At 40.3% G+C, this 576,716-nt stretch overlaps 2 protein-coding genes, 1 long non-coding RNA gene and 1 pseudogene across 12 annotated transcripts; 2 read left to right on the top strand and 2 right to left on the bottom strand.

The window, feature by feature from the left end:
* Positions 1-150,711: 150,711 nt before the first annotated feature.
* WDR7 (WD repeat domain 7) lies at positions 150,712-504,733 on the bottom strand. 10 transcript variants are annotated; one of them, XM_042910256.1, is made up of 31 exons: positions 504,330-504,414; positions 503,678-503,713; positions 503,057-503,112; positions 500,840-500,911; positions 489,787-489,866; positions 481,148-481,319; positions 474,361-474,467; positions 472,674-472,752; positions 469,166-469,340; positions 465,208-465,284; positions 464,033-464,152; positions 460,755-460,900; positions 460,324-460,426; positions 457,426-457,558; positions 456,929-457,177; positions 455,934-456,154; positions 436,613-436,808; positions 427,298-427,512; positions 401,547-402,316; positions 400,167-400,255; positions 383,074-383,192; positions 381,030-381,153; positions 347,392-347,505; positions 300,281-300,502; positions 261,067-261,253; positions 250,133-250,250; positions 247,666-247,815; positions 247,002-247,084; positions 222,424-222,523; positions 159,626-159,730; positions 150,712-153,476 (listed from the first exon to the last, which is right to left on the bottom strand). In XM_042910256.1, exons 6-31 carry the CDS (start codon positions 481,304-481,306, stop codon positions 153,273-153,275), a joined length of 4,365 nt encoding a protein of 1,454 aa, XP_042766190.1. In that variant the 5' UTR covers positions 481,307-481,319; positions 489,787-489,866; positions 500,840-500,911; positions 503,057-503,112; positions 503,678-503,713; positions 504,330-504,414; the 3' UTR covers positions 150,712-153,272. The 10 variants fall into 10 exon arrangements, with proteins under 10 accessions (XP_042766190.1, XP_042766198.1, XP_042766191.1 ...); XM_042910264.1 differs by lacking the exon at positions 489,787-489,866 and adding an exon at positions 385,995-386,093; XM_042910257.1 differs by lacking the exon at positions 500,840-500,911.
* On the top strand, positions 294,627-295,604 carry LOC122203435 (annotated as a pseudogene).
* Positions 504,734-507,947: 3,214 nt separating the features above from the next.
* LOC122203436 lies at positions 507,948-516,597 on the bottom strand. Its single transcript, XR_006195179.1, has 3 exons — positions 516,412-516,597; positions 509,687-510,050; positions 507,948-508,513 (listed from the first exon to the last, which is right to left on the bottom strand). It is a non-coding gene; the product is annotated as an uncharacterized LOC122203436 (long non-coding RNA).
* A 127-nt stretch (positions 516,598-516,724) lies between these two features.
* TXNL1 (thioredoxin like 1) lies at positions 516,725-550,734 on the top strand. The gene is made up of 8 exons (XM_042910274.1): positions 516,725-517,003; positions 527,940-528,036; positions 530,126-530,299; positions 536,176-536,298; positions 538,965-539,034; positions 540,410-540,582; positions 543,751-543,855; positions 550,500-550,734. The coding sequence occupies exons 1-8, from the start codon at positions 516,906-516,908 to the stop codon at positions 550,527-550,529; spliced, it is 870 nt and encodes a 289-aa protein (XP_042766208.1). The 5' UTR covers positions 516,725-516,905; the 3' UTR covers positions 550,530-550,734.
* The last annotated feature ends 25,982 nt before the right edge of the window (positions 550,735-576,716 follow it).

Genomic DNA, 576,716 nt, shown 5'->3' with positions numbered 1-576,716 from the left:
TGCCAGCTGTGGATGTAATTCTGAAACTGGCTCTAGTGGGCATGGGGGTGGAAGAAGGAACCCTCGGCACGAGCCAGACGGGCTTCCTCTTGGCTTTGTCAGCACCATACTGAAAGATATCACGACATGTGATTTGACATCACACATTGCCAGAGATCGATAGTCCCTGGGGGAGGTTGGCAGGTGGGAGACGGGCAAATGGGGGGGTGGAGGGAGGGTGAAAGCTTGGCTCAGCCTCACCCATCACCAGGCTTTTTGCTTTGAATTTCCCTTATCATATCCCCACAACACAGGGAGAAGTGTTCATCTACTTCATGTCCGACTTTCCCCACCGAACAGTGAGCTACGTGAGGGTAGAGACTGTGAGTGAGCGAATGAGTGAATGAATGAATGAATGAATGAGAAGGTCGTGGGGAGAGATGTAGGACATGAGGATTCATCTCATTTCACGCTGGATATAACATAAGCAGCTATTTTAAATGTACTCCTGTAACCGCTGAAATACCTATCATAAAGAATGAAGTGATATCAATACAAGAAAGAAGCCATTAAATCCATGAATAATTTAATCTGCCTTGGGATAATTTGTTGGAGATTTGGATTAATTGCCTTTGTACCCACACTGACTGAAATGTCTCTGTATTTTGATTATGCATAGATGTTGCTTCTGGTTTATGCAGATATATCCTGGGGGGAGGGCTGTCCATTCTCAGAAATAAATTCCTGATCTCAATCATTTAGAGAAAAGCTCTTGCAGAGAGTTCAGTCCTGCAGGGGAGTAATCCTGCCACAGCAGAGTTCTGGGAATGCCAAGTGGGTAGTTACAGAGACTTGAGACCTGATGCCCTGCACCAACCTAGTACCCACCTGCTGTGCAAGCCCACCAGGACCTAACTGTTCTACAGGTGGGTGCGGGTCTCTGATCCCAGCCCTTCTTTGGCTCCTGCAGGCTGGCCACACCACTTTCTCCTTCCTTCCAAGTGGGGCCGCCTGCTGACCCGGTGCTCAGAGATTGGGCCTATCTCCCACGAATTATTTTTCAAGAGTGGGCACGTCACTTTTTCATGGTTGTTTGCCTTCTTCGTATAGGGCATTTGAACAGATTAGTGGTTCTCTTTCTTATCAACTAGATTCTTGCTCAGAAAAGCACCACGAAAGCTGCCACACTGAAAGCAAGGGCCCTGGTTGATTCCTTTTCTTTCTATCCAATTTTTCATCCAAGTCCTCACATCTTCAGCCCTCGCTTTTTCCGGGGATAAGCTATGGTAGGAGTCCAGTGCAGGTGGACAGGCACCCATAGGGGGTCACCTGGATGAAACCCAAAGGGTCCACTTGTCCCCTGGGCCTGCACCTGTGGCATTGTGAGGTTCTTGCCTCCGTCCATGGCAGGCTTCTGGGTCTCTAGCAAGACTCGGTCATACCTTCCAGGAACCAGCTCAGCTGCTTGCCTCCCGAGGTGATAGCTTTTGGGGAGAAATGGGCACAAGTTTAGAAAGAAAAGGGGCGTGTGAAAAAGGCTTGCCAGGAAGACCAGGCCTGTGAGGAACCTGTGGGAGAGAAGGCCACGGACACTGCCAGAAAGAACAGAAGGATGGCTACAAGAGGGTTCTCCTCCCTCAGAGGGGGGTCTGAGCACCCCTGGGGACTGGGACAGCTACCTGAGTCCCAGGAAGTGACCCAGAAACGGACATTCCCTGGATCAGAAAGATTTCAAGTTCAAGGCACTGCTGCTGGCACCAGTCCCACCTCCCCTCAGGGCCCTGCCCCCGAGTTCACCCCCCGATGACACAGACACGCCTCTTAAATGTCATGGGTTACATCCCACTCCTGTTCCGCTCAAGTTCCCCCCTTTAGCCTCTTTGCCCTGAGATTTATTATTCTACAGCGATTGCGTTGAATTGCATTTGAAATCAATTAGCACAGGTACTCAAAGATGAATGCTTAGGCTCTGAAGAAGGGCGATGAAAACATACCATTTAAATAGAAATCAATTTTCCTTTCATGTATTTCTTCCTTGCTGCTGCCCCAAAATTAATAGTTTTTAGATATTTGTGTGTAAAGGGGAGACTTTGTTCACATAAACCACTTCCGCCGCCACCTCCTCCTGGCTCCTCAGTGGAAGACATAATCCCCAGCTGGTAATATCACCGCTTAGCGGGCTCCACAGAGACTATGTATGCGGTCATTTGAATGAGCACAGCCACACTGGGAGCTGGGAAAGCGTGTGTGTGTGGGGGGGTGGCTTTTGTGTTTTGTCAACAGCAGTTACAATGTGGGAAGCAGTCATTCAGTGGCCGCGTCACATGTCAGAGCAGCAGACAATGAAGTCCCCACGACCCACACCAGCCTGCCCTGTGCCTCAGTCTTGATCAGAAATCCTGAGTGGAACAGCTAGACCCTCACAAGTGCCACTCTGAGGAATGAAAACCTTCTCACATGTAGGCATCCGAGTGGCTGCAAAGAGAAAGAGAAATAAGGAGAGAAGGGGCCCTGGAGTCAAGGGTGGAGAGATGGTCAAGTTAGAGGTGCGTTTAGCTGGGGAGCCCTTGTCTGATTCTCCCTGCTCCCTTTCTACATCTCCCCTCCCAGAGAGCTAGGGCGCTTCCTGTACCCCAAGTGTTCTACTAAGTATGCTTTCTGTCTTGAACTCCTCCCCCGCTGGGTGAGAAGGGTGCTACCATCATGCCCATTTAAAAATTTTGTTTAATGTTTATTTATTTTTGAGAGAGACAGAGAGAGAGAGATCGTGAGCAGGGGAGGAGCAGAAAGAGAGTGAGACACAGAATCTGAAGCAGGCTCCAGGCCCTGCACTGTCTGCACAGAGCCCGATGCGGGGCTTGAACTCATGAACCGTGAGCTCATGACCTGAGAGGAAGTCTGCCGCCTCGCTGACTGAGCCACCCAGGTGTCCCTCATCATGCCCATTTTAACGATGAGGAAACTGTAGCCCAGACAGGTGAAATAACTTCATTTGAGGTTGTGAGGGTTAATCTGATGTGTCAATTTGAAAGGGCCCTGTGGTGCCCAGATGTTTGGTTAACCGTGATTCTGGGTGTATTTGTGAGAGTGTTTCTGGATGAGGTTAACATCTCAGTTAATAGACTGAGTAGAGCAGATCTCCCTCCCCAGCGTGGGTGGGTCCCATCCTGTGTGTTGAAGAACTGTATGGAACAAAAGGCTGAGTAAGAGAGATATGATTCAAATGCAGTTGTAAGGACTATTATAGGGAGATCCCATGTACTTTTTACTCGGTCTCCTCACAATAGCATTTTGCAAACTATGTAAGTATCGCAACCAGGATGTTGGCATTGATCATCATTCTTTTTTTTTTTTTTTTTTTTTTTGCCAGAGAAAAAATATGACTTGAACATCAGTGAAGAATAATAGGGGTCAGACCTATCATTGGATCAGGGCCAAGTGTATTCACACTTGGCTTCCCATTACAAAATGGTTTCCCTAGGTCTAATGTTTAAATTTAAATTTTCAGATTTGTGTTTTCTGTAAGCTAGCTCATTGTATTGGGGTGGGTGGTGGTAAATAAAGAAATGAAAGAAAAATGGCTATTGTTAGCAATTTGAGATGGGCTGTGTGGATGGCTGGGCTTTCTAGGCCCTTACTTCAAGTTGGCCACTGCTATCCTTGCCTAAGGCTGACGTGGACCCAAACAACTGGACTGTTGAGGCAGGTGTCATGCCTTCTCAGGGGAGATGCCTAGATGGCTGAGCAGGCCTCCCTGGGTGAGCCATGGCACTGTCCCTCCTGAAGGCCAACCTCCAAGAGCAGAGAAGGCTCAAATTGACTCTGGTTCTTTGCCTTTGGTCTTAGACAACCTGTGGCCTGGCCGAGGGGGAGCAAGCTGCTGGACTGGGTGCTCCATTTTCTGGATTCTGAAGTGTCTGACCAACATTCCCCCAGTTACATTCCCCCCAAGGCTTGGGAAGTTGGGTGTGCCACACCACCTTCCTTTAACTGTTTTAGAATCCAATATGGCAGAATCCATTGTAGGTGGGGCTGATCATTCACACTCTTCACCGAGGTTCAATTCATATTTTTCCTTTCAAAAAGTGGAAGGGGCAGGATAAGCATCAGCTTTCTGTAGGGGTTTTAGATATCTTTTTTAATGCTACAACTTGAAAATGTGCTCCTTTAGTTGTGCTTTCAGGAACACATATTTCTCTCCTGCCAGCTCCTTCCAAAGCATATTGAATGGAGCATTTCTGTAATTTCACTGCAGAATGTAATTATTGTTCAGTTCCATTTCAGATACATCTGGTACTCATTTTCTCTCTTCATCCTCCCTCATTAAAACATGTCATAAAATGAAGGGGTTGGCGCAAGTGGGAAGAAAAGCATCTGGGGACCCAAAGGCAGCCTCTCTTCATTAAAAATGTGTTGGGAGCCCTGTAGGAGAGCCCGGGGAGGCACTGGTTGCAGTGCTGGGCTTGTGAAACCCGACTACAAAGGAACTTAAAGCTTTATCTACTATGGATGGTGGAGATTGAGTCAATTCATCAGGCTCACCCTGACCTTAACTTCCGGGAAAACTGACCAGTGTATCTGGACCTGAAAAAATATTGACACACCTACGTTTTACAAAGCTGAACCAATTCTAGGGCCAAAGAGCATCATGCGGGAGTCCCACTGAAGTGTTGTAATGACCCTTCTGTTCCTTGCTGTGTAGGCATAATCTAAAATCTAAGATCAAAACAGTCCCTGTATGGCTAAATTAAAAAGACTAACAATACCAATGTTTATAACAATGTAGAGCAAGTGGAACACCCATAGATTAATGCTGGGGATACAAAATGGCACAGTTGCTTTGGAAAAATTTAGCAATTTCTTATAAAGTGTATACTTACTGTGCAAACAATTCCATTTTTAGGTATTAGCCCAAGAGAAATGAAAATATATGTTCACACATAGGTTTATACACGGAAGCTCATAGCAGTTTTATTTAAAGCAGCCAAAAAACTGGGGGCAACCCAAATTTCCATGAACAGATGAGTGTAGAAACAAATTGTGATATATCCATTCAACGGAATAGTCTTCAGCATTAAAAAGGTATGAGCTACTGATGTATACTGATGGATGAATTTCAAAATATTGTGCTAAATGAAAGAACCTAGACATGAAAGACTATGTGATTACATTTATTAAACTCTGGGGAAATGAATGTAATTTACAGTGATAGGAAATAGATCAGTGGTTACCTGGGGCTGGAGTGGGGGAGGGGGGAGTGGCAATTGACCAGGAAGGAACTTTTGGGGGTGATGGAAATGTCTCTTATCCCGATTATGGTAGGATTGTATGGGTATATAAATTTGTGAAAACTCGTCAAAATGTGTACTCAAAATAGGTGCATTTTACTGTATATAAATTATACCTTAACAAGGTTTATTTTCAAAATAGGGTCTGTGTCTTATGGTTCTGGGACCTGAATAAATATTCAGACGGAAAGAAAGCATTAAAATTCTCTTAGTATCTGCCTTTGATTTCACAGACACAGAGGACCAGAGAGGTTGAGACTTGCTTGTTTTTACTTGATTTCCTAACTCATGGTACAGTCTTCTTTCCAACACATCAATCTGGATTCTCCCTCAAAAAGTAAAAGCGAGATACCCCAAATGCCAGCATGTTCTAGAACCGGAGGACTTGGCACCACAGAAGTTGGCATGGAGGCCCAAATGTGGGCCTCTCCACGTATCTGAAGAAGTCATATCTCCACGTCTTCTCTCTTTCCACTGCCCAATCTTCCATATCCACAAGACCCACCTTGTGGGTAAAGCCTCCTGGGATCACCCCAACAGCTGTTCTTTCTTCTGAAACCCCTCAGTAGGTGCACATGTGATAAGTGACTGCAGCAAAATATCTTGAGTCGTGGTTCAATTCTTTCATTACTATTTTAACTTCTATGTTGGTATATCTTATTTCACCAACTACATTGCCAGTTTCTGTACAACCAGGGCCGTGTATTATGAGTGCTGGGCACACAGTAGGTCCAATGAATACCTCTTGAATAAATGAAATGTTTTTGAGGACAGCATCTATACCCAGTGGTTCTGGATGCTGAAGAAGATACAGGAGAAGAGAGATATCTGGGCCTTGTTAGCAGGGAGCTCAAGTACCAAAGTGTCTGGAAGCCAGGTCTCAAAGGGAGAAGCAATGTTGAAATCACTGGGAGTGGTTCTCAATCTTGGCTGCACAGGAATCACCTGGGAAGTTCTAAAATATATGAATACTTGGGTCTCACTTGTAGCTATTCTGACATAATGGTCTGAAGGGGGAGCCTAGGTGTTCAGAATTTTGTACATTTACCCCAGATGATTCAAATAAATAGCTGAGGAAATGCACGGTGTAATCTGCCTTTAAATTCCACTCATTAGCAAAAATGAGACTGGGTCCCAGGAGTCTTCTCCAACTGGGAGGTGGGGTATCAGAAGGGGAGTCAACTTTGCCTCCCTAAGTTTCAAAAGGAACTTCATGACACCTCCCCCAACATTCTCTCCACCAGCTGCTCTATTAGCATTTCCAAGAGAAGACGGAGAGCTCCAGAACGTTCATTAAAGGCTTTGGCAGACATCAGCAGATAAGATTAGAATTGACAAGAGCTCATTCCTTTGTATGGCAAAGAAGAAAAACAGCTGATATTTACAGCCTTGGGAAGCTGCTCCTTTAAGAGAAGGATAGTACTCAGTGCTTGTTGATGAGTTAGATGTGCCTTTCCGCTCCAGGCCCTGAGGAGGCTGTTTCAGGTGACTCAAACCCTGTCCCTTCCCCCTTAGTACAGCATCGATCATTTAGCCATTATGGAAGGGCCTAGAAACCCAGCCAGAGTCAGATTCATCATCCCAGTACCCACAGAAGGAACCAGGGAATGGTAGGATCCTTTCTTGGGGGCTTCTAAACTCAGATGTCTTTCTTGGGGAACTGGATGTTCTTCCCGTTTTCTCTGCTCTCCAAGGCCCTGTTTCTCAAGGTGTGCCTTCCAAACTTGGAGTAGAGTCACCAGCACGACTTATTAAACATACCAAATTTTGAGCCTCACCCCAGATCCTCTGCCTCAGAGATACTTTGGGTGGGAGGCCTGGAATCTGCACCTTAATAAACTCCCAAGGGGATTCTTTTGCCTTCTTAGGTGTGATGAGCACTGATATAAAAGAATGAGCACTGCCCTTGGACTCAGGAGGCCTGAATGTGAGTTCCCGACTCAACCACCTACTACCAGGGCCAGTAATTCAGTCCATCAGAACTCCCATATAAAGGAGCTAATTGTATTGTGAGAGTTAAATAAAATACAGGTAAAAACGCTGCACACGGTGGGCATTGCATACATATTAGATGAATCTAAAGATGACTCTCTGCCTGATTTATTTATCCTTAACCTTTTATTATGCAAAGCTTCAAATATATACAAATTTACAGAGTACAGCATAAAGGATCCCCAGTCCCCAGCTTCAGTAATGACCAACTCATGGCCCATCACGTGTCATCAATACTTCCTGCCCACCTACTCCCTGAATTGTTTTTAAGTGAATCCCAGACATTCTATGATTTCATCCATAAATATTGCAGTATGTGTTCTTTAAAAAAATGATCATGCCTAAAACATTGACAGAACTTTCTTAAAATCATCAAATATTCATTCAGTGTTCAAATTTCTCTGATTTTTACACATGCGTGTACACTCATGCACACACAGGTGTTGGCTGATATATCACACACACATACATGCACACATGTGAATTTCTATTGGTTGACATATGTCTTACATCTTTTTAGTATAAATGTTCCTCTTCCATCTCTTTCTTTTTTTTCTTGTAATTTTGGTTCTTGTTGTAATTAGAAAAACCATCTTCTATAGCTGTGGTTCTCAAATTGTGGTCTCAGTTGAATGGGAGCTTGTTAGAAATGCAAAATCTCAAGTCCCACCCCAAACCTATAGAATCAGAATTATCTGGGTTCCTAAAGTTCTTCAGATGATTTCCAGGCAGCTAAAGTTTAAGAAACATTGCTGATTGCATCCCCCTGTGTCCTTTAACATGGTCCTCTCTTTTCTATAGTTGATGTAATTTGAGGTTAGACCTAAAGGTTTATTCAGACTCAGGGCTAATTTCTTTCCTTTTCCTTTTCGTCTTTCTCCCTCCCTCCCTCCCACCTTCCTTCCTTCTTTCCTTCCTTCCTTCCTTCCTTCCTTCCTTCCTACCTTCCTTCCTTCCTTTATTCCTTCCTTCTTCCTTCCTTCCTTCTTCCTTCCTTCCTTCCTTCCTTCCTTCCTTCCTTCCTTCCTTCCTTCTTTCTTTCTTTCTTTCATAAACTACTTCATAGGTAGGGCTGTCAACCCTCTGCATTAGATCACATTTATACTATATCTTACTTCTCAGTGCAGTGCTTTGAAAATAAATCAGTCAGTATTTGCAGACCAAAAAGTAAATTTCCTGCCTAATATCATTCCATATTTTTCTAACCATTTTTAGCACAATTTCTATATACTTCTTTAATTGCTCCATTTTGAAATTAAATTTTCATCTGAAACAAGCATGAGTCACTGACTTGGGAAACTGGAATATTAGTGCCCATTAAATTCTTACCATCTTCTAAGGGATTCATACCCACTTGCTTGGGCCACATAGACAGGAGCATTGGTTACCTTTGTGGAGTGATTTAGGATGCACTTGGAAAGGACCCCTACCTAAGAACCCCGCTGGCTCACCATACTGCTGAAACCTCACCAGCTGAGATTTGTCCCTTTGGGTTTAAGGCATCAGTTCTCCCACTAATTAGGTTTAAAGTGAAAATGGTCTGGGGGTAACAGATACCCATTTTCAGTCACCAGCATCCCACTGGCTGTATTGGTTCCTTAGGGTGGCTGTAAAAAATTACCACCAACCTAGTGGCTCAGAACAACAGGAATTTATTCTCTCCAGCCCTGCAGGCTGTAAGTCTGAAATCAAAGTCTCAGCAGGACTGTGCTCCCTCTGAAGGCTTGAGGAAAGAATCCTTCCTCTGGTGGCCCCAGGCATTCCTTGGCTTGTGACAGCATCACTCCAGTCTCTACCTCCCTCTGTCTTCACATGGCTTCTTCTCTGTGTCTCTTGTGTGTGTCCTCTCCTAATAACGGTACCAGTTGTAGGATTTAGGGCTCACCCTAAATTCAGGGTGATTTTTTTCTTGGGATCCTTAACTCATTACATCTGCGAAGACGCTATTTCCAAATAAGATCCCATTCTGAGGTCCTAGGTGAGCATGAATTTGGGGGTGGGGAGACACATCATTTAACCCACTACACTGGCAATATATTTCAGGTCCAGATGGCTGAGGAAAGGGGTGGGGGAGGTCCAGGAGATATCTGGGACACAATTAACTGTCCAGCTGAAGCCGCATGTAGGGAGTTTACTCGGTGCAAGGACCCCAGTGGACTGGAGGGATGGGGCAAGCCAGAGGGGGAGAGGACTCCACAAAAGAAGGCCAGAAGGCCCTGAGATGACCAGCACTGATTTAATGCTCATAACAAAGTGTCTCATCTTTCCCACTTCACTAATCCTGAGTCAAGACTCCCCACAAACTCCATCTCATCTGTTATAGGAATATTCTGATGATTGCTGTCTAGCTAATGCACAACTCACTGTCTGATGGGTCCTGGGGCATCACTTGAATCCTGTTTTTTTTTTTTTTAATGTTTATTTATTTATCTTGAGAGAGAGACAGAGAGAGAGACAGAGACAGAGAAAGAGAGAGAGACAGTGAGCAGGGGAGAGGCCGAGAGAGGGAGAGAGAGAGAATCCCAAGCAGGCTCCGCAGCTGTCAGTACAGAGCCTGATGCAGGGCTGGAACCCACGAACCACGACCTGAGCCAAAACCAAGAGTTCAACGTTTAACCGGCTGAGCCACCCAGGCGCCCCTTGACTCCTGTTTTTAATTTAATAATAGTCACTGGTGTTCATTTTTCAAAATCTTAAGATGATGTCCATTAAAACGTTCTCTTTTTCTTGTTCTCCTCCCACTTCCTTCATAACCAGCAATGGGGAAATGTGCCTGATGTTTGAGAATGCACAGCTCTTTGTTCTGCTCAGTCCAAGCAGCTGTAGCTTCATAATCATCAGGAAGCAAACTTCCTAGCTTGGTCAAGAATTTCAAATATTGATGACATCACCACCCTCACTTCTTTGACCTTACTTTTCTTTCTTTTAATAACTTCCTTAGCTTATTCCACTTGTCACATTAGTTGAGTACCTATGGTATGCAGTTTGCCACGGAGATTCAATTATAAGCATAGCAGAGTTCTGGTCTACAAGAATGTCACAACCCAGCATGAGAGATGAACGAGGGACACAGCTATGTATCTACAAACCCAAATATGCATGTAGGAGAAGAGGCTTGGAAAGAAACCTTTCTCATCTCATCTTCCTTGATGTATTTGGACCATCGCATCCCTCTCTGACCCCAAGGTCTCAGGGGGTGGGGTCTGGAGACAGGGGTGAAGTAGGAGGAGGCAAGGATACTTTTTTTTGCCTCCTCATCTCCTCAAGAGAAGGATTTGAACATTGATAATAATAGCTGATATTCAGTAAATGCTTAGTACACATGAGGTACTCTTCTTAGAGCATTATCTGCAGGACTTAAATAATCCTTACTTCATCTCCATCTTCAGGTGAGGAAACTGAGGCACAAAGAGATAAGTAAGCTGCCATGCCCCAAGTTCACACAGCTAGAAAGTGAGCCCAGATGCCATGTTCTCTTAGAAATCAGGGCTTTGGCTGTTTGCTCTAGTGTCAGCTACCTTTATTCAGCCCCATGAAAGCCCTCGAGAGAGAGAACTCACCCTTTATAAATAAAGGCAAACTTGACTGAGGTCCAGCATGAGCCCTCCCAAAAGAGAAGAAGAGGCTCTGAAGGCCTCAGATCAGGTCTCTTACAGAGGACAGTTGACTAGGGGCTGAGTGTGAGCCACCTGTAGACACATAGCTGATTCCCACTCTCCTAGTACCACCTTTTTCTCCGCTCTCATTATCACACACCAATGGTGTGGTCAAGGCCAGTCAAGAAAAGAGGGTTGAGGGCAAGGCCTGTGGTATCCCCATTTGGGGGTGGGGATGGAAGTGTCAGCAAAAGAGAGGAAGAAGGATGGGAGCAAGGCAGAGCCCTGTCCTGGAGGCCCAGGGAGAGGAAGGGTTCAGAAAAGAGTGTTCCATTGGGGCAAAGAGGGCGAAGAAGACTGAGAAACAGGCTCTGGCCCTGGGTGTTAGGGCACTTGGAATCTTTGGGAAAGCTAACTGGTTAGAGCATTGTGGGTAAGTCTGACCGTGGTGGGGACGAGTGGCAGATGGTGAGTAGTGGCAGAGGAAGTTCTAAGGATTCTCTGCTTCTTCTGGAAGACAGAATAAAAGAAGGAAGAGAGAGAGTTTGGAAGCTTGGTGGAGGGGCTCATTGAGACAAGGCACAGTCTAAGAATGTTTTGTGTAGATGTATCATGGGGCTAAGTTGTGGAACGCAGGCCTGGAGGCAGCAGGGAACAGGAAATGTCTGGAATGCCCAATAATAGGGCAATACAGCAAGGCACATCCATATGGTGGCATATTTTGCAGCTGCGAAAAATTACATTTTTGAAAGATATTTAACAACATGAAAACTATTTAACATGAAAAGTTTTTCCCTGAAATAATATAGAAAAAAGAAGGATGAAAAATGATGTTATGCTTATAAGCATCCTAATAAAGAAATGTTTTTTTCATATTCCAATTAAAAAAAAACTATGTTATGATTTCAATTTCCTTGAAAATGTGTGGGTATTTGCACTGACAGGAAATACACCAGAGTACATGTGACTTTTAAAAACTATTTTCTGTATGTTCCAAATTTTCTAAAAACAAACATGTGTTACTTTTACGATAATTAAAAGGAGTACAGATGGCTGATAGCTTTGGCTAAACTATTAATATTATTGTGCCTTTTATTCTGTTATCTTGCTGTCTGGGAACAGAGAGGAAGTAGTCTCCCTGAGGTGAGATACATGAAGCAATGGGATATTATGTGTTGGTCACGCACTGTGTCCCCACAACTGGGCTAGGTGATGGTGTGGGAGGAAATGGGGAACGTGCAAAGGACTTTAGCATCTGGATGGAGAAAGGAAGCAGCACACAAGAAAAAAAAAACAGCCTTGAAGATGTGGCATTGCCTTTTCAGAGAAGAGGGCCATCTGTTCCTGGTTTGGTGGTTCACACAGGGCAATCGCCTGCTAGGGAGTAGGGACCAACGGGCCCCCCACTTCTGCTCCTCGTTGATTCTGGAGGAGGGACAGTGCCTGAGAGGTGATGAGAGAAGAAGGAGCAGAGCTCAGGTGGTGCTAGGGGAAAAGGAACAGAGTAGAGGGGTGGGGTATCAGACAGCCTTCAGCTCTAATGAACTAGTGCAAGCAGGAGGTGTCCTGTGTCATTTGTAGGCATATGAGTTGCATGAGGGTTCTATGTCTACCTTCTCTTTCAGTGTTTGACTTAAGTGTCCCCCATCACAGAAATAACTTTTCTTCCTTGCCTTTCTATCCATCCCTTCCTGCCCTTACCCACCCTGGAATTGGGGCTGTTTCCCCAATTTTTCTACCACTCTGGGCTGCTGTGGCGGCGGGGGGGGGGGGGGTGAACTCTGGAAGAATGGCCATGTCCTGGACTCTACTAGCGTCTCTGCTAAGAGTTGATGGAGGAGGCAGGTCCTATCAGCATGTCCTTTGGATCAAAACCAACATGGCTAGGCTAAAATACCTATGCTAATCTAGATATTGCTATGTGCTATTTTGTAGACATGGTGGTTGAAATCTACAATCATTTCGCTTTAAGTGAAAGAATTTACCATTGATAGTATGGGTGGGATTCATCCAATCAGTTGAAGGCCTTAAGAGCAAACACTGTGGTTTCCTAAGAAGAAATTCTACCTTAAGACTGTAGGATCAACAGGTAGAATTTCTTCTTTAGGAAACCACAGTGTTTGCTCTTAAGGCCTTCAACTGATTGGATGAATCCCACCCATACTATCAATGGTAAATTGAGTTGTCAGCCTTGCCAGTCTGCCTTACAAATTTTAGACCTGATAGTGTAGACCGCACAACTGCATGAACCAGTTCCTTGAGATAAATCTACCTAACAATCTATTATCTATCTATCTATCTATCTATCTATCATCTATTATCTATCTATCTATCTATCTATCATCATCATCATCATCTATCTATCCATCTTCCTATCTATCTTCCATCATCACCTCTCTCTCTGTCTCTTTTTGTCTTTGTGCATGTCTGCACACACATGTGCACTCTCTCTCCTATTGGTTCTTTTTCTCCAGAGAACCCTGACTGTTACAGCGTCCCATTGGCCAAAATTTTACAGAAGTCATCTGGCAAAGGAGCCTGATAACTGTAGCTCCTTGTGGTTCCATGCAGAATTGGGGAAGGCTGGGAAATGAATTTGATTAGCACAGTCTCATACCTGAAATAGCATTCAGAATTCTTCTGGTCAATATTTCTCGAATTTTCCTGGAATTCTCCTTTCTTCTACAGTTCCCAGATGTTTGCACAGCAAGAGCAGCTAGCCTTTCTTGAGTAGTTACTATGCTCTAAGTCCTGTGCTAAGGAATTTACATGGATTATCTCATTTAATCCCCTTGACCAACCAGTGAGGCAGATACTGTTATTATCTCTGTTGTGCAGATGAAGAAACTAAGAAATGAAGGCACTGAGCATTTTAATAACATACCCAAGATGACACAGCATTCTAGCCTCCCGGCTTCTTCCTTTCAAATGTAGGAATGCAGTTAGAAGATCATCCATCTGGGAATCCCACAATCCTGGGTTTGAAACCATTGTCTACTATTTACTGTCTTTGTAACCTTGAGCAAATCTGTGAACCTTGCTCAGACAGAGTTGAAAGGATCAGATGAGGTCATGTCTATCCTAGGACTCTACCCACAGAATGCAACACAAACCTAGGCATCTGTTCTTTTTTCTCTCGCTCAAAGGAGTTACTCTACGTCTTTCTCATTTCACTTAACCACACTCTGTCCCCATTTTTATGGTCTTTCACCCAGTGTGTGCCAACTGGTTTTGCCCAGCTTGACACCCAAACATGGTGGTGTCTTGGACATGTCACCACCAGCCAGTCTGAGGCCTGGAAAGAAATAATGCATGATTTGCTATGTCTGGTGCTCATACAGTAAAAAAAATAAAGGCTGGGAGCTTCCCCAAACAGGATTATGGCATTTTCCAGAAGGACTGAATTTACTTCCAGCAGCCTCTGACTGGCTCCTTTCATTGAATAAAGGGTTTGTCTCTACCTCCTCCTAGCCCTGTAAACCTGTGTTCACAGCTAGCTGCTTTCTTGCACACAGTGCATGGATCACGCAATAAAACATGGCCTTTTGGTTTCTTTTCTCCAAGTATTGATCACTGTTCTGAATTTTCCATTCCAGCTTTGTCCTGCTATGATTTATTTTTAAAACAGGAGGCAGGCCATTCCTCCTCAAGCTTCTCTTCCTTTCTTTTGTTGTTTTTCATTTTTACCTACCTACTAAGAAGAGAAAAATAGTCATAAGATCTTAGAATATTAGAGAAATAATCCAGGCCTGTATTTCTCAAACTGGAGGATACATACCTCTGGGGGATCTGTAAACCATGTATCAGGGCATAATTTTTAAAATACAAATTAAATGTGGAACAGGTTTCTGGAGCATCATTCCACCCAAAGAGCCAACAGAGAATCTTTTCATATTAAAAACAAACTAAGATTTATTATGGGGTTGATTGCAAAACCCACCTGAATTTTTAGGTTAAAAATGGAGACTCTTAGCTCATTGGCTTCACATAGAGGGAGGAGAGGGTGAAGCACACCACTGTTGGCACCCACTGCTCCCGGGATGCTCATGACTGCCTTATCCCTCCAGGCTGGGAACTGAGGGCTTTTTCTGAGCAGAAACTGAAAGGTCCAGAGAAAAGACTCTCTTTAATAATATTTGGGGAGCCCGTCCCCCAACTAAAAAAACAAGGCTCCTACCTAATCTGTTCTTTCTGCCACCCTTTTATTTTATTTTTTTAAATGAAATTCACTGTCAAATTGGTTTCCATACAACACCCAGTGCTCATCCCAACAGATGCCCTCCTCAATGCCCATCACCCACTTTCCCCTCCCCTCCACCCCCCATCAACCCTCCATTTATTCTCAGTATTTCAGAGTCTCTTATGGTTTGCCTCATTCCCTCTCTGTAACTTCCCCACCCCCCACCCCCTTCTCCTCTCCCCTGGTCTTCTGTTGAGTTTCTCAGGATCCACATACGAGTAAAAACATATGGTACCTATCTTTCTCTGCTTAACTTATTTCACTTACATAACACTCTCCAGTTCCATCCATGTTGCTACAAATGGCCAGATTTCATTCTTTCTCATTGTCAAGTAGTATTCCATTGTATATATAAACCCCATCTTCTTTGTCCGTTCGTCAGTTGATGGACATTTAGGCTCTTTCCATAATTTGGCTCTGCCACCCTTTTAAAGATGAACGAACAACCCAGGATCACTGCAGTCTTGGATATGGTGGGTGAGCACCGAGCTTCATCTTTGCCTCCTTTCAGTTTGCCTCTCTGTGCTGTAGAACCTAGCAAGCTAAAACCTACATTCCTCAGACCTCCTTGCAGCCAGGGCATGAGAAGAGATTTGGTTCCACTCATAAGAAACACTCAAGCAACTTAGGGAAATGGAGGGGAGATAGAGGCCATCTTCCTGATGCTTTGGGCTGTTTTTCTGCTGGCCAGCACGTTATGGAGGTGTCCTGCAGGAGCCCTTCCAGGGCCCATCTCCAGCTTTGTGGCAAGTGAGTGGCCAATGAGGCTCTTGTAACTTGTGGCAGCTTCCTGATCTTTGGATTGCATCACTGGCGAAATGTTCTTAAAATTTAACTCTTCCCATGGCAGCCTCCTGTCTCCCTGTCTCTCTGAATATGGCAAAGTAGTAACCCCCTTGGCATGTTGTTCTCCAAAGTTGCTGAGAGCTCAGCATAGAAACCTAGAGCCCAGCCCTGCCACTGATTTTGAAAGCACTCAATTCCCTGTATTAAATCCCTTTCTTCTTTAATATCTAGACTGATTTCTGTTTTATGGCCTGCTGCTAACTCTTGAGCAATACAGTATTAGGTGTTCTGTGGCTAAGACTGCTAGCTTTTTACTAATATCTACCGTCGTTACTTTTGAAGCTCCAAAATTTTAGCTGAATATGTGGCTAGCTATCATAAGACTATTTCCAAGTCTGACTTGCAACAAGATGTGACCATGTGACTAAGTTTTGACCAGTTGGGTGTCATCAGAAGTGATGGGTGCCACTTGCAGGTCAGGTGCTCAAAGAGAAAGGACAGATACTCTCTTCCTCTTGTCCTCTTTCCCTCTTGGTGGGGTGAAGCTAGGATGGTGGGAGTTGAGACAGCCAACCTGGACCCAGAGACAAAAGCCATATATTGAGGAAGTCAGAGTCACATGAGCAGGACAACCTGTGTCTGGACAAGTAGGTGACAGGAAAATAAAATTCTATATTGAAGCTAGCAATTGGAGTAACTCTGTCACAGCATCTTGGACATAAATTTAACCTGTCATTCTGGGGAAGTATCCAATAGGAAAGACCAAAATATAGTTAAAAGGAATTCAGAAAACAGAGGCAATGTATAGAACAGAAGAAAACTTTACAAAAACAACAACCTATAGTTAATATTCTCAGGGGAAGAAGAAAATATATTTATTACATTCAGAGGAAAAGAAAAGTATATGGTACTTAAAAAAAAAACCAGAATGTTCACAAAATAAAAAAGAGCACTTGAAATCAAATAACCAAAATTTTTAAAGCCAAAGAAGGATTGAAAAACAAGGAAATCTTCCAGAAAGAACAAAAAATCAAATAGAAGGAAAAATAGGAGCAAAATCACAAGAAAATCATGCAATTATTTTAATAGGTCCAAGATCCTACTAATAGGAATTGTTGTAAATGAAAACTAAAAATAGAAGAGATGAAATAATTGAAATATCAAAAGAAAAGTTCTCTCTATGGAAGGATATGAGTTTCCAAATGAAAAGGGAAAAATTAAATGCTTCTTACAATGAAACAAGCCAGTCTCAGAATATCTGGCATAAGGAGAGGATCCTAGGACTGTCAGGAGGAAAAACAATGCTCACATATAAAGTGTCAGACATCAGAATGACATCAGGCTTCTCAGCAGCAACACAAGAAGCCAGAAGGTGCCGGGATAATGCCATCAAAACTCTGAAGGAAAGTGATTTTCAGTTTATAATTTTCTGTCTAACCAAGTCACCAATAAAATTTGCCCATTATAGGGGAAAGTATGTTCAGACAGGCAAGATATGAAATAGCCTCTCATTCATCGTTTAGAAGAAAACTATTGAAAATGCCATCCTCCCCGGTGAGGGAACAGACCAAGAAAGAAGGGACATGAGATCCGGGAGACTAGAAATATGGCAGAGGACAGTAGGAGTTCAAGTGTGTCTCCCCAGAACTCATATGTTGAGGTCCTAAACCTTTTCTGGAAACAGGGGCCATACAGATGTTATTAGTTACTATGAGATTGTACTGGAGTGGCATGGACTCTTACCCCAATATGACTGGTGTCCTTATAAAAAGAACTCCATGTAAAGATTGGAGTCATGTTGCCACAAGCCACAAACTACCAGGAGCTGGGAGAGAGGCTGGCAAAGATCCTTCCCTAGTGCTTTCAAAGGGAGCACGGCCCTACCAATGCCCTGGTGTCAGACATCTAGCCTCCAAAACTGTGAGACAATACATTTCTGTTGTTTAAGGGGCGCCTGGGTGGCTCAGTCGGCTGAGCGTCCGACTTCAGCTCAGGTCATGATCTCGCGGTCTGTGGGTTCGAGCCCCGCGTCGGGCTCTGTGCTGACAGCTCAGAGCCTGGAGCCTGTTTTGGATTCTGTGTCTCCCTCTCTCTCTGGCCCTCCCCTGTTCATGCTCTGTCTCTCTGTGTCTCAAAAATAAATAAACGTTAAAAAAAAAATTTAAAAAAAATTTCTGTTGTTTAAGCCACTCAGCCAGTGGTACTTTCTGATGACAGCCCTAGCAAACTAATATGGAGGCAGAAGAACATGGACAGATCAAGGGAGGAGTGGCCCCAGAATGACAGTGGGGCAGCAGGCTTCAGGGACAACCTGTCTGTTCTGGAGTACAAAGTAGGAGGCTCCAGAAATGGTGCCTTCAGGGGGAAAAACCACATTAAGATGCTCTTTGTTCTGTTTTCCCAAGTGGAAAGTAACTTCAGGAGAAGATTTACAGCACTGTTGGTGAGTTTGGGAAGAACCAGGACCAGTATACAGAAAAATACACCAACCAGAACCAAAATCAAAAACAAAGAAAGGAGACAACTGTTGAGTCCTTGATACACAAAAAGGCAATGTAATTATAGCACCCTACTTGGTTGGCAGTAAGCGGTAGCTACTCGTTCCCTCTGAATATTGAGTTAATCAAAAATTATGATGTAGTCATACTGGAGGATGGAAATGTGGAAAGGGCTTAGCAGATGAGAGCTAACTTACCTTAGCCCATAATAAAACGAACAAGTAATATGAGAAATCAATAAAATCAAGAAGTACAGCATAAGCATATTATTGGCAGATAACTTGCAAATAACTGAAGAGCTAAAAGAGTTTAAAAAAAAAAAAAATGGCAGCCCAGAGAGCAGGACTTGGGAATAGGAAGGATTAGGGTCAGGGGTCTTCTAGTTTTAGATATAAGTCCTTTAGCACTCTTTAATTTTAAAGCATTTGCCTGTCTCACTTTGAAAACAAAATTTTTTTTTCAAAATATAATCTTCCATTTCTTCTTTCCGTACCGAGAGGGGAGATAGAGAATAATTACATGTGCCTCACTTATCACATTTAGGTCCTAGATGACAATATCATACCTGATAGTCTTCTCTTTGGTTCTGTTTCATGTGTTACCATTGCACTAGGTGATTTTTTTTTGTGCCTGGTTCAACTTAGTCTAATTTGTTATGAGATAGATACCATGGATAGTTTGTATTATTAAAACTTTATTGTGGCGCCTGGGTGGCTCAGTCGGTTAAGCGGCTGACTTCGGCTCAGGTGATGATCTCACAGTCCGTGGGTTCGAGCCCCGCGTCAGGCTCTGGGCTGATGGCTCAGAGCCTGGAGCCTGTTTCAGATTCTGTGTCTCCCTCTCTCTGACCCTCCCCCATTCATGCTCTGTCTCTCTCTGTCTCAAAAATAAATAAATGTTAAAAAAAAATTTTAAAACTTTATCATCTAGGCTACAGATGCAAATGGGTTCTCTGAAGACCATGTATTCCCTTCTGGAACTTTCTGTCTCTGTCTCTCTTTCTCGATTTTGAGAAAATGACAAACATTGGGGGGCAGATCCTGCTTTCGATTGTGCACACACCCAGTCTCAGTTATGGCATCAATGTGAAACTGCACGCTGGCCTTTTGAAGGGTTGGAGGAGCAAATTGCTAAGTACTGGCTGGCTGTTTGCAGTGGAGGAGGTAGGTTGGGGTGAAGCTGTCCTGTTCCAGTCTCCCAAGGTTGCAGCTCGTATGCGTAAGCATCCATCCATCCATTCGTTTACTCAACCAACATTTATTAAATGCCACAGCACCAACCCAGGAGGCACAAAACCAATGTTTGTCAAATAAAACTGTGTGGCACTGAACATCAAATCAGCAAGGTGATGGAGCGCAGAGGAGGAGAGCATGGCTGGATCCCCTACCACGTTGTGTCAGAGCCGCCAGGGTTTTGACCCCTGGCCTGAGCTAGAGCAAGCTGGCTTGTCACTGAGCCCGTCACGTGGGGCAGAAGCAAATGCCTTGCTGAGGTCTCAGGTCGATTACATCTCCTGCTTCCACCTTATCTACATGGCCTGTCACTCTATCATAGAAGGAAATTAAATTGGCCCGACTTGATTTACTCTTTACACGGCTGTGTCCATAAGCTCCCCAGGCCTCACCCCCTTCTGGCTGACTGCACATTGATTGCTTGATGATTTGTTCTAGCATCTTCCCTGGAAGCCAGGTTAAGTTTATCCGGCTGTAAGGAATGTGGTCACCTTTTTCTGCTTCCTAAAAGATGGGCATTGTGTTTGTTCATTGTGGTGCTCCCGAGGTAACATCCTTTCTCTGGGAAACACTCAGAATAATTGTTGGTTCCTCCCCAGTGGTCCTTGCCAATTCCCCACGTCCATTCAGTTGGGGGTCGTGAGTCCCTGTGGGTTTTGTTCCAGGCAGCTTCTTGCAAAGGACGCTCTGCTCTATTTCAGGTACACCAGCCTGGGGATGGCACATGGGGTGGCACTCCGTGCCTGGAAAACAAACCCGAGGGTTAAAGACAAAGGAAGGCTCCAAGAAGAAACCTACAGTACTTAGCCACTGGTGGGGCTGAGATATCAGAAGGCTTGAGAATTATTGGGAACTGGTCCCACACGAGACAAAATGTCTGCTTGTGGTTTCTTTCTGAGTGTAACCCACAGACCTCACGTCGAAACGTAACATCTTTTGGTAAAGACACGAGTAAAAAATACACATTGAAACCTCTGCTACTTGGAATCCTCCTGTTACTTGCTTGCCCTCCTGGTCTGTGGGGAATGGTATTTTCCTGAGTTTTTCCATTTGTGTAATGTAAATGAAAAAGACTTCTGGTAAAATTTCATAAAATCCTGTCTGGTCTTTCTGCTCCTGTGCCTGCATGGTCTGGCGCCTTCTCTGTTCCTCAGTGATTTATTCTTTTCCTCCCTCTCGCCTACTCCATTTGCTCCCACCTTCCTGCCTTTGGGTCCCTGGGCATGGCAACGTCTTGCTACTCTTCCCCTCCTCTCCATGCCCCACTGTCCTTCCCGAGTCTCCTGAGCCAATTATTTAAAAGGCATTTGTTTTTTCCCATATTTCTTTATCTATTTGATTTTTTTCCCTCTATTAAGTAGTGAGAAACTTCTTATGAATTCCTTCAGTTTACAGAAATACGCTTTGTCAAAGTTCTCTCTGGGTCTCTTCTCCTTTCTTCTTCGTGACCAACTTCTGGTTGGGGTCATAGAGTTTTGCACCTAGATCTAAATCCCTAATCTTCTCCCTTCAAGAAAATGAATCAAGATAAAGTAAATCACTCCTAATGTACCATTAGAATTTAATGATTCTTGTTCTAACTTATTCTGCGGATATTTTAGTGTAGGAAAGATTTTTATGTTACACACACACACACACACACACACCCCACACACCCCACACACATTCACACACACCCCATCCCAAGATGTCAACCTTGCATTTCCTTGGGGAGCTCACTTCCCACATCAGCCCCTAGATTTATAGATTAACTACATGCTTCACTGTCATTAAAGGAAATGGTTTAATTTTTTTTTCCCATGAAGGAACCAAGAAACTCCAAGCATAGCCTAAAATCTCCTTCCAGCTTTCTTTCCAATATTCTCCCCTCCCCACTCCCCTTACCTACACTTTCCTCTCATTTCTCCTTCTTCTTCTAGCTGACCCCAAGCAGATGAAACCACTTGTAAGAGCTGAGTCATGTTAGAAGCCATACTTGACCCCCCACTGCTTAGTGCCATCCTCTTGGGAAACACCTGGTCTCCAGAAGCCTATGTGCCATATTTAATTCAGCAAGCTACTATCATGCCCCAGAAATCTGAAAAATTGGGACACAAGACAAGTAAATTTTGATGATTCAAGAAAAAAAAAATTGCCATCTGCTATGCCTCCTGTGGAGGTGAGGTCAGAGTGAGGAGTGGCATCAGGGGGGCCAGTAGTCAGTGGTCCTTGATGTTCCAAAAAAAAGGGAGAAGGAAAGGGAGGAATCAAGAGGATAGGACATGCTCCACCGGTAACAATGGCTGAAAGATAACGCTGAGTTGCTCCATTAAAAATATAAAAGCGAGAGGAGGAAGGCCCATTTGGTGATTTGACCCAAGCTGCACCAACCTGGGGTCATTGGTAGACATCCTCCCGGAATGGCTTTAAGTTCACTGTTAAATTATTGAAGTGATGGGATGCTGACCCCTTTACTGGGAAGATGGAGAGCCCTTCCAGAAGGCAGCAATGTGGGGAAATCTGTTCTTGCAGTCAGCTGAAGTTCTGAGCTTGTTTCCAGTCAATTGCTAGTGTCAATAACAATTCCTCCCTAAAGCGGTGGGCTTTCCAGGGGTGCTCCTCCATGTTTAGTAGTTTGCAAAGGGAAATTAAAGTAGAATTGAATTCTGTTCACCTCCCTTCCTCCCACCCCTGACCAAGTCAATGCTGTGCAGCTGGCTCAGTGGCACTCACCTTTGGCTGCACATTATAATCACTTGGGGAACTTTGTGCAATTCCCACCCCAGGCTAATTAAATCGGAACCTCTGAACATGGGACTCATGCAACAAAAGTTACAAAACTGCGCAGTGGACTGCCAGGTGCAGCCAAGGCTCAGAATCACTGAGTTGCTGGCCTATATTTTCAGGTAACCCATCCTGAGTGGGGCCAAGATGCCCATTGGGTATTCTTCTTCTCCTCACCCCCAAGGCATTGGCCCTGTTGGCTTATTCCAGTGGTTGTTGATCTTTCTGTGTTCATTTCACACTTTTGAACCCTGAGATTTCTGGCAGCACACTTGAAGTGGCTCAAAGACTCAGAGTAACACTGGCCAGTTGGCAATTAGCACAGCCAACTGGCACTTGTTATTTCCGTGTCTCTAAAAGCGGCTGTAAACGCCATTGGGGGAGTTGCCTTGGCCCTATCTGAGCTCTCTTATACCCTCTCGAGGCAAAGTTCTTCCTTGCTTCAGCGAGCACTCCTTTCTTTGGCATCAACCTGACATTATGCTATTCCTCTTACCTATTCCTCTTAACGAGTGATACCCACTTGTACCCCATGGTGTTAGAGCCACTCATATTCCACATGAAAGGCACCGAAGTAGCATAATTTGGTTGTATATTGTGATTGAAATCTAGTACACCCTTATGAAGAAGTTTGAAAAATGAGCTATACCAGAGCAGTTGAGATTCCCAAGTGTGACCACTGTAATCAGAATCTTCTGTCGCTGGCCCAGTTCTTCCATTTAGGCAGGGTGGGTACTTCCTCCCCAGCATCTGCCTCCCGCAGGTTCTGGGCTCCCTCTGCCCATCCCAAGAGGAAGTGTGCAATAGGTTTTCTGTCTGAGCAGGAAACTGCCCCCTTCCAGAGCTTCCTTTATCACCGATGTCTGCCCCTTGCTCTCCTACTCTGGCCTGATTTCTGATGCCTGGCCTCACCTCACCCCTTACTTGCCTGGCATTTTTTCCTGCTCACCCACTCCCACCCTGACCATCAGCCCTCAGTCTCCTAGACCCCTCCTCCCTGGTTCTGGATCCAGCCTGCTTCCCTTGGCCCCACTTTGCCTCTCCTGGCCTGACTGTCTCGTCTTATTCCCAAGTGCCTGCCACTACTTTAGAAATAGCTATCCTCAGCCAATGGTCAACCTCAGAATTCTGCTTTTTTCCACCATCTGTCCATTGAGGTGATCATCTTGGTCCCTGTGACCCAGAAGCCATGCTTTACCTTCACCCCTGATAGTTTCTTTTGCTTCCTTCTTCTGTACTTGGTTCTTACTTATTACCAACCCCTTTAAAGCATTTCCTGATTCCATTTGATGCAGAACATGATAGCATCTCTGATATCCAGCAGCAGTGTTGGGAGAAACCCTTCTGTCCTGTCTTTTGCCTCATTACCAAGGGCTGGAGTCCCACATCCAGGCAAAGTTGTGCTCAAGAGCCTGGGATAGATACATGGAAATCAAATCTTCTCTGAGCACTCCAGGTTTCTACTTCTCTCACAGTTCATGGCTGCTTTCTGTTCAGAAATCTTTGAGCCCATGGGGCTTCTGGGTGATTCAGTCAGTTGAGCATCTGACTCTTGATTTTGGCTCAGGTCATGATCCCAGGGTTGTGGGATCAGGCCCCACATCATGCTCCACATTGAGTGTAGAGCCTGCTTAAGATTCTCTCTCTCTCCCCTGCCCCCCCCCCCATTTCTAAGAAAGAAAGAAAGAAAGAAAGAAAGAAAGAAAGAAAGAAAGAAAGAAAGAAAAAGAAAAGAAGAAGAAATCTCTGATCCTAGAACAAAACAAGAAGCTCACTGAAGAAAGTGAGGAGTTCAGCCACAAGGAAAGGCACAGGTCCCAGCAACTGGCAACAGCTGTGTCCTTTCCTCCTGATGTTGTCCCTGAGGTTACCAACTTAATGTCCCCAAGACTGAAGGAATATAACTGTCTCCTGAGACTGGCACCTGGTCGTGGGTCCATGCCATTAACCAAGAGGCGAACGTTTATTCCCTTCTATGGCTACCCCAGGCCCCTAGAAACAAGTAGAAAAAAAAAAGATGTCTCCCTGGGATGTGACAAAGAACCCATGTAAGAAGCTACCCCCTCGAAGGGACTCTCAGGTTCTTCTTTTACAAGTCTGTTGGTGTCTTGTGAGAATATTTTGGCCCAAACAGCTAGGCTTTGAGGAGAGAAGAGAAACACTACTCTGCGTCCTGCATAATAGCCCTTTCTACTCTTAGCTTCCACTAACTTCTCTGCAGGCTAAATAATCCCAGCTTGTTGTGGAGAAGGTGAATGAGGCCAAGCCAAAAATCATGGAATGTCAGCACTGGAAAGGAGCCTCTGGACCAAGATGGTGATCTAGAGGGAAACTCCAACCAAATGGTACTCTCCCTAGAGAGCCAGGTTGGGGTCATGAGGCTGCTGTGTGGACTGGTCATAGAGAGGACACTAATCAATTATTGATGTCTGCCATAAGTCTAAGAAGGGCATCAGGTGCTGTATATCTACTCACTGTGATCTGGTCCGACAATTTCATTTCCAAAGAGATGAGGTGATTTGCCAGAAGTCATGAAACTAGTTAGCAGAACAGTAAATGAAACTGAAATCGCTGACTTCCGGTTCACTGCCTATAGGCAATCACTTTCCATGGTATGCCATGAAGTTAAATGTCCGTATTTGTGGTAGACACTTCTCATGTGAACTAGGCACTCCTGCAAAGTCCATTATCTCTGTGGCCCTGGGTTCTCTGTAGGGAGATTCCCAGCAAAGCCAGCCATCTCATTGTCTCTCTCCCTTTCTTCCTCTCTCCCATTCAAAGCAGTATTTGTCTTTCTCTGTTTGGCTTATTTCACTTAACATAACACTCTCAGGGTCTACCCATGTCCTCCCAAATGGCAGGATCTTCTTTCTCGTAGCTGAATAACATTGCATTGTATATATACCACATCTTCTTTATCCATTCGTCCATTGCTGGACACTTAGGTTGTTTCAATATCTTGGCTATTATGAATAATGCAGCAATGAACATGGGAGTGCAGATATCTCTTCAGTATCCTGCTTTCATTTTCTCTGGATATATACCCAGAAGTGGATCATATGGTGGCTCTATTTTTAATTTTTTGAAGAACCTTCATGCTGTTTTCCATATGGCTGCACCAACTTACATTTCCACCAACAGTGCACAAGAGTTCCCTTTTCTCCACATCCTTGCCAATCCTTGCTATCTCTTGCATTTTTCTGTGATGGCCAGTGATACTCATCTCCTGGTATTCATGCCCTGTCCCCTTGTGTGTGGCTTCTAGAGAATAGAGGGTCCTGGAGATGATGGGATGTCGCTTCTGAAGTTAGGGTATAAGAAGACTCAGGCTTTTGTTGTGGATATTGTCTCGCTCGCTTTGAGAGAAACCAGCAGTCATGCTATGAGCTACCCTATGAAGAGGTTCTGGTGGCAGGGAACTGTGGGGGGCCTCTGGCCAACAGCCAGCAAGGAACAAAAGCCCTCTGTCCAATAGCCCACAAGGAACTGAATCTTGCAAAGATCCACACGAGTGAGCTTAGAAGTGGGTCCTCCCTGGGGCAGCTGGGTGGCTCAGACGGTTAAACATCCGACTCTTGGTTTCGTCTCAGGTCATGATCTGATGGTTTCTAGCCCCACGTCGGGCTCCTCCTCGCTGCTGGTGCAGAGCCTGCTTGGGATTCTCTGTCTCCTTCTCTCTCTGCCCCCTCCCCAACTTGCTCTGTCTCTGTCTCTCTCAAAATAAATAAATAAACTTAAAAAAAAAAAAAAAAAGAAGTGGGTCCTCTCTGACTCAGGCCTTCGGATGAGATCGTGGTCCTGGCTGATTCTTGACTGCTCCCTTCTGAGACACCTTAGCCAGAGGCATCTGGCTAAACTGTGCCAGAATTCCTGACCCACAAAAACTGCTAGGTCATAATTGTTTGTTATTTTAAGCTGCTTAGTTTTGTGTTAATTTGTTACACAGCAATAGGAAGTAAGTCACTTATATAATGATATTTTAGAAATTACTTTTGAAAAAATCCTAGGGACAAGCTTGCTGACAAATTTAGCTGTAACTCCTTAGTCTCTATTCCCTTTCTCCTGCCTGGGGTTTTCTTCCTGACGTTACCAAACTAGTTGCATTCAGACATCTGGGTTCTGGTCCCTGATTGGACACAGAATTCCCTTCTGCCCTAAGGCCTCAGTTTCCTTCTCTTCATGAAGATGTGGTGGGCCACAAGCCCCAAGGACTTGCTCGGCTTCTGTTTGCATGGCCATCCTTCCTGCTCTGTGGAAGGACTTCTTTCAGGGGTGAATTCTTCACCTCGTCACCTTTTTTTCCTCACCCCCTCACTTCACAGATAGAAGCTCGAGAGTCCTGAAGTCCACGTGCTGGAGAAAATAAACGAAGTGAAATGAAGCAGCCCCGTGGAGGACTATGACCAAGGGTTCTGATGCACCTGTTAGTGTCAGATTGAGGGAGCTCCTCCTTCACTGTTCCACCCTCCTCAGCCACTGCAAAAATAGGAATAAGAATTTTTTTAAGTTTACTTATTTATTTTGAGAGAGAGAGAGAGACAGCACGAGCAGGAGAGGAGCAGAGAGGGAGGGAGAGGGACAGAGAATCCCAAGCAGGTTCCCCACTGCCAGCACAGAGCCCGACATGGGGCATGAACCCTTGGAACTGTGAGATCATGACTGGACCAGGAATAGGAATTTTTTTAAATACAACTGTAACCAAACCACCTCACTCTGCATAAAACCTCTCCTGAAATTTCCAAACCTGAGAAAAATCTGTGCTCATGGCCTGGCCTTTGGGCAAAATCTGGTCCCAGCTGAGAAAGAAGGGCCAAGAGGAACTTCTCAAAGGCCTGCAGACTTCAAGTTCTCTGTACTTTAGGGTCTGTGCCGGCCAGGCATAATGAAAAATTAAATATGCCAGGAATGTGCTCTGTAGTCATTAATGGAGCTACGTAGGCCAGGGGAAGCGAGACCAAATGAATACCTCCAGCATCCATTCCGGAATCCCAGAACAGCGATGTGTTCAGGAGTCTGGTTAAATGTGACAAAAAGTGCCAAGTGCTCTCAGCCCTCTGGGGATCCAGAGGCAGCCTATTTTTCCGCTCCAGTGTGGCTCATTGCATCAGCCCTAAGACAATCCCACCACGAGCATAAAATGGTACATTTCGAGGGTGATTAAGCGCTAAATGTTCACCAGGACAGAGATGTAAGCAACCTGGGAGGTCATGGGATTATGATCCTTGCAGAAAACAGTTGCCATAGCGGGCCCACTTTTTGCTGCAAGCTCCTCTGGGGGGTTGACGTGAACTTCAGTGATGCTGCTGAAGCCAGCTAGTTGGTTCCTGACTCTTCCTGTGACGACAGTCCTTTGTCTCTCAGCAAGGTCCTCACCTCCCCGTGAACTTGCAGTGACAACAGTAGAGCCACATTAAGAATAGCTGGACAATATATGTGTTTATGTAAAATCTTTTTAAAAAAATTTTTAAATGCTTATTTATTTTTGAGAGAGAGAGAAAAAGAGAGAGTGAGTAGGGGAGGGGCAGAGAGAGAGAGAGGGAGACCCAGAATCCAAAGCAGGCTCCAGGCTCCGAGCTGTCAGCACAGAGCCCGATGCGGGACTTGAACTCACAAACTGTGAGATCACGACCTGAGCCGAAGTCGGACGCTTAACCGCCTGAGCCACCCAGGCGCCCCTGTGTAAAATCTTATATAAATTTGAAGCCTGTGGGGTAGGCTCTATTAAAGCCCCAAAAGAGATGAGATTGGAACATAACAATATTAAGTCATCTCCGAAGACACAGCTATTAAGTGGCGGACCTGGGATTCAAGCCCCGTCTGTGTGACCCCAAGCCTGTGTTCTTTGCGCCGTGCACTGAACTACATGGCTCATAGGTGCCTCCCCAACCTGCTTCCTCCTGCCTGACCTAGGGGCCACAGGATGGCCCGCACTGGCATTATCGCTCTTGGAAACCCCATTCAGCTTATGAGAGACACAGGTGCTCTAGGTCACTGGTTCCCCACCACTCTGAACATCAGAATCTGCAGGGACACATGCCTTACCCCACTCCCGAGACTTTCAGGCTCGGGGGTGGGGGGTGGGGGAGGAGATCTGGGATGGGGCCACAGATCTGAATTGGTTCTGACACAGCCAAATCACACACCAACATTTTGGAACCACCAGACTGACTCACCTTAAATTCCCTTCTGGAACTAAGGGTCCTCCGTGGCAGCCGATCACTTGGGGACCTGCTTGGTCACCTGCCCTTCCTCCCTCCTCACTCTATCAGGTGTCCCCTTGCTGGGTCTTACTGCCCCACCGCACACTCTTTGACTGGCTCCTGACCCGGACTAGGGTTGCACAGCAGCAAACACGCTGGCCCAAATTGGGCCCCTGCCTGGCCCTCCTGCCTCTGCTTGAGCTCATCTGCCTGAACTCGTTTCTCTGGGTCTGAGTTCCTATCGCCTGCCATCTCTTCCTTCCAAGCCTGTATTTTTTTTAATAGGTCGTACACACACACAGTACAAATCTCCAAAGTCACGCAAGGATATATTGAGAAATACTTCCTTCCTGCTTTATCACCAAGGTCTCATGCCCAGAGGGACCCCAGACATGTTTTACAAAAAGAAATACAAATGGTAGTTTGCTCTACACACTATTTTGCTCTACTTATTTTGAGGAAAATGTGTCTTGAATATCATTCCAGATTTGTGCATAGGGAGTTCCACAGCTCATTTCTCCTTTGTGTAAGTATTCCATAGTTTATTTAAAAAAAATATTTTATATAGATTTCCTATTAGAATTAGAGCGTTTTGGTTATCCTGGATTAAATAAGATATACTATTAAAATTAAATTAATTTCACTTATTTATTTCTTTAGTTTAAATTCAAGTTAGTTAACATATAATGTAGTATTGGTTTCAGGAGTAAAATCTAGTGATTCATCACTTACATATAACACCCAGTGCTCATCCCAACAAGTGCCTTGCTTAATGCCCGCCACCCATTTTGCCCATCCCCCCAACCGCCTCCCCTCCAGCAACCCTCAAGTTGTTCTCTAGTTTTAATTTTTAATAAATCTTTGTTTATTTTTGAGAGAGAGAGAGAGAGAGAGAGAGAGAGCACAAGTGAGGGAGGGACCAGAGAGAGAAGGAGACAGAGGATTTGAAGTGGGCTCAGCTTCTCAAACTGTGAGATCATGACCCCAGCCAAAGTTGGACACTTAACTGACTGAGCCACCCAGGTGCTCCTGTTCTCTGTATTTAAGAGTCTCTTATGGTTTGCCTCCCTCTCTGTTTTTATCTTATTTTATTTTTCCTTCCCTTCCCCTCTGTCCATCTGTTTTGTTTCTTAAATTCCACATATGAGTGAAATCACATGATATCTGCCTTTCTCTGACTTATTTCACTTAATACACTCTAGTTCCATCCACGTTGTTGCAAATGGCAAGATTTCATTCTTTTTGATGGCTGAGTAATACTCCATTGTATATATATACCACATCTTCTTTATCCATTCATCCATCGATGGACATTTGGGCTCTTCTCTACTGATGAACATTTATGTTGTTTCAAACCTTTGGCTCTTACTAGCAATGCCACATATTCTTGTATGTATGTCATTTCCCACAAGTATGAGGATATCTGTAGAATAAAATTCACTGGAGTGAAATTATAGGTTAGGATACACTGTGCTTCTTAACTCCAATTTCCCATCATGTCTGAGCCAGGCTTCCAATCCCTCGTACCCTGGGTAACAGAGCCCAAGCCTCTGCTCATTTATGACCTGGGTCTCTCACTGTGTCCAGGGGCATCTCAGTGGGTCTGGCTAGTCCACTCACCCTCACCTTCCCAGTGTGCACCCCCATCTCGGTCTCTGAGACTGAGGCTTCTGCATCACAGTAGGCTGAAAAGTTTTCCCTCTGTGCATGGGCTTGATCCCCAGATCCTGGGATTATGGTCCCTGTCTAGATTTAAAGTTCTTGAGCGTGCTTTCCAGCGCTAACTGACCTCCCCAGCAGCCATCTCTGCACACCCAGGTTCTCTTTGGTCTACTTCAACTAAACCCACTCTTCACCTCTTTTTAGCTGGTCTGCCATCTTGAAACTGAACACCTAGCACAAGTCAGATGATCTGGATCATTTCTAGATAAAACTGAAATATAAGTGACATTTGTCTTGGGGCCAGAGTTATTTTCTCTGGGCCACTCCATGCCCTCAAAATGCTGTCTGGCTGTCCAGAGATTTCTCTGGGCCCTTTGCTCAGATTCCCTGTCTCTACTTAACAGTACTGTGTTCCAGATGTCTTATACTCCCCCAAGCCTTATTTCAAAACATATGTGTCTTGTCTTCCATCTCCTAAGGGTCCTATTAGTTAAGGTCATCCCTCTTGGCAGATAATGTCATCAATGAGATAATACTTATAGAGGCATTTTCATCTTGATATGGGACTTCCCAAGATACATTTGCTGAAAGAATGGCACTTCAGGGCTGGCAGTTCCCACATCGGGATCGGTCAGGGCTGAGAGATTTGAGGAGAGGAGGGTGGCTTACAGAGATGGCATGATGTGGCAGATTTCCAGAACACTGAAAAAGCTGACGTTCCAGGCCACCATTTGTAACCACGTGAAGCCAGCTGCCCCTCATCTTGCAGAGCCCCACCTTCCTCATGATACATTTCTCTTTGTGGTGTTGAGGTCTGCTAGGATAACTGATATGAAAATACCTTATAATCAGTGGAGACTTGACCAGATGCGAGGTATTGTTACTCTCCCTCCACCATCCCCTGAAGCCCAGAGTTCTGAGCTGCTGAGAATGCCAGCCCTTGCCAGGAGCCACTTGGCAGGAAAACAGAACCAAGTCGTCCTATCCTGTGTCCACCTCATTCTTTAGAAAGTGCTGGTGGCAGGGGATTAACCAATGCAATTCTTGTTAAAATCTTTACATCCTCACGGCCAACTCTGACTATTCCATTTTGCCTTAAGCATTAACTTTGATTTCTTAGGTTTGTACAGTAACAAATTGTCCTAAGTTCTAAGTAAACAGACTCCTTGAATTTGTTTCTGTGAATGCTAGACATCGGCATGTCCTTTTCCATCCAACCGGCTCTTCCTGATTTGGGGGGGACATTTCCAGTGTCTGCTCTTCACACTGTGTCTTTCTGCTTATTTAATTTGCTGTGGAATCCTTACTGTCACGGGAGGTCTCAGAATAGCCCAGATGAGAACTGACAGCTTCCCTGCTTGACTCTGACTTGGGATTCCCAGAGCACTCTTGCCACAGCTTCTGACCTGAACTGTGCAAACCCATGTATCTGGGATGTGGATGCTTTCTTTGTTTCTCTGTTCCAATCTGTACATGTCCATGACTACTGGTCCAGGTCACTGCATCCCTGATGACGTCCTCAGGGAAAACAGGGATTGTAAGTATTTTGTCCCAAGCCTAGAGAAGTATGAAGTGAAAAGAAGAATAAATGTTGCTTTCTACAGCAGCGTTAGGAACAGTTTTTACTTCTCTCTTTCCCAGGCCAACTCAGAAGAAAATAAAATTCTAAATCCTGAAAGCTCATTCCTGTTCCCACTTGTCCTTCCAAGACAATGGCTGTGACAAAAGCATTTTAGGGAAACTAGAATCCCGAGAAGGTAAAGGATTACTTTTCAAGGCCACGTGGCTAGTAAGTAGCCTGACCAGCATCCAGGAGCAATGAAAGGAAGATGAGGATCCCCTTAGCATTGAAACCCCCATAAAACATGGGGCCGGGGTACACGGCAAGGGGGAGACTCTGCTTTTTGGGGGAAAAGTGTATCTTGAAGGTTATTCCATATCAATACATAGAGACTTCCCTGGTTTAATATTCTGTGAGTGGGTATGTCATAATTTGTTTTCACCAATGAGGAGGAATTGGTATTAATATCAAAACCCCCATGGTCATACCCAACTGTAATTTGCTGTATGTGTATACATGCATGAGTGAAGAATCAATAAACACACCTATATCTATATGATGTATGTAAATATCTGTGTGGGGGGATGTTTTTTCACACCACACAGGTTATACCCCTCCTATCCAGAGGTAGAGCTTTCCTATGAAACCTTTCATAAGCCAAATAGTGTGAAGCAAAGAAGTAATCACCATTAATTTATACGGTAACATTTTTGAGTGTTCCCAGACCCCAAAAATAACCTCTCTTAGGCTTTTCTGATACCTCCGGACACATCTTGCTAACAGATGCACAAAATACATCGAGATAAAGCCCAGATGCTCACAGACACAGTTCAAAGCTCCGGCAGCTTGCTGCCAAGATGCTGAGTGTGGTTCCCGGGGCGCTGCCTCGAAACCGGCTCACTGCACACAAACGCTGAACGCTACTTTCGCTCTTTGCCTTTTTTTATAGAAGCGAAAAGTCCTCATTGGATTTCATTTGGGCAGTGAAAACAGGTAGTCCTGTAGGTCTTTCCTAAAAGTAAAGTGGCGTAACATGAACTTGCAAAAAGTGGGGATACCAGTATATTCTCCCATGGTAGTAAATGATCTTCTGTGTCTTCCTCCAGGGTGGGGTTTTTATTTACTTTTTTAAATGAATCCCCTTGTTCTTTAATAGTCTTAGATTAAGAACTTGTTCAAGTTTTGTTATTCTTCCAACCAGTTGCTTCAATATCAAAATTCAGTGTATCTTTAAGATAATTTACACACACACACACACACACACACACACACACACACAAAGTATTTTGGCACTTGGTTTTTGATCTTCTATATTTATTCAGTTCCCTTTCCTCATTTTTTCTCTAGAACAAAAGTATCACCACTGGGTTTTGTTTGTTTGTTTGTTTGTTTTTGGGTTTTTTTAGTGGGAAGTATACTTTCTGTATTTCTGCAAAATTATTTCAAACATAGTGTTCTAGTTTGGAGGAGAATTGAATTCCCACTTGGACTTGTTAAGTTGAAGATGTTTGTCTATTAGACAATGAAGATGAGATGTCAAGCATATACCCTTCACCCTAAGTCCAAAGTGGGAGTCCTTAGTTCCCTCAGTCCTTAGATGACAAGGTCCTCAAATTGAAACTCCTTATTCTCCTGGGCCCCTACTCTAAGAAACACTGATTTTCAGGGTTCCTCTTTAATGTAGCACCCCAAATTAAACACAGTATACCAGATAATGGTGGACCAGCAAGACTGTTTGTTATATACTGGTAACTGCTGCCCAGTTCATACCCCCTTGAGCCTTATCATTTTATCACATGCCAGCCTGACTTACAAGTGCCCGCACCTGCATGTGTTAGCCTGAGGGCTTTCTCTGGCTGCCAAAACCCATTTGGACTATGCCCAGTCAGAAGTGCCAAGGAATGCACAGTACCCAGGGGAACCTTCAATGAATGACAGGGCGACAGGAGTATAGATACCACCGCTCTCTCACCCCTCAGTGGGGGTCACCCTGAGATTCATGTTCTCCCGGCTTCTTGGGGTTCCACAGCAGCCTCAAGCTCCTGTCACCTGCAGGGCTGCTGGCTTCATATTCACCCTTTATTGGTTCTTTCCCTGTCTGACTTCCCCCATCCCCTCCCTACAGGAGGAGGTGTCATGGGGTCACCTCCCAAATTAATTAGTTGTACTGGAATCCTTATCTTGGGTTCTGCTTCCAGGGGGTAACCCCTAAGGCAGAGCCTAAGACCACATCAGCTTTCTTCGCAGTCACATTATGCTGGTGTTTCATCCTGATTTCACGGTCAGATAAATCTCCAACCTTTCTCGAGTGTCAGCTGCTGCCTGGTCATACTTCCTAATGCTGTGCCTTTGCTATTGATTTTTTTAACCCAAACTCAGACTCTGTTTATTCCTGTGATGCTCTTGGTTTATGTCCATATTCCAACCTAACAGAATAACTTTGAATATTGGCTTGTTCTTTTGCTATGTAAACTATGCCCCTCCCAGACGAGGGTCACGTTTGTAAATCTCAGAAGCATGTCTTTTGCTCCTTCATTCACTTCCTTTAGAAAAATGTTGAACCAGAAGGGGTTAGGAACAGAATTCTAAGCTAAATTCCTCCTTCGAGTCAATAATCAAGATCTTTTCTGTAAGAATCCTTATTGATAGTGATTCAAACTAACTGCACAAATTTAACCCAGAATTTACAGACTTGCCCATCAGAATATTAGGCAAGATTGGGGCACCTGGGTGACTCAGTCGGTTAAGCATCCGACTTTGGCTCAAGTCATGATCTCCTGGTTCACAAGCCCTGCATAAGGCTGCCTGCTGTCAGCACAGAGCCCACTTTGGATCCTCTGTCCCCCTCTCTCTCTGCCCCTCCCCCACTGGTTCTCTCTCTCTCTCTCTCTCTCTCTTTCTTTCTCTCTCTCCCTCTTTCTCTCAGAATGAATAAATAAACTTAGGGAAAAAAAAGAATATTAGTCAAGATTAGTTGGGTTGCTTTGCTAGAATCAAGATGAGCCCTGATTATGTCCTACTTGTCATACACAAATCTATAACCCTATTAAAAAGGAAATGTGGTTAGTTTTCTGTTACTCACAAATCCATGTTAACTCTGAAGAACCTCTGGATTCATTTCTAAAAGCTCCCAATCTTCCTTTTAATAATCCATTCTGGAATTTTATCAGAAAAGCTATACTTGAATGTCAGGGAGCCCTCAAGTTTAAGGTTTCTAGAATCTACTCTTTCTTTTTATTTGAAAATGAGGACTTTCACCAGTACCTATTTTCCTTAATTTCTTAACAATAGAAAAGTAGTACTAAGGTCACATTTGTAAGTTCTTGTAGGAGCATACGGTTTATCTGCAGACATCAACCTGTTTCCAGTGTTCCTGTGCCTTCCCTCTACTGCTCAGCAGTTCCCATCACTGGCAAGGCTGGTTCTTGCTCAAGAACCCAGGTGGACCCCATGCCCGTAATCACTCACCACCCTTCTCGAATCTGGATCCCACCCTTCCTCACTATCTTCTTATGCCAAACACATGGTTTAGAGCTTCTGCTCTTCTGCTCAGCTCTGTGGGAACCCAGGTTCCTTCTCGCCCAACCCTCCACCCTCACCACCCCACAGTGGTCATCCCGCTTTTTCTCAGGACTCCCCAACACCACAGTTGCTGCCTTGAAGTCCCTGGGCAGCCAGCAAGGTTTTTGCCTTTTATTTTAATTATCCTTTTCCTTTGCCTTTTCACCCAGATCATTCACATTCAATAATCCAATTCATTTTTACCTTTTCCTTTTCCTCATGAGAAACACCTTCTTTTATAATCGTTTACCTTGGGATCAAACCCATTTTTCCAGTGATGTATTTTAGGTGAGGTGGGCATCTCTTCTCATCTTTGATCTTACCCACCAGCCTTGCTCCTGGATGTTCTTCAATTCTGCTAAAACTCTAAGATGGTCTCAGGCTGCATCCTAGTCTGCAATCCCCTGAGGGCCAGGATAGGCCCAAACTTGGGTTTGTGCTCAGTGCAGTACCTGGTTCTTCTAGCCCTGTCTACTCACATTTGTGGAATAAAGTTGGCTAACTGGATGCCTTCCTTCTCGAATCTAGGATTAGGGTTACTTGCCTGGAACCTCGTCTAGCGTGGGTGTGGTGAGGGGAGGGGCTGGAATGCCAGTGAGTACTGGGGAGCAAGGATCTGGTTTCCTGACATAGGTTCCCTCACTTCTGAGCAACCCAGCCTTCCTCCTCAGGAAGCCCCGGGAATCAAGCTGGCAAGGAATGTGTGCTGTCAGATGGCTTTCTGCTAAATAACCCATGAGGACAAGGAGCCCAACCTGCAACCTCCAGAGTACCCACAGCCCGGGGAGCTGCTGCACTGCTCATGGAAGGGGCTCTGACAGACACCTGCCCCAGACCAGTTAGTGGTAAACTGAACTACAGAGGGGGAAGGGGGAGAAGAAGAGAAAGAGGAATGGGGTGGGGGCAAGAGAAGGAGGGAGAGGAAGGGAAGGAAAAGGGAGGGAAGAAGGAGCCCGTCAAGTCTCCTGATTCTGCCCCTGAATCCCTTTGCAAAGCCATTATCAAAATTGATTTTAATAAATGAAAGATTTACCTGGGTCGAACATTGTTTTTAACTGGCGGCTATTAATTAATTAACCATCACCAGCCTGGACATCATAATGGGATGATATTTTGATGCTAACACATTATTGAAAAAGACAAGCCATGTTTTTTTTTTTTTTCCAAGTAATCAATTAATCAGCCCCAAATGAAGATTCTGACCACTGCCTATGCTCTTGGGTACTTTAATAGCTTCTTTTGCCAGGGCCCTAAATACCCACTTTAGGACTCTGTGCCCTGGTAAGCAGTTTGAGGCAAGTCAGTCAGGGTTAACTCAGTATTTTTTTTTTTTAAAATTACAATAGTTAACTTTAAGAAATCTCTGAAACATCTTCATAATTAATAAATGAAAAATGTTCCTGCAGCTAATCAATAAAGTTGTTAGAGAGAATTGATCGGATGGGGAACTCTTTTTGTGGGTACAATTTTTCACCTATTCAGAACAAAAGACTCCCTAGAGCGCTATCAGCATGATAGACACTTAAGAGTCTGACCCAAAAGGAAAAAAAAAAAAAAATAGAAAGACGATTAATTAAAATCTCCAGGAGTGACATCTACTTCCATCCTGTGGGTGGAGAGCTGGGTCAGGTGTGGTAGTAGCTAATGTGAAGCTTCGGGAAGTTAGGGAAGCAGAGATGCCGGGGACATCCCTCACCCTGAGGCTGTGCCCTGGACGTGCTGAAGTCCAGGAAGATTAAAACATGCTGTGTCATTCAAGGATTTTTTTAAATTATTATTTAAATCCAAGTTAGCTAACATATAGTGTAATAATGGTTTCAGGAGTAGAATTTGGTGATTCACCACTAACATACAATACCCAGTGCTCATCACAAGTGCCCTCCTTAATGCCCATCACCCATTTAGCCCATCCCTCCTCCCGCTAGTTCTATCCACGTTGTGGCAAATGGCAAGATTTCATTCTTTTTGATCACTGAGGAATATTTCATTGTGTGTGTGTGTGTATATATATATATATATATATATGGATATATATAGTGTTATAGTGTGTATATATATATGGATAAAGAAGATGTGGCATATATATATATATATATATATATATATATATATATATATGCCATATGTATATGCCATATATATGGTAAGGACAGTCATCCGTCGATGGACATTTGGGCCCTTTCCACGATTTGACTATTGTTGATAACGCAGCTGTAAACATCAGGGTGTACGTATCCTTTCAAATCAGCATCTTTGTATCCTTTGGATATCCAGCTCCTCATATGTTTAAGTGGATTAAAGTAATTGGCTGAAGGTCACACACCTAATGAGAGACCCCCAGGTTTTGAGGCCAGATCTGTCTGATTTGAGGGCGTGTAGTAACTTGGGAACCCCATTCTCACAGGGGGGAGGGGTGCATAAAATGCACAAAAGTCTGCTGGAACAGAACAATAGATTTCAAATTATTTTCATGTGTAAGGTATTCGGCATATTCAGGAACAATGAACATTGAGTGTTCTATTGGATCCCTAATCTGACAGCTCCTCAGAATTATTTGTGCAGCTTCTAGGGCCTGTGCACATCTCCTAAATCAGGATTTGTGAGTCTGGGGCTGGGGAACCTATGTTTTTAAAACATGCCCCAGTGGTCTGATCCTGGTTTACATCAGGCTGAGGTTACCCCTGATTTTGCCCACTTCCCTGTCTCCAGGTATAAGTTTAGGCTCTGAATGATAGTGTCCCCTCCTCCATACCTTTTGTTGGACAAGCCGTAACACAGAATATTTGTTGAGCACATAAAGTACCAGGAGGTGTGCTAAGAATCATTTGGTTGCCAAACTCCTGTGAGTTTGGCAACATGACTCATTGCCATTTTTCAGATGAGCAAACTGAGACCTTGAAAGGAAAGTAATTGGCTGAAGGTCACACAAGTAATGAGAGGCCCAGGTTTTGAGGCTACAGCTCTGTCCGATTCAAGGGCATTTGCTCTTCCCACCAGGAAGTGACAGGCCACTGGGAGACACAGGGCAGAGTTGTGGGCTGGTAGCTCTGAACACGCAGAATCTGAATGAAATGAAGAATTCCAGATCCTTATATGATTAAGTGGATTAAAGTAATATTCTGTCCCTCTGTATACAGTGTCACATACTAGTCTTTTTTAAGCAGAGAAATGATGAAGGTGGGAGAGAAGGTAGATCAGAAGGACAGCTGTAATTGTCCCAAAGCATCTTAGCCAGCAAGCATGCTCTTTCACGAGAATAATCATAATCTAATTAACTGATGACTATACAGTATTCTTGGACAACTGGGGCATGTGTTAAAAATGCAGGTACTTGGGGCGCCTGGGTGGCTCAGTCGGTTAAGCGTCTGACTTCAGCTCAGGTCACGATCTCGCAGTCCGTGAGTTCGAGCCCCGCGTCGGGCTCTGGGCTGAAGGCTCAGAGCCTGGAGCCTGCTTCCGATTCTGTGTCTCCCTCTCTCTCTGACCCTCCCCCATTCATGCTCTGTCTCTCTCTGTCTCAAAAATAAATAAACGTTAAAAAAAAAAAAAATGCAGGTACTCAGGCCCATACCGAATCTCCCGCAACAGTCAGGTGACTGACATTTTGACAAGTTTCCTAAATCTGCATAGTATCTGATTAGGTTTGAGAACCACTGATGTAGCACTTTCCCCGCTGGCTCCAACTGCCATTCTCAAAAAGACATTGGTTGATGGTGTAATAGGGAGTGTATTGGACAAGAAGTATTCTACTCACGTATTGCTCTGTAACAGCAATAATAGCCTAAACCTTAGTGGCTTAATACCACTAAATGTGTAAAAACATTTATTTATGCCACCAATCTGCAATTTGAGCAAAGCTTAGCAGGGAGGGTCCATCTCTGTAACACTGATTTGGGCTGGGGTGGGGCTGAAGGATCTGTTTCCAGGTGAATTGGTACTGGCTGTTGGCTGGGAGCTCAGCTGGGGCTGGGAGCCAGGAACCTTGATTCCTTTCCACACTGGCCTCCCCATGGGGCTGCTTGGGCTTCCTTACAGCATGGTGGCTGGATTCTAAGACTATGTATTCCAAGAGGCAAAAGGTAGAAGCTGCCAGTTCCTTAAAGTCCTGGCCTGGGAAGCTGCTGTAGCATCACTTCTGCCACATTCTATTAATGAGGCAATCATAGCACCCAGATTCAAGAAGAGGGGGCATAGACTGCTTTTCAACAGGAAGAGGATCAGTGAGTTTGGGGGCCACATTTTAAAACCTCCACAGTAGGAATTCCTGCCTTGGACCCACTTCTGCATTTCATTTTGTCACATTGGAGGATTCTCTTTACCTCTTCTATCTTAGGTTCTTTGTGTAAAGACGAGGAGGTTGGGTGGTATTCCTACCTCAGGACCTTTGATTCTGTGTCTACACATAACAATAGGAGAGCCAGAGCATATGGTGCAAGTAAGCTCCTCCATAAGATTTGTCTTTATTCTTCAACGGTTGATATTGTCTTGAGACTCCTTCACATATGCCTGAAATTCATGAACTTGTGGGGCTTATTTAGCTTGGCTGCCATTTTAGGTCCATCTCAGAAACCCCCCTGAGTTCCTAAAGGGGCTGTGGAGGTTAACTCAGCTCTTGAGATGAAGGCCTAGTCATACTGCCATTCCTTCCCTCAGGCCTGCCCAGCATGAGAACACAACCACACAGCAGCTTGCTCAAAACCTAGAGGTCATTCTTCAGAAGAATGTGGAAAAGAAGGGTTGTTTCAGTGTTACTCCAGTGTCTTCTTCAAGATCTACTCAAGAGAGCATCAGAAATCCCTGTGTTGGGGCGCCTGGGTGACTCAGTGGGTTAAGTGTCCAACTCTCGATTTTGGTTCTGGTAGTGATCCGCGGTCATAGGATTGAGCCCTGTGTCAGGCTCTGCACTAAGCATGGAGCTTGCTTGGGATTCTCTCTCTCTCTCTCTCTCTCTCTCTCTCTCCCTCACTCCCTCCCCTCCCCCCATCTCTCCCACTCTCAAAAAAATAGTTAAAACATCCCCATGTTAAGGAAGGCTGGGGGATGGAGGTATTCAGCCAATACATCTTATTTCCTCATTCTGAAAGATGAGAAAGATGTTGCTACTTCTGCCCCACAATGCTGATGGGGTCAAGGGGGGTCAGGGAGGTCCCTCCATCATGCCAATGCCTGGAACACAACATGAGGAACTTATACCATGACCTCACATAGGTGTGTGAAGGGAGGGGAAGAAAATGAAGCACCACCCAAGCCACCAAGAACAAGTGGATCAACTTGGAGGTGTGATCACCAAATCCGCATGCCTGGTTCCAGGCACAGCTATGATAGAGATCCAAACATCGTCATTTTCACTTTTCTCCAGTGGATGTTTGCAGGACACCTCTTCAGAGAGATGTGATCAGGGAAGACAGGAAGAGCAAACAATGCAGAAGGGTTGACTTTGTTTACTGAGGAGTTTTTGAGTGCACTGGAGGAACCACAAACCAAGGAGAATTCAGACAGGCATCTCAAACAGGGAATGTTGACCAAAACATGTGGGTTTTTCATTTTCTTCCTCACTTCTCATTTGAATACATGATTGCATCATTTATACACTCATCTTTCTTTATATATGTGTTCCAAAGAAATCCTAAGTAGAAATATTTTTCTAAATAGATTTTATTTGTGATGTGCAAGGATAAATGCTTATTTAAAGGACAATTGAGATAAACTATATTTCTAATGATCTGCCTTGTCAATGTATAATATATTCTTCCTCCCTGCTTTTATCTGTAAAAAAAAAAATCAGGATAATCTCTGATATCATTTTTCAGTTCTAAAATTCCTTGATCCTGGGGCTTCTGTGTGGCTTAGTCAGTTAAGTGTCCCACTTCGGCTCAAGTCATGATCTCATGATTCGTGGGTTCACACCCCACATCAGGCTCTTCACTGTCAGTGCAGAGATTGCTTGGGATTTTCTCTCTCCCTCTCTCTCTGCCCTTCCCTGTCTTGTTCTCTCTCTCTCTCTCTCTCTCTCTCTCTGTCTCTCAAAATAAATAAATAAACTTAAAAAAATAATAAAATAAAGTAAAATAAAATTCCTTGATCCTAGAAACTTTTTAAAACTCTAAATTCAATAAACCAAAGAGGCCCTATTCCTGGGTTTGAGAATGTTCTGTTACTATTATGACCATATGGTGGTCCTTTTAAGCACAGAACTACAAACCTTTCTAACAGTAATAAAAACAGATTAGAGGCTCCTAAACGTTTTGGGGGACACTCTATTGCACTTTCAATGAAAACTAGAAATTTTATTTGTCAGAACCTTTTCAGAGAGCTTCATTTGACAGATGCCAGACTTAACCTGGTTTAAACAAACAAGCAAAAAGAAAATGTGGGAAAACTCTGTAGGTACGTGACAGAAAAGTTCAAGAAATGAATCCTCAAGGATAGAGAGATCCAGGGTCTCTAATGAAGTCATCAGAATATCCTCATTTTCTTGGCTGTGTTGTCCTTTGTGTTGACTTTATTATCATCAGCCTTTCTCTAAATGGTAGCAGAGACAGCCACCAGCAAAGGCAGCCATCTTTATCAGCAAGACAACTTTAGTTGAAAGGATGATATGGAAAGTTGCAGGACATGACTAGGGTCACATGCCCAATCCTGAACTACCACTTGGTTGACTGGTTGGGTCTGAATCACATGACTAGAAGTGGGGTCAACCCCACTCTTAACCACTCAGACTGAGCAAGTAGGAGAGAAATTAGGGTGTTATTACCAAAAGAGAAGAAGAAAATGCTGGGCAGCCAAAAAATAAACCCTTTGCCTAATAAAAATGCACATACCTTGTGTCAGTTTCCTAGGGCCACGGTAACAAATTCCCACAGACATCGTGGCTTAAAACAACAGAAATTTATTCTCTTACAGTTCTGGAGGCCAGAAGTCTGAAATCAAGGGGCTGGCAGGGCTATACTCCCTCCAGGGGCTTTAGGGGAGAATCCTACCACCCCCCTTCCAGCTTTGGGTGGTTCCTGGCATTCCCTGCCCTGTGACAGCATTTCTGCAGTCTACCTCCCTCCATCTTCTCATGGCTTCTTCTGTGTGCCTCTGTGTTTCCTCTCCTCTTCTTCTAAGGACACCAATCATTGGATTTAGGCCCATCCTAAATCCAATATGATTTTATCGCAAGATCCTTAACAAATCACATCTGCAAAGACCCTATTCCCAAAGATCACATTCTGAGGTTCCGAGTGGATACGAATGGGAGGAAATGGAATGCATCCACTCCATACCTCATAAACACACACATAAAATTTGGCATACATCTTCAGGAGGTTCATGGACTCACTCAGTTCCATCGATGGATCATTGAAAAGGAATATCAACCACAGATTAAGATGCCTGGGTTTCTCAACATCACCATATTGACATTCTGGGCCAGATAACTCTTTGTCATGGGAACTGTCTTATACATTGTAGGATGTTTAGAAGCATCCTTGGCCTCTACCCACTAGATGCCAGTAGCACCTGTTCAGTCATGATAACCAGAATGTCTTCAGACATTGCCAAATCTCTCTTGGGAGGAAAAATCATCCCCAGTTGAGAACCATTGGTTTATACAATGGCTTATGTGCTATCAGGACAGAAAGAGCCATTTTGGTGACCTAGGAATCCTGGATACATATGCCAGAGATGTCACAAAGGACAACATGTACAAGAATTCTCAACACAATATTGATTGTGGCAACTGGTAAGGAGGACTCACTCTAGGTGTCCATCACTGTGCAGAATGAATAAGTGATAGTTTAAAGTAGGCTTTTATCCCATATACTCCTTTATTTTCAGACTCAACAGTCCCCTCCACCATTAACCATATCGCTAGACCAGACTTCAGAATGCCTCAAAGCTTCCATTTGGTATTTTGAAGTACACATTCCTTGGTCATGTCTGCTCAGCCCTTCCCTCAAGGCTCACTCCCTTCTATTGTTCACAGATTCTTTTTTAAGGAAGAGATTGTGTTCAGTCCATCTTTTTTTGTCTCCAGAACTTGCTCGATGCTTTGCACTCAAACATCATTCAATACAGGCTACATTTATTAAATATGTAATACTGTTACCTGGAATTTATTTGTTAACTCTACATAAGATGTATTGAAATTGCTTGAGATAAAAATAAATGTTTGATTCTTAAGAAAATAATCTATTTTTAGAAAGTAAATAGAATTTAACTTGTTTGCCCTACATAAATAGGAAATCTGATTATTCTTTGATCTTACTTTTCCTTTTTAAAATTTAATTCACGGAGAGACAACCAATTATAGATGACCCCACAGCTTAATAACATATCTGTTAATGTTCTAGGGGAAAAAAAAAAGTCAGGGAATTAAATTAGGTATTAACGGGGTTTGAATTGATTTGAGGAACTGAAACAAATAGCTATCATACCCCGTTGTGATCTAGTTCTGTGTATTTTTACTGCTAAGACTGACTTCAGGCTTGGAGATAAGGAGGAACTCTATCCTTTCCTGCAATTGTCAGAATCCATTTATCTTGAGTCATGTAATAGTACCAGACTCTTGGTTGTATGTGAATAATAATAAACACAGTAGTCAAAGTGTTAAGTATGTTCATGCGTATAAATCATTCACTTATTTATTCATTCATGAGTTTACCCATTCAGTAAGCGTCCATAGTGCACCTGCTGTGTCAGGCATTGCTCTAAGTCTTAGGGATTTAGAGACAAAGTAGAAATAGTCCCTGTCCCCAGGGAGCTGTCAGAACGGTAAGGAGAAGTAGGCATGTAATGAATTGGGTAATGCAGTATTACTGGGGTGGTGGTAAGTCTGGCAGATCTATCTGGGAAGGGTCAGGAAAGTCCTCACACAGATGAACCTTATATTGACATAGATGGGCATGAAGGACATCAAGGGGAGGTGTCCAGTGGGCAGGTGGACATGGAGATTTGGAGGGTAGAAATCAGTCCTGGAGATACCGACCTAGTGGTCATTAGTTTTGAGGTGGTTGTATGAAGCCAAGGGTAGCTGAGATCCTGAAGATAGCACCCCAGCCCCTCCGAGAAGACAAGGATGGAAGAGAGCTGGTCTGAAGAGAGGCCTATCCAAGGGAGGGGACCAGGGCTTGACCTTTGGAACTGAGGCCAAAGACAAAGTCCCCAGGGTTGAGACACCAGAGGAAACTATCTCAATCGCTGAAACTTACTCTGGACACAGGCAGATCAGAGGTCTAACACCAGCTGTGTGGCCTTGAACAGACTATTTCAACTCTATTTGGCTCAGTTTCCATAACCATAGAAAGGGAGTATTAACAGCACATACTTTGGGGTACCTGGCTGGCTCAGTCAGTAGAGCATGCGACTCTTAATCTCAGAGTCGTGTGTTTGAGCCCCACATGGAGTGTACAGATTACTTAAACAAACAAACAAATAAAATAGTACATGTCTCAGAGTTGTTGGAAGAATTAAATGGGAAAAATTAAATGTTCATAAAACAGTGTCTGACACATAGCAAAAATAATTGAATTCTAGTTGTTGCTATCATTTTATTATTAAAGACTAGGGAACAAACTTTAACCTTTTAACTATGAGATTGTAACATGGGCTTTTTATTTTTTGCTGCTAAGAATGTTTATCGAGTATGCCCAGCATGGTTTTTAGAGCTAGTAGGAGAAACCGGTATCTGTGGTCTAAAGAGCTTAACCAGAGTTTAAGAACTCAATGAATCTGTGAACTCAGATGAGGGGAAAAAATGCATCTTTATTTTCACTAATGTGTGAATGTATATATATGTGTGTATCATAAAAATTTAGCATTTCCTTCAATTATGAATGTAGGCAACAGACCATACTCTTATTAATAGTACCTGTGGCTTTGTCACCAATAGAAATATTTTCATATCACATTACAGTTATTGCAGATATCCAGGAATATTTATTAGAAATAGTATTACTACAAAATTAGGGAGTTGGCAGACCATGTTAGATACTGTTATTTTGTGTGTTATTAAAGAAGCATATATATTCCTATATCATAAATTTGAGGGTTCTTTGGTATTTTTTTTTTGCCTTTTCAAAAATTTATTTATTTATTTATTTATTTATTTATTTATTTATTTATTTTACTATCAAATTGGCTAACATACAGTGTATACAGTGTGCTCTTGGTTTTGGGAGTAGATTCCTACGGTTCATCGCTTACATACAACACCCAGTGCTCATCCCAGCAAGGGCCCTCCTCAATGCCCATCACCCATTTTCCTCCTCCCCCACTCCCCATCAACCTTCAGATTGTTCTCTGTATTAAAAGTCTCTTATGGTTTGCCTCCCTCCCTCTCTGTAACTTTTTTTCCCTTTCCCTTCCCCCATGGTCTTCTGTTAAGTTTCTCAAGATCCACATATGAGTGAAAATATAAGATATCTGTCTTTCTCTGGCTGACTTATTTTACTCAGCATAATACCTACCAGTTCCACCCACGTTGCTGCAAATGGCATGGTCTCATTCTTTCTCATTGCCAAGTAGTATTCCATTGTATATATAAACCACATCTTCTTTATCCATTCATCCATTGATGGAAATGTGGGCTCTTTCTATAATTTGACTATTATTGAAAGTGCTGTGAACGTTGGGGTACATGTGTCCCTATGAATCAGCACTACTGTATCCTTTGGATAAATACCGAGTAGTGCAATTGCTGGGTCATAGGATAGTTCTATTTTTAATTTTTTGAGGAAACTCCATACTGTTTTCCAGAGCGGCTGCACCAGTTTGCATTCCCACCAACAGTGCAAGAGGGTTCCCTTTTTCCACAACCTCACGAACATCTGTTATTTCCTGAGTTGTTAGTTTTAGCCACTCTGACTGGTGTGAGGTGGTATCTCATTGTGGCTTTGATTTGTATTTCCCTGATGATGAGTGACTTTGAGCATCTTTTCATGTGTCTGTTGGCCATCTGGATGTCTTCTTTGGAAAAGTGTCTATTCATGTCTTCTGCCCATTTCTTCATGGGATTGTTTTTTGGGTGTTGAGTTTGGTAAATTCTTTATAGATTTTGGATACTAGCCCTTTATCTGATATGTCATTTACAAATATCTTTTCCCATTCTGTCGGTTGCCTTTTAGTTTTGTTGTTTCCTTTGCAGTGCAGAAGTTTTAGTCTTGATGAGGTACCAATAGTTCATTTTTGCTTTTAATTCCCTTGCCTTTGGAGACGTGTTGAGCAAGAAATTGCTGCGACTGAGGTCAAAGAGGTTGTTGCCTTTTTTCTTCTCTAGGGTTTGATGGTTTTCTGTCTCACATTTAGGTCTTTCATCCATTTTGAGTTTATTTTTGTGTATGGTGTAAGAAAGTGGTCTAGTTTCATTCTTCTGCATGTTGCTGTCCAGTTCTCCCAGCACCATTTGCTAAAGAGACTGTCTTTTTTCCATTGGATACTCTTTCCTGCTTTTAAATCCAAGTTAGTTAACATATAATATAATAATGGTTTCAGGAGTAGAACCCAGTGATTCATCGCTTACATATAACACCCAGTGCTCATCCCAACAAGTGCCCTCCTTAATGCCCATCACCCATTTAGCCCATCCCCCCACCCATTTCCCTCCAGCAACCCTCAGTTTGTTCTCTGTATGTAAATCTCTTGTGGTTTGCCTCCCTCTCTGTTTTTATCTTATTTTTCCTTCCCTTTCCCTCTGTTCATCTGTTTTGTTTCTTAAATTCCACATATGAGTGAAATCATATTGTATTTTTCTTTCTCAGACTGACTTATTTCACTTAGCATAATACACTCTAGTTCCATCTACATTGTTGCAAATAGCAAGATTTCATTCTTTTTGATCATGGAGTAATATTCCATCATATATATATACACACACACACACAATGTATATATACACACATATATATACACACACACATACACACACACATATATATATATATATATATATATATATATATATATATACCACTTCTTCTTTATCCATTCATCAGTTGATGGACATTTGGGCTCTTTCCATACTTTGGCTGTTGTTGACAATGCTGCTATAAACATTGGGGTGCATGTGCCCCTTTGAATCAGCATTTTTGTATCCTTTGGATAAATATCTGGGAATGCAATTGATTGGACATAGGGCAGCTCTATTTTTAATTTTTTGAGGAACTTTCATGCTGTTCTCCAGAGTGGATGCCCCACTTTGCATTCCCACCAACAACACAAAAGTGTTCCCCTTTCTTTGCATCCTCACCAACATCTTTTGTTTCCTGAGTTGTATGAGGTGGTATCTCATTGTGGTTTTGATTTGTATTTCCCTGATGATGAGTGATGTTGAGCATCTTTTCATGTATCTGTTAGCCATCTGGATATCTTTTTTGGAAAAGTGTCTTCCTGTCTTTTGCCCATTTCTTCACTGGATTATGTGGTTTTTTTGGGTGTTGAGTTTGATAAGTTCTTTTTATATTTTGGATACTAACCCTTTATCTGATGTGTCATCTGCAAATATCTTCTCCCATTCTGTAAACTGCCTTTTAGTATTTTAATAACCATATTTCAATATAGTTGGTTTCCTTTGTAAATACACTGCACTGTATCTTATGCATTTATAACACTTTATTCTGAAAAGAGACTCATAGGCTTCACCAGATTGCCAATGAGGTCGTGGAGCACAAAAAGTTAAAGAACACCTCATATATATGCAAGTCTGGGAAAGACGGGCAAAAAAAAAATTGCACAAATACATAAGATAATGTCAAGTAGCGATAAGCTCAGCGAAGACCAAAGGGCAGAGAAAAAGTATACAGAATGTTGGGTTGATTTAAACAGTGAGATCAGAGAATGCTTTCCTGAGGAGATGACATTGGAGCATGAACTTGAAGGAAGCCAGGGAAAGAGGCTTGTGTGTGTATCTGAGAGGAGGAGGGTTCCAAGCTAAGGGAAGAGAGAGGTGAAGGCCCTGGGGCAAGAGGGTGCTTGACACATACCTGGAGAGGAGAGGGTTAGGCCAGAGAATGAGAAGGAGCCTTGAGGCCAGGAGGAGACTGAACCTCTGTCTTTCACTGTCTGGGGTCCCCAGCACCTGGCCAAGTGGGAGTGCCTAGTAGGCACTCAAAAAATGAGGCATTCAAGGGAACGAATTTACCTCCAGGCAAAACTGGGTTTGCCCCCTGCCTTATTCTCTTAACTCTCTTACTCTCTAAGGGAGCAGGCCAAGGGCAGCAGGTAGGTGTGGGGCAGCAGAAAGATCTTGGCTTCTCTTAACTCAGCCCTAGGACTTCTGGCCAAGGAAGGGTATAAGGGGAGCCCCCAAAGAGCACACATGAGGCCAGAGCTGCTTCCCAGGTGTACTGGATAGACCCGAGGACACAGGCTTCCTCCCTGTTTGTGAGATAGTGAAATGGCTGACAGTTCTGCAGCTCTCCCTGCAACCACACAGTAATCCCCACCCTGCCCCGTCCTCCAGAGTCCACGGGAAATCACACTGCGGTGGGCCGGCAGCCCATCATTGTAGCCGTAAATGACAGCTATGGAGCCCTCATTTGTGCCAGACACTTTTCTGAGAGCCTGATTCATCTAATTCTCACCAAAAAATGTACCCCCACTTCACAAATGGGGAAACTGAGGCCCAGCAAGGGGAAATAACTGGTCCTCACACACAAGACTACAGTGGCTAAACTGGGAGTGGCCCAGGCATTTTGACTCCAGAGGCTCCATAACCTTCCTCTTAAACACCACGCTGAACTGAGTCTGGATAGAGACCGTGGTGGACACCCAGAGGACCCCTCCACTGAGGCCAGAGGGACCGGGGACAGAGTGCCAGTGGCTACTCAGGAAGGACTCCAACCAGACATTCGTTCCCTTCTATCCCATGCCCTCCCCTACTTGGGGCTGGTGAGGAGAGACCAGAATTAGAGGTACATGGGAAAGATTCCAGACGGCTAGCTGATTGGCAAGTGACAGGCCTCCCAGAAGCTTTGCCAGCATTCTGAGGCTTCCTTCGAAGGTTCTAGAATGCAGACTCGAAACTGCATCCCATCCCTCACATGCACAAGGGGCAGTGTTAACCTGGCTACCACTCAGCTCCACTCCCAAAGGGCTGCAGTGGGGAGACCCTGTGGCAGCTGGGCACAGTGCTACAGGGGCTGCGGTCAGCCAGTGAGGGGCTCTGAGGCTGTTCCCTGCACCGCTGGGCGTTACTGCAGAGAGATCAGATCTTTGTGGGCTCGTGTGACCAGTAGCGGCCATTCTAGGGGCTCTCACTCAAATGGAAATGTGACAGTCACTCTCAGAAAGGAGGAAATATTTGACTTTGGGAGCTCAGTGCCCTAAATGGGAACAGTTGGATTCAAAAGAGATAAAAGGAATAATCTTGGATGACGCAAACCAGATAAGGGAGGAACTGCTTCTGGATCCCAGAGCTCCTGATCTCTACTCCAGTGCCCTCCCCACGACCCAGCAGGGCCCTCTTGGCTTTTCCACAACGGGGACCACCAACTGTTCTCCCAGGCTCCCACCTGGCTTGAGAGAGAGCTGCGGAGAGAGCTTGAGAGGAGGCAGGGAGAAGGAAGCGAGCTCTGGTGACTTTGCAGACATGTTTTGGGAGAATGATCACCATTTAGGACGCCATGCCAACAACAGGAAAGAGACAGCAGTCTTGCAGGTGTTCAGGGACGAAGCTGCAACATATTCCTCAGACCCTTTCAGGGCTGCAGCAGGCCGGATCTCTCCCACAAACAGGCTTTTCTGGAAATAGCATGGCAAAGGAGCTGAGTGACACAGGGGCCAAGGGACACAGAGGCCTCTTAAGGCAACAGAAAGCATTTCCGCACGCAGCTTGAGGCTGTCAAGAGAAATTCTTTGGCCAAGAGGCCTTCGCAGTGACTGGTCAGAGGGGTGAGAACATGTGCATGGAAACATGAGAAATAGACCCTTTGTTTCCAGGTTTTCCCTGCAGATCTCCCTGAAAAAGATGAATTTCTGGTTCCTGTCGCCACCAGTATGGCTGTTGAAGTATGCCTTCTACATGCCAAGGGCACAGAGGATGTGGCGGGGGGCCACTGGGACAAGCTGTGAACAGCAAGTTCCTGTCGGATCCAAAGCAGCTGCCTCTCCACTGTGGGTGTTTTTTTAGACTTTATTGATTCATTTTTATTGGGGGGGGGGAGCAGTTTTAAATTTACAACAAAATTGAGAAGGGGGTACAGAGATTTCCCGTATACCTCCTGACCTCATACATGTACAGGCTCCCCCATTACCAATGCCATTCACCAGATTGGTACAGTGGTAATATGGATGAACCTACACGAACACATGACAATCACCCGAGTCTATAGTTTACCTTAGGGTTCATTCTTACGTTCCATGGGTTTGGATATATATGTGATGACATCATGTGTCCATTATTATTATACCATATAGACTATTTTTGCTGCTGTACAATTTTTCTGTGCTCAGCCTATTCATCTCCCCGCCCCCAGCCCACCCTGGCAAACCCTGATCTTTTTACTGTCTCTGTAGTTTTGCCTTTTCCAGAATGTCATATAGTTGGAATCATACAGCAGGTACCTTTTCACATTGCCTTTTTTCACTTAGTAATATGGTTTTAAGTTTCCTCTCTGTCCTTTCGTGGCTTGATAGCTCATTTCTTTTTGGAATAATAGTCAGAATAATGAATAATATTCCATTGTCTGGATGTACCATAGTTTTAGTTGTCCATTCACCTATTGAAGGATATCTTGGTTGCTCCTAAATTTTGGCAACTATAAATAAAGCTGCTATAAGCATCGGGTATAGGTTTTTATGTGGACATAAGTTTTCAATTCCTTTGGATAAATACCAAGGAACATGAATGCTGAGTCATATGGTAAAAGTATGTCTAGTTTTGTAAGAAGCAACCGAACTGTCTTCCACAGTAGTTGTACCATTTTGTATTCCCCCCAGCAGTGTATGAGAGTTTCTGTTGTGCTCCACATTCTCGCCAGTATTTGGTTGTTCTCAGTGTTTTGGATCCTGGCCATTTTAATTGCTGCATAGTGGCATCTCATTGTTGTTTTAGTTCACATTTCCCTAATGACCTATGCTGTGGAACATCTTTTTTGTACACTTATTTGCATCTGTATATCTTCTTTGGTGAGTTATCTGTTATGGTCTCTGACCCATTTTTTTAATTGAGTTGTTTGTTTTTTCTTTGTTGAGTTTTTAGAGTTCTTTGTATATTTTGGATAGCTGACATCCTTATCAGATGTGTCTTTTGCAGATATTTTCTTCTAGTCTGTGGCTTGTCTTCTACTTCTCTTGGTGTTGTCTTTTGCAGAGCAGAAGTTTTCATTTTTGGTGAAGTTCCGCTTACCAATTATTTCTTTCATGGATCGTGTCTTTGGTGTTGTCTCTAAAAGGCATCATCACCACACCCAAGGTCATCCAGGTTTTCTCCTTTGTTATCTTCTAGTTTTATAGCTTTGTGTTTTATATGTAGGTCTCTGATCTGTTTTGAGTTAATTTTTGCGGAGGGTGTTAGGTCTATGTCTGGATTCATTTTTTTTTTTTTTTTGTATGTGGATATGCAGATGTTCCAGCCCATTTTTTGAAGAGACTGCCTTTGCTCCTCTGTCCGAGATCAGTTGACTATATTTAATGAGGTTCACTGTCTTTTTGTGTCAACTTTTTATTATGGAAATTCTCAAACTGATTCCAAAAAAAGAGAGAAAAGTAAAATAAATCCCCCTGTAGCTGTCGCCAAGCTTCAATAATTATCCATGTTGGATCAATCTTTTTTTATCTACGTTCTTCCTCATCACCTAGGGGAGTTTCATAGAGCAAATTCCAGATGAAACTCCTACATCCCAATGACAGAATAACAAATAATCTGTCTAATATATGGGCAACGGACCTGAGTAAACATTTTTCCAAAGAAGACATACAGATAGCCAACAAGTATATGAAATTCGACATTCCTAATCATCAGGGAAATGCAAATTAAAACCAGAATGAGAGGTCATCTTCATCAACAACATCAACAACAATATCATCAACAAACATCATTGTTTGTTGATCTTCATCAACAAACATCATCAACAACAACAACAATAACCAGAGGACAGCAAACATTGTTGAGGAAGTGGAGAGATTGGCACCCTGCACCTCTTGGTGGGAATGCAAAAATGGTGTAGCATCTATAAAAAACAGTATGGAGGTTCCTCAAAAAATCAAAAATATAATTACCATATGATCCAACAATCCTGGGTCTGGGTATATTTCCAAAGGAAATGAAATCAGTATCTCGAAGAGATATCTGCTCTCCAATGTTTGTTGTTCATTACAACCATTATTCACAATAGCCAAGATATGGAAACAACCTAAGTGCCTGTCAAAGGATGAATGGATAAATGCAGTGTAGATATACAATGGAATATTATTCAATCATAAAAAAGAAGGAAATCCTGCCATTTGTAACAACATGGATGAACCTGGAGGACGTTATGCTAGATGAAATAAGCCAGATGCAGAAAGATAAATACTGCATGATGTCACTTATGGGTGGAATCTAACAAAGTTGAACTCATAGAAATAGGACTAGAATGGTAGTACCAGGGGTGAGGCGGTGGGGGAAATGGGGAGATGTTGGTCAAAGGGTACAGACTTCAGCTACAAGATGAATAAGTTCTGGGGATCTAATGTACCATGAGCATGGTGACTACAGTTAATAACACTCTCTTGTATACTTGAAAATTGTTAAGAGGGTAGATCTTAAAGGTTGTCACACTTAAAAGGTCCACACACACAGAAAAGGTAACTGTAAGATGATGGATATGTTAATTAACTTGATCGTGGTAATCATTTCACAAGGTATAGGTATTTGAAGTCATCACATTATATACCTTAAAAAAGCACATTGTACAACCTAAATATATGCAATTTATTTGCGGATCATACTTCAATAAGCTGGAAAAACAAATTCCAGACATTATATCATTTCATCTACAAGCATCTAAGTGTATACTTCTAATTAAGAAAGACTTTTTTTTCCTATTATAATTTTATTTATTTATTTATTTATTTATTTACTTATTTATTTATTTATTCAATATATGAAGTTTATTGTCAAATGGGTTTCCATACAACACCCAGTGCTCATCCCAAAAGGTGCCCTCCTCAATACCCATCACCCACCCTCCCCTCCCTCCCACCCCCCATCAACCCTCAATTTGTTCTCAGTTTTTAAGAGTCTCTTATGCTTTGGCTCTCTCCCACTCTAACCTCTTTTTTTTTTTTTTCCTTCCCCTCCCCCATGGGTTCCTGTTAAGTTTCTCAGGATCCACATAAGAGTGAAACCGTATGGTATCTGTCTTTCTCTGTGTGGCTTATTTCACTTAGCATCACACTCTCCAGTTCCATCCACGTTGCTACAAAGGGCCATATTTCATTCTTTCCCATTGCCACGTAGTACTCCATTGTGTATATAAACCACAATTTTTTTATCCATTCATCAGTTGATGGACATTTAGGCTCTTTCCATAATTTGGCTATTGTTGAGAGTGCTGCTATAAACATTGGGGTACAAGTGCCCCTATGCATCAGCACTCCTGTATCCCTTGGGTAAATTCCTAGCAGTGCTATTGCTGGGTCATAGGGTAGGTCTATGTTTAATATTTTGAGGAACTTCCACACTGTTTTCCAGAGTGGCTGCACCAATTTGCATTCCCACCAACAGTGCAAGAGGGTTCCCGTTTCTCCACATCCTCTCCAGCATCTATAGTCTCCTGATTTGTTCATTTTGGCCACTCTGACTGGCGTGAGGTGATATCTGAGTGTGGTTTTGGTTTGTATTTCCCTGATGAGGAGCGACGTTGAGCATCTTTTCATGTGCCTGTTGGCCATCCGGATGTGAGAAAGACTTTTTGAAAAATGACACACAATACAGTTATCACCCCCTAACAACCAGCCTGTGATCACATTTTCCCACTTGTCTCAAAAATGTGGTTTTGTAGTTGTTTTGTTCAAACAAGATCCAAACCAGGTCCAGATATTGGATTTAACTGATATGTCTCTTAAGTTTCTTTCACTTTTATAAAAAAGCAGCCCAAACACCACATTTGTGGTCAGGAGGGCCTGGCTCCAGCCCTTGGCAGCAGCAGGATTGAGCCCTTCACCATTCCCACCCTGTGGCCCTTGGCATCATCCACCACCCATGGAACTCTCTGGAACAAATGCTTGCCAACATCCTCAGTTGGAAATCCACTTCTATTTGGGAGGTGCAATGGCTGTCATCCGACCTCTTCCTTTTTGTGTACACAGTACCTAACCCTACATAGTAGGTGATCAGTAACCCCCTCTGGATGATGCTGGTCATTCAGATCCTCTCCCAGTAGTGGGTTTTTAGGGAAAGAAGAGCCGTCATTTAGGGCATGAGTACAAAGATTTCAAACAGCAAATGAAGGAATTGTGACACTAATATATTCACATCAACTTTACTGTGTGTCAGGCAAGGTTCGAAGTGCTTTACATTGTATTCACTTACTTATTCGTCACAGGAATCCCATGAGGGTAGGTACTCTACTCTCTGCTCTACAGATGAGGAATCTGAGGTATAGGGCGGTGAAGTGACTTGTCCAAGGTCACACAGCTAGAAGGTGCAGAGACAGGAAGAGAAGCCAGGCCATCTGGCATTTTTCCTTCCAGGCTGCCTGTTTGGGACCCCAGAACACAAGCTCTGTGGGTTTAGTTGTGTGCAAAGTTTGGCCTCTGAACACACAAGGGGACCTCGATAGAGAGGCGAGGAGCTGACCTCATAAATGATTGATTTTGATATTTGGAAGGGGAGGACCAGAAACCGCACACACACTGGCCCCGCATGGGGACTCACACAGCCCAAGGGCAGCATTGAGCTGGGGTGGAGGAGGTCAGGGAGTGGGGCTCTGCAGCCAGAGGGGCGGAAAGGCCAAGGGAGGCCCCGCAGCTGGGCAGGAAGCCCAGCATCACTTTGCCTGGGGCAGTGCCCTCAGCCAGACCTTTCAGCTGAAGAGTGCAAACACTCTAGAAGCCAAATCTCATTGTTACTGGTTTTTAAATGACTGAAAAGGAGAGGTCTAAAAACAGCAATAAGCAAAGTACTAAAAACAGGGTTTCTGGGGCCAAATCCATGGTCATGCTTCCCATTTCTTAGCTTCTAGCTCTGCCCATCCGAGCAGCTGCAGCAGGGGGTGAATGGTCAGGAGGGAGCCCTGTGGCCTCCTAGAATCAAGGCCGGGCCTCCAAAGGAGCCTGCCTCCTGTCAGCAGTGGACCCAGTGGACTGGAAGGAACTGGCTTAATAAATGTTTCTACTTTGGCATTTGGAGGAGGGCAGACCCTGGCCAGGCCTCGGAGCTCTCCGAAGTGCAGTGGGGCCTGCTGACACTTCCCTGCCCTTTCCAAGGTGTTCTCATGACAGCTGCTACCTGGGGGCCGCTGGGCTGGAGCCACTGCTGTGCAAGGTGGTGACCTTCTAAATCCGGATCAGTTAATGAACCTGGCTGGCCCAGGGGTCCTGGAGGCTGCACCCTCTGTGGTGGCTTCTGCCAAATTCCTCTTGTTGTTTTGATTCCCTTTTTCCTCCTCCTCCCCCTTCCCATTATGCCTGACATTTTTAAGGCCAAGTTTTGTTACAAGCAATTAGCCTGTGTCAGGGATCTGGGGAGATGAGCCGATGCCAAGACATGGGACGAGGTAGAAAAAGCATGAGTCTGGAGGACTGGCTGCCAGCTGGCTGCCAGGAGGATCCGGGAGCGGTGGCCCTGCACTGACCATGGGGTAGGGAAGCTTCGAGGTGAGCTCAGGGCGCGGGAGCCCCCGCGCTGTCCAGCCCAGATGGGAGCCTCACGCACCACTCTGGATCCCCCTCCCTGATTCTAATCTAGAAATTTATCCTCCCAACCTGAGCCTCCCAGGCCCTGGAAGTGCTCAAGGGCCAGAGTTCATGGCCTATTTTCAATCTTTGAAAAAGTGGAAAAGGAATCATGTATTTACCCATAATAAGCTTACAGGCTATCCAAACATATGTATATATATTTTAATTTTTCTTGGAATTATTCATCCACTCATTGTGGTTGTCTAGACTCTCCGTTATCAATTTTGTGTGCTGACTAATAAAAACAAGGAACATGAAATTTCAGAATCAATGCGTGTTATGGGGTAGACAGTGTCTCCCACATGCAGGGTCCTCCATGGGAACCATGAAGGAGGAGGGAAGAGGGCTGAATCCACTTACCATTCAGCACCCAATTACCCATCTCAGTCCCAGGTGCTCCTTGACCCCCCAGCTCCCTCACTAGCCCTCCACCCTCAGCGCTCCCAGGCAGATGTCCAGCCGTTCAAACCCAGTCATTGGAGTCCCGGGTTTAAAACTCCGCCGTTCAAATCCAACCATTGGTCTCAATGATACCATCTCTTCGGTGCAGTGAACCAACTTAAGAAATCAATACATGCTCCTGAGGGAGAGTCTGAGGGCTCCCCTGACCCCTCCAGGTCGCAAAGTAGGACTTCAGTGGTAGCTTTCTTGAGATGGTTTTCATCTTTGGTTTGGAGCCACAGGTGAGCATTTCAGGAAGACGAGGAAACTGGGAGGCAGTGTTGTGAGCTGCCTAAGGTCACACGTGGGGTTGTGTAGATGGCTGTGCCGGGAGTTCAGGTCCCCCACTCCCACACACGACTCTTCCCACTTGGAGAATGACAGTGGCTCCCCACCATTTGCATTCAATCCATGTTCCGTCTATGATCCGTGAAGGGAATATAAAAAGAGAGTCTGAAATTAGCAACAGGATCCAGAAACCCACATATAATCCATTTGAGTCCTAAAGCAAACAATGCTCTCTCTCATCAACCCCCTTGTAGCCCTGCTACGAACTCCACCAGAGGACAGGAGGCTGCCTGCCTTTTGGGACAGTGGAGGGCAAAGGAGGAACAAAGAAAGGGGAGAGAGGGCGGAAGTCTTGGCAGAAGCTGAGGGCTTGAGGGCTACGTTGAATCTAGACCTCTTAGTGTTAGGCGTTCTTGCCCGCTAGCAGGTAATGGGGTCCCCTGTCCTGTCTTGCCCCCAGGAAGGCTGTGAATATGCCCTGAGGCTTGGGTTACCTGACCCCACACACCTAGACCCTAAGCCCTGTCAGATGGCCGTGCCACCGCGACTAATGGCACTCCTGACAGCTCACAGAAGTCTTCCCCCCTCTTCTAGTGCTGCTGCAAGTAAGGCCGCTGTCCTTCATCCCTTCTGACCTGCACCAGATCAGAGCCTCCATTTACAGCCCCCTGGCTGGTGGTTTCCAGACCATGCAATGCCGCTCGGCCTCCAAGGTTCTCCTGCTGAAGCAGAGACAAGCCCTCCTCCTCCATGTTGTCCAAATCACAGCAGATGTGACCATTCAGTATCTCCTTCCCCACTCTCAGTGCCTTTCCAGATTTTTCAGGGTAATGTATTGGCATGATGGTTTTTACAACCACGGCCAAAAAAAAAAAAAAAGAAAAGAAAAAGAAAAATTAGAAGAAGCCGCAAAGGCTATGCAGTTGAAACATCAATAAAAAGGGCCCTTATTAATGTGTTCACCAGTCAACAACACAAGCACCTCCCAGGGCCTAGAGCTGGATGCTCCACACCCCCCTGCCTCTCCGTGGGGAGACCCCACTGCATGACTCCTCTTCTCAGTCCTAGCACCTGCCTGTTATACTGGGACCATCTGTAGACGATGACAGGTCTGAAGTCCCAAACCTAAGTGAACTCTTCCCTTGCTCTTTCTATTTGGACTCCAGTGATTCCAAGTCGTTCCAAGGGATTGGGGGGGGGGGGGGCGGAGGGAGGGAGGCAGGAAGAACCTATTTAAGCCTCAGGCTTCATTAAGAAACTGTCCAAATCGGGCACTCTCATCTGCCAGTAGTACCTTCACTGGAGGGATGATGAGCAGAGCAGGCTACTGTGAATGATTTAGACCTGCTAGATCCTCGTGGGTATCTGTGAATTGGGAGAGGGGATGCCAATGGTGGCGGTGAGGATGAGAGGGTAGGTGTAGCACCCAAGAAATAAGAGAAGTTCCAAAGATTGAGCCAATGGGAGAAAGAAACCAGGAAAACCATCTTCGTCCTCCACCCCTCCTGCCAAGCAAAACAAAATGAAAATAGGCAATTCACCAATATTACCTTCTATGCCCAATAGGAGTCTGGGAAACAGCCAGTGCCAGGAAGCTGGGGCAGCATCCAGCCCCAGCCTCCCTGGGAACCTGATGGAAATGCAGATGCCTGGCCCCACCCCAGACCCGCTGCATCAGAACCTCTGGGGGTGGGCCAGTAACGTGCAGGTCAACAAGCCCTCCTAGTGATGCGATTCACCCAAGGTTCAGGAGCCCTCAACCACAGCTGCCCCTCAGTTTCCTGCATCCGGGGCCATTGAGACTGAAGTGGAAGACGCTCCGAAACACACACTCGGGAACCCCAACTGCTCTTGGCCATGCATAGGACTTCTTCCATTTCCTCTGCCTCCACCTTCCAGGGCACCATACTCGCTCCCATCTGGTTGGTAGCTTTCCTTCCAAATCTTAACTCCTCTTGTCCTCCGAAGACGCCTGAGGCATCAGCCTTGCTCTGAAGCCACAGGCACTAACATCTGTAACTCTGATTCTGCACTTGCCTGTCTTACTCATTTCCCCCAACAGGCTAGCAGTGCCTGGGGGTAGGGGGGCGGCTGGGTGCAGCACCCTTGCCCTGGAATTCTCTGGGTCTCCCAACCCGTGACCCCATGCACACCCTGGGTGATCTCAGGTGGTGGGCCCAGAGAGCTTTTCCTCCAAAGGAGATCCCAGAGAGACTGTGTAAATCAAAAAGGATGGCCTGGGGGCAAGGGGACCTCACAGTTTCCTCCTAGGATCGCGCTGTCTGCACACAGCCCAGGGAACAACCCCCCCTCCCCCTTCAGGCCCCTTCATGTTATTCCCCACGTGGATTAGAGGCCGAACACAAACAGAATACAAAAGACAAAAGACAGGGAGCTTTCCTTTGCTGTCAGAGTCTATAAAAGTCTTGGAAGTGACAGCAGGGGCTCTTGCCTGCTGCTGCTGCCCTGAAATCCAGAAAGAATCAATTTCAGACCCAAGGCCAAATAGTGCCCCAGGGGGCGTGCCTCTGACAGGCACTGACTCCGCCCCGCCAGCGATCCGGAGTCCGGGAGGGAGGGGCAGGGTGGAGGGGGCGTCCTGCGGTTTACAAAGGGAATGCACACCTCTTCCCGCCCCCACCCTTTGACCGGCTCCTCTTGCTCTGTCCCTTGGCTGCCACCCTCTTCAGTACTCATCTAAGTACTAAGCCGCAACTAAGATAAATCATTTTCTTTTCTTGCTGCACCAGAGCTAGACTGTGACCCCAGGACAGGGACTGTGCCGTTTTTTCCCTTTGGGTCCCGAGTCTCCTAAAAACATGTACGTTTTCAGGACGTGCGCGTAGTTCATTGATAAAAGACTGTTTAGGATTCCAGAAATTACATTCATTTATCCTACTAGATTGATGGCAAGAAAGGAATTGTTTATCAGGGATGAGCGAGCTTGTGGGCGTGTGTGTGCGTGATGAGATATCTCCAGACCCAATGTTAGTTTTATTTTATTTACTTATTTATTTTAGGAATACTGTTCATTATGTAAGTTAGCATTATCCATTTGGTAGAAACAGGAAGCTTCCAGGCTAGAGTTGACGGATTTAGCGAATAAAAGCACAGGGCATCAGTAAACTTGAATTTCAAATAAACAACAACTAATTTTTAATATAAATATATCCTAAATATTGCATGAGACATAGGCATTCTAAGGGAGTGTTTTTTGTTTATCTGACATTCGAATTTAATGAGTGTTCTGTATTTTATCTGGCAACACTGTCTCAGGACAATTCAAGTAGAGAAGGGCAAGAGAAGAAAAAGAATAACTAAAAATTGTATTATACTTTACTATATTTTTTTAAGAAAAAAATCAAAAATTGCTTCTGCAACACATTTCTTAAAAGCAGAAATGAGGCTCCTTTTATGTGAGTGCAAAGGTAGGTGCCAAGCCGGGGTCTCAGATGGAGTGATTTTAAATCTCAGAAAGAGCTTAGCTGTTTTTGTAAAAAGGAAAGTTGGCAAGTGATTAGTGCCGATGTGGTGGCCCAGCTGCTCTTTTGTACTTTGAAAGAAACAATTAAAATGGCTGGGACATTAAACTTTAAAGAGCTGGGTCGTTCATATTCAGAAGCTAATTTTAAAAAGAGCCTGATACCTGGGAGAGGAAGGGACATTTTGGAGAGGACATGATTTCTGTCCAGCCCTTCGGCCTTCAAAACTCTACATTTTGGAAAATCATTTTAAAGAGTTCAGGGTATATATATCATAGATAAATAGGTAAATACCAGGATAAGAAAGTTCTCGCTTGCTTGGGCATGAAGAAACCAAATGCAAAATTAACTTTTGCCACATTTTAGATGGCTTTAAAAGGCACAATCTGAGAAGTAGAACACATTCTGGAAAAGACAGAACTAGTTTCTTTCTGCAAATTGCTGAGCCCCCTGTGATGTGCCACGCACTGGGGCTAAGAGAAAAAAAGCCAGTGAACAAAGCAAATCCTTCCCCTGGAGGAAGCTCACATTTAAGTGGGGAGGGTGGACCTCTAAGCGAAACCAGCTCCCTATGGAGGTGAGATAGTGTGGAGCCAAGCATTCAAAGTGGCTGTCACATGTGGAATGACAGTGTTTGGGGCAGCAGATTATCACAGGTTTCTTGACCTTCTAGAAGAAACAGAAAACTCTGGCCAACTTTAAAGAGGGCAGACCCGTAATCTGCTTTTCTTACAAAATCTTTAATGATAGGGTGAACATGGATGGAAAGTGGGCCACCAGGAAGGAAATGAGATGATGTAAATGGCCATTTCAATGACCTACAAGGAAGGTGAGGACTAAATTCTGTTAGTGGCCCTGCAGGTGAAAAATATAATAGTGATACAGAAGATAACTCAGGAGATGTTTATCACAAGGCCTGGGGAGCAACTGGGGGTGAGGAGTGAGGGAAAGTAGAGGCTCAGGATGACTCCCAGGCTTCTAGATTGGGTAACATGGATGAAGATCCCGTTCATTAAATGAAGCAGATTTGGAGATGAGAATAGGAAAATAGATGTGGCTAATGCATTCAATTTTTATTTACTGAACTTGGGGTGCCTATGGGACATTCAGGTGGAGATTTCTGTCCAAGAAGTCCAAAGAAATAGGGACGGGGGAGGGACATCTGTCTGGAAATAGGATGTACAGGCAGCCATTGCTATGTGCACATAGGTCAGATGGAAGATCACTGAGGGAACCCATGAAGGAGACTGAAAAAAACAGCCAAAGAGGTGGGAGGAAACCCCTGGAGCCTGGGGTCTTAGCTTGAAAAAGAGCAGATTTCACCACACTGTGTTCCAAAGGCATCCTTTGAATTGGGTGATGGTTGGTGACCCTAGAGTGGAAGCATGGATGGGATGAAGCGTTGTTGCAGTGAGAGAGCTATATTGCATCTGAAAGCTGCAAAAGGCAGCCACGTCCAACTCTGCCCAATAGAGAAGTTCAGGTGCACAGAAAGAAAACTTAACATTTGGAAAGAAACTGGACACTATTCCATTGAACCATTCGCTCTCCTCTGAGTTAAAATGTTGTGCCTCTGAACTGCAGACAAGATGGTTCTATGAGCTCAAACATAACTCAAAGATAGTATATTTCATGAAGAAAATTCACACAGTTGCAGACTTTGTGAATAATCTCACCCCATAGCCAAGTGCAGATAAACTAGAAAGGATGAGTTGAATTTCATCTTGGAGAAAGGAGTGAACCACCATAGCACCCCCGCCCCACCCTTCACTACCCCCATGATCAATGCAACAATCAGGTTTCATATTTTTTCATTAGTCAATATTTATTAAGGAACTAGTACATGTGTGGCCCTTGTGTTAAGCATTGTGGACTCTATTATGGATGCATTATGGATGTGCCATGTGCCTAGCACAATATATATGCTCAATAAATGGCTGTTGTTTAAGATATCCAACATGGTTCCAGCCTTCCAAAAGCTTACGGTCTCATTGGGGAGGGAAGACATAGACAAGAATGATAGCTTGGGACCTTTATAAGCTCTGCAGGAATATACACATAACATGAGCTTGGCACAAAAGAGGGGTTCTATCAATATTTGTTGAATGAAGACATTGCATAGATGAAAACTCATGCCCTTATCATGTGCTGGAGAATATCAGAGAATAGGAGAATGCGGCAGATGGGAGAAGCCTTTGCAGAAGAGCTGGGGCCTGATCTAGTCTTATTTTTCCCACTCACTGTGTGTGTGCCCTTCAGATTGCGTGAGAGTTCTGTCTCAGGCTGCAATCACCTATATAGATCAGCAATGAGATCTATGAGGCACAGCCTCATACCCAGATGGACACTTACTTGAGCTTTTGATAGTGACCGTAACAACGATCATACTGCAGGGTTCTGCTCCATGCTGAAAAATATCCACTGTCAGACACATTTCCCCTCCTCCGCCTCCTCCCCCTCTCCCTCCTCCTCCTCCTCCTCCCCCTCCTCCTTCTCCTCCTCCTCCCCAAGTCTTAGATGGTGCTGGCATGGTTTTCCTGAATGGCTCACTTGTGTATTATTTGTAATAACAGACATTAAGGTTACCATAATTATCCTGTCACCTTTCGTCAGGGTTTAGGGCACAGGACGGTTCCCACTGAGGTCTCAACCACGGCTCCCGGCTGCCTGGCAAACTGGAAGGCCACTGGAGTAACTTCCCTGACCTCTAGCTGACCTGCAGAGATCAATGAACAATTAATTACTATCATCTCACTCTGGGAGAGATAGTGCACTGCCATTTCTCAATTACAACTGGAAGTGCCCCTTAGCAGACAGCTGCCTGTCCGCCAAGACAAGCCCCCTCCCGATTCTAGCCCCACCAGCACTACACACACTCACACACATGCACAGACACACACACAGGGCCTATCTCAGACCACATCCATTCCCCCAAGTATGCCTACCAACACCCATTGCCACACCAGTGCCCTGCACAGACCACGCTCATCTCCCAGCCACCCATGGCACCCACACCCACAATCCCATTGGAGCCTGACCCAGGTCACACCCCCAGTCTTTCTCAGTATTACGTATTGTGTGGCGTCTATTCCAGTACTGTCTAAGGCTAGGGTGGCCCATTGCAAAGCCAGGACTCAGGAAGAATTCGTCTTTGCTATACTTCCTGTGACATCTCTACCAAGAAAACCTTTGGTATTTTCCATCATCAGCTCTTCCTATGTCTTCAATGCCTCCTGTATTCTGTACTCTCCCTAGTCACCCCAACCACATAACCTAGACCTTCCCTAGCCCCTCCCCATGTAACAAAATGCCTTCAGCACACCCTTTCCTTTCAAGGCTTCCTTCTCCACGCCCCGAATAAGTGACCAAAGCCAGACCGATGAACTCAAACAAAGATATTCATAGCTGCCGATACCTTCAGGTACCACTCTTACAGTTAACTAAGGCATTTAATCTTAAATTAAAAACAGTAAATATAGCGGTATCTTCAGGGACTCAGGTTCAGCCTGGAGGTGGTGGCGGGGGAGCTATTTTTGGTTACAGAGGCTCAGAGAACCCTTATATCTCACTAGGTGTGTTTTTTCTACTTTAGTTTCACAATAAACTGTCTGCAATGGTTTATTTCTTTGGAAAGATTCATAGATGCATTAGCTGAGACATTTCTGATTATATGCAACAGAAATCCAGCTAGAAAAGGAGGTAAGACCTATAGCCTCATTTGATTTGGAAGTCTGAAGAACATCTAGCTCAGGCTGTAGCATGGGATCCAAGTGCTTAAACAAAGTCAGAAGGACTTCTCTGATTTTCTTTCTCAGCCCTGGCTCTTGTCCCAGGCTGGACCTTTCCACAAGGGCTCCTACAAGCTCCCCAGGCTTACATTACCCACACAGTTAGCAATCTCTGCCTACAACTTAGCTGCTAGTTCTGAGAAAGAGTACGTTCCAATGAAATTCCCAGGACTGTGTCTAACTTGAATCAGTCCCCATCCTTGAGCCAATCACTAGCGCAAAGCTTTCCCAAAGCTTGGCATAGGGAGGCCGGTGACTGTGGAGAGGACTTGGCAAGATCACAGCTTCTAGTCCCCTGTCAGAAAGTAAACCCATCTGAAATTAACAAAGTACATAACATCCTGATCAGAATACCTGGTACATAGGAGGCATTCTCAACTATTATAGTTATTAAAGAGACACAGAAAAGAACAGTATTGGAACAAACGTCTCCAGGTCCTTTCCCCACCCCATCATGTGCTGCTCCAGCCAGAGGAAGAGTGGCTAATTTCCTCAATGAGATCAAGGAGAACCAGACAGATCCAATGGGTCATGCTTGGCAGGAGCCGGGTCCCTGCGTGGAACACAGTTATGTCTTGCTAGTTCTCACCTAGACCTCCCTGGCTTCATCTGGAACATGCTGCCCTCCTCCCCTTCCTGCCCAAATCCTCCCTTGAGGGAGGATGCCTCTCTTTCAGGTGACTGTGGCTGGGGGTAAGTTCAGACTGGGGAGCCAAGTGGAAGATCCTGCTGTCCAGTTACAGCAGGAAGCCCTATGCTTCCAGTAATATAATCAACTCTTAGATCCTAGTTACCTGCTTAATTAATTAGAACAAAGACTTCCTCCTTCAAGTGCAATAGCAATTCGCCTCCTCCTCTTCCTCCTCCTTCTTCTTATATCATCATCATCATCATCATCCTTACATAGGCCCTGTCCCCACACTAGGAGTGGTAGGGGCCAACAGTAACTGTGGTCTCTCACTTTTTCTCCCGAGGAAAAGAATCCCCAGCCCTGAATGTCTCTTTACTGAGAATGGAGACTCGTCCTCGGCAGAAAACACAAAAATAATTGGAAAGCCCTGCCTCCATCTTGCAGAAGCAGACCAGTCCCTTGGGCTCGGGCACTAAATCATACCTCAAGCCCGTATATCTGCCCAGGGAAGAAAGAAAGCAATTGAAACCCAGTATTTAAAGGCGGTCTCAGATTTATTCCCCTTCTCGACAGCCTACAAAATGTTGGAGAATAGACCCTGCCTTTCTCTGAACGATAAAACAGGATCTGCTGTCCAGGAATTGGCCCTGAGAAAGTTCATTGCTCATCCTCATGTGACCTTCCCAAGAAACAAAACTGCAGGCCCAAACTCTTAGTTTTAAAAGTCTTCTCTTTCTACCTATTTGCAAAGCAAGTATTATCCTTCCAGCATCCCAAGATGCTTCATTTTTTGTGCATTTTAATGGAGAAAAATCTCAGCTGCTACCTTTGTTTAACCAATGCCCCATCTTCTTTACCGGATCTCCAATTTAACATGGTCCAGAAAGGAATTTTATGGGCAAATATTTTGGCTTGTTTCCATTCAGAAAGCTTCCCTGTTGATTGGACATTGATGAACGGAAATCCAAAGTCCCCAGCCAATTCCCTCACCCCCAACCTGACTTCGGAGGTTTGCTGGCTCCATGTCAAACTGATTACTGATGACAGGCAATTAGCCATCACGCCTTGTTTATAGGCTGGTGAGCCCATCCACCCTGCAGGGCCAGACACAAGTCTGCCCCTTCTCTTCCCCACTGGATATCTCCTTTGTCATTCGGGTCTCAGCCTAGATGTTCCTTGGTGCCGGCAATTTCTTTGACACCTCGTTCTGCTCCATAGAACCCTGCAGTGTCCTCCAGTAGGGCCTGCATTAAGTTTCCTAGGGCTGCATGGCTGGGTGGCTTAAACAACAGGAATTTACTGTCTCAAAGTTCTGGAAGCCAGAAGTCTGAAATCTGGGTGTTGGCAGGGAAGAGTCCTTCTGAGGGCTGTTCCTGGCCTCTCCCCTTGGCTTGTGGATGGCCATCGTTTTGTGCCTTGACATCATCTTCTGTTCCTCTGTGTCCAAATCTCCCCTCTCATAAGGAAACAGACGAATTAGATCAGGCACCACCCTAAAGGACATGTTAGCTTGATTACCTTTGTGTAGACTTTCTCCTGATAAGGTCACGTTTCCGAGGTATGGGGAGTTAGGACATATGAATTTGAAGGGGACACAATTCAACCCATAACAGGGCTCTATCACTTTATACCAATCATAAGATATTAACTGGCCCCATTTGTCTTCCACCCCCCTCACTGAGGGCAGGGACAGTGTCTGATTCTCCCCTCCATTCCCGGTGCCTGTCATAGGCTAGCTAGGTAGTCAATTCTGTCCATGACTTCACACGCCTCACCCCCTGCTCCTCCTTTTCTTCATTTCGTAATGTCCCTTGCTACTGACAGCGCAAGCCCCGGTGGCCACAGGGATTCCTAAACTTCCCAGAACTGGAGTAGGTTGGAGTGGTGTTCAGAGCCTGCCTGCTGGTTGTGGCGCTGCTTTAATGACCTAGACACATCCTTCCCATCTGCCTCACCCTCCAGGGAGCCGCCACCACTGGGAATGCATGTCCCTCCTTGGCAGAACATGCATCAAGCTAATTCTCCAGCTCCATTTCTGCATCTAACCGGTGGTTCCAGGAACCCAGCCATGCACTCTAATGGGGCCTTGTCATTAGAGGCTTGGCAAATGTTCACACTCTGGGGCTCCCCAAAGCCCAGGAGAGCTGGCCAAGGAACTGAGAGGCACCAAGGCCATTTTCAAAAGCAAAGGGCAGCAGGCTCATAGTCGGACATTTTTTAAAACCTGCATTTATTTAGTAAATAATGTATGTTAATGCAACATACGCTATATTATGCAATAATTATGGAAACAATCTGATCCTGTTATCCCAGATTTCACTGGTCCTTCGCAGCTGCTCAACAGGAATCCCACAGCCTCCTCCAGCAGGGCATTCTCCTTGGGTCTGTGAAAGGGCTGCACATGTTGGAGGTCAGCCCCTCCACCCCACAACGCTGTCACTTGCTCAGCTGCCTGTCCTCCTCACCATTCCTTCCTTCTCACGCCAAACCACCCACACACCGCCATCTTCCAGAGATGTCCTTCACACCTGCAAGATTTCCCTGACCTTATCGGCCTATAGTCATCTCCAGACTTGTCAAACCATCTCATTCCATTGCCATTCTGGCCCTAATTGACATATGAGAGACCACTGCAACTCATCTGTTTCCCAGGCCAGTCTCCAAAGTAGATCACAGAGTCACAGAGGCCCCGCTCTCTGCCCTTTCACTCCTGGGCACCAGGACAGTACTAGCCACTGAGTCAGAATTATTCCAACTTCAGTTGACTAAAGTCTACTGTTAGATCATATGTGTGTTTGCTGGGCCTGGGGGCAGGGGTGGGGGTGTGTGATGCAGGGAGAAGGTGATTTACTGCAAAGGGAACTTTCTCAGGTGATGGAAATGTTCCAGTTCTTGACTGAGGTGATGGTCATTTGGATGTATACACTTTTCTATACCCACCAAACTGTACGATTACAATCTGTATTTTATTGCCTGTAAATTATACCTCAAAAAAGTTTATTTGAGAACAACAACAAAAACTAATGTCAGCATTACAGCACATAGAACCAGGTTTCCTTCATGGTTTGGCAACTTTGAGGCTCTAATCACATCCTCTAGATATCTGTCCTAATAACCAATTATTGTGACATAGCTGGCCCATGATACTTGTTAGAATATGGATTTGTAGATATAGCACATTAGTATCAATTCGAGAGAATGCTTTGGAGGCTATACTATCAGGAAAATTTTGTCTTCACAACAGATCATGAAGATTCACATAAGTTGAAAGGAGCTAAAGCCAGTGCCAGGAGCCTGGCTTCACGACTGACAAGGTTTGGGGTCTTGGCAGCATGCTTACCCTCTCCAGTTCTTTCTTTTAGCTATAAAGGGAGTCTTCCAATTGCCTAATCTGTGACATACCTTTTAACTCTACAATTCACTAGCTAAGCTGCACTATTCCTTTGTAATGACAAAGACACTAAACTGCTGGAAATCTGGGTTCTGGGGGCACCCTTCATAACCCTTCCATCCCTTGGAATGGCCATCCCTTCCATGGACTCACTCCTGCCTCCTGACCTTAGCTGAGCTCTTTTTCCATCTCTTAGCTTCCCTTGCATTCTTTTCTAGTCAAGACTCTTTCCCACCTGCTTCCCTATTATTCCAGCAACTCAGAGATAGGAAGTCCTTTGTAGGGAATGTAGAACCACCAGCTTTTCAAGTGAACTACCTTCTTTACAGCAAGAACTCATGCTTACTGGGCATGTACCAGTACTGAGGGCTTTATGGGATTCATATCATTTAGTACCCACAAATTACTCTGAGGTAAGTTTTATCCTCATTCTCATTTTGCAATTAAAGAAACTGAGCCATAAAAAAGTTAAAACTACAGTATGATTCCAACTATGTGGCATCCTGGAAAAGGCAAAACCATGGACATGGTATGAAGACCAATGGTTGCTAGGGGTGGTGAGGAGGAAGGAGGGAAAGAATAGGGGGAGCACAGATGACTTTTAGGACTGTGAAAATACTCTGTATAATATGATAATGATGAATTTCCATACAATGAGTATCACCCAAGAGTAAATCCTGTGGTAAACTATAGACCTTGGGTGATTATGATGTGTCAAATTATGCTGTGTCAAAAGGGTCATCAGTTGTGATAAATGTACTGTTCTCATGTGGGATATTGATATGGGGGAGGTTATGCATGTTGGGGGCAGGAGGTATGTGGGAAATCTGTGTACCTTCCTCTCAATTTTGCCGTGAACCTAAAACTTCTGTAAAAATAAAGTATTTAAGTTTTTAAAAAGTTAAAGGGACTTATCCAAGCTTACTCATGTCCTGTATGGTGCAGCAGGGGTGTGAACTAAGGCACTCAGAACCTGTGTACTTGACCATGATGCTATTCTGCTTCCCTAAAACTCAAGATACTAGAGGAAGTTTGCTAATGCTATGTTGTCCTTTCTTTCTTTCTCTCTCTTTCTTTCTCTCTCTTTCTCTCTTTCTTTCTTTTTTTAATGTTTATGTATTCTGAGCAGGGAAGGGGCAGAGAGAGAGGGAGAGAGAAGAGGAGAGAAAGAATACAGAGAAAATCCCAAGCAGGCTCTGCACTGCCAGCACAGAGCCCAATGTGGGGCTTGAACCCACAAACCATGAGATCATGATCTGAGTCGAAATCAAGTTGAATGTCCAAGAGATTGAGCCACACAGGCACCCCTCCTTTCTTTATTAAGAAGAAATACCCAAGAGTGCACTGTATACACTGTATGTTAGCTAACTTGACAATAAATTATATTTTTTTTAAAAAAGAAGAAATGCAACTTAATATGACAACCAAGAAAGAAACACTTCTAATACAAAATTGGTGGTTGGATGACCCCCAACTCTTTTTTGGATGACTTTGCCTGAAGTCTTATGATTGTTAGGAAGTCAACTCTAGAGAACAATTAATATTGAAATTGGAATTGTTGAAGAGGAAAAGTGAGTGGTGACCAAGGCAGAACCCCCCACACCTCAATGTAATCCCCACAAACATCAGAGTCATAGAAACTTCCTAGGAGATTGACTAGGCAAACTTAAAACAGATTAGCCCTAATTTGAAACAACTGCAGACAGACATTTCTTAAATTATGTCTTTCTGAGCGTAGTGTTTGGGGAGACATTAATATGCATTCTATGAAGGAGAATTCAAGGTCAAATGAGTTTAAGAAATACTGAATGAAATCCGAACACATCTACTTACTAAAGTGCTTTCCAGAGTTTTTATGTCAAGTGAATTATGAATCTCCAAAATGTAGTTTGCCATGTTTCTATTGACCACGAGAGGTTGATGTTGGTAGCAGTGGTGGTATGTATGCGTCGTGGGGGAGAAGGGGGGAGTAGGTGGTGGTTTTTGCCGAATGTTTGTTAACATCTTGAGGAAAACCACAAAACAAGGTTTGGAGAAAATACTGCCACAGTGGGTTAAAGATAGGCTGAAAACGCAGACAAATTAATATGATGGCCAACTTCCACAATGGCTACCAACGATTCTTACCTCTTGGTATTAACAATTTTCTATAGTTCCTGCCCACATATGTGGACCTGTATAAGCAATAGGATTTTGCAGAAATGATGGAATGTGACCCCTGAAGCTAGGTCATAAAAGATATCTAGCTTCTGCCTTGTTTTCTCGAGGGTCATTGACTCTGGGGAAAGCTGGCTGCCATGTCATGGAGAACTCGAGCAGCCCTATGGGGGACGTCCAGGTGGTGAAGAACTGAGGTGCCTCACCCACAGCTGGTACTGACTTGCCGCTCATGAGAACGCACCGTTTTGGAAGCAGATCCTCCAGCACCAGTCAAGCCTTCAGATGACTGTAATGCCAGCTGTCATCTGACCTCATGAGAGACTCTAAGCCAGAACCACCCTTCTAAGCCATGTCAGAACTCCTGACCCAAAGTAACTCTGTGAGATAATAAATGTTAATTGTTGTTTTAAGCCATTAAGTTTGAGAGTCTTTTGTTATGCAGCAGAAGGAAACAAATACAGTTAAGCAGGATTTCCATGATGTTGTAATACGATGAGCCTTTGGGAAATACCTCACACCTTTTAGAAAGGAAGAGCAATGACATTCTGGCTGTTACTTCCCTATCAATTATTGGGACAAAATTCTGGAAGACCTAGAATAACCCTTTTCCCAATCCTTTAGGCTCTGTCTTGTCACTCAGCAGAACAAAACAAACAACAAAAACTTTCACTTTGGGATGTTTTCTTCAACTAACTGGAAGACCAGTGGTGACCTATACTAATATATGGCTTCCATAATTTCCTTTTCACCCACTGGTGATATAGGTACACTTTTCCCTTTACCTAATGTAAAAAGTTAGTTAGTATTACATTAGTTTGGATTTATAATGAGAACAGGATGAGGTGACCTGTGATCTGTCTAGGACTAAACCTCTGGCTGCAAGGACTACCAGATCACGTGGACAGAAGCTCTGGTTTTACCCTAAGGGTTGGAGAAGGTAACCATAATGCCCAGAGCATCATGTGGCCCATCTGTCAGCTTTCAGCCCATTTCCTGAGAGTCAATGAAATGACTGTTAAAATCCCACAAAGAAGGAAATCTCGTAATCTCAGCAAGAAATGATATTACATTAGTATTTTAATGTTTGCTTTGCTGCTATAAGTTCTGGCTGTATATTGAGAGAAAATTTGAGTTAACACCTCGAAGAGAAGGATGTATGATATAAAATAAGATATTTAAAGATGCAACACTAAATAATATTAATAACATGATGATGTTTGGTTTGAATTTTCTTGAAAAAAAAAGGGATGAATAGATAAATTTGATCACAAACTGCCAAGATAAATAAGGGAGGCTACATTTCCCTGAGCCTTGGAACAAGGATAATACAATATTGTTTTTACAGAGCCCTTTTCTTGGAAGAAGAGCTCATAAAACTTTATCATACATATATTTGCTCTGCTAATGTAATCATTTAATCTCCCTCCTGCTTTTGTGAAGGCATCTTTACTACCATGCGGCAGGAACCCCAGACTAATTGTGTTTACAGAGAATGTCAAACCATCATCTGGAAAGGCCTGATTTTCTGAGGGAATTCAACAATGAAAAACACCACATGATTTTTCTCTTTATCAAAAAACATTCTCAGGGTTTAATACAATTGTAACTGGTGTCCCTATGAAGCAATGAACATGTTGTGTTGATTAACCTTATCTGTAGTCTTCTCATTCATTCTCTTGGTCACACAGGCTGCCGTGGGAGAGTAAATACTGCCCCAGACCTTACCTTTTCACCTCTTCCTAATCTTCCTTCAGGGGCACCTAGCAACTGTCCTGTTCTAAGAACCCAGGTAAAAAGGGGAGGGGTGTGAACTCAGGCAAAGCAGTCAGTTTTTTGACCAATATCAACCAAAAAGACGGAAGCAGGAAAACTTCATTCTGGGATCTTCCTCAAAGAACTTAAGCTGGCTTTTCAGGGTGCTGGACACAGCCTACCGGGGATGACACAATATCAAGGAAAAGTGTGATGCCCCCCATTTTATTCTTCCATTCTGCCCAGAGAAATGAGAACCAAGCACCCCCGTCTTCAGAGTGCTGGGCTTGCAAAAGGGGAAGAGGCATATGGGCAAGACATCTTGCAGCTGTGGGGCAAGGACATTTGGCATTGTCTGGGCATTCACACACAGAGACCAGCTTTGGGGTGTATACTCCCAATCCCATTTGACTTTCTCACATGAGATGCTTTTCAGTTGGTATTGAGACTTTATCCTTTTAAAAGTTAATGAAAAGAGAGAAGAAATACAATTAGTATCAGTTTAGGGGCCAAGAGAGCATTTCCAAAGCCAATGCTCAAATGTCTCCAGTAATTATTGTCTAGTTCTCTCTCCTGATAGAACTGGTTATAGCTCTCGATCTGATTGGAATTCCATGGCCATGCCTTTCCCCCTCACGTCTCGGTGGAATCCCAAAGGGTTCAGTATGTGGTTACTTGAATGGATGGATGGATGGATGAATGAATGAATAAACAATTTTTCACATGCAATATATCATTTCATCCTCTGAACAACCTGGTGAGATATGAAAGTCAGGTATTTCTCTTCTTTTAAACAGATGTGCAAACTGAGGTGCAAAGGGACCTAATGATGTCTCAAGGTTACCTGGAAAATGAGTAACACTGATTGAGAACTCACAATGCTCTTTCTTCCCTGGAAGGAAAGATGAGAAACAAGGTAAGTGACCAATCTATAAACTATGTCTTTATTGTGTATGATTTTAGTAGAGTCATTTAATTAGCAAGTAGTTAGCCCTGCTTCCTTAGCTTGTGTGGCCTCCTCCCCTGCCCTTTCTGTTCCTCCAACACATTCCCAGTGTTCCCAGGCTTTCACAGTCCAACAGAACCAGTTTTTTCCATGGCTACATGAAACCCACCTACATGAAACCCACCAGTGGAAGTTAACCTCTCCCCCCCAGCCCGGGACAACTTCCCTAATGCTGTACATGCTTTTTCATCCTGCCTCATCTTCTCAACTGGATGGTCAGCCCCATTCCTAGGTCCTTTGCAGTACTCATGGCCCCAGCCTTGTCTCTATGGTCATTCCCACCACCACTCAGAAAAGCCTAGCTGGAGGAAATATTTGTATCAATTATGTCGGATCAGAAACAAGACCACCCCAAAGGTTGCTCCTCTCCCTATGATACATGGAGGGATCAGGAATCAGGTAATGTGGGAGAATGATTAGAGTGTAGATAATCCACCTTGGGTTTTACTAGTTCTGGACACTGTGTTATTACTTCTTTGGCTGGTTCCTTCCTCCCCCATCCCTCCAGGCACAGGGTAACTACATAGCAATGGAATTGATTTTTTTTTTCATTCATTTAAATGAAAGACTTTCCTTCAAAGTACTTTCTTATTCTAATGACATCCTCATTATTCAAAATGTATTGATATCTCTTCTGGCATATTTTTTCATTTCTGTTGAATATTCTTTTGTATAATTCTCAATGGTGGCAATTTTTCATCGCTTAGGGTGGGTTTGGCCCTGGCTATTCGGCCAGATAACAATAACAATGTAAATGTATGGAGTGTTTTAAAGGTTTGGAAAACTATGACATCCTTGATGTTAATAGTCAAAATTAAGATTGCCAACCAAAGGAGGTGGTAAGTATTGTTTGGGTGGAAAATTTGACATGATAACAAAGGAAAGAGACTTCTTGTGCAGTCCCAGGATGGCCCAAAATCAAGTCCTTGCACCTAGTTTTAGACGAGATTTGGGCAATGGTGGTCTCATTGGTCTGCTAAGGTGATTGTTTTGAAGGAATTGATTCAGATGCATTCATTCCAATGTGCTAGTTATTAAAAATCACAGCCATTGTGTTAGGGGCTTTCAACACACAGTCACAAAGTACCTATGAAGTGTTAGGTACCAGAGTCATAAAAGCAGGTACAGGGCTCCAATGTCTGGATTTGCAATCTAATTGGGGACAAATGCAGTACTGTAACAGGTGCAGGAATAGAGGTATATGGGGCCAAATGACCCAAAGGAAGGAGCTGTCACATCTTTAGGGGTTAATGGGGCAGAAGGGTATCAGGAAAAACTTCACAGAATTAGCACCAACCCTCACAACCACCCCCAAGGTTAAATATCAGTATCCCCATTGTGCAGATCAGAGAAGTTGCAAGGCTAGACAAGTTCACACAGCTAAGAAGAGTGAGAGTGAGAATACCAAAGATATTTTCCCTCTGCTTGGCTCATTGGACCTAATTGTACTCAGGTACTAAATCCCAGGGTTTGGGGGAGCTGCAGGCTTCAGTGTAGACATGGCCAAGTCCAAGAAGCGCACCACACACAACCATTCACAAAAGATGGCATAGAAATGGCATCAAGAAACCCTGGTCACAAAGATACGACTCTCTTAATGGGGTAGACCCCCTGAAGAGCATGTGCTTTGCCAAGAAGCACAACAAGAAGGGCCTGAAGAAGATGCAGGCCAACACCACCAAGGCCTTCAGTGCACAAGGCTATCAAGGCCCTCATCAAGCTGAAGGAGGTCAAGCCCAAGATCTCAAAGGGTGGCAGCCACAAGCTCAGTCAACTTGCCTACATCACTCGAGGCTCTGTCTGGCAATGTGAGGACGGAAGTACAGGTGTGACTCCTGGGGCTGGTGTCCTCCTGTGCTATTTGTACAAATAAACCTGTGGCAGGATCTGTCAAACAAAACAAAACAAAACAAAACAAAACAAGGGTTTGGATCTGGTTCTCCCTGAAACCCAACACAATGCTCTTCCCTCCAAGAATGCCACCTTCCTCTTCTTGAATGATCAGCTTTGTTTTGTTTTAACTCTATAGGAATGCTTTAACTGAAACAACGCACCTAGGACAGCCCCTGGCCCAACAACCAGAGGGAACTTGGCAGGGACTCTGCGTGTTAGTCCCTGTGAGGCCTTGGGAGATCACTTCACCTTCTAGGTTCCTGTTTCCTCACCTAGAAGAAAGGGGGTGGTATAGGGACTAAACTCAGCTGAGGGGTCACAACCTGAGTGCATCTGGATGTACCATAAGTAAGCATAGGGTAGGGATTTTGGCCTCTGGAAGTGCAATGAACAGTTGCTTCTCAGTTGTTCCCATGGAGGAATGGGGCCAGAGCTTCCAGTTTTTCAAGAAAAATCTCTCAAACTTTATTTTTATTTGAAATCTCCTCATTTTTAAGTATCGACAACAAATTCAACTTAAAACAAACAAAGAAACAAAAACACAATGCAGGTCAAACAAAGTTGTGTCCATCACGGGGACCCATCTGGCCACCAGTGTGCAACATCTGGATTCCATGACATTTGAAGCGTCTTCTAGCTCTAGAATTTGGCAATTAAGTGGAAGTTGCGTGTTTCTTCCTTGTAAAGTGGCAGATACAATAGGAAGAATAAAACCTAGGTGTCTTCTGTCTTTGAGATAATGCTGGTGAAGGCTGAGCCTTATCACAGGTGACAGACATCCTCTAGCTGATGGATTTTTCTCTATCTTTGCAAAAAGCCTGTAGCCAAGCTCCTCCTTTCATGTTTAACACGGCCACCCCACCTCAGGCTCCCATCGGGCTGAAGGCGACCATGTCAGCTGATGACCTTTGTCATCCCCCAGTGCCTTCAGGTATGTAAATGGAGAGATTTACCTTCCAAACTGGGCAGATAAGATATACTGTCACAAAGCAGATATGTGCAGTAAAGTCTCAGTTATAGAGGAAGGTGATGTTCTGGAAATATTTTGTAAAAAAAAAAAAAAATGTAAGTATGAGAAGGGTCATCAGATAATATCAGCTTTTACAGATTGGGGCTGCTCAGAAAGGAGTCTATAAAACACTCTTTACAGAGACTCAAACGAGTATTGATTTTTTAGGAGCAGAAGGGGTCAAAATTACATCCCTTGCACAACGGCTGCCTCTGCTCCTCCATCCGGACCTTTTAAACAAAGAACAAAGTCAGGAAAAGGCAGAGGGATAGAGCTAGAAAGAGGGACAAAGAGGAAGGCATTGTCTGGTCCCTAAAAACCTTCCCCAGGCCACAGCACTGAGGCAGGGTGAGTCTCTTCAGGAAAACCGGAGCCTGGTTTCATGTTGTGACTGCTGCAGTTGACAGCCACCTCTGGGGACAACGCTTTGTGTCTGTAGAAAGACAGTGGGAAAGGTCACAGCAGGGCAGGCAGTGGTCCGATGAGACTGGCAGCCAAAGATTTCTCAGGTTGGTTCACCTGCTCCTGCAAGTACATAAAATACCCAGAAGTCACCAGACATGTTCATCCTCTGGCAGCATCATGATGAAATTGGCATTGTAGGATCCTGATGGCCTTTATGACTGGAATATGTATGCCTTTTGATCCAGAAGGACAGGCACATAGAAGGGAGAAAAGGGTCATTCTGTCGTGCCATTGCAAAAGGTGATCCAGCACCAGTGTTCACAGTGTTGGCCTGTGAGAGGCCCTTGGCCTGAGGGGCAGGAGAAGACTTCTTTAGGAAGGAAGCAGGATTTATAAATCAGAAGAAGACCTTTTTTCCTCGGGGTCGCAGCCAGGAAGATATTAGCATGAGCAGTTAAACAAAGAAGACTGGGGTTAGCAACAAAACTGGAGAAGCATGATACCTTAATTCTTGCTACTTACTGGAAGTGAGGAGATTCTATTCTTAGCACTTTCTCCCTTCCAGGTCTGACCAGTTGATAACTAGACCCAATCTGCCTAGAAAAGGATCAAAATATTAGCCTCTTCACCAAAAGTGTAAGGCTGGTTGGGAGATCCCTGAAGGGCTTCCTTCCTGCCTCCCAAATTGGAAGTGACATTACCAGAACTGGGTCAAGATCCTGGGAAAGTGGAAGAGGAAACATGCTGTAGTTGCGGGTTTAGGGAAGCCAAGAAAAATGGGTTGCATTTCACTGGGGTGATCTTGCTCCTGGAAGATGTGGCTGGACAGATACAGGCTCCAACTGATCCCATCAACAAGTTCTGAAGAGGTAGAGATGAGACCAAAAGAGTTCCCTCTAATACTGCTCCACAACACAAAAACTTGACGGAGCAGAAGATAAATGTTTCCCCACCCTTCACATGCATGCTATGGAGCAGAGCTGGGCCCCTGCACAGGTCAGGGCCAACTCAAAAGGCACTAAGCTATAAAGTTAGATACCAGCTGAAAACAAAGCAGGTTCAGTAGGCCAGTCACTCATGCTGCCTACTGACAAGTGAAGTTAACCAACATGGGACCCTGACAAGCAAAGGGAGCCATGAGAATTTAGGTCTCAGGTGCTAGAAAAGAAACCCAGGAGAGGAAAGATACAAAAGACAAGCAGAAGGGATGGCTGCAGTGGCGCAAAAACCTTCAGCCCTAGCAGAGGTTTCTTTTGAAAGCCCACAGTTTGACCCTTACAAGTGTCTTGGTGGTTCTTTTTCCAAAGACTGAATCTCCAAGCTGCATATCTGGACATGGACCAGGGTGTAGATATGAGGGAGCCCAGAAGTGAAAGACCAGCCTGCGGTGGCCAATGACCAGGGAAGCTGTAAGCATAGAAAGACACAAGCAACAAGGAAGGAGGTAGGAAGATGCATGGGGATCACAGACTGTGGGAAGAATGGGTTGGGACCAGGTGAGAAACCTCTAGAACTGAGAATAGTGAGCTTCATGTGGTGGCTGTAGGGGAAAAATTCTCACCTGGATAACAACTTCCCACACTGAGCTTCTAAGAATTTCCAGCTAAGAAATAGACTAGACATCAGGGTGAGGTCTTCGGGGCTTGAAGTAGACAAGATCTGACCAAGATGGCAGCCCGGAAGTGCTCTGGCTTGGATGGCCTGGAGGTAGATGAGACCTCACATTAAGGAGCCAGTGGCCCTCCATTCCCATCGTCTAATTTTGTGAGTGTGCAGATTCACCTCAGTCTGAACATTAAGGAACACTGGGGAATGTCCATGATGACAGATCATTTCAGGGATGGATAAGATTCAGGGGGAAGCTGGGACTTTTCTTGGCGGAGGTAAGAAGCTTCTATATGACAGCAAGTTCAATTCACTCATGTTTCTCAATGTTGTACAATCTCAGTCAGTCAAATCTCCTTGCTGAGACCCTGTCTCTCTGTGTACTCTTCCCACCCCTCCCCTAACAACCCTTCAAGGCCCAAGCCTAAACCTGAACTAAAGTATTTATAAAAAAACAATACGCAAAGTTCAACACTTAAGGTTACATTTATACTTCCATTACCAACCCACAACAGTCTTTCATTGATTAAGTTCTCCTTGTTTGGCCACCAGGCATTGATGGCAGTCACTGAAAGACTGAGGGCCCCTTGTCCATGGAGTGACTCCAGGTTGCTCAGATCTTACACTGGTGCCCACACTCAGGTCGGCGTTTTCTGAACAACTCTACTCTTAGGAAAGCTCAGTGCTTACTTCAGGTAGTAAATGATTACCACAAGAACACCACAGACAGAACCCTAAGAAAACATTTCACCAATGGCCCTGCTGGCTTACAGGGATTAGTCTAATCTTTCCCACCAGAAATTCTGTCTCCTCTGTCTGGGGCTCCTCAGTCAGCCCATGTTCCTGAGCAAACATTGGCCACAGGAAGGAAGGAAGCGTATAGGGACTCAGTTGGGTTTGGAAATTGAACATGGTGAAGACATGTTTATCCTGCAAAGACATGTTTATCCCATTCTTTGTAAAAAAAAAAAAAAAAAAGTGGGGGGGAATGGGAAATGGGGCTTTACACTTTTTTGAGGTTTTACCCAAAACCTCACCTGGGTTTATCCATTCAACAACAGAGTGAGACCCTACAGAAGAAGAGGACTTCCTAATGTCATGCAGCTGGGACAAGTGTCCAGGTCGGATTCCTCAGTCAGCTCTTCAGGTCTATTTTCACCATACCACATGCTCTTGCAAAAGACAAGCTGGCAACAGAGTGTGCCAACCCCTTTGAAAGTAATAGTGCCTAAAACCAACGCCTTACGTAGCTCAGCAAAGAAAAGCCTAGGAGGAGAGGCAAACGTTACCCTGGATCTCAGGATACTGAATACTTTCTAAAAAGTACATAGGTTCATGGGTTTCTCCCTCAGCTTTGAATGACCCAGTGGTCCATTTTATAAACAAAGGTTCAGAGAAGTTAAAAGACTTGCCCAAGGTCACCAGGGTAATTATCTGACTGAAGTTGAGTACCCCCAGGTCACCACTCTCTGCTACAGTTTTCCCACAACTCATTAATTCATTTAATAGCATGAACTTCTGCTTCTTGCCACCTTTAAAAAAGATTTATGTAGGATGTTTTTTTTTTTTTTAAATGGTCCCCAGTAATCACTTCTAGATTATCCTTCTAATATATTCTCACATCTGGGACACAATCTGTGTACAAGAATATGCACTGTAGCATTTTTTAATGATTGGAAACAACCTAACTCTCCATCAATAGGGAATCTTCTTATAAATTATCGGGTGGAGTACTATGCAGTTATTAAAAAGAAGCTTAGGAAAAAGAAGTTATTAAAAATGAAGCAGCTCTACTGAAGGTTGTGTGCTCTTACAAAATGGTTGTGAGATACAATGTTAAGTGGAAAAGTAAGATATAAGACCGTGTGTGAGGCATGCTGTCTTTTTACGAAGTGTGTGTGTGTGTGTGTGTGTGTGTGTGTGTGTATCTTCGCCTATACAGAATAATTCTGGAAGAATGATTAGGAAATTGGAAATATTGGCTGCCTTCTGGGTGCTGATGTCTAACACACACAGTAGGTGCTCAATGAATACCTGTCATTGGAGGCTCCACTCTGGCCAAGAGTTGCTTATGACCAAGCATGAAATAAAAGTTTATGTATCCAATTATTCTTAATCCCCAAAGTTGACACCGGGGCCCAGGCCAGAATTCCCAGTCTTTATGGAAGGAAAGTCCATCCACAGCAAACATCTTTGCAGCCTGATGCAGCCAGGTGGGTTACGGCAAGGCACGGGAAGAGCAGCCTCGGCTCTTACTTCAAAATGTCAGGAGGAGAAACTCACCAGCCACTTAGCGTCCCACAGGAGTACTTTAAAATGTTTCCTAGACACCATCTACCAGGAAGTAATATTCTTCTCAATAAAAAATAAATGTAAAAGTGGCCCAGACAAAAACCTCAGTAAAAACTCAGACTCCTTCCTCAAAATCACAGGAGAGAGCCAAAATCTAAAATGCCTTCTTTTCCTCGTTAATTTTTAATTTTTTTTTTTTAATCAAAGAAGTATAGTGCCTCATACTGGCAAAACCACTCCCTTCTGAGGCCACAGCTGGATGGCTCATCCTCCCGCATCATCCGCTTGCCCTGAAGCTGACTGGCTTGGACTCCAACTCCGGGGTCTGTTTTCCAAAATGGCAACAAGAAAATCATGACAAATAGTACCTTTATGGCACTCACTAGGTTCCGGATGCCACTGTGGGCACTTTACCAAAACTAACATGATCTTCCTGACAACCCAAGGAGGTCAGTATTAGGATTGTCTTCCCTTCACAGATGAAGAAACTGAGGCTAGTTAACTTTCCCCGGGTGTACATTTAATAAGCAATGGTGCCAGAATTCCAGCCCGGAGTCTGGCTCTAGAATCGTGCTCCCACCCACATGCTGGTGACCAGAGGGAGGTAAGGCGCTGAGACCAGCCAATAAAGAGATGGTTTAAAGTCCAGGCAGTACAGAAATCAGAGGTGATGTGGACCCCCTCCTGCTCCAAACACACCAAAGTCCTGGATAAAATACAGACAGAAATGTTGTAAATTTTGAGACACGTCGAAAAGAAAGAAATAAAACTCCCCAGGTGCCAGAGGCATGGACTATGAAATGGAGCCTCCAAGCACTGGAGAGCCAGGGGGATGTAGGTCCCGGACGTGGGTGCTGGTGGCCAGTGCACAAACAGCACACACAGCGTGGAGCCCAAGTTTGCAGATGGGAGACCCTGCCTCTACCAAGCCGTCGGAGGACCTGCCCCCTCCGGGAGGACAAGACTGGAAGATCTTTCCCGATGGTTCAGGGAAATGGCCAAGAGATGTGTCAGATGCCTGGGCACCAGAAGAGAAATGTCTCCCGTGTGAAGTTGAAATCCCAAAACTGAGCCTCCCACAGAGGTGAGGTCTGAATGTGAGCTACCAGTGGGAGGCTGGAGCTCCACGCTGAGGAATTCTTATGAAATCGTTCACAAACCAGGGAGCCCTGGATGCGCCCCAAAGAAGCAAATGCAGACCCCTTAGGGCGACAGGGCTCCGACCGAGAAGACTGACCACCATGGAAGAGAAGTCAAAGCAAAGCAAAAAGCCTTTGGGAGACAGGCGGTCAGCCTGCAGCTCGCAGAAGGGCTCCCTTCCCTGCTTTATTTTTCTTCAGCACACTCATGTGCTGGGTTTTCAATTGCCAACACCCTCCCCCACCCCCTCTGTCACTGGAATTTAAGCTCCAGTGTTGAGATTGTGTTGTGTCATCGCTCCATCCTCAATGCCTACAATAGCGGCTACTACATCCTAGGCATTCAATGATTATTTATTGGACATTGCTAAAACCAGGAATGCATGTTGACTACGGCTATGTGTGCAGATAGCGCATGAAACCTGAGTGGCGTGGAATTTAGCAATGTCAGGAGAGAGGGTCCCTCCAGGCAGAGAGAAGGCAAAGGCTGGGAATAGTTGGTGATGCTTTATCCAACTCTACCCATAGCAGATTATTTCTTTAAAAAAGCGATCTGAAGGGGTGGCTGGGTGGTTAAGTTGGTTGAGCATCTGTCCAACTTGGGCTCAGGTCACCATCTCACCATTCATGAGCTCGAGCCCTGCATCGTCTCTGCCGTCAGCACAGAGCCTGCTTCTAATCCTCTGTCACCATCTCTCTCTGCATGCCCCCCTCTCTCTCAAAAATAAAATAAGCATAATAAAATAAAATGAAATGAATGACTAAAGATATTTTTTTTAATTAAAAACTAAAAAGTCATCTGAAGCCTTATGGCAAAACATTAACATTTGTTACATCTGGATGGTGGGCACAGTATTCTCTGTGCTTTTCTGTGTGTTTGGAGTATTTCCCAACTTAAAACAAAAATAAGTGGAGGAAGGTATTTGGGGAATGAAGGGATGCCTCCAAGCACCCCATGGGGCCTTCAGGCTGTGCCGATCCTACATCTGAATTCAGACCACAGGCCTGATTAAGTCCAAGAGCCCCGGGGCAGGAGGCCTAGTCTCAGCATTCAGATCTTTTGGTTGCAGAGATGAGCAGCAGAGGGGACCCAGTCTCAGAGAAAGCAACCGCCCCAGGAAACCCCCCCTGGGATGAAGACTGGCTCAGCAGAGGTGGGACTGGGGAGAAGGTTGTTTCACACCTACTTCTGCATGTATTTAAAAAAAAAAAAAAAAAAGGACTACTCACAGGTTTCTCTGCAAAACCACAGGAATTTGATTAAAGACACCAGCTACCAATGTATTTTGCAAGGTTAGGGATTTCCATCGGGTCTGAGACCGAGTTGGCCCCAGGATCTGTTCCATCCAGAGAAGCCAGGGCCCTGGATCCCTCCTCCCTGTGGAGACTGGCCCCTTGCAAGCCTGGGAAAGCACACCCCCTACCGGGCGCCTTCTAAGGCCTGGTCACCCCTGGGGTGAGGGACCATGACTGGCTTGCCAGCTGGCCACCTGACCGGTGCTCAAACCCCACACACTAGCTCAAGTGCTCAATCAGAAGCAGCTAGAAGCCAAAGCCCTCTGGGGGTATGAATGTCCTCCCCCCACCCCCACTCAAATGGAGCCCATCAGCCCTGTTGATCTTTCTGGGCCTTAATGAATTATTTTATTTGTTTTGCAAATGATCACTTGCCTGCTGGTTCTGCAAGCCAAGAAAACCCTTGCTAAGTGTTTCTGTCCCTCAAGCACCTGGCAAGGTAGTCTAGGAGTCTGAGTGGTGACTCAGTGAGAAGTAGCCAATAGAAACACACAACACAAGCCACACACGTCAGCCATGAACGCAATTTTAGTTTTTCTAGTGGACACATTAATAAAAGTACCAAAAAAGCAAGTGACATGAATGTTTTTAATTAATAGATTTTATTTTTGGGAGCAGTTTTAGATTTACAGAAAAATTAAGCAGTAATACAGGGCTCCCATATATCTTTACCACCACCACGCACCCCACCCTCCCATTACACACACACACACAATTTCCCCTACATTTTGCAGTAGTGTGGAACATTTGTTACACTCGATGAGCCAATGTTGATGTATTATTGTTAACGCCCATGGTTTACATTAGGGTTCACTCTTTGCGTTGTACAGAAAACAGAGCACATAGGTTTTGACAAATGTATAAATGATTAGATCACCTTCATAATATCATACAGAATAGTTTCACTGCCCTAAAAATTCTCCTGTGTTCCACCCATTCACCCCTTCCTCCCTCTCCCGACTCCATCCCCACTCACCTTTTTAATGTTCCCATAGATTGGCTTTAGCTCACTTCTTTTTAGCATTGAATAATATTCCATTGTATGTAAGGACATCTTGGTTGTGAAATTAATTTAATAGTATATTTTATTTAACTGAATATATCTAACATACCATTTCAATAAGTAATCAATATTTTAAAGTGATTCATGGATATTTTATATTTGCTTTCATACCAAGTCTTCAAAACCCAGTGTGCATTTTATATTTACAGCACATCTCAATCTGGTTAGCCACCTTTCAAGGGCTCGGAGCCATGGGTGGCTAGTGACTCCTGTATTAGACAACACAGATCTAAAGAAAGAGAAATATAGCCCCAACCTTGGGAGGTTTATAATTTCATTAGACGAGAAAGAACATTCCTTCTTCTAAGCCCCCAGTGACTTGAGAATTGCATGCAACCCTCTCAGACAGACACAAATATGTTCGAAATTTTGCTAATTTCTTGCTTGGACTTTGTTTCACCGTTTTCTATGGAAAAGAGGTTTTATGATATAGTTTTTTATGATAGCCCCCCCTCACGCCCCCCCCCCCCCCATTTGAACCATACTATGACATCTTAGGTAGCTGCTTGCATGATATAGGAACAACCAAGCAAGTACAAGTAATATCTCCCCCCACCCCAGTACCCTGGGAAGTTTCCACATTTCTCTTATAGATTTTTCACATTAAAAATTGTTTTAGTCAACAAGTACTAACTGAATATCCAATGCAACAGTTTTCAAAGTATGGCTCCAGACCCATGGGATGCTTTCCAGGGTCCACAGTGGCAAAACTATTTGCTTAGTATTGCTAGACTTTATCTGCCTTTCTCGTTCTCTTTCTCTCTTGAGTAGAGAGCACAGTAGAGTTTTGCAGAGAATCCATGTTGGGGGTTGATGCAAGATCGAATACAGAAGCAGATGTGGGAATCTGGCTTTTCACTATCACACAACATACCGAAGAGATTTACAAAAATGTAAAGCAGTGCCAGTCTTCTCGCTAAATTTAAATCAAATCACTCCTCTTGCTACACTTCTTTGTATCAGAAAATATAGTTATTTTTCATAAAAATATAGTTTATGTTAATAGGTTCTAAATTATTGTTCTAAATAAATTAATTCATCGTTTCAGTTTTTCTTCATTTTAGTTTCTAATGGGTTAAATATGTTACATATAATCAACCTCAAAAAAAAAAACCCAAACAACTCTTTGGAGTCCTCAATACTTTTAAGAATGTGGAAGTCGGGGCGCCTGGGTGGCTCAGTCAGTTGAGCATCCGACTTCAGCCCAGGTCACGATCTCGTGGTCCACGGGTTCGAGCCCCACATCCGGCTCTGTGCTGACAGCTCGGAGCCTGGACCTGTTTCGGATTCTGTGTCTCCCTCTCTCTCTGACCCTCCCCTGTTCATGCTCTGTCTCTCTCTGTCTCAAAAATAAACATTAAAAAAAAATTAAAAAAAAAAAAGAATGTGAAAGTCTTCTGAGACCAACAAGTTTGAGAAGCTCTGTTCTAGTGCATACTAATCTTGAGGAAACCGAGAGAAGTGAACTTGTAACTCAATGAGGCAAGCCATCCAAGAGGCCCACCACCCACAGCTCTTTCCCCCTCTATGTGGCATGCTATGATTCTGTATGGGGGCCACTCACATATAGGTAACGTGAAAGGAAGGTGTCCTGCCTCAAGAGCCTGATAACTGAGAGATCAGGTCATTTACTCGATATTTTACTCGATTCAAAGTAAAATCAGGACATTCAAACCAGGATATTTTACTCGATTCAAAAGGAACATGCAGTTCATGATTATGCTGTCACAGTCATACTGAGACAGTCATAGGCAAATCAGTATCTACCGTAACCCTATAGAGAAGTTTATTTGTGCTCGTGAAAATAACTGGAAATACAGGTTGGGAACATCTCTGTGGGCAGAAGAAAGACATTTGGCTGCTATACATTATGTGGGTGAGGATCCTGAAGACTTAGGGGAGGGATGGCTGGGATGAGGCCCAGAGAGGGGAGTTCTAGCCAAAGAGTGAGTGGAGGCAAGAAAGAAGTAGGGCATCCCCTTAGCTGGGCCTGGCATCCTTGGGGTCAGGCTCTCCTGAGTCCTGGTACAGCCAGGCCCTTTCCAGCTAATTGTCCTTTACTAACAATCGAAAAAAGAACAAACAAAAATGACTCTGGGTTACACAGTGGAAGGATGTTGGACAAAGGGGACTAATTTTAAGAATGTTTGCAGGTACCAGGTGAACAGAAAAGGACCCCCTCTTCATGTGGACTCGACCGCCTCATCACCCTCCAAGAGGAGGAGGGTAAGTCTATCCCATTGATTGGGCTGTCATTTTATTTCCTTTCTTTGCAAGCTTCTAAGTTAACTTCAAAGATGCCCTGGCAAGTGGAGTTTTAGAAATGTCACGTATTTTTCTTGTCCTGAAGTGAGCAGGAGCAAGGGGTTGTCAAATGGAGAAATAGGAAGCACCGTTTCCAGATTTGTCCCGGGAAGTTGACAGCTTTTGACAAAGAATACAGATGATGCCACCTCCCATCAGCTGAGTACCATGTGCCTCAGCATCATCCGAACCAGGCATGGAAATGAGCTCAGAGCCCAGCTGTTTGCAGCTGACCAACTGCATTTACTCTGTTCCCAGAGGTGCAATGTCTCGGGAGGGCCCAGGGACAGATCGACACCCCATCTGAAGTTTTGGCCAGCTCTAAACTGCCGGCCAGGAGACCTGGGATCCAAGCCCATCTCAGTCACTGGTTGGCTGTGGGTCTTGCCTTTTAATTTACATTTTTTGCATCAGACAATTGTAGATAATAGTCTAGGATCTGGTGATGATTACAGGTGAGTTTGTCGAAGTGTTTGGAAGCTATCTATAATGTAAGGCAGTACTGTGTGTATTACATACAAAATAAACCCTGCGGCAGAGATTTCCTAAAAGCCAGCAGAATGTCGAATAATGATTTGGTCACTATTTAGGAAACGATCTCCATTCTTTTAATGGCCACAGGAGATTAAAAAAGAAGGAAGAGAGGGAGGAAGGGAAGGCGGAGGAAGAGTGTGAAGATAAAATTAGGCAGACAAGATTGGTTCCCTCAACTCGGAATTCAATCCTGTCATCTCCTTGACAACTGGCCCTGCCGAGGGACAGGGGGCAGAGGTCAGGTCCCAGGGGTCCACCTGCCTCAGCAGAAATCCAAGCCTGGGGCCTGCCTGGTCGGGCAAACTGGAAAACCTGAAGTGGGAAGATCCTGGCCAGCCTGCATGCGGCCGCCTCCCCCTCGTCTGACTGCGGGAAGAGCCTGATACGCAGAGCTACTGCCTCCTGGGGGCCCTGGGCTGGGAGGAGGCATCCACATGCGAGCCTGTACAGGCCCTGCTAAGATTATCAGGAAATTCTGTCCTGGACTCGGAGTCTAGAGAACCTTCCCCGAGCTCTGTCCTCTGAGAAACAATGGCATCGATGCCCCCTCCCCTTCCGCATCAGTCAGAGAAATGATGCTACGCAGCCCCGGCAGTGCTGTGACCAGTGGCAGCTCTGGTGACCCTCCCCACTCTGGGCCTGGTCTCCAGTGGGCAGGGCTGGGTCTCAAGGTGACCGTCCAGCCCCGGTCTGGGCAGCTGTATATAAGGTTCCTCAGGCTGGTGAGCAGCGTTCAGAACCACAGACCGGAGCGTCATCATTGCTCCCCTCTCTGCAGCATCCAACTTTCCTTTTTATTCTGATTAAATCATCTGGAGTATGCTTACATTACAGAGTCAACTTCAAAGTTTGCAAGAACTTTTAAGGAAAAACCTCAAAGAAACTTCGCACTTGCTAGGCCGTATGGCTTGATCCCAGAATGCACAAGCTCGCTCCCTGCTGCCTTTAGGATGTTTTGTGGGAAAAAATGTGAAAATGGCAGGTCTGATGTGTTGCCTTTCTCGTGAATACTTGCTTTTTAAGAGGACTGCAGGGAGAAGAGCACATAAACCTCCCTGGAATGAAATTAGAGAGAAATAAGTGAAATGATGGTTGAACCGTAGATACTGGAGATCAGGCAGTGCCGGGAGTAGCAGGAATTTGGGGCCCCTCTACTCATGCCATGCAGACAAATAATAATGAAATAGTAGCTACGATTTGTTGGGCACCTGCCACACAGATACAGCATCTGCTGATAGGTATCGTCATCCCACCTTATCAATGACAAAACTGACCCTCAGAGCCATTAAGCCACCCACCTAGCAGGTAAGATTTGCATTCAGGTTGGCAGGGCCCTGTTCTCCCTCTACCACAAAGGGGCCCTTCTCAGGAGTGAGACCTGGCTGTCGGCAGAAGACTCACCCAGAAAAAGAGTGACAAGACAAATCAGCCTCTGTCCCCAAGAGCCCCCAGGTGAGAAATGGCCCTTTGAGACAGGAACTCCAGGGCAAATCAGGAAGGTCAGGCGGGCGAAGCCCACAGGAAGCTAATCCCCAGTGAGGGCGGGGTCTGGACTGGCATCCTTAAGTGAATTCTCTTGCTTTTGTGGCTTCCCACTAACCTGCTTACTGTCAACAGAGTGGCCGCTCCTATTTGTTAAGGTCCAGAAACAGGCCATGATTAGGTTTCCGGCCAGTCATATACATTATACCTGGATTATATCTGGGTTAATCGTCCAAAGCTGGGTAAACGTTCTTCCTCTGTGATGGGCCCTGTGCCCTCCCAAGGCTGAACCCTTCTTTCCGACAGACTTGGCCCGGATGAGTTGTGAGGGGCAGGGGGACTTCTGTCGGACACCTAGTCCATGGCACCAGAGGGAACGGGCAGTAATTAGAAGAACAGCCCAGCAATTGCACCTTTCTAAAACAACTGCCTGGACAAACTAGCCTTTTGGAAAAACAAATGGCAGGAAAAATAAAGAGGGTGATGTCCTGGCACCGGGCTCCCCTGAGTGGAAGCCCCCAGACCCTCACTTTCCTGACTCTACCAGGCTGAATGTACTGTCCCACCCTGTGTCTCTTCCAAGAGCCAGTTACAACCCTTCCAAATCTCTCTTGAGTCTCATTACTATGCAGACCAATTTTTCATTCATCTGGAATCCACTATAGCATTTTAATGTGGAAAGCCTGCTACTCCATTTCTCTCCCCTGAAGAAAAATGGCTTAATTTCTCCAGCTGATAGATTTTTTTTCTGATCACTCAGACAGTAGAAAAAGACCCTGGAAAATCAGCTGTTGGACTATCCACAGACATTTTATGATGGCCATAAACAGGGCTGTGGCGGGGTGACAAACCAGGCAGCATCCTGATCGGTGGCCTCAATACTGCTATTATCAACCTCCTGCAAAAATGATGGTTAGATAGATAAATAGGTGGATAGATGAGAGATGAGAGATAGAGAACTAGATGATAGGTAGGTAGATGATAGATAGATGATAGACAGATAGATAGGGAAAGAGATGATAGGTGGGTGGATGGATGGATGGATGGATGGATGGGTGGATGGATAAACCATAATAGAAGCTGTGGCTTCTCCACCATATTTGAAGAATATAATCCCTCCCTATATTTCTCCCTGCAGACATGTGAGACCTTCTGATACAAAATCAGTCCAGACTCCCCTACCTACCCACCCACCCCCAAATTGAGACAGATTTCATCAACAGGGGAAAAATCTATTTAGGAAGGAAATTAGAGGCAAAATTGGGGTTAATCATTTTAGCTATTTTCTACCGTTCAACCCACAAGGCTCAGATGAATGAAATCAGTCCATCCTGTCTAGGGTTCTTCCTCTGAGGCTGAAGATGGCCTGGTCTGGCCTGGGGCAGAAGGGGGCCATGGGCAGAGGAAGGCCAGGCCCACTTCTGGATGAACGGACTGGAATTTCGTTAGAAGAATGTGGTAGTGGTAGCTCAAGGCATAGACGCTGGAGCCCCACCACTTGTGTTCAAATCTCAGATCTGCTACACACTAACTTTGTAACTTGGGCAAGTTATTTAACTTCTCTGTGCCTCAGTTCCCCCACTGATAAGATGGGGGAGAATAACAGTACGTACCTCATACAGTTGTGAGGATTTAGTGAGTTAATATGCATAAAGTGCTTAAAGTAGAGGCCGGCATGTAGGAGGGGTATGTTAAACCTCCTGCCTAGACACCCTTGATAAAGAGCATGTTCACTACCCAAAAGATGAGACTTTAACCCCAACAAGAAGATAATCAAATTTAATTAACTCAGCCTTAGGTTCAAGCTGAAGGTTGCACTTAAGTATTTCCCTTTTCCCTTATACTGTTTATTGATCTTGCCTAAGATCCAAAGCAGCACTCATTCAAAGCAATAGCACAAACTGGGCCAGGACTCTGAATATAGGGGAAGTGAATTCTATGTCTCAGGGCCCTAGGCCAAGCCCTCATTCCAAAGGCTTGTACCTCCAAGGCCAAATTCTCTACCTTCAGCAGCTGTGGCCGTGGAAGAGCCACTGGGCAGGTCGCTGACCATCAGAACCCCAGAGTTGTTGAACAGCCGGCTCTCCCTGCTGGCTTGCAGTCACGATGACCTGGGACATTTTGTCTTTGGAGAACAGGATGTAAAACTAGCATGTGTCAGTATGATGGAGTACGATGTTGACATAAAAAATGATAAGCATGTGGGTTGTGTCAATATATGGAAATGAGTATGTGAAATAATGTTAAATGGAAACAAGCAGAACACCCAGTAGTTGGCCCACACTGATTATAAGTCATCAATAATTACATCTGCACACTCATAAGCAAGGGCTAGATGCAAATTTAGAGTGGTATAAATAGAGGATTATTTACTGGAATTTCTTTTTCTTCCATAGAATCCTATGTATTTTTTATCTTTTTAATGAGAAGAACAGGAAGTTTGGACTCAGACCAACTAGAGGAGCATTTAGCTGCTGACACAGTCGCTTAGACAGGAAGGGACATTTGCAGTGGTTGAAAATATGCATCTGAAAACAGAGTTTTGTGACCTATGTAGACCCTGCTTCTGCCCGACCGGCTGCAGCCCCAGGCTGGGTGGGGACTTAAGCATCATTCTCCCAGGTGGACTGAGAATCAAGCCCAGGAACGGAGAATCCAGAAGAGGCTTCAAATGGACACAGGATTTCCTCTTTACTAATTTCACACTTTGCCTTAAAGAAGAGTGATCACATTGTCCCCATTTGTCCAGGCACAGCCCTGGTTGTGATACCATTGTCCTAGTATAATTATTAATAACGTGCCCTTTTATCTCAAAAGTATCCCTGTCCAGATAATAAAGTATAAGGTCATCCTACTTAAAGAGGCCACGCGAGCCCCAGATTGCTGCCTAGCAAGGGAGGCATGTCTGTTTCTATAGGCACCTGGAATACTTGTACACAGCGGCTCTCCTCACCTTGTATTGACCAGGGAATCAGGAGGGCGTTTCTGTCCCCTTTGTACAAGGAATCTAGCTGTGGGTACATGTTGGGATTGCTGGCAGTACTCAACTGGAGCTGGCTGGTAGCAGGTCCATGAGAACCGACCAAGCACATTTTCCCAACATCACATTCAATGACGTCATGTTAGTAGCTTGAGATCAGCACCAGTGGGAGTACTTACACCATAGAAACCAGAAAACGCCACAAACCTGAGCTTTTCTTCCTTTCCACACCACCGCCTCCAGGGAGCTGGTTGTAAAATATTTAGTAGCACACCACGGATTGCTGAAGTCGATAAAGCCAGAATGTAAACCATCCTATGGGGCTATCCGATCAGATAGGTCCACATTTACCCTCCAACCAAATCTCACAGCCACATTTCACACACAACACCAAGGAGTAACCAGAATATAATGGAATATGGTGGTCCCTTGCAGAAGAGAGAAATGGAAAAGCATCTCTTTTTATTTTCCATATGCATTAGAAACAGAAGAAGAATGCAAACACAAATCAATTCAATTGTCTTGGAATATGACAGCTTGACTCACAGCCAGCTCATCCACTACCTGACAAGGTTGTTTGCATACTATTAAAGCAGATGACTAGTGTGCTCCTGATGCAGTATTGAGTCTCCTTGTGATGACAGCTTTTGAATCTCAACCCTTGCCTCATAATGCAAGTCACTGAAAACCCCTGCCCCCAATGGACACCATAATATGGGTGTCACTACACAAAATGGCTTATTCTTTGGCACCGACAATGTCTTGTTAATTTTCCCCCCTCACACCCCATCCTCCCGTGGCTCCTCATTAAAGCCCTTTATGAAAGTCACATGAACCAAAAATTATGAAATCCTAGAAATGAGAACAGGCCATGGCAAATTTTTCTTCAACCCTCTGGCTATTCCAGAATGCTCCCTGACAACCTTTAATTTTTTTTCTTGATGACAGTTCTACTACCCCAAAGTTTCCTCAGAGTTTAATTTTCTTTAGTTATTTACTTGCTAGTCCCTCCCACCACCCTGTGAGCTCTCTAAGAGTGGGCACAGTGCCAGGCTCCACGACCAACTGCATGTACAGTGCTTACTACAGTGAGGGCAAAGAGCAGTCTTAGCCTTTGTTGAAAGCTTGGATGATGGTCATACTTAACACCATGATCACTATGATTGCTAATTTGTTAGTTACATTTATCACGTGCAAATCCTTGCACCTACCTCAGGTATACTCGGTTCTCCCAAGAGACATTTATCTGATTATGTCACCACCTAACCATCAGCCAGAGCACATGCTTTTTCAAGGTTCAATCAAGTTCTAAGAATTTAAAGTTTTATGGTGATTTAAAGGTCAGATTATTAGGGCAAAAAAGTCTTTGAAACAGGAACATTTCCTATTAGTGGCTATATAATAAGAGTTGGATCCAATATAATCTCATTATGTGAGCTGATACAACCTTTAAAAGAGGGGAGAGGAGAATAGAGAACAAAGTTTCTAGTTATGGGCAATAACATGGATTTCCATGTTACGTCTAGATTTCTTCATGCCCACGACAGTCAACTTTAAACTAAATAAGCATTTGAAGAAAATGCTTGTACACTTTAAATAACACTGTGTTTCTATAAACCTATAATCTACAATGAAGGACCTGGGATTACATTCTCCAGACATGTGTCCCTCTCCTTTGGCACAGTAGGAGTCTTATTTATCAGGGACTGACATAATTCTTTCTCTGGATGTCTGTGCTATAAATGGTGTCCTCAGTACCTTCATAGAAGCTCCTTAAATGTCTGCTTGTGTTTCAGAACGGCAGTTAGATCATATATCAATACATGATCTTCTCATAACAGATCACCTGCCCTTGTACATTCCAAACTTGACAAAATGTGGTATTTGATTCTAACCCATCACTCATGGGTAGTGTGACAACTCTTCAAAGAAAGAGTTGAACTCTATATAGCTCCTTTCTTACCTAAATGCTTTTTATGGACATCAATAATATAAACTCAGGTGAAGTTTTCTGAAATTCAGCTTCATTTTTTCATTAATTCTGATAAATAATTGACCAATTTTCTGGACTCGTGGTTCATTCATCTCTATAGTCAGTTCTGAGGATATTTCTTTCTAAACATATTTTCTGAGCTTCTCACTAGGTTGTGTGTTGTGGGTTAGGTTGTATTTAAGAATTCTCTTTTTTTCCTCTGTATCTGGATTAACCTTAGACTTTAAAATTGGCACTTAAGTGATGTTCAATTCCAAATAATTGTAACATAGAACTGATTTTTGGATTATGACAATGCATTAAGGAGCAGACAGTAAAATCACACTGTGTCTCAGATTTAATTCATTTGATAGTTATTTGGGGACACCCATGGATTCAGGAGGCTGAATCTCTTTGGGATACTAGTGTCTTTTTTTTTTTTCTTTTCCCTTCCAAATACCTATCCTAATTTATTGTCTCAAGGAAATGTGAAAGCCAAAATCTCAGTGGACCTCATTTTAATTTCTACTCTAGTTCAAGGGTTCCACTTATTGGATTCCACTTCCAATTCCTAAGAGGGCATGTAAGAAATTTTCTGGCTTGGGCAAAATTCTCCACAAAGTCATAGAGCTAATACGAACCTCAGAGATCATATAGTTCAATATCCTCATTTCACAGATGAGAAAACCAGAGTTTAGAAAGGTCAAGTGATCTGACCAAGGTCACTCAGCACATTAGCGGCAGAGCCAAGGCAAATCCCATCCTGTGTTCTGTTCATCACACCACACCCTCTGCCTTGTATATAGACCATGTTGCTGCTACCATCTCCTATGTCTTATACTCTCTTGTATTTATCCTCCACTTCCCATGATTTGGCTATTTTCTGACCACCTATTTTATAGTTGGGCCATACATTTTACCATGAAACTTACATTTTCACCTATTTGTAACTAATTGCCTTCATCGATTGCTGTATAAGGCTGATGCTCTTATGTTTGTTTACATCCATGGTTTCTGGTTTCTGCTTTTACCCTGACACTTAAATCCAGGGTATGTTACCTAGGAAATGCCCTGGATATTAGTAGATACTCCCTTACTTCTTCCTTCCTAGATTCCTTACTCTCTTCTAATTTTCAACCCACTGCCAATCCCAGACCCTTAACTTTGAGATATTTTTGGTTCTTCTAATCTTGGCCACTTTATGGATTTACTGTCGCTGTCCATGGTGCTGATATTAGCAATAGTAGTGACTGTACAGCCTGAGTAGGGGATGCAGTTAAGTGTTCTCTATAACACATCTGATTATTTTGATGGACTCTTTGGCCAAAAAAAAAAAAAAAAAGTAAAATAATAATTAAGATTATAAATATCATATATACTTAACAGACATGTCAAAATCGGTTCCCCTTTTTAATGATTTAAGTGGGTGGTGGCTAGTGATATGTTGGTAAATGTTTAAAATCTCTAAGCATTTTTCAGAGAAAACAAACATGACTTGTTGTGTTTTCTAATTTCCACGATGTAAATAGTTCTCCCACCATGGCTGACTTCAAGCGACTCACGAGATGGCACTGAATACGAAAGTGGGAGGACATATACACAATCAGGTGCTATGAGCTAGTGTGCAAGCTGACTCTATCACACCATTGATCATAGTTCAATATCACATCTCAAGTTGCCCAAACTGCATCTTACCCAAGGTGTGGCATACCTAAAGTGGTTCAGGGCAAAAACATCTGGAAGGAAATGTCCCTAAGGTAAAGCCATCTAGTGAGATCTGAATGTAAAGCCAAGAGAACAATACACATCTAGAACACAACAAGGCAGACACAGTTACTCAAAAAAAGGACAAATATAGATATTTTTATAAGCATTTTAAAAAGGAGGAATGGATTAGGATATACCTGAGCTTGGTGCTGTAGAAAAAAAAGTTGGAGATCGATCTGTCCTCATGATCTGTGGTGGGTGGGGTGTAAGGACATTACATGGACTTAAAGGTACATGGACAAGAAAAGCACCCACCGTGTGTCCAGGGGCAATATTTTCTCAGCTCTGGATCTGAAGGGTGATATACAAGTTCTGGGAAGTCTGTTGAAGTTCATTCTGCAATCGCACATAAAATTCCATTTTTGTAAACACTATTTTTATTTCCAGTTTATTTTTAAATTGAAAAGCTATTTTAATATTGTGACAATGATAATAATTGGGACTCTCTTTGGGTTATAAATGATAGAGACCAACCCCAACCTAGAAAAATGAGACATTAATTGGGAGGGAATTTGTCATACTTCACAGAGACACTAAAAGGACAAGAATTCACTTGAGATGCAAGAACAGTCTGTACTAAGAATGTGACAATATCAAGGCTGTTATTTGTCTCTTATCTCTTCTTCACTCGGGTGTCAGCTACGTTCCTCCACCTCTCCAAAGGCTCCACTTCTCCACATAGCAGAGAACTAGGTATGTCTCCAACTTTGGAACTTATAGCCACAGCAGGGGGGAAATGATTGAACCCTTTTCATTCCAGATCCAAGAATCTCAAAGAATAGATTCAATGTCTTAAATATAGCAACATCTTTCTCCTGTGACTAACCAACTGTTGTCAAGGTGTAAGATAACATGAGAACCATGTAGCAGGAGAGGAAGTTCCCAGGCAAGGGATGTTGTTGGGCTGGAAATCCAATAGGTGTCTACCCTGCTATCTATTTCTACATGTCAGATGATTGCACCACGGTACTAGAGCTCTCCGGATGTGACTCTTAACGAACTATAATTGATAATGAGTAAAGGCTCTCATAAAACCAAATACTTGGAGCAACTCACTGAGTTTTTTTAAAGTACTGCTACTGAGTACTGGACCATTTTTTCCAGACCTGTTTGGGCATCAGATTCATATGAAGGCCTTTAAAGATGTTCAAATTCTCAAGCCCATACCATCCTTATTTAATTAAAACACTTTAATATGGGCCTAGAAATGTGTTTCTTAAGCCACTCTCCCCCACATGGTTCTGGTGCACCCAGACAATGGATATTTGTTTGTTGACTGACATTCAGAAATTCACTCTCTGGGGTGTAAACATATTTGTGCATCAGGATCTCAGAGGAAGTGGAAGTTTAAAAAAACTGAGATACAGGAGGGGAGTGTGTAGTGATGTTTAGATCAGGAAAAGCAATTACTCCCTCACATGACTCATTATAGGCATACCTTTCCTTACTCAAAACCTGTAGGGCCAGTTGTGTTTCAGAATTCAGAATTTTTTTGATTTCCAAATGTTGGTTTCCATGTTACATCTACCTCCAATTTTAAAAATCGTGATGGAAAATATTTATTGAGCACTTGCTTTGTGCCTGTCATTATCTCATTCCCACAATAACTCCATGAGGGAAGTACCATTTGTTTGACTGTTTTTCAGGTGAGGAAACTGAGACATAAAGAGGTTAAGAAATGTGCATCATGTCACACAGTGAGGAGGTTTCCAAGCTGGAATGGAAGCCAATGTACCATGTCAACTCCTGTCATGAGTCACAAAATAGTTTTTCCCATGGGCTTTGCACTCAATGGGTCTGTGCTTGTGGGGAGGAAAGATTTGTTCTACATCGTCAAGGGTTACAGCTTTGGACAAGGTCCCCTAACCAGATGTTTTCCAACTGGTATCAAAAATGATGCTATCAGTGATGTAATCCCTTGGAGGAAAGAAGAAAATAAGTTCTTAAGACTTGACAGTATGAATAGGTTTACCAGATGTATTCCCATTATAAAAGGAAGGTAGTCAGAGCTTTTGGGAGAGAGAGAGAGAGAGAGGAGGTAATGAAAATAAAGATAGGAGGGTTATCACTGAAAACATAGGAGGTGGGGGAGGCAGTCTTTTTTTTTTTAATTTTTTTAACGTTTTTTTAAATTTATTTTTGAGACAGAGAGAGACAGAGCATGAATGGGGGAGGGGCAGAGAAAGAGGGAGACACAGAATCGGAAGCAGGCTCCAGGCTCTGAGCCATCAACCCAGAGCCCGACGCGGGGCTCGAACTCACAGACTGTGAGATCGTGACCTGAGCCGAAGTCGGATGCTTAACCGACTGAGCCACCCAGGCGCCCTGAGGCAGTCTTAAAAGAGAGAGCTGGAAAGCAAAGACCGGCTTTGCCAATTTCACAATTTGGCTTCCAGACCACATAGATTTTGTCAGTTTGGGACTTTCTCTGGCTACTAGACATATCAGATACAAAGTTAGAAGCCCTTGCTAAGAATAAAACGATACAGGAAAAGGACGGACTCCTCCAGAATGTACTTTAAATGATTTTATTATGTCCCAAGCAGTTCATCCATATTGTGGATTTTGTCCTTCAGGAGCAAGGTCCTTCTTTGAGAAAGAACAAGGCCCCACATCCACCCGGAAGGGCTTGGCTGGAAGGTCAAAGCATGTGTCCATCCTTAACTCATGCTACCTTACAAAGTCATTTTTCTTTGGCTTTACAAGACTGTGTGTCTGCTTTTATTCCTTCTCTTATCATGGCTCCAAGGCTGTCTCCCCTCCACACCCCAGTGAATCACTTTCTCTTGTTTCTCCCTGTCTGACTTCTTAGCCTCAATATTTCTGCCTTCTTCCTTTGCTCTCTGCAGGAAACCGAAGTCTCAGATTTCACCTCTACCTGAAGCCTGACATCTTTTCAGCACATATCCGAACATCCAAGAATTCCTCAGACTCTAGTTTCCTCCAGCACATGTGCTTGTCAGCAGCCATCACGAAGGGCACCCAGCTCAGGGCAGCACTCAGAAACGATTCAGAGAGGGCCAGAACAGAGCATGGGGGTAGGTAGGACAAGGGCCCCCTACAGGCTGCCTGGCACCAAGAGCAGATTTGCCTGCTTACGGTGCAGGTTTTTATCCATCCAAAAGTTTTGTTTTGTCCATTGAGGTGGGGGTCACCACGCGCCTTTGCTGCTTTGACCCACTGTGCCTTATGTATGATGAAAATGACATTTTGCACTTTTAAAAAGAGATGCTTATCGTTGAACGGCACAATACTGAATGCTCTCTAGTGCCAAAATTAAAGATGGGAGAAGAAACACAGAGAAGGGCTAATCGGTTCCCCCAGGAAATGCAGCAGGTCAGCAAGTAACAAAATGGGACATTACAAAGCAAGCTTTTGGGGTTCTGGCGCTCTGCTGGAAGGAGCCTGCAGTTTTGGTTCCCTTCATGTCCCACAAAAACTGCCCAAAGCTACCCTGCCGGTTAGTGGCAGAGCCTGTGTTCCAAGCACCAGTCTAATTCCCAGGCCAATACTCTTTCAACTACATGCCCAATTTTCTCATTCTGAAAACCGGGAAGATAGAAGGAAGATAGGACTTCTTGTGGAAGTCATTCACCAGGGGCTTTGGGAGGAAAGAACTAGAGCCCTCTGGAGGGACCTTCTCCTCCAGCCCCCGGGACGTTGCTGGCACTTGAAGGCATGGGAACAGAGAACCTTCCTGAGGAGACCACACATGGGACAGCCCTACTAGCTGTAATTCTTCAGCAGGGGTAATGAGAGGTGAGAGGGAGAGAAGGGGGGGGGCATGAGTCAGAGTGCAGGAAGGTTTGAATCTTGACCCGAGAGCTGAGGGTAGCTAGGGAGTGTTGTGAAGTGTGGATGGCGCTTGTACGGCATGTGGGGGTGGCAGGAGGTGGCTGGAGCAGGCAGTGAGGGTGCACCGAGGCGGGGCTCTGGGCAGGGGTGCTGGACCACTCCCTGAAGCACAAGGTGGAGCCCTGCAGTGGCCCTGGCCCCGGAGCCTCTGGCTGAGACAGAGGACACGCAGCAGATTCAGCCCAGGCTCTGAGGGGGGCTGACCATCCCCTCATTGGACTGGGGGAGCTGCTGGGGCCACATTCCTGCTGGAGCGAAGGGGGACAGAGCTGAGGACTCCCTGGGGGCTGGAGTCTGAGAAGAGCCTTGAGGCTTTGCAAAGGCCAGAGCAATCAATAGAGCATAATTTGGGGGTGGAGAAGAAAGGAGGCAAAGTGAGAGAGAAAGCAGGCTCAGTGCCACAAGAGCTGAAAACAGATGGCTAGACTTCCCTCTTCCCCCAGCCCTTTCCCTCAGGGCATCTGAGAGCAAGACAGCCGCCTCTCCGGCTGAACATCTGCATGCCCTCTTTCTTTTCCCCTCCCTCCCTCCCCAGCCTCTCTCTCTCACTTTGCCTTCCCCCTCCCCCACCCCTCCCTCTTCCACCACTGATTACACCCTGGAGCAGCTGTGTTTTGTTTTGCCCTCTCCAATTTTCTTATTATCAACATTTAGCTGCGTTTCCTCCCCATGCAAGTGGCTGTCCCCACTGACACAGGTATACAAGGGGCACAAGAAGCCCCTCTTTCCTGAGGACAATCTTTGCGACACCTTTCTGCAACACTACCTGAAATTCTGCCTGGCAGCATTTTTCTGTGTGTGTGTGTGTGTGCATGTGTGCGTGTGTGTGTGGAGGCTGGACGGAATATTGCTGTTGGTTTGCCCAAGAAAGGCTTGCCCCTTCTACTGCCTGGCCCTGCTGTAGACAGGAATATTCCTTTCTTGGGACACTTTTACTCTCCCCTGCACTGCCCGGTCTGGTCCACAGCATGGTGGGGCTGTAAAGCATGAAGCGTCAAGGTTGGGGGCTGAGGGCACTCTCACCATTTGTGTCCCGGTATCTCTACAGACATCTGTGGAGTCAACCATTCTGCTCTCCTTGAACTGCCTTTGCAAAATGCAAACGCATGATCCAGGGGTGTCCTTAAAACCTGTTAGCACTTACTTGATGAAATTGTTAGCCTCAGCTCCCTAACGGGGTCCTGGCTTAGGCTTCAAAAGAGAGAAACGCATGCAGGGATACAGGGTGGAGGACAGAGAGGTATGAGGAGCTCCCTGGGAGCACCTGGTTAATACCACAGGAGAACTAGAGAGAAGGCACTGGGGGACCATTTTGCACACTTTATCACCCTGCCTAGGACCACCAGCCCAGCCCTGGCACCTCTCCCAAGAATTGGACATTTTTGCTTCTGTGTCCACTATCCTTCAAAATGAAGCATTGCTTCTTTTGCCGGTGATAGTACATCACCCTTTCTTCCTTCTGCCGTGTGTCGTGGGCAACTGTTGATGGCTCCAGCTCCCGCCAAGTTCAGATGGTTCTACAGCCTGAGTGAGAAGCAGTGTGGTTCTGAGATAGGATGAGCTTGGGTTCAGGACTGAGGCAGGCTTGGCATCTGCGCTCAGCTTTGCCCCCTTAAGTCGCCAAACGGCCACTTTCCATATGTAAAATGGAAATGCTTGAGGAGATGCCTACTCCCCAAGCTGTTGTAGGGAAGACACGCACTTGAACGATACAGAGCCCTCATCTGTCTTGAGATCCCTCTCCTCCATAGGTCTAACATATCACAGAGGCACAACGGTATTGAATCAAGTAGCAGAAGCATATAGTAGGGCTGTAAAAAATGAAAATAGAATTTTTAGTATAAGAAGCATAATCAATACAGCCCCATCTTCTCATTCAAGGCTATATGCAAACAATGCTGGGAAGCAGCCACGGGAGCTCTACTCCACTAGACACTCCTCCCCAACTGGGTGTTGTGCTCACCTCCCCAGTGTCCAGGCCCGGCACCACCACCGCATATTGACCTCCATGATCAGTGGGGATTAACAGCACCCCCCACCCCAGCACCCTTTCCCTTACCACAATGACTGAGTTAATGTAGCTTAATCCATCCACTGGCTGACATTATTCTTGCCAGAGGGGTTGGTTCAGGGTGGTTCAATCATCCTGGCTCCCAGACCCCTTGTTGATAGTTGTAGACAGCCAGTGGCTAGAACTGAACAAAGACACCCCTGAATGCTGCTGGCTACTGTGTGAGAAGCCAGGCTTTAGAGAGCGTCAACCCCCAGGGACAGAGAAAGAGGAGAAAAGAACCTAGGTCCCTGAGAACATGGCCCTGGATCCAACTGAGATGCTGGATCAAAGATTCCTGAAGTCCACCCACTTCTGGCACTTTTAGCCATGGGACCTTATATGTTCACTTATTGTTTATATCAGTTTCAATCAGGGTCTCCGTTACTGGCAACCAAAAACATCCTCTTACATCTGATTCTGAACACTGATGTTTCCCCTACATTTTTGGCTCAGATACCTGAGTGTCTCAACTGGGAGAGACAGCCTGCCTCAATTCTGGTTCTTGGCCTTGCCACCTACTTGCTGAGCTTGCTTCGCACAGATCTAGGCCTCGGGTTATGAATTTCAACTTGGTGACACCAACCATACACACCTTCCTCATTCATTCATTCATTCATTCATTCATCCATTCATTCACTCACTGAAAAAAATCGCTATGAAATCTTCATTATGTACCAGGCACAGAGGTGGGCAAAAGAAATAGGAAAGAAAGCAAGAACTTCACCCTTAAATGGCATGTAGATACCATGCACAACTTATCCATGCCAGGGGTGTTTTATCTGTGAATTCCTCCATGGAAATGTTTCTTTGTGGTTCCATAGGGCACTGCTATGGAACGTTTGCCTGAAATTCTCAAAGACCACACGAGAGTCAAGAAATTCAGCTGGAGGCAAATTGAGTGAGACCCACCATCCCTTCCTCAGGAAGCTGGCTTGCTGTTGGGAAGGCAATAGCCTTCCAAACATCAAGGATGGAGGGCAGGCAGAGTTGTACCTGATCAAGCCGTAAATTAAATCTAATTAAGCATCACCCTGTTTCATGAGCCCCTTGGTCTAGAAAGGGAGTCAAGAAGCCTCCAGTCCTCAGGCGGGTTTGCAAGTGACTCTCCGTTTTCATAAAAGACTACATTCAGCAGTCTCTGAAGCCCAGCTATGATTATAACTCCCACCCTGGAGTCATGGCTATTAGGAGTAGGTTTCAGGGCACCTGGATGGCTCAGTTGGTTAAGCATCCAGTCTTGGCTCAGCTCATGATCTCATGGTTCATGAGTTCAAGCCCTGCATCAGGATCCAGGCTGACCGTGTGGAACTTGCTTGAAATGCTCGCTCTCTCCTCTCTCTCTCTGCCCCTCCCCCACTTGCACTTTCTCTCTCTCTCTCAAAATAAATAAATAAATAAACTAAAAAAAATGAGTAAGTTTTGAAAACTGGAGGCTTAGGCAAAGCCCCAGAAGCCTAATACACACGGGTCCGCAGTTTTACAATTTAGTCAATATTCCATTTTTCTAGCTCCCTCTGCTTTGATCTCACACCCGTCTGCATCTCTATTTCGGCATTCACAGCCCAATCCAGTGATACTGCTACTCCTGTACCATTCTTCCACACCTGCCCGGGGCCTATCCCACCTTTGGTAGCAGGAAGAAGCCGGCCTTCGCTTACGCAGAAGAAAATACCAGCAAACTCTGACACAGTGCATTCTGTGCACCAGCCAGGTCCTAGATTTCATCCTCGCTACAGTGTTATAAGATGATTCCATTATCTTCCCTTTACAGTCAAGAAAACTGAGGCCCCAGAAGTTGAAGTAGCTCGCTCGTGACCGTTGCATAGGTAGGAAGGGCAAGAGATGGGATTTCAAGCAGGCAGTTGGACTCAGGGCTTCTTGCGCCTGGCCACGTGATGCTGTGCCTGTTTGTAGACAGTACAAGTGCGTGGAATTAACTTAAAGTTAACAGGAGCGGCCTTTCTAGCAGATTGTGATAGCAGAAGTTCACGGTCCTCTGATGTCCCCCAGCCTCTCACTGCTCAGTAGATGCTGAACATCAGGAGGAGAGGCAGTTCAGGAGTAGGAAATTGGAGGTAAGTTTCCTAAAAGAGAACAGGCATCTTTTTAATTGAACATTTCTCTCAGGCCTTTTCGATGCCCGTCACGGAAAGCCATGCTATTCTAAGTGCCTCAAGTCTGATGTACTTATACTCACGGCAAAACCCTGACCTTGAGCAGGTCACCTACCTCTTTGGGCATCCATTTGCTATAATATGTTGTGGCGGCTTTAAATCATGGCCACGAAGTCTTTGACATGCCTCCATGAGGAGGTAGAGTCTGTGTCCCCTCTCACTGAATCCGTGGTCTGGGGAGGAGGCTGTGCCTGCTCTGGCCAAAGCACTGGGGACAGAAAGAACACTAGGTGACCTCCAAGGCTGGATTATAAGGGCATACGGTTTCCACCTTGGTTGCTAGAAACACTCATTCTTGGAACCTTCAACCTCCCTGCGAGAAGTCTGAGGAGGTGGAGATCACCATGCTGGAAAGGCCACAGGTCAACATGCTGCTCTCTAGTCCCAACTAAGCCCATCCCTGAGCCACACCAGCTCAGCCACCTCGTGGACGGGCCCCGCAGCCCCGGCTCTTTCAGTCACGGAAGTCACGCCAGTGGAGAGCCTCACATCATGGTGCCGACAGCCTCCTGTCCCACAGAATCTGCGAGCATGATCCATGGCGGTGGTTTTGTGCCACTCAGTTTGGAGGTGTTTGCTTATGCAGTAAAAGGTAACCGGGACATGGGGGTACCTACCTATTCGTTTGGATTCGATGAGATAATATGGGAACACACTCCACTTGGAGACTGCCTGTGGCATAGTTTGTTTTTTTGTTTTTTTTTTAAATGCCGTATTGACCCAGTTCTAAAGCCTTGATGAGAGTCAGGTCCGGTTCGCTTTTGAGTAATGGGTTAAGTCCACAGCCCCACCCACCTCCCTCATTGGGGCTCCTACTCTAGGTCACTGTGCACCTGCTCTAATCCCCCCACACCTGCTGGTCCAGGCACCAAACCACCAGAGAGCCCCCATGCCCGGGAGCCCGCTGAAATTATTCAGACTGGCCAATACAGAACCTGCTTACCCTGCCTCGCCCCTAACTTCTCTCAAAAACCACACTAAAGGCTCCTGCCCAGCACCGTCCTCCCCCCATTCTGCCTTACAACCCACCATCGCTTCCCCTGAGTGGCCCTGCTGTGGCCTGCTACGTGCTCCCAGGGGGTCTGGGAATAACAAACTGTAAAACTTTCCAGTTTTTCTCACTTGCTCTGTGTCCGGCTTCACCACACCGGACCCGGGCAATATGGTTGAAATGGCCCCATACAATGTGCCGTCAGTCTGGGCTACCTTTTCCTTTTCTCTCTTCCTCCCATTTCCTTATTCTGTTACGAGCAAGCAACAGCTGCATTTCTGGGAAGGCACATACAATCAACTTGATTGGTAGACAAAATAGGAGAAGGGCAGTTCTGCAGGAAAAGCCTAAGGAACACGCATGGAAAGGAGACTGGGCGGTGGGCTGGATCGGGGCTTCGGGAGCCAGAGTGGCCCGGTGGGGGCAGGCGGAAAGGTCGCAAGATGATCTATGGGTCCCTAACCCTAACCTGCCGTGCACGCTGAAGGGGGTAAACTCCGTAAAACTTCATGTCCTTCACACTGGGAACAGCATCTAATCCTCAGGGCACCCACCATAAGGAATGGTGTCCTTTCCCAGTGCCCCCCCCGCCCCACGCACACAGCACATGCATGCCCACGGGCAAACACCCACGGTTAAAGTCTGGAGGGCTTTTTATTTCTCTCAGAAAGTCAACGTTTCTTCCGTTGGATTTTGCAGAGGCACGTGCAGGGGTGTGCACGTGAGTCACCTGCGGGTCTCGCTGAAACGCAGACTCTCGGTCAGCAGATCGCAGTGGGGTCTGATGAGGTCCTGCCTTGTTATCCAGCTCCCAGGTGAGGCTGATGCTGCTGCTTCCAGACCGCACGTTGAGCAGCGAGGAATTTGCGAACCTTCGGGATCCAGTGCACCAGAGCCAAACGGCCCCGGAGGCCCCGTTGAGGCTGTTTTCCCTGAAGCAGGGTGGTTCCAGTTCTGAGGAAAGCTTCTCATCACCCCTGGTTAGCCCTGCAGCAACTCTGACTGCCTCCCTCTCTCCCTCTCCCCTACCCCAACAAAACAGGATGAATGAGACCTTGGGTGCTTGGCCCTGTTTCTCTAGGACCCTGCAGTGGGGAAGCAGCTTTCTCCCATGTGGCCACCCAAGGTTTCCCTTCCAGCCTGTCCCCTCCTGCCATCTGTCCCCAGAGCTGACTTTCCCACCTTGGGTAGTTCCTACCTGCCTTGTGTGAGAGGAAGAAATGCTGCCTGTGGTTCACACCTTACCCCTCACCACCATCACCCTAGGCCGGGGACTATGGCCCTGGACTGATGTCATTATCTCCTGAGAAGTTCATTTCCCGGAGGCTTCTTCTACGTCCACCAGGGAAACCTTTCTGGGGAGAAGGCATCTTTGCTTTTTAAAATCTAAGGGGGGGTGGTGGGGGGAAATGTTGGAGATCTGAAAAGAATCAGGTGAAGGACTCCCAAGTCCACCCCCAAGTGATTCTGAATTTCTTTAATTGCCTGAGCCCTAGAAGTCATTGTCCCTGCCTTACAGAATTCAGAGTTAGCTATTATTATGCAAATGTGAGGTGTCTGGTTCCATCTCCAGCCGCTGCCCCAGTTGCTTGTTGGATTCTGCTTTGGAGAAGATAAAGAAAAGAACGTCTGGACCCTGAATGGGGGAGATTTGATTGTCAGGTGATAATTAGCACTCACTGGCAGGGCTCCCCAAATAGACTCCCAGAATCAAAAGGCTAGTTCCAACAAAGATGAATTTATACTGGTTCAGTGTGTCCAAGGAGGCTTGGAGAAACCACTTAGAGAGCAGTCTTCGGAGAAATCTATTGAATTTACTCTGTCTTGTGTTCAATGAGCACTTTCAACAAGCTTTCTGCTTACCCTTCTAGGAGATGGTCAATGCCCTGGATGGTTACTGGATTTGGTCTTGTGTTTCTTTATAGTCCCCGCTGCAGTGGTTTTCACATTTGGTCATGAGGCAGAGCTCCTGGTGATGCAGTAAAAGCCTGAGGAATAAAAGTTTGTTACTGTAAATAAAACTAAATTTTATTCATTTGTATTGAACTAATTCAGATACCCCACCCACCTACTCTCAAATAGCCACCCTGTCATAATCTCTTTGCCCCATTTTTGTTTATCCGCCGCATCCCTCAGTCTTCTTTCCTTGTCTTTGCTGCACTAGACCCCCTCCCCTCACTCTCCTGCCCTCCCCCAAGGTGGGGTTAGAGGCACCAACTGTTGCTTTGTCTCCGATTATCCTGATCACCCTTAACCTCGTTTGCGTGTGGCTTTGCTCATGGCATCATTGTCATCAGGCTGGAACCCCACCGCCCAGCCAGTCAAGTGGCACAGGGGGCACGTGGGCAGCTTAGCCTTCACCCAAAACGCAACTCTCCTTGGTCAAACTCTGTCCTTAGTTCCCATTAGCCCTTCAGTGGGCACAGTACAGAATATTCCACACCCCAACCTTTCCCCTTCTGCCTGCGTCTGCTTGCATCAACACCACGTTCCCTGCCGAATCGACTGTCTCAACTGTCACATCGTGAAGGAGGGGCAGTAGCATATCCTCCAAACTCGTAAGGTACTTCGAGACCGAGAAACAAAGCAAGCCACTCCATACCATTCACACAGCTTTACTCAGGGTAACTTACTGACAGCGGCATCAGGCAGACAGAAGATCGAGATCCTACGCGGCTATTCTCCGCCAAGTCCAGGCCTTAATCCTCAGCTTCTACAAAGCAAGGGGTGTGGTGGCGAGGTCACGGGTTAGACATCTAATATGGCACCACCGGTGCACCAGAGGCTGTCTCCCAGTTACCTAAAGTGGGGCGTCCGTGTGCCACTTTAGGGAAGATCAGAAGAAGCCTTTACGCATTCCGGTCAGGGCATAAGTTATACTTCTACAGAACTTGGAACTCGTGGTTCTGACGGGGAAATCACTGATGGGCATGAACAAGACCGAGAGCCAAAGATGGAGTCAGTGTTGCCAGCACTCCTACACTCAACTCACTTCATTTATACTAATTCACCATGACATTTCCTTCTGCCAACACGACGGAGTCCTCTTGTGAGTTAACACTGCCCACTCAACGGCCGGAAAGCTCGACCAGCAGCTGGTACCGTGTGCCATCTGACACACGAGAGTCGATAGCAAAGCAGAAGAGGACAAAACAGGCCCAAGGAATAATTGAGAAGTTGCAGGAATTAGTACTGGGGAGAGAGGGATCTCCGTGAACTGGAGACAGAGACAAAGGAAAAAGAGCCTAGGGAGAGTGGGAAATAGATAACCGGGCTAGGGATTATTTCCCTGTTCCCATTCTTGGACTATTACTTGTCTTAGTTACAGCTCTTTTAGGTGTGATAGGAAACAACTCAAATGCTTAAGTATGGGTGAAGGGTGGTGACAAAGATTCAAGGGTATCTCTCAGAACCCAAGGGTGGAGATGGCCCTTCTTTGAGGGGCTCGAATCAGAAAACAAGAACCGAGCAGAAGCCCTCCAGCACTCATGCTCCCTATGTCTCTTGCCTCATATCAGCCTCCTCCCCCGCCCGCCCCCAGCTGTCTCTGCACCCTGCCCCCACCACCTGGATCAGGCAGACAAGCAACCCCACAGCTTCTAGCCCCCCATGTGTGCATGACACCAGGACAAACAGAGACTTCTGAGCCCCTGTTCTAAATTTCTCAGTTGTCTTGCTTCCCACCAGCCATGACCAGGCAAGACGTCTCAGGGAGAACAGAGTGAGACTGATGTGATAGCATAAGGTCTATGCACCTCTTCTTCGGAATCAAAGGCTCTGAGGAGGTTAGCAGTTCTCCTTTCTCACACGTCTATCACAACCACTTCCTTGCCCAACTTTAATTTTCTATTTACTGTGTTCAGCCTCTTGTTTCTGTCTTCCTGTTCCAAACACAGGGCAAGCTTCCCTAGAAACAGCTGATCTGCTTTATGGCAGCCATCACAGTGGTTTAGTGACATTTGGTACTTGAGTATGGATCACTGGTATTTACTGCTTCTTTTGCAAAAAAAAAAAAAAAAGAGCCGGTTGAACCCTGGCTGGCTGAGGCAGGAAGCCACACTTCCCCCCTTCCTCTCATTCTTTATTCCTTTCTGCCCTGCTTCAGATTCTGCAGCTCATATTAATACCCTCTAATGAAAGCAATCACTGAAAAGTTCTCCAGGTGTAGTTAAGACAGGTTAATAATGGTCCTGCCACAATGTGAAGGCATTCTATGATGAACGTGGAGTGGATGAAAATGTAAAGCAATCAATGTTTTCCATTTTCTAGTTCATTCATTCATTCTATATCTCAATCTTCCAGCTGAAGTCAATTCACCAAAGTTCTGTCTTTTTCTTTTTCTTTTTTTTTTTTTGCTCTCTTGTTCACATTGTATTATGAAGGAACAAGAGACAATTGGTATAATGAGCCACTGGTGTATAAAACACAAGGCAAAAGCAGGAAAAAGGATATGTAGAGGGCACGTGTGAGGAACTAGAATGTTGGATGAGGTCTGAGAAAATCAGAAACCCAGGGATGAAATGCATGAGGCAAGAATGTGGAAGTTCTATTTACTAATAAAAAACAAGAGTTAATCAGTGATTTTAAGAATGATCTTGTGGGGGCGCCTGGGTGGCTCAGTTGGCTGAGCACCCAACTCTTGATTTTGGCTCAGGTCATGATCTCAGGATTCACGGGATGGAGCCCCACATCAGGCTCTGTGCTGAGGGTGTAGAGCCTGCATGGGATTCTCTCTCTCTCCCTGTCCCTCTGCTCCTCCCCACCTGCGTGCATGCTTTGTCTCTCAAAATAAATAAGTAAACCTAAAAAAAAAAAAAAAAAAAAAAAAAAGAATGATTTTGGGAAGGTCCTCTATTAGTTATCCGTCACCATTCTATGCCAATAACAAACAACCACAAAGCCTCAGCGACGTGCAACAATAACATTTGCTAGCGTCCCAATGTCTGGAGTCCCCTCCGGGCCAATTCTGGGGCTCTGCTCAACTGCTGATTGCTCTCACGTCAAGGGTGGCTGCTTGTGGGCTGATCTTGGCTGGGTTCATCCAGGCACAGCAGTTCAGCTGGTTTGCTCGGGGGTCTGCTGACATCCCATTGGCCAAAGCAGATCACGTGGCGGAGTCCGGCGTTAAACAATGGGGCTGGTCACCCTGCCGGCAGTGCGGTGCTCAAATTCGCTTGGCAAAGCATACAGCTGCCCCGAAGGGTGTAGAATTGAGACCATCTTGCAATCAAGCGCAAGTACCATACACTTAGCAGAAGTTCAAGAGCAGCTGGCTCAGCAGTAGCTGTCACTGCTGTGAGTCTCTAATCTCCTGGCTCTGGGCCGGGCCTGAGAACGTGGTTATTATATGCGGCTCTGATGGGCACAGACCTACGATGTGGCCAGAGGGTCTAGACATCAGCGAGCAATAGGCTAGCAGTGTGTGGACAGCAGGAACAGCAGCATCTGTATGGGGATTGTGGATTTGCCCTCACTTTGTAGCTTCAGATTTATGGTCTCACAGCCCCTGGAGACTCTTCTCTCCGGGGGGTATGCTTCTCCTGAGGGCTGGTGGACTTATATTGTGCCCAACCATGTGGTCCTAGGAAAATTTTGCACTAGCATTGAAACAATGTATTTTTCCCACTTTCCTCTCCAAATATACATTAAACATATTTACAGAACACAGTATTCAAAAAAAATCTGTGCTTCTTTCTTACATAATCTTACCCCTGATCTCATCAAACGAGACTGATCCAAATGCTTTTTAAAATTTTACCATTGTTCCCTTCTTGGGGCTACAATCCTTTCAGGTCAGCCAGCACTGGAGAACTTCAAGTGAGCATGAAGATATCAGTAGGTTTCATCTACAGTTACCTCAAAATAAAAGTAAAAGTTTAATTAAATTTTAAAAAAATATCTGTAGGTTTCTTTTCTTTTCTCTGCCATGATTCCTTTCTCCTGAGTCACACACGTAGGAATTGGAACTAATTTTAAAAATGGCCTATCTTCATACAAGGGAATATTATGATTCAATATTATAAAAGCATGCCGGTACTGATCCATGCTATCACATGGATGAAAGACATCAGGCACAAAGGACTGCAGATTGTATGACTGCTTATATGAAATGCGCAATATAGAGAAATCTATTTAGGATATTTCGAAGCCTAAATAGCCTAAAATTGCTTGTGACAAAGGATGTACAACTCTGTGAAAATACTCAAAGCCAGTGAATTGTACATTGTACATGGATGAATTCTTCAGTACATGAACTATATCTCAATACAGCTAGTTTTTAAAAATGTTTTGTGTTTATTTGTTTATTTTGAGAGAGAGAGAGAGAGAGAGCACACGTGGAGGAGGGGCAGAGAGAGAGAGGAAGACAGAATCCCAAGCAGGCTGTGCACCATTAGTACAGAGCTCAATGCGGGGCTTGAACACGCGAACTGCAAGATCATGACTGAGCTGAGATCAAGAGTTGGATGCTTAACTGACTGAGCCACCCAGGTGCCTCATCGATACCACTGGTTTTTTAAAGTCTGCTTTCTAACAAAACATCCATGCCACTCTGTGTGCCTTCTCAGTGCCTGTCCTGCCACGTAGATGAAGAAAAAAGGGAGCCACATAGAACAGTTTTACAATAGGAAAACAAAATCCCCCACGAATATTTTCATGTCAGGTGGGAGTAATGTTCCATTTTTAATTTCTACACAATTTATTGCCTGCCGATGCATCGGCACCCCCCCCCCCCCACCAACGCAAGTGTCCAGAAATCTGACATCATCTATGGAGCTTCTGTCTTTTGGTTGTGCTTTGGAATGCCAAGTGGTTCGAGACCACCAGAAGGTCCTATGAGGCAACAGATTCTGCAGAGGTTTGTACACTAACAACTTAGAAATCGCCCTTGGCAAGAAAACACATTTGCCTTGAATATGGTGCTCACCCTTTATTCGTCTTCTCTAATTTCACCTCATTCATTAAAAGGCTGGCCTGAAAGAATGGCATACTTGTTTTTCCCTTTCTCTCCATCATATTTTATGTTCTTCTGTTTTTCTTTTTTTGTTTCTTTCTTTTCCCCATCTTTTTTGCCTATTCAAAAGAACATAAACAATTTTATTGAGTTGTAATAATCTATAATTTACCCATTATGATTTAATGGGTCATGAGCTATAGATTAAATAAATTTTTATGCAAGAGTTACCTGAGACTTGAAATTTATTTCCTCCAGGATAACAAGATTGAGAAACACTCTCAAGCGTGAGGGGGAAGACAAGGGCAGAAGACTTTGAAAGTTGGAAGGGAGTGGCAAAGTTTTGGAGAGTGAAGAGTGAGAGGTGGTTGGAAAAACACCATAGGGAAGTGGGTAGTAGGGAGTTGAGGGCTTACCTGAGATTGGAGTTTGTAAATTTATAGTGGTACCAATTTACCTGATTATGAAATCCCCCCCCCCAAACACCCTTAGCTATGTATAGCATATAATTGGAGTCATCCAAGATTGGCCTAAATATTCACAGATGGATGGATGAATAAAGAAGGTGTGTGTGTGTGTGTGTGTGTGTACAGTGAAATATTATTCATCCATAAGAAAGAAGGAAATCCTGCCATTTGCAACAGTATGGATGGATCTTGAGGGCATTATGTTACGTGAAATAAATCAAACAAAAAAAGACAAATACTGTATAATTTCATTTCTATGTGGAATCTAAAAAGACCCACAAAAACAAATGCATGAAAACAGAAGAGATTGTGGGAATGCAAGCTGGTGCAGCCACTCTGGAAAACAGTATGGAGTTTCCTCAAAAAAACTAAAAATAGAATTACCGATGACCCAGCAATTGCACTACTAGGCATTTATCCAAGGGATACAGGTGTGCTGTTTTGAAGGGACACATGCACCCCAATATTTACAGTAGTACTATCAACGATAGCCGAAGTATGGAAAGAGCCCGAATGTCCATTGATGGATGAATGGAAAAAGAAGATGTGGTATATATAAATATATAAATATATATACACACACACACAAACATACAATGGAGTATTATTTGGCAATCAAAAAGAATGAAATCTTGCCATTTGCAACTACATGGATGGAACTGGAGGGTATTATGCTAAGTGAAATTAGTCAGTCAGAGAAAGACAAAAATCATATGACTTCACTCATATGAGGACTTTATGAGACAAAACAGATGAACATAAGGGAAGGGAAACAAAAATAATACAAAAACAGGGAGGAGGACAAAACAGAAGAGACTCATAAATATGGAGAACAAACTGAGGGTTACTGGAGGGGTTGTGGGCAGGGGAATGGGCTAAATGGGGAAGGGGCACTAAGGAATCTACTCCTGAAATCATTGTTGCACTACATACTAACTAATTTGGATGTAAATTTTAAAAAATAAAACCAATCAATCAGTAAAAATAATAAATTTATCTCCAGCTTAAAAAAAAAAAAAAAAGAAACAGAAGAGATTGGTGGCTACCAGAAACAGGAGTGGGGATTGAAATGGGTGAAGGGGGTCAGGTACAAATTTGTAGTTATAAGATGATTAAGTCCTGGGGATGTAATGTATAGCATCATGACAATATACTATATACAATATACTATATTGTATATAACATATGCAATATAGTATATTGTATATTGTATATTTGAAAGTTGCTAAGACAGTAGATCTTAAAAGTTCTCATTGCAAGAAAAAAATTTGTATGGTAGGTAATGTATGTTAACTAAACTTATTGTGGTAATCATTTTGCAATGTATACATTTATCAGATTATTATCTTGTATGCCTTAAACTAATACAATGTGATATGTCAATTATATATCAATAAAACTGGAAAAAAACAATAGAAAAATCAGAGTTTGATCTATTGACGAAGGTGTTATTGAAATGATGTGCCAAGCCAGCCATTTCTTTTTTAACAAAGAGAAAAAGAGGCAAAGCCCCAAAGCCAAGTCTGACACTTAGAAGGCACCCACTGCCTTCTCTGTGGCCTGAGCCTTAGAAGCCAGCTCTGTGACAGTAGAATCTGAATCCGTTCTCTGTGGCCTGGGAGCCAGAGGAAGCGGGCATGAGGTGTGCATCCTTGGCCTCCTGTCCCCGCTTTGCTCTGCAGGTACAGCAGTATCCTACAACTGGGCTCTGAGCTCAGAGTCAGGGGTAGGGGGACCGGTGAGTGGGGCAGGGGGGGGGGGGGTGGGAAGGGAGGAGGGTTCTGCTGAACAGATGCATCCAACGTGAACAATCCAGATGCAGTCAAATGGCTCTGTGGCTCCCTTCTGGAACTGTCAGGGCAGCCGTTGAGGGCAAAGAACCAGAGCTTCTTCAAAGCAGGTCGGTGTGCAGGAGCCCATGCAGAATGTGAAAGGGTTAGCTGGGTCTCCCCAACAGGTCTGGCCTAATGACAGAGACAGAGACCCCCAAGGTCTTAACCCAGGAGAAGTGTTGAAAGAGTTCAAGTGTACCTGCTCTATCAGAAGAAGACCTCTCATCTGTGGGAGTCATTGTGCTATCAAGTATTTCTGGTGCCCCCTGTTCCCCATCTCTCTCTCTCTCTCTCTCTCACACACACACACACACACACACACATACACACAGAGCAGGATGGCACTTCTTGCTCCATGAAGTTAAGTGGGGCCGTGTGACTTGACTTGCTCGGGCCAATGAAAAGTGAGTGGGAGTGTAGGTGTCACTACCTGATAGGAGATTTAAGAGAACGTCAGTCCGTGGGATGTTCTCTTTTTGTCTACGGTGGGGAATGTTAAAGATGGCACCTCTTCCATCAGCCTGCATTGTAAAGAGAACAAAGGCCCCCCCAGCCACGGCCCGATGCAGCAGGAAGAAGAAATAAACCCTCATGGCAGCATGATCTAAAAATAACCCTTATTTGTTACTGCAGCAAAGAGTAACTGACACCATCGTCAACTTCACAAATGCCCCCCGATTATGCATTGAGAAAGTGAGGGGAAAAAGGAAGGAAACTAATATTTATTGATTTCTCTCTTCTTCTGTTTCTCAGAGCCATTTATTTCTGCCCTCGGTGATCATGGGTAGACTTCATAGTCTCGTCACGAAAGGTTGACCTGGTCCCCTTGTTCCCGTGGTCTTGGGCATGAGGAGTGGCTCATGCTACTGCCCAGAGGGAAAGCCCACGGTGACTTTTAGGGAGTGCCAGCTCAGTGGCAGTTGTGTGCAGATGTTCTGAGTGGGGGCGCTTGCTGAAGGATGGGGCCATGCAGCAAACGGGCACCCAGTCTGGGAGCCCGGCAGTGAACTATCGTGCAGCCGGGACGGGAGAATGAGGCAGGCCTGAGCTGGAGAAGCAGAGACCGCCAGGCAGCTAAGACGGGGTCCCGGCAGACTCAGTCACCTATTCTACAGGGAGCAACAGGAAGGCGGACCCTGACTCTCTTGGGGGACAGAGGCGCTGGGTTAAACTGAGGAAGAGCCTCACACCTCTGAGACGGCTGTTCATCCATTTGGCAAGTATTTATTCTTCACGCACTATGTTCCAAGCTCTTTTCCAGGTGCTCGGGGGGGGGGGGGGAAATATTGTACTAAACAGACAATAACCCCTGCCCCCAGAGAGCCTACCTCCTAGTAGGGAGACAGGTGTTAAACCAACAAATGAGTAAAATACACAGTATGTCCGAGTGTGAACACACATGGAGAGAAGAAAGCCGACAAGGTGTGGGAGTGCAGGGCTGGGGCCAGGGGGGAACGTGAAACAGAACGGTCAGGAAAGGTGAGTGACTCCCAGGGATGGCAGAGCAGGGCAAGTGTGTGGGCCCCGAGGGGTCAGCGTACTCACATATGAACAGATCCTAGGACCAGTGAGGACTCCGGGGCTGGGGTCCCCACTCCATAGCGTGGCTATTGAATCGAGTGCAAGTGCTTGGTTGGGATATTGTATCTCTTTAAAAAAATTTTTAATGTTTATTTATTTTTGAGAGAAAGAGAGAGTGAGAGACAGAGCACGAGTGAGGGAGGGGCAGAGAGAGAGGGAGACACAGAATCCGAAGCAGGCTCCAGGCTCCGAGCTGTCAGCACGGAGCCTGATGCGGGGCGTGAACCCAGAAACCATGAGGTCATGACCTGAGCCGAAGTCGGACGCTTAATCAACTGAGCCGCCCAGGCGCCCCTAGATACTGTCTCTCTTTGTATCAGAGCAGGTATTTGCAAGTTTGGGTCTGGGCCGAGCCGGGCCGGAGGTGGGGACGTGGCTCTGTTTCTCTGGTCCGTGGCCGCTGTTGGTCAAAGTCCTAGCCCAGGTTATGAGGCCAGAATCCTTCCCGTGCACCCATTACCCCCTTCCCCCTGCCAGCACCGTCCTCCAGCCTCAGCGGGGCACAGGGGCCTGCCTGCAGGTTGTCTGCCGGTCCCCTTCTCGGGCCTGCATTGTTTCCCCGCCTCTGGAACGGAGGGAGGGAAGGACGGCTGGGGGTGGACAGGGTCTCCATTTTCAGGAGCAGCTGTAATGGGAGTGCTCGCGGCCAAGCGCCTGGACGATGGATGGGCCGGTCAGACCAATTGTCCATTAGTAACTCCAGATCCATTTTCCAGGTTTACATTCTCAATTCATAAAGGTTTAAAAACTATGGATTTTCATTTTGCTTGTTGCACCTGTAACCTCCCCAAGCATCCTCTGGGCGCGGGGTGTCAGCAGCCAGCAGCCAGGCCCGCGAGGTAACGTAGCACCTCTGTCGTGGAGATGGGCGCTTGGGGAGAAGGGACATTAAACAGATCAACAGCTGCAAATCAATCAGGCCTTGCCTTGGGACTTGGGCCGGGCTGCTCTGGTCTGGCCTGTCGCGTGTATAAGGGGCAGTGAGAGGAGGGGATGGAAAATTCTGGCAAGTGCCAGAGCTTCCAGCCCTGGTGAGAGCAGAGGAACCAGGCCCCAACCTTCACGGGGAGAGAACGGAGTCCGGAAAAAGGGCCGGTGCTTCTACGCTCTCCTGCCCACCCCACCATCCACAGGCCAACTTACCCTCCACCCACCACTGCCCCCCACCCCCAGACCGTAGCTCGGGGGCCGTGGCAGCACAGTGACAGGGCGCAGAAAGAGCGGAGATGGGTGCCCGTGCAGGACAGCACTGCCCCCTCCCCGCCCCTCCTCACTCTCGCCTACCTACAGCGTGCACACACAGACACTAAATATTTCAGTAGACAAATGATTTTGAAGGGTGTGGGGAGAAGGCCAGAATAATGATTTATAGAATTTTAGAAAACTTGATTCCTTAAGTGTACTTCACGGCAGGCCCATCACACACGCAAAGGCAGAGGGCTAGGATTGATCGTTTTAGGAAGAAGAAGAAAGGAAAGCCTAAGAGCCCTTTACGCTTCATTTCCAGGGCACTTAGCAGCTGCTCAGGACGCCCTCGGCCCCCACCCCTGGGCCCCGGGCCACTCACCCTCTGCTCCACCCTTGAGCAGGGAGCCACTCTGGCCAGTGGGGGGCAGATCTGCTCCCTCCTGGGGGCCTCTGGCCTCTGGACCCTGTGTGCCTGGCACCGCGGTTAGTTTTGCTCTGGCCTCTCAGGGCTTTCCCGCAGGCATCCATCCCAATTCTACCGGCCCTGGCCCTTGACCTGAATGGCCACTGCCCAGAACAATCATCCAAGGCTCTCATGTTCGGGGACCAATTAATTATCCAAACCTCCCGATTTGAAAAGGAGGATGTTTAATCTCCCGTTTTCCCCAGGGTCTCAGCCCTTTGACCCTGCTTCTTGACCTTTGCCTTTCCACCTAGCTGTGCTCCCCAGAGGCCCTGCCTCAGTGCTGCAGTGTTGTTTAGTAAACAGGACTCCAGAGTGAGTGGGGGAGGTTAAACGCAGGATGCTGGCGGGTGGCAGCTTTTGGCTGAGTCAGACGCTTCTCCCGGGGACCTTGGGAGCCCAGAAGAAAGGAACCTTGGTCACTGCCAAGCCGTGCTCCCAGGATTCTGCCCTGTGACCCGGGAAGAGGGTCTCGGTCCTTCCGCTGGAATGAGTGCACAGTTCCCTGTCACAGTGCCACTAAGCAGGCTCATTCTTTGGCTTTTCCTGAGCACTGCCATGCAGAGAGTTGGGCCAGCAGCTCCCCTGTCAGTGGGAAAAGCTGCAAAGCAGGTGCAGGAGAAGTATCCCCAAGGGAATCAGCTTGAGCCCACTTCTCCAGGCTCTTGAACAATCCAGTGTCGAGAAAGAAAGCTCCAAGGCGCCAAGTCGTCCTGGGGTCAGATCCCGGTTTTGCATCCAGTTAGCTTTTTGGCCTTGGGCAAATTATTTCTCTTCGCCTCGGCTTCCTCATCCGCAAAATGAGAATAACGAGGCAGGGGCCACTCTTATGGGTTTGTTGTGAAAAGTAAGTTAGATAACGTAAGTGGAGTGTTGGGGCCAATGCGAGGTTTAGAAAAGAATCAACTTACTTGATTTTATTGTAACTGGAGTAGTCGTTTATTTTTTCTGGTGAGACCTTTCTCCCTAGTGAGTGACCCTCCAGCCCCCACACATCTTGGCGTCCCTGGGATCCCTGCATTCCCGAGACTACACCAGGGCTTGTAGCAAGCCTGGGTCTGCTCGAGTCTCTGGTTACTCTGAGTCAGTGGTTTCGCACCAGGGTTGATTTTGCTCTCTGGGGGCGTTTTGGCAATATCTGGAGACATTTTTGAGTATCAAAACTGGGCGAAGGGTTGCTACTGGCATTTAGTGGGTAAAGACCAAGGATGCTTCCAAGCGTCCCGCAAGGCATGGGAGAGCCCCCAAAACAAAGAAGTATCCAGGCCAATATGTCAATGCTGCAGAGGTGGAGAAAGTCTGTCCCAAGCATGGGACCTCTGTGGGTGTGAGCCCAGCCCCAGGGAAATACGCGAGGTGCCTGACTTCTGTCTGTCTGTCCGTGACCCACCACGATCTGGATGTTGCCCCACCCCAACGGATCAGACTCATGGCAGGGAGAGTGCCCTCCCTGTGATATTTTCTCTCTCTCACATTCCATAAGACAAAAGCAACCCCGCGACACGAGTTATGTATCCCAGGAAGCCAGGTACAATATGCATTCGTGTAAATCAATGAACAAAAACCAATTGCTGTGGCTCCAATTGCTAGACAAAGCCTCGGAACTAATGCCTGTAATTTGAAGTATTCATGAAAGTGATAAAATCTATCCACAGTGCTGGGTCCCCCTCTGTCTCCCGATGGTACTTCCAGCCTTTCAGCTATCACTCAGCCAGGGCAGCTCTGAGAAGGGAGCCTCTGTGCTCCCTCGGTCAGTGGGGTCCCCTCTGAGTTAAACCCTTGCCCAATGCCCATCCTCTCACTGGAAACAAGACCCAAGAACTATTCTTTCTGCTAGGCCCTGGTTACCTTGGTTACAGTCAGGGACAAACCAATCAACCTAATTAAAGGGGGCAGGGGCGGGGTAGATCAGAGAAGGGTATATGAGAGATTGTCCTGGAAATTTCCAGCACCTCCAAAGTTATGTCCTCAAAATGGAGTCATAACAAAACACCCCAGCTTGCTAGAAGACCAACTAACCTCTCCCTTTTGCTCTATTTCATGTAGCCAAATGCCATTATTCCTGAAGACTTTGCCACAAACAGCGCCCCCAACATCAAACCAGATCTCCATGCTATGCTTCTTCAAATCGGGGTGGGGTGTGGGGATGCTACGTATACCAGAGTATAATACGTGGTACCCTTTGTGTCTTTCTGACTGAGCGTCAGGATATCTGAAAGTTGACCACCCCTGACCAAGGACATTTCAATACCAGCAAAGAAAGGAATTTGGTCATCACTTTGAAATTGCGTGCAAGGCATATGACAGGCAATTAGAAGCTTAATTCATTTTTTATTTCTAAAATGGAAAAAAAAATCATTGCAAAAGTCATTTTTCTTTCTTAGGGATGGGCAAGGAATATTCCCCCCAGCTACAAGGCTCCAATCATTTAGCGTTCTGTGTTAATGTGTTACAGCACAGACCTAATCACACCTCTTGGTGCATGAGGTTTGACAAGGTGCTTCCAATCCTTACTGAAACTGGGTTAGTCACTAGAAATGTATCAGTCCAATCACCCAACCCTGGCTTTAGAAAGGGGTGCTGGAGCATACTTTGTCCGCATTAACATCAAAATAGCCAGTGCTTGGGATGCCTGGGTGACTCCATTGGTTCAGCACCTGACTTCGGCTCAGGTCATGAGCTCATGGTTCGGTTCGTGGGTTCAAGCCCACATCAGACTCTGTGCTGACAGTGGGGAGTCTGCTTGGGATTCTCTCTCTCTGCCCCTCCCACACTTGTTCTGTCTCTCTCTCTCTCTCTCTCTCTGTCTCAAAAATAAATAAGTAAAACTTAAAATTGCCAGTGCTTTTGGCAGTGAATAAATGCTATATGGTCAGCAGGAACGATAGAGACAAACAACACTCAGGTTGCTGAAGTTTTTACACTTGTACCCCTGCAGTTGGCATTCGTGTGCAAATCCTGGTGCACTTGCTGTGCGCCCTTGGGCAAGTCGTGCCACTTCTCTGAGCTTTTAGTGTCGTCACGTGAAAACTATCAACACTAATAGTACCCACGTCCTGGTGCTGTTCTGAGAATTAGATGGATGGTGGTATAGAACCCTCCAGGAGGCTACAGGAGACTTAACTGTTGTGTCATCACTGTAATAAGGTGGGTCTAATCTGAGTCTTCCCCAAAAATCCCCAGAGCAGATTTAAAGAGGTTCCCAAAGCATTTTTGCTGAGCTTCCCAAGCTTTTGGGAATGATCGCCCTGCCCATCTGATAGAGGAGAAGTCCTAAAGGTGGGAGGTCAAACTTCCACTGGGCCCACGGACGGCGGGGTCTGCATGATGTCATAGGAGAAGTCTGTTCAGCTGGTCTACCATCACCGAGGAGAATCAGGACTCCAGGGGACCCAGCATGATTCCGTTCAACTCCCCAGAGGTTCTGCTTCCTCCTCTAAGGTGAGGTAAGAAGTCAGGTAAGAGGGTGAGGTGAGAGGGCCTGTCCAACTCTGAAGCTGTGTGACCTGGGGACTTCCGGTCCCACGACCTAGCGGAAACTGGTGACTGACGCACACATTCTGTAATTGGTGGGGGAGGGTGGCAGGAAGGATATTGTTTGTTTCTGTGAATCCCCCTTAGTGCCCAGCGCATGCTGCCCAGTGCTCGATAGATATCTGCTGGTCGATCCATCGGTCAGATTTCGGTCTCGTGGCTCCCAGCTTCTTGCTCTTTTAATTTCAAAAAGGTCAATCAATCAATCAATATATTTTCTACAATGCTGCAGTGCCATTGTGCAGTTCAGGAGGAAGCCAGCATCAGCCAAACGGCGTTCCCACCTCAGTCTGACAGGCGGATAAAGACCTTCACACACGCACACGCATGCAGGCAGGTACATGCACAATGGTGACCGCACACGTACATATATGCGTGGATGCACACACACACAGGTGCACACACACATAGAGGCCCGTACACCCATGCTGGGGGATTCAGTGATGCAGAGTCACAAGCAGGGCCTCATTTCTCCGAGGCCACCTTAAGAGCACACACCCTTCGGTGGGCTCTCCGGGAGCTTTTCTAAGAGGCTTTGCTAGGTGCAAAGACTTGGGGGAAAATGAGCCAACAAGAGCACGCCAACGGCAAAATGGTGCCAAGCGCCACACCAATCCAAAGCTGAAGGCAAGTGTGAATCTCTCTGCAGACATGACCGTGTCCTCAGTGCACCAAGAACGGGGGAGCAGCCCCCGTGGTCGAAGCAGGAGACCTCTCAGAAAGACGAACAACAAAGAAAACAACCTTTAAATAAGTCATGGGGTGGGGGACGATCTGGCCTCCTCCTCCTGCAGCGTCTTCCCCTGGGAGCACATCCATCTGACCCCAAACTTCCCCCATTTTCCAAGTCAGTGCATTTGATGGGGCCCATCGGGCTCCTGGTTCCATCCCTTGTCATTGCTCAGCCGGGGAACTGGTGTCAATTTACAGCAGTTCGAATTCATTTCTTTATATCCACGTCCGATCTCACGGAAGGGGCTGCCCAGGGAGGAGGAGCTGTGGGTTTTGTTCACTTGGCTTCCGTCCTCTCTGCTCTGAGTCTCTCCCTTCCCTGCACTCCTCCCTCCAGGCCCCAAGGCTGAGCCGAGATCCCCTCCTCTCTGAAGTTAATGGCCGTAAGAAGATTTCATTTTATTATATCTCCAACAGCTCTGATATTTTAAATTTGCCTTTGACAAACTCGGAGCCCTGGAATCATCATTTAGGAAACAAAGCTTAACCGCGAGCTTTAAGGAGGCCTTTTTTCCTTTCAATTTTAGCAGGCTAGTAAAAATCAATAACGCCATGTTCCCATCTGTAGCCCACCTGACATCTCATGAATGGTCAATGGAGCCTGCTTCTGGCTGCGAGGCTCCAGGAGCTGCGGTGGCCAGCCTGGCTGGGCTGACGCTTCTGTTCTGCCAATTTGAAGTCCCTTCCTCCCCAGCTTCCTCGGGGAGAAGGTTGGGTCTTTCCGGAAGGAGTTCAGGGTGACCACATTGAGGACAGGAAAACTGTGGGGTGGGAAGGGGAAGCATTATCTGAGCGCAGAGATTATCCAGCTCTTGGTCCCTCAAAGGATTCGTTAAATAGGACAAGCCGAGGATGGGGATTTGGAGGGTATTATTCCGGTGCAATTAGCCATGAGCTGCAGGATCCAAGAAGCTGCAAATTGGTCCTGGCTGGTGCCAAAAGGCTGGGGACCCGAAGCCCTGTCTGGATGCTGGGCAAGCCCTCGGCCGGTTGAAGCGAAGCAGCAGCAATTCGCAGCGCTGCCTCGGGGGGCGCCCCGAGGACGTGGGTCTGTCCAGCTGCCCCCCGCCATCTAAGTGTGCCCTCGAGGGGCGGATGGCCGGCCCGGGCGGCACAGGCAACTGTAAGAGCGTGACTCCCACACAATGGAGAACAGTATTTGGGAGCCCTGCGGCCACAGACGCGTGAGAAGCAGGGTTCCACGAACAAGAGGGAGGTGAGGCAGGGGAACATGAAACGGCCACCCCCCTCACCCCACCCCGAGGCCTTTTCAAAGCCACAGACCAAACCATATTGTCGCTCCCAAGCCAAGTTTAACTTCTAAAGAAATCTTTTCAAGATGTTCAAAGCACCCGCGTGCAGCTTAGCTCTAAGCGCTACCATCTGCTGCTGCAAAACGGGCCGGGCCCGTAATCCCCGCTCGCTGCTCGGGCAGAGGCCCCCGTGGCAGGGTCCCTGCTGTGCCCGCTGGAGAACGCGCATTGGGTGGTGGATGACAAAGGGCCGGCTGGGCGCTCGGGCTCCGGGCAGCGGCGCACGGAGCGCTTCGGGGCCCGGTTGCGCAGCGGGATGGACCACATCTGTGCTGCCGTCCAGCTCAGTCCAGCTCAGCCCGGCTCGGCTCCGGGAGGGGTCCTCGCGTACCTGGGCCTCCTGCCCACCCCCCCACCCCCACCCCCAGCGGGAAAGGAGGGCTCAGGGTCTGCTGGCGGGAAAGGAGGGCTCAGGGTCTGCTGGCAAGGCCTGGAATTCCTTTGATTCCGGAATTTCAGGTGCAAATAAACAGGGACCTATGTGATTCTATTTTGTTTTACATTTTTAACGCTTATTTATTTTTGAGAGAAAGAGAGACAGAGCATGAGTGGGGGAGGGGCAGAGAGAGAGAGACACACAGAATCCGAAGCAGGCTCCAGGCTCTGAGAGTCAGCACAGAGCCCGATGCGGGGCTCGAGCTCATGACCTGCGAGATCGTGACCTGAGCCGAGGTTGGACGCTTAACAGACTGAGCCACCCAGGCGCCCCAAGGACCTACGTGATTCGAAATGAAAACCCTCCTTGTGTTGGTTTTTGTTTCTCTTCTCCTTCTGTTTTGTTTTTTTTTTTTTTTTCCCCTGTTCTAGGATATAAGCCATCACAAGCTGGTATGAAATTAAGTAGCTACTCATTTCAAGAAGAACGGATACTGGTTTTCAGCTACACACCATCAAACATCTCCTCTCTGACCTTGTGCATCCAGGGCCCAGGACATCCCAGGACAGGAGGGCTGTTGTTCCAGGGCCTAGAGTGCTGTAGAGGCTCAGAGCCCAGAGAACAAAGAGGAGTGGGTGCCAGGCTCTTCCAGGGGGAGAGGGCCAGGGGTGAGCTCAGGCATACGGGAGATCAGGAGACCCAAGGAACCAGAGTGGAGCGGAAAGAGGCATCAGCCTGGAATCGGCCATGCTCTGGCCTCCTCTGAAACCCCCTGGGACCTGGGACCCAGTCTGGCTTAACAAGAGAGAGTGAGCCAGGAGTGCAGTGGCAATGTCATCCCAGGGCAGGATGTAGGGAGAGGCAGCCTGGATCCCCAACAGGTGGCTCAACTCAAAGATGGCTGTGATCATTGATCCAGGGCCACCACTGCCCGACTGGATGTCCCCTGCTCTATGTGGCAGGGCAGCCGTGTGGCCAGGCGGGAGCGGGCCCTGGGGGGCCATGTGTTGCTCTGCACCACAGCAGAGGGACAGTAGGTAGAGTGGTTAGAAACACAGGCCCAGAAGTCACTTATTGGATGGCATGACCATGGGAAAATCACCTAAACACATTGTGACTTAGTTTTCCCATCTGTGAAATGGGGGTAACTGATGATGACGCATCTCACAGGGTTGTGGCCACGGTTAACGTACCGAAGTGCTTAGAACAGTGTTCGGGACGCGGCAGGTAGCAGATGAGGCTTTGCCATAATCGTTATTATTGCTTTATCTTTCAAAGGAGTACGTGACAGGGTGACAGTCTCAGATGTCATCTTGGCTGATGGAGGAAATGGAAGGCAGCTTTGGTCCCAGGAGAGAGCTTGGGCTCCTCTCTACATGAGAAGGGCTCTCCCATCAGCTGTGGGGATTCCAGAGTTCATTCATACCTTTCCCTTTACCCCTCACCCTCACCGGCCTGGGCGCCCCTCGCCTGGTGGCTTCGCAGATCTGAGACCACCCGCCAAGAGGCTGGGAGCTAGATTTCCCTGTGCAGATGCCTGTCAGAAGCTCTGCAGGGAGAAACCAGCCCTCGGGGTCTGTGTGGCCACAATCACCAGACATTTCTGGCAGCGGCTGTGTTTCAAAGCCACTCTCACAACTGAGATTCAGATGGGATCCAACTGGCCCACCAGGGGCTCCCCAGGCCTGGTGACCCCCCAGCAGGCTTTGGCCACAAAGAGCAAGGCCTGAGTTGTAAGACGAAAACAGAAGGTTGGTTTGCTTTTGGGTTTTGGGTTTCTCTCTTTTTTATTTTTTCTGGTGCCCGACCAGCATGTGGGAGACAACAGCTAACACTCCAGAAAACCTTCAGCCATCACTTGCGGCACAGGGCCAGCCTGTCTTGCCATCTAGAAGTATAACGAAAAGGATCTCACAGGGATGTTCCAAACCCTTCTTCCTTCCCCCCATCCCTTTGCTCCAGGGCCCACCCCTTCCCATCCCATCCCTGATCCCACCTGGGCTGGTAAACCAGGAGCTCAAAGTGGTGACCTGAGCCGGCCGGGGGTCCGTGAACGGGACGTCAGGACTGGGGAGAAGACACTGCTCCCACGGGGCAGGGTGGAAATTTGCAGGAGCGCTTTGACTGCCCCACGGTTGGTCGGGGACAGCACTGGCATCTAGTCGATGAAGGTCTGGGATGCCGGAGCTGAGCGTATAACCTCCAGATCCAGACCGCTGGGCTTCAAACCCCAGTTCAGCTATTCACTGGGTGTGTGAACTTCTCTGGCCCCCGTTCCTGCGTCAGTAAAACATAGATCATAGTTGTACCTGCCTCCCAGGGTTGTGGTGCACATCCAGTGACTTAACCCGTACAAAGACCGTAGAACAGTGCCTGGAACTTGCAGATGTCAGCTGTCATTTCCCCGCAACCCAAGGAAGCGTCCCGGCCACAAGTAGTTGTAGTACTCCACTAAATACTTAAATAGGTTGAAAAACGTCTTCATAATGATCTGAGCTTAAAACGTAACTCTTTTCTAGGGGATTCTGGGTGGCTCAGCTGAGCATCCAACTTCAGCTCAGGTCATGATCTCCCAGTTTGTGAGTTCGAGCCCTGCATCAGGCTCAGAGCCTGGAGCCTGCTTCAGATTCTGTGTCTCCCTCTCTCTCTGCCCCTCCCCCGCTCATGCTCTGTCTCTGTGTCTCAAAAAAAAATACTTTAAAAAATTGAAAAAAATAAACATTAAAAACTTCTTTACATATATAAACACAAAACAATTTTTTAAAGGTTTTAGCATACACCCAATCTCCCAGGAATGCAACCACAATGTGGCATCAGACGTGGCTTCTTCACCTCCTCGCATCCTCTTGGCCATTCCTGCCTCCCCAACCTTCAGCGGCCTGTCCGACCTGACCCTCTTTAAGTCATCATGGTGCCACCACCTGAGGCCAACCAGCGCTGCACCCTTAGGCCCTGAGTCTCAGGATATTCCTACCGCTTCTAGAGTCAGATCAAAAGCCACACTCGAGAGGGTGCAGTTGCCTTGGGGACCAGAGGACATAACCCAGAGGGGCAGGAGAGTGAGCTCCCCCCGGAACCAACTTTAGCCAAGGGGCATAAGGATTCCCAGTCCTCTCCTTCTCCCAGTGGACTGTTCCAATGTGTGATTTCCCCATCTGGTCTCTCCAGAGACTTCCTATGGAGCTGAGCCTACTCATGCTGCTGGCAATGTGTCTGAGAAGTGAGTTGCTCAGGAACGCACCATCCAGTAGGGCTTTCCACCCTCCACTGCTGCTGTCCTGACTTTTTCCCTCACTCTTGCTGCCCTGGGATCGTGCCTCCCAGAGAACACATCCTCACTTGTTCCCGGCCTCATAGTGTTTTCCAGGGAACCTGGGCTTAAATTTCCCTAAAGAGGGGAGATTGGGCCTTGTCTTGGGTACACCTTCTCTAAGAGCTGTTTACCGTTTCTGAAAATTGCATAATCAATAGCAACAATACTTAAGGTATTTAAGTCACCAGTACAACAAATCTCTATCAGTCTACATTTGTAGCTATGGCGTTCATGGTGATTGTCTTTGAGCGTAGTTGTGCCTGTGTATTTACTTATTGAACTACCTCATTATGAATTACTTCCCTTTTCTTTCTGCCTTATATTGCATGGAGGGCATTATATTGATTTTTTATTATGTATATAGGGAAGTTGTATTATCCATAAACTTCATATCAAGATAGTTAAAAGGTCATTATAAGATATTTGTCATGCAAAGTGGGCATCAGGGTTGACTGATGAGAACCCATAATGGAACGAGGAGAAGCCATCGGCCACTAGCCGGCTCTGTCATGGTGGTAAGACACTTGTGTCCATGGGCCTTGGTTTTCAAGGTTGAAGGAGATGATCCCTAGAATCCTTTACAGTTCTAGCACCTGGAGGTTAAATTTAGGGGATGTCAATTGCTTTTGTCTGGGCTTCCACCGAGGTGCTTTCTCTGTTGTCAGAACCTAAATTGAGCCCACCTCTCATAGGCAGGAGTGGGGTGCCATTCATTCTTCTCTGAGCCTGGCAGCAAGTGAGTAGATGTCCACCTAAGTTAGATTTCACTCCACAATTATGCTCATACCATCAGGGCCAGACGGCTGCCATCCCGGCCCACCCGATCCACCTGCCCTGACCGGGGGGATGCCTGACTGTGCTTTGTAAGTTGGCTCAGTGTCAGGCCCAGCCTGGGTCTCCATGTGCTTCCTGAAGCTTGCCCTTTTGGCGATGTCCCACCTCCAGGGCTGGCCTGTGAGCCCTGCTCCGTCTCTGTCTCTGTCTCTCCAGGTAATACCTCCTGATCCCACTCCCAGGTCCAACTGTCAGAGCCGAGTTCATTGTCCATGGCACGGGGCTAGAAGTCCTTACCTGGAGGGCAGGAGGGTTGAGAGCCAGGCCGCTGTCCTTTGTGCTTCTCTAGGTGGACACAGAGAGGGGACTGAGTGTGGTTCAGAAGCAGGAGGAACTTTCTTAGTGGAACCCCACATGCCACGCCGCTGCCCCAAGTATCGGGACCAAACCCACATTGTTAACCCCTTCCGTTCTGCCACGTAGATGACGGGAATCAGGGAGTGAGTGGGGCAAGTGCCCACCTGATCCAAGACCTCTATTTTCAGGTCTCAGGAATGCCTGGAAATGTTCATAAGTAAAGCAAATGATAAAGTAGGAAGTTTGGACAAAAAAGTTTGGAGGTGTCTGAGTAGCTCAGTTAGTTAAGCGTCTGACTCTTGATTTCAGCTCATCATGACCTAATGTTGAGGGTGGAGCCTGCTTAAGATTTTCTCTCTCCCTCTCCCTCTGCCCCTCCCCAACTTGCCCATGTTCACTCGTGCTCTCTGGCTCAAAGAAGAAGGAGGAGGAGGAGGAATGGGAAGAAGAGGAGGAGAAAAAGTTTCCCCCTAAATGGAGCAGTTTCACACTGGAAAGAAAGTATGTTGCCCATGGAGGAAAGGCCCTGTTTGGGACAGAGCTGATGCCTGGAAAGCACTGAGCCTGAAGCAGGGACCTGTGTGCCTCCCCTCTCTTTCAGGCCACTCCATGTTGGATTCCACGAGAAGTTTCCTCCCATCGGCTCATCTAGCACCAGCCCAGAGCAGCTTGGATGTCCTGGTCAAGGTGAGGGCTGATGGGGGGCTGCAGCTAGTTTTTCTTGAGCTCTAGGTAGGCCCTGGGAAAAATAGTTACAAATGAAGCTATTAGAGAACACTGATTAACTTACCTAGGGCTTATGAATAGAAAAACAAATTGTAGGGCTCTCGAATTGAGGCTACCATGCTGTGTTCTTGTGGGTTCCTGTTAAGAAAAACAGAACCAAGGAGTCTCTGGAGAGGTTCTGGGGCCTCTCTGGGTGTCGGAGGGTGGGGGTGCTTTAGAATCTGACAGAGTTGGCCTCTCAGCAGGTGTAAATCTGCAGAGAGGGTTTTACATGCAAGGCTGGGGTGGGGGGGGGGCGCTTTGGAGGAAGCTTAGAGAGTGCTTACAAATTTCCAGACTTATGCTTTATTTTAAAGTGAACTTATGGGGAACCTACTGCACCCAAGGGAAGCCTGCTTTGCAAGGCTGATCAGAGCAGTGACAACAGAGCCCGTCGGGCCAGCGGGACCCGGCTGGTGACCGGAGGCCTCTCTGTGGCCTCCAAAGGCAGAGCCCAGGCTCCCAACCTTCCTACCCAATTCAGCTGTTTTGTTGGTTTGTATGTGTGTTTGGTTGGTTGGTTTTTCAAAAAGGAAGACAACACATAAAGCCAATCAGAAAGCAGATCCCAGGCACAGAAAGCCCCACAGCAGCCATGGACAGCCCGGGGCCCCAGGCACTGGGTGTGCAGCATTGGGGTGCTCTGTCTACTTGGGGAGAGGCTGGGCGGTCTCCACCCTGGTGACTATCAGTGGGAAAAGACGGGGAGGCTGAGCCTGATCCTGAGCACGTGTGGTTGCCCGGGGATGCAAAGGGGGCCTCATCCCATAGCCCCCTGACCATAGCCGGCGGACAGGCCTGGAAAGCTGCCAGCGGCTCTAACAGGGCCTCTGTGGGCCTCTGCCCAAGGGCTGGGAGGCCACCCGGGAGTGGTGACAGTGGCGGGGGCAGTGCGGCATGGCTGGGAAGCCGGGTTCTGACAAGCCTCCAGTGGGTTTGCGCGCACTGCAGTTGGAGACCCACCTCCCGGTGACAGCCATACTGCAGAGTCAAAGGTCACGGATGAATCAATTTTATCGACTTCCACTGCCGAAGGAATCAGAAGGCCCAGCCGCCTCACCGAACCCCGCGGCAGCACGAGGAATACTCACTCTCTCATTCGGGGCGCAATTCCCAGAGGGCCTCCTGGTTCCCGGCTGTCTTGGGACTCGGTAGTGAATGAGGCAAAATCTTGTCCTCGGGGGCCCCATTCCGATGGTGACGATGCCTTATGTTCAAAAAACACCTGAATTCCAAAAACCGTCTCATTGTGGTCACCCTGTGGCTCCACCAGCGTGTTGTGGTGGGAATATGATGATCCTCTTTTTACAGGCGAGGGAGCCAAAGGCCCGTCTGAGGTGCCCCAGCCTGTAGGGGGAGAAGCGGTCACTCTGAAGGAGGCACCTGCTGCTCCCATGTCTGCCCACGGAGACCGGCTGGCCTCACCCCTCCAGAGCCCTGGTTCCCGATCAGGCAGTCTGCACCCGGGAACACTTGGCAACATCTGCACACATCGCTGGTGTCGGAACTGGGGTGTTGGTGGCATCTCGTAAGCGCGGGGCAGGGGTGCTGCAAAACATCCTACCCACACAGACAGCCCTGTGAAACAGAGAACTGTCCACCCAAATTGCCAATAAGAAATTGCTGAGAAACCCTGCAAGAGGCAAGGAAAGACAGGGACTGGACATGTTAGCTTCGCTATTTTTCTTTCTCTTTTTTTTTTTTTGTTAACGTTGACTCACTTTCTGAGAGACAGAGACCGAGTGTGAGCAGGGGAGGGGCAGAGAGAGACGGAGACACAGAATCTGAAGCAGGCTCCAGGCTCCGAGCTGTCAGCACAGAGCCCGACGCGGGGCTCGAACTCACGGACCACGAGATCATGACCTGAGCTGAAGTCGGATGCTCAGATGCTTAACCGACTGAACCACCCAGGCGCCCCAGCTTCGCTATTTCTTACAAGCACCATGGGGGAGAAATACCATCCTGCCCATTTTACAGAAAGGAACACTGAGGGTAGCAGAGGTAACTAATGTCCAAGATCACAATAAGCAGAAACAGGTGCAGCTGGGATTTGAACCAGTGTTCACATTGGAGCAAGCCCAACTCCACAGATCTACGGTTTTGCTCCTCAGTCACCTGGTCACCCTGAGTCAGCAGACTAGGAGATGTCTTCTGAGAGTCGTCAATATGGTCTGTGTAGTCAGGCAGGGCTGGGTCCTGGGCGTGGGGCAGCTTGGGAAAGGGTCACACCCCACTTCCCCCAGCAGAGTCTGAGGCCCTTCACTTGCTGCCATCTCTGGGTCTCTGTCCGGTGACAGGTGGCCCAGGCTTCCAGCTGCCAATTTGTCTTATTTCCTGCTAATAAAATTCCCTTGCAACTTGGGTTTTTTGGGGTTTTTTTTTTTTGGTCTGTTCATTTTGTTTTTTATTTTGTTTGCAGAAGCAGATCCCCTGGAGTCTGTCTTCAACTCGGCATTAGATCAAAGACTTAAACAAGAAAACGTTTCTCACCAATCTGGGGCGAGGCTCCAGTATCTTGCGACCCCAGGTGGCCCACCCTGTAGCCGCCAGCACTGGGTGGTGCCTCCCAACCACACGACCCAACTGTCCAGATAAAGGTCTCCCCAGACCCCTAGCTACCCCCTACCCCTCCAGCCCCACACAGAGGAGGAGCCTCCGTCTCCTTAGGGGAGTGGGTTGGGACAGGAAGCAGGGGGAAGGGGGAACCTTCTAGAATAGTCATGACAACTGCCTCCTTCCCAGTACTTAGCTCCCGCAGATTTCACCCTAAACATGCAGGAAAGGGAATTATGGGAGGCTGTTCAGCTCGGCCAACTCGACACATTGCAAAATCACCGGGCACGTTTTTTTTTATCCCAGATAGGTTTTGTTTGTTTTGTTTTTTTATCTTTCTAGCTCCTGATTGTGTGTTTTTACAGATGAATGTGTGGGTTTGTGTGGACTCCCCTTGAGCTACACGCACCTCTGCTTTTCTCAGCTGGATTCCTTTGAGGATCCCTTTAACTTGTGACAGGAAATGAGCACCGTGCGCGGAAGTCTGCTGGAAACGAATATGGGGAGCGTCCGTGTGAGTGGTGGTGCATATGTGTGTGCGTTTGGGGTGTGTGCGCGTGCGGGGGGGTGTGCCTCTCCACGTGTGCCCCCTTCCCAGGCACACTTCCATGCCGGGGGCCGGGGGCCGGGGCGGGGGGGGGGGGGCAGGAGAGGGTGGAAAACAACGACAGAAAGTGCAGCTGCACACTTGGGCTGGGAAGCCATATCCTTTCCCCACGAACCAGATGCAGATTTCAATCAATTCAATCAATGGGCAATGTTTGCTGGCCATAAAAATCGCCCAGAGGTTGCTAGTCAGCGGCTCTAAGATGGATGACCGGTGGCCCCGGAGGTCCCAAAGGTCAAAGATGACTATCACCTTAAAATGTAATCTGTGCCGGCCCCCGGCCCCCGGCCCCGGCGGATGGGGGGGCGCTCCGAGGGCCATCTGCAGCCATCGGCAAACCAGACCGCCAGCTCGGCCCGGCAGCCGGCAGATGGCCCTCGGGCACCACGGGCCGCGCCGTCCGTCTGTCCGTGCTCCCAAGCCCTAGCCTGGTGCCGCTGTCCTCCCTGGCAGAGAGACCCCGCCCCCGGCTCTGCCTGCGGCTCCCCCTCCATGTCCCACAGGGGCTGCCAGAGTGCGGGGGGCTGCCATCTCGCTCGCAACCTTCTTCCCCTTTCCGTGAGGCCAGCCCTGGTCACTTCCGGCTCTGAGTTCGTGGGGACGAGGAGTAACAAACAGGTCGTTGTGTTTCCTTCGTAGTCGCGGGAAAGGAGGGTGGCGGCAGCCCTCTGCTCCCCAGCGAGGGACGAGAGGGCCCTGGCCCTCTCCCCTTCTTCCTTGCGTGTCTACCGAGTCTCATTACTTTTGCCCCTTCCCTCCCTACGCAGTCTCGAATTACCTCCGGTTTCCGCGCCCAGACATTCCTCCCTGTGCCTTCCTGCCCCGGGGTAGACACTGGAGCGGCACGTGTTGCGTCCTAGAGCCTCAGCAGCTCATCTTCAAATAGTTCTTTCTTCCTTCCCTGCTCGTCGTCTGATGAATGCCAGACTTTCCCTCCCTGTCTTTGGGGCACTGGTCTCCTTAATTTTTACCATCTGCTGGGCTGCATTCGGGACGTGTGTAGGATGAGGAATGCCTGATGAACGTCTCGTCAGGGCGGGAGGGCGCACTGTCTCCTCCGAGGGGCTGCTTCCGTGCCTTCCCGTCGCTGCCGGTGGGTCGCCGGGGTTGGGAACGGCAGAACAGGGTCTGTGTACCACGTATCAACCTCCTTTCACAAATCATCATGGTTCGGCTATTTAATGGTCGGCCTGTCACCCGAAGATGCAGTACTTCCCAAAAGTCAGGAAGCAAATAAATTATTACAGTTTAAAAATGAATCTATTTATTGATCTCCTTCTTTTACACTATTAATGCTAATTGTTTTTCATGGTGCATGCATTTGGGATTCATCAAAATGAATTCTTAACGAATTTCCAAACACAAAAATTATAGCAGGATAACAGATAGAATCATCCTGCCGTTTCTCAAGAGGCCTTCTGCTCCGAAGGACCCTGGCCGTGCGAAGGGGAATCACGCGCCCGTCTGTAAGCCTGGACACATCGCCACCAGCGACGGGCAAATGCGTGGATGTTACGACTGGCTACAGTGTTTGAGCACCTCGTGTGAGACAGGCCCTGGGCCAGGTCATTTACAAACGCTGTTTCATCAAATGCTTGAGCAACAACAGCCTTGAGGTTAGTTTTATTATTCCCACTTTATTTATTAAGAAACTGAGACCCAAGGGGGTTCACCCACCTATAGAATGGAAGAGCCCAAATACAAGCCCGGTTCTATTTGGTTCTAAAGTGCATGTGCTTTGTACTTGGCCACTGTCCGTGCTGAGCTGCTGTCAACACTGGCTACAGCAGGGTCATCGCAGGGCGCTTTATCGCTGTTTCTGCCTGTCTGTCTGACTCACAGTTAACTTTGAGTCGTCCGTCCAAAGGAGCCCAAGTCCCAAGCACACATCTCACACCTTGAATGGGCCATCATCACAGTGGCCCATCATCACCACTGTGCCCTCTTGTCTCTCTTGATGAGACTACTGCTTGTCTCCCCTTATTCCTCAGGGGAGCTAGACAGAGCCTCACTGAAGACTACATTTCCCAGAGTTCCTTCCAGCTGGGCACAGCTATGTGACCAACAGGATGTGAACACACTAGAGGTGTGCCAAATGCGGGCTTGCCCTTGAAGGAAGGAAAAGTGCTCCTTCCCATCTTCTATCTTCCTGCTGTCTGGAACTCAGGCTTGATGGCGGGAGCTGAAGCAGCCATCTCAGCCCGTGAGACAGAAGAGAAGAGAGAGGAGAAATGATGTTGAAGGAGCCGGGGTCCCTGATGCTGTGGGAGGTGCCCTCCCAGCCCTGAACTGCGTGTCTGGAGTTGTCAGTGAGGCAGAATCAAATGTGGCTCCGTGCTTAAGTCACTATTGTTTTCATCTGTTGCAGTGGCAAACTTCTATCCTAAGGTAGCTGCCCAAGGTAGTGCCGATGGCTGTGGTAGGCTGAATAATGAGCTCCCAAGCATATCTGTATCCTAATCTCCAGAACCTGTGAATATGTTACCTTCCATTTTTTTTCCAGGAGGCTGCAACCAAGCAGATTGAACTCCCATCCCCATCCCAGACCTTAAAGATAATAAAAGCAATAATGAAAACAACTTCACAAGTAGAAAATCAATGCGTGTCAAGCAACCACCATTGTAATTATCATAGGCAAGAATCACCAATGGATGGATGGTAAAATTAGTTAAGTAAAAATATGATGGGAAACAGGATATTTATTTGCAGAATCCCAAAGCATCCCCCCACAAGATACTAATTAAAAAGGAGAAAATAATACTTCCATAGATTACAATGGAGAAACCTGGCAGGTCCCACCTTATTTAAGTGATCAAAGTGGACGTCACCAGGAGGGGCACATTAACCTTATTCACATGTTGACACCATGCACTGAGAAGGACATACATCACGGTTACGGTATTCTTTAAGAAAAAAAAAAAAAAAAAGGCGTCATCTGAATCGAATCGTGGGGAAACATTGGACAAACGCAAATTTGGGACAGTCTATAAAATATCTAGCCTGTGCTTTCAAAGGTGTCAATTTCATGAAGATACCGGAAAACTGAGGATCTGTCACAGAGTAGAAGAACAGAAAGAGGCCTCACAACTAAAGAAACTGGACCAGATCCTGCACGAGAAAAAGAAAACCACAAAACATTAGCTAGGACGTTTTGTGAAATTCAAGGTCTACAGCTTAGTTTGACAGTGTGGTCCAATGGTGACCTACTGATTCTGGTCACTGAGCTGTGATCATGTCAGATGTTAACATTTGATAATGTTGAGTGAGGGCACCTGGGAATTCTTCTGGCAACTTGTTTGTGGGTCTGCAATTATTTTAAAGAGTTGTTTAAAAAAACTTCATAGTTTGCTGAATATTTTCATGTGGTTGATTCGATGAGATCCTAATGATAGCCTCACAGGGTGGTGGTATCTAAATTTACATATGAGGAAATTGGGGATCAGGAGGTAAATGAATCGTCACCAGCTGGTGGGTGGTGTATGACCCTGAGACAAACCTGAACTTCCTATTTCTATTTCCAAACCCTATTTGCCTTTCCCATTAAGAAAAACTGGATTTTACTTAATATCAAGCACTATACTTTTTTAAAAATGTTTATTTGTTCACTTTGAGAGAGAGAGAGGGAGAGAGAGCAAGACTGAGCCCAAGTCGGGGAGGGGCAGAGCGAGAGGGAGACAGAGAATCCCAGGCGGGCTCCACACTGTCAGGGCAGAGCTCGGCTTGGGACTCAAGCTCACCAACCGTGAGATCATGACCTGAGACAGGATCGAGAGAGTCAAACGCTGAAGTCTGAGCATCATCTGAATCTAATCATCGATTAGGTGCCCCTCAAACACTATAGCTTTTTAACCCTCAGCAGGCAACCTGTGGAGAGCCCTGAGCCTTACCAGGATGTAGTTGACAGTCTCGCTTTGGGGGCACTCGTTCCGTCTGCCTCCCCCCCCCCCCCCCCCGCTGCTGTACACATCGTCAACCGTCCCAGACAGACTGAGGCCCTGCCAGCCCCTGTATTCACCAGTGATCCCACCTTTCCAAGGGCTGAGACGGGGCCTCCTTCTGCCACCCGCAAATAGTGCCAAACAATGCAGTGAGAATAAAAGGCATCGGGAGCAGAAAGAATGTCTACAATGTTCTTAGCTGGGAGTTGAATTCACCAGGGACCTTGGATCCTTGCAATTCTGGTTACAGATGGATTGACTGCAGGTCCCAATCCGCAAGGGAACTGTAGACAGGTGGAGCAGTGCTGCGAGTAAGGGCCCTTGGGTTTGGAGCAGAGGTTTTCAGGGATTTCTAGTCCTGGTTTCTAAGACTGACTTGGTTTTCTCCGGTTGTCCTAGAGCAATTATTAATTGTTCCTCCTTTCACACTCAGGACTGTCCTGGTTAGGACAATAACAATGTGGTTATCCTATTTAGAGATTATCTAGTTGAAACTCTTCATTTTCAAGAATAAAATGGAGGCCGGAGAGGTGAGCGAACTAGCTCAAGGCCACACGGCATTCAGGGGCAGTGGTATCATTCCCACGGGTGACCGATTTCAACTAACTTGATTGGGGCTTTGGTGGTGGCCTCTTCCCAACCCAGTTCTCAGTTCACTCTCTGGGGCTTTTCTCTGGGGCTTGGCGTCTTTCCGTATGGAAGGAGTTGCCTGATGTCCATCATCTCTCTCAGGATGGCCGCCTGCAGTGGCCCCCTACTCGGTCTTGCCATGCCCTTCTCTTGTCCATTCTCACGCCTCTCCAATGTCACGTGCCAGCCAATGGGCTCTTCAAAATAGAAATCTGATCGTGTCCTCTGCCTGCTAAACGCTCCACCCATGGCAACCTTCCTAGCCACGAGGCCTTCCATGACCCGACCCCTCTTACAAACTGCCCCCCAGTCTCATCTCCCACCTCTCTCCCCACTCTCCCGCACGTGCCCTCAGCCATACTGGCTTCTGGTTGTAGTTGTTCCTCAAAACAGCCATGCTCCCTCCTGGCACAAGGGCTGTGCACATGTTTTTCTCTTGGCCTGGAACGTTCTTCCGTCTTTTTCCCTTTTGCTTGAAGGTACAACTTAACGTCCGACTCACTGCTCACTGGAATGCAAGCCCCAGGAGGGCAGAGTTGTGTCTTCTGTGTTTCACAGCCACATCTCTGGTGCCTCCCAGGTGCCCACCACAAGAGGGTGGCCAAGAAAGATGACCCACGCTAGTGAATTCATGGCGGTTCTGACAATCTCATTCAATGGAGTCGATCAGAAACCTTCAGGCCACCCAGGCCCCAGGGATACAGAGTTCTCCAGATCTGATTCCCTAGCATTTTCTTCTATTAGTTCTAAATGGAACTAGAAGGAGGAACCTGACAGAATATGTTTATGCAAAATGAAACATCCTGAATCCAATATCTCAGCACATTGCCCTCATCTTGAAGCTGCACTTGCCCCTGTCCTTTTTACAACCTACATATTGACAGAACTGATGACCCTGGGGCACCTGGGTGGCTCTGTCAGTTAAGTGTCCCACTTCAGCTCAGGTCACGATCTCATGGTTCACGAGTTTGAGCCCCGCCTCAGGCTCTGTGCTGACGGCTCGGAGCCTGGAGCCTGCTTCGGGTTCTGTGTCTCCCTCTCTCTCTCTGCCCCTCCCCCACTCAGGCTTTGATTCTGTCTCTCTCTCAAAAATAAACATTAAAAAATTAAAAAAAAAAAAGTGATGATCCTGTCAATCCCCCCAAACAAAAACAAAAAGAAACAAATAGATGAAAACAAACATAGAACAAGGCCATATGACAAAACTCCACTGGACTTCTGATGTCAGCTCTTCAAACCCCTTCACTATGCCTATGGGGAAGGTAAGGAAGGTCTCAGAGGGGGTAGCAGGTTGCCTTTTAGGATTGGGGCACGGGCCCCTGGCCTCCTGCCTGCCACGCTTTTGGTGCCCAGCATCGGGGCATTTCCTAGAGAAGAACACACCCCAGTGCCAGAGGCTGGGCTTCTGCCCTGGGAGACCCATTGGGTGCCAGTACCCATTCTCAAGCTGGGATCTAATGAAGCTGTCATCAGCTCCCATGAGATTCCCACATGGACTCCAGCTCAGTGCTTCTCAAAGGTAACGTGCACACATATCCCCCACGGAGCTTGTCAAAAAGCAGATTCTGCCGCAAGGTGGGTGTCGGGGGTGGCTGGTGGGGCCTGAGACCCTACCTTCCTGACACACACCCAGGGGGATGGTGATGCTGTTGGTGCCTGGGACACCCTGTGAGTGGTACGGCTATAGCTCAGGAGTCAGCCCTTTCCTCTAAAGGGCCAGAGACTAAATCTTTTCTTTATTTTTTATTTTTTTAAATGTTTATTTATTTTTGACAGAGAGAAAGAGAGAGAGGACACAGCATGAGTGGGGGAGGGGCATAGAGAGAAGGAGACACAGAATCCAAAGCAGGCTCCAGGCTCCAAGCTATAAGCACAGAGCCGGACGTGAGGCTTGAACTCACGAACCGTGAGATCATGACCTGAGCTAAAGTTGGACGCTCAACCAACCGAGCCACCCAGGCGCCCCCAGAGACTAAATCTTTTAGGTTTTGCAGGTCAAGAGGCAAAATGGAGACTTTTACCTAGGTATTTTTATAACAAAAGAGAAAACAAATTTCCACACTTTTTTATTGATAGAATTCAAAATATAATTATGGTAATTATATCATGCAGATTTGTTATGTTTTTGTTTTGTCTTTGTTTGTTGCTTGTAATATGGGTCTACTAGTGAAAAGACTGGAAGTCCTTTTGGGAAAAGATAACATTTCACGTAACCGGGGTTCAAAGTTGGCACTCCCTATCATCAAACTGATTGCAAATGTTGATCCATAAAAAACATTTTTAGCTCAAGGGCCATAACAGAAAACAGGTGACAGGCTGGATGTGGTCCACAGGCTATAGTTTACTAACCCTGGCTCAACCATCCAGGATGTCGAAACCATCCAGGGAGATTCTCCCCCTCTCTTCCCATCTTGGACAAAGAACAGAGATTCAGGGGCCTGGCCTCATGGGGAGTTTTACACCCTGTCAGCAGTTCCCATGCCTTCTCATACCTCAGTTTACCTAAGGAAACTCTGGATAAGGTCATACAGCAGAAACAATTATCCTGCCTCTTGCCTCTGAATGAACTTCTGTTTTGACGTTTGCAAAGTCAGACCATGTGAGCCCGGTTCCCTGATGCTGGTTGACCTTGAGGCCGCCCATGTGTTACCCTTGAGTGAGGCATGTTCACAGACAGGGCGGTGTTGCTGCTGCCCGACTTGTTCCTCCCAATGATCTGTGAACTCTCAGACCTCAGTGATCCCGGGTCAGCCCAGAAAGCTGGTGCTCACGGGCCATGACAGGGTCAGAGAGGTCGCTGGGGGTTGAGGCTCAGGTGCTTCAGGGGCATCTCTTCCCCTCCCGTGCCCTGCTGGTGGTACTTTTTCTGGTCATTTCCAGCAGTGTCCTGGGAGTCTCTGTCCTCCTCCTCATGTGGGTCAGGGCTGAGGTGAGGTCACTCCTCTGGTCCAGCTTCTGCCATGAAGTGATGGGCTAGGGGAGATCCCAGCCCTCCCGCCCCACACCTAACCAAGTCATACAGGTGCAAACACCTGGGCCAGGTACACTCCCAGCTCAGTTACTGACTAGCTGTCTACTCCTTCCATCATTTACGCTTCTCATCACTCAGCACCAGATACCGGCGGTGAGTGATTTGACCAGCCGGAGCCCCTTCCCCGCGGTCAAGCAGAACCCTTCGGCTGAATTCAAAATGTTGCCACAAACGAGGGACCGTTTACAAAGGCTGCGGCGGAGCAGGAAAACCACTGTAAGCAGGTTTTCAGCATGAAGAATGTAGACTCACCTTTTCATACCAGCTCCCTCCACCCCTTTATTATCTAACACTAGATTTTACAGAAAACAAGAAATATAAGCCCTGGGAAGTGAAAGACAACAAGCGTTGTTTCAAGTGCATTTCTGAACCAGCAGGGAAGGTTAGCTTTTGTCTTCAAGAAATAGATCCAGTTAAGTTTCTCAGGATCCACATAAGAGTGAAAACCTATGGTATCTGTCTTTCTCTGTATGACTTATTTCACTTAGCATCACACTCTCCAGTTCCATCCACGATGCTACAAAGGGCCATATTTCATTCTTTCTCATTGCCCTGTAGTACTCCATTGTGTATATAAACCACAATTTCTTTACCCATTCATCAGTTGATGGACATTTAGGCTCTTTCTATAATTTGGCTATTGTTGAGAGTGCTGCTATAAACATTGGGGTACAAGTGCCCCTATGCATCAGTACTCCTGTATCCCTTGGGTCAATTCTTAGCAGTGCTACTGCTGGGTCATAGGGTAGGTCTATTTTTAATTTTTTGAGGAACCTCCACACTGTTTTCCATATGTTTTCACTCTTATGTGGATCCTGAGAAACTTAACAGGAACCCATGGGGGCGGGGAAGGGAAAAAAAAAAAGAGAGAGGTTAGAGTGGGAGAGAGCCAAAGCATAAGAGACTCTTAAAAAATGAGAAGAAACTGAGGGCTGATGGGGGATGGGAGGGAGGGTGGGTGACGGGTATTGAGGAGGGCATCTTTTGGTTTGAGCACTGGGTGTTGTATGGAAACCAATTTGACAATAAATTTCATATATTTAAAAAAAAGAAGATTAAATAAAATAACATTTGCCAAACTATTAAAAATAACTAACTAAATTAATTAATTAAAATATAAAAGCAAAAAAAAAAAAAGAAAGAAAGAAAGAAAGAAAGAAAGAAAGAAAGAAAGAGATCCAGTGCGAGATGGTAGCTTTATATTCTTTGGCCAAGTTTGTAATCAATGTGTTGGAAGGGATTCAGCCTACAGCTCCCCCAGTGGGCTGCAGTGTGGGATGGCGATGTCCGGAGGGTCTCCTGAATAGGGTTTGTGCAGGTGGTTCTCTCTCCTGGGGACTATGCTCCTGATCTGCCTCGAGCAGCAGCGTGGGATCGTGTGAATGCGAATTCACTGCGCAGTGAATGCGAATTCACTGCGGCTCCCACAGGGGAGACAACAGTGTCAATAAAGGCATCGAGGTGTGACTGTGGACGGTATTTTCCAGGAATGGTGACTGAGCTGGGTGGGCAGACACTCTTAGCTACTGTCTCTCCCGCTGGGGAAACCCATGCCCTTCCCTCCCTTGTTCTTGGCATTTAAGCTTGTTAAATCCTCCAACTTCTGCCTGGAAACGTCCCTCAGCCCTTCCTCTCAGGGTCCACTGAGCCCTCCACTGGAGTTCCAGTTGATTGGACTCACAGTCCTTGCCCACCTGGTCTCCCTGTCACGGTACCCTCTGTTCTCAATCTATTCGCCACCCTGCCACTAGGATTAGCCAAGAAACAGGATTCTATGCTCCCTTAAAATCACCAAGATCTCCCCAGATGTCACAGGGAAAAGCCAAACCCCTGGGCACTGGCTGTGAGGGATCTTCACGCTGGCCTCTGCTCACGTATCTGGTGTCATTTTCTGCCATGTCACTGGACAAGGTGTGGCCTGTTTTCAGGCTTTGGCTGTAGATGGCATAACCCATGGGGAAGTCAAGTATATTATACAATGAGAGTCAGAGGTAGGCAACTGCAGCATTGGCTATTCTAGAAGCCCAGTGGTGTCTCCAAAGACTCCAGTGTTCTCCATCTTTCTGCTCTGCAATCTCCAGTGGGTTGACTTGGGCATTCGGTGGGTTCCAATATGGCCCCAAGTATCACAAACTCACCCAGCTAAGTCCACAGGCGGAAACTTCTACTTGACTGTCTCTTTTCTATCCAGGAGGAAAACCTTTCCCAAGAACACTCCCCTCCCAAACTTCCTACTCACATTTCATTGTCCAGAAATGCATTAAGGACCTTACCTAACCACCACTAGGAACTGAATTAGCATTATTGGCTTAAATCAATCAACCTTCAATCCCCAAGGCTGATGAGAGATTTCACCCTAAGCACAGGGTCATGTGGTGTGATGAACAGGACCAAATCCAGGCGTATTTATCAGGGAAGAAAGGGGAAAATGGCTTTTTGGGTAAGCAGTTGGCTACATTTGCTGTCCCTTGGAAATACCATCCACTTCTATACCTCTGGGCCTTCACTCATGATCTCCCTTTGCCTGAATGTTCTTCTACCCCACGCGACTCTGATTCATCTGTTGAGGTCCAGCCATAATGCCACCATCTGTGCAATGTGGCCGCGTTGGGAGACCCCCCCACCCTGCCCCCCATGACAGAGAACTGCAGGAAGCCTGAGGGCGTGGAGGGCAGGCTCTGGCTAACAGCCTGCCAGGGGCTCTAGTGACAGGGAGCAAGAAAATAGGGCCCTCAGTCCCACAACCAGATGGAACGAAATTTTGCCAATCGCCATGTGAGTTTGGAAGTGAATTCTTTCCTATAAAGGCTCGGATGAGAGCACAGCCCCAGTCAACACTTTGATCACAACCTGTGAGAGACCCGAGGCAGAGGTTCCAGGTAAGCCATGTGGGGATTCCTGGTGCACAGGAAGTGTAAGATCCATGCATGTGTAGTGTTTTCCATCATGATGTTTGTGGTGATATTGTTACAAAATGTGGATAATATGCCACTTTCATTTTGCTCCCTGACCCACCCCCAACCCATTCTCTACATGGCAGCTGAGTGTTCGTTCTCTAGCTAAATCATATCATACCTCCCAACTTCCAGCTTTTGAATGTGGCCACTGAATCCCCTGAGAACACCTCTGATCCTGGCCTGTGCGATTCTGCACAATCTAGACTCCCGGCCCTTTGGCCACCGCCTACAGACTTTCTGCCTTGGGGACTGCACACGGGCTACTTCCTCATCTAGAAAGTCTTCCCTTTCCCAAATGCCCTGCTGATATCTCCCTCCTTCTCTTCCTTTAGAGCCCTCCAGTTGACTTTGCCACCCCAGCCCTGGGCTATTAGGTCTTAGGCTCCTCCTGCCTTTCTTCACAGCTCCTTCCGGAGTCTGTGCTCACTTTACCCTCTTGCCCCACGGCCCCGATCCAGCGCCAGTAGAACGTGAGCCCAAGACGGGCAGATACCATGGTTGCTCCACTTTCCACTGTCATCCCAATACCTCGTTCACCTGCCTGACGCACGGTAGATCTTCAATAAATATCCACCAAATGCATGAATGAGTTTGATTTTCAGTCAAATCTGCCAGAATGTGTGTATCTAAATGAATGTTTGTCTCAGTGGTTCACCAGTCTCATCACTCTATAGTCAAAAGGACACACTCCCCGGGCCAGATAGGTGTTTCCTTCTCTTTTCCTTCTTCCTCTGAGCTCCTATCATATCACTAGGTCCTGGGAACGAGGCTCTGGGGACAAGAACTGGGAGAGGAAAGGAAAGAAATGAAGTCAGGGACCAGAGGGGCTTGGACAGCTGGGATCCAGGGGAGCACAGCCTGAGGCACTAAAGAAAGGAGACGGAGTCCCTGTCAGTGAGGGAGGCCACTGGGAAGCCAGTGGCTGTGTATGTATACTCTGGGGACACTGGCTGAGCACGGTCAGTGAGGGCTGCTCTAAGTTACATCACCTGAAGGAAGGGGCTGTGTGTGTGTGTGTGGGGGGGGAGTGGGTGGGTGGGTGGGTGTGTGCACGCACTATGTATAATGGGCTTCACAAATACATTACATTAGCTAGATAGCTTTTGAGATGCATAAGCGATGTGGTGCCTGCGCTGTATTAATTTAGCCTTCCCTAGAAATGCCTGGAAAATAATAGGCATTCAATGAGTCATTGCAGAATAAATGAAGATTGAATTTTGAGGTCCTTGGTTTTTTACTGAGGTCAGTATGAGAATGAAGCATGTCTCTTCAGCTACGATAAACCTGGTCTTGATGATACCATCCATCAATGGGGAGGGAAGAGCACTTTGGATTTGAACTCTAGTTCCACCTCTAACTAGCTGTGTGACTTTAGCCAGCTACTTAACCTGGCAGTGTATCTGTTTTCTAACCAATAGAAGGGTTTTTGAGAGGCTTAAATGAAATCATGTATGTCTAATGCCTAACATGGTCTCCGTAAATGTTACTTCTCCCTTCAAATTCCTTTATTTAAAGATCCAGCCAATACCTTTCACTAAGAATATAGGGATAAGAAGTTGGTCTTTCCTTATGCCTGATATGGGTCCTTCTTGTATCAGAGAATTAGGATTATATCAGGATTATCTAATTCACCTCTGCTCTACCTGGTAAGAAATTTAGCAGCAAACTGAATGGTAAATTTCAGCTTATCATTTGTTGATGTTTCTGGAAGCCTCCTCAACGCCTTCCACTCAAAAGTTTGGAAATAACAAACGGAAAGCTAAGCATGAGGGCTGGGGAGAAACTGGGTGATACAGAAGCAGATATTCTGGCGATAACTCATCTGGACCCTCCAGGAGGACCTCTTGACTCATTAGGAAAGAGACCTAAGATTTGTGTGTCATGGGGTCAGGGTCTGGCACGTGCTCTAGCGGCAACTTTGGGGCGAACGGATGTGAGCATGGTGGTGTGTTCCGGTTTGCTCTAGAAAATTCTGGTACATTCTAATATTTCCTGGAATGAGATCATCAGGGGTAGGGGAGCCTAGGCTATGAAAACCCAATATGTGACAATAGAGACTAGAGTGGCCCCTGTCCTGGCAGGGAGTCCTCTTTGGTGAATGCTGGCCATGTGGTGTAATTAAGTTTTGTCCTTCCTCTGTCTAGATGGGAGTTCAAGTCACCTGCGGGGGGTGGGGGGGTACCCTAAAAACTTGATGTTTTTATTCCATTTTTAAAATCTGAAGTGTGTGGAGTATATTTTATCTATCTCCATGACTCTCAACTTGTTAGAAAATGGCTGTCCAGAGAAGAGTATCCTACGGAAGAAGAAATGGCAGCAAAATCGGCCGTGAGGAAAGGGCAGAGAGACGTGGCCCCACAGAGGCAAGGACAGAGAGCAGTTCAAGGAGGTGCCCACAGCACCAAGTGCTACCACGTCATCCGTGAGAATGAGGACCCATTTCTGTAAGTCTGATTCTACTTTTCAAAGGTACCCACTTCACAGGAGGAAAAACCTGGTCCCCGGGTTACAACAAAATCACTCCATGGAATGTAGTACATTACGAAGCTCATGCATTTTAACTCAACCACTTCATGGTACAAGAGTCATAGTGTTCACAACTGAGAGTCAACATAATTCCCGTCCTTCTAAAATGGGGCACAATGACCGTAAATCCAGGGACAGGGGAAAAAATGATGGCTTTAATGGCATAAATGAACGAATCCCCTTTTCTTTTCTACCACATTCCCTTCTGTTTCCAAGGCAGTGGCTGGCCAGCCCTCTGCTGCCTCATCTTCTGTCACCTGAGGGACTCCGGAAGAACAGAGAAAGCTGGACTTTGGTGACAGAGTCTGAGACTCAACTACTACATACTACATATGCCTTTTATTAGCTGTGGGATCTTGGTCACTTATCTTAGATGACCGGCAATTTTTTCATCTGTGAAAGGGAGATAATAATTCATGGCTTTTAGGATTAAGAACTGAGCAGGATCATGAATGCAGCTAGTGCAGCGTCTGGTACAAAATAAGTGCTCAGAAATACCAGTTCCCTTCCACCTTTCCTCCTTACTGTTGAAAAGTAAGCACTTTGATCTGGGTTGAAGAAAGGAATGAGCCACAGGAAAACGATTAACGGAAAAGCGTATCTTCCCGTAACACAGAGGCAGGAAATGAAGTGGGAGTCCTGAAAATCTCATAGTTATACCTTAAGATGATGATAGTGGCCGAGTTAGCATTTACTGAATACTTACTATGTGCCAGACACTGTTCTAAGTGTTCTACATATCTGAACTCTTCTAATCTTTATAACAAGACCACGAGGTAGGTATGGCCATTATTCCCATTCTGCATATGAGAAAACGGGCCCTCATGGAGTTATTTAGTCAGTAAGTGGCAGAGCCAGACTGGACCTAGGCAGATTCATTTCCTGGGAAGGAGACCCTGAGACAGATTTGAGAAGAGTTCCTGGCATATGCCTGGGTACAGGAGGCACGAATCGGCAGAGAGAGAAGCTGGGCCACCACGCAGCGGTGACAGGGGCCTCAGCCAATTCCTGGGAGCCGGGAAGCTGGGCTGGCCTTCCGGAGACATCCCAAACTGAGGCAAGGAAGGTGGAGTCTTCGTAGACCCTTGACCAGTTATTGGATGCAGCTGCCTTCGGGAAGGGGCATGTGGCCCTGAGAAAAGTGGCTCGTGGAAGCGCTTCCTGCAGAAAGACCCAACTGAGAGATGCCAACCGCCAACAGCCTGGTACCGAGGCTCCTGGTATCCACTATAGTCACCCTCGGCCCCACGAAGATGTACTTCCTTTGACGAAATCCTGGGAGCAGCTCTTCCAGGATTCTGGAGAGAACTCGTGAAAGAAATACGAACGGGACAAACCACAAGTCCTGATGCTGCAGCTGGTCTGGAAGCCACCACTGGTATCCATTCTATCGCCTCTCCCTTGTACACCCCCTTCAGGTGTACAAACTAGGCAAGGGATTTTGACTTTTTACTGGGGCAGGTGGCTTCAGTCTGCTATTATCCTTCCTTGATTTCCCTGGGTTGGATAGATTGAACCCTTGATGGCTGCCCTAGGAATGACAGGTTTTATTAATCATTTCCAAAGATCTCTCCAGGTCAGGCCCCTCTGGCTACTGCTTCAACCTTGCTGCTTGGATCTCTATTACCCCAGGATCCTATCACCCTCCATTGTTATCAGGAGCCCGGTTCTGTAACGGCACCTTCTACTCCCGGCCCTGGCCTGCAGTGACGCTGGGGCCGTTCCCACCAGCATGTTCCTTATTGCTTGGTAAACACAATGTCCTCTGGCCTCTCTCACAGGGCAGTCATCTGGTGGGTTTCTGACTTTACGGATCATGTCTACTCCAGCACTCTGAGCTTTTTGGTTCTTTCCTCCACCATCTGCCAGGACAGTTCTGGCATTTCTTCTTGACTTGTATCGGCCTTCCTTTTCTCCAGGCTGAGCAGTGGGTTAGGCCCCTTGTCCCTGGTCCTTGCCAGGGTATTTAACCCCAGTCAATAAACTCTTTCTTTTCTCACTTTATATTCTGTCTCCCCTTGACATAGCGGCTCAAAATCCAGTCCCAGAATCCACCCAGTTCCTGCAGGTAGATGTTGGCTCAGTCCTACAGCCCCTTGGGGATTTGGGTCTTTTCCTCTCCTAACAGGACCAACACTTCCACACGCGGTGGGCATGGGCATGTGTTTTTTTGCAAGGAAGAGGCCTCTGCACTCTCCTCCAGCAAAAGGGAAGTATTTGCTTTAAATAAGAGAGCGGTGGGCCACTTAGGCAGGTTTACTGGAATCTAAGGATTCAAGGTTGTTCAAGTGCATCAACCCGGATAGCCCCATCCATCTCAATTAGGGCTCTGACCTTGGGGTAGCAGACCTTTGGAGGCCAGGGCTTTAGCCTCCTGTGGAGTTCTGCCTCACAAAACAAGTCCTGGGCCTGATTCTCAGCTTACGCTTGGCTGCAGAAGATGAGGCTTTGCTTTAGATCCTGCCAAGGAGTCTCTCCAGCTTTCATACTTAGCCTTTAATTGGTGATTAATCACCCTTAGCTTTTCATTGTCTTATTCTAGTGTGCCCAGCACAGCCATCCAAGTCCATTGTCTTCATAATTTCTACCTTCCCTTGCTTCTCCAATGCCTGCCACACCACACCCTCTAGCACATACACTTCCATCAGTATACTGTCCCAATTCATCATTCAGGAAAGTTTTAACGGTTGCATCTGTGATCACCTCCTGCTGCTGAAGGGGTCCTCCTTGCTAACGGCTCAGTGAGTGACCCAGTTCCCAAATTCCCTGTTTGTTCTCCAAGATCCTGTTTTCTTGTACCACTCTTGGTCCCAGCTGTCCTGGGTTGGGTTTTCTGGGATGCAGATCTTGAGGTGGAAATCTGCACATGGGATGTGTATGTGCACATATCCAATTATCTCAGCAGTTACACTTAGGGAGTGAGGGCAGCTGAGTTCAGTGAGGGCTTCAGCCTATCCCGAGGGGAGTGCTGGAGCTAGGTGACCCTTCAATGGTGTTCTCAAGTGGAGCTTGGAGCTGAGCCTTTACAGCTCCTTCTGGAACAATCATGGATGTGGTTGCCCCCAGGATGGGGAGTACGACCATGGGTGAAAGGGCTCCCGGGTTGTAGGGACTCTCCAGAAGTCAACATGAGATGTCAACACCCCCGGCAGTTGGAGAATAAATGCTTCAGCCCCAGGGTGGGAGCTGGAGAAGGGGCATCCGGGCACCATTTGCGGCCAGCATCCCACACACCATGCTCCCGGGAGGCTAGAACACAGCCTCAGGGGGATGCAGAACTTATTTTTAAAGCAAAAATAACCCTTTTCTTTTTTTTAAAGAAAATGAGACCTGGAGAACTAGCAACAGTCAGAGAAATCTTTTATTAGGGTTTTTGCTGAAATTTTTTGTGTTTTTGCCTCCTAGCTTTCAAATGTCCTTTGGCTTAGACGTCTCGTTTTCTGTGTGTGCAGTAACAGCCGCAGGTGAAGAGCCACCTGGATCCCCAGTAGTGCCCACTGGTGCCTGTCAGGTTGTAAGTCTGAAGTAACTCATGTCCGTCCAGATCACATACTACTTTGGACATCCAGAAATTCCTACCTTAAAACATCCCTTCCATCCTTCTAATTAATTTCTATTTGTTCTTCAAGACTCGGTCCAAATACTTCCTCTCTGAAGCCCTAACTTGATACTAACGTACGAGAATGAATCACTTCCAATGTTCTCATCGCTCTTTCCCATTTGTTTTTGGCACTTGTTCCATAGTGTTGTGTGGCCTTTGCTAGCCTGTGAGTTCATCAGTGAGGAAAATAGAATATAGAACCTATGTTTGGCATATACTAAGATTCAGTAAAAGCTTGCAAATGGATAAAAATGTTTCATTGCAGGATCTTCCAATTATCCATAAATTTATCCAGAAATCCATCAACCGCTAAAACCTCAAGTGCCACTGGGTGGGTAAAGTTTTAGACCATACAGTTCACATTTGGGTAAACTGAAGGGCTAAGTCATTTTGATACTAGTCAAAACAAGATGTTGGCAATAGAACCTAAGCCTTCAGTTTCCTGGGCTTTGGGGATTCCATGAAACCTACCTTATGATACTTTGTCCACAGTCTTGTTCAATTTTCATAGATGTGTATTTTGAAGATATTCGTATAAGTAATCAAAGTCATCCTGGATGCCAATGTGAGTCTAAATTTAATACGAACTACTTTCTTTTTGAGGATTCAGTTATAACTTCCAACACCCATAATCAAGTGGTCCCATCCACTGGCATGTATTTTGGGACTTGTCAGTGTCTGCAAGTTTTAGGGAGAAGACAGTCACACACAGCAACATGGTGAAGGACATGGTGAATTCAGGGAGAACCAGACAATCCTTTGGGTAAATGTCCAGACCTATTATTAGAGTCCAGATAAAGACACAAAAGCCCAACCATTTTCCAAAGAACACAAATAATTTCCAATCTTGTTTATGTTCAATAAGGAAGGACTTCTACACATCTACTAAAAATTATCATCTCACATGCTTACTATGTGTCACTCTTTTTTAGAGTTTATTTTGAGAGAGACAGAGGAGAGGGGGAACACACACTGGAGGGGCAGAGAGAGAGGGAGAGTGTCTGCACGGAGCCCAATGTGGGGGTCAAACTCACGAACTGTGAGATCATGACCTGAGCCGAAATCCAAGAGTGGACACTTAACTGACTGAGCCACCCAGGCACCCCACTTGGTGTCATAACAAGCCTTCTACAGGTTATCATCTCATGGATTTAACAAGTGCAATACAGATTTACTTGATAACCTACTGCAAATCAGGCGTGTGCTAGGTTCCTGCCCTTCTCTGGGAGATTCAGAACACTGAGGACTCTTGGCCTCAGTATTCTGTCCTCCTTTTGAAACATAAAATTTAAAATCTCCAGCCAGACCTATCTTCTCAGAACAGAGTGGAATTTTTTAATGAGAAAGAGGGCATACAAATTAAGGCCGTATTTTCACTGTTATTTTAATACACAATTAGCATATGTTTACCGGCATGCCTTCTGTTGCACCTGCATGAGAAAACAGGGTTAGATACTTAGAGTACTCAGGAGTCCTTTGTCCTGAGCTTGGCTGGAAGGTATGGTCACCCTTCGACTTCATTTTCTTATCTGTAGGAAAGAAAAGAATCTATATCCGTTTGATGGAGGCATCTGTCCACAGAATGAATGGATCTAATCTTGCTGGTAAGAGTGGAGCGAATTGCTAACCTTCTTCCTGGAGATGTGTCAGCCTCTCACTCAGCAGGGCACTAATTAGAATACTTTTATTAGTAATTTGCTTAAAGGGACTAGGAAAACTAGAAACAACTCAAGTTCAGTAGGCACACGAACTCTTTTCTCATGCAAATAATGATCCAAATACGAAGAAGGGTCTAAGATTTACCAGTCCATCCTGGCAGGATCAACATGAATCCAAAAATCAAGATTCCGAGATGTGCCCCCCAAATGGTGTAACTACTCAAAAAACGATTCAGGTCTTTGAAAAAAATGTACAGAAGCAAGAAGCCTAAACACCTTTTTAGGCATTCGATATTTATAGTGCTGCCTCGAGAAAATGTAAGGTTTGATTAAAGAGGGATGATAACCTCCAAGCACACGTTGTGAGCTCGGTTCATTTAAACAACAATTACAGGCACACACCTCTCTGCCGTCTTTCTTTTGTTTTTGTTTTTTTGTTTTTTTTTAGTTTGTAAACAGCAAAAAGAACTGAACATCTAATTTTTGAAATTCTTCTGGCTTCTCTTTCTGACCTTTGGTATTTGTATGTATTGACGATCTCTAAACCATTGTACAAAAACACCTTGAAGTGTCAAGCTTTAAAAATGAGTCTTCTTTTCTCTTTCTCCTGTGCAGCTTGGATTATCTTGGCCTTGTCAAAATACATTCTCTAGTTAGAGGTTGGAAATATTTCCCTCCTGGCTCCAAAGTATTGATTTTCTTCAACACTCAGCTCTGTCAGTCAGCCGAAGGGGTGAAAGGTGAAAGTTCATCCAGCACTGCTTGGCTTTACCTTCCTATTAATGTCATGCCCTTTCCACATTTGATCAGTTTATGTGATCACCAATCATACAGGACTGGGACTGCCCCTATTTTCCCTATAAGGACACACTTAAGCCACCAGGAGACGTTAAAGCAATTCCTGGGATGGACACTGGGCATCTGAACAGGGCTGAAGATGTGGCAGTCAGTTCCCTTCATGTCTATCTATTTCTGAAGGAAAAGTATACTGCTACCTGATGACTGGTTCAATTTAAGCTGTTCTACATTCTTATGTGAAAAGGTAAAGAAGCACATTCGCCACTTGTACGTATAACCCTCTCTGAGCGACGATGACCTGTTTTGTTACTCTTGCTTTTTCTGAAAACCAATTACATCCATTACCCCAGGGATTCAAATTCAACTCCAAACCGACTCTTAAAGGAAATGAGTTTAATCATCTCCGTCCATCGCCCCCCATCCATGGCAGTCAACCACGTCATCAAAATCTGACGGAATAGAATACGGTACAATTCACAGTCCGTTTAGGAGCAACTTGAGGTAAAGATAAAGGAACATGCATGCAATTCCCTTGCCCAAACCACAGAGGGTGCTGTTGAGTTGTTTCCCTCACACTTTGGAAGTGTCTTTCTTCCTTCTGGACTGTTCTACTGTCCTTTGTGACAAGTTAGCCTTTCCTGAAGCTAGCTCTCCAGGGAAGTGAATAATTACATAGAAATAGAAGGCTTAATTTGGTACCCGAGTAGGCGGGGTGGGGGGGGGGGGGGGATATGGATTTCAACTGAGAATGTTTAAGAAGAGTGAACAATGTTTTTAATGAGAAAAACAATCTTCAGTACAATTCAGTTTTATTTAACACACATATGTACACAGGGGCGTTCAGCACATATAGGATCTAATAAGTGGCAATGTCTTGAGAGGCAGACATTTTAATTCACTCGCTGTACACAGTTCAATCACTGCATTTTAAACTACCAGTGAAGCCACGTATGTCTCCACACGTACAAGGATGGGTCCAAATACAGTGCCACCGAAATCAACAGAACACTAAAAAGCATACACTGGGATGACGATACAAAGTTTACCTCAGTGCTGAGAAGTCTAAGCTGCGATGAAGTCTGGGACTAGAGGTGTCAAAATAGCCAAGGGGAGATCTGTGTTAACAAGAATGCAAATATTCACTCAGCAGTTAGAGATGTCAAGCCATCCAACATCATCCACCCAAATTTTGTAAGAGTGATGTTCTACTGGCCAATGATGTTGGCTGTCTTTGCAGGCAGAATGTGGGACAGGCTGGCCCATGCTCACTGCCCAGACTGTTTTTACCCCAGGCCCTCATGGCTCTGCTTTGTTCCATTTCTGCGGAGTGGTCCATCGTGTATTTGGTGGCCTGCCTACCATCTCACGTCTTTTCCCCAGTGCATTTTGTTTTACAAATCTCTCTATTCTTTTACTTCATCATTCCGAAACAACTTTGTAGTCTAGAATAAATTAGTCCCTATTTTAAGTTTACCAAGTAAACACGTGCTGGGTATCGAGAAGACTCAGGAGCCCGCTGGAAAAACCACGTGCCCCTTTTGTTTACCTCAGGTTTCTCTATCTATATCGAACACAACAGCATATTCACCAGACAAATAGAGCCTACGCTGTATATAGTTCTTTGTTTCTTCCTTGGAAACTACATATATAATCTTTATAAATACAATGTACATGCATGTGGCATAAATTCACTTTTGAAAGAACACCCAAAGTCTAAAACCAACGAACAGGAGAGGTTTGCCACCAATGGAAATAACGTACTTCGTATCAATAGGAAAGAGACGTTCCGGTGGTCTTAATTTCTTAACATGTTCTTTAAAAATCTGTTTCAGTAACAGATATATCTGTTCCTGGACTGTGATCCTTTTTTTTTTTTTTCCCCCCCTAGGTTACATAAACTCTTGACAATATACGCTTTTCCAATTAAATGCTCCCATTATCATTTTGGTTCCTCTGTAAACTTCGCATATTTTCTGTGAATAAATCATTTTCTGTGTTTGCACTTAATAAACCATTGTGCCCACCTAACCAACCAATCAACAACCAACCAAACAACCAAATCCCCAGCTATGTACAGATCAAGATTTGTTAGGAGCAATTCATACAAGATATTATTTTGTGGATTTTTTTTTCCATTACTGAGAATCAGCACAATTTGACGTAAGAAGAGAGCAACCCAGTTAAAGCTTACTTGGAAGTGTAATGAACACCCTCATTGCAATGTTTGCTCAAATTATCTGAGAGCCCTCACATTTTCTACATACTCCTGAATGCTTGTGTCTTGGGTACCATTTTTCTAGGATACTTGTGTAAAAGAAATGCTGTCTTAGTTTTCCTTTAATTGATCAGTTCAAAGGCTGAATTGTAACTATTACATGATAACTGACATAGGTCGTAGGCATGGGAACTGTGGGTCTGTAAGGTTTCTGGAGGGAAGGGGTAAGGTCTTTCTTGAAAGGACCTCTAGCAACAGACACAAGGGACTTCTTATTTAGGTATATGCTACGCTTCCAAACTCGATTCTTTATTATAAAAGTCCATTTAAGAGATTATAGTGACTGGATAATTATATTAACTAGATCATAAATAGTGATGATTTTTATTTTAAACTACTAAATATATTATTAAGCAGGATATGGGCATTTTAGAAGGCTGTCTGGGAAACTTTTTTTTCTGTATTTTTTTTTAAATATATTTATTTTCTCAATGATCTCAAATCTGTTAGGTGTTAATCAAGAAGCAAGGGGTTAAACCCTAGGAAACTGGATTGAAGAGCTTCCTAGCAATCATGGGGCAAAAAAAAAACAAAAAAAAAAACCAAAAACAACCCAACCATGTAAACACAGAATATTTTTGGTAAACAATAACGTATTTTAGGAAATCCAAAGGGAAATAACTTCGCTAATTAGGACTGCCACATTACATCAAAACCCAATGTCAAACGACCAGGGTCAAGCAGCACTTCAGAGGTGGGGTTTAGCTCTAGGAAAATGCTGATCTGGGCTGGGAATGCAATCACAGTGCTTACTGATTTGGAGGCTTCTGGTGCACCAAGCCACAGGGGTGCTCCTAGGGACCGCGGGCACCCCCCACCCCCCAGGGGGGAAAACGACCTAATGTCCACACAAGGGCCGCTCCTGCAGGGCGGGGTGTGCATGCCTCTGGATCACAGGGGACACGGGCGGGGGGTCCGCCCCCCGAGGACCGTGTGGAGGTGACACAGCCTCGGCCGCGCCCCGGGGTGACACTGGCGTGGCAGGCACTGAGGAACGATCCGGGTGAGTAAGGACAGAGGAGTCTCGGCCTCCAGAGTGGACGGGGCTCGGATGCGGTCAGGGCAGCGGCCCCCAGCACTAGACCATGAAGCGGTGCTCCTTCCCGTCGTGGGCCATGAGGATGACGTTGCGGTTGGACGTCCAGATGAGCCGGGCCAGGCGGAGGGCGTTGTGCGAGCCGGGCGAGGCGGGCTGCACGGGCGGCACCTGGTAGGTTTTGATGCAGCGCAGCTGAGGGGCCGAGTTCAGCATGCCGATGCTTCCCAGCAGCGACGTGTTCATCTGGGGGGACACGGGGACACGAGAGCACGCGCGTCACTTACAGAACCTTCTCCCTTCCCTGCCGCGCGGCGGGGTAGAGTGACTCACGCCTCGGGTCACTCTCTGCCGGCCGCTGACTCCGGCTCGGCTGAGAGTCTGTTCTCAGCCCGGGGCGGGGGAACCCTTGCGATGCTGTTACCGTGAAAGCATCTGCCCACAGGAATTTCACTCCGTGGGGAGCACCCGACAGCAGGAAAGGCCAGCAGTCTTTGAGGAGGGGGCTAAATTCCCGATGGTAACTGAACAGGCCCCACAGTCTCTGGCGATGGTGGGCCCTTCCCGCGTCGCCGCGGTGCTCACCGCAGCCGGGAAGGACAAGTCCACCCAGACTTGACTGGGGACTCATGGCTTGTTCAAGGAAAAGCAGCAAAGTGGGCACGTTCCTGGATCAAAGCTCAAAACGGAACCCCCTCCCCCCTCCACAGGTACCCACACTTCCCTCCTCACCTGCTTTCTTACGGAATTCAGTCTCTGGAAATCTCTAGTTCATTTCCAAGGGGAAACCGAGAATCAATTGCATCTTAACACTGTATCTGTGGCTCACTGTTTCGCTGCCACGCTGAAGGCAGAATTCTTTTAACACTTTATTGGCCGTATGTTTTTAATCAGCTGATTTGCTTTTGGGTGGCTTTTGGGGATCGGATTTGAATGTTAAGTTCTCTTAATCCGTCCACATTGGTGAAAAATAACATGGAAATTACGGCCCGTGAACAAACCACGCGTTCCGGTCAAAGTGTGAATACTAAATGGCGGGTATCTCAGGGAGCCTGAGCAACGGGGTCAGAGGAATCCGGTAGATTCTACAAACTACTTGACGTCTTTTTAATACACATCTTTTGTGCTATGGCAAATCACACGGAAAGCGTAGAGCACGTAAGAAAAGAGGTCTCAAAAATATTAGTCTTCTTTGCACTAATTTTCATTTCCAACTCTTCTCTCCAGGATAACCATCGTCTAAACGCAGAAGATTCTGGGGTTTTTGTGTGAAGCATGCAGATTATGGACACAAGTGCTTGACACACGAAACCTTGGCAAATCCTAGGACATTTAAGATGTGTTATTGCTGATATCATGCTCTGCATTTGGATCAGTGCAAAATATAAGCCATTCTTTTTTCTGGCCCTTCTCAGCAGCACGATGGTGTCAGAGGGCGTAAATCATGGCATCTCTAGCAGGATGCATGCAGGCTCCACTGACATTTTCACAATTTAAATCATCTTGAGTAATAACCCTTTTAAGATGACTAATGTTACTGATTTTCCTGCATTAATAATAGTGCCGAACACAACACAGAGGTGAAAAAAAATCACTAGTGTACGAGGTCACATTTTAAAACCAAATGTATGGTTATCATTAACTCTTTCTGTTAAAGTTAACATTTAAAGTCAGACAGTACCTTACTGTCCTTCTCCAAAAACTTCTTTCCTTGCTTCCTTCCCTTTTCCCAAGAACTCCATACAAGACAAAAATCAATGTCTTGTTGCTTTCTGAGGGTTCCCAGATATTTTATATATGAACAACGGTGGTGAGCGTGATTTGATGGCTCTCGCTTGTACAGAAAGTAACAGTACATGATAATTGAGTTCTTTAATAGAACAGATCCAAATGACCCAGAAAATTGGTGGTTAAAATTAACTGGTATCAACAGGCATACTGTGTTTAAAAAAAAAAAATCTCATTTCTCAGTTGATAAATAGCTACAAAGGAGTTTTCATTCTTTATGGATTTTCTATGAAAATATGGATGACGCCTGAGTTCTGCTGGTGGCTCAAAATGCTAAGGGTGCCCAATAGGCGCGGACACTTCCTTATTTTTACTTCTTTCCTTCAAAATTTAGCCACATAGAAGAATTGGGTTGAGGGCCAAAGAGAGAGGGAGAGAGGACCTTACAGAAATGCTACCAATGGAAAACTTCAACGAGAAGTCCATCATTGCGCCTGGCATCTCCTTCTGAGCTGAGCCATCCCATGAATGACTGATAAGCCATTTGATAAACTGATGGATAAATGCCTTCGGAAGGGTCACACAGCCTTCCTGCGGTGGAACAGCTGAATGAAATTCCACACGGTGCAGCACTGTTACAGGTGCGTGCCCCTGGAAGGACGAGGACCTCAGGTTCACTCTATCGTGCTGTTCCTCAGACCATCCTTACCCTGTGACCTCTTCTGAAGACAGATAACCTGAAGTAGGAAGGGTGAGTATTCATCTTCCCAATAAGCTCAGCCAAAGAACGCTCACTGAGACAATGAACCGTTTTGTTACTGGATATTAGTATTTTCTTGACCAGTGACAGGCTTACAAACTATGGGAAAGGGCAGTTTGAGCCTCAAATGAATAAAAACTACCTGGGATTAGAGTATTTTTTGGTAACACTGGATTTTTTCTTGATTACAAGGACAATAAATACTCATTGTGGAACATTTAAATAATAAAGAGAAGTAGAAGAGAGAAAGCAAAAATCCCCCCAAATCTTACTTCCTAGAGACAATCACTAACATTCTGGTAAACTTCTTTCTAGACCTCCAAATACATGTACATGTAAGAGGCAGATTTAAGGAGTTTTATGTAAATAGGCTCAAATTAAAAGGCAGTTTCACAATCTGCCTTTTTCATTCAACAAAACGTTGATGCTAATGGCCACAGATTTATAGCATCCTTTAAAAAAATTTTTTTAATGTTTATTTATTTTTGAGAGAGACAGAGAGAGACAGAGAGAACGTGAGTGGGGGAGGGGCAGAGAATCCAAAGGGAGACACAGAATCGGTAGCAGGTTCCAGGCTCTGAGCTGTCAGCCCAGAGCCAGACGTGGGGATCGAATGACATCATGACCGGAGCCAAAGTCAGACGCTTAACTGACTGAGCCACCCAGATGCCCCTACAGCACCCTTTTTAAAGGGCTGAATAGTGTTCCATTCTATGATGGAATACATAAAAATAAGTGAAACCACTATCCATCTAATTTATTTTTAGCATTTCTGAAAGAGGATATTCACTAGTTGGAGGATAGTGGTGAAATTTAGGTGAGAGAACCATGGCCGTATTTGATTTCATTACTCAATTCCCTTTGCTCAAATGTGAACAGATACCCTGACATGAAATATTCTACTTGGAGGAATATGTAGCTGGAGAATCAAAGGGCTTAGAAGGCTGCTTGATGACATCATTCAGTAGCTGAGTTTGTAAATAACAAAAATGCAACGTTGGTTTTTCCCTTCCCTTTAGAAAGAATGCTTCACCAAACCAGTCCCGTGAAGATTATTTTCTGAACACACAGAAACACATACAGATGTAATTCATCAAAACAGGAAGTGTTTTAATGCAATTCTCAGTGTAAGTAATGCTGCACACAAACCTTTTACTAAGTCTCACTTGAGTAATTATCCAACCGATATTTCTCATTAACACTCATTTCTCAGCAAAGATTTTAATAGCTCATAGCTTTTGTAAGGTCCTGTATTAATAAGACTTCATTAAGTTTTCAAAATATATTACAGTACATTTACTGGAATAATATAAAAGTATCATCATACATCACTAGAACTAAACAATATGTATCTAAATAAATCAGCAAAGCCTATTTTGGGAAAGCAGTGGGAGATCCACCATTGCTTTCTGGACTCCCTTTAATTCAAATCAACCCCCCTATACGTATACTCTGGAAGAGGTTTTATTGTATTTTCTTGATAAAAGCGGACATGTTTCTGTGCTTTCCGCTTAAATTTCAAGACCAAACTGGGTATCAATTTAAGACATGGGTTGCATTTTCCATCCTGACATTGGGTTTAGAGGCAAAAAGACCTGGGTGTTGCCTGAGCAGTCCCCGTGCTCTGTGCGTGGGACACCCACGTGTGCGGACAGCACAATGAGCGTGTGCACCAAGGAAGTGCGCTGTGGCCCCCCTGTGCGCACCGCCACACGCACAGGCACGGGTTCAAGTGTCCTCGGCAAAGCCCAGAGGCAGCAGCAGGAGCCCGAAGAGGGGAAGTGGAGGATGAGAAGAGGTATCTCGCAAAGTACCATCTCTGTAATGAATGATCTTCAGCTCTGAGGTAAGAAAGGATGCTAACCATAAATCCCTCAGTGCACTAGGCAGGAATGTGGATACAAGTAGAAAAAACAAAAAAAAAAAATCAAGGAAGGGAGGAACATATCCAAACAGAACCTTGAGTCGCTAGATAAGGGAAAAAACATTTGTCACGCAGAAATTCAGGAAAATATCGGCAACAGCTGCAAATCTGGCGAAGGTAGGAGGTGTTCCTTTATATAACAAATTTCACGTTCTGAGGAAGTCACGTTGAACAAAACCAAAAAGACTTGTGTTTGTTTATTCCAAAGAAGAAAACGTGGACAAACACAAGGTCCTTGAAAGCAGGGACTTGGGACTGGCTGACTCCGTACCCCTGAAGCACTGGCCAGCACCCGGCGCTTTGGTGCCCGGGAGATGTTTTGCACGAATGTGGAGCTTTACGTGAACACTCGTCTGGGATTCCAAGGGCACAGGGAAGAGCAGAAACTGTGTGTCAAGGTACAGGTGGCGTGCAGAGACCACCGTGTGGAAAACACGCTTGGTGGGGAAACCCTTTAAGGAAGCACTGGTGCGAGGGTCACTCTACGGACGCCTAACGGGCTCGCCGTGGGGCTGCTGTCAGCGCTAACCATGGGTCCCACGGTAGCCCCTGGGGGATACGGGCACCGGGGAGGCCGCCGAGGAAGAGAGTTTAATAGGAGCCAATTAAGATGCGGGAGCTATATTCTGGGAGAAAAGGTAATGAGAAAACAAACTGGAAAACGAAATTAAATGAAGAGTAGGGAAAAGTCTGTGACAGATTTGGAAGTTGTCAAGGTTTAATAGTATGTTGTGAATTAAGCAATTTATTGTATCTGTTTTACATTTTATTAGCTATTGATTTTTTAAAAACCATCGTCAAGTGAAGTCTTATTTAAACTTTAATTTTTTTTTTTTTTTTTTTTAGCTTTCAAGGCAATAAACTGAATCTCATAAAACATACGTGCATCTTAGGAGAGTAAAGGTAATAACAAAATTTTAAATTGGCTTTTCGTCGGGGAGGGAGTTGGTAATGTTTAAATTTTTTTTACCAATTATCAGGAGTAAGGTAATTAAAAAGATGGAATGGAGATTAATTTTTGAGGATAAAACAAGTTCTACTGTAAAAATTAGGCGCTCAAAGTTAATATGCATTTTAGTCACAATTAAACATAGGCATCCTCATGAACGGCCACTCAATGATCTCGGGGTTTTGGTTTTTTTGTTTGTTTAAAAATTTTTTTTAATGCTTATTTCATTTTTGAGAGGCAGAGAGGAGAGAGAGAGAGAAAGAACCAGCAGGAGAGGAGCAGAGAGACAGGGGGACAGAGGATCCAAAGCGGGCACTATGCTGACAGCAGACAGCCCGACACGGGGCTCGAACACACTAACACGGAATCATGACCTGAGCCAAAGTTGGACACTTAACTGAACCAGCCAGGTGCCCCGATACTCGGGGTTTTGAAAATGTTTTGATAGTTCAGGAATGAAAAGCATTATGTGGGAAATTCAGAACGCAAACAGAGATGAGATAATATAAACGGGATATGAAGCTACTACTCGCTGCCTTCTCCCTGGCCTCTGCCCTGCTGGGGTTGCCCGCATCCTTGGGCAGCACCTCCCTGGCCCCGTGCCTTTCCGGCCAGGCCCCCAGGCACGCCGTGCCCTGGCTTACCACTGAAAGGCTGCTCCTGCTTTCTCTCCCTAAATACCCACTCTGCCCTCCTCTTACCATCCAGCCCTTACTCAGCATGACCCTGTCTCAGTTCGGATGTCACCTCCTCTGTGAATCTGTCCCACAACCTTATTCTCAGGCTCCCCTCTGTATTGTAACTGCTTGCTTATTTACAGACTGCAACCCCCGTGAGAGCAGACCCCACCCCCACCTCCAGATTGCTAATTGTATTCTCAGCGCACCCTGCATGCTGCCATGTAGCACATAAGCAGTCAGCAATAATATGTGATATTTGTTGAAAGAAGCGGGGAGGGCGGGCAGAACAGGAAGCCTTACGTAGCAAAAGCAAACATACAGTATACCCTAGGACCCTGTAGCATCTACACGTACCTGCCAGAAAGAAATGTGGCTGTCCGTATTTGAGTAGGTGGCAAGATATCGTCCATCAGGAGCAAAGGCCACTGCAGTGATTGGTCCCTTGTGTCCATGGATCGTCTAAAATAAAAGTCAGGGTCATTAACGGTCTGCATTCCACAGAACTGTTACACAAGCAAATGCATTCAGTGTTGAACAAGTTACGCCATGGAGATTAGATACTGTTATGATCCTTATTTATAAAATTAGGTGAGAAAAATAGGAAAAGCAACCAAAGTTCTCCCACTGATATATCCAAGGGCTTTCTTTAATCTTGTTCTGAAGAAGCTACCTGTCTCTGCATTGGGAGGACAGCGTGAGTCCAATGGAAAAGCATATATTAACAGGCGAACCAATATGTTAATTTACTTATGTCCATTAGAGGGAAGAATTTTACTTAATTAGGAACCTCACTCATCTGAAATGAAAAACAATCAAAGCTGCATCGTAATATCCCTCTTCTGGAAGGAGTTAAAAACTATAATTTCAACCCTTAATAATTATACATTTTTCATGTTTTACGCTTCATTTCCCACCAATAACACTGGGCTTAAATGTACTTGGCTACAATTAGTAAACATACATACACGTACCTGTTGGGAGGTTTGAACACATACAGAAATCAAATACTATTACAAACAAGTTAACAGGGATCATTTTGAGCCTTTGCCAAATAGCTATCATTGATTTAACCATGAACTGAAAAAAAAAAGGGAGTTGTGTTTTAGACTACATCTATGATGAAAGGTCTTTACTAATAAAAAAATTATACTCAACTTTAATGATATTGTCATTAAAAACACTGGCATACTAAGCAAATTAGCATAATATTGTATTAATGTCCTTTCACTCAACTATGGAAGATCATACCTCGACCACATTAACCAATATTCAGTCTGCTTACAAGCTGTGGGTTGGTCTCCTCCCTCTGTCTGGAAAGGAATGGGGAAATATGTTCTCTTCAATGGAGACACTACTAGGAAGGTTGATCTCCATCTATTTTTTTTAATGTTTTTATTTTATTTATTTTGAGGGGGGGAGGAGCAGAAAGGGAGAGAGAGGATCCCAAGCAGGCTCCACACTCATTTTGGAGCCCGGTGTGGGACTTGATCTCATGACCCTGAGTTCATGACCTGAGCCAAAATCAAGAGTTGGACACTTAACCAACGGAGCCACCCGGGCACCGCCTCTTTTTTAATGAACAATTGTGAACCTTGAGTCTCAGTGGGAACATCAGGCGCATTATGTAGCTCAGCTCCATATGTGTGGTAAATTTCAGTAAGAATCTTCTTATAGTTCATAGCTGAGTGACTAAAAGGAGGGAAGGAGGGAGGAGTGGGGACACAAGCCCATTTCTCAGTGCTCTTTGGATTTTGTTCTTTTCTGTCACTAGACTTTCAGGGCACTGTGGGATCCAAAATAATGCCCGGTTTTCAATGCTCAGAGAAAACATGTTATACTGCAAAGCCCTGGGCTTCAGGCTGGCAGAGAACACTGCTCTGAGTCAGGCTGTCTGGCTTGCCTTTGGGTTCTACTACTTACACACTGAAGGACCTAGGGCAAATGATGTGTTACTTAACCTCGGAGTACCACGTCTAGAAAGCAGGAATGATGATGATGATGTTGATAATACCTGCCTCAAAGAGCTCTGTGAAGATTCAATGAGTTACTATATATGTAGCATTCTGTGCAATGATGGCATATAATAAGGATCCAATAAGTAATATTAATGTTTGTGTTACTCCTCCTTACTTAAAGATGACAGACATTTGAAAGGTGCTAAGGGAGTAGATCTTAAATGTTCTCATCAACAAAAAAGAAATGGTAATTACGTGACAAGGCGGAAGTGTTGGCCAATGCTATGGTGGTAATCACTTTCCAACATATAAGTGTATCAAACCATCACATGGGCACCTGTAACATCTACAATGTCATATGTCAATTATATGTCAATAAGCTGGGAAAAAATGATAAGACAAATGTAAATAATCACAAAACTGGATTACTTGAGTATACAATTTAATGGGGAGGGGGGGAGGCCCTTACCATATATCCCAGAATCAGTATCAGCTAGCATGCTAAGGTAGTCTAGAAACAGATTTCATCTCATTAAACATTTTATTAAACAGATATGGTAACTATCCATGGTGCTAGGCTCCTAATGTGGTGCTAATTGAGCAACAAGGTGAGCCTGCTGAATAATTATCCTGCCACCTACCCTAAAATGAAAATTATTGCGGAAGAGGGTAAAAAGTTAACCAATTAAAAGGGAAAAAATGACCGTTCTCACTGACTAGGTCAATTTACTGAGATCACTGGAAAGCATCTTTAATTGGTTTTTAAAATCAAGATTCAGTTCTGCTAAAAACCTGAAATTCTGTGGGGCCAATTTAAACCTATGTCATGGTTAAGATAGTAAAAGGCCTTGCTTTAAGACAGAGGTTGCAAACTGAAGACCCTTAGGTTCAGCCTAATCTGAAACCAGATTGGAGATGTGTTTGGCTTGGGCTGAAAAATGTTTTTTTTTTAAATTTTTTTTTTAATGTTTATTTATTTTTGAGACAGAGAGAGAGCATGAACGGGGGAGGGTCAGAGAGAGAGGGAGACACAGAATCTGAAGCAGGCTCCAGGCTCTGAGCTGTCAGCACAGAGCCTGACACGGGGCTCGAACTCACGGACCGTGAGATCATGACCTGAGCCGAAGTTGGACGCCCAACCGACTGAGCCACCCAGGCGCCCCTGAAAAATGTTTAAAAAGTTTTATGAGCTCATATTCTAACTCATCAGATATCACATAAAATCAAGATTTCTGGCCTCTCCTGAAAAACTGAAAGCTCTGGTGATCCTGGGCCTTTGTGTGCATGTGGCCACGAGAGACAGGGATGAGCAGAGGTGGCCCTTCAGCCTGGACACTTGTCCTCCCTTTTACCAATTCAATTCCTCCTGTGCTGCTAATGCCCACTGCCTGGCTCCCTTATTTCCTGCCCACTGTCTCATGGAATTGAGTGCTACCCTCCCATTAACAAAACTTGATTCAAGGGGATGCCTGGGTGGCTCAGTTAGTTAAGTGTCCGACTTCAGCTCAGGTCACGATCTCACGGTTCGTGAGTTCGAGCCCTGCGTTGGGCTCTGTGATGACAGCACAGAGCCTAGATCCTGCTTTGGATTCCGTGTCACCCTCTCTCTCTGCCCCGATCCCGCTCATGGTCTCTCTCTGTCTCTCTCTCTAAAATAAATAAGACATTAAAAAAATTTTAAGAATACTTGATTCGAAATAGTTTCTTCCACAAGAAACAAAAAGTATATTGGTGAGGATGTGGGGAAAAAGGAACCTTTGCTACAGTGTGGTGGGAAATGGAAATTGGCACAGCCACTATGGAAACCAGTATCTCCATACTCCTCAAAAAATTAGAAACAGAAATACCATATGATTCAATAATTCTACTACTGGGCATTTGCCTAAATTAAAATACCAATTGAAAAAGATATATGCACCCCTATGTTTATGGCAGCATTATTTGCAATAGCTAAGGTATAGAAAGCAACCTAAGAATCCATCAATAAATGGATAAGGAGAATGTGGTGTATACACACACACACACACACACACACACACACACACGAATATTACACAGCCATCAAAAAAAAGATGAGAATGTGTCATTTGTGACAACATAGATGGACCTAGAGGGCATTATGCTAAGTGAAATGAGTTAGACTGAAAAAGACAAATACTGTATGATTTCACTCACACATGGAATCAAAAAACAGTATGACCAAACAAAAAAGCAGCAGCATCAGATCTGTAAACACAGAGAACAAACTGACGGCTGCCAGCAGGCAGGGGGTGGAGGGATGGGCAAAATGCGTGAAGTGGGGGGTGGGAGATCCAGGCTTCCAGCTACGGAATAGATATGTCACAGGAATGAAGCGCACAGCACAAGGAGTGTAGTCGATGATGCTGTGATAGTGGTGTGTGGTGCCCGGTGGCAGTTATGCTTGTGGTGAGCACGGCATAATGTATACATTCGTGGAATCATGATGTTGTACGCCTGGACACGTGACATTATGCGGCAACTCTACTGGGAAAAAATATCCAAAAGGCCAAAACAGTTACTTCCATGCTTCCGGGGTCCTGGTATGCATCTAAAAGTGTGAGTAGACTAAAGGCTTCTCTAAGAAAAGCTGGCCCTTCCTTCGGGGCCCCCAGAGCCCTCTAGAAGTGCATGACCCTCCTCCTGGCTTTTGGGCCCCTAACGCTCAACACAGAATGCTAACCCCGCCTCCTTCAGATTAGCATCTCTTCTTAATCAGCGACCAGTGAGTTGGCAACAGTGAAGTGGCCAGAAACCGGCAGGTCCGAAGGAGGTCCCAACCCAGTGGTCACATTAATGTACCTCTCTGTGAGATGAGGTTCGCCCTGCGGTAAAGGCAGAAAGCCAGACACACAGGCTCCTTCAGAAAAGTGTTCACGAAACCGTTTTCACATAACTCCTTCTACTTTTACAGAGGGCTGCTATTTAAAACATCCACTCCAAGATTACTTTGTGTCAGCTGAGGACATCCTTCATTATGTTATCCAGAGTCTCTAACAGAAGATCCTGTGAATTAAATGTCATCTTGGACTGTTCTGCCAGTAAAATGTTTGTCTTTCCAGATAAATGTTGTTGCTTTCCTTTCTCATGTAACAATAATTACATAATTGTAACATGTCCTTGCTTTACTGCCAGGAAGTCCTGAGCTGAACGCATGCCCCTGCTGGGTGCAGGGGGAGGGGGGGATCAGTACTTTTTCTGTCACTGTTCTGTTTCCATGTGTTGTTGTTGAGGCCGCCCTGGATACTAAGCTTCATTTGTTAGTTTCCTTAGTCTGGGCAAAGGGGGACTACACTGTAGGTCAGCGTGCGCGCGCACACACACACACACACACACACACACACACACACACACACACACACAGATACATGGTAAGACACTGTTGGGTGCCCCGCAGGTTATCTTACAGGAACCTAGAAGAAACCACGGAGTGCTGCCTGCAGCATCCGCTTGGAGACCCGTGGTGGGCAAGTGCCACTCAGGGTCCTCAGGGAAGGAGGGAAGTGAGTTCATTACAACCTCAGCCTAAGAGGTGCTTCAGAACCTCGGTGTAATGGAAATGATGCCATTGTCTTTTGTTCAGAATCTCTGAACTTCTCAGATCTGTGCAGGCAACAGCTGAATGGACTTTAACCTCGCTTCCTTCCGGCAAGGGAGATGTAGCTGTTTGGGGATCACAGGGAGCCAGTGAGCGCTTGGGATGGGGCCCACCCAGTGGCTGGGATCTTAAATGCTAAACTGTACAGAATGCTTCCCAAAACAACAGGTTTCAAAATAAAAGGACGCTTGGTCTACTTTTTATATGCGAATGGGTATCATGTCTTGTTCTATTCTTTAGTCAAAAGAAATTGCTGTCTTGAAAAGACAGAAATGGAATATAAAGAAATTAATCTAATTCAAGAAGTGCTACGAACAATAAAAGAAATCAAACAATAACCCCTGGCAGGAGACAGTGCTGAATTGGTAAACACCCCTCCGTTTTTCTTACCGAAGAAAAGGAACTGAGAGGCAGGATTAATAATAATGAGGAGTATGTGCACTGGCCTAGCAGTTTTAACAGGCAGTCGCAGCGTACTCCTCGAAGAAACAGAATTAACCGCCCTGCACAGAGGAGAAGAGGCACACATTTCACAAATGATTCGGTCAGCATCAACGGGAGCTAGGACTGTCTAGGATACTTTAAAATTGCGCTTTACAGGGTCTGTCTCTTCCTGGAGTGTTTTGGATATTTGGCTTTCAAACAACAAGTTTGCGAACTGATGCCGAAAGGTAGCACTCCATCACACCCACATGAGGGACTGAACAAGACCAAAGAGAACATTTTGTATTTATTTGCAGGTTCACCACTTTTTTAAAGGGGGGAGGAAACCCAACCACACAAAATACTTTCCTACTTTTGACATAAATTGCGAAGGAAAGGTTTCCTAAAGTAGGTGAAGTTGTGTTATCGTGAGCACCGTAAGAAGGGAAAGGTTTTTGGTTTTTGTTTTGTTTACGAGGGAAAGGTTTATGAAGTTCGGACCACGCACCTCATAGGAAACGTCCTAAAATGACCTGGAAAATAAAAGAACCTGGACAGCACTGTCACAGCCTCACCCAAGATCTGTGGGACGGAGAGGGAAGGGGACCGCGTTGGCTGTAGGCCTCTGGTGGGACCGCACGGTGAGCTGCAGATTCGGATAGGCAGTTGTGGGGCTCTCGGTCCGTTAAGTGCCTGACTCTTGATTTCAGCTCAGGTCATGATCTGCTGGTTTGTGACACTGAGTCCCGTCTAGGGCTCCACACTCAGTGATACTGGTATTCTCTCTCTCTGCCCCTCCCCGGCTTGCATGCATGTGTGTGCACGGTCTCTCTCAAAATAAATAAAGAAGCTTAAAAAAAAAAAGACAGTTGTGATTTGGGGGTGCCTGAAAGGTCTACTGAGCTGGAAGTATGTCCCTAGTTGGCTGCACGTGGTCTCTGACATTTCTACAAATCCAATGAAGCTCTTGGCTGAGGGATTTCCCCTAGAATGTGCTCTGGTAGAGAACAGGGTGAACATGCTTTGTTGGGGTACAAACATGGCGGAGATCCTCAGTTTAAGGGGACCCTGAAGGAAGCGTGTGTGTGGAGACAGGAAAACAGGCTGGAGGTGAGCCACACAGTCAGGGAAGTGAGGATCCGCCCCGAAAAGAAAAGGAGAGTGATATCAAAGGCTTACAAATACCTACACGTTCCTGGTGCTGGTTCTTAAGGATAACAAGCAATGCCCAGGGTGGCTCAGGACACGTTCACCTCTGCATCCAAAGCACCAGCCCCTACATTTGACGTCTCTTACAGACGGTGCCAGAGTCAGAAAAGGGCAGATAAGGACAGAGGGCCAGGGTCTGACGCGCAGGCCTTTCTGACATCCCAATACAGAAGGCCACTGATTTCATGGCTGACTGGCAGGGAGGTAACAGCTCAAGGCCAAGAGAAGACGAAGACATCACTGGGACTGACAGCTTGGTTTGTTACGCAAGGCAAAGACTCATCAAAGAAGAGCCATTTCAAAAGAGTTAAGAAGTTAAGAGTTAATTACACTGGAGAAAAAACTCCCTCTTTCTTTTCTCTGAAGCAACCAATTTGTGAAAATGTTATTATATATTTAAGGTTCAAATGCTCAAGGAAACAAAAAATCCAGGCAGAGTATGCCATTAAACAAAAAGTTTCATCTATGACCACGCAGAAGACCCAAGTAAAATTTAATTACTGCTATGAACGAAGCCTTTTCCAGCCTTTTTGTGTGTGGGCTCTTAAGGCCATGTGATGTTGCCAAGAACACTGAAAGGTCACCCCTTCTTTTCTGTATGTGAACAGGGCTGCTTAAAGCAGGCCAGACAGATGAACATCTATTCTGTTTGCAAGTAGCTCTAGAGAAGATTCTAGAGACCTGAGGACGCTTTTCTGTGTGTAACAATGTGTTTTGTCAGGAAATTTCTCCTTATATCAAATCTAAATCCAAAATGCTACAGGGTGAGCCTGCTCCCTCCTGCTGTGGCCTCACAGAGGCAGAGACCAGACAGTCGTCTATCGGCAGGATAACCTTTTATAGACTTGAGGGCTGTTATAGCAACTTGCTCCTTTGTTACTTATTTTCTCTTTTCGGGATGTAAAAAAAAAAAAACAACAACCCAACCAACGAAACAAACCTCAGTGACTATAAGATTTCAAGTCTCATTTTCCAACTTTTTAATCATGTTTGTGGCTTTTCCTTAAACTCCCTCCAAGCTTTCCAATCACGCCATCGTAGTGTTGGATGGTATTAAAGGCCACCTTAGCTAACCACGTCTCAGAACGTGGAATTTCAAGCCGACTGAGTTGGAAGCAGCAGCCGTGTGCCGTTAGGGTTTCTCGGAACGGCGTGCGGGAAGGCCCGCACTGCGATGATTTTACTAGGACACTGCAGCTGTGCCTCGGGAAAGCTGTGGTGAAGTCGCTGGTGTGCGGATGGCTGACACGCCAAGTTCCCCGTGTCCCTAGGAAAGCGGCGTGTGTGTGGACACCTGTCCCCAGCAGGGAGCCTGGGGTGGGCTGCAAGGCCCAGAGAGGCCTCCGCTGACGAAACCGCAGATCGTCAGTCCTTGTTTTCAATCCTTCCCCCCACCCCCCTTTCCAAAAGTCATTCGTACTAATTTTGCGTTCTGGCTCTTTATTTTCATTTACAAATGTACAAATTACGGACCAATGAGCCCATTCTATTCCTTGCCGTCTACTTTTTTGCAACCTCACAATTATTGACACAGCCATCACTTGGGCGCTTGAAGAACACAGTTTCTGGCTTATCACGGTGGTCACGGATTAAAAAAAACAGATCCCAGAACTTCATACTTGGAAACAAACAAACAAAAAAATTGCATTTATCAAAGGCCAACTGCAACGAGCAGCTTTTGTCATCCTTCAAATACATTCTAAAATCATACACTAAAAGGTCTATAGAGTGCACTGGCGAGCTACGTCCCACAGGGAATCCAAAAAGCATAAGGAGAAACTTTCATAGCACCTGTTCTGTGCCGGGGAATGCTGTAAGCTGGGTGTTTGTTTTTTTTAATGCTTATTCATTTTTAAGAGACAGAGAGAGACAGAGCATGAACCAGGGAGGGTCAGAGAGAGAGAGGGAGACACAGAATCTGAAACAGGCTCCAGGCTCTGAGTGGTCAGCACAGAGACTGACGCGGGGCTCAAACTCACAAACTGCAAGATGCTGACCTGAGCCGAAGTCAGACGCTCAACCGATTGAGCCACCCAGGCGCCCCTATAAGAAGGATAAACTTCTTAATCCTTACAGATTAACCCTACGAGGTAAGAACACTACATTAGACCCTACCTTAGAGATCAAGAAACTGAGGTGCCGAGAATTGGAGTAATTTATTTTGATGAGAATCCAGGCAGTCTGGCTCTGGAATCTGTTGTCTCACAGAGCACCAGGTAAAAACAAAAAACAAAAAACAAAAACTATAAGCTGCCAAGCTTCAATTTCTATACACCCGATTTTCATGTAGTTGGCATGTAGGTACATTATACACCAATATATATTTTTTAAGTTTGTTTATTTTGAGAGAGCAAGCGAGTGAGCAGGGGAGGATCAGAGAGAGATTGAGAGAGAGAGACAATTGCCAAGTAGGCTCCACGCTATCAGGCCAGAGCCCAGTGTGGGGCTGGAACCCATAAAAAGTGAGATCATGACCTGAGCTGAAACCAAGAGTCGGACGCTTAACTGACTGAGCCACCCAGGCGCCTCTGCACCAGAGTTTCTAAATGACTCTTCCCTGCCCAATAACGCAGACTTCAAGTGCTAGATGGTGGTCACAGCTGCAGCCCAGGGGGTCACAGCAGGCTACCTGAGAGCCGCGGGCACGTGGAGCTGGGCCTTGCTGGAAGTGTCTGCCCCATTGTCTCCCTCAGCAACCAGGGCCTCCTAGATCCCTAGACTCTGGAGCCCAGTGACTTCCACGTATAGGGGGTCCGGAGGAAGGTTCCCGGATTGGTCCAGTCTCCCTTCCCATCCTGGTGCAATCTCCCCCACCCCGCCAGCTCTGTGAGGACAGTGGATGGCCGTGCTGCCTGGGAGCAAGGGCCAGGTCTCCCAGGGGAGCTCACTCACCCCAGCGGTCCCCTGGCCCCCACAGCAGTGGTGGGTGAAGAGGAACTCTTCCTTGACCTCAGAACAGAGGTTGAAAGATCAGAAGCTGCCACCTTTCTCTCCTGGCAGAGAACGTGGAGGATCGCCTGTGTGGCCCCCCTGGGCCACCTGGGCCACAGAGGACGGTGGTCCTGCCTTTCTCCTTGGCAGCCTCCCTCCCTGGGCCTGGGTCCCATTAGCTCATCTGTGCTCCAAAGAGGCAACATCTACCTACGGGTACCATAAATAAGCACCACTTGAGGAAAGAATCATTATAAAATTAGGACCCTGGCTTTTTCTCACGTGGGGCACAAAATATAGAAACTAAAGTATTGACCAAAAGCAAAGTAGATGCTGAAAGTATTCCTAAAGCTCTCTAGTATTAAAGAGGGACCCGTTTCTTATTGGCTGTACTATCTCCTACAGTGCAAGCACGTAAGCCTAGATGCTGCCCTTTGGCGATTCTATAATGATTTTGAACAGAGATTTGAGGGTTGAAAACGGGTTGTTTATCTCTATAATTTCTTTTCTTGATGGAGGGCTGAGGCAATACTTGTTATTCACATTATGCCGACTCTATGATATAGAGTCAACCCGCTGTGGCAGTTTCCAAGCCAAGGGGTATTGGAACCATTCAATGAATTGAGTTTTCCATCGCTATCTAATTGAAAAGAATATACATTCAGGGCGAAAGACAAGTAGATTTGGTATCATTTGAACATCTAAATGGAAAATAGATTTAAGGATAAATGTAATAAAGCGAGCTACCTTAAGTTTGATTATAAGATATAGTGCCTCAAGTGCACTGTCTGTCTTTATCCCTAAACATAGCCGCAGCATATAGTGCCCATTTTCAGTCACTAAAAGCTACTTAAATGCCATCTGGGGATAAGCTAACTGACACAGATGAATTAAAGGAGCTTTTCAATATCTACATATTGGTAATCCTTGTGACACAAGCAATAGTTTTTGGAATTCTTTTTGTGGAGGATTATATACCAACAAGCACATGTGCACACACAACACCCTTCCCCAAGAAGAGTAAGAATCAACATAAATGCTCAAGACTGTTTTACTACTATAATTTAGGCAGTAGTAATAATTTTAGATTTTTGTGATTACTGAAGCTTTTATTTTCACCAATGTCAACTGTAGATGATCAAAATTACTTTTAAAAAGGAAGGTCTAGGGGCGCCTGGGTGGCTCAGTCGGTTGAGCGTCCGACTTCGGCTCAGGTCATGATCTCACAGTCTGTGGGTTCGAGCCCCGCGTCAGGCTCTGTGCTGACAGCTCAGAGCCTGGAGCCTGTTTCCAATCCTGTGTCTCCCTCTCTCTCTGCCCCTCTCCCAGTCTCACTTTGTCTCACTCTGTCTCTCAAAAATAAATAAATATTAAAAAAAAAATAAAAAAAAAAAAAGGAAGGTCTATAGAATACAAATAGAGAATAAACATTTAAGCCTTTAGGTGTTTCCCAATCTTAAAATGATGAGGTCATTGTAACAGCAACCTTTGTTAAATGTATGTACTGGTTTTAGGAGGTTTTTTTCCCCTTCTATTCAACTCAGGGACTTATTCAGATTCAAAGAATCAATTTTCCGTAAATCTCACCTATTGATGTTGAAGTGCTTCTTCCTTCTCTTCCTACAGATAATGAAGAGCTGACCACACCCATGCCTGTGTGTGCACACGCCCACCCACCTCTCATCTGCTTTAGCAGACCACATATTTTCAGGAGGAACTATAAAATATCCAATTGAGCTATACATAACTTATACATCCTTTTTTCACATGTTCAAGTGGTCAGTCTTACAGCATATTTTGAAATTATGTTTGCCAAAAATCCTGGGACGTCACCAACTTCCAATTATTTTCAAACATAATTACCACGGGTTTTTGGTTGATGACAGGATAATAGTGTATTAGTATTCTGAGCGAGACTTCTAAGCTCAGTAATGATAACACTAAAAAATCTAGTTAACGATGTAATTCGAGCCATAACATTTTTCATCAACATTTAAAAATAATTAGTCATATTTAAAGATGATTCATGGGTACTGAAACACTGAATGCTAATGTGATTTAGATAAATGCGGATCAGTTTTAAATAAAAAGATAGTGAATAAACTGTTGTCCGATATTCACATTGCTGGTATGAAATAATTATAAAACACTTATTCAGTATAGAACTCACATATGCTTCAAAAGTCACAGAAAATGTTTTCTTCAGGTTTGGGCAGACCCAAAGCTAAATGTTTTTAAATCAGTGTTTCTAATATAAGTCTATTTGAACACATGCTAGAAATCTTAAAATGAACGAACTTTTGTTTTTATATTCCCAGAGTGAAAACTGTGATGTTAAATATTCAAAGGATTCCTAAGAATTGGACACAGAATGGTTACATAAATTTTCAAAGAAGATAGGAGAGAGTATTGTTAAAGGCGATACTGTGCCACGTGAGGAAATCCCTGTTGCTTGCTCTCGGAATTCCAGAAACGTGTGCCGGGTTGGTCACCTCTGTCCCCTCTCAAAACACTAGGCCCTTACATAGCAAGCCTTCAGCACACACACGTGCACCGTCAACTGACAGACCTCAGCACTCTCCTGATTTCTGATCTGGGTCAAGGTAAACAGAAGATGGCTGTTGACCTGAGTAGCAGAACAGGGCCCTCACACATGTGGTCCCTCACTGGGTATATACGTGGAATATACCGTCTGGCGACACAAAACTGTCTTACGTAGACCGTACTAAAGCTACAGAATTCCTACTTTTCAAAAACACACTTCAAGAGGATTTAACATTTGCGCCGTTCCAAAAAAAGAAATCAGTTGGAAAGTGTTGTAGAAAATTAAGGTATTACATACATTTAAAAAATTCATACATCTATTAACCAGTATGTTAGCACATCTTTTGTCTTGTATTTATTTTGGAGAATAGAGTATACCTACTAATACATAATATATATTCAGGAATTTTATACTTTTATGTGTGGTACCATGCCTTTTAACCTTATTAAAACAGAAAGTCAGATTAGTCTGGAACATCACCTAATTAATGTTGTTGTATATTATAGGGTACATCTCTTTTGTTAAGAAACGCTAAGTTATAAAACTATAAAATTACCTTCCTGACTTTCACATAACATTCAACATTTTTCTCAGTATTAAAACAGTAATAAAAGAATACAATAATATATGTAGACTTTTTAAAAACATTTATATTTGAGGGAGAGAGAGAAAGAGAGAGAGAGAGGGAGGGAGGGAGGGAGAGGGGGACAGGGAGAGAGAAAGGGAGAGAGAACAAGAGGGGAGGGGCAGAGAAAGAGGGAGACAGGATCTGAAGCAGGCTCTGCCCTGACAGCCCGATGCGGGGCTCCAACCAATGAACTATGAGATCATGACCTGAGCCGAAGTCAAGAGAAGGACGCTTAACCAACTGAGGCACCCAGTTGCCCCAGACTTTTTTTCACATAGCAATTGCATTTGCAAATATTCCAGAGCAATTATTGTGGCAAAAATCACAGTGACGTTACTTGTAAGTCCTCTGACTTAACCCTTAAACTATCCCGCATTTATCTAGTGGATTAAAATTTGTCCTTGCTGGGTTTATGAATGGGCAAAATTTTCTGAGACAAGATTTGCCTATTTGTGAGATAAGGGTAACGTATGTCTTGCCTACCTCACGGAATTAAATATTTTTAGCACAAATGTACTTAAAAATGTTTACTGAGAGCTGATTATGTCCTAGACCCTGTGTCAGAGCACAAAGATGAGACACACACCTGCCAGTGAAGCTGGGAGAAAAGAGAGACAGATTGACAGCAAGCAGCTACCGTTGAGTGCAATTAACAGCACAACAGAAATGTGCATAAGGTGCCACGGAAACCCAGAAGAATAGACAGCCATTGCTGTTCAGGGTATGATACATCAGAACCAGGCACAGAATCAAGGTGGTATTTGAGTTGAGCTGTAAAGGATGAGCAGAAGTTGGCCAGAAACAAAAGGCCATCCTAAGAGGATAGATGAGTCCAGCAAACATGTGAGGGAGGCCCAGGAGAGCAGCAGGCAGTCCTGTGTCACTCTGCCAATGGAAGTGAGGGGGTGGGGAGCACTGGGGAGGACAGGGTTTGCAGGTGAAGCAAAAAGGTAGCTATGGCCAGGCCATACACACCGTCTTTTTGTTGTGCTAAGAAATCTGGATTTAAGTTCACAGCCAACAGAGAGTCTTCTGAAGTTTCTAAATAGGAGAATGGTCAGATCAGACCCGGCTTTTTTTTTTTTTTTTTTTTATTTTGAGAGAGATCGAGAGAGAGAGTGTGTGAGCAGGGGAGGGGCAGAGAGACAGGGAGAGACAGAATCCAAAGAGCCAAGCAGGCTCTGTGCCGTCAGCGCAAAGCCTGACGTGAGGCTCGAACTCATGAAATGTGAGATTGTGACCTGAGCCGAATCCGAGTCGGATGCCCAAATGACTGAGCCACCCAGGTGCCCCTCTTTTTTTTTTTTAATGTATATTTATTTTTGAGAGAGACAGTGCGTGAGCAGGGGAGGGGTAGAGAGAGAGTGAGACAGAGGATCCAAAGCCGGCTCTGTGCTGGCAGCAGCAAGCCCACTGCGGGACTTGATCTTGCCAACTCATGAACCGCGAGATCATGACCTGAGCCAAAGTTGGACGCTCGACCGACTGAGCCACCCAGGTGCCCCCAGATCAGACCAGTCTTAAGACAATTCTGGCAGAGGGAAAAGGAGAGAGGAACTAGGAAAAAAAAGGATAGGGTAAGAGGAAAACGTAGTGCATCAATTAGGAATCCAATGAGGAACCGGATGTGGTCAGGAAAGAGGGGCCCACTGGGTATACAGTGATGCTGTGACCCGGACAGGAAGGCATAAGAGAAAGAGCATGTTTCTAGGTTGGGAGGATGGGGGCAGGTGGGAAATCGTGAGGAGCTAGGTTTGGGATAGGTAGATACTAAGGTGGAGGACTAGAGAAGGTAGTTGGAAATATGTTAGCGAGTCAGAAAGAGGAATGTGGAGCTAAGGAGAAGGCTGAGGGGAGGAGAGACGGATCTGGGAGCGACCAGCACGTCGAGAGGCGCTGTGGCACGGATCTGGCACCCAGTGCTTGCTGCACCGCAGTCTCTCCGTGAGTATCTCTTCAATCACTGGGTGTGAGTGGCTACGAGAACCCGTGAAGAGCCAACGGGGGAAAAGACAGGAAGAGTGAGGGTGAAAGGGCAGTGGAAGGCGAGGCAGAGAAGAAAGGGCTAATAAGTCTGCTTTGGAGTTTGGTCACATTTTTTCCTCTTAGGGACAATCCTGTATCAGATTGTAATTATTTAGATCAGATCAGGAAATAAATTAGTAAAAAGGTCAAATTTCTAGAATCAAAAAGAAATACCTGGGTTAGGATTAAATTTATAATCGAAACTACCAATACCAGCTGGTTGCCCAAACTGACAGTCTAATTTCTCTAATTTTAATTTTGCTTAATTTCATCAGTTACCCACAGATTTTGATATTTAAGAAAGATCGTTATATAAAAGATGTCGCTGGATATAATTACCAAAAGAATAAAAAAACAAGACACGCTATTAAAAAGTTGGGAAAGACACTAAAAAGGAATTAAAAACAGAACATGCATTTTTGTGGGTGTGCCCATGTAGACACACGTACGTACTGTGGTTGCTCACTCTGATTTACAGATCCTTTTCAAAAAGAAAAGGAGAAATAGTTTAACCAAATTAATGATTTATAAAGACTAATAGTAACGATCACAATCACCAACTCTGTTCCGGTAGCAATTTCAATGATTCACGAGATTTGTAAGGTAGAATCAATGCAAGACATTCCAGATACTTTACTACTAATTACAGTCACACAACACCTATTTAGACAAGCATTCCCTATGATTTGGCTAAAGGGCAGTCAGTCACTGAAATGCAAAGGGAAACGAACTACATCTCCTACTGCTGAGCTTAAACTCTTCAGGAATATCTACTTGACTTTCTTGGAGTGGAAGTTATGCTGGCTTAAACCTCTGTATCTTTTCATGCCACCATATTGCCTACTGGTAAACCAAACTAAAAGCCCAATTCATTACAAAATTCAATATCTGGACCATCAAACTCTTTAGCACTTAATACACAATTAATATTTGTCAATGAAAAATGTTTTGGTAGCACAAGGTGAAAATCAATAACACTAGCCCACTTGTTGCACTCCAGCACTGACAAGCTATCCAACAATCCTTAAGGGAAACAAACCACTTTGTTGTTTTAATTTACATTCTTCCCAAGCAAGCATGAACCCTTCTTGGAAAATTTTTTGTTTCTAACTTAGAATTCACTTTGTTAGCAATTTGCTTATAATTGCTATCACGTATATAACAAACAGTGTGCCTTAAAATAAGATTCTTTGCCTTACCACAGATACAATTAAAAGCATACTTAATACTATACATACTAATTTTATTCACTTTTTTATTTTTATTTTTTTAATTTATTTTGAGAGCGGGGGAAGAGAGGGAGGGAGAGGGACAGGGATAGGGAGAGGGACAGGGAGAGGGAGAGAGAGAATCCTAGGCAGGCTCAGTGCTGTCAGCTCAGAGCCTGATGCAGGACTTGATCCCACGAACCTTGAGATCATGACCTGAGCTAAAATCAAGAGTTGGACACTTAACTCACTGAGCCACCCAGGCGCCTCTAATTTTATTTCCTTTTAAGTGAAAGCGTGTAAAACTCAAGTAAAAGCCTCCATTTAATACTGGATTTCCCTTTAGGAGTAAGTAAGTATATAAAGAAGGCAGTTCCGACCCATTTCTGAAGGCTTAATAGATTATATAAGTGAACTTTGCATTAGCAAAAATGATTTTTAACAGAAGCATAATTTTTATTTTGGAGGGTTTTTTAAAGTTTATTTTATTATTGTAAATTTAATATTATTGTAATCTCTGCATCCAACGTGGGGCTTGAATGCATGACCCTGAGATCAAGAGTTGCATGCTCTTCTGTCTGAGCTAGCCAGACACCCCCTGGTTTAAAGTTTATTACGATTTTAATATAGAGAACATCAAATAAAGGAAACTAAAACTTACCTATAATGTCACAACCTTTTTTGAAGTACCTATAATAAAATTGGGATTTCTTACTCATCAAATCTCAAGCCTTACAGGAACCACCATGAATCACTTGGCATTTATCTTTCCAGACTTTAAAAGAAAAAAAAAATTTTTGACTGTTTATTCATTCTTGAGAGAGAGAGAGAGTGTGCGTGTGCACAAGCAGGGGAGGGGCAGAGAGAGAGAGAGGGAGACACAGAATCTGAAGCAGGCTCCAGGCTCTGAGCTGACAACACAGAGCCCGATGTGGGGCTTGAACCCATGAACCGTGAGATCATGACCTGAACCACAGTCAGACGTTCAATCAACTGAGCCACCCAGGTGCCCCATATCTTTCTGGACTTATTTATTAGTTTGTCTTTTTCATACTAGGAAAAACTGATAAACTGTATGATTTCAATTTGGTATTCCTCTGCATTATTTTATTTTTTTCATAAAAATATTTGTTCAGAGGTGAGACTCACAGTGGTCAGATCATTTTAAAGGTTAAAATAAATATTGTGCATCACATGGTAAGCACATACATGCACCCCCCAAATTTGCCTCTGCCTAAGAAAAAAACGCATTATTTAACAAAGAAACATTACTTACCACATATTTCATTGCTTGTACAGCTTAGAAAGGATAGAGACTCACTACCCATTTTTGTAGAAAATAGAAGGCAGGTGTCCTCTTTTAAAGGGGAGGGTTTTTTTCAAAAAGAAATAATACAGCTGAAGAAATGTATTTTTTTAAATAATACTATGGTAAAAGCTTATCATAAACCTTTTCACTTAACAGTCAATTGAGATCAATAGTTAGACATAGCATCGTGTATTAAGATGGCCTGTGGTCAGCGCTGTGACAGTGTTACAGGTTTTAAATTTATGATTACTCAGGTGTCAGAGTTTGTAAGTGCTTTACCAAGACACCTAAACTAAAACGCAAACAACTTATAAACCTAAGAGTGCTCCTTAAAGCCACTGCGGATCTTCACGCTCAAGGTGTGCGTGCCATTTCATACGGAACAGAAAATACCATTTCTGGATCTTTGGAGAGGTTAGAATTTAATGAGAATTCTGATTCATACTTCCTGTTTTACACGTGAAAAAGTCAGAGCCCAAAGCCAGAGCTCACAGAATGATGCACGCGAGGTCCAGACAAGATTGATGCTGTGAGAACTTTTTTGTTTTTTAAATTCCTGATAATTAATTTGTGTGCAACATAAGCAGTAAGAAACCATTCTACTTGTGGATCTGTGCATTCACGACGGACTGTGTCACTCCACGCTATTCCACAGGCACCTAGTAAGTTTATGCTCGCACGCTAGCAACTCTTTCCCATGCGGGATTCCGGAGTGTATTCAGAGAGGCAGCCATCAAATGAAGGGTCCTACCGCTTGGGTGGGATTCAGGTGTTTAGAATCCTGAACACCTTTATCCACTGAAACAATGCAAATAGCAGTTAGATTTCCAGGCCAGCTTTCAAAAGCCTCCAGAATTCTTATTGTTTCGGGATTTACAGTGCCAGTTCAATCTCCTAAGCACTATTTATAACCACTTCTATGGAGAAAAAGCATTTCAAGGTCCAAGTCAGACACCAGGAACCTCTAAGTTTCTAGATATATGTTTAGATATATGGGGGCAATTACGTGTGTTACCAGATCAGCGGGAGTGTATGTGCGACGCCACAGGGAAGTGTGAGAGTCCTGAGCCTCTGGACAGTGGATTCACCAAAGTTCTAAGCTAAAGCCAGGGAGACACGCATTTTCCTGCCCTTACGTGTATACCTTCAGGTAGAAATCAGATTGTGGGAATACTGTAGGAAAGCTCGGAGAGCTTCTGGGTAACAACGGCGAGTGCGTGTGCTGGGGTAAAGTGGGGGGCGGCAAGACTGGAAGCGTGTTCCGTGCAGAGGTGCACGGTCAGAAGGTGACCCTGGTCAGAAAAACTAACACCTTCAGAAGGATTTGTATTTATGGTGAAGGGATCAAGTGGAGAACGATAAAGATGGATGGAGAATTAGGTGCAGGCAGACTGCGAGAAAGCCTTGCGAGGTTTGGTGAATATATGCTAACTGTAAACACACACCCCGAGAAGGTCTTAAGGGCCAATAACACTTTTAAAAATATTTACTGAAAGACACTGGGTGATCCAAACCACCACATTTTCCATATAACTTTTAAAATACGGTTACTTAAGATCAGATTTCTATCTAAACCTTTTGCTATCTATGGAGATTTTAAAAGTTGGATAACAACTAGGGCGCCTGGGTGGCTCAGGCGGGTGAGCGTCCGACTTCGGCTCAGGTCAGGATCTCACGGTTTGTGGGTTCGAGCCCCACATCAGGCTCTGTGCCGACAGCTCCGAGCCTGGAACCTGCCTCAGATTCTGTGTCTCCCTCTGTCTCTGCCCCTCTCCTGTTCATACCCTGTCTCTCTCAAAAATCAATAAATGTTAAAAAATTTATAAAAGTTGGATAACAACATGGTTTTGGTCATTTAATATTTAGACAAGCATGGCTCAGTTTTGAATAAAAAAGGGTGAATAACTCAATCACTGTTTCTCCAAATAATTACAGAGTACATGTTCAAAAAGTTAGTGATAACATTTCCTTTGGATTTGGGCAGATGTAAAAGCAAACTGTTTTCAGTATTTTTAATATAAAATCTACTTCAAACATATAGTAGAAGTCTTAAAATGAGAACAGTTTTGTTTTGGAATTCTTAGATTATAAGTTCTTTACACTTTTTAAAAACTAAAGAGCCACAAAACAGAGACAGGCTGCTTAGTGAGGTCTGACCACGTTCAAGTTTGGCTTCTGTGAACACTATAATAAATCTACACCTATATACCTCACAGCTACCTCATAAATTTATATTTCCTTTGGTTTCTGGTCAATCTGCAACAAAAGCAAGATAAAGCCACAGTAAGCACGTACAGATGTTTAATTTATCTAAGTGCCGTGTAAAATTAATGGCTGATTTCTCTTTTGAAAGTAAGGCATCTTTGCCCTGATTATTAGAAGGGTTTAGAGTATAACTTGCACGATTTTTGATGGCTGCCCACTCAAGGACAACAGTGAATGACCTTGAACAGCAGTGTATAAAAATACGTTTATCACTGAAATGGCATGCTGGCTGCCAGTCAATATATGCCTCTCATTTGTTAGCAGTTCTTCCCGCTGTGATTCCCTCATTACAATTTGCTTTTACTTCCTGGGCAAATGACAACTGGAAAATGAGGCAGCTTCTTTCCTGACCAAACTTAATCCAGAAGAAATGAGGTGACAGCTGCAGCCACTCAAGTGTTACAGGACATTTCACACAGGTTTGTAAAAGGCACGATGATCTATGCTAAATATTACATCACGAACTGCGACAGCCAAGAAGTCATCTCACTCGCTTAGTCTGTTTCATTTGTGGGAAGAAATATAGCAGTAACGGGATAGTTTCTGCCTATAATTTACATCCTAGCCAATCTGTTTTTCTAAATAAATAAACTGAAGCAGAGGATCATGCGGATAAATAATGTATAGACACACTGTGGGAAACATTCTCAGATACTTTTTAAAAAAAGGATTCATTTGAAAGGTCTGACTGTGGGAATAACTAACTCCTGTCCTATGTTTTTATGGTAATTTATTTGTCAGTTTCAATGCATAATTTACATTTTTCTAGGAAGCAAAAGAGGGTACACTCACTTACATAGTTTATCTGTACTAGAGAAATATTAGTATCTGTAAGGAAAATTATGGTACAGGCATATACAGGTTTACATTGTATTTAATTTTGGTTTTCATATAAGGATTTTCTAACCCACCGATTTCCAGTCATCAGTGCAGACACCTTAGGGCACAGTACATTATTATAAGAGCTGTGAAATTATCACAAAATGCTGAAAACAAAGATAATTTTTCCTTTTAATTTAAAAACACAGACATCAGAAAGCACCTCAGGAGGGGGAAGACAAAGGGAATAAAAATCCCAATGACAAATAATAAGGAATAGAAAATAAACTCCAAAAGTAATGACTGCTCCTATAATTGTTTTTGGTTTTCCTTTATTTAACGTGGCTAAACAATTTCTGTTCTTGTGTAGACGGACCCATCTTCTAGTTAGGTTTTGTATTTGGATTCTGTATCGAGAAGCTTAACATTAGTGGTTAGCGAGGAAACAGATTGGAAGCACAGTGAGGTCGATGAAAATAAACATTACGCTAAGTGAAATAAGCCAGACACAAAAAACCACATACTGTACGATTCCTCTTATGAAATTCTCAGTAAGGCAAAGCTACAGTGACAGATCAGCAACAGCCAGAAGGAGGACTGGCTCCAAAGGGCAGACGGAAACTCCTGGGGGTGATGGTAAGTTGTCTTGATCGTGCTGGTGGTGACAAGACTGTACACATTTGCTGTCACTCATCAAAATGTGCACTTATGATGGGTGCATTTATTACATGTAAATTTTACCTCATTAAATCAGTTACAAATATGTATTATAGGAAACTAGATCTATTAGGTAAGAGTGTGTTGTGTAGTGACTGATGCTTTTGTCGCTACTGGCTGGAAGCCCTGAGAAACAGACATGCGAAAGGCTAATTACTTACAGTGTGAGGAGGCTACAGCGGTTCCCCAGAATGCATTTTCTAGATGTTCATCAGGTCTCAGTGGACAGTGTGCCCACAATTTTCTTGGAGAACCTTAACCACAACCTACCATTTCTCATTAAGGATACCTTTCCTGTAAATCCACGAGATGTGTTCTTTAACTCGAATTCTTTGTACTACTCTCTAGTAGATTTGTGTATGACAAAGGCAACAATTTCTTCCCTTTGAATATCAGCTGTACATTTTTGCTTTATTTACAATACTGGTGATTGATTCAGGATGGCTAGTCCAAACCATTCTTAACTTCTTTGTTTTTAGAAAGTCCTAAACCTAAATTTGTACCTGCTACGGTCCACAAATATTTATATTCCTTTCAAAGGATTAAGAATTTAGCAACGTATTTTAGAATTTCTAGAATCTACAAATGCAAACTTTTGAAGATTCTGTATCAGGGACACCTCGGTGGCTCTGTTGGATGGGCACCCGATTTTGGCTCAGGCCATGATCTCACAGTTCATGAGTTCGAGCCCTGCGTCGGGCTCTGTACTGACAGCTCAGAGCCTGGAGCCTGCTTCAGATTGTGTCTCCCTCTCTCTCTGCCCCTCTCCTGCTGGCTCGCTATTTCTCAAAAATAATTAAAGATTAAAAAACTAAAAAGATTTTATATCAGGAATTTATAATTTTTTTTAAAGTGGTCTCCGCACCCACTGTGGAGCCCAACTCAGGGCTTGAACTCACTACTCCAAGATTAAGACTGAGATCAAGAGTTTGGTGCTTAACCAACTGAGCCACCCAGGAACCTCCAGAAATTTACTAATTTATATTTGATAAATGGCATAATACTGAAACGATCTAGCTTTCACATGAGGGAAACTTTCAAACATTTTGCAGCAGAACAACCAACCTATAAAACAAGCCACACATGTCACACACGTGTCACGATGCAGTTCTAAAAGGGTTTCCACTTTCCCATGGCTGTGCGAGCAAGACAAAAGGAGCTGCAGCTCGAGCTTCTGTTCTCAGCGCCTAATCCTCTTCCAAACAAGAGACATTAAAAACCACTCAAAAACAAAAATGATTTGGGTCTTTTTGAAAAAAATCAATCTGTCTACAGAATAGGGTACACATGATTAAAATAACACCCAACAAAGGGGCATTGAAAACAACAAATAATATTCAATGAAGGAAGAAAAAAATCAGTATTTTTGAATCATCCCTAATTCACACTTTCTTAATTAAGAAAAACAGGAAATTAAACAATACAGGATTGGTGGAACCAAATATGAAAAAGGGCTAGAAAAAGATTTATTTACTTATTTACTTACTTATTTGTTATTTTGTAATGTTTATTTTTGAGAGAGCATGAGTGGGGAAGGGGCAGAGAGAGGGGAACAGAGGATCTGAAGTAGGCTCTGCACTGACAGGCTGACAACAGTAAGCCTGATGTGGGGCTCAAACTCACGAACCATGAGATCATGACCTGAGCCAAAGTCAGGCACTCAACTGACTCAGCCACCCCAGGTGCCCCTAGAATAATATTTATTAAGCCTTCTCTTTGGCCAGTGAAAATGTTCTGGTTTATGACAGGCTTTTAAAAAAATGAATGTGATTCTGGCTAATAAAAATAAAAATATTAATAAATATCTTTACAACTACTTTATAAACTAAAGGATCATACTGTCAAGATTTTAGCATACTGACATTGTCCCTGTGTCCATACTACGTTTCCTAAGATGGAACTTTCTAAAGAGGGTGATACTCCCAGTTCACATTGATATGGTTCCCAAGCACAGGAAGTGGCACTCAGCCAACCAGCTGTGTCGCTATTCCGTGTCCCAAATGCAGAAATTGGCCACAGGGAATTCTGCCCCAAATGCAACTGAGGTACAGGGAATTCTGCCCCAAATGCAACTGAGGTACAGGGAATTCTGCCCATGAGAGGGGGAGAAGCTTATGGCGGCCCGAGGGTAGACAGAGGTTCCTCATGTTCAGGGAACTGCCTTGGCCAAGCCAGGGAGTGGTTCAAGCTCTTGGAAGGGTTTCTGGAGTTCCACTTCCACCCTGACTAGGTACGGATTTGTATTTTTCTATTTTCCTTGCTATCTTCCCTTCTATTCATCCATGTTGTTAAATTTATTGTGTAAAGTCATAGTGTGGAAGCATTAAATTCTCCTCATTAGTCTTGGTTATTTTTCCTTGATTGTTTTCTCTACCATAACCTATCTCTATCTCAGCTGTCAACACAAAGAAAACCTTTGCTGTTTTTTTTTTTTTCCTGGCCTATATTTTTCTGAACACTTTTTCTTTTTGTGAGCCCGTTGCTAGATATTTTTCAAGGACTTGGATGCCCCACACTAATATAGGGGCTGACCTCATGGAGAAAGGCTGAAAAGAATTCTTACTTTCCTTTCCCATTATTTTACTCATCTCAGAACAAGTAGTTTGAAAGAGTTCTGTGGGTTACTCTTTCTGCCCAACTATATATATATGTATACATACATACATATATATATATGTATATATACACGTATATATACATATATATATAATCCATTATCACCATTTCATATGTATTAGTTCCTAATATTTATTTATTCCTAAAATATTCATCTCTATCATTTCCACCTATCTAATGATTTAACTTTTTTACATTTCTGTATTCACATTCTCCCAGCCCTAAATTCTTCGCTGGGTTTCTTCTGACACACGATAAAAAGACGGGTGTTGTAGAAGATGGAGAGATTTACAACTCTGCTATTATTTGTCATGAAGTCTCACATTAAACCAAAGGATTTCACGGTCAGGATTTTATTTCACTGACATTCTCTGTAAACTTTTTCATACTCTATTTTCTAATAGACTCTATAAATATTCTCATAACTCCGACTTCTTCCTGTAGAGGCCATCCCCAGATATTTGAAATCCTGGGATAAATTATTATGCCTTCTATAGGACACATTATTCATACTAGTACTGGGTGGGATACCACTGCTAAAATCTGATTTTCCTGAGCTATTTAAGTGCTATACTGTACTATCAAGAACTTAGAACAGTCAAGAGTTAGACCTGCAATTTCTCAGCTTTTCAATATTTCTAAGTTTTTAAAATATATTTTATTTTGTAACTAGAATATGCTCATTTATTTCTTCTGGGTAAACAGCCACTTAAACCACATTCATATCCATAAAAAATGCTACTCTTTGGGTAAAAAAGATTTTCTATATGCACAGCTTAGTAAATTTTATGTTCTAGTGACTTGCTGTTTTTAAAAAATTGTTTAATGTTTATTTTTGAGAGAGAGAGAGAGAGAGAGAGAGAGATCGGAGGGGCAGAGAGAGAGGGAGACAGAGAATCCGAAGAAGGCTCCAGGCTCCAAGCTATTAGCACAGAGACCAACATGGGGCTTGAACTCACGAACCGCAAGATCATGACCCGAGCCGAAGTCGGACATTGAACAGACTGAGCCACCCAGGTGCCCCTAGTGACCTGCTTTTAATAATGACATTTTACAGAGATTTTCCACAGTTGTATCTGATGATTAACTCACTGAAATGGGCCTCCCAGTTTCAAATCATCCTTCCTTAATAGAATTCTATATGGGAGGGGTCACAAAGGCAAACAGCACAGTAAAGAAGTGTGGAAGTCACATGATTGATTCAAAGCCACTAAAAGCCATGCTGGTTTCAAGAATGCTGACAGAATTCAACTCCTTCCCTTAGACCATTTTGTCCCATATGAAGTATGCCCCTACCTCCACGTTTTAAGAGAGTCTACTCCAACCCAATTTTAGTAAATAGAACCCATAAAAAACCCACATTATGCCTACAATTGCAGTGTCAAATATACATGTTGAGCGATGGCACACTTGACCTCTGGCTCCCTGAGGCCCAGTGAAAGAGTTCCACGCACAGCCCCCGAGAGGCAGGCAGTTTAAACCCAATCTCTCATAGGTCCAGGGGGGAATGGGCAGGGAGGCTCACAAAATGCCAGGATACATGGGTTTTCACTGCCTAAACACTGGGGCTTTGGATACCAGACTGTTCTTTTCAGAGACACCCCGTGACCTTGGCACTCTCCTGCCCAGGTTTTGGAAGACTCAGATGCCCAAACCTACACGTGGTTTCCTCCACTCCTTTGTTGTTGTTTTCTGCAGAACGTAAAGAAAGCAACACAATTAATATTGGAGGACTTTCCCTGTTCTTCACCCTTCCTGTAAAGATCACCAGGAAAAGTGGCTTCTCTAAAACTAGAGTAGGAGGAAAGTAAGTTCTAAAACACGGATCATACACACATTTATTATTTAATTATTATTTATTCAGTGTGAATAAGAGAACACACTGAAAACCAGGCTGGTTACCTTCCCGACTCACTCGGCTCTTCCTGCTGTAAACACTGTGCGTCCCACTGGCATCAGCAGCTATTTGCTCCTGCTTTATGAGCTAAGTAATTTATTCATCTTTCTTCTGAAAAAGCTGGATTATGGAGATTAGCCCAAGTGCCAAAAAAATATCTCAAGATGAATTAGGAAACATTTTTTATAAGGAGTGGAATGATAAAGGCCTGATTGTATTTCTTTGTTTTTAAGAAGCTACAAAAAGCAAATTTCCCTTAGCTCCCGCTGGTTGCAAGATCTGTGTTGTCTGTCTACACGGGAATGAGACGCCCTTTGGACAATTCAGCACAATTCCTTACTTCACTTTGCCAGGAAACACACAGATATTTATGATAAAAATGAATTGTTAGTTTAATTTCCGGTTTCAGTCATTAATACTCAGCCTTACAGATCTAACAGTAAATGCCCCCTAGATCTAACCCGTGGGGAAATTCAAGAACGGATGTTGTCTTTTCAGCAAATACTTCAGCTTTGCCTCAGATGTTTACAAGTGTGATAAACATTTATTCTTTTCTATATCTGCCACTACTGTGAGGTTATTGATCAAATCATACTTGAAAACACTCTGCCAGCGACCATGGAGAAGGATATATGTTGTTTCTGAAAAGTAATTGCTTCTTTTCCTCTGAACAATTCATTGTTTAATCCAGGTTTGTTTTAAATCTGATTTTTCTAAGGCCTCACCCAAGTCAGTTTCTTATAAAATGCTCAGGCAATTAAGGATTTCCATACATAACTTTCACTAATATTAAGCTCACATGACAGTGTTTATGGCTTAGAAATACGATTCTTTCTACATGGGGTATAAAAAAGATCCACTTTGTTTTTTAAGCCTATTTGCAAGCAATTTTTTTTTTAACATCATATGCTCTTCTCTACATCTCAAGTGAAATATTAGAGAAGCTTTTAAAAATAAGTTTAAGTGCTTACACGACCATGGTAGGCTGCAAAGAATAAAGAATATTCTATAACAGCCTGCTGCTTGCTAAAGCCTCAGATTCTGAGCACCATTTTGTACTGGTTGACAAAGCAGAAGGAATAAATGGGGCTGTTTCCCCCGCCCCTTTCTCCATAGTTCTGGGCATTTCTAACTCCCTTTGGGGTTCTCCTACCCACTGGAGCAACTACCTCAAAGTCGGAGGGAAAACAAAATTTTTACCAGGCGTCATCTAATTCTACACGATCTTCTAATCTACCAAGTAGCCTAACTTTAGTTATATCCCTAGCTTCTATATTCTTGGTTGCATCTATTTGTCAAACTGCTATGAATTTTCCATTTTCAACTTAACTTTAATCTCTGTGGTAAATTTGGCTATAAGAACATTTTAACTTCTTTTCTGAACATTTAATTTTTAAATGTTGTCAGTAATTTGTGAACCATAACAAAGTCTCTTTCGAAGCCCCAGAATTTAAGAGAAGTCATATTTCTTCTCTAAGTACATGTACAAAGGAAATCCAAACTTGACTTTTATTTAGATTCACCTGAAAAAAAGAAAAAAAGAGTAGTGACTCGCCCTCACGCACAATTTGGGAGCTAGTGGTCAGCTCCTTAGGAGCAGAAACAGATCCTCGATCAATTTGTATTAGAAAAGAGTATTTAGTACATGGGTGAATAGACGAGAGTGGGAAGGGATTACAGTAGCTTCTTATGAAACAGTTCTGGACTTTTATTTAAAAAAATTCTTTTTAACGTTTATTTATTTTTGAGAGAGAGAGAGACAGAGACAGAGCGCGAGCAGGGGAGGGGCAGAGAGAGAGGGAGACACAGAATCCAAAGCAGGCTCCAGGCTCTGAGCTGTCAGCACAGTGCCCGACGCGGGGCTCGAACTCACGGACCGTGAGATCGTGACCTGAGCCGAAGTCGGACACTTAACCGACTGAGCCACCCAGGCACCCCTGGACTTACTTTAAATAGCGGACGGACATGCTGATGCCGACCCCTCTGGCAGTCCTCTCCATTTGTTGCTCTATTCTTTGATTTGAAATCATTAAACCTCAAAAGCACCAAGTGGCCCAGCTACCAAAGGTGCATTAATGCCAACCGTCTGCCCTGTGGATCCAAGTCAGTCTACACGGCGCATCGGACAGAATAGCTTTCCACTTACAGACGGGGGGTCTGTCTCTGTGATGACTCCCTGGGGAGGGAATCCCCAGATGTGTGCACATCACACTCGCTCAGACAGGTGATGCTGTGACCGAACCTGGGAATTTGGTCGCGAGAGGAAACCAGGGTTTGGTGGGGTGAGGGGGCGCGTGTCAGAAACTGGAAGCATCCACGTGGGTTCTAGTAGTTGTCGTGAACTCAAGTGAAGGAACTGTGTAACAACACTTGCTGGCAAAGAAGGCTACATTTTCGGATTCCGAGGTGAACGCGTGGAGGCAGGAGAGGAAGGAAGGACAAAACTATGAGTTCTGGAAGAGCTAGGTGTGGTTCAAAAACAGGCAGAATTGGGGCACCTGGGTGGCTCAGTCAATTGAGCATCTGACTTTGGCTCAGGTCATGATCTCATGGTTCATAAGTTCAAGCCCCGCATCAGGCTCTGTGCTGACAGCTCAGAGCCTGGAGCCTGCTTCGGATTCTCTGTCTCCCTCTCTCTGCCCCTCGTCCACTCTTGCTCTGTCTCTCTCTTTCAAAAATAAATAAACATTAAAAAAAAATTTTAAAAAAACCAGGCAGAATGGACATGATTTGGAAGAGAGCTGTAATTTCGTGTAACGCCAGTGGTGACTGTCATCATCTGTAGATGATGATGATCTGTAGACAGAGTGAGTCCCATTCGGAATATCCTTTCAGCGTAAAGCAGGGCCAGTTCCAGGAGGGTGCCTCTCTGGAGACCGGTCAGATTTTTTCCCCCGTAGAAGTAAGTGCTACACATTCCATAGCCACTTATAGCATGCTTTAAAAAAATCACAAATTTTACACCTTTAAACTTGTTTTTGCCAGGAAATGACCATTTTGAAGAGGAACCCATCCTCTCAGTTCAAGTACAATGTGTGTGTCTGGGACAACCGGCAGCATTTTAGCAGAAGCAGCTTTCTCAAGGCCTCCTGTCTCTCCATTCATCCTAGAGCTACAGGCAGGTCCTAGCACACCCGTCATCACCTTTGGGATTTAACAAGCTTATTAAAGGGTACACCTTTAATTATACCAGGCTCAGAAAATCCAGAAGTCGGGTTTTCAAAAGGAAGTTGCTTTTGTCTCTCTTCCTCTAAATTATTGAAAGAGACTATTGGATGCGCAGTTACAGAAACCATGTTGTTTAGTGATTTAAATTCGAATGTTCTGAGAATTTAATTCATCTGAGTAATGCACCATTGCTTCTTGAAATACCTGTTAATGAATTAATAAATGACCAGCTATCTCCTAGAAATTTAACACTGTGTTGCATGTGGTCAGTTTGGTAAAATCCCCTCTTACAATCCTGAAGTTTAGAACTTTTTTGGATGCTGGAATGAGGAGAACCTACACTATTAAGAGATTTGAAAGATTAAAAGTGTTGTAGAATAGATGCAAGTAGAATTTTTTTTTTTTTTATAATGGTCACTGTGGGGTATAGCTAATGAATAGTCTACCAACAAAGGATGCTGAAAACCTTGCTGCTCCTTATTTTAAAATCATAGAGTCTATTAAATAATGCTCTTGCAAATATAAACATACTCAACCAGTGTCAGAAGAGTTTATAATTCAATTACTCAGGGGGGTGTCTGGGTGGCTCAGTAAGTTAAACATCTGACTCTTGATTTGGGCTCAGGTCCTGATCTCGCGGTTCCTAAGTTCGAGCCCCACATTGGGCTCTGTCCTGGCGGTGCAGAGCCTGCTTGGGATTCTTTCTTTCTCCCTCTTTCTCTGGTCTCTCCTCTGCTTGATTTCTCTCTCTCTCTCTCTCTCTCTCTCTCAAGATAAATAAATAAACCTTAAAAAGAAATAAAGAAACTATTTAGAGAAAACTTTAGGGAAAAAAAAAACACAAAAAAAGGAAAACAATTCCTGGGACAGAGTAAACAAATTCTTACTCTTAATAAGATGAGAAACTATATTAGTGATCAAAAATTAAAAGAATAGTTGAAAAAGAAGGAACTCAGAAATGCCAGGAACATAACAGAGTCATGAGTTTCCAAGGACTTCCACTTACTTCAACAGAGGATAGAGACATATGTAGAATATAGCGAAATGCCCCCTTAAATAGTAATGGATGAACAGTGTTACTGGTTCCGTTTTAATCAACAAAAATGTAAAATAAGTCGGGCGCCTGGGTGGCTCAGTCGGTAGAGCGTCCGACTTTGGCTCAGGTCATGATCTCGCAGTTCCTGAGTTCGAGCCCTGCGTCGGGCTCAGTGCTGACAGCTCAGAGCCTGGAGCCGGCTTCAGATTCTGTGTCTCCCTCTCTGCCCCTCTCCCCCTTGCACTCTCTCTGTCTCAAAAATAAATAAAAATTTAAAAAATTTAAAAAAATTTAAAAAATTTAAAATAAGTGACATGTTAGCAAGAGAGTCCGTTTCCCTCAGCCATTGCCACGCAATTGACTGACAGCAATTTATCGGCCTGATCACTGCCAAATATGTCTCCAGTAATCTGAAGATTATCCTGGGAAATGACTGATCACTTTACAGGAAAATACCCTTCCTGTGAAAGGGTTTCCTATAAATTAGGGTGAACAGGAAAAACATACAACCCCCCCCTCCCCCATCCTACCATCATCCCTAGACAGAGGCTCCTTTTGACAGCGTGAATAAAAGTGCTTTGCTAACACACTTAAAATGGAGCGTTTACAGAGTTAAAAGCTGAAAGGGCCTATCCAGGGAGACAAAGGTAAATTAGATACATTTCTGCATTTCTTTTGATACAAATTCAATGTTTTAAGAGCCTTTACTCTAGACACGACGTCACACTTTTTACAATAAAAATTTTAAATCACAGCATGTGGCTTCACAGAGTGGTCAGCAAGTTTACTGTTTTTCCAGGCAGCCCCATCTCATTACAGCAAATGGCATCATTCCAGAAGAAAATAAAAGAAAAAGTTAAATTGATTAGTATGTCAAACGTGGCATCCACATGCCAAACTGCTTTGATAAGAGCTAAGTATTAGGTGGAAACTTGAGAAAAACTGTTTTCTTTACTGAGTTCCAAATTCTTGTTATCAGATACAACTTCTTAAGCTCGCGAATGTATATGTTTAAGTGATCTGTGTATTTCTGAAATAACTTGAGAGGCTCTTCTACTTTGCCTCTTCGGAAGTTAATTTATTAGCCTACAGAGTGGATTCCCCCCACCCTACCCCCCTGTCAAATCATTCTATTTCATTCAACCCACTTGTCAAATATGTAAACATAGATATAATATGTGGTCAGTTACCAGCAACATTACTACAAGATAGATGTGAGTTTGGAAAGTACAGAATTCCACAAAATATTGGGCTATTAGAGCAGTGAGGTAGCTTGCAGTTCAAGCCAGCATGAAGGGCATATGAATCACAGCCATCAAACACCAGGTTCTCTCGTTCAAGCTCCAGATGAAGGGCAAACAACTGCCCAGAGTTGGAACTGGTCTCTTAGTGAAAACTTTACACAAGTACATGCCACATGTTCTCTTGAGCATCCTACCCTTGAACTCCTAATCCAGGGGAAATATTTGGGGACAGGTTGGACTGGCCTTGAGAAGTCACAGCACGACTGGGGAATACAACGCAACCAGGAAAAGTCTGGTCCACTAATGCCTTCCATTGACTACGTTTACATCAATTACATTGTTTTTCAAAAAAAAAAAAAAAAAAAAGATACTGCCTATTACTTGGAGCAGTTTTCCGTTACCATCATGTGTTCCATATGGCCCTAACCATAAAATTTTAGTTTATACTTAAAAAAAAAAATTTTTTTTTAACATTTATTTCGTTTTGAGAGACAGAAACAGAGAATGAGCAGGGGAGGGGCAGAGAGAGAGGGAGACACAGAATCTGAAGCAGGCTCCGGGCTCTGAGCTGTCAGCACAGAGCCCGACGCGGGGCTCAAACCCAGGAACCATGAGATCATGACCTGAGCCGAAGTCGGACATTTAACCAATTGAGCCACCCAGGCACCCCTAATTTTACTCTTAAGGCCTTTTCAGAGCCAAGGCACCAGGGTGGCTCAGTTGGTTAAGCATCTGACTTCGGCTCAGGTCATGACCTCACAGTTGGTGCGTTCGAGCCCCATCTCTGGTGAGCTTGAGCCCCTCATCGGGTGAGCATGAGGCCCTCATGGGGTGTGCGCTTCTTCCCATTTCTCTCTGCCCCTTTTCTCTGCCCCTTGCTCACTTGCGCCCCCCCCCCAAAACATGACCTTTTCAGAGTTAACTATTAATTAGTATGCTCAATATTGTTGGAAATACATTATCTTCTACTTTTAGACAAAACTCAACTTTAATTTTAAAATTACCATAAGAAAATTCACTCCTTTGCGAATAATCTCTGTGTGCAAAGGCCCCATGCAACCTCGTATTTGTCTTGATCCTGGTTCTATCATTTTTGAGATACCTTAGTTAATACTAAGAAGCATTCCACACAGACAACGACATCTTTATATTCTATAGTTTCTTCCAACAGATAGGCTTTTTTTTTTTTTATTGAAGTATCATTGACATGCAATATCCTATTAGTTTCAGGTGTACATCATAGTGATTCGATATTTTTATACATTATGAAATGATCCCCATGATAAGTCTAGTTACCATCTGTCACCACACAAAGTTATTACAATATTATTGACTATGTTTCCTAAGCTGCACCTTACATCCCCATGACTTATTTATTTTATAACTGGAAGTCTGTACCTCTTAATTCCCTCCTCCCGATTCTGCCCATCCCCCCCACTGATCTCATAGCCGAACTTTAATTTAGAAGATGCTGAGCTGCTGTGCACTATTCCTAGTTCCAAAAAGAAGGCAAGCATCCCCACCTTCCTGGCTCTAAAGCATTCACGTTAATGCGTTTTTGCTACTGACGTATGTCTAGCTTAGAATGCTTTCTCAGGCTGCAGGAGTGATGCCAGAATACCAGCTGCCTTAATCAAGATAGGTAAGGAAAAAGGAAGTTGTTATTTGATTAGCTGAATTATTCTTTTTCATTATGGGTGCTTTACAAAATTAAACAACATGGGCTTGAGGTTACTTTACACTGAGCAGGCCTCATGGCTTCAGTTTTAATTGTTTAATATGATTAATTAAAACAAATGGAAAATGTTAAAAATCTGGCAAGATATATTTATAACATAAATGATGGGATGTTTTGAAAGGCATGACTAGTCTGAACATGGCATTGAATTATACATGAACTTATAATGAGAAGGTGAACTGAAACAGGGGATCCTCTCTCTCCATTAATATTTTGTTCCTCTTAGAGGTTTGTGGAATCCCATTTTAAAGCAGGGTATTGGTATTCACGTTTTAAATAATATCTTGGACGGCTGCTAATAAACATTTTAAATACAGGCATGAGACACTGAGAGTTCAACAGAAACAGATTCTTCTTTCTCACCCTATCACCGCTCATGCTTCTGCCCTCAACTGCAGACTGCCCGTAGGCCCAGTATGGCCTGCACACTTGCTGTGTTTGGTCCATTTGATGTCTGAAATGTTTACGGTTCTTTACCCCCGCCCTCCAGTGAAGCAGGCACTTTCTACTTTATCATGGTCCCTCATCTCTCCCAAGATTAATTCAAATCTCATTCGACCAGTTTCTCCCCCACGATTTATAAAACAAAGCGGGAGGACTAGGGCAGCAAGGGAGAGGCGGTACAATCTTCATATGATGTGTTATGCCCAAGGCTGAGAAAAGCATATGCCCTGATTTTAATCTCAGGAGAACAGGAGGTGAGTGACTGGACCTCTGGGTGGGCACTGAACTGAATGAGAATTGGTCTAGTCTCCAACAGTACAGTCTGGTGTGTCTGTGAGTTAGCAAGTGGCCACTGGGTTTAGAAACAAGTGAGGATAGCAGTTAATTTAAGTGAAGGAGAGAGATGGGATATGTGGGGTGGAGAAGAGAGGACTTCCATGAGGAAATAGCATGTGCAAAGGTCCTGGGGTATGAGAGAGGAGAAGACATTAGCGTGCCTCCCCCCCCAAAAAAAAAGAGTTAGTGTGGCCTAAGCACAGAGATTGCAGGGGAGCCTGGTGAAGGATGAGCCTGAGCACCAGAAAGAGTTTAAAGTAGAATAACCATGGAAGGAGTAAATCCTACCTCACGAGTATTATTATTAGTATTATTAATATTTATACTAACCCAATATTTATCGTTGTTTATATTTAAAATTGTTATGGGAAATTTAAACACGCACAAAAGCAGACAGAATAGTATAATAAACCTCTATGTACCCTTCACCAGCTTTAACAAGGATCAATTCATGGCTAATTTTACTTCACCCAGATCTGTCATCTCTTCCCCTTCCCATATAGTTTTCAAGAAAACCTTAGAAATCATACGACCTCAGCTGTAGGATATTCTATTTTAAAATCACTTCCTTAGAAAAAAAGACTTACTTAAAGTGAAATGTAAAAGTGTTGGTTCTCACTGGAGATCCAGAAAAGCAAAAGGATTTCCATATGTGCTTTTTGCCCACAGTTGAGCCCCTCTAATCCTCTGACTGCCACGTGGAAGAGAAGGAAAGTTCTTCTCCCTCCTGACTACAATGGAGGCATCTTCTGCTGCTTTCCCGGCTATTCAACTACAGACCTCACTAGGACTTTGTTGCGAATCTAGTTTTATTTGCCATGAATGGCAGTGCAGTTCACATAATGAAAGAGGGTTCCCTGGGTCTTCATCTCACATGCCCCTTTGGTTTCACTGACTTAATGCCAAATATTGTGCTTTTATGTATGGGCAATTTGATTTACAGTTTTCTGCCCGGGATGCTCTAATCATATTAAAAAAAAACAAGTAATACAAATATTATATAGCAACAAAAATAATCATTATCTGCTCTGCTTAATAAATGTTTATTTTCTGGGGCGTCTGCATGGCTCAGTCGGTTAAGCATCCGACTCTTGATTTTGGCTCAAGTCATGACTCACGGTTCGTGAGTTCGAGCCCCACGTCAGGCTCTGTGCTCACAGAATGCAACCTGCTTGGGATTCTCTCTTTCCCTGTCACTCTGCCCTTCCCCTGCTCATGCTCTCTCTCTCTCTCTCTCAAAATAAATAAATAAGCTAAAAAAAAATGTTTATATTCCACTTAAAGAAAGACATTAGTTCTACATGTTCCTGTTTGCTTTCTTAGAGGACACTGACATATAGACTAGGGCTTGGTAAATATTTTAGCTTAAAATCCAAAGCTGTTTTAAGAATGAACAAATTAAGCTATGAAAATGATAAAGCCTGGGCTCACCAACAGAGCATTCAAAGGTTAACTAATATTCTGGACCTTTTCAAAATAGGACTAAGAATGAAGGCAAACTTGGACACTATAATTCTTATTATGAAAAAAACCATTTTCTCTATATGATAAATAGAACGATATGGTATGATCAAGGATTAGGTCATTTAATAAATAGGCACAAAAAGTCTCAGCATTTTTGGTTGATAGAAATTCTTCCTACAGTGTTTCACTTTGCCAGGAAAGCTATTACTGAAATTTTGTAACTAGACTCATAGTTTGAACAATGCAGCAAATATTTAACTACTGGACAGGAATTTTAGAAAAACTGAATATGAGTTGGAAACAAAACAGTAGAAGTTCTAGTAAGGAGAATTTTAGATCTTTATAAAACTAATAGACTTTTACAGTTATTATTTACACATTTTTAAAAAGTTCATAAAATAGATTAATTACTTAGAAAATACTCTTTTAAGCCACAAAGTCATTGATTTCTCAACAATTTGTAAGAGGTGCTCAAGAATGACTAACTTTCAGGGATTTTGTCTTTTTCTTTAGAACTATGCCATCCCATATATTAGCCATCAGCCAAATGCAGCTATTTAAACTGAAATGAATTGAAAATTAAATTAAAAAAAATTCAGTTCTTCAGTCTTATTAGCTGTGGTAAATGTCTACTCTCTTGGAAAACACCGACTTACAGAACATTTTCTTCATCGTACAAAGTTCTAGTGAGCAGTTTTGTTTTAAAAGAAATGATTAACTTACATTCATACTAAAAATATTCGAAAGTTAGCCATGGTATTTTCATTATTTCTCCTTTTTCACACGACAACAGTATGTACACATACACGCTCCTAAGAAGGCAGATGATCTAAAAGGTGGTCTCTTCTTCCCTTTAACAGGTCAACACTACTGTAGATAATCCCATTTTTCCTTTTAAATACCAGATTAGGGCCTATTCAAGAAAATAAAAATTATTCTTCCCTGAGATATTATCAATTCACGAGACATCTGAACTAAAATAAAGTTACAAAATTATTATTTCCTCTTCCTCCTGCACTGGTCTATTTTTAACTGTGACAGTGACAAGAGATAAGCTAAAAGAGACTTTCCAAACCCCAAATCCAATTAATATTTCCTACACAACTTTCAACTAGTTAATACCTTCATTTACACGAACATGCATGCATGCCTAATCTTTTACCATTTATTGGCATGCGATCTGCTAATGGCTGAAAAATGACAACATCAAAAAATTCATTTGCTTTCTCTATGCAGTCTTTCTTCAGAAGAAACTTTACCTTTAAAAAAAAAAAGTTAATTTCTGTTTTGTTCAAAGATATACTTGCAAGTCAACTGATTCTATCTAAACAATAAAATAAAAGCTTATGGGTTCAAGTTTGGTTTGTAAGTCTGAGATCTGAACCACTAAATAACTTTATGAAATCAACAATTTGGATGGGTAAGAAGGTGGGCGAGGAAGTGTCAATTCTACCCCAACTCCAGCGGTGGATATGCAACGATGATATCAACGAGCCGCAACGTGGCATGTTTATCAGGAGATAATCACACCCCTAGAGGTTTAGAAGCACTCAGCTGAACCTTGTGCCTCACAACACACTTGGGGTGTCATTATCTCATGATAACCATACTCCCTGTCAAGCCTTATTGCTTAATTAGGGGTTACGAAGGTGATAAGACAAAAAGAAATCGGATGAACAGTACCTAAGATGAATGATACCTTAATCAACTTAAACCTGGTGGCGGAAGGGGAGCATGATGAACAAACACATACAGTGAGTTATATATTATATTTGGAGAAATCTGTTAATAATAAATGAGGAGCCCAACCTGCATTCCCAGATTATTCGAAGTGCCTTTGCCATGATGTTGATGATCAATAATTTAAATTGTGTTTTCATACAGCATGTAAAATGTTCGCGAAATTAATGATCACGTGAAATTTAACTCTGACCTAAGATACCCGGTTTATGTGTGACAATGATTCATCATAATCCAAACACAGAATTTAGGTATTAGGTCTGCTAGGGAGCTGATCAATAACACCCATGCCTCGTAAGATTTTAACAAACTAACCTGAAACCGGAGAGGAAAAATAACACGATATGCCCCTTCCAATTTTTACCCCCCCCCCCCCACCGAGTGGAACTTTAAATAATCAAACATCAAAACAAAATAAAACAAAACCACAGCACCAATTGTTCTAAATGAGCCACATCCAAATATTTAGCTTTAGTTCTTTTGTTCTATTTTTATAAACAACTGCCATATTTGTGGATAGAATATAGCTCCAAATACGGTGCACTTGAAGCTGCTTTCCAATTCACTGTGAAACATCAATTATCTTTATCAAATAACAGTATCTCATCTCAGTCCATTATCAAGATGGAGTCTTATTTTAGCTGGACTGCAGCCCTATCTGTATATCAGGGCTGGCCGCAGTGGCAGAGCGTGAGTGAAAGGCTGTGAAATAATCAATAATAATCATCAAATTGTGGTCGAAAGGTTGTGAGGATGGAAGTTTTTGATGAAACCTCACCTTTTTTTTTTTTTTTTTTTTGGTGCCGATGATAAGGCTTAACCTTTGCAGTACCTGATAACTATGACTTGGTTAGAGGAAGCCTTATGTACACTTTAAAGTGGTCTGAATGCCCAAAGACACACTGAAATACTCCAGCAGAACACAAACCTCAAGCTATCAAAAACCATCAGGTGGGAGGGTGAAAAACCATGGTGACCAAGGTTTACTGTAAACTTGATAGTTGACTCCAACACAGAATTCAAACCTGCCTTACTGTGGGTGTTAAATCCACATAAGTAAAAGTTGGCTGTGGACGACCACTGCTTGCATAACAATGGGTCCAATGTACTCTGTTCTTCCCCGCCACCCGGAGGTGAATGAAATATTGCCTAAGCCTGGGTACCCAGATTTGAAAAACGCCTCTGTTTGAGAGTCGGAGAGATTCTATCACGTGGATCCTCATCACATGTCCAAACACTCACTGAGGTGTGGAATGAAGAATCATGGAGAATTAATTTTTTAATTTTATAGAATACATCCCTCATTTGGAGGGATGAGAAGCGGGATGCTTTTCCTCTGATTTTCCATCATCGGCTTCTATTTACATCAATGGCCATAAACCCAAAATAAATGAGCTGAGAAACAACACAGCTCTAATTAGAGACAACTTAGTTGCTCGGGGTTTTGTGCGCTGTCGGAGGCAGTCTACTGAGGCCGTGCTCTATGCCTCCACCAGCCCAAAACAATACTTGCTGAAAACTTTACTTAAAAAGCTCTTATTTCATGACAATTTGGTATTTTAAAAAGCATACATTTAGATTTGATAAAACAAGAAAACACAAACTAAATCCACCCATGCAAATGAATTATGCTTTCGAAATGTTAAAAAATTAAAAGGCAAAGCTCACTGAACTTTAAACAAACTAACATTTTTCCAGTGGTAAGCCACTATTAATTTGAACATACTGTTAAACAGTTTTATGGCAAACATTTTTGAAAGATCCTCTAATTCAGGGAATTTGTGAAACTGGAGGCATATGAATATAAATTAGCTTTATTATAAGGTTCCCAATCTGAATTTATTAAAAATAGGCTTGTTAAAGAAATTTTAGTTTGTTCTGACTAATGAAAACACTCTTAAACAACTTTAATAAAATGTGGCCAACAATATTAACCTAACCTGAAACTCTTGCTTTGACTTACCTTTTCTATAAAAATGTCCAGATACTTCTGGCAAAAGTAGAGTAATTGTTTTCTTCTGAACTATTTTACCATTTATATTCATAACAGTACTTACAGTGGGTTAAGCTATTTAAAGTATCTTTAAGAAACACGTTCATTTTATTCTCTCTGTACTAAGAATCAAAACCTATTTCTCAGGATCTCTGGGAGTTTTCTTGAAACACTACACTACCAATCAACACTAAGGATACTAAGGAATTGTTAATGCTAACTGTGGATTGGGAAAAAACAGGAAATAAAAATTAAAATAATCTGGTATTTCAAAAACTATGAAACCTCCAATACTAAACAAAAAAAAATATGCTCAAAGAAATCCATTTTCTACTAATTACAGCCTAAATTTTAAAAAGTCTTCCAAGATAACTAAGAAGAAAGATGTTATGTCATTTCTTATAACTTGATACCCTATCAGAAGTTAAAATGTACTTTGCAGAATACATTGGAAATAGTAAATTAGGAGCGTGTTATTCAAATACAATCAGAAATCTGAAAAAAACTATCATTTACTGTAGTACAAGTTATAGCATAATCCTTGTAATATATTTCAAAATTTAGTTTTGAAAATGAATATTATAGCCACACGTCAAGCCTAATGTTAAAACAGAATATTCCTTTCATTATGTCAATGTTCTAAAATTAATTTTGTACTAATAAGGCAAATATTCCTGTTAACAATACAGGGAAAGCTAGTATTGGCTTTCTTAAAACAATAAAAATGTAATAGTGTGTGTGGAATCTTGCTATAGAGGTAGCTATTAAAACTATACAAGACAGAATCCTAAAATTGCTACAACACTTTACCCCACATACAATAAATGTTCTCTAGAAACACTGTGGTATTCTACGGCTGAATCAGTTGGCTCCCAGAGCTGAGTTGCAATAAGATAGTATGTTTTATTATGAGTGTCATGGAGACGGTGTGAAAAATCAAGAGCCACAGGCAGTCAGCGGCAATGGGTCAATAATGCTCCCAGAGACACTGTGTAGATAATCAACAACAAGGCCTGAGGTTCTCTCTGCACTGCACACAGCTGAAGGGCAAATCAATACGGCCAGGGGAAGGACACTGCCCTGCTCCACTTCCCATCATACACTATGGCTACTCAAGGAAAAACACCCCCAAAATGGAAATAAAGCAAACTTGCTGTGCAACTAACAATCAATTTGTATTCACAAATTCACCCTTCAAATAAGCTTCCAGAAAATCCAAACAGAATTCAATATAAAGACTGCCTAAAAATAAAACCAGAGCAAGGGGAAAAAAAATGCTACCTAAACAGGGGCCAGGGGGAACCACTTAAGTATAAAAAGGGCAACTCTTTTGAATATTTCAGTTTATAATCCTAAAATTAAAGCCTAACTAAAAATTTCATGAGTAAAAACCTCTACATCAGGAGGTTTTATTTGCTTAACTTTGGGGTCTAATATTGATAATGCTCAAGCAGATCATGTCCATGCTTATGATTAGAAGAGTAAAAACAAGGAGTAAAAGTCTCCTAAATTTAGAAAATTATAAATTATATTTGAATTACTTTAGTTGTAATAAAAAAATGTAACTGGTTTTACATTTTAAGGTAGTCCACTGGTTATGAGGGCAACATTTGGTCGACAGTGTATCTGACACCTCGTTAAATATATGCTGCTAATATTTCATTTTTCAGTAAAAATTTATGGGTAGGAATATGTTGATTTATTATTTCTCAAGAAAAAGGTGATTCGTCACATCCATCATTCTGTTAATCATTAGGTGTTATTTCTAAGTTACTATGTAAAGCCATCTTTCTTGAAACATGGAGAAAATCTGCTGGAAGAAAAAAGCATAGTGGAAAGCATTTTGAGGTTTCTTTCTTTCCTTTTTTTTTTTTTTTTTTTAAACAATCAATGCTTTTTTTTCTAACAGATAAAATAACATCTTTAAGCATTAAAATGTGCACTAGCTCAAGCATGAAATACTGTAAACATTCCTCCAACATAATGTTATAGGAAGGACTGCAATATGTTTCTATTGTTATAACATCAAAAGAATATTAAAAAAGAAAAACAACAATTGTGTAAAATGTCTTGTGAGTGAATTTAGGAAACAAAGCACTGATCTCTTACAGGATTTTAATCACACTTCAAAAGAATGTTATTTTTTCAGGCTATTGACAAGAGACTTCTTTTTCTTTCTCCACTGACAATTATGTACAGGTATTGAGGAAAACAGTATATTGTTTATTAAGGCGCTACCATAACAATACTCCAAAATTATGATGATTCTGGGCACATGTGTTTTTTAACTAGAAAGAATATGGATTCAAAAACAACAATGTCTTTGTTGGTGCTTACTATGTTTTACTATTAGGAGACTGGCAGGGAGTTTACTGTGTGTGTGTGTGTGTGTGTGTGTGTGTGTGTGTGTGTGTGTGTTTAATTATTGAAAGCGGATATCTGTAAAGTAAATTTTGATTTTAGCTAGGAGAGAAATTGAGCATAAATTGTCCACTCTAAACTCTATATTTATGACTACTTGGTTGGAAGGATCTGGTTAAAAGCAGGCTTTCATTTTTGAAAAGTTATATTCTATTATCTAGTCACCATGACAACAAAATTGAGGTACTATAACAAGCCTTAGAAAAATACCTCCCATAAGAAAGGCAAAGTCGGTTTCTTAAAGTAGTTTGAATCCTTATAAATATTTGCTTTGTTAGACACTGATCTTCTAGAAATAATCTAAAAGGTAATTAATGGAAAATAGGAAGTGTTTCGTCAGCAGATAAGAAGGTTCAGACACAGGTGCCACTGATGAGGAGAAATCTGAAATGAAAAGCAGGAATATCAGCAGTCTTTAGAAAGCAGCTTTCCTGTGGGATCCCTTTTCGTCCCTTCACATCTACCTATTATTAGAGAATCTGTGTTGACCTATTTCATTTTAGACCTTCCACCTCTTTGTCAAATCTGGTTGAGATCAGCTTGCCTGAGTCCTGCGTGGTCCTGCGAACCAGGAGTGTGTGACCGGACAGCTGGCTGATTTGCATATCTTCCTCTCATTGGCTGAGGAAACTGCCTAGGCAGTGAAACACTCCAAGACAGATTTTAGCTGCTTCCTCATTTTGAAAACTAGGAACGTTTCTACGTGCTTGAGAGCATCTACAAAACCCCAGACACCATGCATTAGGACAGTGCTTTCTCCCACCTAACCTGAGCAGAAGTTAAAGATAATTTAAAATGGACTCCTATAGACATTATGCTAGCAGATCAAAAACCCCTCAATTCTAATTGTGTTTAGAGGCTTTGGTGTTTGGTGGGATTTTCTAAAGTCCCATAACCACATGATCAATCCAGGTGATTTAAAATCAATGCCAAAGCCAGACAAAGGCTGTTGTAAACAGCTCTCTATTTGCGTTATGGAAAAGGTGAAAAATCAGAGTGAAGCTCTTTCTTTGGTGAGATGGCTAAACCATAAGAAAAAAAAAAAAAAACCAGCTCAAGCCTATGAGGCCATTTGCATCTTCTTGGTGGAAATTCAGAAACGCAAACTGAACCCTGAACCTATCTCTCTTGTCTGGAGAAAATTAAGAGAAAACCTCTAAAAACTACGCTTATCAAAATGAAACCCTTCTCACTAATATGAAAAGAATGCTATGGCCATGCTATCTTTACATTAAATATATTTGGTAAGTCAAATATATAGCCAATAGCGCTCCATCCTTAGAGAAAACATGGGCCCTTTAATCCTAGAGGCACAGGATTATTGAATAATTTCATTTAAGAATACTCAGAAGCTGTATGCATTTGAAATCCACCAAATTAGTAACATGTCTCTGAAATCCCTGGGCAAATGTCCCTTATTAAAGTTAGATACGAAGGTATTGCTCTTCGTCTTAGTCTGTGGCTTCAAAGGCCTGTCTGAATGGTCTTTCGTTTCTCATTAGCATAGATCTCATGCCACCTGTGTTCTCTCTAGGTTGGCATTAAACATGCAGGAGTGTTTTCTCCATAGTCAATCCAAAACAGCATCTTTCATACCTGTTTTAAACCCTTTCCTACTGCTAAATGTTTCACTTGGGTAAACCATGGGTCAGGAGTTACCCTTAAAAAGTCAAATATTCTATAGCACATTAAAAAAAGAGAAACATCGTGAAAAGCAAAACTCTCTTGATGTCACATTTATTCCTCGCTATGTCTCTTCTCTTCTCCAAGCTTCTTGAAAGAGTGGTCTACGCAAGCCTGGCTGCCCATGGCATCACTGCCGTCAGGCTTCCAGCCCCACCACGGCACTGACGCTACTTTTTAGAGTCACCAGTGACCTTCTGTTGCCAAATCTGATGGGCTTCAAGTAATTTTTACCTTTCTTGACCTTTCAGTAGCTTTTCCTCCATGAGACACTCTCCTCTTTTGGTATCTAAGACACAACAGTCTTCTGATTTTCTTCATGCCCTCCAACCACCCATTCTCATGCTTTTGCAAGATGTACCTCTTCCATCTCATCCCTAATGGTGACCTTTTTTTAGGACTTTGTCCCATCCCTTCTCACTCTATCCAAGCTTCTCTTCTCACGGTCTGTTTGTCCACAGCCACGGCTGTAAACGCATGAACGTATCAACGATGTCTACTTGTTTGTCTCTAAAGCCATGTAACAGCTCCACGTGAATGTTTACTGGGCTCCTCAAAATTAGCATAAAACACAATTAATTGTCTACCACTCCTTATTCCACGAATCTGCTCCTCTTCCAGTGTTCCCTAGCTATGCAGTTGCTCAAACCAAAACCTAGAAATCATCCTCAAAACTTCGCTCTCTCAAATTCATCTCAAATCGGTTCATTTCTCTCTATCTTCACGATCCTCCCTCCAGTCTAGACTGTTGTCATCTCTAGCCTGAAATACCTTTGGATGGCCTTGTAAGTGGTCTTCCCATTTCCGCGTTTGTCTTCCTTCAATTCATCCCCCACACACCAGTTAAATCAGATCAAGTCACTTGCTTAGAACCCTTAATAGTTTCCCACTACATTTAGGATAATACCACAATTTCTCATCACGACACAAGGGCCTCTGTGACCTAGCTCTGGCCTAGTCTTGTCTCTTGTTGCTCTGCTATAACATCTTCTTGATATATAATTCCTTTTAGTATATTATTAAGGACATACTGACAAACTAAATGCTTAGTGAGTGTTTTCCCCATACGTGGAAGTGACTCATCCTGGGAATTTCACTGGATTCACCACTTAGAAAAGCAAGGTAGCTAAGAATGAACTTCTATTTCTAGAGGAGGCATTAGTTTCCTCATAACCATTAAATAGAAATACATTATTTCAGTAGTTTGCAGCACTGACATAGTAGCTGATACACAGTAAATTCTTAATATCTACTAAATTAATAAATTATTTGAATGGATGCTGCAAGAGAAAAGATCCTACTACATCATGAGAGCTATCCAGAGACAGAAAACTCTTGAATTGTGTGTTGTACTGGAGTAACTGAAGAAAACTCCCAATTAGGGGCAAAGCTATAAGGGGTTAATAAGATATTGGTGACTTCCGTAAGTACACTTTCAGTTAGTGATTTTATCTGGTAGGGGCTCCCTTCTGTTGTAATTTGAAGAACAGAGAAGTCATCAAAAAGGGCACTGTGGGGAGAAAATGAGGCTATCCGTGTACCTAAGAGTAGCTGCTTAATGTTCTGTCAGGGTGGGATGGCCTAACGTGACAGGAAAATTCTCAAATGCAATATGAAAATCTAGGGATTCTGGCCTCAGCTCAGCTCAAGATGATAAGAGAAATTTCTACACAGAAAGGAGCTAACTAAAACCTCATAAACTAAAATATTATAATTTTATGTTATATTTCAAAGCAAATATAGGGAAATATAGACCATGACTACAAACATCTACAAGTTGCTATACATGTGAATAAGCAATATATAAGTGTAAAATCTTTGTGGGGGGGGGGATTATGACTGGTTTTTCTCCCCTAAACCTTTAATATTGCTACACTGCCTTTTCCATGGTGATACCTCCCACCCAAATCAAATTCCACTAAGGCCATCCTAAGTCTCCATTTTAGTCTATATGATGCAAGTTTTTATTTTTTTTTAATTAATTCTACAGACCCTGTGGACTTAAAATATTAATTCACAATAATTCACATATTTTTTGTTCCTCATATAATCTGCCATTTCAGTCAGTAAACCTAGAGGTTCTCAACTCCAGTCTGCCTTAGAACTACTTGCCAGTATTCTATAAAAATGTAGACATCTAGGGCCCTGCCTTAGGGATTCTCATTCAGAGGTCTGAGGTAGGGAAAATCCAGTTTGAAATTTCCTATGTGATTCTGATATGTCACCTGGCTTAGGAAGAACAATGCTAAAACAATGCGAGTGAACTTACATATAAAAGGAACTCCAAGGCAGATGTAAACATCAGGAGAACTAAGCACACACATCATATAAAGGAGGTACTGCCTTTGTCTTACAATTAATAATGATTTCCCCTTGTATGCATTTCACAATTTTCCAAAAGCTCTTTCACGTCCTCTGTAAAGCACCTCATCTTTCTGACCTCACTTAGCTTTTTGGCAAAAAATAAGGATGTTGGCCTCCATTATTTCTTTCAGCCTAAAACAAGTGAGTGACATACAGTAGGCACTCAATAAACATTTGTTGAATGAATGAATGAATGTACGGCCACCTCGCAAAAACCATGCAGAGCATGCCGGAGGCGGTATTAACAGGTTTTTGAAAAGCAGTCTGAGCCCAAGTAAACGCAGGCTTGGAAAAGTCTGAGTGACAGAGTTAGTGACTGGATGTGAGGCGAAGTTTTCTGACTCGTCATCTGGTGATCTCTCTTTCGGCATTCTTACTGCAATTTGTCGATTAGATGATGTTGGGTGAAGGACGGTCCACCTGCTATATTTTGTATTCCTACCACCACCGATGAATGACAAACTGCTGTGTATGTATAATGGCATGTAAGCTGTTACCTTCTTCTTTAACCTCTGTCTACGGTAGAGGCAGTAATTCCAGAGGCTTGATATACGCGTCCACAAGTGATAAATCTGTGTGAGTTACAGCTGTGTCCTTGTAGATTTACAACTATAAGTTTTAATTCATCTCTGACAACGCATTTACATAAATTACAGCAACACAGAAACAATGCCATATGCTGGTGTGTTCGCCCAGAGAAATTCAAGAGGCTTATGGGAGCTGGCTGTCCTTCTACTACAAAGGGCCACTCTTGTATATGTGAGAAAGAAGCTTTTAATTTGGTGTGGTGGGCTTACACAAATGTTGACTTGCTCCTGAAATTCCTTTTAAAGGACGTTTCAGGGCCTTTCAAGGTATTAATGAATATTCTACATTAAGATGTAACTTTGGGGAACGGCAGAATTACCTAAGTAGTTAAACATTCGAATAAATGAGAATTGTGTCTAAGCACCTACTCTGTCTTCAAGTGCTTAGCAGCAGTCTGAAGCAGGAGCACAGGTCAGCTGAGCTGGGAGGAGGGAGGGACAATGTGAGGTAACCAAGAGCAATCTTCTCCTGCCAGTGCAGTGAAGGGAAGGGCCCTTACTTTGGACAGTACATAGGAAAGAACAGCACCAGATCTCTTGAGGCTTATCCTGTACTTTTTTATCCCAGCTCATTGTTCCTATAGGAATAAAGGGAAAGTTGATTCTTTTAGGGTAATTTTATATTAGTCCAGCTCGTTTTAACATGTTTCCTATTAAGAGTTTTATTCTTTTAAATTAAAAAAAAATTTTTTTTATCTATTTATTTATTTATTTTTTTATTTTTTTAAAGTAAACTTTACCCCCCAATGTGGGGCGGGGCTTGAACTCATGACTCTGAGATCAAGAGTCACATGCTTTACCGACTAAGCCAGCCAGGTGACTCAAGAGTTCTTTTTTTTTTTTTTAAAGTTTATTTATATTTATTTTGAGAGAGAGGGAGAGCGAGAGAGAGAGCAAGGAAGGGGGAGGGAAGGAGGGGGAGAGGCAGGGAACGAGAGAGAGAGAGAGAGAGAGAGAATGAATGAATCCCAAACAGACTTCACACTGCCAGTGCAGAGCCGGACGTGGGGCTCAAACCCACAGACCGTAAGATCATGACCTGAACTGAAACCAAGAGTCAGATGCCCAACTGACTGAGCTACCCACACACTCCTCAAGAGTTTTATTCTTAAACTTTTTTTTAATGTTCATTTATTTTTGAGAGAGAGACAGAGACAGATACAAGCAGGGAAGGGACAGAGAGAGAGGGAGACACAGAATCCAAAGCAGTCTCCGGGCTCTGAGCTGTCAGCACAAAGCCCAACTCAGGGCTTGAACTCATGAACCGTGAGACCATGACCTGAGCCAAAGTCAGACGCTTAACCGACTGAGCTACCCAGGAGCCCCAAGAATTTTATTCCTAAAACAAGACTACAGTCTCTTTCGAGCTCAGAAACTCGAACCTTCAAAGATGACTATTAGCCATCTCAACCACTACCATTTCCTGAACACTTAAAATGTCATGACACTAAATATCTTACATACGTTAGCTCAACTAATCCTCAAGAAGACCTAAAATTGTTCCCATTTTACAGGTAAGGACACTCGTTTAAAGAGGTTGGTTGCCTTCCTAAGACTAAAACCCTGTGCTCAGGGAGGATGATAGCCTTCTTGTTATCTCAGGGATGAATTTCAATTAGTCAGTCATGATAATTCTGTTTACTTTGCCAGCAACAGGTTTAAAAATGGGCATGTGATACAGTTCTGGTCAACTGAGACACAAGGTTTTCTCAGGGTGGGTATTTACTTTAAAAGTTTCTCCTTACTGCCTCTGGATGGTATTCTCTGCATAGGTGGTTAGGTCTGTGGTGGCCGTCTAGCCCAAGACCAACACACCGAATGCAGCAAAACAGAGAGATGGAAAGACTGGGGTCCCTGACCATACCACTGAGCTGCTCACTTTACCAGCTACTTCTGGATGTCTTCTTATACAAAATAATAAGTTCTTTAAATTAAGGCCTCTTTTGGGTCGCCTGGGTGGCTCAGTTGTGAAGCATACAACTTCGGCTCATGTCATGATCTCACGTTTGTGAGTTCAAGCCCCAGGTAGGGCTCTGTGCTGACACCCTGGAGCCTGGAGCCTGCTTTGGATTCTGTGTCTCCCTCTCTCCCTACCTCTCTCCTGACTCACAAGTCCTCGCTTGCGCTCTCTCTCTCTCTCAAAAATGAATAAACATGAAAAACTAAATCATCTTTTGTGGCTGCTATTACTTTGTAGATGAAATATCCTATTAAATATTTCCAACAATTCCACAAGTCCTTTACTTTAAAAATTCCTCTCTATGCCTAACCTAAATCTTTTTTTTTTTTTTTTAAGATTTTAAAGTAATCTCCACACCCAACATGGGGCTCGAACCCTCAACCCCGAGATTAAGGGCCACGTGCTCCAACTGGGCCAGCCAGATACCTCCTAAATCTTGACCTTACATGACTATCTTCTCTACCAGTTTATACACAGCCCATCCCTTTCTAAATTGTTTTTTCCAGAAAATGTGGCTTTTACTTTTTCATTATGGCATCACTTTATGTTGTAATTTAGTATATATACTTAAGTGTATATACTATATATGCTGACTTTGAGAACGGTAGATACTGTATTTTAAGGCTTATCAGAATCTACTTATTCTCTATCATGCTTCCTACCCCTTTTCTTCACTTGGCCACCACAGATTCCTTTTAAGTCCCAATCAACTGTTGCCTGAACCTTCACTGAGGCCTCACAGAACAAACTTTCTTCATTCCATCCTCTGTAGCCGCGAACTTCCAAAATGGAGTATGTGATACGGTTGCCTCTGCTTCAAACCCTTCCGACGGTCCCTCTGGATGTGCCACTATGCATTCAGCATAGCACTGACTCTAAAGACATTTAGATTAGTCACTAGCGTTGAAAAACTGGGAGAGGGGCGCCTGGGTGGCGCAGTCGGTTAGGCATCCGACTTCAGCCAGGTCACGATCTCGCGGTCCGTGAGTTCGAGCCCCGCGTCAGGCTCTGGGCTGATGGCTCGGAGCCTGGAGCCTGTTTCCGATTCTGTGTCTCCCTCTCTCTCTGACCCTCCCCCGTTTATGCTCTGTCTCTCTCTGTCCCAAAAATAAATAAAAAACGTTGAAAAAAAAAATTAAAAAAGAAAAAAAAGAAAAACTGGGAGAGTTTTAAATAAAACTGTATTTTCAGCCCTCTTGAAAAATCAGAAGATAAGGCAACACTAGGTCCACAATTCCACACGGCACCACTGACAGGAACTGAGCTGCAGCTGATCTGTCTACACAGGCACCACAGCAGCCCCCCCTCCCAGTTCTATCCCTACTGTTCACGGAGAATAGCCCGTAGCATTTTACTAAAGGCTTGCACTGCTGTTTTCCAGAGAGTATCGTTAGAAAGATAAACATTTCTGGGGCGCCTGGGTGGCTCAGTCGGCTAAGCGTCCTTCGACTCACATCATGATCTCACAGTTGTGAGCTCCAGCTCTGCATTTGGGCTCTGCGCTGGGGGCATGGAGCCTGCTTAAGATTCTCTCTCTCTCTGGCCCTCCCTCCACCCCTCCTCTACCTGCACATGCTCTCTCTCTCAAAATAAACAAACAAACCCGCTCTTAAAAAAAATGATAAACATTCTTTGGAAAAGTGCTATCAACCATGGAAAAATGAAAGATAAACCAAGTGGGCTTACTTTGTTCTATTAATTCATGGTCCCTGCCTTACCTGTGTAGGCTTCTGAGTTTGTCTCTGCTGACCTATGGCACTGAAACTATGGAGCAATCCATCGAGGAGAGGCCTCCCACCATGTCACCCCTCCTCCCCGCTGGCTTTCTGTCTCTTCCCTTCTCACTTCCACACTCCCTTGCAGCCTCTGCTCCCAGCACAGCCCAAACGCTAAAGTTCCTGGGATGCACATAAGCTAAACAATATGCCTCTGCACTACTACTGATGTTTCACTCTCTCTCCGAAAAGTTTTCTTCCTCCACGTGTGCCTACGGAACAGCTACCCAAGATGCAACTCACATGTCACCTTCTTCAGGAACCTTTTCCTGTTCTTGTTTCCTACCTCCACGGGACTCACCCTTTCCTACCTGGTGGCCTGTCACCCTCTGTGGTGGCACCGACACCCTTGATCGCACTCACTCGTTTCATCTCTGTCATCTCTGCTGGGTTGGAAACACCTCGCCCACAGGAGTGGTCACATTCATTCCCTTCTGCATTCCATGGTGTCGCGTAAATACTTCTGGGCACCGTGCAACAGAATGTCTCTCAAATGACCTTGACTTTACTGACGCTTGGCATTAACCAATACACTCTATTCCCTCTGTAAAGCATCCTGACTGATGCCCACTCCCTGAGGAATGCCAGCAGTCAACAGGCTCACTCACCACTGCTCCCCCGAGGTGGGCGCTCTTTGACCTGGAGTTAACCAAAGCCATGCTACTTGTGCTTGTCAACGTAAATAGGCAGTTGAAATAGATATCAGATGAAATTATAAAGTACCAGTGGGAAGATGGCTCTAGAAGGACACATACATAGACACACTCATGAAATTAGGTGTGAGACAAATGCACAAGACCGGGCCAAGTATAAACATCTAGGATTATACTCTGAGACTGCTTAAAAAAAAATTTTTTTTTTAATTTTTATTTTTGAGAGAGAGAGAGAGAGAGCACACGTGTGCGCATGAGTGGGGGTGGGGCAGAGACAGAGAGGGAGACACAGAATCCGAAATAGGCTACAGGCTCTGAGCTGTCAGCACAGAGCCTGACGTGGGGCTCGAACTTGGGAATGGTGAAGTCATGACCTGCGCCGAAGTCGAAGTCGGATGCTTAACTGACTGAGCCACCCAGGCGTCTCTGATACTCTGAGACTGCTTTATATGTATCTTTAATTTCTCAACTTACTTAAACAGAAGATGGCATGGCTCAGGAAGAATGTTCTAGAACTATAATCAGTGGTCCAATTATAGAAAGGAAAAGCGCTGGTCTCACATCAAGAGAAGAAAAATAAAATTATCTTGACAGGATCTAAATTAAAATGAAATGTTTAAGATACATATAATTTTACATGATTCCACACTTGAGCAACATTTTTGATTAACCGAGCAGCTTCTGGGGCTGACTCTGCTAGATCCAGGGACTTTTATGTACCTCCTCTGACCTCCTCCCCCACTTAGATGTGAACTCCATCAAGAGCTCTATTTAGGATAGGAGCTACCAAATTTTGACAGAAAGCTCATTTAAATCATCAACATCTATTTAGAACCTATCATGAGCTATAGAGGCATGCCCTCATATGTGTTTTAGGGTACATATGAATCAAATTTATTGAATGGTTACTACATGCCAGTCCTTGTTCTAAGTACCTTATATATCAAGAGTGGATACAAAGACTACAAAGCAATGCATCCAGAATAAATTCAATGATCTGTGACTCACCTAATATTTTCTAATTTTATATACTAAGTATACATGGGATATCTAAATACCTGAACACACATACATATATACATACACATGTGCACTTTCATTTTTTTTTATGTGTTAAGAGGAAAAAGAGACAGCTAGCAAGGAAATTGAATGGCATTTAGAAATGTAGATAAAACGTGAATTTGAGATTAAAAATAAACGTTAGTCTATCTAAGCTTGTGCAAGGATGTTGAAATGCTTGTAACAACTCTGCTGGGCTTGTAAACAGAATTCTCTGACTGATGTATTTCCAACTACAGATATTACCAAGTATTTTAATTTTCCTTCTTGGTGCAAAAATCCTGAATGCCACCATTCAAAGTGTAACACAGATATAAGAAATACTCAGCGAGTGATAAGAGGAGATAAACAACAGAAACACACACAGTCAGTTCAAAATATTCTTCAAAAATGTTTAAACTTCCAGAATAAATGATGGCCTGATTTCAAGCACTGCTCCAGATATCTGTTTCTCTTCCCAGAGATTCTTCTCTAAATAGCATTTCACTTTCAAAACAGGAAGCTTGTTAGGTAATTCTTCAACACGGTGTCGGGAAGCCATTGTCTTCCCCAACCATTCATCTTACTATCACCCCCGATGCCATATTTCTGGTTGCACCTGCCATAAAACCAGCTGCTGAAAAGAGCAGGAAGAAAATACCTAAAATGTCACAGTCTGACTAAGTACTGTAGTCAATTGTCACTGCAATTTTTGCAATCACCACATAAGTGCCCTTGATGTATAAGCGTTATAGACTTCTGCTCAGTGAAAACTGTGCCCGAAGCTTCAAAACTCTGCCTTAAAGAAACATCAATCTTACTGTCCACCAGATCCCTAAGGTCCACAGCTCCTTCTAACTACGAGTAAAATCTTTGTTATTTTTAGAGAGAAGAACATATTGTTTTCCAAACTTCTATTAATATAGGTGTGTTTGCTGACAGTTTTGTTAAGTCTTGAATATTAGCTTTCTTTTGATATATAGTAGCCTTAGACTGCTTGCCAAAATTAAACGTATTAGAGAGAATTATATGGTTTATTTTCACTAGAGTGCTTTAAATCTCATGCTGAAAACATTTTCATATCTTGCCAAGCCCCTTTTTAAAAATATTATTTATGGAAAACTATTCTTTTATGGAAATAAAATATTATTTATGGAGAAAGCCAGCATTCAGTCGTTTCTTTAACACTTTGCTAACAGCATATAACTTTACAAAATCTGTTACTGACTTAGTATTTAATAAGTCACAGATAAAGGGTGTCTCTACTGATCTACTGGAAAAACTGTTTTAAGATTTATGCAATTCCAGGTGTAATGCTAATCTGAAAATTGCTATGACATGAACCATTCACATAATCTGGGACAAAGCTTTTGGTTTTTCATAAGCAAGCTTCCCTTAAGCTTTCTTCTTCCTCTGGGCTTTGCAGATGTTGTAAATTATGCAGAATTATGCCTTCTGCCTGGCATAATGTCCCTTCCCTTTCCTCTTTTCTAATTGCTAATGGCTCAATTCAGATGCCCTCTCCTTTAGAGAACCCTTCCAGACCATTCTCCCGAGATTCCTAAGCAAGTCTGGGCTAGCGTGCCTCCTATGTTCTCCCACAGCATTCTAGATTGCCCTGCTAGAAAGCATGATCACAGTATTTCAATTATGGGCTTATGTCTTATCTCACATACCAAATCATAAACTCCTTGAGGGTAGGAACAGTTCCTATTTATTTTGTTGCTATCTTGCTTATAATATGGTATCTGGTACAGAGAAGAGCCATCATAAAATTTTTTAATTTTAACTTTATTTTTGTATAATACTTTAAAAGATAAGATGAATGATAACTCCTCAATAAATGGATAAATTGTCTGTTGAATAGGATGACAAATACAAGAGGCAAAACACACAAACTGTGAGGTTTCATTTTTTATAAGAATAATTGTGGTTCAAGAGTCATTCTGTTTGTTATTCACAGGAATATTAGGGAGGGTGTGAAAAACTAATGCCCATCAACTGTGGGCAGTTTCAAGTTTCAGAGCATTCTGGCAATCAGAGGCAGAAATCTTCTGACTTAGTACTCTACAACCAGGAATTTACTCTAACATATCAGATAGGCATGAAAAGTTATATAAATTAGGCCATTCGATGCAACACTGTTTGTAATGGTGAGAAAGGCAGGGTAGAGAGCTTAAATGTTAATTGATAGAGGACTGGTCAATGGTCTCTCCTACATCTGTGTTTTGGAATACTATGCAGTCATCCAAACCGATTAAAACAGCCCTTTGCACTTAATGTGTCCAATGCTGACGTCCTGAACTTCATTCCTACTCCCAGCCTGCTTTTCTCCCGGTTGTTACGGCATCATAATCCATCTGTAAGAGCTGCTCATGGCTCACACCTGGATCACCCTGAATTCTTCTGTCTCACCCCCGCCTCCCCCTTAACAGCCCCGCACCGCACCTACATGTGAACAATCACCAAAACCTGGTGGCTCTCCTTCGTCTTTCCACTTTTCTCTGTTTCCACTGCAACAACCCGACTCCCACCTCAGCAGCAAGCAATCTTTTAAAATAAAAATGGATCACACCGATTCCAATTTTTAGAACCTATCTTACAGAGAAAAAAGTATTGGTGTATAAAGACATATATTCAAAGATGTTTACTGCATCCTTGTTTGTAAGAACGCAAAGCTGGATTCAATTTGAATATTTCATCAATAGAAAAACAGTTTCTAAAGTATTTTACATGAAAAATATAAAGTATTTTACATTTTATAAGGAACATGCTAGATTAATGTTTGTCACCTGGGAATTCTAGCTATGATGCACTAAGATTTATTTTTTAACTTGCAGAGTAGTGTATTTCCTATGAATCCAATGTTGTGAAATAAAGAACAAAAGCCTTCCAAAAACAACAAATACAAAATAATTTTAAAATACAGATCATATAATTTCCCTGCTTAAAATTTGCTGAAGGCATTTCATCATACTAGAATAAAATCCGAGATCCCCACCTTGGCCTTCTGGATTGGAATTCTTCCTTTCCTATCCCATGCCATCTCAAAACTATCTTCCACTTGCTCACAAAATCAGTGCCCTCTGCACTTGCCTTTTCTCTGTTCCCCAAACTTTTCAATGTTCCAACCTTACTCTCTATACTACCTGCTCCTTATAATGCCCTTCTTCTAGACGGTGGCACAGTCTGAGGTTAAATGCCATCCCCTCAATGTGCTCACCCCTGAGTCCCTAAAGCGGTACCCAGTCATTCCACTGTATTATCCTACCACTACCTGATATTTCCTTGTTAGTTTCTTACTTGTCTCCTCTCCTCTCACTAGAACAGAAGCTAGTTGAGGGCAGTATGCCTGTTTTATTTATAGCTAAAAGTAGGCATTCATTACATACTTGCTATTATTGAAGGAGATATACGGACTCACAGGAAGAGATAAAACACTGTTAAGTACAAAAAAAAGCAGGCTGCAGGAAACTATTATACTGGGGAAGAGGGAGGGAATAATATTATTTGTATATTACAGAAACAAGACTCAAAGTATTCAAACAGCTAAAACAGGAATTTAAACTACAGGTAACAGTAGACTTTAACTTTCCGCTTTAAATATTTTGTTACTGCTTCAGGTTATTTTTTAAATGAACACGAATTACATTTATAATTGAAAGAAGCAATCAATATAATTCATTTTGGGAAAAAATGGAATGCCAGAGAAAAAAGCAGGTAGACTTCCTCTTTCACCAGCTGCCACACCTCTTCCTCTTCTCTTGTTCTCATGTAAATGCTAATCATTCAAACACTGTATCTAGACTTCTCAAGGAGAGGATGGAAATTATCCAAATTACTCAATTCTGACTGGCTAGGTATCAGCAGATTATTGTCAAAGAAAACAAAATACTTGGGAATGCAAGTTGGTGCAGCCACTGTGGAAAACAGTATGGAGGTTCCTCAAAAAACTAAAAATAGAACTACCCTACGACCCAGCAATTGCACTACTAGGTATTTATCCAAGGGATACAGGTGTGCTGTTTCGAAGGGGCACATGCACCCCAATGTTTAGAGCAGCACTATCAACAATAGCCAAAGTATGGAAAGAGCCCAAATGCCCATTGATGGATGAATGGATAAAGAAGATGTGGGATATATATATAATGGAGTATTACTCGGCAATCAAAAAGAATGAAACCTTGCCATTTGCAACTACGTGGATGGAACTGGAGGGTATTATGCTAAGTGAAATTAGTCAGAGAAAGACAAATATCATATGACTTCACTCATATGAGGACTTATGAGACAAAACAGATGAACATAAGGGAAGGGAATCAAAAATAATATAAAAACAGGGAGGGGGACAAAGCATAAGAGACTCATAAATATGGAGAACAAACAGAAGGTTACTGGAGGAAGTGTGGGAGGGAGGATGGGCTAAATGGGTAAGGGGCATTAAGGAATCTACTCCTGAAATCATTGTTGCACTATATACTAACTAATTTGGATGTAAATTAAAAAAAAAATTAAATAAAAAAAAAGTAAAAAAAAAAAAGAAAAAAGAAAACAAAATACTTCTGTCAGAGAGAGGAAAAAAAAAAACAACAAAACTTACGGGAAGCTTCATGCTGGCAAAAAAGAAGAAACCGAATCAGGCATTGGCGATAGCCTGCCAGATTCAGAGATGAAGCAGAATAAAAAATTTTACACCAACTTTAGACCTAATAAAAACTAGTTAAGATTCTAACGACAGTTTTCTTTTGAGTTATGAAAGCAGCCACCCACCTATGGATCATAAAAATGGCTTGTGGTTTACATAAAAAGGTTAAGTTTATAAATGAACTAGACTGAATTTCAATAGATAAGTAACAAAGGGATAAGGAACACATCATATGCAAATGAGGGAGAATGAGAACACTCACAACCACTCCTGTTGAAACCGAGACAAACTACAAAAAAATTATGCTAACAAGTGAGAAACTGAAAATAATAATAATCAAATGGCTGAATTACTGACTTCATCTTTTATATCTTAAAAAGGATGAAGAAAACAGGTGTGGAAAATTACATAGTAATAAAGTTCTTAAAAACAAATCCAGTGGTGATTAATAGAAGACTTTAAACATACGCAATCAGATGGGCCAAAAACTGAGCTATGCTGGCAGCTGAGAATAGTATATTTAAAAATTGGCCTAAAATTACTTTACTTGAAAAGATTCTTATATAGCAGTAACACTAAAAGTAGTATTTGTAATGATTTTTAAAAAATCATTGAAAAAAAGTGTATCAGTAGGACAACAGATTAATGGTATGGAAAATCAGGATAAACAAAAGGACAACTATTAAACATAAATGGCTGAGGACAGATCAGTCAAATGGTGAAATCTGCTAATTACTTGGCTTGATATTCCATTCATTCTACTTGCAAGATTAATCAAGTAGTCCTGGAAACAGCAGCAAAGAAAATCGTAAGAAAGAAATTGTAATAGATTTACTTGGTATGAAGTATAACGTACAACAGCAGGAGTGAACAGAATGAGGCTGACTGATTATTTAACTAATGACTAAATAATAATTATGATGGTAACAGTTTTTAAGCCCTTACTATTGGCTGACATTTGCTTTATATACATTCTTTTAATCTTTACAACACAATGTTATGAGAGTTATTATGTCCATTTTATAGGCAAAAAATAAAAACCCTAAAGCATAAAGAATTTAAGTACCTTGCTCAGGCCACAAAGCTAATAAGGGCTGAGCAAGGATTCAAACCCAAGTCAGTTTGCCTCCAGAATCTGCTCTAATACTGCTATTAGACATAGATATATAACTTGCTAACTAATTTTACTATCAAATTTGGTAGGGCACAAATGCTATTAAAGAAATAATTATAATTTATCCAAACCAGAAATATGGTAGAAGTAAAGAATTTGAGAAGGCCATATAGATTCACGGGGGTGTAAGGAATTCAAAGGAAGGTCAAAGGAAAATAAATTTCGATAGAAACGTTAATGAAAACAGGGCCAATTTTCATTATGTTAATAAGGATTATCCTCAGCATTTCTGTTAACCAGCAGCACTTCACCTAGAAATATACAGCAAGTGTACAGCTGTATATATTCAGTGAAATCAGACATTTCAATATAATCTAAAGAGAAGTGTAATGGGAAAGGGGCGTTTCTTGAAATCTTTACTGTGTTTGCAACAGATCATCCTACAGATATTTTTGAATGCTTTCCTACGTACCCTGGGAGAGGACCAAGACAGGGGACAGCACGGCACAGTGTTATTGAATAAAACGGAGCTCAGAGGAGGAGGGGATTATGTATGACAATCAAGGCCAGAATCTCAAAGACCTTGAAGCACACAGGTCAAGGGCCTAATTTAGGTTGTTAGCAGAAGAAAAGGTAGATTTCAGGTATATTGCTAAGAAAAATTGACTGAGCTCAGTGACTGGGTATGAATGGGTGAAGGACAAGGAATAGGAATTGTGATATCATTATATAATTGGGCCCTTAACAGAAAAAGGCAGGTTAGGAAAGAAGCAGGTAGAATGTAGCCTTGGAGAGATTTTCTAAAACACTGAATCTGAAACAATGACAAGAAGCGAAATGGAAATGTCTAGCAGATAAAAGCCTTAGGGCTGGAGTTTAGGCTGAGCCCAGGCTGTAGACCTGATCTGTCTCACCTGCTAAGAGGAATAGTCAATGATAATGTATGGATTCTTAGCCAAAGTCAAGAAAAAGAACAGGTGAGTGAAGAAACTCAGGCTCTGGGCAGTAGAGCAGTAAGAAGTAACATTAGGGGTTGGGGGCATCTGACTGGCTCAGTTGGTGACACGTCTGGCTCTTGGTTTTGGCTCAGATCATGATCTCATGGTTTGTGAGCTCAAGCTCCATGTTGGGCACGCTGACAGTTCAGTGCCTGCTTAGAACTCATTCTCCCTCCCTCTCTCTCTGCCCCACCTGTCTCAAAATAAATAAATATTTAAAAATTTATATATATAAAAAACTAACATTAGGATATCCCAAGACATTAAGAAAACCAGCTAAGGCGACAGTAAAATGAAAAATCAAGATAAGTGATAGAGCTGTGGAAGTCAAGAGACAGAATGTGAGAAGAGGGACCCCTTGGTCATGGTGTGGACCAGAGAACCCCAGTGATGTCTGAGTATGTGGTTTCAGCGGCTCTGCAAAGGTGGAAGCTAGAAGGTGTGGGGCAAAGGAGGAGCTACAGGCCAGTCATTCAATATGTACACTAGTGAGAGAAAGGACAGGAGCAAATGGTAGCTACAGAAAGGATTACAAAATGCATTTTTTAAAAGGGGTCGGTAAAGACGGATTCACCAAGACACATACAGGTACTTTTCATGACTCATAACAAAGAGGTTCTCTGGGCTATTTCTGAAAAAATATCCTATCCGATATCCCTTAGAAACAACAATTAGAGGAAGGAGGGAGGGAGGGTTTCTGACATACCAGGATATAATTATGCCTAAGATTACAAATACATATTTAATATAATTAAGGATACTTTATTTTTATTTACCATGTCATACAATGTTTCTTACTATATTTTTTACTCCTAAGACTCACCGTGTTTTATTTGATCAACATGTATTTTATTATGCATCCACTATGTTCTTTTTAAAATTTTTTTTTAATGTTTATTTTTGAGAGAGAGAGAGAGAGAGAGAGAGAGAGAGAGAAACAGAGTACAAGCGGGGGAAGGGCAGAGAGAGAGACGGACACACAGAATCCGAAACAGGTTCCGGGCTCCACGCCATCAGCACAGAGCCTGACGCGGGGCTCGAACTCATGAACCGTGAGATCATGACCTGAGCTGAAGTCGGCCGCTTAACCAACTGAGTCACCCAGGCACCCCCATCCACTATGTTCTAGACACTAAAAAATGAGCTTCAAAAATGAGGTGGTTTTTTTTTTTTCCCAAAAATGAGTTCTTGAAGGAACTTAAACTTTTCCTTAATAAAATTCTTATAAGATTTAGATGATTTCTGCCATACTTTCTGCCACAGGTCACTGCCTTTTTTTCTAACACTATGGCCAAAGAAAGTAAGTATCTGGATCTACCCGAGTGGATCGGCTACCTCCAAGTGACACCGTGAGAACTTCATGAGGGAAACTAGCTAACAGGTACCTCGGAGAAACTGGCACAGAGCCAGCAGTTATTTATCACAAAGGACGTGTTTCACAAAGATTGGCGAATCAGTGAGACATAATATCCAGTCTGCCAAACCAAAGGCAGATATTGCCAGAGGGAGGATTTTCATCGCTGATTTAACCACACACAAACCTGTAGCTCTAAAGCATCCACGGAACTTCGTTAGCCTGCTTATCGAGAACGCTGCCTACCGACAAAATTTAAGTACTTCCTAGGGAGGTACGTTTCTTTTTCTTTAATTAAGCAAAAGTCGAGTCAGGTATATTCCTCACTTGTTAGCGCTTGTCAGGTAAAAACGTAGTCAGCACCACAGCAGGATTTTTAACATCAAAGTTCTGATTTCCATCATCAGCCGAGAGTCGGCCTAACACCACCGGCAAGCGCTGCCTTTAGGAAGGAAATCCACGCATGGCCTCTGGCACTCTGCTTCCCTGGTCCACCAGCGAGGAGTGTGAACTAGCCCCAGAGTCCACAAACACCCTGATGTTTCAAGTGACCTTGCGTGTTGTCTAAAGTTAATGCAACTTAACTGCAACAGGATGGGTTTCCAAGTTTCTGTGAATATGACAACAACCAGCACTTACTAAGACTAACTGCCTGGCGGGCACCGTGCTAAGAATTTCACATCAATTACACGATTTACTTCTCACAGTAACAGGCACTATTTCTATCACCACTGGCGGCGGGGAAACTTCAGCTCGGAGAGGTTAAGAAACTTCCCTGAGGTTATGAGACGTGTAAGTGGTCGAGATGGGCTTCAAGCCACACAGTTTCTAATTATTCTTCTCTGATGTATTACAGTCCAGTGTTTCCACTGACTTGGCAGTTACATGACTTAACCCTCCCTCCTCAGTTAGCCAAGGCGCAGGTCAGCAAACTTTTTCTGTAAAGGGCCATCTACTAAATATTTTCGGCTTTGCGGACTATATAGCATATGGTCTTCAGTGGCTACAACAACTCAGTTCCGCTCTTGCAGTGCGACAGTAACACAGACAACGAGCAAGTCGTCCAAGCAACCAGTGTGGTTGTGTCCCAGTAGAACATTTACTGAAATGGGGCAGGCAGATCTGGGCAAGAGTTACACTGAAGTCAAATTCATACTCCAGACAGATATGTGTATTTATTCTGTGGCTTTGTATAATCTTCTATTATGTTTGGGAAGAACAAGTCGAGAGAAAATGGACTTAAAAAAACAAAAACAAACACAAAACAAAACAGCAGCAGCCAATGCCAAAAGGTAAGGGACAGGGACTTAGTGTTTCTGTTCTATCCTTTACCAAGCAACGGAGTGACAATGACAGGGACCCTCCACGTTCCTCCTCCACTCCCTCACAGGCGTGGGTCCTCTGCTTCCACTGGGCCCGTGGATGTCCCCTCAGAGTCTGGCACCCCGCCCAGGTCACAGCACATCTTCCCATCAGCTGTGACTCCTCCTGAATAATGGTTATATAAGCCTTACCGTCCTGCAAAATCGGAACCTTACCCTTAGAGTCTAGTGAAGTTTCTAGTTATCCTCTCTACATGTTTTATGTCATATCTCTGTGTCTTCGCTCATGCTAGGGAAACCGTCCCCCTCTCTGTGTTACCTGATGCGGAGAGCTAATTCAAGAAATGCGTTACTGCATATTCCCAGTTCAAAACTCTTAGTCCTTGGATTCACTCCTAAGAAGACATCATTTCTGAACATGACAACTATACTTGTGTATTCTGTTTCAACTGTTGACTCACTGATTTCAAATACTACAACACTGACACCATGAAAGAGTTATGAGAATCCCCGAAGTGCCATTGTCACTGGATATAACTGGTCACTGGCTAAAGCAGTGAAGACTGAGTTTAGAGATTTAGCTTCGTTTTCATGTTCTGAGTGATTAGAAGAAAGGGTAACCTTTACTTTCATACAGAGCTGGGAGGTAACCGTTATTCAATCATACAACACTAATGATCATTTGGGGTATCAAGAAGCTAAGTAGGAAAAACATCATGGGGGCACTAAAATGTCTAAATGTACTAAATACACTGCTTGGTATTCTGTCTCTCTCTCCGCCCCTCCCCCGCTTGCTCGCTGTATCTTTCTCAATATAAATAAAAATTTTAAAAAACTTAAAAAAAAGTGTTCAACATTCCAGTCGTCTCCCCTAAACTTGTCTGACCCTGAAACTCTCCACCCCCCCAACATCTGTTACCATTTCTTAGAACTACGGTTTCATGAAAAGCAACCAGGGAAGCTTTTGGAGAATAAATTAAATGCTGATTAAATTTAAGAGGCAGTTTAAAATTTTAGCTGTAGCCTTATGAATTTCTTCATAATACAGTTGAAATTCCTAATACAGTTGAATATAATTCCTAATATGGTGGAATAGATCAGCACTGATAAATGCTACAATGAAACATAAGAAATTATGACTTGGAACTATTTATCAATGAGCACTATAAATTTACCATAATCACTGGGGAGCTTAGCCTTGGTTTTGCCATTTGCTAATAGTATGATCTCCGGGATAAATAGATTTAAAGTCTCAGAGTTTTGATTCACCTCTATCTAGAGCAGGGCCAGATGTGCCCTGTCTAACCAACTGGCACATTTTGAGAATCCAGTGATCGAGATGAAAAACAAAATCAAGAACGATTCTTCATCAGCAATAAAGTGTTATAAAAGTATACAAGGAGTTATAAAAGTATAAAAAATAATATATTATCTCATCAGTCTCACTTTTATAGAGCCACACTCAATACTGTTGTGGTTTTCTTCTTCTCTTAAACTCTGGCTGGCATGTTGTCTTATAATTGCCAAATATCTGGTTTTACTTGGGAAATTAATTTTTGGTTAGTTATTAATCAAAATAATGTATCATCCAGAGTTTCTCAGACAACACATGGCAAAAATAGGAGAATCAGAAAACTCTGTTTGAAAGAAGAGATTTACCGCCAAAGGGCTGGTGAGCAGGACCACCTTTCTCTGGGCTCTGTTAGGAACCCATCTGTGGCCGCCCTTCGTCGCCAGCGAATAAAGACAGTAGGGCTCTATATTCTCTGAGTCCTTCATTAAACTATTGATCCCTTTGGCATTATCCATAATGTTCCAGCAGCTCAGCATGTCAACTGGTGAAGCGCTAGTCTCCCACTCCTTTCAATAACTTCCACACTTTATGGAGAGGAAGTCGCAATGATTTATTTACCTGACATTTTCCAGTCCGGATGTCGTACAGGGCCACTGAACCGTGGCGAGCTCCAACGGCTATTCTGTGATTCCGCTCATAATAGCTGACCATGTAGAACCTGGATTGAACATTTTAACAACAACACAAACAAAAACAAACAAACAAACAAAAAACAGGTGAGATAACCTGGAGGTGGAAGTGGGCTCTGACATATATTTTTAAACTAACAGATCATAATTAATACATTGAGATTTTTCAAAACTGTTCACTTTAGTGGCTCTTAAAATCAACTGAAAGAAAAATGACGTGGAATACCACTTAGTCCCGTTAATAATTACTGGCAGGAAAAGACAACTTCATCATTACAAACACCCTTGAATTTTCAAACGATAAACAGGGTCAAATACAAACGAGATTTAATATGGACATTCAGTTCTGCTGGAGTAACTATTATGCAAATACTTCTATTCGAACAGAAACAGAAAAGATGAGAAGGCGTACATATTCAATCTGATTATGTTCTCACATTTTATTAGAGTATTAAGCAGTGAAATATTCTTTCTAGCAGAACAATCATAAAAAGCTACATAAATGTTATGCTTAAGTTGATATCAATAATTTAGAATGAAATTAGTAAGTTAGCCACAAGAAAAAGTTATCTGGCAAGTTCCATAGATCTTCCACATTTGCCAGTTTATCTAAATGAGAGCTACGAGTACAGTAGTGTAAGTAAACATATTTGGTACTTATTTGGCATTACATGAAAAGAAAGCTTAGGGAGGATGATTTGAAGGTTATAAGAGGCTGATTTACTTTTATTTCTTTTTTGCTAAATTAATTTTCTCAACTGAATTAGGTATCTGAACTCCGGATCTATGCTTTGCCATAATGATTTCATGACCATATGGCAGGAGCCTGGGAAGATACGAATAAAGATTATTACAAGTATAACTAAGGTATGATTTTATATCCCCAAAGAGTTTTCAATATACTCAGTATGAGTTGCCCAGATGAACAAGTGGCTTACCCTAAATATTTATGATATTGCACAATTCTACCACACAACTGTTGCCTTTTTTCTCTTTGATGTCATACTACCAAGCTAACTTTTCCATTATTATCTTTTTAAAGATGGGACGGGGAGGTAAAACATGACAGCAAGGAAATTACTGCTCTAATGCTTTCTTGAAACTGAGTAAAATACTGCCTGGCCACGCGACTACATTTCTGAGAGGCTGAGAGAGAGAAAGAGGTTTGAATGTGAGGATTTTGAAACCAGAGATATTCTGATAAAGCTGTTTGGGCATTCATTATGACATCCACCCACATTTCATAAATCTAGGAAACAAGATATTAAGTTTTAAAACTTTTTGTTTGGTACTTATTAGCAAGTAGTGGATTCAATAATACTTTCGTCCTATCTCTAAGCCTTACCCAGTGACATGACTTCTTTCCTTTCAGTGGAAAATTAATGTTTTATCTTTTTAGTCACACGAAAGACACTATATTGGGATGTCCTGCTGGTTTTGCTGGGCTCAGGTATGGGATGTCCTCTCTGTATACTGGCTTGAGAGAAGAAAGGGTACTGAAGGCTTCTGACACATATGAAGCTTCCCCACTATTAACTGATTAGTAAAAGGTTAGTTTCTCAAAGTTTTTCCTGTCTAAAGCATCATGTCACTCTATCAGAGAAGGTAGGAATCAGCATTCGAAATCCAATTTCTTAGAATTGAAAATAAAAATCTGAAGAGTTTAAAAACACTACTTTCTTATTCAATAATTACAGTGGTTTAAGTACCGGGCATCACCATGTGTCTACACCTGCATCTACACACTTAAGCACACACAATCTATTCCTTATTAGAGTAACATGGAACATAATATCTAACAAACGGCTTAAATATTCTGTGCCAGCTAATAGCCATAGGAAAATAAAATTTCCAGAAGTATTTTCAAAATCTATGATTAAACTTTGCACAGATGTAGTGGTAATATTGCCTAAATCTTTCTGCAGAACAGGACTATAATTATCTCTCAAAATTCTCCTCCTCAAAACAAACCTGTGGTAAAATACATTAGTGTGGACGAAATTTACTTAAACTATAATCTTAAAAGTTTTTGTTACATTGGTCATCTTCAGTGCTCTGGATATCAACTTCATGTTTCTGTACCATCTATAAACACCACAATTTATGGAAGAAAAAAAAGGTCAAAATCTATTCCTGGTATGAAAGCTTTAGTTTGCCTGGAAAGGGCTATATGTTACAGGTCTGCATTTTCATTCTCTGCAATTTACTGCTAGAGCAATACTTCTAAATGATATAACAGTTCTAGACAGTGAAGGTCTAATGGCACGTTTTTATCTCTGGATTTCTTGTTAAATTTTATACAGCATCTCTTTTAAAAGAAGAAATACATGCAGTCACTTCATAAGTGTCTACTCTAGGGACTGGCTGCTGCAGTAGGCCTATCTCTGCCGAGGGTTTCCAGAATCCACCATACCCCTAGACTACTACTCTCCTAGAACCAGTTTTCTATTGAGGGGCTGTCAAGATCAAGGATAGTGAGATAGGCCTTATTTACCCCTACCCACAAAGGTATCACTGGATTGAAGAGGAGGATCCACTACAGTTTTTAAAATTATCCCAGCCTTGACCTGATCCTACGTGAAAGTCTTAAATTCCTCCAAAATTTGGAAGGGGGGTGTTCTTAGAATAAGGACTCGTGTGTGTGGCGTCTTGTGAAATGGGATCTCAGTCTCCAGTTCCCTGCACTGATACCATGTCACTTGGGCAGCTTTCTTGGGTCACAACCTGGCGAGAGTCCCTTCATTATATTCAAATTAAAACAGTGATCTCTGTTGCTTGGCCCATCACAAAGAAACTCGGCTAAGTTAGAGAATCCATTACCACCCAAGCATGTGAAAAAAGAATAAACTAGAATTCGGTAATGTCACAAAATGTATTTCTTGCTGGGGTTGGGCTGGTTACCATCCCAGAAGTTTAGTTCCTGATATCCACACTTTCATCAGTGCCCACATGCGCCCGGGGACATCCTCTTCAACCATAAATCAAGTCACATGTCTTATGTTCACAACCATCCCTCAAGACGCTACATGATGTGGTCCCACCTCTCAGACGTCATCTGCTCTCCCCTTGCTCACTCTGCTCTAACTATACTGATCTCCTTGTACTTTCTCGAATATGCCAAGAGTGTTTCCACTTTGGAGCTTGAACACTTGCTGCTCCCTCTGCTTGAAAATCTCATCTGCCTGATGTCTCCATGGCTCAGATCATACAGTCACTTTGTTTATGTCTCTGTTCCAAGATGATCTTGACAAAGGAGAGCTTCATGGGGCATCTTGTGGAAGACAGCAGCCTTTCCTCCATTACCGTGTAGTCTAACATCCTATTTTTTTCTTTATCTTTTGTTGAATGTATGAATACATAAATGTGGTCCAAACAAACAGTAAAAAGTCATGCAGTAAGAAGTTCAAACACTATGCCTATCCTTTGGGGACTAGTGTATAAAGTGTGCTAAACATACTGGTTTTTAAGACCAGTATTTTATAGGGTCTAAAATAATGAGGTAAAGAAACAAAGGAAATAAAAACTGTCCAAAAAAGTTAGGCAGAAGTCAAGAAACAGAGAACAGCCCTATGATCACTCTAAAAATCTATTTTTAATTGAGACAAACAACTGCAGATTTACATGGAATTATCTGAAAAGGCCCCCCGTAACCTGGATATATCAGCATGAGACCAACAGCTGCATAGTGGAAACTATTTAATTCTACCTTAGGGAACCAGAAAAGACTACCTAGGCTGAAACTCAAGAAGGCAAATATAGTCTAAGTAACGATGTATACACGAAAGTATGTATTTTTGGTATAAATGTTGTTACGGAAATAAAGATTATGCTAAGAATCTGCCACACAAAAATGTCAATGAACACGGTACTGTCACACACACAAAACAGAATTAACAGAAATAACTTATCAGTCATTAGTAAACACTGCAATAGGTTACCTTATTTCTCCAAAGCCCTATCTATGACTTCGACTCTTCAGGACTAAGTCACAACGGGGTGACATCCACTCCACAATGGAGCGGTTTATAGTGTGAAACACACACGTGAATTGAGTGCAGGATCCTGGAGCAAATCACTTTGCTTGTGAGCGTGCCAAGCACCCAGTGCCTGAGTCTTGAAAGAGCTTCGGTACTCTCTATTTATAGTCTCCTTTGAATTGGTGATCTTTTTATCTTTATTAAAAGTGGCCTTCAAATAAGAGAAAACTGATGTGAAATTTAAAAGTCAATTTGGAAACCCACAGGAAAAGGAAACATCAACTCTTAGCAAAAATATGATTTGGGAGGAAAACAGAAACCGGTAGAGTCTCTTTCTTCACTATGACTTTGGTAACCTGCAATAGTCTCAGGTTGTTACTACTTTCATATCCTTGAGCGTTAAAAAATAAGAAACACTCTTCAAAAATCCAAAATTAATCCCCAACTTAACGTGAAACCATCTAAATGCTAAGGGTGTGCAGAACAGAATGTATGGAATGAATACGATTATTTACAATTTATAACTATTTACAATTATATCTGGCACTGCCCCAAATACCTGACACATGTATTTTCATAAGTAAATGAGGTATTAGGACTATTGAATGGCTTTTAGAAATTCTTGATGTTGATTTAAAACCATTCACAAACTTTTGACTCTTTTTGTTGAAAAGGTATTAAGGGGGGGCGCCTGGGTGGCTCAGTCGGTTAAGCGGCCGACTTCGGCTCAGGTCACGATCTCGCGGTCCGTGAGTTCGAGCCCCGCGTCAGGCTCTGTGCTAACAGCTCAGAGCCTGGAGCCCGTTTCAGATTCTGTGTCTCCCTCTCTCTGACCCTCCCCCGTTCATGCTCTGTCTCTCTCTGTCTCAAAAATAAATAAACGTTAAAAAAAAAAAAATTTTTTTTAAAAATTAAAAAAAAAAGATATTAAGGTAATAGGTACTTGTAAAAAAACTCAGGGGTGCCTGCGTGGCTCAGTCAGTTAGTTAAATGTCCAATTTCGGCTCAGGTCATGATCTCACGACTTGTGAGTTCGAGCCCTGCGTCGGGCTCTGTGCTGAGAGCTCAGAGCCTGGAGCCTGCTTCAGATTCTGTTTCCCTCTCTCTCTGCCCCTCCCCCACTTGCACACTGTCTCTCTCTTAAAAGTAAATAGACATTTAAAAAATAATAAAAAAATAAATCAAATAAAAACTCAAACACCGCCATTATGTATATAATAAAAAGTCAGTCCTCACTCTCATGGTAACCCCTTTCCTCGCCAACGGTTGACTACTATTAACGATTTGGTGCATCTTCTGAGAGTTTTTTCTACTTTTGTTTACAGAAATGATACCGTATTACCCATCCTATTCTGCAACTTTCTTTTCTTCTCTCAACACTTCATGGAACCACCCCCCTCCTATGTCAGTATACGGGCTCCCACATCATTCTTTCTCATTCCTGCATTTTACTCCTCTGTACGTATATTCCATCATTTAACTATTCCCTTTCTGACAGTTAAGTTGTACTGTATGTGGATCCTTGTATATATAAGTGAATGTTTTTGTAGGACAGAATCCTCAAAGCAAGACTCTGGATTAAAGCATACACACATTTTACATTTGATAGGCAATGTCAATTTACCTTCAATTCCCTCTAAGAGAGTACCCCCCACTTGGTATTACCAAATTTTCTTTTTTACCAACACAAGGAAAAAAATGGTATCACATTTTTGTTTTAATTTGCATGAAATAACTTTTTAGAGAGTCATTCAGTTACACTCTGCTGGATTTGCATGGAGGTTTCTTTATTAATGTAAACAAAAATTATTTAAAAGCTAATCAACAACGTGTATCCCTATACATAGTAGACGAGGAGTGAATTCTTCAATATCCATGAAGTGTTCCTAATAACCCACGAAGAAGATTAGAGCCCTAAGGGTGTCTGGGTGGCCCAGTCGGTTAAGGGTCCGACTCTTGATTTAGGCTCAGGTCACGATCTGACAGTTTGTGGGATCCAGCCTCGCATTGGGCTCTGCACTGACAGCACAGAGCCTGCTTGGGACTCTCTCTCTCTTTCTTTCTCTGCCCCTCCCACACTCGTGTGCTCTCTTTCTCTCTCTCTCAAAATAAATATGTAAACTTAAAAAATAAAATTGAAAAAGAAGAAGATTGGAGGCCTAAACACAGGCAAAGCTCTTCTGCGGGAAAGAACAGGTAAGGTAAGCCTTCTTGGTGAAGCAATCAATGCACAGGTCACACTACCCACAGACATCTGCCCCAGTCCCCTTGCTGGCCAGTATGAGATGCCAAAGAGCTCTTCTGAGGACCACCATGTGAGAGCTGGGAAGAGGAAGAGCAGGTTTTCAGAGCATTGTCTGACAGTCTTCACAGATACATCGCTGTAATTGGGGGTGGGGTGGGGATGCTCCGTAAATCAGAAGGTACTTTATAGAATGTGTTCCCACACTGACCCCAGAACTCCAGGTCTCCATGCTGCTCATCTTTTTGAAAGATTTACAGATGTGAAAAGTGGTTTGGCAAAGGCACCAGTTCAAGGGGAGCTGTGTTAGTTTTGGGGGATGTGAGCGGTGGAGGGTAAGGAGATGTTTTCTAGAAGTGCGTCATTCTTGTGGAGGGCACCAGTTCAAAAGGCAAAATGGAAAAATTCCTCATTCTGAGATGGTGACGGATACTGGTGAATTCTATTTGAGAGTCACGATCTCCCATTCAGCCTCTTGTAAACTGTAAGTGGTCTATAGATATTTCCTGAATAACACTGTTAAATATTTAACAGGTGAATTACTTTCCTTCTGGAAGAACTTGCTATGGACACACTGTAGCCAGAATGCTAAGAGGAGAACTGGAAATACTTCCTAGGTTGTATAGGGAGCAGAATTTCTGCAAGGAAAATGCCATGCATGTTAAGAGTGCATTGTATGATGGCTGGGAAAGAGTTCTTCTCACCTGGCTCTGCCACTTAATAATTGGTGTGAACCTTGGGCAAATCACTTAATTTGCCTATGCTGTGGTTCCCTTATGTGACAATGGGAACAACACTAGTACCTAGTACCTCAACACTAGTACCTCATGGTTGTTGTGAGGCTTAAATGAGCTAATACATGCCAAGTACTGAGAACAGTACCTGGCACACAATAAACCCTACTATGGTAAGTACATGCACACTTTAGTAGCTTTCATCATCATCACCATCACCAGCATCACCAGCATCACCATCACCACCATCTTCTGTACCTCTGAATATATACCACAGGAAGAATAAATCAGATGTAGCTAATGTGCTATTTTCCTTAGGGCAAATCAGTTCTGACTGGTAAGATGCTAATAAATAAGGGAAATGAATGCACCGCCCCCCAATTTTATATTTATTTCTTAAATATTTGTGATTGGCAAATATAACCTGATAACAACTGCAAATTATTTGAGCTTCAGCTCCAAGTTGCTAATACAAACAACAGGGGTTTTGGTTTGAAACTCTTTATATCATTTCAAACAGTCTGAAAATTAAATATTCTTCCTGTGATACAGTGGAATGGAATACTCCCCAGAAGTGGCAGAGGTTTGTTCTACAAAGAATTTTAATACTGAAAGACAGCCATCTGTTGGGGAGTTTTTCTTAGGAGCAGGGAAGTGGACTAAAATGGTTTTACAGGGACTTCTATTCACCCGAGCATACGAGTAACATCTATAATTATTTATTGTAAAAAGAGGACTACAAAATGGTAACCAATTTAAGAATTTTCCTGGAAGTTAGGACAGAAGCTGTTTTACATTCCATTATTGTTATCACCATATGGGATAAGAACAAACCACAGGTTTAGAGGAGTTTTTTAGAAAAATGAGCTCATGCACTGTTCTAAAGTAGACAGTGTTCATCTCCTTACTGGATTCTAAGTGCCCATTTAGGGTGAATAGAGCTGATTCAGCTTTTCACTTGAAAAGAGGATCAATCAGTCTGTCTACATAATAACAAAGTTTAAGAAAACGTAAACTGGCTCTGAAAATATAGACTTTTCATTCTTCTGTCTAGATTTTTTTCCTCATTCAGTTCAAAACTACTTATTTTACCTTGTTTTTTTTTTTGTGTGTGTGTATCTGTTATAGCTTTAATGTTTTCCCAATGATTATTATTATTTTTATTTGAATTTTCTAATATATAACAAATTTAAAGAAATACACACTCATTGTAAAAAAGAAACCCAGAGAATATAGACAAATAAACAGTTAAGGAAGGAAAGTTACCCTTGACCACCAATCTCCTCCAGCACCCCAGGCACTCAAGGGAAATGCTTTTCCCAGGATTTTTTTTTTCCTTTTCATATGTATTGTACGTGTACGTGCGTGCATATTGATCCTTACATATAGTTTTCTTCTTCAAAAAATGCTTTTATTTTACCTACTCTTCCGAAACTTTGCTAGTTTCTCTTCTACCGATACCTTTCTATATCAGTAGAAATGGATTGACCTCAATCTTTTTAATGGCAGTATGATGTGCCACAGTTCTGGTATCTTTTAATGGAAACAACTGTTGGTAAACAATAATTACACTTAGAGGACATGAGCAACTAAAAGTGTTTTAACATAAAGTACATTTTCTATAGAAGATCATACTTTTCCCAACAAAAGTCAGCTGAGAGATAATCAGTTAAATCCAGCAAAACCACAAAAACATTTTATTTTTTCATGCTTATTTATTTACTTGGCGAGAGTGTGTGTGAGCAGGGGAGGAGCAGAGAGAGGAAGAATCTCAAGCATGCTCTGTGCTGTCAGTACAGAGCTCAACATGGTGCTCGATCCCATGAACTGTGAGATCATGACCTGAGGTGAATCAAGAGTCAGACACTTAACTGCCTGAGACACCCAGGCACCCCAAAAACATTTTAAATTTCAAGGGGCTCCTGGGTGGCTCAGTCGGTTAAGCATCCAAATTCAACTCAGGTCATGATCTCACGGTCCACGAGTTTGAGCCCTGCGTCAGGCTCTTTGCTGACAGCTCAGAGCCTGGAGCCTGCTTCGGATTCTGTGTCTTCCTCTCTCTCTGCCCCTCCCCTGCTCGTACTCTGTCTCTCTCTCTCTGTCTCTCTCTCTCTCAAAAATAAGTAAAACATTAAAAAAAGATTTAAATAAAAAGAATTCAATGTCAATACTCCTAAAATGCAGACGATTTTTCCATTTACAGTAAATTAGAGTAATTTATATCCTGAGCCCTTTACAGTTTCCTCCTTACTACTACGAGTCTCTAATATGTACTAAGAAATCCAAGTATTCACGCCGTTAAATATTTGCTCTGGTCTATGCACAGATTGTTTGAAAACTTCTTCATTCTTGGCAATGAAACATGTAACGCAGAAGAATGCACACCGTAATTTCTGCAAAGTGAGCCCTGACTCATCAGTCAGAGATTCACCATCACATTTAACGTAAGATTTCCTTCAATGACCACCAATTCTGCATGTGGAAGTAGCTCAGATTTTGGAGTCAGAAGGATTGGTCTCCCTGATAAACATCTACTCATCTTTGTAAACTCGGCTGAGGCATCACCAACTCTCCTTTTTCCAACTACACTACTACCTGGTCCCTCCTCTGTGTCATACCACCTGGAACTCTTCTATGTGTCCCAGACGCCCTCTTACCGTAGCACCGTGACATTTCTCTGCTTCACCATCCTGCCTCTGCCAAGCCAACTTCAGGGCTTTTGAAGCAGTGACAGTGCAGTGCCTGACTGACCAGATGTAGCCGGGCAGCCCGCACTGACTCGGCACAGCCCCGTATACAGAGCAGGCACACATTAAATGTCTGCTGAATAAGTGAACAAATTCTAAAATGCTTTCAGAAAATTTTAATCGCGAAAAGCCACACAATTGCTTAAAAAATATTTTCCTTTGTTAAATCAACTGAACTCCATTTAGTGACCCCTATTTTTTTTTAAGTTTATTTTTATTTAAGAGAGACAGAGAGAGAGAGAGAGAGAGAGAGCAAGCGGGGAAGGGCAGAAGGAGAAGGAGACAGAATCCCAAGCAGGCTCTGTGCTATCGGCAGATAGCACTGACAGCACAGAGCCCAATGCACGGCTCGAACCCACAAACCAGGAGATCTTGACCTTAGCCGAGCCGAAATCAAGAGGCAGATGAACCGACCGAGCCACCCAGGCACCCCTACTGAGTCCTATTTCTTCAGTGATTCCTTTTTTCTAATTTTGGAATTGGGTACTGAGATTTATCATTTACATGGCAAAACCCAGTCAATTAAAATATTTTCTTTTCATATTAATTTTCAATCCTAAAAATAAACACCATCTAGTGTTATTTAAAATAATTAGACGGTATAAGCCATATCAGAGTGACTAATTAAAATTTCTCATCACTGAATGATTGAGAATGATACGCTGTCATCAAAAATAAATACTGAAGGCTCAACATTACACATCACTTAAGTTCATATTGATTTCTTGATTTTTTATAATGAATAATTATATGCTTTTAAAAGAAGTGGACTTTACTTTTCAGAGCAGTTTTAGTTTCACAGTAAAACTGAGCAGAAAATACACAGAGTTTTCCCATATACTCCTGGCCCCCCACAGACTCCCTCATTATCAACATCTACCTTCCAAGAGTGGTACTTTTTTTTTTTTTTTTTACAACTAATGAACTTCCATTGACACATTATCATCAGCCAGAGTCTAGAGTTTACATTAGGATTCACTCTTGGTATCGTACATTCTCGGGGTTTGGACAAATGTATAATGATGTATCCACCATTACAGTACCACACAGAGTAGGTTCTCTGCCCTAGAAATCCTCTGTGCTCTGCCCATTCATCCTCTCTTTCCCACTAACCCTTGGTAACCACTGATCTTTTTATTGACTCCACAGCTTTCTTTTTCAGAATGTCAAATAGTTGGAATCACCCAGTATGTAGCCTTTTCAGATTGGCTCCTTTCACTTAGTAATTAGCATTTAAAGTTCCTTCATATCTTTAATGGCTTGACAGTTCATTTCTTTTTAGCGCTGAATGTTTCATTGTCTAGAAGTACCATAAATAATATGCTGTTAAAAGCGCAATGGTGATACTATGTGAAACCTATGCTCTGACTTCTACCTAAGTGGCTTTTTCCACAAAACTTTATCAGGCTAACACAAATAGCATAATAAAACAGGAATTCCTTGTTTCTTCTTTTTAAAATATTTAACTTACTTTTCATATTAGTTGAGTCTTTTGTTCATTAAATAATCTAGTGTAGGTTCAGATTTGATAATTACTTCAAAGAATTTTAGGGAAGGCATTAAAGCAGCTGTAGCATTCCTATATTAGGAGCATATGACATAACATGTTTCAGAACTTTATTATGAGATAGAATGACTGGTAATCATATATTAATAAGTCAGTAATGAGGAACAATTTTTAACATTTTTGAGTTGTATCTTTCCTCAGGTTATTAGGAAGCCTCTCATTTTATAGAGGAGGAAACTGAAGCCCACAGACATGCCCGAGGCTGTCCAGTTGGGTGTGGCAGAGGCAGGGGCCCCCACAATCTAGAACCCATCTGCCACTGAAGGCAGCCCACAGCCACTCTTAGAGTGGCCGTTCTTAAAGCACGTTCTGCTTTGGACCTGCTTTCACAGGAACACTAAGATGCTATTTTCCCTTTTCACTCTCATTTTTTCACGAGTGTATAGTTGGCTTTTCCAAATGCTACAGGATGTGAACTATCACAGGCAGAAGCAGATAGGAGAATCTGGCAGGCTTCTATTAATGGTAGATTGGAAAAAACAAAACAATACCATTCTTCTAATTTGCTGTGTCTTGGAAAATATAATTTTTCATTAAAATGTTATTTGCATCAACATTTAATGGGTTACTTTTAAATTTCTTAATTTTAATTTCTAACATGCCAAATATTGACAGGTATAATCCACATAAACAAAAATTTTGGGGGGTTCTCAATAATTTGTAAGTATAAAGGGGTCCTGAGACCTTAAAAAGGGTTGAGAATTGTTGACATAGTGTCTATCTTTGAAAAAGTAGGCTTGCTCTCATTCTCTCGCTCACATATATATATAGGTGTGTGTGTGTGTGTGTTTTTGTGTGTGTGTGTTTGTGCGTGTGTGTGTATACAGAATATAGATCTTAAGATTTCATATATATTCTGTACTTTGAGAATTTGGTTTCGATGAAACAAAAGCAAGCTAAACACTTAATAAGCACTTAGGCTGCTAAGAAGAGACTACAGGGTAACTTTGGAATCAACAGGATGAGGCAAGATTTAGGACTGGGAAGAGGCAGGAAAAAAATTGAGAAGGTGAGGCTGCAATGGGAGAGGTGAGAGGGGGTGAAGGAGAGGCCCGGGTGTGCCTGCCCTCGCTCTATCCCAGGGATGGATCCTCTGAGGCAAGAGGGTGGAGAGGTCTGGGCGTGCCTGCACTACCCCCCTGTCGCAGGGGCGATCCTCTGAAGCCTCCCTGCAGGCTCAGAGTCTTGGAGTGCATTCCCCCAATGGCTAGGGTTGCTGGGAACACAACAGGAAAGCAACCAGAAAAGGCCCCTGTTCTCACACACCTAGCGACTAAGCGTCAATATGAACAAGGTGACTTCAGATGATATAAACTCTATGAGATAAAATGGCGGTGGCGGGGCGCCTGGGTGGCGCAGTCGGTTAAGCGTCCGACTTCAGCCAGGTCACGATCTCTCGGTCCGTGAGTTCGAGCCCCGCGTCAGGCTCCGGGCTGATGGCTCGGAGCCTGGAGCCTGCTTCGGATTCTGTGTCTCCCTCTCGTCTCCCTCTCGTCTCCCTCTCTCTCTGACCCTCCCCCGTTCATGCTCTGTCTCTCTCTGTCCCAAAATAAAAAAAAAAAACAAAAAAAAAAAAACAAAAAAACGTTGAAAAAAAAAATTAAAAAAAAAAAAAAATGGCGATGGTGAGGAGGGTGTGTGAGACGGGGAGGGCAGGGGAGTGGACCTGAATGATGAGACCAAAGAGGCCACATCAAGATCTGAAGGAGGAGTGTTCCGCCAGAGGGAGCAGCGGGAACAGAAGTTCCAAGAAGTAAGCGTGGCACTATTCAAGGAAGAGAAAAAAGACTGAGGTGCTATCAGCACGCTGAATTTGAGACTGCGATTTCAAGAAATGCAGGTCTAACCCATTTAATATAATATCACCTGTAATGTGAGCCCTAACTGGTGGGGAGTTTTGCTGCCAGGTAGTATATATCACAGTGCTCTGAGTTGCACCCCATGTCCAGGGCTCTTTAAGGAGGCCCTCTTCTTCTTTTTAAAAAAATTTTTAATGTTTATTTATTTCTGAGAGAGAGAGAGAGAGAGAGAGAGAGAGACAGAGACACAGCATGAGCAGGGGAGGAGCAGAGAGAAAGAGAGACACAGAATCTGAAGCAGGCTCCGGGCTCTGAGCTGTCAGCATAGAGCCAGATCCGGGGCTCGAACTCATGAACCATGAGATCATGACCTGCGCTGAAATTGGACGCTCAATCGTCTAAGCCACCGAGGCGCCCCAAGGAGGCCCTCTTCTGAGAGCAGCACTGCGCTGTGGGCAGAGTGAGGAAAGCAGGAAAGTAAAGCATCCTTTAAAGTAAGTCGAACATAAAAGACTCTTAAAAACTGACAACAAACTGAGGGTTGAAGGGGGGTGGGAGGAAGGGGAGGGTGGGTGATGGGTATTGAGGAGGGCACCTGTTGGGATGAGCACTGGGTATTGTATGGAAACAAAAAATTTGACAATAAATTTCATATTTAAATAAAAAAATAAAAATCCTAATAAATTAAGTAAGTAAGTAAGCAAGCAAGCAAGCAAGCAAGCACGTAGAATCGATTTTAGGATTTGTATGGAGCCTCAGAGAAGCTAATCCCTGGTCTTTCTCAAGTCTAGCCCACCTCCTCCCCAGGCGCTGGGTCCCAGGAAAGGTTATGACGTAACCTTTCTATCTCTGGGATATAAGGGGTGCTCAAAGTACGTATGAGAGTTTTAATTAAGAAGAAGTAAGTTTCACGCTTCGGTCCAACAAAAGGCTAGTTTGCTAAATCAGCGGTTCTCAAAGGGGGATCTGCGGATGGGGGCCTCGCGCTCCTGGCAGGAAGTTTGCGAGAGCAAAACTACTTCTGGAAGATACTGAGATGTCACTTGACCTGTTCATTGCGTTGACGCTGCTCTGATGATGTAAAAGCAGTGAAAAGTAAAGCTGCTGGCACGGCGGCCTGAGTCAAGGCCGCGGCACCAAACTCTACCGGCCGTTGTTACGTTCCCGCAGCCACGCGCTGGCAGTAAGGAGAACTAAACGAGTTCAGTGTTGAACTGAATATGCAGTGTGATCCAATGGCGAGCGTGCAGAAAGCACTTCTGGCATACGCTGAAGCCTGACGGTCGTGTCAGGAAAGAACGCTGGCAGGGCTGAGGTGCAAAAGCTACAAACCAGCTGTTCTTCACACGACACCATTCGTGCTTGAACGTACGACCCAGAGACACGCTGTGCATATTTGGACTTGAGCATTCGGCAGACATTTTCCCGAAAATGAACTACTTTATTCCTGTCCAGAAAAACCACCGACAGAATTTGCTGTCAATGATAAAACTGATGCTCTCAGGTAAAAATTAGAGTTCTAGCTTCCCAATTCTCACTGGCTTTTTGATGAGATCAACGGCAGTATTAGCCAAGTGTTTTGATAATGTGGGCTGCAATGTAACACTATATGGACAATCCCCCAAATTCAGCTACCAATGTTTTCCAAAGGCAGATGCGTAATGTTATAAAGTCACCCAGAGGGGAAAGACCCTCTCAAAGATATACCAACGGATTAAATATCACCATATGAAAAGTTTGTTACGATTACAGAGTCTACATTGCAGCTAACCTTTAAAAATGACTACATGTTGAGTTTTAGTGACCTGCAAAAGAAGATGCAAAATCATCTTAAAATGCTATTGAAATGTTCCTCCTGTTTTCAACTCTATGTCTCTGTGAGGCCAGATTTTTCACCACGTACTTCATTTAAAACAACATATGGCAACAGATTAAAGACGGGCAGAGATGTGAAAATCCACCTGTCTCCTATTAAGCCAGACATGAAAGAAATCTATAAAAATGTTAAGCAATGCTACTTTTTCAGGGTTTTTGTTTTGGTTTGTTTTGCAAAGTAGTTATTTTTCATAAAAATATGTTGTTATATCTACACGAACTGCATTCAGTATTTCAAATAACTCTTTTGGGTCTTTACTTTTTAAGGAGTTCTGAGACCAAAAAGTTTGAGAGTTCCTGAAGACTAAAAAACATTGGACAATCAAAAAAGTTTAACCAGAGGGATAGAGAGAGAGGTAAGCAAAATAGTGGGGGCAAATATCAGATCAGAGTGGGCCAAGAGGGCGCAAGAGGTGACCAAATAGAGTACACACTCCTTTTCCTGGCAGAGGAGAGAAGAGAGACCAGGCAGCAGACAGGTGATACGTGGAGGGAAGGGAGGATTGTTCAATGGGAGATAACAGAGCCTGCGTCCAGGCTGACGACAAGGTGCCAGAGGGAAGAGAAGACACAGTGACAGCAGGGTTCTCCAGAGAGCACAGTCCAAGATGGGGAAAGAGGATGGAATGAGAGTGAGGCAGGAAGAGACCAGCGCCTGGAACACAACAGGAGCCATGTCGCCCTCTGATAAGATGGCCCAACTCTGTGTGTCGCCTGATGTGTGCACGCCCGTGGACTCTCTCCTCTGCAGGACACAGAGCAGGTGTGGGATCTGTTGAGCAGAGCTGGGCTTTATTTTCGTCTCACTGTCAGCATAAAAAGTCATACATTTGTCCGTTTGTAAAATGAAGGACAGGAGTACATAATGTGTGACATAAGTTCCTTTTCAGGTTCACCATTCTACAACTTGTCATTCTATGAAAATAATGCAGCCAGGCCACTGCTTAGGTGAAATGACAGGTGTCGTTTATTTTGTGGAAATTAAGGACTCAACATATTAAGTGGCAGAGCTGGTATCATTATCCACACTCCGCTATCGAGTGCCTATGTCAAGAGTTCATACTTTCTGAACCAAAAATTGGGACAGAGCCCAACAAAAGATTTCTTTTGAATCTGTGAATTTATTTGACAAGTCTTTCAAAAGCATAAAAGTTGAATCACTCTTAGTTATATTTCAAATCGATTGCTTCAACTTAAAATAAAAATGCATGAAATAAGGATCTATCCGGGAATTCTGGGGCCTACGGCTTTTGGTTACTTTTTGCTAAGGGCACTCTAAAGGAAGTAGATACAAAAGCCCCTCCAAGCTACTTATAATGTGCATAACTGAGGAGTTGTAAGTGACTAAAAATTGCATTTAGAGGCATATGTATGTAATTTTTGCTATGAAAAAATCCTGGAACTTTTTATATCTCCAAATATAATCATATTTTCTCATCAACTCACAATTTCATTATTAAATCCCTAATCCTTTGTGTGCTATGCATTTTGTCACTATTGGTACACAAGAACATAATAAAACAGTCTTAAATTTAAACATCACATTATAATTACGTTATATTTCCGGAGGTATTTTCTTTTCTTTTCTAATGGAGCTTTGATAGGCAGTAGCTTCCAAGAGCTTAATTTTTTTTATTCTGAGACTAGCAAAAGAATATTTTTACAAAATGAATAACACACCTGTATTCACTTTAGAACAGGTACATGTCGCATGTATGTGTGGTATACTGTTTTTCTCTTAGTTCAGGAACACCTGTGCATTTCTGCACTTTGATTTTTAGGTTACTGTATCAAATATAGCCATGGAGAATGAGTCAGTGTTTATACGGTGACCAACAGAGGTTGATTAATCAAACTGAATCAAACATGGCATGCTCAGTGTTGCTGATGGTCTGTTGTATGAGGGACTTCACAAGGATATTCAAGTTCAGCAACACAGCAGTTGGTAACTACATTTTAAAAAGGAAATTCTGAAGAAACTTCAGTGATGCATATCTTCCACTCCTTGAAAAAAGTCGGTTCTACTTTCTTAGTGTCTAGGGCATTTTTAACTAAGGATGCTGTATTTTTTCTAGTCCAGGCAATTAAACGTAAATTACTCAGAACCCTCTGGACTTCTGCCTCTAACAACCATTATCCAGAGGGCCGGATGAGGCCTCATGTAGGAGCCTGATGATGGCGAAGCAAAGGCGAGTGAGACAGGCGAGAATCTGGAGGAATTCATTTCTTAAATAAGTTACCTGACTGTACCTCTGATTCGGCTCATTCATAAATATAAAAGTAATTCACTGTTTCAAGAATCTTACTGATAATGTATCTGTGTTCTAAAAAGAATGCAGTGTATTTCCTATATAATAATATAGCCTTATTTGTTATAGTGATGAAAAATCTGGCAACCGAACTATTTTGTGTAATGGTTCTTTGAAGGATGTGTGTGCTACAGTCTCTCAAGGGCAGTGAAATTTAAGTAATTTTCTTCTATTATTAATGGATGCTTCTATATTATTAATAACATCCCTGGAACCAAAATGTGAATTATTAGGAAATATTTAAATCTATGACTATAAAGTTTATACAGCAGTTAAAATAATGCGATTTTTGGATCTTTCACTAAATAATATAGGAGAGTATCTACAGATACATAAACTACTCCATGAAGATCTAGGATATTGCAGTTAATAGAAAGACTTTTTACAAAATGTTTAGAAGATAATCATCACTGGTATTATGCATACAATTATTTTTGTTTCCATGGCTTTTGAAGTAAAATTTAAGATATGTGTCCATTTCACATATACACATACATACATATATAGTCACATACTACACAAAGGACTTAGGGAAGCTTATATGGAACACCATAATCCAGTAAAAAGGCAGAAAAGAAAGCCATCTGAGGTGTGACGACGAGGAAAGATATAATATGGGTGACGTAAGTCACTTTCATGACTTACTGAAAATCAGGCAAAGATCTGGCTTTGAGCTACCTAAGGGCCAAAGCAAAATTAACCCTGGTTATGTAGAAGAAAGAACAGACACAAAAAACAATACACATACTGGGTCCTTAGGACAAAACGAACAAAAAGTGCTTGTTATCCAAGTTTAAAAGAAATGTCCTGAGTCTTCACAGAAGGGACAGTAAGCAAAGTGCTGGGGACATCAGCATTGATCCCTACAATCAATGCACCGGCGATCTTCATATGACACCCTCTTGGAAGATTCTTCAACGTGACTGCAGCCATGACGCTGAAGAGGAACTTGGGCACAGTACTGCAAAGGAGACCAGACATGCGGTCCGAACAAGGCAGCTCTCTGACAGTTTAATTTACTCTTGGCATATAAATTAGAACATGTAGAGGAATAAATGGAACACGCGTTTTGATGGACTATGTGTTTTTTAAACTAGCTCCTAAGTTTTCTGTTTTTTGTTGTTTTTTTTTTTCCAAATGAGTTTTAGATAAAAGCCAATCAATGCCCAGTGGGAAGTTAACGTCTTTGGCAGGCACTGTGTGATACAGTCTAAGGGCAACTCTGAAAACTAATGGTGCATGACTAGAACCGAGGAAGTGAAGGAATGTCTTCAGGTGCTTCCTTGGAGTTCCTCTGAGTTTATTCGATATACAAACCAATAAACATTCAAGGGTCCACGGTTTTGTATAACAGAACATGGTCATCAAGAACAAGGACTCAGGTTTTATGTTTCTCAATGTGGATTATTAGAGTACTCGTTTTCAAACGTGAGTGTATTTAACAATCACCAGGCTGCTCAGTATAGCTTCCCAGGCTTCGCACCAGGCTGAGGTAGTGTCTCTCAGGTGGATCCTAGAAATCAGATAATTCTCTTGAAGACAGTCTAGGAACCACACTTAGAGATCATTACTCCCCCCGGGGCCTGACTGGGAGTGCGTACTCCATGCTGGTTTTCACATTTCACCTTCTCAGCTGTGTCCTTAGTTCTCTCAACTAATCTTTTTTTTTTTTTTTTAATGTTTTTATTTATTTTTGAGAGAGACAGAGACAGAATGCGAGTGGGTTGGGGCAGAGAGAGAGGGAGGCACAGAATCTGAAGCAGGCTCCAGGCTCCGAGCTGTCAGCACAGGGCCTGACGTAGGGCTAGAACTCACGAGCTGTGAGATCATGACCTGAGCCAAAGTCGGATGCTCAACCGACTAGGCGCCCCTAGTTCTCTCAACTAATGAGCACTGATCATACTTTGTTTAATATTTAGTTGTGTGAGCGTCCTTCTAACACATTCTCGAGAGTCACGAAATCTCCAAAACTGCAGGGTCTATAAACTGCATATATGTTTTATGTCTTTTATATGACGACTCTCAGTTGCATCCTGATCTCAAGCTTAGAGTTATGCTTGTTTTGAATAACTGTTCTATCAGACGAACACTTAGGGATGGGTGGTCTGCCCCTCTTTGCACACTAGCTACTAAGCTTACATTCAAATTTAGGGCTTACCTTTAGCAAATTATGCTTTTATACCTTGCTGTAACCTCATGTTTTAATAAAATCAGCAATGGGCTTTTTCGGTCAGTGATAAGGAGGAGTGTCTATCAAATTTTGCTGGCATGTGTTCTAATGCATTTCTACTTTCAAGCAGACGATATTGAAAAAACTTTTAACAGTTAACAGAAAAGCTATTATTTAAACAAAATTAGGAAAATCAAACTTTTTGTATCACTCCTTCTTTCTTTTAGTGAATTTACAATTTGTAACTTAAATCTTAAATATGTTTTGAATAGGGGCGCAGGGGTGGCTCAGTAGCTTGAGTGCCCCACTCTTGATTTCGGCTCAGGTCACGATCTCACAGTTGGTGGGATGGGCTCCGCATTGGGCTCCGAGCTTACAGTGTGTGCAGAGGCTGCGTGGGATTCTCTCTCTATCTCTCTCTGCCCCTTCCCCCATTTGCATGCATGCGTGGCACTCTCTCTCAAGATAAATAAACTTTAAATAAATAGGTTTGAATAAATATGTCAGAGAACAAAGAAATTCGGCTAACAATATAACTGAGTAGATGAATTCACCATTCATTAAATTACATGTGGAGTTATATAACCATTAATAAATCTGAATGAATAAATGAATCAATAAGCAAACCCGAATAAGATTGACTCTTGGTATATAACAACATACAAAGATCACCCTAAGCTAAAACCCAAGACTTTCAGGACAACAGTAAAATGGAAATTTTATTGTAACATGCAATCTGCGAAATAACTGCCAAATTGCCAACAATAAGGAAAATCTTAGAGAAACTGCCAATTCAATGTCAGAGTGTTAATTTTAATTAAAATTTTAAAATCCTGAACTGAAAATTCAAAACACAGATGCATATCAGTCAAGTTTAAAAAACAAAACAAAAAGCCAAGAAAACCAATCTCAGGCTTATTCAGCGTTCGATGATGCTACTTCCTTGCAGTACTCACAGGAAACTGAATTTTATGTATAACCCAAGTCAAAGTACTTTCGATTTTTAAATATTTGATGACTTCAGAATACTACATTAGCTCCTAACTTTAGATGTTAGACTCACCTTTGTAATATTGATTAAAAATTATTTAATATTTTGAGAAGTAAACCAATTTTTACATATATGAAAATAATGCCATTCTGTATACTCTTTATGCCTATAAAATACTTTCAAATCCTTATCAACTAATTTCTTATATACGTTTTGGTGTTTACATTATTGTTAAGATAGAGAGACCCATAGGAAACTAACATTCTCTGAATATCTAAATCACGAGCATTCTCCTGGGAGCTTTGACAAAAATGTCACTTAAAAATAACATTAAATGGGGGCGCCTGGGTGGCGCAGTCGGTTAAGCGTCCGACTTCAGCCAGGTCACGATCTCGCGGTCCGTGAGTTCGAGCCCCGCGTCAGGCTCTGGGCTGATGGCTCGGAGCCTGGAGCCTGTTTCCGATTCTGTGTCTCCCTCTCTCTCTGCCCCTCCCCCGTTCATGCTCTGTCTCTCTCTGTCCCAAAAATAAATAAAAAACGTTGAAAAAAAAATAACATTAAATGAAGTTTTTTTTAACACCTTTTTAAGATTTGATCTAGCAGCCATAACAACTAAATGCTGGTATATAGCAACATTACAGAAGTTAGCCTAAGCTAAAACCCATAGCGTCTTTATAATCGGGTAAAGGAAAGAAGAAAAATGAACAACAACAAAAAAAGACTACAATATTATATAAAGATTTTAAAAACAAATGCCACCTGACTGGACCACAGATATTCACATCATTGACTTTGACTGCAGTTTCATATTTAGTGAAGGGCATTTATAAGTAGAGGGCTCATAAGCGCCGTAAGGCACCCAGTACAATGGCATAGACATGGCAGCTACTCAATAAAATAATTTTAACTTCTGTTGATATGTTGGTATCTTTGTTTTTGTTCATTTATCAACCTATGCAAATCAGCCAATAGGTAGCATGGCATCTGTAAAACTTCTGAGGTCCCATCTGAGCTGAATGTTCTCTGAAGTCCTCCATAATTTATTGCCTATTCTAACAAACATTTAGTATAATCCACAACCTTATATTGTTAATCATCTTTCTTTGCTTATGGGTTGACTCTCACATAAATGGGCCTATGTGGCTTATATATTCACAGCTGTAGTAATATCTAACATAATTTCTTAACAGGTAGCTAACAACTGTTTGTTATAAATCTGAAGTTTCATACGATTGTGTCTTATCAACTACATTCTGGCCAAAGAATTACATGTTTTCGCTGAAACTCTGTTGATTCTCCATTACTTACAGAATAATGGCCAAATTCCTTTGTATGGAATTCAAAGCCCTAGACTCTGGCACTATGTTAGACTTTCATCCTCAACCTACATTCCGGCCACTACCACCCAGCATTTGCCAAACTCTCGCTGTACTTTTGTATCTCCAGACATCTACTGGTCTGGTTCTTTCTGCAATTCCCGATGGCACACTCCTGTTCCTTCTGTGAAGCTCACCCCGCTAACTCTTCTGTGAAGCTCTCCCAGAACCCATCACCACTTCTGCCCCCACCAACTCAAATCCTTGTGGGAGACAAATCCTTCTAATTGTTTGGCAGCCACTTTTATCAAAACATTTTTCTCCTTTAATAGGAGATCATTATTAGTCTGCCTTCCCTTTTATGAAACTTCCTCAGATTCTATTATTATTATTATTAATTATTATTATTGTTGTTGTTGTTGTTGTTATTATTATTCTGCTTTCTCATCTGTGAAACTTTCTAAGCCTTCCATATCCCCAACCCTCTCTCTGGTATGTAATTCTACTGTAGCACATAACACAGCACCCTGGAATTATTTACCTTGATAAGCACTGACCTTATTAGACCCTGTGGGCTCCCTGAGGATACCATCTCATTCCTCATGGTAGCCCCAGGGCCTAGCTATACTTGATACACAGTAGGTGTGCAATACACGTTATTAAATTAATAAACAAAATACAATTGCTTTCTGCCAAATCAGAAAAACCTGCTACTGAGCATGCCTCCTTAGCAATCCAGCAGAACCCTTACCCTTTGGCAATGAGATACCAGCAAAAAAAGCGGACTCCGGTAAACTAGGGCGACTGAAGGAACTGAGGGTGCCGCTTGGGAGGGAGGCAGGATTCCAGCAAGGGCAAAGACAGGCCCTTTAAACACCGAACAATTTTGTCACGTTAACTTCAGGACGCTTATTTACTTCGCCATGACGGACGCCATAAGAAAGGCTTTGCTAACATTCAGCTCTGCAATAATTATCACATCTGTAAAGTGACACCCCAGTGTCCATTTCACATAGGCATGTCCTTAGAGAACGAGTGACTGGGAATATAACAGCTACATGTACTCTTATCAATTAACTGCATGAAAAGATTTTATACATACGATTTTTAACAAAAGGAACGCAAACCAGAATTAATGTGGCATGGTGTTAAAAAATTACTGCGTTCTAACATGCCTAATCTGTACCACAAGAAAATACATATCTGTACACATGTATATTCCAGCATAATCTTTTCGTGTAAGTGTTCTTGGTTTCATTTCTGGGTGCTGTGACTCAGCAACAGCAAAATGACGAGACTACAATATAAAGTCTACTGTAGATATTGGAAGACTCACGGAGTACAATTAATTCAGCAAAGACTTGCTCAAATGCCAGGAGATACAGAAGAAGTAACTACGCATCATGTAACATCACTACTCTCAGGCAAAAATTTAAGCTTACAGCCTAAAATAAAGCTTTTTGCTACCGTACGCTCAGAGAAAGCAAAATGGAAAGTAAAAGCAAAAAATAAGTAAGGAAATCACTAAACTGGTCTTAAAAGGAAAAACATTATGTAACGATGACTAACTGGTTGTTCTATTTTCTACAAAAAACCATGATTTTCAATAGACTTAAGCACTATTTCCACTGACCCCTTGGAGTTAAAAAAAAAAAAAAAAAAATTAACAAAATGTTCCCCAAGCTATAAACATTTTAAGAACCAAAAACTACTTTAAAGGAAAAAGAAACATGACTACATTTGACATTTTAAAAACTTTCATTTCATAACAGTTAAATGCTATAGACATCTAAAATTATTGGTTGTGCTTAACATATGCAACATTGTTTATAGAAGTTTTTACTGCTCTTGGCCAGTTTTCTCCCAGGGAAAAACACCTACACTGAGTAGTACCATAGGAAATTGCTATCTTTATATTAAAAAAAGAAACTTACCAGTGAAAATGAGCCATAAAGTTTTCCCTTGGCTGAAAAGTGTACCTTCTCTCCTAAGTCAGAGGCTTCCTAGACTCTCTTCTTAATAGAAATGTTAATTGGAGTAATGAATGTGAGAGCACACACATATTCCATAGATGCTATCTCTTACTCATTTTTTTAAGGTTTGAGAAAATCTCTTCATGACCCAATTTCAAATAGTGGTTCTATCGCATTTGTGTTTTTGACTGTAAGCTGCCTTGTTTTCAGAATGTAAGCAGGCATCAGACTACAAACTCATCCTGCTAAAATTTTTCAAAAATAATTCGTTAGTAAAAATTATTTATTTGAGGGGCACCGGGGTAGCTCAGTCAGTTAAGCATCTGACTCTTGATTTTGGCTCAGGTCATGATCTCACAGTTCGTGGGTTCGAGCCCCATGTCAGGCTCCACGCTGACAGCATGGAGCCTGCCTGGGATTCTCTCTCTGCCCCTCCCCTGCTTGTGTGCTCTCTCTCTCTCCCAAAAATAAATAAATAGGGATGCCTGGGTGGCTCAGTCAGTTAAGCGTCCAACTCTTGATTTCGGCTCAGGTCATGATCTCATGGTTTGTGAGTTTGAGTCCCATAGTGGGCTCCATGCTGAGCCTGCTTGAGATTCTCTCTCTCTGTCCCTCCCCCTGCTCTGTCTCTCTCTCTCTCAAAATAAATAAATAAACTTTAAAAATATACACATATATATACATATGTATATGTATATATATATAAACTTTAAAAACTAAATTAAAAAATGATGATGATTTGATGGCATTTCCTTAAAACAAACAGAAGAAATTATTTATCTTGCATGCTACTGAAGGTTTCTTTACCTGCAGATGGCTGGGAAACATTCTTGAAGACCTTTCTTTTTAACTAAAGATCCTTCAAGGCAGTACATAATGATGTCCATAACCTTTATAGAAAAGATACATATGTAAAGTTAATTTCAAATACTTAATTTTCCAAAATCTAAATTATTCACTTAGGCCTCATTTGCATGAAAATTCTAGACAGTTTGATCGCAATATTTACTTTAAAACTACACTATATTTACTAAAGCTACAGGAGATTTACTTTATACTATCAACTATTCTTTCTCCTACCTGTAAAAAAACAAAAGAAAGAACAGTAAAAGGAAGAAACAAGACTTGTTGACTTCAAAGGTGGTTCAGATTTATCTACAATACGGGTAGCTTTTATTCAAACACACTACATGTATTGTTTGATTCATAATGGAAGGCATTAAAGAGGACATACTCTTCTAAGAATTACTCCAACATAGGCTAGTTCCCTGTGAATGGTAAGCGTACACAACGATTATTTTGATTTGTTAACGAAATTTGAATAAGGTCCTGTGAAATGGTACAAAAGCTAATTCGTTTAATCGTCTCTCTTTCATTTTGAGATGCTGGAAATAAAAATGCTGATTTCTATATTGCACTGACCTATGTGATTTAGGCTGTTGCTGCCACATTTACAGCAGGATATTCTTACCTCTACGAGAAGATCCACAACATCTGTGGGCATCTTTTCAATAAGAATCTCAATGACTCTCAGAACTTCCCCTTTAGCTCGTGCAAGAGCTGTCGTGTGCACGCTCTGCTGTGACTGGGTATTTGCTGCAAGAGCTGTGTGTCTGTGCACCTGTGGAAACATTTCCGTGCTGTAGGTATGATTGACACTCCACTCAGTTCTGCATTCCCAGCCACTAGTTTGTTTTTCACTTGTTAATACAGTAGGGGAAAAAGGAGAATCAACAGAAACAAACCTCTTGGGGTGGGTCAGAAAACACTTGATTGCAAAAGAAAAGTATTTAGTACAGTAAAAGCTCAGCGAGTATTCTCTGATAAAATTCGCTAAGTTCCCGGGTATTATATGAGACCTTAAGACAACATTACCATGAGATTTCTCCAAAGACAGACTGAAGGTCTGTGAATTTGGTAGATCTGGTGCTGAGGTGGACAGCAGTTAGAAGATACCAGCAAGCAAAAGACAGGAGACTTGCTCTCAAGTAATAATAGTAAATGATGCTTATATAACACTTCCGGTCTAACAGGCATCATTGTAAGTGTCGGATTTCCCATAAAAAGTGTCGTATTTCCCATATACCTCCAAAAACAACAGGCACTGTAAAGAATGTAAGTCCAATGTGATTTTTCTTCCCATACAGACTGTAGGTCTTCATCATTCAGAGGAGGAAGAACAGTGCTGGGCGCTGGGCCAGCCATGGAGGAGTGGGCATGAGGACGGGGAGGGGTCAGTAGTAACAGTGAGAAGAACTTCAGGATTTTACTCCAAAACTCTAAGGGAAGTGGTAAACTTATTTTTACAAAGTAGTAAATGTTAACTATTACATTGAAATAGTCGGACACTAAGAACGTGGGAGTCAACTGGCAATTCGTAAAGCATTAACATTAAAATATTAAAAAAAATACCTTTTCTAACCAAATGCTGGAGTACAGTAAATCCAAGGCGCGGCTATTCTAACAGTTCATTTAAAAATACTCATATGTGGGGGTGCTTGGGTGGCTCGGCCAGTTAAGCATCTGACTCTTGGTTTCAGCTCGGGTCATGATGTCAGTTTGAGCCCCACGTCAGGTTCTGTATTGACAGCGTGGAGCCTGCTTGGGATTCTGTCTCCCTTTCTTTCTGTCCCTCCCCCACTCATGCACCCGCGTTCTCTCTCTCAAAATAAATAAATAAACTTAAAAAATATTCATAAGGAAATGGTGAAAATTAATTTCAAAAACGCAATTAACATAAATACTTATTTACTCTTTAAAGAGTCAGTTTTATGCCTGGCATTTATAGGACCTGTGTATGTGGTCAGACTGATGTAAGGTTTATTCAACATTCTCAAAATTACTACCTATGCATATTCAACTGATACAAAAACTGGTAAAAAAAAAAAAATTCCGTGGCTAATAAATCTGTTGATTCATACATATACTTCATATAAATATATAATATCTATAAATTATAAAAATATTACACATGCATATTTTAAATACAGTGTAATCTCACTTTACACACTTAGAAAAACACACAGCCTTACTCTACATATTTTAGGTATGAATTCAAAGTCCCATCACTTCATATAAACCGATACAACCGGCTATTAGGACCTTCCTTCCTCCTTTCCAGTTACCTTCACGTCACAAGTATTTGCTGCATGCCTGTTAAGGATGGCTCTGGGGCAGACACAGGCCCGGCAGGCTTCAGGTTATCAGGGCAGACTCAGAGGTATTTATTTAGTATTTTAAAAATTCATCATAGCTACAGGAAAAACAACTCAGACAGAGCTCATACCCCACGGACACCAACTCTGCACGTTATTCATGCTGAAATGGAATAAACCTTTAAAAAAAATATAGGAGCTGATCACCCTTTCCTTGTTCTCCCACTACTAAGACCCATAGGAAAGATCCTATAATTGGCTCATTGTTCTTTACTAGTTTTTCAGTTAGATGTGGGCAATTAGTTAGAACACTAAGAACGTGGGAATCAATCGGCATTCAAGTCTTTATCTGCGACATGTAATAGGAAAAACCATTAGCAAGTTTATGACTTACATTTTTGTTTACAGTTGAAGAGCCAATGTTAAATAAGTTAAGTTTTGATTACAGGCAGGAATTTATACTTGTAAAATATGAATACCTATAGCATATTTTAATTAGAATCAGCCTGCTATATTTCAGATGGAAAAATTAATTTCAAATATTTGCAAGTGAGTTAACTTTGAGAACAAAAACGAATACAAAAGCGCACGTAATGAAGGCATTGCCGTGGTAATCACTGTGCAGGCACACAGGTTCGTATCTATTCATTTCAGCACGAGATTATTAGCTTGCGTTGTTCTAGAACAAACTGGAAAGATTATTCGTGGATATGGACCCTCAGCTCACAAGGTCTAATAATTCCTCTAAGTGAGAAGGTGGAGCACCCAGAGAGGCTCCCTCACCTCTTTGGCGATAGTTGTGATGAAGGCGGGTGGTCTGGCAGTGGCAATGAGCGAGAGGGCGTGCCTCGCAGAGCGGGCGGAGTCAGCAGCCGGGCTAAGAGGCAGCCCCATTGTGATGCTAAACAGGGATCAGAAAAAAAGGAAAAGAGAAAAGAAGCATTAGAAATATAGACTGAAAAGATTAGACACAGCTTATAATGTCAGTTCAAGGTCAATGGGGGCACTCAAACAGTTAGAATATAATGGACTTGCAACAATGAGCAGTGATTAGGAGTCAGGGTGTTCTGGCATCAAATACAAAATCGAATAATTAACCGTGAAGATCGAAAACAGTATGTGCATCTGTCCAAAGTGTTAAAAACGCCTTGTTAACAAATTATCAAGAACTAGTACTGAACGCACATCCCAAAGCTCAGAAAAAGGCAAGAAAGAAGACTGAGCTGGGCATTTTCAGTTTTTTTGCTAAAAAAAAAAAAAAAAAAAAAAATGAAAGGTAATAATTTGTTTGTAAGGCCACATAAAAAGGCTTCATTTAAGGACACGTATCTGAAAGGAAGCAAAATTCACTTCTGTCCATAGAATTCTCAAAAGAACTGAAAATTGCAAAATTATTTTTAGTTTTTATAATTATTTTTAGTTTGAAATAACCTCAGTACTGTTAATTTACCTCATGGTCAATACTTTTAGTACCAATCTACTAGTCAGCATGTTCTGCCATTGGTTATTTTGTATTGACGCAAAAATTATATTAATGGATACTTATTTTCTCTCTATAAAGATCATAGGCATGGCATTGTCCAGGCTATATATAAGCATATATACATGATGAAATAAATCTTTCCAAGCTGTGAGACTATTCTCATAGGATAGTGATATTATATTCCTTTGCCAACCCTAAAACCTAAATATGACTTCTGTTGTAGGCTTCCTGTACATTTTACAGGGACTACTGTGAAAACTAGTTAAGACTTTTTATTAAAATGTGGGATGTGATCCACACATCAGCTGTACACAAGGGGCATTTTGCTACTCAGTAAGAGATGCATCATAGTTTCTCCCTCTAGTTAAATAAATTTGACACTTAAATACCCATAAGAAATTATATGAAGATTTTTCCTGCTCCAATTAAATAAGCATGCATGTTTCACGTGTAAACTGAATTATGTTTACTAAAAATTCTTAAAAAGTTTACAAATATTTCTATGATTAGTCTAAGAATCATTATTTTAACTTTTAGATGAAAATAAGTAGGCATTAGGCATTCTGATCACTGTTAACAGAAAGGTAAATTGATTATAAAGAATTCTGCTTATAATTTTTTTGTGACTGCTACATTGCTTAAATCTTTGACTGAACATCTAATGGTCTCCAGTCTTTTTTCCAAGCTGAGGGTGGATACAAAGCAGGATCTCAGACAGGAGGGTGGACAGCATTCCTTTGATGTTTACCACTAAAAAGAGATGTGAGCGGATGTACGCACATACCGCGCGCATGTGCAAGAAACAGGAAGCCCGCCAGGGCGAACATATCACCTCCAAAGACGATCCTGACATCCTAGGTACTCGGTAGGGGCTGGAAAGAGGCGCTTAACAGTAAAGCAGGGCGGGGTAGGTGGCCAGTTTCTTTTCTGGATTAAACTTTACTATTGAGAATTCCAGAAAAGAAATGTTCACCGTGTGAGCACTGTTGGCCTGGATTGGTTAATAATTATTGTAACGTTTAGATCACATTTTAAGAAATTCAAAAGCTGATTACACTTTCTAGATTCTGTATGATGCTTCTTTCGCCAATACAAAAAGGTGTTGATATTATCAAAAGGCTGAAACCAACAAAACTGGTATGTTAACTATATAATTCTGAGCAAACCTAACTCAAATTTCCTAAGATCAATAAAATCACAGAATGTTGGGAGTTGGAAAAGATCCCCAGGCAACAACCCCTGCCCGGCAGTCAGCCGTGGGGAAAGGATGTCTATCTCCTGGGCAGCCTGGCCCATGTCTGGAAGGCACGGCAGGGAGGAAGAACTGGAAGTGGAACCTGAGGTCTGGGTTTGAAATTGAACTTTCCTACACTATGTCCTCACGCCTCTGCCCAGGAAGGGGTTGGTATCAGCATTTTGTGAAGGGGAAGTTGGGTCCAGAGCTCAGTGAGGAGCCAAGGTAGTAGTGTGATGTCTTTCAGGACAGGGACCTTTGGAGCAAATAAAGGGGGGAGGGGCTTGACCATACTGTGGTTAACTGGATTAATGAACTGGTCGGTCACATGACCAAACTCTGCGACTTTGGATGAACGGCTAGACTGCACCCCTGAGTGAGGTTTCCAGTGGTATGTGGTAACACGTGGACTTCAGCTCTGTTCTTTTCAACGTCAATCACAATTTAAATGAAGATACGCACAGTTGTCAATCAATTGGTGTGGACAGAAGGTTGTAATGGAAAGCAACTGTACTAAATGGCAGAAATGGGATTCAAACAGTCCTCAAAAAGATCAAATTGAGCTGAAGATAGAAGTCTTATGTGTGGTACAAATGACCCAACTTTACAGGAATGGGAAGACCAAGCTTACGCAGCTGCGGTAAGGGTTGCAAGTGAAGCACAGATACATATGTTAATGAGGGGGCTGCCTAATGGGCTCCATCGTATCAAGGGAAACATGGTGATAGACAACATGTTGCCCCTGCTGAACTTCATGGTTCTGGCTGCCTGTCTGCCATCCCTGTGGCGGTACCGCCTCCTTAGTGGCTAAGGGATGGGATCTGCCTTCTGCAGGCCAAGTGTCGGAGGACCCTTCCGGAATACATACAGAAGAGTCCCGTCTATTCCCAGCTGTGTGCTGTTGTGACCTCTTGCAGTTGGAAACCGGAGTTCTACTCACACAAACAGGATCCCACCAGACTCACCACCCACTGCTCTTCCAGCCCTTCTCTGTGCCCTCTGGAGAAAAGTTTAGTGGGAAGCCAAGAAGAGGGGGAAGGAAGGGAGAAAGAGAAGGGGAGAATGGGAATGAATGGCTATGCATGTGTGTGCTCACCTGAGGATGACCCGTGACGAGTGGATACTGTACCCCTAACCTTATGCTGTGCTCTTTGGCCACCCTGGACTGAGTAAGCACAAGGTATGTAGAATGGGCCTATTAGAGGACCCACTTCACAAGGCTGTTGAGAAGATTAAACGAGCAGGCAGATGGAAAAACCTCCAGCCAAGTCTCTCACCTATATTATACATACAATAGATGTTTCTTCTGGCCCAAGATGACTCACAAGCAGAAACAAAGTGAAAAGAAAATGAGATGAACTAACAGCAGGTCACTGGTTTCAAGTTAAAGGCCTAGTCCCATATCACCCTTAGCCCATCTCAGCAAATGACCTTGTGAATTTGGGGAAATCGGCAAACTTCTTGTGGTAGGAAAAGTGGTCAAGTTTGGGGTCTGGAAGAGAAGCTGTAGGGTAATAGGTAAGGAAGCTAACCAAAGACCCATACGACTACTGCCCATGATTTCAGCAGAAGCAGGGACACCCCACAATGTGCACAGGCGTCGATGTGTGCATTTGAGCGATTCCCACCATCAGTGTCTGACGGCCTAAGTGCAGGACGTCACAATGTGGACACATCTGTTGTTCTGAGGTCAAGGTTCTGCACAGGTTCAGCATAGCCACAGTGCACAGGATGGAAGGTTTCACGTGTGAGAACAGAGAGGAGTGGCCAAGGCATAGGGGAAGAAGACAAACCTTTTCTCTCCTCTGTAGTCCACTTAATGCCCCACTGCCAGAGTAATCTTCCAAAAGCACTAACTTTATTTCATGGCTAACCTGCTTAAAAACCTCATTGGGTCCCAGTGCTTCTAAGAAAGATCTTAAACTCCTTGGCTTGAGGTCCTGAGTCCTCCATAATCTAGTTTCACTAACTCATAACTCAGTCTTTTCAACACCCATGCTCCTGAGGCCAGGATAATTTCAAAGTCCGTCCCTAGAATTCCATTTCTTTTCTGACTATGGTATGTGGCTTATGCTTCTCCACTACCCTCTCCCCATTGGCACACTCTCCTCCCTCCCTTCTGTTCAATTCTTGCTCAAGCCTGCGTGTTGGTCTGCAATTGCTAGAGCATTCAATTACAATCTAGTGAAACAAAAACACCCAACAACAAAACCCATTTATTCTAGGCTCTTAGCACTGAATCTGATTCTGCCAGGCATTATGAATTACTTTTGTATTGTGAACTCTGTGCAGATAGGTACCATGACTTCTAATCCTGTGTATCCCCCCAAAGTGCCTAGTGCAGCCCTTGGACATCGTGGTAGCAGAATAGTTACGTGCTAAATGAAGTTACCCGGAAAATCCGGCAGGAAAAAAAAAATCACTTAAGCCAGTTATTTGGCTGAACTGACCAGGCAATGAAGTCAAAGTAATTGATCTGGTAGTCCCAACAGACGAAGTCTAATTCTACATGTAGTTATCTTGCAAGTCAAAGGTGCACTGTGTATGTGATATATTTTAATGTGGGATTCTAACTGAATGAAGAAGGATCATACGCTCAGAGGTCTGAAATTAAAGGGGTGTCTGCCTTATTCTGGAATCTGTATGTGAGCACAGAACTCACTCTTCTCATCTGATCCTGCTTATCTGGCTGTTATGCAGATCATTTGTTATTTAGGTTTATAAGATGGGTCTTTAGTTTAAAAAATATGAGATGACATACTCTCTATTTTACTCAGCACTTTGGTGTACACATCCCATATGAAATACCAGAGATGATAGATACTGTAAATAAAAATCATGAATAGAAAAATAGTTCACTCAGGCTGAGCTCATTCCTTACATGACTGCTCATTAATCCTGTTCTAACCCTTACTCCATTGTGGTAAAAGCATTTTAAAAGTTACATGTAAGACCGCTATAGTTAAATGTCACCATCTACAATTGTCAGACTTCCCCATCTGTCAAATTAAGGAATACTCTATGAGAATATTCAGGGGGGGAAAAACCACTTAGACTTTCAGAGAACAACCCACAAATCATGGTCAACAGTATTATGGACTAAATGTTTGTGTCCCCTGAAAATTCACCCCAATGTGATGGTCTCTGGAGATGGAGCCTCTGAGAGATAATTAGGGTCAGATGAGGACATGTGGGTGTGGCCCTCACGGTGAGATCTGTGCCCACTGGAGAGACACCAGAAAGCTTGCTCTCACTCTGTCCCCGAGTGGTGGGCACACCGCGACATGGCAGCCAGCCGCCTACCAGCCCAGGGAAGAGGCCTCATTAAGAGACCTGCCTTGTCAGCACCTTGTTCTTGGACTTCCCAGCTCCGAGAACTACGAGAAATAAATTTCAATACCAGTCTGTGGTATGAGTTATGGAAGTCCAAGCTGACCAAGTCAAAGAGTAATAGGGCACTGAAAACAAGGCTCATGGAGAACAAAGACTGAAATTATCTGGAATATGCATACTTACAGAACAACTGGGAGTTCCATCTTACCCCTTCTGGGTAAAACAGATGTACTAATAAATGTCTTTAATGTAATCAAGAATCGTTAATTCTTGTCATGTTAAACCTTAAATTTGATAACTCAAAGGTGGCATCAGTTTCTTAAACGCAAATGTGGCGAAGGCCCCAACAAGTGCCTGTCTTTTAGACCTACTTCCCATATGTTGTACACATTTACAACTAGGAGTTGTAATGTAAAATCTGTGCTAACAAGATTTAGTCAAATGGTTCCCTCAGATTATAAACTTTCTATTAAAAATAGATGTCATATGAATATGAAAAATAATTTAAAAATTTTTTACATTTATTTATTTTTGAGAGAGACAGACAGAACACAAGTCGGGGGGTTGCAGACAGAGAAAGAGACACGGAATCCAAAGCAGGCTCCAGGCTCTGAGCTGTCTGCACAGAGCCTGACGCGGGGCTCGAACTCACAAACTGCGAGATCGTGAACTAGTGAGAGTCTGAATTTGGTGCTCAACCGACTGAGCCACCCAGGCGCCCCAGGAAAAATAATTTAAATAATAAAATCCTCAAGCGCCTTATTGTTTGTATGATGTGTTCTTTTTTCTACTCCCTGCCGCTCAAATTTTTAAAAGTGTGGTTGAAACTTGAGTTAAAATGCCAATTCCCTTTTCTCCAATTCTACTTTATGTGGTTCAAAAAGAGTATTTCTAACATATGGGGCTTTCAAAGCATGCATGGTTTCCAGTGACTATACGTTTCTCTTTGAAAGTTTGGTAAACTGAATATCCCAGAAAAGCAGTGGGTTTTGGCAATTCATTAACATCCCTCAGTCGTGGCAGTAACAGATGAGAGACCGCCCACCTTTGGCAGTGGGGGCCAAAACGGCTCTGCCCTTCTCTTTCAGAGTAAAGGCCCCACAACATGAACTAGGAAAACAAAACCATAAACAGACCACAACGCGTAGAGAACGGAGTCTAGTTTTCCAGTAGCACAACAGTTTTTCCATACATTTATAAAGTCAGATTTTCAACCGTTTCTAACACTGTATCCTTATTTACATAACCATGCTGATCTAAAAAATGATGGATTTATAAAAAACATAATACTACATGTTTCTATTTTTCTCACCATTTGTTGAGATGGCTCTACCTATGATCTCAATGCAATGCAGCCTGCATTTTCTATTCAACGGTCCATCATGAATGAGCAGCCCATAATCATTAATTTAAAAACTTCCCCAGAGAGTCTACCTGTAGATCGTCTGTCACATAAAGGGTGGCATAACCATACGGGTATGGGAACAGCAGAATGGGAGTCGGGAGGCTCGAGTGACAGTCTCTACTCCTCCAGTACTGCTGAGATCTCAGGCAAGTTGTATTAGCTCTCCCAACTTTGTTTCTATTGAATAGCATCTTGAGAGCACCGGATTGAATGCTGCTGAAGAGTTTCATCTCTAAAATTCTATGACTTAATTAAGTGTCTATTGAATGCAAATCATGTGACAGGTGCTATGAATAAACATGAATACATGCATAATACATGGCCCAGGCACTCAAGGAGCTTCCTGATATTTAAATAGGCTATTTTTCCAGAAGGTACAAAACTCGTGATGGCAATGATTTCCCTCAGTGTGTTTTTAAAATCTGAAAGTACGCTGAAAACTCTGACTTGAGCACTTTCACGTCCTCTGAACAGGCTATCTTATTACTCCGCAGGCGCGAGGTGGAGAGCAGCGGGAGCAGACCTGGGTCAGCGAGACCTAGGTCTGAAACTCACCTTTTTCACTGACCGGTGTTTCTGTGGACAAGAGACAGAACCTCTCTCGGATTTGCTTTGTGATCTTCTATTATCATTTTTATCATCATTTTATAAAGGAAAAGGTAAAACCCATCCTCTTTTTAGCCCGGAATTCTATTCCCCAGAGATAACCGGGAAGAGGCTTATGTTCAAGTTTTACTTGGGCACACCCCACAGTTGAGGTTCTGCAAGGAATTAATGAATACAATGTAAAATAGTGTGTCTGGTCACTTGCCCTGCGTTTTAAGGAGCACTTGGGCATCTGCTGGGCATGCCTGTACTTCCCGTCTGTCTTTTGCAGGTCCTTGCTCTTCTGCCCCTCCTCACAATTATCCCGATGAAAGATGCAAAGAAAACTCTTCCCAGCATCCTTTCTGAGCACCCAGCCGTGACTCCTCCCCCCCCCCCCCCCCCCGCCCCCCAATGCTCTGGGCGTCCATACCTTTCACACTGCTTCTCACTTCCCATCTGTGATTACCTCCAGACACATCTTACCCTTCCTTCGGACAGCAAGTGCCTTGGAGACGGGATCTTTGTTTGATGCAACTTTGTAACTATACAATACCCCATACTGTCCCTTCCGAATATCAACTACTCAGTAAAAGCTTGCTTACTTAACACAGTTTAAGGTTTGGTGAAATATTTGAAAATATTAGAAACCAACTGGTTTTATTTTTATTTCAAAGATGGAAAATTCTCAGTTCTATCTCTAAAAGAAAGTCATTTGAATTTTGGAAAAATGCCCTATCAATGGGGCCACCCATAGTCTTGCAGGAGACCTCTCAGAAATCATCTCTGACAGAGGATGTCAGTATGTGGGAGAGAGAGGAAGAAAGAAACTCTGCTATCATCTGTGGTCTCCAGAACTAGGCAGCAGCCTGGACTAGCCACCGTCCTCAGTCTCCTCCCTCACAAACTCACAAGAATGGGAATCAAGAGGGAAGCGTTGTGTATTTTTTTTTTCTTTTTCAATTAACGTGAACTGGAATTTTAAAAAAGCACAAGCCTACCATAAAAGCTTCCTCATAAAGCATGTGTAACATCGCAGTCAGAAGCAAGGTAGCTGAGCACCGTTAGGATGTACACAGCAAATCAGGCACAAAAGGGTGGCCCAGGAGGCCGGCATCATGCGGGTCCCCCCTGTGCATGTCCCTGCTCCATTCTGCCCCATCTCGGTCCTTCCACAGCCTGTACCAAGTATTCATGGATGGAACAGGCCATTTTCAATCTAAATCTTGTTATAGATTAATAAGCAAACATTTTCTTGCTTATTATGCAATTTATCATGATGAAAATTACATTGGACTCCTCAAGGCTACATGCTGATACATTCATTTATTCAGAGCTGTGTATAGAGAGTTATACTAATCTTCATGACAGAAAAGGATGTAATAGCAAGATTTAAATTACGTACTGAAGCGCTAAAGTATTTGTGTCTGTGGACATACTACATGTAGATAAAACACAGCACATCTTTATGTTTGCTGATAGAAACTTTGTGTACACGGATTTAAAAACAAAACAAAGCAAATTTTAAATACTATGTCTAAAATAAAGCCCATTACTTCTCCCAGGCAACAAAACAAGACTGCACACTGTTGAAATTGTGTTTAGATCAGCCTTGAAAATAGGCTATAAAATTAGGTCAAAACAAAATTCTAGACTCCTTGGAGGCTGTACAGGGCACCTGCAGCCAAGGGGGACAGCGAAGGGTTGGAAATATGTTCTGGGCTTTGCACAAAGGCCAGCTGCCTCTTACTATTGCTTCCAACTCACAGGCTCACTTTCTTCCTAATTCTTAAAGTCAATCAAGAACTGCAGGCCTCCTGTATCCAAAACCTATGCTGGCTGTCATTATGTCAATTATTCATTCTAGAAATGAGCTGCTCTTGGTCTGTGGAACATCAAAACAATGACAATGGATGGCGTCACCACTGACACTACCACCTGTTGGGAACATCCATTCAACCTTTTAACATGTGCTACGTACTCTTTTAAGCACTCTGCAAATACAAACACACTTAATATCAACCTTATGAGGCAGGTGCTTACCTAACCCCAACTTGTAGACGGAACCGAGGTTAAGAGGTGAAGTGACCTACCGAAGAGCGTACAGCTAGGGAGACACAGAGGTGATGTTTAGAAGTGTGGTTGTATGACAGGAAGTTGGGGGGGCAGGCAGTTGCCTGGAGAAATTCCTTCTCCTACCAACCCATCTTGGGACTCGGGGCCAGGAATACCCAATCTGCAGGCAAAGCCACAGTCCAGCCTCTACTAGCTTCTTCGGTCTCCACTTTCCGAGCCTAGTGCAGCCAGCAGAAAGACTACAGGCCCAAAGCCATGCTGGGTCATAAGGAAACCGTGGGCTATGAGAAAGACAACCATGATGAAAAGGGCAGAGATTTCTAGATTTTTCCAAGGTTAACAAAGATAAGAATGAAATGCCCATTGAGAAAAATCAAAGAGGTGACAACATTTGCATTTAGAGAGGCACCTGGGCCAGTTCAAGGATTCCTGACTAGGAATTCCCACCAGCTAAGATGGCTATACTGAAAAGAAACAAAAACAAACACCTTCCTCTGGGGAATTAGTCAAGATGAACCTCTATCACCACCCCCAAGCCCCTTCCCATCATTCTTGGCCACTTGGCTACCAACAGTTTCCTACTGACTTTAGTGGCTCCCTCAACTCATCTGCCTTTCCCAGGACCCTCATCTCTGCAACCTCCTATGGTCAGTCATATCCTGTGCGCAAGGGAAGCCTTAAAAAGCGTGATTTTAAAAATCACTATGAGGGGCACCTGGGTGGTTCAGTCAGCTAAGTGTCCGACTCTTGATTTTGGCTCAGCTCATGATCTCACAGTTCATGAGATAGAGTACCATGCTGGGCTCTGTGCTGACAGCAGGGAGCCTGCTTGGGATCCTCTCTTTCTCCCTCTCTCTGCCTCTTCCCCACTCGCATGTGCGCTCTCTCTCTCTCTCTCTCTCTCAATAAATAAATACACTGCATTTTTTTAAAAAAAGTTTTAATATTTATTTTTGAGAGAGAAAGAGAAAGAGAGTGCACATGCACGTGCACACGAGTGGGCAAGGGGTAGAGAGAGAGGGAGACAGAATCCGAAGCAGGCCCCAGGCTCTGAGCGGTCAGCACAGAACCCGATGCAGGGCCTGAACCCACGAACCGCAAGATCATGACTTGAACCTGCTGAGCCACCCAGGTGCCCATAAATAAATTTTATTTTAAAAAATCACTGTGAGTATGAAGGGTAACTCCCCAAACTATGTCCATGTATTCTATTATAAGTAAAACATTTCTGAGCAAGTATAAACATAATTTTCCTTCTAAGTGACATGTTTACACTACTACTAGGTAATAATATGTAATGTTATATATAAAAGGCCCAATAAGCATAATTGAAAAACTATGTCATAGATCAATCAATCAATGCTAAATCCCAACTGTGCCCAAATTATAGAAATATACTTCCCTTTCATGGTCTATAACCAACATTTCATATATAGAGATGTTTGTCTATTGTTTTTTTTTTTTTTTTTTTTTTTTTGTCTATTAAAAATGCACACTCTATCAAGGGCCATCAATGACCTCCAACAGAAATAAACAAACGAAACACCAACCAACAAAACACAAACAAAACCCGTCCGTATTAACTGGGATTGAGCACGTACTTGGCGAGCTGTTTCTCGGCATCAGCACAAAGTTCGAGAAGCCCCATGAGGACTGCAGACACGTCCATGTAAGGCTCCCAGACTGTGAAGCCACGGCCAATCAGATCAATGGCTGTTCTTCGGATCGTGCTGTGGGGGGGCAGTTTGGGGCTTGGGGGCTGCAACAGTAGAAATGTCAGCGCCTTACCTGAAATTACAAAATAAAAGACAGAGCAATAGAGAAATTTTACTTTGGTGATGTTTTCTTTGAAGCGTATTTTCAAAATGTAAACCATGTTGGATTTCTCTTTCTTTTTTTTTTTTTTAACTGAAAAGGGGTTTTGAACATTAAGATTATTAAAAGACCCCAAGTTTACAGTTTCTTCAGCCACATACTTTATTTTTATTTTTTATCTTTTTAACCTTTATTTACTTTTGAGACAGAAAGAGAGAGCATGAACAGGGGAGGGTCAGAGAAAGAGGGAGACACAGAATCTGAAACAGGCTCCAGGCTCTGAGCTGTCAGCACAGAGCCCGACGTGGGGCTCGAACCCACGGACCGCGAGATCATGACCTGAGCTGAAGTCGGACGCTTAACCGACTGAGCCACCCAGGTGCTCCCGGCCACATACTTTAAACAAATAAGCTAGGCTACAGTATTTCATACCATGTTCTAAAGGGCTTTGGTTACATAATAATTACGTATGAATAAGTATATATCATTTCGAAACATATCAGGCACCCTAACTTCCTAACAAGGTTTTTCCCTACCCAGCACTGCACAAATTGGAGATGGCTTCAAATGATGTTATGCGGTACTCATCACTCTTCTGCACCTAAGAGTTCACATGTCAACTGCTTCTGTCAGTCGCACTTCTCATCACAGCTGATGCTTACCAGCAGGGATGAGGGATGGAGAAGGGAGAGGGGTAGTTGTAAAAAGTCTCCCCCACAAGCATCTATGTTTCTCCACATTCTACTCTACTGGTCCAGTACAGTGAGGCCAGGTATGTGGTAAATTCTTCACGCGAGTTTGGTAAACAAATTAAAAGTTCAATATTACTTTGAAATCTGATGAAATGATCTAGATTTTAATTGACATGTACTTTTTTATGTTGAAGAAAACACCAACGATTTGTATACATACGCCTAAGGGCCATTAAGCTTGCAACCCGGGTGGCGAAGAGCAAGCTGCAATTCAGAAGAGGTTGTCTGTTTCTTGAGGGGAAGGAACAGAACAGTTTACAAGTCATAGCACCGCAGAGCCGACGGGTTAAGGGGTACACATGCTTCAGATTTCAGACAGGGGAGTCACCAGAGTTTCATATCTTACTAAGGGCTGAGGACAGTACTCATGAGCTTCATCTTCCTAGTCTGTAAAATGGGGGTAAGAACAGCTATCCTTCACGAAGCGCCCGGGTGTTAAATGAATGAAGGCGTGCAAGGTGTCCTGCCTGGCACCCAGCACCCGGGGGCACTCCACAAACGGCAGTCAGGGCTCATCACAAACAGCACATTCAGCTTGTCTGTTCTCAAAATTAAGAGCATGGCTTATAAACTTTGATGCATTCAACAAATAAAAACATTTACTCGTGTTTATGCTCTAGCCAATTTTTTTTTAAGTTTATTTATTTTGAAAGAGAGAGAGAGAGACAGAGAAGAGTGGGGGGCAGGCAGAGAGGGCGGAAGAGAATTGTAAGCAGGCTCCATGCTGTCAGCACAGAGCTCGATGTGGGGCTTGATCTCATAGACTGTGAGATCATGACCTGAGTCGAAACCAAGAGTCAGATGCTTAACCGACTAAGCTACCCAGGTGCCCCTGTTCTAGCCAATTGTTCAAGGAGAATGGATTGCAACAGAGATGAGATGAAGTGAACGAAGCTGTAAAGCCCAGGTAAGAGTCTGAGAATGCACTTTGTTATTGCTGGCTCAAAATATCTTCTGCCACAGGACCTTTTCAGAATCTGTTGAAAACCATCAGTCTTTTCCCCAGAAAACTACATACAATGCATATACACAGCCACCAAATTCTGCAGAAGAATTTCAAGGAGACCATGGGCCTTGGGTTAACAACTCATGCCATAAGCTGAAAAGGTACTTATATATGGAGAGCCTCCTGGAGGAAACATCCTGAAATGCATGACTTCATTTATACATGTATTTGCAAATTTTACTCTCACATTTAGCCATGTAGATGCCATATGTAAAGCTTCAAGTTTTGTGGATGATTAAAATATAAACTCCTTTAAAAAAAGGTGGCCCACTGGTCTCTATTTTCATGCTAGCACCTACGCATCCCTTGCCACATGCTATTTTTTACAATATAAGCCATGTCCCTTTTCTGCATCAAGTTTGTTGCTCCTTGAGGGTAAGAACTATGTTTCACGTAACTTTGTATCTCCCAAACCACCAAGCGCAGTACTTTGCACACATTATGAACCTAAAGTGTAAATATATCTGTCTTTACCGCATGTACCTTTCTAATGCAGCTCCCGGCCCCAGTCTGTCAGATTATTTCAAAATGTTAAGAAATCCACCACTTTTCTGTTACTCTTTACTTCTAGGAAGTTGTAAGAGCTGCAGAGAACCCCCCACTGCTGTTCTCTGCAGACATCCTGAAGCACACGTAGCCACGGCTTCCCCATAAGGGACAGGGCTCCCTGAAGGTGTATCCTTGGTGAGCAATGTTGTGAAGGGGAAGGAAGGTTTCTTAAGTACAATGTTTTATAGCATTTCAATCATCATCTTCCTTAACGGCACTCCACTATCTCTGTATTCATTACAGGCAGGAGCATTCTGGCAATACTAGGGACCTTGCTGATTTCTTGCAGCCTGTGTATGGGAACTCTGGAGACAGCTGCCTCGCCACTCTGACAATTTTATCCTGAGAGCAAAGTAAACCGTTAAGTGGCCGATTTCTTGAGATTTTCCATCATTTTTCTGACAAAGTAGGAAGGACAGCATAAAGGATGTGATCACTTACCTTCCAACGAAACGACAGAAAAGGGAGAATCAGTAAGCGTACTTCCAAACATCCCTGGCCTTGCAATGGCCCCCCAGGGTATTTGCCTCCCCCGCAAAGTGTGATCTACCTTCACAGTGAGGATGCCCAGGTCAGCAGGAAATGCAGGTTCCCTACAGCTCTGTCACCCCTTCCTGTAAATCACTTTCCATTTCATTCAGTGATCTTGTCAGTAAAATTCTCATACAGCATCTCTTCTTTCGTTCAAATCACCATCTCTGGGTAACACAAAGCCAAGATCCCCACAGGTCTGGCAGGCCATGTGTGCACCAGGAGAAGGAGAGAGGAAAATGGCCTATTTAACACACACATTTTAAATCTAGTAAATACAGGGGCACCTGGGTGGCTCAGTCAGTTAAGTGTCCGACTTGTGCTCAGGTCATGATCTCGCGGTCCGTGAGTTCGAGCCCCGCGTCGGGCTCTGTGCTGACAGCTCAGAGCCTGGAGCCTGTTTTGGATTCTCTGTCTCCCTCTCTCTCTGCAGCCCCCCCCCCCCCCCCCGCTCCGCTCACACTCTGTCTCTGTCTCTCTCTCTCTCCCCCTCTCAAAAATAAACATTAAAAAAAATTTAAATTTATTAACTGGAGTATGATTATTTTGGTCTGTTTTGGAATTACAAAGGCAGAAAAAGTTAAAACTCCACATCTGTCTTGACAACTTATTCCAAGCAAAACCTGTAAATAAGATAAGATGAAGACAGTTTTCAAGTTAAACCTTCTGATTTCTAGCCTTGTTGATTAATAAGATGCTTATGACTTTAATGCTACCAGGAATAATGACACTGATGTTCTCAAGGAATAACCTCGGATGCCTAAGACTTCAAATTTCCTAATCATATATTCTTTCTGATATTAAGGAACGAGACTTCAAAAAATGGTTGTTACGATAACAAAAAGGGATAGATAAATTTATTCCTTTTCCAACTCATATTGCACTCTGTAATTGAGGGTTTATCTGATCTATGATTCCATAAGAGAGCCACTCTGCAACATGGACCAAGGTGATAAAAAGCTAAAATTAAGACACTGATAGTATCTTCCTTTTTGACAGAAAAAAGTCTCATGACAATATTATGAATTTTAACTTTTATCTCTCAGAATTTTCCTTAAACCGGTGGTACCCAATAACGGATGTATTTTAATCTGTATGAGATGCAATCTAATTTTGCACAAAAATACGTATGTATTTTATGTAGATGTTCCACTGTTCCACAGTGCCTCACTGAGTAAGCAAGGTGGAGAATGAAGCTTTTATCTGCCATCGTGACTGATTCCCTCATAAAAGGCACTCTAGTGGCAGTATTAAAAAGTTCAACAAACTAGACTGACACTCATTCAAGGCTTTCTGTAATTTGGTCCCAGCCTCTCCATCCAAAGATTCAGTTATGTGATAACTATAGTGTCACTATAAACACTGGGGAAACAAAAGGAAGTAAGACTGAGTTCTTTTCCTCAAGGAAGTTCATTCCAGTTCAGGAGACAGGTGAGCAAACAGGTAATTTGAATATATTCTGAATAGTGTTAGAAGACTTATAAGGACAAGGTGTCAAAACAGAACTTAGGGCCGGTTAAGTGTCTGACTCTGGCTCAGGTCGTGATCTCACAGTTCGTGAGTTCGAGCCCTACATCGGGCTCTCAGCTGTCAGTGTGGAGCCCGCTTCAGATCCTCTGTCCCCTCTCTTTGCCCCTCCCCTACTTGGGCCTTCTCTCTCTCTCTCAAAAATAAACAAACATTAAAAAAAAAAAAAAAAAAAAGAAAGAAAGAAAAAGACAGAACTTAAGACAGGCACCTAACCCCATTTTATAGGTATGAAAAAGCTTCTAGGGAAAGGGGATTTCCATACCCACACCCAAAGAATAAGTAGTAGTTAGCCACTCAAAGGAGAGGATGATAGCAAGACAGAGAAGAACATGTCTAAAGACCAGGAAATGAGAGAGAACACAACCAGATAAAGGGATTACACAGGGTTTAATTGGTTGGAAATTGTGTTGGGGGAGAAGGGAGAGGTTGAGGTGATGGGCAAGGGAGAAAAGAGGGCAAGGTGGATGAAACAGAACAGTGAGACACAAGGCAGGACAGGTTATTAGAGCCCAATGACAAAGAGCTTCATACGCCATGCTAGGAGTCTGTTTATTCTGGTGACAATGGGGGACCACCGGAAAGTTTTAAGCAAAGGAGAGGTTTGATTAGATTTTCATTTTAGAAAGATCAATATTTGGGTTGTGTTGTGATTAGAAAGGGGCAAGACCTATTGCCTGTTAATTCTGATCTACTCATTCCCAGCCAGATAGATTAATTAGAATCACGGAATTTTCAAATCGAAAGGACTTTAGAAAAATAGCATCGATTCCTATGCTTCAGGTGAGATAACAGAGAACTGTAGAAGGCAAGTGGTTAGCTGCAGGCCTGGGTAAGGAGTCCAGGCCTCTGGAGCCCAGGCCATGCATGTGTAATGGGGCCAGTACACAGGTCTGAACACAACTTGTGTCTTTACGACAGCATTTTATTCATGATGTTCTATCCAACTATGGATTCAAAACTATATCCCTTATGATCAATCTCCTCCTCCTTCCGAATTAAGGCATAATTTCAGCTGCTGCTCCTCATACAATCAGAAGGTGGCCGTCACTGGTTCAACAGCTAAATATAGCCACACCAAGATGCCTGCAGTTGTCTTGGCTCTAACTCAGTTGCCTCATGGTCACAAAATGGTCTACTGCACATCTAGCATAGCATCCACCTTCTAGGCAGGAAGTGGCAGAATTCTGAAAGAGCAAAAGGACTTGTGCCAGTTAAGTCGAGCCTCTTTTTTAACGTCTGGTTACATCTCACTGGTCAGAATTATACCACACACCGGTTCTCCTAGTTTCAAGGAAGCACAAGAAATGTAATTCATTAGCTGACAACTTTGCCACCTTCAATGATACAGGGGTTCTGTTCACATGGAAGGGGAGAATCGCCTGGAGAAGGTGGCTAGTGATTCCCCTACCCTAGAATTCTCTGCTTACCTTAGAATGAAATCCTTTTCAATATAGCAATTAGGGGTGCCTGGGTGGCTCAGTTGGCTAAACAGCCAACTCTTGATTTCGGCTCAGGTCATGATCTCACAATTCTTGAGTTTGAGCCTCGCAGGGCTCTGCGCTCACAGCAAGGAGCCTGCTATGGATCCTCTGTCTCCCTCTCTCTGCCCCTCCCCAACACGCACTCACTCTTTCCCTCTAAGATAAACAAATCTTAATAGATACATAGCAATTACTACTCATACGTTTAATAACAATATAGCATCTTTTGGCATTTATTTTATTAGCTGCAGTTTATCTAATTCTATTTATTTATTTTTATTTTATTGACTTTTAACATCTGCTAAATGAGTTCCCCGCACTATATGAGATTTTTTGAAAATACTTTTGTTTGGCACAAGGCTTAACACCATGCTTTACATTCAGTTATCATGAAAAAATTGTTGTTTTGGCACACACTGAGAATTACTTTACCCTGTATGTGCCCAGCACAGTCAGCAAAATTATGCACCGATCAGAAATTTCCAAGAGTCTGCTACAAACCTATGCTGGGCTGTGGCAAAGTTTCCACGGCTCTATGGTGAAATGGCAGAAACATAAACAATGTAGTTAAGTCTTTTTCATAAAGCTAAATTTTTTCAGTTTAAAGGAGTGCTTATTCTAAGATTATGTTCTTACTATTTTTCTTTTTTTGGTGAATAAAAGATTTTTTAAAAATGAAGATAGTACTAGTTTTTAATGGCTCTAGTGAGCAAAATAAAAAATGTAAAACACTGTTATATACTCTCAAGTTTCATTTTTGGACATTTTACTGGCCCATGATACCTGAAATTTGGAAACAAATGCCATTTGTAATGAATGTACTATCCTGGGCACCTTCCTCCACTGTAAGTATCCCGACTCAGATTTCTATTACAGGTCTCTGGCTCTTAACCGGGAGTACCCAGAGGCTCCTCATTCACTTGGTTACAGGATAGAATTTGGCATTGTTCTGGGACCATATTCAATGTCCATTTTTCAAATTACTAGTTTTTCTCACTCAAAGATAGGTAAATGGTACAGATACTGCGAAAGCTTCATAGTTTGAGTTCGGCTTGTAGCACACCATCACCATGCCCCCCCCAACCGCCCCCACCATGTATGTGTAGCCAAAAGTACAAATGAACTACCAAAAATGCAGACGGTGGAAAACAAATCAAAATAAAACCCTTTGAAAAGCAGAAAGTGCTCAAATACAGCATTAGATAAATCACAACTAACTTAGACCCTCTGAAGGTTTGATTTCTGTGGTCGTGCAGTCAAGAGTAATAATAGCTCATATATTAGAGCTATTTTATTTCAAGCTTTTTATCTCAAGCATTTTTTTAAAAAAGTGTTCCAAGTTTAATCTTACTGTTTTTTAAAAGTGCTACATAAGACCAAAGCTGCAAGAAAATATTTATGCTTTGCTGTAACAGCAAAACACTAAAAATGAGAAAAGATAGAGCAAAATCAAGCCTACAAACCTGTGGCTAAAAAGCTGACAGTGTTAGACCATGGCCAACTTGTTGCTTTGGCAAGATGAATATTGCCCCATCATGAATTGACCAAGGCAAACTGCCAATTCAAAACATTTTTGTAGTATCTGGCTGGTAATGCTGACTACTCTTTCAAAGATTAACATATAAGCCATCACACACACACACACACACACACACACACACACACACACACACACACACACGAATGCTATTACTTAGGTAATAATGAATTTGTCTTCTGGAGCATTTATTCATCCTTATTACAAAATGTAGATTTACTTTATCAATACACCCCACATTTATGGAATGCCTATTATATGAAAACACTTTATTAACTATAAAAAACTGTGGTCCTATATTTCTTTAAAAAAATTTTTTTTAACGTTTATTTATTTTTGAGAGAGACAGGCAGAGCATGAGAGAGGAAGGGGCAGAAAGAGGGAGAAACAGAACTTGAAGCAGGCTCCGGGCTCCAAGCTGTCAGCACAGAACCCAACGCGGGTCTCGAACTCACAAACTTGTCAGATCATGACCTGAGCCGAAGTCAGATGCTTAACTGACTGAGCCACCCAGGTGCCCCTGTAGTTATATATTTCTATAAGCAAATAAACACTGGATATTATTTTAAGCACCATTTGATAGTAAATAATAATTTTATGTTATTTTACTTTTTTCCCCCCTCTTTCATTTCTATCAACCTGATAATAGTGGTGCCTTGAGTTCTCCGCAGTCTATTAGATAGGCTGCTTTTCTTCACTTACACACACACACACACACACACACACAGTCAACTGCCAGTTATATACACCAACACAACACTTTTAACACAAATTCAAACCTTTATTTTCATACAACCCATAGATCTTGGTAACATATATTCATGATGTGAACACAAATCATGTAGTAGTTTTGTTTTTTGCAGTTTCTATTTGGGCTGAAATAGCACTAAATAAGAAAGAATCACTTAAAAAGTTGTAAACTTGATTTTTTTTCCCTAGCTTTCTATTTGTACTTTTTATTTCCTTCAAGGAGAGGCTATATTTTTCCTCCCATGCCTCCCTTGAAGCATGAAGACCTCACAAGAATCCTGTGGCTACCTCATAGGCAGATTCTAGAATGAGCTCTTACAAGCCTTCTAAGCAACCATTATAGCCTGAATGAAGAAGGAAACAGCACTGGATAAGTGAAGGGACTGAAGGAAGGAAATGTGGAAGGACACTGCATAACAAAGGGACAGGAGACCTCCATTATGGAGTGCCTCCTTGCTGCGGGCCAATGGAACCTGGGTTTTATGGCAGCCAATGCTGTCAGAAAACCAGAGGCCACAGGGAGTTTCGAGAACTGGAAATGCCAACAGAAGCCAGCATCATGCCATATTTATCAAGAGAGAATGAAATTTTCTTACGGGAATTATTACAAAACCATAGCATTTCACAGAATTTTTCAAAGAGTTCTTGTAGAACCTTCATAATTATTACTAGTATCCCACTGGTAGTTGATATACATAACCGTTTTCTTGGGCTCTGGCCCTTCCTAGACGAGTCCAGCCAGTCAACAGGCCTAGTTAGAACAAACTTGTTCCTCTTACTTAAAAAATATCATGAATGAAGAAATGGCCATTAACCACCCTTGGCTCTGTATAACAGAGGAGGGAAAAAAAGGTCATATTAAAAAAATGCATTAATTAATAGTTCAATTACAAGGAAACTCCTATGGGAGAACACATTATATGCACTTTAAACCAAATGAATTTATGATGATTTATGCCATTACAATGAGTGCAAAATGAATTAATAATGATTGGCCACTTATTTCAAAGTGTAACCAAGTAAAGGAAGCCTTTTCCCACTTGTTAATGTCCATCAAAGAACAACGATGGCAGAGTGCCATCTGGAATTCTATTCCTTTGCTTTATACAGAAACTTGATTTAATTAAAAATAATTCCAATGTAGTGTGCCTTATTCATAGATATGGGTTAATTAGCAAACACTTCTATAACTACATGCCTTGTATTAATGCAGTTATTAGAAACTGTTAAACTTTTTACATCCTATATTGCACAAAAACTTGTCATTTAATAAAAACCATAAAGTAACTATTAAATTAGGAGACAGTTTAACAAAGATATTTAAGAACTCATTAATTTACTATCGGTTTTATCAAAACAGTCCTATTTCAACATAATTTGCTGTTTCTTGTCCTATAATCACACGACAATAAAATCCAAATAATCTTTGATTCAAAGTTCATTTTTTTCGGTTTTACTGAATTTCAAATTAAGTTGTATCATACAATGACATTTAATCTCATGTTGGCTCTTCGTATTTAATATATTTTGGATGGCAGGCTAAAATTAGGGAGTCTTACCTTCCTATAATCAGAAAGTTATGACTTATTGCAAATAACCTTATTCTGCCTCAGAAATGTAAAAAGTGCTGATTTTCAGACACTCTGAGGGTCAGCAATAAAGAAGTAAAATAATAGAAGCAAGTGTTTATGATACCAAAGAAGTAAAAAAAAAAAATCCATTAATGTAGGGAATCTTTAAATGATCCAAATACTTCTATGTCCTGTTCCCAAAAGGTGTAGGATGGTTAAACAGCATGAACGAGTGGGTGGGCAGTTGGGTAAGAGGCAAAAGGACACCAGGGTTTAAGTTCTAGCTTCAGCATCTTACTAGCTAAGTGATCCTTTATGCATCCAATATTTACTGGTGCCTGTTACGTCCCAGGCACTGTTTTTTTTTAATTATTTTAATGTTTATTTATTTTTGAGAGTGAGAGAGAGGCAGAGTGTGAGCGGGGGAGGGGCAGAGAGAGAGGGAGACACAGAATCCGAAGCAGGCTCCAGGCCCTGGCGCTGTCAGCACAGAGCCTGATGTGGGACTCGAACTCACAAACTCAGATCAGGACCTGAGCCAAAGTTGAAGGCTTAACCCAAGGAGCCCCCCTCCTCCAGGCACTGTTTTTAAGCACAGGTCAACAAATTCTATGCTCTCACAAAGCTTACGTTCTAGCTGGGACATAAAGACCAAATAAACAAATAGATATGTCAAGTGGTACTAAGTCAGGAAGAAAAATAAAGCAAGGGTAAGAGCCTAGAAAGTGATAGAGAGGAAAGTACTCTGTAGAAGGTGACATTTGAACAAAGACCTAAGTGAAATGAAAGAGAAGCATGTGGGCATCTGTGGGAGAAGCATTCCAGGCTGAGGGAACAGCACAAAAGGCCCTGAGGTAAGTAGGGATCCCTAAGGGCCAGTAAAAAGTCCAGAGTAGTTAGACGGCAGTGAATAAGGACAAGAGTGGAAGGACATGAAATCAAAAAGGCAGCCATGGATGGATCAGTCACACAGGCCTTTTCCCTAGGGGGTTAAGTGTTATGAGAAATGTATGGAAGTTTCGGGTAGGACAGTGACATGACCTGCCATCATTCAGAAAGTATCTGTGTGCTGTGTACAGAATAGACTGGGGTGGGTTGCAGGCAAAGGGTAACATTAGGGAGGCCAACTGGGAGGTTCTTACAATGGTTCAAGCAAGAGATAATGATGGCTTGGACTAAAACAGTAGTGACAGAGTATGAGAACTATGTAAATTTTGGATTAAGAAAATTTTTTAGAAGATAGAGCAGACAGGATTCATTTAGGGATTGGATGTGAATATATGATGGAAAGACAATAAGTAAAACTGGGGCACTTGGGTGGCTCAGTCAGTAAAGTGCCAACTTCGGCTCAGGTCATGCTCTTGGGGTTGGTGAGTTCAAGCCCTGCGTCGGGCTCTGTGCTGACCGCTCAGAGCCTGGAGCCTGCTTCAGATTCTGTGTCTCCCTCTCTTTCTGCCCCTCCCCTATTCGTGCTCTCTCTCTCTCTCAAAAATAAATCAACATTAAAAAAATTTTTTTAAATAAACAAAAAAAGTAGTAAAACTGATTCCAGGCATTTGGGCATGAACAACTATGTGGATGATGGTGACACTCATTAAAATTAGTTAACAGAAGAGGAGGAGGGTTTTTTTTGGTTTTGAAGCAGGAGCGGTAATCCAAATTTTAGTTTCGGGCATTTCTAATCTGAGGTACATGTCAAACATCTGAAGGAAGATTTCAGATCAACTGTTGAATATAGGAGTCTGGAGACTGGTGTAGAAACCAGGGCTAAAAATAAAAATTTCAAAATCGTCCACATACACATGCATTGAAGCCATGGGACTGGAAATAATACCTAGAGAGTGAGTGCAGGTGCACAGGCACCTTCGCAGGATGGAAAGACGGGGGGGAAATCAAGACTGAGAACCAGCGGCTAACAAGGTGGGAGAAACAGGAAAGGACAAGCAGAGTTGCAGGTTTCAATGTAGCTGGAATTATATTCTACCAAGAGACAGAGACAAGAGCCAAGAATTGCTTACTGCCTTTGGCAACATGTAAGTCACGGGTTATCTTACTGAAGAAATTTCAGTAGCGTTAAAGTCAGAAAAGCCTGACTGAAGCAGATTCAGGAAAAAAAAGGAAAAAATGGTGGCTGAGAAAGCAGGAAGGTAAATATAATCACGGTATTTAGTGCAGAATGTATACGATTATAAATTTGATTTATTTAAAAATAAAGTATTTTTATTTCCTGTAACAGCGATTTCTTAAAAGTACTGATCATGTGGTGTCCATGTTACCTGCTATAGATACTGACAATGGATGAGACAGATAGGAGTATGTCTGGTTTATGACATGCAATTCTCAACACGTTCCACAGAAAGCTTTATCAGCCTTCTCTGGACCTGATCACCTCCAGGAAGCAACCAATCAGAGTGAGTCTCTGACCTTCAAAGCAGAGACGGGTCTTTCCAGAGATGAAACCCCCCTAACGCTGCGGCTTCATTCATGTCTCATCGGGAATCATCATAACACTTTCTGCGCATCTGTACGCCATTAAACATCCTGTGAGAGGGGCTCGCCAGATGGGTTACAGGGTTCTGAAGATGCTGATGTACCTTTCCAAAGGAATTGACTTACTACTCGATCAAAGGCTCACGTTCAATTATTTTACCCACCTGCACTACTCTAGGGCTTTTAGAATTTAGTTATTACGAACTACATGAAATTTAAACAATGACATTTCCCCCAAAATACCATTAATGTGAACCAAAAGTATGGCAAACAACTGCAATGCTTCACGATAACTTCATAATTGCATACTCTCTCTAACTAATTCACGCAGGCTAAGTAAGTTAGCAGTCATTACAAGATAAATCTCAACATAATTTTGTAAGTAGCTTAGTGGAAATGGAAATCATGTGCATGGGTACTTGATCTCTTTTCTAATAACCACAGCAAGACATTCAACTGGAACAAGGAACGGCTGCATGTTAGCTCTTCAGACACGGAGTCAAAGATGAGAAATAGTTGTCCTCAGTGGACACTAAATATTAAGTAAACTGTGAGATGAAGGCTAGCGTAACCATGAAGAAAAATAAATTCAGAATCGTTTTACATGCAAGCAAATCAACAAATACCAACATTCTCAATGCAAACAGTCTAAATGTTTCCTTTCTACACATTTCTTTTATTGAAGTTGAGTAAGGGAGGTAAAAAAGATGAGCAAACAAAAGTCACTCTGCTGCCCGTTTCTCAGTCTGGACATCTTTGTTTAAGCTTTGACTTGGCTTAAATGAACGAATTAATATTGACAAAAACATCAACTAAGCTAATGAGTTGTTAGTTAAGGCAATAAACATGTCACATTAGAGTCAGCGCAGTAAAGAGGTAATTAGCCCTGGAAAAGCCCTGCTGATTGGAGCTGTTGAGATCCTCTGCTCTTAACCTTTGAGTCCATTATCCAGCCCAGGAGTGGTGGCTATGTTAATGGGAGCTCGCCAGCAGTAAACAGCAGGCTGTCTAGAGCAGCGAGCTAGACCTGCATCCGAATCCTGGGACGAAAGGCGTGCTGGTAGACTTACAAGAGAGGCATCAACGGAGCGTCATGAAAAGCGGAAACAGTTCTTTGAGGAATAGATATTAATGGCAAAAAAGAGAGAAGGCAAATATATTTCCAAAGAGATATTTGGGTGTGTGTGTGTGTGTGTGTGTGTGTGTACCACTTAGCAATTATTAAGTAGCAAAATAAAAAAAAAAAAAAACCACTTTGCAATTATTAAGTAACAAAAATGAGACAAAGGAAAATCACTCTAATCAACAAAATACTCTTCCTTCTGCAAATACAGATGCTCTGACCCTTTCAAGATAAAGTGCAAGATACCATAAGACAATGAATTCCTACGGTATCGAAGCAACCAAGATCACAATTAAAAGTCATAGCTAATAATTTATATTAAGACAAAAAAGAAACACACGTTATTGCACTTCTAAAATACATATATTTACATGAATAATCACAGATTGTCCTTCGGAGCAGTTTGTAAGATTTTTTTTTTTTTTAAACTTCTCACTAATTTTACTGATTTGGCTTTGGGACAATCAAAACCAGCATTTCAAAGTCTATGTTGAAAAGGAAACCAGATGTTTATAGAAAAGTCACAACTAGCAGGACAGAACTTACGCAGGAGTTAAAACATAACATAAAAATATGAATAAAATGCCCATTCTCTCAATTAGTGGATCATCTCCAAAATAAAGCAAAAGAACGTGCTGGAGAATACAACGGGAACTTGCACCATCTTTGTAAGAACCTCCCCAAATTTGTCAAATAGGCTAAGTTTTGACATTGCTTCTAATGTTATAATGCATATAAACAGATTAACTGATACTAGTGTATGCAAAGAAACAGATTAGATTAAGGGAGACCACATTCTCAGGAAATACGTATTTTTCCTTTGGAAACTCGTCTTTCTCTTGAGCTTAAAAGCAGATACATACATTCAAATACATACATACAATGGCTACGCTGCCATTCATTTTGCACACTTTGACAATTGTATGCCATTTCCTTTTACAAAGGAAGAAAACGTTCCATCCTGATTCTGTTATCACGGAAGCTGGACGGTGGAAGTGGTCAGGTAGGCAGGCCCATGGCACTGCTGCTGGGTGTGTGTGCGTGGTAAGTGTCTGGGTGTTAGAGGAGGAGAGACGTGGGGCATTTACTATACAGTAAATCAATATGTGCTCTCTTTTTTCAGGCTGAGTAATTTCGAGAGGGCCAGGAAGCAATTAGCTTCCTCACACCTTATTGGGCAGTGTGCGGTTTTCATATCCCCCCCCCCCCCTCAATACAGCTTTTTAATAAATTTATAAAACAGCTATATATGGCTTAATTTTCCTTAGTTAATTCTTTTGCATAATTAAATTTAGATTGAAAAGCACTATAAACCAGTCTTCATGTTCAATAAAAGATGAACCAAGAGGTATTTTGCAAACCAAAATAAGAAATACATTTTTCTGTTATTTTATTGTCAGTGACCGCTAAGTGCAACCTGAAAAAAATATATACTATAGTACTTACTTCTATTATACTGAGAACATATAAACATGTCCAAATACTTCTAAACTGTCTAGGAGCAATAAAGAAAAATAAGGTGGTCAAAATATTTTCAAGACTTTACATCCCTGTATGGATTTAATTCGGTGCAATTATTTATACAATTTCTTATCTAAGCAGTATGTCACAGGACAATAGTGTTCAATCTTTTTTCTCTCCCAACATACTTGCAGAATATGACATATTATGAAATGTCTTACTGTGACAGACAGAATGAGGGTAGCAAAATTGGAGGGAAACAGAGTGCCATAAATATCGCTTGAAAATGTCCTCACGTGGGGCGCCTGGGTGGCTCAGTCGGTTAAGCGTCCGACTTCAGCTCAGGTCATGATCTCACGGTTCGTGAGTTCGAGCCCCGCGTCAGGCTCTGTGCTGACAGCTTGGAGCCTGGAGCCTGCTTCGGGTTCTGTGTCTCCCTCTCTCTCTGCCCCTCCCCTGCTCATGCTCTGTCTCTGTCTCAAAAATAAATAAAACATTAAAAAAAAAAAATGTCCTCACGTAATTCAGATGTGTTACCCCACTCCACACTTTGCCCCTCCCACTTCCAGTCAGGAGGCCAAAGTCACCCCCCCCCCCCCCCCCGCCTTCCCGTGACTGAAAAATCCATGGAGAGTAGTAAAGAGCTAAGAAGGAAGATCTGGATTCTAATCCTACACCTACAATATGATAACAGTTTGATCTCACGTAATTAGTTTCCTCATCTAATGATACAAAAAGAGATGGAGAAAAGACCTATTTCTTGAGTTGACAGGAATATTAAATGATAGAACATGCATCATGCCTAACATGTAGGCTAGGGGCAGGCTCTTGATAAATTCTTCTCCATCTTCCGGATTATATAGATATTGTTACTTATTTTCCTCAGTCGCAGATATTTTCTTGTATACTATCCTAAGACTTCAAAATGGACTGTTTAAAAGCTTATTTATTTTGAGAGACAGAAGAGAGAGAGGGTGTGCAAGCACACAAGCAGGGGAGGAGCAGAGAGAGAGGGAGACAGAATCCCAAGCAGGCTCCGCACTGTCAGTGCAGAGCCTGATGCAGAACTCAAACTCACAAACCGTGAGATCGGGACCTGTGCCCAAATCAAGAGTCTGGTGCTTAAATGACTGAGCCACCGAGGCGCCCCCAAAATGGACTTTTTTAAAAGAGGAAAACTACTGGGACGCTTACTCCTTTTAAAAATATGTAACATAAAGCATTTTACCAAACAGTAAGGAAAACCAGTAAAATGAACGAACGAACGAACGAACGAAGGGAAGGGAAGGAAAGAAGGAAGAAGGGAAATTATATTTGCTGCCTGGTGGGTGGCATGCTTTACCTGAATGCTTTACCTGTGGGATTTCATTTAATTCTGAAAATAGCCCTGAGAGGAATATATTAGTTTCAATTTTGAAGAAGAGGAAAACCGCATCTCAGAAACCTTAAATAAGTTATTCCAGATCGTACTGTGAATAATGCTAAAACAGGGTTTACCTGACATGAAATCCCCTATTCTGTCCATTATATTCTACACAACAGTTAGTTAAAAATAATAGGCTATGCCATAGTCCAGGCTTAAGATGATATCTGCAAAGGATTTTATATTTAATATTGCAAATGAAACACACCATATTATTTCTCAGATGGTAATCCCAGAAACCATAAATTGGGTTCATGACAATCGAGCAAGCGCTTAATCATTTTAACGTGTATGGAAAGTGAAGAGCCTTAACTGGCAGAGCCCTCAAGGAGCACTGAATTGCTTATCCGAATGATCTGCATGTATTAACACACAACAAGAAGACAGACAAGGGCAAACAAGTATTGTAACACTGGTTTTCCAGCCTTTTCCCTGGTAACTCCGGCCTAGTTAAACTAGGCTAGCAATGCTATTTTTCTTCCTCTCAAAATCTATAGAGGATGAATCAAATGTGAAGGCAAGATCAATTCTGTTCTCAGACAGTAAATGAGCTTAAGATCAGACCTGTTTCAGTTTATGGAGAGAATCTCATTAAGCTAGCTTAAATATGTGTTCACAGGACTATATTACAGAGTCAGGAAAAAGAGAAAATACCCTCACCCACCCCAGTGACAAGCAAATTTCGTGGGTATTGATAGGGTTAACAAAAATCAGTGCCACAGACCACACCGTCCACATACACAGCAAAAGCTATAGCGCAAAAATATTTTCACCTATCATATTTTTATAAAAGTCAAGAGCTGGAATGGTCCAACCTCATTATGATAGATCAGAAAACAGAGGCTCAGAGACGTTGTGTGGCTTACTTTACGGTAAAGAGCAAGAATGGGTACAGCCCATTCAGAAGCCAAAGCTCCAGTCCTCAAAGACCAGCACTGCCTCTACGGTAAACACAAGATCTCCATAACAAATGACGTTCAAGCTGATCATCATTACTGTTTTGATCACAAGCATTTGGCACACTGTCTGGCATGGAGGAGGCATTGAAAATATTTGTGGAATGAATGAATGGACTTGATTCACACTCCACCATCCACATTTTAACTACGTTTCAAGGTCTCAGTTTTCCTTTATTTACCAAGCTTTGCTAGTCCCTCCAACCACTGTGTCCCTGAGTTTCTAGAGCACATCTTGCTCACACCATTCCAAGGAATACCAGACTTAGAAAGCTCAGAATTAGATAAGACTTCAAAGATGGTCTGGCACAGAGGTATCCAATCCTGGTGTTTGGGATCACCTGATGAGCTTAATGAAAACTTAAATTCGTGGCCTCATGGAGATCTACAGATTCAGAATGCAGTCAGGTGGCATGGAGTTCACCACTTCGTGGGGCAGCCAGTTCCACTGGTAGACATCTTGTTTGTTATGTAAAATCTCAAACATACACAAAGAAGAATATGGTAAAGCTTGTTGCAACCATCATCCAGCTTCCAGAGTTTGGAGCTCCTGGCCAATCTTGTTTGCATCTGTACCCTCCCTCACTTTCCCCAGCAGCTTGAATTACTTTGCAGCAAATCTCATCTACAAATACTTCAGTATATATGTCTAAAAGATTGGGACTTATAATTTCGTATCATCATATAGAAGGTCAGCCTTCACATTTTATTGATTTTCTTTCTGTTGCCCTAACTCTCCCTTTCTTCCCTATCTCTCCCCTTCTTTTTCCTTTCCTTCACTTATCTACATTTGTCTCCTCCAATTACAATCCAAATACATCTCTTAAATCTCAATTTACAGGTTGCCCCTCAACCCCTGCTTTCCTGAAAGAAATCAGTGCTTTCGTCCCACAGAATTTTCTAAAATCTGGGTCCTGCTGATTATTCCTACATTCCTCTGTTCCCCTGGCCTCTGTATGTCCTATAAACTGGCTGAACAGATTCAGGTTTGAATTTTTATCTTTACTATTCCTTAAATGTTGCTATGTACTTCCATCCAGAAGTATACAATGTCTGGCTGTCTCCTTTTGGGGGTTGTTAAATAGGAGTGATTCCCCAGGTCCATTAATTGATCAGGGTGGTACAGCAGTAATACTCTATTATCCCTTCTTCATTTATTGGCTAGAACACAGTTATAAACAGGAATTTCTCTCATCAACCATTTGATTATGCTAGGTTACATTTGTACAGAAAACATAGGATAAATGTTTATTTCCCTTTATTTACCAATTTTCAAAATAAGTTAATTCTCTTGCATCATTCAAAAGTGACACTGAAGTTTGTGAAGTTTGTGGTGGTATCCCCCACCCTCCCCCCCAGGATCATTTTGAACTCTTGAATCAAAACAAATTTATGTGTTTCTCTCTTTTAATCCACTACTGTTATTTTTATTGCTTTTTTTTACTTTGTTTATGGTATCTTATATACATATATGAATATATAAATTGCTTCTGGATTCTGAATCATTATGTACAGAGGTATGTCCACATCAGATTAGTTTTATTTGAGCAATTGTATGATTTCTTAACAAATATAAATAAAATCTTAAGTAGCATTGTTACCACCAAATAGAGAATAGATTGCATGTTTCAGATTATATGTTCTTAGGCCACTAACATCTGTACTTCTAAACCCGTCAAAATGAGAGTAGTTAGAAACAAAACAGAAATTCTAATACCACCTTCTAAAAACTATCTATAATCAAAAAGGGAATTAATACAACATAGAGGTTTCTCAATTGCTTTAGGTATTTCTTAGATTTTAGGCTTAATTTTAACTTTCAGTCTTTTTTCATCAAAGTTCTGGCTTCTACATGCTCTCTAAGCCATACTTATCTTTCAACATCTGTGAGAATATCTACATACTTTCTTACTCTACTTGTAAATAGCTTCCTGTCAATTTTATGCACTCATAATATTTGCCCTAATATTTATTTCAACCTGCTTCATCCCTTCCAATCTTCTCAATGTTTTATAAAACAAGTTAAAAATTTTACACATTTCATAATTCATTTAGAAATGACCACACCACAAAGATTCTAGAATTTTGAAGGAAAGAGCCAAAGAAAAGGATATGTGAAAATAAAGTTTCCTCAGTGAGATAAGGCATTTAAACATGAACTTCACATAGTCACTTTATAATTGACAGCAAAAGACTCCGCACACTGGATTCCTTTCTCCTAGTAATGAACTCATCTTCGTTTCCACATGTGAAAGGCAGGAATAACCGCCAATCTCTACTTTCCACATGAGCATGTTTTGCAAAAATATAATGCTCCGGGTAAAATCAACAGAGTACCTTGGAATCAAAAGTCCATGAAAAACACATAATTGCCCAAAAAGTTAGGCGAATGTGGTGTACCAAGTCTGGAAGTGATTAAGGGCAAAACACTTCTAATTAATAGCTTCATTAATAGCTGAGGTTTTGAAAAATAATGCTGCATTAAAAGTTAGTCTTTGCATTTTCATATTCAAGATAAAAGAGTTCTCTAAGTTTATCAACCCATTAACTTATAAACACTACATTAGCTGCACATTAAATGGAAAACAACGAATCATTACAGAGGAGTTCTGTAGACGGCGCGCTATAATTTAAATACGTTGTGAACCATGGTAAGGTTGAATCAGACAAGCTGCCAATCAGAAATTTTAAATAAATTACTTTCTGGATAATAGGAAAAAGTGACTGCTTATCACCAGTGAGAAGGCAGTACTTTCCTTGAAAATGACAGAACGACCCAAAAGTCAGTTTCTATTAAAAATGGAAAAAACATGTCAACTGGTCACTCTTTTACGATCCTAGATACTCACTAGCCATTGCTCAAAATACACCTAACAACAAGAATGAAGATTATTAAAAATAATATCAAACAGATTCCACTTTCATTCAGAGAAATAAAAGACCTCAGGGACCCCCATCATTAGAAAATAGCAGGAGATAAAAGTAGACCAGTAGAAAATACACAACCTCAAAAGGGGACGAGGTACTGCCCAACAGCATCTTTCCAGGCAAGGCTGTCAGCAAGGTGAAATACAAGTACGAACCCCAGGCACTAATATACGATACCACTAAAGGGCAAGCAGCTTGATATTTAAAAGTCAGAAAGGGAGCTAAGAGTATAGAAATAAAAATCTCCTGGAAGGTGTGTCAGGAAGGCAACCACGTAAGCAAATGTGCAATAACTTACGTGCAAGGATCTAGATAATCCTAGGCATAAGACACATTGTTCAGAGAGTGAAAAATCTGTGGACCAAAGTATTTTCTGCCAATACGGTGGTGAGGACCACACCTCACTTCTGCCACCACGGTACAGGACTGTCATAAATTACTCATTAGCTATATTTTCCTTAAAATCATTTGTCTCTTGTCCAGTTGTTAATTTGGGTTCTAGCTTAGGCCATTTACTTTAATAATCTGGTGCTTTTCTATAGGACAGCAGAGTTGATACTTTACTAGTCATTAGGTTGACCCAGGTGAAACTGACAATATTTTATCGCCTCTGACTTCAAGAACGGCAGCTTCATGTGATACAAACTAATACTTGGTACTTCACGGTCCTTAGGATCACTACACCAGCAACACACGCATTTAAAGAGAATAATCACATGAGGCTTCCATCTCTGTGCACTTGAGTGACTACATATATAAGATTTAAGGGTGCATTAAATATGAAAGGCAGTAACTTTTCAACCTTTCACATCCATTAAAAAAACACATTATATAAATATATATACATACATGTCCTATATATAAATGTCCACAAAGGCAAAGTCTACTTTCCAGTTACCAAAATTAACTTGATTGACAACCTATAGGTTCAGTGTAATGATTTCTGGGCAATGAAAACAGCTTGAATGGCAGTGCATAGAACTATATACTACTGCTATACCTGAGGAGTGGTCACATCAATATTTTAGGACTCTTGCTACTGCCCAGAACTCTTCTCTTCCCAGAAGCAGAGCGGCCTGCTCCACTCAAGCCAACTGCTGTAGGAAAGCTTTGGGAGGTCACAGAACCGGCACTGGAGACATTCTGAGCAGACTGCTCTGTGATGTGACGGCTGGTCAGACGAAGCAGAATTTTAAATGAGCTTGGGCTTAATACATTACATCCTCTTGGCCCGAAATTCTTTTCCTGTGCTTACAAGTCTGAAGAATTCTTCATTTGCCAATTGTATTCCCCCCCACTTAAACTGTTCAACATGAAAACACTAGTAAATCCCCTGCTTGCCATTTTTATTCTTTCTTAACTCACAGAATGCTGTCCCAGTGAACTGACAACTGCAGCCAAAATGGATCGCAATGCAACAATTTACAACATATAATGGAAATGGACTGCCTTTTCTATTTTGGAGAAAATACATTGTAATGTCCACTGGGTCTGAGGATAAGAGATTATAGGAACCATTTCTTCAGTCTGATAAAGTACCTAGTAGCAGGCCCAGAAATCCATAGCAATTAAAAGGCAAATAAAAGTTAAATATAGAATTTGTACATCTATTGTACATTATAATCAAAGATCTGATCTTGTTAGCAAATCATTAATTATTCCTTATCACTAACATCCCTGTGAAGTAGTAGGTAAGTGATGGGACATTACTAGGCCATTGAAATGCAAATTTGAGGCAACAGTTACCAACCATCATTTATTTATCTGTAAATGCAAAATGGGGTTAGTTGTGCCTGGCACCCACAGGCAGGATTCAGGTTTCGGAGGCCTGGTCTGGTTCATCTTGTTTTAAACCTCCTCCTTTCAGCACTATGAGACTACATTGCCTAGAGGTCTACACAGCTATGATAAGGGTCCGCCTCAGAAAGAAGAAACAAAATAAAGAACAATTTCTTTGTTGGTCTCCCAGAACTTATAACACTACAACTCAGTTAAAAATATTTATAGAGGACATGATTAGCTCATTATAAAGGACCAAGTAAAGACTGAAATTTTAGTAATTTGACAGTTCTGACTTATGAGACTGTAGCTTAGAATTATAACGATAAATGATTTCTTCTGGGCCAGTTTTCAATTTGTAGTATCTCAGCTAAAAATCCACGGTTTTCCCCTGCTACTTTGCCATACTGGAGCTGGGCTCTGTAGGTATCTCCTTTGCCAGCCAGTGGAAAATGTTAAGCTTGTCAATGGAGGTTAACAGAGTGATCCTGCAAGAGTAGAGACACTTCCCTCCCTGTGAAAATGGCAGACTGCTCCTTCAGAGCTACCCCCATCCCTCCAGCAACTTCAGGACAGGTTCCAAGCTGCCCCTCACCTCCCCTACCTGCGCCGCCCCCTCCGCCCCCAACCCCCCCCCCCCCCCCCCCCCCCGCCAACCCCCAAGGCTACAGCAGGCCACTTCTGCCCAAGCCCATTGGCAAGTTTCTCCACATCTCACAGGCTAGATGCTTCCCTCTTTGAAGAAGTCCAATCTCAGAGAAGAGTCCTTAGTTCCTTCAGTATCTATTTTACCTCACCTCAGATGAAGTAGTAGCTACTATTTTACTTCCTCTAGTAGTTTACCCCTTTCTACCAGGAAGCAATTCTTTATAATTTCCCTGTTCAGATAACCGATGTATGTGGTTTCTGTCTCCTGACTGATACACCTTCCCGTCTTTCCCATCTCCCTTCCAGAATTACCAGAAATCAACACCATATAATTTCCATGGGCAGCCTTTCCTTAGTGTAGGTTTAAGGAACACAATTAATTGTACAGGCTCGAGCAGAACTTGTAAATGTAAAACAAAAGATGCCTTAAAATTTTCAGAAATTTAGGCCCATACCTTAGAAGCACACCATTGTATCTCTAATATAAAACCTTAAAAACTTTATCAAGAACTGCATGAAACATCTTTTTCTTTTTTTCCTATGACTAGCAATAAACAAAATTCAGAGTATGGAAATATTTACTCTGATATTTTCTTTCACATTAATTTCATGTACTACCCTAGGGAAAAACACATCTAGCTAAAACACTGAATTATAGGTAAGAAGTACTGAGATTTCACAGACATGGAATAAAACTGAATGTTGAAAAATCTGCTTTGCCTTCCAAAGCCTACATATTAATACAATGAAATATGCTAAGAATTTCTAATCATTATGCTTTTGTTATTAAATCCATAAATAAAATTGTACTAAACTTTCTACCCCAGGGTTGCATGACACACTCAGAAACCTTGGAGGGAGGGACATTGAAAAGGAAAGCCATAGAAAAATAGAATTGCTATTTCTAATGGTGAACATCCTCAGCTACTTTGAAATTGCAGTATTACTTATACTACTATGAAATATAAATCTATCTTTATCCTACCATCTCGGAAGAAGAGCTTTTTAAAAACGTCCTATTCTGAAATAATTTTAGACTTGTACAAATGATGCATAAATAGGAAAGAGAATTCATATAGATCCTTTACCCAGCTTTCTCTAATGTCAATTCACATAACCATTCTGTGATTATCAAAACTAGGAAGTTAATACTGGTAGACCACTACTGACTAAACTACAGACCTTAATTGAATTTTGCTCACGTCCTTTTCCTGTTCGAGTACCCACGTCAGGATCTCATGTTGTATCTCACTGTCATGTCTCTGTAGCCTCCTGCAATCTATGACCGGTCCTTACACTTGACTTTCATGCCTTAGGCACTTTTGATGAAAATTGGTCATTTTGTAGATTGTCTCTTTGTCGAGGTTTGTCTGATCTTTTCTCACAATTACATCGAGGCTACGCATTTTTGGCCATAATACCACATAAGTGATACTGACTCCTTCTCAGTGTATCATATCAGGGTGAGTATTTCACTACTGACAATGTTAACTTTGATCACTTGGTTATGGTAACCAATTACAGTGGAGTTCCAATTTCCCTTTGTTATTGATAAATATCTTGAGAGGAGATAGTTTAAGCCTGTGTTAATATACTGCTTTTAGCATCTACTAGTGGATTTTGTCTACAACAATTATTACTGTGGTCTTTGCCTAATGCAGATTTAGTATTTCCTCATTGCTTCTATATTTATCAACTAAAATTCTTCTGCAAGAGTTGTCTCTTTTCCTTTCTTGATAGAGTTAATTAGTGTGGACTCATGGGTATTTATTTTGTTCTAGGGGTTATAATTCCATAAAATAAATATATCATTTATTTTGTTGCTGAAATTATTCCACTTTTGGCTATCGAAAGCACCTTCAGGTTGGCTCCCGTGTCCTTATGACATCTATTTTAAGCCCTTCTTTAAGCCCTTCCTTAAGCCCTTCCCACATCAATTTTAAGCCCTTCCTTAATTTTTGACATTATAGATGTTCCAGGTTTCCCTGCCTCGGTCCTGGATTCAACCACTTCTCCAAGGAGTCCTGGATTGTTTTATTAAACAGTCACATTTAAAATCAATTTCTGAGCTCTGGGTATTACTGGGATGTCACAGCTCTTAGGCCCTTTCAGTGACCACAGCTAGGAAATATATGCCTGCATACTAACCAACATATACACACATATCTATACTTGTATATCTGTCTTCATGCATACTAAAAAACCATGACTTCAACTGATAGCTCAAAATTCATTCTAGTATTTTCCCATACTGGTAACTGGGAAAGCCACTTTTATTACCTCCCGTCACTGTGATTCTAGACCCCTGAATACATATTATTGACTACCAAACTGAATGAAAATATATGCATGTATGTTCCTTATTTTTTGGGTTCAACAACATGAAAATAAAGACTAAAGATCTGACTACACAAAAATTTTAAATGTCTACCACAAAGAATCAGAAAATGTAAATACGAAACAATAAGCTGAAAAGATGTTTGTATATAGATCTATTTTAAAAGTACCAATAGTACCAAAGTAAAGAACTTGGTATAAAAAATAACACGGAGGACAAAGATGGAGGTGGGCAAAATGGGTGAAAGATCAAAATGTACAAAATCCCAGCTATAAAATAAATAAGTTCTGGGGATGTGATGTACTGCATGGGGACTATTGTTAACATTACTGTATCACATATTTGAAAGTTGCTGAGAGTAGATTTTAAAAGTTCTCAACACAAGGAAAAGAATAATCTAATAACTGTGTATGGTGATGCATTCATTAGACTTACTGTGGTGATGAGATTATCCAATCGTTATGTTGTATGCCTGAAACTAATATGTTACATATCCATCATATCTCAGTTAAAAAAAAAAAAAACAACCACCACAGAACAAGCAATTCATAGATGAACTAAAAAATGGTAAACACAACACAAGAAAACCAACCTAAAATGTTTAAAATGCAAATTAAAGTAACAACAGGCATCATTTATCAACCACATAGGCAGACAAGAAAAATAGTATAGTCAAAGCTGGAAACAAATTACAATTATGATGTTTGGAGGCATGACCCTCTTAAAGTTCAACTGTTTGGGATTTTTTCTGAACTTACTAAACCTGTAAATTTATGTCTTTCAGAAAATTTGGGAAAGTTTCAATATTCTTCAAATATTTTTTCTGACTCATTCTGTTTCCTCTTCTTCTGAGTCTCCTGAAAGTCTCTGTGAAACCTTTAGAAATTAAAGAATAGTGCTGAGGAGGAACTGAAGAAGTTATAAATAGTGCCTATTCACACACTGGAAGACAAAATTGTTAACATGTCAACTCTCCCCAAAATTCATCTATAGATTATAGTCAATTCCAATCAAAATCCCAACAGGCTTTTTGCTCATTTATTTCTTTATTTAAAAAAGTTTATTTGAGAGAGGGAGAGAGAAAGAACCATCAGGGGAGGGACAGAAAGAGGGGGACTGAGGATCCAAAGCAGGGTCTGCATTGACAGCAGAGTGCCTGATGTGGGGCTTGAACTCATAAACCCCGAGATCACAACCAGAGCTGAAGTCGGACACTTAACTTACTGAGCCATCCAGGCGCCCCTATTTATTTTTTAAAAACGCTTATTTATTTTGCAAGAGAGAGAGAGAGCGCGCTCATGCAAGAATGGGGGAAGGGCAGAGAGAGAGAGAGAGAGAGAGAGAGAGAGAGGGAGAGAGAGAGAGAATCCCAAGCAAGCTTCACACTGACATCGCAGAGCCTGACACAGGGCTCGATCCCACAAACTGTGAGATCATGACCTGAGCCAAACTCAAGAGTCAGACACTTAACCATCTGAGTGACCTAGGTGCCCCATTTTTCGCTTTTTTAGACAAACTAACAAATAGATCCCAAAATTTTTGTCAAACCACAAATGACTTAGGATAGACAAAATAAGTTAACAACAGAAGAACTCAAAGGGGAAAACTATCTGATTTCAGTACTTACTCTAAAGCTAAAGCCATCAAGACAATGTGGTAGGAGTGAATAAACAGGGATTAATGACAAAAGGACAGAGGATCTAGAAACAGACCCAGACATCTAAGATCAACTGATTTTCAAAACAGGCAATTTAATGGCAGCAAAAAAGAAAAATGCTTTCAACAGATGTTGCTCGAACAAGTGAATTTCTGTACCTATATTTCACATCATACTTGAAAATTACATACACCTAAATGCAAAAGCTAAAGCTCCCAGAAAAAAACACGGGGGAAAATTTTTTGAGACTCTGAGGTAGGCAAGTATTTCTTAGAATACAAAAAGCATGAACTATAAAATAACCGATAAACTGTACTTCATTGAAATCAGAGAACTGTGTTATCTGAAACACACTGTCAAGGTAACCAAGAAGCAATCCACAAAATAGGAGGCGATTACTCTTCCCACAGGTGGAAAGGTTTCTCTAGAATAAGTGAAGAGTAGACTCACGGGATAGTACACCCAACTGTTTTCGAAAGCTTAAACCAATTACACTCCACAGCAAGTATAATAAACATTCTATTTGCTCCAAATCCTCATCAAAATTTGATAGTCACACTGTAAGCTTTCAGTTTGGTAGATGAGAAATGATAGTTCATTTTGCTTTTAATTTGCAGTTACCTGATTACAAGACATAGTATCTTTTCATAGGTTTCTTAGCCACTCTTATTCCCTCTCTGTGAAGTGCTTTTTCAATCTTTATGCATTTTTCTTCTCTGCATTTATTTTTCCGTTTTTTCTTTTTCCCAAATATAAATGTGTTTAAGAATCTTTTGTCAGTTACCTGTTACAGGTAACTGTTACAGTTACAGTGACAGGTGTATATTACATGTTTATTAAATAAAACAAAATAAGTCAAATATTCTATTGATCTCTGGTAAGTTAATTTTAGGATAATTTTGACTAGTTATTAAAACCATGATGTTGGGGGCACCTGGGTGGCTCAGGTTGTTGGGCATCCAATTTTTGATTTTGGCTCAAGTCACGATCTCACGGTTCATGGGATTTCGCTAACAGCATGGAGTCTGTTTGGAATTTTCTCTCTCTCTCTCTCAAAATAAATAAACTTAAAAAAAAAGGAATGATGTTGAGATTTTTTATTGTATTTCTGTGAGATTCACATATGAATTTGGGAATAACTAAGACAATGACCACATGGAATCATCCATCAAAGAACTACATGCCTTTTTATTTACTCAAATTTTATTTCCCTCAGTAAAATATTATAATTTCCTCCATATTTCTTAAATTTATTCTTAGCTACAGGACTTCCTATGGATGTCATAATCATTGAGGTTTTAATATTTATTTTAAAATATAAAAATCTATCATTTTAATTACACGACTATCCATTCAGTATAAAAATTATTTTATTTTATTATTATTTTTTTAATGTTTATTTATTTTTGAAAGAGAGACAGAGTGTGAGCAAGGGAGGGGCAGAGAGAGAGGGAGACACAGAATCTGAAACAGGCTGCTGAGCTGTCAGCACAGAACCCGATGCAGGGCTTGGAACTCACAAACTGTGAGATCAAGACCTGAGCCAAAGTTGGATGCTTTAAAAACTGCAGTCAGATGCTTAACCGACTGAGCCACCCAGGCGCCCCTAAAATAATTATTTTAACCAAGTATTTCTAGTAAATTTGTCTTATCCTCTAAGTCTTTTGATTATTGGGTAAGTTGGGTATTTTTTGGCATCTACATTCTTTCTATAGTAAAATGCTGACAATGTGTTTGTTTTTTTTTTTTTTTAATTTTTTTTTTCAACGTTTTTTATTTATTTTTGGGACAGAGAGAGACAGAGCATGAACGGGGGAGGGTCAGAGAGAGAGGGAGACACAGAATCGGAAACAGGCTCCAGGCTCCGAGCCATCAGCCCAGAGCCTGACGCGGGGCTCGAACTCACGGACCGCGAGATCGTGACCTGGCTGAAGTCGGACGCTTAACCGACTGCGCCACCCAGGCGCCCCACAATGTGTTTGTTTTTAACCTGGGTTGTCCAGGTTTTTTCCTCCTGGTTTTTAGGGTCTTGCTGATTTGAAAAAAATCATCATTTTCTACATTTTCTATTTTGTTCACTAGTAGATGGAAAAGCTCCTGATTCTTGAGTGTCTTGCTGACCAGCCATGTGGATACCCTTGAGTGATATTATCTACCTTTGGTTTTAAAAGCCTTAATACTGTGTCTACCATGAAAAAGCTAGCATAAGGGGGGCAGCATAGAAGCTGGAAGGCTTGGCATTAACCGGGTGAGAAATGAAGGTAGCCAACCAGAGTGATAACAGTAAGGGTGGTAAGAAGTAGCTGAATTTTTTATGTATCTTGAAGGCAGAGCCAGTAAGATGTCCTGATGGATCTGATGTTTGTCTATCTGTTTTGTGGAGTCTAGCCTTACCTTTGACAGTTTCTCTTTGTAGACACAATGTGATGCCAAACTTCAACTTCTAAAGCACACAAAAATCAGTGCTACTGTCCTTCAAGTAGCGTTGAGAGCCCAGGCAGCCACCGAGCCACCTCTAAGGAGCCCCAGGGCTCTGCGGAACAGAATTTGAAAACCCAAGGTTTAAGGAAGGAACTTTACATTTGTTGATTTCATACAAGCATCCAGGTCCTCTAGTGGCCTGGGTGGCATTAAGAAGTTCACCAGCATTTGCTGTATGATCACGGAAGACAGAGGTAGAGCAATAACACATAGACCTGGGCATCTGACCTTTGCACAGAGTCCTAGAAATTAGGTTTTCTAAGGACATGGCAGGCAATCTACAAACAAGTTCACAAAATGTGTCCGTTCACTTCTTACTGGAAGTCTTTTTAGGAGATCTACCAAAAGTTTTGCAGCTTTTGTGTATGTGTATTTTTAAAGTAATCTCTACGGCTCTACACCCAATGTGGGGCTCAAGCTCATGACCCTGAGATCAAGAGTCACGTGCTCTACTGAACCAGCCAGTTGCAGCTTTTCAAGGGATTAGACTAGCTGTTCTCTATTGTCCCTTTTGGATATAAAATTGTTTGAACTTATAGAATTAAATATATTAACTATGGTGACACTGGAGCACACGTAGATGAAGACACACAAATAAGAAGAAGCATTCTACAGTGCTATCAGAAAACTTCAGATCAAGGTTATTTAAAAACTAGAAAAAGTAATGTCCTTTGCAAAAAGAAAAAAAAAAGGGGGGGGGTTGCTACTGGCACTACAATGCTAAGACTTGTCACTGAATCACCCACTCAGGCAGCTCAGTGACAAGAAATAAAGGAAATTAAAAATTGAAATCAAAATTGAAAACTGAATTAAGGATATTAATATATACATTAGATGGGACAGGAGAGTCTTACGCCAATGTCGCATCACATTCTAGACCAAAACACTGTTATAATGCCTCCGTACTCTATTGTAAGGATATAGATCTCAACCTACTACAGATGTTACATACAGCTACTGAGATACATTCAACATAAGACATGTCCACAGAGCTCGATATATGTAGAGAATTAATTTTAAAGAAACGACTATAGCCTGGTAAGTTGATATGAGGTACCCATAAGGAAGATGACAGAAAAATACTTTAAAGATGGCCAGCTTCAAACACAGGGCATAACTATGGACTACTGGAGCCTATAGAAACAGACAGAAAAATTGGTATAGAGCAATCAAAATAAGATAGCCACGTTCACATGGCAGCAATAAACACTAGCACTCTACAGCATTAAATAATAATACAGTAATAAATTCATAGAACTCTGTGATTTTTATAGAAGTGGTCTCGGAAATAACCTTGTCCACCTTACTTGTTCTATGGAAAAGGAACCTGAAACAAAGTAATAAATTAACAAAAAACCAACTGCAAATTGAAGTTATTTTTGGACAACAAGGATGGGATTACATCAGCAAACAGGGTCTATAATGCAAGTGTCAGGTCTCAGTTAAAAATGATAAAGCTGTTATACAAGATAAATTATTTACAAGTAAAAACAAAGGAGTAGTGAAAATTTCCATTTGATCTGAGCTTAGTTTGTTGATGTGGTTAAAATCGGAAACAAAGTCATAAACATATAGAAATTTATCCCATTATAAATAAATAATTACAAACATACAGTGTTTTATTTAAACATTTATATATAATAATGTGGCCATAGAAAAGTATATTTTCATATAAATCCTCTAGGAACTAATGGGCTTTACCACAAATAGAATCAGCATGTGTTGCAGAAAAGAATTTCCTCGGCTTTGGGGGTAAAATACATCTGGGTTCAAATCCCTTACAAGACAGATAATTCAAAAGAAGTTATTTTTTTGTAACAGTTCTCTCATATAGAAAATGTTGACACTAATACCTATCCTATAAGGTTCATTATTTTTAATGTTTATGTATTTATTTTTGAGAGAGAAAGAGAGAGCATGTGAGCAGAGAAGGGGAGACCGGGGGGTGGGGGCAGAGAGAGAGAGTGAGAGAGAGGGAGGAAGACAGAAAATCCTAAGCAGGCTCCACACAGAGCCCGACACAGGGCTCGAGCTCATGACCTCAAGATCATGACCTGAGCGGAAATCTAGAGTCAGACACTTAACCAACTGAGCCACCCAGGTGTCCCTATCTCATAAGGTTCTTAAGACAACTTTTTAGAGTAGTAATATACACTCTAAATGTCCTAGCAAACAGCTCTTAAAAGGAGCTGTTTCCTTTCCTTAGTCTTCTATAAACATCTCTAGTAACATTAAAATACTAACGTTCAGCTAACACTGAAGTGCCAGGCACTTACCAAGTGCTTTACATATACTAATTTACCTAATACTCAAAGTAACTTTGTGAGGTAGGTACTATTATTATCCCCATTTTTCAAGTTAAAGAAACTGAGCCACAAAGCACTTAAGGCCACACAGCTACTGAGTGGTAATGTCAAGATTCAACCCTGAGCAATCCAGAATAATAAAATCCCAATAAAAAAGCTGAACTGCTTAAAGAATTAGGTCTGAGAGTGATATAAATGTCATTTATTCACTTAGATTAGTTCCCATTATCTCTTCCATTTTAAATGTAACAAAAAATTAGAGTACATACTGTGCATTAAGGTAGTTTAATGATTGGAACTACCATAGAACACTCAATTTAAAATAACTAAAGGATTCCATAGTCTACTGGATGCCTCTACTCTGACTACACATGAAAATTACTGGTGAAGTCTTAAAAATCACATAGATACCCAAACCCCATGCCTGATTTTTCTGAATAAGAATGCCAGGGAAAGGCTCATTTGGAAACATTCCAGATTTTAGTGCATAGCCAGAGTGAGGAATTACTTTTCTTTTCTTAAAAAATGTTTTATTTATTTTCCAGAGAGAGAGAGAGAGAGAGAGAGAGAGAGTACAAGCAGGGGAGGGGCAGAGGGAGAGGGAGACACAGAATCTGAAGCAGGTTCCAGGCTCTGAGCTGTCAGCACAGAGCCTGACGCAGGCCTGAACCCACAAACCGTGAGATCATGACCTGAGCCAAAGTTGGTTGCTCAACCAACTGAGCCATCCAGGCACCTTCTAAACACGGAAGGTGTATAGCAAAGCAAGACAGATGGCATCTGGAACCAGGATGATTTTCTTTCCTCTTCTTTTTTTATTTACTTATTTTGACAGAGGGAGGGGGAGAGAGGGGAAGGGGGAAGAGACAGAAAGAGAGAGAGAGAGAATATGAGTGGGAGAGGAGCAGAGAGCCGGTATCGCAAGCAGGCTCCACACTTGCAGTGCAGAGCCCAATGCGGGGCTCGAACCCATGAACTACAGATCATGACCTGAGCTGAAACCAAGGGTTGGACACTTAACCAACGGGGCCACCCAGGTGCCCCCAAAGGGTGATTTTCAAAGGTAAAATTACAAATGAGAAGTGGTGGTAAAGACGATGAAACGCTGAGTCAGTGCAATGAGAAGAATGAGTGAATGAGGTGGCCCGCGGAGTAGGAAGACAGGAAAGCAGATTACCGCCAAGGGCCAGGAAGTCAGGGTTAGAAACACGAGGGAAAGCAACACAAAGGAAGTCTCCACGGCTACAGCCCTGCTCAGGGGCTGTCATCATACCATCTGATGACTTGCTTGTATGCAGTGAAAATCTCCATTTTTGTTATGTTTATCCTTTTAAATTTTTTTAAAATTTTTTTTTTAAATGTTTATTTATTTTTGAGACAGAGCATGAACAGGGGAGGGGCAGAGAGAGAGGGAGACACAGAATCGGAAGCAGGCTCCAGGCTCCGAGCCATCAGCCCAGAGCCTGACGCAGGGCTCGAGTTCATGGACCTCGAGATCGTGACCTGAGCTGAAGTCGGACGCTTAACCGACTGAGCCACCCAGGCGCCCCTGTTTATCCTTTTAAATGGCATGATGTGTTCCTCATCCTTGTGGCTACTTTCATTCGTAACTTGCAAGTACCACGAGTTTTGTTATTAATTGCAAGTCCGTGACTTTGTCCTAATCTTGCTGATAAAACATTTGAAATTTGACTTAACTTTCTTACCTTAAAATTTAAGAAATAGATCCATTATAGAATCAACCTCAACCAATATCAACATATTCATTAAACAGACATTCTGGAGAAAAACTGTCAACAATAGTAAATGACAACAAAATAAAATCAAACGGTACATAGTACCAGAAAATAAAAACTCTACATAAAAGTTTCATAACATTAAAATATTCCTGAGGTAGTGTCTAACTGAGGCTTGCCTTCCATTTGGTGGTGTGACAGCTGATCTAATCAATATGATTATAACTCTGTTGTTTTAAAAATTATATTAACAGATAAGCAGTTTTTTCCAACAAACTCTTAAGAGTTCTTATCCATTTTTATTTTAATGACTTTCTTTTGAGAACTGAATGAAACTGTGGGTCCTTTTCCCAGAACAGACACAAAAATGCACACGAACACTGTGTTTTCCACATGTAACATCTGTGAGGTCATAAAAAACCTTGACCCGCTAAAGAACCTGGCATTCGGCATTACAGTATTGCTAAAGACCCACTGCGGGGAAAAATACTCATTTTCTCTAATCAAAATATTTCACACTATAGATGCAAGGCATTTCATAAGTATGGCGATGTGGATTTTGTATATGTTTATATCTCCAGGGAAGCAGCACATCCCCAAAGGATGAGTCAAGAGTTGTTCATATTTACAGGTGACCTGTTACTTGCTGACCTCCCCTTCTTATTTATAGCCACATTTCTGAATCTTACTTGCTTGTAACACAAGACACCTATGTGAAATGGTGAAAATATACTGATTTAGGAATTTTGTCTGGAAGCATCTTTGAGCTTGCCGAGTAGACACCATGAGCAAAGCTCACCCTCCCGAGTTGAAATATTTATGGGCAAGAAATTATCATTGAAACTAAATGGTGGCAGACACGTCCATGGAATATGGCAGGGGTTCGATCCCTCTATGAACCTTGTGATAGATCAATGTGTGGAGATGGCAACAGAACAATATTGGAATGGTGGTAATTCGAGGAAATAGTATCCTCATGTTACAAGTCTTGGAAGGAGTATAAACAATGGGTGTTTCCTGGAAGAAATCGACTGCTTCCACGTGCCCCGTCTCCCTAGCACCTATTTCACTACAATATAAAAATCAGGTCGTGCGTTTTCATGTTGAACTTTTTTGTTAAATAAACATTTTTTAATAGTCAAAAAAGAAAATATACTGATTTAAAGTTGCAAGATAGGTGTTCAGACTTAGCAGGATCTTAAAGCATTTAACCTATGCCCTTAATTTATTGTCTACACAAAGAAAAGTTAATCCAATTTCACAAAACTTTGGTGAGTCCTGGGCAAAGGTTCCGTTTCCTCCTCTATTTAGTGATAACAGTAATAGTACCCATTTGGAAGGATTATAAAGTTAAATAAGTTATTATATGTAAAGTACACAGCACAGAGTAAATGCTCAATAATCAGCTATTGTGAATGTGCTTCGTATCATGCTAGGTGTTGGAGAAAACAGCTGTCTTGCAGGGTGATAAGCGATGCGTAAGCTGTTGAAGTAGAAAGCGTGTTCAACGGTAGCCCCTCTTTCCTTTCTGTTGATAGAAAGAGGGAACTAGGGCACACATAAGTTAGTAACATGCCGAGTGGAAGCCCGGAGAGGCTATCCATCCCCTCACCTCCACAACTGAAGAACTCACTCTGCCCCCAAGCTCTTGGGGTCAGTGGCTGACAAAGTGTTGGTCGAGTCCCTCTGTAGGATTTGCGCTGACATGAAGAGAGCTGCCGCATCCAAGGTCACACCCCTCCCTAGGGCACTGTGGATCCAGTGACTGAAGGACACAGGGATATGAAGGCCAAGCCCTTTGCCCCAATTCAAGGACAGTTTGAAGGGCCATCCTGGTCCCAGAGTTCCCTGGGATGAGCTGGAGCTTCCTAAGCAACTGAAATGCAATTCAACATCTCGCTCTGCCCAATCCTGTTTTTTTCACTCCCTAAAAGTATTGATCACGAGAATACTCCCGCACACAAATCTGTCTCAGAGTCTGCTGCCTAGGGAAATGACTTATGCCACTTGCCCAAAGTCAAAAAGCTAATGAGAGATCAAAATGGGATTTACTACAGACGTGCCAGCATAATTCCACAATTATAAAATGAGCAAGAAGAGACGTGACCAAATGAAAGAATGAACCAAAGACCTACAGGCAACATTATAAACACCACCCTGAAACGTCCTAATAATGTCTTTGTGGATCAAAATACAAATGAAGAATGATCTCTGTTTGAGTTAGCTTTTTGGAATGAGACAGTCCATCCCTACATGAAATGAAAAAGGAGAAGGTGATGAAGGTGAATTTCCTGGGATGCTATTTCACTTCAGAAGGAGAGATTAACTGGACCAAAAGGGGCTTTAACGACAGAATAGTCCTGCCCTTTATTTTAAACGAGAGGAAACTGCAACCCAGATCAAGGGCACGAGGAAAGAGTGGCCTAGTCTAGGCTTCTTCATTTCCAGAGTCCTTCAGCTTTGTCTTCAATATGCAATTTGGACATTTTATGTGAAGTGTAACTCCCACAAATGATTCAGGTATATTCAAATAGAAGTATGAAATGCATTATAAAACTAAGCATGACTTTTGAATTTGGTGTCAGTGTCATTCTTCCCTCCTATCAATGTGGATAATTGGGATAATGATAAGTTTTCACAGAACAGAATGGCTTTTCAAGGAAGGTTAGAATTCACTATCTATACCTCTAGGTGCATTAGCAATTAAAGTTCATCAAATATTGTATCTTAATGGCCTTATCTCAAAATGAGGATAATAATGATTATCTCATTCAATAGGTTGCCATGAGGACTAAATATTTAATGGTTGCAATGCATTCTAAATGCCACATAAACAAATAACATAGCAATACATATAGCAACTTCCAGCAGGCTAACATTACAACAGGTTATTATTATATATAACTGACCAAAAAAGAGGCCAAGAAAGACACAAGAACATTTAGACATCTGACTGTTTCCAATCATGGGAGCAAGATTTAAACTGATATTTTATAATTATTAAAATAGGGCAGCCATAATAAGTGAGGAAAATATCAAGGATATTTTACACATTTTAAACTGGTTCTAATAAGTACCTTTTCATTTATATATATATTTCTTGCTGGCTAGAAAGCTCTCAGAATCTCTACTATTTCAATAAAATAATCAATAGTATTATATGCTAAGAAGCATTATCTTTTGCTCTTCCCACACCTAGTCCTTTACTCAAAATGCTCGAGGAATGAACTTAACTCTAAAACACTTAAATAGTTTCAATGTTTGGGGGAATTTTATTTATCTTGCTTCGGAAAGTTGAGGTGGCATCATGCAAAAGTCCCTCCACGTAGCACATCCCAAGGTTTCCATCCTGTCAGAAATAGGTTTTGGGACCCCATGACGCATCATTCACCTCCTTATCTCCTAACAAACCCAAAGAGCAGAACACAGAGACCCTACTCTTCTTTTATCAACTACCAAGGCTTCTTTGAAAAATCTCTATTTCTATTCTACCACAGCTTTTTAAATTCCTGCTTTTCTCCTAACCTACTTCCTCTTTTTCTAGTTATAGTAGACACAATTTGCAAGTGAAATTATTACAGTTAAGAGAGAATACAGAAACAATATCAGAATTTTGCATAAAGATAAATCGTGATTTGAAAAGGGATAACAGTACTAGTCTGGATAAGTGAGATAATATGATGTAGACTAATCTGCCCAGCAACCAGCCAACAGCTTGGGTGGAATTAGTCAGCAACGCATTAATTTATGATGTTCCTACATTTATGTACAGATACTTCTAGTGAGCTATGTGAAAATTCCTGAGAGACAGCATTTGTGTTCATTTTCCTTGCAGGAAAATACAAAATAAGAAAGAATACGGTTAAGATATTGTACAAAACATGTTGAACTAAATCAATAGTCTTCATAATAAGTAACCCCTTGAAATGAAAGCATCATAAGACTTTTCAAGGAATAGATTTAAAAGCACAAATAGTTTTAAGATAGAGTTAGTTTAAAGCATTGATTTTTGGATGCTAAATATGCAAATGAACATGTTCCTTAAAACTGTGAGGGAGAAATTTTCTCTCTTTAAGGAAAAGAATCGAGGATGCAGGATTTCTGATTTTTCAAGGAAAGTCTGTCATGTATTTTTTTTAAATGGATATCAAATAGTTATGGTAAATATTCAATTGAATATACTGAATATATTTACAAGAACAGTATTTCATTTTTCAATGTCCATATCCACAACAGTCTCTAAATTACATCTTCTGCAAATGTTTAAACTTATTATTGAAAAGTTTTAGCTGTTAACATAGAACCGTACGAGCAATCAGACATTTCTTGATCCTCGCTAGAGAGATGGTGAGCAAAAGTTTGAAAACCAGCCAACTAAATCAGGCCAAAGTTTCATTAACCTCTAATATAGTCTAATGCCAAGATTCTAAGAAACTATATACACAAATCCTAGGGTGTCTGGAGTGACATAGAGAAGTGAGCCTAACTCTAGGGCCTTTTGTAGAGTGGGAGATTTGAGCAGGGAACGTGCAGAACTTGGGAAAAGATAAAGCTACTAGGGGTGAGAGGGAGGGGCCGCAGCCGGCAGGCCTTGGCAGGAGAGGGAGAGCCGGTGTGCACAGGTGGCAAATGCAGAGCGCATGGGTTTTCGGGTCACGAGACATTTGAGTTCAAGTTTAGATTTTACCACATTTTGGCTGAGCGACTTTGAAGAAGGCTTGATTTCTCTTTCAAAGTTCAAATGAGGGGAGAGAAAACTTTTTAAATTAAAAAGTAACAGCACGCGTTAGCCAGGTCAGTGGTTAAGCCCTTTGCATCTAGGAGCCATTAAACAGTAGCACTTTGCGTAATGGTCAACGGCACAAGCTCTGGACCCAACAGATTGTGCTGGAACAAAAACTGCCATTTCCTAGAGGTGTGATCTCAGCCAGGGTAAGTAAACCCCTCTGTGCCCAATTAGCCTTATGTGTAAAACAGAGATAACTGAAGTACCCACTTTATAGGGTTATTATGAAGATTAAGTGAGTTAATGTATGTAAAAGAGCTTAAAATCATGTTCAAAGAATTAGTTGCTTTATTACTGTTGGTGGTGGAACTGTTATCATTAATCTCTGATGCTCAATGTCAAATAGAGATCAGGAGGTTACCAACCACTAATAAGTATTTGTTGTACCAGGAATCTAGAAAAAAAGGAGGGGGGTGACATGCGGAGACAGGCAGCTAAATCTACAGGAGGGTTTTAATTATAAAAGCTACTAATATGGCTCCATGATTTCGCAGCAAAAGTATGTGACAATGATCCAGTGAAGTTTTCTGCTGTCATAACTAACAAAGTAACATAGATCTTTCTCCCTTGCTTAAAAGCCAAAACCCCCCAAAACACACTGTAATCTGTTCTATAAAGAATACCTTGTGATATATTTAGTAGGATTATATTTGGTCTTTACGATAACACGATTTGTTACAAATTATTTTGCAATATGATAGGTAAGGACCCTACCTAAAGGAGTTCCAACACTGAAGTACCAAAAGACATTACAAAATATCCTTACTTGTTATTAACACACACAGAACGCAAGTTAGCAGGAGGACACAGGCCCTTTGAGCTCTGAATGTAACTAATCCACCCCCACTCCTGACTTTTCAAACCACATTCAGGACTTGTGCATAGTTTTACAGAAATTGTTTTAGAAATTAGAAGTTGGGACTAAAATCTTGGCCAAAATGTGAGAACACAAAGATCAGAAATGTGCTTTTTAAGAAAAGCATTTTTAAGACCATGGTTTTTTTTTTTTTTTAAAGTTTGGTAACCAAAACCAAAGGGTAATGTGCCAAACAGATCATACTGCTTTCTAACTTCATGTCAGCATTCTGTTTGAGCTAAAACCCGGGATATATTCTGAGGTTCTGTTAACAAATAATGTGAACTGAAAGCAACAGATCAGCGTTAGGAATTTTAAAACTTACAAGTGTGTCTGGCCAGTGAGTAGTTGGATCCACCACTAGTCAAGCCAAATCCCTCAGGAATCTGGCTAGAGCTTCGCGGTCTGGTCAACAATTTGGGAGGTTCAATTTCAGCACCAAATTCAGCTCCTATGACTCCTAGTAAAACAATAGCAGTAGCTTGCTTCCGTCTTTCCTCATAAGATGTGGAAATCTTTTTCATTTGTGGGATACTTGATAGGCAACCTGAAAACCCAAACAGAAGTTAAAACACTATCAATACACAAAGCATATAATTAAAAAAAAAATAAATTCAAGATTACTCTTTCAAGAAAGAACAGTCTTTTTACAAATGGCACTGAGATGTCTGGGTATCCACATGCTAAAGAATGAATCTGGGCTTCCATTTCTCTCTATACAAAAAAATCAATTAAAAAAAAATCAACTCAAAATAGGTTCACAGTACTAAATATAAGAGTTAAAATAAGAGAACTTGAAGAAGAATATAGATATACCTTTATGATCTGGGGGTAGGCAATGCTTTCTTAGATATGATACCAAAAGCACAAGTAATTTTAAAAACTTCTTTAATTGGACTTCACCAGTATTACAAACCTTTGCACTTAAGACGACAAAATCAACCGAGTAAAAAGACAACACACAGACTGAGAGAAAACACTGTCAATCAGATATCTATAAAGGATTTTGTCTAGAATATATGAGAAACTCTTACATCTCAATAATAAAAAAGTACAACTTTTAAAATGGGTACACAATTGGAATAGATATTTCTCCAAAGATATATAAAGGGCCAAGATGCATATCAAAGAAGCTTAACATCACTGGTCATTAGGAAAATGCAAGTCAAAACCACAAGGAGATATCACTTCACATCCACTAGAAGGGCTGTGATAAAAAGGATTATAAAATGTGCTGTCGAGTATGGACGGAAAATGAGTATGCATTGCAGGTGGAAATGTAAAAAGGTTCTACTACTTTAGAAAATAGTTTGGCAGTTACTTGTCCAGTTTGGCTTTCTATTTCCTCTTGAGTCATTTCTGATAGCTTGTGGTTTTAAAGGAATTATCTATCTAACTTAGGTTTTTAAATTTATTAAAGTTATTTACAGTACTATCATGAAAATATTTGTTATATCATTGCTATGGATCCATTTAAATATTATTTGTGCCTTCTCTAATATTACTTTTCATGCCTTTCTTGATCAGTATTGCTAGAAATTTATATTTTACCAGACTTTCAAAAAATATTTCAGTTTTGATCTTATTATTTCGTTTCTATTTCACCAACTTCTGTTATTTTTACTATTTCTCCTACTGTATGTTTTCTCTCTGTTCTCTTTGTTTCTAGGTTCTTTTTTAAGTAAACTCTATGCCCAACGTGGGGCTTGAACTCACAACCCCAAGATCAAGAGTGGCATGCTCTACCAACTGAGCCAGCCAGGAGCCCTTCTTTTGTTTCTAGGTTCTTAGGGTAAACACAACTCACTTATTTCCACAATCTTTTATTACAGTTAACAATGCCAGTCACAGAGTTAATATCTATTCTTCTTCTCCTTTAATAACAACTTTGATTTGAACTGAGTAGTAACCTACTCACATCCTTTCAGGGTCCTTTCAAGAACTGACAAAGCCATAGCCTCACTCCTGGCTTTAAGCTGTACTCATGATATATGTTAAGTCCTCTTTAGCTCACAGGAGCCAAAAGCCCGCTTCTGGGAAGTAGCTAAGGGTATTAGCCCAGATCACTTCTATTTTATTACTTGTCCACAAGGGTATCTTTCTGGAGACTAGTTATGTCTCTTTGGTTTGCTGTTTGTATATTTTATCTCTCACAGCTATATATTTGGTACAGAGAAATTTAAAAAGTGAACTTCTGGAGACATCTTCATTGGAGGTCAGCCTTCTACTCTCTCTAGTCATCCATCCAGCCCCTTTTAATACTTCACTCTCTATATTACTTAAATCAATATAGAAGAGGGCCCTCAGAGCTCAGAACGCTAAGAAATTAGCAGCAGGGACCTCTAAGTGCTTTTAGATGTTTTATTTTGTCTCTTCATTTACTCTGTCATTCTATGCTAAATGAAGGTAAGGCAAGGGAATGACAATGGGAGAGGCTAAAGGGGTACCAAATCAAGAGAGACTTGTGCATGGCAAGCTGAAGACTTTTAACTTTTGTTTAATGGAAAGCTATTGGAACAATTTTGCATAAGGTGGTGATATCAGATTTATTCACTGTTAGAAAGACCATGAGAGTGGCGATAGAAAGGTAGATTATGAGGTAAAACAAGACTGGTGTCCAGTAGAACTAAAAGAAGACTCATGCAACGATCAGGTGAAAAACAGTACCAGTGGTGGTAGAAATCCATTCATTCCATCAGTTACTCAGTCATTCAACATATAAGAATCGAAGGTCTGATGTATTCATGGTATTATACTGGAAGTGAACAGGGATGAGAAAAGCAAAATCCCTGTCCTCTTTGAACTTAAAGGCTACTAAATAAGAATTAGAAATAGGTTACAGAATCAATGAGAACACTATGAACTGAGAGAACAGTCTGTGTGAGAACCTCAAGCATGAAGTAATTTGTTGACTTCCAACTCAAAGACAGGTAATCAGGTTGGAAGCCTAAGAGCCAAGAGAAAGATAGAAAACAGGCAAGAGAGGCAGGCACGGGCTAGACCACAGATGGCACCATAGACCATATTCACATTTCAACCTTTATCCTATAAAAAGTGAGAAGATACTCAAGGTGAGATTTAAGCCACAGAGTAACATAATTAGATTTAGGGGATTAGAAGGATATTGTAGAAACCAAAGTGAGATTACGATTGGTTTGGTCTTGGGGCACCTGGGTGGCTCAGTCACTTGAGCATCAGACTTTGGCTCAGGTCATAATCTCAAGGTTCATGGGTTCAAGCCCTGTGTCGACAGCATGGAGCCTGCTTGGGATTCTCTGTCTCCCTCTTTCTCACTGCCAGCCCCCACCCCACCCCGTGCATGCTCTCCCTCTCTAAAAAATAAAATGTTAAGAAAAAATTTTAAAAAAGATTGGTTTGGTCTTTGGGAAGTTGATAGAAACACTGCAAGCTTTAGATGTCATGCCTTAAGTTCTTTTAAGAATCTAACTAAAATAATTATCAAAATTAACTAATTAAAAAAATTAAAACAAAAAGTAACAAATTTAGTCAAAAATAGTAAAAATTTAAGCAAAAATTAACTAACACAAAAGTAAAACAAAGAAATCCTTTTAAGATAAGTAGATATGGCTTCTCCAGAAGCTTAATAAAAACAAACAAAACACCTAGGGCACAAAGCTTTTAAGTAGAAATTTTAAATTGCATTTATTTAACTGTGCTCAAAGGCAGAATAGAAGTGGGCAAGCAGACCTGGGTGAGGCTAAGAAAAGGAAATGGTAGGATATTACAAAGAATTTAGTAGTTAGAAAGGAGTAATTCCATAAGAGGGTGGCATTAAAGTACTTAAAAAAAAAAAACACTAAGAAAACTAAAATGGAAACATCAAAGAGTGATTACTATTTATTTGGAAAATAAAAGTTTGGTACAATGGAGTACCAAAAAAAAAGATTCGTGGTTGCCACTATAGTCTCTAAGATTCTGCATGTCACAGCTTAATGTTTAAAAAAAGGAGGTGTTTGGGTGGCTCAGTGGGTTAAGTTTCTGACTTCAGCTCAGGTTATGATCTCAGGGATCATGTGTTTGAGCCCCAAACTGGGCTCTGGGCTCGCAGCTCTCAGCACAGAGCCTGCTTCAGATCCTCTGTCTCCCTCTCTCTCTCTCTGCCCCTCCCCTGCACATTCTCTCTCTCTCTCTCTCTCTCTCTCTCTCTTTCAAAAATAAACATTAAAAAAAAGATAGTTCTGAAAATTTGTCATTAGTTGTCATGTAGTATACAGAAAGACAAAATCCAGTATGAGTCCACAGAGAATACACTGATCTTTAAAAATATTCTAAATCTTCTATATAAAATTTTAGTTATTATTCATCTCCCTAATTCATTTTTTATAGCATATTTAAGGATATTCCTCCAATGTTATAAAATTACTCCGTCACTTCTAAAGTCATAAATATTTCATGAATTCACATTTCTTATAAAAAGCCTCAATTAAAATGTTCAAAAATATTTAAGTAACATTCAGAAATATCTTCTGATACCATTCTACGTAACTCTCTCTCTTCGTGTTCTTTTCCGAGTTTATTAAAGGTACAGAAACATTAGTAAGAGTGTTAATGTGTACGTGCAATCAGAGATTCCAAGTATGCCACTGGTCTGTCATAGTTGTAATAACTGAAGTGGGGGAAAAACCTAAAAGGTTAGCCATACGAAGAAGAAACAAAATCAATAACCACTGCCTCCGTGTTTAGGAGGATGAAAATGAACCCAAATTCTAGGGAAAGTGATATGTAACAGTTTGATCATCTAGATATCAGAACGTGCATTTAAAGCCAACTTTATTTGAGTACAGGGACAGACATGGGAGTAAGAGCTCTGTGCAACTGCATCTAGATGCATGTAGTGTATATTTCACTATTTCCATAGCAGTCTTGAAACAGGAAGCAAATCAAGCTCCCCTCCCCCCACGACGCAGCAAGAGCATGCTCCATAACAATAGTTCAAAGGAAAGCTCTATTCTGCAGTTGCACTGATTGTTCTGTCAGCTGACCTCTGCAGAAGGGAATTGCTAACCGCTGCCTTGCTCCTTAGCTGACAAATGAATGATCGCAGCTCCATCTATTTTCACTATGGCCGCCTCTAGCCCAGGTGCTCAGACAGAGAGCCGGGTGTGACATCTTAGATCAAGATGAATTGGCACAAACTCCTGATCCAAGATTGTTTTATACCATTTAATTTAGTTTCTTCCCCTGCTTGGATGAGCACAGCTCTGGTTATGGATTTCTATTCTAATGTACTGAAGCAGGCCCTGAAAGAAGCCAATGAAGCAGCTGCTGGAGCAGGGGACTGCAGGGATACTGATCAATAGGCAAGGCATTGACCCCAGCCGTTCAGCCTCTGCAACGGCCACTGCTTGAAGGGGGAAGGGGGGCGGGGGGCAGAAGCACACATGGGCTGCTTCCAGTAGGAAATTAAACAACAGGGGCATTTGGAGAGCTCCGCCTCTAGCCCTGGTCCCCCACCTTCCCTCTGTTCCTTTTGTTTAATTACCTCAATCTTGTCTTAACTCCCACTTCTCGGGAAGGAATTAAGACTTTAGGGAAGTTTATAATGTACGTTAAAACAACCATTTGTAAATTTTATCCTGAAGCTAATAGAAAGGATCATAACAGGTGCTCTCTGCTAAGTGGCCAAAATATGAAATCTTAATTAGCTGTCAAGTATATCACTTGGTGTAATTTAAAGTTCAGCATGTGCACAGGCTCATAAGAACACTGTCCAACTGGTTATTAATACTACTGACGCTGAAATTCTATGCTATCTAATTTTTATCAGTATCCAGGTCTGAACACATCATAGCTCTTTGTTAACAAGGAGTAAGAGGAAGAAAAGGGATCCCCTAAAAGAGACACTGACTGATTAGTGACTGTAGAAAGTACGGCTGCCCATCCCTACTACTATTCCAACAGTAACATACCCCAGTTTCTGATTCTTTAAATTTTTAGATTTGAAGACATTTAAAATTATTGGCTTTGCCTGGGTTTGCTCTTAAATAACACAAGACAATATGCAATTAGCTGAAATGTTTTCCTATAAGTGATCATCAAATGGGAGATTTTGAAATATTAAAAGTAAAATAATTCTATAAAAGTAGACCTTTCTACAGTTTCATTTGTCTCATGAAAATTTGGTATTTTTTCACAGAGACATGCCTCCATTTAATCATGCTAAAGGGTGACATGGAGATCCATTTTCTTGACAGGACGGTTGATCACCCTATCACAGTAAGAAAATTAATACCTTCGACTGGCCCTGTGTGGAAAACAGAAGCTGCATGCGGTGGGAAAGGACATAAATGTTCTACATTTTAAGTTGCAAACAGAATAGTTATTCTGTGCAAAAATAATATGTTTCTTCATTATTGGGTTACTTTAAACAAAATATGAGCCTTTGATTTTATTAAAACAACCGTTTAATTCATACAGTGTTCCTCAAAAGTACATAATTGTCTTTAGATTTAGCATAATTGACTCTAGATTTACGAGAACAGGAGTAAACACTTTACTTACAGCTTAACTAGAACACAGGTAAAATATTTGAGAAGTTTAAGCTATTTAAAGGGCTGTGAGATATTGATTACCTCATTTAAAAAGCAGTCAGAGAGTGCAACCAAGAGGTCAAGATAAATTTACCAGTTTGAAGCACTTTACTAAATAACTCTAAAGATCATGTTAATTGGCTTTGTGCAGTTCCAGGGTAAAATTAATTTTATCCTAGCTTACAATAAAAGGATTAAAAGACATATTAAGTTCTGCAGTTTTAACTGGAATAGGAATCAATGGATTTGAATTAGGGCGAACAGCGGTTTTACGAGACGAAGTGCCAGCAGATCCTTCATATCTGCTATTAGCCCTCTATTGATGGGGCTCTGTTATTGTATTAGGTATTAAGCCTCGGATAAGACGATACTACCCATTTACTACTCTGAGAATACGGCCTAAGAACTGTGAGAATTGACCCGGAAAAACTGTTCTCCAAAATTTAATTCTTTGTTTAGGATCGAGCATCAGAATGCTTTCCACAGAGGACGGACATATGTTTGATATTTAAAATTCTAGCCAAAATTAATGACGTAATGTGGTTGAATTCAATCGTAATTCACTTCAAGACCATAATTATCCTTAAAACTGTATCACAAACATATCTTTAAGGTTTTTTAAAACAGAGCGTTGCATTCGGATTGGTTTAGCTCACTAATTTTACGGCAGAAATTTCTCTGGCACGTGACAGAGTCCAAGTGACATTCGCAATGACATCAATGTTTTCTGAATTTGGTATAAATTTCAATATACTCTAAAACATCCCTTTGGAAATTCAGAAACACCGATTTATTCATGATAAATGATGGCAATAAAATTTTAAATGTTTTTCTTTACCCTTTCCATATTTAATACATTTTAGAATTGTACGCATAGAAAAATAAATGGCTTTTACTACATATTGCCTCGGAGAACCAAAAAACCTTGTATTTAGTAAGACTGCATACTAATAAATATCTGGGACTTTGTAGGATTCTATTTGAATGATCAGAAAAGAGTATGTGGCAAGATCTCACAGCGAAAACTAAATGGCATCATGTCAAGACTGTTTAATATACTAAGCTGGATTAAGCTAGAAAATAGTCTCTATCATGATCCCTTACACCTTTGTTTTATTTGCCATAAAGCATATTCAGTAATATCATGTTTTGATTAATTATTAAAGAACAAAGTAGTTTTAATAAAGTGAACTTTATTAATACTGGCAATCTTGAGAACAGAGAAACTCAGAATTAAGACGTGATTTACTATTTACCAAGTCTGCACATGGCTAGAATGGTCTTAGCATATGGATCAAATGTTAGTCAATTAAACTACAAAAGATTTCTATTTTCAGACCAGCGAAATATTCTTCCAAATCTTCATTTTTATCTCATTTCTCTTTTCTCAATCCCAAGGATACTTTACATGTGATGTGGCATTATCAACTGATACTATGAAAAATCTATAAGATTGTATATTAAGATGAATTTAGTATGACAGTGAACGCTGTCCAATCAAAATATATTTTAAAACATGCCTTAACATAAATAGAAGAAACTAAAAGAAGCTAGGTCTTCAAAACCAAGTTGAGTTCAAACTGTTTTTCAGGTGTACTTTAAACAAAATAACTTCAACTTTCTCCTATTATCAAAATTGATAAATGTGGTTGCCTAATGGAATATTATTTTTAAGATATGCCTTTTTAATCATTATATGGTGCTAATCAAATATGCTGACTTTACATATACATACGCACATTAAGAATATATAATCATATGGGGACGCCCGGGCAGCTCAGTCAGTTAAGCGTCCCACTCTTGATTTCAGCTCAGGGCATGATCTCAGGGTTTGTGGGTCTGAGCCCCACGTTGGGCTCTGTGCTGACAGCACAGAACCTGCTTGAGATTCTGCCGCTCTCCCTCTCTCTCTGCCCCTCCCTCATGCACACTCTCTCCCTCAAAATAAATAAACAAAAAAAAAGAATATATAATTATATGCACATATATAATAGTATATAATAGTCTTAGTGTACCAAGACAGTAAAACTTAAATCTAAGTGAGCTAGAACTGGATTTTTGAGATTTTAAAATGTGTTGTCCGTGTTTTAGAATCATAATGAGAACAGTGACCCTCAGTGGAGTTTCCACAGTGCAAACTGTTTCCACATATATTTGGCCCAGACATTTTCTACCACTACCTGCTATTCTTAGAGTTAAGACCAGTAAAGTACAATGCCAGAGAGATATCAACTTTGTAACGGCAATCTTCCAAATAAGCTTTGTTAACAACAGCCAGGGGTTGGGGGGGATGTTTAAAATAAGCAAAACTCTTTTCATATTAATTCATTTTGGAGCCCATTTGTTTTTAAAAGAATTTAAAAGGCTAGTCTTCTTCTAATTAGATTTCAGTTATACGTTATACCCCAATTCTTGGCCAAACACTATAAAGAATTTGTTAAACAGAAACACAAAAAGGCATAGATTGGTGACCATCCAATGTGTGAAAAAGGACTCTCAGACCTCACTCTCTTGGTGGTGAATCTGGGTTTTGTAAATTTACAAGGAGAATTAGTGGGTCTATACCATTGTAAATGTAATTAAGTTTCTTTCCTTCGGCCAAGTGCTTTTGTATGAATACTGCACATTATTTTCATTTGTTGGCACACCTCAGAGCACTGCAAATCCTGCACGTTTTACATAATAAGGCACATAAATGTCGATGATATGGAAAAAAAATTTAAATTGCAGATGGTTGGTGATATGGCCAACATGTGAATTTCGACCTGTGCGCCTGAAGTGAATAAAACAGACCAAGTTTTCTGAAACCTCCAGTCTACCTCCTTGGGAAAAAAGATCAAAATGACAGTCGTGGGGCACTTGAACATTTATTTCAAAATTTTCCCATTATTACCAAACCAGGTGTGTGTACATAGAATGCTTTGAGTATTCACCTCTCACCAACATATTTTAGTTATTCTGTGACCCATCTGTCAGTGTTTTCCTCATACCTACTGGGGGTGAGGGGTATAGATTTGCTCCCCAAATCTATGAGGCCTTCCCTGTTTGGGTTGCTTGTGCATGGTGTCCCCCCCCCTCCTTTGAAAGCTGAAGTAAACAAACATGCTCTTCATTTGTATGCATGCACGATAGCCCCCTGCTGGAACACCACAGGTTCTGCAAATGCCTATCTCCTGTTGCTGCTGAAGCCATTTTAAAATAATGCCTCTTGCACATATATGTATTATGTGTGTGCATTTGACAAAATACATCATATCCATTCTCCTCAAAATCAGATAAAACACTCCAAAATGATTTTCTGTTTCAAAAGAAACTTAAAATAATCACTATCATGAGGGTATGCTGATCTATTGATTATTTTGATAATTAGAAACTGTAAGCTTTGAAAGCAACTTGTATTTTCAAGTAATTCTTGTAACAAATTTTTTATTCTTCATAGACAAGTTCCACATCCTTTTCTCTATGATATGCATTATCTTATTTTCCCCCTTATTCTCTACCTAAACATCAACAAGTCAATTTGTTTTTACTTTTAGTGCAAGTACTCTCAGTTTGAGAGAAAACAGAAATTCAAAAATTCCTAAGATCTATGATATCTATGTAGTCAGAAATCTTGTAGTAAATAACTACCAAGAATAATGTTCAAGTGTTGGTTCACTTTACCTCTCAAAGGTCAATCTGAGATAACATGCCAAGTTTTAAAAGCTACAAACTAACATTAAGAACGTTATTAGCTTTTTCATGAAGAAAGATATATTTCAGAAATAGTGGTTAGAGGCTTGCAAAATTACAGAAATCTGAAAACATGGCAAATCATTCTCATAAATTCTCATACAGTTAATGTTCAGAAAAAGACACCTTCTACCAATGAGATACCCCTATAAAAATACCGGAGTAGACATGATGTACTTATTTTAAAAATCAAATGAGACACATGAGGCTTAACATTTGGGAGACTGTTAGGATACATTCTATGACAATTTGACACCTGTACATTACAGCACAGTGAAATAAACTGTTATACCTTAGGTCACTGTTGTTCATAAAATAACAAACTATTAATTGGATACACTTAAAAACAATTTTCACCTAGGTATTTATCTTTATCAACTCGATGATACAAAACCAGATCAAAGGGGATAACTGCCTTGTTCTACCTTTGAGAAGTTAACAAGCACATCTGCTCATTTACAAGAAGTTTGTGGAGTATTCATTTTTCTGAGTTACTATACATTTGGTCACAATAATGAAACAACGCTTTGTAATTAAAAGTTACCATTTTTAAAAGGTTAGCATGCAGTAAATTGGAGCATCTAAGAAGGTATTTCTTGCCTTTATTTTTCTTAGATTATGTTATCTCGGATTTTGAAAAATGATCACCTTATTTCACATGTTATTTTTCATTCTGCTTTCTTCACTACAGGTGAGTTGTTAAGTAGAAATAATGGAGCATAGTCAGGGGTAGCATAATTCCAGTATCTTGGAAATTAATGGCCAGACCTTTGAAGTAACAGCAGATCTGGGAAAAGGTGTGGTGGTTAAGCCCGAAACAAAGTTTTATAGCTAAGATTTTAATAACCAAGTTGACCACAAGCAGAAATACATAAGATCTATCCTTTATATGCATCCTGTGAGCTATTGAAAACTTGATAGAGGTTAACATATGGTACAATTCCTAAAAACTAAACAAATAAAAAAAATTTTAAGGAAAAATATTTTTTAATTTAAAAGGGAAATAGAATGAGAAAAGAAATAAGGAGAAGTAAGAAATTTAAAGGGGAAATAAAAAGATCATAGGCAACTTTGACTTGTAATTTATTAATCACATTAATAGACGACCAAGAAAGTACATTAACAGATGACCAAGAAAGTAAAGCTTTGAAAAAGAAAAACAAATAAGTCAAAGTAAACTAAGCATTTGTACTAAAAGTCTAAAAGCCACTGACGAAACAAACGACAGCCTCAAGCCATTAAGGATACACGCATTATTAGCCTAGAACCTATAGAAAAAGTAGCCCATCTATATAGTCTAAGGAATATGCACATATGTAAAAAACATTTTAGTTCATTTTTCAAGGAGATTTCTAAGTAGCTCCAGAGAACTTAAAAGACAGAAATCTTGAATTTATTAGATAGCTAAACAGGATTTCCGTTTCTGATCTTGTCATATGTTCATGCTGTTATCATTTTTAAGCCACATGTAGAGAGAGGAATTATGTGCCTTTAAAATTATTATACACGTGGGGCGCCTGGGTGGCTCAGTTGGTTTAGCATCCGACTTCGGCTCACGCCATGATCTCACGATCCGTGGTGGGTCTGACCCCACACTGGGCTCTGTGCTGACAGCTCGGAGCCTGGAGCCTGCTTTGGATTCTGTGTCTCCCTCTCTCTCTGTCCCTCCCCCCGTCGTGCTCTGTCTCTCTTTCTCAAACATAAATAAACATTAAAAATTTTTTTAAATAGATGAAATTATAATAGAGGGTTTTAAAATTATTTCACATTTCCTCATCTTATGAGGATAACCAGTCTATCAAATTGACTGCAGTTGTTGCTTGGCAAATTTCTTTTTCCCAGACCTTTTTTTTGTTTATATGATTTCTCCTCAAATAAGCATACACATACGGATATTAAAATTTACTAATATTCTCTTTCATGTGACTATTTCATATGATTTCCTATTAATTAGTTAATTGCATTTATAACTTGAATCTGAGTTGCCTATCTTGTACGTATCAAATTGAAACAGTCCTTGAGCCTTGAATTTTTGCATAGCCCTTCCAGTGTTTAAAAAAAACAAAGTACATACACCTAGAGATACTGGAATTCAGTCATTGATGTGTTACTACTCTGGATTTAGAAAAGCTACTATTCTTGAGATGAACACTAAGAGAAAAATTTAATATTTTAACCTACATATGTATGTAGTCAGATACTCTGGTTTGTAAGATGTCCCACTATTTTCAAAGACTGGTTTTTAAAAAATCTACATGCTAAACACATAACGCTACATGATAAATGCTACATGATAAACACATAATCATTTCCTCCAAATTCTGCCTGAGTAGCTCCAATCATTATTACTCAGGAGTTGTGAAGAGATAGTTTTATAGTCTTCTCATCTTAATTCATCTTTTATTAAGACTAGAGAGCTACTTTCCTATGTAAAAACCTAGAAAATGAGTATTGATGAAAAATGGACACATACATCCAGGCTGGTTCTTATTCTACTCAACCGCTCTGGGACTTTTTGGTAGAAAAAAAGGGAAAATAAAGTCAAGACACGGTAACAGTTACCGAGAACCCCTGCCACCACTGCCCCCCGCAAGCCCGCCGGTGTCAGGGTCACGACATGGCATGGGAGGGCTGAACACAGGCAGATGCAAACTATCCTAAGCAAGAATTTAACACGTGCTTATAATTTTGCTCAAAAAGCTTTCTCTTATTAGCAAAAGAAAAAAAAACTGATTTCTCCAATACTTTATCCAATGTTTTTGATTTCTACAAAACACTCACATAACAAGAAACGGTATTTACTTACGGTTAGAAAGAATGTTAAAGGTAAAACATTCCTCATTTAGAAAACAAAAAACAACAGAAAAACCTGAAGTCCATCTTTTAAATAATCAGAATACCAGGTCCATACAATTCCATCTGCTTACTTAGGGTTCTTCACACACCTACTAATACTATACGTGTTATAATGACCTAATTATGTGCCCACTACAATCTCTCTCCAAACTCTTTCCAAAAAAAGATATACCATTAAGAATTTAAAAGGAGGGGAGAAGGAGGGGTGGAGGAGGGGTGCCTGGGTGGGTGGCTCGGTCAATTAAGCAGCAGACTCTTGATTTCAGCTCAGGTCAAAATCTCACGGTTTGCGAGATTGATCCCTATGTCGGGCTCTGTGCTGACAGCGCAGAGCCTGCTTGGGATTCTCTCTCCTTTTCTCTCTGTCCCTCTCCTGCTCACGCGTATGTGCGTGCTCTCTCTCTCTCTCAATATAAACAAACGTTTTTTAAAGAAAAGCATTTAAAGGGAAAAGCAAACAAATCAGAAATAAAGTATGTAAAAAATATCTCCTAGGTCTAAGACTAGATGATTGTTAGTGGAGAATTTTGGAACTTTAGAGAAAAAAGGGATCATAGAACACTTCTAACCAAACCAATATGCATATTTTATAGATAAGGAAGATTAAGTAGTTTAAGTGTTCAAGTGACAAGGTGAAGGGCACAAAGAGAGCGGTCACTCATAGCGACATCCCAGATGGATCCCTCGAATCTTCATTGGCCTATGCATCAGTGTACGATGCATAGAAACTAGTTAATATTTGACACCTGCTCCAGGTTAAATCTTTATTAGGTATCTTCAAATCCTGTATAATTACAAATGCTTCGCAAAAGAATAGCAAGCAAATAAAATTTATAATTAGAAAAAAGTCTTAAAATTAAGTTTTGGTCTCTAGCACCTAATAACGTTACACATATTTTCTACTGGGGCTATCTAGAACAAATGTAAAAACCTGGTAGGAAATGTTCTATCAAGCGTATGAAGGAACTAGTGTCAACTGGATTTTATATGGAATATATATATATATGAAATATTGAAATATACAAAAAAAATACAAAGTACTAAGCATAAACATTATTACCATCTAGAGACCAAATACTTAAATAAGATATTATCCAGCAGGATAAGAAAATTGGCATGTCACCCACAGAAACATCAACAACTTCCATAGAAGAGAAATTCTTCTAAAATATGAAGGAAGACACCAAATAAAAATATAATTTTAAGTTTTAGTTACCTCTACATAAGCCTCACTATAAGTTAATTTCTACTATAAGCTCACATGCACAAAGGTTTTCCAAACTCACATACTGAACGCCAAATATTGTAAATAAATTCATGATCGCTTCCAAAGTTCACATCGTCATATCAGAGAATAGCTTAGAGTCACCATAAGGGTTAAGACAATCATTTTCTACTGCATACTAGTGCTATTCTAAGCCGATAGTGTGTTTAAATCCACACCAATGAAATCAATACAGCACTGTTCTATTCAAGGTGAGACCAAATAAACCTGTCTGAAGCTTTGAGAAATAGGCTTTGCAGTATACTTTGAGTGCTAAATGCCTTTCAGTCCAGAGATCTGTCATTAAATAATCATTAGCCATCATTCACTCTTCCTAAAAAGCTTAACATCTAAACTTGTTCAGCATCCACTAAAGCATTAGTATAGACTACCAAGTAAGTACTCATTAGCACTTAGGGATGTTTCAACCACTCTGTTTAACCGGGCATTGTCTTATCAAAAATACCCCCAAATATTAAGACATGGTTTCTACTAGTTTAGAGGGCAATTTTTACAAATGATTAGCAAAGAGGACATTAACCTAATGATCAGCCTCTTTTGGATTATGTGGCATAACTCTCGGAGTTATAGTCACCTCTTTCCTGTCTGATCTATCCAAATAAAACCTGATGTCTTTCCTACCATCCAGCATCATATATAATTCAGCATCACATATAAGCCAAATAAAGTCAAGTTAATCACAATAGAGAATTCATGAGGAAGGAATCTTGGCTTTGAGCCTGAATGTATTTTAAAATAATGCTTCTTTTATCAATGCTATTCATATCTCACTTTCAATGTATAATCATCTCAGCTGCTGAATATCTACTATAATGCACTGTGCATTATTTTAGATATCATTAAGTAGAGAGAGAAAGTTAAGATACATTCATCTTCTATTACCTAAAAGATTAAGTAAATAATAATGATCTGTATTTAGTAATGTTATAAGATCATATGCGTAAAGTTGATGGTCAAGTAATTTTCTCTGAACTTATCAGAAGTTAATTCTTGTATGCTATTACACTAATCATCTCAATTTCAAGCTAACATTAATGAAAATGTCATTTCTGAAAGACATTAATTCATTCTTCATTTTTAAAAGCTCAAATAAAAATATATGACCAGATACTTAGGATCTCATCTATAGTTTTACAACTTACCACTTTCAATTTTAATATGGATTTCAACCTAAATGAGAGTCACAATATTATACGGGCATTTTACTGAACTGGATGACATTTGATATATTCCCAGGAATATTTACATAACTAAATACAAAATATAAGTATTCGTTTAGCTATTAGGTACTTTAAAATGCCAAATACACACTGTCTGAATACAAACTGTAATAATTAGAAACTTTTTAGTATTCTAATTATCAGTTCATTCGATCTATGGTGTTTTCACTTTTTTTTTTTTTTTTTTTACCAATACCTCAACATAATGTTTCAATCGCTAAGATATGAACAAGTGTAATATTACTTGGATAATTTGGTAAATGTAATATCATAATATTATATTCCAATTATAAAATATTTCAAGGCTCAGAAATTAAAGAAGATAAGGTAAAACCAAATCTCACCACAGATGGCCAAATTTTCCCTTACATGCTGCACTGGGACATACTTTTAATACACTATGGAATATAAAATGTACATTTCTTTTCACTGGGTAAGGTATATCAACAGTTCTACCAAACATTATCAAATGCAGACACTAAAAACAAAGTAACAGTCTACTAATTTTAAAAATGAGAAAGTTCTTGGGGAAGATGCAAGAAAAATAGTAAAACTAAAATTGATCTACTATGTAAAAGTATCATGTGCAAATAACAAGAGAAAAGGTGGGGGGGGGGGCGGATATCCAAAGTTAGCATGAATGTTGTGCATATAAATTAGTCACACTTTCCTAGAAGAGCCTTCAATCTCCAAAAAATTGAAAATAGCGTTTTGCAATAAATAAATAAAAATCCAAGGCCTTGCAATTATAGTAATTTTGCCAGAAAAATGCAGTATTTTTAAAAAATATATAAAGAATTTGCACTACTAAACTTGACTCTGACCTGGCCCTCCTTGAAACAGGTACATTCTTTCAGAACTTCAGGTAAATTCTCATTTTTTCCATCTACAAAACAGGGCTGGCAAAGTCAGCAAGGCCTGACAAAATGCTTTCATGCCTTTCAGAATCTGCACGAAGAATCTCTTACTGCTAATCTCTGACTGACTGTGGAATCAATATTTCAACACACCATGCCATCTTTCCGAAATTTTAAGTCCTAAGTTTTGTTTTTTAATCACCACAATTGTTGAATTAGTTTAAAACAAGATAGACTTAGTATCTTTATGATCGAATTCAGCCTCTTTGTTTTTAAAGGTAAAAATACAAAAAGGAATTTATTCGCCCTCTGTAACAATACAATTGTTTTGTATACACTAAACAACTACATTATGAAAAAGAAACAAAATGTTGTTTTCAAATAATTTGTGCCTTTAAAGATATGTTAGATTAACCATTAATACAAAAACATGATCAATAAAAGCAATTCATTCTTGACTCTCAAATCTCACTGGGTATAGGTGAAACTTCAATAAAACCAGTACTCTCCTGGATTTTACATTTTGAACCATGATTACTATTTTATTGAAAAGTATACAGGAGTAACACACTATTTTAAATTATAGTCATTTTGAAACTAAGTTGCAACTTATCCTGATTCTTTATGAATAGACTCGGTTCTTATTGGAAATCAATTGGGAGGCAGGTAAAATTAGATAGCCATGGTTACCAGAATATCAATAAGATATAGCAATATCTAATCCTAAGTCTAATGCTAAAATAAAAAGATACTAAAATAAAAAAGACATTTTCTGTAAGAAAATATTTAAGATGCAGAATATCTTTTTAATGCCATTATATAGAACCTGAAATACAAAATAACGAAAAAAAAAATTTTCATTTTTTCCATCAAAATTATCAAAATTAGATTTTACTTTATATGCTTCATTTGAATGCCCTAAAAACAAAAACAACTACGCTAAATTGGAAGGATATGAACTAGGCAATTTAAGCTTTATCACATTTCAAATATTTAATTAACATAGACAACATTAGGTAAATGAGAAAATTTTTAAAAAAATGTTATGAATCTGCCTTGCTGAATTTAAGATTTGACTGTATAAAATTGAGACAAGAAATATAAAATAGAGCTCATCACAAACATATTTACATATCATTGCACAAAGATCCAAAAAAGTCAAACATTACTTGTAAAATATCTTCAAAATACATTACGTGGTGAAACTTAACATTTTTATTAAAGCACTAAGAGATCAAAAGCTTCACATTAAAATATAAAGCCTACAGAGTTCCGATAGACGTAAACACGATAAATGACAATTGTATAGTGCTTCTGAAAATTGTTTTAGTTTTGCCTCTGAATTTTTCATTATTTGTTACTGCATATTTATATGCAAACTGTGTGGTACTTTCTATACAACTGAATCTACTAAGGCTTTTCTTTTTGAAAAAAGGCTTAACTATGAAGTTTATAATATATATTAACATATTAATCATCCATCTCATTTATTTGGTAAACATCAATTTTTTAAAAAAAATACACATGCCTAAAAGGTATAATAATCACGGAAATATTTTTTGAATAAAAGTATTGAAAGAATCTGACAGTGTAGCTGTTAGTGTAATGTAATAGTTTGCATTACACTTGAGGCTATTAAGCATGCATTCCTTATCCTAATTAAATGTTCAAAACGGCTAGATTTAATTTTCATAAGAGAGGCAAATCAATATCATGATACTTGTTTTTCTTACAATCTTTTTCAAAATCCCTAAACCTATATACTCTGCTTTCCTAAAACGCCAAATACAGACAATCAGTAGCTTCTTGAAATATGCTACCCACAGTCCCGTTCAGAAATGAAAGGCCAATACTATATGGGGGGGGGGGGGGGGGGAATGAAACCACAAGTAAGTAACAGAATTCCAGCAAGCCCCACTGTATCTATCGTACAAGCTCAACACTGGACTGCTCTGCCGCTGGAGCAACCCCAGAGAGAGTTAACCTGGGGTGATAAAAGGCTTGACAAAGCAATTCTGACTGGGCAGCAATGCTAAGTTGTGGGCTAATACAGGAACAGGGGCCCAATCGCTGTCTTTCACCATGCACAATTTACACATGGCTTTATCAATAGCCCTAGTGCTGAATACAGAACACACTCTATTTGGCTTTCAGTCAATTAAGCTTTAAGCTGTCAGCAAACAAGACTTTTAAGTTAATTTTGAATCACCACGAATCAAGTTGAAGGTTGTGAAAGGGCGGCTCACATGCCGGCATGAAAAAAGGCAGTTTAATTGCCTCTGAATAGCTATTATATGCTGCAATTGGCCTATTGAATCTTAGATGATCTATTTATTTATCAAAGTGCAACCATCAAAGATGAGCGAAAGAGCGAATAAGAAGTGTACATTTCCTATTTTGCATAAGAAATTGGCGTGTTTGCAAAGGTATGAGGAATTCAAGTTTAAAACATTTTATTTTTTAATGTAAAAATTTTATGAAATAGAAAATTAGCAACTCAAAGTAGTCAGCATCAAAAAGAGCAAGTATATTTCTAGGAAAATAAAGATAAACTTTTCTAAAAAAAAACACTTGTCATCACAAAATATTTTCATTTATTATTTGGTATAAAACTGATGATTTAGAATGCAAATATTCCTTTAAACATGTTCATCAAATACAGACAGCCAGAAGAACAATTATAAAATTGAACTGAGTCAGAAATTTTAAAACATCTTAATTTAGAATACTTTAGATTAACTGCATTATTAATTGTATGAAGGGAAAGAACACCAAACGTTGTTTGAATAAAGATTATTTTAATTAGGATTAAGGGTTTCTCAAAATGATATAATCAAATGAAAAGATTATATTCCTAATACTGTATAACCTTTATTTTTAAGAAAGACTGTGGTTGACCACAATCCTAATCAGTTTTTTCCTGAAATTACTTTTTTTCAATTGCATGTACTCTGTTTATTATTATAGGGTTACTCATGAGTGCTGGATACATATATTGATTTTTTTATTAGAAGAGAGCACTGAAGCATTAGGCCAAGGGGGGGAAATGCTCAGATTTTATAAACAGATGTAAACGTAGATCAAATTTAGGGATGGTAAAACTGAACCACTTTGTTTTGGCTGAAATGAGCTACAGTTCTTTTTACATGTTGGTAAATGTACTGAACCATGCATTCATGGTTGATTTACATAGTGAAATCATATGGAGATTAATGGTTATAAAGTATTAATGGTTTATAAGAATTTGTATGGAATATGAGCTAATTTTAGCATTCCCTCAAGGACAGTCACATATTCTTGGAAGCCCGGACCCATCACTCTGTATTTCCAGTCAGCAAAGGCAACGAATGGGTTTGGGGAGGAGTCCTGACTAACATCATTCCAGGAACCACCACATAGTCAGGGGCTGAAATTCAGCGTGAGTGTGGAAACCCTTTCTCCTTCTCTCTTCTCCAGTCCATTATTACACAATACCTTTTTGCATTTATAGTCACAAAATGTTTTATAATCATTCACTAGTTACTCCTAACAAAAATCGATGCTACTAAAACCATAAAGACGTTAATGTAGAAAATGCCTGTATGAATTCTATGAGCAGCAGGAGAAGGAAACGGATTAAGTGTAAGTGCCAGACTTCCCAAGGTAAAACAAAGCAGAAACCATGGAAGGGATACTCTTTCTCTTCATCATTATTAAGCATCGTAAAAAGACTTCTTTATGCTCAATGGTCCTGAATGTTCACTGTGCGTCTCCTACTGTATTTTGTGTATTTTACATATCTATATAAGACACAACACGTGTCTTATTTACTTTCATTTACTCCTACACTTTCATTTACTCCTACACTTTCATTTACTCCTACACTTTCATTTACTCCTACAAACATCCTCCCGTTCAACGTGAGAGGGGAGCACACAGAGAGCAAGACAGCCAACGTTCCCTCCATTTTTGCACAGCTTACATGCAGGGAAGGAAGGCAAACACGCAGACAAGTGGCTACAAATTGCGAAGTGTGATAACGTGAGAGACAAACAAGAGACTGACACAGGAAATAAGGCAGACACCAATCCACCCTAGACAGAGGGCTCAGAGATAAGGAAGCTAAGGCACCGTGCTGGGGGTGCTGGGGGTGCTGGGGTCAGCTGCCCACGTCTCACAGCTGGGAAGTGATGGAGCCAGGGTGCGAACCAGTGTTTTTAACCACCACCTGAAAGAACCAAGAAAAGATCCCCTTTCTTCAAAGATCTCCAGCCACACTTCGTCGGGAAGCGAAGATAAACTAACAAATAACTGAAACGCAAGGGAGAAAGCAATACTTGTCATCAAGCAAGGGCAACCGCTTATAAGAAAGGCACGGACATTCCGAGGGAGCGGACCCCAGCTGGGAGGATGGCATGTCTCCCAGAGGAGGTGCTTCTCAAGGCGGGTCCTCCAAATCCACTTGGATTTGATAAGAAGAAATGGGAGGCACATCAAAAGAATAAGAAACTATAACAGAAGTTGAGGCCTATCCCAACCACGATCCCATTCTCACACCCTCCTGCTTATGGTCTCCTCCTTTATCCTGCTCTATGTTCCCTTTATCCTGCTCTATTTTCTCCCATGCTGCCTATCATCTCCCCGCATATTATAAAATATTCTCACTTCTTATGTTTATTGAGCCCTGCCCCCCAGTACCCACCTCTCCCTGCTAGAATATAAGCTGCATGAAGACAGGAATTGAAATTTGTCATTTTGTTCATGGATGTTGCTCAAGGGCCTAGAAGAGTGCCTGGCACAGAGTTGCTTAATAAATATTTGCTGAATTAATGAAGCGGGCACACAAGCAGAACACTTCCAGTCACACATGGGAAACCAGAACCAGTGTGCTTCTGGCCCAAGATAGACATCATGGAAGCATTAAGTGGGTACCTAAGCCTAGAATGTCAAGTAGTTTTAGAATCCAGAGGCCCTGAATACAGGCTAAGGGAAATTACATTCTAAAAGCAATGAAAAGCCAGTGAAAAATTTTTAATCACATAGTGATTATTAGGAAGATCCATCTGGCAACTGAACATTTATGAGATCTGAGCTATGAGAGCCAACCGACACTAAAAAGCTACAAACTAGGGTAGTGGCAGTGAAAATGTAAAAGAAGAGATAGTAACAGTGATAAAAACTGTGTTGTATCTCCCTGTTTAACAGAGCTAAGAGGCACAAGAGGGCAGAGAGTCAAACATAATTTTAAGGTTTCAAATCTGCACGAATGGTGTCATTAATAATAATAATAATAATAATAATAATAATAATAAAGCTCAGATTAAATATAACTGAGTTCAAACTATCTTATGGATATCCAGGCAAGCACCTGAAAACAAGAGTCTGGAGCCCAGGAGAGAGGTGGGGTGTGGAGAGAGAAGGCTGAGCACTGCTCCTGGTCAGGGGCTGAGTAACTCTGTGAGGCTGGCGGAGATTACCGAGAACAGAGACAGAGAAGCAGACTGAGCAGAGAACTCTGGGAAAAACCTAATTACTACTAAACTTTAGGAGACAGAAAAAGGAGGGTAGAGATGGGCTTGCTGGCCCATCCTTCACTCAGTGCTCCCAGTGGTAGCAGAATGACTTTTTGGATGGATGAGTCTAGGAGATGGAATTTGTCATTAGTAGCTCAGCCCCTTCCCCTCTCTTTGGGATACCTTGTAAAGAGAGGACATTCTGCTCTGCTCTCAAAGTTGGGAGTTTTATAGAAGCAGAAGCCCAAAGGGTAAAGGCAGAGGTTTTCCAGCATAGCCTGTGATGAATAATTAATTTCACTGTAAAATGTATTATGGAGGAACAAAAGGCCAAGAATAACCAAGACATTTCTGAAGAAGAAAATGAAGGAACATTTGCTCTGTTGGATATAAAAATGTTATAAAACTATAGTAATTAAAACGGCATGGTTTTGGTGCAAGAGTAAATTTACAAACAGAATAAAATAAGGAGCCAAAAAAAGAATCCAGATACATATACAAATGTCACGAAAGAAAGGGTTATCTATATGAGTAAAAATCAAAGTGGAACTCTACCTTAAACTATACACAAAAGTCAACTACAGGTGGATTAACAACTTACCTGTCAGTAGCAAAACCTTAAAACTTTTGGACAAAAACATGGATGATGATACAAGGAAGAATTTATAAGGTTTCTAAAAGCACTAATCAAAAAAGGAAAGAGGGATAAATTAAATTACATAAAAATTAAGAACTCCTTTTCATCCAAGCACCTTACAGAAGTGAAAATATAATATACAAACCAAAGATGTCATGAATAGACTGAACATATTTAGTATTTAGTATTCTAAACATATAAAGAACTTCTACAACAGAAAGATAATGGAAGAAATGGACAAAGACTTGAACAGGCATTTCATGGAAGAGAAAACACCATGCTCAAACTCATTAGTTAGCACAGAGACCAAGGGCACAGTAAGGTACCATTTTATAAAGCTGATCATTTGCATATCCTAAGACATGGAAATTACAATCCTAGGTATATACTCAAGAGAAAATTGTATGCATGTGCATAAAAGACATGAATAAAGGGGTTTGTAACAGTACTGTGTGTAATAGTAAAACTAAACACAAAACCCTAGTAACTCAAATGTCCATTCACAGCAAAATGAATAAACAAATTATGATTTTTTTTCCTATTTACCACTAGTAAGTAGTAAAGATGACTGAACCATAGCTACATACAACATAAATCAATCTTTATAATACAAAGTTAAGTGAAAAAAAGCAAGTACCAAAAGATTGCATGTACTGGAATGGCTTTTTACAAAGTTTAAAACAAATGAAACTAAACTATATATTGTTTAGGCATCCTATGCATGAGAAAAAAATAAACAGAAAGCAAGGAAACAAAAGACATGAAATTCAAAAGAGTGGTTACCTAAAAGGTCAGGTGGGCCAACGGAATAGAGTTTGGTTTGGGCGGTGTGGTGGGTTCAGTTGTGACATTGCAATTAAAATTGGCTAATTGATGAAACAGAATATATTTTAAGTTCGGTAAATGAAATAGGTCCTTTAATTTAATGGACCAGTGATGACTGTTTTTGATGTGTTTGGTTGTCTGTGTTAAACAGAGGAAACATTCTGAAAGTAAACAGGAAATGAAAGAAAATTATTTATACATATTATATGCAACCTTTTAAACCATTAAAATCAATGTTAAGAATAATGCTTATGATACAAGGCTAAGTTGGGGATAAAACACTAGGACACAGAATTGGGTATTCCCTATAATGACTTTTAAAATGCACAGGAAAGAAGACCGGGAGAAATTTATCACTACCTTAACAGTTACTGTGTTGAGACAGTGGTATTCAATATTTCTCTACCTTTTGTTTGCTACCATTTCTGCGAGGTAATTCACATTCTTTTATAATTTTAAAAAGTATTTAAAACTTTACACATACAAAGGGACAACCTTTCAAGGAAATTTCATATTTTGCCTGAGCCCTTCATTTTTCCATAAACTAATAACTAATATTTACAAGTTCGCTGGTTGAACTTAAACCTATTTGCATTTTTATGTGGGGCAAACAAACTGTGTGACCGTGGTAACATAATGTTAGAGAATGCCAATTATGGTAATTGGCATGGTAACATAAGGCCAATATGTGTAATTCAAAGTGAAGAATGTTAACTGGAATTAAAATAATAAATTAAAAAAGAAGCATAGAAAATATTTTAAAAAATAAAATCATGCTGGGGTGCCTAGGTAGCTCAGTTGGTTAAGCATCTGACTCATGATTTCTGCTCAGGTCGTGATATCAAGCCCCCCATTGGGCTCCACGCTGAGCTTGGAGTCTGCTTGAGATTCTCTCTCCCTTTGCCCATCCCCAACTTGAGCAACTTGCGTGTGCGCACACGCGTTCTCGCGCACTCTCTCTCTCTCAAATAAATAAAATCATGCTTAAGGACTTTATTTGGAGGCTTAAGTTCTTCAGCAAAAGTGTTTACATTTTTATTTCAAATGAATGTAAGTATCCACAGATATTCAGCAATCTAAATATTCTAGGACATATACTCATATACGTGTATGTATAACATGTATTTTAGAGGGAGACACGGAATCCAAAGCAGGCTCCACGCTCTGAGCTGTCAGCACAGAGCCTGATGCAGGGCTCCAACCCATGAACTGAGAGATCGTGACCTGAGCCGAAGTCAGACACTTAACCGACTGAGCCACTAAGGCATCCCAACGTGTATTTTTTTCCTATATAGATGAACTACATTTTTACCGGTAATATACTTGTTTAAGCCATTACATCAATGTGCTCCCCAGAATGGCTTAAAGTTTAAGGATTATTCTGGCAATATTAAAAGTAATGCTAACCTCTTGATATTTGGGCGAATATTAAAATGTAGTAAATATCTAAGATGGCAATAAAACAGATAGTAATTGTTATTTACTATCAAGGTATCCCAGATGTTTTCTTATAGGACACAATGAATGAACTGACACAATAAGAAACTTCTAATGCAAGCTCTCTTGCCAGCCGAGGGCCCAACTAACTATCTAGAAAGAGGCTACATGTAATCCTGTGTCATTCCAGGGTTACTTAAGTGTGTATGACTGTGTGTTTGCATGAGAACTTGTATCAGTTTCTCCCTCGTTGGTGGCAAGGAAGACAACTCTTTCAATAGCCACCATGTCCTAGACTCTACATCAGGTATTTTACAAATATGAGGTGGTATGGGCCAAGCTTTGGCATTACCAGACCAAATCTGAATTCCAGCCTTAGAAGCATATAAGCTGAGTGAACTTGAATAACATACTTAATCTCTCTGGGCTTGAGATTCCCCATCTCTGAAATGTGGACCAACATAATATATCTGATTAGCTTGTTAGGGTTAAAGAGATAAAGCATCTAGTTCATAATACTGGAGACATAATTATTATACGGTAACAATTATTATTTTATCATCAAATCAGTAGACTGCCCCCTACACTTGGAGTTTTTAGAACACTTAACAAAATAAAAAGATTATTGGCAAAATCAAGTGCTATTTAAATCTTTAAAAGTGATAAGCTGCATTTAGTTTAGGTACAAGTAGAGTTTTGTTTGCTTTTCCCCAAACCAAAAGAGCAATGCCCTGCTAATAATCCTAAAAGGTTTAAGCTGGTGCTGTTTTGTCAACACGAGTCTCATAATGTATACGTTAGGGACACACTGTCAAGTAGTCAGATGCATCAAATTCTTTTTCAGCAACTCGAAATATCAGAGTAAGGACAAAAATTCCTCTTCTGCCCCATTCTGGATTGAAGTAAGTTTTTCTAATATTATTACATGGCAGGACTTCACACTCATAAATTCTGATAAAAGCAGAACCTCATGCCAAATTGTGAAGTCCTGACCAAATTTCCTTTGGTTCAGGCCTTCCTCAACATTTGAGCCCCTGAACAAAACCCAGTGAACTTAGACACATTGAGTAGTTGAGTCAGGAAGTCCAATCGTTGAGGTACCTGCTCGGCGACTACTTGGAGGTAGAAACAGTGTTGGTGGCCTTACAAAGAAATGTTTTCCCTGTGAAGATGACTGACAGTAACCGGAACTACAGCCATAGCTTAGGACCCTGCATTAGTTTAAAAACAGATTTTATTCTCTTATCTACCTTTATCTTTCTTGATCATTTTGGTTCCCTCATTTTCTATACTTCTCCATTACACTTCCATTTTGGAATTCTTCATTCCTCTGAAGAAATCCACTAGTCCAATGTCACAGATGATTCTCTTTTCACAATCACTCCATCGTCTCCTTTGTTTCTGTCTCGGGATAATGTCTTTTTTCTCTTAACTCATGCCCTAGTAGCAGTGGTACACAGTTTTCTTCCTCACCTTCATGAACCCTTTTGGTTTTCTATTTCCATATGCTCAACCCATCATTTAAAAATACTTTAACTGGGGGCACCTGGATGGCTCAGTCGGTTCAGCATCCGACTTCAGTTCAGGTCATGATCTCATGATTCATGAGTTTGGGCCCCCAGTGTAAGGCTCTGTGCGAACAGCCTGGAGCCTGGAGCCTACTTCAGATTCTTTGTCTCCTTCTCTCTGCACTTCCCTGCTTTTGCTCTGTCTCCTCTTAAAAATAAACATTAAAATAAATAAATAAATAAAAATAATAGAAATATCCCATCTGGACAAAACCATACCATACCATACCAAGGCCATCCAATCATATGCTATAGTTTGTCAACCGCAGAAGTGAAGCGGCTAATTACCATAGCTTTCTGCTTTATACTGTTATTTTCTTCTCCAATGAGATTTTCAAGTACAGAGGAATCTAGATTATGACAGTTTGACTTATTCTGCAGAACTTATGCCAACTCAATGACTAGATGTTAGATAATACTAAAGAAATAATAATTCTAAACAACCACATTGTAGTAAGAGTTATCAGGAGATACATACAGAAATATTAATGATAAAGTGATATGGTATCTGTAGTTTGCATTAAAATAATCCAGTGGAGAGGAGAATAAATAAAACTGACCACAGGTTGACAATCACCGAAGTAGGTAGAATATGGACATTCATTATACTAATTTTATATGTACTTGAAACTTTCCATATAAAAATAATTTATGCTGAATTAAACTGGGCCTCTGTATGTTTAGCTTTGTTAAATAAGCATAAAGAAGGTAGGGAATAAATGTATACCAATTACAAAGAAACCTTATAACCTTTAAAGTAAACATATATAATCTTTGCTTGAAAGAAAAGTCTTGCTTCAAAATATTTCATATTTTATATATTTCTAGATTTTTTACTTAATCCTGGCATCTCACTATAAAACAAAAATTTATAGCTAATGAGAAATTTCAAACTGCTGCTATGTGATGTTTATGGTTAATGTGGTTCTACATATTGAATAAGCAAAATATATCACATTTGCCTTAAGTTCCTTAAAGTGGAGTATAATACATAAACACCACTTAGTTCTAATTCCAATTCATGAGAATCTATGTGTCTGACCTTGAACCACAGCCTATGTTTCATTTTTTCCCCAATTTTGAGTACGTGCACAAAATTTGAAACTAGTGCCAAATAATTTAAAGATTTTTGCTATGGGGACAATTTTGTTGTCTACAATGAGTATGCTCTGGGATCAAAATAAATAAGCATAAAATATATAAATTTTGAAGCAGGTACAAATTTAGTCATTAAAATTTTTGCATTCTGGGGCACCTGGGTGGCTCAGATGGTTAAGCATCTGACCCACTCTTTTGGCTCAAGTCATGATCTCATGGTTCATGAGACAGAGCCCTGCATCTGGCTCTGTACTGACAGTACAGAGTCTGCTTGAGTTTCTTTCTTTCTCTCTCTCTCTCTCTCTCTCTTTCTCTCTCTCTCCTTTGCTCTCTGCCTTTCCCTTACTTGTGTGCATGAGTGCTCTCTCTCCTTCTCAAAATAAATAAAACATTTAAAAAAATAATAAAAAAATAAAACTCTTGTAATCATGCCCTACCAGCAGATGCCCAAAACTGTCAAGAGAAAAATCTATGCTTAACTTCCTCATGTCATTTAATTATTCAAAGGTGGTAGGTCCAATTTGACACAACCACTATAACTGTTTAAAAAACAGAGAATTTGGACTTAATATTCTCTGAGCAGTATACTGGTGCTTAAGAATAAAATGCCTAAGAACTTAAATAAGGAACAAGGAATATGCTTTCAGGTATAAAAAAGTAAAAGGCAAGCAAAATAAAGCTACGATGATATAGAAATTTTAGCATATGCTCCCATACTGAGTGCCTGCTGAGTTCCTTAAAATTAACTCATGCAAACCCAGATTTTCTTCTGTACATCATCACACAGTGCTTCGTAATTAAGATGCTAATGCTTAAACATTCCTCTCAAAATTTTGCCTGAATAAAAACATTCTGCTTTTTTCATTCTACACTGGTATACATCCATATCAGTCATAGTAGTACATCAGCTCATAATGTCTTTCTGTTCTTAAAATTAATCAAATTGTTCACTTTAAAATGGTTAACTTGTGTTCCATGAATTTTACCTAATTAAAAAATCAAAATCTTTCAATATCTAAACTTATTCCCAAGCTATTTTTTTCACTTATTTTTCCCGTATATTTTTTTCTTAAGTCCATTAGAGTAATGATCTGATAAAGGTGGCATTTTTAATATACTAATCAAAATTAGAGGTTACAAAACTTGTTTAAAATTTTACAATAGTAAATTGTTAAACAGATTCAGCCTGTGACATTTTTACTTAAATTTGTTGGTGATTACAGCTGATGAGAAACATTAATATATCCAATAACATTTTCTACACGGCCATTTTGAAATGTCAGCCATTGCTAATCGATAGACTTCTTTTCTCACTGGTCACAATGGCTCACAAAATGGTCACAATGACTAATTTCGAGATCTCTTTACAGGTCATACCCACAGAAAGCTTGATCCAAACAGTTACACAACAGTGCTGTGTGTTCATGCTTCTTTGCCAAGGAAGGAGGAAATTAAATTAATGGCAATAGCCACATTTGTTTTTAAATGCAAATGACTAAAATGTGAGCCTCTTTTAGATTAACATCCCCAAATAAAACTGCGTCTTAACTGCACTGACATCTGTCATTCAAACAGATGTCAACTCATAAACCTGACAAAGGACAAGTTGTTTATGCAAGTTTGTGATGTGACAGATGTTTATCAGTCACAGCTCTAAGCAGTCACCCTTGATTATATTTAGCAATTTTTTTGTTAAACTGGAAAAATTCACGAGAATACACAAATAAAAATTATAGCCCTATTAAAATTCCAATGAATAGTTTCATGAAACTAGTATTGTTTGTTCTAATTTGAAGTTATACGTTGGTATAAAAATTCCCATTGACAAATGGGCTAAACCAACTTCTTAGAAGTTTTATTTGAAAGAATTCTTTCAAAGAAATGAACATTATTACAGAGCATAAATCACCTAAAATTAATCCTTTCTGTTCATACTTTCTTCTTTTACTTACAATTTTACAAGAAAGAGTAAGAAAGATGCAAGGAATAATATATTCATATTTAACATTTGTAGAGGTTCAGTCTATTTCAGATTTCAATAAAACTGCATATTTGGGTGGTTATTTTTTATGCCATAGATATTGCTGGATATGGTGGACAGTTTCTTAAGGAGTAATTAGACACAAATTAAAAGCTTCTTTGATGTCTGTATAACTGGTCAGTGAGGGAATCATGTCTCAAAATGTGTGCTGACAGGATGTGCCCTAACCCTCTGAAATGAGGCCCAGCAGGACCCTGTCCAGGGTCTGACTCATATGGCACCAGCATTGTCCCCAACAGTGGGTTAGGGACTAGTTGGTTGGGAGAGGCAGATGGTTTCATTTGTTCTATGTTTTCACTGTTCACTAAAGTTTAGGTGAATACTGGCCAGAGATAAGAGGAAAGTACTGTCAGTGCACCTGTTGCTTTTATTTCAGAAACAACCAACTCAAGTTGGATGAGAGAAAGAATCTGCTAAGTTCAGCTTTAGTGGGTCAATAAAACGTAGGCTATCTGACTACTTTGTAAATGACAACACAAAGCTTTCCATTAGTCTTCATGTTTTTTCTTTAAAATTAAACTCATCAAGCTTTAAAAATATACTTCATATTTAAAGAAAACATTCTCAGCAAGTATATAGATTTATAAATATGTAAGCTCCTTTACATATTCCAGGAATCATATGCAGTCAACTGCAAATACTTAAATATTAAAAAGAAAAAAAATATTAATACCAAAGGGTTGGATTCTTCCCTTCCTATCCCAAACCAAGTTTTCTTCAAGTGTTATCTTACTATAGCACATGAATAATCTTATGCCTATCTGATTTACTCTGCTTTTATGCTAACTTTTTAAAAAATATAGTAACATTAAGACCTAAGTTTTAAATCGAGCAAATCAAGCATTTACACATTTTTATAAATACCCCATCAATAAATATGTCATTAAAATCAGCATATGCAAAGTCAGAAATATAATCTTTTACATACTGTTGAGATATATATATATATATATATATATATATACACACACACATATATATATACACACACACGTTTTATATATATATATATATATATATATATATATATATATATATATATGTATATATATACACACAGTGTATATATACAAGAGAGGCGCCCCTCTCTTGGAGTATTCTTAAGAATGAGATGGAGAAATTTGAGTTAGGTGACACCACAAAAAGGCTGGCTTATATTGAGTTAAGAAACTGGGGGTGCCTGGGTGGCTCAGTTGGTTAAATGTCCAACTTCGGCTCAGGTCATGATCTCTCAGTTCTTGAGTTTGAGCCCCGCATTGGGCTCTGTGTTGACAGCTCAGAGCCTGGAGCCTTGAGCCTGCTTGGGCTTCTGTGTCCCCCTCTCTCTCTGCCCCTCCCCCACTCACACATGCGCACATGCATGTGTGCTCTCTCTCAAAAATCAACATTTAAAAAAAATTTTTTTAAAAATAAAAGAAACTGAACCTACATAGTAATGTCAGGGCTGGGGATGAGGTGGAATTGCTCCTAGCCACATGCTGCAGGAGTCTCACTGGGGCCTGGTCCAAAATTATCGGGTTCATATGACAACACAGAAGGCATGTTCATCACATTCATGAAGGATATAAAGCTGGACTAATAACTAATCCACTGGACAGCAAAGATTCTTGGTCTGGATGATGGCTGAAGCCAAGAGGATACAAGTGAAAAAGGATAAATATCAATTCCCATTTTTACATTGGGAAGACTTGAATTAACAGCACTTTATGTAAAAATAGAGTTTAGGTGATTTCATATTTAGCAGAGGTCAAAAATGTGGATGCTTTCTAAAGAAAACCAACGAATTTTAGAATTGCAGTACCCAGATAAAGGAAAACAACAGTCCCACAATACTTGTACCGATCTGCTAGTGGTCGGGTGGTCTATTCTAGGTCTAAGGAATATAACTGATAAACTAGACTCAGTACAGATGATTGGAAGAAGGAAGGGTCTAAAAATTATATGAGGGGCGCCTGGGTGGCGCAGTCGGTTGGGCGTCCGACTTCAGCCAGGTCACGATCTCGCGGTCCGTGAGTTCAAGCCCCGCGTCAGGCTCTGGGCTGATGGCTCGGAGCCTGGAGCCTGCTTCCGATTCTGTGTCTCCCTCTCTCTCTGACCCTCCCCCATTCATGCTCTGTCTCTCTCTGTCCCCAAAAAATAAATAAAATAAAAAAAAAAACAAAAACAAAAAAAACGTTAAAAAAAAATAAAAATTATATGAGAAGTTGTTGAAGGACAAAGAAAGGTCATGGGAGGAGAAGTTCTTTCCCACACATATACACGAACAAAATGAGAAAAATATGGAAGGAATGACAGTGTGAGCAGTGAGTCCCACAACTGCAAAGGTGTGTGTGGTAGGAGCATCTGAAGGCCCCCCCACCCCCACAAGGCTCACACCCCTGTATCATCCCCTCCCCTTGAGTGTGGGTGGGATCTGGGACTTGCTTCTAACCAATAGAATACAGCGAAGTAATGGGATGACACGCCCATTACTGGGTTACGTTGTATGGCACTCTCACAATTAGGTGACAATAAGCACGCACAGACAAATTCACCTGGTGACTTTAAAAAGGCAAGCTGCTGTGGTGGGAAATGCCCACGGAGAGGGCCATGTGGCAGGGAACTGTGGACAGCTTCTAGAAACTGAGGACCCCAGCCCTACACCTGCAAGGAACTGAATTCTGCCAAAAGGCAGTGAGATTGGACGAGGACCTCGAGCCTCAGATGAGCCCCAGCCCTGGCCAGCACCTCGACTGCAGCCTGGGGAGACCCAGAGCAGCAGATGTAGCTAAACTGTGTCTGGACTCCCTGACCCTTGGAAACTGAGACTATTTTAAACCACAGTATTTGTGGTAATTTATCATGTAGCAATAGAGAGGCAATACAGTGCACCAAGCGGAGGCTGGATAACCTTTATGATCAGTGATGTAGTACGAGGCATTCCTTGCACCGGGTAAAAGACTGGTCTAGAATCTAGCTACCAGATTATAAATTAGGTCTTTCCCACGCTATGAAAATGGAGCAAAAATGGGGGAGGGCACATTTTTATATGGCACATGAAGGACACTAATATCGCTACACCGAATTCATAATAAAGCACTCAGGACAACATGAATCATTTTACCTCAACTGATATTTGTAAATGTAAGCATTCTTTTTATTGAAATGCTTTAATATTAGGTAACAATGAACTTATTTTAATTATAAACCTAGAGAGCTTTAAATAACCAGAATGCCTTAAATAAACTTAAATACCATTCTAAGAAAGGCAGCTTAGACTATTCAATTTAGCGCTTCGTTATTCCGTTTGCATCTATTGAACGGCACCTGCACTACCGTGGTTCAGGCCCTCAGCGGCTGGCTCCTGGATCCACTGCAACACTGTCCTTACTGGTCTCCCCGCCCTCGTTAAGGGCATACCCCCACCTGCCCCAGCATTGACCTCCAATATATTCAGCACCTATAGCCACAGTGCTTTGACTAATGGAAAATCAGATTACACCTTTACCTGGCTTAAAACTCTTCAATGGTTCCTAATTATCCCCTGAACAAGGATAAAGCAGCTCAGCATGACATACAAAGCCTTTTATCATCTAGCCTCCCCTTGAGTCAGTCCTTTATGAAATCCCTTTAGTCTCTGGTCAGTCCCGGCCCTGCTCCCCACTCTACACATTCACGGTGAACGACTGACACTTACTCTGAAATGCTATAGCACCTCTGGCTCTCTCCCTCCCAAGCCCTGACTCCAGCTTGGAAAATCTCCCTGCCCATGCTTTATGCCTGTCTAGAATTCAAGTTCAAAAAGGCTCAGCTAGGGCACCTGAGTGCCCAACTCTTGATTTCAGCTCAGGTCGTGATCTCATGGTCTTGAGATCAAGCCCCGTGTCAGGCTCTGTGCCTGCTGAAGATTCTCTCTCTCTTTCTCTCTCTCTCTCCCCCCCCATCCCTCCCCCACTCATGCATGTATGCACTCTCTCTCAAAAAAAGAAAAAAAAAAAGATGCTTAAGAGTGTGTCATGAACCCTTCACAGGGATTCTGCCAGGCCCGTCTGGCTAAACTAAAGACCACGCTTCTGCAGGCACAGACACCTGCCAGATACGCCATGGATTGCAAACAGTAAACACCACTGTCTGCACACTTAATAGTAAAACGTGTGCTTTGACATCAATCCAGGCCCTTTGAAAGATCACGTTTACTGGAATGTGTAAAGACTTCCACGTGACTGCATATGAGCAAGTCAAACATACACGTTAGTATCACAAGCATCAAAGACGCAAGGTCCTTACCCAGAGGTGATGAGGTGGACATACACTGGCACGGATGTTCATTGTCTGCTGAATCTTGGGCTGCATTGCTGGGGTTTTCTTTCTAGACTATTTTTATTTTTCGGAAGTTCTCTTCCCTATCCCTAAGTTAGTCAATAAATTCATTTCTCACCTCATGAGAAAATAAGGAGTGAAGCATTAGCGAAGATCCTTGCGCAAGTGATGACAAGTCAAACGAAATTCTACAAAATCCAAATTTATGAGAAATAGCTTCCCGTGAACAGCAGAATGACTCATTTCATTGTGTGTTGTATGCAGTGAAACCCACAGAAGAGTATAAATGTCATTTTATGATGAATTATATACCTCTTACCCCAAAACATCAAAATTATTTTCGGTAATGGATGGTAACAAAATTAATACAACTGAAACGCTGTGATAAAATTCAAGTGTGTGGGAAGGCTCAGGGCACCTGGAGGGATTCTCATTTTTTTCTTCTAAGTGCTCCCAAATCGTATTTAAAAATCCACTGCAGATTTTTGGTGTATCTGAATAAATAGTACACTAACCTATTCAGATTTGCTTAGATTTAGGTTTTTAAAATAAAGACTTTTGTCTGTCTGCAGATTATTATTCTCATTCTTCAAGTTTTCTTTTTCAAAATGAACCAAGAGTGATTCTGTCATCACTGCAGCCAGTTTTCATAACCCTTGGATGCAACGGACTAGATCATGAGGCGAAACTAATGAAATATGTAGGTTTCCTTCACTCCTATACTCACATCGGCTGAGCGTTTTTAATGTTTCTCCCTCTTTCGGTTTTATACCCTCTCACATCCTGCTGGAACTCTATCTCCTTTGTCTTCTCTGGAACAGCGAGGGAACAGGATGGGAAGGAGGGTGGGCAGAAACAGACACCTGATTATTTCCAGCTCATCCCTGCTTGAACCCGGGGCTTTACTTTCTGTCATCCTAGCAAAGGGCTGATCGAGCACAGGAGTCAGGGCGGGTACTGAAGTCCCACCCCACACCACGGGCCCTGGGGCTGATAGTATGATCTGGTCTTTCAGCCCTGTATCCCACAATCCTAACGCTCAAGCTGCCAACCTTCCTCGGCCCTTTTGTTTCCCCACCATTCCAGAGAGAGTATCTAACAACCTTGGGCGTTTTGGGGGCATCCCCAAACTCACACAGTAGTCTAAAACCCTCAAAATACCTGGCCAAGTCTCCCTACCCCTACTATCATCTTTCATTATGTGCTTCCTCATTCTATTTTTTTAGAAATTTAATACTTTTAAATTTAGTTTTTATATTATGAAACTACGCACTGTTTAAAGAGTCAAACAGTCCTACAAGTTAGGACAAGAAAGTAGCAGTCCCTCAACCCCATCCCCACTGTCCACTCTGCAAAAACCACTACTGTTGGCTCTCTTAGAAAATCCTATATTGCAAAAAAAAAAAAAAAAGAAGAAGAAGAAGAAAGAAAGAAAGAAAGAAAGAAAGAAAGAAAGAAAGAAAGAAAGAAAGAAGAGAAAAGAAAATCCCATATTGCTATTTTCTAATTTGTTGAGTTTTAGGCTTATCTTTAAGCTCACAATTCCCCACTGTGGTCAACGAAAACTGGGATCTCCCTCACATATACACAGCTTACTGGTACACATCACACATACGCCCTCATTCACTCACACACGCCCCCCACATTCATGCACACAATCTGCCTTCTTTCTTTGCTTATTAGATCAGAGTTCTTATTAAACTGTAATATAATCAACATCTATATTTTCATTATGATGTGCATGCTATCCACAGCTATTCCAGCTCAACCATGTGATTTATCAAGCAGGGTAAGTTTTTCACTACTACCTATTTTTCCCTCATGGGGTAGTTAATAATGATCTTTTGTTGTTGTTGTCTTACTTTACTCCCTGACTTTGGTGTAACACACCTGTTCCTCCAGTTCCTGATAAAAGAGAAAGGGAGTCACATTTTTTTGAGCTGAAAATGTCTTTATTCTACTCTCACACTGAGTTTAGACTTTAGTGTGGTATACCTTATTCTACCTTTCAAAATATGCTATAAAAACTGAGCTAATGAGTAAGCATCCTTTGCAAGTCTGAGAGCTGCAGTAAATGTTTCTCCTCCTTCTTCCTTGGCAAGACTACTAATGATAGTACGATGGAGGTTTTCTTTTATCTTTTGATTTTATCATCTTTTAAATATGCTTTCCGAAGTCTAGCAGCATCTCTCAACTAAATGGCTGTATCAGTCTTCAGACAGCTTTTTTATGTCACTGTCTCCTTCCCACGCTGCACCGGTCCCTACTGGCCAAAGGCAGATGTAAATATGCAAATTAACTCTTCCTCAGCTACTCTAAGTACAAATAAATATTTTCCTTTGGGGCGCCTGGGTGGCTCAGTTGGTTAAGCATCTGACTTCGGCTCAGGTCATGATCTCACGGTTCGTGAGTTCGAGCCTTGCGTCAGGCTCTGTGCTGACAGCTTACAGCCTGGAGCCTGCTTCAGATTCCGTGTCTCCCTCTCTCTCTGCCCCTCCCTTGCTCATGCTCTGTCTCTCTCTCGCTCTCAAAAATAAACAAACATTAAAAAAATATTTTTCTTTAAGACTGTCCTTTCTATTTCATCAAATGACTCACTCTTCCTGTAAGATTCAATTCAGAAAATAAATGTGGGAAATATAAGCCTATATAAAAGCATTTAAGAAATTAGAATAATTCATCAATATTTCCTGAGCCAGTGTTTAGAAATTTCTGAAAACTTGCATGCAAGTTTGGATGTAGCTTTTTCTCTATATATAAAGTATAAAATTGTCTAGTAAATTGATATCCCTGGGAGTAATGACCAACTACATAGAATCATCATTAAGTCATCTAAAAGAACTGATTTATAAATGATTTTTAAGTTGGTTACAACTCTTATTCTATTTACTAAAAACAAATCCCTAGGAATGATGGCTGTGACAATGAGGGGTCAGGAAGCAAGGAAGGGGGCACACAGATTTCTCAAGCACTTAATACAATGTGCCAGTTCCTCTGCTAAGAAGGTCACATGCATTATCTCATTTAAACCTCATATCAACCTTTTCAGGTGAAAAAACGTGGGCACTGCACAGTCAAGTAACTTGGACAAGCCACATAGTGAATAAGTGGGGAAGCTGAGACTTGAACACAGTGAGATACTAGATCCTATGCTGCAACCATATTAATTCCAAAATATTCTAAATATATACTTACTGTTGCAGACAAGCTTGTCATCTAGTTGATTTGGCTCTGTTTCATTTTGTTTTTGTTTCCACGAAACCTATAGATCCTCTCTTAGACAAACATGAGATGTTCAGTTTTCCAACATGGTAACATGGGTTTATTAAACCTTCATGATTTTTTTAATTTTAATTATTTGTAATGTTTATTTTTTAGTATGAAATTTATTGTCAAATTGGTTTCCATACAACACCCAGTGCTCATCCCAACAGGTGCCCTCCTCAATGCCCAACACCCACTCACCCCTCCCTCCCACCCCTCATCAACCCTCAGTTTATTCTCAGTTTTTAAGAGTCTCTCATGGTTTGGCTCTGTCCCTCTCTTTTTTTTTTCCTTCCCCTCCCCCATGGTCTTCTGTTAAGTTTCTCAGGATCCACATAAGAGTGTAATGTTTATTTCTGAGAGAGAGAGAGAGAGAGAGAGAGAGAGAGAGAGAGGCACGGAGCATGAGCAGGGAAGGGGCAGAGAGAGAGGCAGAGACAGAATCTGAAGCAGGCTCCAGGCTCTGAGCTGTCAGCACAGAGCCCGATGCGGGGCTCAAACTCATGAACCATGAGCTCATGACCTGAGCCGAAGTTGGACGCTTAACCAACTGAGCCACCCAGGTACCCCAAACCTTCATGATCAATAGCTCTTCAAGTAAAAACTTCCCAGCAAACAACAAACACAGCCAATCATCAGTCTTGCGCTCTGGAGCACGATCTTCATTCTACGCTCAGTGTCTGGTAAGTGGCTCAATACCTAGTAGGTGCTCAAAACCACCAGCCAGGCTATTCTCAGCCTCTGTCAAAGTCTTCATTTCAGTATCTAAATTAATAGTCTGTCCTCCTCTGCCATGATTGCAGGCTTACCTCCTACGTAAATCCTACCTTTAACTCTTCCCCTGTGCCTGGAATTCTCCAACCTAAAGTCTATCGTATGTGCAAGTATATGTGCAACTATGCTGAACACATAGCCTCTCTCTCCAATTAGATCATCAGCTTCTCAACGAGCTGTTTGCTTTACCACATCTTCCCTATAATGTGACAGAAAAATACAAGGTGGATAAATACAAGGGTAGCTGGTTCGGTTTCCCAGAATCCTTTTATTTTAGGTTCGCTCCATTTAATCCACGTATCTGTATTTAGGAGACACAGTTTTGTTTTAAGATGAAATATTCTAACTTGATTTTTATCCTACCTATGACAGAGGACTCCTCTTTCTATACATCACGAGAGGAGAAATTCATACAGGTTCGTAACTGTCTTCACTTCAAATACTTCTGTTTGATGATGAAAAATTTCAAATTAAGAGTACAAGACCTTATGCTTCAAAATTTTAATCCAAGAAATTATGGGGAAACTCAAGGATGCTAGTCAATTTAATTATCCATTTGTGTGTTAAAAATGATTATAAAGTATCAGGAAGAAGAACCGTTCCAAACCCCACATCCGTTTTAAAACCTGTTTTTCCCCTTTAACATGGTTTGCACAGTAAAAGTAATCATTCACAGGTATGACATCAAGTCTGTGAATTATGAGACATTGTTGTCATTACTTTTGTGAATTACAACTTTTGGTCATATGGGTTTGATATCAATTATAAGGGCAATTCATGTAATATACAGAAATATAATAGTGTGCCACAATCTAATGCAATTCATTCTTATCCGTGAGGTATTATTACACCGCTCACAAAGGCCAAATGTTAAGTTCATCTTGAAGGTTATTCACTCACATGGAAAATGTTGTTTTTTTTAAAAAACAAAACAAAACAAAAAAACCAGTTCCTACCTTCTTATCCAACTAAGTATTTCTGCTTTTTCCTATTTAGTCGAAATTTATCAAAGAGAATATAGAACATTAAATCTTAAAATCAAACCTTAAGCTTTTGTGATCTAATACTGTACATGTGCTGATATATTAATGTGTGTGGTTTCATATAAAGGTAAAATAATTCTTACTTTGTCTAGAAAATATATAAAATTGTCTTCCTATACTAATTATCTGTTTATTTTTTAAGAAAATAGGAAATTTTTCTTCACATATTAAGTATTTCCTTGCATCACATAAGATATTAAACTTGATCAAAAATTAAAATAGAGGTATCTATAGCTCATAAAGAGAAACTGATATGTCATAATAAATACATGTGTTTCTTTTATTTTCTTAAGAGATATTTTTAAGATGTTATTTTTAAGTAATCCCTACAACTTGGGGCTCAAACTCACAACCCCAAGATCAAGAGTCGCACACTTTTCTGACTGAGCCAACCAGGTGCCCCTAAGACTTTTTTTTTTAATGACTTTGATTTGAATAAATTACTTAAAAGAATTTTTTTTAATGTTTATTTGTTTCTGAGAGAGAGAGAGAGAGAGAGAGAGAGAGAGAGAGAAACAGATCATGAACAGGGGAGGGGCAGAGAGAGAGAGAGAGAGAGAGAGAGAGAGAGACAGACAGACAGAATGTGAAACAGGCTCCAGGCTGTAAGCTGTCAGCACAGATCCTGACGTGGGGCTTGAACTCACGAACTGTGAGATCATGACCTGAGCCAAAGTTGGACCCTCAACCAACTGAGCCACTCAGGCACCCCTGAATAAATAGTTCTATTCAAAAGCATAAGATCTAGAAGAAAACAGACTGGATTCAAATCCTAATTCTGCCATTTCCTATCTGTGGGCTTTATGTAGAAAGTTACTTAACCATTCTGTGCCTCACTGTCCTCTCTTGTGAAATGGAATTGATCATGAAAATTTATTCCAATTACTTGTGAGGATTAAAAAGAGCCTAGAGCATAGCCTGACACATATTAGGTACTCAATAAATGCTAGTGAGTTATGATTGTTATTACTTTAAATTCCTGATCTTTTTTTAAAAGTAATTTTTTTTTTTTTAAGTAATCTCTCTACCGGGGCGCCTGGGTGACTCAGCCGGTTAAGCGTCCGACTTCGGCTCAGGTCATGATCTCACAGTTTGTGGGTTCAAGCCCCAACACTGGGCTCTGTGCTGACAGCTCAGAGCCTGGAGCCTGCTTCCGGTTCTGTCTCTCTCTCTCTCTCTCTCTCTCTCTCTCTCTCTCTCTCTCTCTCTCTCTCTCCCCCTGCCCCCCACTCACACTCTGTCTCTTGAAAATAAATAAATGTTAAAATATATATATATATATAAGTAATCTCTCTACCCAACACGGGGCCCAAACTTACAATCACAAGATCAAGAATCCTGTGCTCTACCGACTGAGCCAGCCGGGTGCCCCAGTCCCTGATTTTTAAATGTGTTCTTTTAGATGAATTTGCTCAGATGGTGTTGATTACTGTTTATTTGACCAACCCCTTGCAAAAATATTATATGCAAAGAGGAAATACCACACACACACACACACACACAAAGTGCTATTTTTCTCACTATAAAAGATTCAGTGCCAATGCGACAACTGATTAAAGTAATTTGTTATAGCTCCTCTGATTCTTTATGATACTTTATGTGGTGAAATGTTTAATATCTACTATCTTAGCAAACTTCAAGTATACAAAACATAATTCTTTTAAATGCACAATCACGTCTTTGGCCAAAATACATCGATGCTCTGTAGATTTCCCATTTTTAAAAGTCTAAAAATTTTAAAGAGAAACTAGACGTTCAGATGGTACTCGTTAGCCATCTTTTGTCCTTGCTCTTGCCTCTTTTCCTTTTGCACTTTTTCTTAGGCAAGTCACCCCAGGCCAAGCCTTTAAATAGAGGCTTGGGCACATTAAATCTTGAACACATTAAAATTTCAATGGGCAATAAAAGGCAAGTTTCCTTAGCGCTAAGTGCCTGACTGCAGACACCCAGAGGAACGCCACGAAACGTACGTACCCCGTCACACACAACATGATTCCACACTCTACTTCCTCAGTGGCATGTGTTCAAACGTCTGGCCTCCGGGAAAATTCTGCATTTCTCTCCTTCCTGTGAGCATCTCCCCACGCAACATACAAGCCACCTTGCTTCTCCTGCAGTGGGCCACCAGGCCCCAGAGGGATCTCTTGGACAACGGTTCACCGATACCCCTGGCTCCAAGAAGTCCACCAGAGATTCTGGTTTTTTTGACAGAGACGAGCCCAGAAACGAGGCAGCACAGCTCCCGGGGCACCAGGAGAGACCAGCACAGAGGGAAGAAAAGCAGGACCACAGAGAGAGCAACCAAAACGGGTACAAGAAACCAGCGCCATCATGCATAAGCACGTCTCCAGCCCCGGGTCGGTGAAGACCACGGAGGGGGCTCCCCAGAGCTGTCAGAATCTGCTTCTCTGACTGCGCACCTCACGATGGCGCATCCCACCTTCCACCCCTCATTGAGACTGAAGTTACAAAACACATTTTCTCAGGCATTTTTTCATATCTTTTCTCATTCAAATGCAACGAATCGCATCCTCTTCCTAATTTTGAAGACAGGTTGTTTTCCAAGAGAAAAAGGTAAACTTTTAAATGGGAATAACAGAGATAATTATGTTCTTAGATCTGTTCCAAGTTTCATTTTCAAAATATCAGGAGACAGTTTATCTAGAAATGAGCCTGTATTCCCTCACTAATCTGTTACAAATGCTTTTGAGTCATTAAAACCCATTAAGAAGAAGGGGGGAGGTTAAGGAGATACACACATACTACCTAATAGGAAAGACGTAGTAAATGTATGTAAGTAAATTGCTGGTATGTAAGGAACACTATTGGAAATAGTGTTGTGATACCTAGTATCTACACCTTCTAAGCATAGAGCCAGAGGCCTTATAATCAGTAAACTAGAATAAGACTTTTATATTGCACCTTTTCCCTTTTTCATTCTTCAACTTATAATTCACAGTCTAAAAAAAACTGTACCAGATCTACGAGAATTGTAAGTCATTTGTTCTAAATTGTTATCCCTGCCCTGGTTTTTGACTTCAGAATGTTAGCTACTACAAAATATGAATTTAGTATGAAAAGGTCTTTGGATAACTATAAATTAATATACAGTAGGTATCTAGAGGACATTCAGGCAGGAAGACATATTAATCTGATGTCCGGAAGAAAAGTCTAGGTTGGAGATACAGATTTGAGAGTTATTAGCTTAATGTAAGTGGTAGTTAAAAACAAAGAAACGGGAAAGTCAATCACCCAGAGGGAAGTATGAGGAAAGGGAGTGAATGACTACAAGCCATAATTTGGACTGTATTTTAATATTCCTATCAGAAACTCTCAAATACTACATTTATAAATACTCTACTCTGCTCCCTATCAACATACAACTAAAGCCAAGTGTTAAACGCTAAACAAAACTTTAATTCACATTTTCTTCCCCTTGATTAAAAGTATAGAAATGTAAATTACTTGGAGCCATGTATTTCACCCAGAAATCCACACTTTTTGATGACTTCAAAAAGCTAGGCAGAACAGTAAGCATTTCCTTTTACATGTATGCAATAAAATATTTAGTAATAAATACTTATGTTTACAGTCTTACATTACAGTAGTACTAAATAATTTAAAGAACAGATTTAAAAAGAACATTTAAAGAATATGTGACGATTTTACTGTTTATTTATTTTTGAGAGAGAGACAGAGTGCCAGGAGGGGAGGGGCAGAGAGAGAGGGAGACACAGAAACCAAAAAGCAGGCTCCAGGCTGTGAACTGTCAGCACACAGCCCAACATGGGGCTCAAACCCACAGACCACGAAATCATGACCTGAGCTGAAGTCAGACGCTTAACTGACTGAGCCACCCAGACGCCCCGTGATGATTTTTTTCTAAAGGAGATAATCTCTTGGTCTCAATTTAGAATAATAAGTTTGTATTTTAAATAAAATATCCAGCAATTATCAGGCTTATGTCTGATATCAAAAGCAGTAAAGGCGAACTGACATCTCACATTTGAAAAGAAAAAGATGCCAAAGTTCAAGAATTTAAGAATATCAGGCAGTGTGGGATTGTATTTAAAACCACACATAAGCTTTGGAGTCAGACAGGCCTTCTTTTAAGTCCCAGATCTACTTTAAGGACGGGACCCTTTAAAAGTGAACTCTCTGAGCTTGTTTCCTTATCTATCTATCTGCAGAAATATCAGTATCCATTTCAAAGAAATGGGAGAGTCAAGTGTAAAGGGCTGGGTACATAGTTGATTGTTTGTCAATGGATGTTACTTTCAATTGCTCATACCCTTCCCTAGTCTTTCTTTTTTCCATCGCATTTCTCTCTTTCTCTCTTTTTTTCTTTTAAATTAACTTTACATTTTACAAGAAATACAACAAATACAGTCAACACACCTATCAGAATCCACATTTCATTGCTGCTTTTGTTGTAAGCAGCTCAATCTGTCAACTGTCCCACTGATCTACTATCATGTGGTTTCTTTTTGACAATGTCAGTGACTTCTGACCCTTTACCACTGTTATATGATCAGTGTGTCCACGCTGTATTGAACAAGGGGCAGGACACTGCAGTATGACCCTCAGAAGACTTTAGTGACTTTCTTAAAGGAATCCATTGCAGGTTTGTGAATGGAGTCTTTCCAAAATTCTTTTTAACTGCAATTAGGGGTAGGATGTATTAAAATGCAACATTTAGGGGACATATAGCTGCATCCTCACTCAGAATGTCATCCTTTATCAGGATAAAAAGTATATAGAGATAATTAACTACCTTAAAAAAAGATTGTAACTTATCTAAATTTTCTGTTAGTTTTTAGTGAGATTTACTCTATTAATTAGGACCTATTTAATGCTGTAAGGAAAACAATACATTATTTACAGATATTGACTATATACGTAAATAAACATTTAAATTATAATACTAAAAATAAAAGTATCCTGTACAAATAAAAGCAAACACACCAAGTATCCAGTAATATTAGTGTGGCACTGCAATTATAATCTAGAAACAATCAATGGCATTCTTTTTCACTGTAAAGAAAATGTCACTGTTGTTAAAACAGAGTTTAATATACAGAATATTGCAAAACCTGAAGTAATTCCAATGAAAAAGAAAGTACATTTTCCCATGCATGCTGCACTGTAATATAAAAAAATTACATGAAGTAGGTTTTAATTTTTTTTCTACATAAAAACAGTATTAATCTGTGAAAATGGCTAATATAGCTTTGATGTGTAATTGAAAACATTTGGTTACAGGAAAGAAGCTGATGAACCTTAAGACAGAATGTAAGTAAAACCGAACGTGTGGGTTGACCCAGGCAAAGTGGCATTACTTTGTAGAGCCGATCAATAGATATTAGCTTTAAAAAGAAAGATACGGAAAGAAGCTGCCGCATATTTTTTAAATGACAGGGTGAAGGTTTAAACTGTCTCAATCAAGACTCAATTTTTTCTTTCCAGTTTTTCCAGCTGTTCTCTTCCAGTTAAGGCTCTTCATTTCAAATAAATTTAATTAGTTCCAATTGATCATAGCTAACACTTATAAAGCTTTATCCATGCTTCTTTACTTTTATAAGGCAAGCGCTAACAAAGACTGCTAGGCTCAGATCAGTGTCCTAAGACAACATTCATACATCATTCTTTCTCACCCAAGAGAAAAATTGCAAACATAATTGTTCTACCTATAGCAAAGCACTAAATTATACTTCCTATTTAACTGGTCAGTTGTTTAATTAAGTTAATTGAAGAATTAAGTCACAGATTGCTACAAATATAATATTAACATAACAATGCGTATCAGCCTAACTAGAGCTCCCAAACGAGCATTCCAAGTACAGGCAAGTAGGTCTGCCTTGATATACTTTCCATTTATTTTGTGAAAAGATACAATAGAGCAATTCAATTTAAGTAACCAGAAAACTCCCTGATTTTTCAAAGTCAATGGCTAAACTGGCCAGATTTCCCTTTTGTAGTACTCGTCCTCTACAATGGTGCTCATCCCAAAATAAGATTCTTGTGCCTGAAACAGGTTTCTCTCAACATATCTACCATATTTTTCATAATGTAATTTATAAAGAATTCTAGTCAATAAAAGAAATATGGTTTTCTTCTAAACCTTCACAAAAATCTATACCACATCTTAATCAAGTCACACAATTCAAAGGTAACCTAAACGATCTACAGGCTGCAACATGCTAGTTGCTCTGACAACACATGAAGGAAGCCTTTTCTAGTTATTTAAATTCTTTGAACATTCTTGCCCCTGGTACCCACGGCATGAAGTGAGTAAGTCAACTGATAAAAGCCATTCATCACATATGTTTAACTTAACTTCTTACAGATTAAAATACAGTTTAAATAGCATTAACTGACTCTCCAAGCTAGATTTTCATTTTTAAGCTTCTTTATACAAATAAAAGAACAGCCATGTGCTATTTGCTGTCTCATGATGATGGTGGTGTGTAATTTAAAATTTCAGTGTACTGATTTAATAATGCTCACCTGAGTGCTCAAAAATTAAGCTTTTTTTTTTCCAGAGTACAAATTAAGTTATTCTATTACAAAGGCAACTTCTTTTCTTCTATGCATTAAACCACTACTTTTTATAGACTAGAGGGCCTTTAAAATTAACAGAGAATTAAAACGTACCTATAACACTTTAAAAAGCAATGATAACTGAATAAAGAACTAATTTAAAAAAATCTGGAGGCACCTGGGTGGCTCAGTTGGTTAAGCATCTGACTTCGGCTCAGGTCATGATCTCACAGTTTGTGAGTTCGAGCCCTGCACGGGGCTCCACGCTCGCAGTGTGTGGAGTCTGCTTGGGATTCTCTCTCTCTCTCTGCCCCTCCCCAACTTGCACTTTCTTTCTCTCTCGCCAAGTAAATAAATAAGCTTAAAAGAAATGTTAAAAAAAAAATCTGCAGGTGCAATCATCTCCTCTAGTCACGACTGAAACAAAATCCGTAATTGTGCAATGCTAAATGACTTTCAGAAAAGTTGGGAATTTCTGAAATCGTTTATATTTACATTTAAGTTGAAATGTTTTCAATCAATGAACTGACACATTTAAAGGATTAAAATGTAGCAGGTCACGGCCACCAGCATTTTTACTGAAAACCAGATGCGCCTCAATTTAGTCAACTACTTATTTGCAGCAATAGGCACAAGGCTCCAGGTTGTTGATTACATGCTTTGTAAATTTTCAAGGGAGATTATTAGGCTCCCTCAACTTCTTTCCAGTGACAAAATTTTAAAGGCATTCAGGTAGTAACAGTAAAGAACCTACCACACAGAGCTTTAAGAGCTAAAAACCTCCCTCCATTTTTTTTTTTTTTAAAGTTTCTTTAGTTTTTGCTGAAAGTTTTACTGATGTTTTCCGGGCATGCTTCTTTCAAATTATTGATTGCTATTTTTTTTTTTTTTAATGTGTATTCATTTTTGAAAGACAGAGGGAGACAGAGTGTGAGTGAGGGAGGGGCAGAGAGAGGGAGGGAGACACAGAATCCGAAGCAGGCTCCAGGCTCTGAGCTGTCAGCACAGAGTCCGACGCGGGGCTCAAACTCACAAACCGTGAGACCATGACCTGAGTGGAAGTTGGATACTCGGCCAACTGAGCCACCCAGGCGCCCCTCAAATTACTGATTACTATTAAGTTACTATTTGTTGCTTCACAATAATTATGGATTTCTATGGTCAGATTTTACATAATAACCATCTATACAAAAATCAAAAGTTTATCATTCTTAATACCAATAAAAATATTTATAGTAGGTTGTTTTTAATCCTCTGTACATTAAAGAAATTGAGCTGAATGCATTTGGAGATCCAGTAACTGAAACTGACTTAAGTCTATAAAAAGATAGGCTGAACATGTATAAACATAAAACACAGAATATGGAACCATACGTGGTATATAGTTTTCCTAAATTTTACTTTATTCCTTTAGTTATATAATAAATAATATAGGTAAGATTATTCAATATCTAAGCAATGTAAATAACTTTAAAAAGCAGCATCGACTTCTATAATATAGGTGCAAAGAATATCTATTAAGTTTCCTTATACAGCCTGCATTGCTGTTACAACTTTGGTATCCTTCAGTTTACCCTATAATTGCAAAACCTTTCATAAGGTGTATTCCTCTACACGTTTCAAGGCTTTAGTAATGATCCCAGCCTCTGAATTAGAAGGTCTCCAGGAAATCAAATGCACAGCTAGCAAGTTCATTGTTATAGCAACAATGAGCAAACTGAGACCAAATAAACACTTCTGCTTCTTTCCACTTCAAGATCAAAAGGACACTAAAGAGTCTCATAAAACTAAACATTCCATCAATACAAGTTTCCCTCTTTTCCATCAACATATTTAATCCCATTACAAATAATCTAAAAGCACATTCCAATACTGGATAAAACTCATCCAGATTATGTGAAAGATGTCCCTGCTCACCGGTTGTGATGTCATCATCTGCAAGGTCGTGCTCTTCTTCCTGGACTTTGGCTTCTGGCCCCAGGGCATCAGGAGCAGTGCCGATAGTCTGCATGGCTTCTGCTGAGACTCCAGCTACAACAAATGGAATCACAAGGGTTAGTTTTAAAAACTAAAAGAAAGGTGCACCCAAACTCTTAAAGCTTCTTAATTTACCTACTAGATACAAATGCAATACATTAAAACACACACACACACACACACACACAATTCACCACAATTAGGAAGAGTCACAGATTAATGAACAAAATATTCACATGTGCTCTATTTCTTTGTACGCATATATGTACACAGGTACAAACTACACTGACTCAACTCAGTTCTGGGAAAAACAGAAAAAGGATGCTTCAATACATTACATTTTTACTTGATTCCTAACAACATTTTTACTACAGTTATTTTAGGTGATCTAGACGTAATTAAGCTGCAAAGAGGGGGGGAAAAACCCTAAAAGTGAAGGACCACTTTAAAAGTTTACTTCTTTTTAATATTAGTTTGCTTACAATTTGGGGGCTAGAAGGCCGAAATGCCCGCAAGCGCTCTGGATCTATGTAAGACACCTGAAATGCACCACCTCAAAGTAGACACTATCACTGTCTATGGAGGAAGTAGACAGGAGATCTGATAATTAGCACACTGAAAAAACCTAACAGAAGCAGACGGACGAACTAGATCCGGGGCCAGAAGCTTCCATTCTGTAAATTACCTGAGAAACTTGCCAGCTGAGGCAAATGTCTTTCCTTATAAGCTATGTTTCCACTTTTGAAGATATATTTTGTTGCCAATTTGCATATACTACGTTATTTCTAATTTGGCAATGGATAGTAGGGTATCTCAGTATTTTTCATATAGTTATTCAACGGGTATTACTAAATCATGAAATACAAAAATTTCACCATTGGAAGTTACTTTAGGAATTGAACCTTTTTTTCTTTCCCTTTTTTTTTTTTTTTTAAGGAATTGAGCCTTCTAGTCAATCTTTTAAATAAGCACTTCAATAACTACATCCATTGTATCCATCAAAATATTTTAAAAATCAAAGCTCTAAATATTCAAGGGCTTCTCTTTTTTTCCTCCAACGTATATTAACTTAAACGTTTCTGCGTGAAATTCAGTCCTGCTGCCTCAGGTTTACCAAAGTCACCAAGAGACGGAAATCTCAGTCTTTAAGCGCCTGAATGATCCAGAGCTAAATCTACCAGGACACAGTTCCAAGGCCTAATGACTTCAGTTTGGGGAAGAGGACATACCACGTTAGAACCACCACTTTGCTCAAAACTGCTCTGATACAAAAATAAAGTGTCCATCAGTGGTCCCTGATGAATGTCAAACGACAAAGCCATTCTTCTGCGGTATCATTTTGTTGTTGGGCTTTCAAGATAAGATTCTAAAATAAAGGAGGAGGATTGCCAAAAATATACTGTGAAGTTAATTACTTAATAATGGCTTTCAGTAAAATAACCACAGAGGGGAGGAAATAAGGTAAATGCCACATTTCTAAAGATTTATTGCTTAAACACAAAATCAAAGATGTCCTATTAAATCAAAATGCAAATCTCTGAAAACTCTGTCTCGTTTCTTATAGTTGATAATTTTTGAAAATGATAGAGAAATAGGGAAAAGATATTAAGGAACAGTTGAAAAAAAATTTTTTAATGTTTATTTTTGAGAGAGAGAGATAGAGAGACAGACTGAGCAGGGGAGGGTTACAGAGAGAGAGGGAGACACAGAATCCGGAGAAGGCTCCAGGCTCCGAGCCATCAGCACAGAGCCTGATGTGGGGCTCGAACTCACAACCCATCAGATCATGACCTGAGCCGAAGTCGGATGCCTAACCGACTGAGCCACCCAGGTGCCCCAAGGAACAGTTTAGATAGTAACGATCTTTTTTAGTATTTTCCTTTCCTATAAAATTGAAGGATTCAATAAAAATGAAGCTATTATTTGTAGTAACAGGTTTATAAATCCATTTAAATTTATCTCATTTAATCAGAGAGGTTAAGTAATTGCTCACTATAATACAGCTACTAAATTCCAGAACCAGTATGGACACATAGGTCTTTGATTTCAAACCCCAATATCCTTTCTCCATGAAGTTCTTACAGGGACTGAGTTCCTCAGGGCAGGGTGAGAAGTATGTACACAGAATATCACAACATAACCATGAAAAATCATGGAATCACACAATACTGAGTATCAACACTGTCAAGCCCTCCATGAAGTTCTTGTGCTGTGCCTGGTAACTTACTCAACTGTGGGGCATTCAATTCCTTGAGACAGAGCTTAAAGAGCAAACATGTAGATCTCAAACCAACCAAGGCTGAAAGAGGTAGCTATGCTGAAACTGGTTCTTTGATTAATGTTTTTTCCCAAAGTTATAAAATCGTTTCTCTCTCGATAGAAAAAAAAAGAAAATGTAAAAAAAGAAAAAAGAAAACTATAGATCAGTATTGCTGATAGTCTCAAAAGTCCTAAACAAAATGTAAGGAAATAGAATTCAACAACATACACAAGGAATTATACACCATGACCAATGGAGTTTTAGTTCCAGAATGCAAGTCTAGTTCTATATTCAAACACCAATCAACGTAACCCCAAATAGTAACAGGCTAAAGAAGAAAAAAGCATATGATCATAGCTGTCATTTGACAAAATTCAACATCAATCCATGATTTAAAAAAACAATAAAACTCCCAGAAAAATAGGAACAGAGATGAACTTCTTCACTTAATAAAGAGCATCTGCTAAAAATCTATAGTTAATATTGTACTTAATGGTGAAGAACGGAATGCTTTCCTCCTGTGATCAGGAATGAAGCAAAGATATCCACACTCACCACTCATATAACATAGCATTAAAAGTTCCAGCCAGTGTAATAAAGCAAGAAAAGAACATGGATACATTTGGAGTGGATGAAGTAAACTGTCCCTATCTGAGGATACAATGATTGTCCACATAGAAAATCCAAAGGAATCTATAAAAAACTGAGTGAGTTCAGTAAGGCTGCAGAATACAAGAAAAAAAAACCAAATGATCAACTGTATTTTTATATGCTAGCAATGAAACTAAATTTAAAAAAAAATGCTACTAACAATGGTTCAAAAAGCTGAAATACTTAGATGTAAATCTAAAAGAAACATATACAACAGGAATTGTAGGCTGAAAGCTACAAAATCCTGACACCACCTCCCCTGCAAAAAAAATCAAAGATGTAAATAAATGAAATGGAGAGACATACCGTGTTCATGTCCTGGAATATTCAACACAGTAAAGATGTTAATTCTCCATAAATTGATATATAGGTTTAATGCAATTCGTGTCAAAATCTCGGCACAATTTTTTTGTAGATACAGACTAAATTATTCTAAAATTAAATGGAAAGACACAGGAACTAGAATAGCCAGAAGAACTCTGGGGGGAAGAAAAGGAAAAGGTAGGGGAAAAAAGTCTATTCCATTTCCAGACTTATTATATAAATTTATTAAAACTATGTGGTTTTCGGTTAATGGAACAAAACAGAGGACCAAGAAAAAACAAACATGCACAACCGATTTTTGACAGAGGTGCAAGCAGTTCAAGGGGGGGAAGTAATCTCGTCAACAGGTGGGCTATTACAACTGGACGTCCATAGGCAAAAATACGAACCTTGACCTAAGGCCCACAGCGTATACAAAAATTAACTAAAACTGATCATGGACTTAAACGTAGAACATAAAATTATAAACTTTTAGAAAAAAAGAGAAAATCCTGGAGATCAAAGGCTAGAGATGACACCAAAAGCACAGTCCATAAAAGAAAAAATAGCGGACATAGACTTCACCAAATTCAACACTTTTGCTCTGCAAAAGACCCCATTAAGAGGATAAAAAAACAAACTAAAGACTGGGACAAAAGATTCACAAATCACATACCCAACAAGGGACTAGTGCTTAACCTATATAAGGAACTATTTATTTATTTTTTTAACTTTTAAAGATTTTTTTTTTAAGTAGTCTCCATACCCAATGGGCTCAAACTCACAACCCTGAGAATAAGACTCACATGCTCTATGGACTGAACCAGCAAGGTGCCCCTCTGTAAGAAACCCTGAAAACTCTACAGCAAACAGTCTGGCGGTTCCTCAAAAGGTTAAACAGAATTATCATATAAACCCAGCAACTGTACTCCCAGGGAATGAAAACCTATATCCACACTGACTTGTACATGAATGTTCGCAGCAGCATTATTCATAAAAGCCAAAGGGTGCAAACAATCTGAATTGTCCATCAACTGAATATATGAATATGTCACAATTTATCACATAATAAATTGGTATATTCACACAATGGAGTATTAATCAGCAATACAGAGAAATGAAGTATTAAGTAAAAGAAACCAGTCACGACACGCCACATGTTGTATGATTCCATTTACATGAAACGTCCCAAATAGGCAAATCTATACACATCAAGTACAATTGTGGTCACTTAGGGCTACGAGACCTGGGGAAAATGGGGAATGATACTATGAATGCACAGTTTCTTTTGGGGTGATGAAAATGTCCAGAAATTGCGGTGAGGGTTGCACAACTTTGAATACACTAAAAACCACTGAAATGTAAACTTCCAGGGGTGAATTTAATGGCATGTGAATGATACTCGATAAAGTTATTTTTAAAAGTTTGCCTTCTAACATTTCGGATGAACCACAGCATCCAGACTACTCCTGGGTACTCTCTTGACACCTTTTCTACTAGGCAGCTGAAGAAAAAAGAGGGGGGAAGAGCCACATAAAACATTTATGACTAAGAAAAAATGTGCCATGAATATTATGTTTACAAAAGCAGTAATGTTCCATTTTTCATTTTTAAAAAAAACAAATCATATTATTGATTTTGACCATTTGTGTAACTCATTCTGTTGGTCCTCACAGTCAAAATATCTGGGTTATTTTGGTACCAATCAATAAAAAGATACTGGTTTGATCACTTCAAAATTACACATATACTTTACTTTTTAAAGATAAGTTTTTAACTATCCTAATTTCAGTCAAACTGGACATGGGGTTGGCAACAAAATACCTAAGATTCCTAACTTATGTTGAGAGATCTCAGGGGAAGAGATATGGGGAATGGAAAAGACCACATTACTGCCATCAACTCTCAAGTCCAAATGCTACAGATCATTAAAAACTAATTTTAACAGTTCACTATGAGGAAACGATAGAACCTCTTCCTTTTGAACTTTTGGACCATACAGTCTGGCACAAGACGAGTAAAACTATTATTTAATCCCTCTAAGCATGGTAATCATTATCTGCAAGAGAAGGAATAACATTAAAACAATTCCCAGCCACATCTTGGCTGTTTTTTATCTCCACAGTATTTAATTACGTGTTATATTACCATCTTACGTTTGCAGGCCAACATTACAGCAGATATTCTGTAAAAGGCCAAACTATTCTGTAAAAGGCCAAAAAAAGGATCTAAATTGAGCCAGTGGCTGCTGGACGCTAGGGGTGTGGACAAGACGACTAACTGTAAAATGGTATTAGTAAATATTTCAGAGTAATGAAAATAATCTATATGCTGTTTGTGGAAGTGGGGACAGGACTATCCACATTTGCTAAAAACTCAAAGAAGGGTAAAATTACCAGAAAAGGGTGAATTTTACTACGTATAAATCATACCTCAATAAATCTAACTTAAAAAAAAACAGATACAATAGAAGGTATTACATCACTGCCACTAAAGAGAACTGAGGATTATGCCAGAACACAATGCTGTTTTCCATGAAACAGAAAGACTAGAGAAAATTGGTATACTTTCTTTTTGTTATAAAAAAAACTAAACATTTTCAAGCATAAAAGTCACTATCCCCTCTCAATAAGATGATGAAATATTCCTGACAAATATGAAGAAAAGTCCACTTAGAAGATAGTTATATGAGGGTGCCTGGGTGGCTCAATCGGTTAAGTGTGTCATCTTCATTTTGGCTCAGGTCATAATCTCACAGTTCGTGAGTTCGAGCCCTGCTTCAAGCTCTTCACTGATAGCACAGACCCTGCTTGAGAGTCTCTTTGTCCCTCCTCCCGCTTGCGCGTGCGCGCGCGCGCGCACACACACACGCAAGCTCTCTAAAAATAAATTTAAAAAGAAAAGAAAATACTTTTCTGGAAGCCTCAGTTTCTTGTATATTTTTTTAAGTCTATTTATTTTGAGAGAGAGAGAGAGAGAGAGAGCACACACATGGGGGAGGCAGAGGTGAAGAGAGAGGACAGAATCCCAAGCAGGCTCTGTGCTGTTAGCACAGAGCCCAACACAGAGCTCGATCCCATAAACCATGAGATCATGACCCGAGCAGAAATCAAGAGTCAGATGCTTAACCAACTGAGCCACCCAGGCACCTCTCTTGCATATTGATAATAAAGATTGCAAAGGTTGTTCACTAGTTATATGGTGGTACTTTGCTATTTTCTTACACACTTGATGTAAGCGAACTTATTTCTCAAACGGCACCATAAAATCTGAGACTTAGTTACTTTCTGAGCATCCCCAAAATACTTGGCAATAATGAACATTTCATAAATACACCTTGTATGGGGCGCCTGGATGGCTCAGTAGGTTAAGCAACCAACTCTTGATTTCGGCTCGGGTCATGATCCCACAGTTGGGATCAAACCCCACACTGGGTTCTGTGCTGACAGCACGGAGTCTGCTTGGGACTCTCTCCCTCTCTCGCTCTGCCCCTCCCCTGCTCACATCCTCTCTCTCAAAATAAACTTAAAAAAAAAATCTTGAATAGAACTGAATACTTTCAATCCCATGATACAAATTTGTTATTTAAATATACCAAGAAAACAGGAGTTTTCTCAGGTTTTTAAATATACCAAGAAAAGCAAGCATTGGGGAAAGATATACAACAAAAAGGTACAGTAAAGAGATGATAATGAGGTACAGAGATAGATACAAAAAAGAGAAAGACACAAGATACTTAAAACACCAGTTAGTTCCCAAATCCAGATTTCACAAAATTAAAAAAAAAAAAAAAATGAATGTATATTATGCCAGACAATAGGTGTCTATAAATTGGTTCTATACTGCGAATCAGGAGGAAAACAAGGGAAAAATGGGATGGAACAGGAAACAGGTCTGAGTAAGTTTGGACACGCAGCGAAAGGGGGAGGGTGGGCTGTGGCTGGCAGCAGTAAGAGAGAGAGGGCAGGAGGACGATTAGGAGCTCTCCATGGCATCTGGATTCTAAACACTGAGATCACCATTCATTGTGAGATTATGCACAAACACACACACTTGTCTCTTTGTACACAGTGTTTTAAACACTTTAGAAAAACAATGTTTTTAATGTAAATATGGGATATAGTTTTCAAAGTCAATGGAATAAAACAGCACTTGCCTCTCCACATCAGCAAAATCAGGTACATTATTTTAAAATTTATTTTTCAAAAGCTTCAAATTACCTTCATAAACATTTTTGTCCTACTGGCTAATACTATCTGAATAAGGGTAAATAATAGGAACTCACAAGATCTCAGTGTCATGTGATTAACTTAATAATCAAAGATTAAATACTAAATTTTAATAGAGTAACATTTAAAATACAGCTCTTAATCCATACTGGAATATAAAACCATTTGAGTTCATTATAATTTTATTATCTTATTGAAGATTAGATGGATGAAAGTGATAAACAATACTGTTAGGATTCAGAAAAATACATACCACAATGCTTATAAATATTAACAAAAATTATATTTCTCATTCCCACAATAATATAGATTTCCACAGAGATTGAAAAATGGATCTAAAAGAATAGCAGGTATTTTTATTTCATCGGCTTCTCACAATGGTGGCTTTCCAGTGGTCCAATTAAAGTATACTAGAGGCAATAATTTGCTGGGAACATTTACTTTGAATAAAGTAAAATTTAACAATAAGGAAGGGAGTACATGTGTACCTAGAGTTTATTTTCAGGCAGAAGGCTTGAATTTATTGGAAGCAGATCTCTGCAGTGACTGACCACACTGCCCCACATTCCCCACAATCCTTATGACAGACAGACGGCCTGCCTCGCATTAATTCACTTCACACGACTTCTATCGATCCACAGCCGGTTCCCTAGTCTCTCTGCACACATTGCCTGTCTGGCTGCCTACATCCACATCAGCACATACACACAAAGGCCAGAGAAAGATAACCTTTTGCTTTCCATTAAAGACACAGTATCCACTTTTCCTTCCACAATACCGTCAAAAAAATAAAATATAACAGTACAGGTGTCTCCGAGAAAAGTCTTCCTGCGCAAAGCGTTGGAAATATTTACCCCTTGTTCTAAATAGAGATCGTTTCAATTTATTGAAAACAAGTTAGTTTATGAAGGGCCACAAAGTAATTACAGAAATGAAAAATATAGTTAAAAATAAGCAACATGTCTTCAAGCCTGCACAAGAATATAATAATCCTTTGGTAACATGAGCTCTGGTGGTTATTTTTAAGGAAATGAAATACATTTTTCTTATTAGCATTTTGATTTTTTTTTTTTAGAAAACTGTTCTCACATAAAATGTAATTATAAACAATTCTGAAAGCAACAAAAGAAACACTTACTGAAATATACACAAGGAACAGAAAACTCAGGAAGCACACCAAAAGAATATTAAGAGCATAAAGCTACGGTTCCTCTTTCTGAACGAGAACCTGAAAAAATGATCCATGGTAAAAATCACACCTAATACTTTTAATTCATTGCATGTACTTTTTCAAAGATTTCGGTTTGATTTGCAGGCTATGAGCTGACTCAACACCAATTTTGGTTTCAGAAGACACAATAAAACAAAGATTTATTGTTCAACCTACAACATGTTGAGAAACAACGGCAAATCTGTCTTGACATACAACTGTACTAGAGTATAAACTTAATATTACAACCTTGAATGATTTAGAAACCTAAATTATAAGCAGAATTATATATCTCAGAACTGAGCAAAGTATATTCTCGTGGAGAAGAAACTACCTTGGAAACCTATGAATTTTCACTTTTTGGCTAGAATTAATTACCCAGGCAGAGGTTACACCATCTCTGGTGTAGTAACACAATGCATGAAATGCAGTACAGCAAATATGTTGTTCTTTCTAACAGCGACATGCTATTTTAGAAATCAAAGAATGGGAAACTGATGAATGCTGCTGACACGAAGGAGAGCTTTTTTTTTTTTTTAACTCATCCCATTTCTGAGATAATTAAAAATTTTTTTAACGTTTATTTCTGAGAGAGAGAGAGATGGGGGAGGTACAGAGAGAGAGAGAGGGAGACACAGAATCTGAAGCAGGCTCCAGGCTCTGAGCTGTCAGCCCAGAGCCCAATGCAGGACTCGAACTCATGGACCGCGAGATCATGGCCTGAGCCGAAGTTGGATGGCCAAAAGACTGAGCCACCCAAGCACCCCTAAGGATAGCTTTAAAATCAGGAAGATTTGCTTGGCCCTGAAAAATGGGAAAGCTCTGAATGAGAGAAGCGGACATTGCCAATATGAGCAAAGAGAAGCCATTGGAATGACGAAGATAGGAAATCATGCAAAGTTCCTTCACTATCTTTAATATTCATGGAGCACCTAGGTGACTGGGTACCAAACCCACAGCAGGTACTACAGACACAAAGGTGAAAGAGACATAGCCTTAGGTTCTAAGAAGCTCACATGTGAGGTGAGGTCATGGGAACTCATTAAAGAAATTTAAAGCATGAGAATTTTATTTTTGTTTTAAAACGATCTCTCTTTAAGCAATGTGAAGAATGATTTGGAAGGACTCAAAAGCTGAGGTAGCAATAAGGTCAATAATTTTAAAACCATACTACTTGGAACCCCATGAGTTCCCAAGAAGTGCCAGAAGGAAGACCTCCAACCTTCCCCGACGTTACCTGTTTATATGTGGGTATATGTGTGTAAGTTTTCATTTGAAGAAAGAATACCACTTAAAAAAAAAAAAGCACTGAAAACCACGGATTTAGATTTTTTAAAAATACAGTAATAAATGTGGAGAAAATCAAGGTTGTTTTCACATAAAACATATGGAAGGAGAAGGGGCTCTGAACACAGAGGAGGGCAAAGAAGGAAGATTCATTCATCAACTTTTTTTGAATGATGGTTATGCTGGGTGAGATGAATAAAAATGAAGTATGTGGGGGAGGGGAATGAAGGACTTTACACTAGAGAAACTTCTAGCCATGTAAAAAATAAAGATTTATAAGTGCATAGTGAAAATAGTGTCCATCTGAAGAAAAATCAATTAAGTCTGTTTGGGAGGGGGTGATGAAGAGAATACACGTCAAAAACAACCTCATGGGAAGGAAATACTTGAATTGGGTCTTGAAGTACGTATCAGAATTTATCATGGGATGACACTAAGTGAAGAAAATTCCAGGAAGACAGCACATGTTAAAGGACCCTGATGGATTTACAGAACCGGGCAGCAGAATGTAAGAAGTGAGGAGAGGCAAAAATGAGGATAAAAGGACATTTAAAGTCAAAGCCCTAGAGGCAGTTAGAAACAAGGTGCTAAGAGGGGTGCCTGGGTGGTTCAGTCAGTTGAGCATCAACTTCAGCTCAGGTCATGATCTCACGATTAGTAGGTTTGAGCCCCACATTAGACTTTGCGCTGACAGCACAGAGCCTGCTTTAGATTCTCTGTCTCCCTGTCTCTCTCTCTGCCCCTCCCATGCTTGCACTCTCTCAAACGTAAACAGGGTGCTAAGAGATAATATGAAGCAGGAAAGGAGTGTGGGGTTTTTTATTAAAAAAAAAAAAAAGTTTATTTATTTATTTAGAGAATGAGAGAGAGTGCTCAAGCAGGGGAGAGGGGCACAGGGACAGAGAGAGAATCTTAAGCAGGCTCCACTCTCAATGCAGAGCCCGACACAGGGCTCAATCTCAAGAACTGTAAGATCATGACCTGAACCAAAATCAAGAGTTGGATGCTTAACCAACTGAGCTACCCCAGCATCCCCGTTTTTATTCTTTAAAGCTTCCTTGTGGTATGTGGAAAGACCAGGTCAACAGGTGGTAAATATAATCACAAGATTGCTGAGGTTGGTAGCTATGTAATGACAATGAATGTAACTTTAATACTTGAGATTTTAGGGTAAGTAAGGATAACCCTGTAACTTCTATTTCTTATTATCAGAGTAGTCCAGAAATTCAGTTTGTATACAGCCAGCAGTAGCTGTTAGAAAACAATTACGAAGGCAGAGAGTTCGACTATACTAGCAGACAGTCTCAGAGAGGCAACCAATGAAAAGCAGTAACTTCTGGACACCTAGCCAAGATGCTCTGTGTTCTTGTTTACAAGCCAATGAATATAAAAGACGATGATGTGCTACCTATTAAATTCAACGATAGACATAAGTGGTTAAGGTTAGCACAGCACCTAGGATGCTCAATAAATAAATAGCACAATAATATTATTACCATTGCTTGTGTTATTACTAATTTTGGCTTGTTTTATTTAATTTTCAATATTCATCTTTTTTTCTATCTGATGAACCCATTTACTTAGGTCTTTTTTTTTTTTTTTTTTTTTTTTAACGTGATTAAGCCTCAATTCCTGGCTTTTAGAGCTACATTTCCAGACATTTTATGACATCTGTTTATATATAAGCCATTTGAAGGCAAAAAAACTTAGAACAAATATTTATATTTCAAAGGACCAATTTATCTTAAGATTACTTGTTACTACCAATTGTGTTATTTTTAAATATCTACATACACCCAGGAATAGGAAAGCTTTTGACCTCTTAATGCCTTAACACACAATGGTTAATGGACTTGAAAATAAAGACACAGGAATCTTGTTTTAATATCATAGTGGATGACACACTTAACTGGCAACAATATGCTAGAAGATCACACTATAAGGCATGTGATATTCCAATACTTTAAGTAACTTAAACACTGTGATGTGCTCTGACTTTGAGAATATTAAGTTCTTCTATGCATAAGAAAAACATTCAGATGGATGAAATCCATAAAAAATAAGTCTAGATAGTAAATAAGTAAGTAGCTTGTAAGACTACAGGCAAACGCTTAAGATGTATTAAGGACAGATAGTAAGTCAATGACCTAAGAGATATGTTATATGTTAAAAAGGATGAGGCAAGCAAGAATGCTACTTATATAGAGAAATGAAAGAAAAGACTAAGTCATAAGATAGAATGTAAAGCTATTACAGTTCTAGGAAAAAATCTGCATGACCTTGGGTTTGCCAATGAGTTTTCAGATACAATGCCAAAAACATGAGTCATGAAAGAAACTGATAAACTAGATGTTATCCAAAACTTCTGTCCGATAAGTGACAACAGACTGGAAGAAAATATCAGAAAATTAGACATCTGTCAAAGGACTTGTACCTAGTATATATAAAGAACTCTGAAGACCCAACAATAAGAAAACAGGCAACCTAATAAAAAGTAAGCTAAGCAAAAGGCATAATATCAGACATTTCACCAAAGAGGATATAAAGATGAGAAATAATCACGTGAAAACTTGTTCAACGTCATTAGTTGTTAGGGAAATGCAAATTAAAATCACAGTGAGATATCACTGCACATATCAAATACCTAAGGAAAAAAAAAAACAAAAAACCTAACAACATCAAATGCTAGTAAGGATACAGAACAATAGAAAATACCTACCACCACTCATTGCTAGTAGGAATGTAAAATGTTTCAGGTACTTTGAAAAACAGTATGACAGGTTTGTTTTTTTTTTATAATTACACTCACATTTACCATATGACCTAACAATTCCAATCCTAGATATCTGTCCAAGTGAATTAAAATCTTATGATAATACAAAATCCTAAACATGAAGAGCTGTTGTAGCTTATTCACAATCACCAAAATCTGGAAACCATCCAGATGTCCTGAAACAGGTGAATGGATAAACTTTGGTGCAGCCATATAATGGAACACTATTTAGCCCTAAAAAGGAATGAACTATTGTTCCATGCAACAATATGGATGAATCTTAATTATATTTTGCTAAGTGAAAGAACACAAACCCAAAAGGCTACATGCCGTATGATTCCATTTATGCAGCATTTTGGAAAAGGCAAAACTTATTATAAGGATGGAAAACAGATCAGCGGTTGCCAAGGATAAGTGGGTGGGGTTGAGGGCTGGGATTGATTACAAAGGGGCTACAAAAGGTAATTTCTAAGGTGTTAGGAATGTTCTGTATGGTACTGTGATGGTAGATACTTGACTCTATGTCAAAACCCAAAGCCCTATATACCAAAGAGTAAAACTTCATTGCCTGTAAAATGAAAATTAAAAAAAAATTAATAATGGATGAACCAGAATGCCAGAGAACCCAGGGTGAACTGCAGAATGAATATAACTATATTATAGATGTATGACATAACCTCACTGAAGAGTGTAAAGAAAAAGGAGTTACTTAACTGGAAAACAGGCCCAAACACTGCTCACTGCAAGGCTAACTAAAGATAAAAAGAACTGTACACAAATACTGTGTTCCAGGTGGTAAGCTGGTTTTTCATAGAGGTACAGACAGGTTAGCAATTCTAAGTTACTTTTCATATCTACCAGGGCCCAAAAAATCAGTAAGTCTACTGTAAATAATGAGAGTCCAGTTTCTCACATTCAGAGAAAAAATTACCCATAAGCAAAGGGGGAAGACTGGATTGAATCCTGTGTTGCTGTATTAAAATGGGAGATATCAGTGTGAGCTCCTATGTATTTTGACACACAGGCAGATACAGAAATAATTACAGGTATGTGGGTATACATGTATTAGCATGCACATTCATATTTTCCAGTTCTGTCCTGTTAGAGCACCTAGAAGCAGTAACAAGCCCATCGGCACCCAGATCTTAGTTTCGAATACCTCCGTTAAAGGGAACCAGGGCACCCTCAGGGAAATAGCCGATTGGACTGTGGCAGGAAAAATACAAGATGAGTAATGAGCATGCTCTAAGCCAGAAAATAAGGAAGTGTTTTAAAAATGAAAAAATGGAATCCTACCAAGATGACACTGAAGACAACTTAAGGGAGCTCCCTATGGCCAATGCTGGAATGATCTGGGCAACAAACTGGTATTATAAAAGGTCTATCCCCGAGTCAGGTGCCTGCTAAGTGCTCAGTGCTGGGTCATTTGGGGACCAAAAATAAGGTTGTGGACCTTGGGCCCAAGAAGGTCTCAATGCAGTACATACTACATATATTTCTCTTTATGAAGATTATATGGCTTCATTATCATAAAGAAACACAAATTAGGTCGCAAGATGTAAATATATATTCATACATGGAATATAAAGAAAGAAGTAAAATGGTAATCCTCAAAGAAAACGAAGTAAGCAGGTACATGAAGTATAGTGCTTACTTCAGCCTGGAAACAGGACAAAATTGCATCAAATTGCTGAAGATATAAGCATTCATACACTGTAATGAGCATAATGCATCTAGAGAAGCACATCATTATTCTACCACATTACACTGATTAAATCTCACAATTCATTTTAAAGACTATCCATATCTAACCAATGATTTAGAGGAGGATGGAAAGTTGAATTAACTAAGGGAGCACCAATCATTGCCTCTGGCAGAGCTTTTAAAGAATTAACTTGCAAACTAAGTTATAAAAAGAATGAAAAATGAGTTGGAGGAGTACTAAGATTGTAGAGAAACTACAATGTGCAGCGAATAGAAACTTTCATTTTGGGGGATGCCTGGGTGGCTCAGTCGGTTGAGCATCCGACTTCAGCTCAGGTCATGATCTCATGGCCCGTGAGTTCGAGCCCCGCATCAGGCTCTGTGCTGACTGCTCGGAGCCTGGATGGAATCTGCTTCGGGTTCTGTGTCTCCCTCTCTCTCTGCCCCTAACCCAGTCGCATTCTGTCTCTCTCTCAAAAATAAATAAACATTTTAAATATATTAAAAAAAAAAAAAAACCTTTCATTTTTTAACCTAATCCCACACATGGAAACAAATTTTTAGCCATGTTTATAAATTAGGCAGTCATTGTTGAATTGGAGTTCAAAGTTGTTCCCGTTAGTCTGGTGGTGGGAAGTGGCCGGGGGTGGGGAAGCACCAGGAAAAGTAGTACAGAATCACTGAAAACTGTCATTGAAGAAACTTGAAAATCAGCAAAAGCAGATCAACTATTACAACAGAGAATGCCAACAATAAAGAGCTATGCGCCAGACAAGTTAAAGGAATGATTCCACTCCACTTGGTGTCAGGAGAATGCAGGTTATCTGATTTTGCAACCACTCCACCCCCACCATTTGATTTCCCTTGGAGGGTTTCACGGCACATCTTAAAAAATATGTTCAGAGTAAATAGGTATGTAGCCACATGTTATCTATCAGGCTGGCATACACATTCTTTTCAAATGCTCTTCACTTATGGATCAGATTTTATCATCTTTGATCCATCAATCATCTTGTAATGGATTCTAGAAACATTTCCAAAATTAGCGTATTTTCCTAGGACATCTATCTAATAAAAGTGGTGGCAGTGCCAGAGAGTGGTAGCAGAAAAACAGAAAAAAAGAATTTATAGGTAAAGATGATAGGTTGAAGTGCCCATAAATATCCAAATGGAGATGGAGACTGAGTTAAATGGGAGCTTTCTTATAAAAAAAAAAAAAAAAAAAAAAAAAATCCAGCATCTCGAACAATGTCATGCTGAGTATGTGTACGATGCACTTTGGTCAAATGACTTAATGTTGCTTTATGGTGTAGCTGGAAGATTTTTTAAACAAATTAATAAAAGTTTCCTCTCATGAATCCGCAGGATGGGATCGTTTCTTTGGAAACGAGGAAGTCTATTAGTCTAATGAAGAGATAGAGTACTCTGAGAATGATCACCAACCTGGTAAAAAAAAAAAAAAAAAAAAAAATTTGAAATCTGAACATTTTAATGAACTTGGTCTTCAAATTCCTTCTTCCCATTTCCTGTATATCCTGTTTGTATCTGTTTTATGGCATTTACATTTTTTTTAAATGTTTATTTATTTTTGAGAGAGACAGAGACAGACTGTGAGCAGGTTAGGGGCAGAGAGAGAGGGAGACACAGAATCCGAAGCAGGCTCCAGGCTGCACAGAGCCCGACGCGGGGCTCGAACTCACGAGCTGTGAGATCATGACCTGAGCTGAAGTCGGAGGCTCAATCGACTGAGCCACCCAAGTGCCCCTGCAATTACATTTTCAAAGCTGTGTGAGACTAATTAATCACCAATCAGAAAATGAATCTCTAAACTTTCCATTTATCTCCAATAAAACTACTAGAGAACAATTTTTTCTTCTCCATATAAGATTCTCCTATTAAGGTGCAAGGAAAGAGTCTTCAATAGTTAGGGGTATAGCTGCAGTTTGATTTCTTTCTTCTTTTTATAATTAAAAACAATATACTATAAAACACTTCAAACTACTTAAAAAAACTATAATAGAAAATTTGGAGATGATCTTCCTTTTTTACCTTTTAATTTCCTTCCAATCCAGGCATTTCCTTCTAGATCACTTATTAGCACATTTTAATCTAAAAAAATTAATGAGAATGTAAAAAGCACCTATCATATTGCATGGATTTAGAAGGTATTCAATTTTTTTTTTTGAATTATGCAACATAGTTACTGAGAGAGAGCTATCCTCCGGTAAACTGGATGACAGAGACAAATTAGATAACCATACCAAATTTTTAGTAGTAAAATACTATAAAGTAATTTAGTAGAGATTAAAATTTTAGAAAGATTAGCACACTTCGAGTAAAATCCCACCATATTATCAATGTAGAAATCTCTCTATACCAACTGAGTTTCTGTTGAGCTTTCCAAAAAATAAGATTTTAAAATCAGTAGTCTTGAGCAAACATAAAATCAGTAGATACATATCTGTGGTTCCAGGTACTCCATTTTTTTAAGTTTATTTATTTATTTTGAAATAGACTACATGAGCAGAGGAGGGGCAGAAAGGGGGAGACAGAGCATCCCAAGCAGGCTCCACACGGTCAACGCAGAGCTGACGAACCATGAGATTGTGACCTGAGCCGAAATCAGGAGTCAAATCGTTATGTGAATGAGCCACCCAAGGTGCTCCCCTCAGGTACTCCATTGTTAAATAAAAATAACTATATTTATTTCCCCAAAGTCATGAGATGACCTGAGTGGAGGGGATGGATTAGATGGTAGGGTAATGAATTTTCAAGTGGAGATGGAATTAGATACTCTCCCAGTAGAGTGTCTGAGTAGGGACCACCTTTTAGTGGTACTATGTGTATAGGTATCTTATGAATCCTACCAACTGGGAGAATGGATGACAGATTTTATCTACACTGATATATAATATATCCTATAATTTGTGTGATTCTGATTATAAATATATTCAATGATTTAACCAAATAACACAATTTTAATGTCAAACTAAAAAATTTTACCTTCATAAGTATTCCATGATGAAATTTTTGTTATATTCATGGTTTCTATTTAACAGTGTGTTGGGGGTATTAGCTAATACAATTATATAGAAGAAAACTGTCAGAGGTATAGTAATTAAAAAAGAAAAGGTAAGGTTGTCTCTATTTCCAAATAATATGATTATGCATATTTGAAAACCCCCAAGGAATCAATGGAAAAACTTATATGATCAGTAAGAAAATTTTATAATAGTATCAGGCTATATAATTAACAAAGTCAATAGAACTCATATATACTCAAGCAAGAACCAGTTAAAGGGTATAATGGATGAATAAAATTAACGCTTAAATGATAACAGATATCCAAAATTATACAAGGAAACGTTTAAATCTCTTAAATAACAAAAAAGTAGGCCTGCACAAATGAAAAGACATTATATTCTTGGATGGAATAAAGATACCAGTTCTCCCTAAGTTGGCTTATATATAAACTAGAATCCCAATAAAAATGCCATCAGGTTTTTCCCCTCATGGAACTAAACAAGTTGATTATAAAGTTCATTTGGAAAAATAAGCCACAGCCAAAAAAAAAATCCGCAAAAAGAAAGGCTAGGGCCTTAATGACTAAATATGAAAATGTGAATTACTACAGGTCAATGGAACAAAACAGAAAATAGACAAAATTGGGGCGCCTGGGTGGCTCAGTCTGTTAAGCATCCCACTTCAGCTCAGGTCATGATCTTGCAGTCGGTGGGTTAGAGCCCCGCTGACAGCTCAGAGACTGGAGCCTGCTTTGGATTCTGTGTCTCCCGTCTCTCTCTCTGCCCTCCTTCCACTCGTGCTGTCTCTGTCTCTGTCTCTCTCTCTCAAAACTGAATAAACATTAAAAAATTTTTTTAAAAAGAATATGGACAAAACTACATATAGAAACTTAGTGTTTAGCAAGTGCTTTGGTGATAAGCGAATAGCTCTATGGGGACAAACAATATCCATTCTTCACTCCATTGAGCAAGACCAATTCCAACTGACACATACAGGGAAAAAAGTGGAAATGATAGAAAATATGGAGAATTCCTACAGCAAGGAAAACCCCCCAAATTTTGACATAAAATCCTGAAACAATAAGACAAAGGGTTAATAAATTGGGTTATGAGGAAGAAAAAGAAACACATAAGTAAAAAGAAAAATAATCGAAAAATATTTGAACCTTACATCATAGATAAAGTCTTAATCAAACCACCCACATAAAAGTGAGCCAGAGATAGGAACTGTTACTTTGAAACAATTACAAAAGACTCTTACATGAAAAGACACAAAACTCATTCCTAACAAGAAAAATACAAAAAAGACAATTCCATTTCTTTTATTAGAGTCACAAAATTCTAAAAGAATGACAGATACTCTATTGGAAATGATGTGAAGAAACAGGCCCTCAGACATACTGCTATTGAGAATATAAAGTGATACAACCCCTATGGCAAAGAACTTGGTAATATCTGACAAAATTAGACATTCATTTATCCTTCGACTCTGCAATCCCACCTCTTGAAATGTATCCAAGATATATTGTCAATGAAAACACATATGCACAAGTCTATTCACTGCAGCCTTATCCATAATACCAAAATTGGAAACACCTAAATATCCATCAATAGGCAACTTGTTGAATAAAATATGGTCCACCCACAAAATGGAACCACACAACAAATAAAGAGGGAGAGGGGATGTCTTTAGTACATGATCTCCACGATACATTGTTAAGTGAGAAAAGCTAGGTGAAGATATGCATTAGTATGGTGCCATTTAGGAAAGGGGGAGGGGTATAAATAAGTATACCCATTTGCTTATACTAAAAAAGTAGAGGGGCTCCTGGGTGGCTCAGTTGGCTAAGCATCCGACTTTGGCTCAGGTCATGATCTGGCAGTTCTTGAGTTCAAGCCTCGCGTCAGGCTCTGTGCTGACAGCTCAGAGCCTGGAGCCTGCTTCAGATTCTGTATCTCCCTCTCTCTCTACCTCTCCCCCACTCATGCTCTGTCTCTGTCTCTCTCTCAAAAATAAACATTAAAAAAAAATTTTTTTTTAAAGTAGAGCAAAGACAGAGCAGTCTTTTCAACTGCTCTGGGAAAGCTGCTAGGAAATCTGAACATCTATACACAAAGGAATGAGGTTAACCCTTACCTTACACCACATAAAAAAAAAAAAATTAACTCCAAATGGTTCAATGACATAAATATAAGACCTAAAAGTATAAAAACTTGTAGAAGAAAACATAGAAGGAATGGTATTCATGATACTGGATTTGACAATAATTTCTTAGATATGACATCAAAAGCACAGGCAACAAAAGTAAAAATAAATTAGACTATATCAAAATTAAACACTTCTATGCATCAGAGAACACAATCAATAGAGTGAAAGGCAACCTACAGGAGGGGAGAAAATAATTACAAATCATGTATCTATTAAGGGGTAAGTAACCAGAATATGTAAAGAACTCCTACAACTCAACAACGACGAACACAAATAATCTAATCAAAAATGGGCAAAGGATTTAAATAGACATTTCTTCGAAGAAGATATACAAATGGTCAACAAGCATATGAAAAGATGGTCCACATCACTAATTACCAGGAAAATGCAAATTGAAGCCAAAATGAGATAATACCTCACATCTATACAAAAAACCACAAGAGTTGGTGAAGACGTGGACAAATCAGAACCCTCGTGTACTGTGCCAGGAATGTAAAATGGTGTAGCTGCTGTGAAAAACAGCATGGTAGTTTCTCAAAAAAAAAAAACAAAAAAAAACAAAAAAAAAACAACCCAGAAATTGAATTACCACACGATTGAGGAATCCCATTTCTGCATACATATCCAGAAGAATGAAAGCAGGGTTTTGAAGAGGTTATCCACACTCTCATATTCAGAGCAGCATTGTTTGCAAAAAGGTGGAAGCAACTCAAGGGACCACTGACAGATAAACGGATAAAACAAAATGTGGTCCATACATACAATGGAATATTATTCAGCCTTAAACTGGAAGGAAATTCTGAGCCATGCTACAACATGGCTGAACCTGGAGGACACTAGGCTAAGTGATTTCAGCTGTATGACGTATCAGGGTGGTCAACCTCAGAGACAGAAAGAGTGGGGGCTGCCAGGGATTGGGGTAGGGGAGAGGTGGGGAACTGCCGGTCGTGGGCACAGAGTTGTGGTTTCACTTTCACAAGATGCAAAAGTTCTGGAAATTGAGTGCACAATAATGTGGATACACTAAACACTACTGAATTGTACACTTGGAAATGGTTTAGATGGTAAATGTCCCATCTATCTTATCATAATTATAACTATTACAAATGGGAGGACAGGAGAATAACCCCTAAACTAAAAAGAAATGACTACCTCCAGAGAGAAAGGAAATAGAGTGAAGGGCACAGGGAAGGAGAGAACCAAACTTCTCTGAATACACTTTATTTTGTTGTTTGACTTGGGAATCCTGTAAATGTTTTATATAACCATTAAAAATACATGTTTAAAATGTCAATCTAAAAACTGCCCTATATAATTAAGATTCAAAAACACTCTTGAAAAACAGAAATATCTGAAAAACTAAAATTGAGAGTAGAAAATAAGTAATTGAAAGTGAAATGAAACAAATAAACCAAAAGGTGTATCACATGGGTAGTATAATCACACAAAGGAGATATTCCGAGAGCTTTTAAGCATATTTCAACTATTCATCTTTAATGAATTATACCCTAAGGAAAAGAACTGCAAAACAAATACAAAAACACCACACAATGTTTATAATAACCATATTGTGATAGCACTGACATTATTTTGAACTGGTGTGTGTTTATTGTGGGGGGAAAAGTGGATTAATGATTACACAGGCAGTCAGTTAGAAACAAGACTGTAAAATGGGGGAAGTAGACACAAATGTGACCTTACAGAAATTAAGTAAAAATTCTGTAGGAGCATATTTAATAGGAACTATCAATATACAACTCAAAATATTATATAGATCTTAAGATCCAAACAGAAATGAGTATATGCGCCCACCAGAATGACCAAATAGCAAAGAGCACATCTAGTGCTCAGTTTGTGAGTTAAAATACCACTTCCCACTAAAAGGATGAGGGCTCCTACATGCCGACTCAGACATGAGTCAGGAAATGCACACAGTAAACCTAGAAATCCTGTCAGCAGGTAACTAATCAAAGAGTACTATGGTCAACTCAAAAGGACTCAAGAGTGAACCGCAGAGGCTCCCACTGACCAAAGACAGAACAACTTGAACGCTCCTGAAAATAATTAACTACAATGGATCACAACATAAATATCTTTCAACCCATGAATTCCTAATACTACTTAAAAAATCAAACAAATCACATCAAGCATTTACCCTGTTGTTCCTGCAGTGCAGCTCAGGGCATCAACTAGTGATGAGGGGAAGATTCTCCTCAGGGAAGTAGTCCAGCTAACAAATGAAAGAGGCGTGGTAGCATTCAGAATATCAGGATTGACCACTCTAGTGAAAACAAAGGCAGAGATCATTGCAGTACCAACTTCTTAATTTACAGCACAAACAAATCACAAGGAAAAGCAAAGGAGAGAGGAACCCAGAGACAAGAAGACAGATGGTGGACAGGCTGACCGACTGATAGGAATCCAATGGATTAAAAGGAAAGTAAAAGACATATAAACCAATCGCAATATATGGACTTTTATTTGACCTTAACTTGAATAAACAAACTGTAAAAAAAAAAAAAATTATTGGACTACTGGGGAAATACAAATATGGAGTTATTAGATAATATTAAGAAATAAGTCTTACTTATTTTTGTCATTCTAATGGTACTGTTTATGTAGAGAGAGCGTGCGCGCGAGAGCACCCTTTGCTCTTAAGATACAAACTGAGATTGACAGACAAGGGGATATTGTGTCTGAGAACTGTTTAAACTAGGGGGACGGGTGTCTGTAGGTATACACATAAAATAAGACTGTCTGTGAGCTAGGAACTGGTGAAGCTAGGCAACAGGTCCACAGAGGTTCGTTACATTACTCTCTACTTTCATGGATGTTTGAAATATTCCAAAATACAAAGCTTTTAAAATTGAATAGGAAAACACATATAAGTTTTGTCCAAAACTAATCTATAAAGTCATATTTGGCATTCAAAGAGACCATCTCACAACCCATCCTGACATATCTATGCAGCGATCCTGAGGGGAATTAAGAAAAAAGGATTTACTGATTAATAGTTAAGGTTAATACAATTCCTGTGAAACCATCCCTGTTTGATGTGTTTTCTCCCCTCTACCAATCACCACTGAAGACGTCGGGCACGAGGTGCCGGGGTGACTCAGTCGATTGGGCGCCAGACTTCAGCTCAGGTCATGACCTCACGGTTCGTGGGTTCAAGTCCCACATCGGGCTCGGTGCTGACAGCTCAGAGCCTGCAGCCTGCTTCGGATTCTGTGTCTCCCTCTCTCTGCCCCTTCTTGGCTCACACTTTCTCTCTCTCAAAAATACATAAACATTTTTAAAAAAAGATGTTGGGCACATGATTAACAGAAAGGAAAGAGGTAAGGGTGCTTTTGTAAGAAACATTTAAATATGCTTTGGCCAAAAGCAAAAAAAAAAAAAAAAAAAGGTAACTCATCCCTGTTATCCTGCTCATATGCCTCGATGGTTAACACTTCAAGAATGAATATTACTATTGTGCCCCACGCTCATCCCATGCAAACTACAGGGCCATGGGCCATGTATAGCCAATGATTAAAGAATAATAACAATAAGGAGGCAAGAATGTACAGAATTACCTAAGAATTCCTCAACCAAAACTTCAACTTTAAACAAAATCTCTTGTAAAACGGGTCTTTAAATATTTAGCATGAAAGAAAAAAAATAACCAAAACTCAAATAACATACTTAAGAAGGCACACAAATAAATTTACTGATTACATAGAAACATATTATAGAAACATTACTGCACTCACGCTTTGGGAGATGGGGGAAAGGACATCTAAATTAACATACTGAGCCTCATCCAATGACAATTCATTAAGTCACAGGGGTAACAAGTGATTACTACAGAGCTTTGCTCAGTGGATCATGATTATTAAAAGACGACTGAATGTATTCAAATCCATACTAACATTATAGAGAGAGTGTCGCCCAATCACATCTGAAAGGTTAGTACGTTTGAAATCAAATCATAAAGTATGTATCAAACATTAACGCAGTGTATTCAAGATGGTCTCTGGGCTTCCTGGAGACAACGGTCTCAGGCAGCAGGTGCAAGGCGCACATCACGCTAGCACTTCCCAAGGCACAAGCTACTGGGAAGCTCTGGAAGCCCAGTCATTGGCTGGAGAAGCAGCACGCGACTATGCGTCATAGGTGGCCACAAAGAACCACAAGAGTTACACAGGAACTAAAGGTTGTCCTGCATAATAACAAATTTTAGGAACTGCCACATATAAGGGATAGTCTATAACCCTGCCCCGTATCATTGTGTGTGGGGGCGTGGGGGTGTCATTTGTTAAAACGAGAGGCATTTAGGGAACAGAGAGTGAACTAGTTTTCGACTGCACTAGGTAGAACCTCAGAAGTTCAGAGGTTCTGACAGCACAGAGCCTGGAGCCTCTTCAGATTCTGTGTCTCCCTCTCTCTCTCTGCCCCTCCCCCACTCGCACTCTGTCTCTGTCTCAGAAATAAACATTAAAAAAAATTTTTTTTAAATATTTAAATGCCAAAGGAACTATTAGTATTATTTATTTGTTTTATATATTGTGACTGTGGTTATGATTTCACATATAAGTTTGCTATCTTCAAAAGTTTGAAAAACAGATTTGCTCATTCCCGTCCTTTTCCATAAAAAGAGACCGAACTAGATAAAGGCGTGCAGAAGCTTAGAGAGGTCTCTGGGTCTCACAGCAAAGGCTGGGTGAGACAGAACAACATGCCAGACCTCCCGCTGCCCCTTCCACTGGGCATCCCAACTAATACTCTGGTTCAGTAAATTAGTTGCTTATCCATCATCAGAAAAATCATTCGAAAAACAGTGTTTTTCTCCCTAATTATTGTCATCTGCCCGAGCAACTGTGAAACAAATGAATACAGATCCTCGGCGGAGGAGCGAGCCATGTCTGGGATGATCACCTTTCACAACTTCTCTCTCCCGCCTCTCGCCCTCCATCTGAGAATCGCTGAGCCTGAATCTCTTCTCCACAGCAGGGGCCAGGGACGAAATGGAATGAGAAAGGTTTCCAACCCTAAGGTGCCCAGCCAACCTCTATCTGGGAAAGGCTGGGGATGGTCTCAGAATCCTGATCATATCTTAAAATAGGTCACATCTGAGATTACGTGGTCACTTTAAACGCTGCGTAAATATGTTATAAGAAGCACCATACTTTAGGTTAAGACTGCAAATGCTCAATCCTCTACCTGTCACCCAGAACTCAGAGATTCGTTTCTAGTTCAGTTCCTCCGATTTTGATATCATTTGTTTCGAAGACTAATCCTTGCTTTCGAGCCAAAATCAAAACCACACGAAACCCGAATAAGACCTGCTAGCCAGCCTCTAGCAGAGAATAAAGAAAAAAGCCTTCGTCACTTCATGCCTGAGATAGAAAAGTGTCTCAAAAAACAAGCTAATTTATGTCTTTACACCCCAATCTACACCAGGATTTGTTGAACAATGTTTACTTATTAGAGAGATGTAATTTCATTATACATCATAAAATCAGCAGGGGTATTCATGTATTACGAGCCATCCCTCCTCTTCCATTTCCATTCCCTAAAGCTGAGTGTTCTTTAGTACAAGTGCACATTTCAGATACAAGTCTCAAATACAAGCCACATCATCATTTCTCAGTAAAATGTAAAGTCTTTTCAGAAGGCTTACAGAAAAAGAGCTGCGATCATAGCATGGACATTAACCGTAAGCAACAATTTTCAAAAACAACAAGCAATAAAACAGGAGGTTGCAATTGTTTTCGCCTCTAAATCAAGCAAAGGAAAATCTTTTCAAGTGATGGGTAAGTTGTATAGAGCAAACACAGAAAATATGTACAGAAAAATTACAAAAATACTAACTATTGTTACAGATGACTGGATTGGCATTTAACAGGCTGAAAGAAACCAGATCAATCTCAATCTCACTGGGGTCAATTCGGGTGCTCAAACCAATAAAACAAATTTTTTTCTTTATGTTTGTGTACCAGAGGTGCTAAAATATTAACCAAGTCTGCAAATGTCATGCACAATAAAACCATTTATAAATATTAAAACACTTATTCGTATCAAAATCTGCTTAACAAAAATAGATAGCAGAAGTAATAAATCATTAGGACGATACCTAGGAAGAACAAAACATAAAATACCATTCTTCCCCCAAAAAGCAAGACAAAGCAGGGAAGAATGGATTTGGCAAAGATCATCTTAGTATACTTTGATCATTTTAATCCCAGAAATTATAAGCAACAGTCGAACAAAATCTATAATTAGCTATTACAATCAAAATATTACAGGTAAAATAGGTTCACATAATGTTCTTGTAATAACTCTAAGTTACTGTTTTACTTCCAAACTGTAAACTATTCTGTCACATGCAGATCACAAGAAGACTTCGAACTAACATATTAAAACCATGAACTTACACAGAATATCCAGTCAACAAAGATAATAAAATTAGAAATATGGCATAAAATTACAAATGTCTCACAATCCAATCAAAATTGGATTTGTACGTGCATATTAAGCGTCTAGGGTTTAAAACATCACAAGATAATCAACGCTGCTTTTTGTTCTGTAAAAACAAGCTGAACAGGACTCTGAGCACCTGTACTGGAATAATCTGTACTGGAATAAGGAAAATTTCTATTTAAAAGCTTACTAGACACTTGTTCTATTACAAAGACATGTTCCGGTATTCGTGTGCAGTGTTTTGTAAAGTACTTTATTTCCATTAGCATTATAAATTTTTGTTCCTCAGCAAATCAGCAAGAGACTAATGGCACAAATCAATATCATACTCTTCATAGCAACTAATATTAGGTCATTTATTATAGCAAAGGCCACTAGAAACTCGGCTAAAGGTATATCAGGCATTTCCATTTGAACACCATTTTTTAACAATGTGTCACAGGTTGAGTGAGTTTTTCTTTTATAAGGTAGTCTTCATAGGCTTAAGTGCCTCCAACTTCTTAGAGCAGGTAGAAATGTAAGAACACCTCAAAAAAAGTCAGCCATGCCTCCTAGGGGTCTTACCACCAACAACAACTCTCTAGAGGTGACCAATTTCTGTGCTGAAGGGAGCGAGACAGAGAGGCTTGTGAATAAGAGAAGTAAGGAGGGCACAAGAAAATAACTAACACTATTTCAAATCTTTTGGGCTCCAGAAGCTTTTCCACAGGGGCCAATGGAATGAGCGAAAGAAGCATTCAAGGAGTCCCACACTTAAAGGAACCCCCAATCCCTCACCGGGACGCAAGGAAGAAATTACGGAATTTCCTCCTGCCCTACTCCTGCTTTGTTCCAGAGGGAGGAGACCGTCACGGGGGACTCCTAGGGATGACCAGAAACCAGGTGACACAGGACTTCCCTGCCAGCGTGAATCACGTTCCCTCATCCTGTGGAGTTTCTAAGCTACAGCATTTCCTGATGGCAGAGTTCTGTTTACTTAGAGGTAAAGTCTAAATAACCAATCGATCCGGTAATGCTTTCAGTTTTAAATTTGCCATTTTACTTCTCTCATTTCCAAGACTTGTAAAAAGGATTTAAGGACAATTACAAGAATATTACATATCACCTCAAAGAACTCAAGTCACATGGAACTAAAGGATTTTCCTTTAAATAGTTGTGACTGATTAAAATGAAATTGTGTTACTCTATTAGGTTAGTAGCCAAATATAGATAAGTACAACAGTTTAATGCTGCTAAATACATGATCAGTCTAGAGTGCTTAAACTTAAGCCCCACAGTTTGACACTCTAGAAGAAAAAAGAGAAACAAATCCCTTTGGTCCTGACTTAACACTGCAAACAGATACAACACAGATACAGTGCGCTTTGCATAATACAGTCTTGAGATGTTCCCTTCTGCCTCTCAATATCAGAATTTCCACAGAACATCAAGTACTTTTTCTATAGATCACGGTGCCATAATTCAATACTTTCCCTTTCTAATCCTGATGCACACTCCCTTCCAGCTGGCTCTGTGAACACAACGAGGTAACAACCACAGATATTTCTGGGGAAACCTCGCCCTTTCCTTTCAGCTGATTGACAAAGTAGGCACTAAGTACAAAAGGGCTGCTTTAGAATTTTCAGTTCTTCATGAGCAACCAAATGGTTTTCCCTTTTGTTCCCCAATGTTAATTAGAATATTTTTTCTGAAGAAGAGAGATACACACCCAGAATGCAACAAAAGACCTGAGAAAGTAGTCAAGGAAGCAGAACGTGAAAAGCCAACAGAGACACCACAAAGTGTTTACACTAAAGTTTAGGGATTTTTGTCCCCCCCCCCCCCCCCGGCCCGCCCCAATCAGAGAGCTCTTACTCTTAGCCAATTTACTTGTATTTTATATTTAACTCAAATAAGTTTGGCTGCCTGGCTTCCACACTCCTGGGACACTGAAAACAGTAAATTAGCCATCAGGGCAGAGAAGCTCTTAGGGATGAGAAAAAACAGCCCACCAGCAAAAATTGGAAATAATTCCCAGATAATAAAAAAAGGAAGAAGGAAAGTTATTTTTAAAAATATGAAACGTGAGAGGCAATTCAGTCTGGGTCCCTTAGGTTAAGATAAACAGGTCCACTCTCTTCGATAAGCAAATGGCGGTAATTTTACAGCACGGGCCAAAACAATAACTCTGGTCTTTGAGAAGAGGTTTAAAAAGCCAGAGACACGTTGAAATATTTCAACAAAAAGGTTAACATTGTTTAAAAAATCCAAGCATTCAGTGACTTTTAAACCCTCAGTTATCTAGAAAATCATTTCTTAGAAGGCTGTTAGAGAATTCCAAAAAACTGAGGCATACATAAAAAATAAAGGAAGGAATGTTGTGTAGTTTAAGGCCTCTGGGAGTGGCGGAGAGAGACTCATTTAAATCATATTTAGCAAACCCCGTCCTATCCCTTCCCCCTCCTTTCCCCAGCAGACCTTGAAAATACCTGCCTACCAAAGAATACATTAATATTTAAATCTTTACTGACTGCAGATGCTTCCCCACAACCTCTACAATATACACTTCCGCCATCTTACCTTCTTGTGTATTGTTGGTCCATCCACATATGTGCTCAGAATGACCACTACCTTATAATCATCAGAAAAGTGACTTCAATTCCAGGTTAAAATAGGTACTACAATGTGGCTTGTTGAAAGTCAAACCCAAATCGTTTACCACGAGTGTCTTTCACTGAACAAAGAAATCCTATTCTGTTTCCAAGGGGGATAAAAAAGACGAGCCTAACCCTGGTAACCTTAACACAAAAGGAAGCTAAAAAGGCAGGGACTCGATAAGAACAAAGGATTGTTCTTTCTGATGACATCAATACGTATTAAACACGATGTGTTACACATCCTTCTATCAATACCTGAGATGATAAATTTGCAAATTAATACTACATTGGTCATAACTGCATAAAATTACAATAGCACCCTCTTTAGAAGAGATTTTGATTTATATAACGGTAGTAACTTTTATGTGTTTAATGTTTCTGAAATTAAAGGAGGAGATGAGCCACGGTGCGCAAGCAGAATACAACGTACGAGAAATAATTACGCTTGTGACCTCATGCCCTATAAGGTCACTCTGCATCATAGGCCAAAGGAAATCAGGAACCATCAGCATTTACCTCCGAGTGGTCACTGCCTGGAATGAAGGGCAAGCGTGGGTATATTTCATAAACCAGCAGGAGCTTGACCTCATAAAAAAGTCAATTATCAAAATGCTACATGTAGAATGTCACAAAAAGAAATATATAAAAGTGGGTTCCGCAAAATATCTTCCCTTCAAAATAAATCTGAGACAACTTAAACAGTTCATTTTCATCTGAATCGTAACACGTGTCACAAGGTAACATTAATCCTTTGTTAGTAAAAAGAATCCGCAGAATTTATAAAAAGTATTTTGTAACATAAAACATTATAAATACATGCTAAAGAGTGACAACTCAAAATATTTACAATATGTACGTAAGTCACTGTCACAAGAATGTATGCAATATTTATAATTCCAGTCCTGTTACCAGTACAGTAAGAATCACAATACACTTACCCACAGATTTTCTATCAAAAATTAGGCATCAAAAGTTTACATACTGCCTGCATTTGTAAGGGATAAAATGTTTCCTAACACGTTCTGGGACAGGGCTCCATCACCTGAAGCAAAATTCTCACATCACTCAATTAGGACTTGGTTTTTATGAACATTTGTGAACTGGCTTTTCAGTTAAGGCAGACGATTGCTCCTTTTTCCTCCCTAGTGATTTCTGGTCTACAGCCAGAATCGCTGAGCAATATAAATTCACGTGAATTCCGAGGCAGTGACAATAACGAGAACAAAACTCCAGAAACCAGCAGAGCAGAGGAAAGGGGACAGCCGGCCAACATTCACTAGGTGTGTAATATACTGTGCCGGATGCTGTACAGAAAGTTCCTCCTTGAACGCTCTCAACAGCCCTAAGAAAAGCAACTGGCTTCTGGCCCACTGCTTTCCTGAGGTTCTCAGAAAACCCACACGGGGCTTTTATTGCATAATGTACCTAAATAACATTCCAGAAGACCCCAGTCAGTATGACCAGTTGGCTTGTCATCTTAGTCCCAGCTCAGTGACTTACTGGCTGTGAAGTGAGAGAAAGGTACTTCCCACTTTAAACCTCAGGCTCCAGATCTCTAAGGCGAAGGACGATCACAGTCCATCAGCCTGGTATGACATTCTGCTCTTCAAGCAAAAGCATTTTCAGAGTCTCAGACAAATATCTAACAAAGGGACTCTTAGATCAAGCTCAGTCATAAGTCAGGAGCTGCCAATACCGCATTGGGAATTATTGCACATTTTTAAATGCTTAGGATGATTAAATTATAAGAAAATATCTGATGAATGATGTATTTTACCAGATACAGCGCTTAATATTTTACCTACTTGAGTAAGAAGACTCCTGTGCTAAAAATAGGTTTTAGGTTTCTAAAAGAACATTTTATGCTGTTAGCTCGCCACGAGAATCATCTCCTCAAACATTAATGACCATGGTAGACGCGATTTCACTACAAGCATGTTATGGCAGGTGTGGGCTGTCCACCAGCTGGCTCCATAACCTTTTGATCCCTCTGGACAGCAAATCTGTTCAGCAGCCCTATGTGGTCATTTCTCATTTGTTGTACGCTTTCTTCTCCTTTCACACTTTCAGAATCCTTACTCCCTCAGCTTGACATTCTTTTATTAAAATAGAAAGCTCCCAGTAAAGCAAACTAAAACTAATTTTATACTCAGGCAATGTAAAAGTTCCAGAATAGATTAATATATGATAGCAAGAGTTGTTAGTGCAAGCTGTTTTAGTCACAGGGAGAATACATGTTTATTCTTTCACTAAAAATACAATAACATTAAGTGAAAAGATTAAAATTTTAAGTAAGCCAGCATTCCATTAATTAATAAAGTACTCCAGGATATTGTAACTAAATATGAAGGACTATAATTTACATACATGGAAAGGTTGAAATCTGACCTAAGAACAACCTAGTTTATACTTCAACGATGACGGGAACCATTACAGAGTAATTTTCTTACAGTTACGTTTCTGATACATTTTGTTGTTGCTAAATTTAATATGGCTAGAAATTACAGTCTGAAATCAGGAGTAGCTAAGGCACATATCTACTCATTCTTCTATCCCCACCGCCACTTCAAGATCTAAGGCTGCTGGTTAAGACAATAAGTTTCGTAGTCTGACAGTCACTTAGTAACTGAGGGACCTTAAGAAAGTTCTTTAATCTCTCTTGGCCTCAACTAACTCATCTGGTGGGGGAGGGGGGGGTGGGCAGTGACACTAGTCCCTAGTTTACAGGCTTACTGCAGTGGTTTAATGAAATAACACAGACCAGGCACTTAGCAAAAGCCTGACAGAGAAAGTGTTCAATTAATGGTAGGTATTGTGATTATTTTCCTTATACTGTATCCTCTCTGGACCCTCTAACAGACCTCTCACCTAGCAACATATACATTCTTATCATTGTTTCAGGGAGTAATTTGTGACTACATTACACTTTTATCTTGTAGCAAACTCATTCTCTTCTTTCCAGGAAAATAAAACAAAATGGCATTCACCACCATTGTTAATGGGACCTCTCTTCCCAAACTGTCAAGAATACACTGCACGCATCTTCGGTGTTTTTCATAGACCTTTCTAGGTAGTCCGTAATCAAGCCTTAGAAATACCTTCTATTCCACTCTATCTACATTTTCGGTGTTTTTCATAGACCTTTCTAGGTAGTCTGTAATCAAGCCTTAGAAATACCTTCTATTCCACTCTATCTACATCTAGGTCTGGGTCCCATCTCCCCTCCATAGTAGCTGCCCAACTACTCATTCTGCTTCAGCCCACTCTCCCACTGCAGTCCATTCCAAATAAAGGTGTCTGGAAATGGTTTCTCAATATTTCCATAATAGCGTTCTCCTTTCAAAAGGACCTCCGATGATTTGCTAATGTTTCCTCTTCAATGTAGTCCACAGTATTTTACTCATAGTTTGTCCTTAAATTGAGGCATCTTTTATTCAATAAAGTTTATGATGAGCTGATGAGCTGTTTTCCAGAATATTATAAAACTAATAGCCACAAGTTACTGAACAAATAGCACTGTTCAGGGCTCTTCAAATACTAGAGTCACCACTGACAAACAGCTGGTAGAGTTATACCAGTTATAATAATTATAGTCCTTTTGGGATCCTGTTTTCACATCCTTCTTGTACTATCATGTATTGTCTGTCTTGACACGTATAGTGAGCATCTTATTACCAAGAATTTCGTATTGGCAAAAATCATTTAAAATGAAGCCACCTGAAACCCAGGCCAAATTTTCAAAGTAAAAAGTTTTAAAAGTTTCATTAAGAATTTAACCAAAATAAAATAAAATAAAATAAAATAAAATAAAATAAAACTGATTTTGTTTTATACTGCATTTGACCTAGCAGCATGATTACAAAGATTTTATGCTGCAAAAAATATGCAAACCCTTCAAGAACTTTTCCCAAGGTCTTTCCCAATCCGTTCAATTTTCTTCTAAAAGATCTTCACGAATTTTCTTTCTTAACATTACACTGGTCTAACTCTACCCAATCTTTATTTCTTAAGAATGCACAATTCCAACTTCAACTTGGAAAGGATCTACCTTCTACTGCACTTGCATATCATCAGATCACCACACGCTGGCATCCACAAGCATAATAATGCAACAGAGACAGATGCTACTGTTTAAATAGAGTAGGATTTTTGATTGGGATTAATTTTAGAAGAGGGGCACCCGGGTGGCTCAGTCAGTTAAGCGTCCAACTCCTGATTTCAGCTCTGGTCATGATCTCACAGTTTGTGAGATGGAGCGTTGAGTCAGACTCTGCACTGACAGTGCAGAACCTGCTTGGGGTCCTCTCTTTCTCCTTCTCTCTCTCTCTCTCTCTCTGCCCTTCCCCTGAGTGCACTAAGTAAATAAATAAACATTAAAAAAAAAAAAAAGAGGTCAGTCCATTAGAGAATATTCTGATATATATTTTTTAAATCAGGGGCGCCTAGGTGGCTCAGTTGGTTGAGCGGCAGACCCGCTCAGGTCATGATCTCACAGCTCCTAGTTCGAGCCCCACGTCGGGCTCTGTGCTGACAGTTCAGAGCCTGAAGCCTGCTTCAGGTTCTGTATCTGCCCCTTCCCTGTTCATGCTCGCTCTCTCTCTCTCAAAAATAAATAAACATTTTTTTAAAAAAATAAAAAATAAAAAATAAAATAAAATAAAACTCCAAACCATAGGGATTTGGAAAATGAACGCATAGAATTCAAAGATCCCTTATTGTGACTTTCAATGACTCACTTTTGTTGATAAGTAGTAGTGAGCATATCTGTGAGTTTAGTACTTTCTTCGTACCTAAGCGTCGGAAATCGATAAGCTTTGTAGAGAACTCTTACGTGATATGACATGGTCCATATACTGAGGTAAGTACGGGGCCCAGGCATCAATGGCTTCCTTCCGTCCCGCTTGCTCAATTCTTCTCAGTTCAGCTAGAAGCAGGGCCTGCGCGGCTTCTCTGACCTGAACAGGAAACAGATCCAAATGAAAAAAACAGAAAGCAGATCAGTTGGTGAGGTGTTTAAAAACTGGAAAGTTCATAACGAAATGAAGCTAGAAAATATACAAGTCACATTAATTTACGGGAGAAAAACTACAGACCAAATAGTGAATTAAGTATTTAAAGTAGAATAAATTGGATGTGAGCAAATGAAAGACATTTTAATGAATGAGCTCACTGAAAAATATTTTAACACTAATAGACAGAATATGTGAACATTTACGCAGCGTTGGGTTTAAAACTTCATTTTCCAAAGGCTTTGAAACATTCTTGCACTTTCATTTAGCATTTTCACTTTAAAATTTCCATGTCATTGATCCTGTTGAAAGCCACTGTTAGAACTGTTAAATGTATCTTCCGTTTTAGCCTGAAGAAATCTAACCTTATCTAGTGAGTTTCTTTGTATGATATATGCTAAATCGGTATTGTTTATACAAATGTATGTATAACTCCGCACGATTCATGTGTCCCTAAGACGTGCTTAAACAATTTGTTTTCAACAAATAAGCAAAGTACATTCTTGTGTACTAATATTAGTTCTATAGAAGGAAACTAGTTGTCAAAGTTACATCATCCCAGTTTTTCCTTCAATGCGGCACACAACTTTTATTTTGCAGTTTTAGTGTTCTTTTGGCAAATTACCACAAAGCACAGAGTCAAAGAAGCTAGTCAATTGTCAAGTGGTGTATCAATCAATTTATTAACTCTTCATAACTGAAAACGTAACTCAGCAGTGTCTGATAAGAGTTTAAATCAAAACTGTTTTTAATTATAACTGATTTTTGAAGTGAATTCAAAAACAATTCAATGCAAAACCATGAAGATTTTAGTATGGTGCGATTCCCCTTGGAGATGAGGGAAGGGAAACCAGATGCAGGGAATATCTACATTTTGAGAAGTTCAAAATCTTGAATGATACAAACTGCTATAGCTAGACAGGTCAAATGCCATAATAAAGGAAATCTCTATAAAACATTTCCAAGTTCCTGGTGATATTATATTCCAAGCAGTATCTAATACAGCAGAAGTCCCTTAACACAAAATAACAGCTACCATTTATTGAGCTCCTACCATGTGTCAGGCTCTGTACTTACTGTTTCACTTGCATTATCTGATTTGATCCTGACAGCAATCCCATGAGGAATATATTATTATCCCCACTTTACAAATGAGCTTCAAACAGGTTAAGTAAATTGCCCAGGGTCACAAAGTTAATAATTGGCAGAACTGATATTTAAACCCAGGTCTCTTCGAATTCCAAAGACTTTTATTATAACACAGTACCTTCCACTGGACAATGGCTATTCACTCAGAATTTGATTGGTGTAATTACAACTCAGTGTGTGATTTGGGGGGAGGTATATGTGAGCATGGATGTATGTGTACAATCCATACAAAAACCAATACTTAAACAGTTCCATGAAGTATTTGAAAGCTTTTGTCAAATATTCACTGCATTAAAAAGTAAATTCGCAAGCTGTAGCATTATTGTTTTGTATACAAACTGAGAAAAAAAAAATCAGAAACCCATATTTTCTGTCACATAATAAACTGGTGAAAAGAAATTAGATAAGTATTAACCATTTCATCTCAAATTTACACATGTCTAGGGCGCCTGGGTGGCTCAATCGGTTAAGCATCCGACTTCGGCTCAGGTCATGATCTTATGGCTTGTGAGTTCGAGCCCTGCATTGGGCTCTGTGCTGACAGCTCAGAGCCTAGAGCCTGCTTCAGATTCTGTGTCTTTGTCTCTCTCTCTGCCCCTCCCCTGCTCACACTCTGTCTCTCTCTGTCTCTCAAAAATAAATAAACATTAAAAAAAAATTTACACATGTCTAATGCGTTCATGTTTTTGTTTTCTAGCCATATCACAACGACGTTACCTCCAAGCATCGATCTTGCCATCTCCGAGCCAGCATCTCTAGAAGTGGAGGCCTAAACTTGTCCAATCCCAGCAGGTCTGGCAGCATAACACAATGCATAGCAGCCAACTGACTCCATCCTGTTAAAATGTAATATAGTATAAATACTTTAAACATTTTGGCATTCCCTAAAGATTTTTCTTCAAATATACCAAAAACCAAAAAAAAAAAAAAAAAAGGGGGGGCAAATGTGCTAAATTGTATTGTTAAGGATTTCCACTTTTATTAGATATTTTATACAAAGAATTATATCAAATGTAGTTCATCTCTAAATCAAGTAATTGGTACTTATAAGAACTTTCAAAGTCTTAAATAAAAATAAATTTCCTCATAAAGTACATTCAAATTCTACAAGGAAAACAAATTTCTAAACAGTCCCTCGAAGATAAAATATATTCAGGGTTGAGAAAGTGTAGAAATAAACATGTACTAGAGTAATAGACTTAAAACCACTTTCAGTTAAAAGGGCATTCACACAGATATCCAAAGATAAGTTCATGTCACTTAAGGCCTGGCCATCTGTGTATGACCACCTTATCAGTCAACAGAGATGTCTTCTCTTGTCTGTCACAGGGCCTTTAATTAATACTTATCGACCTCTTTTCTTACAAAGTGAACCAGATATTTAAACACAATCATAACTGAGTAACATAACATCAACTTTGAGGGGAAATATGAATTCAGACATTTCATAAAATAAAAACTGGATAAGCTAAAATTTACAAAATCTTAAGCATCATTAACTTTAATTTATGGGAATAAAAGTTATTTTTTCCAAAATTCTAATCCATAATATGAAACTTAAGTATATGAAGAAAACAAACACTGTCTAAGTCGCTCCAAAGTCTAAAAGCAACACTACCCAGACATTCTCAAATAGTCATTTCAACCCTGTTTTAAAGGTGTCTGAAAAATATATACACAATAAATGCTTCAGTCTTCCCAAATCACGCATGAAGCCGCTATTAATCCACAATAATTACCATAACACCTTCTGGGGATAATATTTAAAGAAAAATGACCAATAATGAATGCAAAAAGAATTGTCTATTACCATATACAAGCTGGGTTATCTGTGATCGCAGAATTTTAACAAATCAACGTTTTGAAGTAATCTAAACTGTAGTCTTCTAAAACAACAAGAACCCAGGGTGCCTGTGTGGCTCTGTCGCTTAGGCGTCCGACTTTGGCTCAGGTCATGATCTCACGGTTCGTGAGTTTGAGCCCTGCATCAGGCTCTGTGCTGACAGCTCAGAGCCTGGAGCCTGCTTCAGATTCTGTGTCTCCCTCTCCCGTCCCGTCTCCTGCTTGCGCGCTCTCTCTCTCAAAATAAATAAACATTAAAAAAATAATAAAAATTTAAAAAATGAAATAATAAGAACCCTACCATAAAATTCAAAACTATTATTGGGATTGTTAAAAAAAGAGAGAGGGAGAGAGGGAGAGAGAGGGAGAGAGGGAGAGAGAGGGAGAGAGGGAGAGAGAGAGAGGGAGAGAGAGAGAGAGGGAGAGAAAGGGGGAGAAGGAGAATGAGTGACAGATAAGCCACCTATCTAAAAATTCACCCTTTCAATAAGAAAATTCTCATCAACTGAGAATATATGATTACATAACTTAGGTGATGAGCACATACATTTTAGATTACAATTTCTTTCCAAAGAGGATATATATACATATATAGAGGATATGTACATATATATCTATACACACGCAAATATATATGGAAACATAAGTTACCACCTAATAATTTCTTTAAGTGCTTTAATGTCTCATGAAAGTATGAAGTGTATTTATGAGCTAAATTTTAATAGGATAATGATTCTCACCATGGTCCAAAGTCAACAACTTTTTTTTTGAACAAATTACTATCTTTCACAATAGCTTAACAAACATGACCCTAACTATTTTTGCTAAAACCCAGTCTTAACATACTAACCTTAGTACATGCCTATGACAGGGAAGCCAAACAAAAACTAAGTTATACTTTGGTGTTCCTGTGTTTTCTTTCCAAACGAGTGCTACTTAGAACATGAGCTCTCTATGCTTAATGGATATTGTACCATTCTTTCCAGTTGAATGGACTGGTAATGCTGCTTTTTAATAGAGTCCGAATCAATCTGGGTTATGTTTGAGATTTTGTAAATTTCCTCCTTTTTATATTATATGTCCTGGTGAAGGCTGAGCCCATGATGAAGAGAGTGGATGTAAGTCAGAGCTCACAAGTTCTGCTAGGCTTCCAGGCAGTATAAATAATCCTCATGGGAAAAAAAGGTTTGTGGATTTCATTCACATTTTCAGAGCTCCAAACATACTTGCAACTAGTCTAAGTCCACAGGGATAATATGGTAGTCTAACTACATCTTAAAAATTGAAATTATGGATTTTTGCCTCATCCAGAAACAGAAACAGTAAGGAGGATAAACAGGTGAATTCCTCACAGTCTGTAATCACTGGTGCTAATCAACATTCTGAAGACTTTTCATATGAGAATGTAGAGAGGCCCCTCACATCTCCCCCTCACCTCAGAGTAATGGTACATGCAAAATAAACTCATTAGTTCTAACACCAGAGATCACATGACAAACATCACTATGAAAACCAATCCACCTTTTAATATCTACTTCACATCAAAGATTGGCATCTCTGCCCTTCTTTAACATCATTCTAGATTACAAGAAACACAATTATGCCAGCCACGAGTAGCATTACATTTTCGTAACTGGTCCTCAGCACTGACATTAGCAAATCAAGCTATAAAACGGAAACTTTAGGATATCACATATAACAAAACAGATAAATGTATAAATTAGATAAAAAGAACATGTCATATCAGAATAAAGCACAGACGGAAAGGGAGTTGTTAGAAAGTTGAGAGAGAATACCTTCATTTACTAAGAAACAGGTATGTAAAGCAGGAGTAGAAGCAGGGTCAGAGCCAGAGTGATCAGCATCAGACCGAGCGGAAATGACAGGAGCAGGAACTTGCAGAGAAAACAGAAGAAATAAAGAGGAGAGAATTGAGGTACAGCAGCTTCTGAAAAAAACCTCAGTATTAGTGAAGAATGAAAAACAAAATTAGCAAAATATAGTAAATGGAGAACTGAAAAATGATGTTTTAATCAGAAGGGCATGATCGTCAAGGATTACAGCAAGGAAATGATACATCTGGACAGTAACCACATTGTAGTTCAAATTCTATTTAATATTCAAGTTGATCAATGTATCAGCTAATATAAAAAACAGTTCTAAAACAACTAAGGCTACAATGAAAAAATGACAGACATTAAGGATTAGCAAAAATATAATCCAATTTTTAAAATGTACCACATACTGAAAAGTTTTTGCTGGTCTTCATATTGTCGATTACATTTTTCTAATAATTTATTTCCTAACTTTACGTGTAAGTTATTTTCTTAACATCTGAAACCAACATCCACTGAGATCATTTCAATTTTCCACACTCATTTTATAAAAATACAATTTAAAACATACCAACTTGTATAGAATATGTGTTCTTTTGTGAGAAGAACCCTAACATAGCTTCATTCTTTGAAGTTTAAAAAATATTTTTTATGATACAAATGCTTTATATTATAAAAATAATTACTGAGTGTTCTAATCCTTATATAATACATGCAACAACCCGCACCCCACACCCCCAAAAAGTAATGTTACCAGGAAAATGTTTCAGCTTAAATTATCATATGAAAAGGCAAAAAGACCGTATGGCACACACATTCTACAACTGGAGGTCAATGTTAAGATTTAGAGGTCACCATTTGACACTTCCTTCCTATGGAGAAATTACCATATGTCATGCACAAGCATCTTCAAATTAATCCCTCTCCTTTCTTCTGTCATTGAACAGCAATAGGTTTGGGCTCCTGAACAGATTAAGCATTGTCCACTGAATGATATGTTTGTTTTTCATGCAGTGAAGTTCCTTTGTAGCTACAGGACAGCTGCATGAAAACAACTTTTCATAATTTCCACACAAATGCGTCATAATGTCAATCAGGCACGCGTGAGGTGGTAAACAGCACAACTAAGAGAAGCACATGAACAGTAATAAAAAGCAGGAAATCCAACTCCATAAACCCTAAGAAGCACATCTTGCACATATGAAAGTTTCATTTGGGAAATTATATATTTTTTTTATTATCACAGGCCTGTTTTTTGTTCCTTATGAAATTAAAATGACTTTATAATGTTATGTTTATGAAAAACACAGAGCTTTTAATTGCATATTTCATAAGATCTTCAAGAATTCTATTGTAATCTTATAAAGAAATCTCAAATATTTCTATGTTCCACTTAATAAATCTTTCATTTTTTAAATCATTTTTAATTACGAATTCAGTTATTATGGCCTAGAAAATATTCACTTCCTTATGCAAAAAAGTTGGCAAGCCTGGTTGGCGAAGAGAAAATTGTCAGGCTTTAGCTTTCATGCTACCAAAATTGTTGACAAAGTTCCTCTGGTGATTTTCAACAAGTGGGACTTTTTTCCTTTTTAAGAGAAATTATAGAAAAGGAGAAATTATCATCATCCTTCAAAAGGCTGTGGTAACTGTATCTGATTTTTCTCTTAAGTGAGAGGACACCAGAATTAGAACGTGAGGAAATTCAATACAAATGAATAAAACTGCAGGACAGAGTGAGCATTACCCTAGCCAGGACAAATAAGTAGTGGGACAAAAGCACATCTTCTCTAAGTCACAGCATAAAGGAAAGCAGAAATGCTACTGAGGAAACTGCTAGAATAAGTAATAATAGGTCTTAATAGAATAATGTTCAATAAATGTAAGTTTATTTTTATAATATATGTAAGTTTGTTTTTAAAAATCTCTGCATCACCAAAAAATATTTCATTCAGCCTACTTCATAACTAAAACTGCAGAATCTAGAACTACTTTCATAATTAATTGAGAATACTCAAATTCTACTTGAGCTTTCAAAACTGTTCACACACAGAAAAAAAAATCAGCAACAGAAATTTAAAAAGTACTACTTCTAAAATAAAAAGCTCAAGATTTAATGACAAATAAAAATCTGAAGAGGTCATATGTAGCACTGAGTATTAAAAATTTATACCATAAAGCATAAATGAGCATTTGGTTTCTTAAAGCGGCAATGATAATGATCAACTGGCTTTCTCTTATTAAGGATTTAGTAAAACTTAAGGGCAAAGTCTCAATGCAACTTCCAGTGATGACAGAAGTGGCATAAGTTCTATTAGTTTACCTAGGAAATTTCCTTAATTTCGCAGCTAAGAGCCTCTTTGACTACTTACTATCACATGAACAGATAGGCAAAGATAAACGAACCCATGGGGTTAACACACACGTGCACACATGCGCTCTCGCTTTCCATTAGATAGCATATATACATGTACGATACCCAGGGTTTTCTGTTTTTGAATAAGCCTATTTCAGTCTTCATATGAAATCGGACTCTGAATTCCAGTGTTCCCTACTGCCATTGTGACATGAAGAATGTATCAAGGACAGAAAGTGAACTTACTTTAGGTAGCAAGTTATTGGTCTAAACCTCATTGGCCTCCTGGTACAAGAACACAAATAGCCCTTTCAATACATTTTTTAGGCGGAAAAAAGAAATCTAGAAGATAAAGATTTCTGTAAAACCAAATGCAATGCTTAAAGAAGTTTTTCCAAAGCTTAACACTAATAAAAATGAACACTATTTAATAATGAATCACTTTATCTAAAGAGCTGTGTGATAATCATGAAGCGTGGAGAGGGGTGGATAGAGGAGAAGGAGGCGTTCCACACTAAGTCTTCCATCCAAGAGAGAATCTTAGAGTAACATCTGCCCTTTTATAAACTTCCTTTATGTCTACACTTCTATGTCTCAGGGAGTTGAGCATTCTCATCATCTTTTAAATCAACATGAAGCATTAGGATAAATTGTTGATCAAGCAGTCTACAGAAAAAAGGGTGTCCTTAAAACACCATGGAGAAAGAGCACAAAAAGTCTAACGGCAATAAGGAAGTACAAAGGTCCAGGAAATAGAGAGGATAAGCACCTACCGTAAAGCAGAACGAATTAACAGCCCAAGATGCTGTTCTGACAGACATACATCAAGGCAAAATAACAAGTGCTGATAATGTTTGAAAAATAGTAACTCTACTTAACCTATAGATCACCACTGGATTATATCAGACTTGGAATAAGTTCAGACGCAATGACTTGGCCTATAACTCCAGCCAGTGTTCAAAAAATAAAACTTAAAAAAATGTTTAAAAATTCCACTTCTGTAAAAGGTCTCCTTCATTACTAATATCCAAAATACATAAATGAGCTAAGACCCAAAACAATGGGGGCTGGGGGGAAGAGTCTGAAGTTTACTGCAGTGAAAGTAAGGCTATTAAAATTTTCTATTTCATTTAATTAACAATAAGCCCCTACTATGTGTCAGATATTGGGCTAAGCATACAAAGTCTCATAAAGATTAGCCAAAGTTACTTGGTTACTGAGAGTCTGGCAGGAAAAGCAAATAACTAATTAAAATATTATCATAAATTACACTTGTCTGAATCTCCTCCGTTACATAGAAGCTCCTTGAAGGCAGAGATTTGTTATGTCAGCCTTGTAGATTCAGCACCTAGTTACTGACATACTGACACTAGAAACATAGAGAGAAGGTATCTATAGATCCATTCATTCAAGTATTTATTGAGTACCTTCTGTGTACCAGTCACTGTTCAAAGCACTTGTGCCAAATTAGTGAACAGAAAGAACAAAAGTCTGTCCTTTGAGCTTCCAAAGACCAAAGTTACATGCCAATTTTTATTAAAAGGTATGTAAATTCAAACACAAAATTTTAAGGAGTCTTCAGGTCCATCCAATAACCTGATATATGTACTCCATATATGTTTCTTGCTATAGACCCTGGAAAAAGATGGTGAGAAATTATTGGGTAATTTACATAAATGATTCCTGAAATAATTTAACAATGACTACTTCCTACTTCAAGTTTAGACAACCTAAATTAAATACATTTCTGAAAAATAAAACAGCAGATATCGTTACATAACCTTAGAACCTTAAATTGCTTAGATTTGCTTCCACACCTACCACTGAGTAAAGACACAACTACCAGCATAGACACAGGGCCACAATCAAGATAAGCACTAGAGACACAGACCAAAGACTTATGCCATGAGATTACTGAATTGATCAAGAGAAGTACAGTACGTCAGAATGTAGAGAAGCCTAGAGCGATGGGCAGATTTAGGGCTGTATAACCATGAACAAAAAGTTAGTTTGACATCTCTGATCCCTTTCTCAAGTGAGATGTTTTATAAAGCACACAATTGAGTATCTAATAAATAAAAACTGTCTCTATCAAAAAGTACATGACTTGTCTATAAATGTTAATTATTGGCAAAGACTGAATTAACAAGCCCACTGCTAGACAAAATAAACCTCCTGTGAAGAAATTATTTTCCAATGAAATACCCTGATAATGTGTATGAGAAATTATGTTAGCTGAACTCTCCAGATCATCTTTATTCTCAGATCCAAATGTCTATGAAAGGTCCAATCCCCAGCTAAAGTCTTTACTCTGTATAGATTATTTTGCAGCTGAACAAGTATTAGCCGACATGTAAGTGACAGTTTATCGAAAAGGAGCATATTCATGTTTGCAATCCAGCTTGAAAAATGGATTGTGAGTCAATGTGCACTGCAGTGGGAGTCAGGAAAAGAAAACATAAGGAGAGGAAAAGGTTTAAAAGAAAACCAAGGTAAGAGAAGTCAGAGCAGAAAGACGAAATATAATACCCTAACTGTTGTAGTCCAAGAACTCAGAGCTTTTGTCCATTCTCTGACCACTTCTTATCCTAAACTGGTTGTTTTATGTTCATGAGTTATCTACTAGATATATAGATATAGATATAGATACAGATATAGATATAGATATATAGATATAGATATATAGATACACACACACACACACACACACACACACACACACACACACACACACTACTTAAGAGAGTATACATCAGAATAATCTTTCTAATGTCCTAAATAGAGATGTTTGGAGAAAAAAGTGCTCAACAATTTTTTTGTTAAAGAGATAATTACTCCATATTTTCAATATTCAAATAGAAAGTGGGTTTCCTGATGCCATCCTAAAATATTTTACCATAACTCTCACTACACGTTGCTAACCTTTATTTACTTTAAAAGATAAGCGTCTGTGCTATTCCAAATGGAAACTCCTAAGTCTACCTTAAATAAATGCTTTAGAAAAAGACTCAATTCTCTTCACCACTCTCAAAACATGATGCTTTATGAGAGAAGCAACATTAAAGCTTTCCTACTGTAACATTCTCAGAACTGACCAAGTGAGTAAACTGAATACTGTAATGGTGGTGAAGTACACAATGTATCGTGACAATGTCACAAATTACGCTGGACCCCTTGTATCTGCTGCTATGGTTACAGAGGGAGAAAACTGTCATCCAAGAAGAAACATCAACTATAAAGAATGATAATGAAGATGGTAATGATGAGGACAACAAATAAAACCTCTAACAGGCACTGGTCTCAAATGAAGCTCTAAACTAATTAAATGAAGGAGAGTGTGGCCTGCCACTGATTTGTACTGTATAATCTGGATGATATTTTCAGTGGATTTAGAACAAAAATACGTGTTATTGTAGAAAAAGCACATATCTAGAGTTAAAAGGTGCTATTGTATCCTAATCATACCTCCATAACTAACCATATTTTAAGTCAGTCTTTTAGCTTTGTGAACCCGTTTCCATTTCTCCCTGAAGTAATGGCTATAAAAATATTACAACACTATGTAACATAAAGAATATTTACCTTGGGGTGCCTGGGTGGCTCAGTTGGATAAGCATACGACCTCAGCTCAGGTCATGATCTTGCAGTTCATGGGTTCAAGCCCTGCATCAGGCTTTGTGCTGACAGCTCAGAGCCTGGAGCCTGCCTCAGATTCTGTGTTTCCCTCTCTCTCTGCCCCTCCCCTGCACATGCTCATGCCCATGCTCTGTCTCTCTCTCAAAAATAAATAAACATTAAAAAAATAAAAGAAAATTTACTTTATGAAGTAATAGTATATTTAGAACATTTTGGAGGCACCTGGGTGGTTGAGTCAGTGAAGCATCCGACTCCTGATTTCAGCTCAGGTCATGATCTCATGGTTCATGGGTTCAAGCTCCACATGGGGCTCTGTACTGGCAGCGCACAGTCTACTTGGGATTCTCTCCCTCCCTCTCTCTGACCCTCCCACGTGCTCGCTCGCTCTCTTTCTCTCTCCTCCTCTCTCTCTCTCTCTCAAAATAAATAAATAAACTAAAAAAAAAAATGTTTAAAGTAAAGGGAGAGGACCTTCCACTTCTGGCCAAGATGGAGTAACATGAAATAGACTTATAATCCCATCTAAAATAACCCCCACCCAAAAAATACATAAAAAACCAATAGTTTCAAGCCACTGGACATCAAATGATGATGGACTAAAAGTGAGGAGTTGGGAGACAAACAGCTCTATGATTACCCCCATTTATTGCCTTGTTGGGAGTTTCTAGACCAACATATAGGAAAGAGGATTTAGGAAGAGCCCAACAGTTTCCCTGAGCTAAGGAGACAGAGCTGAGAGTCTCAGGAAACCAGAGCAGCCAGAATCCACAGGAAGAGAAGAGAACTTCAAAGATCAAGCTTCTTCAGAGGTCCCCATCAAATATTCAGCAGAGCACAATCAGTTCATGTGTGTGAGGAAACTACTAAAGTATATGTGTGTTGCTCCCACTAGCCAGACTGGAAAATTCAGAATTCATGGGGTACCAGATACTCAGGAAGGTCTGGCCCGAGTAATGGGAAATTAGCCTTAGACAGAACATGACTCCACACCCACCTAACAAATCATAAAAGCAAGACCAGAAAAAGATCAAACTGCTTCCAAGTAACTTAACTGCATCCAGAATATAGCTTAAAATTTTTTTATAACAATATAAAAATATTCAATACCCAACAAGGTGAAATTCAAATATCTGCCACTTAACAATGATTACCAGGCACACAAAGAAGCAGAAAAGTACAGTCCATAATGAGGAGAGGAAAAGTCAATTAAAAACAACCCCAAACTGACAGAGATGTCAAAATTATCAAATAAGAGTATTTAAAAAGTTATTATAACTGTAATTCATATATTGAAAAAAGTTACATAGAGACAATGAGAATATAAACAAAAAGACCCAATTCAAAATTGTGAACATGAAAATCATAATATCTGAGATGAAAAATACACTGATTGGGCTTAATAGCAGTTTGGATATTGCTAGAAAATATGAATGAACTTGAAGACATTGCAACAGAAACTACCTAATCAAAACACAGAGAGGAAAAAAATCCAAAAATAAAGCATCAATGAGCTATGAAACAATTTCAAGTGGCCTAATGTACATATAATTTGAGTCCAATAAAGAGAGAAGAGAGGAGAGAAAAGAAAGATTAGTTGGAGAAATAATGGTGAGAAATGTTTTAACTTAATAAAAACTACAAAAATAAGCTTAATAAACCGCAACCACAAGAAACATAAAACTACACCAAGAAGCCTCATAAGCAAATGGCTCAAAACCAAATAAAGAGAAAATCTTTACAACAAGTAGTAAAAAAAACTTTTTAAATGTTAGTTATATACAGAGATAGATATAAATGGCATCAGATTTCTTGTTAAAAACAATGCAAATGAGAAGACAATAAACTATCATTTCTAAAGTACTGAAAGATACAAATGGTCAACGTAGAATTCTATACCAAAAAAATATCTTCCAAAGTCAAAAGCAAATAAAGATGTTTTCAGACATAAAGCTGAAAGAACAGCAGACCTTCACTACAAGAAATGTTAAAGCAAGTACTTTAGACAGAAAAAAAAAAAAAAAAATTATACCAGATAAAAATCCAGATCTATACAAAGGAATGAAGAGCAGCAAAAATGGTAATTACATAGGTAAATATATATGGTCTTTGTCTATTTAAATCTCCATAAAATACAACTGACTATTAAATAATAGTGATATTTAAGGTTTATAATATACAAAAATGTAAATTACAAGACAAAAATCGCACAAAGGCCAGGAAGTAAAAAATGCAAGTAAAACATTTTACAATTTTTATATTTAATGTTAAATGGTAGGGGCACCTGACTGGCTCAGTCAGTTAAGCATCCAACTTTGGCTCAGGTCATGATCTTTGATTGTTCAGAGTTTGAGCCCCGTGTCAGGCTCTATGCTGACAGCTCAGAGCCTGGAGCCTGTTTCAGATTGTCTCCCTCCTTCCCTCTCTCTCTCTCTGACCCTCCCCGACTCACTCTCTCTCAAAAATAAACATTAAAAAAAATTTTTTAAATGTTAAATGGTAATAATACCACTTAAAGGCACACTGTGATAAGTTAAAGATCTATGTAAACTAGAAACTCTAAAATTGCCACTAAAATAACAAAAATTTAGCTTATAAGCCAATAAAGGAGATAAAGTGATATAATAAAAAAAAAGATTCCATTAATCTGAAAAACAGCAGAAAAAGGAAAAGAAGGAACAAAGAACAAATGAGACAAGGAGAAAAAAGAGCAGAAAGATGGACTCAAACCTAACCATGTCAACAAACACATTAAATGTAAGTGGTTTAAACACTACAGTTAAAAAGCAGGCCATGTTGTCTATAAAGAAACACACTTTAAATGTAAAGATGCAAAATGGGTGAAAAGTAAAAGGATGGAAAAATATACACCATGCTAATAATAGTAACCAAAAAATGCTAAAATGGTTATATTATTATAAACAAAGTAGATTTTCAAAGCAAAAGCAAAAGATATTATCAAGGATAAAGAGATCATTTCATGAGACAAGTAAAAACAAAAAAAAAGTCAGTAAGAAATAACAATTCTAAAGGTTTATGTGCCTAATAAGAGAGATTCATAAAACATGAAGCAAAAACTAATATACAGATGCAAGGAGGAATAAAAAAAATCCACAATCACTGCTAGACTACTCAGGAAAAGAAAGAAAATTCATAAATTATAAATAACAGAAATGGGAGAGGGGATATCTTTTCAAATCCTACATATAGGATATTAAAAGAAAAATAAAAGAATATTAAACTTTTTGCCAATAACTTTGACACAAACTACCAAAGTTCACTCAAGATGAAATAATAATTAAAAAAGAAAAACATCTAAATAACCCTAATCTATTAAAACATCCAAATTTGCAGTTAAGACCCTTCCCATAGAGAAAACTCCAGGTCTACATACTTTCACTAGTGCATTATATCAAACAACTAAGAAATAATATCATTCCTACACAAACCCTTCCAGAAAACACACACACACAAAAGGATAACATGCTAACTCCACCATTATACTGTTACAAAACTGAACAAAGAACATTAACAGAAATGAAAATTGTAGACCAAAATCCCTCATAAATGTAACAAACTCTTAACAAATTTTAGCAAATTATATCCAACAATCCAGTAGAAGAATAATTCATCATGACCAAGTGTGGTCTACCCTAGGATCACAAGGTTGTTTTAAAATTCAAAAGTTCATGTACTTTGTCTTAAGAAAGTAAAGGAGAAAACTCATTTGTTAATTTCAAAAGATGCAGAAAAACCATGTGACCAAGTCTAACATCATAAAAAATTTCTCAACAAACTAAGAAGAGAAGGTAACTTCCTTAACATCCTCCTCATCTAAGAAGAACCTGCAGTTAACATCATACTTAATAAAGACTGAATGCTTTAACCCATGGTTGGGAACAGGCAAAGATGTCTACTCTGACTTCTTCAATTCAACATCATGCTCTAACTCCTTATCTGTGCAATAAGGTAAGAAAAATAAAATGCACTGTCTCAAAAGAAGTAAAATTGCCTTTATTCACAGATGACATTATTTTGGGCATATTCTCTGAAGAAAGAAGGGATAAAAATTGGTAAGTAACCACCCATGTTAGAAAGTTAAAAAAAAAAAAAAAAAGCTTATTAAATCCAAAGAATGTAGAAGAGCTGACTTCAGTGAAGTTGGAAAAAATATGCACTAGAAAGGATACACAAAGACACAGCGGATTCATTAAAATAACTAATAAGGTCCATAAGCCCCTGATGAGACTGATCGAAAAAAAGGAAGAAGATACAAATGATTAACATAAGAAATAAAAATGGTGACATCACTACAGATATTAAAGAAATTTAAAAGATAAGATATTTTCCTAGGACAGCAAATTTAAAAGAACTGGAAAAATCACTGACTATGAATTAATGAAACAGACACAAGAACAGAAAATTTGAAGTGTCCCATGACAATGAGAGAAATTAAACCCAGAATTTAAAAACTGCCCACCAAAAAAACCTCTAGATCTAAATCCAACCAATTCTGCTGCACATTTATGGAAGAGATAATGCCAATCTTATTCAAATTCTACCTGAAAATAGAAAAGGAGGAAAGATCCCTTAATCAACTTTTTGAAACTTGAGTAATGTAATACTTTATAAGGGCATCAGAAGAAAGGACAACTTTCTTCTGGGAAAAAAATTATATACATATATATATATATATATATATACATATACATATATATATATATGTATATATACATACATATATATATATATATACATACACACACTGCAACTATATAAGACAATAATGCATCACAACAGATTAAAAGGAAAAATTATATATTCATCTCAAGATAGAAAAAGCATGATAAAACCCAACATACACTGAAGATAAACACTTAGCAAAGGAATAATGGAGAGTTAATTTCTTAGAGATTACCAGTAAGAAGCATATGGGAAATATCAGAATTATGAAAGCTTAGACATTTTCCCTTTGGGAAAACATTGGGAATAGAAAAAGTATCCCATATGACTGTCTATATAATCCAACTAATCTACAAATAAAGTATTACAAACAATAGTTGCATTTAGCATGACTGCTTGATACAAGGTCAATATACAAAAATCATCTGCATTTCTGTGCCAGAGGCACAGAAAACAAAATATTCAATACCAGTTACAAGAATATTTTTAAAATCCATATCTAGGAATAAATCTAAAGTATGTAAGACCTCTACACAGAAAACTCTAAGAGTTAACATAGCTATATCAGACCTAAAAAAAATAGGAATAGGGCTGAGTTGAATATGTTAAATATACTGAATGAATGAATCCCACAAAGATACTAATTCTCCCCAAACTCATCTACAAATTCAATAAAATGGCAGTTGAAATCATAACAGGTTTTTGTAACAATTAACAAACTAGCTTTAAACTGACAACTGAGAAATTCAAAGAAACAAGCATAGCCATAACATGATTTAAGAATAAGGTGGAAAGACTTGATCTACTGAATACCAAGTTTTATTACAAAGCTACAGTAATTAAGGCACAAGGATACACAAGCAAATCAATGGGCACAAACAGTCCCAGGAACAAATCAAATCGAAGAATATTTAATGGGGGCGCCTGGGTGCCTCAGTCAGTTAAGCGCTCAGGTCATGATCTCATGGTTTGTGAGGTTTGTGAGTTCAAACCCTGCGTTGAGCTCTGCACTGTCAGTGCCTGCCTGGGATTCTCTCTCTCTCCAAGAACATTTTATTTATGCCAAAGGTGGCACTGCAAAGCAGTGGGGAATGAATCGTCTCTTTAATAAATCATGCTTGACTAATATGGTATCATATGGAGGAAAAAAACGAAACAGGACCCCTGTTTCCCTTTATACCCAGAACTGAATTCTAGGCAGATTGGAGATCTAAATAAAAAGGGGAAAACAAAAAATCTCCTAAGACAGAATGGCCTCGTGATATCAGGGTAACTTCTAAACAGGACACAAAAATGTTAATCATAAATGAAAAAAAAATGTTATATTACATTCCACTGAAATGGAGAGTGCTGAATTTCAAAGATAGGCATGAAAGGCAAATAAATATTTACATATAACAGAGGGCTCATATTAAGGACAGTCACAGATCAACCCTTACAAGTCATGTTTTTAAAGACAACCTAATAGATACACAAGTTGGACAGGCACTTCACAAAAGAACATATAAATATGAGCAATATACATACAAAAAAGTGTTCGACCTTAATGGAAACTGGGGAATGTAAATTAAACATACGAGAGCCTACTATACACACACCAAGATGGCTAAAGTGAAAAAGATGGAAAATATTCAGGGTTGGCCAGCATATCTCACCGGTGGTGTATGGGAGTTCTTGCCCCATATCCTAGCCAATGCAGCATTTTCCATCTTTTCCACATTAGCCATTTTGAAGGATCCGTATTAGTCACTCACTTAGGAAGACATGACAACATCTGCTAAAGCTGAAGATAAACATATGCAGAAATCCCACTTTTAGTTATAGACACAACAGAAGTACTCATAAGGTACATTAAGATCCAAATGCAAGAATGTTCATGGAATTATTTATGAAAAACAAAAACTGAAAATAATTCAAATGGTTATTGATAGGAAAATGGAGAAACTGTGGTCTATTCATTCAACAGAATACACTACTCCAATAAAAATGAACAATGAAAATGAATAAACTTTAGTCAAATGCAACATCATCGATAAATCTCACAAAAGAAGCCAAATACAAAACGATACATAACTCCACGCCTGACTGAATTTATATAAAATTCAAAACACAGACAAAATTAAATAGTGTTTAGGGATTTAAACTTAGATGGGCATAACTATAAAGGAAAGAAAAGAAGGAATTTCCCAGAAGTCAAGATAGTAGTGACCTTTGGAAGGGGGCATATGATTGGGAGGGAACATACCAGCAACTTCTGGAGCCCTGGCAAAGTTCGATTTCTTGTCCAATGCCATAGTTACAAGAGTGTTCAGCATGTAAAAGGACTCACTGAGCTAGATATTTCTGTTCTGTGCACTTTTCTGTACATATATTTCACACATACACAAGTATAAAGCTGTCCAACCAAAACTTTTCTATAACACACAGTTATAATAGTTTATATCAAGTTTAATCAGAGGAAGGGCAACAAGAGGGGTGAATACGTAGGGTTGGAATAAAGGATGGGAGGGAGTTGAGAATGCGGGAGCTTTTCTTCCATAATGGGAAGCCAATAGACAAGTACTTAAACTGAAAAGCGGGCATATATTTAAAGACAGTAAATACTAAATAATAAGCTAAGAGAGAAAAAAGTACTTGTCCTAGGGAAGGGAAAAATTGTAGATAAAAAGTTGGAGGCCTATTGTTTATCTAACAAATCTTGTAGAACTATTCATGGACTCTTTAAACCCGAAAAAACAAAACAAAAACAAAACCTATGGAAAAAAGAAGACCCTGAAAGTCAGCATTTACAAGCAGAACCTTCAGCATCCCATCTCCTGCTCACTTCTTCACTTCTATCACATTCTGAGAGCCAGCATTAACGCTCGGCCTGAAGGGAAACTCTCAGCAGACCTGACCCCCAACTCTGGTTGCCTCATTTGCTACTCTTAAAATGAATATAAAAGATAATAATGGAAAAGAAACGCAACATTCACTTCCACCTCCTACTGAAAAAGAAAGCTACAGACAAAAGTTAAAGTATATAATAATGTAAACAAAAAGAAAGGATTTCCACTTGTGGATTACAAGGCATGAGCCCCTGGTAAAGAGCAGAAGAGCTACAGTATGAAAATGTGAACAACATTTCTAAATGTAGTTTAAAAATAGGTATCACTTTTAAACTCAGCACACACAATTAACACACTAGTGTTGTCAAGTTAAGGTGCCCCTAATGCATAAAAATTAGGTCAAAGACAGTACAATAAAATTATGTGAAATATGCTCATTTATCAATTTCTAAATAAACCTGATTTATTTTTAACTGACACCTTAATTATCCACATTTACATCTGGAATATAACAACTTTTCTCCCTTTTAACAATGTGAGACAAACAAAATGTTATGATTACACATTAGCTATGCCTCCTGAGTTCCTACAGCTGAAATGTCAGGTCAATTACTTAATAAGATTTAATTTTACCTTGTTTAATCTGTCCTTGCACAATATTACTGGAAGTTGGAGGGGAACCCCTTGCCTTAGAAAGGTCTGGGGTGCTTGGTCGAGGTGGCCTTTAAAAAGAAGAAGAAAATATATATATACTTTCATAAATCTGAAACCATTTAAAATATTAAACTTCCTAGTCCCAAATGAATTGCAAAACACATACAGAACATTTTCAATTTACTTTTCAAAAACCAATGGTTTTTCCTGCGTCGTACCTATTAACATTTTCCTTTTCAAATTTCAATATATTAAATGATTAGCAAATATCAAGTAAAAGTTTGACAACTACAATCTGTGCTTTATGCTAGTTTAAGGAATATTTATGAATAGCTTAATGTGCTACCACTGACAAATAAATATCATAATTAGTCCTTCACTCTTCAATTAGCATGCTGAGATTTCAGCCCTTCCTCTATCACTGGTCAAACGAATTCGTGGAATACTTTGAGTTTAGAAGAATTCATCCTTAAAATCTGAAAAAGGAAGTAAGGCATGAGAAATCTTGGACTCCAGAGGCCATGTGTCTCATTTTGAATTCTAGCTCTACCACTTAACTACTTGTGTGATCTTGGACACATTACTTGACCTGAGTCTCAGTTTTCTTATCTGCAGTAAAAGGATAATAAAAGTACTTACCTTACAGGGTTAAGAGCATTAATGAGAGAGTGTCTATAAAGTACTTGCAACAGAACCAGTTACAAGGTAAGTACTACTTAAGTATTTGATTTTTTAAAATTTCTCAATATGATCAACTCTCAATAAAGTATAATAAAACCAGTTTCAAAAGCAATCTTCATGACTTCTGGAAAATAGGTAATAGCAAATCAGGTTAGGCATTCCTGAAATACTAAAATAATACTCTCCTACAATTAAAAGCTGTTTTCTCTTTTCCAACTGAAAAATTCTGACCATACTTCTCACAAAATTCTGAAGCCAATTACTGAACACCTATCTTTCATTATATATGTCACAAAGAGAAGAAGCATTTCAAATACACATTTTGAATTAAGTATCAATGCAAACTTTAGGTAGCTACAATCCCAAGATTATATTCACCAAAGACCTAGTCTATAATTCACTCATTAAAGCTGAACTGATACCTACTCCCTTGTTCCAAAACTTTTCTGGAATAGCTACGTTGTATCTGAGTGAAGGTTAAACTGTGCGATTTTGTCATGCTTTAAATCATGCATATTGTGTTTTAAAATTTAAAAGGGAAACACTGAGATAATACAATAATGTTAAGGTGGGGAGAGCCAAAAAAATAAAAACAAACAGCGAGAAAAATAAAACAGGGTTTTTGTTTTGTTCGTTTTTTTGAAATGTGATAATAAAATCAGACTATCATGGTCACACCTGGTAGGACCCTTCTTCATATGATCACCAATAAACGTTGCGTTGGTCATACTCATTAACGTATTTGCCAAAGATATGATAGACAGTAGATGCTGGGTGGTGACGGCTCGGGACACTCCGTAAGTTCCCTTTCCTGCGCCCTCGGCTGCTGGCAGCTTCCTTCCTACTTCCGCTTTCCCATGTGATAGTTTACGAGCAGGCTGATTATAACCAGGAAGCATCAATGACATATGACCTCCTCGAGACAGGAGACCAAAAGATACCGTGCAATGGGGTTTCAGCATTCCAAGGCGATCAAGACAAACTTCATCCAGAACTTCATTTAAACCCCAGGCGTGAAGACAGGACATGAACAATTTTGCAGTGTCCATTGTTAAATTATATTCTAATAGGGTCAATGGCTTAGATTTGCTGGCCCGGTATTCTGGATCGCTTTCTTCCCTCCTCTGCCTCATTATCTCCTCATCCTCCTCTTCATCATCAAGGAGATGTTCCTTTATGTTCTCTTTGATGGTTTCTTTCACTTGTTGGAAGAGAACTGCTGCTCGTTTTCCAGTTAGAAAAGAGCCCCCTTTGTCTGAACTGCCAGATGCTTTTTGCAAATTCTCTGGGGAAATAAGCGCGGTATTCGGCCTAGAGGCTTCTTCAGTCAAGAGCTGAATAATCAACGCTTCCACATCAAAGAAAAGCACATGTATGTCCGGATCTGTTAGGTTTGTCTTTATTGCTTGAACCATCAGGGAGTTATGGGAATATTTAGGTAAATTCCCCTGCAATAAACATTTTAAAAAAATGGTTATAATATAAAACGTTTAATTTCACACATCCATTAATGAATAATAAATAGTGGAATCTGAATGCTTATCAAGCTGTATTTTTAGGTACGTCTATCGTTAAAAGCAACACACGAACTTTGCCAATCGGCAGCATGTAAAAGATATGAATTTATATGAGAACTTTATGCTGAAATAATTAGAAAACTGTCCATTTTTAAAACAAGAAAATTTTGTTATTAAGCAGGGAGTTTTTTTTACTCAAAGAACAGACTAAAAATAGTTTCAATAACTTCTGTGCAAATTCTGTCTCTGGGAATGAACTACTGGTCTACCTAACAGAAGAGGCCACTTGTCACTCATGGCAACTCATCCCTTTAAGTTGCTGTATCATCAAATTCCACCTTCTTCTACTTTTCCTTCACACTCTCCCTGTTCACAGATTCTTTTCCCTCAACAGACAACGGGCTCAAGTCTACCCAGACTCTAACAAAAAGTGCTATCCTTTGACCATGCCCCTCTCTTCTACTGATCTCTCTCCCCCCTACAGCCCCTATTTCCAAATACATGGAAAGGAGCAGGGTAATCCAAGGCAACTCTCAGTCCCACTCCTCCTCGAGCTCTTTGGAGTATCTGACATTGTTATTTTTGCTGGGTGAGTGACAAAGCATAAATCACAAAAATAAAAAGCTCTCCCAGCTTCCTGGAGAACACCTTCCCGGTTAGCCTTCTAATTCTGACCACCCTTCTCAGTCAGCTGCCTTGAAAACTCATCCTTCCTTCCACTTTAGGACTAACACTTGTATGCGGATGGCTCCCTAATTTCTATCAGCAGCCAGACCAGCCTCCTGGAGTTTTAATCCTCTAATCACACTGCTTGTATCTAGATGTCCCATAGCACCTCATCTTAATATGTGATGACCAGCCTGCCACTGCAGTACCTCCCAGACCATCAGTGGAGAATCATTCCCCTTCCATTGTGTTCCCACATCCAGACCCTTATTTTCTCCTCTCAGCAGGGTTCACTGCCCCTAGTCTCTCCTTATTCCAGTCCACCTCCCTGGAGGCACAAGACTTCTTTCTGAGCACAGATCCAATCACATCACTCTTCAGTCAAAAAGCTGCCACTATTATGGGTTATGAAGAGAATTGGAAAATACAGGTTAAAAACTAAGTCAAAATACAGATGAATAGATTTGATCTCAAGATGAGAAAGGGCTTTCTAAACATACTTAAACTTAAAATTCACTACTATAAAAGCAAGAGGCAAGAAACAGGAAAATGTGCCAAAAATAAGACTGATAGAGTTACATTCTATACAAATATTTCTTAAAATCAGCAAGAAAAATACTAATGCCCAAATAAAAGGGGAATACCGTAAAGATCAAGGACAGCTCCCAGTAAAAGAAACAAAGAATCAATAAATATAGGGAAAAACCAGCTCAAACTAGTTGTCAGGGAAATAACCGTTAAAATTCAGCAAGTGGTGCTGGGAAAACTGGACAGCGACACGCAGAAGAATGAACCTGGACCACTTTCTTACACCATACACAAAAATAAACTCAAAATGGATACAAGATACCATTTATAAAATCAGCACACAGTAAACACTAAAAACTACTTAACTTAGCTACGAGTATAGTGAAAGTCAAACCCACATACTGCAGGCATGAATTTAAACAGGAAACTTCTAGAAGAGCAATGTGGCGAAATACACTGCAAGCCCTTAGACTGTTTGATCCAGTGCAGTTATTTCTAGAACCCGATCTTACATAGTCAGAAATACAGACAAGGATTGATGTACAAAGATGCTCGGTGAAATGGTAGCCATTATTTTAAATTGAAACCTAAGTAATCTAACAATAAGGAAACAGGTAAATAATTTAAGGGTAGCCATATAACAGAATAAATACTGCAATCACTACAAATCATGCTTTCTGGGCACATTTAACCACATGACAAAATTTCCTGTTCCAATTTTAAGTGAGATAAAATTATACACACACACACACACACACAGTATGGTTCTGATTTCATTTTTTTAAATTTATTTATTTTAAGGGAGAGATCACACATGAATGAGAAAGGGACAGAGGGAGAGACACAGAGAATCTCAAGCAGACTCCAGGCTCAGCACGGAACCTGACAGGGGGCTCAATACTACCACCCTGGGATCGTGACCTGAGCTGAAATCAAGAGTCAGACGCTCTACTCAAAAAAAAAAAAAAAAAAAAAAAGAGTCAGACGCTCTAACGACTGAGCCACCCAGGCACCCCTCATTTCATTTCTTTAATGCTTAAATATGTATTTGAGCATGGTGAAAGACACTGGGAAGAAATACATGAAAGTGTTAGTAATAACATTTTGTGATGGAATTACAGAATATCTTTTCTTTACATTTCTCTATATTTCTTAAAAGGTATATAGTCAATATATATTATTTTCATAATAACATTTTGGGATGGAATCACAGAATACTATCTCTTTATATTTCTCTATATTTGTTACGAGGTATATAGCCAATATATAGGATGCTCATAATTAGAAAACAAAACTCTAGGAGGAAATACAAAATCTTTCAGCACAATATTCAAGGCCCATTACAGTTTGACACTGAGTACTTTTCCAGCTTTGACAAATCGGCTCCAGCACCATAACCACGGTCCCTCCCCCATTATTCCCATTATTCCTTTACCCAAAATATTCTTCTTTGTTCTATTCTAACCCCTGTTCCTCCACCAAGCCCCGAATTCCCCCAAGGAAAGTTACTTCGCAATGAATTCAGTTCCCATGACACTATATCTACTATACGTCATTAATGTGTACGTCTTGGCTATATTGCTGTAATTATTTTATATATTTACACTTTCCTGTATTCTATGGGAACTATGTTTTACTCATCTTATGTAACCTGATCAGAGTACCTAGCAGAATGAACAAAGAACATTATAAAAAGTTGATAAAATTATTTTAAATTGTTAATCTACTCTTCTATCATAAAATTGTAACAAATCCCCTTTAACTCGTCTCTCTTCTTTCTCCATCCTTCTCCCATCTGACTATGTTTCTTTCTAGCTGAAGGGGCTTCAATAGTGTTTTACAACCCAAGGATACAATCTTTGCCAAGCAAAAACTTCTCTGCAAAGCATAAAGTGTCCTCCAAAATATACTACTGCTCCTCCAATGTCATCTCTAACCACAACCCCTATATCTTTTACCACAACCCAATTAAACCACTTGAACCTTCCAGAACCATGCACTTTCGAGCGTTTGTACCTCTGCACCGTTCATGCCAGGATGATGCTCTTTTCTCATTCTCCTCACAGCCCCTCAAGTCCTACTTTAGCCATCCTTCAAGAAGCATTTCCCAGATGTTAACTAGAACTACTGTGGTGATCATTTCACAATATATACAAATATCGAATCATCACATTGTAAACCTGAAACTAAACTAATGTATGTCAATTATACCTCCATTAAAAAAAAATCTTAAGAAGTCTCAAGTGGCTGCTCTTCCAAAAATTATTTCCATAATCATTACTAATTCTGCCTCCTTTGTTTAAACCTCTGTTCTGAACTGAATAATGTTCAAAGGAAGGTAGAAAATAAACATTATTTCTACATTGCACCCTAAGAACCTACAGAGCATAAGTAATATAAATTTATATTATACAAAAGATGAATTTAAAAAATCAAGACTGTCTCGGTTTCAATCCTGTATTTAATTCGCTATGCATCTGCCTATGTTTGTGCAAGACCCTGGAGATACAAAAACGAATGAGATGATTTTGTAGTGATGAAACTCACACCTCACAGTTAGACCATGGCGTGTAAAGCCGCTATGACAACGTAGTAAGAACGGTGCCATACAGAAAGGGGACTGCAAGGTACGAAAAGGGACAACAGAGAAAGTACCAACTCTACCTGGGGTGCCCAGAGACAGCCTCTCTGAAGGGGTGACTTGAGCTACATGAAAGAACAGAAAGATGGCAAAATGTGGCAAAGGGCCAAGGCAGGGCACATCACAGGATGGATACTGATGAAGCCCCAGATGACCAAGATGAAGAAGGCACGGGATGGTTCACTTAGAGTTCAGAGGTCCACACTGAGGCTGCTGAACTTTGTCTTGCAGGCTCGGGAGTCATTAGAGCATGCTTTTCTCAGAATCATCACGGTTGCTTGTTGAAATGCAAGTTCCTAGGACTGCTATCAGGCCTACTGAATTAGTATGAACAGACCAGAACGGATCGGAACCTGCCTAATGAGAACCCCAGACAACTTGATGCAGTATAGTTTGAGAACTATCATCTAAAGCCTTTAAAAGAGTAGAATAACATGACCAAATTTAATTTTATAAATGTTCATCCGCCAGCAATGTTGGCGAAAAAGAAGCAAGACCGGAGTCATGAATATGAACTGGGAGGAAGCAGAAGCCAAGCAGATGAGGGAACATAAAAGTATGCAACAATACCGAGAATGCAGAAGGTGGGATGGGTTGAAGAATGTGCACATTACCCTCTTATTCCTAACACCGCTGTACTTGGTATTTGTTTTTCAAACGCTGAGTGTCATGTCAAACACGATGCTTAACGCTTTGTACCTACAGACATTAATTTGAATGATGCATAAAGTTATTTATGATACATTATACCTAATATATTATTGATAGGAAAATTATTATTAATATTGATAGCTACCATATACTAAGTTGTCGCTTATGGCCCAGGCACTAGGCTAGGCATTAGGTTCATTCTATCAGGGAAAAAGGTAAAATATCATCTTATATTAGCATGAGTTAGACACACATGACACGATATATGAGGGAATAGGTAATAACAACATCAGGCACGAAGAGCCCCCCACAGTACATTAGTAAATACTGTCTTTCCAGTAAAGATCTATAAAATTCAAAATTCAAAATACAAAATAGGAGAAAGAGAGATCATTACTACCAAAGAATATAAAACCAAACATGTTTGCTAAGGAAATTATTGAGGCAGCAAGAGTGGCTTGAAGAAAAAAGAAGGCAAGAGTGAGGACACGAGATCGGCTTTTAAGTTCTCTCCTCTGATGTCTACCACCTATGTGCCCCTTTCAGCACCCTGAGATCCGCCCTGGGATCTCCACTGAAAGGTTTTCTAGTGTCTGGTACCATGATATCTGGATGTGATTGTGTGCATCTCCTCTTATCGCAACCTCTCAGTGCTGCTGATTGTGTCATTGTCACAAAAACTGTACCTAAGAGCAATCCACAGTCAGAAGAAGAGGGTAAAAGAAAAGAAGAAGGTAATAATAAAGGCAGAGGAGAACAGAGGGAGATGGAAGGAACGAAGGAGAAAATGACTCATCCCCTAAGTCCTGCATATGACCTGTAATACCTGACATCGGATTTTAAGGACTTAAAGGCTTATTACAATAAAATATAGATATCCAGCAAAGTTGCGAGGGTAAGACTAAGCTGAGTGCATGGAGACAGCAGAGCTGATCACAGATATGTCAGATATTCTAATATGTCACACTAAGATAAGCTGAAGGAAAATGAAGAGAAACATCTACCCAATTCCAAGGGTCCCTTGGCTTAATCCTAAAATGTACATGGCTAGAGCAAAGTAATTCATTCCAATCATCTTACAGTCTTAGCCATTTCCCATACTGGCTACCTAATCCTGGAAATTCTTTAACAGGAACGTTAGTACACTTGCTCTGCCTGCCACCTTTATTAAGAACATTTGAAATGTGTGCTCGCAAATTCCCTTTTGTATCATCACGGCAGAAGATAAAATTCAACAACTATTTGTGGAGTTTCTATCATATGCAAGATGCTTGAAAGAAAATAAAGCCTTTGTACTCAAGGCAATAATTTCAAAACTTACCTGAAAAAGGGCAACAAGAAAAGCTAAGTTATAAAGTATATACAAATAAAATGGTCTCAAAGCTGCTAGTAAAACTCAGTGGTAAATGCAAAATACATACACACAACATACTTAAAAACCTAGTAAAACATATACTTGACATTTTCATTGTAAGTGGTAAGCCTATTACAATGTTATGTTTTCTGTACAGGGGAAAATACACATTTAGCCATTTCAAGTATTAAATAAAGAAATTGACTTAAAATATTACAGAACCACAGCAATAGGAAAAAATTATTGGATTGCTTGCTCATCACTGAAAGTGAACCTGTGGCAATTACATTAAGAGTAGCAGGTAAAACTGTATCTCAAGTGAAAAACTCAAGGAAAATGACAGAACTATGATCAGGAGATTGATCCTTATTCGAGCCTGGGTCATTTTCAGTACATGAGCACATATGCACATCATGAGCAGCCCCCCACCCCCTCACCCCTACCCCCCCCACAACAAGAAAACAACTTATAATCCGCAGAGGAGAAAACGTGGGTGTATTCTTGTTATCTAACATTGTCATCATTATAGATTTGAATATATGCTAGGTTAAATCATGTCTGCTGAAACATTTGGTAGCTTTGTCCCCTAAAACCAACGTTACAATGATATTTTGAGCATCTGTCCTTTTATCCAGAAATTCAGAACACTGGCAATAACTTTACCTTTACACCATTCATTCACTTCAATGGCTCTGATTTAAAAACTTACTTATTTCTGAACCATTTTTTAACATCATAGTTTTCAGGACTATTTCTAAAATTACCTAGTAAAACAATTTATTATTTTTCCTGAAAAAACATGGGTCCAATCTGTATTACAAAATAGTCCAAATTTGTACCTAAATGTAAAGTTGATTAATGCCAGCTGATTTTGATGCTAATGTGCAAAGCAAAAGAATACATGGTTTAAAAAAAAAAAATCTGAATCCACTTTGAAATCAGAGATTGAGGATACCAGGAGTAGGAAATGTTATATAACATATTCACATACATGTTTGTATAAATATCAATACTGAGTCCTAACATAGAACATAGGAAAAATATGTATTTGGCAAATAGTAATATAATATTTTACAAAATAATTATTTATGTGTCATTTCCAATGCACGTTCTAAATAATTTTTAATTTCCTAACTATAATATAAAGAATTGGTTTGTTACCTAAGAATATTTTGGTAGGAAAAATTAAAAAATAAAAATTTTAGGAGCACCTGGGTGGCTCAGGCAGTTGAGTATCCAACTCTTGATTTTGGATGGGGTCATGATCTCAGGGTTCAGAGGCTCAAGCCCCATGTCGGGCTTCGCAGTGACAGCATGGGATTCTCTCTCTCTGTCCCCTTCTCGAAATAACTTTAAAAAAATTATTCTTGATTATGGATAGGATATTCTATTGAATAAAGAATGTTAAAATAACTTCTGAAAATTCTGAGGCATAATGTTAAATGCAAAAGAGTCAATGAATAAAAACACACTGATGTCTAAACGTGCTTTAAAAATGTTCTAAAATTAGGGCGCCTGGGTGGCTCAGTCGGTTGAGCATCCAACTTCGGCTCAGGTCATGATCTCGCGGTTTGTGGGTTCAAGCCCTGCGTCGGGCTTTGTGCTGACAGCTCAGAGCCCAGAGCCTGCTTCGGATTCTGTGCCTCCCTCTCTCTCTGTCCCTCCTCACTCGCACTCTGTCTCTCTGTCTCTCTCTCAAAAATAAACAAACAAACATTAAAAAAAAAAGTTCTAAAATTAGCTGAGGGAGAATCCCATTATCGCCTGTAAACATATATGGTTTTAATGTTAACGGTTTTAATTACAGTCGACCCTTGAACAAAATGGGGGTGAGGGGCACTGAGCCCCCTCCTCCCTGCACGCAGTAGAAAATCTAAGTGTAACTTGTGACTCCCCCAAAACTTAACTGCTAATAGCCTATTGTTGACCATTACTGACAATGTAAATAGTCGATTCACACATACTGTAGCTTATGTGTATCATATAGTGTATTCTTACAATAAAGCTAGAAAAAAATCATAGGAGAAAATACATTTACAGTACTATACTGTATGTACTGAAAAAAAAATCCACGTATAAATGGACACACAGCTCAAACGTGTGCTGCTCAAGGGCCGACTGCATTAGGAAAAAGGTAGCAAGGGAGGGAGGGAGGAAGTGGAAAGGATTAAGAAAATGTGTTAAGCCTGAAATGGGTATTTGGTGCCCTCTGCTGTCGGATTGCTGTTACTTAATACTAACAGGAACAGAATCCAGCCATTTAAGTTTCAAACAAGGAATACACTATCTTAAATATTTAGTTTTGGATAGGAGATTTTATGACAAGGTATGGATACAGTACACTCAGCTTATGTCATTTCACGGCCCTCTATGTGTTTTCATTAACAAGCATATTAAGAAGCATAAACCAAAAGGGATATTTAACCTGAGAGGTTTTAAGTTTGATACTATACAGTGATTTATTTCACAAGACATAAATAAATGTAGATCACTCAAAAGTATAAGTATTAAATATAAACACTTAGGCCATGCCTTTTATAGAGAAAATACCTTCTAAAGGTATTTCTACAGGCCACATCTTACTGGATAATGTTTGAGTAACAATAATATCCAAATGGTACTAATATATTAGGAGGTTAGAAGATTAACACATGATGGTTCCACAACACCAGCATAACAGACATCGAGTTGTAACTGTTCCCAAAGGGCCAAGTCACCAAAGTCACAAGACCAAGAGCCCTGGGCGCTAGGGCACCCCAGTCCCCCATTAGACAAACCTTTACATGAATCACTTCATGCCCCTTGTATTGATTCTTCTGTCTTCTTAATAAAAGAGAGATGTCACAAACAGCAAACAGGTAACAAAACAGTATCCCTTTCACTGGTAAAACAGAGATAATAAAACCCAGCTCATTTTATCTCAAATGAATGTTAAAGACATGCGTGAAAAGTCTCAACCAATTAAAGTAACTGTTAAAAGGGGGGGAAAAAACTATTTAAAAAAGAAAAAGTGCTCTGGATCTAACATGTCCTCCTGGGTATTCCCAACCCTTAACACAGTTGTGAATGAACAGAAATGAGAGGATATTCTGGGAGGCCGACTTGACGAGAGAAAAAAAGCGAAGACTAATAACGGCAAATGAACAGGAGACAAGAAAACCGCTTTAATCCACCCAGGGTCACAGTGGTGAGCAATCTCAAATTTCAGAAATACTCACACTCAAGTAGATTCTAACCTAGGAGATTCTTAACCCTCTTCTCCCATCGCTGCAGGGCTCGGCACGCGCCTCCCACGCTCTGCCCGGTCAGCCGCACGCAGTGTTTCCTCTGCTGGGGATGTTCTTCCCACTCTGCCTCCCGACACCAAGCCTCTACACGAGTGACTCTCTTCAGAGAAGACGGTCTTCCCACAGCTCCCCAGGCCAGTCCTCTCCTGAGGACGCCCTCCCACTTGGTTCACACCTTAGGTAACAGAGTGTTCACGGTGATGAGCTGCGCACTTGTCTCCCTCATCAGAGCAGGGACTCGACAGGAGGCCCTGATGGGTGTGGACGTGATTCATGAACTCTCCAGCCGTTCTAGCTCGGGGCCCAGCTTACAGTACACACTCAAGGTGTGTTGAATGAATGAAATCAATCATTCAATCAAGATTGCTAAACTCGTGTGTGAATACCTACTGGGATAAACGTGTTAAAACATGTTGCCCAGTTGACTTCATTACCATCTTATTACCTCCACTTTAAAGCTAAAAACAAATGGAAGCTAGGAGGTCGGCCAGTCGGTCACACAGGTCACACAGCTGTCAACGGTTAAGACCGAGGAAGAAGTCAGGGTCCCCTGGTATCTGCCAGACATTTACTTGGTGAATATCAAGAGCTTCTCAGCATTAGTTCGGCAGAGATTCTAGAGATGGGGGGGGGGGGGGGTGGCGTGAGTCCACTCCATATTAATCAACCTTAAATTCTGGGCTATTCAGTGATTCAGTGAAGAGTCTGCTGGAAACACAAAGAGGAGTATCGAATGGCCCTTTGAGGAGCTCTCGGGGTGACAGAGCAGCAGCCCTGGGCCAGAGGTGACGTACTCTTCATCCTCAAGGCAACGTCTGGAGGCATCACTGTGAGTCACCACTGGGAGAGGGTGCTAATGGCATCTAGTGGGTAGAGGCTGGGTACGCTGCTTAAACATGCCACATTGTACAACACAGCCCCCGGCACGAAGAATTACCCAGCCCCAGATGTCAACAGTGTTGAAGTCAAACAAACCCTGATACACGGAAACAGACATGGAAGCAAATATATCTCCTTGTTTTCGTGTATTGGTACAAAAGAATTAGTACTAAGAGACATAAACGCGAGTGGCAGAGGACCAGAGAAGACACAAGTGACCGCTAGACTCAGCAGCATTCCTGAAAACTTCAGGAGCCTCTGTGGGGACGGTGGTCACAGAACGGGGGCTCAGGAGAGCTCTGGGAGTGAGCCGGGTGAGTGGGAGCCAGCCGGGGAAAGGTGGGGAAAGGTGGGGAAAGGTGGGGAAAGGTGGGGTAAGGGGGTGAGGGAGGCACGGGCATCCCAGGCCCACCAACTAGCAAGTACCACGTTTATCAAAATACAGACCGGGGAACACCAAGTCACGTTACACCATGGACAACTAAAATCCTGATTTACGCCGCAAATCCCCTCCTTTTGTCTTTGCCTTTCTTTTTTCTACCTCTTTCCTTCATAGCCATCCACTGCCCTGAGACAACATCACCTTCACCAAGGCTGACTGCTGCCGGGTGGGAGTGTGCGTACAAAAAAATAGGTATTTTCACGCAAACTAAGACAGAGATGTGTGAAGGACCACGGAAAGGTCTCTGGATACACTTTGTTCCAGGCTACCGAGAGCACAGTATAGAACTCCAGCCACAACCACTACAAGCCAACTGCACTTTCTATCCTTGGACATCGCAATAAACTGCCTCCCTGAAATTAATATTTTTCCATCCAAGGCTAATGTTGGGTTCCACACCACACCATAGAAGTCATCTTATGAATGTCATACCTGAAAGTTTTTTTTAAATTTTAAAATCACTGTCACTGGCTCAAAGCCCTGCTTGCCATCCCTCATTCTGGGAGATTTCACCACCCGTGTAGGTCAGTGATTTTGAACTTATGGTCTGCAACCCCACGTGGGCAAGGGGCCTCCTAATGGATATGAAAGAATTCAAAGTCGGAGGGCAAATGACACGATGTTAAACACGGAGTCACTTAGTAATAAAGGGAGTTAACTGTGGTTATATGTGCTAATTATGCTACAGTGCTATTTTTATTTTTTTGCTATTTATAATTTGAAGTTCCTATAGGACTACAGCATTCTAGAGCGTCAGTACTGAATTTAAATGTCACACAACCATGAAATACAGAGCATTGGTCCAAACATTCTACTGCATACGAACCTACGAGTTTCCCAAAAAAGAGAGGTTTTGATATCAGCACATCATCAGTGCTGGTTTTCAACTGCTGCTATTCTCGCTCTTAAATAAGTTCCCGTTAGTTTCATCACTTTGTTTTGCATTTTTTATTTGCATCAACAGTATTTTTGCACTGTTATTTTCCAAGGACAAGAATAAGACAGGTTTGTGGCTTATTGTTAAATCAGACACTCCGATCCCTATTCCCCAACTAGACTGCCAGATGGCACCGCCCCGTCTTCTCAGAGTTCTGACCCCCTGAAAAGCAGGAGGTACTGGGACAGTGGGCTTCGGGGTCTTCTGTGCCAAAGATGGAGAACACGCTGCCCTCCCAACTCCTTGGCTGTTTTGACTCCAGTCCCCTTCAGCGGAATATGTCTTCACCTCACGAATCTTGCTCACTAGTATCTCCACGCTGACCACAATCTTCTGTAGTTCCAAATATTCCACCACACCTGCTCTTCAACCTTCTGGAGCAGTGGTTTGCACCCTGCTGCACATTAGAATCACCTGGGGAAACTGGCCGCATGCACACCAACTCAGTCAGAAAGCCACGAGGAGGAGCCAGGCACCGGCAGTTTTTAAAGATCCTCAGATGATTCCAATGTGCAACAAACAGTTTGGGAACCATTATCATAGAGGCATTCAGTCCCTGGATTCCAGGATTTTTTCAAAAGCTATCAGCCTCGTCCTCCCTCCCACTCCTTCCCTAACAAGCCCAGAACCTCTGGTTAATCATATCAGTCAACCTCTTATAACTACCCTCAGTGCCCTTTAACCTCTGCATTACAGAGTTGCAGTTCAGGAGCCGTGACATGTACCTTCTACTTTTTCCTAGACCTTTTACTACAGCTAGTTACAACTACAAATACAGTCACTCCTCTTACTCTTTCTTCGCTTTCCCTCTCATTCCCCCATGTGTCTCTCTCACCAAGTCCCGACCCAGGTTCTTGCTCCCTCCCTCCCCACAATCTTACCTGTAACTTCTTGGAGAAACGTGAAAGTTTTAGGAATGTCCTCTCTTCAACTGCCATCCATTATGCACAGAAACCTACACCCACCAGACACCCAGCCTGTCTTCCCGCCCTTCGATTTCAGAAAATAAAGTCTCCCTCCTCTAGGTCGAAGCCAAACTCCTTCCCTCTGCCTTTGCAGTCCGCCACTCTCTCATCCCCTGGGAACCTAGCTTCATCAAGTACCGCCCCCTTAGCCTAACGTGGACCGGCCCTCTCTCTGCTGGCTCTTTAACCCTAATCCACAAACATTCCCATGTGCCTGCCAACCTGCATTTTCCCCTATTCTTCCTCTTTCCCCTATCACACTTTTCAAAAGTATCCTTTTGCTGTCGTTTGTTTTCACACTTCCCATCACTCCTTAACCCATGGCAATCCAGCTTCTGGCCCCAACATCCTGAAGAGACCATTCTAGAAAAGGGTACTGGTGACCTCAATGACAAACACATTTCAGTCCTTCCAATACCACACATCTACTGCCTCTGCCACAACTAATTACTCGCTACCCCTTTTAAAAGTCTTGATTCCCTCAGTCTACGAGTGAGCCTATTCTCCTGGTTCTCCCGCACTCTTGACACTTCTCTAAATCGTTTCCACTTCCTCCCCTTAAGGTTAGTAGCCCGAGAGTCTATCTCAGCCCATTTGCTACCTCTGAATAGTCCCATGGCCTTTGATGGTTTTAAGCACCAGGTATATGTTGGAGATTCCTCAACCTGTATATCCATCACCACCACCACCCCCCCCTCCCCACCCCATATACGAAGCAACTCATCACCATCCCCCGCAAAACTGGCTCCTACGTTCGATATCACATTTGAGAGAGCCGATTTCTATTCAACCACCCAATCAGAAAACCTGTGGGTCCACCCCGCTTACCACCTGTGCCTCATTAATCACTCAATTCTTGGAGTCGAACTCTCCTCTACATTCCCTCGTATCTGTTGCACACACCGGCTCTCATATAAAATTCTCTTTGAAGGAAGGATTCTAGTGCTAATTTTTCTTCTTAGGTGTGAAAGCTACTGAGATAAAAGATAAAGTTTAAGCACCTTCACATGGTACGTATGGACCGGTCTCACTTCACACACCTCCGGCCTCTCCTCTCCTTGATACTCCAGCAATGTTGAACACACACGGTACTCCCCGCTGCCCTCTTTGCATCCGTCACCTGATTACGTTCTACTCATTCTTCAATGTCTCCTCCTCCAAGAAGCCAGTCCTGATCACCTCAGGCTAGTCCAGGTCTCTGCAATACCTTCTGCATTTCTCAGCCAACTCACTCCACTGCCTTGTATTTATCTGTTTACGTTTCCTGAGGGTAAATATCATGTCTTATTCATTTTGGCTCTCCAGGGCCAAACACAGTAGCTAGTAGTCAATAAATGTTTACTGAACTAGACTGATTCAATTATTTTCTAACAGAGGCTATAAAAGTCAAGAAGTTTCAAAATCTTTTATATAGTCTAATAAAGAACAGCTATTTCAAGCATATTAGAAGAAATTATTTCTTACCCAAGGTACTAACACATTAACACTTAGCTACAAATCTTTATATTTCTATCACATTACTTCAAAATACCTTGAAGTTCCCAACTAAGAGTTAAATATAAAGTAGCATACGCAAGGGCTGGAAAGATCTGGCTGTTGAGAAGGTCACAGGGTTAAATCTATCTACTGTTCCTATTCTCTCAGCAGTCTGCCATTTGATTTATTATGTGAGATGGTAAAAGGAATTTCCCCTTCGCTGTATCTCACAGACATTATTCAACAACCTAAATTTCTTCTCAGGTATAGTGTGGTTTGTTAATGTACTTCCAAGGAGAAACAAAACTGTTTTGAATTTAAAACCATCATAGAACAAGACTGGTTTTTTTGGTTCAGAATAATATGATGAATTACATTCAATATGACCTATGAATTCCATTCATAAACCCACGGAACACCTATTACGTGCAAGGCAGAGGGCCAATAAGGCACTAGAGCCACAGGGCTTGGTAAGTTTCAAGAAGGGGAGCTCCCTTGTCTACGTCATTATTTGATGGCGTTATGTCTCATTTACGGATCCTTAAAAAGGGAAGAGAACAAAAAATCCTGTAATCATCAAAAAATATAGTAAGTTCAATTAAATATTTAGTTAGCTTTGAGAGTTTAGTTTTATCCCTTAAATGTATTCATAATAACTTACAACTTGTTTCCCTCGAACTGGAGAAAAAGTTGGAGGAAAGATAACCTGAGTCGGAAATGTTTAAAGCATTCATTACAAACTCCATGAAACATGCACACATGATGCAAGTGTACAAGGGCACACACACACAGAGATGAGCACACACACACTCACAGCCTACATACGGTGTACTTTCTTATGCGGGTGAGACTACCACGAAAGGGAGGTAAAGGCGAAGAAAGAGTAAGAGACAACAACAGAATTAGGACATAAAAACGTGAAAGAAATGCTAACCACTCTTACGGAGGTAAGAAGGATGACTAATGTAATATAACGGCTGGACTGCGGAAGAAGGATGGAGAAAGAGGAAAAGAGAGGAGGAGGGTGATGGGGCAACTGGACTCCATTGACTTTCTTGTACTTTATGGTGCCTGTGATAACAGCAATGTAATAATGTATGTTCAGAAATTAATCCCATTACCTTACTTACATACCTGTGCCTAATCAATAACTTTAACTCTTTTCATTTTATTTTTATGGTTCCAAAAAAATTCAAGCTTATTCCTTAAGGAGTCTCTTTACCAAAAGCCTCACGCTAAATTCCGAAATTTTCATTCTAGAAATTTTTAGAAAGCAACTGACAAACAATAGAGAGGGAAGCGGTGGCCAAAAAAAAAAAAAAAAAAAAGTCCCTGATTGTTCACTATAGAATCTGAAGTCATTTTCTCTAACCACTATGTTGTGAGATTGTGGGATACGGGCAGTAGGTGGGTCAATACATGAGGAAAATTCCAGACTGAAGGACTCTGTCACCTGCCAGTAGGTTAAGGATGTTCTCACACAAACAGCTTTAAATTAAAGCCCACAACTGATCCAGAATAGAGACAATATATGATATGTAATCACAGATATGGCTCATCTAGTTCAAATAATAAATACACAATTAAGATTGAAAAGTGAATGTTTAATACAATTTCTCCTTAACTAACTCATTATTGAATTTTACAATTAACATCAAGAATACAGAAACTCTTTGGGATGAGCACTGGGTGTTGTATGGAAACCAATTTGACAGTAAATTTCATATATTAAAAAAAAAAAAAAAAAGAATACAGAAACTCAAAGGGATTCTGGAAAAGATCACGGCACTGATGGAAGCATAGTTACTGGAGTTTTCCAAATCCTCACATAAAGAAAGACACAGCAATTTGATAGGATGACCGAAATGCAGTAAGAACATTTCAGCAAAACAAGTTGATAAAATATATCCACAAATCCCAAAACTCAAGTGGATGGAAAAACCCACCAACAGCTACAAGGTCTATCTGTTATCAGGCACCTCCTTAGGACGAAGGAAAGGGAAGTGGCGAGGTATGCGACAGATCTGATAGGAAAACCCCAAAATGCTGACTGACGGTTATCAGAAAAACATAATGGGGCCCATTTTTTTTTATTATTAACGTTTATTTATTTTTGGGACAGAGAGAGACAGAGCATGAACAGGGGAGGGGCAGAGAGAGAGGGAGACACAGAATCTGAAACAGGCTCCAGGCTCTGAGCCATCAGCCCAGAGCCCGACGCGGGACTCGAACTCACAGACTGCGAGATCGTGACCAGAGCTGAAGTCGGACGCCCAACCGACTGAGCCACCCAGGCGCCCCTAATGGGGCCCATTTAAAAACAGCAGCTGAACCTGGGAGAAGTTTACCCGCCTCAACAGCAAGTGAACGCACGGGCCACGATCACAAAGGCTGAGGCACGTGGCAATCCCAGTCCACGGGCAACACCACTACATCAGGGGTCCCTTCGGCAAAGGCCCCCAGGAATGAGAAACTGCTAAGCATGCAATCAAAACTGCCAGGTAATCCCCCCCCCCCCCCCCCCCCCCGCAAACAAGAGGTGAGGAACGGTGTTAGGAGAGCTTAGAAAGCGAGCCACCATATTTTTGAACCACATGAAAAATAGAAAAGGAAGTTTTGGGAAGTTAGAAAAATGATCTGAATTAATCATTCAAAAAGTCCAGGAAAAATTCTTTTACAAAAGAGGTGAGCAGTGAACAACAGAAAAGTATTGAGGTCAAATTATTATAATTAAAAAGAATTAAGAACCAGAAGGGAAAACACAGATATGCTCAAAATGCAGATAAAAATGAATGTGCTATTTCTAAACAAGCTGATGAACACTTTTAAAATGATACTCAACGTGAAAGAACCTATGAGCATTAGAAAAACCAGAAATGAAATGACTGAACTCAAAAAGAATTAGAAAGAAAACATCACATTAGATGAAGCCTAGGAGTGAATAACAACAAGCAATCGCACCCTAGGAAAAGCAGAAGGTGACAAGGACAATGTTAAGGATAAAAAAGAAATGGACTTCTTTCCCTTTGTGGGTGACAAGCTTTAGGGTGGCACGCCTAAAGAGACCCGGGGTGTGCAGGAAATTGTTTACATAAAGGGAGAATTGGGTAAATAAATACATATGGCCCCCGACTTAACGATTCTTCGACTTTACACTGGACTGAAAGTGATACGCATTCAGTAGAAACCGCACTTGGAAGTCTGAGTGTGGATCCAGCCCCAGACCAGTGACACGCACTGGGCTCTCCCCTGACACCGGGCGAGGGTAGCAACCTGGCTCAGAGTCAGCCAGCGCACATGGGTGTCCACAGCCGACACACCGAGAGCCACCTGTGCCCACACTGTTGTGCTTTTCACTTTCAGTGCAGTATTCGATACGTTACAGGAGATACTTAACACTATTATAAATAAGCTTCTGTGTGAGATGATTTTCCTAGCTGCAGGCTCATGTAAGTGTTCTGAGCACAGTTAAGGGTGGCTGAGCTAAGCTATGATCCCTGGTAGGTTAGGTGTATTAAATGCATTTTTTACTTAGGAGATTTTCAATTGACAATGGGCTTTTGGGGATGTAATCCCATCGCGAGTCAAGGAAGACCGCGAAGACACTGAAAATAGTGGGAGTGACGTTTCTGAAGCTGGGGAAGAAAGTTACAGTATTTGAGGAGGGGAGGCTAGAGCAAACACTCTGGTGTTTGGTTAGACGTGGAGGTAACAGGGTTAACTGATGGTATTTAATATATTTAGGAAAACAGAGGAACACAGATGTGTGTGTGTATAAACATACACATGTTATCTGGCTCTATTGCGAGGGCCTGGATGCAATGTCATCCCAGGAGCAGGCAGCATCCACACCTGGTTTCTAATTAGTGTCCCCGTTAAAGGGAATCACCCATCACAAGGGTGCTCACTAAAGTTCATTCTCCTCCTACAGTCATAGACATTTACTCCTTTGTCTTCTTAAGCCTAGACAGCTCCCTAAGGGTCCTTAACTGTATTTATTAAAGACTAGACAAAGATTTTTATCCTAATAACTACTTAAACGAAAACTAAATTTATACATACTTATACATATATAATAAATATACAATCAACATATTTTTATTTTCTATTAAAATATTCGCTAAAGTTTTGGAGCAGAATGTTAAGCAAGTTTAATTGATTCTTCAAAGGTCAGACATATCATAAGAATTTTTCTAAGGCCATAAGCGGTTCACCAGACAAGGCCTGGTATCCTGTATGTAACGTCATATGGCTTGTCCCTGTCTGTACCTTACAGTGCCCTTTTCACAATGAATCATAAAGTCAATTCAATCAGTATAAAATTTTTTTAGAGTGAATTTTGCAAGCAAAAAACACAGAGCATGTTCTCAGTAGGTTATATCTGACTTCTAAATCCCATTCTCTCACCTAGTTACACAGAATACAAAGCTACTGACCTTTGCAAATATAGCCCGTTCGTTTTTTTCAGCCTTTTGACTAATTAGACAACAGAGGGAGAAATGTAACACAGAAGATAAATCATCCTGGTCATTTTTCAATTTCTTCAACCTCATGATTTTTCAAAATAAATAGGGTGACCCTGATTGGTACACAATACCTAAGATATAAAGGTGCCACATAAAAAATTATACACACTAGGCCAGAGAAAACGAATTTCATGGCAGTAAAGGCTTTCTAGCTTCACTAATAAAATCCCACTGACCCAAGGCATGCTCCAAGATGTCCTCACCAAGAACCAGGGTCTCTGGCAAATGCTTCATGAGAAAGATCATCAAAAAGATCGCCTGAGTGGTGCCTGGGTGGCTCAATCAGTTGAGCATCCAACTCTTCATTTCAGTTCAGGTCATGATCTCACGGGATTCTCTCTCTCTCTCTCTCTCTCTCTCTCTCTGGCCCTCCCCTACTTGCTTGCACATGTGTGTTCTCTCTCTCTCTCAAAAATAATAAAACTTTTTTAAAAAGATCACCGGATATGCTCAGACCATCTTCTTAATATTTTCATTTCTGCATTCATCATACCACCACGTGCTATCTACAATTTACTAGTTATTTATAGTCTGCAAATCACTACTCCTACTCTAGAACATGACTTACGCTGCATGTTATGGGACAGGGAAATGAAAATGGCTCTGCCTTCAAGGTATTAAAGCCACTTCCATCCTTTTAAATAATACTACAGGGGTGCCTGGGTGGCGCAGTCGGTTAAGCGTCCGACTTCGGCCAGGTCACGATCTCGCGGTCTGTGAGTTCGAGCCCCGCGTCAGGCTCTGGGCTGATGGCTCGGAGCCTGGAGCCTGTTTCCGATTCTGTGCCTCCCTCTCTCTCTGCCCCTCCCCTGTTCATGCTCTGTCTCTCTTTGTCCCAAAAATAAATAAAAAACGTTGAAAAAAAAAATTTTAAATAATACTACAGCCTACTTTTCTCCTCTTCCACTGGTTCCTCTTCCAATGGTCTCCATTGCTTATATTCACCTCCCTCTCGTTCATCACTACCAATCAAAAGCAAACAACATCGAGTCGGGGTAAATTCTCCAGTTAACGCTACTATCGACATCATGTCCTCTGACATGGCTCCACCTCCTCCACCAACAAAAACATTCAGTGAGCTCCTAACAAAGTAAACTTCAGCTCTTACCCCTGCATGCACTGAAGCTACTACTTTTTTTCCTCTAAAAGCACATATCTTCCATACTCCCCACCTCCACTTTATCTTATTCTCATTTTTAGTTCTTTGTACCCTGATTTCTGACCCAACTACTTCTTCCAAAGCAGCTCTCCTAATGATCACTGGTGACTTCTCTAATTACTAATTCCACCCTTCATTCCCTCAAGTCTTAATGTTATTTCGCATCTCTGATCAACTGCTGACCTTTGCTTCCTTTACAAAAATTTGTTTTCAAGTATATGTGTAACCGAGGCCATTGCAGGTTACTGGCTCAAGGTCACCCACAGGTAGCATGTTACAGACATAATTGAAACACAGATATGCCTGTCACCAGAACCCACGTTCTTAACCACTCCTTTGAACTGCTTTTCAAAAATGAAGCAAAGGCTGTTCCGTGGAAGAACAGTATCTACAAACTTGCTGTTAATAATGCCGTCCTCTGATGCAGGGTTCAACCATCTATGACCTAGATGCCAATCCAGCCCGTTGCCTATTTGTGTAAATAAAGTTTTATTGGAAGCCAGTCATACTCATTCATTGGCCTATTGTCTATGGCTGCTTTCACACTACAATGGCGGGTCTGAATCACTGTGACAGAGATTGAATGGCCCACAGAGTCTAAAATGTTTACTGTCTGGTGCTTTATAGAAAAAGTTTGCCAATCCCTGTTCCAACCATCTGTCTTTTAGGTTCATCACTGGCAACCCTGAGGATGATAATAATGAATTCACCTATCTGCAGTAAGAATTAAGGAAGATGGCATATCTGGAATACTCTAATGATCAGGCATCCCAAAATATGCACTATGGTCTAATCCAGGCTCTGTACTCCAGCATTTGTTTGGGGTGGGGGGGTGGGGGTGGTGGTGGAATCCCATCCCTACTCTATCTCACTATCATTCCACTTCTTTCTTGCAAGATTTTTGCTCCCCTTGCATACATTCCATCTCCCAACACTCCAAACAAGAGGCAGATGTCTCCTATCATAACCAATCTCAAAGCCTAGTCTGTGAGTTGTTTGTTTCTGTTAACAGCTCCGCCATTCTCCCTTCAACCAGGCTCGGAGCTCTGAAATCGTCTTACAGGTCTCAACTCTTCCCTATTTATTGAAGTCCTATCTATTCAACCAACACAACAGCCTCCAAGTCATTTCCTCTTCAACATTTCTTCTACCTAATCCTATCCCAGTTCCCACTGCCTCTCACCTAACAGCCTCACAGTTCATTTCCCACGGCAATAAGTGTCCTACACATAAATGTCAGACATGGAAAACTATTTCTTAAACAAAGATCTCCTTTTAAGACTGTTCAGTATCGTATTGTTTACCCACTGAGGTAAGTCCTCAGCTTTGCATTCAAATAGATTCCACAATATGATTCCAATCTATACCTCCAAACCAACTTCACACGAAATTTCCTGGGTATTTTCTATGCTTCACATACTACATAAAAGCTCTGAAAATAAAAATATGAGAAACTCAGCTCCTACCCTCAAGAAGCTCAAAACCTAATCAGACAGACATAAAGAAAAACAAAAACAAAAAATATCCCTTACAAAGTAAAGTGTTTTATTTTAATTTTTTTAACGTTTATTTATTTTTGAGACAGAGAGAGACAGAGCATGAATGGGGGAGAGTCAGAGAGAGAGAGAGAGAGAGACACAGAATCCGAGACCAGCTCCAGGCTCTGAGCGGTCAGCACAGAGCCCGACGCGGGGCTCGAACTCACGGACTGCAAGATCATGACCCGAGCGGAAGTCGGACGCTTAACCGACTGAGCCACCCAGGTGCCCCCAAAGTAAAGTGTTTTAAGGAAAGGTCTGAACAGGAACGTGTCGAGCACAAAGAGAATGCAAGAACTAATTCTGCCACCAGGGGGCAGAGAGGAGAAGTTTGGGAATGGCTTCGCTATCCTCACAGGAGAGGGATTAAAGAAGCAAGGAGAGAGGAAAAGAAACATAGGATATAGGATGCAGGATGTCTAGCATTTCTCAGCCTTTTCTCTCCAGAGCAGTGATTTTAAACCAGAGGCAATTTTGTCCCACTTGGGGCATCTGGCCATAGCTGAAAATATTTTTGATTGTCACAACTGGGCAAGAGAGGCTGCTAGATATTTGTGATGGGTAGGGGAAAAATGATTCTCAACATCCTACAATAAACAGGACAGCCCCCCCCCCCCACACACACACACAATAAAGAATTATCCAGGGGCACCTAGGTAGCTCAGTGGGTTAGGTGTCTGTCTCTTGATTTCAGTTCAGGTCATGATCTCTCAGTTTGTGAGTTTGAGCCCTGCATCGGGTCCTGTGCTGACAGCATGGAGCCTCCTTGGGATTCTCTGTCTCCCTCTCCCTCTGCCCCTCCCCGTTCGTGTGCACGCACACTCTCTCTCTCTCTCTCTCTCTTTCTCTCAAAAATAAATAAACATTAAAGGAAAAAAAAGGAGTTATTCAGCCCAAAATGTCAGTAGTGCTGAGGTTGAGCAACCCTGCTCTAGAGTCATAAGGAAAAAAAGTAAAGGAGAGGGTCCAGCTGACATAATTGCAGGACACGCTGGAATGCTGACAATACAGACACAGCAAAGGAGAACGAGTTATGCCTGGACGAGCTTGCTCGCCACATCCAAAGGGGAGAATACAAAACCGGGCAGAGGGCAAAGGTGATTAATAAAGGTTCCGCGTCTAAGGCCACACGAACAGGAACAGATCTGGTCGTCAAGCCAAGACAATCAACTGTGAGGGAAGGGAGAAGACCTGGGCAAAGAGGCTGAGGCAGAGGCCATCAGCACTTCCTGCCACACAGCACCCAATTCAATACGCATTTACTGCACAGCTGCTACTAGATGTCAGGAGGGAAACAGCAATAAATAAGTCACAATCCCCGCCTGCGAGAAGGCTGAATTTCAGTGGGGAGAATCAGAGAGGCTGGTAAGTGATTACCATACCAGGGAAATTAAGATACACGCCATAAGAGAAACACACAGGGGTTTGAATACACACATCTTGCAAAACTTTGAGGCAGCCATAAAGAGTAATTTCACTTCACAACCTCTGGCTCTTCCAGTGAAAGAAAAGAATCAGAGGAAAGGAAAGCCCCCATCTTTGTCTGCGAGGCTCCGCGTGTCCGGCATAATTAACAAAATTAGCGATATACAATACGTGTTACTCCCAACAGCCCAAATGCCAACACTAGTCTAACAAGGAAAAGGTAGGACTCTTTCTATAGGGCATTCCCTTAGAGATTTTGCTTTCCATTGAGAGACCCACGAAGAAAATTAGTTCCCATATCCTAGAGTCAATCCTGCACCCCTGACACGCTCTTAGTTATGTTTTGTTTTTTTAAACTTTGGGTGGGTTTTATTTCTCCTGAGATTAGGAAGCCATCCAGAGGACAGCTCTTCAAATATTCCCCTCAGAAGGAGCCTCAAACTCAACATGAGAAAATAGTTAGAGAAATCCCTAATGGTCCAGCCAACATACATTTTTCATAAAGTGATTACCCTCCCGCAGCCTCAGCTTCCTAAGCCTTTCCCCCCTTCTGTAATTGTTTTCCTTGTAGGCCAGGCAACAATTACCACTGCTACAAGACTGAGGAGGTTCACAAGCAATATATTTTACAATACATAAGTGTAGTGTCTCTGATATCTGCTGCTTTTATCACTAATTGCGCCATAAAATGCGCTATTAAAACAGGGACAAACAAGATTGTAAAAATCACATAATGGACCATGACCACTTACAAAAGCCATTCATAAATGTTAACCGTACCACTTATTTTTCTTTAATTTTCCAGTCGTATAATGATTTTTACAAATTTTTACTTCCAGGGGATACCAACAAGAAAAAGAACACATTTGAAAATTCTATGACATACATACTTACCCTTGCATACACTATTTTATAAACTGGCATAGAATTAAAAATTAAGTGGAACATCAGACAATGTGCTATGAACACTGAACTCCTAGGGACATCTACGTGATCTCTTGAAAGAAATTATAAGCATGGCAAATACGTTTAAGCTGTGATTTCTATTCAAACTTCACAACACAGGCCGGGAAGCATGAAAGAAAGCGCAGAAGGGTTTCACAATTCTGACCTACGAAACATACAACAAAGCCAATAAAGCATTTATTTCTTGGGGAAGGACAGAGTGATCAAATATGACTGCCAATTACCAGAGGAAATGGGCCACTGGAACCACCTATAGTAATTCCTGTGTCATCAGCACTCAGTGCTCATTCATGGGCAAATTTTCAAGTTTGTAGATGAGCCTTTCAACCTGTTCATTATTTATCTACGTGTCTACCCATTAAAAAAAAAAAATAGCAATCCAGAATGAGAGAGAATGAAAATAACAGCATCTGTGCTACCCACTAACAATTCTAATGAATACTTAGATGCACCCGGGAATTTTAAGTTGTGGCTCAGATGAGATGCTAATACTGTCTCTCAGTTTCACGCAGCCACTACCAGAGACAAGCGAGTTCTAACAGTACCACAGAACATAAATACCACAAACCAAACAGTGGTTAGCCTCTATAAAACTAAAGACAAATAACCAATTAATGAATTCGGATTATTTGTTCTTCTTTTACGTAGGATCATCTCCTGTTAACTCAAGAAGTAGCTGATGCCTTCATGTGAGTATCAGCAGGGAAGGTGTGATCCAGCTTGGGTCCTGGCCAGCACTGGTGCTTGAACAACCTGGCCCTACCTATTCCTGAGTATCCTCTAAAATCCTTATAATGGGCCAACCTTACTAAAATCAGAGCGTGCTTTTCAAACAAAGGAGCAGCCACAATTAGAAACATCTTAATTGTACCTAAATCATGATTTTTTTTTCTTCCGAGAGGTAAGAGCCAGTGCTCAATCTTTCAACAGGAAGACTGTCAGAAAACCGAAAGCCAGATTACATGATAAAGGTTCACTCTAATGTCAGAAATGGAAGTCACTTAATTCCATAGAAATCATTTTAAACTATTTTTTAAATTTTTTTTAATGTTTATTTATTATTGAGACAGAGAGAGAGAAATAGCATGAGCATGGGAGGGGCAGAGAGGGAGAGAGACGCAGAATCCAAAGCAGGCTCCAGGCTCTGAGCTGTCAGCACAGAGCCCGACGTGGGGCTCGAACTCACAGACCATGAGATCACGACCGGAGCCAAAGACAGACGCTCAACCGACTGAGCCACCCGGGCACCCCTCATTTTAAACTATTTTAAGTGGTGAGAATAACTTCCTTTTTCAAAGTGCCAAATACATGAAGTGTGCTAAAACAAGGCTGGATAGGCCTAAATAAAAACCAGAAGCTTATTCGTCATCCATGTCTTCTCCCCAAAGTTACTGCATAAGACCTGCCAAAACTGTGCTATGAAGTGAAGTTGAATGGGAGTCTACACACACGGGCCCACATACCACACTTACTTTGTCAGATGCCTCGGAAGCCAAGAGGTTAGTTGCAAGAGTCTGGAGCTTATGATGGGCCATGTTTTTAAGAGCAGCAAGACTACGCCGGGTCATAGCCTGCTTGAGGTTGATGGCTGGGTGACTAAGTGAGTCAGCCGCAGCGGGAACTGCTTCATCACAGGCATTCAGTATCTCTACGGCGGTTATCCCCATCACGCAGCGATCCAACGCGCCTGGAAGACGTAGACATTCACCATCAGCACACGACACTACAAACGCTTCAAACGGTTTTTTAAGGAAAGAAAACGCATAGACGTTTTCCATGTGGGAATATTTTTATCGGTGCCTCTCAGAAACATTTTCTTGTACTTTCCTCCTCGAGGGACCTTCCACATGGCATTACCTTAACCGTTTCTTCTCCTGTAATGAATGCCCCGACCACAACTTCCCAATATAGTCAAGTTCAGAGCCAATACCTTCAACACCTTCTCCCCAGGCTTTTTCCACGGTCTTCCTGATACTCCACACCATTACTCTACTACAAATACCAATTTCTATGACTTCAGCTTCCTCTAAGCTGTCTATCCATTTTAAACAAAAGAACTAAATTTTGCTATTCTTCTCATGTTTTCTACTTTAATAATTCCTGGAACTTCTCTTTCTCTGGCAAACATCCACAAAATGGGGAAAAACTATGACTTCCCATTTTGTCTGATGTCTTGACTCTTACGGTTCACACCCGATCAAAAGTTCCTCTGTGTGTTTGTGAAAATAAATACTAGTCCAACTTGTAACCACTTCTTCACTTGGCCATTCTTTCCATTCATCTCCATCTATGCACTTTGTGTCTCAGAGCACAACTCCATCCTATAAAGCAGACAGCTTTTCTGTATACCGTTTTGTACAGCACATAGCATCAGGCCAGGCAGACAAGAGTTTCATTGCATGGATTTGTATATAATCTTCTGGAGACTATAATAATGACAGTGAAATGATGATGAAGTTTATTTGGATTCACTGGGCATTCCTCTAGAGTCTTCTAAAAGAGACAAATCAATTTCGAAAAATAACAATAGCGAACACCCAGAAACTTAAATGTCAGCAAAATACAAGATTGCTACTATGTTTTTGAGCTGGTACCCAAACACCCAAACACAGATTCTAGTCCCGGTGTTGAGTATTTATATACATGCCGCTTAAGTTTGCACCTCCTGGCCTAAAGAGCTTAACTTCTGACTCACTGTCCCCTTTCCATTAGCAGTCCTGGAATTAATTCTTGGTGATTCTAGTATTAACAGAAATCAGTGTTTTACTAGCCAATTCACTGAGCCTTAACCAATACATTTTGAAAGGCAAAGCACAAGAAGGAATTGTCACCTGAAACTTTTTGTGTATGTGTGAAATGGAGAGTGTGTATATTCTAACAAGATTTAGAAGTTCAAAAATGCTTGAAAATCACCAGCACATATGATTTTTCCACACATCCCGATCTCTTGGCTGAGTTCCTCTACTCCAATAAACTGTGTCCTACACTCAACCACAGCCAATGGTCATATTCTAATCCTATTACCAATAAATAAATCCCAACGTGATCCCAATTTCAAAAATGTCACTCTCTGATAGTAGCTCCCATTCTTCATTTCAACCCTCTGATCCAATGATTCCTTGTTCAGCACTGATGCCAACAATTCCATTAACCTCGCACACTTGCACTGTCTCTCACTTCTCTCTATCCCGTAAAGTAAAATTCCATCGCCCATCCACATAACCACAGCTCTGTCCCCATCGTGCCTCCTTGGACTAACTGAGCAAACTCCAACATTGACTAAATCCAACTTTCCACCTACTCTACACCTGTACAATGACGACAGATATGAATGGAAAACGTGCTGAAAGACTCCCTTGAAATTCACAATCACTGATCTCAAGGGGCTCTCAATAGTGACCACATTGCCACAGATCTTTCATTTTCCCAGTTAATTATTTCAGACCTTTCACTCCTCCCATCTCTAACACTCCATTTCCTGCCCTCAGCTGGGCAAAAAAGTTTTGTTTCCCATTTCATTTACAAAGAAGCAATTACGAATTAAGTTCTACCAGCTCCCACCACCGTATCTCCACTCACATTGCACTATAATTGCCACATGAACTATCCAGACTCCTACCTAACACACTTGTAGCTCAAACTCCATCCCTGTCTTGTCTGCCCATGGACATCATTTCAGCAATCCTCCCTTTTCCCTTCATCTATTTTCCCCACCTACTAGATCATTCCTACCAGCATATAAGCATGCAATTATTTCACCTGTTTAAACACACACACACACACACACACACACACACACACACACACACACACAACCCAATACCCTTCTCCAGCTGGTATCCCATTTTTTATAATCATCCTCCAAAGAGCTGTCTATCTTTGCTACCTCCAAAGTCTCCTCCTCCCATTTTCCTTTGAATTTAGTCAAATCACATTTCACCCAAAACATGCACACAACCTATTCTCCATGTGGCTACAGCCAATATTCAGTTCTCAGTCCTCATCTGACTATCATTTACTATCAGCAGGTCTTGTTCTTCCTCTCTACTCCTTGAAACACATTTTTTCATTTGGTTTCTAGGCAACAACACTCTTCATTTTCTTCTTCCTCCTGACAAGTCCATTTTAGTCTCCTTTGCTGGTTTCTTCCACATCACAGAAATATATCTAAACCCTGGAGGGACTCAATCATTATCTACCCGAATCCTCTTGGTGATACATCCAGTGTTATGACTGAATATCATCCATATGCTAAGAACTCTCAAATTTACATCAACCACTCTGATATCCCTAACTTGAAGTCTTGACTCATTTATACAATTTACTAATCAACATCTCTACCTGAATGTCTAATATTCAACTTAATATAAAAGTAATTCTTGGTCTTTCCAAAATCTACTCTTCCCATTGTCTTCTCAATGTCTAAAAATGAATTCCATCCTTTTGAGTTGCTCATGATCAAAACCTTGGAATAACCTTTAACTCAACCCATTCTTTTAAGCCCCTCATCCAACTATCAGCAAATCCTGTTAGCTCTCCCTTCAAAATATACCCAGAATTCAACCACTTCTCACCAACTCCACTGCTATCGCTCTGGTGTACAATCCATCATCTTTTATTGTTTACAGGCAATAGCATACAAGCTAATCTCCCTGCTTCCACCCTTGAACCACCTTCAGGCTATTCTTGAAAAAAGGCAAGAAAATTTAATAGTGAGCACAAAATCTACATCAATTAAAACCAACTCAGAACTGACACAAATTTTCAAAATAGCAAAGACAGTAAAAGTTATTGAAATTTGTATTCTAGATGTTCAAAAAGTTTGAACAAAGAGACACGTTAGACAACAAAAGACCAAAATTAAACTCGTAGAGATGAAAACTATACTAGATGGGAATAATGGCAGATTAGACATTGCAGAAAAAAGACTAATAAACCTGAAGACCTAGAATAGAAACTATATTAAAATAAAACACAGAATAAAAATAATTTTAAAAATGAAAAGACAATGTGCAAGCTGTGGGAAATTTCAAGTAGGCTAGTAAACACATAGCTGGAGTCTCTAACGAGAGGAAAGAGGGAAGGATCGAAAACATATTTGAATAAATAATGGCCAAAAAAGTTTAAAAATCCACTGAACACCACACACCCACATATCCAAGAAGTATGACAAACCCTCAGCGCAAGAAATATGAAGAAAACTATAACCCAACTGCTCAAAATCGATAATAAAGAGAAAAATTTTAAAGCAGTTGGAAAAAAACTGACATAGCACTTATAGGGGAACAAAGTTAAAGGTGACAGCAGATTTCTCATTGGAAATAATGCAAGCAAGAAGGCAGTGGAGTGTTAAAAGGAAAAACAAAAAACAAAAAAGAGCTGTCAACCTAGAAGTCTACAACCAGAAAAAAATATCTTAAAAACGAAGATGAAACAAAGAGTTTTTCAGACACACAGAAGCTGAAAGAATTCATCGCCCATAGACCTGCACTACAAGGAATAAATATTAGGCAAAAGGAACATGATTCCAGATAGAAACCTGGAGCTACACAAAGCAGCAAAGCACAACAGAATGATAACCACACGGGTAAATATTCAAGACTTTGTTTTTATTATGCACATTTCCTTAAAAAAGACTATTTAAAGAAATAAGCAGGGGCGCCTGGGTGGCTCAGTCGATTAAACGGCCGACTTCGGCTCAGGTCACGATCTCGCGGTCCGTGAGTTCGAGCCCCGCGTCAGGCTCTGTGCCGATGGCTCAGAGCCTGGAGCCTGCTTCGGATTCTGTGTCTCCCTCTCTCTCTGCCCCTCCCGTGTTCATGCTCTGTCTCTCTCTGTCTCAAAAATAAATAAGTGTTAAAATTAAAAAAAAAATAAAAATAAAAAAATAAAGAAATAAGCAAATAGAAATAATATTCCAAATGAGTGAAAACCATAAGCAACAATATATATGATATAAAAGATAGAGTGGTAGACAGTGACCCAATTATACTTGAACAGAATATTCTTCTTTTTCTTTTAATGTTTATTTACTTATTTTGAGAGAGAGAGAGAGAGAGAGCAAGCAGGAAAGGGGCAGACAGACAGGGAGAGAGACAGAATCCCAAGCAGGCTCCATACTGCCAGCACAGAGCCCAGTGCAGGCCTTGAACCCACAAACCAAACTGTGAGATCATGACCTGAGCCGAAGCCAAGAGGTGGACACTTAACCAACTGAGCCACCCAAGAGGCTCTAGAACTATTTTTAAATATAAAGCAACTGGTCTGTGTAAAATAAAGGAGATAAACACAAAGGTAGGAGTGTGCCACATTGTGAAGAACCTTGATTTAAAGGCTACAGGAAATAAATTATATGTTTTGTATTTTTTCATTAAGACAGTGCATGATCCAAGTGTTGTTGTTGTTGTTTTATTTCCTAAGATTTATTGGCCAGCAGAGTAAGGGATGGATTAGAAAGTAGAAAAAGAAGACAGGAAAACCAATAAAGCTAGCATATGTGTAACAAAATACAGCCCTAAGTTAGAATAATACAATGGAAACAAAAAAGGAAGCTGAGGGGTACCTAATGGGAAGGACAGCAATCAAGGACAATTGTCCAGAGGGCTCATGGGGGGGTGGGGGAATGGTAGCAAAAACAGCCATATTTCCACTATAACAACCTCTTTCTTCAAAATTCCAGAGAACACCATCCAAAGGAAGAAAAGAAACTCTGATTATACTTAGCTTTACCAAGATTTTAGAAAGATGCCATTTTTTTCTTAACCATTTCATTCTTTGGGTCTTTGCCTGTCCAGTTGTATCTTTTGTAACAGAATGAAAAACAAAACTGTAGGAGATATAGAAAAGTTGATGGTGCTATGCCACATGTTGTGAAATGTAAAATCTAATCTCTACTGTATTAAATACTGCAGGCAAATAGTCAAAATGTGAAAAAAAATACTTGCTACCAAACTTTTCTACTAATAACAAAAGATTGGGCTGAAGTACCACCTCCTGATTCTCTTTGGTAATTTTGGTAACAAGACAAAACTATCAATTTAAAGAAATGAAAATATTAAAAGGAAAATATTTATAAAAATTACAGACTAAACTGCATAAATTTATTATAAACCCATTAGAGATACCATAAACTCACCAATAGGCAAATGTTTTGCATAGGAAGTTTACATAACAGAAGTACACATTACCAATGAATTTAAGAAAATTTATGCCATCTTATAATAAAATTGACAATTTTAAGTAAATAAATAAATTTAGTAATTTAAAAACTAGTCTGAAGCAAGAACAGCACATACACTAAGGCTTTACTTGTGTGAAAAATCTGATTCTTTGACACCTATGTTTTTGGTTATCCAAGCTTTACATATGTTTTTCAATAGACACGAATATACATCAGTTCCTAATTCTCTGCTATCTTTTATTAGATAATTAAGTTTTTTTAAGTGATTTATTGCATATTTGATAAAGTAAACGCAAAAAACAGGAATATTTCAGAAAACTCATAGAGAAAATAAATACAAAGAAAAAAGATAACAGAACAAAGTAAACTGACATGACTCCTACGCTAACTTCTAACATTTGGCAAGCACTGCTGGCATTTGCATCTGAACGAGAACCCCAATAACTGTCCCCGCGGAAAGAGGTATATGACGTGAGAATCACTTTTGTTATGTAACAAAGACGATCAAGTGGTAACTGGTAACTGTCAGAGAAGATGATCTTGTAAAATCAGTCATTACTTACAGCCTCCGCTGCCTCCCAGACAGGATTCTGACCTTGTCAAGGGCCTGTGGGGTTGACATGACACACCCCCTGGGAACACCACATGTGAAGAACGACAGAGTTGGTCCCTGACGCGCACAAACAGCTCCAGGCAGAAGCAGCCGCCATCTAGGTCAGCGGGCCACCTTTCCTAAGTTCCTAAGTAGAAGCCAAGAGGTCCAGCTGGCCAAATCGTGTTGCCAGTCATTTGGCTAATTTTCTAACTATCCAGAGATATGGAAGTAAAATGATTTCGCCAGCCTTCACATCACCATGACCTGTTATTGCACATAATGAAGACAGCACAAGTAAAGAACAAAAGACTCCGGACGTCTGTCGTTCTAGTGAAATTTTAATTTACTAGCTTCAACTTCATGTCATTAGGAAATAAAATACTAGAAATAAAAAGTACCCATTTGGAGGGAAAAACAACTAAAAGCAAATGCTGCATAGAAGTATAAAGACATTTTTAAAAGGTTTAAAGCTAGAAAGATCAGTAAAATTCAAAACAGCCGACACAAAATTGCACACTACATACGAGGAGTTTTAGTGTGATATAGCTTCACTGCTAAAAATACATCCCCAAAATGCTAAGAAGAGGGGATAAACTATCCCATCGGAGTTTAAATACATCTCATCCATCAAACCTTGGCCGAATCTGATTTATTTGGCTTCATTTTTTATTTATTTAATAAATAAATAAATTTAATAAATAAATAATGCCAATACCTTCAGGATGTGCCATACTGACTCCCTAGGGACCTTTATATCACTAGCTAAAGCCTGAGCAGCAAGGAGGAAAAAGAAATGTATACCTCCTATTATGGTTAAATCCAAAATAAATTCTGCCTCTTTATCTTTTAAGAATGCCACATTGACTGACTGTTTCCCTAAATCCTCTTGAAGGTAAGATAATTATGAAGTTTCCACATTATATATTGTGTTTAATCTAACGTGGGCTTAATTATACTAAACTGGTTGTAAAAAAAAACTTCCTCCAGTATACCTATAGTTACGGGCTACCTGTCATCTCTTTCTGGGAAAATTACCGGAAAAGTTACTATGCCTTTCAGTAACATCTTATTTGTAACAAGTATGAAATTAAAGAATCTGAAGAATTTCATACTCGTTACAAATATATTTAAAATATCTGACGTATTCTGGTATCAATTATTTAAGTATCTGAAAAATTCAGAAAATTAAATTCTTTTCCTTTATAATAATTTTTAAAAGTCCTATACGAGTTTACCACACTCTTGCATTTGTGCTATATCAATTGTTAATTTAATATTTATAGTATTTTAAAATAGTGTTTTCTGGACGTCAATGCTACAAGAACTTAGTCTCTTTAATATTAATTCTCAAAGTATTTCTGAATGGAGGTAAGATCACATTCCCAAGTTCAACAAAGTAACAAGGAAAGCAGCTTGTTTGTTAAATAACATTAATAGCAAATATAAACACGTGCATGCATGCACATACAAACCTCAAGTACACAAACATTCATATACACACATTTACATTATGTCTACTATACGCTAGGTAGACGTTACCTCATTTTATTCTCCCAGAAATACTATAAAATAGGAACTATTATGATCTTTGTTTTACTGAGACAAAAGTCCAGTAAGGTGCAGCAGATCACATTATTAGCAAATGGTCAATCCTAAATTCAAACCAAGCAGTCTGACTCCAAGCCCAACACAAACCTGGCAACCTTCGTTTCTGGGGCAGACAAAACCAGAAAGCATGAAACAGTGCTTCTCAGCAGATAGGATGTAACAAAAAGGAATACAAAGACACAAAGTTACATACGTAGTATGCCAGCAATTCTGTCTCCAAAAATGCATGGAAACAAGGCCAGAAAGAAATGTGCCAAAATGTCAACACTGACCACTCAGCAATGAGATCTGAGCTCATCTCTCTTCTTTTCCACTACGTTGGAGCTTTTGATTTTTGACAGAAAGTATGACCCTCTTTTACAATCAGAGAAGAAAGAGAAAAGTAAATGCGAAAGCAAAGAAGTCGGACACTCTTCAAGAATGCTCCCTCTTTGCCAAGATAGCCTGGGCGCTACACGTAAAGACAAGGACTGTAAATAAAAGACTGCTGAGTACTTGGTACTTGTTACAGAAAGACTCAACAGAACTCCCTACTGCCCCAGTAGGAGCACAAATATGGATACAGCCTACTTTGGAAAAGGACTATTTAAAACAAAGAAAGGGGAAGAAAACAAAACCGACTGGTTGAAGTAGTATATAGTACACAACTAGGTATATAAAGAAAGCCTTTAATTACTGATAGCTCATGATTTAAAGTAGCAAAAGTGGAATCAAATGTGTTTTTAAGGCCTACAGCAGTAAGCATTTAGTTACACACTTGAAAATTTCCCAAGGAAAACCGTAAGATTCTGTGTATAAACATCATATATAATCGTGTGTACTTGTAAGCTACACATTACTTGTTCTATATTATGCCTCACACATAAATTTTCTGAAACTTGAAATCTTAAGTGAGAGATCTTGAAACGTTCGTTTCAATCACCTCCCATAACGAACAGTTTCATACTGCTTTTCTGCCGTTTCAATAAGAGAATTTTATCTTTTTCCACGGTTTCCGAACTCGATACAAAAATGGTCCCTTAATCTTGGTCACAATTTACCTCATGAACTGTACAGAAATCACTTATTTACTTGTCTGTATGTCTGTCCTAATCTGTACATCGTCTTCAATTACATTCCTTCAAAGATCCGTGAACTCCTCTGCAAGTATTTGGCACAGCACAACAAACAAGAGGGCATTTAAACAGTTCCTTGTTTAAACAGTTTAAACTGTTTAAACAGTTGATAATCATGAGAACACTTAGAAAAAGCAGTGACCGGAAGTAAACGGGGCAATTTTTTTTTTTTTTTTTTTTTTTTTTAACATTTCAGGGCTTTTTCCCTCATATAGAAGATTTTTTAATTTCCAGGAAATCAAAGACACCCATTGGATTTTCCAGTCTATCTCTTCACATTTGTGCTTACCAGTGTCCATTTGCCAGACGTACACCGAGCCATCTGAACATCCCACTACTAGGTAATCATCAGAAGGCCTCCACTTGATTACTTGAACAGGGAACAGATGACGAGATGCCAGCATAATGCATTTTTTCTCTCGCAGACTTAGGAGTCCTACTGAGTGGTCACTGGCTACAGAGCAGATACAGTGCTGCACTCTTGCCTAAAAAAGAATATACCTTCATTACACTTAGATTAAATTCAGGATAAAATGATCTTGTCCTCCAAAACTTAAACCAAAAGTAATTATCCATTCACCACCGCTGAAAACCAACCACAATATTAGGTTGTGTTGAAAAGCGTGTTCCTTCACATTATACATAAAACACCCAGATCGATCGTGACAACACTTTAAAAAAAAAAAAAGAAAAATTGCTAAATTAATCCTAGATTAAAGATGGGAAGAGATGCCTTGGAAAATCTCCTGTTCAAATGTGAAGATGACCTTAACTAAAATGATTGCTGTACAGGCGCGGGGAAAGCTGGAAAAAAAATTGATCTGTTATTATGCGTTCTCTTTCCACACTGTGAACTTTCCTTTGTTAGCTGCTGGAGCAGGCTCTCTGCAGTGCTTCTTTCTGTGTGTGACTCTGTCATTTTAGACCCATGTTCTTCCCTGCTCCTTTGCTCGAAAACAATACCCTCCCGGTCCCTCTGCCACAATCATTCCTTTCAAGAGCCACAGATATTTTGTATTTTCCGTACATGGGCTTCGCAGCTTCTGTCTGTAATACCAGCAGGTGCACCACCCCAACTAACACACAATGGCCAATTAAACACTCTGCTGTATATTTTCTGCTCGTCTCTAGTTTTTGCCTTTCAATTCCTTTTAGAACAGGATGGAATATAAAGAGTCAAAAGAAAGACGGTGAAGACTTTCACCAGCGACACGGAACGGAATCCACAACCTAGATGATTTAAAATTAAGGCATTTCTATTTTTAAGACAATTTATGAGCTATTTAAAACCTAACCTTTTAGTGATTTATTGGATTATGCTTTCAGTTCACACTGAGGTGAGACCATCTGAAAACAGCCACACATCATTGTATATATTGTGGCTAATATTGAGGATGAGAGGCCCACTGTACTACACGTATACATATCATCAATGGGATCCAAAGGAGAAACTTGTCAAACCTAACTGGGTTGGGCTTCGCCTAAACAAACAGACAGTCTGAACTAAGTAACAATACCGCACTGAGTGGTGTATCTCACTTAATGGGAAATGCTGACGTTGGGTGGCCAAATGTGTGCGGAAAACACAAGTTATGGTTGTTGACTTTATCCACAGAACTTCTAAGAACCTTTAACATGCTGATGTGACCAGAATTATCTCCACAAGGGGAATACAGTGTCACTCACCTCAAAGGTCATCTGACCGCGGCAATCTTTTAAGACCGAATTTAGGAGGAACAACATACTTTGGGAAAAGCTGCTGTAACTGGTTCCTTTCATGTTTTGGCAGCTAAGAAACTTAGGCCTGAGTTTTCTACCCATCACAGTGGGGAATGATGGGCACGTACTTCTGCATGTAGACTCAGCCGTCTCAACGTTCTGCTCTCAGTTTCTCATCATCATTTACCTTTATTTTTATCCTACTGAATAATGTTTGTTTGTAAACAACTTAAAATCAATTTTTGAATGAAGCAGAGCATTAACAAAACAAAGATAGTAAGATTTAACTACTTTGTTCTTAAATTCAGGTATGTTAATCTTTTATTGTTAGCTTTATTTGTACTTTTTGTTGTACAATAATTTAAACACTATACTCAGCATAGCAGGTGTTTACTAATTTAAAAGTTAAAAAATGAAGTTCAGAAAGAGTGTGTTATAAACCTTTATTAAAACATTATATAGAATTTTCCTAAAGAAGCATTTGTTAAACTTACTTATTTTGTGTTCCCTGAGAAGCATTCAACTGAAACGTAAAACATGATTTCTTTCTTAAAAAGACATTAAGGATTGAAGGGCAGTTGATTATGGCACACATAAATTAGCTGTATAATTAAGCAATGAATCAAAATAAAGTAGCAAACTACAAAAAAAAAAAATCCTTCAAATATGGCAACATTAGACTAAAACTGGGTAAAAATACATATCGCCAAGCCTTTATTTTCAGTTATTTCAGACCACATAAAATATTTATGAGTTCCACCAGGCATCCATTGCTAACCAAAGATAATAGACAGTTTAATACAACGGATGCTTTGCATTTCTACAGATCACCATTAGCAACGACTTTGTTTTTATCAAATATATCCATCATTCAACTTACAAAAAGAGATGGTGGCGACATTAATGGTCACTACTATTTTGCAACATCAATCTGCCAAAAAGTGGTCATTTTATTTCTCTCATCATAGGAAATAAATGTCTGCGGTGATCTTTTCTTCTATGTGTGATTAACTGAAAAGAATGCCTCCCATACAGTTCTTTTCATCTGTCTGCATCCTTTAATCAGGCACCGATCTGCCACAGTGCTCATAACACCCGTCACGACTTGTGACTCTGCTACTTTGACTCACGAGCTCCTCACCTTTAAAACGAGTGATCGCTTAACCGGTGCCGTATACCTCACCAGCCTACTTGCTGGACCCCAAGTCCACAGTCATCTCATTGGTGTCCATACACACTCTTGTCATTCCATTTCAAAGACTAAGGAAAATGAGGCATGAATTGGGGGTGAAGTCTGTTCAAAAACAGGTGAATCTTCATCAGTGTTCTTTACTATGTTTGGTGTTCCTCAGGTTATGATCTATTCTTGGTAGATCTCAATATCTGAGGGGACACAGAAGTCCTGACAACACTGACTTACACATTCTCTCTGCCAAATGTCTTTTACTGTAGTTTATAAGCCAGCAGAGAGAAGACAGCAGACATTCTGCAAACAGAAAAGGCTTCCCCGTTCCTACGAGGAACCTGACCTTCAGCACCCACTCCCACGAGAAGTTTCACTGTTAGAACTTTCACCCTCTCCATTTACATGCAGGCAACTTCAACAATTCAAGAAAATGTAATCCATCCTCAAGAAAAGACCTAAAAGTTCTACATTATGTTATCAATCCTATTAGTAAAAACAATGGACAAAGCAAATACTAAATAAGAGCAAAGGATCTGTGTCTAAAAAGCAGACTATGTTATTTTCTGGAGGGAAAGTATAACCGTAATTCAAAAAATTCTAGTTTTTCACTTCTGTTTGATGCACTCTCTTCTAAGACATATACTCACATAAATATGCTTTAAAGAATAGTTTTGTTCCTCTTTCAAACAGTGCACTAGATGAAGTAGGCAAATGACATACCCCACCCACAAAAAAACCATGTTTGGCCCAAACAAACAAACAAACAAACAAACAAACAAAATGCTATCCCCATCCCTGTAAATGAAAATAAGCCTGTGAAGAGTTAACTCTAGCTTTACTGTAATAAGCAACAGTCTGGAAATAGCCAAAATAATCAAGACTGAAAACAAAACAAAACAAAAAAATCAATATTGCTAAGCCCAAGAAAGCATAGTTATTAGAGGTACTTAACTCACAAGAAAAGATGGTTCTCTGCTTTTTAAATATGGATTAAAATAAATCTAATTTTTCTTCTTTCAAAAAAATGCTAGTCCAACTCGTGTGAAAAAAACTGGCCTAGAGTGGAAATGGCCCAATACAGTAAAACCTCATTAATTTTGATTCTGCTAATTAATTGTGAGTTGATGGTTACCTTCACAGGCTGTGTGAAAACAAATTAATGGTATAAACAAAGCAAATGTCTAACCTATTTAAATGTAAAAGGAAAAAAGACCATTCTCAAGCACCACTTTGGTATTAATTTTAATTCAAACAATGAGCAGAGTAATGATAAATAATTCTCAGCTATCTGTTAAATGAAAGCACTTAAAAGATTTGCTAAAACACAATTAACTTGGTTTCTTCTTATCTGTCCTCAAAATTATTATTAAAGAAGCACTTCTTAAAGAATATATAATAACTCCTACCTCTGATTTAGACCCAGCCTCCCCACAAATGAATTGAATTAGCACAATTCCTATATTACTAAATTATTAAATTCCAGAGATCTTGGTTACAAAGCATCTACAACACCTACAATGACTGATTCCATAATTTGATTAATTCCATTCTATTTCACTTTGTTCCATTTCAACCTGGAAAAGTCACCTGAACGTGACTTAACATCAAGGACATTTTAAGGGGATAATGTAGAAGACATTTAAATTATGTAATTAAAATAGTACAACTAAAAAAATGTGAACCTCATGCATTTAGGCTCCTTTTTTGATCACACACCCATTCATTAAAAAAACTTTGTAGGGGCGCCTGGGTGGCTCAGTCGGTTAAGCGTCCGACTTCGGCTCAGGTCATGATCTCACGGTCCGTGGGTTCGAGCCCCGCGTCGGGCTCTGTGCTGACAGCTCAGAGCCTGGAGCCTGTTTCAGATTCTGTGTCTCCTTCTCTCTGTGACCCTCCCCCGTTCATGCTCTGTCTCTCTCTGTCTCAAAAATAAATAAACGTTAAAAAAAAAAATTTAAAAAAAAACAAAAAACAAAAACTTTGTAATGTATGCCCGTTGTATGTATATTTACAAATTATATACGTACTTCTGTACTAATATACATACCATGTACATTGTAAAACACGCACCAAAAATATGTTTTAGAAGAATGACTCCAAGTTTGAACAAATTGGAGAGGAAAGGAAACACCTTCTTAAATGTCTTGCTAATGTCAGGCAATACCTCAAAGGACAATACATACCTTTACAAAGATTTCACTGTTAATGATTATGGATGTAAATACATATTTTCTGTAATTATAATGGGGGGGGGGCTGCCCTCCTGCCAGACTGACCAAATGATCACTGCCTTAAACCGAAATGTAGCCGATGAAAAGATATTTAAGTTTCCCTGAGAATATGTTCCATCGTTTGCTCTGCCCACCCTCTGGTGGCTCTGTGGTGGCCAGGTGAGGACCCAGACAACAAGCATCCTCGTCCCTTTTGGTGGCGGCTCTGCTCTTCCCCCAGGTGAGATGTGCCCACTGGGTGTGTGAAACATGTGAGACACCGGTGTCCTTCCACCTGGTAATTGTTCATAAGCTCAACTTCTTAGGGTTAAAAAGGGGGCATAAACAAGAGCTTTAATATTTTGTTCCCTTACCCCAATTAACTGCCTCACAGTTTACACTTTAGCAATCACTTCGAAGTGACTTAAAGAGTGTTCAACTCACAAACACCATTTCAAATGTTTTATTGTTTCGAACACAGAATTTGTACAGCATGGGGTGAGCATCCTATCAACTAGGCCAGTACTTTATAGGTAAAAATTATTCAAACTCATGTTCCAAACACTAGCAATTCTGCCCTAAAAGACGCACCAATGACATCAAAAACTACTTGAAAACAAAGGCTAACAACAATAAACAACAGGATATTTAATAAAAACCGTATTTTTATTTGATGAAAATATTAAGATAACTGGGGCAAGCAGAGGGAGGGAGATACCTGATCAAAACATATACACTCCAGAGCCCATTTCTCTTTCCAAATAATTCTGATCCTCAACCAAAGAGAGTCTCACTGAGTTTGCCAGTAAATAATCCTCACGGTACATTAGTGCTGAGCCACAATCACAGAATCAGACAGAGTCAGAATATGCCACCTAGGTCACCCAGCCCGACCTTACGCATTTTACAAGACTTCATTTTAAACCATTCCCAGAAACCTCTTATGTAACCTGTTCCTAAACATCTGCCATGAATTACAGAAATTAGAGACAGCTAGTTTATCCCTTCCACCAGCTCTCTGAGGAGATGATTCTGTTTTCCAATAGCTCCCAGTATAAATGGCATACATACATTTTTCCTACTTTTGCTCATTTGTTTTCTAAATTAAATTCTCCTTTTTCTTCATATCATTTCAGGGGCAATCTCTTAACTGCCCCCAAACAATTTTTTTCTTTGAATCTTCTCTAAATATATGATCACTAACTATTGTCTCTCCTTTTAAATGTGCCCATCATTAGACGAGCTATAAATGACCAGCTTCTTTCAGTCATAAATCAATCTCACTATTCTCTTAATCATTATTTCTTGTACTTCCCAGAACTCTTTCTATGGAACATAAATGTGCAGTTAAGATGCATCATATATCACTTTTAAATATTCCACCTGAAGTGGAAAAGTGCCCAGGAATGTTAATTTCATTTCCACATGTTCATGAAACTAGCTTAAAGAATTTTTTTTTTTCCAGAAATCCATAGCTCAGCCTTCCTTTTTTTTTTTTTAAGGGGGAAAAAAAAGCTAGAAGGTTTTTCTTTGATAGCTGTTTTAGAAAATAAGACCATGTAGTCCAACCAAAACACTGACTGACCATCTAATTGGTAATGTTCGATATGAAAATAAGACTTACAGAAAACAAGTTTTAACATCTTCATTCATTCACTATATACAAAAGATAATAAAGAAATAGTGAGCTAATCAGAATTCCACCTTTCTTCATCTGCTTCTTTATTAATTAAACAGCAAAAAAATATGAAGAATTTAATGTAAGACTAAGAAGATATTGCCTATCAGAGAAAAAAATTAATAAATGACATTGAGAAAAGTTATTAGTTAAGAACAGATGATTTTTATCCTCTCCTCACCCCACAAACATAAATAAATTTCCGCTAAAGTATCTGATGTTTGCTCTTAATCCAGCCACTGGTTTTTAATCAAATTTCATCAAATTTCTGGGTGGGGGAAGATTCCAAGCTTCCGAAATATGAAAAAAGCTACACAGAAAAAGGAAAGATTGCGTTAGAACAGGAGGGAATTTCAATAACAATAGAAAGCACAGAAGCCTAAAATTGCAATTAAGTTAAGCACTCATACAAGCCTGAAAATCCCCAAGAAAAACAAATAAGCAAAGGATGAAACATGTCTCAAAAAAATCGTGAAAATCTTCATAGAAAAATTTCAATATCTCTAGTAAATAAAGAAATGCAAACTCAAACACCTACCAATTTAGCCTAAACATTTAAGAAATTGTGATCGCAAACAGCCAACCTTTACTGGGTTCTAACTTTGTGCTGGGTATTATTCTAAACACATAGCTAAATTCTAAATGCTGTAATTCATTATAGTCTCACAACCCTCTGAGGTAGGTATAATTATTATTTCCACTTCACAGATGTGGAAACTAAGGCAAGATAAAAACATCTTGTGCTGGCAAGTGACAAGGAAATAGGCACTGAGGATAGAAAATAATTTGCTACTACACCTCAGTAGCCTTAAAAACGTTAATACCTACTACACAAAAATTCTGAGGTTCTAATCTTAAAAAAATTCATAATATCTAGCCAAGGGAGTAATCATAAATTTTAACAAATTTTAAAAGATAGTCAATATCGTATTGTATAATGCAAGAGTTTAAATTAGGAACAAACTACATATCCAAAGTAGGAGAACTGCTAAGTAAATAAGGTATGCTCACATAAGGTAATGTTCTACAAGCACTAAAAATTACTTTCATGAGCAAGTATAACTTGGAAAAGTATTTGTAGGATATTAAATGAAGATGCCGTGGGCTCAGATAACCATACCTACAATATAATCACGAGTATACAGTAAGTGGATTTTAAAAGCCTACGGGAAAAGACATCCAAATGTTAATTATGGTTCTCTTATAGTTAGAGGGATAACAGGTGACCTTTTACCTTCTTAGCTACCTCTTTTTTCAAACAATTTAACAGTGTGTATCCATTAAACTTATAAAATTGCAGTTAAAAATTATAGCAAATAATGTGTTATAAGTAAGAGAAGGTAAAAGAGGGAATGGTTAAAACTAACAAACTCCAAAGCTGAATAATCAAAGATAAAAATTAAAAGGGAAATTAAAAGAGAACTGAGCAATGCACAGTTCTCTGAAGGAAAATTGGAAATACAGGAATTCAAGAGAATGGATGTATTTTGTTCTACAGTGAATGATATTCAATAATTTAGCACTTTACAATTAAGTATGCGTCGAAATTATATATTTATGTAAATCAATAGTGAAAACATAGTAAAAAATTAGAGAAATACAATTATTTTTAAATACACAATTACATCTACTGGGAGGCAGTATGCATGGTGCATACATTCAGGCCTTCAAGTCAGACTACTTAGGACCAAATTCCAGCTCGGCCACTTGCTAACTGTGTGACCTGGGGATGTTATTTAACGTCTCTGAACCTCATTTCTCTGTATAATGTGACTAACAGTAATAACCACACCTCACCGAATTACCGTGTGAGTTAAATGAAACGTACACAAGGAAACCAGCACAGTGACTAACATATCACGCATACAAAAGATAATAGTTAAAACTATTTTTACCGTTATTATTATCATCTCATTATACACCATAAATTCTGTCTTTTAAAATGGAGTTATATTTATTTTTTGGAATTGCCAATGTGTAGGCATTCACCAGGAAATATGAAGATGTTTATTAATACCTCTGCTTTCATTTAATCTGAATAGTTCCACCTGCATAATCAGTACCATTCAATTACCTTAAAATTAATTAAGTTCTTAGCACTTTTAACAATGCAAGTCAATAAAAGTATTCAATCCAACAACTCAATGACCACCTTTCACTGTTCCTGAATATTTCCTCACACTGCTTTTCCATTGAATTTACTTTATAACTTTTCACTTCATGTCTTTAAAACAGTAAAATGCTTTCTTTAATTTCACTCACTGAAATTAAAGTCTTAGAGACTGAGACAGTCAACTCTGCAGAGACTGAAAATCATCAAAGTTTTTTTAAGAACTCAAAAGTGCTGCTCTTTTCCCCTTCTGCACCCCAGTCAGCTGTGTCCACTTATTGCCCAAAACCACACCCAAACCTTGGGTTACACACCCAAGATCTAAAGTCTTTGGTCACAAATGGTCCTCTTTCTCAGAGTGCACTGAATTATGACTCCAAGTGACTACTGGTCCTGCCCTTCTATTTTCCGATGCCTCACTTAGAAAGGTGACTTCAAGGCACTATCTATCTGACCTGGTAACTTTAAATCTGCCCACTTGGCCTCAACCTATTCATCCCAATCATCCCTGTATCCTTAACAAGAAATAAACGTCAAATTTACATACCTCTGACATAACTATGAAACATCTTTTTTCCCTTCTCATGGAAATAAATGGGTTAAAATAGATTCTGGCTTCATTTTTCCAACTGGAATACTAAAATAATATGTATATTGCCTAGCAGTAAACTACTAGAACATATATACTAAAAATACCTCTTTGTTTAGTAAGAATGCTGGCTGGCTTTTTAGGTCTATATTAAAGAACACTGGAGAAACCTAACCTTCAGTGTCCACAAGTAGGCAAGAAAGTTGTGCCTCGCCAAGAATTTATGCCTAAGAAAAGCAATAAGTAGGGTCAAACTCCCCCCTTGATCGCGTGGGGTCATGCTACCAAAGGCTTTGCAAAGGTAACAGTCATACCCTTCTGTAATCTGCCCACAAATTTCCATTAATGACACAGTTGGGGCCTTTCAAATAGTTGAAAACACCAATGTTCAAGCAGTGAGCAGGCAAAGCACAACACTTAAGACTACAATTTCTAGGGAATTTGTTGCTGTCTTTTGATATCCTGAAACTTCTGTCTCGTGCAATAAAAAGATGCAGTTAGGGAGACAAAGGAAACTCATCCCTCATTTGGGCAGATTCTAAAAGCACCTGGCCATAGTTGGGAAACAAGGAAATTAAAAGTAGTTCCTGCTATAGGAACAAAGTATCTATAATAAAGTCATCTCCAAACTGGAAATGAATGAGTATGTTCCCCAGATTTAGGCCTTTATCACCCAAATGAGAATGCAGATAACTGAAAATACAAATAAAAAAACAATAATAATGATTTAATGAGCTCCTATCATAGGCCAAGCATTACCTCCCAACTTTAACACTTTACAGCAGCCGTTAAGTTGCTAGAAAGTGTTGCTAGAGCTCCAAAATGTGAAGTAATCTGCTGAAGTCACCCCAAAATGAAGATACAGATCCAGGTTTGTTTGGTTCTAAAGGCCCTGTTCTCACTGACATGACCGACCAGTGGTTCACGGTTTTAGGTTCCACATGCCGACAGCAGAAAGTTTTCTCCACCTCCTTTTGGAAAGTCTTCACCAATGTCTAATTGGTGTTCAATTAGACCACCAATTGGAGGTGGTCTAATTCACCAAAACTAATTCTGACTTTAAAAAAAAATATCATACACTAACTGGCATTTTTTGTTATTTTTGAAATACGTTCTTCCTTTCTAATCTCATATCATTCCATTTCATTCCACTTCATTCTGTTGTCCAATCTTTCCTTGGAAAAACATCGCGAATACTTTTCAGGACAGTTTCATATTTTATTATCTTGTTTCTTCCAAATACCCTTCCTAAGTAGAGTAAAATAAAGCGCCAAAAGGGGGGCTCAGTGGGGTAAACATCCGACTTTGGCTCAGTTCATGATCTCATATTCGTGAGTTTGAACCTGCATAAGGCTCTGCACTGACAGCGTGGAGCCTGCTTGGGATTCTCCCTACCCCCTCCTCTCTCTCTCCATGTATCTCTACCCCACCCCCACCCCCATTTGTGCTTTCTTTCTCAAAATAAACAAACTTTAAAAAAAAGTGTCAAAATGGTCTTACAGACAACTAACCGGCTTGCAGCACATCCAAGACCGTTACTCTGGGGGTGTCTGGCTGGCTCTGTCGGTTAACCGTCCCATCTCTTGATTTCGGCTCAGGTCACGATCTCATGGTTTGTGGGATCCAGCCCCCTGCCTCAGGCTCCGCATTGACAGCATAGAGCCTGCTTGGGATTCTATCTCTTCCTCTCTCCCTACTCCTCGCCTGCCCCTGCCCCACTCTGGAGCGCACTTGTGCACACACACGCTCCCTCTCTCTCTCAAAATAAATAAACATTAAAAAATATATATTACTCTGATCTCTTGGTCATTATTTTCAAAGTAATGCACAAATATAGCAAGTTCCTACCAGCACTTGCCATAGATAGAGCCATCAGGTACTAGTAAAAACAACTTAACGGCTGCAGACTCCTCCATAGAACATACACACAACATACCAAGTACATCTGTAAAGAGGTCATTCGGGCACCACGTATGGTTTTACACACACCCGTAAAGCTAACACATTCCAATACCATACAGATCACCCTTCCTGAAAGTCTTTCAAAAGACTTGTACTCAGGGAAGTCCTACAAGGGTACTTCACAACGTTTATTCTGTTGCTTTATAACTGCCTGTCTTCTAGTCTGGCTCCCTCATAGGATGAAACTCTACAAAATAGGGACTATATCTTATCGACTACTATATACCTGGCTCTTGAAGGCACCTGGAATATGGTTGGCACTCAGATATTTGCTGAATGAATGACTATTCAAAAATACATTGCACCTAACTGAACAGTCACCTTAAAAAGTCATTATGATTTTCTAACAATTTCCACCATTTTAAGATAAATTTTCACTCATTTTAAAATTGCTTTATGATTAGGTTACTCAAGAAAAATTAGTCTTTAGGTCACACTATCTCTTCAGCTCAAAATAAACAGTGAAATTAATCACCCACTTCATTCACAAAGTTTAGCACCAAATCACATCTGTTATTAAAACTAAACTTCATGCCCAATGTAATCTTATTTACTTCCAAAGATATGACTTAAGATCTTAAAAAAGCCTTTCTGAGATAAAAGAATATCTAAATTTTTTAAATGTCTGGCACAATATAAGTGTAGCCTGAACAGAGGGATGCAGTCTTCTCATTAATATCAAAGGGACCACTCACTGACAGTCTTTTGGTATATTACTGGATTGTCTCAGCTTCCTACACAAGAGATAGGGTGCGTTATGATATTTGAACACATAAATATTCAGAGCAGGAAAAATTAATTGTCTTGAATAAAATAATATGATAGTAGTAAAAAACTAGAAAACGCTATTACAAAGAATAGAATATACGCCAATCAGAACAGAGAGCCAATACGGTATTGATATATTAATGCGTTTGCCCTTTCAGAATGAGAATGGGTGCTATGCACTTCTACATACTCTGCATACAACTACTTAAAAGCCTGAATATTAGCAAGTCTTCAAAGACTATAAGGATGATGGAGAATTATGAGGGTAAATAGGTGGTATAAACCTATCTCTAAGCTTTTAAGGGATAATTTGGCAATACCTAGTCAAAAGGCTTTAAGAAATCAATATGCCCTTTCATACAGAAATTCTGTATCTACAAATTTATCTTAAGCAATCGTTTCAGATGTGCAAAAATATTTAGCTACACTAATTTGTATTCTCACTGTTGACAAGAAAAAAATCTTAAAGCAACATTCTAAAATTTCTGATAAAATAAATTACCAAGTATTAAAAATGATGTTGGAATGTATTTAGTGAGACAGAAAGATGATCAGAACATCTTTAGAAAATATTTGTGTTCTCTGTAACTAACAGTGTATTATTTAATTTAAAAAGATAATAATTAATTTCAAAAAGACAGTGCTGAACGCATAAAAACATATGAAAATGGTCTCAAAATCCAAGAAAATTAAATGTTAAAGGAAAAAAGGACTGTTACAGAACATTATGTACATTGTGATATATATATATTTTTTTTATTTTATTTTTTTTATTTTTTAATATATGAAATTTACTGTCAAATTGGTTTCCATACAACACCCAGTGCTCATCCCAAAAGGTGCCCTCCTCAATACCCATCACCCACCCTGCCCTCCCTCCCACCCCCCATCAACCCTCAGTTTGTTCTCAGTTTTTAACAGTCTCTAATGCTTTGGCTCTCTCCCACTCTAACCTCTTTTTTTTTTTTTTTTTTTTTTTTTTTTTTTCCTTCCCCTCCCCCATGGGTTTCTGTTATGTTTCTCAGGATCCACATAAGAGTGAAACCATATGGTATCTGTCTTTCTCTGTATGGCTTATTTCACTTAGCATCACACTCTCCAGTTCCATCCATGTTGCTACAAAAGGCCATATTTCATTTTTTCTCATTGCCACGTAGTATTCCATTGTGTATATAAACCACAATTTCTTTATCCATTCATCAGTTGATGGACATTTAGGCTCTTTCCATAATTTGGCTATTGTTGAGAGTGCCGCTATAAACATTGGGGTACAGGTGCCCCTATGCATCAGTACTCCTGTATCCCTTGGATAAATTCCTAGCAGTGCTATTGCTGGTGTGATATATTTTAGAAAAACGTTAGTTCTGCCTCCTGCTTTTGTTTCATTTGTATTACCAACGTTTACTCTGCTTGGCTTCAGAGACTATGTCATAATAATAAATATTGCTTTATAAATGTAACATGCAAATTAAATTAATAACAAAAGCTGAAATTCAAAAAGGTGAGATAAGAGCTAATGCAAACAAAAGCTTCCAGTACTTTAAAAAAAAAAAAAACACAGAATATACTAAAAAGAAACCTGATTTGTTAATTGTTCTTAATGGCTGTGAACATTAGCCTACTAGCATACATACAGTCACATACACCATTCATATTACTGTATTTGTCTCTGAGAGCTGGGGATTTAATATTGTCAAGCGAAGGCACAATTAGGTTAGATGCCTGACTTTCCTGTTTTCGCAAACCAATGCTGCCCCCTTCTGGATACTTCTGGAGATTATGGGATAAGACAAGTTTATCAAGATACAATAAATGAAAAGTAATCATATTTTCATCTCTTAAAGAAGTCAGCCTATAGCTCACGTAAAGAAACATATGTATTATGGGTACTAAATTTATTTTGAAACATTTTCCAAAAATTCTGTTTTGAATACAAAGTTCTACTAGCAGCACACAACTGGTAATCCAGTCATTCATGCCAAAGAAAGAGGGAAATAGTAAACATATATTAACTAAAAATAAACAAAGCAGAATACTTAATAAAGTCACTTCTTTGGTTCCCTTCCATATGTGTTCCTCTCATTCCCAAAGCAAAGCAGAATCTGAATTTGGTACTCTTTCCAGTTCAATTTTAATAATTGTATTACCTATGCATGTATCCATACATACACGGTATGCACTTGTGTGTTTCTTAAATGTAAATAAGCGGGATCAACAGTATGACACACACACATGTTCCTTGTCACAGGCTGTACTAAGCACAGCCACCTGCTACAAGTGCAGACAGAGGAAACATGGGTAGCTAGCTCCATGCAAAGACATGACTACCATTCTACAGGTAAGAAATATCCTACTGGGTCACCAGTGTTATTTTTTCACTTCTGCATTTTCATTCCTGTCATTAGTATCTGTCTGGTTTATGAGGGGAAATGTTTTCTAAAGCACTCCTGACATTTTAAAATTATTTTCTTCGTCTTTTTTCAAAGTCTGGTTTTTTTCTCTGAAATTAAAATAGATGGACATAAAAGAAAATGTTCCCAGGTCTTGGAGAGTGGGATCCTTTACACTGGAAGTTAAGGTTAAAAAAAAAAAAAAAAAAAAAGAATGATGAGTAAGAGGGAAGGTGGCAGGGAAGTAAGGGAAGAAGTCAGATCATTATCAACTATTAACTACTAATCCTAATGCAAGAGACTTAGAGCAGGTATCCTGCTGTGGGATTTCAGAAGCCCGAAGAACATCTGTCCCCCCTTTCAAGAGCTCTCTTCCTCCAACTCCCCAACTCCCCCAGGGATTTGGTGCACTCTTTGGCCTCCCCTAGCCTACAGTTCAGATTTTGGAAATTCACCCACCTCTGACAGCTACCCAAATATGGGGAGCCTTCTATCTCTAATTGCTCTGTTGCTTAAATTTCTCAGTTATTAAAATAAGACTAAGCTAAAATGCTAGAGTTCTACAATATTAAAACACTCTAGTACTGAAAATCTCTGAAGGACTGTAAGATATTGCACTCAGAGTTAAGGGAACCACACAGCTGGAGAACAGGAGGGAAAGGAGACTTGTTTTTCATTAATAAGCTGTAATACCTTTTGCATTTTATATATCCACTTGTAAAATATTTTAAGACACTACAGTAATATTCTCAATGCAGATGAAACGTTAAAATTAAAAAATTCAAAACTGTAGCAAGCCTGTTTTTACAAGCTTTTTTTAAAGTGTTCTATATGAGTATTAAAGTGGCAATCTAATCTAATAATAATATAAAGGTTCCAAAAAATAATAATGATAATATAAAGGTTCCACTTTAAATTTGAATCCTATTAAAACTGCCTCAGAGCTCTAACACTTGAAAAGCAACATACAAGATAAAAACCACTCTTTTAAAAACAATAAACACAGCTTGGAATGACAAACAAAAATGGTACAGAATGTTATGCTATGCTGTATGATTCAAATACTATTTTAGTAGTTTTCCTTCAGTCTTCTTCCAGGTGTATCTTTCATATAAATATACAATACATGTATCTTTCATATACACAGCACATGTATGTGTACCTTTTGCACATAGGTAGGGCACATGTATATGTATCTTTCACATGTAGGTTTCATGCACATGTGTGTACATGTATCACTCATCTGTATAGAGGGTACATTTTGTTTCATCAAGAAATCAAACCACCAAACAGAAAAACACCAACCTCGAACTGAAGTTTTTCCCTTTACATTCCATAATCTTAAGAAGAAACAGAAATGGCAAATAACCTAGTATTAGAAATTTCAAAACTACAAGTTTCAACATCCACCCCAAAGTTGATACACAAAGCTCACACCATTTTTTGAGTGGTCTACCAAAGCTCCTTGTTTCTTTTGGAGTCCCTGGAATATGCCCCTCCGTTTCCTTTACAGCATTTTGTAGTATCTCTCCTTTACCATATATAGTAGGCCTTGTAGAAGCCTTACTTAACATGTGCCTGATCCCCCTCCTAAAATGCAAGGTTGTACTTCTGGGAACACATAAACACATTACTTGGCAGGGGGCACCTGGGTGACTCAGTCGGTTAAGCATCCGACTTCAGCTCAGGTCATGATTTCACGGATCTTGAGTTCAAGCCCCGCATCAGGCTCTGTGCTGACAGCTCACAGCCTACAGCCTGTACATTACTTGGCAGATAGTAATACGACCCCCAACAACTTTCTGAATTGTTCTCAATAACCCTTTAGCACTGCACAATCCTGAATTACTTTGATATTTCATATTCAGAACCCAGTGCGGGGCTTGAATTCACGAACCATGAGATCATGACCTGTGCAAGTCCAGGCATCCCTGAACATGTCAAATTTTTAAATAATTAAAACTCCCATTAATAAAAGAATACATGAATTGTTTATCAAAAATAAAGTATATAGAACCACTGAGCCTGGCACTAATTAATGTTAATTTATAGTAAGAATATGGAAAGGTTTTTTGATACAAAGATGCTAAAACAGCATAAAAATGATGGAGTGGGACAAGAAAGGATGACAAATACCTAGACAGCAGGAATGTAAGTACGTGTCATTTGTCCCCTGAGAAATGTATGTGGAGTTGTGAAAGGTACAGTCTGTCCTCAGAGCTCATCTCTAGCTGCAGTATCTTTTCTATCTAGCAGGTAGGATTTCATTCTTTCTTTGCTGTCTATGGAAGCTAAGAGACAATGATCTGCTTATTACTCAAAACCTTCTATATCTTGATAAACATGAAATGAATACAAAATAAAGGAAGAATCATCAACCTTATACGTTCTTGATTATAATTTAAGTAAATTTTAAAACACAATTCATATTCCTCTGTTTTAGAACATCTTTTCCTGTAAAAAACAAAAAAAAATGCAGGAAGTCAAAATTCAACTTTCTGAATCTACCTACCTAAGATAAAAACCAGAAGTCTATTCTAATCCAAAAAGCAGATGACAAACTTCTCAATATTTATCTTTAATCATTACACTTAATAAATATTTAAAATCTCCCAACTACCAAATATTTTCTGCTAAAAGAAAGTGACACCAGATAAATTTATGAGAGGGACAACCCAAGCATTGGAACTGTCATCTGATGTCATTAGCTCTAAACTTAGCAACACAGTCATTTGACAAACATTTAGCAAATATCAAATTCTTAGCTTATTTGTTAATCATTTAGGCCCTTTGATCTTCAAACACATTAGGTAATGTCCCTAACCACCGGCTAAATGGACAGCTTATTAACCAGGCAGTCACAACTTGTTAAATTATCACAAAGCTAAAAGCAAGTTTGTCTTAATGGTACTTTTGAAAGTCAATTAAAAACAAGAGAATCTCTATCGTTAAGCCTATAAGTAAATTGTAAATCATACGTTATTTTCCAAGTGCCAGACTTCCTGGTCCATGTTTCCGCCTCCTATATCACCCAGTCCACTAGCACTGTGGGCCGGCCCCACCTAATAAGGAGTCCGTTCCCTATGTAGTTGCATGTGTCTACAGGCAGCTCTTTACTCACTAAAAACATTTCCAAATGCAACTGGTCAAAACAAATTTATTGTATTAAATATCCACTTGAAGTTTTTAAAAAAAGAAACCAGAGTATGCTCTCATACAAACATACAAGCTAAAACACATACAAATTTATGTAGATTCAAACAGAAAACATGATCTCATGTAAACCACTCCCAACTTAACTTTCAATATTTGTAATTTAAAATACATATTTCTTGGGGCGCCTGGGTGGCTCAGGCGGCTAAGCGTCGGATTACTCATTTCTGCTCAGGTCATGATCTCGCAGTTTGTGAGTTTGAGCCCCGTGTTGAGCTCTGTGTTGACAGCACAGAGCCTGCTTGGGATTCTGTCTTCCTCTCTCTCTGCCCCTCCTCCCTCGCTCTCTCTGTCTCAAAAAAATAAATAAAAATGTACAAAAATAAATAAATCAGATACCTATTTCTCTAATATTTTTAATGTTTTCTTACAAAAACAAAAAACTGCCAAATCGGGAATGGGTGTTCTAAACTGGTATAATCTAAACAATCAATTTCAGGATCAAAAAATTAGATATTTCACCAAATTTGCAGTCAGGGATGAAAAAATTCTCATGTTTCACCATAGGGAATACCTACTGTAAAATAAGGCTTAGGATGGGATTGTAACAGCACTAAAAATCACAAGTGCAATTACAATGGTATCTGTTTCACTGAAATAGACATAAGACTGGTTGCTTAGATAAACACACAGCAATTGTTCACAGTGATGGAGATAAGAAACTAACATTAATCCCACTGGAGAGAAAGGAAAAGGCAGGATTAAAAAAGAAAGAAGAGAAGGATTAAGAACCTGAATTTTCAAGTCTGGCAGAAAAAAAAAAAAGGATAATGGGCACTAAGTCTGCCAACACCACCGCCAACATCAAATCAGACAAATTCTAGCTCTGGCAGAACACAGCAGATAAAACACACTGTTCGGAAGGGGAAGTAAGTAAGCAGAAAGGCCAAGGAAAATTTCGTAGGTTTTGAAATGAGACACCTCGTGAGCACTGCATCAGATACACAAGCAAAATGTTCTCCTGTTCAGAAAGATCATAACTGGTGAAGCTGAGTGGGTTTCAGTGAACATGGAATCTGTGTGAGACAACAGTGCGCGTCTGTGCGTCCGCACACAGGTGAATGTTGGGGGATGGTGACCGCGCACACAACAATGGCTAATCACAAGAAAAAGTTCATGATTAACACACAGTGAAAGAAATTATGGGTAAAAAAATGTGGTTCTGTTACTTAGCAGCCCTAAATTTCCCTCCTAAAGCCTCACATTCCTAAAATGATTAGGGTTTTTGACATCATTACATACCCATCACTAAGAAAGCAATCTGCTTCCACAAAAGTACGTACGAAATTCTCCAAAATCATTATCAGTGACCGTTATACTTTCCCTTGTCACAGTGTTTACTTAAACAAACACTATTAATAAGCATTGGTAAGTATTTTGCCTCTACCAAAGTATACATTCATCATCTTTCTTGCTTAGATAGGGCTGAAAATAATAAGATTGCAGAATATCTTTGTGACTATTTAAACTACTTTAAAACGGAAAACTGGAACTTTGATAACCTGCTCCTATGTTTCAGAGACAAGCCACACCATTTAGAATTTAGGAGCTAGTAACAGGAAAAAACACTATGTGGACCTTCTATTTCTGTGCCCAACAGTAAATAATTACAATTCTGCTGAAATAGCCTATGTTACCATTATCTAGTTTTAAAAACTGAAAAGGTTTTGTTAATTCTCTTGTCACATTTTCTTTCAGTTACTCTAGATTCCATTTTATATTATGCCTGAGAGCAACAGAATTCAGCGCTACCACAAATAAAATAATCTTTTATGATCAACTTACACTACAGTTTTCAGGTGGAACTAGAAGTTGAGTAATCTCGCCACCATGCACACAGAAGATGTGCTTCATTTCTCCAGAAAATATGTCCCAAATTATGACTGAAAAGTCCACACCTCCAGATATCAGGTATCTTTGATCATAACGAGCTGAGACCTGATGAGGATATAGCAAACATGTGACTTTGTTCCGATGACCACGGAGTGTTCTGTGAGGTGGCCAACCTGTGAATGAGGTTTTGGATTTAAAATGGGAAAATCAAAGTCTTACAAAGTTTCAACAAATAAAAGCAAATATGAATCATCAGAATACCTATACATTTGATCATAGAAAAAAACTTCTAATTTTATCGTCGAAAACTGCTCTGTCCGATATGGTAGCTCCGAGCCACAGGAGACTACTGAGCGCTTGAAACATAGCTAGTCTGGACTCACATGTGCTGTAAATGTAAAATGCACATGGGATTTCAGAGATTCAGCACAAAAGTAATGTAAAATATCTCATTAGTAATTCTTTATATTAATTACAATTGATTTTATATTGTAAAATTGAAACTTCAATTTTACAAGTTGAGATGAAAGTAGTTCTGCCATACTGGGTTAAATAAAACAGACTATTAAAATGAATTTCATCTGCTTCTCTTTTACTCTATTAATGCGGATATAGAAAATCACATATTTCTACTGGACAGCACTGTTCTAAAAGATTACCAGCATTACTGATGATACGGTGTTTAGTCAACCATAGAGATAACCGATAATAAACGAAACTACTAACACATACCAAAGAGAGAAAATCAGATGTCTCTTTATGCACAGTTATCACATGGTATGTACCCCAATAACAGGTACCAAGTACTTGTTACATGCACAGTAAATTCTGCCAAGTCCTGGCATGCTAACGACTACGTGGATTCACTGCACTTGTCACAAAGAGCGCAAACACGGGCAGCACAGGGCCCTGCACACACTTTAGACGGTGGCAGACGGTCAGTATACCTCGGCGGAGCATGTGTTCCCCTTGCAGCAGCTGCACGATGGCCGTCTGGGTGGCGGGCACAATAATGATGCTTCCGTCCTCACGGCCACAGACGAGTCGTCCGTGAGCCGGGATGTACACGCTCGCGGTGACTTTAAGAGGTTCACTACTATTGGGAATCACGCTCAGCTGATCTATAATTCCAGCAGGACAAGGATTCAGTTTATCAAATGCTTCTTGCAAGCTAATAGAGGTTGTCATTTTCAGCTCTGCGGAGGTTTTGTTTTGTATTTAAAAAGAAAAAAATTTGTTCATGTTAGAAAAAAATTAAACATAGTAAAATAAAAGTACTTACAGTTGATTCAGTAATATATATCGAAGAATGATAACTGTCACAAACTATAATTCGAAGGATAAAATGACATGTACATTATGAATTTATTATGCTTAGGATTTATGTTGCTAAATTAAAAGAATTACGAAGTTGCTGCACATGATTTATTACTACCTTCCTTACCTTCCTGTTTATCAGGTGTGTCTGATATGTTCCAAATATTCAGTCTTCCTGAAGAATCACCTTGAATTAAGAGTTTATGGATGTGTTCCCTGCATCCATAGAAGAACCGAGTAACAGGAGGACAAATTAGTAACTGTCAAAAAAAAAAAAAAAAGTTCAAATATTTTTGGCTGTTTTGTTGTTGTTTCTTTAAATTAATCTCTACGCCCAACCTGAGGCTTGAACTCACGATCCCCTGAGATCAAGAGTCACATGCTCTACTGACTAAGCCAGCCAGGCACCCCATAGCTGTCTTTTTAATGAAAATATTTCACTTATTAAGATTTTTTCAGTTAAGGATGTTAAGTACTTTGCCTCAGTACCAGGGTAAAAAATAAATCAATAAAAAGTGTTTATAGTAGGAGTCTTCAACAATATTTTAGTGTAATTTTATAGCATTAATTACCTGTCAGCTAATATTCAAATCCAGTAAATACAAATATGAAAAGAAATGAAAAGGACATTTATAGTCTTTCTCTAGAATTCTTTTTCTCTGCTTTAGAAAAACTGATTACTCACCACAGCAATGCAATTTTTTTAAAAATTTTTTTTAACGTCCATTTATTTTTGAGACAATACAAGAGACAGAGTGCAAGCAGCAGAGGGGCAGACAGAGGGAGCACAGAATCTGAAGCAGGCTCCAGGCTCTGAGCTGTCAGCCCAGAGCCCGACGCGGGGCTCGAACTCACGAACCGTGAGATCGTGACCTGAGCCGAAGTAGGACGCTTAACCAACTGAGCCACTCAGGCGCCCCGCAATGCAATTTTTTTTAACTGTTATTAAATAATTAATACAAAGATATATCACTATTTACCAAAAAGAAGTGTCCACCTTAAAGGCCAAAAAAGGAGAACTCCCTAATCCTAGCTTTTTGCTCATTCCTGATTAGTCACTAAGAATAGCAACAAAATTAAACTACCAAGATTTCACAAGTAGAGGACTCCATTTTTTTAAGTAGTATATTTTCAACTAATAGCATGACATTTTACTTGGTCACATTTATGTAATCAAGTTGAGCCTAGCTCAATATGTTAGCTATAAATTACTAGGAACAAAAACCACTCATTAGGCTCTCGGATACACTTTTATTTTTAAAACAGTTTATTTTTCTGCTTAAGATCTTGTGCCTTCAGTGATATCACTTATATGAAAATACTAAAGAGTGGTGGATTCCTAAAATTAAAGTTGAGATGATCAATTCATAAACACTTGAATATTAAAGCATAGAATCGTATCCTGAAAAACAGTAAAAAAATAAACTTCAGTTCTGACAGTTATAGTTAACAAATAGTTACTGTATTTGGTATTAGTTCTTTCCTAAAAAAGCACTAGCCTATTGAAACTACATATATTAAGCATAATCAATAATGTGATTTAACTTGAAGTCTGGAAATTACTAAATGTTGTCATTTATAAAAAAATATACCAAACCTGGAGAAGTTGCTACAGCACCTATATAACCAATATTCCATATACCACAGTGTATCTCCCATCATATAATACACGTATCTTAACTTAAACATATTAAGCTGATATTTTAAAAATATAATGTGGTTGTTCTGTTTTATGTATGTTTTTTATGCAAGTCATTATCCCCTAGTTTACCTGAAAGTGACTGGCTGGAGAGCAGTAAGTAGGAGTTTAAGTTAGGGGAATAAAGGACAAGATATGGAGCATCTTAACTGTACAAAGATGTATAAATTCCATAAATTCAAAATATTAAAAAAAATTCCCTTCCCCTCACCATACCTTCACATAAAAATGGAACAAAATGTTCAAAATGAAAACCTGTGGAAACCCAGAATACAAGTAAAGGAAACTTTATTTCTAAAACCAGAGCTTCATCCTTAATGCTCAAAACATCTGGAGATAAAAACCTAGTACTAAGTGCCATTGCATTTCAATTCTAAATTGGTAAGTAGGTTTTTAGAAATCATAATAAATTTTGGTTTTTTATAGAGAAAAAAATCTTTCATTAATTCTAAATTTTTTTTAATGTTTATTTATTTTTTTTATTTTTTTTTTTCCTGGTAGAAAGTTTTATTTTTTTTATTTTTTATTTTTTTCAATATATGAAATTTATTGTCAAATTGGTTTCCATACAACACCCAGTGGTCATCCCAAAAGGTGCCCTCCTCAATACCCATCACCCACCCTCTCCTCCCTCCCACCCCCCATCAACCCTCAGTTTGTTTATTATTTTTGAGAGAGAGAGAGAGAGAGAACGCAAGCAGGGGACGGGCAGAGAGAAGGGAGAAACAGAATCGGCAGCAGGCTCCAGGCTCTGAGCTGTCAGTACAGAGCCCGACGCAGGGCTCAAATTCACGAGCCTTCAAGCCATGAGATCATGACCTGAGCCGAAGTCAGCCACTTAACTGACTGAGCCACCCAGGCACCCCTCATTCTTTAATTCTAATGCCTAATAATTTAAATCACTGTATGATTTTGGGGAGAGACAGCAATGCCTATTCAAGTAATGAACTATTACTAATCAGCAGTATTCCACGATGATCTTAGTCCTCCTAAAATTACATCTGCCACTATGTTTATAATTACATGACAGCATAAAATAAGTTGGTACCACCAATATAAATTTTATCAAAAAGTCATTTCCGATATGTAGTCAGCATAAGATCGTCTTTTTCTTAGAGAAAGGTGAATACTATAAGCATATAATATGATTAAGATACACAAATTTCAAGATTGTGCTCACCATTGACCATGTCGAAATGCTTTACAACATTTAACACAGTGCCCTTACTCTTTCAAATACTTAGCTACCAAAAGACACCCATAAATGTAGCTGTCAAACATTTTCAACATCACTATCATGTATAAGGGGTACCTGAAGAACTTTACCTCTTTATCTGTTCGGTCCAAGAGGCTATGCTGTACGGGAGGAATTAAATTTTCAACTGCTTTCCCTACATCACTGCGGAATGAATCACTAGCTGGAAGGCAACTGAAAATGAAAAAATTACAACATTCAATTAAAATACTGTCATTAAATATTTTATCATCCTATATGATGAAGATTTTTGGACAATGGACAAAATATGGATTTTCAAATTATAGTTAATTTAATGTAGTCATTAATGTCATTAAAATACCCTACTTTAAATAAAGATCCACCTAATTTTTGTACTTAGAAGTTAAACTGGAATTACAAATCTAACTTAAGTTCTTAAGTTTGTTACCTGAGTTATTTTTACTCTATACATTTTCATACATTCAAGTTATACCCCAAATTCAGACTATATTAAAGTCCTAACTTGTTATTTATTGAGTACCTGGCAGGTAGTCTGTAAATATAACTTTGTCCATTTTCAGTCCAGATGATTACTTTATCTGCTGATACAAAGTCACCTCCAGTCCACGTCTGTCCGTTTTCACTAGGACCTGAACACAGCAAGGAATAATCTCCAGCATCAAATACCTACAAGGAACAAGAAATTCACAATCTAATATAATTGGTATCACTTAAATAAGATACATTGACATTTAAAGTAAAAACAAAACAAAAACTTCTAGAAATGTATTTAACAAACTCAGGCCTTGTAAAGTTCACTACCTCAAGTTAAAGACATTGTGTCAGTGAGCCCTGGGGCACAGTCACCTTCAGCAGAGAAAACATATGTAGGTCCCCAGCTGTGTGCCTCTGGGGGGGGGTCAGACACTGAGTGACAAGTGGAGCAGACGTACTGCCTGCCACAGGGACAGAGAATCCTTACCCTTTTTTATCTAAAGGGAGGAACATTCCTTCAAAGAATTCTAGGTAATAGGGAACCAGCCTCTAGAATGCATGGCTATGTTTCCTGTTTCATTTCTATGTTCAGTAACAACATTTCTGATAAACTCAGATATCAGAATACCTCTTTATTAATATGGGAATTACCTTACTTTATTTCATCCAGGTGCTGAAGTACTGTAAATAGGAAGTTAATGGACTCACTTTTATTATTTAATAATCCTCAAGTATAAAAGTCCCACAAAAAAAAAAAAAAAAAAAAAAAAAAAGCAGGCATTGCTATATCCCATTTTACAAACAACAAACTGACACAAACAAGGGTTACATCACCTGTTCACGGTCACATGTCTAGTAAGTGCCAGAGCTAGGACTAAAACCCTCATCTCATAATTCCTAGAAGAATTTTTCTCCCACTTTCAATATTTGGTGATAGTGTATTTTACAGTGCTAAAAAATTTCCCCAGGAGAAATAAGTAATTCAATGGCCCAGAATTTTTATTTTAGTTTTCTTTAAATAAAAAGCAATCAAATTGTTTATGCACAGCTTTCTTGAAATTGAAACAAATCCCAGCTGAATTTACCAAGATTGGACATATTTATCATTTATAACATTAACACTACAAGAATAGCCAAGTCCAAGAAAGACTGGAGACCACCCTCCAGCCTTATTATCTATTAAAACAAATTATAAAGCTACAGAAAATAAAACAATATCGTACTGATGCATAAACAGAAAAACTAACAAGTTCAGAAACAGATTCTGGTAATTACAGGAACAGAGTATATTATAAAAGCATCACAATACAAAAATAGATTATTCAACAAATGGCATCAGGAACTGGGGGTCCATCAGGAATAAAAATAAATTGGATCTACATCTTGCAATTTATACAAAATAAATTCCAAATTGAATATTCAAAGGTATATAAAGTAAAAATTATACAAATATTAGGGATAATGAAATAAAAAATTTTTAAATCTTAGCTTATGAAGAGCCCTTTAGAACATGTCACAAATTATATTAGAAACCATAAAAAGAAGGAAAAGAAAAAAAAGAAACCATAAAAGATGATAATGTAACCATATTAAAACAGAAAACTTCTTTTTGGCAATAAATATCTGGAAAAGTCGTTCTAGTAAGTTACTAGTGCTACCTCAGTTGTTTTACTATGCTTTTCCCTGATGGTTAATGAAGCTGAGCACCTTTCTAAATTTATCATCCATCGGCTTCCTCCTTTCATGAAACGCTTTTGTCCATTTTCCTACTGGATTGTCTTTTTCTTCTGTTCTCACATGATTGTAAGATGCTTATTACGAACACACGAGAAACTGGTATTAGCACTGCCTCTGGGGAGGACAAGGAAAAGTACCAGGGGAAAAGGATGTATACTTTTCACTGTGTCCTCTTGCACTCTGATGTATTACCATTTACAAGTGCTTTCAATTTTAAGACGAAGGATCCCATGGAGCTTACTGTAACTAAGCAACTGCTAGCTTCTCCTCTAATCTGATTCCAGGACAGTAGCAGTGGCAAGGATAAGGTTAAGGTAGGTACCACCGGCGGCCCTAGTTGGTCTGTCGCTACCAAGCCGGTGCCCTCTGAGGCATATCACTTGGTGGCGATGAGAGCAGCCGCTGCAGTCAGGCCGTCTGAGTTGTAACCCAGCAACTCCACTACCACCTGTACAACCTTAGTCAAACTTGCTATGTCCCCAAGCCTCCAGCGCCTCACCTACAAGATGGGGAAAGTAACAATCCCTGCCGTGGCAGACAGCCTCCAAGACTGTCCGGACCTGGTACTCATACCCTTGTGCAATCTTCTCCCCTGAGCACAGGCAGGATTTTGTGACTTTCTAAACAACTGAATGTGGGAGAAGAGAGGAGACTGCAGTCGCCAGATCAGGTGGGTCTTGGCTACAATTTTTCTTGCTTGTTCAAGCTGAGGGAAGACCGTTCCCAGGCTGTGAGAGGCCCCCATGGCAAGGAACTGATGCCTCCAGCCAAGTTAGCTGGACGTTAAGCCTTCTAACCACCAAGTGAGTATGCCTGGAAGCAGAACCACCCTAGGTGATTCCTAGAACGCAACTGTCATCTTGGCTGACACCTTGACCACAGCCTGTGGGAGACCTTGAGCCACAGCACGCAGCTGAGCTGTGCCCACATTCCTGACTCACAGCTGGGGTGGCGATACATGAACCAGATGGGGGGGGTGATGCATGTTTATTGTTTGAAACTGCAAAGTTTTAAAGTAATCTGTTATGCAGGATTAGGTAACTAATAGACTTCCCTTCAGGGAGTTGTGAGGATTAAAAGAAATAATGCAGGGAAAGCTTTGAAAACTATGCTAGGCACGAGTGGTCAAAACATGCTGGCTCTTTTTCTATTATGGAAATACTGAAGTCTTGCAATGTGGAAGTAATATACTCCCGCCATCAGTAGCTCAGAAGTGATGCCAGATCCAAGAAAGCAGAAGGGAACGGCAACTGGGAATAACAACAAAGACGGGTCAACCTGCAGAAAACTCATCACCACTGCTTACGTTGCACTGAGAAAATAATGACTGAAACAGTAGCAAAGGGAAGAAATTAAGATCAACAGAATAATCATTATTCCGAAGCATTCTATAAACCAAAATACAAAAAGATAGCTATATATAGCCAAACCCCAACACCTAAAAATTTGATCTCAAAATCACACATGAATTCCAAATGGTTAAAATATTCTTGCACCAAGCTCTTCCTTATAATTATCTTTGGAAGTCTGATAAACCAACACCTTGAAGGGTAAAAATACAGCTTCTTACTTATGTAGTTATCTTACCCTCCAATATTTGGAGCACACAACCAAAAGCGATCTTTGTGTGAATGCACAAAAAGAAATGCTTTGGCAATTCTGACAATAAATTGGTTTGGATTCCTCCTCAAATATTGGCTCAGTATCCTGAAAAGAGAAAGATTTATAGAACTTCAGGAATGGTTTGGTTGTTGATTAAAATTATCATACAATGATAAAACAGATAAAATGAAAGAAAGACATCACTTGGTATATTCATCATTTTAGCCACTTATGTGAGAACCAAGATAATAAAAAGCAGCAAAGATACACTCCAAAAATATCTGGGCACTATGCCTTGCTACAAAGCTATTCAAGATTAAAACACTGATGAGAATCAGAGTGTCATCACTACGACAATAACAGATGATAAAAGTTTGAGTTGATCCTAAACTCTGTATCTATATGTCCTTGTGGGTTAAAAAAAAAAAAACAAACAGAACAAAAACTGATCAATTCCTCCAGGTCCTCCCAAATTCAACGTGTAAAGATTCCCTAGCTGAAGAGATTAGCATCGATACTGTCAGAATATTGATCTGCCTTTCCTACTGACAAAAAGTTACAAGGAATTCAAGCCGAAAGAACAGAGAGAGAGAGGAACTAAAATTGGCTTCACATACTTTTTGTGTTGGTTTACTTTATCTTTTTTTCCCCTCAAGCAAACTATCTTTTAACTTTAATAGAAGCAACCGAGAAAAATCCCAGCTCTTCTAGGTTTCTCTACTTTATATCCTATGCAGTATGTTTCTCTATTTCATGTCCTTGACAGAACAGATGTCTGCTATCAAAAATGAAAAACATAATGCACTTACAGAGACCGCAGAGTAGGGGAAGTTCTAATACTATGGCAATAAGGCTCTCGAAAAAGAATAGCTTTGTCCTTGCGCTTCAAGAAAAAAAGGGAGGGGCACCTGGGTGGCTCAGTCGGTTGAGCATCCGACTCTTGATTTCTGCTCAGGTCATGATCCCAGGGTGGTGGTATCGGCCCCACATCAGGCTTCACCCTGAGCGTGGAGCCTGCTTAAGATATTCATTCTTTCTCTCTCATTCTCTCTCTCTCTCTCTCTCTCTCTCTCTCTAATAAAAAAAAGAAAAAAGAAAAAAAGGAGGGGCCTATCATCACTAAAATTGAAGACTCTGTAAGAACAGAACATTTGCCTCACCTGCATGCCACTTATTTCAGAGGTGACAATCCACACCTTCAAGATGCCCGTCACTGAAAGGGCTACCACAGTATCCTCTAAGTAGAGAGGGACGAAGAAGCCAAGGTTACAAACATAATATGCTTTCTTTCTAAATAGCAACATGGTTCAAGTTAATAAAATTAAGTAATAATGCTTTTCAACTGGCATAAAAACATAATTCAATATTTCTTGAAATAATAAAAAACAGATTTTGAAACCTAACAGTTCACAAATTTGAAAGTCAAGGAAAAGTTGTACACAGCTTGAATTCTTTTATTTCTGATCAACTAGCTTTTAATAATTTCAAATGTTCCTGATCACTATGATTACGTGATGACTTAATGAAGGTTTATTCTTCCAAATTCACAATTTGTAATTACTTATCATGGATGAGCACACTCAATTTCTTGAAGACACACATTTCCTCACTTTCCCACCCACCTGCCTGCCTTCTAACATTTTATGACACATTACACCCTCTATAGACTGTGATCAAGAGAAGACATGATATAAAATCTGAATTCATAAGCTTCCAGTAAGAAGCAGTCATAGCTCCATGACAGCATAAATAACTTTGCGAGCAGAGACACTGGAATTCAGGTAAATGCAGGCTCCAGAAAGAGGGAGATATGTGTTAAAATCACATTTTCTTCACTAACCAATGAACTATGGGTAATTTAACTAATCTGTCTTAAATTCAGTCTGTTTATCTGTAAGCAAATACATGTCCTCTGCAAAGAGTGAAAGTTTGGCCTCCTCCTGGACAATTCCGATGCCTTTTAATCCTTTGCGTTGTCTGATTGCAGAGGCTAAGACTTCCGATACTGTGTTGAGTGACAGTGGTGAGAGTGGACATCCCTGTCTTGTTCCTGACCTTAGGGGGAAAGCTCTCAGTTTTTCCCCATTGAGGATGATATTAGCATTGGGTCGTTCATATATGGCTTTTATGATCTCCAGGTATGATCCTTCTATCCCTACTTTCTTGACGGTTTTTATCAAGAAAGGATGCTGTATTTTGTCAAATTCTTTCTCTGCATCTATTGAGAGGATCATGTGGTTCTTGTCCTTTCTTTTATTGATGTGATGAATCACATTGATTGTTTTGCGGATATTGAACCAGCCCTGCAGACAAGGTATAAATCCCACTTGGTCGTGGTGAATAATTTTTTTAATGTATTGTTCGATCCGGTTGGCTAATATCTTGTTGAGGTTTTTTGCATCCATGTTCATCAGGGAAATTGGTCTATAGTTCTTTTTAGTAGGGTCTCTGTCTGGTTTTGGAATCAAGGTAATGCTGGCTTCACAGAAAGAAGCCATTTTCCTTTCATTTCTATTTTTTGGAATAGCTTCAAGAGAATAGGTGCTAAGTCTTCCTTAAATGTTTGGTAGAATTCCCCTGGAAAGTCATCTGGCACTGGACTCTTGTTTTTTGGGAGATTTTTTATTACTAATTCGATTTCCTTACTGGTTATGGGTCTGTTCAAATTCTTTATTTCTTCCTGTTTCAGTTTTGGTAGTGTATATGTTTCTAGGAATTTGTCCATTTCTTCCAGAGTGCCCATTTTATTGGCATATAATTGCTCATAATATTCTCTTATTATTGTTTTTATTTCTACTGTGTTGATTGTGATCTCTCCTCTTTCATTCTTGATTTTATTTATTTGGGTTCTTTCCTTTTTCTTTTTGATCAAGCTGGCTAGTAGTTTATCAATTTTGTTAATTCTTTCAAAGAACCAGCTTCTGGTTTCATTGATCTACTGTTTTTTTTGGTTTCGATAGCATTGATTTCTGCTCTAATCTTATTTCCTGTCTTCTGCTGGTTTGGGGTTTTATTTGCTGGTTTGGGGTTTTATTTATTTCCAGCCATTAAGGTGTAAGGTTAGGTTGTGTATCTGAGACGCTTATCTGCAAGCAAATACAAATGAATAACAACAGTACCTAGCTTAATGGGTTGTTATGAAAATTAAGACACACCCCAGGTATAAGCATTCAGCATATTAATCGAAAGGAGTTATTACTTTTATTAAAAAGAACCATTTGCTGTCTTTAAATAAAAACCTCATCATATTAGACTGTTCTCTAGGCAAGGCAAGGCCCTGGAACACAGTGATTACATGTCCTGACACTGTACAGAGATGCTCTAACAACTGTTCACAAGCCCGTCAATCCATAGTAAAAGTGGAACATCCTAGCATATCGAAAACGCTCAAATATCCACAGACTAGAATACTATGGCAAATGCAGATTAAAAATTACATATGCTGCAACATTATGATAGTAACATTTACTGTGTATGCACAGCACCAAAGCTTTCATCAAAGTTACATCCTATTCTGTTCAGACCACAGCGAGTTCATGTGGAAATAGTGCAAAAATTTAAAACAAACGTGCAAACTGCTTCTTTAATTTTTTTAATGTTTATTTGTTTTTGAGAGAGGGCAAGCACAAGCCAGGGAGGGGCAGAGAGAGGGGGTGACAGAGGATCTGAACCGAGCTTTACGCTGACAGCAGAGAGCCGGATGAGGGGGCTCAAACTCACAAGCCATGAGAACGTGACCTGAGGCAAAGTCAGCTGCTTCACCGACTGAGCCACCTAGGCACCCCAAATATAGTCCTTTTTTCAAAGAAAATGTTGATTGTAACTAAGATTAAGGGGAATGCACTAACAAGGAGCTCCCTATTGCCTGGAAAATGAAGAAGTTGAAGGTTAAAAAAATACTTTTCACTGCTGTGTTCAGAAATAAAGCAGTAATTCTCCAATAGGCATTAAAAAGCCTCTACGTGAGGGGCATATGACTGGCTCAGCCCGGTAGGCATCCAACTCTTGATTTCAGCTCAGGTCACGACCTCACGGTTTGGGAGATCATGCCCCTGCATCAGGTTCTTGGCTGGCAGTGTGCAGCCTGCTTAGGATTCTCTCCCTTTCTCTCTGCCCCTCCCCTACTTACACACTCTCTCTCAAAATAAACAAATAAACATTAAAAAAAAAAAAAAGCCTCTACGTGAGAAAGTCCCACATTAAAGAAGTCTGTTCAATTTTATTTCACTGAACATCTCCCTAATATATTTGCCTGAACCCTCCTTTTTCACTAATACCTATTAACACCCTTCAGAATCAACACTCTTTAACGAGCCTTGAGAAGTGCTGCAAACCCATCCATTCTATGTCCACAGCCACTGCTGGACTTCAGATCTGCACCAGTCACCTGGGGGTACTAAAACCATCTCCCACCTAAACCATTCTCAACAATGGCACCAAAGTGATGTCTAAAACAGAAGTCCCTTGAAGTATTATCATCAGACACCGCCCAACATCGAAGGCCAGGGCCAAAAAGCTACAGCTCATGAATCAAATCTAGCCCACTGGCTGTTTTTGTAAATAATGTTTTCTTGGGAGCGCCTGGGTGGCTCAATCAGTTGGGTGTGTCCGACTCTTGATTTCGGCTCAGGTCACGATTCCAGGGCAATGGGATAGAGCCTGCTTAAGATTCTCTCTCTCCCTGTGCCCCTCTCCCCCACTCATACTCTCTCTCAAAAAAAAATTAATTAAATTAAATAACATTTTATTGGAACACAGACAGGCTCGTTCACTTATGTACTATCTATGTGCTTTTGTGCTACACTGGCAGAACTGAAACACACATCATATGGCCTGCAAAACCTACAATATTTAGTATGTGGTCCTTTCTAGTACAAGTCTGCCAAACCCAATCTACAGGACTAAACCCAAGTTCCCTAGCTAGCACACAAGGTCCTCCATGATCTGCCCCACCCCCGCCAACTCTGCCAACCTCTGATGCCCCCTCTCCTTCCCTCAAACTTCTTGTTTATGTATTATGCTTACGGTTTGTATCACATACGATGCATTACAAAACTCTACAGGAAACCGCCCGTCACGTCAGGGTACTGAAGTTCCTAAAGGACGTCACACACTGACCTTGTGTTCGATGGGATCGAATGATACTCATGGAGCTAATCCAGTCTGGAGAGATCTTTGATACTAAGGAGTATAACACCTCAAGGCTGGTGGCATCCACAACGAGGATTTCAGGGTAGTGGCCATGGCACAGAAGCCTGCCTTCTTTCTGATTTCCAACAGAAAACTGGTAGAACTAAAAGGAAAAAAAGTGTTAAATATTCTCCTTTACTTGAGAGACTTGATTCACAAGCCCTCATCAAGCTTGTCATGGCGCTCAGTCTCTCCAGTAATATTTCCAGACACAGACTACATGGTGCAGATTATAAGTTTCTTATATATACACATATTCTTATATGTGTATACACATACATCCAATCAGGTTACATTAGTACTTCAAAATATCTGACAAAAATTATTCTTTTCCTAAAATCCTCCCTTTTGAATTCATCATAATTCTTCGTGTTTAATCCCCCATAGCATCTAAAAAAGGACTACTGAATGAATTCATAAAACACCTCAATACAGGGGCGCCTGGGTGGCGCAGTCGGTTAAGCGTCCGACTTCAGCCAGGTCACGATCTCGCGGTCCGTGAGTTCGAGCCCCACGTCGGGCTCTGGGCTGATGGCTCGGAGCCTGGAGCCTGTTTCCGATTCTGTGTCTCCCTCTCTCTCTGCCCCTCCCCCGTTCATGCTCTGTCTCTCTCTGTCCCAAAAATAAATTAAAAAAAAAAAAAAAAAAAACGTTGAAAAACACCTCAATACAATCAGCTTTTACAAAGCAAAGCAAAAGGAATCTCTTCACAAAGCAAAGCAAAAATATGAATTTTAACTGAATGGGAATAGGTGGGTATAGACTTATAATTACTAGTTATGACCAAATAAAATGTATTAGATGATTGCTGTTCAAACATATTATAATCAGCAGTGAATTCCGATTAATCCAAGTGTTTTATTTCAAACTAGAGCATGAGACAATCACATAAACCATTGTCATAATGCACATTTATACTCTGTGGAAGAAAAATAGAAGAACCAACACAATCATGACCTACATGTTACTCATTCCAAGAATAACTCAAAAGGAAAAGATGGGTTTCCATCAACCAAAGAGCAGAGGAAGAATAACTATCAAAACAAGACCAACAACTTATCAAAGGACCTGTCTCCCCTTAGCTTCAAAAAAAAAAAAAAAAAAGTGACTCTTAGTGGAATGATTCTTGTAGAGAATTTCTAGAAGGTGAAATCTAATATCCAGACTATTACTTCCCAAATGATTGGATCTTATATGAATTACACGGGGGCAAGCTAGACTGAAAACAAAGGGCACTGCTATAACCACTCCACCATCCACCACTGGGGAAATAACTGAGAAACCTGGGTCCAGTCTGCTCCCACACTCATTAGTCCTATTCTCAGGTTCAACACTGCATGTGAAGGAATATGATCTTTCTTCAACTATGGGGTACCCTGTATAAGAAGAATTACAACTTCTTACACAAAAACACTGATCGTGGAGCACATTAACTAAGGACAAGGCAGCATCACTAAAACTCCAAGAGGGGGGTCTAATTAAATGCAAACAACCCCAGAGGGTATCCCTAGATCTTAGAAGGTTGATCCAAAAACACAACACACAATCTGGAGGTCTCAGGACTGCCAGTCACTCACATGTGATCATGTGACCACCGGTACTCCTGACCCATTAAAGGGGAGGGGTGTCAAGGAGGAAAAGAGGGGTGCAGAGAAGCAAACTTTGGCAGTATCCACCTAACATCAGCCGGGACAGACATGCGCACTGTAGTCACTGGAGAAGAGTTCTCTCCTGGGGGCGGGGATATTTTATTAGACTTGCCGGACGAAATGCTTCCCACCTTTTGCTTTCAAGTTATACTCCCAAATAATCTTCTGACCACTAAAATTTAGCTTCCTAGACACTTTCATACTAGCAAAGAAAGTATCCTGAATGGAGAAACAAGTTTTCCAAATATTATGTGATAATTTAATAAGTTGGCATTTCCTCATGGTTTCAGTACGCACCAATATTATCAAGGTTTATCATTTCTGCTTATATAAACAAACAACTTGCTCTGGACCTGAGAGGGTGAAGATCACACAGGGATCAATTGTCACACACTAGTGAATCAGCCAAAGAGCATCTTCTACTTAGAGATAGATAGCTGCCAATTTAAATACAGGGTCCAATATGGGATCTGATAAATAATAGGTACTAAAACTATGTTGAATAAAGATAATTTTTCCTAAAATGTAAACCAAAACTTTTTAAATCATGGAATTATACAATAATCAAAATATTGATATTCAATGAGCTCAAGACATTTACATATAATTTTTCAATAAATTATCTATAAAACCACTAACTGGTATATCATTTACTATCCCTTTTCTCTATATAAACCCTGATGATTCTTCATATCATAAAAAATAATATAGGCCCCTTAAAGAAAAAGTAAACATCCTAACAGCATTGAAGAAGCAAGTTTTAAAAGGTCTTCACCAGATCACGGTCAAAAAAAAGAACTTTATAAATACACAAACCGCCACCTCAGCCCTAAGTAGTTTTCTACGTATTTCACTGCTTCTCTAATCTTTGCTGGCACAAGTTTTCTTTCTCAACAAATGACGGTATTCACTTGTTTTAAAGGAGGCAGTATGATGTAACAGAAAGAACAGAAAGAAACCTGATTTCTGATCCTGGGCCAGGAATGACTCACTGTGAGACTAGGGCAAGTCATTCAATCACTCTGGGTCTCAGCTTCTTTACACGTAAGAGAGTATACTCCTACTTGATTTGGAATGATGTGGGGAGGACTAAATGAAACACCATAAGAGAAATTCCTATATGATATGTGCTCAGTTCTCCCTTCCCTCTCCTGCCCCACTGAGAACACAAATCACATTTTCTATAGACTTATGACTTTCCCAACACGCAGCAGGGTAAATGAGGCGTAAATTGAAGCACAAAGAACTTGACAATTATGAAAGAGTAAGAAAGAATACCAAGAATGTAAGTCAGAAACTATAAATTCCTACATAAATTCTTGTGTAAGGAAGGCATATGAAATCGTCATTTCTTCAACAGAGTAAAAACGTCAAAAAATGTACCCAAGGGCCAATTGCACAAGCAATAAACAGGATATGATCTGTAAAGTGGGTCAATTTGTGTCAATCATGAATGGAGTTGTGAAGGCTTTAGCATGAAAGAATTTCATTATTTAGGGTCTAGAGCACTGAGCCAATTAGTGAAGGGGCTCTCACTGGGGGAACCAGGACGGCCAGAAAGGGCACAAGTGGCTTACCCTCCACCTTTCCCCATCAGTCACCTCTACTTACCCCTACCATACCATCTGATGAGGAATACTTTCACTACCCCAACTGTGGTCTTGTCCTATTCCTCGTCTCCACCCATTTTTCACATAAAAATATAGGCTCAATGTCTGAAAAACCATTTAATTGCACACCTGTAATAAGTTGTGTTGACTTGGACAATTATAGAAATAGATACTAACCTGTATGCCTGTATGTGTGCAGGCTAATTTTGTAAATTCAATACATCTGCCATCATTCACATCCCAAAGACACATCTCTCTATAAAACAAAATAATAGCTAAATTTAAATCTGATTTTTACAAGCACTGTCCAACTTTGTAGTATTTTAAAATAAATCTTCCACTAAAACTGATATATGTCAGAAAAAGTAACGTATAGTCATTATTGCTGTTCGTGAAAAATTCTGGTCCTCACTCACCATCCCAACCTCCCCTCCAACCTGACCACTCCCACCTAAATCCACATTCTTTCTGGGCACATGGTAGGGCTCCACTGCCTGGCTCCCTTTTGGTTGGGAAAGTCATGTGAGTAGTTCTGGCCACAACTGATGTGAGGGCCTCAAGATCTCTCTTTCTCATCTGCCTCCATTCCAGACAGTGGCTGCTTCTGACAATGGCTGCTCCTTCAACCTCAAAGTCACAATAATAACAAAGCAGAGCCCCAAATGACATATGAGGGTCAAGTGACAAAAATAAGAAACAAGCCTTTAATTTAAACCACTGGAATTTTCCATTGGTTATGAGCATAGCTAGAAAATTTAGCCCAGCACAAAACAAAAATTAAAGTCAACTGAATTCCAAACCTTTGCAAGTTAAATGTAATATTCCAATTTTGGTTCTGTATTTATTGCATAAGCTTTATCAAGTGCATACCAAAAAACAAAAAAGGGGGCTCAAATTTCAAACTAAGGATACAACATTCAAAATTAGAAATATGTCATGATCTTTGAAATACAAAGAACAACATTAATAAAAAGCAATGGTGCTAATATTCTTAGGGCTTTCTTCAAGATGCCCTTTCTTAGATCTCACATGGTGTGAAACAATTTTTCAAAGGATGCTCAATCTTATTTAGAATATGCATGCTAGTGTGAATTACCCTTTAACTGTCCAAAAGGGATTATTTTTACCTAGAGCTGCCTCTATGCATGCTAGTGTGAATTACCCTTTAACTGTCCAAAAGGGATTATTTTTACCTAGAGCTGCCTCTTCTTGTTTCAAACAAGTTACATAAGGTTCTTTTCAAATTCATAAATTATGGGGAGTGAAGGGGAGGGAACAACTTCTTAAATAATTCTCTTCCAGGTCCCCAACTCTCTTCAATAACATATTATGTATATAATTTTCTAAGCACCAAAAAAGTTTTAAAAACGCCTGTGAACCCTACAACTACTATCTAATTGCCTCTCTCTCCAAAAACAAGTTATATTCTAAGACTCAGGAACATATATAATTACATAAGTATATTAACATATATGACATTATATGAACTTTGCATGATTTTATCTTCCAAATTTATTTTAGCCTACCCATCATTCAGGTTCTTTAAAACTCTCAAAGTTGTCTGCCAACTCAGTAAAGATACCACGGAGATTAATGATCAGGCTTTAACTTTTAAGCTATTCCGAATTGCTCAAGAGCAAGGCAAAAACATAATCATAAATTATAATAAAAGTATTATAAAATCATTAATAAAGAAAATTCAGATTTATAAAACCATATTTTAAGTATTGTTAAGTTTAGACAACCTAAGAATTTATTTAAAAGATACTTCACCAGAAAAAAAAAAGCTTCCCTCCTCACTAACACACCGGTACTATTTGCAATAAAGACTTATGAAGAAAAAAGTGAATACAAAAATACTTACCCACTTTCAGACGCACTCACAATATACTGTTTGTCAGTAGAAGCACAAGCTTTAGACAAACAGGTGATTGAGGCCGTGTGACCAAACAACAGTGCTCGAGGATTAACCTAGAAATACACAAGTATGTTGATGCAAGTATCAAATTTTTAAAAATTAATCTTTTAGGAATCCTGTTAAATATTAAATATAAATATAAATATAAAATACAGACTTGATAAGAATTGCTCAGAACACCAAAACCTAAAAGCCACAAAACAGTGAATCCTACCTATTAAATGCTCAACAGTCACCCCGCCAGGTAGTTCTAAAGTCAAAACTGGAACGACCAGTAACCAGTAACACTGTTTGCCCAGCATCCTACAGAGAACGACAGAGCTAGGAGCCAAGCGGGCAGTCTTAAGCACTAAGTTATAGAGAACTGAAAAATCAGGTTAAGAATGTTGGTATATAAAATAAAGTAATTTAACCCCACTTATTTTTTAAGCAGTATGTTCACTGACCTGAAAACACATTTAGAGTCTCTAGACTGACACCATCAAAACTCAAAAAATAAGAGGACAGGCACCCTTCCAAATGCTGATAGCAACATTAACTATCAGCAACTAAGAACGACCTTCACAGACTAATGATTTAGTAACAACATAGTGCCTCAGAGGAAGGACGGCTTCATACCCACTATTCTAAACTAATCTGGCAATCAGCTCCCAAATTTATCTACTTTGTACCGAATGTTACGTTTACTTCAGGTAACTTCAGGGCCTTAGGTTATTTCAAAATATATTTTTTAATTAAATATTTAATACACACAAACATTGATAACATCTGCATATGCTATAAAGAACACATCCTAATTTATTAGTAAAGCTAAACTGTTCAAAATCAAATATTCCACAGAAAGAGTACAGACATTGTTCTGTAGTTCTGATATGTGGTAATGGAAGAGATTTTCCAAATAAAATTCATTTTAGTTATCTTTTGTATAATTATAATTAAGAGAAAATTTTAATCTGTTTTTTCCTTAGTTATACAATATGCATTTTTTCCCTCAGAGGCTAAATTTTTATTTTAATGATTTACTTTAAGAATCAATCATTGTTTACAGTTACAAAGGGCCTAGAACATTTTCCCATACATCAAAAATTTTCTCACACATCCAACCCCACCTGCATACAGAGATTCAGTACTCTTCCACTAAAAAATATGCTCTTGGTCAATTATTTAATTTCTCCCAAGAAAATCAACTTTACCAATAGTTTTATTTCAAATGTACATGGCTTTGCTGGAAAATTCCACTTTCAGCCAAAACAAGTAACTAGAATTGGACTTTACTCCCACCATAATCTAGAAAAATAAGCAAAAATATTTGAATGAAGCATAAAAATCACATGATCATCTCAGTGGGGCAATAAAAGCTTTTGACAAAATTCAATACCCTTTCATAATTAAAGACTCTCAACAAATTGGGTATAGAAGGAATGTACCTGTTTTATAAAAGTTATATATGACAAGCTCACAGCTATCATACTCAACAGTGAAAAGCTAAAAGCTTTTTCCTTTAAAATCGGGAACAAAAATATTCACTCTTGCTACTGCTATTCAGCATAGTTAATCCAAAGCAGTTAGTCAAGAAAAAATAAATAAAAGGCATCCAAATCAGAGAGGAAAAAGTAAAATTTTTCCTGTTTGCTGATGATGTGATCCCACCTGTCCTAAAGATACCACTGAAAGACTGCTAGAACTAATCAACAAATCCAGTAAGGTTGCAAGATACAAAATAAACATACAAAAATCAGTTACATTTCTATACACTAACAACAAAACATCGAAAAGAGAAATTAAGAAAGTAATCACATTTACAACAGAATCAAAAAGAATAGAATAGTTGACCCTTAAACTAGAAATCTAAAAAATCTAGAAAAAGACTCTACCAGAACCAAAAAGGAATATAGTACAGTCACAGTACGCAAGTCAAAATACCAAAAAGCAATTGTATTTCTAAATAGTGACAATGAACATTTGTAAAATAAAACCAGAATACATGGCTCTGCCACCCACTGTCATATGAAAGCAAAAAACAAAACAAAACAAAAACAAAATGTGTAAATGAAACTATATTTTTTACTTTATAAGTACAAAGTTAGCGAAAAAATAGAGAAGTTTTAAGATAATATTTTCATAAATCAACATGTGTCTTTAATGAACAGAAACTTATTCAATTCATTAAAAAGATGTTTTCTGGAGTTTAAAGAAAAAAAAAAAGATGGCTTTAAGAAGTGGCTCTGAATGACTACCAAATGGCAAGCAGAGGAAGAGTAATCATCATACACAGATAATCATCCAAAAATACAGCTATGCCTAGTATCAATGCCAAATCACAACTATAAGGTCTTAACATCAAGAAACTAAAAGAGAAAATAGGTATTCATATAATCAAAGGAAAAAATACATGGTATATTTATACTTTTTCTTTACCTCACCATTTTCCATAAAAATTTAAGTTAAATCATAGTTATTAACATTTCATACATAATCAGTACAAAGAAATATCATAAAATAATCTGTTCAACAATTCATAAAGACCATCCATCCTCAAAGACTACACAGTTCAAAACTGACAATTATTACGTTATCAGTGGCAAGGCAAGATAACTAGAAATAAAAGATGTGATGTGTCAGTTCTTTTTTTTTATTTTTTTTTAATGTTTGTTTATTTTTGAGAGAGAGAGTGCAAGCAGGTGAGGGGCAGAGAGAAAGGGAGACACAGAATCTGAAGAAGGTCCAAGCTCCAAGCTGTCAGCACACACCCCAATGCAGGGCTTGAACCCATGAACTGTGAGATCATGACCTATGCCAAAGTTGGATGCTTAACGGACTGAGTCACCCAGGCACCCCTGTGATGTATCAATTCCTAAGAGTAAACAGTAAGATCCACACTCTAATCTGAGACCTTGAGGCTAGTTCATTCTGTAGTTAGCCATCATTCAATATTCCTTTATTTTTAAATCTCCTTGAACTTTTTTTTTTCTTTCTACTACCTAAGATACTATAATTACCATTCACTAAATAAAACCTTATTATGTGCAAGTACTGTGATAACTGTTTAATATGCATTCCTTCACAGAATCCTCAACCTTGTGTGGTACACCATATTTTAAATGTGGCAAGTCTTAGGCTCAAAATGGTCAAGTAAACTGCCCAAAGTCACAGTGAGATACTAGAGCAGCCAAGGTTCAAGCCACGTTTGCCCAACTCCAAAGGCCAAGCTCTAACCATAACGTTTTACTTCTTTCTTCAACAACGAGGATGATACTATTCTCAGAAAAGATCTGTTTTCCTAACAGAATGGAAGCTTTAAGAAGACAGGAATCAGTCTCATAAATATCCTGTAACTTTTATAGGTAATGGAGCTTTACAAATATTGCTTATAAGAGACAGTATCTACATCAACAAGTTTCCTCTGATCACCATCTGATCTGATCAGCCATCTGTCTAGATACTCACTAGGTTGTCTAAACTGCTTCTACAATTTCCCTCGGACATTTTATTACCACCATGTTAGACCAGGCTGCACTTTTTCACAGATAAAAGGAGATCAAGAGGTGGATGGCACAAATTTAGCTACAGTTTTGAACCCTTTCCTAGAAAAAGAAGAGAAGACACCAAGAATTCAAGAAAAGACACTCTGTGCCTCCCCCAGCCATGTTACATTTCTTCTCATTGGCCCTTCATCAGCATAAATAGCTGCTACAGCACTCTCAACAATAACCAAATTATGGAAAGAGCCTAAATGTCCATCAACTGATGAATGGATAAAGAAATTGTGGTTTATATACACAATGGAGTACTACGTGGCAATGAGAAAGAATGAAATATGGCCCTTTGTAGCATCGTGGATGGAACTGGAGAGTGTGATGCTAAGTGAAATAAGCCATACAGAGAAAGACAGATACCATATGGTTTCACTCTTATGTGGATCCTGAGAAACTTAACAGAAACCCATGGGGGAGGGGAAGGGAAAAAAAAAAAAGAGGTTAGAGTGGGAGAGAGCCAAAGCATAAGAGACTGTTAAAAACTGAGAACAAACTGAGGGTTGATGGGGGGTGGGAGGGAGGGAAGGGTGGGTGATGGGTATTGAGGAGGGCACCTTTTGGGATGAGCACTGGGTGTTGTATGGAAACCAATTTGACAATAAACTTCATATATTGGAAAAAAATAAATAAATAAAAAATAGCTGTTACAAAGTATGACACTAAAGATCGTCCACATATATCAAACACAATAACCAAGCCAATTTTTATTCAGCCTTCATTTTCCCTGGGTAAATAGTCCAATTCCCTTAATGTCTTTCAAAAGATACACTTCTCTCCTAGCCCTACCCCACCACGCCCATTTCTTACTCCCCCCAGTCACTTTTCTCCCTCTTACTTGAACTTAAATAAATATAACACTACAGTAAAATCTATGCAAAAAAAAAAAAAAAAATAGTGAAAGAATTGTTTCTAAGCTCTCATAAGTAAGTCTTATTGCTTGTAATCATTCCAGTAAAACGTGGTATGATTTTTTTTCTGCTCACGACTTCACTGCTGATTCATATTTAGTTTACTACCAATCCTGAAGGTGTATCACATCCTGTAATTCTTCTCTCCAGCTACTTTCCAACATGTACACCCAAGCTTTACATGTCATCTAAGTGCACACGTCGTTTTTCCAGTTCCAGTGGTTCCGTGCCTGGGTGTGTACTGAAGAACAACAAAAAGGCACCACACAAAAACGCACACACCGATGTTCACAGCAGCATTATTCAGTATGGCCCAAAGCGCCAACAACCCAAATGTCCGTCAACTGCTAAGTTAAATTTAGTACAACCATACAATCGAATATTATTTGACCACTTAAAAATGTGAAATATAGGGGTGCCTGGGTGGCTCAGTCAGTTGAGCGTCCAGTTTCGGCTCAGGCCATGATCTCACGGTTCGCAAGTTCGAGCCCCACATTAGGCTCTGTGCTGACAGCTCAGAGCCTGGAGCCTGCTTCAGATTGTGTGTGTGTGTGTTGTGTGTGTGTCTGTCTGTCTCTCTCTCTGCCCCGCCCCTGCTTGCACTCTCTCTCTCTCTCTCTCTCTCAAAAACAAATAATCAGTAAAAAATAAATAAATAAAAACAATAATAAATTAAAAAAATAAATAAAATAGGGGCACCTGGGTGGCTCAGTCAGTTGTGCATCTGACTTTGGCTCAGGTCATGATATCATAGTTCATGGGTTCGAGCCCCACGTCAGGCTCTGTGCTGACAGCTTGGAGCCTGGAGCCTGCTTCAGATTCTGTGTCTTCCTCTCTCTCTGCCCCTCCCCTGCTTGCCCTCTGTGTCTCTCTCTCTCAAAATAAATACTTATTAAAAACTTATTTAAAAAAAAATAAAAAAGTAAAATAAAAATATGAAGTATTGATACATGCTACACCACAGTAAACTCTGAGATTATGTATGCTAAGTAAAAAAAGCCAGTCACACCCCCACAAAAAAACACATATTATTCCAAGTATATGAAATGTCCAGAATAGTGAAACCCACAGAAGAGTTACATATGGGACATGGGACCATTTATCATATCAAATTAATGTCCTTATGTATATTGCACATTGTAAAACGAGACAGAAAAACAGATCAGTGGTTGCCTTGGGAGGAAATGGGGGTATTAGGAATGACAGCTAAAGAGTACAGGGTGTGTTTCTGAGGTAATGCAAATGTTATAAAATTGACTGTGGTAATGTACACTTTATTTTTTTAATTTATTTAAACTAAAAAACAAAAACAAGAAAAGTTCACCCACTTCTCCCACCCCCACCCCCGGCAACCACCAATCTGTTCACTATGAGCTTCATTTTTTAAAATATATGTATTTTTCAGATTCAACATGTAAGGGAGATCATAGAGTTATTTGTCTTTCTCTGTCTGACTTATTTCACTTGGCATGATGCCCTTTGAGGTCCATCCATGTCATCCCAAATGGCAAGATTTCATTCTTTTTCATGCCTGAATAATACTGCATTGTGTATATGTATGTAACACAACTTCTTTAAGAGAGTAAACTGTGTGATTTTTATCTCAATAAGGCTATTACCAAAAAAAAAACAAAAAAAAAAAAAAAACCCTCAACTTGTGTGCCCTATATTCCATGCCACCTACCACCCCATTTTCTCTGTTACCCTTGACAGAAAAAAATCCCTGGGGAAAACTATCAGAGAGGGAGATGAAAAATATGAGGAAAAAAGGAGAATAAACCCTGAGGTGTTATCCCAGAATTGGAGGTATCAGTGTGAACTCTGCACGCGTATCCCCAACTCCTACTTCCCTGGCCTGTCCACCGAGAAGGCCTCGAACCACAGCACACTGAGCGCTCCATAGTAAGAAAGAATGATAATACGTAATAAATACAATCAAACTTATGTTTTATAAAAAGTTTTGCTCTCTTCGAGACATTCACCTTAGAAGGTATAAATGTTCAAAATCAGTTTTTAATACCTTTCTGGGAACTTCCTTCAGTATGAATAAAAATCTTTTGATAAATCTTAAATGTAACCTATTAACCCACTTAGGGTAGACACAACTGAAAGGCAGCAGAAACCAACTCTGATGAATAATACAAATTAACAATCTACATAATAATAATTTTAGTCACAACACATTTCACAGAAAACATGTTATGAGGCCAAATATTATTCTGGGACTGTTGTTTTCGATTAAGAAGCTCCTTGATTCAAAAAAATACAATATCCATTTCAAATACTCACTTCCAATTCTACTGAGAGATCCCAGAGACATATCTGTCCATCATGGCATCCAGTTACAATCGTGGTCCCGTCATCTGTTAAAAGTACTGCTGAGATGCAATGTGTTGGTGCTTTGCGACCCCAAAGAACAATGGGTAGGACAAGGCTGTTTCCTGCCATTGTGTTTTCAAACCTAGAAACGTCATAAGAATAATGTCAAATATTATATTATTTCCTTCTAAAACGTATACATTTGTATTATGAAGCCAACTTGAACTTCCTGAGTGCCAAGATTCTCCCAAGCATCATATATACGACACACATAAAGGACAATACATAAAATTCCATTATATATATAAAATATAATTAAAATCTCAATTCTCACAATAAATCATGCAGCAAGTACTATTATCACTTCTCTTTCACAGATACAGACAGTGAGTCACCAAGAGTCACAAGACGAAAAGCGAAATAATGGAGCCCAAACCAAAACCCATGAAGCCTGACTTCAGATGCTGTCATCTTATTCATTCTGCTATGCTACCAAATATGAGGAAAAAACATGAGGTCTGTAAATCTTGTCAGGTCTCCAAACCAGTAATAAATAGCGATGTTCAAGAAAAAGGTTGTTTCACTGTGTGCTAAACATTAAAAAAGATATGTTCAGGGGTGCCCGGGTGGCTCAGTCGGTTAAGAGTCCAACTTCAACCCAAGTCATGGTCTCGTGGTTCGTGAGTTCAAGCCCCGCATCCGGCTCTGTGCAGACAGCTTGGAGCCTGGTGGCTGCTTCGGATTCTGTGTCTCCCTCTGTCTCTCCCCCACCCCCCAAAATAAACATTTATATATATATATATACACACACACAAAGAGTATGTTCAAAGGAAAACTCATTCAACTGTATTTATTATGTCTCAAGATCATGAATGTCTTTTATTGCAACTTCCAATGAGGGAAAAAGGATTTCTCTTTAAACTCATTTCTGCATAATAAAAATTTAGTTCTGGTAAAGGGGTTTAAATTTGAGATAAATACTCAATTAAGTAGTGTACGTGGGAGTATACCTTTGGCAGGACAGCACACATACAGGGAATTATTCCTTCACGTGACAAAATCAAGATCTAGTTGGTGAAACAACTAGATTTAAGTGTTATAAACTTGTGTGGCTAAAAACTTAAATACTAGTTCAGAGAAGTTAAAAAGAAATGAAGAATGGACTAATCAAAGAGGGCTCCACAGAAGACAGAAGACTCCACCAGATCTTATGAGACACTAGTGGGTCACCTACACAACTGACAAACGGTCAATCAGAAATGGCCACTGTAGTGATTTTTTCTGCCCCCCATTTTTAAGTGACAACTGATATGTGTGTAACTATAGACTCTTTAGAATGCTAAGATTGTGCTGTCTATGCTGACAGCTCAGAGCCTGGAGCCTGCTTCGGATTCTGTGTCTCCCTTGCTCTCTGCCCCTCCCCCACTCACACTCTGTCTCTCTACCTCTCTCAAAAATAAACATTAAAAATTAAAAAAAAAAATACATGACTCTCATCAGTTTGTGCACCCCCCAAAAACTTCATCTTTTGTTACAAGTAAAAGGTATGCATTTAAGAAAAAAATTCCAAGTTCACTTCCTATTAATAAAACCTTATACATATCATTTTCACCATTTCATAGGCTACCATGACATAATTATTTCCATATTTCTTTTTTTAATTTCCGTATTTCTATTTGATATTATAAAATGAAACAAAGCACTGAACCAATTTTAATAAATTTGGTACAGCATGTTCCTGGCTGAAAAACATACCCAACAATGACTTTTTCAAAAAGGGAATCTGGAAGGAATTCATTTCTCCATGGTGACAACATTCAGTATTAAATTATATCACCCAAAGATTTCTCTCAGTTAAATAAGCTCACAGCATCGAATGCAATATGTGAAATCTGAAGAGAATATCATTTCTCTAGACATTTGAGGACTTATATCCAATGCATACTGCTTTGCTTAAAGAAAATGCAAACACAGAGACTAAGGACTAAGGAACATGTATGCTATGGGGAGATGTGCCTGCTCTGATGCAACAGAACAGGAAAGAACATTCTGGTATTCAGGTGACAAGGCACTCAAGGAAACCTAGAAGAGCAATGCAATTTCAAAGCCCTTAAAACAAGTGAAAATAATCATCCATAACATGATAAAGGTATATATTTTAAAAAACACATCAATCTCTAACTCAGCTTCTCCAGAAATTATTAAAATAATTACAAAAATCCCCCACATTCTCACATAAATCAAGAACTGACAGTCGGCCAGAATCTGAGAGGAATTCTCATTAAGGGCAAGGAAGGATTTTCATAAAGAACCGGATCAGTTTCCTACAGTTGCCATGACCACAAACTGAGTAGCTTGAACAACAGAATTTATTGTCTCATCGTTCTTGAAGCTAAAAGTCTGAAATCAGGTATAGGCAGGGTTGACTGTCAAGAGAAGGATCTGTTCGAGGTCCCTCTCCTTGGCTTGCAGAAGGCCATCGTCACGCTCTTACGGCATTCTCCCTGTGTGTATGTCCAAATACCTTTCTAATTAGGACAGCAGTCATATTCGTTTAGGGCCTACCCCAATGACCTCCTTTTAAGTTCATTACCTCCATAAAAACCCTATGTCCAAATGAAGTCAAATTCTGAGGTTTTGGAAGTGAGAATTTCAACATCTGAATTTTAGGGGAACACAACTCAACCCATAACCGGGATATGTTCTTTTAAAAGAATTTTACAATGCTAAAATTAATCAATCAAAAAGCAATTCTCTCTCCCTGTCAGGAAATAATGGTAAAGAACTTCACTATGGGCATCTGGGTGGCTCGGTCGGTTAAGGGTTGACTTCAGCTCAGGTCATACCCTCATGGTCCATGGGTTCAAGCCCCATGTCAGGCTCCACACTGTCAGTACAGACCTGCCCCTCCCCCACTCATGCTTTCTCTCTCTCTCAAAATAAATAAACCTAAAAAAGAAAAAAGAAAAACTTAACTACTTCTTTTCCAGGGGATATTACATCAGCAAGTTAACTGCTCATTTGAGGAATAATGTAAGAAGTTCTGTCTGACCAAGGTAAAGAGTTACCATCTTATGTCTTACATTGGGGGTGGCGGAAGGAGGTGGGATGCAGCAGGAACCGGATTCCAAAATTCTCTGCTGTGTTTTCAAAAAAATTACACTAACCTGTCCTGACCCATAGGTATATACACCCTGTCAAAGGTCCTTAAATTATGCCCAATGCTATTTCTTGGCTGGTACACTGAAAGATCTAAATAGAAAGTATCTGTTAAGTGAAATATTTAAAAGGTAAATAATCATAAAGAAGACCTGAAATGAAACATGAACCTGCAATGGATATCACAATCAGTAGCTGCTATTGATTCGTCCTTGCTGCTGGGACTAGGGCGGTTCTGAATAAACAGAGACAACTTCTAAATAAATAATAATTAATCAAAAGGACCTGGTGACCAATTGGAAGATGGTATTGAAAAAAAACAGAATACAGGGGCACGTGGGTGGCTCAGTTGGTTGAGTGTCTGACTCTTGATTTTGGTTCAGGTCATAATCCCAGGGTCATAACATTGTGCCTTGCGTAGGGCTCTGCACCGAGCATGAAGCCTGCTTGAGATTCTCTTTCTCTGCCCCTCCCCCCCACTCTCTTGCTCGCGCTCCCTCATTCGCTCTCTCTCTCCCTAAAATAAAATCAAGAAAAGAACAATACAATATCAGAACATGTCTGGGGCAGTGGATGCGGGGAGAGGGGTGAGGGTGAGAGGACGAGGAGAAGAGACAAAGTCTTATTTAGGACTCATGTGGAGAAGTGGATTTGTGCTCCTGACTTTCAGAACACTCTTAATGTTAAAACCTCCTAAGCACAGGGGTATTAAATCGGAGTTGGGGGCAGACTGTGGAGAAGTGGGTTTGGGGGAATGTTCAAAAGCTGGAGGCAGAGAAGACTGTCAGGGACATCTCAACACTGGCTCTGTGATCTCACCCTAGACGTGGAGACATCCTCACTGATGCTGCATTAATTCAAAAAATTGGAGAGCTCAGGCTTCACAGAATTTCTCGAACTCTAGACTGGACTTTTTGTTACATAGGATAAATTAACTTCCACGTGTTTAAGGCCACATTTTTCAAGTTTTGTTACACATAAATGTACAATTTTCCTCACTGCACACTCAGATACACTACACCCCCAAAGTTTGTAAGGATAACATCCATGGCATACATGATGTGGTAAGAAGAATGACAAACAATTGCATAAAGGAAAAATCTTAAGGCCCCTAAAAGTGCGGGGGGAGGAGGGTTTGTTGGGGGCGAGAAGGGGACAGGGAGACAAATACATCCATCATCCTGTGGCCAGGCCCCTTCATACACTAGTAGAAGATAATTAAAATTCATCATCAGTTGACCAACACATGAAAGATGAACTTGGATGGTTTAGATAGGTCACTGTAAAATGTATGTATGTTTCGGTTTCATATAAATCCAATATGTAAAAGCTAATCCTGCTTAATTTCTAAGAGAATTCAAGAAATCTCCACACCAAAAGAACACATAAATATTTCCTTTCAGCACTGAAATTTGCTAGTTCTTACTTTCAAGATTCCTTTGGATATTCCTTTGGGTCCTCTTAACTTCCACACAAATTTAAAAATCAGCTTGTAAATGTCTGCAGAAAAGCCTGGTGAGATTATGACTAGAGCTGCATCAAATTCATGTATCAATTTGGGGAGCACTGACTCCTCTAGTTGCAACGAAATACTACTAATGCAAAGCTGTATTCTAAAAGCAATCTTACTTCTTAAAGGGATATATTATCAAAAGTAGCACATGTGGCTTTTTAATGAGATTCCATCACTCTTATTTTTCAATATAAATTAGATCCAATTAATTTGGACCTTGTTGGTCCAACAAGGTTAACCAGACAAAATTAATTCGTAACAAAAGAGAAAATCAAATAGAAATCAAATAATTTGTGTGTCTTTCTCCTAAAAGGTTCTGAATTCTTCCTATCACTTTTCTGAGAGAATAACACTTTTCTTCTAGAAAACAAAAAGTTTCATAAAGATCAAACTGATGGTTACCAGAGGGGAGGAGGGGAGGGAGGTGAGTTAAACAGGTGACAGGGATTAAGGAGTGCACTTGTGATGAGCACCAGGCGTTATATGTAAGTGTTGAATCACCATATTATACACTTGAAAATAATATTACACACTATGCTAACCGGAATTTAAACAAAAACTTAAAAAATTAATAAATTACATGGAAGAACAAAAAAAGGTCTATTTTCTCCTTAAAAATACTAATATATCGGGCGCCTGGGTGGCGCAGTCGGTTAAGCGTCCGACTTCAGCCAGGTCACGATCTCGCGGTCCGTGAGTTCGAGCCCCGCGTCAGGCTCTGGGCTGATGGCTCGGAGCCTGGAGCCTGTTTCCGATTCTGTGTCTCCCTCTCTCTCTGCCCCTCCCCCGTTCATGCTATGTCTCTCTCTGTCCCAAAAATAAATAAAAAATGTTGAAAAAAAAGAATTAAAAAAAAAAATACTAATATATCTACTCACCTATGAGAAGACAAAAACACTGTAAGGTATGTGTAATATATATATATATATATTATATATTTGATATATATATATGATATATATATCATTTTTATATATTATTATATATATATGATATATATATCATTTTTATATATATATTTGATATATATATATCAAAAATTAAATGCCATACATGCTAAGCTGGACATGTACCTAATAATGTATGAATACACTTTTAATTTAATTTTGAAAAACAACAAGTATTCTTACTTTTTTAGGGTATAGTAACATACTCTCCACTGGAACAAATTATTCTTGAATCATAGGTAATTTTTCCTGAGAGCTTACAATTTCCATTAGCATACACAACAAACACATTCTATTTATGACAACTTGAGAGACTACAAGATCTTAACTTGAATTTTTTTTTAATGTTTATTCATTGAGAGAGAGAGAGAGAGAGAGAGAAGGGGGGAGGCAAAGAGAGTAGAGAAAGAGAATCCCTAGCAGGCTCCCTGCCTTCCACGCAGAGCCTGACACAGGACTCGATCCCACAAACTGTGACATCATGACCTGAGCCGAAATGAAGAGTCAGATGCTTAACCAACTGAGCCACCCAGGGGCAACTCCCCTAACTTGAATTTCTGAATCAAAGAAAAGACATATTCAATTCCTTAAAACCTAGAAATCTGGCTATGGTGTAATAATTAAGCAACAAGAATTTCTTGAACATCTACTGATCTAGCAGATGCTTTCAATAATTAAGTCACTGGTATTTATTTAATAACCTGGGCCATTTTAGAGACTAATTCATTTACCTTAAACTAAGACAGACAGTCTTTGCCTTCCATGGTACTTGTCACTTACAACCAAACCGATGGATGTCCTGTGAATTACCTAAACTTTCACATAATCCTCAATCATTACACCATAGACCTCTGGGCTTGCAACATTTTTTTTTTTTTCTCTCATGCTTTTTGGTGTAATAAAGTCTTCTAGATCTACTTGACCCTATACTGTGTGAGTATATAACTTAAATGAAAGAAAAGAAGAAGAAAGAAAGCGAACCAAGGAATAGGATGAGGAATCTTCAGTTCATTATATGAGCAAACTGTGTGAACATTCTTAATACAAATAAATATATACAATAGCCAACTTGACAATAAATTATATTTAAAAAAAGAAATATATATAAGAAAAAATGATAATCTCATTCCATCAAAAATATAAATGCTTCAAAACATTTTTTCTACTATCTTAAAAATCTAATAAAAGTGAAACTTTAGAAAAGCCACTAAAAGCACTAATGAAATAATGTGAAATAAAGGATAACAAGGCTTATATCACAGACAAGTATTTCTAAGAAGGATTAACTGAGAGTACCACTTGGTAACAAGTGGTAACCTAGTTCTAAACAACTGATTAAAACAAAAAATGGGCAAATCAGCCACGACCTAGCCATGTAATTAGGTAGGACACAGGAATCTAAGTTTGAATTTCTTTAAAATGAGTAACAGACTGGGAATGCAAGCTGGTGCAGCTACTCTGGAAAACATTATGGAGGTTCCTCAAAAAAACTAAAAATAGAATTACCCTACAACCCAACAATTGCACTACTAGGCATTTATCCAGGGGATACAGGTGTGCTGTTTCGAAGGGACACATGCACCCCCGTGTTTATAGCAGCACTATCAACAATAGCCAAAGTATGGAAAGAGCCCAAATGTCCATCAATGGATAAAGATGTGGTATATATCTACAATGGAGTATTACTCAGCAATCAAAAAGAATGAAATCTTGCCATTTGCGACTACGTGGATGGAACTGGAAGGTATTATGCTAAGTGAAATTAGTCAGAGAAAGACAAATATCATATGACTTCACTCATATGAGGACTTTAAGAGACAAAACAGATAAACATAAGGGAAGGGAAACAAAAAGAATATAAAAACAGGGAGGGGGACAAAACAGAAGAGACTCATAAATATGGAGAACAAACTGAGGGTTGCTGGAGGGCTTGTGGGAGGGAGGATGGGCTAAATGGGTAAGGGGAATTAAGGATTCTACTCCTGAAATCATTGTTGCACTATACGCTAACTAACTTGGATGTAAATTTAAAAAATTAAAATTAAAAATAAAATATATATGTATATGTAAATAAAATAAAATAAAATGAGTAACGGATAAGTCAAGACACTCTAAATTCGCACCACACATGACTTAAGAGCAATAAAAGGCAATATAAATCAAGAGTATGCAGTTTTTCAACCATCATCACTCAACCACTCTACTGATTAGCTAATAATCCAGTCTTTGTTTGCAACATTATCACCTATTGTCTGAAGGGAATTAAATACATTCCAAAAAAGCTTTATATTAAATGGGAATGAAACAAGTCCTAGAACAGGATTGAGATTTTAAAATTCATATTTTCATGGAAAAGGCCCAAAACAAAAGTGACTGAACAAATTATTAATCTGACATAGTATTAACTTTAATAGAAATTCTGAATAAAATTATCCAACTCTCCAAAATATTGTGTACAACATATTCATATTTTGTCACTAATATATCAAGGGAAAATGCTGGCTTTCAAATCACAAACAGGTATGTTCTAAGACGAGATACTTCTAGAAAAAGAAGACTATTAGGAACATTCCATTTTCATTCATGTTTATATCAAAATCAGTGTTAAAATTACATTTAGAGATTGTACATCAAACAAAAATTTTACAGTGATAACGTTTTACAGCCAAATATCAGAAGTTCCAGAGTCTACACCTCATTCTACCACTAAACATGTAGTCTTTGGTCATATCATTTCTGAGGTTTAGTTTTCTCCCCAACAGTTATTTATAAAATTAATTTTGCATCACTTTGAAGTCAAAAACCTCAAATCGTAAAGAGCAAGGATCTTAGAGGTAAAAATTAAGTCATTTCTTTTGGTTACTTTAATTTCATGTATTTGTCTATTTCACTGAATTTCCCCTATTTCTTAGTTCTGTATAGAAATACAATTGTACTTCAGTCAACAAGAAGAACAAAAATAATCATAATTGAAAGAACTCTGAACTCACAATTAGAAGAACTGTATTCAAATCCTGGCTCTTTTATGGAATCTTGAAAAAGTTACCCCTCTGGGTCTCAGCTTCCCCATCTGTAAAAGATGGACAATAATACCGTCTTTTAGGAAAGCCATCCTAATGATTAAGAGAAAAAAATGCACATAACGCAACTAGTGAAATGCCTAGCACATGGCAGATGCTCAGTAAATACTAATTTTTAAAAAACACAGATTTTCCTACTTCTTCACATTCTTTTTTTTTTTTTAATATTTTTATTTTATTTTTAAGAGAATGCAAGTGGGGAGGGGCAGAGAGAGAAGGACAGAGGATCTGAAGCAGGCTCTGTGCTGACAGCAGTAAGCCTGATGTGGGGCTCAAACTCACAAATTGTGAGGTCATGACCCGAGCTGAAGTTGTAAGCTCAACCCAGGTGCCCCGACTTTTTCACATTCTGCCTCCACATCTACTGGTTTCTTCCAGCAGTGCCATTTCATACTTAATAAAGTTGGATTTTTAATAAGGTTATGATCTTTCAATGACTTCCTGCTATAACGTAAAAGTACCACTGTATAGGTTTGTCAGACACAATTCTATTAACCGCAAATATGACAATTTGGTTCTGCATGACTTCATTGGCAGTAATACTACAACCTCCTATGTGATACTAAAACAGCTTTTAAATTAAATTCTGTCTCATAATAATAATAATTAGTATATATTTCAGAGAAGCATTTCCCAAGTTTTAATTTTGTGCCTGTATCACAGCATTACAACAGTTGAGAATATAGACACAATTCAACTATCCAGTAGAGCATGTACATGAGCAAGCAAACAATTACCATAGAGCGTGATACAGGAGAAATCTCGAGACCCATGGAGACACAAAAGATGGATATCCTAACCTACACTTTAATGGGTCCAGGAAGGATTTCTGGAGAAATAATGGTGAGAATGAACCCAGGAAGAGGCTGGGGGAATTGCATGTTTTAAAACCCATAGATAGAAAGCTCAATTCTTTCTTGGCAGTGAGAAAAGGAGAGGTGGCATTCAGAACACAAAGGCCAAATGATGACACAAGAAACAACAGGTCAATATGCACCAAACGATAAAGGAGCTGATAAGCCATCTGAAGGAGTGTAGAGTTTTACCTGACAGCAACAGGAAACAGGTCAAGAGTCTGACCTCCGAATTTGCTTTTCAGAAAGATCACTCTAGCCGCAATGCAATGAATAGGGATAACACTGTGGGTTTGAAGACAGTGGGGCCGCTGCAGTACTGCTGGTAAGAAATGATGGTACTGACATTTACCACAATCTCTCATTACTTATTTCCGGGCTTTTTTGTTTAACCAACAAACGTCTTCTACTCTCTGCTACTACTCTTTATGCTCGTGTTCCCTAAGATCAGAACCGCGTGTGTGTATTCACCACATAATGCTTAGCATGGTTTCTGCCACATAGGCTGTCTCCGATGAATATATGATGAAGGACAGTAATAGTGAGAATGGCAATAACAAGAGGAATATGAGAGCTGTTTTGAAGACACAACAGATAGGACTTGGTGCTCACACCAAGTTGATAGCGACGAGCATGAGCTATGAAATAGGCTTCACAGAAAGGTACTACAAGGACAAGAGAAAAGAAAAAGCATTTTGAAATATTAAAAGCCTTCTATGTAAAGGATAAGCACTATTATTACACTACAGATGCCCAGTGAAGTCATTAACAAATTCAGATTCTAATATATGGGACAAAAGAGTCTACACTTGACCAAAATAGATTTTGAGAAGGGAGAAGATACTACCAGGTTTCACATTCGTCTTGGGTAGGATCAGACTAATGAGACTTAGTGGTCCCGTTAAGTAGATAGAGAAGCGACACGCTAAAACTCTGTGACATAGTATAAAGTTTGGATTAACGCAGTGAAAAAACTACAGAGAGGGAAAACAAATATGATGCTATGACAATTAGGCTGGGTGCGCACAAAGAAGAAGCTTAGCTAAAATTATGAGTTTTGAAAGAAAAAGAAAATACAAGACGATACAGAAGAACAATAAATCATGGGGTTTGATGCAATTTGTAAGGCTAGAGGCAAGAAAAAGACCTATTTTCTAGGCAGAGTGATGAGGAAAGAGGGAGGAAGCGAGCATGACAGGAGGGAGGAAGGGAAGTGATAACATAAATGAGGCAGAAGGGGAACAGACGCCTAATCTGGTCTCAAGAAATTGTAAGTCAGAAAATATTTTCATAAAATGGCACCAGAGAATTCAACAGAAAGTGTTCCACAGAATCAACAAAAGTGCAAGCACCCTTTGCCTATATCAGTAAACCAAATCTTTGCAAAAGTTGAGGAAAATGGGTCTACTTCCTGCTGCTTTGTTTTTTTACATTTAAGCAGTTATAAAAGAAAGACTTTTATAGCTGACCAAAAATAAATAAATAAGTAAACTGGCTTCCTGATTTAGAAATGGAGAGAATATAGCTCATCTGCCATCTAACAGTTTTTATTTTGGTGGATATTCAGATACATTGGCCACTTTCTCAAAATCACATGGCAAACTGAGCTCACAGGCATATACAGACCTCCTGATTCCTAATGAAATACTCTTCACTATTCTATACTGTCTTCACTTGCCACAAACTTCCATATACCAGAAAACGTCATTCTTCACTCAACTTGGTTAATCAATGTGTTTTACTAAATCACGTTAATCAAAAGTAAGTAGAACTGTAATATTTATGGACAAAATGATACGATGTCGGGGCTCAGCGGCATACAGAGGGAGGAAGGAAATGCCCTAGCCAAAAGGACATGCTTTACCCAAGCTCTTACCCCCTTCCCCTGGAACAGCCCATATCCAATGACTGATCGATTCAGGGATATAAAAACCAGGCCCCCTCGTATCCATTCAGAATAGCCCTAAAGGGTCATTCCATCTTCAGAATTCCCCTCACCGCCCCCCAACCCCCCCACCCGGGGTCAATTGAGATTCCACTAAGACTCATCATAACTCAACTTCTCCCTTTGGCAGAACCCACTTCCTGTCCTTCCTTTCCCTGGATGTTGATACCGAGAGCACTCCCTAATAAACCTGAGGGCGAATCTCCATCTCAGGGTTTGCTCACCAGGGAACCCAGCCTATAAAAATGAGTGTTGAAGTTCTTTTTAGTACAAGAGGGTTCATGACATTACTTGATTTGTTTGTGTTTAAAATTGTCTCTAATTTTTAAAAATTGTTTCTAATGTCTATTTATTCTTGAGACAGGGAGAGAGAGACAGAGGTCAAGCAGGGAAGGGGCAGAGAGAGAAGGAGACATGGAATCCAAAACAGGCTCCAGGCTCTGAGCTGTCAGCACAGAGCCCGAAGCAGCGATCAAACTCACAAACTGGGAGATCATGGCCTGAGCCAAATGAAGTCAGACGCTTACCCAACTAAGCCACCCAGGTGCCCCAAATTTTCTCTCATTTTTAAAGGGTACATAGAAAAAAATTTAATGTCCACCAATCAAGAGATTAAATTATGACAGAGCCTTACAATGGAACACTGCAGTGTGAGATATGAAATAATCTCCAAAATATATAGTGGGAGATAAAGATACAGTGTAGTGTTTAAAACACACTCCCATTCTGGGCTTTAAAAGGAAGATATATGTATGTGTATCTATATACATGTATACATGCATACATATGCATACAACATTTAGAATAATTCTGTAATGATACCAAACCAAAAATAAACAAAAAACACAATGACAACTATCTATGAAGAAGGAAATTAAGAAGAGGCTACATTGAGTGGGAATCCTAATTCTCAAGATAAATTCATTGGTCTTAAAGTTTTCCTTTGGCTAGTTCACTGTATTCCAAAATATAGCTTAATAAATAACGAAACAAAATGGCCCTGACTCACCAGTTTCTTTTGTTTTAATGATATACGTGTGCATACATGGAGTTTCCAAAAAATGTTTAACAAGAATCTATCTGTAGTGTACAATCTTTCAAATCCTAGTTCTTCTCTGCTGTGAGCGCTCTGTCCCCAAACCCATGAATCACTACTTCTGCAAACATATTTTCAGTACATGTTCTATATACGGGCACATAATACTTATGGCTTTATGTGTAATTTGTTTAGAAAGTTGTAATCTGGGGCGCCTGGGTGGCTCAGTCGGTTAAGCGTCCGACTTCGGCTCAGGTCATGATCTCACGGTCCGGGAGTTCAAGCCCCGCGTCGGGCTCTGTGCTGACAGCACAGAGCCTGGAGCCTGCTTCAGATTCTGTGTCTCCCTCTCTCTCTGACCCTCCCCCATTTATGCTCTGTCTCTGTCTCAAAAATAAATAAACATTAAAAAAAATATTAAAAAAAAAAAGAAAGTTGTAATCTGTGTTCCTCAAGGGTAAGCCTGCCACCTTTGCTATTTAATCATCACCAAGCAAACTTCATTCTACGGGGATCTGCAGTGGCTCACCAACACTAAGAAGAGCTCCTGACTTCTACTACTGGTCAATATGTACTTATTGAATGAATAAACAGAATAACGATACCTAGCATTTACTAAGCTCTGTTTGCCAAGCAAGAGAAGACCTTTTTGCTAAATCGAACTCCTTCTGGACTCTTTCAAGAATCTTACTCCCTTAGTCATCCTCTACCTGTCTACCATTTTAATGTCCACTAAATTAGCCTCTGTCCTTCTAACATGTTCACATGTCATCTTTATCCAACACACCTTCCCTTGTTACTGACGCCTGGTTGTAAATCTAGTTCTCTCTCTGTCATTTTAATTACAATCAACATTTTGAAACCTGTGGTCTTTGACTCCCTGTTTCCCTTTCCTCACTACAAAAGGTCTCAGGTATTCGAGTTTCTATCCACAAACAGGATCTAAGGACTCAAGAGCTCCTTCTACATGAAGAGATCAACGATTTCTCTGACGCTCCAGGGCAGAACTCTCCAGTACTAACAGAGAAGCAATGCCTTGGACAGACGTGAGGAAAGAGAGGCTGCTTTGACAATAATGTACTGTTGACACCTATTCTTTCCATTCTTTCTAAATCCAACCAATTCTATTCAGTTCCTACAGTCTTATAAAGCTGCTGGTTTGACATGGCCGATCACTTGCTAATCCTCAACCGTCTCTCTTCGGTGTCTGGTTCAGTTCTCCCACAATTATCCTCTATCTTGTCAGCTTTCTTCTGCCTAGATATATGAAGGCATAGAAAGCCCTAGGAAGAATTCAAAGGACAAGGGAAGATCTCATATCTCTGTTTTTCATTGGATTTGGACTATTTAATTTAATTTTTCTTTTAATAAAAACCTTCGGATGAAATTTACTTTTCCCCTTATGATCCAATTTTTTATTATGAAAATTTTCAAAGGTACAAAAGGTTCAAAAAAGAGTATAAAACTCACCCAACAAATAATATTGTACCATATTTCCCTTGTCAACATTTGTGTATGTATGTACCTACATACATATTCTTTTTTGCTAAACCTTTTGAAAATAACCTACACACACTATGACAATTCACCACTAAATAATTTAAAATATACAGCTTAAAAATAAAGACCATTGTCCTTCATAAACACAATCCCATTATCACAATCACCATTATCAACACCATAATAATTCTCTAATGGCATCTATAATCCAGCCTATATTCAAATTACTTCAGCTGTCTAAAAAATGTTTTCTTTAACTTCTTTTAAACCAGTAAATATCAAGTTGTATGCATTGCATTTGGTTGTTATGTCTCTTTAGTCTTTAGTTCTAAAACAGTCCCAACTTTGTTTTTTTCATATTAATTTAAAAAAAAACAAGACAAAATGAATTGCTCATAAAATGTTACACATTTTAGATTTGTGTGATTTTTTTTTCTCATGTCATTTAGCTTGTTTCTCTATCTCCTATTTTTCCATAAACTGGAATTTGAACCCAAAGACATCACTAGGCTCAAGTAAAACATTTTGGGCAAGAATGCTTCATAGATGACATTGTATACACTTCATGGTACATCACCACAGGAGGCATGTAACATCACATTGTCCTACACCATTTGATTAAGGTACTGACTACCAGATATCCCCACTGTAACTATTTTTTCCTCCTTTAAAACCATCAATAACCTATGGAGTGATGTTGTGATAAGACCATGCTGTTCTGTGATATCACATATAACACTGATATCTCATGTGATTTCTAAAGCTATAAAACAGAACAACATGTGAAAAATCGAGTATGAGATCAATGTTAATTTCTCTACATTGCTTTTTAAACTCTCGGGAGCGCCTGGGTGGCTCAGTCAGTTAAGTGTCTGACTTCGGCTCAGGTCATGATCTCGCAGTTTGTGAGTTCGAGCCCGATGTCGGGCTCTGTGCTGACAGCTCAGAGCCTGGAGCCTGCTTTGGATTCTGTGTCTCCCTCTCTCTCTGTCCCTCCCCCCCTCAAAAATAAACAAACATTACAAATAAATTTTAACTCTGAAATGCAAAAGCAAGATGTATTTCTATCCCAGGAACACGGGCATTTTCAGAGGAGAGCCAATATCATCTCAGTCTGTGTACTTCCTGTGTGCCAGGCAGGCCCCCTGAGACTTACAGAACAACAAACTCAAATTCTCTCTCATGAGAATGGGCACACATGAACAGCCTACACCACCCACCTTCTGACGGGGAACACAAGAAACAAGGATCGTAAGTAGCTCAACCTTACTTGCCACAGCTGCAAGGGAAGAAAAAAGGAAAGTCTGTAAAGGTTTATTCAGATTCTCATAGAATATTCCTACTTCATTTGTCAGAAGAGTGTGTTCAAGTCAAATTCACAATATGATGTCATGAAGGAAGTGATTAAGACTATGAGTTTTCTTTGTGCTGTGCTTGTGATACCAATTGATTGAAGACTTGGAAAAAACTGAATCAGATCATACTCTTGACTCTAAAGCAATAAGACAGCTAGGCCATAAAATGTACTAAGAAATAACTGAGCTGCTTACTCAGAACAAAAGGTTTCTGGAATTCGAGAGTTGTGAGGGACACAACCTTCTGAACACTCAGCTTGTCACTAAACTGACAACATTGTACTTTATTATTTGAGTGGCAAGAAACCTACTCCCAATGAACTTGATACTTAAGGACTGCTGTTTTAAAGGAGTTCCAATATTCTGTTTCAAAAGGACATGTGCAACGAGCAGATGGCAATGGAAGACAACACAGTCTTCTTTCTCATTGCAAAACAGCCCTGAGCACATGAGAATCAGGTTTTGAAGAACTCTAGAGCTATCTGGTCAAAAATATATCACAATTTTCTAAATGATTCATAGATGTTGAGGCATGAGTCATTTTCTAAATTTCTACAGCTGCCATCAGGATGTGTTAATTCAACTTCTGCTCTATCACCAACCCGCCTCGGTTTCAAGAGCTACGATTAAGCTAAAAGCAAACTATGCCCATCGAGCCCCTAAATTTTAAACAACGGGGACCCCATTTGGTAGAACCAAATCTCTCCTCTAATCTCACCTGCCTCTCCGGTTTTTCCTACTTTTTTCCCCTCATGTTGCCATCAAAACTAAATTGAGCACTGAAGTTTTTCACTGCTCACAAATTAAATGACCCAGAAGTAGAAACAAACATGCTGCCCCAAACTGGAAGTTGAATTGCCACATTATTCTGGGGACTAGTGAAGTATGCTGAGTAAATACGATGATTTGACAGTCATTCTGGCAAGGGACGGTCCCAGCTCCTGCATTTACTAACTACAAACCTTAAGGAAATATGTAACCTCTCTCCAAGTCAGAATGCCCTCATTCGTAACATTACCCGTTTCCTTAGAGACCACAGAAAAGTGTTCTACCTGTCACAACTGCTCTTGACAAGGTCACGAATGACCTCTCCATTACGAAATCCAATGTCAAGTCTGAATCTTCATCTTTCTTGACCTACTAGCAGCATTTGGCATAGTTCATACTTCCTCACCCTTAAAACACTTCTCTTTGCCTCCAAGTCTTCATTCCTTCCTGACACCTCTCGAGCTTTAGTCTCTCCATTTTCCCTCATGTTTGACCTTTAAATGTTGGCATTCCAAGAGCTTAGTCCTCGCACTTTTCTGGCAACCCTCCTTCCCTTCCTTCCTCCCTCCTTCAATGATCTCACCAAGCCTCATGGCATAAATACCAACTACCCATTGGCAATTCCTAATTTACAGCTTGAGGCTGTCTTCTGACTCCACACTCACATATCCAACTTCCTACTCAACATCTCCCTCTGGATAGCCAATTAGCTTCTCAAACTTGACCAGTTCAAAAGTGAGTCCCTGGTCTTCTTGCCCAAACCTGCGCCTCCCACAATCCTCACCATCTCCGTTGACAGCAACTCCATTTTTACAGCTCCACGGGCCAAAATCCTGGAATCATCTTTGAGTCTCCCCTCACATACATTCCACACCCCACACCATCAGAAAAAAAACACTACCGGTAATACCTTCAAAGTACTCTATCCGGAGCCGTAAGACTCCTCTACACCTTCACTACCACCACCCCACTCCAAATCACTGGCATCTCCCACCATGAATAACACAATAGCCTCTCAACTGGTCCCCCTGTTTTCCTGTTGCAATCTCAACAGAGCATGCAGAATGACACTATTTTTTTTTAATCACATCGCATCACGAATCTGCTCGGAATTCTTCCCATGACTTCCTGTCTCGCTCAGAGTAAAAGCCAAATTATACAACTGCCTATCCTACATGAATGAGGCTGCTGTTGTCTCCCATGCTTTCTCTTCATCCGCTCTTGACTCTTTCTTGGTTTTCTTCAACTCATCAGGCAGGGTCTTATCTCAGAACAGTGTCCCCCAGGCAGGTCTTCAGGGCACACTCCCTGACCCCCTTCAGGTCTCTTCTCAGCAAGTCCTTTCCCAACTAACATAAATGACAAAATTTACCATCCTAACAGTATTTTATCCTGTCTCTCCAGAGCACTTACAATCCTTTAACATACCAAACGTTTTGCTTATTTCTCTTCTGGCTCTCCCACTATAATGTAAACTTGAAAGTGATGATTGATGTTTGTTTTGTTCTACACTGTATTTCCAGTGCCCAGAATTTCTGCCACATAGCATGCACCCAAATACTTGTTGAATAAACAAACAAAGAAGTGAATAAAGTATATATGCTTTGGCTTAAAAAAGAGTTGTATCCATCAGCAAATGAAAATACACCTTGATTTTACATGCTCTGGATTTCACTGAAGAGTTGCTAATCAATTAATTTTCTATAATAATTGCAACAATTAATACAAGTCCCCCTAGTCAAATCCCTGCTAACATACTGTTTTTCCTCAGCTGCAGGCTGTTCCTCTTCTATCTGTGACACATACACAACCAGACATGTCGTAGGACCCACGCAGCTAATTAGCTGACATGGCTTAATCACTACCACACTCACGAAGGCCTGTTAATGAGTCAGAAAACTGTTTCTTAAACTAAGTAAAGTGATCTTTTATTAGTGTGAACTTTTCACTCCCCCTAATGGTGGTTTTTATTGTTTGTTTATATTTGAAATGTTTAGAAAAAAGAAGAGCCCTTAAGGAAGACAGCCAAATAAATAACTTGAATGTGAGAACAGAAGGTAACTGACACACTCTATCAGTCTGTTATCACTGACATATATTAACTAGCAACATTCAGAAAGAAATATGTATGTGCAAAACGCTAGTAAAATACCTTCAGTGAGCTTGAAAGGTCATAAATTACAATTGCTAAGCTGAATGGGAGACAGTGGTTAAAAAGTCATGTATTTCCAGTAATTTTCTATTCTAAAAGAGCCTGCAGAATAACCATTGGCACTTGAGCAATTTTCTCTGCCCGAAACTGACCAGTGCCCTAACTTTTTATTATTCCATCATTTTCTGACTTCCATTAACCCAAGCAACTATCAGCCAAAACAAAACAAAACAAAACAAAACAAAACAACACCTACGTGTTCATTAAACATCACCAACACATTTTGGAAAAGATGCCTAATTTTATTTGAAGTGTTTGATATTTCATGAATACAGTATATATGTTAATAGAAAAGAAATAAAAACTACACTTGGCCAAGGACTTTCTGAATGTAGTCATGATGTAGGACTTCTTCCAACAAAAAATTTTGTGGTCTTCTCAGCAAAGTAGCTTTAAGTAATCAGATACAGATCAAGGCAAATGAACCACAAGCACAGGGTTCAAATTCGAAGTTGACATCATAATCATATTATCTGTAAGTAGGGACATAAGGTATCCTCACTGATAACAGGATTTCACTGGGCCGTAGGAAAACTCTCAGTTGTTTCTGCCTGTGATCAATGGCATGCACATAGCTAAGACCATGAACTCTTTATAAAGTGCAACAATGAAGGGGACAAAATGGGAACGAATCTACAAACTTCACTAACCCCATACTTTTTTTTTTTTTTTAACGTTGTTTTTTGTTTTTTCTTTTTAAGACAGAGAGAGACAGAGCATGAGCAGGGGAGGGGCAGAGACAGAGGGAGACACAGAATCTGAAGCAGGCTCCAGGCTCTGAGCTGTCAGCACAGAGACCAACATGGGGCTCGAACCCACAGACTGTGAGATCATGACCTGAGCCGAAGTCGGATACTTAACCAACTGAGCCACCCAGGCGCCCTAGAGTTATCCCTACACATCTAAACAGCTAAAATAAAAATATAGTGATAATACCAAATGCTAGCACGGCTGCAAAGAAACTCAATCCCTCATACACGGCTGGTGAAAATGTTAAATGGTGTAGCCACCCTGGAAAACAGTTTGGCAGTTTCTTCACAAACTAAACTTACACTTATCATACCACCCAGCTATCACATTCCAAGGCATTTATCCCAGAAAACATGAAACTTTACATCCAAACACACACAAAAAAAAAGCTGTACAAAAATGTTCATAGCAGCTGTATTTGCAATAGCCCAAAACTGGGAACAGCCCCAACGTCCCAGGGAATGGTTAAACAAATTGAGGTACATATATACCATGGAATACTACTCAAATTATGCAACAATTTGGATGAATCTCAAAAATTACCTCATGCAACAATTTGGACGAATCTCAATCTCAAAAAGCTTTCTGTTGTGTAATTCCATTTATATGGCACTCCTGTACCGATAAAATGATAGAGATGGAAAATTGATTAGTGACCAGAGGTTAGGGATTGAAGGGAGATGGATTTGACTAAAAAGCTATAGCAGGAAGGAGATCTTCATGATGATGGAATAGTTCTCTACCTTGATCACAGTGCCAGTTACAGGAATGTACACAGGTGATCAAATGGCATAGAACCATGCTCAGGCATTGCACCAATGTCAATTTCTGAGTTTTGCTATTGTACTGTAGTTGGATAAAATGTAACCACTGAGGGGAACTGCCTGAAGTTACATAAAATGTAACCATTGGGGGAAATCAGACCTCTCTGCACTATTTTTGCAACTGCCTGTGATCTACAATTATTTCAAAACAAGACTAAGAGAAAATGGGACGAATTATTCATGTCCAGAAAGAAAAATAATACAAAGCATTGTGTGAAAACCATATGATATTACAGCAAGAGCAAACAAATAAACCAAAGGAACAGAATAGAGTGTTCAGAGTATATAAGAGAACTCGTTCTACAATAAGGGTAGCATCCCTTGTGTAAGGGGAAAAGAGAGAATGCTTCTAGGAAAACTGGCACACTACATGGAAAATAAAATGGATCTCTTCCTTGTGACATAAAAAAAAAAAAAAAAAGACTGATGCACTAGAGACCTATACATTTTAAAGAAAACTATAAAGTTAGTAGAACGTAAGAGTAACTTTATGACATAAAATTTAGGGAAACACTTCTCAAAACCCCCGAAGCACAAACCAGAAGGCAATTTTTTTCCAATCTGATTACATCAAAATTGAAGATTTCTGTTCAGTGAAACCCATCAGGAAAAATGTTACAGACAAATGATAGAATAGAAACAAGAACACTCAAAATATTTTAAAGACCAGTATCTAGGAAATACAAGGAATTTCTGCAGATTAACAAGGAATGAAACCTCAAAGTAAAAATGAGAAAGAGATGAACAATTTTACAAGAGGGAAAACGAAAAGATAAAATACACATGAAGAAATGCTCAAACTCCTTAGTAACAGTGAAATGTAACTTAAAATGAGATTTTACTCTGTATCAATTAGTGCCAGGAAAAACTAGGACACTGGATAACACTAAGCATCCAGGGAGATCCAAGGACACAGAAACGCTCAAGAACTTTCTGCAGGAGTACAGACCGTTGCGGTTTGTTCTGGAACACAATCCAGCAGTCCTTTGATAAAACATAGGAATGCAGAATGCACTATGATCCAGAAATCACAATCCTGGATATAGATCTCAAAGAAAGCATCATAAGGGCGCTTGGGTGGCTCAGTCAGTTGAGCATCTGACTCTTGATTTTGACTCAGGTCACGAACCTAGGGTCGTGAGATTGAGCCTGCATCAGGTTCCATGCTAAGCATGGAGCCTACTTAAGATTCTCTCTCTCTGCTCCTCTTCCCTGTTCTCAATCTCTCTCGCTAAAAAATAAAAATAAAATAATAAATAATAAAAAAGAAAGCATCATAGAGGTCTCAGATGTAGGTTTATTATACAGCATTGTCTGTAGAAGAGGGAAAATAAAGGTAAAATGGGTATCCACAAATGGGAGAGCAGATTGATAACCTGTAGTAGATACACTCTCTGAAACACTCTGCAACAGTCAGATGCAAGGGACAGTGACACGAATAGCTCTTTAAAATGTGGTAAGAAGGAGGGGCGCCTGGGTGGCTCAGTCCGTTGACCAGCCGACTTTGGCTCAGGTCATGATCTCACAGCTCACGAGTTCGAGCCCCGCCTCAGGCTCTGTGCTGACCGCTCAGAGCCTGGAGCCTGCTTCGGATTCTGTGTCTCCCTCTCTCTTCCCCAACCCACTCGCATTCTGTCTCTGTCTCTCTCAAAAAAATAAACATTAAAAAACATTTTTTTTAATGTGGTAAGGAGAAAAAGTTTCAATTTACGATACTATACAGCATATGATATATAATATTTAATATATAACATGATATCCCTAAAAATTAAAAATGTGGGCACCCAAAACAATGTATACTTAATAACACCTACAAACAGAAGGATACGTATCACACATGCTAAAATGGCTTCCTATGGGTTGATGAACAAGGGATGGGGTGGGAACTGGAAATAAAAGACAATGATTGGGGAAAAAAACAAACCAGGAGACACACCTTGAACAGCCAATGATGATCAGTGAATTGAGAATGATTCATTCAATCCTCTGCACCTGAGGTCCAAAACAAACTTTCAGGGCTCATACCTAACAGAGCACCCTACTAAGGCTCAATGCTCTCATGACAAAGGCATTAAAACTAGCTCACTACTTTCAAGTTTTCAATGTTAAGCCCGTTACACGGATAAACCACTCCACTTACATTGCTTCAAAACAGAACTTATATCCAAGATAGAAATAAAAGGAAATTGTAAGATACAAGGCTCGCTACTCAAAATTTAAGTTCCTTCGATGATACTCAAATAAAGCAAAGCCCAGTCCTTTAGATTTACTTAATCACCAAGATCTTTTAATATTTAGCTACGTATAGGTGGCAATAAGAAAAAATAAAGTGTATAGTCTAGTTTTGTTAGGTAGAGCTCTGGACTGTTTTTAAAATACAGACATTTAATCAAATGAATGTCTCCGTAATAATCTCTTGTTGAAATTAATGAGGGATTTACCATCTATGTACGTTCTGTTTTCCCAATTTGAAATAATTAAGACCTGTTATTTTCACTGAAATCAGGGAAGTTTTTGATTCTTTGCAAATTAAGGTATTTCAATACATTATTTTTACCTTTAAACCGTCTTCCACCTCCACTGCCACAAGTAGCTTATAAAGCAAGAAAATTTGTATGTTACACCAAAATTTCAAAAAGTCAATCAATTTCTCTTAGACAACAGGTGATTCTTGCCATCTTATCCATAAAGTCCTAAGCAATATCATCTGAAAGAGTCATACCCTGCCTTTTTTTGGCTTACGGAAAATGTTACTATGAAAGCAAGCTGTAGCTCTCAATGAATCCTAAAATCAGCAGCATCCCAAAATTGCCAACGCGGTCAAGACGCAACCGTACCTGCCATAATTTCAAACTATAAGAACAAGCAAATTCTGCCTAGAACCTCAGAAACTGCCAAAGCAAGTGAGTCAAAACATAAAAGTAAAGTTTTGAATCAAAGGCAGCGTTGACTCCAAACATACAGAACGCTGGGACCCAAAAGTAAGTGGGAGTAGCAGGTATCCTTAGACCAAGTCCGATGGCAAAGGGATGAGGGCGAGCAGGTGGCACCTCAAAAATGAAACTGTAACAGACCTTAGGCAAGAACAAACTAGAGAGGAGTACCGATAGGTCAGGAGAGACCGTGCTTACCCCCAAAGCAAGCACATTACCCAAAAGCACCGTCAGTAGCCACCCACCCATCATCACAAACCACCTCACTCCGTTTACATTGCCAGTGCGGGCAGGGAGGTCCCATCTCATGACCAAAGCCAGTGTCACCAAAAGCAAATGTCATACACCAGGCCAAGGAGCCCCAAAGACCCCAGGCAAAACCCCCGCTCCAGGCAAACGCGCCCAGCTATGGGCCTGAACCTGCAAGCTCGGCAAAGAACAGAACTTCCATCAGCAGCGCTCGAACAGCTGGCGCCGCCCACGTTCAGAACGGGCTGTGACCCTTGACCCCCGGCCGCTGACCTCCACGTCGCGGGCACATCCCACGCCGGGGGAACGTTCCCCCTGGGGTGGCTGGAAAGCCCCCTTACCTGTCACAGCTTCATCTCATGCCGCGATGTTGTCTGTCCCACCACCCGCGGGTGCCCCAGCAAAGGCGGACAAGGCGAGAACGTTCTGTGGGGAGGATGTGGGGTGCTTAAATCAGCCTAGGCAAACCTTTGGGGACCGCAACCCGAGCCCAGCCGGCGTGTCCCCACCGAGGCTGCAAGGCGCCGTTGCCGCCGCCGCCAACGCCGCCGCTGCAGTAAATCAGCTGACACCCAACTGCCGTGACTTTCGCTGCAACTGTCGCAAAAATGAGGGGGAGGGAAATGATCATCATTTCCATACTTGCCTGGCCTAGGCTGGAGCCGGAGAAGCTGACCGCGTCACCATGGAGACCGAACGGAGGCTAGGGTTGTCTACTCTGGGCAAAGAGTGCGCGGCCGCCATTTTTGTCGTGGGAAGTCTGGTCTAGGCTCTCATCTCGCCTCCAATTCCCATGCTGGGAGGACCAAGATGGAGGGAAGAATGAAATGGCAAGTCTGGGTGTTCCCAGGATGTCGCAAGTTTACTCTTCCGCCCCCGAGACTCGGTCCAGACACTTAGAAAGTGTTAGCTCTGGAATTTGGTTACTGTTTCCTTCTGACCTCGAACTTAGCTGTTGCCCACGACGCAGAGGGCCAGAGGAGGAACTCTGCTGCTCGGCTACGGAAGTCTGACCTTGTGCAACATTCCTGTAGAGGAGAGGGAATGAATGTACACCGTGTGGGCGGTTGAGCCTAGTGGAGCGTGAGATCTGCATTCACAGAGGCTTGTATTGGGATCCCGGGTGCTCCACTGCACACTCTTAATGTCATCTGGCGCATGATGCTGCTTCTCTTTATTCTCCTCTATGTCCCCACATAAAAAAGTGGGCATAATAATCTCATGGGTGTCTAGGAGGTTAAGCGAGCTCAATAAATGTTAGTTATGTATTATGTTTGCCTATCTTCCTCCCAATTATTTGTTGAATGAATGAATAGCAGCCAAGGGAAAAACTGGTGCAATGCTGGTGGCCAATGGTCAGTTATGTTAAAAGGACAGAAAAGATTTTCATTCCATAGCTTTGTTTTTTCTTCATAATCTCACTAATGGATTTATAGGACAAGAATTCTATTGCAATCCTCAGAAGTAAAACGTATGTAGGAATCAGCTGGGGAGTTTGTCAAAATGAAGTTTCTGATTCAGTAGGTCTGAAGTGGGTTGCTGAGATCCCCCATTTCTAACGAACTCCCAGGTAACGAACGTCCTTTGCCGCTGGTCCTTGGACTGAACCTTGAACAGCGAAATCCTATTGGGATGGGTCTGAAGCAGGGGATTAGGGGATTAGAACAGGGCAGAAACAACTCCCTGAGACAGGAGCATTTCCTTGCTAATATATCAAAAGAGAGCTAGGAATTGGTTTGGTCAAAAGGCTTTCTGTCAGTTTATAATTCTTGCAAATGACAACCTTCCCCCCTTCCCTTCTTTCCAGTTTAGACAATCCTCCTCCCTGCAACACATCGCAGACCCATCAGTGTTCTGGGGGGCATTCCCCCTCTTCCTTCACTAGGCCTTTTAGCATTCTTTAGGTGTTGGGTGTTGTTTCCTATATGCTGTTTATTTGTACAGACCAGCTCTGCTGCCACTAGGAGAAAAACTAAATCATAATGTTGACCAGGGAAGTCAATAGAACCCTTGAAAATCGGCAATTCTGAAATCGTCTTATACTGCAAATTGGGATTCTACAATTTTCCTCAACTTTATCTGCCTTCCAAACACGTGGGGGCAAGGGAAGAGCAGGGAAATTGTGTTAAATAGAAGAAATTAATTCCTTGGACGGCTGGTTCCATATACTCACTTCCTCTGTTGTGATGATGAATACATTTAAACTGTTAAGTTCATGATCTCCTTTACAAATTACAAGAACTATTTGGAAATATAGGAAGCACAGAATGGTTACCACGGGACGAGCTTAGACTTCATTAAAGCTTGTTTGGGTTGTAAAGGAAATCTTTAAAACGTCTCTCCTAGATAAAGCTGACTTTTATTCAACAAATATTAATTAAACTTTACAAAATTACTGTGTTTCAACTACCTTCCTAGGAATAAAAGGTCAATAGGAAGATTAGTGAGAAGCTTTCTGACTACTAACACTCTGGCCCCTCTGCCAAGTTTACAAAATGTATTGCCAAAGTCTATATATAAATAAATGCGTGTAATCTCCTGAGCTGCAGAACTAAAATAAAGATTCAAAAGGAATAAAATTCTTCCGGTTCAGAAAAATTCACACATTTTTATATGCACGTATATATGTTTTCCATGTGTAACCTTCCTGAAAGTTAAGATTTGTACCTTCAGTAAGCTGATCCTGAGTATATTTTTTTAATAAATAATTTATTCATTCCTGTCGCCTGGAGGAATTATATAAAAATCTGAAAAGATTTGCACAACCAAAACATTCGGTTCAACATATATTTATTGAACCTTAACTGAAAGCAGAGCCGAGAAAGCAAGAATTTGGCAAGTTCAGTTCTATAGAGGAAAGTAGGCTGTGCTTCCCACCAAGGCTCAAAAAATAAGGAATTCTCTCAAAATTGGAAAGTGTTTGGGCAGATGGAAAGAATGGAAAATCCTCCCCCACGCAAGATATAAGCCTATAATATAGCACAGTGTGAGAAATAAGGAGTACATAAGGAGTCGTGGAAAAAAGACGAGTTGCTTCTAGGTTGAGGTGAGGAAGGATAATCACATCAGATTCCACAGAGGTCTACAAAAGTGGACAGGAGTTAGAATAGGAAGAATTGGGAAAGGAAAACAATTTTGTTGCTGGTTTTGAAATGAAAAACAACTGTGTGTATGCACGTAACATATGAAAAGTAAAATATGAGTGTGAGTGTGTGTGTATAACATATATGAAATGCAAACCATGAATGTATAGAAACAGGTAGAATAAACAGAAAGTGAAATTAGAAGTGAAGTACAGGGGACAGCAAGGGGATGCGAAGGGAAACCGTGGTGTTAAGACTTTGCTATTTCTGCCCTGTGAAGGACTCCTTCAATGGGTGATATTTGCCCTGGAACGCTCTCAGAGGTTGATATAGTCTTCCTCAGATTCAGCCTAAACTCACTAATAAAAAAATGACATGGGAAAAATAGAATAAGGTCAGATAAGGAGAGGCCTCAAAGGCCCTTATGGGCTCTTGGGACTTTATTCCAAAGGAAATGAAAAGGTACTGAAGGTTTTTGATGGATACGTAGAGTGGTGTTTTTCCTAACAACATTACATTTGTGTTTATTGCTGGAAAACAAATTTCCAAGGAAATTAGTGGCTTCAAACAATGCACATTTATTGTCTCACAGTTTCCATGGGAAAGGTGTTCAGGCACAGCTTAACTGGGTCTTCTGCTTGTGATCACACGAGGCTACAGTTGAGAGGTCAGCCACACTGCAATCTCATCTGGAAGCCCCGCTTGGGAAGAATTTAAATCTGATTCATGTCCTTGTGGATAAATGACTAAGGACACTCAGGTCCTACAGGCCACCTACAGCTCCTTGCCACCTGAGCCTTACCAAAGGCCTTGCACTGCATGGCAGCTCACTTCTTCAAAGTCAGCAAAAAGGATCTCTCTTGTGTGTGTGCAAGAAAGTTGGAGTTACATAGCTATAGATATGGATAGATATAGATAAATCTGTAGATAGTAACCCAATGAAGGGAGTGACAGTCCTTCACTGTTGCCATAGTCTCCTGATTAGAAGCAAGTCACAGATTTCACGTGTGCTCAGGGAGAGAGGATTGTACAGAGTGTGGCTCACTGGGCAGTTACTGTACGATGTGTTGGCCACAAAAATCAGCTGGCAGCAATGCATCATGGACACTGAGTGGGAAAGACAGACAGCTGCAAAGACAAATAAAAAGTTGTCATCACTGTTGTTTTAACCAAAAATGTACAGTTGTTACCAGAAATGAACCGTAAATGGAAACCATGGGGTAAGGGTCAAAAATTTCCACATGCCATGTTTTAAAGGCATGGGCTTTAAAAACAAAAACAAGGGGCGCCTGGGTGGCGCAGTCGGTTAAGCGTCCGACTTCAGCCAGGTCACGATCTCGCGGTCCGTGAGTTCGAGCCCCGCGTCAGGCTCTGGGCTGATGGCTCGGAGCCTGGAGCCTGTTTCCGATTCTGCGTCTCCCTCTCTCTGACCCTCCCCCGTTCATGCTCTGTCTCTCTCTGTCCCAAAAATAAATAAAAAAAAAAAAAAAAAAAAACGTTGAAAAAAAAAATAAATAAAAACAAAAACAAAAACTTAAGTATAACTCTGTCTTCAGAGCTTAGTAGCAATTACCCCATAACACACCAATACTTCCTGAACTTCCTAAGTTCCAAGTTAGTTCTTCAAAAGGCAAGGAAATTTGTTCCTCCACTTTATAAATTTTTGCCCAGTGGTCTAACAGTGGCTTCATTATTGTTGTCATTTCCAGGTTGTTTCGTGTGTGCTATCATTTTTTCTTCTCTAGATTATAAATCTGTGGTTTGGTGTTCCCCGTAGGGCCTAATACTTTGCTAATTCTGTCCTTTCCTTAGTGGACCCATTTGCCTACAAGTCATGTCATGGTTGGGGGCTTCATGTTACTACTGGGGGTCCTCCCACTTTATCATGTTGCAGCAGAATAATTTAGTAAGTGTTCTTTTTTTAAAAAAGTTTTATTTATTTATTTTTGAGGGAGTGCAGGAAGGGCAGAGAGAGGGAGACAGAGAATCTAAAGGAGGCTCTGCACTGTCAGCACAGAGCCCCATGCAGGGCTCTAACTCACGAACCATGAGATCATGACCTGATCTGAAGTCATATGCTTAACTGACTGAGCCACCCCGGTGCCCCAAGTAAGTGAGGAAGCGTTCTTTGCATGGTTTTGCGTGATCCTCTTTTACAGCTCCCCTTCGCACTTTCTTACATGACACAAAAGTCAATTGGTGAGACTTCTCTTTTTCTCCTATCTCATGACTTCTAAATCAATTGCTTCTAAGTAACAGGATGTCTTTTTCTAGAAATATCTCCATTTGCTCCATACTTACACCTTCTAGGAAGGAGTGAAGGTGTTAAGGTTGGGGGTGCTTGAATCAATTTCTTCTAAGTAACAGGATGTCTTTTTCTAGAAATATCTCCATTTGCTCCATACTTACACCTTCTAGGAAGGAGTGAAGGTGTTAAGGTTGGGGGTGCTTGAGCTCCTCACAAAGAAGGGCTTGGGGACCCCTCACGAACCCAGCAGGATCAGCAAGGGGAAATCAGGATAGTAAAGAAGGAGGTGATGACTGGCTTGTAGCTTTGTCACGTCCTGCAGCAACAAGGGCTGTAGTCTGTTCTACTAACTTCTCTCTTCTTTTCCCTGTCAGGATGAGAGGACCACAAGAGCCCCGGAAGAGTTGTTCCCCAAACCTGTGGGAAAAAGAGGATCCATGGCAGACACCAAGATGCACTGCATCGGGCCCCTGTGCTGACAGCTCAGAGCCCGGAGCCTGTTTCAGATTCTGTGTCTCCCTCTCTCTGACCACCCCCCCCCCCATTCATGCTCTGTCTCTCTCTGTCTCAAAAATAAATAAACATTAAAAAAAAAAAAAAGAGTTAAGAGACAGATATCAACTAACGCAATGTATGTACCTTTTCTTGATATTGATTCAAGTGAGCCATAAATTAAGAGAAAATGGGGAATTTTAACATTGAGTGGATATTTGATAATATTAAGGAAGCACTGTTAACATTTAAGTGTGATAATGGTATTTTGGTTATGATTTTTATTTATTTTTTAAAAAATGTTTATTTTTGAGAGAGAGAGAGAGCACACATGAGAGCGAGGGAGGGGCAGAAAGAGAGGGAGACAGAGGATCCAAAGCGGGCTCTGCACTGACAGCAGACAGCATGATGCGGAGCTTGAACTCACAAACTGTGAGACCATGACCTGAGGTGAAATCGGATGCTTAACCTACTGAGACACCTAGATGCCCCGCTTGTGATTTTTTAAAGGAATCCTTATCTTCTAGAGAGGTAGGCTAACATAATACAGATGAAATTATATGATACCTGGCATTTGCTCCACAATAATCTGGGTGGAGGGGGCAGTGGCTATGAGCACTTGAACTTAATTTCTATTTTCATAAAATAGTAATTTCTTTTGCGTGTCTTAAATAGCTTAAATATAATTTGCCATGGTGGAAAGCGTCATTTATTCAACATCCAGTGGCACTGGGCACTGTGCTGAGCTGGCCATGCAGATAGCACAAAGACTGGGTTCTGTGGTCAGATTGCTCACAGTCTGGCAGGGAGACAGCTTACATCCACCATGAGTGCCATGCAATGTGAGAAGTGCTATGCTTTGGTACTTTCTACCAGTTGGATCTGATCCTCCTACCTTCTTCTGATTCTAGTATGCTGAATTCTGGTGGGAAATATTGTGTAAATAGCCACTTCCTTACGTTTTATTTTCATTGACTGTCTTCAGTGCGTGGCCCTCAGAGGTACTGAGAGTATGCACATATTGCCACTCAAGCATGGACTGATTGATGAGGATGTGTATGTTTGGTGTATGTGTTTGCTCAAGGGCATAACTGAGAAAGGCCTTTGAATACAGCAAAAGTCTTTATTGGGGGACATTTCTTCCTGACTTGTACATTCTAGCCAGACAATATCTACTATACTACCACAAGCCAAAAAAAGAACTCTCTTTATGAGTGACTAAGTGAACACATAGTTATGTGTAGCCATGTGTAGTTTTGTAGTTTCAGAGTTAATTCTAACCTCCAACTCACTATTTAAAACAATTAAAATATGGATTTTTATTCAGAGGCTTAAGTGATAGAAATATTTGTCTGTCTGGCCTTCTTAATAGCAACTCTGTGCAGTTTAATGACTTCTGAACCTCAGATATAAATTTCAGAATAAAAAAAACTATTTTACATTTCTGGGAAATACCCATAACTGACTCTCAGAATGGCTAGCAACTTTCTTCAGTGTGTTCCAGGAGGAGATTTATGACAGTGATAGGTCACTTTGTGACTTCCTAGAAAACTCACTTCTGCAAACACTGCCTAGTGTCCAAAACTAAGGAATATAGTGTTGGTGGGACAAACGTCTCGGGACTTAACAGCATTACTGAAAGAAGCATTTGATATCCAAGGGGAAATCATACTCCTTTGACTGAAAGACACTGCGCCACCTAGGGACAGCCATGGGAAATGGTATTCAATTTTCAGATTCAATAGGCTGCAAACTAGAGTTTGGAAATGATGAAGAACGTCCTTTCTATTTAACATTTATATTACATACATTACATATTTTTCCCTCAAGACTTTAGGAATAAAACAAAACTTACCTAAAATCATTTTTTAAATAAATTTCCCAGTTGATTAAAGAATTAAGCTGATATAAAATATTACAAGTTTTCTGTTTTTTCAGGAATTAGTTACCAATAAACTATTACGCAGATGTTATTCTTATGCAGAATTTTTGGGTTGTAACTTTGATAAGTTAATGGGGGAATTTCATATGGTTTATGGAATTCAATAAATCTGTATCCTTGGGCTTTTGCAAATACAAATTCAGTTATTTAAAGAGGTATATTATATCTCAGAGGAATTTACGAGGACTTCTTTTGTAGAATACAAGTTATTTCTTCATTATATTCTTGCTATTGCTTTTCAAAAAAAATCAGAAAGTGGCATTTCCCCACCTTTTTACAAGAGGACTACATTTAAAGAACAACTGACATCAGAGATCGTATGGTTATTGCATAGTGCCTTGCCAACAAACACTCAAATACACATGAAACTGGAAAACTGTGTCTTTCTTTTCTATCATGAGAATACTTTTAAGTGATTAGGATCAAATTGGCTCAAAAAGGTGGATGGTGGATCAAATAAATCTAGAAGTTAAACTATAAAACTCTTAATAAAAACATAAGGGAAAGTCTTTATGGAAGGGAGAAGGGAAGAAGTAAAAACCCAGGGAGAAATGTCACACTGGTGCACCTAGGCAGATGGGTCCAGAGGCAGCTTCAAACAAAGGTCCCAATCCCTGAGGTAGTCACATGAAACAGAAAGGGCTAGACTTCAAGAGGGTATGTAGAAAGAGACAGGGCTCCTAGACGTCTACACTCCAAAGCCCCACTCCCACTCTAAACCCAGATATGTGGTACAATTTCTAAATCAGGCAGAGGAGGAGATGAGGTTGTTTTTGTTCTAGTTGGACACAGCAGGAGGGTGAGGATTCAGAGTCAAAATGAACTTGAGTTATATAACACAAAAGAACATTTCTTTTACTCCTGCATTTTGTGGACTAAGTCACACTCATACGCATTTTGCTTCCTAGCCATTCATTTATTCGACCAATACTTATTTTGTATCTACCACGTGAAAAGGGCTATGGGAGAGAGAAAGTCATGGATGACATATCTCCATCATATCTATTAAAAAATTGTTTTAATGCTTATTTATTTTTGAGAGAGAGAGAGAGAGAGAGAGAGAGACAGACTGTGATTGGAGGAGGCACAGATAGAGAGGGAGACACAGAATCCAAAGCAGGCTCCAGGCTCTGAGCTGTCAGCACAGAGCCTGAGGTGGGGCTCAAACTCACAAACTGAGATCATGGCCTGAAGCCAAAGTTGGATGCTTAACCGACTGAGTCACCCAGGCGCCCCCTATCACATCTATTTTTAAATTTAGCAAAGTGAGCCCATGGCAGCTACAAGTCATGATAGAAAGCCTTCCTCCAGTGATAGACTGAGACTGAAAAAAAAATGGGTGAGTCTAAAGCAAACTATATTCTTGATGAGTTGAGAGAAAAGCTGGGAGTCATTTCTGTGAATGAAGATGTTTATGCATTTCCTTCTTAGGTTTATCTACGTCTGAGTATTAGAACATATCCCTTTATAAAGCATCCTCTGCTCATTCCAGCTGGAAATGTTCTCTTCCTTTTCTCAACCACTATGGTATGTTATCTACAGTTCTACTATAGCACTTACCACATTTTACCTTGTTTATTTTTAGTTTTTGTAGAAGTGCCTTATCTCCCTTTTGATGTCCCTGGAAGAAAGGTGTTTCAAAGCATTATCACAGTACCTTGTGCATACCAAATGCATAGTAAATGGTACACGACAAGTAGCATCAAATAATGTTTCTCAAAATATGGACTCCTTGCCTCAGTTACCCTGGATGCCTGTTGAAATTCAGATTCCTGGGCCACGCACCAGCACTACTGAGTCAGAATCTCTGGGTGTGAAACTGGAAACTCACATTTTAATGGGCTCGCTACCATTTGAGAACCATGGATTTCCAGATGTAACAATTACAGCAAGATGTGAGATGGCAAATAATAGGTTTCATCCTGACTCTGGTAGTGGGTGCTACTGAATGGAATTCTGAGGCTGAGGCTGGATAGACCCCGGGAAACGGTGTCATCTAATAGTGATGCCCCCACCAAGTAAGGGATGGGGTGGGAGGAGCTTACGTGCAGCATATTTGGCGTTTCTGAATATGTTAACCTCAGGAATGGAGAAAGCATATCATCCTTTTAAGAATAATCACAATTTGGGGCGCCTGGGTGGCTCAGTCGGTTAAGCGGCCGACTTCAGCTCAGGTCATGATCTCGCCGTCCGTGAGTTCAGGCCCCGTGTCAGGCTCTGTGCTGACAGCTCAGAGCCTGGAACTTGCTTTGGATTCTGCGTCTTCCTCTCTCTCTGCCCCTCCCCCACTCACGCTCTGTCTGTCTCTGAAAAATGAATAAACCTTAAAAAAATTTTTTTTAAAAGAATAATCACAAGTTGGGGCACCTGTCGGGGTGCCCAACAGTCAGTTGTGTCCAACTCTTGATTTTGGCTCAGGTCATGATCTCACAGTGCATGAGTTCAAGCCCCACGTAGGGTTCTGTGCTAACATCAGAGGCTGCTTAGGATTCTGTCTCTCCCTCTCTGCCCCTCCCCCACTCATGTTCTTTTCCTTTTTCTCTCAAATGAATGAACTTTTAGAAAAAAGAATAATCACAAGTCACCCTTGCAGAGGTTTAATGGTAATAAGTTTTTTCTAAAATTTTCATGGACATTCCAGAAAATGGGGTTTTCAGGGTAGTACATACAAATTTAGAAAAAAAGAAACATTTTGGGGGGAAATTTCTTCTACCAAGAGCTTTTTTTTTCTCAATGATATTAACCATTACCTAAATTTCACAGGAGACCAGTTAACTGTGAATATTATTCTTGTTTTTAGGGCAGGGCAGAAACTTTGGCCTTTTTTGTAGCATTGTTGTGTAGCACTTTTTTTTTCTCCCAGCTGTGCTTTCTTTCTTATTGTGTATACTGTTTATAATTATTGAAGGGATTTAGAAAATACAGAGAAAAAAAATCACTCAGTAGAGCATCATCTTGCAATAACATCTGATGAAAGTTTCTATGTACACATATAGTCTGTTTCTATATAATGTTGGGTGTAATGTTTGAGGGCTAAGCAGCCTCACAACTGTATAACTGAACGAGTTACACACTTCTCTGAATGTTAGCCTTGTCATCAGTAGAACAGAGACAATTGTGTTCCTGGATTCAATTTCCACCCAAACCCATGACTCTCAAGTCTACAACTTTAGCCCACTTGTTTTCCTTTAGTTCCAGACGCAAGCTTCCTACCATCTACTATGCCTCTTACCTAGATGTCACACAGGCATCTTAACCCAGTACAAAAAGCCACAAGATTGAAATATTTGCGCTATCCTAGACTACTTCCTCTGTCATCTCACTAAATTGGTCCAATTGGTCACGAAATCCTATGATTTTTGTCTGCTAATTGTTCCTCAAATATATCAAGTCTTCTTCATTTCCACTTAGGGTGCTCCCACAACTCACTTCCTGGGTTACCATAGTAACCTCCTAAATTGTCTCACTGCCTTCCATCCTCCTCACTGCTACCTCGGGATTTTTTCTAAAGACACTTTTTTTGGGTAATAATAATAATAAAAAAAAATTGCCCTCCAGTGATTACTTCATTGCATTCATGTTAAAATACAAATTCCTTAGCTAGGCATGATCAGACCTCCACTTTGCTCTTCAGTTTCATCATCCAGCTAAATTCAAAAGCAAATCATTTGTCACCTACTCCGACATTTAAAAGAACACGCTGATGTTAGCCTACCTTAACTTAAATGCTGATTTGATTTTCTATGAGGCGTGTGAACTAGGGGAAATTAGTCTACCCATAAAATAATAGAACCTACTTCACAGGTTGTTGGGAGGATTAAATGAGCTAAAATACACAAAGAGCACGTATCTTGTCTAGCGAGTAATTTGTCAGCTATTAGCTATTGTTATCAGCCCCCCTAAAACACAAATCTGCACTGCTGGTTCTTCTGCCGGTAATACACCGTCACCTCTCACCACCTGGCTATCTTCCATCAAGATTCAGTTCAGGGACCACAACTTCTAGCAAGTTTACCCCGTCCCATCCTCTTGTCCCATTTGTCCCAACGTTTCCTTTGCAAACTTGTTATTGTTAACTATTGCTGGTGTCTATCACAAGACTGTGTTTCTAGAAGGATGGATGGTGCTTTCATTTTTTTAGGCGCAGCTTAAAGACAGGTGCATGACAGTTTGTGGATGACTGCACAGAGAGCACCCTTGTGTCACGAGAGCCGTAAATCAATGTACCTAAAGCCTATTTTGTCTAGTGTGGCGTTTTGCCCGGAATATGAGACAAAGTATTTCCTCAAGCACTTCTGGGGAAGGGAGGCTTAAAACCTTAGCCACTGAACCTACTTTTCTTACCCCGAGAAACTCGGCAGAAGCCTGGTTCTCGGAACCGCGGAGGGATGACGCTAACTTAAAACGCACTGCCCAGCTCAGGTTGTGACTGCTGCTCCTCCGCGCCTGCGCGGCTCCCGACAGCCTGGGTCTGGCTCCTCAGCCGAGGGTGGGGCCAGGGGTCGCGTTTTGGGATTGGGCGCTGGGAGCCAAAACGGACGGCGCGGAAATGACGCCTACGTGCGCAAGCGCCGGCGGCCCTGCCGCGCGGTGGCTGCTGGGTGCCGCTCGCCTTTCCTTCCCTAGCCTCTCCCCTCCCCCTTTCCCGTCCCCACCCCCCCACCCCGGCCGCTCTGTTCCCTGGCGTGACTCGGCACTGAGAGTCCCGGGGAAGACGCCGCGGTCGCCACCTCCTGTGATCAGGCCTCGGCCTTCCTGAGCCTCCCGCTCTTCCTCTCCCGGGTCGCCTTCTTCAGTTTTGAAGCCGGTGGCGTCGCGGCCGCCCTGCCGGGCTGAGAATGGTGGGAGTGAAGCCGGTCGGGAGCGACCCGGATTTCCAGCCGGAGCTGAGCGGCGCGGGCTCCAGACTCGCCGTGGTCAAGTTCACCATGCGAGGGTGAGGCCGGGCGCGAGCCCTGTGGGCCCCGCGTGTGCGTGCCTGCTTTCCCTTCACTTTTTTTCCGGGTCCCGACTCCTTGCTGTCTCCTGCTCCGGAATGTCCCGCGCTGGCCGCAGCCCCAGGCCGCTGCCCAGTTAGGCCTCAGCTCCCCTGTTTGTGCGCAAGGGAGTCTCTGCAGGGCACGGAGGCCTGGCCATCCGCGAATTCCAGCCCGGGAGATCTACACCCGTCCCTTCTGAATCCTCGGACGAGGCCACTTGGGGTGGCCCACCTCTGTTCCTTCTAGTCTGTGGGAGTCTTCCTGCAGCCTCTCCTGCTTTTGCCTGTTCGATTCCTTCCCGGGAGCCAGCTGTCACTTGCACCTTAGAAAACCTAAAATCTTAATTTTCCGAACACTTTGGCTTTCTTCACTTATTGCATTTCTGTAAAACCTTTAGAAACTTCAGTTGGGGCTATCCAACTAATCCACGTAGTGCTCATTTAATGCGTTTTAATGTTGAGTCAGGTGCTTTTTACTTTTTTTAATGGCCTTGTTACTCGTTTGGTTAGTAACTTTGTAACTTAGCCTCCCTTATGTATGCGGCTGCATCTGATCACAGAAGTTACAGTGGGTATATATGCAATACAGGTATCCAGACATCTGGGTTTGGCCATATAGACTCCATTTTTGTCTTGATGGTTTAACAGGACAGAGATGTCGACTTTGGTAAATCTCAACATGATTTATTGGTCGCAGAGCTGGTGGATTTTCCATTTTGAGTGTGCAGTGTACCTGTGTGAGAGTGACATGTTGGAAGTAGGCCTTTAGAACCAAGATTTCAGCCAGGGTGTGTATTTACTGACCTCCCTTTGTGTATGTGAGTGCCTTCTAAGAATTAGTGGTCTCCATTTGACTTACCTTGACCCCCTAGCCTCCGAGTTATTTACATTTACCCTAAGCTGGAGAAATTTACTTGCAGGTATTACTGTTTATGTAACCCATTGAATTGTCCAGGTAACTATATAAACATAAGGCAGTATTTTGAGCGTAAAAAGTGATTCGTGGTTATTGAACACGATTCAGTAAATGTTGAATATATAAGTGGTGGCATTAGGATTAGATAGTTTTAGGGCTTGGGTGGATGCAGATAGAGATGAAAACAATTAAAGACTTATTCCTGGATCAATCTGTCTCATACAGAATTGAAAAGGCACAGTATATTGGATTTTATAGGGTGGCCGAGAGTACCAATTTGACATGTAGACTTTGACGTTTATTAAATTGGAGAAGATAAAGATTTTGTTATAAAGACATGTGTAAAAGGAATGTCAAAATTCTATAAATATATCTTCTCAGCTTTAGCAATTTTGCAATGTCTGTATTCTTTTTTTTTTTTAATGTTTATTTTTGAGAGAGAGCGCGCATGAGTGGGGGAGGCACAGAGAGAGAGGGAGATACAGAGTCCGAAGCAGGCTCCAGGCTCTGAGCTGTCAGCACAGAGCCCGACACGGGGCTCGAACTCACTAACCGAAACATGAGATCATGACCTGAGCCGAAGTCGGGTGCTCAACTGACTGAGCCACCCAGGCGCCCCTGCAATGTCTATATTCTTAATATGGGGAATACATACTACATACTAAGTACATTTGCTAAGTGCCTAGGCCAGAGTTGGAAAAGGGAAGAGATGATTTTAACAATGAATCTCATTTTTAGTTCACTTTCCTAATTCTAGTCTGTAGGAATGTATAGACTTTTGTCCCTCAATGAAATAGTCTCTTTTCCCCTTACCATAGCAGAAGAGATGACAGACAGTGATAAATAATTTATTAGTTGAAGTGAGAAAAGTGGGGAAACATTGCTATTAAGGAAACACTTCTGTTAGTAATGAGGTTTCATATAACCATAAACAACTGCAGACATCGATTGGCAAAGCTCTGTGTTAATTTTTAAAAAGGTATTTTGATGCAATGAGAATTTAATTTTTTATGGTAAAAACAGAACAAAAGTTTGAATTTAGAAAGCTTTTAAGTTCTAAAGTATATTTAGGTAATTTATAAATCTGTTAAGATTGTATTTGCCTTAAAGTTCGGTAATATTTTGGCTGTTAATGTGTTCCTCCACAAACTGTATGTGATTGTGACCTCAGACTTTCATAACTCAGCATCGGTATTAGACCCTCAAAATAACTGTATCCAATAGATCATGTAGGAAACCTCTTAGATCAAAGTTAATGTCCCATGTTAGGCCAAGAACATAGTTTTCTCTATCACCTATTTCTTTATTTCTTTTCCAACCCTACTTTTAAGCCTTATTCCGTTTTCTTCACTTCCATGTTATATCTAACATTAATTTTACTAAAATGTTACATAGATTGTCACTGTTTTGCTTAAAAATCTTCAGTGGCTCTCCAGTATTTCAGTGTTTTTAATTGCAATAAAATATATGTAACATAAAATTGACCATTTTAGCCATTTTTAAATGTACAGTTCAGTGGCATTAAGTACATTCACAATGTTGTACCACCATCACCACTATTTCCTAGAATCTTTTCATTATCTCAGATAGAAACATTAACCAATAACTTTACCCATGAAGCAGTAACTCCCAATACCCCCAGTCCCTCACCCTGGTAACATCTGTCTGTTTCTATGAATTTGCCTGTTTTTGCTGTCTCACGTAAGTGGAATCATACAACATTTATCCTTTGGTTTCCGGCTTATTTCCCTTAGCATAATGTTTTTAGGGTTCATCCATGTTGTAGCATGTATCAGAATTTCCTTTTTAAAGTTAAAAATTTCATCGTATGCATATACTATATATTGTTTATTCATCTGTTGATGGACACTTGGATTGTTTCCACTTTTTGGTTATTGTGAGTAATACCGCTTATCGACATTGGTGTGCAAGGATATCTTTGAGTCCCTGCTTTCAAGTCTTTTGGGTATATACCTGGGAGTGGAATTCAGTTGCACCAAATAGCCATCCTAAATGGGTGTGAAGTGGTCTGGTGGTTTTGGTTTGTAATTCCTTAATGGCTAATGATGTTGAGCATTTTTTCATGTGCTTATTGGTCATTTATTTTCTTTAGAGAAATGCTGATTCCAGCCCTTTACTGATTTTGAATTAGACTGTTTGGGTTTTTGTTCTTGAATTATAGTTCTTTCTTTCTTTCTTTTTTTTTTTTTGGTAAGATTTTATTTTTAAGTAATTTTTACACCCATCGTAGGACTTGAACTCACAACACTGACCTCAAAAGTTGCACACTCTACCAACTGAGCCAGCCAGATGCCCCTATAGGAGTTCTTTATATACTTGGGGTATCAATTCCTTATCTGATAAATGGTTTATAAATATTTTCTCCCATTGGTTGCCTTTCACTTTCTTGATAGTGTCCTTTGATGCACAAAAGATTTTACATCTTAATGGAGTCCAGTTTATATATATTTTCTATTGTTGCTTGTGCTTTTGATGTCCTATCCCACAGATCATTGTCAAATCCAGTGTCATGAAGATTTGCCCCTATGTTTTCATCCAGGAATTTTGTGATTTTAGTTTTTAAATTCTTTTACCCATTTTGAGTTAATTTTTGTATATGGTGTAAAACTCCACTTTCATTCTTTTATATGTCGCTATCCAGTTTTCCCAGCACCATTTGTTGAAAAAACTGTTTTTTCCCCAGTGAATAGTCTTGGCACCCTTCTCCAGTGTTGTTGTTGTTGTTGTTGTTGTTTTTAAATAATTAAAATAGCCAACATTTACATATTATTTCTTTTGTAAGAGACTTATTTAAGAATTTATATTGACTTATTCGGTCCTCAAAATAATCTTTGAAATTATCCCCATTTTACACATGAGGATGTTGAGTCACAGGTTGAATAATTTAAGGTCCCATTGCTGAATGCACTGTAGGAAGTATAAAGTGTTGTCCTTGTTTTTCCCAGCCTAAATAGAAAGGAAATGCAGGTTCATCCCTGTATTGCACACAACCTGACCTTTTTTTTTTTTTTTTAATATTGCCTTGAATTATTTAGCCACAGCACTGCTTGCAAACTAATCTTATGACCTAGGACATTTCAATTCATTCTGTGATATTCTTTCCCCACCTGTAACATGGGGATGTTAACACGTAACCTAACAGCATTGTTTAGAGTATAAAATTATATATATGAATTATATACTGTGGTGATGTGTTTTTGTAACTGTTATTTCCGTACTGTTACTCTTTAAATATACATTTAATGGTTATAAACAGTGCCAGTTTTGTTATCACTAGTGGGTAAGCCCCAACGCTAAAAGAATATGCATTTTCTTTCCCATAAAACTCAGTGTGAATGATTTTTATTTTAAATTGAAGTATACTTGGCATACAATATTATATTAGTTTCAGGTGTACAGCATAATGATTTGATGGTTATACGCTTTACAAAATGCTCACCACGGTGAATATAGTCACCATCTTCCACCATACAAAGTTACTACAGTGTTATCCGTATGCCGTACTTTATATCGCCATGACTTTTTTATAACTGGAAGTTTGTACTTCTTGATCTGTTTACGTATCCCCTCCCTACCACCACTGTTTGTTTTCAGTATTTATGAGTCTTTCTGGGTTTTTTGTTCGTGTGTTTGTTTCTTTCCAACTTTTTATTTAAACTCAAGTTAACATACAGTGTAGTGCTGGTTTCAGGAGAATTTAGTGATTCATCAGTTACGTATAACAGCCAGTACTCATCACAGCAAGTGCCTTCCTTAATGTCCATCACCCAATTAGCCCATCTCCCCACATACCTCCACTCCAGCCTTCCTGTTTATTCTCTATAGTGAAGAGTCTGTTATGGTTTGCCTCACTCTCTGTTTTTATCTTATTCTACTTTTCCTTCCCTTCCACTATGTTCATCTGTTTTGTTTCTTCCGCATATTTGTCTTTCACTGACTGACTTAACTTTGCTTAACGTAGTACACTCTAGTTCCATCCAGGTCGTTACAAATGACAAACTTTTACTATTTTTGATGGCTGTGTAATGTTCCATTTTGTGTGTGTTTATGTGTGTACAACACACCTTTTTTATCCATCAGTTGATGGACATTTGGGCTCTTTCCACAATTTGGCTACTGGTGATAGTGCTGCTGTAAACATTGGGGTGCATGTGTCCCTTTAAATCAGTATTTTTGTAATCCTTTGGATAAATACCAAGTAGTGCAACTGCTGTGTTGTGTGTGTGTTTTTTAGATTCCACATGTAAGTGAAATTATATGGAGTACGAATGATTTTTATCTTGAATTCATGAATGTATCACTTTTACAGATGTGTTTACTGTCTGTTCAGTTTTGTTAAAGCAAGTCCTACTTTGTTGTTGGTTAGGTGTTACTATTACCATCCAAGAATAGTGTTAGTGTAGGTTAGAATGTTGAATTCTAATGGTTATGGTAGCTTGTCCAACTAATACATTATAGATATAGATAACATTAATTATATGGTTCAAAATTGCTATAGACTGAATTACAAAGATAGCAGGCCCGGCAGTCCATAGGGACCAGGCAAATAACGAGAGATAACTAGGACATGGTGAGGTCTCAAAGAACATACAAAGAATTTTTCTTAAAAGCAAACTTTTTTTTTTTTTTAATTTTTTTTAACGTTTTATTTATTTTTGAGACAGGGAGAGACAGAGCATGAACGGGGGAGGGTCAGAGAGAGGGAGACACAGAATCTGAAACAGGCTCCAGGCTCTGAGCTGTCAGCACAAAGCCCGATGCGGGGCTCGAACTCACGGACCGCGAGATCATGACCTGAGCTGAAGTCGGCCGCTTAACTGACTGAGCCACCCAGGCGCCCCAAAAGCAAACTTTTTAATTCAAGTATAACATGCATGCAAAATGTACACAAATCATTTGTGTATACTTTGATAAATTTTCAGAGTGGTTACACTTGTAACTAACATGTAGATCAAGAATGCCAGCGCGGTGGACCACCCCTGCCCCATGCCTGCTTTCTTCTTGTTCTTGAATTCCTTTTTTTTTCCTCTTGAGAGAGAGAGGGAGAGAGAGGGAGACCGAGGATCCAATGCAGGCTTTGCGCTGAGTGGAGAACCCGATGCTTGGCTTGAACTCACGAGCTGTGAGATCATGACCTGAGTCAAAGTCAGCCGCTTAGCCAACCAAGCCACCCAGGCTCCCCTCCTTGTTCTTGAGTTCTAACACTGTAAGTTAGTTTTGCCTGGATTTGGACTTTATAAAATGGTATGTGTCTGGATTTTTTTTAAAAAGAACATATTCATTTTAATCTTGGCAGTTAATTGAGAAATAACAGAAAGCAGTGTTTAAGCCTCTGTTTTGGGGTATTTGGAACAGCAGTTAAGAGTTGGGATTTGTAACCAAATTCTAGCGCTGTACTGCATTGTTCTTGACTTTGAAATGAGAAATGTAGGGTTTAAATGAGTTTAAGGGTTTTGTAAATTGTATAACATATAGTAAATGCTCAATGAATGCTAGCCATTTTGTGTTATTAATAGGACCAGTTATGATTATGTCTGCCCTAATTAAAATATAATTAATCTAGACATTACCTACTTTAAGGTTGTGCCCTACAGAAAAAAATAGACTTTTAAAATATCTCTACAGAAAGCACATTCATTTCCTTACCATTATGTCAGCAATGTGTTTACACATGTTACTGCTCAAGGTAGAGCACTGACTAGCAAACAGGGAAGGACAGCAAGTTCATGAAGTTGAATTTGTTTATATAATGACTGTAAACAAAAATCATACTTAGAACCTAGCTTGGTGCTTTCAAAGAAAGCTGATCTTGGATTGGTTACGAGTTAACCGTTCTGTTGTGGCCCTGTCATTTACTAGAGTGTCTGATCTTGGGCAAGTGATTTAACTTTTCTGGTCTTCATTTCTCACTTACCAAATAATTGTGTTAAGTTAGGTCAGTTTTAAAGTTTGAGTTTTCTGGGTTTGGTTCTTTATGTATTGCAAAAAGCTGGAGAGTTGTCTGCTTTGTTTTTTCTCAAAAAGCATAAGTCAGAATCCTTACATATCCATTTTACATGTTTAACAGATAAGCTTCCTGTCAAAGAGAAGTAGCAAAAGAACGCTTTTTTTTTTTTTTTTTTTTTTTTTAATGTGTGGACTAGATGATCTCTGGTCTCTTTTACAAGTTCAGAGGCTCTGTATTTATATACTATTTAAGGGCTGTGAAACAAGGCTGCACAGGAGGAAAAAAGGAAGATCCTGAAATTCAGGCATACGTGGGGCATAATATTTTGGATATGACAAAGGTCCTGGAAAATCTAGTCCCTTCCCATTTTATACGGGGAAATCAGGTGACTTGTTCTGAGCTCAGCTAATAATAGGAATTTATACTCTTAAGTGCTGATATTAAGCAGGCAAACATCTTACTTAAAATAACTGATCAATTCATTTGGATGATTTTATTGTGAAAGTATGCCACTGTATTTATTTGTGCTTCTGTGTTCTGTGACTTATTTTCATCTTTGACTAAAGTTACAACCTGTGATGGCTAACTAAAATTAAACAGGGGATCTAGATAAGGTTAAATTTTGAAAGGGAACACTTAATCTTAGTACAGTCATTTTAGCCAGAAGTGTTTTTTGTTTTTGTTTTTGTTTCTGTTTTTTTAACACCGACCGGTTAACCCCTACATGACTGGTGAATAGTGTGATGATGTCAGTACAATGAGCAAGTCCTGTTGGTTCGCATTCTGTTTTTCCTAGGTAGTGAAGAGCAGAAATAGAACTAGAATCTTTAACAGGAAAGAGAAAAGCCCTCAGCCATGCAGGCAAGCTCCCTTGCGAGTTTATTTTAATGACGTTAAAGTTAATAAAACACTCGCACTTGCACCCAGCACTTGTTCCCCGAGGGTTCATTCTCAGGGCTACGCTTCCTCTGTGCAGCCTCACTGCTTCAGAGCTTCACTTCCACCTGGATCGTCATGGCACTTACAGTCCATCCGTTTTATTCATTTTAAATATTCCCTGAGGTATCCTCTAGGTCTGAGCCACCTGCCTGGCTGTCCAAGTATTTCCTCAGAACGTTACCGTTTTTTTTTTCTTGGGGATATGTTTACAAAGTTGCATGGGTTTACATGGCTTGCCTCGATCTTATTTTTCCCATAAGTTGTCTTATTTTGAATGCATGCTTGTAAAGAAGGGAGATTTCTTTTAAGAATGAATATATTGTGGTATAGCATAAATCACTGTGCTTCATTTGGGAAACCTGTTTAAATGCAATTAATGTTAAATTCTGTAGTGTCAAGTTATTTAATATTTTAAGATCAAAGTACCTGTTCATCCTAAAAAAACAAAAATGCAGAAGTATGAATAATTTAAAAAAGTTTCCTATAAATTTTCTCTCTTCCTTTTCCAGTCCCACTTTGCATAAGTAATTAACTGGTTATTGTGTGATGCACCTAATGTGTGTATACACTTTTTTTTTCACGTGGTAATAGAGAATTTTATCGTGAGACTTAGTTTTATTTTAAACAATATAAATTTACAAGTTATCCTTATCGTCTGGTATGAATGTGTCATAACATTTGAAACTATTTTTGTTGATTGCCACTTAGATTATTTCTAATTTTTTACTATTAATAACATTGCATTGAACTTTGTATACATATTGTGAAACTGAGTTAAGTCTTAAGGTAGGATTGATGTATAGAAGTAAGATTGGTGAATCTTGGGTTGTGTTCATTTAAAATTGACAGAGTGATTAATGGCTCTTCAAAAAGGATTTAACAATTTGTACTCCCATCCATAATGTTTAAGACTTATTGATAACTAGAAGTATTTTGCTAAACCAAACATAGGCTTAGTGACTATAAATGTTTGTTTCTTTATAATTTGGTCTCCGGGCCTATTTGAGGATTGTTAGATACAAAAACCTACTTTCAGAAGCACCAAGTTTAATATTTAAGGACTTAATTCGTTATTAGCTTTTTGGTGTGAGGTTTATAGATGGCACAGGATGAAAATACTGATTAAAATGTTAACAATGGAGAGACAATCACAGCTTGGGCATGAACATTTGTGCTTCAGAATTTGCTTTTCCTTGTGTTCTTATCTGCTATTGCTATGATTTTTCTCTGAACTTCTATTGAGATGTAAGAGTGTGTAATTATAAATATATAGCCTGTTGAATTTTCACAAACTGAACACACACGCTCATGTAATCAGGTTCCAGACAAATAGAATAATATAACTAGCCTTTTGAAATCTCTTGCATATCCCCATCCTGTCATTAACTCTCAAGGTAACCTATGTCCTGACTTGTAGTACCATTGACTTGTTTTGCCTGTATTTGAACCATACATAAATGGAATCATATAATGTATTACTTTTCTCAGTTTTATTTGTGAGGTTAACCCATGTTTTGCATGAAGTTTTACGTCAGTCATTTTCGTTGTTGTATAGTATTCCACTGTATGAGCAACTGCAGTTAATATACTCATTCTGTGTTGATAGGACTTTGAATAGTCTCCACTTTTGGTTATTAGAAGTGTTACTACTATCAGTATTTTTTCAAATGCCCTAAAGCAAACATATGTAGACACTTCTGTTGGTTATATAACTCGGAAATGCTGACAGGTAGGCACAAATCTTGGTTTAGTAGATACTGCCAGTTTCTTTTCTTTTCCCCTGAAGAGGTGATACCATTTTGCATGGTCACTAACAGTTCAGTTGATCCACATTCTTGACTATAGTTTATTCTTTTTTGTTTTAGCTATTTTGATGGAAGTAGTTTTAATTTTCCTTTCCCTGGTTTCCCTGGTGACTAATGAAGTGAGGTATCTTTTCATGTTTACTGACTGTTATGAAGATAACCTCATTTGTCAAGTACCAGTTTAAGAGTTTACCCGTTTTTCTTTTGAGTGTCAGTCTTGTTCTTATTGATTTGTAGGAATTCTTTACATATTAGCAGTCTAAGTCCTTTGATACGTTTCACAGATATTTTTTACCACTCTGTGGGGACTTGGTATCTTAATGAAGAAAAGGTCTTAATATTTTCTAATTTATCAAGTATATTACAATATATCAATTATTTCCTTTTTTCTTCAGTGCTTTTTGTGTTTTAAGAAATCTTTGCTTGTTCCTAAGATTTGAAAGTATCCTTTGTATTTTTTCCTAAAACCCTTACTGTTTTACCTCTCACACTTAGACCTGTAATCCATCTGGAATTGGGTTTTTGTATGGTGTGAGGTATAGGGGTAACGATTCATTTATTTTCTCATGTGACTATCTAGTTGACGCAGCACTGCTTATTGCAAAGACCATCCTTTCCCCACTGCACTGCTGTGTCACATGTTTGATAAATCAGGTTGCTGCAGATAGGATGGGTTTGTTTCTGGACCTGTTCTTTTACACTGGTCAGTTTTTTTTTTTTTTTTTTTTTTTTTATCATTGTACCAGCACTGAACACTCTTAATTTATAAAGCTGTGTGATCATTCTTAATATTCAGTAATGTAATTTTCTCAGCTTTGAACCTCAAGATGGCTTGGGCTATCTTTGGTATTTCCCTATAAGTTTTAGAATTTAAACTTGTTAACTTCTGCAAGAAAACCTACTGGGATTTTACATTGACTTCAACAAATCAAATGTAGGAGAATTGACATTTTGATGCTGTTGAGTTTTCCAGTTTATAAGCATAGCGTATTCCTCCTTTTATTTAGATCTTTAATTTCAGTGAGAACAAAGCTGAAAGACTTAACATTATTATATTTAAAACTTAATATAAATCTGTAGTCATTAGGACAATGTGATATTGATGCAAGTGTATCTAAATTAATCTAGTGGAAAAGATTAGAACAACTAAAGCCAGGATCATCAGAGTTTGTTTGATTTCATATTTTAATTAACAAGTTCTTTAGAGTATAAATTAATACAGTCTTTTGTGTGTTTTTACCAAGCATGTGTTTTACTTTCTCACAGGTGTGGACCATGTTTAAGGATTGCCCCAGCATTCAGTTCTATGAGTAATAAGTATCCACAGGCAGTTTTCTTGGAAGTAGATGTACATCAGTGTCAGGTAAGGGAAAGGAATCCTTTTTTTTTTTTTTTTTTTTTTTTAATGTTTGTTTGTTTATTTATTTTGAGAGAGAAAGAGCCCAAGCAGGGGAGGGGCAGAGAGAGAGAGAGAGAGAGAGAGAGAGAGAGAATGAATCCCAAGCAGGCTCCTCTGTCAGCACAGAGCCTAATGGGGAGCTTAAACTTAAGAACTGTGGGATCATGACCTGAGCTGAAATCAAGAGTTGGATGCTTAAATGACTGAGCCACCCAGGCACCCCGGAAAGGAGTCCTTTTTAACAGAAAAAATTACATTGGTTTGAAATTCAACATTGATGTCATCCTTCATTCGTTTATCTCTTTATGCACATAGTACTTACTCCTTTGAAGATAGGGAAATGTTATGTTGACATGAATTATTGCAAATGTTATTGTGGCTACATTAGTTAAAAATGGTAGTCCCATATTAATTGCTTCTGGGTTTGTTTATATTAATATCTTTCTGATGTAAAACTAATAAGTTGTTCAACTTAATAGGTCACCTGGCAGTTTTTTGTTTTACATTTTTTGTTTATCTTTCGCAAATCGACATTATCTTCTACTGAGGCATTGGTTGATTAGCAAGCCTTGGCAGAGAATTCTTGCTTATAGTTTGATTTGAATTGATCATTGTGTAATCTTAGCCTCAAAGCTGCATACTCAGCAGAAACTTTAGAGTGTTGATTACTGTTGATGGAGACACAGTGTTGTAGGGATTCCGATTACTTAGTTGGAATGGCCATGTGACAGTTCGACTTTTGCGTATGTGAGAATATGGAGGAGGAGTTAAGGAAAAATGTTTTGAAGGTTGTTTCCAACACTAAAAATGTAGTTCTAACTAAAGAATAACTGTGTAGCTGCTCTTTTTGGTGAGGTTGTGTCTTTGATACATTTCTGAGTGAAAAAGTTTTTTAATGTTACCTAGTTTGTGGTTAGTATTTGAGGTTTGGTATAAACCCTGTGTTACTGCTTTGTACTTCTGTTGCCTACTAGCGGACTGTAGCACTGGGCCGTAGTAGTCTCCGTCTCTAATCTAGAAGTGTTCTCCTCTGGAGCTGTTTGTGCAGTATGATAGCCACCAGCTGCATGTGGTTATTGCACACTTGAAACGTGGCAAGTCCCAGTTGAGAAGTGCTATAGATGTACACATAGGATTTTGAAGGCTTAGTATGAAAAAAATGTAAAATACATCATTAACTTTTTATAGTGACCATGTTGAAAATGCAGAAAAATTATTTCAGTTTTTCTGTTGTGGATATTGGAACCTTAAAATTACATATATAGCCTATATTTGTGTCTTATTTTGGACAACACTGTTTTAAAAGGTCAGTCATGTTTTTGTTTTTAATTTTTGAGGTTTAGAGAAGACCTCTCTACGTAAACTTTTTTTCTTTAAGCAACATAGTGGTACCTCTTCATAGTATTTGAATCTGCAAGATGACATGTTTGCTTTACTATTTCCTTTGTACTTCTTATGAAAAGTTTAGACCATGGGTCCATCATTAATTAGCTGATACCCATTTGCTTGCTACTTAGTTTATAATATTGTGGAGATGGAGCAGAATTTTAAAAGGTAGATGTTGCAGTGAGGGAGGCCAGAAGTCATTTCTATGAGTAGAGTTGGGTGAGGCTGGTACTTCATATTCATGGAGAGATGGGCTGCTGTTTTTCAGATCTGTACTTTTTCCTAGTAGCCCTGCTTTGTGTTGACTGATCAATACCCTCTTTGGTTTCGCCACTTAAGAAATAGCATGTGCTTATGAGAGAGCTAGCTGGTGTTGTAAAGCATGATTTCTGTATTGGAAGCTATTCTGCTGGTTGGGTGAAGTCTTTAATACTAAAACTGATTTAAAATGGAGGTTCTTCATTGGGAATGTAAGGGTCATGTAGTTGTGCCCTCAGTAGTAACAGGCCTGCTTTTTCTTAAATAACAGTTGGGCATGTGTTATTTTATGTGATTTTTGCTTATGCTTGTGATATTTAACTTCTATAGAGATGTAGAATGAATATTCTAAGTGGTTTAAAAATGATTACTTTTAATTCATTAACGTCATCTAACTTGCCAATTCTAGGGAACAGCTGCCACCAACAATATATCAGCAACACCTACATTTCTGTTTTTTCGAAACAAAGTGAGAATTGATCAATATCAAGGAGCAGATGCTGTTGGATTAGAAGAAAAAATCAAGCAGCACTTAGAAAATGACCCTGGAAGCAATGAGGACACAGATATTCCAAAAGGCTATGTAGGTAGACTTAAAAGTGAAATCATGATGTATCTTTTGTCACTGTTTGGTTAAAGTGAAGTTAACTGTTATCTTTTGCTGGTTAAGAATACTTTCAGATAAGAACTTTAAAAGTAACTTCATTAGCTGACTGTTGGGTTTTTGTCTCTGTTGTATATATTATCACCTTAAGCCCTCATCAAAAACAATTTTTCCTAAATTTGCTCTGCTAATCTTTTTTGCCACTTGTTTTTTTTTAATCTGTTTTCTGAATTGTCTTAATAGCCAGTTTTAAACATTCACTCATTTTTAATGTATATTTATATACATACATTTAATTTCGATTTTATTATTGTATATAATGTATATGTTTTATTTATGTGTACTTTTAAAATTACATATTTATGTATTTCCCCCTCCCCAAAATGTGAAGAAATGTGCATTGGAAAAATTTTCCATTTTTCAACAGTTGTGTAAAATGACATGTAAATTTTAATGTGTGACCATTTTATGCTGAACTCCCTTTCCTAAAATTCCCTATAGTTTTCTCTGTCTTTTTACATGTATCCCCTCTTTTCTGGCACCTCTTTTTTCTGTTACAAAAATCTAGTTATTTTAGGATCATGTGTGATTTTACCATTAGGTATGTTTTTCTGAGTTTTAAGAATTATTACTCAAATAATAACTTGAAGACTTAGGAACACAAAAGTGTTTGAAAATTATACATAATAACATTTTATAATTCAGTATCTATCATTTGAGAGCTATTCAGGAAGGAACCAAAATTCAGAAATTCACTTTGTAGTAGCTGACTTGTTAATGCAACTTGGTTAATCCTGCATACCAAAGTATATATTTGTATGTATCTTTCCTAATTTTTCTTTTTTAAAGTTAATGGTATTGGCAGATCAAAAATGAACTTAAAAAAAAAATAATTGTTACCTCAAGTTAAAGCTAATATATGAAAGAATGTGTATCACGGACAACAAGTCCTTTCTGTAAGTCTCTTAAATTTATACTGAATAAGGAGACTCTATAGTTAGATAAATACAAGAGATTTTTTCTTTGAGTGTCGGGGTGGGGGTTGTATCTTCAAAAAGTGTCTTTAACGTGTGGTATTGGCATTAATTACTTGAAGTTAGGGAGGCGCAGTTAGTATCTGTTTAAAACAGAACTGTTATGTAATCATTTGAAATTGTGATACCCAGTTGGAAAGTATGAACATGTTGTGTAAGTCAGGGTTGTGACACCTTTTGGAAAATTTTGGAAATTAATTTGACCCGTAAACTGATTTGTTTACATCTTTGTATTTTTTTCCCCGTTATTTGTGAAGGGTTTTTGCATGAAAAAGTCTTAATGAGAGCGGAACAGTCCTGCTGCTTAGCTAGAGGGCTACTTATTTACACATCAGCTAAGCGTGATATCAGTGTTTTGGCCTCAGGTAGGAATTAAGCAGGAAAAACTTAAGTTTTAAGAAATTTAAAAAAATTCCGTTTTCATGCACATGTTATGAATGCACTGTGAGAAGCTATTAAAAACGTTTTCATTTTTTCCATCTGGTGTCAATCAAGACATTAAAAGTTTTGAACTATTATGTCTACAAAGTTATTATGTAAGATCGGTAATGTGTTTCTAAGAATGTCATCATTCTCACAGCACAAATAGCCACTTAACAGGAGGAAGAATCAGTGAATGAAAGCCTGTGTCTTAAGCAGATTTAAGTATAAGCATTGCAAAAATGTATTGCCAGTTTTTTTTAAGCTAAAAAAGGTTTTAATTGGATTTTTAAAATAATTTTTTTTTTTTTTTTAAGTTTTTTTTTCAACGTTTTTTAATTTATTTTTGGGACAGAGAGAGACAGAGCATGAACGGGGGAGGGGCAGAGAGAGAGGGAGACACAGAATCGGAAACAGGCTCCAGGCTCCGAGCCACCAGCCCAGAGCCTGACGCGGGGCTCGAACTCACGGACCGCGAGATCGTGACCTGGCTGAAGTCGGACGCTTAACCGACTGCGCCACCCAGGCGCCCCTAAAATAATTTTTAAAAATTTATATCTCAGTTAGCATATAGTTGTGTTGCCAGTTTTTAAATAAAATTTTGGTTTTAAAGACTTTCAGTTATCTTTTCACACAAAGAGACTATATAGTTACTGATTTTATACATCCTAGTTTTGGAATTCCAAATTTGATTGAGGCCAGAGTATGAGAGATACATGTATCTCTTTTAGAGGAGTTTGAAATACTGCAATAGATGTAGGTTAAGAATGGTAATAGTTCTTATTCAGAAATAAGACAGTGTTTTTGTAAATATAATGACTTCTAGTTTATAAAATGTTTATGGAAGCATTGGGATATTTAAATTTAAATTAGGAAAATTTAAATCATTCTATCTTTTTTTCTTTCATATTCGTTAAGAATACCTAGTATTGCTTCTTAGCCATAGGGCTATCAATAAGTCTTCCTCTCCACAAGTTTGAATTCTAGGCACTCTGGGATTGAACTTGGATTTGCATAATGTTCTGAATCTTGAGGCTTTTTAGTGTATTTCAGTATTCTGACCACTGAACTATAGATTTCAGTGTACAAATTTTGTCATCATTCAACAAAATGAAATGAAACCTTAAATGACCCTCATCTGTGTAGTAAGACAGATCTTTCTTTAACCAAAATTGGAAGCACGGAAAGGGTTTTCTAACTTTCTGTGTGTCTTGTGTTAGATTTTCTCCCCTGTAAAAAAACAAACAAACAAAAGAACATAAAAAATGTTCTACTATTGACGGAATAGTATAACAAACATATATACCATTCACCTATGTTCATCAGTTGTGAATATTTTGCTACTTTTGCTTTCTTGGCGGTGGCGGGCTGGGGGGTAGAGTGAGGAGAAGTAGAGAGAGAATCTCAAGTAGGCCCCACGCTGTCAGTGCAGGGCCCAATGTAGCGCTTGATCCCACGAACCGTGAGATCATGACCTGAGCTGAAATCAAGAGTCCCATGCTTAACCAACTGAGCTACCCAAGCGCCCCTAGTTTTGCTTTCTTGATAGGTGTTTATCTACTTTTATCTCTTGGCAGAGTCATTTAAAAAGTAAGGTATAGACATCATGATGGTTCATCTCTAAATATTTGAGCAGGTAGCTTCTAAGAACAAGAACATTCTTTTACATAACCATGATACTATTAACACTCCTAAGAAATTTAGCAATGGTTTACAGTATCTCTAGTATTTACAGCCTACATTCACATTTTTAAAATTATCTCCAAAATACCCTTTATAACTGTTTTCCCCCACCTAGGATCAAGTCAAGGATCATACATTGCAGTTAAGTTGTTTTTCTTTGGTGTTCTAGAAACTTCTGTCTGCTCTTTTTTCCTTTCATGACTACCTTTTTTGAAAGTTTAAACCAGCACCAGTCTAATCTAGTAGCCACTAGATGCTTGTGGCTATTAGGCATTTGTTATGTGACTAGTGCAACTGAAGGACTGAATTTTGAGTTTTATCTGCTTTTAATTAATTTAATTTTAAATTATCACATGTGGCTAATGGCTATCTTATTGTACACCGTAGGTTGAGACCATCTGTCTTATAGACTGTCCCACAATCTGGATTTGTCTGATTGTTTTCTCATTATTCTTTCCTCATTGGCAAGTTGATTACATAGGTAGTGATATTTATTTCCAGTTGCGTATTTCTGGAATGTGTCAATTTGCAGTTAAGTCAGATATAATGCCAATTTGTCCTAGACAGTGTTGTGTAGCAAAGCACTTTAATGCAACTGTTTGAGTGTGATAACTTGTTTTGTGTGCCCCACGATAAATATAAAAACAACTTCAGGTAAATCACCTATTTATTTTTCATCATTAAGATATTGCAAGCATGATTTCAGTGTTGTCTTCATGCCTGGGATCATAGTCCTAGATACGGTATTGAAGAGGCATCTTGGTAGGATGGAAGACATAAGTGTTTAAAGATTTTGTTAGAACTGTCCTTTCAAGGGAAATGTTCAACTTAAAGTTCAAAGTGATTCTGTAATAGTAGAACTTTGCTTTATAGTGCCAGCACACCAACCCCCACTGTTTTTAAATTGGCTATGGTATGATACCCTGAATAATATGTTCAACATCTAATGCAATATAACATTTAATATAATTCAAAATAGCATTTTGGCTTTAAAAGCATTTAGGCCCCTCCATGAATAATTAAGGATCTATTCTAATAATTATTGATAATTATGTTGCTAATTATTTGACATGTAAAAAAGTTTTCTTTAGAATGATACATAATGTATTAGTATCCTCTGTATACAAAATATAATACTCTTTATGATAGAAAGGTGAATATGCAATTAACTGATAATCTAAAATACTTGGTAAACTTAAAATTAGTCCTTGTTTAGTAGATTAAATGGATGTTTTTCTAGAAAAATAGTTTATCAAAATCAACTCCACTAGAAGCAGAACTCCTAAATAGACCAGTCACCATAGAGGAAGTAGAGAAAATAGTTGAAGACCTGTACCATAAAGGGCAAGATGACTTCACAGGGAAGTTCTACCAGATCTTAAGATCAGATAGTCTAGTGTTATTCCAAACTACTTAAGACCATATAAAAAGAGAGAAAACTTTCTAAATTTCTTTTTGAAGTAAATATGACCTTGATCCCAGAATCTGACAAAATGTGCACCAAAACAAAACAAAAACAAAAAAACCACTGACCAGTTCCAATTAGGACCAATTGTAAAACTCTTAAAATATTAGTAAACAAAATCCAGCAATCTAAAGGAGAAAAGTTATAATCTCCTAATACGGAGAAAAGGCATTTGACAGAATTCAGTACCCATTTATTTTTAAAACCGTCCGTAAAATCTAAATGAGAGAGCATTAGAGGCACTCCTGCTAAAGTCAGAGACCATGCAAGGATGCCCACAGTCACTGCTCTGGCCGTGTGTTGGAAGTATTAACCAACACGTACACAGGAGACAGAAAGATGTTAAATACCACAGGGAAGCGATCAGCAAAATCCAAAATATTAGAAATCCATAGGCACTAGATGACCATAGATTAAAGGAGTTGAGAGACATTAACCAAATATGGCATACTTTGTTTGGAGTCCTGTTTTGAGTCTAACAGTTCAACTGTAAAACATTTATAGGACCAAGAAATTTGGACACAGATATTTGCTGATCACTAAAGTATTACTCATTGTTTCAGTTGTGATAATAATATTGAGAATTTTTTTTTAAAGAGCCCTTATCTCTCAGAAATGCTCATGAACACACTGAAATGTTCATGAATGAAATGAAGAAATGTCTAGGATTTATTTGAAAACAGGAGGGTAGGGACTGCTTGCAGGGGAAAGGTGAAACAAGAGTGGCCATGAGCTGATTATTGTAGCTGGGATTATTAAAGACTGACTACCTGAGGTTCACTGTAGTATTCTATTTATACATGTTTGAAATTTTCCATAATAAAAAATGTTTTAATCCTTATTTGTTATTCATCTCAAATGTAAACTCTTTATGGATGTAGGTTTAAAGAGCACATGACCACTAGAAGAGGGAGGTAGGCTTCCTTTGGATCTTAACAGATATTTTAATTTGTATATTTTCCACTGCAAAACACTGTTAGCAAAAAATGTCAACATTTTATAATCTTAGTGTTAAAGACTTGGTTTTTGATACTTTGTCAAGTGGGCAAGGCCTAGATTTGGCTTTCATAGTGATAGGTCTCAGTCAGAAATTCAAATGAAAGCCTTATTATAAAAGTTTTAGTAGCTATCTTAAAAGAGAAGTTTTTTTTAAAGTTGTCTAACCTAGAGAAAATCATGTATTTACGTTTCTGATGAAGATTGTTAAACCAAATCGAAATCCTTTGCCTAAAGTCTTGATTTAATTTTTTCAGATGGATTTAATGCCTTTTATTAACAAAGCTGGCTGTGAATGTCTTAACGAAAGTGACGAGCATGGATTTGACAACTGTTTACGAAAAGATATGACCTTCTTGGAATCTGATTGTGATGAGCAGGTAATTGAATACTTCCCAGTTAAAGCTTATAGGGATCATCAGTGTTTATGCCTGTTCTGGGTTCTTTATCATGTTTCCATCTCATGGTTTTATGTTTCTCCTTCCCAGATGACCACTTCCTTTCCTTTTTTTAAGTTTCAGTTTCTTTGGCGATATAGACCCACCTCCTTACTCTGTTCTGTACAAGCTGCCAAGGTCATTATACAGAATCTTAGAATTCTTGGATTGGCCCGACTGCTGAGTTGAGTTGAGCTGAGCTTTGACCGTTCTTAAATCCTTTTGTTCATTCTAGACCTGTCTTCCCTATTTTTTTTTTTTTTTTACATTTATTTATTTATTTTTGAGACAGAGAGAGAGCATGAATGGGGGAGGGTCAGAGAGAGAGGGAGACACAGAATCTGAAACAGGCTCCAGGCTCTGAGCTGTCAGCACAGAGCCCGATGCGGGGCTCGAACTCACGGACCCCGATCATGACCTGAGCCGAAGTCGGACGCCCAACCGACTGAGCCACCCAGGCGCTCCCTGTCTTCCCTATTTTTTACCCACCCAGATGAGTCTGTATCTGAGAAAGAGAGAATAATTAGATGAGTACTCCCTATATGTCCGGTCCTCATTCCCAGCTGTAAACCTGTATCGTACTTCCCTATACTTCCCTGCATTGTCATCACAGAGGAAGTAGTGTAGTCCTGCCTTGATCAAGCCATCATTACTTGACTGTTCATCTTGACTGTTATTTTCCTTAATTTTCTTTCCTTTTTTAATGTTCATTTGTTTTTAGAAAGCACTCATGCACGAGTGGGGGAGGGGCAGAGAGAGAGAGAAAGGGAGAGAAAGGAGGGAGAATCCCAAGCGGGCTCCATGCTGTCAGTGCAGAGCCCGACACGGGGCTCGATCCCATGAACCGTGAAATCATGACCTCATCCAAAATCAAGAATCAGACGCTTAACTGGCTGACTCACGCAGGCACTCCCTTAATTTACTTTCTAATCTGTTGTCTCTGCTTTGTCCCCCATTCCAGTTCATCTTCTACATGTTCACAAAAGTTCTTCTTTTTTTTTAAAGTAGGCTTCACACCCAGTGTTGAGCCCAATGAAGGGCTTGAACTCACGACCCTAAGATTAATACCTGAGCTGAAATCAAGAGTCAGACTCTTGGGGCACGTGGGTGGCTCAGTCAGTTGAGTGACTTCGGCCCAGGTCCTGATCCCATGCTTTGTGGGTTTGAGTCAAGCTTCGGGCTCTGTGCTGACAGCTCAGAGCCTGGAGCCTGCTTCAGATTCTGTGTCTCCCTCTCTCTATGCCCCTCCCCCACTCTGTCTCTCTGTCTCCCAAAAATAAATAAACATAAAAAAAAAAATTATTAGAGTCAGACTCTTAACTGGCTGAGCCATGCAGGAATCCCCAAAAGTTATTCTTCTAAAACAGAAATCTGATCATGCCACTCTTTCTCAAAAGATTTACATGATTCTTCTTCACAGTTTTCAGGAAGAGATTCAAGATTCTTGATCTGTTTCTAGCTTTCCATTCTCATCTCCTCCTCACCTGTGGTTCAAGTCTCTAAATATGTCATGTTTATTATTTTTTGACACACTATTACAGGTCAAGTATAAGAAGTATTTATATAACCAGGGGAAATGGTCTGGGTGTTTTCTTAGGCACACAGACCACAATGATCCTGAAATCATAAATCCAAATTCAATCTTGCCTCCCACTACAGCTGCCTTACTGAACAGCTTTAAGAATATTGTTCACTATTGTGTTCCTTGTAAATGATGCCCTGAATATAATGTGATGATGCATATCAGCAGAACTGACCACAGCTTCCCTGAAATCTTCCTGCCAGGAAAATCTTCCTCCTAGGGTAGAAGCAGAGATACATACATCATACACAATTTTAGCTGGAAAGAAGACTGAGCAAATGACTCATGGTTTCTTAGAGATCGGCGTCCTGACAATGTTTCCTATCCCGGTTCCCTTATGTGGCCTTCTAGATTCAGTTAGCCAGATTAAGTTTAGGATGGAGGTCTGGAGGTTACCATAGAGCTATTAAAAGTCTTATTCTTCTGAGTTTTGGATCATGTACAGTGCATTTGAGAGCTAGTTTCTTCACATAATCGGTGCAGTGTCTTCATATTATCAGATGATGTGGGTGCATGCTTGAAAAACCATCCTACAAAATGTTCAGCTTATATTCTAAAATATATAGTTTAATTTTATTTTACTTTGGGGATTTTGTTTAATTTTTTGGAAGGCAAAATGCTTGCCAGTTTACAGGTTACAAGATCTTAGGATCTTAGGCATTACCCACCCCCTCCTTTTTTATAGGCTCTACAGCCAAGGTGGGGCTCGAACTCACAACCCCTAAATCAAGAATCACATGATCCGCTGAGCCAGCAAGGATCTCCTCTTACGCATGTTTTTAGTTTAGTTTATTCCTTTAAATTTTGTCATCATTCCCGTATGTGAATAATAGATGATTGTATTTCTCAAATGTCAGTCTAATTAAATTACTTTCAATTTACTGATTTTTTAATATTACATTGGTTTTGTGAAATGAGTTAAATATTTTCTGCCTTTGAATTAATCATTTTAACTCTACTTAGCTGTTGTGTATATTCAAGGTGTTCAAGAGCCCTTTTAAAATAAAACTTGTTATTTTCTTCACAGCTTCTCATTACTGTGGCATTTAATCAACCTGTTAAGCTTTATTCAATGAAATTTCAAGGGCCAGATAATGGTGAGTAGTGGGTAGCCCTTTAACCTTCTGCTCTGTGGATCTGTCAGCGCATTTTTAAAAGTAATGAAATAATAGAGGTAGATATTCCTTGTGTTGGGAAAGAGTGAAATTGTTTCTGGAACAAAGCAAGGGGACAAATGAATGTGCAAATAAGGTAAGATTATTAGGAACTGATGAAACGACAAATTTTACCTTCTTTCTAAAATTTTTTATTTTAGAATTTAAGTTCCCCTCTTAATCTGAAAACAAAGGAACTCTTCCAATTCTTGTTCTGAAACTCCAGTTTCGAAGTAGCCATTTTTCGGGATCACAACTGGGAGAAATTTATTTCACACTCCTCCTATTACAGACGATAAAACTAAGGTTCTGTATCTTCCTGTTTGTGACCTATTAGTAGTTTCATCTTCTTTATATATTATGATACTGTAAACATGATTGTACAGACTTGGCATTTTTCTTTTTATTAAATAAAGAATTTTCCTTATTTATACTCCCTCTTTTTCCTGTTCTTAATTGATTTTTTTGGGAGGGGAGTCTTGGGGACTAGGACTTTTTTTCTGTTTTCTTTTTAATTGGGAGAAACAGTAGGCACCCTGTTTATCAGATAGCATTCCCTTCTCATTTGTTATTTTAAATGATTATTAGTATTTTTCATTAATAAAATTATATCTTCTGGAAATACTCAGTATTTGTGAAAGCAGTTGCTATAGAGATGAGTAAGCAATATGAATATGTTAAGATTCCTTAACTAGCCACGAAGTAATGAGTTTTGGATTATACACTGAGGTTAAAGGGACTAAGACATCCTATAAATGTGATCTAACCACTCAGCACATCTTAATCCCTAAGATGAAATTTGGCAATTTGTAGAATTAATTTCCTTTGAGCTAAATGTTGTCACTGGTAATGCTCTTCTCCTAAATAACAAATGTACCAATTGTTGGCAACTGCAAGACCCAGCTCAAATGTTAATTCCTTTTATGAAACTTTTTGTTAACCTGCGTGCATTGTCAGACTCTTTCCGCCTTCCCTGCGTCTCCTCATTAGTAGTGTTGCATTATTACAGAGTGTCTTTTATATTGAGGTCAAGAAGTCTGTGAATGTATATGTGTATGCATATTGTGCATGTGTGTTTCAATCTAATATTCTCAGTTCTTAGTATAAGGCTAGCAGGCCAAGAATACACTAGTAAATGTCTATTAAAAAAAAAAAAGAATGTGAAAATACTCAGAATTTCTTAAAATTCCTGAAGATGCATGTAGGTATGTGCTTATATTTGAATGTGTATCTGGTTGTATAGACTGAACGTAATGGTGAAATGAAGAAAGTATTGCAAGTTTGGTTTTACATTTAATTTTATTCTACCATTTTATAGGTCAGGGTCCTAAATATGTAAAAATTTTTATCAATCTACCCCGATCTATGGATTTTGAAGAAGCAGAAAGAAGTGAACCAACTCAAGCTCTGGAACTAACAGAGGATGATATTAAAGAAGATGGTATTGTCCCACTTCGTTACGTTAAATTTCAGAATGTTAACAGTGTAACTGTAAGTAGTATTTGAACTATATTTAATGGGTGTTTGGGTGACAGTTCATGCTATCTTCACTATCCTGGGTGATTCTAAATGATCCTTTAAGGTAGTTTTTTGTCCTCTTGATTTGAAATGAATGAAAAAATTTGAAATGAGTAATATAATGAGCTAATTAAATTTTCTTCTTTTAATTTATCTGTGTGTTCTGAAAAGGAAGGATAGGTTGATTTTTTTTTTTTTTAATTTGTGAATATGTCAGTTACTTTGTATATTTGGCAGTTCTTATTAAAAGTTTGTTATAGACCATTTAGACTTAAACTGAAGATATTTGTACATAATCTTTCATACCTGGTAATGAGTGATGATTGAGTTGTAAAATCCAATTTACTTTTCTAGAACATACAGTTTTTAATAGTGTAGTGGTCATGATCTCAATACAGATGATTTTTTAAAAAGATACTTTTACATTACCTTAATTTACATTAAGTCAACTGCTTCTTAGCAGTTATTAATTGCTTTTCTGAATTATTGTAACGAAACCCAGCATATGTTCTCCCAACCACCTCCTTCTCCCTCCCAGCCCAGTCTTTCAGAGCAGGGAGTAGGAGGGTTAAAGGAGAATAGTGGAATGAATACCTATAAAAACAGTGGGAACCAGCACAGAGTCACTGAGAGCAAGTCGGGCCAAATTAATGTAATTTTCTTGATTTAATGAAATGATTCTGGTTTTTGTAAATTAGAAGAATGCTATAATGTGTTCATTTTAGGAGGTTTTCACTGGAGTTTCACAGAATGTTCTTAGTAGTAAGACGAAGGAAGGATTACCATTGAGATTTCAATATTTGGAATATTTTATCCAAATGAAATCGAAGAAAATGATTATATCAAACTAGAATATTGGTTATCAGATATTTTCCTGACCTACATTTGTACCATTAATACAATACCTGTTGCTTTATTTAGTGATAGAAGGGAGACATTTGTTTATTGGAAAAGCCCTTTCAACCCAAACATCCCGACCTAATCTCTGTCATTGAGAATTGCTATACATAGTTATCTTGTGATAGGCTCAAGTCTTTATGTACTGTGTCCTATCTCAATCAGACATGCTTATCAGTTTTTCGGTGATGAAATTGAAATCAAAATGACAGTTTTGATTGGAAAGGCTAAAGTAAGATGAATTTTAAAAGCAGTGAATATGAACTGTTGTGCCTTATAAGATTCAAAGAGCATTACAAGTAAATGGAGAGCTGGTTTAATAGTTTACCTATTATAGTCTTGGAATTTTTTTTTTAAACATTTATTTGTTTTTGAGAGAGAACACAAGTGGGGGAAGGGCAGAGAGAGGGCGACAGAGGACTCGAAGCAGGCTCTGCACAGACAGCACAGAGCCTGATGTGGGGCTCAAACTCATTAAGTTGAGCTCATGACCTGAGTCAAAGTCAGATGCTCAACCAACTGAGCCACCCAGGTGCCCCTATAGTCTTGGAATTTTTAATTGATAAGCTTGGTTTGAGATGAATCTCTGCTTGCCTATAAATACCAAAAACTAATTCCATCAGAGGATGAAAGAAATATGTTGTCTAAATCAAGAGAGGCAAAATTCTTTTCCTTTTTTTAATGTTTTATTTATTTATTTTAGAGAACCCACACCTGTGTGTGAGCAGGGGAAGGGCAGAAAGGGGGGTGGGGAGAGAATCCTAAGCAGGCTCTGTGCTGTTAGCACAGAGACCGACACGGGGCTCAGTCTCCATGAACCGTGAGGTCATGATGAGCCGAAATCAAGAGTCGGATGCTAAATTGACTGAGCCACCTAGGTGCACCTAGAGAGGCAATATTCTTAAGTAGACAGCATCTAGAGTAATGTGTTTTTTAAAAAAAATACTACTTGGCAATGAGAAAGAATGAAATCTTCATTTGCAACAACGTGGATGGAACTGAAGGGTATTATGCTAAGTGAAATACGTCAGAGAAAGTTATCATGTTTTCACTCATGTGGAATTTGAGAAACTTAACAGAAGACCATGGGGAAAGGAAGGGGAGAAAATAATTTCAAACAAAGAGGGAGGCAAACTATAAAAAACTCTTAAATATGGAGAACAGACTGAGGGTTGATGGGGGTGGTGAGGAGAGAGGGGAAAATGAGTGGCAGTGATGGGCATTGAGGGAGGGCACTTATTGGGATGAGCACTGGTGTTGTATGTAAGCAGTGAATCATGGGAATCTATTCCTGAAACGAGCACACTGTGTACACTGTATGTTAGATAACTTGACAATAAGTTATATTTAGAAAAAAAAGAAAAAAACTCCAGCTTAGCCATTCAAACACACACACACACACACACACACACACAGAAAATCCAGTATACTGAAAAAGTTGAAAAAGCATCTGTGAGTAAAGCTGCTGTCTACTATCATGCTGAAGGGAGTTTTTAAATAGAAAGTATAAAGAGTCGGGGTGCCTGGTGGCTCAGTTGGTTAAGCAGCCAACTCTGGATTTTGGCCCATGTCATGATCTCACGATTCGTGAGTTTGAGCCCCGTGTCGGGCTCTGTGCTGACAGCACGGAGCCTGCTTGGGATTTCCCTCTCTCTCTGCCCCTCCCTTGCTCTCTCTCTCTCTCTCTCTCTCAAATAAATTAATTAAAAAATGTAAAGAGTCAAGCTTAATAAAATATGCAGGCTATAATACAGTGTAATTTTAGGAGCAGATTTCCAATATTTTTTCTTTTAATATTTTAGGAAATAGAATGAATGGATGAGTATCAGAAAATAGCTGCAGAGACTTTCCTCAGTCAGAAACTAATTTTCATAAAATTTCAACAGCAGTCTGTCCTCTGTAGTGAATTTCATACTCTTTCAACATTCTCTCTAAAGAGTTTAAGTGTGACTCGTCCACACCATGACACTAACTGATCGGGAACTTCTATATGTGGGTGTCTTGCTGTGACATCCTGGAGAAGGTGAGGCCAGCAGGGCAAACAGTGGAATTCGTAGTCCCACAGGAGTGGTAGGTAGTCTAAGTGTAGTTTGGATTAGTCCTTCCAAGAGTGGGAGGTATTTTGATTAATAATCTAACAAAACCAGTTAAATTTAAAGCATGTATATGAAAAAAGGATTACAATCATTAATATAAAAAATCTTTTTTTTTTTTTTTTTTTTTTTTTTTTTTGGTTGGGGGTAGATATTTGTTCAGTCCAATCAAGGTGAAGAGGAAACAACAAGAATTTCATATTTTACTTTTATTGGTACACCAGTCCAGGCAACAAATATGAATGACTTCAAACGAGTAAGTTTATTTAATTGGTATTTAGGGAAAGTAAAAATATAATTTTAAAGAAATAATTTCATTAAGATCAAAATCATACCATGTCATGATATTTGGGGTTAAACTAGAACAGTAGGTTCTTCTAATCACATTTTTGATATCTAACTAAAGGATATTTCTAATAAAATTAAGTCCTACTGATACAGTATGTATTAGTAAATGGTATCCAAATAAGAGGGTGAAAATATTTCCTGAACATAGCATACTGTACAGAACTGTTGAATCTAATATAACATTGTGTATCAGCCATACTTCATATTAAGATCCCTAACTGTAATGAAGTAAAAGATAAATAAAAGGAAATTAATTTAAACCTAAACCAAACTAAATAAATGTTTGGTTATAGAAAGTAGTTAGGAATAATGTCAAAATAGGAGTAAGTTAAAATCATTATTATAAGTGAATTTTTGAGAATTTTGCTGATATTAAGATTTTGATTATATAGTTTCTGATGAAAACATTTAAAATCACGTGAATAATTTTAATCAAAAAGTTTTACTACACTGGGATGCTTTTAAACCTGTGCGCTGAAGACCACGTTGCATAAGCAAATAAATTTTCAGTGAACAGGCAGATTGTATATGTATGTATGTGTGTATGTTTTTGTTTTATTTTGTGAACGCAGTCCTAAGGTTTGCAAAGAATTTGGAACATGTATGGGACCCTTAGGAATGAGAACATTTTGTACATTCGTGGAACTGCTGCTACTTGCTTCCTTAGGGTGACTCCTAAGATCTTACAACCACAGATCAGGGCAGTGCCACCGAGAGCTTGATCAGAACAGAACCCCGTAGCCGTACACAGATTAAGTGCAGCAGCACAGGAGATGGAGGTATCACTGTGTTTCCGATGGATCCTTGGCAGCCGTCTAGAAGGGGAAGTGAGTGTAAGGAGGTCATTATATGACAGGAGGTTTCCCCAGGACTGCCAGTGCCTGGAGGAAGAGGTGTTCTGCTGAGCGATTTCGACTCCTGTTTGGGGACCTGAAGCCATGGGGCACCCTGAAAACTCTTATTCTTTTTGATGGGATCTACAGATCTAATTTTAATTCAGTTACAGAAAAATTCATGAAACTGCGTCATTGTGGATAAGCTTATAAAATTGTATGCCGTTTTTACAAAATTGATAACCTTGACCATAGATCTTTTAACTGGTCATTTTCGACTACTATATCTTCCTGTCTCATAACATAATTAACTTTTGGGAGCTGTAGGACACTTATGTACTTAGACCTGTCGTGTCAGATGTTTGACATATGTGTAATGACAGGTCAGAAGAAGCAGAGATTAAACATCTACATTTTATGATATGAGATATGCTGTACTGGGAAAATGTGTGAGCACCAAAGACATTTTGGCTGCCTGCTTTGTTACTTTGCCTGTTTGGATTAAATGCCATTGGATTTGGCTTTAACTGCCTTGCATAGTTTGTTTTTAGCTTAATTCCTTCGTAAGATCTACTCTAAGCCATATTATTTCCTCATACCATTAATTCAGTTCAGGTTCCCTGCTTTTCACCTCAGCTCATGCTATTTGATTTCTGTTTTTTTCTGTAAGTAACCACTGCTCCATCTTGACCATCTTCTTACCAGCCTGCCCTTCAGTCAAGTTATCTAATGTGCATTAATAGTTGTCCATCTAAGAATCTGTCTCCACTTGTTTGGTTTTAACATCCTCCCTTTCCTAATATCCTCCCTCTCCTATGCCTTCTAGCCTGGTTCCTCTCTCTCTCTCTCTTTTGACTTACCAGACTACATGTTTTGGACTGTCTTTAGGCTAGCAAAGGTGTTAGATTTTTCTTGCTTGAGAGTATTTGTGTTTGTTATGTAATTTGGCTATGTGTTCATTTAGCTAAATACCTTATAACCTTATTTAACGTTACTGTAGAGCAGTAGTTCTCAAACTTTTTGGTGTCAGGACCCTTTTACACTATTAAGTATTATTGAGGACCAGAAAGAGCTTTTGTTAATGTAGGCTATATCTAATATTTACCCTTTAAGAAACTGAAACTGAGAAATTTAAAAATTATTTATTTATAAATAATAAACTCATTATGTGTTAACACATATAATATTTTTAAGTTACATATTTTCCAAAATAAAAACCAATTTAGCAAGAAGAGCATTGTTTTCTGCTTTACAAATTTTTTTATCGTCTGGCTTCATAGACCCCTCTCATTCTCTGCCTATTTCTCCATTTAGTCAGGTTTGCCACGACAGGTCATGTAGCCTCTGGAAAACTCCATTGTATGCTTGTAACACAATGAGAGTTAAGAAGGCAAATAACAATTTAGCATTATTTTGAAAATAGTTTTGACTTTGAACACTCCCTGAAAGGGTCTCGGGGACCATCAGCCTAGATTGCACTGAGAACCGCTTCGAGAATAATTTAATACTGTCATGGACTCCTTTCTTGGTGTTTGTCCCTTGCTTTTAATGTTTGATAAATTTGAATTGGTTGAACGATTTTCTTATTTGTGTATATTAATATTACATTTCCTTTTAATAGTTTCTGAATGAGACTTGTGTCATTCATTGAATTGTTCCTCAAAAGTAAGCTAATATTTCAGTGCTTTTGGCATGATGCTAGGACATCAGTGTAGGAAAATTGCAATAAAATTTGGCCATTTAAAATTTTTTTTTTTCAATGTTTTTTATTTATTTTTGGGACAGAGAGAGACAGAGCATGAACGGGGGAGGGGCAGAGAGAGAGGGAGACACAGAATCGGAAACAGGCTCCAGGCTCCGAGCCATCAGCCCAGAGCCTGACGCGGGGCTCGAACTCACAGACCGCGAGATCGTGACCTGGCTGAAGTCGGACGCTTAACCGACTGCGCCACCCAGGCGCCCCAAATTTGGCCATTTTAGATTTTGTCTTGATGAGTCGCTTACTAAAAATTGCAAGTGACTTTTGTTTCTAGAAAAGGAAATGGTAGATACATGGTATAGCACTTGTCCCTGTAGTACTACTCCACGTGTGATCATAGTCCCTGTCATAGCGAGTTTATATTCTTAAAGGAGAATGCACGAACATTTGAAAAGTTAATCAAAATTAATCAAAGCTTAAGTTCAAGTCTCTTCCTGTACAGAATAGTCTCATACTTTCCTAGCCCAGTGATACTTCCTCTTTCCCAAGAATGTCTAGGAAAGGAATGAGAATGTTTTGTGGAGGAAGAGGGTCTTGAACTAAACTGGGAGTAGATATGGATAGAGGAAAAGATAGCAGTGGGCACTCCAGGGAGAATGGAAAATAAGAATTTGGGCATGAAAATGGAAAGGTGCAGGACTTTGTTTAGGCAGTCTGAATTTCAAAGGGATTACATATAGTAATTAGAATTTAAAATTTCAAAATAGATTTGGCATGTATTTTTTTTTTTTAATTTTTTTTTTTCAACGTTTTTTATTTTATTTTTGGGACAGAGAGAGACAGAGCATGAATGGGGGAGGGGCAGAGAGAGAGGGAGACACAGAATCGGAAACAGGCTCCAGGCTCCGAGCCGTCAGCCCAGAGCCTGACGCGGGGCTCGAACTCACGGACCGCGAGATCGTGACCTGGCTGAAGTCGGACGCTTAACCGACTGCGCCACCCAGGCGCCCCTTGGCATGTATTTTTATCAGCACAGAGAGGAACGTTTTGATACTTTGTGTAGTGAAAAGAGCTACATAAAATGGTTTAAAGAATGATAAAATAGAATTGTTTTGCATTTTCAGTTTACATTTTTATGTTGTGTGAGTTGTTTCTAGATAATTTTAGTTTTCAGAGTGTCATTGATCTTCTCCTTATGTCCCTAAGATGACAGAAGCTAAGGTAATACTGATGAATCTTGGATGTTGGATAGAAATCTTAGACCACCTTGCATGTTATTACAACTTTAAAGGTTATACTTGTAGGATATTGTAGACTAGCACACATCTCCCACTTGTCTGTTTTTGGCTATTATAGGCATTGTACACACATTATAATATGCACTTGGGCTATTTGTTGTTGTAAATGGATTTTTTGTGTTGCAGCATGAAAAGCTTGCCATCTTAATTGGAAGTAGATATTTTCTTTACTAAACTATGCTCTATACATGGATTGCTTTATTTTAATACAAAAGTAATAACATATAAGCGGACAAAATGAGCAAAATTGAAGGGGCTTCTGCTTCTTAGGGAATGAGGTGCATGTGAAAAGCAGAGAAGGTTTTCTATCACTGTAATAAAAATAGACTTCTAAACTGGCCATTGACCGTATCAGCTATTTTTGTAACATTTCTGTCTGTTTATTTTTCAGCTTTTTTAATGCAACTCAAATGAACTAAAAACAGAAGATTTTTAAAAATGAAGTAATATAAAGATTGACCTTATCTCACCCTACTCCCCTCCTTGCTTCTCTGCTCATCCATATAGCACCTGTCTGCTCTCACCCTTCCCATGTTCTCGCCATTGTTGGTGCAAGATTTCTACAGCTTCCATCATCTGGATCAGCCTTCTTGTTACCTAGATTTCCTCAACCATCTCTTTCTTCAAGTCTTATTCTAGCCATGCTCTGTTGGCCTTCTGTTTTGGTTTTTATTTTGGGCTTGCAACTAGGTGCTTTAATTTCATTATTATACCATGTTGCTCCCCTGACTTTTACTTTTTTTACTTTCTCCTATCTCATATTTCATTTTTGTACTACATTTTGAGAAATAATATTGCAATAAAATGTTGTTAGTAATGCTTTCAGACTTAACTAGTAGTTGGTTGTTTTAATCCAATCTAAGGTTTAAATTTTATTTTTTGGGAGCTGTAGAATCATTTTGAAAATCAAATAAGAATACTTTCATATGTTTCTTTTATACTAGTACTAGCATAATATGTTGATTGGTATAATAGGTTGCTTGTCTTTACCCAATGGAACTGTAGCCCCAAAGGCTTTTTGCTGGGTAATTATGGGCACGTTCTCTGCTTTGCCAACCCAAGTGAGCTCAAGGCGTCGAAAGACGGACTGAATGTTAGGCTGGGTTAAACTATTCACATAGAAGATCAATGGACTCTTTACTGAATAAATATTTTCGACACCTAATTTTGATGTACCTAGACTATTGTTTGAGGTGTAATATAAACACTTAAAAATGAATAAAAGGGCTTCTTTATGTTTTGGGGTGAGAAAATCCATATTGGAATGCTGAATTTCTTCTTTTTTACAGAGAATACACATTGGCAAGTTGAGAGTTATCAACCTGTGAAACAGTATGCAGATTTGTGTCTTCCAGTGTATCACATCTGCTAAAATTTTAATTTTTAATATTAGTTGTTTTTGTTTTCTTTTGCTTAATCTAATAGCTCTGTGTTTTGTGTGTTCCCCAGTGATAATGATGATCAGTAATGCTTTCAGTGTTTATATGCTTAAATTCATTTGTGATACAGATAGTGCCAGCTCCCCTTCTTTCTTAAGAAGGCTCCCCTTGGCCCTGAATTTTTTTTACTCTTATCCACATACTTTTACGAGACTGTCTCTTTAGCATTTTTATGGCTTTTTAAGCTAACACATGGTTTTTGTAGATCAGAGAGGAGATCTTTTAAAGTAATAAAAGTGGTTTTCCTCAAGGTCAGGAAAAGAGCATGTTTAACATCATACGATTGAGAATGAAGTGGGTTTTTATAATCTTCTCTCATGAATGACATTGACCCAGCCATGTTCCATTTTAGACCAGGCATGTACAGAAGACCTTTATGAATTTTGCTTGATTCAGACTACTGTTTGGAACAGAATCAATTTAAAATATGAAAATTACACTTATAAATGTACATAGAAATCTTGTATACAAATATATACTCAATAGCTTGCAATTGCATTCCTTCAGTGGCGTTTCTGCTATGAGAATACATTATCTAATGATAAATTACAGGTTTTAAGTAAATTATTTGCTTAAAACTTAGTTGTAGAACTTTCCCACAGAGGTTTTGTTTGCTAGCACTGTTGGTAGAAACCTAGTTTATTCTTACATTTTTATGCTTCCACATTTGTAGCAAGTAGGCCCTCCAGTAGAGAATTTTCCTAATAATTGACAGAAACAAGATTTATTCTTTATGTTTTTTATAGTACATTTGTGGCAGCCAGGGTTTTTTTAAAAATAGAAACTAGGCAAAACTAGCCATTTTTAATCTGTTTTCATTGCAAATCTACATATTGAGAGAAAGTCTAGAAACCTGTCATCTTGGGCATTCAGACATAAGTTTAGCATACTCTTTTAATTCTAGAGTATTTTGTGATCGACATTTGATTTCTAATTGCCTAAAAATAGGTTGCCAAATATAGTTCACTCATAAAGCATCATCCTTTTATTAACTTCTCTAAACTGTCAACCTTGTTTTGAAAAATTGCATTACTTTTCCTTTAAACAGTGTGGGAAACCAAAATAGCCTGCATGTGTTTTATTTTTAATTCCTTGAGGCTGGGAGGAAAGGGACGGTCACAGTGTGCTTCAAACAATGAAAATACACTGCATGCCAAAATAAAATGGAGGGACAAAAATTAATACCAGGTTTTAAAGATGATTACCTGTTAGTAATATTTTGAAAATAACACATACTTCTAAATGAATAAGATGTACATGTAAAGTTATTTTTGTTTTTCTAGGTAGTTGGCAAAAAAGGAGAAAGCCACTAAGGTACAAAAGACACTGGAAGAGCATATTGCAATCAGATCTACAGCTCCTGGATAATTGCTTGATTCTCGCCAGAGACTGTCAATATTCCCTTCATTGCCATTACCAATAAATCATTGCTTTTGTTCGGATGGTATCACTAGTGTTTTTATTGTAATCTTGATACATGGAGTTGTAAATAAAAGTCACTACTTTTGCCAAGCTTAATTTTTGTCATTTTAAATAAGTATTTTCTCTTTTCATTTATTTGAAAATTGGCACACTTCTGATTTTAGAAGGGACTTACGTGTCTGCTAGTATATTGATTGAAAGCTAGTTTCTTTCTATAGGGGAGCAAGACTGTTTTATTAAGGAATTAAGGAGTACATGTGTGCTCATGTACACACACAGCAAGTGATTTTGATAAATGGACTTAGAACAGCTAAGTATGGTAAAATGAGTACTAACTCATGTTTATTAAACATTTGGGTATCTGAGCCATAGAAATTGCTCAAGTTACAACCTACTAGAAATAAGTTTAATGAGATTTAACTGTTCTCACCTAAAACTGTTAATGGGACCACAGATTTTAATCCCTTCTGGATGACCTTTAAAAATTTGAGTCAGCCATTTTCTTTACTAATAGAGGTATGTTGAAATCTGACCATGGGGGAAAATACAGTACTGTGAGTTCATGCGGCAACAGGAATTAATATTTTTAATCAAGTATTTATTAACTACAAAAAAGATAGTGTGTTAATATACAGAGAATGGGATCGAAGGTTGTAAGTGAATGGCCAAATAATACGTTTGAAACGTGTTTCACAAAAGGCTAGCAAAACAAAACATGTTACTACTTTTTTTATGTATTAAAACTAATCTAGAAAGTATGGTACATTTAATATTTTAATTTCTCTGTTTTTAAAATTAAATTTTAATTTTAACTTCTGAATATTAAAAATTCAAATGTTTGAAAAGAGTACATAGACTATTAATTTTGATTCAGTTAATACCTTTGAGGGCATTTTTGTCTAGAAATATGGTTCAGATAGCATTTTGCCTTTGGGAGACCAATGTATACATGTTTATGAAAAAATTATGCAGAAGTTTTGTGTTAAAACAGTCACTTTCTAAAACCCCAGTGTCATTAGATAGTGTTTAGTTCCTTTGTATGTAAGCACATTAACTGGTCTGTGGTAATGTCTATATATCTTATGTACTCAAAGTTATTACATTGCCTTGAGCTGAGTAGGGAAAGTGCAAGAAATAAAAGTTTATAACATTCCTTAATATAGAGCATCTCAGATTAATCACGTCTGAAATTAGAGATACGATTAAGAACAAGTTTTGTTTGACATTTTGTATACTTTTTTGGGTAATTGTTAAAGTGCCTCATCTTAAGTATTGCTGACCTCATCATCCTGTTTATACTTGACAGTTTGAAAACCCAGTGAAAGTAATTTCATATTTGTAAAGGATTGGGATCAGATTTACGTTGTTTGTGTGATTCTTCTATAACAACTGGTTGCATTATACAAACATTCCATGATTATTCAAATTGTAAATAGTGAAAAATGAATGTTTGTAGGTAACTATAACATTTCACTATGGGAAGTTTTACAAATAAACATACGTAGTTGACATTACTTAAATCACCAAGCTGAAATGCTATTTTCTCCTAAAACAGTATGTGTGTGTGTGTGTATACACACACGTATATACATATATATTACATATATATACACTGAATTTTGCAGATGAATAAAAGCATTTGAAAAATGTAACGCTAGTTATTTTAACCAAAACCATCCCTGAGATAGTGTTTTCTAGAAAACTAATATTAGGTTTATTATTTTTTTTTAAAGATTTACCTGTTTTCAGAGAGAATGCCTGAGTGGGGGAGGGGCAGAGAGAGAGAGAATCCCAAGGAGACTCTGCGCTGTCAGCACAGAGTCCGATGCAGGGCTTGAACCACGAACTGTGAGATCATGACCTGAGCCGAAGTCAGACACTTAACCAAATGAGCCACTCAGGCGCCCCTAATATTGGGTCTATTTGTTTTGTCAGACATAGCAGAAAAAACAAAAACACCCCAAAAAACTTTTCCCTTGATTTTGCATATTATATTGCACATCAGGATGCATTATCTGATTTGAAACAATAATGAAATAATCCATAATAGAAACAAAAATATTTTGAGTACAGAGTCTTGCAGCATAAGGCTGAGATCAAGGGTAACCTCTTGTGCCCATGGTGGACTTTTATGATCTATTTTGGCCAAAGCATCCCCCAGTCTCATTGTACTAGAGGTAGCTTCTTAATCTGTAGGAGTTGACAGGTGAATTGAAACCTGTCTTCCATCTTTGTCTCAAGACTCGAGGATCTATACTATAGTTTTGGCAGTGTTCACAGGGGTGCTAGTATTGCATATTTGGCCTCAGCACTTTATTTATGGCTGCTATTTAAAAAAAGAATTTTTTTTAACATTTATTCATTTTTGAAAGAGCATGCAAACTGGGGGGGGGGGGGGGGTGGCTAGAGAGAGAGAGGGAGACACAGAATCTGAAGCAGCTCCAGGCTCCGAGCTGTCAGCACAAAGCCTGACACGGGACTTGAACTCACGAACCGTGAGATCATGACCTGAGCCAAAGTCGGCCGCTCAACCGACTGAGTCACCCAGGCGCCCCTATGGCTGCTGTTAATACATACCTGAGATGGAGGGTAGGAGGCTTTTTTACCTAAAACGGTTCAGCAGATCTTCTCATGTTCCTCTTAATGTCTAAAATAAATCTTTAATTCTGAAATAAGAAAGCACTGGAGTAAGTTAGGCAGTTTGAACCATCTCCTTTGTAAGCGTTAAGAAAATGAAAGAACTTTAGGGCTTCCCTGTTGCTTGTATTAACATTTATAGGCTTCAAATTGGTATATTGGGTTTTGTGTGTATTATATATATGGAATTGGTCTTTTCTAACCTTAGATAATTTTTTTGAACGAAAAGTAACAGAATAAGAAATCCACTCACTGAACAGTAAAGGGAAACCTTGAAGGAACATTGCTTTCACTTGGCTTTTAACACCGTTCCTAGAGGTGTTCTGCAGTTCTCAAAGTTTTCCTACATGTATGTTCTATAACATACATATAGCATGTTAGGCAAATGAATTTTAAAATACTGAATCTTTTATTCCCCATTTAAGCCTATATTGCTTAAGGAAGAGTATTGATGTCATTTTAAACATCTTCGCTTTGTTTTATTTTTAGATCAATACTTTGTTTTCTACATGCTCAGCACTGTAAGTGGGCCGAGTGGAGATTTTACAGGTGAATAAGTTACCTTTAAACCTTGTGACCCATGCAAAATTACTAGTTGGGAGAAAGTGTAACTAAATTGTATCCATAAAATAACTTTAGAATTTGGATATACTACTAAAATTATAGATACCATACATAATACTAAAATCTTATGATACGTAACCCTAGGCTTGCTAGAGTGTATTTCCTTCCTCTACACTTGGTATGCTTCTCTGTGAGAAGAGGAAGTTTATTTAGGAATTAAATCTGGTAGGTTGAATAGAGAACTAGTTGTGAAAATGTGATTTGTTGATTTATGCTTGGACATGCATTTGAGCTACTGGCCCGTTATGCTACTTTGGAACAGGATCCTTGGAGTTTGAATCTCTGCCTCCCCTACTTGTGAGCTGTGTCACCTTGAACATGTAACATACTAGGAGTTTCAGGTCCTCCTGTGTAAAAGTGGGAACATTACCTCTTAGGCTGGTTATGAAGATGAAATGTGTGTTACTTTGTATCTCCAGTGAGGGTGAGTGTTTCTTCTGTACCCAACTGTCCTGTCTCACTGCCACTACTTTGTAAAGGCTGTCGTTTCTTGGGAGGCATAATGCAGAGGCCTCCTAATTGTTTCCTGACTTCTGAGCTGGCCTCTGTAAGGTGTCCTCCATATGGCTGCTAGTTACCTTTCCTTTTTGAGGTCTTCATACTGTGATCTCTCAGCCTTCTACCTCACCCCTTCATTTCCATCTGCTGCACGGCACTAGCAGTTATGAGAATGTACCTTGATATCTAATGCCTTTCTCTGACCTAACTGGTCCACCTGATGAACTTCTGCTTATCTAGGAGGCTCAGTGGAAGCAAAACTGATAGTGGTAACACAATGATTGTATGCCTCCTTTGCTGCTATACTATCCTGTGGTTATTTCGTCCTGGTACTTAGCAAGCAACATTGTAGTTATTTGTAGTCTCATTTGCTCTACTAACTTAGAAACAGTCATGCAAGGATTTTTCCCTATTACCAGACCAAAGTCACTTTGATCTCTGTCACCAGTAAACAACAGTGAACAAATTCTCAGGATCCAAGAAGAGAGATGCTTGAGGTCTGAGAGACTAGGAATCTTCAGAGTAAGGTAATGAAGAGAATCTCACATTAGTAAAGGAAAAATGCATATTTGGTAGAATGCACACGATTTATGTGCCATCTTGCTGGAAGAGCCAAGTAGAGACCATGACCGGAAGCTCCTATTGTCCTGTCAAAGAGATCAGACTGTTCTTAGTTTATGGGAGGAGGAAGGTAGTAGAGAGAGGAGCCCACACTGACAGGTGGGTCACGTTTACAACTGGATGTAGAGGTACTGGTTCTGAGGAAAAGCAGCAAGTTTGGAGGGGAAGATGAATATGGCTTTTGCCGTAGCAATATATCTGAAATGCTTTTTCGCCTTTCCGGTGGAGATGTCTCGTAGGTTCACAGGCGGGAATGTGGTTTTAGAGCCTAGGGCTAGAGATCGGGAACTAGGAGTCATTTAGGTGATGAAAATGAAAATAGGTATATGAATGGGAGTATCTAGAGAGAATGTAAAGGGGAAGAAGAAAAGTGGCAAATGCTAGGGAATATGAATAAATCTTAAGGAATTAGAAGAGGAGCCTGAAAAGCAAAGTATTCATCAGGAATGTAGAAGGGATCACAGGAGGAGTCAGTAAAACGGTGTTAAATGAATTCAAGAGGGAGTAAGTCATCGTTATATGTAGAAATATTGAAATTGGTAGGCCTATCCAATTGTCAACCCATTAAGTTGTGGAAACAATCTTTGTAGTGCTTAATTATTAGAACCATTGATTATATTAATAATCTTATGGTTGAAGGGGGAGTCAGCAGACAGGACGATTCTGAAACCCTTCTGGCAAAGAAATTTAGAAGCTTTCATAGTCTACCATTGAACACAGTTTTACATGACAATTAGCAAGGCGTAGTGATTGATGGCAACATTCCATAAGAGAATATGAAACACTGCTTTGAAGATGTCATTAAAGGCTTTAGTTCTTATAATCAGGTGCCTTTTTTCCTGTTTTGTTTGTAATTGTAAATTTTGTCCCAGCTGTCATTCTAGAATGTTATTTCATGACTACTTTCATTCTCTTAAAAGTTCCTTATTTCACAGAGATAATTCCTCTGTCAGACTCCTGGATGGGTCATTTAGGTTTCTTAGTAATTAAGGCTTGTAATTTTATAGGGTAGTATTGAATGCATACGTTGTTAAAATCACTGTTCTGAGTTTTTGAGTAATATAGAATTTCTTCACTAGATCCTTGTAGTATCCCTGACTGACCTTACAGACCAAGGATAGTAAAAATGGTGTTGCTGTTTCATTTATTTCCCTGGCCACATAATTCTCTCAAAGGAGTCAGCACACTGACAGTATTAGGAATGCTTCTGCATGAGTTCAGCTTTAACTGCAGGTAACTTTTTCAGTTTTAAGACGAGTATTTAGGGGCACCTGGGTAGCTCAGTCAGTTCAGTGTCTGATTTTGGCTCAGGTCATGATCTCACAGTTTGTGGGTTCGAGCCCCTTGTCGGGCTCTGTGCTGACAGCTCAGAGCTTGGAGCTTGCTTCGGATTCTGTGTCTCCTTCTCCCTCCACCTCTCCCCCCTCATGCTCTGTGTCTCTCTCCTTCAAAAATAAATAAACATTAAAAAATGTTAAAAAAAAATAATAAAGATGAGTGAGTATTTAACTCAAAAAGGACAATGGCAGGGAGCCTGGGCATAAGTGGATAGGCCAGTTCAAACCACTGGGATAGGCTTGTGCAGAAGTTAAACTGGTGTCTGTTAAAAGGTAAGGTGAATTGGTGTCACTTCATCTGAGTTTTGACTGAGGCTAGCAACTGCAAGGGGAGGATATTTGGATGTTCACATTTTGGTTTTCTTAAAACAGTTTTTTTTTTTTTTTTTTTCCTGGAACTTAAGAATTCTTAATCCACAATGTAAGAGGAAGCTTTTGCTTTGTTGCTTCTGAAATATGGAATCCATTGAATCTGGGAAATGCTAAAAATTTTGGTCCAACAACTTGCTTTTCAGAGTACCCTACTGCAATTGTTACTGGGACTCTAATATATGTATGGCGTTTCAGGAATTAGCTGTTTCTACGGACATATAATTCTATCATGCTTGTTGAAAATAATGAACTGTATGAGCCTATTTCTGGACTCTCCATTCTATTCCATAGATCTGTTTGTCTACTGTTATGTGACTAGTACATTGTCTTGATTACTTGAGCTTTGTAGTGTATCTTGAAGTCAGATAATATAATTCATCCAGCTTTCTTCTTTTTTTTTAATGTTTATTTATTTTTGAGAGAGAGAGAGAGAGAGAGAGAGAGACAGACAGACAGTGGGGGAGGGCAGAAAGAGAAGGAGACAGAATCCCAAGCAGACTCTGCGGCCGGCAGTGCAGAGCCCAATGCAGGGGTCGAACTCACGAACCATGAGATCATGACCCTGAGCTGAAACCAAGAGTTGGATGCTTAACTGACTGAGCCACCCAGGTGCCCTAATCCAACTTTCTTCTTAATCCAGATTTTTTGTTGCTGTTATTCTGGATTCTTTGCATTTTCACTTCAGAATCAGTTCATCAATTTCTTAAAAAAAAATTAAAAAAAGCTTTATGATTTAGATCTCATTGAATGTAACATCTTAACAATATTAAGTCTTCCAATCTATGAACAGTATATATATATATATGTGTATATATATATATATATACACACACACACACACACACACACGTATATACACACACACACACACACACACACACACACACACAATATCTCCATTTATTTAGATCCTCTTTAATTTCTCAAGCCAGAACTTAATAGTTTTCCATATGGAAGCCCTTCTTTCATTACTAGATTTACTGTCAGCTATTTGATGTTTTTGACATTATTGCAGATGGAATTTTAAACATTTTATTTTCCAATTGTTTGTTACTACCGTAGAGTAAAACTGTTAATTTTTGTATATTGACCCACTAGTGTTGGCACTTTCATGAACTCTTTATGGGTTCTAGTAGTTTTTTAATGGATTTCTTGTGATTTTCTATGTAAACAATCATCATATGCAAATAGAGACAGTTTCAATTATTCCTTTCCAGACTTTATCTCTTTCCTTTTTTTGCTTTATTGCATGGCCTAGGGATTTTAGTATAATGTTGAATAGAATTAGTGAGTAAACATCCTTGCTTAAATTCTTGATCTTAGGGGGATAGCATTTAGTGTTCACCATTAGTATTAGTCGCAGATTTTTGAACAATGTCCGTTATTAACTTGGTGAAGTTCCTTTCTATTTCTTATTTGCTTGAATTTAAACATAGCACAAATGGGTGATAGATTTTGCCAAGTACTTTTTCTGCATTACTGAGATGATTATGCATGTGTCCTTCTTTATTATTTTAATATGGTGAATAATATAAATAGATTTTCAAATGTTAAACCAACCTTGCTTTTCTTGGATTAACTGCACTTAGTCCTGATGTATTATTATTTTCATATGTTGCTGGATTAAATTAACTAAATTAGTTTGCTGAGGCTTTTTTGTGTCTATACTTGTGAAGGATATTTTTTTTACTCTTCTTATGTTATAATTTCTTTGTCAGTTTCTAATATCAGGATTATGCTGGTTATTGTTTAAATGTGCAGTAGAACTCACTAGTTTTTTGTGGAATATATATATATATATATATATATATATATATATATATATATATATTTTTTTTTTTTTTTTTAATTTAATTTTAGAGAGAAAAAGAGAGTGCATGGGTGAGAGGGGCAGAGGGAGAGAAAGAGAGTATCTGAAGTAGGCTCTACCTTCAGCACAGACCTCGGCATAGGGCTCAAGTCCACTACCCAGGGATCATGCCTGAACTGAAATCAAAAGTCAACTGAGCTACCCAGGCGCCCCTAGTGGAATATTTTTAAATATTTATTTGATAGATACTAGAATTATTGAGCTTTTCTATATCACTCTGTGTCCACTTTGGTAAATTTTATTCCAAGGAATTTATTTTTCATTTAAGTTGTCATATTTAGTAAAATAAAGTTTTTCTTAATATCCCCTTGTTACCCTACAATGCCTGAAAGATCTATGTAGACCTTTTGCATTTCCGTTATTGGTAATTTTTTTTCTTTCTCTCTTTTTTGTAAAACCATCTTGCATTGGGGTTATACATTTTATTAATCTTACCAAGAATGAATTTTGGCTTTGTTGTTTTTTAAATTTTATTTCTTTATACACTTCTCTTTATTATTTCCTTATATCTACTTAATTTGTGTTTAATTTGCTCCTTTTTTCTACCGTTAATATAAAAACTTTGATCATAAATTTTCTTTTCTAATATAAGCATTTAAAACTATAAACTTCCTGCTAAGCTGTGCTTCAGGTGAATACCAAAATTTTTATTTTTTTTTATTGTAATTCAATTCAAAATATTTGAAAATTCTCTTATAATTTATTCTTTGGTTCACTTAGGGTAATTTAGAATTATATTGCCTAATTTACAAATATTTGGGGATTTTCTAATTATCTTACTTTTGTTGACTTTTAATTTAATTCTGTTTTTGTAAGAGAACATACTCTAAGATTTCAATCATTTGGCATTTTTTTGAGACTTTTTTCTGTCCCAGGGTAATAATCTATCTTGATGAATATCCTGTGAACACTTCAAAAAAATGTATATTCTGCAGTTGTTGAGTTTGGTATTTTTTATAAATATTAGTGAAATCAAGATGGTTGGCAGTGTTGCTCATCTACAGCCTTACTAATTTTATTGTTTGTTATTCTATTAATTACTAAGGGAGTAGTGTTACAAACTCCAACTCTGATTGTATGTTTGACTTAAAGCACATATACATTATGTCTTTCTGATGAATTGACCCTTTAATCATAACCGTTTCTTTATGTATCTGGTAATATTCCCTCTCTTGAGGTTTGTTTATTTTGTCTGAAATTAAGATAGTCACTCCAGTTTTCTTCTGATTGTTTGAATAGCATAGATTTTATAACTTTTTAACTTTCAGTGTATCTGTATTTAAAATATCTTTCTTGTAGAATGTATTTAGTTGGGTATTTTAAAATCTAGTCTGATGGGGTGCCTGGATGGCTTAGTTGGTTAAGCGACTGACCATTGATTTCAGCTCAGGTCATGATCTCATGGTTCATGGGTTCAAGCCCTATGTCCAGCTATGCTGAGCATGGAGCCTGCTTGGGATTCTCTCTCTCCCTCTCTCCCGCCCTCTCTTTCTCTTTCTCTCTCTCTCTTAAAATAAATAAACAAACATTGAAAGAAAATCCAGTCTGACAATCTCTGCCTTTTAATTGGAATTATTCTATTTACATTTAGATTGATGATTAATATGACTTATTTAGGTCTACCATTTTGTTACTTATTTTCTAGTTGTCCCATCTGTGTTTAGTTCTTTTCTCTTTTTTTTAAATCTCTTTCTCTGTGTGTTAAACAAAAATTTCATAATTCAATTAAATTTTTTTTCTTTAGTGGCTACTCTAGAGAATGCATTATGTATCTTTTATATACCCCTTAGATTTAACATGGTGGTTCACAAAATATAGGAAAGTTGAAGGACTGTTGTTCTCTTTAGTTTCCATCATTTGTGGTAGTGTTGTCACATTATATTGTATTTACAAGTTATAAACCCCATAATATGATACTATAACTTGTACTTAATGTTTTTTAACAGTTGTAAACTTTATTTGCCATTACCTTTTCAAATATTACTTCTAGGTCCATTTTCTCTCTCTTGTCCGTGAATTCCCTTTCCACACGTCAGTCGTTTTCACTGTGTCTTGCTGTTTCTTCTGTATTTATCTTTTTACTTTCTGCACTGCAATCTACTTATTTTCTACTGACACTTCTTCTAGTTGTTTTAGCCTTTCTGCTGGTATCATGATTCCCTGTTAAACTTACAAAGTTGTTAATTTCAGTATTACATTTTTCATTCCTAGAACTTCGATTGGATTTTTCTCAAAAGATGCTAAATCGCTGGTGATATTCTCTATTTTTTCCCATCTCATTTAAAACATTTTCATTTTTTTCTCTAACAAAGAAGTTGTGCTTATTAAAAAAAATTTTTTTTAAGTTTATGCATTTCTTTTGAGAGACCGCATGAGCGGGGGAGGGGCAGATAAACAGGGAGAAAGAGCATCCCAAGCAGACTCTGTGCTGACAGTGCAGAGCCCGACATGAGGCTCAAACCCACAAACCATGAGATCATGTCCTGAGCAGAAATCAAGAGTCAGATGCTTAACCAACTGAGCCACTCAGGTGCCCCGAAATTGTACTTATTTTAACGTCCTGCTAACTCCAATATCTGAATAATTTGTCAGTTTGTTTCTGTTGTTTATCTTTTTTCCCCTTGATTTCAGTCATTTGATCCTATCTCTTGACATAGTTGATACTATTTGATTAATATTTACTTAATGCCTGTTGCATGCTAGACAGTGTGAATGAACAGTTAGTCAAGCCTTTGGATGATGCTGTCATCTTTCACAGTGAGTTTACAATTTCCTTGGTTAGGCGGACGCAGTGGGGTAGATTACTTTACCCATGGGTTTATCCAATAAGCTGAGTTCAAGCAGCCCAATATGTTTACTGAGACCCCTCCCCTTGGAAGATTTGAATTTTTATTCTTACTTCCTTAACACTATGAGACTAATGAGCACTCTGCTTTCAGAGATTCTCTAACTTCCTATCTCTAATTCCATGTAGCTTCATAATGTAGCTAAAGTCTTGAGGGAAAATTCAGCTGTAGGTCAAGATTTGTTTTCTGTACCTCCTTTCTCACTGGGATCGTGGGTCCTCAAATCTCTGTCTGTCCAGTTCTGGGAGATAGCCAAAAGCTGTTCTAGTTTTTCTGCTTCCCAGCAAGAGCCTTTGCCTGTAACCTGTCCGGACTTGCAGCCTCATGCAGCAATTAAAAGTGTGACAAGGTTGTTGATGCTCCTTTCAGGAGTTCTTCCATCTGTGACCTTAGCCTCTTAAGTCTTGGTTGCCTCAAAGGCTCTCTCGTGTGGATGCAGTCATTTTATCTGGTTTTCCTGTTTTCATGGGAGCATTGGTTTGCCTCAAGTTACTCCATAAAAGAGCCCTTTATAACCCTTGTTACCCTCCCCCTCAGCCATCCACCAATCAACTTTCTATCACTATAGATTAGTTTGCATTTTTAAGAATTTCATGTCAATAAAATTATACATATGACCTTTTCTCTCTGACCTTTTTGTTTGTTTGTTTGTTTGTTTGGCTTATCAGCAACAGAAATGTATTTCTTAGAGCTATGGAGCTTAGTAAGTGTAAGACCAAGATGTCCACCAATTCAGTGTCTGGGTAAGAGTCTGTTTCTTGGTTGCAGAATGCCTGACTTCTTTTATTCAAACTATTGTTAGAGTCGTCCATAACTATAAGTTATGTATACTTACAGTATTTTTTTAAATGCTGAATAGTATTCTACTGTCTGTATCAAAATGTATATACTCATTCACCTGTTGATCAATATTTCGGTTTTTCTTAGTCACATAAAGATTTATCAATTTCATTAAATGTTTTAATGAGATAACTTTGGTTTTATTGAATCTCTATTTTGCATGTTTTTTTTTTTCGGATTCAGTAATTTACATGTTTATCTTTATTTTTTCTTTTCCTATAGATTTCTTTACAGTTATTTTACTTTTTTCCCTACTTCTTGTAGTGGAGATTTATCTCACTAATTTTCAGCTTTGTTTTTAGAATATATGATTTAAAGCTATGTATTCCTAAGAACTGGTTGAACTGTATTCCACAAGCTCTTGTTGTTGAGGCCAAAATATTTTCTATTTTTTTCTTTTACCCATGAGCTGTTTGGAAGAATATCTGTTCATTTCCAAACAAATGGGAGGTTTTATAGGTGTTTAGTTTTGATTTCTAGCTTAATTACATTGAGGTCAGAAAGCATATTCTATATGATATCTGTTGAAATCTGTTGAAGCTGACTTGTGGCCCTATGCATATTATAATACATTTTAGTACAGTTATTTAACATAATAATTTATATTAATATAATATAATTGATAATGTAATTTTTGGTAAATGTTTTATAAATGTGGTTTTTGAAAATATGCTTGAAAAGAATGTGTATTCTTTAATTGTTGGATACAGTTCATGTCTATTAGCTTTGGGTGTTTCTCCTTGAAGTGTTGTCAGTTTTTAATTTTTAGTTTTGCTATCACATTGTTAGCTACATACAGATTTAGCCATGCTCTATCTTCCTGGTAAATTGAACTTTATATGTAAGAAGTGAATTTAATTTCTAACCATGCTTTTTTGTTTTACAGTCTAGTTGTCTCTTTTTTAAAAAAAAATTACTTTTTAAATGTTTATTTATTTTTGAAGAAGAGAGAGAGACAGAGCATGAGCAGGGGAGCAGAGAGAAAGGGAGACATAGAATCCAAAGTGGGCTTCAGGCTCTGAACTGTCAGCACAGAACCCGACGCGGGGCCAGAACTCACAAACCATGAGATCAGGACCTGAGCCGAAGTTGGACATTTAATCGGCTGAGCCACCCAGGCACCCCTAGTTTGTCTGTTTTTAATGTAATATATTAACTCTCTTGTCTAGGAAAGGTTTGCTTCTATTTCATGCCTTCTTTCCCTTTCTTCCCCAAGGGGACTGTGTTTTGTGGTTCCTGCTCAGGCCTGTGGATGGTTTCTTACTGTTATTGCCCCTGATATGCCCTCAAGGTTCATAGCTACTTCCCCAGGAGGGTGCAAAAATGCAACTCAATTACATAGCTTCTTCACCCAGTATTGACAAATGCCCTCAGGGAAAATTAGTCTTGTTGATTTTGGCTAAACTCTTTGATGTTTTCAAGAAGATTCTAAACATTTTGTCTGACATATTTAGTCATCACCTGTGGGTGACTAATCTGAATTACCTCTGGTGTCATTATAAGAAGTGGAAGTTTCAAATGAATGCTATTTTATTTATAGACTGTGCCTGAGATTGTTTAATCCATTGTAAAAAATAATTTGGTCTAAAGTTAGGCCCATCATTTAGGTTGATAGAGATGTATGTTCATGAAAAATAAGGTTTTAAAATATTTTAAGAAAATGTAAATATTCAACTAAGAAAGATACATGTTACTTAGTGATAGAATGGATTAGGATAGGAGAAACTTTTAAAGATCACCCCATTCTCTTTAGCACTCAACCTCCTATCTCTCCATTACCCTCACTCCTACATAACTACTAATTTACTTCCTGTCTCTATAGATTTCCCTATTCTGGATATTTCATATTAATGAAATCACATGATGTGTGGTTTTTGTGACTGGCTTCTTTCACCTAACATCTTTTCAAGGTGCATCCATATATATCAGTACTTACTATATTTTTTAATGTCTTTTTAATTAAAAAAAATTTATCATAATAAATATACTCTTTAATCCCCATCACTTACTTCACCCATCCTCCTCTCTGGTATATATATATATATATATATATATATATATATATATATATATATATATATATACACACACACATACACACACACATACATACATACCACCACATCTTTATCCATTCATCTATTGATGGACACTTGGGCTGCTTCCATAGTTTAGCTATTATAAATAATGCTGCTGTAAACATAGTGATGCATGTATCCCTTTGAATTAGTGTTTTTGTATGTTTGGGGTAAATACCCAGTAGTGCGATTACTGGATCATATGTTATTTCTATTTGTAACTTTTGAGGAACCTCCATACTTTATTCCACAGTGGCTGTACCAGTTTGCATTCCCACCAACAGTACACAAGCGTTCCTTTCCTTCACATCCTCACCAACAGTTGTTGTTTCTTGTGTTTTTTATTGTAACCATTCTGACAGGTGTGAGGTGATATCTTGTAGTTTTGATTTGCATTTTCCTAATGATTGGTGATGTTGGGCATCTTTTTATATGTCTGCTGGCTATTTGTATGTCTTCTTTGGAGAAATGTCTGTTCATGTCTTCTGCCCATTTTTTAATTGGGTTATTTATTTTTTGGATGTTACGTTGTAGCAGTTTTTTTTTTTAAATTTTTAAAATGTCTATTTATTTTTGAGAGACAGACTACAAGTGGGGGAGGGGCAGAGAGAGAAGGAGACACAGAATCCAAAGCAGGCTTCAGGTTCTGAGCGGTCAGCACAGAGCCTGATGCGGGGCTCGAACTCACGATCTGTGAGATCATGACCTGAGCTGAAGCTGGACGCTTAACTGACTGAGCCACCCAGGAGCCCCTGTAGCAGTTCTTTATATATTTTGGATATTAAGCCTTTTATTGGATATGTCATTTGCAAATATCTTCTCCCATTTAGTAGATTGCCTTTTAGTTTTTTTCCTTTGCTGTGCAGAAACTTTTTATTTGGATGTAGTTTATTTTTGCCTTTATTTCCCTTGACTCAGGAGACCGATCTAGAAAAATGTTGCTATGACCAATGTCAGAGAAAGTACTACTTGTGCTGTCTTCAAGGATTTTTATGATTGCAGGTTTCACATTTCATCCATTTTGGGTTTATTTTTGTGTATGGTGAAAGAAAGTGGTCCAGTTTAATTTGTATGTAACTGTTCAATTTTCCCAATACCATTTGTTGAAGAGACTGTCTTTTTTCCATTGTATATCCATTCCTCCTTTGTCGAAGATTAATTGACCACATAATTATGGGTTTATTTCTAGGCTTTCTAGTCTATTCCATTGATCTATATGTCTGTTTTTATGCCAATACCATACTATTTTAATTACTACCACTTTGTAATATAACTTGAAGTCTGGAATTGTGATACCTCCAGTTTTGCTTTTCTTTTTCAGGATTGCTTTGGCTATGTGAGGTCTTTTGTGCTTCCATACAAATTTTAGGATTGTTTGTTCTAATTCTGTGCAAAATGCTATTGGTGTTTTGATAGTGATTGCGTTATATGTGTAGATTGCTTTGGATGGTATAGACATTTTAACAATATTTGTTCTTCCAACTCATGAGCACGGAGTACTTGTCCATTTCTTTGTGTTGTCTTGAATTTCTTTCATTAGTGTTTTATAGTTTTCAGAGTATAGATCTTTCACCTCCTTGGTTAAGTTTATTCCTAGATATTTTATTGGTTTGGGTGCAATTGCAAATGGGATTATTTTCTTAATTTCACTTTCTGCTGCTTCATTATTAGTGTATAGGAATGCAGTCAGATTTCTGTACATTGATTTTGTATCCTGTGATTTTACTGAGTTCATTTATCACTTCTAGTAGTTTTTTTTTTTGGTGGAGTCTCTAGGGTTTTCTATATATAGTATCATGTCATCTGCAAATAGTGAGAGTTTTATTTCTTCCTCACCCATTTGGATGCCTTTTATTTCTTTATGTTGGCTAATTGCTGTGGCTAGGACTTTCAGTATTATGTTGAATAAAAGTCATAAGAGTGGACATCCTTGTCTTGTTCCTGACCTTAGGGGAAAACTCCCAGTTTTTTACCACTGAGTATTATGTTGACTGTGGGTTTTTCTTATAAAGCCTTTATTATGTTGAGGTATATTCCCTTTAGACCTATTTTGCAGAGAATTTTTATCATGAATGGGTGTTGTGCTTTGTTGAATGCCTTTTTCTGTATCCGTTAAAATGATCATATAGTTTTAATCCTTTCTCTTACTGATGTGATGTATCACACTGATTGTTTTGCAAATATTGAACCATACTTGCATCCTGGGAATAAATCCCACTTAATTGTGATGTATGGTTTTAAAAAATATGTTATTGAATCCAGTTTGCTAATGTTTTGTTGAGGATTTTTACATCTATATTCATGAGATATTAGCCTATATTTTTCTTTTTTAAGTCACCTTTATCTGTTTTTGGTATCAGGGTGATACTGGCCTCATAGAATGAATTTGGAAGTTTTCCTTCTATTTTTTTTGGAATAGTTTGAGAACAATAGGTATTAACTCTTCTTTAAATATTTGGTAGACTTCATCTGTGAAGCTGTCTTATCCTACCTACATTTGTTTTTGGGGGGTAGTTTTTTTTTTTTTTATTATTACTGATTCAATTTCATTGCTGGTAATTGGTCTATTAAAATTTTCTATTCTGCTTTAGCTTTGGTAGGTTGTATGTTTCTAGGAATTTATCTATTTCTTCTAGGTTGTCCAGTATGTCGGCATATATGTTTTCATAATATTCTGTTACAATTGTATTTCTGTAGTGTTGATTGTTATTTCTCCTCTTTTCATTAGTGATTTTGTTTATGTGGGTCCTCTCTCTCTTTTTTTTTTTTCCTTTTTTATTTTCTTTTTTGATGAGTCTGACTAGAGGTTTATCAATTTTGTTGATCTTTTTAAAGAACCAGCTCCTGTTTTCATTGATCTTTTCTATATTTTTAAAATTTCTATTTCATTTATTTCTGCTCTAATATTTATTATTTCCTTCTTTTTGATGGGTTTGTGTTTTGTTTGTTCTTCTTTTTCTAGCTCCTTTATGTAAGGTTAAATTGTTTATCTGAGATTTTTCTTGATTTTTGAGGGTGGCCTGTATTGCTATAAACTTCCCTCTTAGAACCACTTCTGCTGCATCCCAAAGATTTTGGACTGTTGTGTTTTCATTTTCATTTGTTTCCATGTAATTTTTGATTTCTTCTTTGATTTCTTGGTTGACCTCTATGTAGGTGTGAGAGTTCTTTCTAAATTTTTTTCTTTTGGTTGCTTTCTAGTTTCATAGCTTTGTGGTCAGAAAAAGATGCATGGTATGACTTCAGGTTTTTTGAATTTGGTGAGACTTGTTTTGTGGCCTAATAATATGTGATCTATTCTGGAGAATATTCTGTGTGCACTTGAAAAGAATGTTAAATGTGTCTGTTAAGTCCATCTAGTCCAGTGTGTCATTCAGAGCCCCTGTTTCCTTGTTGATTTTCTGTTTGGATGACATGCTCATCAATGTAAGTGGGGTGATAAAGTCCCCTATTTTTTTATATGGCTGAATAGTACTCTGTTGTATACATATACTACATCCATTTATGTATTCATTTGCTGATGGACATTTGGGTTGTTTCTATTTTTGGCTGTTATAAACATGCTGCTATAAATATTCATATATAAGTTTTGGGGTTTTTTGCTTGTTTGATTTTAATTCATATCTACGTTTTATATATGCATGTATTTTCATTTCTTTTGGATATACCTAGGAGTGGAATCACGGTTCCTATGCTAATTCTATGTTTAATCATTTGAGGAATTCCAGACTCTTTTCCTAAGTGGCTACATCATTTTACATCCCCACAAGCAATGTATGAGGGTTCTTATTTCTCCATATCCTTACCAAAACTTGTTTTTATGTCTCTTTGATTCTAGTTATCCTAATAGGCATAAAGTGATATCTCATTGTGGTTTTGATTTGCATTTCTTTGATAGCTAACAAGGTCTAACATCTTTTTATGTGCTTATTAGCCAGTTCACTGAAGAAAGAACTTTTGCCCATTAAAAAATTAGTTTTTTTATTGATATTGAGTTGTATGTGTTCTTTTTTTTAAAAAGTTTATTCTTAGAGAGAGAGAGAGAGTGGTAGGGAGAGAGGCAGAGAGAGGGAGAGAAAAACTCCCAAGCAGGCTCCATGTTGTCAGCGTGGAGCCTGATGCGATGCTTAAATTCAGAACCATGAGATGATGACCTGAGCCAAAATCAAGAGTCAGACGCGTAACCAACTGAGCCACCCAGGTGCCCTAAGTTGTAAGTGTTCTTCATAGGAGTTAGAATGACATTAGCAAAATGATGGCATAGGAGTTTCTAGTGCTCATCACCCCCCAGAAACATCAGTTTGAATAAGTATCCACATTCAAATATACCGTCGCAAGAGCCAAGGATTCCAGGTGAGGGACTATAGCACGTGGGTGAAGCACAGACATAAGAAAAGATGCACCGACGAGGGTAGGAAAGCGATTGACACTACCCCCATGCTGCCTCTCTCAAGCCTGGGCAAACCAGCATGGAGAGAGACACCCTCCTTGTGGAAGAGAGAATGGAGTGAGCATGTGGGCCCCCGAGCCAGCCTGCCCCAGCAACAGGCCAACTCTGGTGACTCACATTCCCAGCCCACCCTAGTGCCAGTCTGGCCCCGTGGACCTAAACTACGGACCTGCTGCCCCACCACCAGATCAGCACCATGGACCCAGATTCCTGAGCCATCCCAGTGTCAAAACAGCCCATGCAGATCAAGATCCAGGCTGGCCCCTAAGGCCCCAGGTTATACAGGCCAATGCCTATAGCTCCAGGCTCCAGGCTTGTCCTAGCACCAGGCCCCTGTGGCCCCAGCCTCCGGCACCACTTGAGTGAAAGCAGGATTCAGGCTCATTCCAGTATCGGACTGGCCCCCACACACCTAGACGCTGGTCTATCCCAATGGTCCTCAGTGCCTGGTTGGTTCCTGTGAACCCAGGATCCAAGTCTACCCCCATACACCCAGGTCCCAGGCTCTTCACTGGGACCCAGTGAACCCACCAGACCTCCCACCTGCTGACCCGGGCACCAGCCCTGTCTACTCAAAGGCTCTAGCAGCAAGCCCCTCAGAGAACAACTACCGACAGCCCACCCTGGATCTCTGGAAAAGCTGACTGGTGAAAGGCTTTGACATTGAATTCAATACATGTATTTAATTGAAGAATATACTAGGTATATATTTAAACACGCAAACACCAGAATAAATGAATCCTCTTTGATTTTGAGGTAGTGATTGGATAAATCTTTTCATGATTACTTTCCTCTTCACCAGAACCAAGAAGTGAATAAACTCACTTTGCCTTTATTACCAAGGTGAGGACATCTTTCCATCTTACAAGGGGCTCTGTAGGTAGAGAGCCACAGTCCTGATGCTGACAGTGCTCACGTCAAAGCCTCCGTCTGCCAGAGTGTCGCCGCTGGCACGCCCCGTCCCCCATGCCCGGGAAGCCAGTGCCGAGCGGGGATTAGAAGGCCAGCATCTGATACACAGGGCTGATTCCTGCTCCCCCTTGGAGTCCTGACAAGAAATGACCTTGTTCAATACTGCTGAGCTTCCTAGATTTACTGGGCTTATGGCAACACATGGGAAGGAGATTATGTTTATTTTTAAAACGTAAAAAAATGCAACCTTCCCGAGGCCTTTGTGGTGTCTGTGTGCAACAACACAAACACACACACACATGCAATGTATGTATAATCACTTCTAATTAACTTCAGCTCTTCCTGCAAAACTAAGTGTGAAGTCTTAAAGACTTGTCAGCTTCTCTGCCTGTGAAATTTATCTACTTCTAATTGTGAATAACAATACATTCAAGGTTAGCTATAAATGACTCAGATTTCACAGGAACCCAAAGTCTTAAAACCACATTTGAAGACGAATACATTTACGCAAAAACGTTTTTGTAGTATGCTTCCCGATCAAAATATAGTTATTTATGCTGGTCCAAAATGGCTTTTTTTCTAAAGGAGGATGGTGTGTTTCTCTGTGAAAAAAAATCTGTGAAAAAAGAGATTTGATTGATTTCAAAATAAGCTCAGATATAAAAGGTATAACGCAGTAAAGATGCCTAAAATAAGGGTGAATATATCATTATAGCAGATTGAAAAATGAATTCAGTTTAAAATTTCACAAAATAAAATATTCAAAAAGCAGATATTAAATAAGATTAAGATTTTTTCCCACGTTCTCAGTAGCTCTCAGAGAACCGTAAACTCTTCCAGCCTTTACCACTAGATGTCATGAAGAGCCCAGTGAAATATGGTAGGCAGTTTCCCGAGCACAGTCTGTTAAGGAACCTTTAAAAGTTTTCCCCAATTTTGTACTTAATTTGGATAGGAAGCAATTTCCTTTGGGGTTTTGTGTCAAAATATTCATTGTGGATTAATTTTAAGTAAGATATTAGAAGCTATTAGAAAATGCGACCGGTTATTAGAGCCTGGGAAATGCACATATTAAAAGCACTGGGAGTATCTCCAGGGAGAATGTGATCTGCCCCATGGAATATCCAAGCTGTGCTTAAGGTCTGCCCAGGACTAAGGTTAGCTTAGGATCCCCAGCCTTCCTTTCCTTCTGAAATAGGCACAGGCTCGTCCCACGTGCAGTCATTAGGATTTAACAGGATTTTTCATGAAATTATGTCAGTGAAAGGAACAATAAAGTGAGGGTGGGGGGACCTTGATGATCAGGTGAGGAAGTTTGAATGTAGACTCTGAGATCGACTAATCAGAGTAATTCAGGAGGATTAGGTTAGAGAGAGAGATTAGAGAGAGAGAATTTGACTCAATATAAGGAAGAGCTTTCTAAATATAAAACAGCCCATCATTTAAACCTAGTGCTCTGTGTCCCTTGTCGCTGGAAAGACTTAAGCACCAACAGAGAGGCCCTCGGTGGGCCAGAAAGAATCTCCGTTTGGAGTGGAAAGTTGGACTATGTGACCTCTAAGATTCCCAGACCCACAATCCTATACGTGGGGATATCCATCATTTAACAACCAAGAAGGCAACAAGGAAAGAGCTGACAATGTGTACTTCAGTAAGTACAAATATGACTCTGAGTTTACTTGACCAGGGACAATTGGGTTCTTGAAGCCACACAGGGGAATTGAGACAGGACTGCCTGGGAAACACTGGCAAGAAGGCACCATTGGACTTTGGTGCATCCAGCCTTTGCTTCCTGAATCCTCTCTGTCCCAGGGGCCCCTCTCTTCTCTCCCAAGAAAACATGCTGTCAGCACTTGCTCCTCTAACCAAAAGCTGATCTGACTCAGTCTTTAAAAAGTAAATCTGGGAGTAACTTCAGTGACAATCTTCTTAACGCATTGCATTTTCTTAGAGAACAAGGCCTCAAGGCTAAGCTGAAGGAATAAGAGTCAGTCTGGGAATGGAAGGTGTCAGCTGTCCTGCAGGGGATGAAATGGGCCTTCGTTTGACCTCCTAACAGTTGCTTTTTCTGCCAAGATGATAAGCCGCAGAGATGGCTGGCCCTTGAAGTATATCGCTTGAGCTCCAGAGATTTGATAAAAAACAAAACAAAGTATTTCCACATATTCTTTGCTCTTAAAAACCAAACAAAACAAATTACAGCTGAGCCATGACTTAATCCCACCCAAAGACCTTGACCCCAATATATTTCAGGAGTATGACTCGACTATCACATTCATTCAACAAAAGGCAGGTTTTATAACATCTTTCTCATCTCAGAGTTTGGGAAAACATCATCATGGTTAGCCTGTAAGGTGGATGTAAAATATCCTCCGTATGCCAAGACTGAGAAAGATTTACTTGTGCTCACATTTTCTAGGTGCACAAAAGAGTCCAGTGCTGAACTGGTTACCTGGATTCTGGACCAGATGTTAAACGAAATCTTCTCTCTTCCATTCCTCACGGCCAGAGACCACTCACAATATCACAGACACCTAGAGCCCAGGTGGACCACGGGGGTCACTTAGCTCAAATTAATTCCACAGATGGGGAAACTGAGGCCCAGAGTGACATGCTCTGACTGGCAGCACACTGTCCCTCCACCATGCTGTCTCCTTCCCAGAGGGCGTGTGCTGCAAATTCAGCCCCACATCTTTGCTGACCCAGGCACATACCTTCATCTGCCTCCGCCCCGGGAATCAAGAACAGAGATGGCTGTGTGGGTTGGAAAGGGGTCTATTGCCATCAGTTACTCCAGGGGTTTTTCCTATTTTATCACCGAGAAATGAACCTATTAACTGCCACCTACAGTGGGCCCCATGCTTTGAAAAATCATGTCTACAAAACAAACCCCATCTGTCAAATATTCATTTATTTTTCTACCCCCCGCAAAAAAAAAATTAAAGACAGGCATCGCTCTTCTGATCAGCGTACAGAGCCAGGGTGATGCAAATCCAGCTCGTCGCAAAGATACTTGGTGTCCTAGCCTGAGCAACCTTCCAAAAGGTCTCCTTTAGGGGTGTTGACATGTAGGAACCAGTTAAGGACCTCCAAAAGTCTAGAAACTCAGGTTGGCGATACTGGCCCAATGGATACTCCCAGGATCCCTTGGCCTTGACTTCACAGCACCACTGAGTTAACTGTGGTTCACCATGGAATAGGTGTGGGGCGAGGGCGCCACCCGAACCGCCATCATCTTGCACCTGGATTATAGAAATGGCTCCTCGCTGTCTCCCTGCTTCCACTCTGCCCATCCCCTCGGAGTCCATGCTCAACGGAGCAGCTGTTAATGTCGTTTAACACTCCACTGCTGCAAACCCTGCAGTGGCTCCGGATTTACTCGAGCAAAAGCAGAGTCCTGACAGTGATTCACAAGCGCCCCGCCCCTCCCCCAGTTTGGCTCCTGCCCGCCCCGCCCCCTCGCTCCTCTGACTCTACCTCCCACTCCCGTCTTCGAATTGTGCAGCTCAGTGGGGCAGAGTCACGCTGGCTAACCTGCCGGTTCTCGGTTATTCCAGGAAGAGCCCCAACTCTGGCCCTTGGTGCTGCTACGCTCTAGCCTTCTCTTCTCCCGGATGGCTCCAAGCCTTGCCCTTCACTTGCTTCTGTGTTTGCCACCTTATTTGCTTTCTTCCTGACTGCCCCGCCTGCAATCGCAACACCCCTCTCCCCACTACGATCCCCCCAACACCGATTTCCCCACTTTCCACTCCTCTTGCTGCTTTCTCTCCTTATCAATCTAAGAAACCAATTTTTTTTTTCTTGTCTATTGTCTGTCTCTCCCTGCAGCGTGTAGACTTCATGAGAATAGAAATCACGGCTCTTTTGTTTACTGAGCTGTGTGGTGCATGGACGAGGGCTTGGCACATAGCACCCCGGACATATTTACAGAGGAACTACGTGAATGGATGCAAACCGTCTCACCGGGTTCCATGCAACATCAGGCAATGATCAGGCAAAGCTCTGGGTGCAAATTCTAGTGGAAATCACGCAGAAGTGTGGATGGGAAGAGCCGGTGTCATACAGGCCCAGCTAGAGACTCACTGTGTGACTGCAGGCCAGTTGGATAACCTCTCTGTGCCTTACAGTTCCTGCTTAACAAATTTAAAAAATTGTTTAAAAATGTTTCTTTATTTTGAGAGAGAGAAAGAGAGCGAGGGGGAGAGAGGGACAGAGAATCCCAAGCAGACTCCCAGCTGTCCTTGCAGAGCCCCATGCGGGGCTCAATCTCATAAACCGCGAGATCATGGCCTGAGCTGAGATCAAGAGTCAGATGCTTAACCGACTGAACCACCGAGGTGCCCCACTATTCCTACTTTATAGATTAGAAAACTAATACTGTTCTTAACTCTCTCACAAGGCTTTGTAGGAATAAAATGAGACAAGGCATACAAGCACTTCGAAAGTCAGACACCCCATTCAGCAGGAAGTGATTATTCTTCTTTCAAAGATTAATTGGGTGTTCAAGAGAGAAGGATTGAAGAGAGCTTCTGAATCTAGTGTTGAGAGAGAAATCTGAAAAGGAGTGAAGGTAGGGGCATGGAACACTCCGTATCTAAAATCCCAAACAGAAATAATTTGGGAGAAGAGAGAGGGTGTTGACGGTCTGTGTCTTTCAACCCACGCCAGAAATCCACAGCAGTGCCTGGGGAGGTAAATTATTCTTCCCCCAAAGCATTTTAGGCCAACTGATGAGAAGGATTGATTCCTCTTGTAATAATGATCACTTGCTTTATTATCTTTTTAAATGTTTATTTATTTTTGAGAGAGAGAGCAGGGGAGGGGCAGAGCGAGAGAAAGATAGAAGATCTGAAGCAGGCTCTGTGCTGACAGCAGAGATCCGATGCGGGGCTTGAATCCACAAACTGTGAGATCATGACCTGAGCCTGCGTCGGATGCTTAACCGACTGAGCCACCCAGGTGCTCTCACTTCAATAATAATAGCTACCACTTACTTCATTTTCTATTATGAGCTCCGTACTGTGGGTTTTAATGGAGTTAATCCTTACTACACCATGAGGTAGGGGTTATGATCTCTGTTTTATGGGTCAAACTACTGAGGCTTAGAGAAGTTACAGAATTTGAGCACGTGTACACCATCTTGTGCCTGTGGTATCAAACCTGCCCGCTTTCCACCCTGCACCTGTGCTTTCTATTCATTCTCAGCCAAGTAAGAGAGAAGAAAGCCGGATCTGGATTCTAGATGCAAAATTTGGAATTTTTATAAGGTTAAACTCTCATTTTCTTCCTTATAATCAGCATCTCACAGTGTAGTACCTAATGAAATCCCATCTTTCTTCATTCTCTAGTCTTTGCATTGGTGTTGATCTTGTCTCTCTTTTTAAAAATATTTATTTTTGAGAGAGAGAGAGAGAGAGAGAGAGAGTGCAAGCAGGGGAGGGGCACAGAGGGGGGTGGGCATAGGATCCAGAGCAGGGTCTGTGCTGACAGCAGAGAGGCTGATGTGGGGCTCGAACTCACAAACTGCAAGATCATAACCCGAGCAGAAGTCGGCATTTAACTGACTGAGCCACCCAGGACCCCCGATCTGGTCTCTTTAAAAGGCTTTGAGGGGCGCCTGGATGGCTCAGTTGGTTAAGCAGCTGACCTTGGATCAGGTCATGATCTCACAGTTCACGCGTTTGAGCCCCGCATCAGGCTCTGTGCTGACGGCTTGGAGCCTGGAGCCTGCTTCGTATTCTCTGTCTCCCTCTCTCTCTACCCCTCCCCTGCTGTGCTCTCTCTCTCTCAAAAATAAATAAACTTAATTTAAAAAAAGGCCTTGAAATTCCCATAGTACCTAACACACACTAGTACTTAACTCCATCCTACCTAACATCTTCCTTAGCACCTACCATGTTATGGGTTCTCGATTACTTGTTTGGTTAAATGAATTCAGTTTTCTGAATGTTATTAAATGACTACATGGCCATTTTTGGGAGTCTTCTTAAAACCCTCCCCCCGTCCCCCCAAAAGGAAATGAATATTTGATTAGAGAAGTCAGTGGAGTAGAGAAGATTCCACTGCAGGATTTTTATAACAGTGAGTTAATGGTGGTGGTCTTGACTTTTATTTGTACATCTAAACAGACTCAGGAAACTTAAACATTTTCACTGAAAGCACACTGATGTATCCATTCATGTTTGCACTTTCCAGCTTAGAAAGGGGAAGTTATTCATTTTCTAAAATATGAACAATATATAAAAAGGAAATTGATCTAATTTTCCACCCAATTGTGTAATTCTGGGGTATGCATGGTTTAAGGCACCTAAAATGCACTTGAGCTCTGGAGAAAGAGAAGCCAACTTTCAGAGAACTGATGTGTTTTCTTTCCTTCCGCAGGGCTGTATTGGGAAACCACCTCAGACTATTACAGTCTGAATTACTGCTTAACCTAAAGGCCTTTTAACTGACTTAGAAGTTGATTGCCCACAACTTGGCATTGAGAAGCCTGAAACCACAGCGGACGTAGCTAGAAAAAAAAAAAAAAAGGGGAAAACACATGTAATGAAGATGTTTATGTTCATTCAAAAGTCTACATATGTATTTAGACAGAAGTTATAAACCAAGCCTGCCTTTCAAGAGTTCCTGAGGAAGTTCTCTTTTGAAGGGAGAGGGGCAGAGACAAACTGTGCTCTTCTAAACCTAAAAATATCTCTGGTGTACCCTCCAACTCCAGGGGAGACAAAAATTTAATTTAGGTGTATTTTATATCAAAGGACATACTATAGACATTGAAAACCAGTCTCACATTTCTTTTTAATTTTTTTACTCTACGCAATGGAAACATGTTCTTTACTTTTGCTACAGGTGGAGAGGGAAGAAGGCAGTCTGTATGTGCATATGTATCACATATATATATTCCCTTTCTCTCTCATAACTTCCGTATACTATGGATGTAGAGTGATGTTACGAACGCTCATGCGGAAGGCCAGTTGGATTTTAGTAACTGTT

Source organism: Panthera leo, chromosome D3, assembly GCF_018350215.1.
Source record: "Panthera leo isolate Ple1 chromosome D3, P.leo_Ple1_pat1.1, whole genome shotgun sequence".
NCBI classification, from domain to species: domain Eukaryota; kingdom Metazoa; phylum Chordata; class Mammalia; order Carnivora; family Felidae; genus Panthera; species Panthera leo.
Note: the sequence above shows the minus strand (reverse complement) of the source record. Positions and strands in the feature narration are given on the sequence as shown.

What these genes read in the sequence shown, in the direction of transcription:
- TXNL1 (XM_042910274.1), top strand. Translation starts at nt 516,906, where the DNA reads ATGGTGGGAGTGAAGCCGGTCGGGAGCGACCCGGATTTCCAGCCGGAG. An exon ending in ATTTCAAGGGCCAGATAATG is followed by an intron (nt 539,035 to 540,409) that starts GTGAGTAGTGGG and finishes ACCATTTTATAG; the next exon opens with GTCAGGGTCCTAAATATGTA. An exon ending in ATATGAATGACTTCAAACGA is followed by an intron (nt 543,856 to 550,499) that starts GTAAGTTTATTT and finishes TTGTTTTTCTAG; the next exon opens with GTAGTTGGCAAAAAAGGAGA.
- WDR7 (XM_042910264.1), bottom strand. Translation starts at nt 500,898, where the DNA reads ATGGAATTACACAACAGAAAGCTTTTTGAGATTGAGATTCGTCCAAAT. An exon ending in GGAACACATGCTCCGCCGAG is followed by an intron (nt 456,155 to 456,928) that starts GTATACTGACCG and finishes CCTCATTCACAG; the next exon opens with GTTGGCCACCTCACAGAACA. An exon ending in TATGGACCATGTCATATCAC is followed by an intron (nt 347,506 to 381,029) that starts GTAAGAGTTCTC and finishes CATTTGTTGTAG; the next exon opens with CTGGAGTCTCAGCAGAAGCC.